This window comes from Coenobita brevimanus, chromosome 68 (genome assembly GCF_032717465.1).
Source record: "Coenobita brevimanus isolate Jiangsu-jjx chromosome 68, ASM3271746v2, whole genome shotgun sequence".
Taxonomy (NCBI): Eukaryota; Metazoa; Arthropoda; class Malacostraca; order Decapoda; family Coenobitidae; genus Coenobita; species Coenobita brevimanus.
The window spans coordinates 24,071,662-24,524,161 of NC_137021.1; the positions used below are offsets into that span (position 1 = coordinate 24,071,662).

At 42.3% G+C, this 452,500-nt stretch overlaps 1 protein-coding gene and 1 non-coding gene across 2 annotated transcripts; both read right to left on the reverse strand.

Moving 5' to 3' along the window:
- Nucleotides 1-102,834: 102,834 nt before the first annotated feature.
- Nucleotides 102,835-363,333, reverse strand: LOC145405865 (sodium-dependent multivitamin transporter-like). The gene is made up of 13 exons (XM_080277122.1): nt 363,105-363,333; nt 355,792-355,922; nt 354,691-354,879; nt 255,043-255,203; nt 251,970-252,110; nt 156,694-156,752; nt 156,092-156,162; nt 155,631-155,719; nt 154,216-154,334; nt 130,744-130,898; nt 107,198-107,355; nt 106,570-106,682; nt 102,835-102,950 (listed from the first exon to the last, which is right to left on the reverse strand). Exons 1-13 carry the CDS (start codon nt 363,331-363,333, stop codon nt 102,835-102,837), a joined length of 1,731 nt encoding a protein of 576 aa, XP_080133248.1.
- LOC145405926 (5S ribosomal RNA) lies at nt 355,256-355,374 on the reverse strand. The gene has a single exon (XR_013898463.1). It is a non-coding gene; the product is annotated as a 5S ribosomal RNA (ribosomal RNA).
- Nucleotides 363,334-452,500: the final 89,167 nt, after the last annotated feature.

Consider the following 452,500-nt stretch of genomic DNA (forward strand, 5'->3'; position numbering starts at 1 on the left):
GCAACCTCCAGCCAGGATAGCTCTGTGACATAATATTGGCAACACTGGCCACATAAACAATGCTAACTCTTACCTACTTAACCCGAGGCATCCCGTCAATGTATCACTACATTGCAACATTATGTATTTGCCAGTCCTGTCGACGTACTGGTACGTCGTGCAATTGCAAGGTTCATAATTTTCACAATTTTCAAATCTCGCACTTGATTTTTTGTATGTAGGGTCGTGCGACCTTCCCCTACCTGACACCAGGCAGGGACACTCGGCGACCCCGCGTGAACCACACTTACCCTCGGCTTAGTCACTCACCTGTTAGCAGCGACCCAGGTCAGACATGGCGCACAAAGGTCTCTCAGAGGAGCAAATCCAAGTTGCCCTGGACACCTTCACAGGCGACAGTGATTCACCACTCGATGACGAGATGGTGAGCAAAGATTATGTCCAACCAGAGGAGGAGGAAGCAAGCAGCAGTGATAAGGAGGTCCCGTCCCCCAGGAAGCGGCGCTAGGTAAGATATCGTGCTGCTAGAGAGGGCCAGCCTGCACCAAGGCAGCCCCTATGTGATGTGGAGCCCAATATCGAGGACGAGGATGAGGACGGAGCTGTGGGACATGCTGCCACGTGGTACGGCCGCGAAATTATCACTCATCGCGGCCCCGAGCGCACAGCACATTGTCCTAGCAGTTATGGGCCTAGTCTTCTGTTTGGGGAGGGCGGAAGTGGTGTGGAGGGAGTGGGGAGTGAAATCGAAAGTTCGGGGGCGGCAATTGAAAGTGAGAGTGGTGGGAGTGAATCATCACTCTCCCCACCCCGATGAAGGCGACGATGAGGACGATGGGGGCGAGGGTTATGTGAATTGGAATTGGGAGGATGGCTGTGATTTTTCCCCGATCATTCACCCCTTCACTGAGCAGGGGCGCGCTGGCTGCACGGCTCCAGGAATTCATCGTTGTTCCACTAGGCTGGTTTTTTTTTACCTGTTTTTCGGTGAGGGTTTTCGGAGCAAATAGTGGAACAAACCAACCGTTTCGCTAGCAGCCAGCGGCACTTGCACAAGGAGCAGGCATTCCATCATTTATGATTACCCTGTGTCCCTTGCAGAATTGTTTTTGTTTTTTGCCCTGGTACTTTTGATGGGTATTGTACGAAAAACAGAATTCCGGCGTACTGGACAATGGATCCTATCATGCAGACACCAATATTTGGCAAAATTATGAGCCGTAATCGGTTTCAGCAAATTTTAAGTTGCCTCCACTTTTACAATGCTGATGATCCTGCAAATGCAAATGACACAGATAAGATGAGGCGAATTAGGTTGGTTTTTGATCACCTAAGGCAGTGATTCCCAAAGTGTGTGCCGCAGCACACTAGTGTGCCGCCATCATCTCCTTAGTGTGCAGCGAAAAATGTAATGTAATAATATCAGACTATTATAAATTGTAAAATTACTTATACAGGACAAAATTAATATAATTAGTCAGATAGGCTAATGAACTAATCATAATGTAAGCACCTCTATATATGACTGCTTATGCCAGGATAATATTTTTGACATATAATACTTGACATCTTGCATCGAAATACTATAATTTAAGTAAGTTCGAGAATGCATCCTTGGATCGGCGAGAGTGATCCTTGCACTGCACATGATAGACACGTCCGGTACAGGTCTGTCGATGTAGTTCGTTCCCGCCTGCCTCCAGCTATAGTTGCTAGATTCTGCAAATTATGGCATTTCTTGCCAAATATTAGCAACAAATTTTGAAATCTGCCAGAAATATTAGTCAATTTAGTTTCATTTCATTATATCTATGATGAAAAATTGAAAATGCCAAAAAGGTAATGTGTGAATGCCAAAAGTATTTTCTGTGGACTTGCCAACTCTGTGACCAGCTGATCCCCACAGACGTAATCAGTGTGGCCTTGGCCTGGACTGGTGAAAGATACTGTTTTAATGCCAGTTTCCAAAAGCAGCTTAAAAAATGGATAAGTTCGTCATCAAGAGGCGTAAATGTGTTGAGGAGGCTAGTGGAAGTGAGGTGATGGTTGATGATGAGCCGAATTCTGCTAGTCTGAGTGTATGCTCGAAAACGACACTGGCAGGGGCTGGCAAAAATAAGTCTCGTCGCTCATACCAGGACAGTTACCTGGCACTAGGGTTCACATGGTGTGACGATGAGCTTGGTCCTAAGCCAAAATGTGTTGTTTGCGGTACTGAACTATCGAATGAAGCCATGGTCCCTAGTAAAATGAAGAGACATTTAACAACAAAACAGTTACCTTTCTGATAAACCTCTGGACTACTTAAAAATACTTTTAAATGAAAACAAACAGCAAAGGTTAAGTTTTGAGAAAAATGTTAAAGTAGCAGAGAAGGCTCAAGAAGCAAGCTATTTACTGGCAGAGTTAATTGCAAAAAATATGAAAGGCCATACAATTGCTGAATCTCTCATTCTTCCATCATGCTGTGCTATAATAAGAACAATGTTTGGAGCTGAAGCTGAAAAGGAAGTGAAGAAAGTTCCTCTCTCTGATAATACCATTAGTAGGCGAATCCAGGAGATGTCATGTGATATTGAAAAAAGTGTCTGTGATGTTGTAAAAGAAAAGGGAATGTATGCTTTACAAGTAGATGAGTCGACAGACGTTGGGGGAAAAGCACAGATACTAGTGTTCATCAGGTATATTGCTGGCAACCAAATAATTGAACAATTTTTATGCTACATTGAATTAGTTCAAACAACAGGACTGGATGTATTTTCTGCAGTGAGTGACTACTTGCAGAGTGTTGATTTGACATGGAAGTCATGTATAGGAATATGTACTGATAGTGCTCCTTCAATGGTAGGATCAGTAAAAGGTTTTGTATCATTAGTGAAAAAAGAAAACCCAGACCTGATTACTACCCACTGCTTTTTGCACCGTGAAGCACTTGTTGCTAAAACACTGGGAAATGAATTGAAATCAGTTCTTGATGACGTTGTAAAGATGGTGAACATTATCAAAAGCAAACCAGTAAAGTCACGCTTGTTTTCCCTGCTTTGTGAAGAAATGGAGTCTCCTCATGTATCCCTTATCTTGCATACTGAGGTCAGATGGTTATCAAGAGGCAAGGTGCTGTCTCGGGTGCATGAGCTAAAGGAAGAAATGCTTACCTTCTTTACTCTTGAGGGAAAACTTGAATTTTGTGAATTATTAGCTGACGAAACCAGGTGTGGAAAGTTATGCTACTTAGCAGTTATTTTTGAAATTCTGAACAATGTCAATACATCTATGCAAGGAAGACGTGAATATCTGTTATCTTCTTCAGACAAAATGAAAGCTCTGGCAGAAAAAATGAGGCTCTGGCATGTTAAAGTGAAAGAAGGCAACTTGGATATGTTTAAAAAAACTGCTGATACAAAAAACAAAGGGATTATTCCACTGATATGTGAGCATCTTGAAAACCTAGAAAGGAACATTAAAAAGTATTTCCCAAATATATGTGTGGAAAATTACGACTGGCTGAGAAATCCATTCATACTTGATGCATCACACGAACAGAAACTTAGTCTTAGGGAGGAAGAAGAGCTAACAGACATCCGTAATGACCGAACTCTTAAACTCAAGCACATGGAAATGTCACTTGAAATTTTCTGGATTCATATTGAGGACGAATTCTCACATTTAGCCAAAAAAGCTCAGAAAGTTCTTCTGCAGTTTTCAGCCTCTTATTTGTGTGAACTGGGGTTCTCTATCCTCACTAACATAAAAAGTAAGAAAAGGTCAAGACTGCTAAGTGCTGATGAAGATATGAGGGTGTGCCTCTCCAATGTTCCTCCCAATATACCACGGATATGTAAATCGAAGCAAGCTCATGTGTCTCACTAATAAGGTACGTGTTCATATCAGTAATGAAAAAAGTAAACAGTCTAATTTCGTACGGAGGCTGCGTGAAAAAAAGGCAGGTGTGCCGGAATTTTTTTTTTTTTTCTTAGTGTGCCGTCATACTAAATAGTTTGAAAACCACTGACCTAAGGCAAATATTTCGTTCCTCATTTTATCTCTGTGGAGACCTTGTCATAGACGAGAGTCTCGTGTTGTGGAGAGGCAATATTTCCTTTTGGCAGTACATACCCAGCAACAGGCACCGTTTTGGGTTCAAGATCTTTGTTATGTGTGACTGTAGGACTGGTTATGTGCAAGACATAGTCTTGTACACCGGTGCACAGACAGACATAATAGAGGATTGGAGTATTGGACTGTCTGGAGCAGTGGTAAAGACAATGGTTCAAGACTACCTTCATCGTGGTCACGTCCTTTACTTGGATAACTGGTACACTAGCCCTCTTCTCGCTCGTTATTTACACAGGCATGACACGGGAATCTGTGGTATCGTCAAGGTGAACCGGCGTCACATGGTCAAGGTGGGGCGAAAACTAGAGAAAAATGAGGTGGTATTCTTCCAGGCTAACAATATCCTAGCAACAGTGTGGAACCACAACAGAGAAGTCAACCTATTGTCCACTGTTCACCGCCCCTTGATGCACAGTACAGAGTCCGTGGATTACCGCAGCGAGAGGAGGCGCCACATCTGGAATCCTGAGTGTGTACTTGATTACAACATCAACATGCGCCTGGTGGACCAGTCAGACTCCATGATATCCACTGTCGAGTGTGCCAGGACCACGATGAAGTGGTACAAGAAGCTATTCTTTCATCTGCTAGATATAACTGCCCTAAATTGCCAACACCTGCATGCCATGACTACAGGAGTGCAGGAAACCTTTGAAGGGTTTGTGAGGGAGCTTACACGTGAGATTTTTGCAAGGTATGCGGTCGAGAGGCCCCAGCAACGCACACGCACTGCCCCTGCCACCGAAACTCCCCTGAGAATATCTGCCAGCCATTTCCCCACTCCTATACCTCCCCAGCCATATAGACCTAGGCCCCAACGCAGGTGTCGTGTGTAGTAATTCCCGGGTGAGACCTGCCACTCAGAGAAAAGACACCCGCTATGAGTGCTAGAGTGTGACGTGGGTCTCTGCATTTACCCTTGTTTTAGTAAGTATCACACCTTGATGCAGTTCTGATCAGGTGTGCATGCGAAATGACTCTCATACTCAGGATAAATGAGACATACAGATGCACAGTGTAATTATAAGGCATGCAGATATGTAAATAATAGTATGGAAGTGGAAACGGGTGTAATATAAGTGGAAAATTATCATCTAATTGAATAAATAATTTCTAAGTGAAAACATTCCAACCAAGTGTATATAGATGCGAGATTCTGACGCTCAGTGGAATAAATAAGGCCCGTAAATATGTAGATAGTGTTATGAAGTGGAAACGGGTGTAATGTAAGTGGAAAGTTATTATGTAAGTGTATAAATATTACATAAGTCGAAACATTCCTAGCGAGGGTATTTGACACTCAGTGGAAAAAATAAGCCCTGAAATTATGTAAATAGTAGTATAAGGTGGAAACGGGTGTAATGTAAGTGATATTACTCATGGTAAAAACCTATTTATTATGCATATCTATCTGGTGTACTCATCAAAGTAAAAACAAACAGTTGGAAAAGGATGAACAGGATAGTGTATTTTGAACAAAGCCAGGTAGGAGATGGAAAACATCGGGAAAAAAAAAAAAAAAAGTTTTGTATGACGATTTCGAGTCATCAGAATCCCAACAGATGGATTTATGATGATGCGAAATCGCGTATTTGGAATCTCAGAGTGTTAATACAGCTTAATGGCTAGATAGCTGGAAGAGGTAGAGTAAGGCTATTTTATAAGCTCAAGGACCATGTGAGAGACACTTTTTTGTCAGTTATTATTGGTCACACATTTTGACGCATTTTGTCACTTCTGTCACTTGCTGTCACTTTTCACTTTCGTCACATTTTGTTACGCATTTCTTTTCATTTTTTTTTTTTTTTTTTTCAGATTTTTAGATACGTTACTTTGATTACAAAACACATTGTTTGTACACCATTTCCTATTTTTGGTTCACCTCTCCATTTACACTAGTGTGTGGTTTATATCTGGATTATATCATCGACGAGTTCTCCTAGATCATCGAGCTCAGTCAGTTTGTAGCCTCCACTGATTGTAATCTGTTTAGGTAAGAAATATCTCGTTTTATATTTGTATGTTGAGGCCTATGTGAATTCCCCTTTGCAAAACCAATCCTGGTTTTTTCTTTGTTGTGTGTATGTTATAGTGTATGGTAAAGGTTAATTAGTTTTCTAGTGAGCTTCACCTTATCCCTTTTGGTGATTAATTTAGGGTTAAGAGTGAGCCGTAATATATACCCCCATAATAATATATATATATATATATATATATATATATATATATATATATATATATATATATATATATATATATATTGTTACGGAACAGAGAAAGATAATGTACACTTTAAGCGAGAATACTAAAAATCACTACTGTCCCGTAAAGTTCCAGGTTCAAAACAAAAGAGTTAGGTAAAATTACAAGTTAAAGTTTAATGCTCAAACTAACAACAAAACATTCAGGACTCATAAGGATAATGTAATGGCAAAAAATAGGTTAAATATATGGTTAACTGCAATAGCCTCTATTAACACGAAATTAGCAAGAGTAAATTTATCTAAGTCAGCCCTGATAAAATGAGAAAGCCGGATAATACTCAGTGAATGAAAGATATATTATTACAGATACAAAATATTATCAAAAATGACTGACATAAAAACACATTAATCACAAAAACGTTACTAGGCCTAAGAATTAACACCTTATGCTACACAGTACAAGAAAAAATGCATTAACAGTTATACTCAAATTACACAGCTGCTAGATGGTTGGAGACTTCCTGAGCACTCACAGTAATAACAACTGTACAGGGGAGGACAGAGATGTGAGCAAAATGAGGAGTAGATCTAAGTGGCAATAATGTAGAGACTGAGCTCATTATATAGGGGCCGGCAGAGCTTGATACAACTTGTAAGAAGGACGTGCAAATGAAGCCATGGGGACAAAGAGTTGACAATCCTGCTCTGAACAACAGAAAGAACGACTTTACTATTAGGGTAGAAGGGGGGAGTGAGGTAGAACACGCTCGTGATTAAACATGCAGCATACTGTACGTTAGAATTACACAAAGGATGATGAAATTATAGGCTATGTAACAATATATATATATATATATATATATATATATATATATATATATATATATATATATATATATATATATATAGATAGATAGATAGATAGATATAGATATGGATGAGAGAGGAGGGTGGAAGGGTTGTTGACAGAGAATTGATGGACTATGTGGTTCTGTCCAGGAATGTAATGAGAAAATTGTTGGATGTGAGAGTTTTGAGAGGGGAGGGTGGAGGTATTTCCGACCACTATCTGGTGGAGGGAAAGTTTAGAGTGGGTAAGAGATGGGTGAGACCTAAGGGAGTTCGGTGTGGCAGGGAGGTTTTGGAAGTGAGTGAGTTGGATAAAAGAAAACAATAGAGTATCAGAAGTTGAAAGATCAGGAGAATGGCAGTGAGGAGGAGGAATGGCAGTTGTTTAAGATTGCTGTGGTGGGGCATGTAGAAGAGGTATGTGGTGTGAGACGACTGGGTGGTGGTGTACGAAAGGGAAGTGAATGGTGGTGCGAGGAAGTATGTCTATGGCTTAGAAGAGACGTGCATATGAAGTGTTGCTGCAGAGGATGAGTGAGGCGACATATGAGAGGTATAAGGAAAAGAGAAATAGGGCGAGATGGGCTCTGTGTGATTCTAAAGCAGCAGCAGATGAGAGGTGGGGTAGGCAGTTGACTAAGAATATTCAAGAGAATAAGAAAATGTTTTGGAAGGAGGTGAAAAGGGTACGAAAGGGTGAGTTTGGGAATGAAAAGCAAGTAAAAGAAGAGATTTAAGGATGCTAATTGAGATGAATGCAGTAAGGAAGAGATGGGTGGAGTATTTTCAAAGCTTGTTAACTGTAGAGGCGGAAAGGGAATCTGAGCGTGTGGCAGATGGAAGATTCCAAGAAATAAATGTGTTGGGATAGTTATAATATTATTTGATCAAATGGAGGAAGTGCAGGAGGCAGTAAAGAGATGAAATCAGGGAAATCTAGGTGGGGCGACTATTGTTGAATGAATGTGTTTTTTGTTAGAAGTATGGTGCCAATAGACTGAGCAAGTGCTCATGTGGTTCCGTTGTATAAAGGTAAGGATGATATGTATGAATGTACTACCTTTAAGGGTATAAGTCTGTTGAGTGTTGGAGGAAAGGTGTATGGTAGAGTTAATTAACAGAGTTAGGGAAGGTGCAGAGGGAGTGATTGGTGATGAGCAGTGTGACTTTAGGAGAAGGAAGGGATGCGTGGTTCAAGTGTTTGCTGTGAGACAGGTGTGTGGAAAGTACTTAGTGAAAGGCAAGGATGTGTTATAGGCGTTCATGGATTTAGAGAAATTGTATTATAGAATGGTAGGGAGGCTCTGTGCACTGTTTCAAGATCGTAAGGACTAGATAGTGGATTGCTAAAAGGGGTGAAAAGTTTTTTTGTAAATAGTAGAGCGTGTGTAAGAGTGGGAAGTACTGTGAGTGATTGGTTTCCCGTGAGAGTGGGGCTGCTGCAGGCTTGTGTGATGTCGCCTTGATTGTTTAACCCTGTGAGATTCTGATGACTTGATTTTGCATCATCATAAATCCAACCGCTGAGATTCTGATGACTTGAATTCGAGTCATACGAAATATTACATATATATATATATATATATATATATATATATATATATATATATATATATATATATATATATATATATATATATATATATATATATACAGTATATATATATATATATATACAGTATATATATATATATATATATATATATATATATATATATATATATATATATATATATATATATATATATATACAGTATATATATATATATATATATATATATATATATATATATATATATATATATATATATATATATATGTGCATGTTTTCCATTACCTATCTGGCCTTGCTCCACATACACTGTCATGTTTATCCTTTTCTGACTATTGATTTTTACAGTGACGAGTACATCAGATATATATGCATAATTAATAGGTTTTTATCGCGAATATTATAGGTATTACCAGCATGAATATTTGCCACCGTGACAGGGAGAGCTTTAGCTTTTCTCTGTGAAAACTAACATAAAATGCCATAACCTGTGTGTATATATATATATATATATATATATATATATATATATATATATATATATATAAAGGGAAATTACTGTAAATTTACATGGTCCCATGAAATTTCATGTAACTCTAATATTGTTTTTTTACAAATATTTTTCTATGGAAGAGTGTGCGATTTATCCTTTTAGGCTAGCTTCTACTCCTATTGCCCTGTTAGCTATAGCATTTTCATTTTTTCAGCCATTCTACGATAAAGAGCAACTACTCAGCTTTAAAATGGTACCACATTCATTAATCTACCATAAAAGTGTACAGTGGCCGATTAAGTACAAATACCACTGCGTGATGGCGTGCTCTATATGCGCCCGGCTGAATCTGACACATACACAATCGGCGGAGGGCCGAAAATCTCAAAGGGTTAATATTTATATGGATGGTGTTCTAAGGGATGTGGATGCAAGAGTTTTAGGTGGAGGTTTGAGTCCGGTGAATGCTGATGGTAGAGGGTGGAGTTTGAATCAGCTGCTGTTTGCAGATGAAACTGCACTGGTGGCTGATTCGGAGGAGGGATTGAGACAGTTGGTAAAGGCATTTGGAAGGGTGTGTGAAAGGAGGAAATTGAGAGGTAATAAGAGTAAAGTGATGAGGTGTACGAGGTTGGTAGATGGAAGGAGAATGAATATAGTTTTGAATGGTGAGTTGCTTGAGGAGGTAGAGTGTTTTAAGTATTAAGGGTGACATGTTGGTGTGGATGGAAGAATAGGTGGAGAAGTGAAGTTTAGAATAAACGAAGTAGGAAAGGTGCTGGGAGGAATGAAAAAAGTGTTTAGATCTCGTTCGCTTAGAATGCAGTCGGTGTTGTGGTACCGACTGCATTATATGAGGCCGAAACGTGGAATACTGGTGTAACAGAGAGGAAAAGTTTGTATGTAATGGAAATGAGGTGTCTGAGGAGTATGTGTAGAGTGACGCATATGGATTGGGTGAGAAATGATGAAGTGCGAAGGAGAACTTGCTTTGTGAGGGAGATGGATCGAGTTTAGCAGATGGTGTTGCGATGGTTTGGGCGTTTGGAGAGAATGGATAATGAGTGATTGGTGAAAATGATAACTGGATCGGATGTGTGAGGTGTAAGACTGAAAAGAAGACCATGAATATGATGAATGGACAGTGAGAAGAGAGCGTTGGATGCGAGAGGGATGTCTGTTGAGCATGGAAGAGTGGCTGCACATAATGTGAATGACTGGAGAGAAATTGTGAAAGAATATATGATTACACAGCCCTGATGGGACATTCTTCAGCATTCAGTCTGATCAGCTGATTAGGTCAAGTGCGGGTAATGGGATGGGTTCATTATGATGTGGCAGGGGTAAACCATCTCTGCTGTTGGGCCCTGCTGCAGATCTCGCTGATTGCACTGCGCAGTAGACCCTCGTGTGGTGTGGTGCAGTGAGGATCTGTCCCTCGTATCTCTTTTATCACCCCATCCTTATACAGACTGAACAACCATGGAGACATGACATATCCTTGTTTCAATCCAACCTTCAAATAGAAAAATTCACTCAGTTCATCAATCACACGCACTGCAGCCTTAGCACCCTCATACATACTCTTCACGGCATTCAACTACTTCCCATCTACTCCATATATTCTTAATACTTTCCACAATCCTTATCTATCCACCCTGTCATATGAGTTCTTCAAATCTATGAAGCCTGCATACAATGTCTTTCCTCTTTCTATAAACTTTTCCACTAAGGATCTAAGAATGAAAATCTGATACACAGTACACTACCTCTTCCCTTCCTAAATCCTCCTTGTTCTTCAACTAAAACCTCTTATTTCCCTAACTCTGTCAATAAGTATCCTACCATATATTTTTCCTATTATACTAAGAAGGCAAATGCCTCTGTGATTACCACACACTTCTTTTTTGCCGTTTCCTTTGTACAGGGTAATAATTTTACCTGACTTTCAATCCTCCGGGACTCATCTTTCATCCCAGACCAATCTTCACATCTTCCACATCCATTCTATTACTATCTTTCCCCCAAGCTTCAGCCTTTCACCACACACTTCATCAATTCCTGGGGCTTTCCCCATTTTAACTATCTTCATTGCTTCCACAGCTTCCATCCTAATGATTTATTCCTCTCTTCTCACATCCCTCCTTCTCCCAACCCATTCCCCAGCCACTTATACTTGCATTACTTTCATTCTCTATGTTCAACAATTCATTAAAGTGTTCTGTTCATCTGCTCACTTTTTCTCCCTTCTCCATTAGTAATCTACCATTTTTATCTTTCACTCCCCCACTAACTTATTTTGGCACCCTAACTCTCTTTACCTCTTTCAAGAACATGTCATATATTCCCTCCACTTTACACTCAAATTCCTTCCAAATTCCTCATCCACTCCCTTCTTACTCTCTCTTACTAATCTTTTTACCTCACTCTTCCTCTCTACATATAACTCTCTTCCGTCTCTCAACTTCTTCAACATCCCTGTTTCTCATCCACTCACTATATGTTTCCTTCTTTTGTGCCACAGTCCCTCTCACCTTTTCAGCCCACCATGCTATTCCCTGCATCCCCTTTCGTCTTCTACTCACCCCACACACCACCTCACATGCTGTACAGATATCTTGCTGTGAATATCATGCAAACACTTTCCACGTCCCCTATCTGCTCCAATCCATATTTACCCAGCCGCTCCTCCACTTCCCTCTCTTATTCTGCCTTTTTCCCATCATCTTGTAACTTTTCTACCCTCCTTGTAAAAACTACTTCTTCCAGTCCTTCCCTTCTTCTATTTCTCCATTCTGTTTGGACTTTGATTCTGACCACCACCAATATATGTACTGTACTCTTGCATCCATTTCACTCTTTGTCATCCTCTCATCGACACACAGATAATCATTCAATGCCTTCCATTCGTTCGGTTACTTTATTTACTGCTGGACACAATTTTTGAGCAAAGTGAGTCCTCCATAGTTAGTTCTGAGCGATGTGATACTGCACAAGGTGTTGACCCCGAAGTTTTGGCATAGGAGATACCTGGCCCCAGTGATTTTTCTGCTCATGATACTGGTGACAACGTGCAACTTGAGCTAACCAGAATTAAGCTGAGGGAACTAGAAGTGCAAGCCAAAATGAGAGGGTTAGAATTACAAGCTGAAATAAGACAAATGGAAATGATCATAAAATCAGATCGAAGCACTCTGATAATTCACTTCTAGCTGGTAGTTCATCTGCCAGGGAATCTTTTGATGTTGCTAGGATCATTAAGCTAGTACATCCCTTTAATGAGCTAGATGTCACTAAGTACTTTCATATGTTTGAAAAAGTTGCGGGTCGTCTTTCTTGGCAAAAGACTCTTAGACAGTACTGCTGCAGAGTATTTTGAAAGGAAAAGCTTAAGAGGCTTATATTTCTTTATCAGTTGATCAAAGTGCTTACTATGGTTATTTAAAAAATGCCATTCTCAAAGCATATGAACTCAGGCCAAAAGCATATAGGCTTAAATTTAGATCTACCGTTAAACAGAAAGAACAGACTTATGTGGAATATGTTAGAGTATTCACAGATTTATTTGATTAATGGTTACATTCAAAGAAAGTTGATGGTTTCTCTAAACTGAGAGAATTAATGATCTTAGAGAACTTCACTGGTAACATAGATAGGGATGTTGAAACACACCCAGTAGAGATAGACTTAGATACCTTAGCTGAGGCTGCTGTTGTTGCTGGTAATTATAGTATAATTCTTAAGCATGAACGTAAGACTCAGTCATTTGTTAAGGGTAGGAGAGTGAACTAACCAGTTTTTGCGAACCCATCTTCTGGTAAAGGCAAGTTAATGTCAGGTGGCAATACTGATAACACTGCAACCCCAGAGCATGTTAGTTCCATAAAAGGAAGTGAAGACAGTGTTGCCAAAGGGTAAAAAAAAAGTCTCAGGTTTTGCCACTTTTGCCAGAAAAGGAGGATTGGTGCTGCAAAAAACGAGGGATAAGTTCCAGTTTGAAACCTATTATTTTGGCAAACTCTTGGGGATCTTCTGACACCAACTGAGATCAGCAGCAGGTGCATACTGTTGATAAGGCTCAAGTGGAGCTGTCATTGGTTGAGAAACAGACTCCTGTAGAGACAGTGTTAGACACTAGTAAGATTGGAGCAGTGCAGCCGTCAGGATCAAGTGAGAGTGGTAATAAGACTCCATCCGAGTGCCCTCCCCCAAGCAGTACACAAAGTGACTCCTCCCTAGATCATTTATTAGCTAACTTCATATCTAAGGGATTAGTTTCACTTCATGGAAAAGGTGGTATGGAAGTCACTATACTTAGAGACACAGGAGCTTCACAGTCACTAATGTTGAAGGGGATTGTTGATGTAGCTGACCCTAATGAATGTGTCTTGCAGGGTATAGCTGAGTTTGTTTCTGTTCCCCTAGTTAAGGTGAAGCTCCCCTAAGAGTTAGTTACCGGTTCAGTGCGTGTGGGAGTTGTTGACCAGCTGCCTGTAGAAGGGGTCACTTCCCGTTTTGGTAATGACTTGGCCGGAGGACAGGTAAGTACTCCTCCCTGCGTGTCAAAAGCTCTCCTGAGCGAGGATAGGACTAAAGAGCTAGAAGTTGTGTCCTAAATTGTTTCCCGCATGTGCTGTAACTAGAGGTATGACGCAAAGGCCAGCCATGAAAAAGTTGACAACAATGGCACTGGCAATGTCAACGATATATGGAGTTTGGTGATACCTTTTTCGCCCAATTAACTGACTCAGAGATTGATGATTCTCCCCAACTTGATGTAAGTGCAAGGTTAGCTGATATGCAATGATCTGACCCAGAGATTACCACCTTAACTGACTCAGCAGCTAGGGAAGATGAGAGCGTGTCTGAATTGACAGAATGTTATTATTTAAGGTCAAACAACGTGTTAGTGCGAAGATGGAGACGTCCTTGTGTTGCTCATGGTAACTACTGGGAGACTGTACATCAGGTGGTGGTTCCAAGACCCTGTAGGCAAAAAATTATGTCCATTGCTCATGACTCTTCTTTAACAGGTCACTTAGGGGTGAGGAAGACTCTCTCCCGCATCTGGCAGCATTTTTACTGGCCTGGAATCCGTTGAGATGTCTCCCGGTTCTGTAGGTCATGTCACACCTGTCAGCTAGTCGGTAAGAACAATAGCTCCATTCCTGTGGCTCCTTTGATTCCTCTACCTGTGTTTGCTGCCACAGTCACTAGGGTCCTTGTGGTCATTGTTGGCCCTTTGCCTAAAGCCTCCTCAGGACACCAGTACATCCTCACAATGTTAGACATGACCACTAGATATCCCGAAGCCATTCGCTTGGGAAATATTTCAGCTAATTGGTTGTAAATGAGATGGTGACATTCTTTACACGTTTTGGTCTCATTAAGGAAGTTCGGTCAGATCAAAGCAGTAACTTTAATTCCAGACTGTTCAGACAAACCCTTAAGGAGTTGGGAATCTCCCAGATCACTTCCTCAGCATATCATCCTCAGAGTTAGTGTGCATTAGAGAGGTATCACCAAACTTTGAAGAGTGTGCTAAGAAGTTGCGTGTTGATGAAAAGGAAAGGGACAGGTGAAGTCAGTTATGTCATCTTAACCCCCAGACCAGAGGAAGGAACGAAGATTGTGCCATGTAAATATGTTAAAGAAGTACCACAGGTGAGACATGGATGCACTAGTGCTGCATACCCGGTGTCGGTTGTTGAGTTGGCAGAGGACGAGGGCTACCCTTTGACTTTGGACTTGATGACTAGTTGGAGAGAAAACCAGGATGGTTGGAGTACATTAACTGATAAACTCTACTATTTGACTGCAGATCTGTGTGCCGAACTTGTTGCCCTTCTCACGAAGTACTCTGATGTCTTCTGGGACACCCCAGGACGGACGGAAGTGGCATAGCATGACGTGGATGTTGGAGACGCCAGTCCCATAAAGAAGTCACCCTTCCGTGCTAGTCCTCAAAAGGAGACCATCATTCAAGAGGAACTGAACTAAATGTTGCAGCAGGGGTTACGTGAATCATTTCAAAGCGGGTGGTGCTCCCCTGTCATAGTAGTTCCAAAACCCGATGGGTCACATCGCTTTTGTATTGATTATCGTAAAGTCAACTTCCTGACCAAGACTGACACCTACCCACTTCCTAGAGTACATGATTGTGTGGATGCGATAGGCAGTGCAAAGTTTATTAAAAAATTAGATTTGATGAAAGGATATTCGCAAGTCCCACACACTGATAAGGGCCCAAGACATTTTCTGTTTTGTGGTAGGAGGCAATGCTTATAAATGTAAGGTCATGCTCTATGGTATGAAGAATGCACTCGCCACCTTCCAAAGGCTGATGAGTGATCTCATCAAGGATTTACATGGTTGTGTGACTTACGTTGTCTGTCTATCTATCTATCTATTGCTAAACGCCTCAATCCCGTTTGGGGTGGCCACAAACAAATCGCCTCCAAGTCGCCCTGTCCCCTGCCATTTCACTGCCCTGCTCCCAACTCACACCCCCCTCTCTCATATACCTCTCCACCCCATCCATCCATCTCATTCTCGGCCTCCCCCTCCCTCTTCCCCCCCTCCACCTCACTCACATACGAGCACTGTCTTCGTCAGTCTTTCACCCTCCATCCTCTCCACATGGCCAAACTACCTCAGTGTGTTCCTCATAACGCTTCCTATCACATCCACATCAACACCACAACGCTCCTTTATATCCATATTCGTCAGCCTGTCTCTCCATGTGACTCCACAGGCTCCTCTTTAATAACTCATTTCCACTGCTCTCACTCTTGACTTGTGTCCTTCCAACAACGTCCAAGCTTCACTTCTGTACGTTAGAGTTGGTATCACAATACTGTCATGTAGTAACTTTTTCACTTCCATGCTCACTTCCCTGTTTCTTATCACTGCTTTCCAAGAATCAGCAACCTTTCTTCCCTGCTGTACCCTTTCAAGCACTTCACCCTCCAAACCTCCATCCTTACTCATCACACTACCCAAGTACTTAAACGTACTCACATTTTCCAATTCCTCACCATCCAACCTCGCTGTACATTCACTGACTTCACCTCTCTCAAAGACCATCACTTTACTCTTCCCTACATTCACCTTTAGATTCCGTTTCTTACACACTTTCTCAAACTCATCCACCAAGCCTTTCAGCTCCCCTTCGTCGTCACTCAACAACACAGCATCATCTGCACACAACAGTACAGGGAGTTTCCAAACACTATCCTCTCTCACCAGGGCCACTCCAGCATCCACTACCCTACCTTGTACCTCTTTTATTACCCCATCCATGTACAGATTGAACAACCATGGAGACATGACACATCCCTGTTTCAAACCAAATTTCAAAGAGAAAAAGTCACTTAGTTCACCATCCACATGCACTGCAGCCTTCGCACCATCGTACATACTCTTCACAGCATTCAACAACTTCCCATGTACTCCATATATTCTTAACACTTTCCACAATCCTTGTCTATCCACCCTGTCATATGCTTTCTCCAAATCCATGAAAGCCGCATACACTTTTTTCCCTTCTCTAGAAACTTTTCCACTAAAGATCTAAGAATGAATATCTGATCTACACATCCTTTTCCCTTCCTAAAGCCTCCCTGTTCTTCTCCAACTAATTTCTCTGTTCTTTCTCTAACTCTGTCAATAAGTGTCCTACCATACACTTTTCCAATTATACTATGAAGACAAATGCCCCTATGATTACCACACACTTCTTTTTCCCCTTTTCCTTTGTACAAGGCAGTAATTATACCTGACTTCCAATTCTGCGGGACTCTACCTTCCTCCCAGGCCAATCTGCACATCTCCCACATCCATTCTACTACTATCTCTCCCCCATGCTTTAGCATTTCACCACACTCTCCATCAATTCCTGCGGCTTTCCCCGATTTAACTTTCATTATTCCTTCCACAACTTCTGTCCTACTGAGTTCTTCCTGTCTTCTCACCTCCCTCCTTCTCCCAGCCATTCCCCAGCCACTTATACTCGCATTACTTCCATCCTGTATGTTCAACAATTCCTTAAAGTGTTCTCTCCATCTGCTCACTTTTTCTCCCTTCTCCACTAGTAATCTACCATTTTTATCTTTCACTCCCCTGCTAACTTCACTTCCACCCTGTCTTACTCTTTTCACCTCTCTCCAGAACATTTTCTTACAGTCCCTCCACTTTACACTCAAATTCCTTCCAAATTCCTCATCCACTCTCTTCTTACTCTCTCTTACTAATCTTTACACCTCTCTCTTTCTTTCTACATATAACTCTCTCTTCCACCTCTCAAATTCTTCCACGCCCCTATTTCTCATCCATTCATTGTATGCTTTCTTCTTTTGTGCCACAGCCTGTTTGACCTCTTCCGTCCACCACGCTGTTCCTTGCACCCCCCTCCGTCTTCTCTTCCTTCCACACACCACATCACATGCTGCACATATTTCTTCTGTAAATATCCTACACACACCTTCCACGTCTCCCATCTGCTCCAATTCATATTTGCCTAATCGTTCCTCCACTTCTCTCTTATACTCTGCCTTTTTCTCATCCTCTTGTAACCTTTCCACTCTCCTTTCAACTACTCCTTCCTCTCGTCTTTCCCTTCTTCTATTCCTCCATCTTACTTGAATTCTAATTCTGGCCACCACCAAGTAGTGGTAAGAAAGTCCACTCCCCCAACCTTTATAAACTCTTGCATCCTTTACACATCTTCGCATCCTTTCATCCACACACACATAATCAATCATTGCCTTCCTTTCATTCAGTTCACCACCCACCCTTCTCATTACTCGCCATGTATACCTGTGGATCATTTTATGCCTGAAGAGGGTATTGGCTATCACCAACCCCCTCCCAGCACAAATGTCCACTAATGCACTCCCATTCTCATCTATCTCAGCAGGCATACCCCACTCACCAACTATTCCATCCACCTTCACATTCCCAACTTTACCATTCATATCACCAATCAAAAACACTCTCTCATTCCTTCCAAACTTTTCCATGCACACTTCTACATTTGTCCAGAACTCTTCTCTCACTCTTCTAGCACGATCTTGCGTTGGTGCATACACACACACAATCGCCCACATTTGTATTCCAACTTTCAACTTTACCCACACAATCCTTGACCCAACTGATCCATACTGTCTTATGCTCCTCTTCCATCTTTTACTCACAACTATACATACTCCTTCCTTTGCCCTCTCATTCTCACCTACTCCTGCACATATACCCCATCCATACTCCCATTCTTTCACATTTTCTCCTTTCCATTTTGTTTCAGTTATTCCACATACATCCACTTTCGCACCCTCAAGCACCTGGACAATCTCTCTCTCTTTCACCTCATCATTCGCTCCCCTTACATTCCAAGTTCCAATTACCATGTCCTTTGTCCGGTCCTTGGTCGTCATCGTTTGGTCAGTCCTTGTCCGAGGCTTATTGTTTGTTTTTTTTAGTTAGTTGTTTTCCGGGGAGGGGCACTAACCCTCCGCCAACCCTTTTAGTCGCCTTTTCCAACAAGCAGGGATACTGGGGGAAATTCTTGAAAAACCTCCCTACCCCCAGGGTACATTGTTGATGTAGTTATTTTTTGTGACACATGGGAACAACACTTGAGCCAACTAGACACCTTGCTGCAGAGACTGTCCTCTGCTAATTTAGTGCTTAATTTAACTAAATGTGAATTTGTGAGGGCTCGAGTGCAGTACCTAGGTTATGTGGTCGGTTTAGGCCAAGTGAGTCCACCTGATGTTAAAGTTCAGGCCATAGGCAATTCCCCCAAACCCCAAAATATTAGAGAGTTGCAGCGATTTTTGGGTATGATTGGATACTACAGACGTTTTGTCTTGAACATCTCTGATCTTCTAGCTCCCCTCACTGATTTGTTAAGAAAAAGAGTCAAGTATGAGTGGAAGTCGGAATGTGAGGATGCCTATACTAAAGTCAGAGCCATCCTGTCAAGTCACCGAGTGCTTCAAGCTCCAAGTTTTGATAAACCCTTTGGATTAGCTGTTGATGCCAGTGGCCTAGGGGCTGGTGCAGTTTTGTTTCAGGATAATGATCAAAGTTTTGAGATGCTTGCCTGCTATTAGAGCAAAAAATTCAATAAGGCCCAGAGAAATTTTTCAACTATTGAGAAAGAACTCCTTGCACTCATTCTTGCCGATCAACAATTCTCTGTATATGTTGCTCCAGGGTCCCGATTTAAGGACAAAAATCGTACATTGGCCCACTGGGTCCTATTTCTACAGGAATACACCTTAGAAATCAGACCTGTACAAGGTGTTAGTAATATTTTAGCAGATTACCTGTCCAGAACTTAAATTTGTACAGTATCCAGAAATTTCCTCCTTAGTACATTTCTTCCCTCACGAAGGGAGGTGTTACTGGCATAGTTACCCCAGTAGTGAATGGATGAAATAGAAGATAAGATAATGTCAGGAGACAGGCGAGCTGTCAAGAACGTTAAATTTTTGTGTTATCAGTTTCGCTGCCTGTAAACCAGTGGTGGACAACTCAAAGTGTATTGAGGGCCAAACTCCTTCCTGGTGATGAGTCCTAGGGCAAAAAAAAAAAAAAATAGTCATATTTAAACACTTTTATTGGGAGCATGAATATCAAACACAAACAGATACCATAATTCTGGAAAAGGGATGGAGAACAGGGCGTTAGGATTGCCATATCGCCATCTTCCAAAAATAAATATATAAAAATATATTTATATCCGACTTACATACATATAACTGTAACTGTCTAATTTTTACACAAATCTGAAAAAATGAGAAAAACACGGTTGCAGTATGCCAGTATGAAACAACCAAAAGTCTATTATATCATGTTCATAGTGCTATAGGACCCACCGGTGCCCATACTGTTTTTTGTTGCAAACAGACTCAGCAGAGCTCTAAAACATCACATACCTCCTCCTGCTACGATGGCTTGAGCCAGACTGAGACTGGCGCCGCATACCAAAAGTTTCTGTTGCTGCACTAAGAGGGAGTCTGCCATGCTGCCAGCTGCACCAAACATTTTAACATAAGAACAACAGAAATGCTGCAAAGTTTATCATAAATATAGAAAATTAGATGCTTGTTTTAATTTCTCGTCAGGTGTCGAGGGCCACATATAATGTCTCCGTGGGCCACATGTGGCCCGCAGGCCTGCTGTTCTACACCAGTGCTGTAAAGGGTATAACCCTAGACCTCACTGTTTACTTAGCTGTCAACTTTTCTGTTTCTGAGGAGCAAACTGTAGCACCAGTCGAGCAGGGCAGTACTCCCAAGGTGGATGGAAAGCTGTTGACAGGGAGAGCTGGAGCTCCAGTATCATCAGCCCTTGGGACTAGTTCCTGACCACACCACTTTGCTGAACTTTTTCAGTGTGTCAGTAACACAGAGTAGGCCAGCATGCTCTCCAATACAAGTTTCTCTATCAACACCAAACTACAAGCACAGTACACACCACACTTCCTTTTCCAAAATGCAAAAGAAATCATGGCTTTGAATTACATAGCCTCAGAGTCTCCATGGGGGGGACCATAAATGGCCCCTCCATCTGCCCCTCTCCTGGTGATGACTCAAGCTGCCTGGAACCACTGTCTGACTCACATCTTCTTCATTTCTGCTGCATTCATAGCCTGTCCTCTAACTTTCACTCCTTTGAGCACCACCTCTCCTCCTCTGTACCTCACCTTTTACTAACTGAGACTCAGCTGTCTGAGACAACTAACAGCAAACCCTTTTCTGTATCCTCCTACTTTCTCTAAACTCATTTCAATGCCAAAGGTGGCTGTTGTGTGTATATTTGCAACGACTTATCTTGCTCTCGTGTTCCTGAACACGATTCTTCTGAATTCTCTACACTCTGGCTTCAGCTGTGCTGTCATTCTCTGACTAAATATATCTGTGCTGTTTACTTATCCCCTAATTCTATTGACTATCAAAAATTCTTTGACTATCTAACTTCTACAATGGAACACATTCTATCCATTTCTCCTTTCTCTGAAATCTCCATTTTAGGAGATTTCAATGTTCACCACCACCTTTGGCTCTCCTCTCCTTACACTGATCCACCTGGTGAACAAACCTACATCTCTTCTACCACTAATGACCTAGAGCAGCTTGTACAACACCCTACCCATATCCCTGACCGCCTAGGAGAGAACTCCAACATATTTGACCTCTTCCTTACAACTAATCCTTCTGCTTTCACTGTTAATCTTTCCTCTCCATTGGGCTCCTCTGATCACAACCTTATCACCATAACATGTTTTATCACTCCGGTAGGGCCTGTGGACCCTCCAAAGAAATGTCATCTGTGGAACTTTGGAGCTGCAGATTGGGAGGGCCTCAGGCAGTACTTCTTTGAATTTCCCTGGAATGATTATTGCTTCCATGGCCGGGAGCCATCTCAGTGTGCCTTGCGCATTACGGAGGTTATTCTCTCAGGCATGGAATCATGCATTCCTTTCTCATATCCTTTGACTAATGCAAGAAAGCCTTGGTTTAATCACACTTGTTCTAATGCTGTCCGCAACAAGGAGAGAGCCAGTAAAAGGTATTGAAGCCAACCCACCCCTGAATCACATCTTTTTTATGTTTCTGTCTGGAATCATGCTAAGTCTATTCTTCGCTCCGCCAAAAATAATTTCATCCGTACTGAATGCTCTCAAATCTCCGACTCGAATTCTTCCCGCTTCATCTGGCACCTTGCCAAAAACCTTTCTAACAACTTGACCTCATCATCTTTCTCTCTTCTCTTCTTCTCTAATGATTCTGTAGTTATTTCTTCTACTGATAAAGCAGATCTCTTCGGCCAGACTTTCTCCTCCATTTCCACCTTAGACGATTCCGGTGCTGTTCCTCCATCATTTCCCTCCTCTGACTTCCTCATGACTGACATTAAAATTTCTTCAACTGATGTATTTTCTGCCATCATAGGCCTCAGTACTAATAAGGCATATGGGCCTGATGGAGTCCCTCCTGTTGTTCTCAGGAACTGAGCTTCTGTGCTTGCACTCTGCCTAGGCAAACTCTTTCGTGTCTGTCTGTCAACTTGTACCTTTCCTTCTTGCTGGAAATTTGCTCTCATTAAGCCAGCCCTAAAGAGGGATGACCATTCCCAACCCTCTAACTATCGTCCAATTGCTTTAACATTCTGTATTTCACAAGTTTTCAAGTCAATTCTTAATAGAAATATTTCAAACCATCTTTCCTACCACAACCTTCTTTCTGATCGTCAGTATGGGTTCCATCAGGGATGCTCCACTAGTGATCACACCTACCTTTCAGACACCTGGTCATCCTCCTTTCGTGACTTTGGCGAAAGTCTTGCCATTACACTTGACTTCTCAAAGGCTTTTGATCGAGTCTGGCATAAATTTTTAATTTCCAAACTGCCCTCTTACGGTTTCTATCCTTCTATCTGTGCCTTCATCTATAGCTTCCTTTCTGGTCGTTCTATAGCCGCGTTGTAGACGGCCATCGTTCTTCTCCTAGATCTATCAATACTGGTGTTCCTCAGGGCTCTGTCCTATCACCAACTCCCTTCCTTTTATTCATCAATGCCCTTCTACGCTGTACATCTAACCCTATCCACTTATACGGTGATGACTCCACCCTTCACCTTTCCATTCGGTTCCGACAATGCCTATCTCAGCAGTTACTTCAACAAACAAGGGATGAGGTTATGGCACACATAATGTCTGACTTTGTTCATATTTCTGGCTGGAGTAGAAATATTCTTGTTGTTTTTAATGCATGAAAGACAGTTCTTACACCTATCAACCTGACAAAATCTTCCACAGGTGTATCCACTAATGTTTAATAATATTCAGCTTAATCCTGCATCATCCTTGAACATGCTTGGGGTTTCATTCACTCGGGACTTATCTTGGAAGGATCATATTACAGCTTTTGTAAAATTTGCTTCCAAGAGATTAGGTGTGCTAAGCCGACTCCATTCCTTCTTTACCTCTGCACAATTGTTCACTCTATACACCTGTTTTATCTGCCCCTGTGTGGAGTACAACTCTCATGTGTGGGGAGGTTCCACACATACAGCTCTTCTCAATAGGCTGGAGTCAAAGGCTTTTGGTGTCACTAACTCTCCTCCTCTCACCGGTTTCCTTCAACTTTTGTCTCTTTGCTGAATTATTGTATTTTTTTCTCTTTTCTATCGCTACTTCAATGATCACTGCTCCTCTGAACTGTCTGCTTGCATTCCTGCACCCCTACAACGGGCGTGTAGCACCCGTCTAGCAACGAATTCTCATCCCTTTTCTGTCCAGCACTCTAATTCAAGAGTTAACTGTTACTCCCAGTCCTTCATTTATGAAACAGGTGAACTCTGGAACTGTCTCCCTCTATCTGTATTTCTTGCTTCCCATGATCTCCAGTCTTTCAAGCGCAGTGTGTCCAAGCATATCGAAATGATCGGTTCTTGAATTTGGCTCTCTCCTGCATTTTGTTTTTCTCTTGAAGGGAACTGTTATTGCAGGCTTGTGGCCTTTGATTCCTTCTTCGTAGTATAAAAAAAAAGATAACATTGATTGTTTTTTCCACAAATTATGCAGAGACCCTTTTGTCTTTGACCATAAGTGGGTGTGACTTATAGTGTGGGAGGAGCAAAATGAGAGTACTTGGGAATGAAGTCTAAAAATGTTTCCTTGGTGGCTTGCTAATGGTTATGTGTGTGTAAAGCACACCACTGGTAACAGGTGCCTCTGTTGTTTGTGTATGGCTGGACATTACACTTAACCCTTTGACATTTTCGTTCCTCCGCCAATAGTGTCTGTGCCAGATTCAGCAGGGCGGACATACCTTAGCACAGAGATATCTATACTTAATCAGCCATTGTATGCTAACTTTTTATGGTAGACTAATGACTTTAGTACCATTTTAAAGCTAAACAGTTGCTCTTATCGTAGTATGGTTGAAAAAAGTAAATGCGATAGCTAAAAGGCCAATAGGATGAGTAGAAGTTTGCTGAGAAGGAAAAAATGCACACCCTTCTGTAGAAAAATATTTGTAAAAAACAGTATTAGAGTTACGTGAATTTTGATTGCACCATGTCAATCTACAGTAAATCCCCTTTCCATTGATATATAGGTTATGGTAATTTATGTTAGTTTTCACTGAGAAAAATAAAAGCTCTTGCTGTCATGCTGGGAAATGTCTATGCAGGCAATACTGATATTACCCATGGTAAAAAACTATTTTTTATGCATATCTATCTGGTGTACTCATCAAAGTAAAAACAAACAGTTGGAAAAGGATGAACAGGATAGTGTATTTTGACAAAGCCAGGTAAAAGATGGAAAACATGCAAAAAAAAAAAAAAAAAAAAATGTTTTATATGACTCGAATTTGAGTCATCAGAATCTCAACGGTTGGATTTATGATGATGCGAAATCGCGTATTTGGAATCTCAGAGTGTTAATACAGCTTAATGGCTAGATAGCTGGAAAAGGTAGAGTAAGGCTATTTTATAAGCTCAAGGACCATGTAAGAGACTCTTTTTTGTCAGTTATTATTGGTCACACATTTTGAAGCATTTTGTCACTTCTGTCACTTGCTGTCACTTTTCACTTTTGTCACATTTTCTTACACATTTTTTTTCATTTTTACAGATTTTTAGATACGTTACTTTGATTACAAAATACATTGTTTGTACACCATTTCCCATTTTTGGTTCACCTCTCCATTTACACTAGTGTGTGGTTTATATCTGGATTATATCATCGACAAGCTCTCCTAGTTCATCGAGCTCAGTCAGTTTGTAGCCTCCACTGATTGTAATCTGTTTAGGTAAGAAATATCTCGTTTTATATTTGTATTTTGAGGCCTATGTGAATTCCCCTTTGCAAAACTAATCCTGGTTTCTTCTTTGGTGTGTGTGTGTTATAGTGTATGGTAAAGGTTAATTAGTTTTCTGGTAAGCTTCACCTTATCCCTTTTGGTGATTAATTTAGGGTTAAGAGTGAACCGTAATATATACCCCCATAACAATATATATATATATATATATATATATATATATATATATATATATATATATATATATATATATATATATATATTAAAAGGTTAATTAGTTTTCTAGTGAGCTTCACCTTATCCCTTTTGGTGATTAAGTTAGGGTTAAGAGCGAACCGTAATATATATACTCCCATAACAATATATATATATATATATATATATATATATATATATATATATATATATATATATATATATATATATATATATATATATATATATATATATATATATATATATATATATATTGTTACGGAACAGAGAAAGATAACGTACACTTTAAGTGAGAATGCTAAAAATCACTACTGTCCCGTAAAGTTCCAGGTTCAAAACAAAAGAGTTAGGTAAAATTACAAGTTAAAGTTTAATGCTCAAACTAACAACAAAACATTCAGGACTCATAAGGATAATGTAATGGCAAATAAACAGGTTAAATATATGGTTAACTGCAATAGCCTCTATTAACACGAAATTAGCAAGAATAAATTTATCTAAGTCAGCCCTGATAAAATGAGATACCAGATAATACTCAGTGAATGCCAGATAAATAATTACAGATACAAACTATTATCAAAAATGACTGACATAAAGAACCCCCACACGAATTACAAAAACTTCACTAGGCCTACAAATTAAACTTATGCTATACAGTACAAGAAAAAATGCAACAACAGTTATACTCAAATTACACACAGCTGCTAGATGGTTGGAGATTTCTTGAGCACTCACAATAATAATATCTGTACAGGGGATGACAGAGGTGTGAACAAAATGAGGAGCAGATCTAAGTGGCAATGATGCAGAGACTGAGTTCATTATATAGGGGCCAGCAGAGCATGATACAACTTGTAAGAAGGACGCGCAAATGAAGCCATGGGGACAAAGAGCTGAAAATCCCACAAAGTATAACAGAGAGAACGACTTACTCTACTATAACGGTAGAAGGGGGGGACTGAGGCAGAACACGCTCGTGATCAAACATGCAGCAATTGTGCGTTAAAATTACACAAAGGATGATGAAATCATTGGCTATGTAACACCTCCCCACAAAGAAAAAAGAAATTTACAAAGGAAATTTCTTATTACTCTAAAACAATCTGTATATGGCATTACAGACCATGCAAAGGTCTTTCCTAATGTTACAAAAAATGAGATCTCCCTAGCACGTTCAGTCATAGGTACTTGCCAGTATCCCTTTAACAAATCAAACTTACTTATGTACCTAGCCTTTCCGATCTTGTCTATGCAATCTTCCACACGAGGGAGAGGGTAAGTGTCTGTTTTGGTTATCTGATTAACACGTCTGTAGTCGATGCAAAGCCGCTGTGACCCACCTGGCTCAGGGACTAGAGTGACAGGAGAACTCCACTCGCTCTGACAGGGCTCAATCATCTTGTGGTCCAACAGGTAGCCAAGCTCCTTCTGGATGAGAGGAACTTTCACTGGGTTCACACGGTAAGGAGGCAATTTAATTGGCTTTGCGTCTCCAACATCGACATCATGCATCAACACAGTGGTTCTTCCTGGAGTGGCATGGAACACTTGCGGGTACTCCTGCAGTAATGCCGAAAACTCCTGCCTTTCCTTGGGAGGTAGATGAGAAAGCTTGCTTTAGCATGTTGATGTGACATAGTTGCTTGCTCTTTCTACGATCTGGTGTGGCGATGACATAGTTGACATCACTGAGTTTCTTCTCCACGAAATAAGGACCACTAAACTTGGCTTGAAGAGGTTGCCCATGAACTGGTAGCAGAATCAAAACCTGATCTCCTGGCTGAAAGTGGCGTAACCTGGACTTCTTATCATACCAAGTCTTCATCTTCTCCTGAGCAGCTCCTAAATTCTCTCTCGCCAGCTGTAAAGCAGTGAACAGCCGTTCTTTGAAATTCATCACATACTCCAGCAGGTTGACGTCATCTTCCTCCGACAGCCAGCATTCCTTGAGTAACTTAAGGGGTCCTCTTACTTCATGGCCAAACAGTAGTTCAAAAGGTGAGAAGCCCAGTGATTCATTTGAAGATTCTCTTGCAGCAAACACAACGAATGGAAGACCTTTATCCCAGTCTTTCTGATGTTCCAAACAGTATTTCTTGAGCATCGATTTGAGTGTTTGATGATATCTCTCCAACGCTCCTTGGGTCTGGGGATGGTAAGCTGAAGACGTGATCTGGGTGATGCCCAACTCTTTCAGAGACTGCTTGAAAACGTTTGACATGAAATTACTTCCCCGGTCTGACTGTACCTCCTTGGGCAGACCAAACTTTGTGAAGAACCCTAGCATTTCCTTAACCACGTTCTTTGCTGAGATATTTCTAAGTGGAATGGCTTCAGGATAACGAGTAGCCATATCAATCATGGTCAACACATAAGAAAATCCTGAAGAAGTCTTAGGAAGAGGGCCCACAATATCCACCAACACACGGGTGAAAGGCGCCTCAAAAGGAGGAATGGGAACTAGAGGTGCAACCTTTTCGGTCTGATTACACTTCCCCACAACTTGACAGGTGTGACAAGACTTACAATACCAGGAAACATCCCTGAAGATACCTGGCCAGTAGAAGTGTTTCAAAATGCGTGCCACAGTCTTCCTCACTCCAAGGTGTCCTGCCAAACTGGAATCATGAGCCACTCTAATGATATCCTGCCTACAAACACGAGGGATGACAACTTGATGTACAACCTCCCATTCACAGTCGGCTGATGCTGTTGGGGGTCTCCACTTCCTCATAAGTACTCCTGACTTTACATAATAACAAGTAGAAGCACCGGCTGACTCTTCTTCACTGTAAGCAGAGTTAGCTAGACCTTTCAACTCAGGGTCAGCAACCTGCAACTCAACCAACTCTTGACGAGACAAATTATCAACACTACGGGGTACTGCCTCATCTGGTGAGTGGTCCAAATTAGCAAGAAAAGTGTCAGCTAGGATAACATCATCATCATCATTATCCTCTAAATCACCAGTAACTTTAGACTTAGCCCTAGTGACAGCACATGCAGGGAACACATCAGGGACATCACAATCCTGGGACGCAGCCACTGGCTCACTAGACAACTGAGGAGCTGGACACACTTGACTTCCACCAATATCATTTCCAAGTAAGAAAGTTACACCTGACATTGGGAGTGTCTCAACCAACCCAACCATAACAGAACCATTAACAAAACCAGACTCTAAATTCACTCTGCACAGAGGGACAGAGAAGTAATTATTCCCTACACCTTGTAAGATCACAGTTTCATCAGAGGAATTAACATTAGAGCCTAGAACACTGGTCAGCATAAGGGATTGGCAAGCACCTGTATCACGATATATTTGAACTGATTTCCTGTCATTACTGTCCAGAGGACTGACAAAACCATCAGACAGGAAATTAGCACATGAACTCTTGAGAGTGTCACCCACGTTACTGCTCAAAAGAGGAGCTCCATCATGAGAATTTAAGTTACCCCTCAAAGCAGGTTCAGTTAACTCAGTTACAGAATTCTGGGAACTCTCAAGAGTGGACACTAGACCAATTGACTGAATATTTAAAGACTCCTTTTTGTTCACATCACGCTGTCTCCTGAAACATCTCTCCGTAGTATGACCAAGCTTACTACAATAAGTACATTTACTTTTCTGAAATCTAGAGGTGAAGCTGGTATTTACTTCCTGAGAAACATCATCCTTATTCTCTTTCCTGTTACCTGTACTCTGAGTAGAGGCAACGTACTTACTCTCAGCTTTCCCTTTTCCTCTAGAATATCTCTTGTGAGTGAGAACATACTCATCAGCTAAAACTGCAGCATCAGACAAATTATCTATTCTTTTCTCATCAAGATATAGGCTTACATCTTTACTAATACACCTTTTGAAATCCTCCAGCAAAATCATCTGCTTAAATTTACCAAAATCAGAATCCACATTCTTAGAATTTAACCACTGCTCTAACAAATCTTCTTTGATTTTTGCATACTCAACATGGGATTGCTTATCTTGCTTGTAAGTTGTCCTAAATTTTACTCTATAGGCTTCAGGAACAAGCTCATAGGCCTTAAGAATCAAGCTCTTAACTACATCATAATGATCAGACTGATCCTGAGGCAAAGATGCATAAGTTACTTGAGCTTTACCGGTGAGAACAGTTTGAAGGAGTACTGGCCAATACTCCTTAGGCCAATTAAAACCTGTAGCTACCCTCTCAAACAACTGAAAATACTTTGTTAAATCAGATTCATTAAAAGGAGGGACAAGTTTAACATTTTTAGCCACATCAAAATCATCAGAGCTAGATGATCCAGTTCCACCTTGTTTCATGCGATACTCATGGTCTGCCTGAATCCTAGCAATTTCAACTTGTGCCTGAGCCTGTACCTCTGCCTCTTGAATACGAGCATTTGCCTCATTAACACGAGCCTCCTGCAGGGCTAGCTGTAACTTAGCTAATTCAATCTGCGTTTGCTCATTTGGAGGAGTTACATTAAACAAGCTTTCATTAATCATGTCAACAATTTGATCTTTAGAATGATGAGAGCGAACAGCAATTCCCAATTGTTGAGCAACAAGCCCAAGTTCATTCTTTGTTCTGTTTTCTATATCACACACTGTTTGCACATTTGACAAAAAATCTTTGGCTTCATCAAGTGTAGTAATAGTAGCCATCATGAATATATCACAGTCACAAAATATCAAACAATATCCTTATGATAATATCCTGAATATCCTGATGAGAGGTCGCCAAATTTATGTTACGGAACAGAGAAAGATAACGTACACTTTAAGTGAGAATGCTAAAAATCACTACTGTCCCGTAAAGTTCCAGGTTCAAAACAAAAGAGTTAGGTAAAATTACAAGTTAAAGTTTAATGCTCAAACTAACAACAAAACATTCAGGACTCATAAGGATAATGTAATGGCAAAAAACAGGTTAAATATATGGTTAACTGCAATAGCCTCTATTAACACGAAATTAGCAAGAATAAATTTATCTAAGTCAGCCCTGATAAAATGAGATACCAGATAATACTCAGTGAATGCCAGATAAATAATTACAGATACAAACTATTATCAAAAATGACTGACATAAAGAACCCCACACGAATTACAAAAACTTCACTAGGCCTACAAATTAAACTTATGCTATACAGTACAAGAAAAAATGCAACAACAGTTATACTCAAATTACACACAGCTGCTAGATGGTTGGAGATTTCTTGAGCACTCACAATAATAATATCTGTACAGGGGATGACAGAGGTGTGAACAAAATGAGGAGCAGATCTACGTGGCAATGATGCAGAGACTGAGCTCATTATATAGGGGCCAGCAGAGCATGATACAACTTGTAAGAAGGACGCGCAAATGAAGCCATGGGGACAAAGAGCTGAAAATCCCGCAAAGTATAACAGAGAGAACGACTTACTCTACTATAACGGTAGAAGGGGGGGACTGAGGCAGAACACGCTCGTGATCAAACATGCAGCAACTGTGCGTTAAAATTACACAAAGGATGATGAAATCATTGGCTATGTAACACCTCCCCACAAAGAAAAAGAAATTTACAAAGGAAATTTCTTATTACTCTAAAACAATCTGTATATGGCATTACAGACCATGCAAAGGTCTTTCCTAATGTTACAAAAAATGAGATCTCCCTAGCACGTTCAGTCATAGGTACTTGCCAGTATCCCTTTAACAAATCAAACTTACTTATGTACCTAGCCTTTCCGATCTTGTCTATGCAATCTTCCACACGAGGGAGAGGGTAAGTGTCTGTTTTGGTTATCTGATTAACACGTCTGTAGTCGATGCAAAGCCGCTGTGACCCACCTGGCTCAGGGACTAGAGTGACAGGAGAACTCCACTCGCTCTGGACAGGGCTCAATCATCTTGTGGTCCAACAGGTAGCCAAGCTCCTTCTGGATGAGAGGAACTTTCACTGGGTTCACACGGTAAGGAGGCAATTTAATTGGCTTTGCGTCTCCAACATCGACATCATGCATCAACACAGTGGTTCTTCCTGGAGTGGCACGGAACACTTGCGGGTACTCCTGCAGTAATGCCGAAAACTCCTGCCTTTCCTTGGGAGGTAGATGAGAAAGCTTGCTTTAGCATGTTGATGTGACATAGTTGCTTGCTCTTTCTACGATCTGGTGTGGCGATGACATAGTTGACATCACTGAGTTTCTTCTCCACGAAATAAGGACCACTAAACTTGGCTTGAAGAGGTTGCCCATGAACTGGTAGCAGAATCAAAACCTGATCTCCTGGCTGAAAGTGGCGTAACCTGGACTTCTTATCATACCAAGTCTTCATCTTCTCCTGAGCAGCTCCTAAATTCTCTCTCGCCAGCTGTAAAGCAGTGGACAGCCGTTCTTTGAAATTCATCACATACTCCAGCAGGTTGACGTCATCTTCCTCCGACAGCCAGCATTCCTTGAGTAACTTAAGGGGTCCTCTTACTTCATGGCCAAACAGTAGTTCAAAAGGTGAGAAGCCCAGTGATTCATTTGAAGATTCTCTTGCAGCAAACACAACGAATGGAAGACCTTTATCCCAGTCTTTCTGATGTTCCAAACAGTATTTCTTGAGCATCGATTTGAGTGTTTGATGATATCTCTCCAACGCTCCTTGGGTCTGGGGATGGTAAGCTGAAGACGTGATCTGGGTGATGCCCAACTCTTTCAGAGACTGCTTGAAAACGTTTGACATGAAATTACTTCCCGGTCTGACTGTACCTCCTTGGGCAGACCAAACTTTGTGAAGAACCCTAGCATTTCCTTAACCACGTTCTTTGCTGAGATATTTCTAAGTGGAATGGCTTCAGGATAACGAGTAGCCATATCAATCATGGTCAACACATAAGAAAATCCTGAAGAAGTCTTAGGAAGAGGGCCCACAATATCCACCAACACACGGGTGAAAGGCGCCTCAAAAGGAGGAATGGGAACTAGAGGTGCAACCTTTTCGGTCTGATTACACTTCCCCACAACTTGACAGGTGTGACAAGACTTACAATACCAGGAAACATCCCTGAAGATACCTGGCCAGTAGAAGTGTTTCAAAATGCGTGCCACAGTCTTCCTCACTCCAAGGTGTCCTGCCAAACTGGAATCATGAGCCACTCTAATGATATCCTGCCTACAAACACGAGGGATGACAACTTGATGTACAACCTCCCATTCACAGTCGGCTGATGCTGTTGGGGGTCTCCACTTCCTCATAAGTACTCCTGACTTTACATAATAACAAGTAGAAGCACCGGCTGACTCTTCTTCACTGTAAGCAGAGTTAGCTAGACCTTTCAACTCAGGGTCAGCAACCTGCAACTCAACCAACTCTTGACGAGACAAATTATCAACACTACGGGGTACTGCCTCATCTGGTGAGTGGTCCAAATTAGCAAGAAAAGTGTCAGCTAGGATAACATCATCATCATCATTATCCTCTAAATCACCAGTAACTTTAGACTTAGCCCTAGTGACAGCACATGCAGGGAACACATCAGGGACATCACAATCCTGGGACGCAGCCACTGGCTCACTAGACAACTGAGGAGCTGGACACACTTGACTTCCACCAATATCATTTCCAAGTAAGAAAGTTACACCTGACATTGGGAGTGTCTCAACCAACCCAACCATAACAGAACCATTAACAAAACCAGACTCTAAATTCACTCTGCACAGAGGGACAGAGAAGTAATTATTCCCTACACCTTGTAAGATCACAGTTTCATCAGAGGAATTAACATTAGAGCCTAGAACACTGGTCAGCATAAGGGATTGGCAAGCACCTGTATCACGATATATTTGAACTGATTTCCTGTCATTACTGTCCAGAGGACTGACAAAACCATCAGACAGGAAATTAGCACATGAACTCTTGAGAGTGTCACCCACGTTACTGCTCAAAAGAGGAGCTCCATCATGAGAATTTAAGTTACCCCTCAAAGCAGGTTCAGTTAACTCAGTTACAGAATTCTGGGAACTCTCAAGAGTGGACACTAGACCAATTGACTGAATATTTAAAGACTCCTTTTTGTTCACATCACGCTGTCTCCTGAAACATCTCTCCGTAGTATGACCAAGCTTACTACAATAAGTACATTTACTTTTCTGAAATCTAGAGGTGAAGCTGGTATTTACTTCCTGAGAAACATCATCCTTATTCTCATTCCTGTTACCTGTACTCTGAGTAGAGGCAACGTACTTACTCTCAGCTTTCCCTTTTCCTCTAGAATATCTCTTGTGAGTGAGAACATACTCATCAGCTAAAACTGCAGCATCAGACAAATTATCTATTCTTTTCTCATCAAGATATAGGCTTACATCTTTACTAATACACCTTTTGAAATCCTCCAGCAAAATCATCTGCTTAAATTTACCAAAATCAGAATCCACATTCTTAGAATTTAACCACTGCTCTAACAAATCTTCTTTGATTTTTGCATACTCAACATGGGATTGCTTATCTTGCTTGTAAGTTGTCCTAAATTTTACTCTATAGGCTTCAGGAACAAGCTCATAGGCCTTAAGAATCAAGCTCTTAACTACATCATAATGATCAGACTGATCCTGAGGCAAAGATGCATAAGTTACTTGAGCTTTACCGGTGAGAACAGTTTGAAGGAGTACTGGCCAATACTCCTTAGGCCAATTAAAACCTGTAGCTACCCTCTCAAACAACTGAAAATACTTTGTTAAATCAGATTCATTAAAAGGAGGGACAAGTTTAACATTTTTAGCCACATCAAAATCATCAGAGCTAGATGATCCAGTTCCACCTTGTTTCATGCGATACTCATGGTCTGCCTGAATCCTAGCAATTTCAACTTGTGCCTCCGCCTCCTTAGCCTTAGCCTCCTGCAGGGCTAGCTGTAACTTAGCTAATTCAATCTGCGTTTGCTCATTTGGAGGAGTTACATTAAACAAGCTTTCATTAATCATGTCAACAATTTGATCTTTAGAATGATGAGAGCGAACAGCAATTCCCAATTGTTGAGCAACAAGCCCAAGTTCATTCTTTGTTCTGTTTTCTATATCACACACTGTTTGCACATTTGACAAAAAATCTTTGGCTTCATCAAGTGTAGTAATAGTAGCCATCATGAATATATCACAGTCACAAAATATCAAACAATATCCTTATGATAATATCCTGAATATCCTGATGAGAGGTCGCCAAATTTATGTTACGGAACAGAGAAAGATAACGTACACTTTAAGTGAGAATGCTAAAAATCACTACTGTCCCGTAAAGTTCCAGGTTCAAAACAAAAGAGTTAGGTAAAATTACAAGTTAAAGTTTAATGCTCAAACTAACAACAAAACATTCAGGACTCATAAGGATAATGTAATGGCAAAAACAGGTTAAATATATGGTTAACTGCAATAGCCTCTATTAACACGAAATTAGCAAGAATAAATTTATCTAAGTCAGCCCTGATAAAATGAGATACCAGATAATACTCAGTGAATGCCAGATAAATAATTACAGATACAAACTATTATCAAAAATGACTGACATAAAGAACCCCACACGAATTACAAAAACTTCACTAGGCCTACAAATTAAACTTATGCTATACAGTACAAGAAAAAATGCAACAACAGTTATACTCAAATTACACACAGCTGCTAGATGGTTGGAGATTTCTTGAGCACTCACAATAATAATATCTGTACAGGGGATGACAGAGGTGTGAACAAAATGAGGAGCAGATCTACGTGGCAATGATGCAGAGACTGAGCTCATTATATAGGGGCCAGCAGAGCATGATACAACTTGTAAGAAGGACGCGCAAATGAAGCCATGGGGACAAAGAGCTGAAAATCCCGCAAAGTATAACAGAGAGAACGACTTACTCTACTATAACGGTAGAAGGGGGGGACTGAGGCAGAACACGCTCGTGATCAAACATGCAGCAACTGTGCGTTAAAATTACACAAAGGATGATGAAATCATTGGCTATGTAACACCTCCCCACAAAGAAAAAAGAAATTTACAAAGGAAATTTCTTATTACTCTAAAACAATCTGTATATGGCATTACAGACCATGCAAAGGTCTTTCCTAATGTTACAAAAAATGAGATCTCCCTAGCACGTTCAGTCATAGGTACTTGCCAGTATCCCTTTAACAAATCAAACTTACTTATGTACCTAGCCTTTCCGATCTTGTCTATGCAATCTTCCACACGAGGGAGAGGGTAAGTGTCTGTTTTGGTTATCTGATTAACACGTCTGTAGTCGATGCAAAGCCGCTGTGACCCACCTGGCTCAGGGACTAGAGTGACAGGAGAACTCCACTCGCTCTGACAGGGCTCAATCATCTTGTGGTCCAACAGGTAGCCAAGCTCCTTCTGGATGAGAGGAACTTTCACTGGGTTCACACGGTAAGGAGGCAATTTAATTGGCTTTGCGTCTCCAACATCGACATCATGCATCAACACAGTGGTTCTTCCTGGAGTGGCACGGAACACTTGCGGGTACTCCTGCAGTAATGCCGAAAACTCCTGCCTTTCCTTGGGAGGTAGATGAGAAAGCTTGCTTTAGCATGTTGATGTGACATAGTTGCTTGCTCTTTCTACGATCTGGTGTGGCGATGACATAGTTGACATCACTGAGTTTCTTCTCCACGAAATAAGGACCACTAAACTTGGCTTGAAGAGGTTGCCCATGAACTGGTAGCAGAATCAAAACCTGATCTCCTGGCTGAAAGTGGCGTAACCTGGACTTCTTATCATACCAAGTCTTCATCTTCTCCTGAGCAGCTCCTAAATTCTCTCTCGCCAGCTGTAAAGCAGTGGACAGCCGTTCTTTGAAATTCATCACATACTCCAGCAGGTTGACGTCATCTTCCTCCGACAGCCAGCATTCCTTGAGTAACTTAAGGGGTCCTCTTACTTCATGGCCAAACAGTAGTTCAAAAGGTGAGAAGCCCAGTGATTCATTTGAAGATTCTCTTGCAGCAAACACAACGAATGGAAGACCTTTATCCCAGTCTTTCTGATGTTCCAAACAGTATTTCTTGAGCATCGATTTGAGTGTTTGATGATATCTCTCCAACGCTCCTTGGGTCTGGGGATGGTAAGCTGAAGACGTGATCTGGGTGATGCCCAACTCTTTCAGAGACTGCTTGAAAACGTTTGACATGAAATTACTTCCCCGGTCTGACTGTACCTCCTTGGGCAGACCAAACTTTGTGAAGAACCCTAGCATTTCCTTAACCACGTTCTTTGCTGAGATATTTCTAAGTGGAATGGCTTCAGGATAACGAGTAGCCATATCAATCATGGTCAACACATAAGAAAATCCTGAAGAAGTCTTAGGAAGAGGGCCCACAATATCCACCAACACACGGGTGAAAGGCGCCTCAAAAGGAGGAATGGGAACTAGAGGTGCAACCTTTTCGGTCTGATTACACTTCCCCACAACTTGACAGGTGTGACAAGACTTACAATACCAGGAAACATCCCTGAAGATACCTGGCCAGTAGAAGTGTTTCAAAATGCGTGCCACAGTCTTCCTCACTCCAAGGTGTCCTGCCAAACTGGAATCATGAGCCACTCTAATGATATCCTGCCTACAAACACGAGGGATGACAACTTGATGTACAACCTCCCATTCACAGTCGGCTGATGCTGTTAGGAGTCTCCACTTCCTCATAAGTACTGACTTTACATAATAACAAGTAGAAGCACCGGCTGACTCTTCTTCACTGTAAGCAGAGTTAGCTAGACCTTTCAACTCAGGGTCAGCAACCTGCAACTCAACCAACTCTTGACGAGACAAATTATCAACACTACGGGGTACTGCCTCATCTGGTGAGTGGTCCAAATTAGCAAGAAAAGTGTCAGCTAGGATAACATCATCATCATCATTATCCTCTAAATCACCAGTAACTTTAGACTTAGCCCTAGTGACAGCACATGCAGGGAACACATCAGGGACATCACAATCCTGGGACGCAGCCACTGGCTCACTAGACAACTGAGGAGCTGGACACACTTGACTTCCACCAATATCATTTCCAAGTAAGAAAGTTACACCTGACATTGGGAGTGTCTCAACCAACCCAACCATAACAGAACCATTAACAAAACCAGACTCTAAATTCACTCTGCACAGAGGGACAGAGAAGTAATTATTCCCTACACCTTGTAAGATCACAGTTTCATCAGAGGAATTAACATTAGAGCCTAGAACACTGGTCAGCATAAGGGATTGGCAAGCACCTGTATCACGATATATTTGAACTGATTTCCTGTCATTACTGTCCAGAGGACTGACAAAACCATCAGACAGGAAATTAGCATATGAACTCTTGAGAGTGTCACCCACGTTACTGCTCAAAAGAGGAGCTCCATCATGAGAATTTAAGTTACCCCTCAAAGCAGGTTCAGTTAACTCAGTTACAGAATTCTGGGAACTCTCAAGAGTGGACACTAGACCAATTGACTGAATATTTAAAGACTCCTTTTTGTTCACATCACGCTGTCTCCTGAAACATCTCTCCGTAGTATGACCAAGCTTACTACAATAAGTACATTTACTTTTCTGAAATCTAGAGGTGAAGCTGGTATTTACTTCCTGAGAAACATCATCCTTATTCTCTTTCCTGTTACCTGTACTCTGAGTAGAGGCAACGTACTTACTCTCAGCTTTCCCTTTTCCTCTAGAATATCTCTTGTGAGTGAGAACATACTCATCAGCTAAAACTGCAGCATCAGACAAATTATCTATTCTTTTCTCATCAAGATATAGGCTTACATCTTTACTAATACACCTTTTGAAATCCTCCAGCAAAATCATCTGCTTAAATTTACCAAAATCAGAATCCACATTCTTAGAATTTAACCACTGCTCTAACAAATCTTCTTTGATTTTTGCATACTCAACATGGGATTGCTTATCTTGCTTGTAAGTTGTCCTAAATTTTACTCTATAGGCTTCAGGAACAAGCTCATAGGCCTTAAGAATCAAGCTCTTAACTACATCATAATGATCAGACTGATCCTGAGGCAAAGATGCATAAGTTACTTGAGCTTTACCGGTGAGAACAGTTTGAAGGAGTACTGGCCAATACTCCTTAGGCCAATTAAAACCTGTAGCTACCCTCTCAAACAACTGAAAATACTTTGTTAAATCAGATTCATTAAAAGGAGGGACAAGTTTAACATTTTTAGCCACATCAAAATCATCAGAGCTAGATGATCCAGTTCCACCTTGTTTCATGCGATACTCATGGTCTGCCTGAATCCTAGCAATTTCAACTTGTGCCTCCGCCTCCTTAGCCTTAGCCTCCTGCAGGGCTAGCTGTAACTTAGTTAATTCAATCTGCGTTTGCTCATTTGGAGGAGTTACATTAAACAAGCTTTCATTAATCATGTCAACAATTTGATCTTTAGAATGATGAGAGCGAACAGCAATTCCCAATTGTTGAGCAACAAGCCCAAGTTCATTCTTTGTTCTGTTTTCTATATCACACACTGTTTGCACATTTGACAAAAAATCTTTGGCTTCATCAAGTGTAGTAATAGTAGCCATCATGAATATATCACAGTCACAAAATATCAAACAATATCCTTATGATAATATCCTGAATATCCTGATGAGAGGTCGCCAAATTTATGTTACGGAACAGAGAAAGATAACGTACACTTTAAGTGAGAATGCTAAAAATCACTACTGTCCCGTAAAGTTCCAGGTTCAAAACAAAAGAGTTAGGTAAAATTACAAGTTAAAGTTTAATGCTCAAACTAAGAACAAAACATTCAGGACTCATAAGGATAATGTAATGGCAAAAACAGGTTAAATATATGGTTAACTGCAATAGCCTCTATTAACACGAAATTAGCAAGAATAAATTTATCTAAGTCAGCCCTGATAAAATGAGATACCAGATAATACTCAGTGAATGCCAGATAAATAATTACAGATACAAACTATTATAAAGGTGCTTAAAAATATAGCGCCTTGGGAGCCACCCGGCTTTACAGTCGATGTCACATGGCTCCCAGCACCAAAGGCCAAGGCGCCGGAGGCGGAGGTCCACCACTTGTTTCGTAAGATCATTGTTCGTCACTTGGGGTCCCATCAATTGTACACCGACGGCTCCAAGTCGAGTGAATGTGTGGGTGCAAGTGTGTGGTCGACTGAATGTGCCCTCAGGTATCGGTTGCCGACTCATACATCTGTGTTTACTTCAGAACTTTTTGCTATTGACAAAGCCATAGACTATGCTCTCAGTTCTAGACATGACTCATTTGTCATATTTTCAGATTCAAAATCAGCCCTTCAGGCAATTGCATCTTGTACTACGGACTCTTACGAGATCCAGGGCCGCATCGTCAATAAGTTGCATTCATGCAACAAGTCATTCACGCTGATCTGGGTGCCTGGTCATTGTCGTATCTACGGCAATGAGCAGGCTGACTTACTTGCAAAGTCGGCTGTAGAGCTCGAGGAGACTTGGGACGTTCCTCGTGATCTGCGGTCGAGTCTCTCTCTCGGAAAGAAATCAATTAATCTTCTGTGGCAAGGTCAGTGGACCAGACTAAATATTCCAACTTGTAAGCCGTACCTAGGCGACTGGGACACTGCCAACCGTCCCTGTCGCCTAGAAGAAAAAGTGTTGGCACGGTTACGGCTCAATGCCACCGTTTTAACCCACATAAAACCATATATGGAAAGACGCTTCCCACCGCACTGTGACATCTGTGATGCGGTGTTATCTATCAGTCATATCATCCTGCGCTGTCGGCGATTTATTCGTGAACGTGCTTCACTTATTAATTACTGCGGCGCAGCAGACGTCCCCTTCACCCTTTCCACCATCCTGGGTGATGGGGACATTGTTATGACTGATAAATTGATGGCTTTCTTGAGAGAGACCGGACTGATCAGAGTGATGTGAATTTTTTACTGTGTGGTTATGGTTTTTATCAACGGTAAATATGTATATATTGTAATATTAATTAGGGTTGACAGTTGACATATTTTAAATAGTTCCTCCTCCCACTGATCTATTTCTAATATAGATGTCCCCTACATTAAGCCAAGTTCCTCGCCTGACAGTCACCAGCTGATGAGTGCAAGTGTGCAATACAGGAAGGTATTGGGCACTTGCAGTCGATGGTGGTCTGCTGGGCGAGGTTCTTCACTTTTTGTACAAATTATGTAAATACATTATATTATCTTGCTTAAGTTATTCTAATTAGGGCCGACAGCTGACGTATATGGAAATGTTCCTGACTCGTCTGGTTCCCTTTCATATATTGATGTCCCCTATATTAGGTTGTGCCTTGACTGACAGTTACCAGGTGATGAGTGCAGGTATGTCATGTAGAAAGGCATTACATATCTGCAGTCGATGGTGATCTCTTGGTCGATTTTTTTTTTTTTTTTTTTTTTTTACCATTAGTGTAGGTCTAGTTATTTGTCTCTTAGGATTTAGTATAGGTTAGTGATTTGTCTGTTAGGTGGTTAGTTTTAGGGTATTTAGATTAGGTATTTTTGATTATAAGTCATATAAGGTTAAAAATATTAAAAAATAAATAAAAATAATAAAAATAAAACTACAAAAAAATAATAAAATAAAAATTATTATATATATATGTACGTGTGCATGAAAGTGTGTATGTTCATATGCATGGATGTGTGTATGTATGTAAGTATGTATATATATATGTTCGTATATATATGTGTATATATGTCAATATATATACATATATATATATTGTCTTAATGACCAGGGGCTCCGGCCCCAATGGTCGATAGGCAAAAAAAAAAAAAAAAAAAAAAAAAAAAAAAAAAAAAAATTATAAAAAATGACTGACATAAAGAACCCCACACGAATTACAAAAACTTCACTAGGCCTACAAATTAAACTTATGCTATACAGTACAAGAAAAAATGCAACAACAGTTATACTCAAATTACACACAGCTGCTAGATGGTTGGAGATTTCTTGAGCACTCACAATAATAATATCTGTACAGGGGATGACAGAGGTGTGAACAAAATGAGGAGCAGATCTAAGTGGCAATGATGCAGAGACTGAGCTCATTATATAGGGGCCAGCAGAGCATGATACAACTTGTAAGAAGGACGCGCAAATGAAGCCATGGGGACAAAGAGCTGAAAATCCCGCAAAGTATAACAGAGAGAACGACTTACTCTACTATAACGGTAGAAGGGGGGGACTGAGGCAGAACACGCTCGTGATCAAACATGCAGCAACTGTGCGTTAAAATTACACAAAGGATGATGAAATCATTGGCGCTGTAACAATATATATATATATATATATATATATATATATATATATATATATATATATATATATATATATATATATATATATATATATATATTAAAAGGTTAATTAGTTTTCTAGTGAGCTTCACCTTATCCCTTTTGGTGATTAATTTAGGGTTAAGAGTGAACCGGAATATATACTCCCATAATAATATATATATATATATATATATATATATATATATATATATATATATATATATATATATATATATATATATATATATATATATATCGGATCTTGAATTTGGCTCTCTATTGTATTTTGTTTTTCCTTTGGAGGTAACTGCTACTGCGGGCTCATGTCCTTCGGTTCCCTCTTCCTTACAAAAAATATATATATATATGAATATCGGATCTTGAATTTGGCTCTCTATTGTATTTTGCTTTTCTCTTGGATGTAACTGCTACTGCGGGCTCATGGCCTTCGGTTCCTTCTTTCTTACATAATATATATATATATATATATATATATATAGATATATAAATATAGAACCACTCTCTCTCTCACTCGCTCTCTCTCTCTCTACGTGATATTATATATATATATATATATATATATATATATATATATATATATATATGTAACGCGACACCCTAATCCCGCAAAGGGTGGCCACAGACAGAACGCCTCCAAGTAGGTCTGTCACCCAGCATGTGACTACCCTCCCCCCAACTCACTCCCCCCTCCCTCATATACCTCTCAACTCCATCTTTCCACCTCATCCTCGGTTTACCCCTCCATCTCCCTCCCTCCACCTCACCTACATGCACCCTCTTAGTCAGTCTTTCATTCTCCATTCTCTCCACATGTCCAAACCACCTCAGTGTATTTCTCTTTATCTTCTCAACCACATCAACATCCACCCCTCAACGTTCCTTCACTTCTTGATTCGTCAACCTGTCCCTCCACTGCTCTCACTCTTGACTTGTTCCCCTCTTGCAAGGTCCACGCCTCGCTTCTATACGCCAGTGTAGGGATCACAAAACTATCCTGCAGTGACTTCTTAACTTCCATACTCACCTCCCTATTTCTCATCACTGCTTTCAGTGAACCAACATCCTTCCTTCCCTGCTGTACCCATTCACGCACGTCATCCCCCAACGTTCCATTCTTACTCATCACACTACCCAAGTACTTTTAATGCACTCACATTCTCCATATCCTCACCATCCAACCTCACTGTACATTCTGTGACTTCATTCTTCTCAAACACCATAACTTTACTCTTGTTTGAATTAAGTTTCAGGTTCCTCGTCCTACACACTGTCCCAAATTCATTCACCAAACCTTCACCTCCCATTCATCTTCACCCAACAATACTGTATCATCAGCAAACAGCAACACAGGAATCTTCCAAATCTCACCCTCATTCATTAGAGCCACCCCCACATCCACTGCCCTTCCTTGCACCTCCTTTACAACCCCATCCATGTATATATTAAACAGCCATGGAGACATCACACAACCCTGTTTCAGTCCCCCACTGAGAACAAAGAACTCAGTTCACCATCCATTCGCACCGTAGCCCTAGCTCCTTCGTACATTCTCTTCACAGCACTCAACAATTTCCCCTCCACTCCTTATATTCGTAATACCTTCCACATACCTTGCCTATCTATTCTGTCATAAGCTTTCTCCAAGTCCAAGAAGGCAGCATACACTTTCTTTCCCTTCTCTAGATACTTCTCCACTAAACATCTTAGAATAAATATCTGATCTACACACTCTTTTCCATTCCTAAATCCCCCTTGTTCTTCTCCTACTAGCTCCTCTGTCATATGATTTACCCTATCAATGAGTATTCTACCATATATTTTTCCAGTCACACTAAGAAGGCAAATACCCCTATGGTTACCATATACTTCTCTTTCCCCTTTTCCTTTGTATAAAGGAACAATTATACCTGATTTCCAGTCCTCTGGAACCCTTCCCTCTTCCCAAGCCAATATACACAACTTCCATATCCACTCGACAACAATCTCACCCCCATACCTAAGCATTTCACCACACACTCAATAAATTCCTGGGGCCTTTCCCATCTTGATCTTTATTGCTTCCACTACTTCTGCCCTACTGATCTCTTCCTCCCTCCACTCATCTCTTCTTCTCTCAGCCATTCCCCAGCGACTTATACTCGCACTGCTCTCACTCTCTACATTCAACAAATCCTCAAAGTGCTCCTTCCATCTCCTCAGTTTCTCTCTCTTCTCCACCAGCAATCTTTGATTCCTATCTTTCACTCCCCTACTATTTCCCCTCTCACTCTGCCTTACTTTCTTTATCTCCTTCCAAAACCGTTTCTTACTCTCCCTTCATATATATATATATATATATATATATATATATATATATATATATATATATATATATATATATATATATAAGGACACTAAACTATCATAACACTACACAATTGCTAGTGATGTATATACTGTTAATATGTAATAGAGAAGTTTAAAGAAAATCGTGTCTAAGCTCAAGAGATTCAGAGGAAACAACAATGCACATTCTAGCTAGGGAATTTCGCACACAGCACAGTATGACACCAGATCGGAAACTCCACAGGGATGGAAATTTCCTTCTTGCGTGCCCTTGTGCATGACCCTACCAGTCGTATACAAGAGAAATTGGAGAGACAGAGCAGAAGGGGTGAGAAGAGAGAAGAGGCATGGCAGGATATGCAGGAACTGTGGGCATGGAGTTAGCTAACATAAGCCGCTCTCGCCTCAGTACAGCTTTTATGAAGAAAACTTCTGGAGAGTAAAACAGCAGTCAAACACCAGACTCATCGTCATCCATCTCCTGCCATTCACTACCAGAAGAACGTGAATATTTTTTTCTCTTAAAATCCCTATATCCAACACATTTTTGGATACGCTCAGTGACGGCTACGTTATTACTTGGTGGCAGTAATCGTACGAACCATGTCTACAGTTCTACAGTTGAGTCTACATTAACAAGACAGAAAACAAGTTCACGCCATATGACGTCTAATGTTATTAAATACACCAGACAACAACCCTGAACCCCTACAACGATAAACAACATTGATAAATTAAAGCCATTTAATGTCTCTGTCAACAATCAATGAACAACTTAAGAATCAACAGTACAATCAAGATACTATGATTCTAGAAGTGAACTACAAGCAGGTGAGATGGTAACCAAGATCAGCTACAAGTTCGCACCATACAGCAAGAAACTACAATCAAAACGTTGCACAAGTAATCACAAGCCTACAATTTAATAACAACAACAAGAGGGAAGGAAGTAGGCATAAACAAGCAGAGAGTGAGAAGGCACTGATTGAGTGGCACTGGGAGAGACAACGCAGCAACAACCAGAACATGCACTCACCAGCCCTGAGTCACCACTCACCTTACTCACCACACTCACCATTTCTAACCACTGCTCCATCACCACTTGACTGAGTCTTCGAGGGTGATGGGGCATGGTGACACCAGCATTCACATCATCCTACACCTGTTAGTGGGTGAATATACTTTTACTCTATTTCTCCCAGAGAGCTTAAACATACAATCCCCTTTTTTGGTAAAAAACATCACAAATGAATATTACCTCTATCCTAATGTATTGCCATTACAAAAGTGATAAACAATTTGCACAAAGATATAAAATGTGCATGATAATTACAACTACAGTTATATTTAAAAAAATAAAATAAAATAAAAATAATAATTTGGTTTTATGCCAGGTATCCCAGAAGGGCTAAGGCGTTGCCCCTGGGTAGGGACTTTTGGACTGGAGCGTGTAGCATTTTATGACCGGACACCCTTCCTGATGTCTACCAATGACCCTTGGGTGGATTCGATCCTCCGACCCTTCGGTCAGAGCAGAGCGCTCTAACCCACTGAGCCAAGGCTGCTACACAGTTATCATACTTACAACAATCAAACTAAGTAACAGTAAATTAGGGTTTAGAAATCAACCTAAACACAATTTTAGTCTAAAATATAATCAAAATCGGTAAAAAAAAAAACTAAAAACCCATCATTAATTCAGGGTGTGGCCATCGTTAGGCGGGGTTTGGTGGTACTTCTACCCCCATCATTAAGCCGGGGTATCGCATCTACGTGTATCGTATACTGAGGTATACCTGTATATATATATGTACATCATCATCATCATTCATTATCATCATCATCCGGACCTCCTTTCCCACCCAAGGGCAGGGTGAGGAGTAGCAACGTCCAGGCAGCCCAAATTTGCCCAATCCAATGGACCATGCTTTCATTCACTCATCATTCAAGCCCACGGATACCTTGCTGTATTGCATATGCCAAAAATAATTACCACCTTCTGTAGCTTCACATAAACATATCCAATTGAGTCAGTCCGGACGCTGCCACGTTAAAAAGGGGTGCCAAAATCCCTGATCATGCACTTCTTCTCACAACATTCATGCAGCCAGCTCGATCTCTTGTCAGTTCCCTAGCCTCACCGACTTCCAAACCACTCTTCCTCACACGCTCGTCCACCATCTCTCCATCTTCTTGGCCTACCTCGCCTCCCCCCTCCTTCAAATTCGCTCAGATATACCTTTCTCACAACACTTTTGTTATCCATCCTCTCCACATGACCATACCATCTCAGTACACTCTCTTCGATTCTGGAGTCCACTGATTTCCTCACTCCATACCTTTCACGAATCACGTTATTTCGTGTCCTATCCACCATCTGTACTCCACATACATCCCTCAGCAGTCCGATCTCCACTGCTCTTACTCTTGACTTTTCATTTTCATTCCACACAATAGTCTCACATCCATATGTTAAAGCTGGCACTAACACTCCCTCATGTAAGCCTCATGCAGCTGCAACATGCAAGCCTCTGTTACTCATCAAGGCCTTCATTGCCTTTTCTCTAACTTTCTCCCTATCGAACACCACCTCTCCTCCACTAAACCTCACCTTCATTTCTTGACAGAGACTCAACTGTCTGAGGCAACTGACATCAAACCCTTTTCTGTTTCCTCCTACTTTCTCTACACTCATTTCAAAGCCAAAGTGGATGTTGTGTTTATGTACACAACGATTTGTTTTGCTCTCGTGTTCCTGAACATGATTCTTCTGAATTCTCAACTCTTTCGCTTCGGCTTTCTTGTCATTCTCTGACTAATATATCTGCACTGTATACTTATCCCCTAATTCTACTGACTATCAATAATTCTTCGACTGTCTTACTTCTATGATGGAACACATTCTGTCCATTTCTCCTTTCTCTGAAATCTCCATTTTAGGAGATTTCAATGTTCACCACCACCTTTCGCTCTCCTCTCCTTTCACTGATCCACCTGGTGAACAAGTCTACATCTTTTCTGTCCTTAATGACCTAGAGCAGCTTGCACAGCACCCTACCCGTATTCCTGACCGCCTTGGAGAGGGCTCAAACATACTTGACCTCTTCCTTTCAACTAATCCTTCCTCTTACACTGTTAATCTTTCCTCTCCGTTGGGCTCCTCCGATCACAACCTTATCACCTTAACCTGTTCTATCGCTTCGGTACAGCCTGTGGACCCTTCAAAGAAACGTCGTTTGTGGCACTTTGGAGCTGCAGATTGGGAGGCCCTCAAACAGTACTTTTTTTATTTTCCTTGGAATGATTTTTGCTTCCATGGCCAGGAGCCACCTTAGTGTGCCTTGCGCATTACAGAGGTTATTCTCTCAAGCATGGAAGCATACATTCCTTTCTCATATCCTTTGACTAATGCAAGAAAGCCTTCATTTAATCACGCTTGTTCTAATGCTGTCCACAACGAGAGGGCCTATAAAAGGTACCAAACGCAACCCATCCCTGAATCACATCTTGTTTATGTTTCTGCCCGGAATCATGTTAAGTCTGTTCTTTGCACTGCTAAAAATAATTTCATCCGTACTAAGTGCTCTCAACTCTCCACCTCGAATTCTTCCCACTCCTTCTGGCACCTTGCCAAAAACCTTTCTAACAACTTTATCTCATCATCCTTCTCTCCTGTTTTCCATCCTGATGGCTCTGTAGCTATTTCTTCTACTGATAAAGCAGATCTCTTTGATCATACTTTCTCCTCCAATTCCACCTTAGACGATTCCAGTGCTGTTCCTCTATCACGTCCCCTCTCAGACTTCCCCATGGCTGACATTAAAATTTCTTCAGCTGATGTATTTTCTGCCATCACTGGCCTCAATACTAATAAGGCATATGGGCCTGATGGAGTCCCTCCTAGGGTCTTCAAGAACTGTGCATCAGTGCTTACACCCTGCATAGGTAAACTCTTTTGCCTTTGTCTGTCAACTTGTACCTTTCCTTCTTGCTGGAAATTTTCTCTCATTCAGCCAGTCCCAAAGAAGGGTGAACCAACCCAACCCTCTAGCTATCGTCCAATTGCTTTATCATTCTGTGTTTCAAAAGTTTTCGAGTCAGTAATAGACAAATTTTAAAGCATATTTCCTATCACAACCTTCTTCCTGATCATCAGTGTGGGTTCCATCAGGGACGCTCCACTTGCGATCTTCTCACCTACCTTTCAGACTCCTGGTCTTCCTCCTTTCGGGACTTTGACGAAAGCTTTGCCATTGCACTTGACATCTCAAAAGCTTTCGATCAAGTCTGACATATATCTTTAATTTTCAAACTGCCCTCTTACGTTTTCTATCCTTCTATCTGTCCCTTCATCAATGGCTTCCTTTCTGGTCGTTCTATAGCTGCTGTTGTAGATGGTATCGTTCTTTTCCTAGATCTATCAACAGTGGTGTTCCTCAGGGCTCTGTCCTGTCACCAACTCTCTTCCTTTTATTCATCCATGACCTTCTAAGCTGTACATCTAACCCTATTCACTGATGATTCCACTCTTCACCTTTCCATTTGGTTTCTGCAGCGTCCATCTCAGCAGTTACTTCAACAAACAAGGGATGAGGCTATGGCACACCTAATGTCTGACTTGGCTTGTATATCTGACTGGAGTAAAAATAATCTTGTTATTTTCAATGCATCAAAGACTCCGTTTTTTCACCTCTCAACCCAACTCAATCTTCCACAAGGGTACCCTCTAAGGTTTAATAATATCCAGCTCAATCCTGCATCATCCTTGAACATGCTTAGGCTTTCATTCACTCGGGACTTATCTTGGAAATATACTGCATCTTTTGTAAAATCTGCTTCCAAGAGATTAGGTGTGCTAAGCAGACTCCATACCTTCTTTACCCCTGCACAGTTGTTGACTTTATACACAGGATTTATTCGCCCCTGTTTAGAGTACAACTCTCATGTGTGGGGAGGCTCCCCACATACAGCTATCCTCAATAGGGTGGAGTCAAAGGCTTCTCGTCTCATCAACTCTCCTCTTACTGGCTCCCTTCAACTTCTGTCCCTTCACCGCATTGTTGCATGTTTATCTCTTTTCTATCGCTACTTCAATGGTCACTGTTCCTCTGAACTGTCTGCTTGCATCCCTCCACCTCTTCGACGAGTGTGTAGCACCCGTATAGCAACAAATTCTCATCCCTTTTCTGTCCAGCTTTCTAATGCAAGAGTTAACCGGTGCTCCCAGTCCTTCGTTTATGCAACAGGTGAACTCTGGAATTGTCTCCCTCTGTTTGTATTTCCTACTTTCTATGATCTCCAGTCTTTCAAACGCAGTGTGTCCAGGCATCTCGAAGTGAACGGGTCTTGAATTTGGCACTCGTTTGTATTGTTTTTGTTTTTTCTTGGAAGGAACGGTTTGTGGGCTTGTGGCCTTTGGTTCCTTCTTTCTTGGATTAAAAAAAAAACAGTAACTTTCCTTCCATGTGTCGCTCTGCTTTCAACCTCTTTTGCACATTTTTCTCTCATTTCTATCACTGTACCCAGGTATTAAAACACTCTCACCAATTCCAGTCCCTCTACATTCACTGTAACATCGCACTGAGAGTCACCTTCTCTCTCAATAACCATCACTTTACTCTTTTCTACATTTACTCCTAAGGCACGATGCTCACAGACATCAGCAAAACTCTGCACTTGTCTACAAAGTTCTTGTCTGGTACTTGTAAGCAGTACTGCATCATCAGCATAGAACAAATTTGAGATATTCCATCCATCATCATTCATTACCAAAGCCATCCCTCTCTCCATTACCCATGTTTTTACTTCTCTCATCACCTCATCCATATGTATATTGAACAACCATGGAGACATCACACAACCTTGTCGCACGCCAACACTGATCGTGAACCATTCACTTAGATGCCTATTAAGCCTTACACATGCTTCGCTGCTATCATATTGACAGCACCTAGCAGCTTTCCATCTCCATCATACTTGTGCAAAACTTTCCACAATCCCTCTCTGTCCACTTTGTCATGTGCATTTTCCAGGTCCATGAATGCCATAAACACCTTATGATCCATCTCACAAGCCTTCTCTGCTATTTGTCTCACTGCAAATATTTGATCCACACATCGTCTGCCACTCGTAAAGCCACCCTGTTCATCACTCACTAGGATTTCTGATATCTCTCTTACTTTCTTTATAATTCACCCATATACCTACCCTACCACACTCAATAAACTTATCCCACGATAATTCTTGCACTCACTTCGCTAACATTTACTTTGTACAGGGGTACAATCACAGCCTTTTTCCACTCTGCAGGCACAGTTTCACTCATCCATGCCTTCTTACGTATCTCCAACAAGCACTTCATTCCACTCTCTCTACTGCACTTATGCATCTCTGCATAAACCTCATCAACCCCAGCTGCTTTCCTATTTTTCAACCGCTTCACAGCACTCTTCACCTGTGCTAGTGTCTAATCTGGGACTGCATTCCTTCTCTGCACACCCCTAAAACCAATCATTTTACAGTCGCTCTGCTCTGTTTATTCTCATTCATTAGGCTTCCAAAATATTCTTTCCATCTAGTCCTTACTTCATCTCCATGGGTTAATAATCTACCACCTGCATCCTTCACATCATCACATTTCTGTCAGCTTTCACTTCTACATTTTTGCACCTCTCCCCAGAATAACTTCCTATTTTCAGAGTAGGTCGCATTCTTTTTTCTTCCTAGATCATCATTTACCGCCTGCTTTTTCCACTTCACTAGTCTCTTTATGTGTTTCTTGCTCTCAGTCTACTCAGTTCTTATTTCAACTGAACCCCTGTCTTGTAACCACTTTTCCCACTTCTTCCTCTTTTCCTCCACCGTTCTCTTAACCTTCTCATCACACCATGCTTAACCTTTCTTCGTTGTTGTTCCTCTTCCCACACCACACACCACTTTAGCATTCCTAACTAAGCAGTCCCTATATGCATTCCACAGGCTGTCCAGATCCGTTTCATTCCAGTTCACTGATTGTAACTCCTCCTCTACTTTGGTCCTGTAATCATCTGCCTTTTCATTGATCCTCAGCTTCTCAACTTTCAGTCTTTCTCCCTGACTGCTCCTCTCACATCTGATCCACCTCACTCCTCTCAGCTTGATCTTGCATACTACAATCATAAGATCTGACAAACCTCCACATCTTCCTCTCACGGCCTTCGTATTAGCAACCATTCCCATCATCGACCTCTCTACGAGCACGTAAATAGTCAGGCTTCTTTCAACACGATCCCCATTTCCTCTATACCATGTATATTTACCTCGTATGTGCATCTTTGTGTTTGAAATACGAGTTACAAATGCACAACCTCCTCTCCTGACACATATCCTTTAGTCACTTCCTATTATCATTTTCTCCTGGTACTCCAAAACAACTCATGTCATCCTCAGGACCAGTGCCTACTCTTCCGTTCATATCCCCCATTATCTATCTATCTATCTATATACCTAGGCTGCTTCCCCCATTATGATCACCTTTTACTCCTGGGTATTTCTCCCACTGCTTCATCCAGCTGATCCCAAAATCTATCTTTCTCTCTCTCACTCCTGTCCTCACACGGTGCATATGCAACAATCACTGCCACTTTCAACTTCTCATACATGAACTTGACATACATACACCTTAAGGCTTAAGCTGACACATGTGTAGTCTCTCATTGCACTCTGCCACTTCTCATTCATCAACAAAGCAATTCCTTCCTTGCATCCTCTTCGCCCATTCATTTCCGATCTTACACACTTCACACCCTCCCAATACTTCGCACCCTTTCAACTTTGATTCACACAATGCCATCTTTATCTATCTATCTATCTATCTATCTATCTATCTATCTATATATATATATATATATATATATATATATATATGTATGTATGTATGTATGTATGTATGTGTGTGTGTGTGTGTGCATATATATATATATATATATATATATATATATATATATATATATATATATATACGTATACCTCGATATACTATACCCCTAGATGCGATACCATGCCTTAATAATGGGGGTAGAAGTACCACCATACCCCGCCTAAGAATGGCGATATCTTGGTGTAATGATGGGTTTTTGTTTTCTTTTTTACCGATTTTGATTATATTTTGGACTAAAATTGTGTTTAGGGTGATTTCTAAACCCTAATTAACTTACTTACTTTGAGTGTTGTAAATATGATGATTGTAGTTGTAATTATCTCGCACGTTTTATCTTTGTGGAAATTGTTTAACACATTTGTATTAGCAATACATTACTATATGATAGTGGCAATATTCATTTGTGATGTTATTAACAAAAAACGGAGATTGTATGATTAAGCTCTCTGGGGGAAATGGAGTAAAAGTAGATTCACCCACTAACAAGTGTAGGATGATGTGAATGCTGGTGTCACCATGCCCCGTCACCCTCAAAGACTCAGTCAAGTGGTGATGGAGCAGTGGTGAGAAATGGTGAGTGTGGTAAGGTGAGTGGTGACTCAGGGCTGGTGAGTGCAGGTTCTGGTTGTTGCTGCGTTGTCTCCCAATGCCACTCAATCAGTGCCTCCTCACTCTCTGCTTGTTTATGCCTACTTCCTTTCCTCGTGTTGTTGTGATTAAATTGTAGGCTTGTGATTACTTGTCCAACGTTTTGATTGTAGTTTCTTGCTGTATGGTGCGAACTTGTAACTGATCTTAGTTTCCGTCTCGCCTGCTTGTAGTTCACTTCTAGAATCATAATATCTTGATTGTAGTGTTGATTCTTAAGTTGTTCATTGATGGTTGACAGAGACATTACATGGCTTTCATATACCATTGCTGTTTATCATTGTAGGGGTTCAGGGTTGTTGGCAGTTGTATTTAAAATCATTTGACGTCGTATGGCATGAACTTGTGGTAGACATGATTTCTGTCTTGTTAATGTAGACTCAACTGTAGAGTTGTAGACATGGTTCGTATGACTATTGTCACCAAATAATATCGAAGCCGTCACTGAGCGTTTCCAAAAATGTGTTAGAGTGTAGGGATTTTAAGAGGAGAAAATGTTCAAGTTGTTCTTGTCGTGGATAGCAGGAGCAAGATAAAGATGAGTCTGGTGTTTGACTGCTGTTTTACTCTCCAGAAGTTTTCTTCATAAGAGTAGTACTGAGGCGAGAGCGGCTTATGTTAGCTAACTCCATGCCCACAGTTCCTGCATTTCCCACCATGCCTCTTCTCTCTCCTCACACCTGCCCTGTCTCTCAAATTTCTCTTGTATATGACTAATAGGGTCATGCATAGGGCACGTGTGAAGGAACTTTCCACGACTGTGGAGTTTCCCGCCCGGTGTCATACTGTGCTGTGTGCGAAATTCCCTAGCTAGAATGTGCAATGCTGTTTCCTCTAGATCTCTTGAGCTTAGACACGACTTTCTTCAAACTTCTATATTACATATTAACAGTATATACGTCACTAGCAATTATGTATGTGCTATGATATTTTAGTGTCCTTATATATATATATATATATATATATATATATATATATATATATATATATATATATAATCTCACAGAGAGAGAGAGAGGTTTTATATATATATATATATATATATATATATATATATATATATAATCTCACAGAGAGAGAGAGAGAGAGAGAGGTTTTATATATATATATATATATCTATATATATATATATATATATATATATATATATATATATATATACACACACACACGCACACATAGTATTTATCAATTAAAGATAACAGACATTTTAATAAAATGGATTTTTATACATTACCTTTCTTTTTAGGGATATTATCTTCAGCTGAGAAATATTTGTTTTTTATATAATACACATGTTTCCATTTCATAAGAGCATATTCTTGTTTTTTGTATTACACACTGCAGTTTCCATGCTTGTTTAAATATCTATTTATCTATCTATCTATCTGTCTATCTATTCATCTCTATCTATCCATCTATATATTTATCCATATCTATCTATCTATATATATATATCTGTATTTATATCTATATCTATCTATGTATACGTATCTATCTCTCCATCTATCTATCTATCTATATATATATACATACATATCTATCTATCTATATATATATATATATATATATATATATATATATATATATATATATATATATATGTATGTGTATATATATATATATATATATATATATATATATATATATATATATATGTGACTGTTCTTGTAATAGGTGAGTCTTGAGTTTTTATTATTATTTTGATAATTGAATAGCAGTAGGAGTTAAAGATGAATACAGGGAGTTGATCTTGATTTATTATCTTCAGAGAAATTCTTAAGTTGGGCAGTGTATGTATTACAGAGACTTAATATACTAAATAAGTCTAGTTGGACCCCTCTTCTTGTTCACTCTCTCCACTACCCGTCGGTTCTAATGCTAGCCTCCTTCTGAGCTCTGCTTCCTAAATTCTGGTGTAGCAGGGGTCGTGTCACGTGTGTTACACCGTTGTTGAAATGTTCTAGAAGCCTGTGTGTGAGTATGTGTGTATGTGTGTGTATGGTCACTAGGTATTGTTGGTATGCTTATCTCGCTGACACACTACCTATCTCATCCCCTGACTTGCTGCTTCCGGTGTATTGTCAACATTTCCTCACTTACACTTGCAAGCTCATCTCCCGTTCCCAGGCTTGCCTGGTGCTCTGTCTATCTATCTATCTATCTATCTATCATGTTTTCTATAATTAATTGTATTTATAATATGGAGTCCTTACATTGTTCGGTCACGCGCTGGAGGTCCTCCGACAGTAATTATCACTGACATGCTAATCTATTAGTACATAATATTGATTATAATATTGTATACATATAATATTCATAGTAAATTGCAATGATCTAGTAATATTACATTTTAAACAAGTTGTATACATATTTGAATAAATGCACTAAAGTTAAACTATTCAACTGTAATACAGTGTGTACATTGGTTATTGTAGTAAAATGCATACATGCAAGAAAAAAAAAATAGTTTAAAATTAAGATTATGGTAAGAGCTATTAATATTTCATTTAAAGAAAATGCTACTGGTACTGCATGCTTCTATATCATGGGTCATTCTTCTTTGATATATATATATATATATATATATATATATATATATATATATATATATATATATAGTGTGATGAAGGGAGATTTGCCAGTTGGGTGGTCTCGTGCCTTCGAGACGTTTCTGGTGCCGAGTTTCGGTACGAGTCGTCAGAGTTGCCAGTTTGTCTGCTGTTTGTGAGCTTAGTTATTTCGTAAGTTATGCATAAGTTTTTGTGCTCTTTTTCTTTATAATGTTTTATTTATGTAATTGGTTGTTAAATTATGTAATTTAAGTTCGTATGGTTAATGATTTAGAGTGTTACGTAATGTGAAAACTCTAGCATGTTTTGATGTCTCGTAGTTGGTAACTGTTGTTGCAAAGGGCTGATGCAAGACAGTATGTCCTAGAATGTTGGAGAAGTGGACGTTTCTGGAACAATGCAAGCTTATAATAAGGATGGGGTAGAGATTAATACAAGTTTAGTGAGGTGTCAAGTCAGTTTGGAGTTTAGTCGGGAGTCAAGTCAGTTTGTGTGAAGTGGTCAGTTTTGGTTTTGGTGCAGTGTCAGTGTCAGTGAAGATTGTATATTTCTGGTACTTGTGAAAACAGTGGCAAACAGTGACGGGTTATTGAAGTTTGTATATCAGTGGAACTTGAGAAGACAGTGAAGTGTATTAAGTGTAATTACTGTCAGTGAAGATTATTTTCAGTACTTGTGTAATAAGTGAAGTGTTGGCAAGCATTAAGTGTACTAACAGTGAAGTGTTATTAAGCATTAAGTGTAACAGCAGTTAGTAAAGTGTGGATAGCTCCAGTGCTTGGGAAAGCAGTGAAGTTGGAAAGCATTAAGTGGAATTATTTGGAAAATAAAAACAGTGAACTTTAAGGAGCCAGTGTTTATTTTCGCCTCAGCTGATCTTGTGTACTGCACACCTAAAGGCTGACCATAAGAAGAACAACTCACTGGTCACCGTCCTTCCTGTACTGTACTACTGCTGTTGGAGCCTGTGGCGGTGTGGGGACTAAGACGTAACAATATATATATATATATATATATATATATATATATATATATATATATATATATATATATATATATATATATATATATATATATGATTAATACTATATACAAAATATGTACACTTCATTCAGGGGGGTTAACTTGGATGTTAACTCTACCCCCACTTAATACTGATCCAAATTTGCAATTCTTGCATGCATTCTGTGCATTGCGAACAGCACTACTGCAAATACAATGCAGAAGATTATAAAGACAGTAGGTGCTGGGCTATACACATAATATGGGTTGAACATACTCAAACTCAAATCTTCCCAAGGCTTCATTGTTTCATTGATCAGTTGCATAGTTTCAAACTTAGGTGAAGTCAACTTAATACTTGTGCTCATGTTTAAGTCCATATCAGGCAGTGGGTTGAAATGTTTCTGTGTATGATTAAGGATGGCGTAGTGATTGATGGTGGGTAAAGTGGACATGGATGGTGTAAATACCGCACAGTAGTCTGGTGCTATGTATAATCCTGAGGCTGAAGTATGAGATGGTGGTATATCTGGACAGACTATGTAAACTGATGTGTTATGAGTGAAATAAAAAAACTATGAGTGTCCGATGATTTGATGGTGTACAAGCTTATCTGGAGCAAAAGTGAAGTTACAATGATGATGCATATTGTTATTTCTGATGATAGCCATTTCACAAGGGACTGTATCAGTAGGCTGAAACGTGAAAATGTACGCAGGACAAAGATGAACAGCATGTAAGGATGTGCGGCACTTTCGTTCAATCGTTGATTCACTTGCGAAAGTGACAGTGTTCTGTCTCTTGGAGACCATGATGAGTTCGGTGTCTGTGTTGATGTTGATGATGACCAAAGTGTTATTATTTTTAGAAGGGAAGGGGTGTATTTGGTATACTGTGAACAGGTCTTCAGTTATGAATGGTACATGAACTACTATTGATGTTGGTGTTAGTGTTGCTTCTAAATATGGATAATATTGCATGAATTCCCTACTTCGGAACAAAGGCTTCAATTTATGTTTATGTGTACCTTGACTAATTATGTGACGTAGCTCGTGAACTGGAAGTAAGTCAATTGTGATCTTGCCATCACCAGCATTCGAAATTCCTTGCATAAGTGCCCTGTAACGAACTCTAGTGTTGTCTAATTGTAGTAGAATTGTTGTGTTAATATGTTCTGTGATGATGGAGAAGTGTTGGAAAAGTGTTATGTTACCTTCCATTTCATTTATTTTATCTACACTTTCGAGAGCTATGTTTTCTGCCTTTTTCAGATTTTTCACAATTGTTTTCATTGCTGAGTTATGTCCTGTGATGAATTTATCTTGGTATGTTAGTACCTGAGCTATTTTATTAAATTTGTTGTTTATTTCTTTAAGGTCTTCCCCTGTACCCAATCCAAAGATGTTCCCAAGAACTGTGCCACCCAGGTCGAACAAACAGCGCTTTTGGCGAGTACGTGTGATGTTGTTCTTGTCGCTCAATACCTCCGTTCCATAAGATGGGAGATCTTGGATCATGATGAGCATAGTTGACTTAGCCTGTTCTATTTTCCATTTCGCTAACTTCACTATCTCATTCACTTCCTTTGTGTTATGTGCTTGTGAAACATAGCCTCCTATCATGAAGTCCAGGGTTCGCATTGGTTTCGCAATATTTTCTAGATAAGAAGGTAATTCATACAAGTAATCCAGACTTATTTCAGTACTCATGACGTCTTTTACGATTGAAGTCGTGGCCGTTGGAGCTATGAGGCATCCTTGCCGTACTATGTGTTGGGGGTCTAAGTGCGCATATCCTCTTGCTATGTAGAGGAGAATCCATAGCATAAGTCCCTTCATCGCTACCTACCGAAAAAATTTTTTATTAATTTCCTACTATGGTCATGCTGTGGTCGATGATAGTGATGATGTGCGTTACGGTTGATTGTTATTTCATTTATAGAAGGAGTTTAAATCGATATTTAATTCTCGTAAATGATGTACTGTAGATTTTATTGGAACAGTTGTGCCTATGTTTGATTGTTTGGTATATGACCTTAATTTATATTTGTAATTATTGTTGTTTTCTTGATTGGTTTCATGAGTTACGTTCGTTTGTTCGGTTGTATCGGAGGCTATTGAATAATTATTGGATAGTTCCCTTGAAACTCGTTTTAAATGGTCAATATGAACTTGTTTCTCTTCGCCACTAGACAGTAACTTAATTAAAACTTTGTTTGCTTTTATGTTAATTACTCTGTATGGGCCCTCAAATGTTGGGGATAATTTATTGTCTCTCGTATGAATGATACCATAAACAATGTCTCCTAAGCTGATGGGTGAATCTCTTGCCTTCTTGTTAAATGCCTTCGTCATTTCTTCCTTGGACATCGTTAATTGTTTTTTGACTCTTTTGTGTATGTCCTGGAATTTACGTAAACGGAGTTTAGAGTAATAATCGTAATTGTATATGGGCAGATTGTCACCTTCTAGTAGCTCATATAGTAGTTTTTTATCTGTCCCATATATAATGAAATGTGGTGTGTCACCTATGGATTTATTTATAGATCCATTAATTGAGGCTTCTACTCTGAGAATCCAATCATCCCAGCTTGGATAATTTTCATTGAAAATGTGTCGTAGCACATCTAATACTTTTTTGTTTTGTCTCTCTACTAACCCATTAGATGCTGGGTGATAGGCAAAAACATTAACCTTTTTGATGCTGTATTGTTTACATATTTCTTGTAAGATATCAGAATTAAATTCTCCTCCATTATCACTTATTAGTACCTTTGGAGTAGTAAAGCAACTTATTACATTATCTGTTATTGCCTTTGCTACTGTCTCTGCTGTTTTATCTTTAATTGGAGCTAAAATGACATAACGGTCAAAATGATCCGTTGCTACAAATAGGTATTGGTAATTATTGTATGATAATGGCATCTTGAGTAAATCAACAGCGACAACGTCCCATGGTTGATGTGGTACATGGTAATTACCCATCGGTGCAGGTGTGATTGGGTATCCTTTGTGTTTTGCACATGATTCGCATCTGTCTATATGACTGTTTATATCTTTTCGTAATGAAGGCCAGTAATATAACAGCTGGGCTTGTTTGAATGTCTTATCCTTTCCAGGATGTCCTGCATGTGGGCTATCGTGTATCGTACGTAATACTTGGGGTATCATGTCATTAGGTACTACGAACTGGTTAGTATTTCTTTGGCGTTTTGGTTGTTTTGGGTTGATCTTAAATAAAGTATTATTGACTATTGTGAATTGTTCGAGTGGTACATGCAATTTGGGTAATTGTATGTCATCTCCACTTTCTAACTTGTATATAACTTTAGACCATATTGGGTCAAGTCTTTGTGCTTTTGCGATATCATCGTGGTTTGGGATATTTCCTTTGAGATCTAATGCCGCGACCTGAATTGTGTTCGGGTTTCTAGATAATGCGTCAGCTACTATGTTCATTCTACCTTGTATATAATGAATTTGTACATTGTAGTTTTCAACTGTACATTTCCATCTTGCTCTCCTTCCACTAGTGGTTTATGGTCGGTGAATAAGTGTATTTCGTAACCATATACCAAATCTCGAAACTTTTGTAATGCAAAAACCACTGCAAGTGCCTCAAAGTCTGTAGTGCAATAATTATTCTCTGCACCTTTTGTTTGTCTGCTGGCAAATGCAATTGGTTGATTTTTTCCTCTTTTATCTTCCTGCATCAGTACAGCCCCTAATCCTTTAACTGATGCGTCTGTACAGATAAGAAATGATTTTGTGAAATCCGGATATGCCAAACAAGGTGCATTTGTTAGTTTAATTTTTAGATTGTTAAATGCCTTTTTTTGTTCTTCTTCCCATTGGAGTATAGCATCTTTTTTGAGTAGCTGGAATAGAGGAAAGGCTATATGAGAGAATTGTGGTACGAATGACCTATAGTACCCAGCTAGACCTAAAAACTGTCTAACTTCGTCAGTAGTAGTGAGTTCAGGAAAATCTCTCACTGCCTGTATTTTGTCATCAGTGGTGTGAATACCATTATAACTTAATTTGTGGCCTAAGAAATTTATTTCCTTAAAGCATAATTTACATTTAGAAAGCTTAATTTTTAAACCAGCATCACACAGCTTTTGTAAGAGTAAGTCTAATTTCTTGAGATGTTGTGTAATATTTTTCGTTGCGATTATAATATCGTCAAGATAAACAAATATTCCTTGTCCTAAAATTCTGGAAAATACGTAATTCATAAGACGCTGGAATGTGCCTGGGGCTGTCCTCAGTCCCATCGGCATCCTTGTATATTGGTAGTGGTCTCAATTTGTGGAAAAGGCAGTGTATTTACGTGACTCCTCTTCAACCGGTATTTGGTAATAGCCATTTAATAGATCGTTTGTGGAAAATATATTATTTTCCGGTCCAATATTCTGTAGAACGTCGCTTAGCAATGGCATGGGAAATCGGTCTGGGATTGTGTGATTGTTTAGTTTATGGTAATCTACTACCGCACGCATTTCTCCATTTCGTTTGGGCACGAAGAATAATGGGGCATTCCACGGGGAGACTGAAGGTTTAATAATTCCAAGTTTTAACATTTCATCGACATATTGATTTGCAAGTGTATGTTGGGAATGTGGGATGCGGTAGGCTGGTACGAAAATTGGTGGTGTTTCTGGGTGCACATTAATCTTGTGATTAATTAGGTTAGTACACCCTAATTGTTCTCCGGGTAATGCTACAGTGTCCCTGTGTGTTTCCAGCAGGGTTAACAAATCATTTTCTTCATCAAATTCACCTGAGTGAATTAAATTCTCTTTTATGCTTTCTCTATCCGTAGATTTTATCTCACTTGTCACTCCAGCTATAACTATTTCCTTCACAGGGGAAGGACATTTTTCAATATTAACTATGCAAGTCCCCTTTTTCAATTGAACTTCCCCAATCATGTGATTAATTATGAATATCTGAGTTTGCCCTTCGTCGTTCATGACATAATGCGTTTTCTACTGACAATCCCTTTACATAATTTTTCTAAGACAAGAACAGTACTATTCCGTAATTTTCTCTTTATGGTAACTTTCATATAAGAATTAGGTGATATAACTAAATCATTAGTGAGATGGGAGGGAAAAACTGGGTCTCTAATTCTGGAAGCTGGGGCTAGTGGTGTGAGTGGATCAATACACTGATCTGTTTGTGTATGTTTGTTTAAGCTTTTAATATTACCAATTCTTTTTGGTTCTCTTTTACTAATCGGTGAGGGCTCTGATGGTATTTCCTCTATGAATTCATTGTCAAAGTCTATTCCATTCATTTGTGGGAGTAAAGTTATGTTCTCTGCTCTCATGCATCTTAAGCCCAGTAACATATGAGCTTTAATTGCTAAGTTTTCAACGATATAGAAAAATGCAGAGAATGGTCTTGTAGTCTCTGTGAAACTGATATTTAACCTTATCATACCTTTTACTGTAATTTTTTTTCCATCTACCGTATATAAATCTAAATCAGCTTCTTCCAGAAAAGTTACTTTCTTCTTATTTTTAAAAATTCTATTTATTTCTTCTTGTTTTATTAAGTTCACTGGAGAGCCTGTGTCTAAAAATAAGGAAACGTTTTGATCCTCACATACAGCTGGTATCAAGATACACTCATTTCCCAACATGCCTCCTATGTGAATTTTAGACTTGCTTTTCTTTACGTTTGTTCGTTTTTTGTCATGACTTGGTCTTCCACCGATTTGAACAAAGACACAATTTTTTCTTCTGTTTTGCAGTTACTGGTCCAGTGCCCTTGGTATCTATGATGCCTACAATAAGGACCAAATCCTTGTCTTTTGTCTATCCTCTTTTGTTTTGATAAAGCATTCATTCCTTGTGTGTCCTGGTTTTGCACAATAATGACATAGAATGGACCTATCTCTTGACTGTGACCTACGAGGTGACTTCCCATATGTAGTGTTGTTTGTGGCGCGAGATCTGCTCGGGCTGCACGAAAACTTATGAAACTGCCTGTAGCCTGGTGTTTGTGATCGAACCCTCGACACGTTTAGTTGTTTGCTCTGCCTGCTTTCGGGTCGCGATCGATTTTGTTCTCTGTTTGAGGTCGGTGTAGATGTTTTCACAGCTGATACTGTCTCAGGTACTCTCATTCTACTAGAATGTGCGTGTGTGTCGATCATCCCTGCTTTACTGCACTGCATCTCTACCTCGTTCATTAAGTCTAGTAAGCACATGCCTGGGGTGTACGCGATCGTCTTGGCGATCTTAAGGGTCCTATCAGGTAATTTACACAAGGCAGCTACATAACCAATGACGTCCACGACGAGGTCTGGGGACATCTTTCCATCATCTGTTATCCAGTTTGAGTTTTCCAAAGTAACTAATAATGTTCTTTTGATTGTGGAGACATCAACAGTTATTTCACTGAGCACATGGTTTGTAGTGTGCTCCCTTACAAGATCTACAATCTTATGTAATTCTAGAATTATACCTGGCAAGAAGTTCATACCTCCAAAAAATTTCTTCAAAAATTCAGTTTTAAATTCATCATATGTCTTAGCCTTGAGAAGCTTATATGATCTTAGTAAATTGCTTGCTGGACATCTTTCCTGGCTTATGCAAGATGAAAAAATGACAATTTTCTCTTGTTCACCTAGTATGTGTCTTGACCTATGCATCAGCGATGGAGGTAGGCAGGAGAGAGTGTTGGGGTTTTGTGTGCTTGTTGCTTTGGTCTTTCTTTTTCTTTACTTGCTTTGTTTTTTATTCTTCTTGCTGCTGCTTGAAGTTACGTGAAGATTATAGAGTTGTTTTATAGACTTGAAGGTTCATAGGCTAGTAGGCTCGTAGGCTGTAGGAATTTACTGTAGAACTGAAGCTAACCTTGTAGAGTCTCGCCTACTTTTGTAGAAATTCACTGTAGATTCGTAGACGCGGTTCGTACGTTTGCTGCCTCCAATGTGACTCTCTGTTCTTGTAATAGGTGAGTCTTGAGTTTTTATTATTTTGATAATTGAATAGCAGTAGGAGTTAAAGATGAATACAGGGAGTTGATCTTGATCTATTATCTTCAGAGAAAGTCTTCAGTTGAGCAGTGTATGTATTACAGAGACTTAATATACTAAGTAAGTCTAGTTGGACCCCTCTTCTTGTTCACTCTCTCCACTACCTGTCGGTTCTATACCTCCCCTCCTTCTGAGCTCTGCTTCCTAAATTCTGGTGTAGCAGGGGTCATGTCACGTGTGTTACACTGTTGTTGAAATGTTCTAGAAGCCTGTGTGTGAGTATGTGTGTATGTGTGTGTATGGTCACTAGGCATTGTCCGTATGCTTATCTCGCTGACACACTACCTATCTCATACCCTGACTTGCTGCTTCCGGTGTATTGTCAACATTTCCTCACTTACACTTGCAAGCTCATCTCTCGTTCCCAGGCTTGCCTGATGCTCTGTCTATCTATCTATCTATCTATCATGTTTTCTATTATTAATTGTATTTATAATATGGAGTCCTTACACACACACACACACACACACACACACACACACACACACACACACATATATATATATATATATATATATAGATATATATATATATATATAGATATAGATATATCAAGGGGCAGGATCCCACTGCTAAATGGCTCATCCCCAGGTGACAGATAGAGAAATGCCTCATAGATGTAGTAGGTACCGTCTTAGACGGCATGAGCCATGGGACCCCATCATATGTATTTGGCTTCACCGAAATAAGGTGGCACAAAAAAAAGCGCTTCACTATAAACTATGTGACAGAGAAGTGAGATTATATATCACGATCTCCCCTAACACAAATTAATTCTACTGGGAATGATTTTACCGGCGTTCCTGTTGGATAATCGCGTACTTAGATCCAACCACACTGCCTTCTGTGCTTACAAATTTGGTTTTATGTCTGACAGATTTGCATATATTCTAATTATACTGTGCAAAAGATTCACCCTGAAAGTAGGAGAATTATATGCACCCATTTCTGAAAACAAACATAAGGAAACAGAAACATTCTATGAATACATCTCTCAGGTTTTGGAAACAGAATTACAGATATAATAAGTTCATGGAAGACTTTGATGCAAAGTTAACACACAGAATAATGGAGGGGAATGTACTGAAAACTTCTGAGTAAGAAAGAGGAATAACAAAGGTAAGATGCTGGTAAGTTTTGCTGAAATGTGTATCATATGAATAAGGAACAAATTCTTCCACAAAAGAACAGAGATTACATGGCCATGAAGAAGCCTAGCTGGGGAAGGGAAGAATGAAATTGACTTATTTATTGCAGAAAAGAACAACACCATCACCAAAGTCACAGCTATAAACAAAGTAAATATGGAAATATACCATAGAATAGTGGGTTGCACAGCCAGATTAAATTTCAGAAATAAAAGAATGGGACTGAAAAAAATAACAATATATGTCCATTAAAGGTACACAAAAACCAAGTAGTAAAATCAAATATGTACAATTTACTAATAGACAGATACAAGTGCTCGTAGGCCCTTCGGGCCCTGTTGCGCTTGCTCCTACAGAGGGCTCTCGCACTGCACGCTCACTTCCTCTTGCTTCGCACTCATTTCCTCATGCTTCGTGCGCTCGTTGCAAACATTTCAGGTAATCCGAGTCAAGTTTATGTGCTGTTCTAGTCTAACTTTGTCACTATCGGCCGTCAAGGCGACATCAAAGGGCCCATGATGGTCCGTTTATGTTCTGTTCTAGTCTAACTTAGTCACTTGGATTCTTCCAGCTAACCAATCGATCGCGTTATTTGCAGCTTCGGGAATGGAACCCAAGTTGTCCGAACGCAAGTCCTAAATACATACACAGACACACGGCTACTGTTATAGTATATTAGATGTAGCTATGGAAAAGTAATCTACGGAGATCCTATGCCGGGCACCTGGAGTGGCGTTGTTTGGTCAAAATGTGATCGCTAATTAAATATAGTAAAAGTTTTTCAATTGTAATGGGACCAAATTTTTTCACAACAGCGAATTTTTTGTTATTTTTGTGCCAATTTTGGTGCGATTTAAATGTGTAGTTTCAGCTGCCCAAAATACACACACACACACACACACACACACACACACACACACACACACACACATACACGGTTAGTGCTATAATATATTAGATTGCCAAATTCGTATATTATCGTCAATGCTACTAATATTCCCATCGCCAAAAGTATTAAAATTCCTAGTTTTTCATTTCACAGTGTCCTCTGCTGCACCTAACGTCAGATCACTTGCTAAATCCGCCTCAAAGAAACTTGGATTACTGTACAGAGTCCGTAATTTTGTCACTGACGAGCAGTTAGCTATAATTTATAAGAGTCATGTGCGTTCTCAGCTAGAATATTGCTCACCCTTGTGGAATGGATCTGGAGAGGTTACACTACAACAGCCAGACAAAATTCAGAACAAAGCTGTTGGAATTATTAATAACCCTGTTATTGCTAATAAACATCCTCATCTACAAGTAAGAATGAATGTTGCCTCCCTTGCATTATTTTATTGCGAATGCTCTGACAAAGTTGCGTAATTTGTGCAACCTCTCCATGCCTTTCCTCGTGCTACAAGGGCACCTGGTTGCGCTCATGACTGGAGGGTCAAATAGCCATAATGCAGAACTTCTTCCTATCGGAACTCCTTTATAACCCGAACTGCATCTGTGTGGAACTCACTTCCCCCAAGTTGTTTCCCTCCCAACTTCAACCTACAGCTGTTCAAGTCCAATTCCCACCGTCACTAACTCAAGAGTTGCCAGTGATCGCCAGATAGGTCAATATGGATGTCGGGCTACTCATGCAGAGACCACAGAAGTCCCATATCTTTAAAAATCTCTCCCGTGATGGTTATTCAAATACCGTACGTAAGCTTTTCATGATATTATTCTTCAGTATTTATACTAATTTCCTAGATATGCTTTAGTGCTATAAATGCAGGAAAATGTTACTATAGAAGCCGTGAAAGCACTCTGGGAGTGACAGCATTCATCTCATATGTACAAGTCTCTAGCTGTACCTTTAGTTTGAAAACCATATAATTAAGTTTTCTAAAAGAACAATGCTTCATCTCCAAAATGCTCAAGAAAATCTGCAAAGTTACTCACATGAAAAAAGACCAACCTGTAAAGCCGAAATCGTGCAGAGACGAGACCGCCGGCCGAAATCCGACGATGCCGAGGTCTCCAAAACACCGTACAAAAAGTCTAACCAGCTGGGGTTTTGTGTACGTTGAACAGGGTATTCCTCTAGATTTCAGGAAAAACTTCAAATCTAGGCAATGTCCATCATTCTATGCAACGGTTTTCCATGATCTTTATACAGCAGGTCCAGCAAGGCAGTAGACACAGGTGAGTCTGTTATTGTTTTTGATCGTTACGTACGATCTTTAGCTGTGTCGTGCTATATTTCTTAATGAAGAATCGTTACATGTTTCTCGTAACACTATTTATTTTCATTTTGAGGGACAAATACATGAAATGGATGTAACACAATGCTTATCGATATTTAAGGAAGGAAAGAATAATAACCGTCCCAAAATGGAGATGGTAGACTCAACCCACCAAATTTTTATACTATTTGATTATATCAAGGCCTATCTTCCTTGTAGTGGTGAGTCAAAGGCTTTTCGTCTCATTAACTCTCCTCCTCTTACTGACTTCCTTCAACCTCTGTCTCTTCGCCGCACTGTTGCATCTTTATCTCTTTTCTATCGCTACTTTAATGGTCACAGCTCCTCTGAACTGTCTGCTTGCATTCCTCCACCTCTACGACGGGCGCGTAGCACCCGTCTGGCAGCAAACTCTCATCCCTTTTCTGTCCAACTCTCTAATGCAAGAGTTAACCGTTACTCCCAGTCTTTCATTTATGCAACAGGTCAACTCTGGAACTGTCTCCCTCTGTCTGTATTTCCTGCTGCCTATGATCTCCAGTCTTTCAAACGCAGTGTGTCCAGGCATCTCAAAATGATCGGATCTTGAATTTGGCTCTCTATTGTATTTTGTTTTTCTCTTGGAGGGAACTGTTACTGCGGGCTCATGGCCTTTGGTTCCTTCTTCCTCGCATAAAAAAAAAATAATGTTATAATTTCTCCCTCTCTTTTAGTGACAAAGCGGGCATATAAAATGAACGATTTTGATGTCGAAAATTAAATTATCTGGTGAACAGTGGCAGTTTTTCCTTGGTTAGTGACATGGGTATTGTTAGATTTTTTTTTTTTTTTTTTTAATGGAGGACGGCAGTAATCTGGTGTATGGATTATTTTTTTATTCATTTGTTTTTCCTTCCTCTGGTCTATTATATATATATATATATATATATATATATATATATATATATATATATATATATATATATATATATATATATATATATATATATATATATGTAAAATAGACCAGAGGAAGGAAAAACAAATGAATAAAAAAAATAATCAGTACACCAGATTACTGCCGTGTATATATATATATATATATATATATATATATATATATATATATATATAATAGTGGTAGGTGGTGGCGACCATCATCCACTCACTTGATGTAGTGCTGCCTACTTCTTCCTTATCCTTTATCATTCTTTTTCTGTGACTGCCCTCCTCTCTTCCTATTTCTCCCATCTTTCCTGTCACTACTTAATGCTTTTCTTTCCGTTACAGGTGGCTTTACATTGAGTGACAAGCCAGATGGTTTCCTGTAAGCCAAGAAACCATTTACAACGCTGGGTGGTAACCATATAACCAAACCATACGTGCTCCCTACATGTCAAGTGGGTTGGTGGTGGGTTAGTGCCCCTCCCTGTAAAACAAATAACTCAGAGTCAAATGGCCACCCCGTACGGGATTATGGCGTCTGGCAATATATATATATATATATATATATATATATATATATATATATATATATATATATATATATATATATAATATATGTTCGTTTCATTTTCGTTTCATTTTTAAAGGCTCCAATATGCTTGCATGTGTCGGATGGCATCTCTCCATGCTGCACGATCCATTGTAGCCTCCCTGTTCAGTCCCTTAACCCTAAGGTCACACTTAATGACCTCGTCCCATGTCTTTCTCGGTTTACCCCTCACAACCCCACCCCCAATATTAACACTTCTCACCTTCCTCACCCAATTATCATCCCCCATCCTCTCTACATGTCCAAAACATCTGAATCTACCTCTCATCACAACACCAATACACTCTAGTCCCATCCTACCTCTCAACTCTTCCATCGTAAACCCAGCCCCCCACCCCCTCCAGACCTTGCACGCAGGGACGCACTACACATCCACCTAATCATTGTCATTTCTGTACGTCTGAGCCGGCGAATATCCTCCTCCTTTACTGCCCAGGTCTCAATACCATACAGCATTACACTCGTGACACATACTCCATACAAAGACCCCTTAGCACGTAGGGAGAGCCCTCTTTATGTCAGAAGAGGCAAGAGCTCCCTGAACTTCTTCCAACCACTTCTCACCCTAGCCACAGAGCTAGCTCCAGCCCCACCTCCAGCACACAACATGTCTCCCAAATAACAAAACTCTTCCACACAAGAGATTCACCAGCAAGTTCAATCCTTTCATGTCTGACAATCTCCACCTGCTCTCCCTGACACGCCGTACACATAAAATCAGCATTATCTCGCAGTCTACCTCTGATACCACTACATCTCCTGTGCACCCATTTATCACAAACATTGCACAAGATGGAATTACTTCCCATGCCCTTGTGGCAAATTGCACATGGCCACTCTCCTAGCTCGTCATTGACAGTACCGCCACCAACCCTAGATATCATTATTTTTGTTTTATCTGCATTTGCCCTTAAGCCCTTGTGCCCCATACCATCTCTCCACTTCTTAAACCTTTCCTCCGCCTCGCTTTCATTCTCTGCAATCAATACCAAATCATCAGCATACAACATCTCCCACGGGAGTCCGTTTCTAAAGTCCCGTGAGAGGCCTTCAAGTACCATGATAAAGAACATGGGGCTCCAAACTGACCCCTGATGCACACCAACATTCACGGAAAACTCATCACCCAAATCTCCATTCACTCTTACCTTGGTGCGAGCACCCACATACATAGCCATAACCACCCTAACCAGCCAATCCTCCAAGCCAAGCTTTCTCATTGCCCACTTCACCACCTCTCTAGGGACTCTGTCAAAGGCCTTTTCCAAATCAACAAAAACAAAATACAGATCCCTTTTCTTACCTATATGTTTTTCCCGAAGCTGTCGAACAATGAATATGGCATCAGCGGTCCCCTTACCTGGCATAAACCCAAACTGCATCTCATCAATATTCACTCTTTTTCAAATCATACCTTCTAAAACTCTCTCCATTACCTTCATTATCTGATCTAGAAGCTTTATACCTCTATAATTTCCTCTTTCCAGGGCATCACCCTTCCCTTTATACACATTTACAATTACACTCTTCAGCCAATCATCTGGAACAACACACTCATAAATAATCATATTTATCAGGTCAGCGACTAACCTCACCCCTATATTTCCGGAGGCCTTCAACATTTCGGCAGTCAACCCAGACACCCCTGCTGCAATCCCCACCTTCATCATGTCTATAGCATCAATCAAAGGCCAAGGGCCAAACACTGGATCTGCTGGCTCCAAACCTTCCCTGTCAAACTCCTCATTGAACAACCGGCTATAATGCTCTCTCCATGCATCTTTAATATCCTCACTGTTCACCACTACCCTTCCTTCATAATTCTTCACACACTGCTCACCTATAAGATCCCGATTATCCCTCTGTATCTGATTTGCCACCTTAAATATCATATTTTTCTTTTCCCCGTGATTTAGCTTATCAAGTAAAAGTCTCTCTGACTCAGACTTCGCCCTGTATACCTCTCTTCTAGCCCTACGCTTGGCAGCCAAGTATTCCTCCTTGCTGCCACCCTTCTTCCATTCCCGGAAAAGCCTTCTTTTCTCCTTAAGTGCAGCTTCTGCTCATCCCACCACCAAGTTACATTTTGTCTTGGTGGTCCTCTTGTCCAACCGCATGTTACATCAGTAACTCTCAAGAAATTGTTCTTGAGGGCTCTGTACTGTTCATTAACGCCTCTGTTTACAGCTCCCTGTTCAGCCACTCTCCTCATCTCGCTATAGAAGGCATCCCTTACTACTTGGTTTTTCAGCTTCCTTATTTTCCTCCTAGGTACATAAGCCCCCTTTTTCATCACTCGTTCTTTAAGCACCGTATCACAAATCAATAGTTTGTGCTGCTGCACACACTCCTCACTTCCTAGAACTTTAACATGCATCACTAACCTCCTATCAGCCCTCCTAACCAAAGAAATAATCAATCTGGCTGCTATTTCCCCCAGACTCATACGTTATTAACCTACTCTCTCTTTTCCTAAAATATGTGTTGCACGCAATCATGTCCGTTCCCTCCCCAAACTCGAGTATCCTTTCCCCTTCCGCATTCCTTATACCATACGCACATCCCCCATGTACTCCTTCATAACCTTGTGCTGCTTCACCTACATGACCAATTAAGTCCCCTCCCAAAACTACTATCTCATCATCCCATATACCACGTCCAACAAGTATTAAATCATCTCAAAATCTATCTTTCTCTGTTTCATCCAATCCTGCCTGTGGAGCATATGCCGATATAACTGCAGTATCTGTCTACCGAATAGAATTTTCACTACCAATATCCTATCGCTTACTCTTATAACATTCATAACATATTCCACGCATTTCTCCGCAACCATCACACCAACACCCCCATATATATACCCAGGCTGCTTCCCTCAAAGAAAGGGAGGTAGCCTAGACAGCAAGACCCACTCCCAGTTTACACACACACACACACACACACACACACACACACACACACACACACACACACACACACACACACACACACACACACACACACACACACACACACACACACACACACACACACACACACACACACACACACACATTCTCTCGCATTTTAGCCCTAAAGGGAGAAGGAACAGATCCTCACTGCACCACACCACATGAGGGTCAACTGCACAATGCAATCAGCGACATCCGCAGCAGGGTGCAATAGCAAAGATGGTTTACCTCTGCCATATCATAATGAACCCATCCTCTTACCCGCATCTGACCTGATCAGCAGATCAGACTTAATGCGGAAGAATATCCCTTCAGGGCTGTGTCATCATTTATTCATTCACAGTTTCTCTCCAGTCATTGCTATCACATGCAGCCACTCTTTCTTGCTCAACAGACATCCCTCAAGCATCCAATGCTCTCTTCACACTGTCCATTCATGGTCTTCTTCTCAGCCTTACACCTCGCACATCCGATCCAGTTATCTTTTTCACCAGTCACTTGCCATCCATTCTCTCCATATGCCCAAACCATCGCAACATCTTTTGCTCAACTCGATCCATCTCCCTCACAAATGCAGTTCTCCTTCACACTTCATAATTTCTCACTCGATCCATATGCGACACTCCACACATACTCCTCAGACGCCTCATCTTCATGACATCTCACAGAGTTAAACAACCAAGGTGACATAACACATCCCTGCTGCAGCCCCACTGTCACAGGAAACCAATCACTCATAGTATTTCCCACTCTTACACACGCCGTACTATTTACATAAAAACTTTTCACTCCTTTTAACAACCTACCATGTAGTCCATACAATCTTAAAACAGTGCACAAAGTCTACCTACCAATTCTATAATATGCGTTCTCTAAATCAATGAATGCCTAAATCACATCCTTGCCTTTCGTAAAGTACTTTTCACCTACCTGTCTCACTGCAAACACCTAACCCACGCATCCCTTCCCTTTCCTAATGCCACACTGCTCATCACCAATCACTCCCTCTGTACCCTCTCTAACTCTCTTAATTAACACTCTACCATACACCTTACCTACAACACTCAACAGACTTATACCCTTAAAGGTAGTACATTCATACACATCACCGTTACCTTTATACAACGGAACCACACAAGCACTTGCTCAGTCAATTGGCACCATACTTCTAACAAAAAGCACATTCAACAATCTTACTAACCATTCAACAATAGTCACCCCACCACATTTCAGGTATTCCACAGCACACTCATCGACACCTGCAGCTTTCCCTTTCATCTCTTTACTGCCTCCTGCACTTCCTCCATTGTGATCAAATAATCATTCAACTCCCCCAACACATTTATTTCTTGCACCCTTCCATCTGCCACAATCTCAGCCTCCCTTTCCTCCTCTACATTTAACAATCATTCCAAATACTCCACCAATCTCTTCCTTACTGTATTCATATCAATTAGCATCCCTAAACCTCTGCTTTTACTTGCTCTTCCTTCCCAGACTTCCTTTCGTACTCTTTTCACATCCTTCCAGAACATTTTATTATTCTGTTGAAATTTCTTAGTCAACCACCTACCCCACCTTTCATCTGCTGCTACTTTACCTTCACACACAGCCCTTCTCGCTCTATTTCTCTTTCCTTATACCTTTCTTATGTCGCCTTATCCTTCCTCTGCAGCCACACTTCATATGCACGTCTCTTCTAAGCCACAGCTATACTTCCCTCCTCACACCACCATTCACTTCCCTTTCTTACACCACCACCCACTCGTCTCACACCTCACATCTCTTCCACAATGCCCCACCACGGCACTCTTAAACAACTGCCATTCTTCTCCCACACTGCCATTCTCCTTATCTTTCACTGCGTTCCACTCATCTTTCAACTTCTGATACTATATCATAACCTCCCTGCCACACCTAACTCTCTTAGCTCTCACCCATCTCTTACCCGGTCTAAATTTTCCCTCCACCAGGTAGTGGTCAGACATACCTCCACCCTACCCTCTCAAAACTCTCACATCCAGCAATCTTCCTATTATATTCCTGGACACTACCACATAGTCCATCAATGCTCTGTAACTACCCTTCTGCCCTCCTGTCTCACCCATCTATGCCTCTCTCTCTCTCTCTCTCTTTATATATATATATATATATATATATATATATATATATATATATATATATATATATATATATATAAATATATATTGTTATGGAGTTATATATTACGGCGCACTCTCAATCCTTATGTAATCACCAAAAGGGATAAGGCAAAGCTCGCAAGAAAGCTAATTTACCTTTACCATACACTATAACATACACACACCAAAGAAGAAACAGTGATTCGTTTTGCAATGGGGAATTCACATAGGTCTCAAAATACAAATATAAAACGAGATATTTCTTACCTAACCAGATTACAATCAGTGGAGGCTGTGTACTGACAGAGCTCGATGAACTAGGAGAACTCGTCGATGATATAATCTAGATATAAACCACACACTAGTGTAAATGGAGAAGTAAACCAAAAATGGGAAATGGTGCACAAACAGTGTATTTTGTAACCAAAGTAACGAATTTAGAAATCTGTAAATATAGGAAGAAAATTTAAACAAAATGTGACAAAAGTGAAAAGTGACAAGTGACAGAAGTGACAAAACGTGTCAAAATGTGTGACCAAAAAAAGTGACAAAAAAGTGTTTCTCACATAGTCCTCGAGCTTGTAAAGTAGCCTTACTCTGCCATTCACTGATAACTACCCATTATGCTGTCTTAAGAGTAATCTCCATCCATACACAAACAATGGAGGCACGTGCTACCAATGGTCTGCCTTACACATCTCACACATAACCATTAGCACCACCAAGGAAACGTTTTTAGACTTCATTGGCAAGTATTCTCATTTTGCTCCTTCCACACTATAAGTCATACCCACTTATGGTCAAGGACAAAAGGGTCTCTGCATAATTTCTAGGAAAAACTACCAGTGTTATCTGCCCAGAAACAGAAAAGTTGACCACTAAATAAACAGTGAGGTCTATGGTTATACCCATTACATGCAGCGAAACTGATAACAGAAGAGATTTAACGTTCTTGACAGCTCGCCTATCTCCTTGTATTATCTTATCTTCTATTTCATCCATTCGCTACTGGGGTAACTACGCCAGTAACACCTCCCTTCCTGAGGGAAGAAATTTACCAAAGGGGAAATTTCTGGATGCTATGAAAGTTTAAGTTCTGGACAGGTAATCTCCACAAATATTACTAATACCTTTTACATGTATGATTTCTAAGGCATATTCCTGTAGAAATAGGGCCGAGTGGGTCAATCTAAGATTTTTGTCCTTAAATCATGACAAAAATTTCAGAGGGTGGTGATCAGTGTACTGTACATTACCACATCATCTGACCCTGGAGCAACATACACAGAGTAGTGCTGATGGGCAAGTTTGAGTGCAAGGAGTTCTTTCACAATGGTTGAATAATTTCTCTGGACCTTACTGAATTTTTGCTCCAATAGCATACGGGCATCTCAAAACGTCGATCATTATCCTGAAACAAAAATGCACCAGCCTCTAGGTCACTGGGATCAACAGCTAATTTAAAGGGTTTATCACAATTTGGAGCTTGAAGCACTGAATGACTTGATAGGATGGCTTTCACTTTAGACTCCCACTCATACTTAACTCCTTTTCTTAACAAATCAGTGAGGGGAGCTACAAGATCAGAGAAGTTCAGGACAAAACGTCTGTAGTAGCCTATCATACCCAAGAATCGCTGCAACTCTCTCTTATTTTGGGGTTTGGAGGAATTGACTATGGCCTGAACTTTAACATCAGGTGGACTCACTTGGCCTAAACTGACCATATAACCTAGGTACTGCACTCGAGCCCTCACAAATTCACATTTAGTTAAATTAAGCACTAAATTAGCAGAGGACAGTCTCTGCAGCAAGGCATCTAGTTGGCTCAAGTGTTGTTCCCAGGTGTCACTAAAAATAACTACATCAACAATGTAAGTCACACAACCATCTAAATCCTTGGTGAGATCACTCATCAGTCTTTGGAAGGTGGCAGGTGCATTCTTCATACTATAGAGCATGACCTTACGTTTATAAGTATTGCCACCTACCACAAAACAGGAAATTTCTTGAGCCCTTATCAGTGAATAGGACTTGCCAATATCTTTTCATTAAATCTAATTTTGTAATAAACTTTGCACTGCCTATCGCGTCCACACGCCAACTCGGCAGCCGACACCACATATACAGCACTAGGGGGGTCCACGTCTCGCCTGTGGCACTCCTTTAACATATTTACATGGCACAGTCTTCGTTCCTTCCTCCGGTTTGGGGTTAAGATGACATAACTGACTTCACCTACCCTCTTCTCTACTACATAAGGGCCTGCAAAACATGTCTGCAGAGGTTGACGATGAATGGGAAGCAAGACAAGAACTTGATCACCTGAGTGAAAGATTCTGTTCCTCTAACTTTCTTTGAGTGGACATAACACATCTTCATCTTCTGAGATGACTGCAAGTGTGCCCTGGCTATTTCCATACTATAGGCCAGTCATTCTTTAAATTTTGACACATACTCTAGCAAGTTAATTTGGTCATCAGTCTTGACCCACTGTTCTTTGAGGAGTTTAAGAGGACCTCTTACTTCATAGCCAAAGATTAACTAAGGTGGGGAGTAGCCCAAGGACTCGCTCAGTGCTTATCTGGTTGCAAAAAGTTGGAAAGGCAAACACTTGTCCCTTTCCTTTTCATCAACACACAGCTTTTTAGCATACTCTTCAAAGTTTGGTGATACCTCTCTAATGCACCTTGACTCTCAGAATGATATGCTGAGGAAGTGATCTGGGAGATTCTCAACTCTTTAAGGCTTTGTCTGAACAGTCTGTAATTAAAATTACTGCCTCGATCTTACTGAACTTCCTTAGGGAGACCAAAACGTTTACAACCAATTTAGCTGAAATATTTCTCAAGGGAATGGCTTCGGGATATCTAGTGGCCATGTCTAACATTGTGAGGATGTACTGGTGGCCTGAGGAAGTTTTAGGCAAAGGGCCAAAAATGTCCACAAGAACCTTAGTGAATGGGGCTGCAAACAAAGGTAGAGGAATCAAAGGAGCTGCAGGGATGGGCTTATTGCTCCTACCGACTAGCTGAGAGGTGTGACATGACCTACAGAACCGGGAGATATTTTGACGGATTCAAGGCCAATCAAAATGCTGCCAGACGCGGGAGAGAGTCTTCATTACACCCAAGTGACCTGATGAAGAATAGTCATGACCAATGGACATAATTTTTTGCCTATACGGTTTGGAACCAACACCTGATGTACAATCTCCCATTCATTATCATGAGAAACTCAAGGAGGTCTCCATCTTCGCATTAACACGTTTTTTGGCCCTTAAATAATAACATTCTGTCAATTCAGACTCACATTCATCTTTCCTAACTGCTGAGTCAATTTAGGTGTCAATCTCTGGGTCAGAGCTTTGCATATCAGCCAACCTTGCACTTACATCAATCTGGGGAGAATCATCAACCTCTGAGTCGGTTAACCTGCCCCGTCCTGACCAATATTCCACCACTGACTCCCCCCAATCCCGACCAATTTTGGAAAAAAAATTTTTGGATCAAACCTTCGCTTGGTGGGAAACATCAAAAATTCTTAGAGAAATCACTCACCTGAGGTTTAAAATACTCAATACAGGTAGCAGTACCCATTACCTTACTGGGTTTTCTATCAGGCTGGCTCCAAAGAAAACGAGTTGTGTGGGAGGGTAACTATGCCACACCACTCATAAACAGTATTTATTTATTTTTTTGGCACGTATTTTTATATAGTATGAGGGTATATTGGTTTTCATACAGTAATATAGGCAATATAAGCATTGTTTCACTCACCAAACACATCAACATACCTGACCTTTTTTTGGCACCAATACCTGATCATCATTTCTGATTGTTTCTTCCTCTAATGCTACATAAACTTTGTCCTCCACATTGTCATCAATTGGGGAATCACTCTGGCCATGAATTTCGTACCGTGGCACAATATGTATTTACTGGCCAGGTCACTGGTAACAGGTGAATTGCCGAGACAATGGCTTGCGGGGGGGGGAGGTCATACAGGGTAAGGGATTGTCCCTGCCTGGCATCTTGTAGAGGAAGGTGTCCCGTGTATACGTACCAAAAATCATGCGCGAAAATTGAAAATTTTGCATATTAGTGACCTTGCAAATGATGTGCGTTTATATATGTCAACGGGACTGACAGTGACAAAATGTGTGGATGCACATACACATCAACGGGATGCGGCGGGTTAACTGGGCGAGAAGGGTATCACCAAGCCCAAAATCATCGTTGGCATTGCTATTGTAATTACTGTCAACATTCTCATGGCTGGCCTGTTTCTTCATAGCTCTAGTTACAGCACTCATGGGAAACAATATGAGACATACAAATTCTAGCTCTCTAGTCCTATCCTCACTCAGAGGAGTTTTTGACACGCAGGAAACAGCACTCACCTGTCCTCCGGCCAAGTCATTACCAAAAAGGGAAGTGACACCCCTTCTACAGGCAGCTGGTCAACGACATCCACATGCACTGAACCAGTAACTAACTCTGACTGGAGCTTCACCTCAACTAGGGGAACAGAAACAAACTCAGCTATACCCTGCAACATGACACATTCATTAGGGTCAGCTACATCAACAACCCCCTTCAACATTAGTGACTGTGAAGCTCCTGTGTCTCTAAGTATAGTGACTTCCTTACCACCTTTTCCATGAAGTGAAACGAACCCCTTAGATATGAGGTTAGCAAATAAATGATCTGGGGAGTAGTCACTTTGTGTACTGCTTGGGGGAGGGCACTCTGATGGAGTCTTATTACCACTCTCACTAAATCATGACGGCTGCACTGCTCCAGTCTTACTACTGTCTAACACTGGCTCTACAGGAGTCCATTTATCAACCGCTGACAGCACCAGTTTGGCTTTATCAATAATTTGTTGGAGTTGTGTCTGACTACCACTAACAATTTCTGTGGGTGGCTGATCTCTGTTGGTGTCAAAAAATCCCCAAGAGTTGACCAAAGTATTAGGTTTCACATTGGAACTTTTCCCTCGTTTTTTCCAGCACCAATCCTCCTTTTCTGGCAATACTGGCAAAACCTGACACTTTTTTGACCCTCTGGCAAAACTGTCTTCACTTACTTTCGTGGTACTAACATGCTGTGGGGTTGCAGTGTTCTCAGTATTGTCACTTGACATTAACTTGCCTTTACCAGAAGAAGGGTTCACAAAAACTGGTTGGTTCACTCTCCTACCGTTAACAAATGAATGAGGCTTACGTTCATGCTTATGAAGTATACCTATGGATCATTACGTGCTTGAAGAAGGTATTGGCTATCAGCAACCCCCTCCTGGCACAAATGTCCACTAAAGCACTGCTATTCTCATCCATCTCTGCAGGCACACCGCACTCACCAACTCTCTCTCTCTCTCTCTCTCTCTCTCTATTGATGTGCCTGTAGGATTAGGGTAGTGGTTTATTTTTAGAGATGTAAGGATCATTCTAGAAATGAAATGTGCCATATGATTAATTTAGTGTTATATATCTGGAAATTTGAGGAAGTTTCTGGAAATTGTTATGCTGCAGGATTACGTTAATGGTTTTTATATGGAGATTTCAGGAACATTCTAGATAATTTCACATGCTTGCTTTTCTTTTTTCTATCTTGCATTAAGAATTAGTTCTTGTCATTATTGTTACTGTAATTTGTTAAGTTACATGCATTCTTGCTCTGGAAAATATGAGTTCTCTCCTGTGTTCTAGAATATGGGTTACTGTGCTAGAAAATGGGAGTTCTCTCCTATTCTGTAGAAAATCCTGTACTGTTATGTTGGTAGAAAGTGTGTGAGTATCTAAAGGGACCTCCATGTCTGCTGGAAGTAAGCCAGAGAGTAATGGAAAGAATGAGTTTGTGCACGGCAGCCAGACAGTGAACCAATGTGAGCACGTGAGCATAAGCCAGTCGGATAGTGACAGTTAGAGAGCCTGTAACAGACAGTCAGTAAACAGTCAGTGAGTCAGTTTGTCAGTGATGGACGGACAGTGACAAAGTTGGTGACGATAGTCAGACAGTGAGGGGTAGTGAGGGGCAAATTAGGTAATCAGACAATCAGTGAGTGACAGTAAGTCAGTGAACGGACTGTGGGCGAGTAGTAGTAAGGACGAAGGTACTGAGAGAGAGAGAGAGAGAGAGAGAGAGAGAGAGAGAGAGAGAGAGAGAGAGAGAGAGAGAGAGAGAAACCACAGTGTTTTGCAAGTGAACCTCAGCTGTGCTTGGAAGGAAAAAAAAAACGAAGTGTTCAGCGCCCTTTCATTATCATCCTAGACTGTCTACGTTTCGTTCTCGATGTATCAACAAATCTTACAATGTCAAAAAATGATGTTAGGAGTAGATACATCTTAAGTGATGGCGACACATGGACAGGCTGTGAAATTAGTGGACATATATTTCGCAGATCTACTCGCAGTGTTGAAAGCACAGCATGAAGAACCAAAGAAATGGCATTAAGAAAAAGAATACTCACAGTGTAAAAAGCATAGGAAAAAAAAATCAATACTGAAAAAAACAAACAAAATGAATATCACGATGAATAAAGAGGCCCAAGCACAACACTATATGGAGCAGCTGAGTGGGCAGAGACAGAAGCATCACCAGTTACGAGAGGAGCTGCAGGATGAGACCAGGAAACCAAAGCAACAACAAGAGATGGAATACAGCAAGATAGAGACAGTGTACGACCAGGTAAAGGAAGTGACAGAAGAAGTTTCCTGTATAGTGGAGAATAAAGAGAGAAGTGAAATACGGTACGTGAGTAACAGGGTCGAAGTCCTTGAACTGTCTTTGGGTAAAGTTCAGCTACCAGCACACCATGTAGGTGCAATTGACAGGTGCACAGAAGGGGGGATGGTGAAACTGAAGGAGTAGCATGCCTATTCATCACTGACACAGGATCAGAGGGAACTTTGGTGAAGCTGGATGTGGTGGGTACTTTGCAGTTCCCAGGTACACTGGGTGTGTGGAATCGCAGAGTGCTGCAGTGGCCTTGAGGGACAGGATATTGAGATGCGCAGGAAGGAAAGGAAAGGCTCTGGCCATGTGTGTTGCTGACACTGGGGACCCTTGGATCCTGGTGTCCCACTGCTTCCTGTTTGACTTCCATTCAATGTGAATGTAGCTTGGAGGAAGGAAGGTTCTGCTGAGGGCCGTGGAGCATGGATGTCTACTAGCGATGGGCAGACAGACTATGGTTATACACACTGAGTCAGAGATGCTGCTGCCCTGGAGATCAGTGACACGTTGCATACTGCCCTGGGACTGGTGGAACACAGAATCTGTGGCATGATAGAATGGGGTGTGATGGTGGGAAGGACCTTTGCTGATTCTGTGGCAGAAGAAGTACCCCTTGTTATATCCAACTTTTTACTTCATCCTTTTAAGATAAATTGGGGTACAGTTGTTGAGATATGCCAAGAAGACGATCAAGAGACACCGTGTAGTGCATGCAGGAGTATAGTTAAGCCCAGAAAGAGCTACCTCACCACTTTGCCAGGAGTGCCCAGAGTCTGGAGAAGCCACAGATGGAGCAGCTGAAGAGGCTCTTGGTGGGGTGTGCTGATGTAACTTCTATAGGAGACCTCGGCCTTGGCAGTGCAGTTAGAGTGAAGCCAAGGACCTTCTGGATACCAGAGACGAAAGGCTGACCCAGGTGAATGATGGAGTCTGCTGGATACCAGAGACAAAAGGCGGGCCCAGGAGAATGATGGAGTCATTGACAGTGCTGGCAATCCAGGTCTTAAAGCCTTGGGACCTAGACAGCAGAGGTGACAGTGACGACCTGCTACTTTGGAAATTTATCCAGTATATGCTTGTATACAGTGTAGTCTAGTCGCCAGAAAGCATATCGTGCACTCCCCAACATAACCTTCTAATCGGCATTTCTAGATAGGAAGATATGGCTAGAAAACGATGACGTATGTTAACACGTTGACAAAATGGTCCCACGTACCCTTTGGAGGCTCACGAACTACCCTGGGAGGGGCCATCAGGGGCTCCAACGGAGGATGCACCCAAACCACTGACATAGGCAAATGACTCATCACCTCAGGGTTATTTGTAAGGACGCTGAGTCCGAAACTAGTCTTAATTTTACGATTGAATGTCTTGATCACGTGATAAGGGTCAGTTCAAGTTCATTTTGGTTATTTTTATCTTACAAATGATAGCTTGAGACGAAATTGTTTATTTTGTTAGTGATTGTTGTTACTTATCGGATTGTGATAGCACTGTCTTCCAAAAATGGTGCTTTCATTGCGATCAGATTTCAATGTCACATGCTAGGTGTCAATGAGCAGAAGATGTCTTCAAACATTCTTAATGAGAAGGCCAGGATGGTCATACTCAGAACTAATCACTATCATCAAAAGCATCAGAGTCAGCCTCATCCTCTTTTCTTTTCCTCCTCATCTTCCTTTTCATGATCACCAGGATCCAGGAGATCAATCAGTGACACTGGTAGGATGAGACTGTAGGACCTCGCAGGTTTCAACACACCGCTGTCAGTCCTCACCCATCTTTGCCCATCATCGTAGGGTTTTGGCCACTCTAGAATTCAATCGACAGCACGCTTGTACAAGGCGATGAGGTGGTTCACATGCTGAATGTGCGGCTTCAGAGCAGAAGAGCAGGGAGGAAGACGAGCTAGGTCGATCGTAGATTTGCAAGTGAATATTTCATCCTCCCCCACTGTCTTGTGGAGAAGCTTTGCACGAACCAGATCAGTGGAAGACTCACGATTCTGTATGTACATCAGGCAGGTGAACTGTTCCAACTGCTACAGTACCTGAGGCTTGACATTCCAGTTGTCACCGAGTTACCTGAGGACGATGTGAAACCTGGGGTTTTTCTCTAGCTTCTTCACGGGCCCCACCTTCCCCTTCCCTATGAAGGCACTGGTACAGTCCTCTCCAGTGAATGCATAGAACCCGAGAAGAGTGGCACAATAGTCTTCACCTAGAGACTGCGAGCTCAGAGATGTTGAAAAGTTTTTGATGCTTTCCTGATCCCGTATCCAGGTATACAGTTAGCTTTATGGTGTGAGAGTGGTAGAAAAGAATCATAAAAATGCCAGTGTCAGGGTTTTTGACAATAACGTTCTTGTATCCCAGCGCTGCAGCGTGATGGAGGTATAGCACCTCCCTAGTGTCAGTCTCTACCTGATTGCTGTAGATTGTGGGGAGCTGACAAACCTTGACCTAAAACATAAATGGGAATTTGGACTTTGAAATTTGAATTAGAAAATAGAAAGAGTAACATCTGTAGCTACCAAAAAGTAAACATCTGTGAGCCCTGCTTGAAAAATATGGACTTTCAGTTCACCTGGTATTTCGAATGAAAGGTTCTCACCTCGCTGTTCGAGGAGATGAGTTGATGTGCTCTCCCCTCGGCAATTAGCGCTGCCATCTCGGTCTTGTCCAGCCTTGCAGCTCTCTGTTGATCACTCCATACTCGTAGCAGGAGCTGGAAGAATTTTCTTTTTGTCATCATTGGCAAGGAATATCTTGAAATTGCATGGCTTCTTGATCACTGGTCCATCCAGAATAATTTTCTCCGAGCTGTCTCGCCTCAACCTCTCTTGGGTTTTGATAGATCATAGATGATAACTGTTCGTCAAAAACAGGAAGTGTTTCTTGGCAACCATATGATCGACCACTTGTAGGCATATCTCACCAAATGTTGGGGGAAGGTCAAAAAGGGTATGGAGCAGTGCTATGCTGTCCTGGATGAGCAGGGTGTACTTGGGTATGGCAGGTCTTCTGAGGTGACATCTTCCAGAAGGTAGTGTAGCATAGTTGCTATATTAGTACCGGAGAAAAAGCCATCTGGTATCTCAAGGCTAGGGGGCACAGGCATCAAGCAGTAGGACATGGGTCTGTCCAAGTCCAAAGGTTCATATAGACACTGAGCAGAAGCTGTGGGAAAGGTGGTTAAAGTTGACATTATAAGCCACCTGCAAAGTGAAGAACCGCCAAGTTTCAATGGCCCTGTAAGGAGGCAGACACTCAAGGCCATGGGGGCTTGCAGCAAGAAGGTCACCCTTACATTATCGCAAGGAAGGGTAACATTATGCTCTCTCTCTCTCCCTGTCTCTCTCTCTCTCTCTCTCTCTCTCTCTCTCTCTCTCTCTCTCTCTCAAGTAATTAGTGTTGAGAAACATTGGATGGAGTAGTCAGGATCAAGACGAGAACCTTTCATTCGAAGCACCATTTAACGACTTGAATCAAAGTTGTTGTACATTAATGTTTCCATTTATTATTACAGGCCATCCAGTATCTGGTGCAAAGCTGTCTCGCGTTCCTACTCCTTGTCTAGTCTCAGTGTCTTGATGAACCTTTGGGCTTGGAGATATTCATGTCGTGCTGCCTGATGCCCGTGCCCCAAAGTCTTGGAACACAAGATGGCTTTTCTCCAAGGCTAACAAAGCAACCATGCTACATTACCTTCTGGAAGATGTCACCTCAGAAGACCTTCCATACCCCAAGGACACCCTGTTCATCCAGGACGGCACAGCGCTCTTGAATACAGTTTCTGACCGTCTCCCAACCTTTGGTAAGATAGGCCTATAGGTACTCGACCATAAGGTGGTCAAGAAACCACTTCCTGTTTTCGACAGACAGTTATCATCCACAATCTATCAAAGCCCAGGAAAGGTTGAGGCGAGGCAACTCAGAGAACACCATTCTGGATGGACCAATGACCTGGAAGCCATGCAATCTCAAGATATTCCTCACTTGATATTGGTTCGTTCCTTGGGAACCGGATCTTCAGCAGAAGAGTAAACACAGTGTCGTGACGAACATAATGGACTTTATTACCAGACGTTTCGACATTTCTCCAATGTCATCTTCAGTGGGCTAAAATTATAAAATTATTAAAATTACTTACATGGAAATATCGAAGTGCTTTAAAAATACATCAGTGGTAACTAAGAGAATTAAGCTATGTTTAGGGGGTAGGATGATGCAGTATTGTAAAGTTGGGGCTTGTGCAATTTAATATACGAGAACTTTAAGATTCTTACACTGTCACTGGAACAGCTATCAAGTATTTTAAAATATTCACCTTTAAGACGAGTATCACACTGAACACTATGCTTCCTCACGGCTGAATAAGGTGGTGAGTGAAGCCTACGACCCTTTCTGCCAGACTGACCCATACCTTTGGCGGTGCGTGTTTTGAAAGCACGTAATGTACACCCAATATACCCTGTTTGTCAACTAGGGCAGGTAAATGAGTAAACTACCGACGAACGTAAGTCAACTGGCAGAGAGTCCTTAAACTGAAACAAAGACCCAACTTTGAAAGAACTGAGGTGAACGAACCGATAATCTATACTAGGGTAAAATTTTGATAAACTCTTGAATAAAGTTTGTTCTATTTTCGCAGATATCTCTCCTAGATAAGGTAAAATTAAGTAGACTACCCCCTTATTCACTGTAGGGGAACACTGTATGGGTTGGTACCTTTGTTCAGGAAAATGTTCACCAATTTATCAAACAATTGTACACTGTAAGAATTATTCTCAAAATATTTCCTCAGAAAAGTTACTTCACTATGAAAATGGGCGTATGTAGATGACAAACAAAATGCTCTGTGAATAAGAGTCTTTACAACACTGATCCTGTATCTGATATGACTGAAACTAAAAAAGCTTGTGCCCAAACCTGAAAAGATTGCCTTACGAATAATGGAAAAAAGAAGCTTACTATTGCTTTCCGGAATCATTAAATCTTAAACAGGGAGTTGATTATTCTTGTCCGTCTCTTGTGTGAAGAAAATGTTTTTATGCTGTCTATTGAGGTATTCCAAGAATTTCAACGCGTGTTCTTTGACTTTAAAGATTATTTGAGTGTCATCCACATACCTACTATATAAAATGGGTCTAAAATTTGATGGGCATGGTTCTAACCACGTTTTCACATGGTAGCAAAGAAAAATGTTTCTCACGCTACCATGAAAGAACGTGGTTAGAACAATGCCCATCAAATTTTAGACCCATTTTATATAGGAGGTATGTTGATGACACTCTAGTAATATTTAAAGTCAAAGAACACGCGTTGAAATTCTTGGAATACCTCAACAGACAGCATAAAAATATTTTCTTCACACAAGAGACGGAGAAGAATAATCAACTCCCTGTTTAAGATTTAATGATTCCGGAAAGCAATGGTAAGCTTCTTTTTTCCATTATTCGTAAGGCAACCTTTTCAGGTTTGGGCACAAGCTTTTTTAGTTTCAGTCATATCAGATACAGGATCAGTGCTGTAAAGACTCTTATTCACAGAGCATTTTGTTTGTCATCTACATACGCCCTTTTTCATAGTGAAGTAACTTTTCTGAGGAAATATTTTGTGAATAATGCTTATAGTGTATAATTGTTTGATAAATTGGTGAACATTTTCCTGAACAAAGGTACCAACCCATACAGTGTTCCCCTACAGTGAATAAGGAGGTAGTCTACTTAATTTTATCTTATCTAGGAGAGATAGCTGTGAAAATAGAACAAACTTTATTCAAGAGTTTATCAAAATTTTACCCTAGTATAGATTATCGGTTCGTTCACCTCAGTTCTTTCAAAGTTGGGTCTTTGTTTCAGTTTAAGGACTCTCTGCCAGTTGACTTACGTTCGTCGGTATTTTACTCATTTACCTGCCCTAGTTGACAAACAGGGTATATTGGGAGTACATTACGTGCTTTCAAAACATGCACCGCCAAAGGTATGGGTCAGTCTGGCAGAAAGGGTCGTAGGCTTCACTCACCACCTTATTCAGCCGTGAGGAAGCATACAGTAGTGTTCAGTGTGATACACGTCTTAAAGGTGAATATTTTAAAATACTTGATAGCTGCTCCAGTGACAGTGTAAGAATCTTAGAGTCCTCGTATATTAAATTGGACAAGCCCCAGCTTAACAATACTGTATCATCCTACCCCCTAAACATAGCTTAATACTCTTAGTTACCACTGATGTATTTTTAAAGCACTTCGATATTTCCATGTCAATAATTTTAATAATTTTATAATTTTAGCCCACTGAAGATAACATGAGAGAAATGTCGAAACGTCTTGTAATAAAGTCCATTATGTTCTTCATGACACTGTGTTTACTCTTCCTGCTCAAGATATTCCTTGTCAATGATGACAACAAGAAACAGTTCTGCCAGCTTCTGCCACAAGTATGGAGTGATCAATAGGCAGCTTCAAGGTTGGACAAGACCGAGATGGCAGTACTGATTGTCGATGGAAAAGCGCAACTATTCTCGAACAGCCAGGTGAGAACCTTTCATTGAAAGTACCAGATGAGTTAAAGTTCATATATATTTCAAGCAGGGCTCACAATTGTTTACTTTTTGGTAGCTACAGATGTTCCTCTTTCCATTTTCTACTTCAAATTTCGAGGTCCTAAGTCCCCTTTATGTTTCAGGTTGAGGTTCGTGAGCTCCCCACAATTTACAGCAACCGAATGGAGACCGACACTAGGGAGATGCTATGCCTCCATCATACCGTAGGCCTGAGATACGAGAACGATATTGTCAGAAGCCCTGACACTTACATCTTTATGATTCATCTCTACCACTCTCACACCATCAAGCTAACTGTATACCCGGATACAGGATCAGGAAAGCATTAAAAACTTTTCAACCTCTCTGAGCTTGCAGTCTCTGGGTGAAGACTATTGTGCCACTCTTCTTGTGTTCTATGTTGTCACTGGAGAGGACTGCACCAGTGCCTTCAAAGGGAAGGGGAAGGTGAGGCCCCTGAAGCAGCTGGAGAAGAACCCAAGGTTTCACATCGTCCTCAGGTAACTCGGTGACGACTGGAATGTCAAGCCTCAGGTGCTGAAACAGTTGGAATATTTCACCTGCCTGATGTACAAACAGAATCGTGAGTCTTCCACTGATGAGGTTCGTGCATAGCTGCTCCACAAGATGGTGGGAGAGGATGAAAAACTCACTTCCAAAACTAAGATCAACCTGGCTCGCCTTCCTCCCTGCTATACTGCTCTGAAGCCACACATTCAGCGTGTGAAACAGCACGTTGCCTAGTATAAACATGCTGTTGAATGCATTCTAAACCTAAAATGATGGGCAGGGATGATTGAGGACTGACAACAGTTTGCTGGAATCAATGTGGTTCTACAGTGTCATCCTACTAGTGTCGCTGATTGATCTCCTATATGCTGGTGATCGTGAAGAGGAAGAGGAGGAGGAAAAGCAAGTAGAAAAATGAGGTTGACTTAGACACTTTTGACGAAAGGGACGATGAGTTCTGAGTCTGACCATCCTGGCCTTCTCGTTAGGAATGTTTGAAAACATCTTCTTTACGTTGACACCTAGCATGTGACATTGACATCTGATCGCAATGTAAACACCATTTTTGGAAGACAGTGCCATCATAATCCCATAAGCAACAACAATCACTAACAAAATAAACAATTTCGTCTAAAGCCATCATTTTTAAGATAAAAATAGCCAGACGCGACCTTGAACTGACCCTTATCACGTGATCAAGACATTCAGTCGTAAAAGTAAGACCATTTTCGGATTCAGCATCCTTAAAAAACCCCGAGGTGATAAGTCATTTGCCTATGTCAGTGGCTTGGGTGCATCCTCTGTTGGAGTCCCAAAGGGCCACACCCAGGGTAGTTCATGAGCCTCCATTGGGTACGTGGGACACTATATCGACATTTTAACATACGTTCTTGTTTTCTAGGCATATTTTCCTATCTGGAAATGCCAATTCGAGTTTATTTCCGGGGGGTGCATGATATGCATTCTGGCGACTAGACTAGCAAGCATGTTGGTCAGTTAATTGTTTGTTGCATGCCGGAATGGAAAGATTCGGCAAGCATGTCGGTCAGTTCCGTATGTTTGTCCGTCTGTCTTTCTGTTGGCAAGGGGGCAAGAGGGAGGGAAGAGTAGGGAGAAACAGGGGAGGGGGGAAAAGGGGTGAGGAGGGGAAGAGTGGAAAGGGAAAAAGGAAAGGTAGGAAGAGGGGAGGGGGAAGAAGGGAGGGAGGGAGGAAAAGGGGAGGGGTTAGCCCTTCATGGGCAAGGGGTTACCAAGTTTCATGGAAGGCTGATAAGGACCCGGCGGACCCCAAACCTTAATGGTGTACAGTATTTCTCCCATAATCATAAAGTAGTATGTACTAAACTTTGTACATATGTTGCCCAGGACACGGCATGTGGAACCAACCCACCAAGTGTCCCTTTTTTTTTTTTCTTTCTTTTTTTTCTCATTATTTCATTTTTTTTTTCATTTCATCACAATTTTTTTAAATTTTTATACACTTATTTGAATGTCTGATTGTCAGTATTCTTGGAACAGGTTCTCAAAATAATAAGTTCTTGTGTAAAGTAAATTAGCATGATCATAAAATAAAACTATTCCTATAATGTTCAAATTTGGTACAACAAAATCTTGTGTTATTCTCTCGATGAGCATCTTCTGTATTACTACCACCACTTGCATTTTCAAAATTATCATCAACACTCACAGGAGACTCTATACTACTCACACTAATTTCACTGTCCGATCGTTCAAGCACTTCATAATGATCACCGTTGGATACAGATAAATCACCATCTGATATAATTTTCTTCTTCTTGGTCACCTTCTGCCACCGCCATTGAGGCATAAAACTTTGCTGCTGGTATTGACATTGTATTAATGTTGATAAGCTGAAATATCTGAATAGAATATATTAAAAAACATTAGTCATACGAAAGGCCAGGTGGGGTCCTGGAGGACCACACTACATTTATTTCAATATCACTCCTTAATCGTGTGAGATTTTATGCTCAAATTTTATGAGGATATAAAATAACCATCTACAATAAAATTCATGAGAGGCCAGGCTGTGAAAGTAAAAATGGCTTAATGGCAACATTTTAAAAACATGCTGATGTCCACATGGACCCCATTTGCCCACGAAGGGTTAAGAGAGGAGGGGGAAGGGGGAAGAGGGGAGGGGGAAAGGGGAGGGGAGAAGTGGGGAGGGTGTAAGAGGGGAGGGTGGGAAAGAGGGGAGAAAAGGAGAGGGGGTGATGAGGGAGAAGGGAAGAGTAGGGGTCACTTCAGCAAGTGCTCTGCCAATGGCAGCTTCAGCTGTCTGTTTGTCTTTCTGCCCTCTACAGGTCACAGATTTTGCGCCAATCGTTCTTTAAAAAAATAAATAAGAAGCTAGATACCAATATGCCCTGGCGGCCTATTGTTTTTCATCAAAATCGGTCAAAGGCCCTAAGGTGGGTGGGTGGATGAAACCCCTCAATGGCCGTGGATCCAGAAATCGTCGGGACCAAGTGGTTGGCCCAGGAACCATTTTTTGAATTTTCGGAAATCGATTTTCTTCTACCCAATTGAAGAGAAATGTCTGGCTCACCTAGCAATGCAAGTTTTAGCTTCCTAAACCCATCCTATGCATCGCAATGAAGCGCGAAAATTTTTGCCAAATGACCGTCTACACGCCGGTAAAAACTAAGCAAACACAATCGGATCAACCCGGCGAGCGCTCTACTGCCCACATGCTGGTGAAAACTAAGCAGACCCAATCGGAGCCATCTGCCAAGTGCTCTCCCTATGGCAGTTTCATCTGTCTGCGTCTGTCTATTTGTTTTTTGTCTGTTCTCTACAGGTCACAATTTTGCACCAGTCATTCTGAAAAATATTCAGAAGGTAGATATCCGCATACTCTGGAAGCCTACTGTATTGTTTTTCATCAAAATCGGTCAGAGACTCTGGGCTGGGTGGGAGGTTGAAACCCGTCAAATGCCGTGGGCCCAAAATTCGGCAAGCTCTCTACCTATGGGAGTTTCATGTATAAGTATGTCTGTCAGACTGTATCTATTAATCCTTCTCTTCTATTAGTGTTTGTCTCTCAGTGTGTAACTTATTTGTTTCTTCTCTCTCTCTCTCTCTGCTAATCTGTCAATTTTCCTGTATATACATCTGTTTATCCATACTTTTCTACAGCTTTCCATCTATCTATATTTATCTCTCGGAGTATCAGGGACTAGACCAACAAGGTGTACACTCCGTAGATCACCGCACTTTCTACTGAACTCCTCCAGGAAGACATGCAAGGAAAATACAACTCAGAGAAAAAAACAATTTTTTTGTGTATCGACTGCATGAGGAACATTGAGGCAGACGATGATGGCGAATTCCAAATATTTTCAAATATTTTCAAGTATTTCAAATATTTTCTAATAACACATGTAATGTTTGGTGAACAGAAACAATGATGAAACCAACTAAGTGCACGAGAGTGACATCTGAGAAGACTCACTCATAGCAAACGTTAACAGGGAAACAGGGTGTTACTGACTCACAGATGCTGTAATAATTAGAAAGGTATCAGAACAACCAGTTCGTGCAGGTTTAAAAAGGTTACCGAATGTAACGACTTGTAAACTAGTATGTAAACAGTAATCTATAAGTGTGTTCTAAGTAGTATGTAAGTATGTTGAAGGGCTATGTGACCTTTTTCCCTTACCTAAGGTCTAGACACAGTTCGAATTCTGTTTACAAATTGTCTATCACTAGCGACAGAGAGAGAGAGAGAGAGAGAGAGAGAGAGAGAGAGGAGCGCGCTGGCCTCGGCTGGCAGTCTTGGCAGGTACAGAAGTGGCGTGGTGGGGTAAGACCTGTGCAGTTCTTGTGTAAATATTTATCCACAATATAGAACCGGGCATTGGATTTACCTACCTTCCACGAGAGGAGGCTTTACATGAACCTATATGACATGTAATACCTTATTTTTACAACACTAATAATCCCTAAGCATAACTTTTAGAAAATATTCCTGTGATGTTCTAAATCAAATGGTATGGTCTCTGGAACTCAAAGCTTTCACTTCTGTGTGACTTTTTTATTTACAACAAAACACATGGTACTTACATTGACCATTTGATGAACTCGCTCTTTCTAATTTACAAGTAGCATTCAAAAGAGCAAATTATGACATGCAAAGGTTTACTTGAATTTTCTTTGCACTTCCTACAGCAGCAAGTGTAGGTTTCTAATGAGAGTACTGAAGGTGACAGGCAGGAAGGAAGCGGCGAACACTGGGGTGTACGAGGTTCTGTTCTAAGCGTCTGTCCTTGGACATCCCTGTATGAACATAGCAATATTTAGCATGATGTGTGACAAACCTGTATAATGGAAGAAGACTAACACGTAAGTCTCTCCCCAGTTACTCTCTCTGTGGGTCATCTTCCCACCTAGTTATTTATTTACATGTTCTAAGTAATGACCAATTTACTCATGAACCTAATTTTCCTCACGACTTTGTTTTCTCTTATATGGCAATTGTCACTAGAGAGTTATTTTCTCTCATGACCATATTCTCCATGGATCTGTTTTTTCCTATGAACCTATCGTCCCCACGGTTCTCCCACAAACTTATTTTCATAATGGACCAATTTCCTTCCATGGACTAATTTCCCCTCATGAACTTATTGTCGATAATGGAACTATTTTCCCTCTGTGGATATATTATCCTCTTTGTACCTATTTTTCTCATGGACCTATTTTTCCTCATGTACCTAGTTTCTCCCAATGGACATGCTTTTGATCACTGGACCTATGTTTCCACTTGGGCCCGTTTCTCTCAAAGACATGTCCCCATGGAGGGACCTGGCCAAGGACCTATTACCCTCCCCCCCTCTACACACACACACACACACACACACACACACACACACACACACACACACACACACACACACACACACACAGGCATCAAGAGTTTAACAGCATAGAAGAAGGCTTAATCTAAAGCCTAAGAGCCACATGAGGATCTCCATTCGTTACCTGTACTAAGTCAGAGTCATGCCCTAGAAGACTATACACAGCAGAAAATATCATATCCAGGCCCCCCAGTTGTACTGATGGGTGAAGAGGGACAATAGTGAAACATCTGGCATAATGGTGTTTGAATATCTTATTGCTTTCATGATGAGCATTCAGAAAATACAGAAATTTATTGAACAGAAGTTTTGTTATTTATACAGTACTGATGTTTACTCATCAAGGATTTTGAGCACCTCAATCAGAGTGAGGGCCAAACCAGGATCATACTGTAGGTTCGATCCTCAAAGGGCAACTGGACGTTTTTCTTTCATGTATTGCCACGAGTGCGTTACTGAAAAATAACATTAAGGGTGAGTCCTACACAGTAGGGCCAACAGGCCATATAGCTCTGCAAGGGATGGAGAGATCCTTGGTGAGACCGCTACATATCTCACCGGAAATACACTACCCTGGTGTGGGTTTGAAATACCAATCATAATTGCTTACATTAAGAAATATTATGACAACATAACAAGAGATCATTGCCACCATACAACAAGAGTAAAGGAAGAACAAGGATAAAATACATTCATACATGCATACGTACATACATATATGGGCATAGATTTCTTCTGATTCCCGGAGGCATGACTTTGTAAACTAAAGTTGTAGAAAGCAGAGACGGCCACTGCCGAAAGAAGTGGGCTAATACAACTGCTTGTATATGAACGTTACTGAAATAGGCAAAAAGTTGTCTATGAAACAACTACATCTGTTGCCCGTTTTGAAAGGGGAGCTTAATACATCGGATGGGCCCTCCAAGGTCACGTCCACAGGCAATAGGCCGAAATTTTAAATCACGCTCATTCCCGCGGCCAGCTGAGCCCACCCACTTTCCAGGATGTGCAGAAATCCTTGTGCAGTCCCCAAAGCCATCGCTCACCCCACACTCACCCATATCGTTCTTCTCGCACCAGCCATCTCTGAGTGTGGAACTCTCTTATCCTCGCCCACCCTGCATCGTGTTGCATTACCAACAATACACTAACCGCTGTTGTTGTGCATCATAACTGAGAATGAGCAGTGCTGTGAGTAGAGCAGTGATAGTGGTCGTGAGTGGAATGCAATTTTATGTGATTTTTGGCCTAAATAATTATGATCATGTCTAGTAAAGGTGCTGCACATGGTGGTGCTAGTGGAGACCCTAGTCGGGGAGGCAAGTGGTCTACTAGTGTTAGTGCTGGTGATGTTCCCGCAAATTGTGTTCATAAAACTGTGTCTCTGGAGGTAGAACTAGATATTCTTAAGCGCCACGACAAAGGCGAGGGTGTGTGTGCCATCGCCTTAGCCTTCCATCTGGCCCAGTCGACTGTCTCCATCATTATCAAGAAGGGGGAGGCCATTAGGGGTGCTGCTGGGGAAGCTGCAACCTTATCTGCCTCCCATATCACCTGTTAGAGAGAGCCTGCAATGAAGGAGCTGGAGCGGATGCTCCACAGGTGGGTGGGGGACCAGAAAAGGAGGAAGGCACCCATGATTAAGGCATTTATTTGCACCAAGGCTCTCTCACTATGGGATGAAATTAAGTTGAGGTGGAATCTGGATGATAGCGAGACATTTAAAGCTAGCCATGTGTGGTTTGACCGTTTCATTAGGTGCACTAATCTGCACCACGTGAAAATGTATGGTGAGGTGGCGAGTGCTGATATGACGGTGGCGTTAGTGTTTCCTGACGAGCTGAAATGTATCATCGTGGAGGGTGGCTACAGTGCAAAGTAGGTGTTGAATTTTGACAAGACTGGGCTCTTTTGGAAGAGAATGTCCTCAAAGAGATTCCTTGCAAGAGGAAAAGTACTCCAGGCAATACTAAGGGCAACCTCAAGTTAGAGTCGCTCCTTGTCTACCATTCTGAGAACCCCATGGCTGTGGTGGCGTATGTGAAGGAAAATTTAGGGGTTATTTGGAATTCTAACAAGAAGGCCTGGCTGAATTCCAACATCTGTTTGTCCTATTTTCACTCCTACCTCTCTCATGTTCTCAAGATATCTCCAGGGAGGAATTTGGTGAACAGATTTCTCGTGGTGATAGATTAACGTTCCTAGCCACCCTCTCGCAATGGAGTTGGCAAGCAACATTGATGTGGTGTTCTTGCTCTCCAACACCACGTTGTTGTTACAACCCATGTACCAACTTGTGATTGCTACTTTTAAGGCGTAGTACCTCCGCCACACTATGCAGCAGTTGGTGAGGGCCTAAGACAGCAACGACAAGATGACAATGCAAAAGATCTGGAAAGGCTACAATATACTCCATGCCACAGAGAACACCACTGCAGTGTGGCGAGAAGGTAGCCAGCCCACCATCAAAGGTGTGTGGCAAAAGCTGTGGCCAGAGTGCGTCCACTCCTTCACAGGCTTCCCCGAGGGCGTGCAAGGTCCACCGGTGCAGCATGTGTGGCAGGAACCTTCGAACTGTTGCACGAGGCGGGCTTCAGGGAGGTTGATGAGGAGAACGTGGAGGAGGTCCTGGAAAGCCACAGGGAGGAGCTCAGCAATGAGGAGCTCCTCAATATGGAGATTCAGCAGGTTCACCAGGAGGCATAGGAACAGAAGGTCATCCCTGAAGTATGAGTCCTCGATATGACAATTCTGAAGGAGCTGGTGACCAAGCTGGACAAGATCATTGCACTTATGTACACACATGACCCTCTCCCAGGGTGAAGCAGGGACACAGCTGATCAGCTGGAGGAAGGGATGTAGGTTTATAGGACCATGCCAGAGGAAAAAAAGAGGGCGGCCAGGCAGACTACAATCACTGCCTTTTTAAAACAGGCCCCCAACATTCCAGTGACCCACAGAGGATCTCCCCAACCCTTGACCAGTAGAACACCTCCTCAGCCATCGACAGGCAGAGAAACACCCAGGGCCTCCTCCTCCCGAGGACGTGCTCAGCCCCTTGTGCTGGACCTAACCCCCGGCCGATCTCCGTCTTCTGTGTCACCTGTGTCTTCACTACGGCACTCAGCCACTCCATTGCTTGCTTCCTTTCCCCAGCCTCCATCTCCCACTCCACTTCGGCCACTGCCTCTGTCTCCCTCACCACGATGTGAGCCACGGCATCTGCCTCCATCACAACCTCATCAGTCTTTGCAGCGGTCTCCCTCACCACCTCACTGGTCATTGCAGCAGTCTCCCTCACCACCTCACCGGTCATCACTTCGCACTCAGCACCTCCATCGCCATCCCCAGAGCCATCGCATCGCACACCGTCTCCACTGCCTGAGCCATCGCATTGCACCCAATCACCACCTCACCGGTCATTACATCACACTCCATTGCCACCCACAGAGCCAGTGCAACAGTTTCCCACTACAATCACTCCACCTCGCCAGGCTTCCACCCCTGCCCCACTCTGACCCTACCCAGAGATACAGTTTGAGGACTTTGAGGAGGACGAGTGGGTGATAGGGAGCACCAAATGTCCCCTAACAACGGGGGGGATAGCAAGGATGATGACCAGGACCGGACATGGACTTAAAAGATGTAAGTGATAAGAGTTGTTTGATGTCTTCTAATCAATTTGGGATGATTTTCATATTGTATTTGTTGGTTTAGTGAGATATTTACAGGTGTTAGGCTTAGGTTAGCCTCCTTTACGGCTGTTAGGCCATTTATATATGGCTTCAAACTTGTTGTCAGGCTCATATAGGTGGGTTTTGGACTTGGTTGGGGGGGAACCCGAGACTGAAAAACACATCCCAATACTTTACATGTTAAAACTACTCCAGTATACGATACCAGGCCTAACGATGGGTTTTTACCTAACCAATTACATCGTTAAACTAGAGTACAGCTGAATATATATATATATATATATATATATATATATATATATATATATATATATATATATATATATATATACGGATGGATATATGTCTGTCTATCTATCTATCTATCTATATATATATATGCATATATCTATCCATCTCTCTCTCTCTCTCTCTCTCTCTCTCTCTCTCTCTCTCTCTCTCTCTCTCTCTCTATGTATATATATATATATATATATATATATATATATATATATATATATACATATATATATATATATATATACACAGTGACAGCAAGTGGGTTGGTGAAGGGTTAGTGCCCCACCCAGGAAAACAACTAACTAAATCTATGAACAAGAAGCCTCGCACCAGGACTGACCAAAAGATGGCAACTAAGGACCGAACAAAGGACATGATACCAATGGCGATGTGGAATGTAAGGGGTGCAAATGATGATGTGAAAAAGAGATTGTCCAGGTGCTTGAGGGTGTGAGGGTGGATGTATGTGGATTAACTAAAACTAAATGGGTAGGAGAGAGTGTGAGAATTTGAGAGTATGGATGGGGTATATGTGCAGGAGTAGGTGAGAATGAGAGGGCAAAAGAAGGAGTGTGTATTGTTGTGAGTAACAGATGGAAGGAGAATATAAGAGAGTATGGTTCAGTTAGCTCAAAGATTGTGTGGGTGAGGCTGAAAGTTGGACTACAAATTTGGACAGCTGTGTGCATGTATGCGCCAATGCAAGATCGTGCAAGCAGAGTGAGACAAGTGTTCTAGACAAATGTGGAAGTGTGCATGGAAAAGTTTGGAAGGAATGAGAGAGTGTTTTTAATTGGTGATATGAATGGTAAAGTAGGGAATGTGAAGGTGGATGGGGTAGTTGGTGAGTGGAGTGTGCCTGCTGAGATAGATGAGAATGGCAGTGCTTTAGTGGACATTTGTGCTGGGAGGGGGTTGGTGATTGCCAATTCCCTCTTTAGGCACAAAATGATCCACAGGTATACATGGTAAGTGATGAGAAGGGTGGATGGTGAACTGAATGAAAGGAAGGCAATGATTGATTAGGTGTGTGTGGATGAAAGGATGCGAAGATTTGTAATGGATGCAAGATCATATAGAGGTTGAGGGAGTGGACTTTCTGACCACCACCAAGTGGTGGTCAGAATCAAGGTCCAAGTAAAATGGAGAAATAGAAGAAAGGAAGGACGGGAGGAAGTAGATGCATGGAGAGTGGAAAGGTTACATGAGGATGAGAAAAAGGCAGAATATAAGAGAGAAGTGGAGGAACAATTGGGTAAATACGAATTGGAGCAGATGGAGTACGTGGAAGGTGTGTGTAAGATATTCACTGAAGAAATATGTGCAGTATGTGAGGTAGTGTATGGGGTGAAGAGAAGATGAAAGGGGGTGCAAGGAACAGCATGGGGGAATGAAGAGGTGAGACAGGCTGTGGCACAAAAGAAAAAAAGCATATAATACATGGATGAGAAATAGAGGCGCGAAAGAAGTTGAGAGACAGAAGACAGAGTTATATGTAGAAACGAAGTGAGAGGTGAAAAGATTAGTAAGAGAAAGAAGAGAGTGGATGAGGAATTTGGAAGGAATTTGGGTGACATGTGGGGGAAATGTAAGAAAATGTTCTGGAAAGAGGTAAAGAGGGTCAGACAGGGTGGCAATGAAGTTAGTAGGGGAGTGAAAGATAAAGATGGTAGATTTCTAGTTGAGAAGGGAGAAAAAGTGATCAGATGGAGAGAACACTTAACGGAATTGTTGAACATAGAGAATGAAAGTAATGCAAGTATAAGTGGCTGGGAAATGGGTGGGAGGAGGAGGGAAGTGAGAAGACGGGAAGAAAGCAGTAGGATAGGAGTTGTGGAAGCAATGAAGAAAGTCAAAATGGGGAAAGCCCCAGGAATTGATGGAGTGTGTAGCGAAATGCTGAAGCACTGGGGAGAGATAGTAGTAGAATGGATGTGGAAGATGTGCAGATTGGCCTGGGAGAAAGGTAAAGTCCCGGAGGATTGGAAATCAGGTATAATTATTCCCTTGCACAAAGGGAAAGGGGAAAAAGAAGTGTGTGGTAATCATACGGGCATTTGACGTCATAGTGTAATAGGAAAAATATACGGTAGAGTACTTATTGATTAAGTTAGGGAAATTACAGAAGATTTAGTTAGAGAAGAACAGAGAGGCTTTATGAGGGGAAGAGGCTGTGTAGATCAGATATATTCTTTGATCTTTAATGGAAAAGTTTCTAGAGAAGGGAAAGAGGTGGTATGCAGCCTTCATGGATTTGGAGCAAGCATATGACAAGGTGGATAGACAGGGATTGTGGAAAGCATTAAGAATATATGGAGTAGATGGGAAGTTGTTGAATGCTGTGAAGGGTATGTACGAGGGTGCTAAGGCTGCAGTGCGTGTGGATAGTGATCTGAGTGAATTTTTCTCTTTGAAGGTTGGGTTGAAACAGGGATGTGTCATGTCTCCATGGTTGTTCAATCTGTATATGGATGGGATTATAAAAGAGATACAAGGTAGGGCACTGGATCTTGGAGTGGCCCTAATGAGAGAGGACAATGTTTGGAAGCTCCCTGTACTGTTGTTTGCAGATGATGTTGTATTGTTACGTGAAGACGAAGGGGAGCTGCAAGGCTTGGTGGATGAGTTTGGTTGAGTGTGTAAGAAACGAACTCTAAAGGTGAATGAAGGGAAGAGTAAAGTTATGGTCTTCGAGAGAGGTTAAGTCAGTGAATATACAGTGAGGTTGGATGATGAGGAAATGGAAATAGTGAGTACGTTTAAGTACTTGGGTAGTGTGATGAGTAAAGATGAAAGTCTGGAGGGTGAAGTGCTTGAAAGGGTACAACAAGGAAGAAAGATTGCTGGTTCCTTGAAGGCTGTGATAAGAAACAAGAAAGTAAGCATGGAAGTGAAAACGTTATAACATGACAGTATTGTGATACCAACTCAAACGTATGGAAATGAAGCTTGAACGTTGCTGGAGGGACTCAGGTCAAGAGTGAGAGCAGTGGAAATGAGTTTTCTGAGAAGGAGCCTGTGGAGTCACTTGGAGAGACAGACTGACAAATGAGGATGAGAAGGAGCGTTGTGATGTGGATGTGGATGCAATAAGAAGCGTTAGGAGAAACACACTGAGGTGGTTTGACCATGTGGAGAGGATGGAGAGTGAGAGACTGATGAGGAGAGTGTAAGTGAGGTATATATTGTCCTAGGTGGGGGCGTTCACCATCCGCTCACTCGCTGTAGTGCTGTTCTCGGGTGTCTGCCCTTTCCTCTCCTTCATCCTTCTTTCCTTCCATCCTCTTCTTTATTTCTCTCCTTCATTCTTTCCTCATCCTTCTGCCTACAGGTGACTTTACACTCCCTCTTCTGTCTTTCTTTCCTAGTTCTTTCCTCTTCCTTCTGCCTGTAGGTGACTCTACACTGAGTGACAAGCCAAATGGTTTCCTGTACAACAGGAAACCATTTACTACGCTGGGTGGTAACCATATAACTAAATTTTGGCGCCTGGTGGTTTAGTGGGTAATTACGGAGCTCCAGTCGGATTGAGCCGGTGAAGGTTTATATCCAAGAGGTGGTTGGGGTTTATGCTCACATACTGCCACTCAGTGATGAGTGAGGCTGGTCACTCTCATGTTAAATGTCAGGACCAACTTGCCAAGCCCCGGGCTCCTACCCTCCTCATGGGGCAGTGTAGGATTGGATGATGGATGGATGGATGGATATATACACTGTGTAGTACCAGATGCTACAATCCAATAAGGGATGGCCATTTGACTTGGAGTTATTTGCTTTACGGGAAGGGGGACTAACCCTCCACCAACCCACTTGTTGACACGTAGGGAGCATGTATGGTTTGGTTATATGGTTACCACCCAGTGCTGTAAATTATTTCATGGCTTACAGGAAACCATCTGGCTTGTCACTCAATGTAAAGCCACCTGTAAAGGAAAGAACGGCAATAAGAAGTGACAGGAAAGATGGGAGAAAGAGAAAAAGAGGAGGACAGGCACAGAAAAAATAATGATAAAGGCTAAGGAAGAAGTAGGCAGCACTACATCAAGTGATATATATATATATATATATATATATATATATATATATATATATTGCCAGACGCCTCAATCCCGTTTGGGGTGGCCACAAACAAATCGCCCCCAAGTCGCCCTGTCCCCCGCCATTTCACTGCCCTGCTCCCAACTCACACCCCCCTCTCTCATGTACCTCTCCACCCCATCCCTCCATCTCATCCTCGGCCTCCCCCTCCCTCTTCCCCCCTCCACCTCACTCACATACACACTCTTCGTCAGTCTTTCACCCTCCATCCTCTCCACATGGCCAAACCACCTCAGTGTGTTCCCCATAACGCTTCCTATCACATCCACATCAACACCACAACGCTCCTTTATATCCTCATTCGTCAGCCTGTCTCTCCATGTGACTCCACAGGCTCCTCTTAAATAACTCATTTCCACTGCTCTCACTCTTGGCTTGTGTCCTTCCAACAACGTCCAAGCTTCACTTCTGTACGTTAGAGTTGGTATCACAATACTGTCATGTAGTAACTTTTTCACTTCCATGCTCACTTCCATGTTTCTTATCACTGCTTTCAAAGAACCAGCCACCTTTCTTCCCTGCTGTACCCTTTCAAGCACTTCACCCTCCAAACCTCCATCCTTACTCATCACACTACCCAAGTACTTAAACGTACTATATCTATATATATATATATATATATATATATATATATATATATATATATATATATCATAATCTTCCCCTTATCCGACGTAATAGAGCCAAAAGCATGTCCGGAAAGTGGGTTCATTCAGATAGTGGGCCCCTGCCTTCTGGACTGCTTCTAATGGACCTTAACCCAGCGTAACTCAGAAAAACATCAACATAACTCCCTACCTGCCGTGCATAGCACCTACTTAAGGCCCTATTCACACAAATGAGGGACCTAAAAGAGTGAAATAAATGCAAAAGAACCAGCGAATGATGTTTTAGAGGTGAGTATGGAAAATACAGTTCACTATTTAGCATTATTCTGGGTACTTACAAGTCTGTTGGGATCACAAAGAATAACCCACATCCCCTCAGACTCTGACAGTAATAGGTGCACCTGAAGCACCTACAGTAATCCAACATTGCAATGCACATTATCATTTGCACTATGAATTCTAATTTCTTAATACTGTGCAGTCTTTTCTGACTATTACTTTACTGTACTTGATTCTCACCACAGCTTTACTCTGCACTAATCATTTGCACTCTCATTTCTAATTTCTTAACACTGTGCATTATTTTCTCACTTGTGCTCTATTGTAACTTAACTTTAACCAGTGTTGCACTCTGCTCTTAGGTGTTTGCACTCTGAATTCAAATTTCTTAACACTGCACATTGTTCTTTACACTGCACAACACTGTAAATTCCTGTGTGGTCTGGTGGTGAGTTTTTGCTGTTTATTCCCTATCAGAGTCCTAGAGTAGGTGTTGCAGGTGGCTGAGGAGCTCGTCGCTGGGACGCAGTGATGGACTACCTGCTGCAGACGACTCTGAAGTCAGGCGCAAACTCACGTCCAATGGCAACTCCACCGTGGCTGATGAGCTGGGCTATGGCTCGGAGGTGGAAGGCCTGTCTTGGGGAGGCAGTGGTGTGGAGCCAGTGCTGGGCACGGCGGGCGTCACGGGCTTATAAAAACTGTCAATGGTTGATTGACGTAAGGGATGACGATTCTGGCAATTGATGATACGCTGCCTGAAAGCACGCACTTCCTCCACAAGTCCCAAGGGCCCAATCTCCCTGTCGCATGCCGAGTGTTCTAGGTAGTCGAGAACAAACTTGACATGCTCCCGGAGTGCGCTCAGCCTGGGGATCGCTGGAGTAATGGCATGCTGAGAGGAGTTCACATCATCATGACCGTCCTCGTCAAAATCATCAAGCTGGGTACTTCTACCGGTAACTGAAGATGCGATCTCGATATCAGACATGATCTGCTATCAAGGACCGCCCTCGTTGTCATCCAACCACTCATGCACTTCATCCACAACAACATCGTCGCCAGCCACATGAAGACGTGCATGGAAGTTAACCACGTCAAAACCTAGAAAATCGTGCACCACATCAGCTCTGAAAAGCAGATGAGACAAACCATTTTCCAGAGTCTTGACTGCGACTTCCCTCCATTCACTGGCCCAGTTGTTGATGGCAGACTTGATGTTGTAGCGGCGAAGGTTTTCCAAAGTCTGTTGGCCATGCAAGTCCCGTCCCTCCCTGTGCTCGTCCTCGTCCTCGAGAACAACCATCTCCTCGTCCAGGAACTTCCGACAGTACAGCCTCTTTGTTGCCACGATCAATCCTAGGTCCATTGGTTGGATGAGAGCAGTCGAATTAGGTGGCAAAAATATGCACCTAATGCGGCCATTCTCAGCCAACAACTCCTTGTTGCACGGATGCACAGGTGCATTGTCCAGAGGAAGGAGGGCCTTTAAATGGTTGCGCGGGATGCCCAGTGTCTTCGTCTGGTAGTGGATGACCTCCGTGACGAAGTGCCGGTGAAACCGGTCTTTGAAGATCTTGGCTGTGAACCAAGCCTTCAGAGAATGGTACCCAATGACAGGAAGGACATCCATCACCCCACGAAGACACTGAGGCTGCTTTGCACAGCCAACAATAACGGGCCTGAGCTGGTGCATGCTGTTAGCATTGGCACAACACAAAACAGATAACTGTTGCTTGCAATGCTAGGGGCCAGGTACACGCTTCTCCGTCTTTTCGGCTAGAGTGTTCATTGGCATTGAGCGATAGAATAGACCAGTTTCATCAGAGTTGTAGACTTGACCAAAAGTGAGGCCCTCCTTGTTAATCAAGCCCTTCACCTTCTGCTGAAACTCCTCTACTCCCTGCTCATTAACGTTGAGAACTTCGCCATGGGCCTGACGGTTGGAAAGGCCATGCCATAACTTGAAAGCAAAGAGCCAACCCTTAGATGCTTTGAAGTCTGGGGTGTTGTGTAACCTCGTGAACTTCTCAGCAGCAGCCTTCAACTCCGTACCATGCACCAGCACACCAGCAGCAGGTTGTTGACATTATCAAATCAGCGTGGAGCAGTTGATTTCTGCAAACTGGGGAGTGAACATAACCTTCCTCTCCACGTTGTGTTTGGTCTTCGATGTGAAGTCAGCCATGTATAAACTTGTCTCAGGATCTCTTGACATCAAACAATGTACAGTAGGCCAGGTTGAATTCACAGAAGATGTGTGACGTCGACCATCTCGTGTCCACCTTATTCAATATCTCCCTCTTCTTCTCCAGAGTTAGAACCACTCATTTCTTCTTCTTGGGCGGCGGAACCATCATCACACACACTAGGAAGAGGCAGGAGAGGAACAGCAGAGCCTGCAGCAGGTAGGGCACCATCACAAAAGTGAGCACATGGGCGCCATGGTGATGAGCATGTACTCACGATGATGGGCTGGCGGGAAATAGGGAGGAGGCAGCGTTGCCCTGCCAGACATCTGCGGAACTACACAGCAATACACAGCTGGTCCGTACCGTGCGCCAAGTTCAAATTATGGGGGGGGGGAAATATGCATTTTTTTTATTTTTTGCATTTTCTGAGCAATTTTGGGATTACGAAGTCTTCTTCTTCTCCTTTCGGCTCTCCCCTTAGGGGTCGCCACAGCGGATCACCCGTCTCCATCTTACTGTCTTCTGCATCCTCTTCTCTTACACCTACAACCCGCATGTCCTCCTTCACTACATCCATAAACATTCTCTTTGGCCTTCCTCTCTTTCTCCTGCCTGGTAACTCCATTTCCAGCATCCTCCTCCCGACATACTCCCCATCTCTCCTCCTCACATTTCCAAACCATCTCAGTTTCACCTCTCTAGCTTTGTCTCCAAACTGACTTACGTGCATTGTCCCTCTAATATGTTCATTTCTAATTTTGTCCAACCTCGTCACTCCTAGTGAAAAATGCAACATCTTCAATTCTGCTACCTCCAACTGTGCCTCCTGTTTTTTTTGTCAGTGGTACTGTTTCCATTCTGTATAACATAGCTGGCCTCACTACAGTCTTATAAACTTTCCCTTTCATTTCTGCAGATCCTTCTGTCACAGATCACTCCTGTCACCTTTCTCCACTCACTCCATCCCATCTGCACTCTCTTTTTTACCTCTCTACCACACTCTCCGTTACTTTGTACAGTTAACCCCAAGTACTTGTTTTGCCACCTCTACACCTTGCAGCCTCATGGTTCCCCTGTCATCTCTCTCATTAACACACATGTACTGAGTTTTGCTTCTGCTTACTTTCATTCCTCTTCTCTCCAGTGCATATATCCATCTCTCAAGCTCTGCCTTAGCTTCCTCCCGGCTCTCGCTACATATCACAATGTTGTCCACAAACACCATTGTCCATGGAGGCTCCTGTCTAATCTCATCTGTCAATCTGTCCATCACCACTGCAATCAAGAAGGGGCTCAAACTCGATCCTTGATGCAATCCCACCTCCATCTTGAAACCCTGTCATTCCTACTGCACATCTCACTGCTGTTACACTATCGTTGTACATGTCCTTCGCTACTCCTGACTTTTTCATACAATACCACAGCTCCTCTCTCGGTACCCTATCATAAGCCTTCTCCAAGTCTTTAAACACACAATGCAACTCCTTCTGGCATTCTCTGCACTTCTCCATCACCATTCTCAAAGCAAATATGGCGTCTATAGTACTTCTCCCTGGCATGAAACCAAATTGCTCCTTGCAGATCCTCACTTCTCTTCTCAGCCTAGCTTCCACCACTCTTTCCCATATCTTCATTGCATGGCCGATCAGCTTTATACCTCTGTATTTGCTGCAGCATTGCACATCACCCTTGTTCTTGAAAATCGGAACTAGAATACTTTTTCTCCACTCCTCCTGCATCCTCTCACCCTCTAGGATTTTGTTAAACAATCTGGTAAACCAAGTCACAGACATCTCTCCTAAGCTCCTCCATGCTTCCATTGGTATACCATCCTCCATCCTCTTCATGGCGTTCCTCACTTCCTCTCTGCTGATCTCTTGCACTTCCTGACTCACTACCTCCAATTTTTCCAACCTTCCCACTTTCATAGTTTCTATATTCATCAGCTCTTCGAAATACTCCTTCCACCTTCTTAGTACACTCTCTTCACTTGTCAGTACATTGCCATCTGCATTCTTTATCATTCTAACATGCTGCACATCCCGCCCAGCTCCGTCTCTCTGCCTGGATAATTGGTACAGGTATTTTTCCCCATCTCTACTATTCAACTTCTCGTACAGCTTCTGGTATCCCTTTTCTTTTGCCTTAGCAACCTCTTTCTTGGCTACGTTCCTCGTCTCCTTATACTCCCGAATGCTTTCTTCGTCCCTGTGTCTATCCATATTCTTCTTTGCCTGCTTCTTCCTATTTGTGCTATCCTGTACTTCCTCATTCCACCACCAAGTCTCCTTGTCATCCCTCTTATGTCCCGGTGTCACCCCAAGTACCTTCTTGGCTTTCTTCCTCACCACTTCTGAGATAACCACCCATCCGTCCTCGTCTTCCCTGCCTCCAAAAGCCTGGTCACCTCATCCCTAAATTTACTACTGAAGTCTTGCTCCTTCAGTTTCCACCACCTAATCCTTGGTTCAGCTCTCACTTTCCTCCTTGTCTTCACTTTCAAACTCATCTTTCCAGCCTACACCCTATGCTGTCTTACTACACTCACCCCTGGTACTACCTTACAATAACTGAATTCTTTCAAATTGCATCTCCTACATAGGATATAATCTATCTGCGTCCTCCTTCCCACACTCTTATACGTAATCCTGTGCTCCTTCTTCTTCTTGAAATAAGTGTTTACTACAGCCATCTCCATTCGTTTTGAAAAATCAAAAACCATCTGACACTCAGCGTTCCTCTCCCCGACACCGTACCTACCTATCACCTCCTCGTCACCACTATTTCCTTCACCAACATGCCCATTCAAATCCGCTCCCATAACCATTCTTTCCTCTCTGGGTGTGCTCTGAATCACTTCCTATATTTCACTCCAAAACTCTTCCTTTTCCTCCATGTCACACCCCACTGGCGGGGCGTACGCACTGATGATATTGATGAGGATCCCCTCAGTTTCCATCCTCAAACTCATTACTCTATCCAACACTCTCTTCACCTCCAAAACACTATCTATATACTTTTCCTTCACTACCACCCCTACACCATTTCTCCTCCCATCCACGCCATGGTAAGACAACTTGAACCCTCCTCCAATCATCCTCGCTTTACTTACCTGCCATTTTGTTTCCTGCACACGCAGTATATCCAACTTTCCCCTCTCCATCATGTCGGCCAGCTCTCTCCCTTTACCTATCATCGTGCCCACATTCAATTATCCCACTCTTATCTCCACTCTTCTACTCTCCCTTCTCTCCTGCTTCCTCTGGAACTGTCTTCCTCCTCTTCTCCTCCTCTCCTTCCTTTGTCCAACAGTCGCATACTTTCCACCGGCCCCATGTTGGACAACAGCTAGTGGCGGTCATTGTTGATCCGGGCAACGACCGATCCGGTATGGGGTTACGAAGTCCCGGGCCCAAAATGTCTGGGTAGTGGGGAGTCCGGATAGTGGGCATCTCCGGATAATAGCGAGATCATATATAACATGTATTGTCACGAATAGAAATAGGCTGGTCATCTATCTTTATATCTTTTAGAATAGTTTCCCCTAACCTCGACCGCTACATCTTCAAGGATGTAAAATGAATTTGGTTGTCATCATTTTAGTAAAGAGACCACTAAATGGAGAGGCAACTGACCTGTGGCGAGGCTGAAGATGACGCCCACCACGAGTGTCACAATCATCCCCAGCACCACCAGTTGTGTGTAGGACAGAGCCAGCAGCTTCATTGGATACCCCAGCTCCTCCACTCTGCAATACCGAACCAGCGGAATGCTTATGCTCTCATCCATACTGATCATATGGTAAGGCTGTTTCATTCAGGTTTGGTTTGATGGTAGTAGCAGGGACAAATTTACGCCATGTTAATGTGTCTTGTGGAAAGGAAGTTGGTTGCTTTACCAAAATTACTATCCATAAACTTTCTGTGCTTTATACTTAGCTTGATATCCAATCGTTTTGAACTGCAGTTGACTTATCTACACACTTCTTTACCAAATCCTTACTACTTTGTTCTCATTTCAATCATCATCAACATCATCATCATCATCCTTAGTCTAACCTCAGTTTCCCTTCCCAAGAACTGAATGAGATAATATCCTGAAAGCATGGGAAAAAAGTACAAAAGTGAGAGAAATATCAGCAGGATGCTGAGTGAAATGAGCCAGACACTCATTCATACATCATTCTAGTCTTCTTCATCCTGGATTCATGGGCTTATATAATGTCTGAATATTCAATAAAAATTAAGCAAGTCTTCCCCATACCTGACTGGGCGATTCTCCGTGGGTTGAGGGATGGAAAGGTTGACGGGACATGCTGATGTGGAGGTAGGTAAGAGTTCCGGCTTGATGCCAAGAACCAAGGCACCTAAACCAAAAGTTAGACTTACACCAGCCCCCATCACCAGGCCTATACAGACTCCCTGTCCAACAGACACACAATGGTTATGTATTTCTAAATCTACATCTTTGTGGTACAGCGGATGGCACATTGTGCAGGATGTGACAAGAGTTGTATGTGATAAGTAAGAGTACATCTAAGTAAATTGCCAGAAAAAAATTCACAGTAGTAATCAGACTATAGTGATACTTTACCATTCCCTGTGCTTCAAAGACTGAATATTCAAGCCTACATTATAGTAATTTTTGACCTAAGCTGCATATAAGGATAAATAAATTAAATTATACATGGTGATTCATAAAAGCCCTTCATAAAGTTGAGAATAACTTCCTGGGACAATTCAAATGTTCTACTTAATATAGTCGTACTTGCAATAGTTTTCCACACACAGCTTATTGAATTACTGACATAAAGTGGAGTGTGAAATCCGTATAGTTTATTACTTTACATCCACTTTGTCCAGAATAATGACAAGTGTTAAATTTGTCTTTCACCAGCTTGGATACCTGCCTCACACCGTCTAATCAGTGAGTGTCTGACACATTCCAACACATCTGGTGCATGCTTGACCACCTCTCACACGTTACAGACTTGGTGCCACAGTTCATACTGTGTCTGAACTTAGGTTTTATACACCACACTTGTAAGATGGCCCCACATTAAGGAGTCAGAGAGCTCAGATTTGTTGATCCACCAGGCCGTGGGATGAGGTCACCACGCCCTATCCACCTATTGGAATACGCCTCATTAAGGTACTCTGTAGTCTGATGCTTGATGTGCTGGAGTTCTATCGAGCAAGAACCACATTTCACTTGAGTTCTAAATGGGATATCATCTGGCAGCTGTGGGATGCCTTCGTCCAAGCAAGTCCTGTAAGCATCACCATCTAACCGTGCTGGTAACCGAAATGGGTTGATAACATAAAGAATGCCTGCCTATAAATCAAAGAAAATCTTTTCTGGTGTGCTACACCTACCAGTGTACTGGGATTTTTCTTTGATTGTGTGTACATTGTGGGAATTAATTACCCCGCGTTATGTGAAAGTTGCTTCATCCGTGAACAACACTTACTGTACTTGTAAACACGGGGTCGTCTACATACCTCAATAATCCACTGCAAAATTCCACACTTTCGAGATAATCAGCCTGTGCCAACGACTATACCTTTTGGTAGTGAAATGGGCACAATGCATTTCTATAAAGACGGCTCCACACAGTGGTCTGCGTTTTCCACTATCTTAGGAACACAGAACACACAAGAACAACATGAGCCATATCCAGTACTTGCTTATCTGTGGTAAACAAGTTATGATCACTGTGTTGTCCTCAGGTTGCTACATGCGGTCGAAATGAACCTTTTTCACGCAGCGTGTGATTGGTTGCGAGGAATGTTGGACACGAAGGGAGCCTTTTATTGGAGAAACACTCTGCATACAACCGTACTGCTTCTGCCACATTACCTTCTGTTTCACAAAGAGCAAGGAGCATGTCAGCATATAATGACTGTAAGCATCCATCAGTTGTTTAACAACAAACCTGCAAATGCAAAACCCATGGAATGACAACAGAATGCAGCATCATACACTGAATAATATTACCCAGTGGTATTTCGGTAATAAGGCAGAAATGCAGCAAACACCTTAATATATATATATATATATATATATATATATATATATATATATATATATATATATATATATATATATATATATATATATATATATATATATATATATATATATATATATACAGGTATATATATATATGTATTTATATATATACATATACGTATATTATATACATATATATATATATATATATATATATAGATATATATATACATGTATATATATATATATATATATATATATATATATATATATATATATATATATATATATACATGTATATATATATATATATATATATATATATATATATATATATATATATATATATATATATATATATATCCATATATATTATGCGAATAAGAAGGAACCAAAGGCCAGGAGACCCCAAACAACTCCTTCCAAGAAAAAAAAAAATACAAAAGTGAGCCAAATTCAACATCTGTTCATTTCGAGATGTCTAGAAACACTGCGTTTGAAAGACTGGAGATCATAGGAAGTAGGAAATTCAGACAGAGGGAGACAATTCCAGAGATGACCCGTTGCATAAATGAAGGACTGGGAGTAACAGTTAACTCTTGCATTAATTGATTGATTGATTGCAAATAATTAAAACTGGCGGTGCAACTGCCAGGGTCATATGCCGCCGGACGACAAAGTAAAAGACACATCAAAATAGAAATGCATATTCATGTTAGAGTTAATATCTGTTAGTAGGAATAAAACACTGAAAATAATAAAAGAATAGTTTATAAAATATCAGTTACTTATAAAAGTGGAAGGAGGCCCGCCTCCTGAAGAAAACTAAAAACATCATGAAAATCGCTAGAGGCTTCACCAAGCATCGAGGACAAACAGTAGGCACCATCTGTCCCCTTATGCCTATGGAGGAATCTCTGACGTAGGGCCCACTGACTCGGACACTCGATCAGCAAGTGACGGACAGTAAGTGGAACAAGGCAGTCATCACAGTACGGCTGAGATTCACCACTCATCAGGAACCAATGTGTAAGCCGTGAATGCCCAATGCGAAGCCTAGTGAGAGCCACCTCCAATCGCCGAGACGTAGAGGGAAGAACCCTTGGCACAACCACTCTCTGAAAGATTTCTTTTAGTTTATTGTGAGAGACAACATCCCAGTGTCTCTGCCAATACATACGAATTGCGTACCGTAAGTAAGGTGTTACATCAGAAGCCGGAAGTGGGTAGTCGGTTGGGGGCTGTTGAGAAGACGCAGCTTTAGCTAAAGTATCTGCCCTGTCATTGCCCACCACACCAACATGTGCAGGTACCCAGCAGAAGTCTACTCGGCGGCCACGATGGCCAAGAAGAAAAAGCCACTCTAAAATTGATAAAACCAATGGATGGGATGCATTAAAAGACCCCAGTGCAGACAGAGCACTAAGTGAGTCACTAAAAATCACAAAAAAGGATTGGGGGAGAGTAAAAATAATTTTAACAGCATATAAAATTGCAGTCAGTTCCGCCGTATACACTGAAGTAATGCCAGGAAGGCTACCGCCCCTACTAAAGGAAGGGAAGACAACATCAAATCCAACTCCAGTATGAGTCTTAGACCCGTCAGTATAGACGGGGACAGAACCCTCATGAATGGAGGCATATTCTAAAAAGAGAGACAGGGACACATGAAAGGGAAGTGAGCCCTTTTTTTCAACAAAGGACCTACAGAAAGTAATGCGAGGAAGCAGCCAAGAACCCACCCTTGGGATCCGATGTGGACAAATTGCCAGTCTCGGAACAGAGAGGGCTAACATAACAGACCGGACCCTGTAACCAAATGGCTTTGGGAGATTAGGACGGGTGTCAAAAACAGAAGATCGGGAATCCTGGGAGACGATGGCACAAGAAATTGAGTCTGGAATGCGGTGAAGACGATACCAACACCTCATCATTAGCAACTGGCGTTGCAAATCCAAGGGGAGTACACCAGCATCCACCAATAAACTCGAAATCGGAGATGATCTGAATGCCCCGGTTGCCAGACGCACACCAGCATGATGCACAGAATTTAACAACTGGAGATGTGCATCTGTTGCAGAGTAGACCTCACACTCATATTCAAGTTTAGGAAGAATAAGAGACCTATGCAAGAGGAAGAGGGTCTGATGGTCAGCACCCCAAGAGGTATGAGCTAAAACCCTCAAAAGAATCAAAGCTTTAAGACAAGCCGCCTTAACAGAACGAATATGAGGAACCCAGGTTAGTCGTCAATCAAACAGAAGACCCAGAAACCGCGTCTCTTCCACACAGGATACTCTCCTACCATAGAGATACAAGTCAGGGTCTGGGTGAACCCCTTGAAGACAACAAAAATGCATAGCCACTGTCTTTGTTGATGAAAAATGGAAACCGCGAGTTTCCGCCCAGTCAGAAATTCGATTGAGAGCCAGCTGCAATTTCCTCTCTATCAGAGACATTCTAGATGCGGTGAAGGAAATCGAGAGGTCATCGACATAAAGTGATCCTTGTACACCATCAGGAAGTACACTAATGACACTGTTAATGGCTACAGCAAACAGAGTAACACTAAGGATACTCCCCTGTGGTACTCTGTCTTCTAGTGCTCTGGCAGTAGAAAGCACTCTTCCCACTGGCACCCTTAAAATTCAGTTAGATAAAAATTGTTAAATAAAAATAGGCAAGCGTCCACGAAGACCAAACTCATGAAGAGAGAGTAAAATACCATGATGCCAGGCAGTGTCATATGCCTTCTCCAAATCAAAGAAGACCGTGACCTGGTGTTGGTTAGTGGAGAAAGCCTCAGTGACAGAAGATTCCAAGGACAGTAGTGCATCAGTGGTAGATTGCATTTTTCGAAAACCATACTGGGCAGGGGATAAGAAGTCACCTCTCTCTAAAAACCATACAAGCCTAACATTGACCATCTTTTCCAAAACTTTACATATACAAGATGTTAAAGAAATAGGCCGATAATTCGTCGCCTGTAGGTGGTCTTTACCTGGTTTGGGGATGGGGATAACTACAGCAACACCCCAACAAGCCGGAAACTCCCCAGAACACCAGATCTTATTAAACAGTGAAAGCAAAAACAACAGGGACTCATCGGACAGATGGCATAAAAAGGCATAAGGAATATCATCATAACCAGGAGAGGAATCATGGCACTGTGACAGAGCCGCCTGGAGTTCAGAAATTGAAAATGGAACATTGTAAGGCTCTCCTCCAGCAGAGGCAAAACTGAGACCACGAGACTCTAGGTGCCGACGGTGGCAAGCCGAAGGCGTATCTGCATCCTTCTTTGACACACTGGCAAAATGATCAGCAAGCAACTCTGCAACAGCAAATGGATCAGCCACAGTTCCACCTGTTGCAGATAAAACTGGAGGGGAGGGAACAGTAAATTTTCCTGAAATTTTCCTTACCCAGTTCCACACCTGGGTGATGGAAGTCCTCGAATTAATGGAGGAAACATAATCCTTCCAGGATGAATGCCTGGCCTCTTTTAAAACCTGCCTCATATGAGCTCGTGCCCTCTGATACGCCACCAAATACTGAGGATCCCCACGGTGATAACGAAGTCGAGAGAAGGCGACTCGTTTGGCTCTCACTGCGGAACTGCACTCTGAGTTCCACCAAGGGACCGGACGTTTAGGAAACTGACCCTTTGTTTTTGGAATAGATAACAGGGCTGCTGAGTGCAACACGGTATTGAAATATGACACAGCCTCACTAAGACAGCCAAACTCATTGATAGAAAGGGAAATGGAACTTAATTCCCTGAAACGTGGCCAGTCAGCCTTATCCAGAAGCCAGTGAGGAAGATGTGCCTGAGGTCCACCAGCACTAGCAGTTAAAAGTAACAGAAAATGGTCGCTGCCATACAGGTCTGACAACACATCCCAGGTAAAACCTAAAACAGCATCAGCTGAGCATAAAGACAAATCAATGGCAGTAAAAGTTCCAGTCTGACTATGGAAATAAGTCATTTTATTGGTTTTAAAAAGGCCTAACTCCTCATCTTCCACTAAAGAGACCAGTATTACATCCCGAGGGTTGGCCTCACTGCTTCCCCATAGCGGATGGTGACCATTCATATCTCCTAGTAACAGAAAGGGAGAAGGAAGTTCATGAATAAGGCGTTCCAGATCCGCCCTTTCAATAGTAGCACTAAGAGGAAGATAAAGACTGCAAACTGTATACTGCTGACGTAAAAACATCCGGACAGCGACAGCCTGCAGGGGAGTGGAGATATCCAGATGACAGTATGGAATATCCTTGCGAAGGAAGATAGCAGCACCTCCATGATAACCTTGGCCCGGCACAGGATCAGAATAATAGGCATGGTAGCCAGAAGGGCCGGAAGGAACAATATCACCTACCATGGTCTCCTGGATGCACATGCACAGAGGAGTAAATCGAGAAACAAGATGACACAGTTCCTCATAGTTGGCATGTAAACCCCAACAGTTCCACTGGATGATGGAACCTATAATGGAGGAAATGATGATTAAGTGCGGGACTGTACACCTGACAAGCGAGCGGGTTTGGACTGATGCTTATGAAGACCCTTCATAGGAGCCTGCCCAGCACCAGAAACCCACATCCTCTGTCTAACATCTAAAGACAAACGTGAGGATGGGGAAATAAGTTTTACTACACTCCTTCTTGGAGTGGACATACCAGTTTGTTTGGAAGGTGGCTTGGGGGCTGTCTTTGGAGGTGTAGGACGGCCATTGCCCCCATCAGAAGCCCCAGAAGTGGAAGTAGAGTCCACAGGACTCGGATCATTTGAGGAGGACATCTTATGCTTTAGATCTGAAGCACCAGCAAGTTGTCCAACAACGTGCCCAGGTGGGGACCGGACCTGAGGTGAACCATCAGCTTCAGCTGTTCCCTGGCTAGATTCCTCAGCCTGCGGGGTAGGAAACAGGAGAGGGGTCGACACAAGGGTCGACAACAGAGACCTTAGGTGGCCGGTCTTCATGCTCAGAGGACTCTGATGAACAACGGTGACGTTTGCCTGGTACAGATGGAGGCTCAGTCATACTGGGTAAGACAGGAGAAGGAGTCCGGTCAACGTGGACGTCTGCCACCACAACAGATGTGTGCAAGCCATCAGCCACCGCAGTGGGGAAGGAAACAGTTGGAGTAGCGGTTGGGCAAACATCATTCTCACAATCAGTACTAATCATGGGGACAGCATCCTGTAAATCACGAGTTGATGGAGTTGGTACTGGAATGGTTCGAGGCTGCCTCTGAGATACAGGGCGACGCACTGACGTTCCAGAAAGGACAGAAGCATAAGTAGACCCAGGCTGAAAGAAGAGAGTCTGGGCTCTCCTTTTAGCTTCAGGAAATGAAACCCTCTCACGTGTACGAATGGACAAAATCTCTTTTTCCAGGCAGTATCTCGGATAATTTTTTGAGGAGACAGCATGAGAACCTCCACAGTGATAGCATTGAAGGGGTCCTTTACAATCACTGGTATGGCTTGGTCCTCCACACGAGACACAGACCCCAGGAAGGCCAGCCTGTGCACGACGACAAAATTTGTTGACATGTCCATACCCTTGACAGTGGAAACACCGTCTTGGGGTGGGCACATATGGCTTCACCAGAAGTGACAGCCAAGCCAGCTTCACAGAGGTAGTAGGGTCAACCTGTTGAAAGTCAAGAAGAGGGTCGGAGTTGGGGTCAGGACACCATCAATTTTTTTCTGTAGTCGCTCGACACATATCACATCATAAGATCTCAGCTCCTCCAACAGCCGCGCCTCTGAGTATCGTAGGAGGTCATGGGAAAAAATCACTCCTCTGCACCTGTTAAAAGTAGCATGGGGAGCACAGTCAACTTCAGCACCAGAAACAGAAGTCAGCGCCTGTAATCTAGAGCTCTCCTCTCGGGAGGACACCTCAATAAGGATGTTGCCATCCCCTTGGGAACAGATCTTAGGTTCCCTGCTGCAAGCTGAGACAATGGCACAGTGCAGATCAAATGTCAAAATCCAGCATTGTCCCTTTCATATTTTGCATATTTTTCTGGCACCTTATCGTCTGAGCCGAACCCCAGAGCCGAATCAACCCGACGAGATCTCCTCCTACTCCCAGTTGAACGCTGGGGCAGAGAAGGAGAGTCCCTAGGGGCCTGAAAAGGCTCCAGAGTGGCAATGAGGTAGCTACATTCTGAAGAATGTCCAGGGACAGATGCAGTGTCATCACCAGATGTATTTTTAATGGCAGAACTCTTGCATTAGAGAGTTGTACAGAAAAGGGATGAGAGTTTGTTGCTAGACAGGTGCTATGCGCCCGTTGTAGAGGTGGAGGAATGCAAGCAGACAGTTCAGAGGAGCAGTGACCATGGAAGTAGCGATAGGAAAGAGAGAAAAATGCAACAGTGCAGTGAAGGGACAAAGGTTGAAGGGAGCCAGTTAGAAGAGGAGAGTTAATGAGATGAAAAGCCTTTGACTCCACCCTATTGAGAAGAGCTGTATGTGGGGAGCCTCCCCATACATAAGAGTTTTACTCTACACAGGGGCGAATAAAATCCATGTATAAAATCAACAATTGTGCAGGGGTAAAGAAGGTACGGAGTCGGCTTAGCACACCTAATCTCTTGGAAGCTGATTATACAAGAGATGTAATATGATCTTTCCAAGATAAATCCCGAGTGAATGAAACCCCAAGCATGTTCAAGGATGATGCAGGATTGAGCTGGATAATATTAAACATTAGTGGGTACTCCTGTGGAACATTCTGTCGGGTTGATAGGTGTAAAAACTGAGTCTTTGAAGCAGTAAAAGCAAAAAGATTATTTTTACGCCAGTCAGAGATACGAACCAAGTCAGACATTAGGTGTGCCATACCCTCACCCCTTGTTTGCTGAAGTAACTGCTGGGATGGACGTTGCAGGAACGGAATGGAAAGGTGAAGGGTGGAATCATCAGTGTACGAGTAGATAGGGTTAGATGTACAGCTTAGATCATTGATGAATAAAAGGAAGAGAGTTGATGATAGGACAGACCCCTGAGGAACACCACTGTTGATAGATCTAAAAGAAGAACGATGGCCGTCTACAACAGCGGCTATACAACGACCAGAAAGGAAGCTGTAGATGAAGGCACAGATAGAAGGATAGAAACCGTAAGAGGGCAGTTCGGAAATTAAAGATTAATGCCAGACTCGATCGAAAGTCTTTCAGATGTCAAGTACGATGGCAAAACTTTCGCCAAAGTCCCGAAAGGAGGATGACCACGAGTCAGAAAGGTAGGTTAGAAGATCGCCAGTGGAGCGTCCCTGACGGAACCAATAGTGACAATCAGAAAGAAGGTTGCGATAGGAAAGATGCTTTAAAAATTCTCTATTTAGAATAGACTCAAAAACTTTTGAGACACAGGATGTTAAAGCAATTGGACGATAGTTAGAGGGTTGGGAATGGTCACCCTTCTTTGGGACTGGCTGAATGAGAGCAAACTTCCAGCAAGAAGGAAAGGTACAAGTTGACAGACAAAGGCTAATGAGTTTGCCTAGGCAGGGTGTAAGCACAGAAGCACAGTTCTTGAGGAATGCAGGAGGGACTCCATCAGACCCATATGCCTTGATAGTATTGAGGTCTGTGATGGCAGGAAATACATCAGCTGAAGAAATTTTAATGTCAGCCATTGGGAAGTCAGAGGGAGGAAATGATGGATTAACAGCACCAGAATCGTCTAAGGTGGAACTGGAGGAAAAAGTCAGAGCAAAGAGATTTGCTTTATCAGTAAAAGAAATAGCTACAGAGCCATCAGAGTAGAAAAGAGGAGGGAAGGATGATGAGGTAAAGTTGTTATAAAGGTTTTTAGCAATGTGGCAGAAGGAGAGGGAAGAATTTGAGTTGGAGAGTTGAGAGCATTTAGTACGGATGAAATTATTTTTAGCACAGCAAAGACCAGACTTAGCACGATTCCAGGCAGAGACATAAAAAAGATGCGATTCAGGGGTGGGTTGGCTCTGGTACCTTTTATAGACCTTTTCCTTGTTGCGGACAGCATTAGAACATGCATGATTAAACCAAGGCTTTCTTGCATTAGTCAAAGGATATGAGAAAGGAATGCATGCTTCCATCCCCAAGAGAATAACCTTCGTAATGTGCAAGGCACACTCAGATGGCTCCCGGCCAAGGAAGCAATAATCATGGAAAGTCAAAGAAGTACTGCCTGAGGGCCTCCCAATCTGCAGCTCCAAAGTGCCACAGTCGATGTTTCTTTGGAGAATCTGCAGGCCGTACCAGAGCAATAGGACAGGTTAAGGTAATAAGGATGTGATCAGAGGAGCCCAAAGGAGAGGAAAGATTATCAGCTTAAGGAGAAGGATTAGTTGTAAGGAAGAGGACAAGTATGTTGGAGCTCTCTCCAAGGAGGTCAGGGATACGGGTAGGGTGCTGTACAAGCTGCTCTAGGTCATTAAGGATGGAGAATATGAAGGCTTGTTCACCAGGTGGATCAGTGAAAGGAGAGGAGAGCCAAAGGTGGTGGTGAACATTGAAGTCTCCTAGAATGGAGATTTCAGAGAAAGGAGAAATGGATAGAATGTGTTCCATCGCAGAAGTAAGATAGTCAATGAATTTTTGATAGTCAGTATAATTAGGGGATAAGGGAACAGCACAGATATATTTAGTCAGAGAATGACAGGAGAGCCGTAGCCAGAGAGTACAGAATTCAGAAGAATTAAGTTCAGGAACACGAGAGCAAGATAAGTCGTTGCTACATATAAACAACAGCCACATTTGGCTTTGAAATGAGTATAGAGAAAGTAGGAGGATACAGAAAAGGGTTTGCTGTCAGTTGCCTCAGACAGCTGAGTCTCAGTAAGGAAGAGAAGGTGAGGTTTAGAGAAGGAGAGGTGATTTTCAACAGAGAGAAAGTTTGAGGAAAGGACGCGAATGTTGCAGAAGTGAAGAAGTAAGTCAGACAGTGGTTCCAAGTAGCTCTTAGAGTAGTTTCTGGGAGAGGGGTGGATGGTGGGGGCATTTATGTCCCCCCCCCCCCCGGGAACTCTGAGGGATCAGTACCATGCGCCATTTTTAATTTTGCAATTTTGAAAAGGAAGTGTAGTGTGTACTGTGCATGTAGTTTGGTGTTGACAGTTAGAGAAACATGTATTGGAGAGCATGCTGGCCTACTCTCTGTTTTACTGATACAGTGAAAAGGTTCAGCAAAGGGGGATGGTCAGGAACTAGTCCCAAGAGCTGATGAAATGGGAGCTTCAGCACTCCCTGTCATCAGCTTTCCACCCACCTTGGGAGTACTGCCCTGCTCGACTGGTGCTACAGTCTACTTCTTAAGACGATGCATAACATAAACTACCCTTTACCAGTGTCAGACGTGTCGATCCACATTGGAAGAAGAAGGTAGGCATTATTGGAGGTGCTGTAGGGTCTATATGAGCCAGACCACGATAACTTCCACTCCCCAACACACACATTGAATCATCATGAACGTCTCGTCTTGGGTCATCATAAACAACCATATTTGAACTTCTGTGACTCAAGCACTAAACAAACAGCAGTTGAGAGGGCGAAGTGGTATGGTGGTATTACAAGTTTACATCGGGTATTAACCAGCCCCGTACTGACCAATTTACTACCAAACCCACCCCTAAAACTGGACAAATTTTTGACTTGTTTTCTTTTGGCTCAAACCTCCTCTTTTTGTGAGAAACAATGGAAAACCACTAAGAAAGTGATCACCTGAGGTTAAAAGTGGTCTAGGCAGGTGACCCTCTGAACACCTGATAGTCAGATAGTGTGTGATCTATAGCCGTGCTGCTACTGTCGCATTTTCTATGGAAGGGGTAACTATTGGAAACCACTCACAATATGTAGATATTTATTAATTTGGTACAAATTTACATGTAGTACAAGAATATATTGATTTTCACACAAATATAGGCGATATAAGCATTGTTTCATTAATGAACACATGGAAATTGCCGAATTCTTGCACGGTTGACTCACTATGACTATTGTTTCAACTTACATTCCATTCTTCAACTTACATTATACTTTTCCAATACGTTATACCAGTTTCCACCTCATATAACTTATCACATATTTACAGGCCTTACTATTAGAGTGTGCTTTATATTATCGCATATTTACAGGCCTTACTATAATAGTGAGCCTAGTATTATCTCAAGCACACACAGTATTAGTAATGAACTAAAATGTATTAAGATGTGGTAAAGGAATGTGTCCCATGTATACATACCAAAAATCACTCGCGAAATTTGAAAAATCTGCAAACGACGGTCCTTACAATAGCAAAAGGTGCATCGTATGTCGTCGGGACAGAGTGAAAAAAAAGTTGTGACATGCATCGTAAGTCATGGGTACGGGGCGGGTTAAGTAATGTGTCAGAGCCAATGGCTAGATATTCTGATCATGCAGGCAAACATGAAGACGATACACTGCATACTTACTGAAATTTCAGAGTCTGAGCTAATCAAGTCAATACTGGTATACAGTCCATGGGCATCGCACCTAGCTTTCAAGGTCAATATTTCAGCAACATGTATGGGGAAAACTATTACAATGCGACTATATTCAAGGCAGAAGTTATATCATAGAATTGTTTCAGGAATCCTCTTGGAACATCATGAAAGACCTTTACGAATCACCCTGTATAAGAGGAACACAGATTTAAAGAACCAGTAGTGAGAACATAATTGTACGAACATTTACTACAGAACATACAAGTTTCCAGTGGACGTATGAAATTACACGCACGATGGTGATAATCAATATTTAGCTGTATGTTCAAAGTCTCACACATGAAAAACAAACTTTAATTAATATTTGCAATGCTACAGACTAAACTGGAGTGGGCTTACATACCCCATTATAGTGTAAAACCGAATGTTACTGTCATCAACATTAGAAGATATACCAGTGCAGAAACACAAAGAGTAAGTATGAGTACCAAAACGCAACTACCATCACTTATTTAAATTCTCCGAAGAGATTTTCAAATGGTGCACAAACAGACCTGTGAAAGACAGACTACTGAATGGCAAAGTGAGGATAATAATTACAAGTAGAAGAGTATTCCTGTAACAAAGGCAAGAGATGCAGGACCATTAATGCCAAAGAAGTCAATGAAAATGAATGAAAAGCATTCGGGAGCCGAATGCTAATCGCCCACCAGATTATGTTGTTGGCCAAGTCCAAGATTTAGGCCATATCTTGATAGCCTGAAGGTTTCATGTTGATAACTCAAGCCATTCATGAGATATAATGGTGTTAAAGACGGGAGATAAAAACTAGTTGACCTTTGGCAGCAATTTTGATGACCTTGGCCTTGACTGCGGGTGCCCATTTTCGAACTCATCCAAGATTTTGACCATATTTTGATACCCTGAAGGTTTCATGTTGATAGCTCATGCCGTTCATGAGATGTAATGGTCCTAATGGTGGGCGATAAAAAACTGATTGACCTTTGGCAACCGTCTGCCTTGTGCACTATTCTTGTTGCGTGCGTGCCTCACCCAGTTATTTTAATTACCTTCACTCCATCTCAGTTACTCCACTGTTTTATTATCTCAATTCTTCCAAGCTTATGCTCTTGAAATTCCACTTTTTTTTTTTTTTTCTTGATTCCAACCATCTGAAGCCCTCTTAATGATTGCTATATCATGTGAAAATTTCATGGATCGGTTAGGCATTATCTTCGAAAATATTGCAGTTGTCATTTTTTTTAAATATGACACTTTCTAACTTACCATTACAAAAATGATCACCTACATTCACTGTCACTTCCTTTCCTGGGAAGAGATTTAGATGGAAGGTCTGTACCTTCTGTGTTTTAATTAATGACGACCTTGAACACCGAACTGTATCCTCTTTTTAGTTATGGCCTGCCTTTAGAAGGCGGAGCAATAATGTTTTTGCCTGCCTATGTGTGTGTGTGTGTGTGTGTGTGTGTGTGTGTGTGTGTGTGTGTGTGTGTGTGTGTGTGTGTGTGTGTGTGTTCTCAATATATGTCACGAACGGCTTGAGCTATCAACATGAAACCTTCAGGGTATCAAGTATGGCCAAAATCTTGGCCGAGTTCAAAAACGGGCACTCAGGGTCAAGGTCAAGGTCACAAAAATGGCTGCCAAAGATCAACTAATTTTTATCGTCCGCCATTAGCACCATTATATCCCATCAACGGCTTGAGCTGTAAACATGAAACTTTCAAGGTATCAAGGTATGGCCAAAATCTTGGACAAGTTAAAAAATGGGCACTCATTGTCAAGGTCACCAAAATGGCCCCAAGGTGAAATTTAACTGGTGGTTAAATCGTGGATCAATAAGCATAGGACAAAGTCAAAACAAATAGAAAAATCACGGAGTCGAATCTGATATAAAAGTATAATAAATTAAGACCCATAATTTTCTGGGTATAGTATGCATGGTCCCAACTCGTCCTGGGTAAGTTATTTTCATACTATGCCCTAATTTCTCTCCTTTTAATTGCCATAATTTGCATCAGTACTACTGCTGGCTCCATGCCAGTTTATTAATTTAACTACTCCAGTAAAAAGACTACTGTAATGCTGATACAAGTAAACACTAAAATCTTTGCAATCATCCAGAAGTAGGTGGAATGGCCTTTGAATCCGCCCACGAGAAATGAGTTGGGGGAATTTCCCAACGTAACTGTGGTTGATAAAGATGGTTCTGTTTTTCTTTTTTTTTTTATTTATCTTTATGTTCTTCAAACCAAGATTTTTAGTCATGTGAAGGTTTCAGTTGTGCACTGAGTTCGTGAAAGACTCAATGTGGTCACTAAATTATCAAAGAAGAGTCCAATGGAAAACCGGGAATAAACTGTATATTCTGTCAAGATGCTACAACTCTTACAGCTTGGCAACTCAGGCACCCTGACATAGACTGCCATAACCCTACAGCTTTGTATTTTTAAGCCATATATCACTGTTTCCAGAGTCACCCAGGTTATCACAATATGATTATCATAATATGGGCCACAACCCATGGAAGGGTCCTGAGAAGAATTTCAATAGGTGACAGAAACATAGAATATGTCTAAAGCTTTCAGTATATTATATTTACTGGTACTTCACATAAATATCAAACCTTACTTCACTATTATCATGTTCATAATAGCTACGATATGCTGTATTCTGATTATTTTCCATTTTTCCATACAAATCTTATGCAGCTGTCAAATTTAAGTCAGGCAGCATAATTTAAGAATTTCAAGAGAAACATCCCTTTGGCATTTCTCCTTCTTCCTACCCACAGATCCTCACTATCTCGGTGAGATCAAAGTCCCACACATACGGTACTTTTTCTTCCTAAGCCCCATTGGTGCGCATGACCAGGCTGATTGTCAGTAGTGAATATCTAGTTCACAGAAAATTCAAATATTTCTCAAAATTAACCTGATTTTGCACGATGCTTAAGATCATTTGATGGTTTAATTATTACTATCTATGTTTTGTATATACTGTATGTCTGATAGTAGAATAAGTGATATTCTTGTGTTGACGTGACAAAACCTGGTTCCTGCCAGAAGCATCACAACAGAAAAAGGAACATGAATCAACAGTTACATTTAAAAAGTTGCTGGGTCTTTTGTGTGTGTGATTTGAGGATGGGTGGGAGTCACGATTTTTTATACACACTATTTGGTGGGTTGGCAGCTAAAAAGTTTGAGAACCATTGCTATAAGCTATAGAGTATGTGCGATCGCCCAAACACGTGATGATTCACTTTCTTTAAGATTCCGACAAAACTCCCCGGATCTGGCAACTTTCACTTGAATGGGAGTTAGGAGATGGACATAGTCTTTGATTTCCCTGCAAACATTATATATGCTGTAAAAGAAAGCTAATCTTGCGAAAATATTAGTTAAGTTTAGCGTTTATTTATTTATTTACTTTGTCATTAACAATAATATAAAGCGACATCCGGCACGTTATCACTCATCATCACCACTCATGCCAGCAGTTTTACTATAGTTGCAGTGCGCAACTCTAAAGTTGTTGTTATCGTGCCCAGGCAACCTGCCATTCAAAAGTGCATCTGATTTCGTGAATAATATGAGATGCATGTGATTCGTGTATAATATGTTCGTGTATAATATATATTCCTGTATATTAATATGATTTGTGTATAATTTGATACGAAATAAGGAACATATTTTGAATGATAGGTTGCCAGGGTACAATAATGACAACCTCAGACTTGTGCGCCACGAGTACAGTAAATGTAACAATATTCTGGCTAAATTTAGAGGTTTTAAAAGTAGTCTAGCTGGTAATAATTGTAATATTTTCTGTGTATCTGGCATTCTTTTAAAGTCCTGTCTAGCATTTTTTTTCCCCAAACAAAAGTGGCAATGACTGGCTACAGATAGGTGGCATGAATATAATAACAGAGATGCCACTATACTGAAGGTATTGACCACACCAGCAAAAACACAACCCAAACACTCCAACCTACCTAACAGTTGGACTGGACCCATCATCAAACAAGGATGCGTGGAGCCCCATTAGTGTGGTTCGAGCTGAGCGGTCTGTCTGCGTCGCCACGTTAATTTCCCTCAGTATGGCAGACTTTTACCACTTCTGAGACCAGTCTAGCAGATTTCTGTGATTTTCCTTTGGCATCACTGCACGCCAGGCTTTACATTAGTCTTTATCATGCCGTGGATGTGTTTCGGCCTTTGTCACGATCCTCCTCCCCGCTTTCTTATATAATCCTTTTCGTTTTTAGTTCTCTTCATTGTCGCATTCTTGCTTTTGACTGTCATCCTCTCCCTCTTTAGCTCTTTCGTGAAACTGCCCTATGTCATTTATTACATGTTGGATATTCATTATGTGAATAAAAATGACCAATTTTCCCCCAATAATGGGGTGCTTCTGAAAAGCCTAGTATTCCGTCAGATGGCTCCACTGTAGCAGTAAACACATTCCCGCGCTGTATAAAAAGCATAATTTTATTTGTTAAATATTTACACTGTTGTGTGAAATTGTGAATCATGGTAATGTCATATGCCGTAATATAAATAATACAAATAGAAAACGTATATATAACGTATCATGAATTGTTTATATTTATCATAAACTGAAATTAAAATATCACTGATGGCATGTGATGGCAATCCGCCATTTCAGTGGTCCTATATTATTTAATTTCTGCTACATTTAGTGCAAGTTAGATTCTTAATACATAGTTTGTTCAGAGTGTAAAGTACGCCTAGTGGGTATCTTGACTCATCCAGTCTCTATGTGGGCAGAAATTTAATGTTGAGTAAATACTGGCATTCACCATCAAAAATCATCCGGTCTGAGGAACCGTCCCAAAACCAAGATTGTTTACGCGTCATTCTTTGCCCGGTCTCACCGAGGACAGACGACTGTGGAAGGAACGCAAGGCAAGACATCGCCTCCAAGTGATTCACAAGATTCACACGGAGTCAAGTTCAGTATTCACGATTATATATATATATATATATATATATATATATATATATATATATATATATATATGCAAACGTGAGAACACATGAGTAAATACTACTGCATCCTCTTAAATGTCTATCTCCCAGTGAGATTGCATCCAGGTCAAGAGGACTGGTATGTGCACAAGCTACTGACTCAGTCAGTGGAAGATCTTACAAACATATGTGTGTGGACAGGTGGCCTGGAGACAGTTCTCACATGACCATACCATTAGGGAATTGCCAAGAGGGGGCAATGTGTGTGAGATATTGATGATAAGATGACCTTAAGGTATTTATTTGGTAGGCACTTGGTGAAATGTAAAAATTAAAATAACCACTAGTTCTCAACAGAAAAAGACAAAACTTCACTGTAACACTTTATTTACAAAAAGCTACAATGATACATATGAATATGACTCACTCATGGTGCAAGGAAGCTGCAGGGGAAGGTGTCTCTCTTTCAGCTCAACAGTCAGGAACTCACATTACTGAACTATATGTGTTTGTGGGTTTGTCCATTTACGACAGTAATGTAACCAACGTCGGGTACAGGGACATGAGAAATGAGCGTAGCTTAGTTAAGAGCTAGAGAGGCAAGATGTGGGAATGACAATCACACAAAGATATCGCTCAGTGAAACACACTGCCTGTACATAGTCACTTATGAACCAATGACGAATGTTATGAATTTAGCTTGTTTCTACTCTGAGTGAATCCGTGACATTACACGCCATCAAAATAAAATTTTTCATGGAAACTTGACATGATGACATCCCTCGTGGAAAAACTTAAACACGGGACTGTCTTGTGGTGCGCATGCGTGAAGGAAGCGAGCAAAATGTTGAATGCCAGTATTTACTCAACATTAAATTTCTGCCCACACAGAAACTGGATGAGTCTAGATACCCACTAGGCGTACTTTACAGTCTGAACAGACAATGTATTAAGAACCAAATTTGCACTAAATGTAGCAGAAATTAAATAATATAGGGTCACTGGAAGGACGGGTTGCCATCACATGCCATCAGTGATATTTTAATTTCCGTTTATGATAAATATAAACACTTCATGATACGTTATATATACGTGTTCTATTTGTATTATTTATATTTCGGCATATGACATTACCATGATCCACATTTTCACACAACAGTATAGATATTTAACAAAGAAAAATATGCTTTTTAAACAGTGCGGGGAATGTGTTTACTGCAACAGTGGAGCCATCTAGCGGAATACTAGCTTTGAAAGCACCCCATTGCACTGGTTTTACTAACTCAACTGAATACCGGCAGATTAATTTGCTTCTTGATAGCAACACAGGTAGTTAAGGGTGGTTCTTGGGCACATGCAATAATTTGCTCTAGTATTGTGCTGCGAGAGGCTCCATTTGGCAAATTTTCTATGTTCTACCTCTCTCTATATCGCTTAACTGTCCGTTAACTGTCCTCTCCTTGATGATTAAGCTGCTGGGATATATGTCTTGCTGGGAGATTTGCTAAATAAAGAGCAATAATCTATTTGCACTGACAGGTTGTAGTATTGTGTTGATGATCCACAGATGCTACAACTCTTGCTCACAGCGCTCACGAGTTATCCAAGTAAATATCATCCCGCATGAAGAATTAAATGTGGATACTAATAATTCTTTATTTAAATTTTCTTATCTGATGGCACCCATGGTTTCGATATTACTGTTAGCTGTGGGTTTTATTTTATGGGGCATTCTTCCTTCAGTACTGTTGATTTAGGATGTAAAATAAGCATTACGAGTTTCTCCGCACTTTATTCCTGAAACCGTTGAGCGATAGGCTGTGCATTTCACATTGTTTCGTATGGTTAAGCCTCAACTTTAGTATATTGTGGTTCCTCTCACGTAATGCGAAATATAAACAGTAAAAATACTTATATATTGTTTTTTGGAGCTGTTTACTTAATTACTACTCTTTCCAGTGTGCAATATAGGAAATATAACTAGGCCATGGCAGTTGCCACATACTACTTTCAGAGGGAAAGGTACTGGGAATCGGGTCATTAACCCCTTAACTGTGGAGATGTCGGGAGTGTGCCATGCGCGTCCTGCGAGGATAATCACGCTCCGACTGACTTTTTAAAAATACATGCCAAATATCAGTTATTAGTCTTAGAATATTACAATGACATAAGCATATGGCACATACCTTCAACTTTCTCCTGTGATGTTTGTTGAGCCTTCGTCGACTACCGTAGGACTTATGGAGACTTCTGAAGTTGGGTAACGAAGTCTCCACTTTACACTTCCCGATACCCCGTAATATGGTTACCACTGCCTGATATTACAACAACAAACACTATTCTATGAATTCAAGTAATTTGTAATCCATATTACCCCCCAAAAAAAACGCTGTGAAAGCAACGAAACTTTCGAGCGCATATGAGCTTTCCACCCACACTCGTTCCCCAATGGTATTCTGAGGCAGAGCTGTTATTTATTATTCATAAACACACTCAAACTTTATATTCCTAGTACTTTATTTCACTAATTTTATATACAATATTTATCCATATATTGCTTTCAGTACTAGTAGTTTATTATCACTCCAGGCATTCACTTTCTCGTTCAGTAAACTAGCGTAAAGAGTGAAGTTTTCACTTTCACTTTCATTACTCCAAGTATTTATACACGCTAGAGCAAAACTTTCACACTCACTTTCACTACTCCAAGTACTTATACTTGTATTCTTATATTACTAATTATTTACATTTCTATTTACATTCTGTTTTATTTACATTATTTGCATTTCTATTTTATTTACACTGTGTTATGCACTGTCACTTGCAGTAACTTATAGAACTATTTTCCACTGTTCAGTTATTTTTACATTCATTGCTTTCACTTGCTATTTACACATTATTTACACATTATTTACATTTCCACTTGCACTGTTTTGGAGTCACCAGAAAGACTGTAGTCACTGCCCATCATTATCATTGATAAATTAGCCAGTTCACTTTCCACAGCAGAGTCACTTGGCCCTTTACCCCTTCCCACACGAGGTAGTAGGGGTAGAGGTCACAGGACCCTTTACAGGTGCGAATCGGACGTGATTTCACCTTTAAAGACGACAGTAAACTGAATGATGTGGCCTAGGGGCAGGGTAGGGTTGACAATGGCAGTGTGATGACAGCTGCTAATTTATATGCTATGAAATGATTGGCAAGAAATCTAGACAATACATAATAATTTAGGTAGTTCCAGGTGAATGTAAATATCACTTAGGCTTCTCCCTTCCTTTCATATACAGTATATATTTTTGTTATGAGAATAGGTCATACGGCATATTTCAAGGGTAAATAACTGGGAAAATTAGAAAACGAGTGCACGTGGGGGTGTTGCCAGGTGATAATTATCCCATTCCAGACATATGGCAGTATCAATTACCTTTTCTCTTTCTTTTATATATTATTATGTATAACAAGAGGGCATAGGTCACATTTCAATGGATAAAATGAGTGGAAGAATCCATCCAGGATTTGTGTAGTGCAGCGCAGCTCGGCAAGCGGGTGGAGAGGGTAATGGAGGGGGGATAAGGAGAGGAGTCAAGGACAGGGGGGAAAAATGGCTAAATTGTCAATAGTGGATGGGAATGCAGATGATATTGGCAGAACTGAGTATAGCTGGACACTGGTAGTATTGATAGATGATACAACCCACCACTTCAAAGCCCGGGCGAATGCAAAATAACACAGAATCACAAAAGTGACGCCCTGTGGTATGATCCCTTGCTACCGAGCGTCATAAAAGTGACGCTCCACGGTTAAGGGGTTAAGGGTGTTTGTACACAGGAATGCTCTAAAAATATATTTTGCAATTATTTGTGATGGTGAGCCTTAAAGACTTTAAGACTCTTTTAATGGCTGGAATTTGGGACAAAGTTATTTCATCATCATCATTGTAATCATCATGATCATCATATTCAATAATAATAAAAATAATAATAATAATGATAATAATAATAATAATAATAATAATAAGAACAACACCAACAATAACAATATCTGTATCAGATAATAATAATAATAATAATAATAATAATAATAATAACAACAACAATATTTTTATCAGATAATAATAATAATAATAATAATAATAATAATAATTTTAATAATAAAAAGAGTTATTGAATTATTATTGTTAGTGAAACACTGAGAACTCGAGGCCGCAGACTGTCGATGCAAAATGTTGTTTGGTGTGGCACCGCAAAGACTTGTGGATGAACTAGCCATAAAACCTTCACCTCTGCTTATACCTCCCCTATCTTTCTTCCAGCTTTTTCCCATCCCCCACCACCCTTGCACATCGCTGGCTCATATTCTCATTGGTTAAAGGCAATGCCTACCACCTCTCTGTTGCCACAGTATTCATAGATACTGACACATAAGCTTTATATAGATATAATATGCCAAATAAATAATTAGAGATGCTAATACGTTCCTAAATCAACGAGAATACTACACACACACACACACACACAGGATAAAGAAAGAACAAAGGTAAGGTCATTGATTCATAGGCTGCCACTCCTGTGATGCTGCACTGGCCCACAGTCGTAGAGAGGAAGGAGGTGAAGGGAAGGTGGGAGGTGAGAAGATTGGACGGTTGACATGAGACTAAAGATTTACAAAGTCTACCCCACATGACCCTGAACTGAATGTTTGGTCAAAATCCCTTGAGGGGTTCAGGAGATATCGCCCTCACACCCATATGACCTTAACCCATATGACCTTTGACCCCTTGACCCTGCTGACCCAATCGGTTCATTGTACCTTCATACTGCATTGCCGACTACAGTTTGGCCGAAATCCTTCAACGGGTTCAGGAGGTATCGCACCCACAAAGATAAATTAAGTCAAATAGCATTGACTTTTGACCTTTTGACATTGTTAACCTTATCAGTTCATCGTCCCTTCATACTGAATCATTGATAAAAGTTTGTTCGAAGTCCATCGAAGAGCTTAGGAGATATCATGTCCACAAGAGTGTTACGAATGCATGGATTCACCAACGCGCACATCTACGCTCGCACGGACGGAAAGACCAATCATTTAATGCCTCTTCCACTATAGGTGGGAGGAGGTATTATAATTATATTAATAATAATAAATATAATAATAATAATTAATAATAATAACAGTAATTTGCATCTTGAACAGGAGAGGATGGAGAAAACATCTCTACCAGCAGTGGGTTAAAGAGTATGTAGAAGCTCTGTGAGATCTCCAGAGTGAACAGCGTTATGGTCCTAAGCTTACTGGGAATAACATAATGAAAGCAGTCCTGTGTAAAGCTGGATATTTCATGCAACAAAATATAACATATCAGACTCCAGTTATAGACTTCACAAACTGTTCCGTGCAACAGCTGTATGTCAAAACAGTAAAATTTTATTATTATTATTAATATTATTATTATTATTATTATTATTATTATCATCATCATTATTATTATTATTATTATTATTATTATTATTATGAGTTCTTGTTTTTGTTGTTGTTGTAATGTTTTTGTTGATGTAGTTCCATCATCTTCATAATAATGAACGTCAACCCAGCACACTTCCAGTTGAAGTTGCTCCCCCCACCTGTAGCCCACAGTACCCTCAGGGGGTTGGGAGCGTGGTGAGGGGCGTTTGTATAATTGTACTCCATTTCACCAAGTTTGGCACCATCAGTGATGTCCTCAACGCCTGTAGTGTTGATGTAAATCTTCTGCACGAGGTGAAACTATTATTTTATTACCTTGTGAACCAATATAAAAGGGAATACAAAAGGTATAACCAATACTGAGAACTTTTATCAGTGCTATAGGTGTTGAGGACATCAGTGATGGTGCCAGACTTGGTGAAATAGAATATAGGCCGCGGATCCGTCCGGTCATATCGGTACTACCATGTGAAGGCTCCATTCTCCAGTATCTATTGTGATGTAAAACAGACAATCACAGCCGTATCATCAGGACTAAGTGTTTAAGCAAACACTTTATAGGTGATGGTCATTAAAAAAACAAAACAAAAAAACTGTTAGATGCCAAAAGCGTGTATCATTCATTGCAGAGTATAGTAGGAGGCAATGAGTAAATGCTAGGCATATTTCTTTATCATCATAGTTATGATTCAGATTTTATTGTAAAAGAAAACTGGATTCTTTTTCAGTCCTTCACGCCCTCATTTTCAGTAAAAAACCATGACCAGTACAATAAGGAGCAGCAGCTCATCAGCAAATGAACATTTCATCGCATAACAATGTAGGCTATATTACTGCACCGTACCTTGGAGTTGGAGAAGGGCATAAATAACGCCATAATGAAGACAGCCAGCAAAGGTCCATTGACACAGGAACTGAATGAGATGGCAGCCTGCAGCACGCCCCCTACGTTACCAGCAAAGAAGGCCAGGCACACGGTTAGAACGCCATACCCTAGAGCTGACAATCACAAAACACTGTAATTAATATCCTTCAATCCGACAGTGTCAGTTACAATGCTTTTATTTTTTCACTCGACGTGAATAAACATTATAATGAATACTTTTGGAGCGGGACAGGCTAGATGCAACCTTTATTAATCTCTCCACTACCTGAGAACCTCCCACAACCGAACTGAATCGTTTGGTAGTTTGGATAAACCAAATTGTATGAAATCGTAATAAAGAGGGTAACGACCTCTAGCAGGGCAGATACGTGAAAATTTCAGAAGAATTGTGCTTTTTATCATAAAGGCATGAGACTAGGCACACTACTAGGGTATGATCTTGGAAATATATTTGGCTATTGGGGCACCTCAGATTTGACCTGTGGATGGTTTGGCGGTCATTTTAGAAAATGCCCATCACAGTCCAGATGGACGTGTTGGCATTCTGACCGTTTTGGTTCCTTGAAACATGATCTTTCTTTGTAGCTCGTCAAGCATGTTAAAACTTGTGTGTTACATGTATGGCACTAAAGTAATCTGGATTTGCAAGTCATTGCCTGCCATTTTTAATTTCAAAATAGGGATAAAAGAAAATGTTGACATGTCGGCAACACATAACTATTAACATATCTGATAACATTTCTGTATCTAATCTTGCTACGGTCTAAAATGCATTTAACAACGATGGCAAAATTCTACAAGGTGATGGACACCCAGATGGCTAGTTTTTCTGGCTCACACAACAAAGACCCAGACTGGGAAAAATGCATCTTGTGTCAGAAAGACAGTTCTGAAGCACTCCAATGCCCAGCAGAATCCAAAAGGGGAAATGAGGGAGCTAGGTATTAGACATTCACAATGAATCTATTAGCGTTTCAAAATATTGGATGTTTCCCACCCGGCATACAACTTTCCCGTCTTGATGATGGCGAGGGCATTGAGGAAACTTTGCACAAGCACATAGTCAAGTGGCATGACAGTTGCAGGCTACAGTACAACAAGACGGAACTGCAAAAAGCAGAAAAGAGAAAGAAGCCACATGCAGCATGTGCAGAATCTCCCAGAGTGTATACTCAGATGGGGTAGGAAGCATTCCAGCTCTACTTCAAAGGCGCTGTGTTTCTTCTTTGAGAAACCAGCAGGTTGTCTTTCTCTTCATGCTGCTTCAACGTTTGACCTGGACGAACGTGTGCAGAAGTGCGCACCTGAACTGGGGGACAAACCATTGTTGGCAAAACTTATTGCAGGAGCCATGGTTGTCACAGAGGCCAAATACCATTCCAAGTGTTTGGCTGTGTTTTACAATAGGCATGCAGCAGCAAGTAATGTGATGGCTAATCCAACTGAAGAAACAAATAGTGACACAGAAATACACAGCATTGCAATTGCTGAGTTAGATTCTTACATTGACGAAACCTGCACCAACAGTAATGTTACCCCAGTTTTCAAACTCTCAAGCCTGGCCAACTTGTACAGCAAGAGAACGGAGCAGCTTGGTACCAAAGTCACCGAGTGGGCGAATTCCACCAAACTCAAGAATCGCATACGGAAATACTTCCCGGACTTGAAGGCTCACAATCAAGGCCGTTAAATATTTCTTAGCTTCAAGCAAGATATCGAGCATGCTTTAAAGAAGGCGTTTGAACATGATGCTGATGATGATGCTGTTCATCTTGCTAGAGAAGCATGCATTCTGCAAAGAGACGTGTTCAAAATGGAAGTTGTCTTCAGTGGTCCATATGACAGTGTCAGGGGTAATCGGTGCCATTGTCACTCCTAGCAATGGTTGGTATGGTACTGAATGGTCCCAGCATAAAAGAACCGTTAGATTCGTCATCAGTGTCTCCTGCAGCAAGTATCATATCCCAGCTCCTCATGTACAACAGTGAAATACACAGAGAGGAGTGTGCCTCCGGAACCCCCAGACACAGTCAACAAAGAGAAACACCTCTGCCAGTCTATCTTGGCTTGATGGTTCACACAAAAACACACAATCGTGACTTGGTAGACCACTTGTTCAAATTGGGTTTATGTAACTCCTATGACAGAGCACTAAGCATCTCGACTGATATGGGAAACAAACTCTGCCATCACTTTGAAAGGGAGAACGCTGTCTGCCCTCTAAACCTACAGGGTGGCCTCTATTGCAGCAGACAATATTTACCACAATCAAAAATTCCATAAGTGGACAAGACTTCTTCCATGGAACTGGGATATCATTATTTCAGCACCCAAGCAGCGAATCAACAGGTGTTCAATGGGAAGTCCACACAGCAAACCAAGATATGGTTACTGCCAGCATGAAAAAGTCTCTCTCCAAACTACCAGAGTCGTACATCGCTGTCACCTCTTGCTCTTAGAAAACGAGATCTACCAATTCCAAGGCTGGAGGGTCCCAACAGAGCAGACTGTCAACTTGTACAGCATGCCTTACAGAGGGAATATAGTTGAGTGTATCAGATGGTAAGCAATGGCATTTTGATTGTGATTTTTGACTGTTTATTGAAATATGTGTATGTAAATACTTACAAACTTTTACAAGTTCTCAAAAGGAGATTGAACACTGGCATGGTGAACAGTGGGTGATATTTGAATGTAATTTTCACTTATATTAATGAAAGTGATATTCACTTTGATAAGCTACAATTATGTATTACAATGTTTCCCTCTTTTTCTTTTTCAGGTGGCTTGATCATGCTAGGCAGATTATAGTTATGGATGAACTGCCCGAGAACGAAACCATTTCTTGAGCTGCATTCCATACAAACAGTCAGCCAGCAAGAGTGTGGCGATTTCTTCTTTGCTACCACTCTTCTATGACTCAGTCTATTCAGAAGGTATGACTCGACATTCAATGGATGTAGTTAAGATGGCAGTTTATATCCTTAATCCTAAACAATTGCCCATCATCACGCTGGATCAAGCTCTGTACGCAATAGCAAAGCGAATTCAGTGGGCATGGCCAGCAACCTATGGTGAGGAGCACTTTATTGTCCTATCTGGGGGCCCTCACATAGAGATGGCAGCCCTTAAAGTCTTAGGCAATCTTCTGTATGGCAGTGGATGGACAGGCGCTCTTGTGCTGGCTGGAGTTTCCTTACCTGGAACAACTGATTCCTTCTTGAAAATCACCCATGTGACCCGCACTCTACAGTTATCGGTCTAAGTTACCTCCTTCACAAGTCATACATCCATTGCAGGAGCAGTATGGAGGATAATAGCTAGATGTCTGTTGGAGATTGGTCCAGACAGAGAGCTGAAGCAAATCCTCGGTTCCAGTTTTGGGCCTTGGTACCACAACTAGAAATTACGGTGATGATCTTTATCCAGCAATCCGTGAAGCAGACATCCTATTATATATTGATGCCCTTACCATGATTGTTCCTTGGTTCTTTGCCTTGGATCACACCAACTATGCAAGGTGGATTCCAGTTCACTTGTGAGACATGTTGACACTTAAAGACCGCCATCCGAATGCTTATACTGAATTTCTGGCAGGAAACTTCACAGTCAAAAGACAGCACGCCCATTTTCTGCAACTGTCGTAGACCAGGCATTTCAACAAAATAATGCTGCTGTGAAAGGTGAGGACGGAGCTGTAGGGCTGAGTGAGAATCCATCTGGATGGTATGTAGCCCAGAGATGGCTCAGATAATAGGAAAGTCTGAGTCATCTATGGACACTAACCAGTAGGCAAATTTGGGGCAACATGAACAGAACGTACACACCCAGCAAGCATTTTATAGAGATGTCAAGTCACTAATAGATGCCGTTGAAGACATGGGCAATCCCTTTTGTGACAGCACTACTGATTTACTCACACTAGACAGTCGAGACATCGCCAACCAGGTTGTCAATGACACATTGAGGAAGGTCAAGCTGGGAAAGGACCAATATTCCACCTTTGTCGAGGAACGGCTTATGTCACTAACAAAACCCATTTTGGACAACCTCCAGCTCCAGAAAAATTCATAACACAACAGCATGTGTCTTCCCTAACGAATGACTGCTCCCTTTTCTCCAGGCTGTATGTTGCTTGTCAGAAACGGGATGGTGATTTAGATTACTTTTTCCAGAATGATAATCAAGCGAATCCACCTTCATTTTCACAGACGGTAAGCTGAGACTTGGAACAAAATTTAATCTGGTGTACTGCCAGATTATCAGCACACATAAAAATGTCCTCTGCAAACTGCCATGAGATGTAACAAACTTCGCTCCATGTACCCATGAGGAGGCTAACACTCGAATTATGCTTCATCTGTTTGATACTGTGAAAGAGGGATACTCCAAGATTGATTCGCACAGTGGATACCGACGTCTTGGTTCTGGCCATCATGGCAGCTCAGAGGCTTAAATTTCCTGAGCTATGGGTTGCCTTTGGTACAGGAAAGAATTTTCGGTACTTGTCTGCCCATGAGATGTCAACTGCTCTTGGTTGTGACCAGTCCCTTGCCTTACCCCTGTTTCATGCCTTCACTGGGTGCGATACAGTGTCTTGATTCAGCGGGAGGGGAAAGTAAACCTGCTGGGACATCTGGAAGGTAGTCGAGAATGCCACAGCAGCATTCCGTTCCCAAACAACAACCCCAGACTCCATAGACTAGTGGTTTGAGGCACTGAAAGACTTTGTGGTCTTGCTGTACGACCGCACCAGCAGTCTCACTCATGTGAATGAGGCCAAAGAGGCGTTGTTTACTCTGGGAAAGAGATCTTGAACATATCCCTCGTACCCAAGCAATCCTTTTGCAGCATATTAAGAGGGCGGTGTACGAGGCAAATTGCTGGACCCAGATGTTTGCCCCGCACCAACACTACCATCACCAAACGAATGGGGGTGGGAGCAAAGTTCCACGGGCAACTGGAAACGAACCTGGACGACAGTGTATGAGGCTACTGATGCCTGTCGAGAACTCCTCCGATGTGGATGCAAAAGAGGCTGTGGAGGACACTGCAACTGCCGCAAAGCTGCCCTCAAGTGCACTTCTCTCTGCCGCTGCGATGGACAGTGTGGCCAGGAGTAACTTACTGAGAGAGAGAGAGAGAGAGAGAGAGAGAGAGACTACGACTAACTTACTGGGAAAGAGAAAAAGGAATTGCATTTTTTTTTTGGTTCTCTTATGTAAATAGTAACTAATAAAATGTATATAATGCAAAAAACAGGTTTCCCTATGACAACAGTGGACATGAGCTACCATTAATAAGGATTATATCAGTTGATGGTGGCCATCTTAAAAAAAGAAAAAATGGCGGCCAATTTTGACACGGAAAATCTGAGATGCCCCTTTAGTCAGATATCTTCTTAAGGGCATGCCCTAGTTGTGTGTCAGATTTCATGCTTTTATGATTTAAGGGACAATTCTTACACACATCTGCTCCACTACTTGTGAGGAGAATAGAATGTTGATGACACGGGGACGAAGCGAACTACCTGACTAATTATTTTCCTAGTATGATATTTTTCTAATTAGCACTGAGAGTAATGCCGTATGCTCTCATTAACTCTTTCTCGTATCTTGGTACACTTGTTCTACATATAGTGTACACAATGAATAATAAAAAAAATGTTTGTAAGCCTTGCTGCAGTAAAATCAGATGTACTGTACTTAGCTTTTGCTATGAACCACCCCACTTGACGATGTCCTCAGCTTGTAGATATCTTTATTCGAACTGTGGTGTTTTTGAACTGTACCACATTTAATTCTGGTATGACTCCATGTGTGCTGCAAAAGTCTGGTTATATATCGACATATGTGCATTACAGTTTCTATTAAATGGCAACCTCACTCACGCAACTTACAACATCCCCAAACCCCTTATTTATGTAAAGGTTTTCAAGTTTACCAAGTGCCAAACTTCTGCTACTCACTGATATTCTCACTGATTGAAATGTGGCACACTGTACACATGCTCACACTTCCAAATGGGACAATTCACGTTGTCGCTTCTTTCCCTTCGTGAGGTGTAAATAAAAATATGCGAACTCATGACTCCTAAAGGTTAGAAGAGGGAGACCAGGGGCCACAGTGTAAAAGGAGGTGATGGAGTATATGGGATGAGGAGAAGTGTGGACAGAACTGAGAGAATGGGAGGGGGAATGGCAATAAGAGTGCACATTCATTACAGTCTCATATGAAGCATATATTTAACTATTTAATTTATCTATCAGTTGCCAGACGCCTTAATTCCGTAAGGAGTAGTACCAAACGAATCGCCTTTGTCACCCTGTCCTCTGTCATGAGGTTGTCCTACTTCCAACTCAAATAGCCCTCTCTCAAATATCTCTCCACCGAATCCCTCCACGTCATTCCCAGTCTCACCTCTTGAACCCCATATACACGTTCCTAGCCTCTCTCTCTCTCTAGCCTTTAAAAAAAAAACACAGTCGAACAGGGCAGTACTCCCAATTTGGATAAAAAGCTGATAACAGGGAGAGCTAGAGCTCCCGTTTCATCAGCCCTCGGGACCAGCTTCTGACAATCCCTATTTGCTGAACTTTTTGAGTGTTTCAGTAACACAGAAAGTAGGGTAGCATGCTCTCCAGTAAAAGCTTCTCTTTTTCTTTATGCAAGAAAGAAGGAATCAAAGGCCGGAGCCCGCAAACCGTTCCTTCCAAGAAAAAACAAAAACAATACAAAGAGAGCTAAATTCAAGGTCCGTTCATTTCGAGATGCTTGGACACACTGCGTTTGAAAGACTGGACGTCCTAGGAAGTAGGTAATACAGACAGAGGGAGACAGTTCCAGTGTTGACCTGTTGCATTAATGAAGGACTGAGAGTAACGGTTAACTCTTGCATTAGAGAGTTGGACAGAAAAAGGATGAGACTTTGTTGCTAGACGGGTGCTATGCACCCGTCGTAGAGATGGAGGGATACAAGCAGAGTGTTCAGAGGAGCAGTGACCATTGACGTAGTGATGGAAAAGAGAAAGATGCAACAGTGCTGTGAAGAGACAGAGGTTGAAGGGAGCCAGTAAGAGGAAAAGAGTTGATGAGACGAAAAGCCTTTGACTCCACCCTATTGAGAAGAGCTGTATGTGGGAAGCCTCCCCACTCATGAGAGTTGTACTTTAAACATGGGCGAATAAAATCCGTGTATAAAGCCAACAACTGTGCAAGAGTAAAGAAAGTACGGAGTCGACGTAGCACGGCTAATCTCTTGGAGACAGATTTTACAAGAGATGCAATATGATCTTTCCAAGATAAGTCCTGAGTCAATGAAACCCCAAGCATGTTCAAGGATGATGCAGGATTGAGCTGCATTTTATTAAACGTAGGTGGGTACTCCCAAAGAAGATTGTGTTGAGTTGGTAGGTGTAAAAACTGAGTTTTTGATGCATTAAAAACAAGATTACCTTTACCCCAGTCAGAGATACGAGCCAAGTCAGACATTAGGTGTGCCATAGCCTCATTCCTTGTTTGTTAAAGTAACTGCTGAGATGGACATTGCTGGAACCGAATGGAAAGCTGAAGGGTGGAATCATCAGCATATGAATGGATAGGGTTAGATGTACAGCTTAGAAGGTCATTGATGAATAAAAGGAGAGAGTTTGTGATAGGACAGAACCCTGAGGAACACCACTGTTGATAGATCTAGGAGAAGAACGATGGCCGTCTACAAAAGGGGCTATAGAATGACCAGAAAGGAAGCTATAGATGAAGGCACAGCTATAAGGATAGAAACCGTAAGAGGGCAGTTTGGAAATTAAATATTTATACCAGACTCGATCGAAACCCTTTGAGATGTCAAGTGCAACGGCAAAGTTTTCGCCAAAGTCCCGAAAGTAGGATGACCAGGAGTCTGAAAGGTAGGTGAGAAGATCGCATTCACATTACACATTACTGACTATTAAAAATTTAAGAAAAATGGCATCTCAGCACTAAGCCTCGGAGACCCCGCGGGGGAGGGGGGCATAAAAAGCCCCTCCATCCGCCCTCCGTCCCTCTCCCTGTGTCAACCAAGCGAGATACCTGAAACCAGTGTCTGACTCACTGTTTATTCTTTTCTGCAACATTCGTGGCCTCTCTAACTTTGTCTCTGTTGTACGCCATCTCTCCTCCTCTAAACTTCACCTTCATTTCCTCACAGAGACTCAACTGTCTGAGTCTTCCTTTTTCTTCATACTCACTTCAAAGACAAAGAGGCTGTTGCCTTTATGTATGCAGCAACATAACTTGCTCTCGTGTTCCTGAACTTAAGTCTTCTGAATTCTCTACCCTCTGACTTCAGCTATCCTGCCTCTGACTAACTATATTTGTTCTGTTTACCTATTGTCTAATTCAGCTGACTGTGAAAAATTCTTTGACTGTGTTACTTCTCAGATGGAACACATCCTTTCAATTTTTCCTTTCTCTGAAACCTCCATTCTAGGTTACTTCAATGTTCACCACCAAATTTGGCTTTCGTCTCCCTTCCCTAATCCACCTGGTGAACAAGTCTATCGTTTCCATCTTTATTGACTTAGACTAGATTGTAAAGCACTCTACCCGTATCCCTGACTGCCTTGGAAAGAGTTCCAACATGCTTGACCTCTTCCCTACAATTAATCTTTCTGTTTATGCTGTTAATCTTTTCTCTCCTTTGGGCTTTTCTGCTCACAACCTTTTCACCTTAACCTGCCCTGTTGCTCCAGCAAGGCATGTGGAGCCTCCCAAGAAGCAGCGGCAGTATCACTTTGGAGCTGCTGATGGGGAGGCCCTCAGGCAGTACCTCACTGATTTTTCCGTGGAATGACTATTGGCTCTTTGGCCGAGAGCCATCTGAGTGTGCCTTTCACATCACTGAGGTTGTTCTCTCGGGCATGGAAGCATACATTCCCTTCTCTTATCCTGTGACTAATGGAAAGAGAAAAAATGGATTAATCACGCCTATTCTAATGTTGTCCACAACAGTGGGAGGGTCTACAAAAGGTAATGGAGCCAGCTCACCTTTGAATCTTAAATCTTTTATATTTCTTCCTGGAATCATGCTAAATCTGTTCTTCATTCTGTTGAAAACAGTTTCTTTCTCACTAAATGATCTGAACTATCCAACTCAAATTTTTTCTGCTCCTCCTGGCATCTTGCCAAATAAAACTTCTAACAACTTTATCTCATCATCCTTCCCTCCTCTTTTCCACTGTAGCTGTTTCTTCGCCTGATGAAGCGGAACTCTTCACTCCGACTTTCTCCTCCAATTCCACCTTAGATGGTTCCAGCGCTGTTCCTCCATCACTTCCCCCCTTTGAGTTCCTTATGGCTGGCATTAAAATTTTTTCGACTGATGGATTTTGGCAAGGTGCCAGAAGGAGCGGAAAGAATTTGAGTTGGAGAGTTCAGAGCATTTAATATAACTGAAACCCATTACAAACAAGGCAAATGGGCCTGATGGGATCCCCCCTGTTGTCCGCAAGTAGTATGCTCCTGTATTTACACCCCACCTAGATAAACTCTTTTGCCTTTGTCCACTTATACCTTTCCTTTTTGCTGGAAGTTTGCTCTTATACAACCTATACTACAGAATAGTGATCATTCCCAGCCTTCTAACTATATCCCAACTGCTTTAACATCCTCTGTTTCAAAAGCCTTTAATCTATACTTAAGAAAAATTTAAATTACCTATCCTATTACGACCTTCTTTGTTATTGTCAGTATGGGTTCCACCAGGGATGCTCCACTGGCTATCTTTTTACCTACCTTTCAGACTCCTGGGTATCAGCCTTTCAGGTTTTCTGCGAAAGCTTTGCCATTGCACATGACGTCTCAAAGGCTTTTGATTGAGTCTGACATATATTTTTAATTTCCAAAATGCACTCTTAAGGTTTCAATCATTCTATCTGTGTATTCATCTCTAGCTCCCTTTCTGGTTGTTCTGTAGCTGCTGTTGTACACGGCCTCTGTTCTAGATTACCAATAATTGTGTTCCTCAGGGCTCTGTCCTATCACCTACTCTCTTCCTTCCATTGCTAAATGGCTTCTGAGCTGTACATCTAACCCTATCCACCCCTATGCTGATGAGTCAACCTTTCAACTTTCCATTCGCTTCTTGCAGTGTCGATCTCAGCAATTACTTCAACAAACAGGGGATAAGGCTATAGCACACCTAATGCCTGACTTGGCACATATCTGTGATTGGGGTAATCTTGTTGTTTTTAAGGCATCAGAAACTCAGTTCTTACTTCTATCAACCCATCAAAATCTTCTGCGGAGGTATCCTCAGTTTTTTTTTTACAATATACAAATCAATCCTGCATTATCCTTGAACATACTAGGGGTTTCATTTTCCCGGGATTTATCTTCGAAAGATCATATTACCTCACTTGTAGAATCTGCTTCCAAGAGATTATGTGTGCTGTGATGACTTTGTGCATTCTTTACCCCTGAACAATTGTTGACGTTATGCTTGGGTATTATTCGCCCCTTTGTAGAGTGCAGCTCTCATGTGTGGGGAGAATCCCCACTTACAGCTCTTCTAAACAAGGTGGAGTCAAAGGCTATTTGTCTCATTAAGTCTCCTCCTCTTACTGGCTCCCTTCAACCTCGGGCTCTTTGCCATACTGTTGCGTCTTTACCTCATTTCTATGACCACTTCAACGGTCACTGCTCCTGTGAATTTTTTGACTGCATTCCACCACTACTACGCCGGGCATATCTCTCTTGTCTAACAAAAAATATCATTCCTTTTCTCTCTAACTCTCTAATACAAAAGTTAACCGTTACTCCCTCCTTCATGTATGCAACAGGTCAACTCTGGAGCTGCATTCCTCTGTCTGTATTTTCTACTGTCTATCACCTCCAGGCTTTCAAACGAAGTCTGCCTAGGCAACTCGAAATGAACGGATCTTGTATGTGGCTCCTGTTGTCTTGTATTAGCCTTTTTTTTTTTTCTTGGGAGGAACAATGCTGTAAACTTCCGGTCTTTGGTTCCTTCTTCTTTGCATAAAACAAACATGACAATCCATTTCAAAGTGTTTATTCTAATGCTTTATAACACATTCATATCGATACCATAATGCGCCTTCATTTTCCCATTTGTTTGCCTGTGTCTCCACACAACAGCATATGCAGCATTTAGATGACTTAGTCCATTTCTCGTAGGTTTGACTTGTACGAGTATCCTTTCAACAGGGTCCAATTTCACTTCCATACGTCAGAGCAGGAATCTCAATACTCTGTTGCAGCATTTTTTTTTTTTTAATTTCCTTGGTCACTTCCCTGCTCCTTATCATTGCTTTCAACGAACCAGTAACGTTTCTTTTTTGCTGAAATCCTTCATCGAGTTCATCTTCTAAACTACCATCTTCACTCATTACACTACCACCTTTCACCGTGATTTCATTTCTGTCATAGATACTAATTTTATTCTTTGTTACGATCATTTCAGATGTCGTTTCTTAACACACTTACGAACTCATTTAATAAGCATTCCAGTTTCCACTCATCTACATTCATCATAAAGTATCGTCAGCGAACAGCAATACAGGCAGTTTCCAAACTCCGCCCTGTCTCATTATGGCCACTCCAACATTCACTGCTCTACCTTGTATTTCTTTTAAAACACTAAAGTTTTAAATGACCTAAGCATTAGGTGGTGAGGATTAATGTTGTTTAAGGAGACAGGATGTGTGGATCAGACGTTTTCTTCAAAAATGTCTTGTGGAAAAGTACTTTGAGATAGGACAGAAGTACCATGCCAATTTCATGGATATGGAGAAAGCAATGGGATCTGGAGATAGCTGAAAATGTGTAGAGAGTAAATGGAAATTTAAGGATACTGCCACGCGTATGTACTGTACAGATGAGGGCGCAAGGGGCCAACTGTGTGTGAAAAGTGCTGTTACATCCCCGTCCTACACTGCCACAGACTCCAACATCAGTAGTACATTATAAGAAGGACGTTGCTTAGTAACGTGTTCTTCCTATAGTCAGCCTTTCGGTGTACAGTGCACAAGACCACCCTAGGCGTCGAGAATAAACACTGGCTTCTTAAGTTCACGGACTTTATTTTAAAGATAATTACACTTAATGCTTGCCAACTACACTTAACTATTTTCACAAGTACCAAAGATATACAAACTTCACTAACTGCAATTACAATGCACTGAACTACACTCAAACTGAACTGAAAACTGACTGAAGCTGCTCCAGTCTCATCCCCATCCTTATATAACCTTCCTATATTCTAGAGTGTTCTACACTTCTCGACAGTTCTCGTGCATTTTCGAGGGTGCAACGGTTACAACCGTTACCGACTAGGAAACATCCAAACATGCCAGAGTTTACTTACACTGCATAATACCCTAAATGCTTTATCATACAAACTGAGATAAAATTACATAAAAACTAATGCATAACTTACAAAATAACTCTGCTCACAAACAGCAGGCTTACTGCCAATTCTGACACGTAATGGTACGTCTAGAATCGTCAGGAATTCTCCAGCAAAATATAACTGGCAGAACTCGCTTCTCAACATTACCTTCTCCCCAGTCCTTTTCTCGTCCTGACAAAAACTATACAATGTATACAAACCTAATACTTAATCGAAACTTAACATTAATTATACGCAAAATAATCCTTCAACGTATCAGGTCTTCTCCTATGCTGCTTCTGACGACGTCCTTGCTTCCTACAGGCCACTCCTCCAGAAATTAGTTGGATCTCTTCCTGAACCACTTCTTCCCTCAGGAAACAGTCACCATCCTCTTGTACTTCAGCTCCTTGGTCCTCCTCATCGTCCTTGGCTGCAGGATAACATGATTCTTTGGAAACGTCCCAGCTGTACTGTCCTGGTCCATGGTACTGCCATGGACGGTGCACGTGTACCACCTGAGGGCGAGATTTCCTGCCTCCCCGAATCCGGTACGTTACGTCTGATAGGCGGTCCAATACAGTGTAAGGCCCGTCCCACAGGCTCTGCAGCTTCGGTGACTGTCCCTTCTCCTGCTGAGGATTGTACAACCAAAGTTTGTAACCATCCTTGAAGCTCACCTTACTTGCCTAGGCATCATACTTGCACTTCATCACCACTCCTGAAAACTTAAGGACTCCTTGCACTTGATAATGTGCCTCAGCCAGCCTTTCCTGAAGATGCTTCTTATAGCTAGGGGAGTCTGTAGGCAGTTCTTCACCAGGTAGTCTTCCCATTAACAAGCCAACAGGTAAACATAACTCATGGCCCAAGATCAGTTTTGCAGGGGTGTAGCCAGTAGACCAATGGGATGCAAACCGATATGCCATCAGCAACGCACATAATTTCCGGTCCTATTCCGTTTGTCCAAATACGCAGTACTTGGCCAGTTCTTGTCCTAGGGTCCAGTTGAACTTTTCCACCATCCCATCTGGCTGTAGCCTTAGTGTGATCGTCCTGGTCTTCCTGATCCCCAGTAACTTGCAGCACTCACGGAACGCAACAGACTCGAAGTTTCTATCCTGGTCTGAATGTAGTTCTGTGGCATCTTAAACAGCAAAAGAACTGGTCAACCAAAAACTGGGCAACAGCTGCAGCCTCTTGATCAGGGATGGCATAGGCTTCTGTCCATTTCTGAAGTAGTTCATGGCAACACATATATACCGGTTTCCTCTTTCAGTGAGTGACATAGGTCCAGCAATGTCCACCGTGACTCTTTCCAATGGTGCACCCACTTGGTACTGCTGGAGAGGGGCGAAACCACGTTTCTTGGGTCCCTTCTTTGAGCAACATACATCACAGGCCCGACACCACCCTTCATCATCCTGATGCATGTCAGTCCAGTGGAACCTCTGTCACAGTCGAATTAGAGTTTTCTTCACTCCCAGGTGCCCACTAGTGATCTAGTTATGAGAGTCATCCAAGATCACAGACCTCATTTTCTTCGGAACCAACAGTTCCCAGTACTTGATGAGGCCATCGGTTGTCTCCCATTGATGCTCCAGTAGTCTGTTGTTCAAACGAAGAAGGCCCTACTGGCTCCAGTAGCACTTAGTCCCAGCTCTGAATCTAGAAATCTCTTCCAAAGATGGTTGCACTGTTCTCTAATGCAGACCCTATAGCACTGCATATAAAACTGCATCCTCCACCTGCATCCTCTTCAGGTCTTCTGCATTGACGCTGGCCCTGTCACTGCAGTATGACAGCATTTCTTGCTATTATCTTCTTTTTTTTCTACACTGCTGGCACTCTGGGTCAAAAGGCTGACGACTCAGATTGTCAACATTGCCATGAACCTGCCCAGGATGGTGCTGCACCTCATAATTGTCCTGGTCCAACTTCCAGAGCTAACGTGCCAGTTGTCCTTTCAGAATCTTTAACGTCTTCAGCCACTTGAATGCACAATGGTCTGTCCTGATGATGAGGTAGAACCCATACAAGTTGGGATGGAAGATATCAAGGCTCTTCATCACTGCCAAGAGCTCCTTACAGGTCACAAAGTAGTTCCACTCTGGTGGGTTCAGCTTCTTGCTGTAATACGCCACTACACACTCCTTGTCATCCTTTTTGTGCAACAGGGCTCCACCAATACCATTGTCATTAGCGTCACAGTCCAAGATAAATGGCTCACTTTGTTCAGGGTACGGCAATACTGGAGACCTTCCCAATGGATGCCTGAGTTCATCGAAGACTTTCTGTGTCACTGATCTCCTAGCAAACTTCTGCCTCTTCCCCAACAGCTTGTACAGAGGTGCAGCTATCATTCCAAAGTCCTTGACAAAATGCTGGTAGTAGGTACACAAGCCCAGGAAACTCCGTAGCTCCTTCACACAAGTTCCAACTGGCTAGTTTTCCACAGCTGCCACCTTCTCTGGATCAATACGGATGCTGTCCTCACCTACAACGTGTCCCAGGTACTTCACTTCCTCCTGAAACAAGCAGCACTTCTTGGGGTGTAGCTTGAGGTGCGCCGCTCGGATCCTGTTGAACACCTCTGAGAGCCTTTCCAATTCCTGGTCGAAAGCCCGTCCAAACGCAATTACACCATCTAGATGGAAAAGAGCCGTCTGCTCTTCCAGTATGTGATCCATGAGCTGCTCAAAAGTAGTGGGGGCATTGCATAGGCCAAATGGCATCACTTTAAACTGCCATAAACCCCGCCCATATGAAAAGGTTGTTTTCTCCTTGTCCTTCAATGTAGCCTTGGCCTGATGATACCTGCTTTCATGTCTAGGGTGGAGAACCATTTGCTGCCCGACAGAGCATCCAGGGTGTTATCAAGTCTTGGCATGAGGTATGCATCCTTCACTGTCACTTCATTCAGGGCCCGATAATCTACACAGCTTACTGAACCATCCTTTATACTTACCAGAACCACTGCTGATGCCCAAGGACTGTTGGACTTTTCTATCACTCCTTGACTTTGGAGATTCTCCATCACATTCTCCATTTCCTGTCGCAGGGCTGGCGCCATCCTCTGTGCTGGCTGTTTAATCACGTGGTGATCCCCAGTGTCTCTATAATGCTTCACCAGATCAGTGCACCCCAGGTATAGCTTTCTGGTGCAAAAGACATCAGCAAACTTCGACAGCAGCTGCCTCAACTTCAGCACTTGTGAGCCATCCAGGCATTGCCAACTCCTTGATAATAAGTCTTGCTAGTGGTCGGCAGATACCTATCTCCTACACTCTTTTTACAAGTCTTCCTCTAATGCCACTCAGGGTCTACTGCCTGGCAGTCCCACAATTTCTCCCTCGTTGATCTTCTGTGGCTCATGGGAGAAATTGGCCACCACAACCGGCACTTCAGCTGCACCAGTTTCCACCAAAGTTCTCTCCACCATTACTCTGGCCTTCATCCTGCACCTTACATCAGGCTTCACTACCCCTAGACAGCTGTCGAAAGAGCCACTCACCTTGCACTGGAGCAGTAGTTCTGATCTTGAGGATATCACTGTAGTGTAGAGTGCCCTCACCTTGCCACCAGAAATGGCACGTCTTATTGCCATGACAATAACCGACTTTCCTTGAACCTTCAACTTCATGGTGCAAAAGTCCAGCTCACATTTCATGGACATCAGATAGTCCAGACCAAGAAAGCAAGGATCCTCCCTCTCGGCTACAAAGACTGGAAGCGTGGCCTCTTGTCCTGCCACTTCAGTCTGAACATCCAAGTGTCCCCTTTGTTCTGTGCGGTGCCCAGTTACACCACACAATTGTTCTGATGACTCAGGCAGATACCGGAGATGTAACACATCAGGCCTCACAAAAGTCTGCTCTGAGGCCAAATAAATCACCAGGGAACACTTTTTTCTGTCTATTCTTCCATCTATTTGCACACTGTCGATTGCAGTACTCGTGCATTTTTTTTTTTTTTAGGTGGTGTGGCTACTTTGGAAAAGCCAGCTGGTGGTACCCCGTTAATACCAGCCTCCACAAGTTTTCCGTTTCTTTCTGGTCTTCTGCAGCCTTCTTCTTATCCTCCTCTTTCTTCTTTGGACACTCAGCATTGATGTGTCCCACCTCATTACTTGTCCAACACGCTTTTGTTACAATTGAAGATTTCCTTGCACTGCTCTCTTCTTGCTCCTTCTTCAGTTAGTAATAATCCTCCTTCTTGTGTCCCATTTTCCTGCAGAACCAGCAACCTCCTCAGGGCTTCTTCCCTCTTCCACTTGTAGCAGTCCTATTTTCTATGTCCTGGCTTTTTCACAGTACCAGCAACTTCCTTAATTATTTTCTGTTTCATGCACCTTTTTCTAATTTTTCTTCTTATGTGTCCGACTCTGCACAAAGGCTTCAGGCCCTATTTCTTGGGGGCAGTGGCCTATCCCAAGGCTCAGTAGTCCTCCTACATCTCTACATGTCACCTCTTCGGCGTTAACACCCACCATCCATACTGCTAGGGCTGTCTCATACAGGACTGGTGTATTGGTAATGGTATTAGCGGGGGTAGATTTACAACATGTCGGCGGGTATGCTGGTAGATCAGTAAAGTCTGCATTTATGAATTTAAAATCCTTAAACTGGCCCCTGCCCCAGCCGGGATTCGAACCTGGGTCCATCAGAACTGCAGGCCGCCTCTCTACCGATTCAGCCACCACCCTTTTCTTGTCTTGAATCCTGCACTATGACCTGCTTGAAAAGTGGACACACTGGACCTGGCATGGGACTCAAATTCTAGAGCCCTGGTTAGTGCTTCTTGCATGCTTCATGGTTGTGCCTGTTTCACTTGCACTTTCAACTCTGCACTATCAAGAGCATTGATGTACTGGTCCCTCAGGCTGGGTTCTGCCCCAGGGAACGCCTTGAATACCATACTTTCCAGGTCATGAGCCAGCTGCTGTAGGGATTCGCCTCGAGCCCGTACACGGGTCCAGAATCTTGCCCTGTAAACCTCAGTCTGGTACATGGTCCAGTATCTGCGATCTAGTGCTACTACTAAGGACTGATAATTGTTCCTCTCCTCTACTGACACCTGGCCCAGAATCTCCTTTGTGGCACCCTTGAGGCTAGTAGCCAGCTGTACTGCCTGCCCTCAGTCTATCATCCGCACCATTCTGATCAGCAAAGCAGCTAAAACTGTGCAAGGAAAATTTCCCAAAATACTTTGCCAACAGACTCTTAAGGTTGCTTTTTAATTGAGCCCCCATTATAGCCATGCACATCACTGGTTAGAGGCCTAAAAACTGGTGCACAATAATTAAGTCCAGGACTTAAAACTTCTACATTCTGATTATTCACTCCTACCTTTAGATGCTTGAGATTCATCAGGATCCACCATAAACTATTTTTTTTCAAATGCTCCCTGTACACTAAACTGAGGCTCAGCAGTGCAATGTTTCTCTACATCCTCAATTCTCTCACTAATTATCTTCAAATGGCCGTCTACATGCTTCAACTGGTCATCTACATACTTCAGCTGGAAATCTACATGCTGTCTGCACTCCGTCACATTATTGTTTACCTCACACCTCTGCTGCTGTAGCTCAGCATATACTTCCTCTTTCAGCTGTTGTTGTTCTTCCTTCATTTCCCACATGAAAGCATCTAGCTGTCCTTGCATCCTCAGTTGTAATTCCCTCTGTTGCTCCTGTATTGTAATTCCCTCTGTTTCGCCTATAATTCGTCTTGAAGCTGTTCATATTGTTCTTTCTGTTCTTCGTTCTGTGCCTGCAATTGTTCTTTTTCTTTCTGTCCTTCGTTCTGTGCCTGTAGTCCCTCATTCTGTGCCTATATTTGTACACTTTGTGCCTGCAGTTGTTCTTTGCGTTCTTTCTCTTCTTCATTCTGTGTTTATAATAGTTTCATAATTGCCACCAGCAATGCCTCTTCTTGTCTAGCTTGTCCTTTTGTTTGTACACCTTCTGCCTCCATGTTGAAGGTTTGACTCACTGCAGCATTTTCTAATGATCCACACTCTTAACACCACTGTTAGGTCCTGTTCCGCACTACCACAGGCTCCAGCAGCAGTAGTACAGTATAAAAAGGCCTTTGCCCAGTGAGGTGTTCTTCCTATGGTCAGCCTTTCGGTGTACAGTACACAAGACCACCCCAGGCGTCGAGAATAATCACTGGCTTCCTAAGTTCACTGGCTTTATCTTCCAAATAATTACACTTAATGCTTGTCAACCACATCTCACTGTTTTCACAACCACCGAAGATATACAATTTCTACAAAATTCAGTTAAACTTAATGCTTGCCAGCAACACATAACTATTTTCACAAGTACCGAAGATTATATACAAACTTCACTAACTGCAGTTACACTGCACTGAACTAGTGAAACTGAACTGAAAACTGACTAAAGCTACTCTAGTCTCTTAACCCAAGCTTATATAAGCTTCCTGTATTCTAGAGGGTTCTACACTTATTCACAGTTCTAGTGCATTCTCGAGGGCACAATGGTTACAACCGTTACAAGCTCGGAGACATCTAAAACATGCCAGAGTTTACTTTCACTGCATATCTCTCTAAATTCTTTAGCATACAAGCTGAGATAAAATTACACAATTTAACAGACATTTACATAAATAAAACATCATTCAGAAAAAGAGCATAAAAACTAATGTATGACTTTCAAAATAACTGCGCATACAAACAGCAGGCTAACTGGCAACTCTGACACATAACGGTACTACCAGAATCATCAGGAATTCTCCAGCACAATCTAACTGGCAAATCCCGCTTCTGAATAGTACACTGACTTCCTCAATCTGAACAGCTGGTTTGAAAGAGGACTATTATGGTTCCATGGTTGCTGAACACACACACACACACACACACACATATATATATATATATATATATATATATATATATATATATATATATCATCAGCCATTAAGGTCCACTGCAGGACCGGCCTATCGCTACCGAAGCAGGGATGATACAGCCAATGCATCTCTACCCAGTGGCTTAGGCTGTCTGGTAGAGATCGTATGTGGGGTGAGAAGTGCTTGTGAGTGTGATTGTAGTGTTGTAGTGGCTTTGGATGTGTGTGTAGTCTGTGAACCAAATGTAATCGGCCGGCCTTAAGCCGATTGAGTGCATGCATACTAGTATGCGACACTGGTTCAACCACAGTACCCTTTGTGTCCGCCAAAGTAGCAAGTGGCTTGGTGAACGCTTCCCAAAGTTTTTACAACTCTGGCGGGAGGTGAACCCGCGCTCACCAGCGTGCGAAACGCACACTCTATCACTGTACCACAGAGGCTCCAATATATATATATATATATATATATATATATATATATATATATATATATATATATATATATATATATATATATATATATATATATATATATATATATATATATATATATATATATATATATATAAAAATGTTCAGCAACCATGGAACCATAATATTCCTCGTTCAAACCAGCTGTCCAGATTGAAGAAATCAGTGTACTGTTGAGAAGTGGGATTTAATCACTGTCAATTCCAATTCTCTTGTAAGTTCTCAGTGGTGGGGCTACTTGGGAAAAAAAAACCGGCTGGTTGTTGCCCCTTAACACCAGCTCTTACTAGTTTCTACTTCTTTCTTTTCTTCTGCAGCCTTCTTCTTATCCCCCCTTTTCTTCTTCGGACAGTCAGAACTGAAATGCCCTAACTCACCGCATGTCCGACAACCTTTTGTTGCATTAGTGGAATTCTTTGCACTATTCTGTTCTTACTCTTTCTTCTATTTGTAGCAAACCTCATTCTTGTGTCCTTGTTTCCCGCAGAACCAGCAAGCTCTTCCGATCTTCTCCAGTTCCCTCTTCTACTTATGGTGGTCCTCTTTCCTATGTCGTGGCTTTTCACAGTACGAGTACCAGGAAATTCCTTCAAATTTTTCCACTTCACATACCTTCCCCTTCCTTGCCCTGAATCCCGCACTTCGACCTACCTGAAAAGAGGACGTACTGGACCTGAGATGGACTCAAATTCTAGAGCCCTGTCTAGTGCTTCTTGCATGCTTCTTGGTTGTGCCTGCTTCACTTGCACTTTTAACTCTGCACTATCAAGAGCATCGATGAACTGGTCCCTCTGAAGAATAGCCAGCATGTTAGGTGCTGCTCCAGGGTATGCCTTGTGTGCCATACTCTCCAGGTCATGAGCAAGCTGCTGAGGGGAATCACCTCGAGCCCGTAGATGGGTCTGGAATCCTGACCTGTAAACCACAATCTGGTACATGGTCCCATATCTGCGGTCCAGCCCTTCTGCCAGAGACTGATAACTGTTCCTCTCCTCCGCGAAAATCTGCCCAAGAATCTCCATTGTGGCACCCTTGAGGCTAGTAGCAAGCTGCACTGCCCCCTGCCTATAAACCCAACCATTCTGATCAGCAAGTAACTTAAACTCTGCACGGCAAGCTTCCGACGATATTCTACCTTTAAATTCCTGCGGTTTCTTTTTCATTGGACCCTCATTATAGTCATGCAGATCACTGGTTTGGGCCTAAAAATTGGGGCATGATAATTAAGTGCAGGACTTAAAACTCCTACATTCTGAGTATTCAACCCCGTAATGCTACCTTTAGATGCTTGGGATTCGTCAGGATTCACCATACACTGTTCATTTTTTTTTTTTTTTTATAATTATGCTCTCTGTACACTAATCTCAGGCTCAACAGCACAATATTTCTCTATAGCCTGAATTCTCTCGCTAATTGTCTTCACACGGTCGACCACATGCATCAACTGGTCATCTACATTTTCCATTTTGTGCCTCTAATTGATCTTTTGATTTCATTCTTGAGCGCTTTCTGTTCTTCACTTTGTGCCTGTAATTGTTAGTTGATTTCCTTCATGAACTCTTTCTGTTCTTCACTTTGTGCCTTTAGCTGTTCACTTTGTGTTTGTAATTGTTCTTTGAGTTTTTTCTGTCCATTCTGTGCTTGTAGTTGTACACTTTGTGCCTGTAATTGATCTTTGAGTTCTTACTGTCCTTCATTCTGTGTATTTATTAGCTTCATGATTGCTGCCCAGTGAGTTGTTCTTCCTATGATCAGCCTTTCGGTGTGCAACAACATGATCAGCTCAGGCTTCATAAATGACCACTGGCTTAAGTTCGTTTTTTTTTTTTCTTTTCAAATATTTACACCTAATGCATGCCAACTTCACTTCACTGTTTTCACAAGTACCGGAGCTATACAGTCTGCACTAATTACACTGACACTGAATTGACACTGAAATATCCAGCAAATCGCGCTTCTCAACAGTATGTGTGTCTGTATGGATGGGCATCCTGCTGGAACTTACTTCTACGCCGTGAGTAGCTCTATTGTTAACTTTCAGACTGTTAGGAGTTCTTTAACCCATCACGTCCCGAGGTTTTCCGCACCTCCGACATCCCCCAATGCCGAGGTATTTTCGAAAAAAAAATTTTTGGCTAAACCCTCCGCTTTTGGTGAGAAACATCGATAATTCATTGAGAAATCGCTCACCTGAGGTTTAAAATACTCGATCCAGGTAGGAGTTCCTCCTTACCTGACTGGGTTTTCTAACATGCTGGCACCAAAGAAAATGAGTTCTATGGGAGGGTAACTATTTCACAACTCATAAACGGTATTTATTTATTTACTTGGTACGAATTTATATGTAGTATGAAAGTATATTGGTTTTCAAGCAGTAATATAGGCATTATAAGCATTGTTTCACTCACTAATCACATACCTGACCTTTTTTTGCCACATTACCTGATCATTATTTCTGTTTCTTCTTCTAATGCTATGTAAACTTTGTCCTCCACATTGTCATCGATTGGGGAATCACTCTGGCCCTGAATATCTTTACTGGCCAGGTCACTGGTAACAGTTAAATTGCCGAGACAATGGCGTGAGGGGGGGAGGGGGGAGGTTATGCGGTGTAAGGCATTGTCCCTGCTTGGCATCTTGTAGAGGAATAGAGGAAGGTGTCCCGTGTATATGTATGAAAAATCATGCGCAAAAACTGAAAATTGTGCAAATTAGGGACCTTGCAATTGCACGACGTACCAGTACGGGTACTGGCAAATGCAAAATGTTGCAACGTACCCATACGTCGATGGGACGGGGCGGGTTAAGCCAAATGATTGTTAAGAACACGGAGTTTAATACCCTGCCTATATATATCAGTACCTATCTAGCAGCCCCAGGCTCGATTCCCGGCTAGAAGGGGAAGAAAAAAAAAAATCCACATATGTACGCACGTGTAATACTTGTTTCTCCAGCATATAAGAAGGCGCTTGTACTGGCTTGGATAGATTATAAGTGTTAGGTCCTTGCCAAGTTGCTTGGGTTAAGCAAAACTCCAGATGACTCTGAAATATGTGCCGTTATACGGATTCAGGTTTAAATATATCCTCATAAAATACCGGCTCATTGCATGACGAGAATATTAAAAACTTGCCTCATATATATGCAGGTGTAATGTATGTTTCTCCAGGGTATCACTTTCTAAGTGAGAGAAAAATGCATATTACTAGAGATGGCATCATACAAATCCAAATTTTTAGATGGAGTTCCCCAACCCTGGGTAGGCGGCATCCTTATCTAAATTTACCTAAGATCCCCCAGAGACCCCCTACAGGCAACACTCATGGGTACAGGTTTGGGCATGCACTAGAAAGTCTGTTCCCTTAGACTAAAAAAACTCACCTTATACTAGTAAAACAGTATTACAAAATATATATAATATGAAGAAAACTGCAGTATTCGCAGATATAAATCAATCACCGTCTTTGGCTTGCACGTACAGAAATTATGCTTTTGGAACTACCGACTGTAGTTCATATTTCCCTCATACATATCAAACCCCCAAATACTGTTACTCTTTATTTGTACTGCATACAACTGGAAGGCCTGAGACGATAAAACAACGTTTTGATACCAATCTTGTCTTTGTGAATATAACAAGAGAACACGTCTTTGTGTCACCTTGGTGCCTGTAAGAAAGCTCTCTCTCTCTCTCTCACCTAGGAATTTGGTGACTGTGGCCTTGCTAGTGTGCGGGAGACGTGCAAAGCGAGGGCAGCGAGAGAACACGTCCTCCCACGTCACTGCCGCCTGCGAGTTGACTCCTGACGAGATGGTGCTGCCAAATGTTGACGATATTTATATTTGTATCTGTCATTTTATCTGTCTTTTGGCTGACACAATAATCTCTGAAAGGGTGGACATAAATGAATCGCCTCCATGTTATTTTCCCATCTATCATTAGGCTATCCTTGCTCTCCACCCCGTCTCTCCAGCACATATACGTCATTCAATACCTACTTATTTTCCACTGTCTACCCTTTCCTCCCCTCCCCGACACCTTATTTACACATAACCTCGTGTCTCTGTCTCCATTCTCTCCACACAGGTAAAGAGTTTCAAGGTACAGCCATGAGGAAATGTTCCCTAACATTCTCTGATTCTCTGTCAGCATTATGTTCTGCATTCCATATTTCGCATTCTGCTCCAAACGGCATAGAATATCCTACCTACTTACACTCTGTTGTCATGTACTTCACATTTCTGTCACAATAAATGCATCATGTGACACCTTCCATTGTCATGGCTAGCAAAGTAGTCCGTGTGTTCCAGCACAGGCACACGAACAGCACAATGCCCCTTCACTTCCTAATTTGTCTGTCTATCTCTCCGGGTAGCCCCACACGCTCCATTCATATAACTCATTGCCACTCCTTTCACTCGAAATTTGTGCTTCTCAACGGGTTCAGTCTTCAGTTGTGTACGTTAAATTATGGACGTACAGATTGCAGATATCATATTGTCAAATCCACATCATCAGTACGTTAAAAAGTCTCTTGCATAGGTATTTTCTTTCAATGTCATCCTGTAATATGTGGATGTTATTTTTAGTAATAGTTGGGCCTATATGTTTGGCATGTATAACTCTCAGATCAACCAAGAGTTTATGAAGAATGCATGTTTCTAAAATATATCTCCTGATCTAAAGGACCATGTGACCAAAAATGATAAAATGAAAATCATGATCGGACCCAATCATATATATATATATATATATATATATATATATATATATAGCAAATAGTACTGTGACTAGTATTTCAAGTAAAAAGGAGTGGGAACCCAATGGTCATTTTGCGTCATACGTACAGTACATGACAAAGAGTTTTCCTTAAAGAGTATAATTTTCTGAGAGTAGAAAGGATTAATGATTAGGACAAAGATTAGCAAACTAGTCATAGCCAGAGTGTAGAAAACGCACAATATTTAAGAAGAGACGTATAAGAACAAGTGTGGTCATTATTCAAAAACTTCACATTCATTAAGGACAGGGGTTTTCGGATACCGAATGGGGTCTAAAAAGCATTCTGTGCAGAATGCTAATACGGTCCAGTGTAATATATATGAAACATACCTAAGGGATCCTGAGAGTATACAGGCGACAAAGAGTCCTGGAAGTCCCGGAATTTGGTTGAGACGATCCATCACATAAAAGGGCAGGATCTGACAAAGTGTTCATAAAGAATTTTAGCCAATTTTCAGAACAAATAAGTCTTCATAAGATATTTACCATATTGGAAGGTTTGCATTTTCGTATTTCACTTTAATATTCACTGTAATTTTGTAGTGAAGTATTGGTAGCATGGTCAAAGCCAGCCAAAAGACAGGGCGTGTGTGTTGGGCAGTGCCCAGGCCCTGTCTTCCCCCTTACTCTTTTTAACTCAGGCCACATCTACTGACCGGGCCAATGTATGGCCCGGCCTACACTATTGGTGCATAAATCTTTAAACGAACGAACGAATGTTGGCATGGTGAGAGTATATTAAGTCAGTCTTCTAACTAGCATTAGCTGAATGGTTTTCGTAAATACTGCACCTGGTCTTTGGAAGTGATGAGTCCGGCTGCTAATGGATCACAACCCTCGTAGGTCGCGAAGATAATCAGCCCTGTGGAAGTATCAATATAGAATCATAACCTCAATCCGATGATTATGTTTACCCCCGTTACCAAACAACTTATTCGCCATGGGATGGATTTTTTTGGTCTGGAGGGCTTAGGGAATATCTTTTATTAACTCCTGTGTAAGAGGTCTTCCCAAAGCATTAAAAGCTGTCTGCCAGCACTAAGAAAAAAAAAAAAACAGTATGCGTCATCACGGTCATCGTGTTAACCTGTCTGCAAAATTACCAAGTTTACCGAACAGATAACCATTATCCAAGATCATTTTCTCTCATTGTCAGGGTAATAGATCTCATCTGATTCTTCATTGTCTGCTAGGTGTATGAGTGAACGCAATCGTATACAGCGTGATGCGTTAAGGTCTTTTACAAATGTCTAGGTGTATGCTTGAAATTTTTCTTAGACAATATTACTCTATATTGTCAGTGGAAAGATACCTCTTGAAGAGTGGAATGAAACAGTCACAGGGCTCATACCACATCATTATGAACTTTCAGATTATGAAAAATGCAACTCACCTGTCAGCAGAGCCAAGGAAACGAGCAGAATGTATAAAGGAATCATCATAACAACAGAACTGCAATACAAAGAATTTACATCTTAATCTCACTGGACATGTAACAAACATATGCGTATTGCACACACACACACACACACACACACACACACACACTGGCATTGATTTCTTTTGAATGCAGAGGGGAGGGGGAGATGTTTTTCCTGACTATTGAGTACCGTACTTACATATACAGAAAAGAGAGGGGCACCACCGAGAGAAGGTATTGCAAGGTAGCCCAACACTTACAAGTGATCGGTAGCATTACGACAAGGAAAAAAAAAATCGTTACCGTAGCCAAATCTGAAATTACTGCATCATCACACTGACATTCGTTTTTTAAGCTTAGCTGACAATAAGGTATCAAAACATATATCTTCAGGATTATTTTTAATATGTCCATTTTCCAGTAAGTGAAAAAAACGGCCGTTTCGTTGTAAAGACTAAGTATTGCGAAGGAAATTGTTGGTTTAACTTAGCATCTTTCTTAAGGAATACTTGAGCTGCAGGGGGGGGGGGTGATTACCTAGGATATCCCCCATTCCAATTTTAGGGGGGAATCATCCCCTCCATCCCTCCCAGGATCTACACACACACACACACACACACACACACACACACACACAAAGTGAATTAATAAGTCTACGAATGTCACCATCGATATTAGATCATAGACCTAACCCTGTTTGCTGTTTGCAGTGCAAGCAACCTACATACGAGATGAGATTCAGAAAACAGCAGATAGATTCCTGTTTAATTTAATCAGGAGAAAAAGTTCACCACCATAAACACTATATATTCCCACTCATGTTAATTAGATTGGAAGGATGGAATAGCAGGAAATGGGGAAAAGAAAGAGGAAAACTATTCTCATAATTTAGGCTTTTGATACGTCTTCACAAACTCCACTGGAGATAAACAACTCAAGTGCAGTACCAGAAATAACAGAATTTTATATGAGATTAAACTGCTTTGACCAGAAATTGAGGGGATCAATAATGGGAAATGATGAACTCAGTAATCTCATGCATTGCATTACAAGAAGTAAAAAGTCTTTGAAAGTAATGAAAATGGCAAAGTCTATCAAGACAGAGCTATCATTAACTATGCTTAGTGTATATTATACCAGTGACTCATCCTGAGAACTCGCCATTAGCTAGAGGAATTCAGATAGCAGGAAATTATTAGGCTATTATTATTATTATTATTATTATTATTATTAATTATTACCTCTGCCAAGGAGGCTATGTTTTCACCCCTGTCCGTTTATTTGTTTGTTGGTTGGTTGGTTTGTGAGCAAGATTACACAAAAACCACCTGAAGGATTTCCACGAAACTTGGTAGAAGAATGGGCCTTGGCCTAGAATACACTCCAATAAATCTTGGTACGGATCCGGTCAAAGGTCAGGATCCAGGATTTTTTTTTTTTTTTTTTAACTTTCTTTAACATTGCGAGATAGGGCGTTGGCGGAGGTATGCGCTCTATTGAGTGCCATTCTAATTATTATTATTATTATTATTATTATTATTATTATTATCAGTCTGCAACCATATTGGAAATAATGTTCGATTTGGGGTATGTATCCAAGAAAACGGAAATTAAAAATTGAATTATAATTACCTCCTCCAAGGAGGTTATGTTCTCACCCTTGTTCGTTTGCTTGTTTGTTTGTTGGTTGGTTGGTTGGTTTGTGGGCAAGATTACACAAAAACTACTGGACGGATTTCCACGAAACTTGGTAGAAGAATGGGCCTTGGCCCCGAATACATTCCATTAAATTTTGGTGCGAATCCGGATAATGGTGCGGATCCAGGAATTTTTCTTCGCGTTCTTTATCGTTGCGAGATACGGCGTTGGCGGAGGTATGCACTCTCCTGAGTGCCATTCTAGTTAAGATCTGTGACATTTAATTCCTTCCGGCATCAGCCCTCATCCTAATCACTGTAACACCTTGCAGGCCATTCAGAAGAACGTCCAGTGCATTATCACTACTTACACCTTGAAACTGAAGTCCTCTCTTTTAGAGAATATCTCGATATGTGACACACGGTTCTATGTGGCAGCCTATGCTAACACACAACACCCGCGTCATTACTTGAGAGAGCCTCACATCACAACTAGATATATAAAACATCACCACAAAAACATTACCAAATCCTCTTCGGCAATATCCTACCTCCATACATTCTCACACTAACAATAAAGAAACACTTACATACACATTTCAAGTGCAAAACAATACAACACCTTAATTAGAACACTTAATTACAAGTCCTCCATCCCGACACCACCAGTCAGAGGAATCGTTTAACAGAGTACGCCTAGCTAGGCTTAGATCACCCAGCCCTCCTGTCAATAGCATGGATTTGGGTTGGGTGGAATCGGAGAGGACACCTGTCCAGCTTATAGAGTATATCCACATAACATACTTAATCGAGGACCTAACAGCTTATGTCACAGTAAGACGCAGACACATCATTGACGGTGAAAGGAATCTACAGGACGACCCCATATGAACATTTAATTACATGCGGTCGCCGGGTGTACTCGGCCAGGGGGGACCGTGGTAAGCAACAACAATAAGAACAGAATTATTGTAAGTTAGCATTACTTCTGAAAATATTATTAATAATTATCACAGCGCTGATCATCCCATCATCCAAATATTCCATCGTAATGTACTTTCCGCAGGATGTTTTTTGTTCCACAGATCACTATACATTCCGGGCCCTTTTTTAATTCTTTACCTGTAAAATACGTAAATAACATTTCATGCCACACATACCATCACTGCAACGAAATTAACAGCAAGAACGAAAATTCTACCAAACCCTCCTGCAGCACGTCTTACTGTGTTGTACTTTCAAATTCTTTACAGATTTGTTAGACCTGGATAGTGTCGGATGATTAGGCTGGGATAGGATAGGATAGGTTAGGTTAGGTTAGATTAGTTTACGATAGGAGAGGATAATATTAGGTTTAGAAAGCTAGAACTGAGACTGGGATATGGCCTGATAGGTATTCTAGCTTTCAAAGTTAGATTAGGGGACAACCCTAACGGAAAAAATCATAGAGAATCCTGGTGGCAAAGCCCTCCAGTTAGGATAAGCTAGGTAAGGACAGGTTATGTTAGGTTCTATCGGTAGCTTTCCTATACCTTTAAATATTTGATTCACTGACGCGTCCCATCAGCGAGATCATCGGTAAACAATGCGTCCAGTTGGGGAGATCGTCGGTAGGCGATCTGCAACCTTTAATACCGCAAAACAAGTATATTTTGTTTCATCTATCCACTTTTTTCTAGTCTTAAATAAACTGGCAACTGTCTGCCTTCAAACGTTACTAAAATTACTTTCCTGAAGATAGTGAGATGATTAGATGGTATGGCCATGTGGAAGGAATGGGTGTTATATTGCGGTTAAAAGTCTGAAGGTGGGAAGAGGTGTGGCAGGCCAAGAAAGTGAATAGATATAGTAAATAACAGTGCAGGAAAAAGACGTATGGAAGTTGAAAAAGCTAGGAAACTGACAATGGATCGAGCTGCTTGGAGGAATTTTGTACAGAGAACTGTATGAAATAGGTTTGGCAGCCCTGCTTTTACTCAGTGGCGTGATGGTTGTCGAACTGTCTCTAGCTGATAAGTAATGTGGAACATGTAGGTGTGCATGCTTAAGCAGTGAGGGAAAATCAGGGTGCCGAAGGATTAACTGTTAAGTGATAAAGAGTGTGGCCCATTTATGTGAGCAGGCTCTTCATATACCTTCATCTATCTTTTTTTTGTTTTTTTACTCCTCCTCACCCTGAATATGAGTGGGAGAAAATATAGTAATAATAATAATAATAAATTCAAACAGTGTATGTGTGTGTGCCTGTGCATTTGCACTTTTCTTTCGTGAGAACGGTAACAGACATCGACATAATTCTTTTCGGATTAGGTCGTGGTAAGTCCTTGATGTGTCAAAAATTAAAAAGAATGGCGATCGTGCGCGACGCAAAGGAGCGAAACTGAGTATAGAGTATCACTAAATCTCGAGATAGGATAATGTGATTAATCTGTTATCATCTAAATACTGATAACAGGCTAGGACATGTAAAAAGGAGCAAAATGTTGCATCCTTATGAATGCAGGTTTAGCCAATCAACTTGGGGAGGAATCACCGTCGCCTGTGGTGTCATTGTGTCGAGCAAAGTGTGCACCGATACCTCTTAGAGCAGTAGCTTTATTCTTGTACTCATCCATGATGACTGTGATGGGTGTTATTATGTTGTCGTTCTGGGTCGCTGAGAGGGGTGGTGGAGTGCCCGCAAAGTGGAGGGAATGGTAATAACTATGTACGTTTATGGTGTCAAACCTTGCGGTGTGTGTTTATGCAGTGTGGGTCACCTAAGATAAGAATGCTGAATATTATCAACACCTCCTGGTAGGTTGTATATGTTTGTTCAAGAATGATTTTGAATGTTCTTTTCTGCTGTCTGTGTACGTGTGAAAGAGGAAAATCAGGCTGGGTAAGCCAAAGTAATCCTGAGTAGAATGATGATGTTTACAGTTTTCATCTCGGTCAGTTGAACACCTAGCAATAGCAGACATCGGAGTAAGTAAAGACAGCACGATGCAAATTAGGTAAAACTGATAACGTGGCTCTTCTAATGTATTATGTATAATAATACTGAGGAGCCTGATGTCATAATCATGAAGGGCGCCAGTGCCTCACATTATGTCAGGAGGATTTATGTTATATGTCTCCAGTTTGCAGTGCATGGATGCTGTCTTAGCATGACTGATGGTGGCATCAATGAAGGCATCAGACTCATATAAACTGTATATGATGTTCTTGAGTGCACCATGGTCAAGGAAGATGTTGTCAGTAGCGACACTCCATGGTAGGTGTCCATTAAGAATGTTGTTATTGAGCATTGAAAAGCTAAGTGGAACCTTCTTGGCCAAGTATGTTGTACCAGCAAAGGGAAGGGAGATGAAGGGGGCTGTCCGGAACCAACCATATAATCAAGCGCCCCCGGAGCCCAAGATTATCAGCCTTCACAAATATTTTGTTGTGACTGACCAAGTCAAATGCTCTTGCAAAGAACACGGAGGTTTAGCGATGGTCCAAACTTCGATAAATGAAGTGTAAGAAACTGACAGGGCATCATATGGTGCCAATGGGTTCATATTTACAACTGCTGAGGATCGACTGAGTCTGCAATGTCAACATAGGCATAGTCGAACACAAATCTTTAACAAAGCAGAGTGGGGATGGATGTAATGGCAACAGGACGTAATTCCAGAGGGTTCTGCATAATTACATTAAGACAGTACAGTGCCATGCACAGTTTTCCAGGATCTGGGCCAGAGTCTGATTGAAAAATTAATTATGACTGTGAGGGATGTTATTTTAGCTACAAAGTCATTGTATAGGTTAACATATAATTCAACATTTGTGGTCCAGTGCTTTTTTTTTTTTTTCAGATTTAAGACGCCTGGTAATACAACACTCCTTTATCCTGACGGAGAACGAGCAGGATGGGGAAGTAATATGAGGGGAAATCTAGTGTCTGGCTTTATCGGTAGCTGGGTGATATTGGCAAAATGATTGTTAATACGGACTGCAACTCCTTCATTAATGAACTGATCAACAGATGGATAGGAGGAAATCTGTTTTGTACACAATGAACTACATAATTTTGTCATACCGATGACTGGTAGTGGCTTACTTGACGTGTTGCCTTTAGGAGAGAAAACAGGTATTGCTTGCAATACCTTCTGCATGTACCAGCCAGTTGTGCAGTTCCTGTATCGGTACTGGCAGTTTTAGTTAAACACATGGCTTCTGTGTTCCGCAAGTTTCTTAATACCGTGACTAATCCAGGAACAATTAGGGAGAAGCAGTTAACTTATTTCTTTACTTTTTATTTCTCCTCCTCCTCCTTCTCCTCCTTTTTCTTCTCCTCCTCCATATCAAAAGAAAAGACATCAGATGAAGCAAGAGAGCACTGGAGATTAACACTGCTAATACTTGCATATCAAATCCTAAAGAATTTAACAGTATACATCAATAGGCCTTCTAGAAACAATGGCAAACACACAGAAAATTATGGTGAAATGGCAAACATGCTAAACTATTACTCTGCATCTGTTTTTACAGCAGAAAACACCACCAGAAGCTTACTGTCGCCCATAAACAAAACAAATGGCACCGTCCTCAGTAACTATACTATCCACAATAGCGATATCATTTCAGCCATAATTAGTATAAACATAAACAAAACCCCAGGCCCTGATAAAATATCACCGAGAAATATCTATGAAGCAAAAAATTAGTTATTGCTGCTACTCTCTATATCAACAAATCGCTAAATATGGGAAAGTCTTATGTGAATGGAACCTAGCAAATGTAACACCAACTTTCAGAAATGGAAATGTCACTCCCAGGAAATTACAGACCAATCAGCTTAACAGTGTGCAGTGTGCAGATTAATGAAAACAATCATAAGAGATGAAATAGTTAATTATCTAGAATATAATATAATCAAGGACTCACAGTATGGATTCAGATATTGACGTTCATGCATAACTAACTTACTGGACTTCATCATGATGTTTACAAATCATGTGACTATTCAAGAGCAGTATATATAATTTACCTCGAGTTTCAGGAAGCATTTGACGCTGTCCCTCACATGCATCTCATATGCAAAATAGAAGTCCAAGAAATAAAAGGAAATACCCAGAATTGGTTACAAGACTGGCTTTCAGACCGAAAACAGCGAGTTGTGATATATAGAAAGGAATCCAAATGGCGGATTGTGATGAGCGGCATTCCCCAGGATTCAGTGCTTGGACCGATACTTTTTATAATCTACATAAACGACATAGGTGAGGGTCTGCATTGTAAAATATCTAAATTTGAAGACAACCCTAAAATAACCAATAATGCAACTGAAAGTTACAGTGGCAGCAGTCACAAAATGACCTTAATACTTTGACAAGCTGGACAGAAAAACGACAAATGAAATTTAACATAGAAAAATGCAAAGTACTTCATATTGGAATTAACAATGTCCATGCAAATTACAAAATAAATAATATCCAGTTATCAAGTAGAGACAATGAAATGGATCTTGGTGTGATAATATGAAATGACCTATAACTAAGTAATCAGTGTGCCAAGGCGGTTAAAATTGCAGAGAAGCTGGTTGGTTTTATTACAAGAACATTCGAGTTTAAAGCTGGAAAAGTCATACTTGCCCTGTTCAGCTTGCTATGCGCCCTCATCTCAAGTACTGTGTGCATTTCTGGTCTCCGTACTATAGAAAGAACATAGAAAAATTAAGAAGATATACTGCGAAAAATCACAAAAATGATACGATGACTGAGAAACAAAAAATATGAGGAACGCCTTGAAAAACTGAAATTATTAACCCTACGAAACGCACATTGAGAGGTGACCTTACTGAACTTCTCAAAATCACGAAGGGATACGGCAACTTAGACATGAATAAATACCTTGAAATAGACAGGTCGAATCAAGCCAGGAGTAATGGCTGCAAAATCATGGGAATGCGTTTCCAGTCCCATGAAGCAAAATACTTCTTCAACAGAGTTGTAAATATTTGAAACAGATTTCCCTCAGATACCGTGAACAGTACCCCAGTTAAAACATTCAAAATTAGAACAGACACGTACTTGCACGAGAATCTTCAGCTGACTCTGTTTCTGTCCAAGTAACCTACATTACCAGCTGTGCGTAAGTTCATTCCCCTCCTGTCTACAGGACACCCCTTAAACTTAATATACCCGAACAGTTCCGAGCAGATGAAGGGGAAACGCCATCTCAGGCCTGGTACACACATAGTGGGTCGCTTCTAGCTGACAAGTTACCAACCATGAGATGGGGAGAGAGCGCAGGTGGGGGTAGGGGGGTTAATAATGGGAGTAGTGGCTGTTGAAAAAGGGTGGGCAGAGGCTGCAAATTCAGAGATGGTGGGGGGAGGAGGGGGAGGGCAGTAACAGCAGTTGCTATATCAGAATTATTTATATCACATGAAAGATATTGGCCTAATGTCGAGTTGTTGATTGTGTAAGCTCTTGGAATCAGCTGAGTTTAAATCCGTGAGCCATATCTGTAATCACAATTTGCAAATGTTAACGACTCACACTTGTTGAATACGGTAGTGGTCCTGAGCAGGTGTGGAAAAGAGTGGGGTCAGGAGGTGAGGTGATTGTAAGGTTGCCAACATTGGTAAAGTAGTGACAATGCGTCAGCCCCATGGAAAATCGGAGGGGATCAAACAGAAACACCATCATAGCCTGGGCACATTAGATACGAATTGCTTCTAGATGGCCTGCTGCAGTTGAGAAGGAGAAAGTGTAGGGTCCGGGGAGGGTGTGTCAGGATAGAAGTCGGGGGTGTTCAGTGGCGTACCGAGGGGGTGTGGGCCATGCGGCCATGGCCCCCCCCTTTGCAACATTTATATATATATATATATATATATATATATATATATATATGATAGGTAGGGGTGCCCATCATCCACTCACTCAATGTAGAGGTGCCATATGATCTCTACACTGAGTGACAAGCCAAATGGTTTCCTGTTCCCAGGAAACCATTTACTACACTGGGTGGTAACCATATAACCGGGGATTCTGGCAGGGTTAAGTGTCCCCCAGATTCCCCTATCCAAAATCACTTAACCCACTCCGTCCTGGAGACGTGAATTCACGTCCTCACATGATGTGCACTCATATCCCGGAGACGTATATTAACGCAGCAACATTGCAAGGTCCCTAATTTGCACAATTTTCAATTTAATTTGCACAATTTTCAATTTTCACGAGTGATTTTTGGCACGTATACACGGGACACCTTCCTCTACAAGATGCCAGGCAGGGACAATGCCTTACCCAGCATGACCTCCTCTCCCCCCTGCATGCCCTTTTCTCAGCAATTCACCTGTTATCAGTGACCTGGCCAGTAAAGCCATGTCATGCCACGGTATGAAATTCAGGGCCAGAGTGATTCCCCAATCAATGACAATGTGGAGGACAAACATTAGAGGAAGAAACAGTCAGAAATGATGATCAGGTAATGTGGCAAAAAAAGGTCAGGAATGGTGATGAGTTAGTGAGTGAAACAATGCTTATAATGCCTATATTACCGTTTGAAAACCAATATACTCTCGTACTACATATAAATTCGTACCAAATAAATAAATAAATACCGTTTATGAGTGGTGTGGAATAGTTATCCTCCCATAGAACTCGTTTTCTTTGCAGCCAGCCTGATAGAAAACCCTGTAAGGTAAGGAGGTCCTGGATCGAGTATTATAAACCTCAGGTGAGCGATTTCTTTATGAATTTTCGATGTTTCTCACCAAAAGCGGATGTTTGAGCCAAAATAAAAAATGTCCAAGAATGTCGGGACTGGGGCATACCACTGCCCAGAAAACGTCGGGATGGGGAGGGGGGTAATCATGGCAGTCGTTTCAGAGAGCCTTGGAGGGCCCAATAACTGCCCATGGCCCCAACCAAATGGGCAGACTCGCATGGCCATGTGGAATGTGAGAGGTGTGAATGAGGAGAGGAAGAGGGTGGAAGTGATGAATGTGTTTAAGAGTGCGAGATATGCCGTGATGGCTGTGTGAAACGAAGATGAAAGGGTGCGAAGTGGAGGAGTGGGAGGGTGTGAAATGTGTAAGATCAGGAATGAATGGGTGAGGAAGATGCAAGGAAGGAGTTGCTTTGTTGATGAATGAGGTGTGGCAGAGTGGAATGAGAGACTACAAATGTGTCAGCTCGAGGTGTATGTATGTCAAGTTCAAGTTTAAGAAGGTGAAAGTGGCAGTGTTTGTAGCATATGATACAGGACAGGAGTGTGAGAGAGAGAGAAAGACAGGTTTTGGGATGAGCTGGGTGAAGTAGTGGGAGAAATACCCAGGAGCTATAAAGTGATTGTGATGGGGGATATGAACGGAAGAGTAGGCAATGGTCCTGAGGATGACATAATGGGTTGCTATGGAGTACCAGGAGAAAATGATAATGGGAAGAGACTGAAGGATATGTGTCAGGAGAGGAGGTTGTGCATTTGTAACTCATATTTCAAACACAGAGATGCACATAAGTATACATGGTATAGAGGGAACGGGGATTGTGCTGAAAGAAGCCTGATTGATTACATGCTCATAGAGAGGTCGATGATGGGAATGGTTGCTGATACGAGGGCTGTGAAAGGACGATGTGGAGGTCTGTCAAATCATATGATTGTGGTATGCAAGATCAAGCTAAGAGGAGTGAGGTGGATCAGGAGAGAGAGAAGCAGTCAGGGAGTAAGACTGAAAGTTGAGAAGCTGAAGATCAAAGAAGTGGCAGATGAATACAGGACCAAAGTAGAGGACGAGTTAGAATTACTGAATTGGAATGAAATGGATCTGGACAGACTGTGGAATGCATATAGGGATTGCTTAGTTAGGAATGCTAAAGCAGTTTGTGATGTGGCAAGAGTAACAACAAAGAAGAAAGGTACGGCATGGTGGGATGAGGAGGTAAAGAGAGGGGTGGCGGAAAAGAGGAAGAAGTGGCTAAAGTGGTTAAGGATAGGGGTTCAATTGAATAAGAACTGAATATGTTGAGAGCAAGAAGCACGTAAAGAGCCTAGAGAAGAGGACAAAGAAGGAGGACAAAGGGGGATGCGGTGGCTGAATCGGTAGAAGGGCGGCCTGCAGTCCTAATGGACCAAGGATCGAATCCCGGCTGGGACAGGGAACAGTTTAAGGATATGAATTTCCTAAAAGCAGGCTTTTCTGATCTACCAGATGACCCGCCGACATGTCGTAAAAATACCCCCGCTAATACCAATACACCAGTCCTGTATGAGACAGCCCTATTATGTATAGAATATGGACGGTGGGTGTTAGCGCCGAAGTGATGACATGTGGAAGGTGTAGGAGGACTACTGGGCTTTGGGATAGGTCACTGCCCCCGAGAAATAGGCTCTGAAGCCTTTGCCCAGAGTCGGACACGTAAAAAAAAAATGAGGATCTAAGAAGAAAAATGAATGGAAACTACTCTGAAAATAGCACGTTATTCTGGAAAGAGGTGCGGAAATATAGAAGTTAAAGCAGAAAGAAATGGGATGGTGTGAAGGATGCAGGTGGTAGATTATTAACCCATGGTGATGAAGTAAGGACCAGACGGAAAGAATATTTTGAAAGCCTGATGAATGGAGATAAAGAAAGCAGAGCAGCTGTAAATATGATTGGTTTTGGGGGTGTGCAGAGAAGGAATGCAGTGACAGGAGACGTGACACTCGCACAGGTGAAGAGTGCTGTGAAGTGGCTGAAAAATGGGAAAGCGGTTGGGGTTGATGAGGTGTATGCAGAGATGCTTAAACACAGTGGAGCGAATGGAATTAAATGCTTGTTGAAGAAATGTAAGAAAGCATGGATGGGTGAAACTGTGCCTGCAGAGTGGAAAAAGGCTGTGATTGTACCCAGTACAAAAATAAAGGTGAACGAAGTGAGTGCAAGAATTATCGTGGCATAAGCTTACTGAGTGTGGTAGGGAAGGTATATGGAAGAATTATTATAAAGTAAGAAAGATATCAGAAGTCCTAGTGAGTGATGAACAGGGCGGCTTTAGGAGTGGCAGAGGATGTGTGGACCAAAAATTTAAAGTGAGACAGATAGTACAGAAGGCTTGTGAGAAGGACCATGAGGTGTTTATGGCATTCATGGGTCTGGAAAAAGCATATGACAAAGTGGACAGAGAAGGATTGTGGAAAGTTTTGCACATGTATGGTGTAGAGGGTAAGCTGCTAGGTGCCGTCAAGAGTTTTTATGATGGTAGTGAAGCATGTGTCAGGGTTAATGGGCACCTAAGTGAGTGGTTCATGATCAGTGTGGGCGTGCGACAAGGTTGTGTGATGTCCCCATGGTTTTCAATGTATATATGGATGGGGTGATGAAAGAAGTGAAAACACGAGTAATGGAGGAGGGATGGCATTGGTGATGGATGGAATATCTCAAATTTGTTGTATGCTGATGATGCAGTACTGCTTGCAAGTACTGGACAAGAGCTTGGTAGGCTAGTGCAGAGTTTTGCTGATGTCTGTAAGTGTCGTTCCTTGAGAGTAAATGTAGAAAAGAGTAAAGTGATAGTTATTGAGAGAGAAGGTGACTCCCAGTGCAATGTAACAACGAATGGAGAGAGACTGGAATTGGTGAGAGAGTTCAAATACCTGGGTACAGTGATGGGAAAGAGAGGAAAATGTGAAAAAGAAGTTGAAAGTAGAGTGACACAAGGAAGAAAAGTAGCTGTTGCAATGAAGGACTTGATAAGAAACAGAGGCTTGAGTGTTGCAGTTGCATGAGGCTTACATGAAGGAGTGTTAGTGTCAACTTTAACATATGGATGTGAGACTATGGTGTGGCATGAAAATTAAAAGTCAAGAGTAAGAGCAGTGGAGATGGGACTGCTGATGAATGTACGTGGAGTACAGAGGGTGGATAGGATACGAAATAATGTGATTCGTGAAAGATGCGGATTGAGGAAATCGGTGGACACCAGAATTGAAGAGAGTGAACTGAGACGGTATGGTCATGTGGAGAGAATGGATAACAATAGAGTGGTGAAGAAGGTATACCTGAGCGAATTCGAAGGAGGGAGGAGGCGAGGTAGGCCAAGGAGAAGGTGGAGAGATATGGTGGATGAATATGTGAGGAAGAGAGGTTTGGAAGAGGGTTAGGCTAGGGAACTGACAGGAGATCGAGATGGCTGGATGAATTTTGTGCGACGTGCATGATCAGGGATTTTTGGCACCCCTTTTTAACGTGGCAGCATCTGGATAGACTCTGTCGGATACGATTATGTGAAGGTATAGAACGTGGTGAATGTTTTTGGCATATCCGATAGAGCCAGGATTCCGGGGGCTTGAATGATGAGTGCATGGAAACGTGGCCCATTGGATTGGGCAATTTTGGGCTGTCTGGAAATTGCTACTCCTCACCCTGCCCTTGGGTGGGAAAGGAGGTCCGGATGATGATGATGACTTTATATGTACAGTGTATATATATATATATATATATATATATATATATATATATATATATATATATATATATATACATACAGTAGGCTCTCACAGTGCGCGAGAGATTGAGCAGTCCACGACCTCACGCACTGTGAATACATAATCTTATGGGAAAAATTACATATGGGTGGTACCCCCTCATACCTGGACATTTTTTAGCCCTTAGAGACATAATAAAGGTCAAACTTTTCAGATATTGTACTACAGATATAGCTACAATAACCAAAATATGGGTAGTCTCCTTAATAACAGTAGACAACAGGCCTGATGGATTTAAATAACAGGGGTTCCGAGGCATCCCCCGCCGCACCTCCCGCTGCACCAACGCTTCCCTCCACAGACTCCTCTTGAGCACCTTCCCCAGCAGCTTCAAAGTCACTCGCTTCAGCCATAAACCCCTCGAAGCCCAATGCTGACACTTCTGACATTGCATCCTCTTCATCCTCAACAGGAACAGGAGCAGACGATGTAGCTGGTTCCTTAAGTCCACTAACTTGAGCCCACTGTGTGTAACTTGTTATAAGCGTCTGTCTTCTTCTGTTTATTTCTTGCCTGTGCCTGTCTGTGTAGAAATGGAAGAGTTTGTTGATACCAACCAGAACTTCCTCCATTCTTAGGCTGCTCACTTCCTGTTCCTTCACCTCTTCCTTGAGCTTATCCAAGGAAGCAAGGATCTTGCTTATTCTTGATATACAAAGCTCTGTATTCCCCTCTATCACACTAGGCAGCCCAACTTGACTCTGCCTGGCGTGAGTCTCTGCGTCAACCTCGTCTATCTGTTGCAACATTTTCTCGGGAGGCTGTTCCTCTTTAGCATCGTGCACTTCTCTTATGTCCGCCAATGTAACGTCCTCGAAACCTGGTACAGCTTGTGCTGTTGTCAGTGTTGCTGCCTCAGCCTCTGCCAGTGGTTGAATGGCCGTCTCCTGGGTCGTACATAAGTGAGGCACGAGCATTCGTAACGCATGGTTCACTGTTGCAGGTGTAATCTGGTGCCAGGCTTGTGGGAGAAATTCAACTGCGTCCTTCACTGTAAAATGATGCCAAAATGCCTCAACAGTTATGGCACCTGTGGTGGGTCAGGATACAGCTGATGGCGGAGATGGAACGGGAGCAGGTGCCTCATCGAGGTCTTCTTCGTGATCTTCTTGTAGGGCATGAAGCTCCTCTTGTGTGTCGGTCTTCCTGTGTAGGTAGTTGTACACTTAATTATGGTAGAAGTGATTCACAGTGGCGATCAGTTCTTGATCCAGTCCTGCACTAGTGACGTCATCCATGGTGGCAGAAACACAACACGACAATCGTTGTGCAGATCTTCTAGGTATGGAGGATGACTTGGTGCATTGTCGAGAACAAGGAGCATCTTAAATGGAATGCCCAGTTCCCAACACTTGGCCCTGGCATCGGGGATGCACCTCCTCATTAACAAGTCTGCCATAATGTTCCCGGTCATCCAATCATTTGCAGACTTGTACCAGTACATGCCACTTGCGTCCATGTACGTGGGGTTTTTGTAGCACCTTAGGTGTGAAGCTGTGTGTACTACAACTGGCCTCATCTTGTGGCTCCCAGACAGGTTTACAGCAAACATTACCGTCATCTTACACTTCTGGAGCTTGCGACCAGGGGCTTGTTTCAGTCTTTTAGCTCATGTAAGTTGATTTGGGCATGGCCTTGTAGTATAACGACGTTTCATCGATGTTGTAGATCTGGTCCTTGGTGTACTATCCTTCTTCAAGAAGTGCTCTAAATATCACAGGATAGTCTCTCGCAGCCAGCTCGTCGGCAGAGGCACACTCACCAGACACTTTGACATGACGGAGTTCTTTGCGCTTGAGAAAACGGTCCAGCCATCCAACCGATGCCTTGAAAGGTGTGTCCACATTTAACTTGCGAGATGCTGCCTTGTAAAAGAGCTGGGCTTGGTTCCAAATAAATCTGCCATTCAGTGGAACACCTTCCTTCTCCTTCCTCATTATGAAGGTGGCAAGATACCGTTCCATTAGTATCATCGCACAATTTCCCACCCGCAAATGGCTGTCTAGGTCAGAAGCACCATATGTCTTCACTAGAGCCCTTATGGCATCACGGTTCTTCCTCACTGTTCTCGAAATTGATTCAGCCAGCCCCAGGGCTTTCCCACCATAAGTGGATATGTACAAGTATATGAGGAGGCTGTAAGCTGGGAGCATGGCAGTGAAATGGTGGGGGACAGGGTAACAGGGAGACGATTTGTTTGTGGCCACCCCTTACAGGATTAAGCCGTTTGGCAGGAGATAGTAAATAGATAGATAGATTTGTACTTTTTCATCATAACAAATACATTTACACATGAAAACTTTCAATAAAAAATAAGGCATGGACTTCACCATGAAACAAAGTTTCTACTTCCATTATTCACATAAATATACACAGAGCAGTAAAACAATTTTTTCTAGTTACACAAAAGCCGTCATACTGGTATGTACTAAACTAACACTAACTTATGCATACAACCCTGACTTGTACCACTCTATCTTTGAGTGAAAGTCAAAGAAAATGTAGTGCTAAGTTCCACCTCACAATCAGCACACCACCACCTCGTCACATGGCGTTGCTGTGGTCAGCGCGATGAATTTGCTGACAAAGCTTCTCTGCCTGCAGGCTTCTTTGCCCACAAGTGTTAGAGGCAGCGCTTCCATGTAATTCCTAGTGTGGTAGTCCCTGTACTGCAGCCGGTCAGGCGGTTGCTGTACTGTACACTGTGCCTCAGTTTCACAGTGGGTTTTACTTGGCCATATCTCTCCAGGGGACAGTAAATTACATCCTTCTCAAACTGTCTGAGGGATGTGGTGGTCTTTGTTACATTCTTGTACAGAATGAAGGCATTCAGTTCACAGATGTCAAGTACATGTAAGAATGCCTTCTTGTACCACTTCCAGCATCACCTCAGACAGTCAATGGTGCTATTTTGCATATCAGATTTATCAATGAGTCGCGTTATTGACGTTATAGTCGATAACAGGTTCAGGCATGAAGACTGGCTGTCTCATTCTCTTATCGACCTTTCCTGTGTCTACCAACTTACCTTCATGGACCGTGGAGAAGACTCTTATCATGCCAGTGAATAGCAAGGAGTTTACCTGATTTCAAGGTCCTGCACTTCCCATTCACGGTGCCCTTGGGAAAGGGTGGCCACTATTTCCTCTTTCTATGGACAGTGCTACACGGTCCAATTTTATGTTCTTGCAGGTACTTTGCAAGACTTGGTGCCATGTAGTAATTATCGATGAATAGGATATGGTTGCCACCGAAGTACCTGTCCATGAGCTTCTTCACGATTGAGCCAGAGAAGCCATGGGGTTCGTCCTTCGATAACTCCACATCACTTGCTGTATACAGAATAAAATTTATCATGTAGCCAGTCTTGTAATCACATCAAACAAAAAACTTAATTTCATTGCGATGTCTCTTTGAGGCAATGTACTGCATGAAGGCAAGACATCATCTGAACAGAACAAGCGACTTGTTGATAACAACCTTCTGGAATGGCCTGAAACACGATCTAAATTTCTTCTTCGTCATTTCCAGAATCGAGCGAATTTTCCATAGCCTATCATTCGGCTGTGGGCCCATATTGGTGGAGAAATGCAGGTACCTGAGGATGTCGAGGTACCTGTCCCGTGGCATATACTTGCCAAACATCAGTGTCACAGTGATGTCATCCACTAGCCAGCAGTCATGAATATTACGTTTTTTGATGTGAGGCATCAACATGGCCAGTGCTAGCCAAATATACATCTCACTAACATTCATCACTGTCCATTCTTTCATTTTTGCACTCTCTCCTATGTGTGATAGTTCACCCCAATTGCAGCAGAATTCCCTGAATGCTTTTATATCCTTGACAATGAATTCCATTACTACTGTTATAAAAAAAAAAAAAAGCAATGAAAAAATGAAAAAATCAACAGGGGAGGGTGATGCACTGCATGAGAATTCTGGCTGCATACCTGCATTTATCATCAAATATGGGTACATTGGGCCAAAACCCCGTCCCTTCCTCCCAGGCAAACGTTTCTACCACACCCACCCTTGGTCCCCGCCTTGCCTGACTTGCACATGGCCTGCACTGTGCCCTGCCACGGCCCCTAGCATGGTGCCGTGGTAGCAAGTCCGCCGAATACTCACTGGATGAGGCAGGTGATGGTGGTGGTGATGCTGATGATGTTGGTGACGGTGATCATGGTGGTGATGGTGATGGTGAAAGTCAGGGACGGGATGTGCCTGCCGGCCATAAAATGATCATCGCCATGCACCTGCACCTTGCATATCCCGCGTAATTGGCTGTGGTGATAAGGCAGGGTCATGTCGCAAGGCAGGTGGTGAGGCAGGCTGGCGTGATGAGGCATGTGGTGAGGCAAGCCAGTGTGGTGAGGCACATGGTGAAGCAGGTAAAGATGCAGGATGAGTGGGAGAGGCTAGTGTTGTGGTAGGATGTGTGGAAATTTCCGCAGTAGGTCTGGAGTCATGCGCTGGTGCAAGGCTCAGCCTGCAGCATTTCCTTCTCTCACCATCCTCCACCTCTTCCCTTTCATCACTCCCTACCTCCTCTTCCATCTTCTCCACTGTGTGATTATCCCCTTCCGCAGGATCCTGAATATTATCTTACCCATTTCCATCATCAGAAAAGGCTGATGATCGTGCCGAGGGAAAAGATTGCTGCACAGTGAAGAACTCACGATCCCCCTCCTCATCTGACACGTACATTTCCACACACAGCATGGCGAGGTCACTTTCGTCAGAGGAGGAGTCTCTTTCCCCACTCACTATTGGCGATTATGGCAGGTCCAGTTTTCTCCCTATTGCTCTGTCATTAAGGCCTTTCCTTTTCTGACCTTTAGACTTCATTGATGTTGAAGTCAGCAGCTGCAGGTGCTTAGCCAAGGGTCCGAACATGGGGAAAAAATTTTTCGTAGGTCTATCCATGGCGGAGGTATGCAGGCAATTGGGGGCATGACTGGGATGCATGCTGGAGGGTTGCCAGTGGCTACGTGTCATGAAAATAATCAGCTGAATGTTCAAACAATGGCGCAAATTACTAAATCATGTGTGCTCATGGCCTTTGGTCTCTTCTTCCTCGCATAAATTATATATATATATATATATATATATATATATATATATATATATATATATATATATATATATATATATATCAGCCTAGGTATATAAATATATATATATATATATATATATATATATATATATATATATATATATATATATATATATATATATATATATATATATATATAATCAGCCTAGGTATATAAATATATATATATATATATATATATATATATATATATATATATATATATATATATATCACCTGGGCAGCCCTGGGACAACATGTGTACATGACACCCAGATGCAATGGGTTAAAGCATAGGAAAAGGTAGAAATATTAGAGCTATACAGGAAATCAAGCCTAGCAGGGAACCCTCCTCTCAACGGCCACCAACCCTACCCTTCCCTGCTTTCTCTTCCCCTCTCATGAATAGTAACCTGTCACTCAGAAGCAACCCACTGCATGTGTACCAGGGCTGAGATAGCGTTTCACCTTCTTCTGCTCAGAACTGTACATAGCATCGCATCACATCATTATATACAGTATTTATCAATATATTAAATGCAAATAAATTAGTATTAGCACAGACTAGGATCTGCATTGACAGCCATGAAGTAAAGGTCCTACTCCTACTTTCGACCTGTAATGGACTGTGGAGCACTGAGGGTTCCTGTTAGTTAAGTGACCACCATCATTTTTTTTTTTTTTTAATGTACCAGGGGTCACTGCTTCAGGAGGTAACTTGTGTATTCGTCCCACATGGGAAACTTCGTTGTCTCACTGGAGTGAATTAAGCTGTGGCCTGATTGATTGCTGCCTATCTTAAAAACGCCAGGCAGGGTGGCTACACCACCCCGGAACATCCATATGTTGCATTGTGTCTACTGACACCCCATTAACTCAATGTACCCGTACATAATGTCATTACTTTATTTATTTGCTTATTTATTTTACTTTACTACTTTGTCTTTCAGGTTATTTAAACTTGCTAACAGATTAGTATAATATAATGTAGCTTTTCCCTTCCAATCTTTCCTATGAAATTTCCAAGACAGTTTTTCCATGCTACATGGTAGTCCTTCTCACTTTTTCCTGCCAGTTTTAACTGAAGGATTTGGAAGCAGGGGGAGCCTTCTTGCTTTACCATCCTTATTCTTCAGCATGTAGAAATAGATCTCGTAGTCGTAGCCTTCTCTGTCAAAAGAAGCATCTAAAGGACTAAACATCTGTTGCTGTTTGCATTCCTTTGTATATTCCATTGTATATTCCTCCTCCTCCTCTTCCTCTTCCTTCTTTTTTATTTTTTTTTGCTTCTCCTCTTGTTCTTACCTTCTTCTTCTTCTTCTTTTGGCTATTGTTGTTATTGTTATTATTATTATTATTATTATTATTATTATTATTATTATTATTATTACGGAGGGAAAATATATAAGAATAATGAACAGTTAGCTTAAGGATTGTGTGGGTAAGATTGAAGCTTGGACTACAAATGTGGGCAATTGTGTGTCTGTATACGTCAATGCAAGATCGTGCAAGCAGAGTGAGCGATGAGTTCTGGACAAATGTGGAAATGTGCAAGGAAAAGTTTGAAAGGAATGAGACTGTTTTTGAATGGAGACATGAATGGGAAAGATGGGAATGTGAAGGTGGATGGAGTAGTTGGAGAGTGGGGTGTGCCTGCAGAAGTGGATGAGAATAGCAGTGCTCTAGTGGACATGTGTGCAGGGAGGGAGGTTGGTGATAGCCAATACCCATTTTCATTACAAAATGATTCACAGGTATATGGGGCGAGTAATGAGAAGAGTGGGTGCTGATCTGAATGAGTGGAAGGCAGTGATTGATAATGTGAGTGTGGATGATAGAAGGAGAAGGTGTGTAATGGATGCAAGAGCATATGGAGGTTGGGGGAGTGGACTTTCTGTACCATCACTTGGTGGTGGTGAAAATCAAGGTTCAAATGAATTGGAGGAATAGAAAAAGGGAAGGACAGGAGTAAGTAGTTCTTACAAGGAAAGTAGAAAGGTTGCATGAGGATGGAAAAAAGGCAGAATATAAGAGAGAAGTGGAGGAGCAACTGGGTAAATATGATTTCGAGCAGATGAGGAACGTGGAGGGTGTGTGCAAGATAATCACAAAGGAAATCTATGCTGCATGTGAATTGGTGTGCGGGGTGAAGAGAAGCTAAATGGGGTGCAAGGAACAGCATCGCAGAATGAAAAAGTGAGACAAGCTGTGGCACAAAAGAAAAAAGCATATAGTGAATGGATGAGAAACAGGGGCGTGGAGGAAGTTAAGAGACATAAGACATTGTCATATGTAGAGAGGAAGAGAGGGGTGAAATGATTAATAAGAGAGAGTAAGAAGACAGTGGATGAGGATTTTTTAATGAATGTGGGTGTAAAGTGTAGGGAATGTAAGACAATGTTCTGGAAAGAGGTAAAGAGAGTTAGACAGGGCAATAAAGAAGTTAGTCGGGGAGTCAAAGATAAAGATGGTTGATTGCTAGTGGAGCAGGGAGAAAAAGTGAGCAGGTGGAGAGAATCCTTCAACCCATCGCGTCTGGGTGACATGTATACGTGATGACTCGGGAACGTCTGGGTGGCATGTATACAGGATCTAGTGTTTTGTGGCATTGAATATTCCACGGGTTATTTGCACCACACACAGCCACTGGCAACCCTCCTGCATGCATTAGAGTCACACTGTAGTTACCTGCATACCTCCACAAGGGATAGACCTATGCAAAAAGTTATCCCCGTGTTCGAATCCTTGGCTGAGTACTTACAGCTACCAACTTCAACATCAATGAAGTTCATGTCTGTAGGCCAGAAAAGAAAATACCTTAGTGGTAGTGTGATAGGCAGAGAAATCGAGGTGACTTTATCGCCAATTGTGAGTAAAGAAAGTGATTCTTCCTCTGAGAAAAGTGACCACCATGATGAGTGTTGATATTTATGTGTCGCATGAGGAGGGTGGGTCACGTGAGTCCTCCACTATGCACCCATCATTTCCCCCTGTACGTTCAACTGCTATTTCCGATAATGAGAATGGTTCAGAGGTTATCGATGATCCTGGTGAGGGGGATATTGGCACAGATGAGGAGATGGAAGAGGAGGTAAGGAGTGGAGAAAGGGAAGAGGTGGAGGAAGGAGGGAGAAGGAAACGCAGTGGGACAAGCCTTGCACCAGCGCTATGTCTATTTATGTGAATGATGGAAGCAGAAAGTTTGTTTTTTGTTGAAATCAGTGCCTTATTTTTTACTAAAAGTTTTCATGTTTGTATATTTGTTATGATGTAAAATTACAAATCACGGAAAACTATTCCCTTATAGTGGAAAATATAGTGGAGAAGAGAAAATGAGAGAGGAGGTGGAGGAGGGAAGAAGGAGGAAGTGCAGTAGGACAAGCTTCACATCATTGCTGCATAAATTTATGTGAATAGTGGAAGCAGTGTGTTTCATGATGAAATCAGACTTATTTTTTTATTTTTTTTGTGTGTGTATATTTGTTATGATGAAAAAGTACAAATTACAGGGGAAAAAATCTGTTATAGTGGAAAAAATAGTGGAGTGGAGAAAGGGAGGAGGTGGAGGATGGAGGGAGGGAGGAGGAAGCGTGGAAGGGCAACTCTCGCATCTGTGCTGTAATTTTTATGTGAATAATGGAAGCAGAACGTTTGTTTCACGATGAAATCAGTGCCATATTTTGTACTGAAATCAGTGCCTTTCTTGGTACTGAAAGTTTTCATGTGTGTATATTTGTTATGATGAAAAAGTACAAATAACAAGACAAAAAAATCTGTTATAGTGGAAAATATAATGGTCTATGGATAGTACATGGATAATTTTTTTTTTTTAACAACATTATTATTTAGGTTTTATGTAGTGGTAGTAGTAGTAGTAGCCGTAATAGTAGTAGTAGTAGTAGTACTGCAGTCGTAATGGTAGTATTATTATTAGTAGCAGTAGTGGTAGTGGTAGTGGTAGTAGCAGCAGTAGTAGTTGTTGTATTTGCAGTAGTTGTAGTAATACCCAGACTTCTAGAGGCACAACAGAGCTAAAATTGAGCAACAATGCAAGGTGCATGGGGTCTAGGTGGTGGGCAGAGCCAGCCTGCCTCAAGATCATTGCTATAGTTACCAGACTCACAGTAGCACTCCTGCCACACTTTTGAAAAACCTACAATGAAATGGTGTTTGTGGTGAATTGTAGTGTTCTGCAAGTATTATTATTGTGGAGGGCTGGTAGAGGCCTTAGTACTGTTGCTGTACCTCTGCCAGGCAAATGGACACGAGCAAAAAGCAACAAAAGTTTCCCCCCTTTCCCCACTCAATCTCTCTGACTACATACAATTCATAGACAATCTGAGGCAATCAGCTTGAAGTCGAAGGATTGGTGAGTATTATGACAGTTAGTTTTATATTTTTGGCTGAGTATTAGCTGAGACATGAAAGTTTGAAATAAGGTGATTTTGTCAGAAATGCCATCTTAGGAGAAGGATTGGCGAAAATATATCCCGGACGCAATGGGTTTAAGATACTTACACAGAGAACGAAAGTAATGCGAGTGTGCGTGGCTGAGGAATGGCTAGAAGTAGAAGGGATGTGAGACGAGAGGAAGACTCAGTAGGACAGAAGTTGTGGACGCAATGAAGAAACTCATAATGGGTAAAGCCCAAGGAACTGATGGAGTGTGTGGTGAAGTGATGAAACATGGGGGAAAGGTAGTAGTAGAATGGATGTGGAAGATGTGCAGTGTTCTGAGAGGAAGGTAGAGTCCCGGAGGATTGGAAGTCAAGTATAACTCTTCCGCTTTACGAAGGAAAAGGGGAAAAAGAAGTGTGTGGTAATCATAGCGGACTTTTGTCTTCTTAGTGTAGCCTACTAGGAAAAGTATATGGTCGGATACTTATTGACAGAGTTAGGGAAATCACAGGAATTCGTTGGAAGCAAAAGAGAAATTTCAGGAAGAGAAGAGGTTGTGTAGATCAAAAATTCATTCTCAGGTCTTTGGAGGATAAGTTTCTTGAGAAGCAAAAGAAGTTGTATGCAGCATTCATGGATTTGAGAAAGCATATGACAGGATGGATAGACAAGGAATGTGGAAAGTATTAAGAATATATGGAGTTAATGGGCAGTTGCTGAATGCCGTGAAGAGTATGTATGAGGGCGCTAAGGCTGCAATGTCTGTGGACAGTGAACTGAATAATTTTTACCATTTGAAGGCTGAATGGGAACAGGGATGTGTTATGTCTCTATGGTTGTTGCATCTGTATATAGATGGGGTTATAGAAGAGGGACAAGTTAGAGCAGTGGATGTCGGAGTGGCCCTTATTAAAGGGGGCAATGTTTGGAAACTCCCTATATTGTTGTTTGCAGATGATACTGTGTCGCTACGTGAAGACGAAGGGGAGCTACAAGGATTGGTGAATGAGTTTGGATGAGTCTGTAAAAAACGGAATCTAAAGGTAAATGTAGGGAAGAGCAAAGTTATGGTCTTCGAGAGAAATTAAGTCACTGAATGTAGTGAGGGTGGATGAGGAGGAAATGTAAAATGTGAGTGCTTTTAAATACTTGGGTAGTGTGATGAGTAAGGACGGAAGTTTAGAGGGTGAAGTCCTTGAAAGGGTACAACAAGAAAAAAAAGTTGCTGGTTCTTTGAAAGAAGTGATAAGAAACAGGGAAGTGAGCCTGAAGTAAAAAAAAAGTCACTGCATGGCAATATATTGATACCAACTCTAACATATGGAAGTGAAGCTTGGACCTTGCCGGAGGGACACAAGTCAAGAGAGAGAGCAGTGGAAATCAATTAATTGAGAGGGGCATATGGAGTCGCATGGAGAGACAGACAGACAAATGAGGAAGTGAAGGAGCGTTGTGGTGTGGATGTGGATGTGACAGAAAACGTCAGGAGAAATACATTGAGGTGGTTAGGTATGGAGAGGTTGGAGAGTGAGAGATTGACGAGGAGGGTGTATATGAGTAAGTTGGAGGGGAGGAGAGGGAGAGGGAGGGCAAGGATGAGGTGGAGAGATTAAGTGGAGAGGTATATGAAAAGGGGGTTTGTGAGCCGGGAGCAGGGCAGTGAAATGGCGAGGGAGAGGGCGACATGGAGACGATTTGTCTGTGGCCACCCCTTACGGGATTAAGGCGTCTTGCAATAGATAAACAGATTATTATAATTGTTATTATTATTATTATTTTTATTATTATTATTTGTATTAGTGGTAGTAGTAATAGAATTTCATTATTATCACTCTCATAAAGGCTGCCTTCGGCGGCCTCTGTTCGATGTCAAGAGGCAAGAAATGAGTCATAACTTAGAAACCGGTTGCCCGATTGGACTGATAATTGTTTTATTCTTCACTTTAGATCATTTTAATGGTACCTACTTCTTCTTTTTTTTTTTTTTAATACAAAAATTGCAATACGTTGCTTCATTTTATCTGTGGTACGGTTACAAACTAACCAACAAACATACAGACATCGGATCACTATAATATAGACTCATATTATTATTACTAACTACGGGTTGAGATTGGGGGTCAGGTGGGTGTTTGAAGTAAAAACCTATGTTGATAATTAAGCGACAATAAACACCATTTTAACTCAACAATATTAAATTCGATCGCTTGACTCCTAAACAGGTTGAGTAATCCATTGACCAATCTCTTTTGAAGTCAGTTAGTGGGCGATGAATCTTGGCTTCGACTCCCCTGTGTGAAGGGCGATATGACAGGAGAACCAGAACACTGACATCCATAATATGTGGTAGGGGTTTAGGTGCGGGTGGTATGCACGTAATGATATCCGAGGTCAGTCAGTATGATATCTGGGGCTTTTGTGCCATGCCTGGGGGGAAAAAATAAAGCGGAAACAATGGAGATATTCTTTAAGATTCTTATACATGCCTTATTGAAGTCTCTTGTCATGATTTTTGCACACATTTATCCAATGAACTAACTTGTACCCCTTGGATGTGTTTTTTGTTTGAGTCACTTTCTGCAGGAAGACATTCACCATAGCCACTTTTTCCCTTACAAATCTGTTCCTAACATAGATCTCCTCCCCTCCTTATTGGCGTATTTCACAGTCACTCTGCCACCCTCCCTGGCTGTCCTCGCATCTTGTGCGTCCAACCTCACAACCACTCAAACTTATCCTACTTCACACACCCACAACCACACCCACGCGCCCATAGGCCCACCTATCCAATCACAGACCCACCTAATACCCTCTCATCCACCTGTCCACCCTCTCATTCCACCTTCCCACCCTTTCATCCCACCTACCCACCCTCCTTTCACATTCACCCTTCTCACCTACTGCCTCGTTCACCCTAACCATTCTCACAGCCACTCTGCCCACCCGCCAATCCATTAACCCACAGTCTCAATCTGTCTACCCACCCGCTTACATAGACACTCATCCCGCCCATTTATCTATCCAGTTACCGACCACATCCATCCACTGACTCACTCAATGCACCCATCCACATTATCCACGCACCGCATCCACTTACCAACTCCACCCATCCCACTCACCAACTCCACCCATCCCACTCACCCTGACCAATAACTCACTGCAGGCATATCGTCCGCCCATCCTCTCACGCATCCTACCCGACCGCTATAGCCCACCCACCCACCTACTTATCTATTTCGTTCATTTCCCTACCTCATCGTTGCCCCTAATAACTTACCCACCCAGCCACTAACCTTCAGATAACATGAGTTGCAAACTTACACACACACACACACACACACACACACACACACACAACTACCGACCAGTATCACTGACCAGTGTTGTAAGCAATGTATTAGAAAAACTTATAAGAAAAGCTTGGGTAAATCATCTAGAAGAACACAGTATGATAACAGAAAGACAGTTTGGTTTCAGAAAAGGAAAATCATGTGTTACTAATCTGTTAAGCTACTATGACAGAGTAACAAACACAATACAGGAAAGGGAGGGATGGGTGGACAGTATCTATTTAGATTTCAAGAAAGCTTTTGACACAGTACCACACCAAAGGCTTTTATGGAAGCTGTACCATCAAGGAGGAATTCGAGGCAAACTGTTTTGTTGGATGCAAGACTTTCTCATAAAAAGAGAAATGAGGACAGTACTAAGAAGAAACTACTCATCATGGAAAGAAGTGACTAGTGGAGTACCACAGGGTTCGGTGCTGGCACCAATCATGTTTTTAGTGTACATAAATGATATAAACAGTAACACTGGAAATGACAGCTATCTGAATATGTTTGCAGATGATGCAAAAATACAAAGGAGAATTACTAGCACAGACTCTTGTAGGGAGCTACAAGAAGAATTAAATAAACTTCATGAATGGAATAGTACATGGCAAATGGAATTCAATGTGGACAAGTGTCATGTAATCAAGTTTGGTAAAAGTGGAAAAAGACCTGATTGGGATTATGAGTTAGGAAATAAAACCCTATACACATCAGAAAGAGAGAAAGACCTAGGTGTGATTATCAATAACAGACTATCTTCGGCTGACCACATCAGCGAGAAGGTAAGGAACATGTATACACTGCTTGCAAATATGAGAATAGCATTCACATACATAAATGAAGACATGCTAAGAAGGATAATAACATCATTCATTAGACCAACCCTGGAATATGCATCAATAGTCTGGAGTCCTCATCTCAAAAAGCATATAGACAAGATTGAAAAAGTTCAAAGGGCCGCTACAAGATGGATACCAAGCTTAAGGGACCTAAGCTACGAAGAAAGACTAAATAAACTGAATCTACCAACACTACAGGAGAGAAGGAAAAGAGGTGACATGATAATGCTATATAAGTGCATATCAGGAAAGGAGAAAATAGACATAAATGATTACTTAACATATGGAGAAGCATCAGCAAGAGGACACTGCAAAAAACTGCATAAGAAGAGAGGTGATAAAGACGTAAGGAAATTCAGTTTCCCAAACAGAGCAATTGCTCAATGAAGTGCACTACCAAATGAAATAGTGTGTGCCAAAACAATTCACAAATTTAAGGATATGTACGATAAATATGGTCTAAGACACAGGACAGTACGAGCTTGACTCATTCCTGTAAAGATACAATTAGGTAAGAACAATTAGGTAAGGTAAGAACTAACGCAGAGAGAGAGAGAGGTGGGAGTGGATACATGGGCGTGGATGACTTGATGTGCACTTCTAGCAGAAGGTGCATAAGAGATAGAATGGACGAGAAGTGTTTGTCAGAATGAAGGAAAGGGGAATTTTTCGTCATTTCATTTTTCATATTAACTTTATGTGACCATGAATTTAGCAGTCAATTAGTAATAAATATTTTCTTGTGCAACTTTCCATTAGTCGAACTTCAAAATGAGAGAGGGATTCGTTAAAACTCTTCGAACTCCATATGCTCCGATGACTGATATTTACTGTATATAAAACTTTGATTTTGAATGCATGTTATCTTGTGTCTAATATATTTTTACATGGGTTTCTTAAGTGCACACCTTGTCTTAACCTACTAGCCTATTAATAAGACATCTGATATGAGCTGCATTACACCACAGAGCCAGTCAGGAGACAGGACGTGTGTGCTGGGCATTCCCCAGGTCCTGTCCTCCCCACTTACTGTTTTTTTATCAGCCCATACACCACTGACCGGGCTAATGTATGGCCCGGTCTGCACTACAGTATATGTGCAGGGAATCTTTCAACGAACGAACGAGCTGCGTTAGTGCACTCGTTTTACCTAGCCTGAACAAAGTTCAACACACTTCCCCAAATTAATACTATACATTATTCGTCTAAATTATATTTCTTACAAGTACTCCAGCTATATCCAAATGTATGTATTATGCATGCATATAATTTATATACCAATCACTTAAGCCTATATGGACAGGGAATCTCAAACACTGTGATATGATCGTAGTAACAGGGTTCGCTATCTCAGTCATACCACAGAAGCTACGATGTAAATAAGCACACTTCTACCACATCTATAAAAACGAGCCAGCCACTGTAACAATTATCAGTGTTGATAATTAATTGTATTACCCATGCAGAGCGAGGGGATAATGTGCTTGGTCCACTTCGTCAGTTTATTAGCAAAAAAGAAAAAAAATGGAATTGAACCACACTTAATATAATGATTAAACTCGACGTTTGCCGGCCACTTCTGGCCGTGTGTCACCCCCGTCTCGGCCAATTTTTGATTTTTTTTTTTTTTTTAGGCTAAAATGATAGATTTTGATGCGAAAAAAAAAAAAAACAATATGACCATTAACCCGCCCCGTCCCGACCACTTTTTGACCACTGGTACCCCCCAATCCCGGCCATTTTTCGACCCTTTTTTTTTTTGCTAAAACTTTCGCTTTTGGTGAGAAACATCGAAAATTCATAGAGAAATCGCTCACCTGAGGTTTAAAATACTCATTACAGGTAGGAGAGCCTCCTTACCTTACTGGGTTTTCTATCAGGCTGGCACCAAAGAAAACGAGTTCTACGGGAGGATAACTATTTCACACCACTCATAAACGGTATTTATTTATTTACTGTTATGAATTTATATGTAGTACAAGAGTATATTGGTTTTCAAGCAGTAATATAGGCATTATAAGCATTGTTTCACTTACTAATACCTGACCTTTTTTTGCCACATTACCTGATCATCATTTCTAACTGTTTCTTCCTCTAATGCTATGTAAAGTTTGTCCTCCACATTGTCATTGATTGGGGAATCACTCTGGCCCTGAATTTCGTACCGTGGCATGACATAGCTATACTGGCCAGGTCACTGATAACAGGTGAATTGCTGAGAAAAGGGCATGCAGGGGGGGGGAGGAGGTCATGCTGGGTAAGGCATTGTCTCTGCCTGGCATCTTGTTGAGGAAGGTGTCCCGTGTATACGTACCAAAAATGACTCGCGAAAATTGAAAATTGTGGAAATTATGAACCTTGCAATTGCAGAACGTTGAAGTACGTTCTCGGGATTAGCTGTGACAAAACGTGAGGACGTGGAAGTACGTCCTCGGGACGGCGCGGGTTAAAAAACTCACCGGAGGCTGGAAGTGCGTTTATCGTAGTCCCTCTGGCCACCCGCTGTGTGGGCGAGAGGGGAATCCCTAGCGGCGGTGAGAGAAAACCCGTTTTCTATGCAAGGTAAACTAAGGTATTCTCGCCAACTTGACTCAGGAAAGGTATAAGAATCGTGTTAACACTTTTCTGACCACTTCACACCCACAAACAAACAAAAAATCTTATTATTTCATAAAGAAATCGTGTTCTTTGGGGAAAAAAATCACTTACTCATGCAACACTATACGTATCACTGTGAATGCATTGTCTTATAATTACGAGAAAATATGAATAACTTGACCTCACAATGTACAGCCCTTTCACTTACAGTAAATTATTTACAACATGCCTTCAGTATACACAGACATTACCAGAGTATTTTTGATCATCTCACTGTGAATACATCGTCTAACACTTACGAGAACATAGGTAAAACTTTACTCCACAACGTTCAGTCCTTACATTTACGAGGAAATATTTACGTGTCATCACTGTATGCAGTACTTAAAACACTTTCTGAGCATCTTTTTTCGTATTTACAACACTTTTTTAGCATCTTTTTGTCGCTCGTCATTACCACACTATTGTTTCTCAATAGTTAGAGAGAGTGTGGTACTCCTCGAAGCATGGTATACGCACAGTCCTACATCACACTCTGCACACATATACCTTGAGTCCTTCCGCTGTGTACGTGGCCTTACAGTGCTGTTTGCACACACATGACACCTCTGCTGGGGATTCTGACGTGTTGCACTTGGAGGGACGATTTTGGGGAAGTGTCTAGCGGTGAGGCAGAGAGGTGTGGCGGCGGCGAGCAGCACTTCTAACTTCCTCATATTCCCCCACTATCTCCCGCACCAGTTCGCGAATATAGCCTTCGAAGGTCTCCTGGATGCCAGTATGTGCGTGGAGATAGTGAGTGTTGAGGATGATGTCGAGGAGATGGAAGAATAATTTTTTATACCACTTCATCGTGGGCCTGGCACAGTCAACGCTGGAAATCATGGCATCCAATTGATCCACCTGTCGCATATTCACATTGTATGCCAAGATATGTTCTGGTTTCCAGAAGTGACGCCGCCCTTCTGCCCTGTAATCTACACTGTCTGTGCGGTGTACAAGGGGCTGATGAACAGACGAGAGGAGAAATACTTCGCGGTTGTGGTGCCATACTGTTGCGAGGATATTATGTGATTTGTAAAAAAACGATGAGTACTTGAGAGAAGCATGTGGAGAGACATGGAGGGACAGGTTGACGAATGAAGAAGTGAAAGAACGTTGTGGGGTGGATGTGAATGTGGTTGAGAAGATTAGGAGAAATGCAATGAGGTTGTTTGGGCATGTGAAGAGAATGGAGAATGTAAGACTGACTAAGAGGGTGTATGTAGGTGAGGTGAAGGGAGGGAGAGGGAGGGGAAGACCGAGGATGAGGGGATGGAGTTGAGAGGTATATGAGGGAGGGGGGAATGAGTTGGAGGGAGGGTAGTCAAATGGTGGGTGACAGAGCGACTTGGAGGCGTTTTGTCTGCAGCCACCCTTTGTGGGATTAGGGCGTCGGGCTATAGATAGATAGATAGACTGATAAAAAACAACCTGGTTTTTCTGAAGCTTCCTCCCCACCTTCACCATGTGCTGACGGTTCTTCTTTACAGTGCCGCACAGACCAGTTTCCTGCAGGTGAAGGTACCTGATGAGAAGAGGGCTTGTGTACCAATTATCAAGGTATAAGACGTGCCCATGATGAAGGTATTCCTCGATCATCGTTTTTACCACAGCCCCTAAGAGTCCCAAACATCTATCCTCTGTGATGTCTGTCTGAACACCTGTGTACAGGACTATGTCCTGCACATATCCAGTCTTACAGTCGCACATCACGAAGATTTTGATGCCAAGCCTGTCTTTTGCTGAGGATATACTGACAAAAAGCGATATTACCTCTCCATAGCACTAGACTCTCGTCTATGACGAGGTCTTGGTATGGAGAGAAGGAGGTACAGAATTTATCTCGAAGGTGATAAAAAATCAGATGAATCCTCCTCATCCTGTCCATGTTGTTTGCGTTTAGCAGGGTCAAGGGTGTCAAAAAAATGAAGGCGGCTCAGGATGTACTGAAAACGATTCCTTCCCATCACCTTGCCAAAAAATGGTATCACCATTACTGGATCTACAGTTCATTACTGGATCTACAGTTCAATACGACAGAAGCTGATTTCTTCAATATCCCCATCAAAAGCACAAGTGCTGAGAACACATACATTTCACCTAGGGTCACGTCAGGTTCAAACTATCAGCTGTGTCGTGTCTGTGTTGTTCCCCCACGTTGAAATGCAGCAAAGGTGTTGGTCAGGGTCACAATCTTCAAAACGAACTCCACAGGAAAGTAGTTCCTGAAAAAGTCAAGCCTACTGAAGGCATGGTGAAGTTCAGGGACATTACACCCGGCCTCATTTTCGTGAGTGAACGGGTGAATGTCGGGGACAAAGTCACTACCGTCCTCCCACTTCCACGTTGTTTCCTCATCATCATCATCGCCTCCATGTTCCTTGGGCTGTAGGGAAGCACGGAGAAGAGTGGGGAATGGGGGAAGAGTTTCACGAAAGGTCCTGGGTGTGCGGAAGGCGGGAAGACTGTCCTGAGGTGCTGGGCTTAGCTGGGTCAGGTGGGGGAAACGGAGAGCGTGGGTGAGATGAGTCACTCTCCCCCAACAATGGACCTTTCCCAAATCTTCCACGCTTCCTCCTCACACTTTCCTCCCCACATGGTGAAATCCTTGGCCTCCCCAACCATCCCTCAACTGCAGGACTACCTTCCTCCTCTCTTTCCTCCTCATCGTCGTGACGTGCAAGACGACGACGTGCAGGTGGCCTCCTACCACGTGTTGCCCTAGTGTAGTCCACATACCTGGATTTTCTAGGTAAGGGAATTTCGTCATCACTACTACTTTCCTCCTCAGGCTGGATGTAGTCCTTATCATGCCCATTGTCATCCTCCAAATCATTTTCCCCAGTGTAGGAGGTCCTGAATCTCCTCGTCAGAGAGACCGTGGCGAAACATCACTGCACTGTATAACAGACACAAGTAGAATAAGGCAGAGTGAGCGTGAGGCGGGAGTGCATGGGTGTATGGGCCAGGCCGCCTGAGGGCAGATAGAGGAAGGGTTGCCCTATGAGCACACCATTTTTTGCGTGCCTAGCTTGAAAATTGCGGTCACAATGAATTTTTGAAATCGAGACCGTTTTAAAATGGCACACTGAGCGTGGAATTACGTCCGACCATTTTAAAACGGCACTGGCACAGGGCAGGTTAAGGTTATCAGAGTGACAGTTGATTAATTGTTGCCCCTAAAAGGTCGCATTTAATAGGGAAACAGGAAAGGTCAACTCAGACAGTTTTGATCGGCTTTTAGCCAAACGTGGTGAATGGATTGAGGGATGGGAAATGGTGAAGTGCTCAAGTTTTGACAACAAATGCTCAAAGATAGATTACAGCCCAAGGTCGAAACTTGGGCCTCTTAACTCAAATATGTCTCATTCGATTTGCACCAAACATGATGGAAGGGTTTAAGGTTAAGCAAGGTTGAAAGTATTTATTATTTTCAAAACAAGGTCAAAGGGTAAGGTCAACTTAAACACTTTTAATCTGATCTGAACCACACACGGTGGATGAGTTAAGAGTCAGGTAATGAGGAAAAGTTTAGACTTTGAGAACAAACACTTAAAACTCAAGGACACAGGGCAGGGTTAGATGTATGACCTTATGATCCTTCCACACAGTCATCTGGTCTCGGTGGATGATGGCGCAATAGTGCCCAACATGCCAAAGAAGTGGCTCTCCAAATAATAACCTTCTCCTTTCCACCCCTCCTAAATCTTACACTCCTCAAAGTCTTCACCGTCTTCCGTTTAGTTAGCTTTCCTACTTATTGGCTTCTTTTGTTTATTTTTTCTAACCCTTTAACCGCGGGCTTGATTTGCTTTTTCTTGCGGCACCCGCGGGCATATTCGCTTTCCGACAGACTCTCTAAAAATATCTGCCAAAAATCAGTTATTAGTCCTAGAATATTAAAATCACATATGCTTATGGAACATACCTTCAGCTTTCTCCTGGGGTGTTTGTTGAGCCTTTGTCGAGTACCATAGGACTTGTAGAGACCTCTGAATTTGAGTAACGAAGTCTCCACTTTACATTTCCCGACAACCCGTAATATGATTACCACAGCCTGATATTATCACTAGAAACACCCTTCTCTGATTCTCAAATAGTTTCGAATCCATATTCCAAAAAAAAAAACACACACACTGTGAAAGCAATGATAATTACGAGGGCGTATGACCTTCCCACTTGCGCTAGTTCGCCGCTGGTGTTGTCATTTATTATTCATAAAAACACTCACAGTTTATATTTCTATTACTATTTAACACTTATATATATCTACAGTCTTTATCCATAAGTTTCCTTCAGTAATAGTAGTTTATTGTCACTGTAGGCATTCAATTTCTTTCAGTAAAATACGTAGCATTCACTTTCTCGTCCTGTATACTAGCATTGAGAGTGAATGTCACTTTCACCTTCACCCTCATAACTCATAGTATTCATACATGCTAGAGTGAAACTTTCACTTTCATTACTCCAAGTATATATACTCGTATTCTTATAATACTACTCATTTACATTTCTATTTATGTTCTCTATTTTATTTACATTATTTATTTTTCTATTTTATTTACACTGTGTTATGCACTGTCACTTGAAGTGACTTATATAACTATTTTCCACTGTTCACATATATTTATATTCATTGCTTTCACTTGCTGTTTACACATTATTTACACATTATTAACAATTCCACTTGCACTGTTTTACTCAACAGAAAGATCGTAGTCACTCTCTTTCAATTGTCAGCCCTTTACCTCTTTCCACACGAGGTTTAGTAGGGGGTAAAGGTCATGGGGCTAAAAAGCGGGGGGGGGGGGAGTTAGCAGGAGTAAACAGATGTACCTTCACCTTCGAAGATGACAGTGAACTGATAGGGGTGGGCCGGGGTGGCCTACCTAGGGAAATGCATTACTGCCAACATCAGCCTCTTGACAGCTGCTAATATATAGCAGTGAAATGACTGGCAGGAAATCTAGACAGTACTTTATAAATTAGATAGTTCCAGGTGAATGTTAATATCACTTAGGCTTCTCCCTTCCCTCCTTATATGTATTTTTAGTACGAGAATAGATTATACGGCATACTTCAAGGGGAAATAAACAGCGAAAATTAGCAAACGAGTGCACGTGAGGTGTTGTCAGGTGATAATTAGCCAATTCCAGGTGTATGGCACTCTCACTTACCTTATTTCTTTTTGGTATATATTATTTGGTATAAGAATAGGGCATAGAGCTTATTTCAATGGATGAAATCTGTGGAAAATTCCAGGGAAGATTTACTTAGTGTAGCACAGCCGGGCAGGCGAGAGGAGAGGGTAATGGAGGGAAGGTAGGGAGGCGAGTCAAGAACGGGGAGAAATGGCTAAATTGTCAACAATGGATGGGAGTACAGATGAGAGTAGGAGTGCTGACTAGTGTTGGACATTGGCAGTACTGATAGATGATACAAGCTACCACTTGAAAGCCCGGGGGAACTCAAAAGAACAGAATCGCAAAAGTGATGCCCCGTGGTATGATCCCTTGCTCCAAGCGTCACGAAAGTGACGCCCCGCGGTTAAGGGGTTAATGTTCTCTCTCTCTCTCTCTCTCTCTCGCTCATATATATCTATCTTTCTATCTACAGTATCTATTGCCAGACCCCTTTATCCCATAAAGGGTGGCCACAAACAAATCAAAACCATGTCCCCCTGTCCCCTGTCATTTCACTGCTCTGCTTCCAGCTCACACCCCCCTCTCTCATATATATACATCTCCACTCCATCCTTCAATTTCATCATTGGCCTCCTCCTCCCTCTCCCCCCTCCAACTCACATACACTCTCCTCTTCAGTCTCTCACTCTCCATCCTCTCCCCATGGCCAAACCACCTCAAGGCACCACAATGTAAGAAATTTCTAGTATTTACTAACAAACAACTCGTAGGTTGTTACTCGTCCCTAAAGTTGTCATTAAGTAAATTCAAACAAGTCTCAATGGGTTAGGTGAACCGTAACTTAACCTTAACACACCTAACCATTGCTCTTCTATCTCCTAGCTAATCCCCTCTTGAACTGGCCAATTCTTAAAGGTTACTTAGCTAGGGAGTTCGGACAGCAGATGATGATGAGCCACTTTTCTGTAGTTGCTTGGGCTTCAAGCATCCTTGAGTGTGTATGTACAAGCTGCAAACTCAGTGAGGTCTAGGAGCAGAGCGCTAACTCGACAAGGTCTAGGAGCAGAGTGAAGTAGCAAGGCAAGCCTCTACTCCCTCACAGAATGGTAGAGGTGCCAACTATTAACCCAAAGCTTCCCATTGACGTATGAGTATGTTACAACGTTTTGTCACAGCTAGACCCATCGATGTACCAGTGCATCACGCAATTGCAAAGGTCCCTAATTTGCACAATTTTCAATTTCCACGCATGATTTTTGGTACGTATACATGGGAGACCTTCCTCTACAACATGCCAGGCAGGGGCAATGCCTTACCACACATGACCTCCCCCCCCCGCACGCCATTGTCTCGGCAATACACCTGTTGCCAGTTACCTGGCCAATATAGACATTTAGGGCCAGAGTGATTCCCCAATCGATGACAATGTGGAGGACAAAGTTTACTTAGCATTAGAGGAAGAAACATTCAGAAATGATGATCAGGTAATGTCGCCAAAAAAGGTCAGGTATGTTGATGTGTTAATCAGTGAAACAATGCTTATATTGCCTATATTACTGTTTGAAAACCAATACACTCTCGTACTACATATAAATTCGTATCAAATAAATACATAAATACCGTTTATGAGTGGTGTGGAATAGTTACCCTCCCGCAAAACTCGTTTTCTTTGGAGCCAGCCTGATAGAAAACCCAGTAAGGTAGGGAGTACTGCTACCTGTATCGAGTATTTTAAATCTCAGGTGAGCAATTTCTCTATGAATTTTCGATGTTTCACCAAAAGTGGAGGTTTGAGCCAAAAAAATTTTTTTCCAAAATTGGTTGGGATTGGCCGAGGATGAGATGGAGGGATGGGGTGGAGAGGTATATGAGAGAGGGGGTGTGAGTTGGGAGCAGGGCAGTGAAATGGCAGGGGACAGGGCGACTTGGAGGCGATTTGTTTGTGGCCACCCCAAACGGGGTTGAGGCGTCTGGCAATAGATAGATAGATAGATAGGTTGGGATTGGCGGGAGTCAGTGGTGGAAAATCGGTCGGGACGGTGCAGTTGAATTAATAACTATGCTAAATACGGTTAGATTACATCATATATACAGGGTGAATCTAACAAATTAATCTTAGTTTTAATTAAACTAAAGTTAAACCAAATATTCCCTTTATGTGAATATCTTAAATCCACATCTACTTTACATGAGGACCTTTTCATCCTCGCCACATCATCTAACACACAGACGCAGTTTAGCTCAGTGGAAATTTTCATATAATTACATGTATTTATCATATATTTGTCCGCGAGAGTTAAACGCATTAGCATTTAATTTTTCAATAATAAGAATTATTAAAGAGAACGTAATTTCTGGGTTTTATAAACCGCTTGAACAGGTGACAATGATCTCTGGTTTTCCTCTGCTTCTAACCAGGGATGACTATTATAAAAAGTAGAGAGCACAACTGCTCTGGGGGAAAATATTTCCCATAGTTCTGGGGCCAGCCATAAAATGATACACTGCATCATGTAATGTGACCCTTAGCCAGGAGTTCCCTCCATAGATATCGAGAGCCCTGTGCTGTGGCCCTTCTAGGTCACGCATCCTGACCCGTTTGATCTTCACCATCCGGAGTAGCCACTAACTCAAGGGGTACCAGTTTATCAACAGTTATTAGACTGGTATGTCTCCTACATTTTATTTTTACGAGTCTCAGCACCCCTTCTGAATCTGGGTGTGTGGAGATCACTTTAGCTAATGATCACTGGGATCTTGGTTGTTCGGTCTTCACTAAGACCACATCCTCTATGTTTATAATGGATTTGTTGCTGGCAGCCTGAGCCCCATAAAATCTTTTTCATAGGTTCAAAAGATATTCCTCGCTCCAATGTCTATTCCAAGTATCCAACACCTTTTCAGACGTTGATATCCCTACCGCGTATGTTGTCCTAAATCATTATTTTCAATGGTAGGATCATCTACTTCTTCCTGGATATCCACACAAGGCATCGGATCGACCTTCCTGCCATATAACATACGAGCCGGAGTCAAGGTCCCTAGCGAGACGCTGGTGTCATCTAGATAAGTCAGGGGTCTATCATTAGTCCTGGTTTCATTTTCAGTTATTACTGTTCTTAATTCTTCTCTCATGATCTTAGTTCTGTGTAATGTTTTCCTCAGGCAGTTCTTGACAATACCAATCATTCATTCGGTAAATCCATTTGCTATGGAGCTCTTAGAGTGGTGAACTACCAGGTACAATTTTGGATTCCTAGCGCCGACTCAACCTCTGCATCATTCATTATGTTCAACTGTAACAGTGCTGCTCCAACGAAAATAGTTCCGTGATCGCTTATTAACTTGCCAGGACAAGACCTTCTAGCGGCATATCTTCGAAAGACATTGAGGAATGTATCTGAGCTCAGATCTTCCGCTATTTCTAGATGGACTGCCCTTCTGTAGGCACAAGTAAATAGACAAATGTAAACTTTATGGGGAGTTCCCTCACCTGTAACAGTTATAGCCCATGTAGTCCACTCCTGTTACTTGGAAGGGCTGACTTACATTTACCCTAACCCTTGGTAGGGCTGATGGTCCTGGATAGTCATATGGTCGTTGTTCATACCTCCTACAAATGATGCAGTCTTTGAGATATTTTTTTTATGACCTGTCTACCCATAGGAATCCAATACCTTTCCTGAATTTGGGCCAAACTCTGTGGCACATCTCCATGGAGAGTGGAATCATGGGTTTCCTTTATAATTAATTGTAGAAAGTATCTGCTCTTGAGTAATAAAATGGGGTGTTTGGTTTGAAGAGGCAAATCAGCCTTTATTAATTGGCCCCGACATATAATCAGACTTTTTCCGTCTAAGAACAAGCCTAAATTCTTTTATCAACTTTTGCTATTCCCAGTGCCTTGGCCTAAAAGGTTATATATCTCTCTGTAATAGTTCTTTTGTATTCTTTTCAGCCAATATTCCAGGTGATCTAACTTCTGAAAACCCACACTCTTATTGAAAAATGCAGCAATCAATTTCGTAGTGTTTAGAAGTTGTCTTATTGATGAGAATCGGCTGATGTCAATTACTTCTTGCTCAGGTACTACAGGATCCAAGTTCACTACACTAACCTCAGCAATAATGAACTGTTTCTGCTCAGGCCAATCCTTAGCGAGTAACCATTTAGGACCTTTAAACTACAAGTTATCTTTGATCAGTCTCCTGATCAGCTGGAAAGCAGATCAGCTGGATTTTGTTTGGAGGATACATATATGAAATTAAATTTGGAAGACAGCTCTTTAACCCGCCACATCCCGTTGACATGAATAAACGTCCACACATTTTGTCACTCCCTATCCCGTTGACGTACATAAATGCTAATCAATTGCAAGGTCCCTAATTTGCACAATTTTTATAAGTGATTTTTGGTATGTATACACAGGATACCTTCCTCTACAAGATGCCAGGCAGGGACAATGCCTTATCCAGCATGACCTCCCACCCCCGCACGCCATTGTCTCGGCAATTCACCTGTTACCAGTGACCTGGCCAGTAAAGACATATCGTGCCACGGTACGAAATTCGGGGCCAGAGTGATTCCCCAATCAATGACAATGTGGAGGACAAACTTTACATAGCATTAGAGGAAGAAACTGTCAGAAATGATGATCAGGTAATGTCGCCAAAAAAGATCAGGTATGTTGATGTGTTTCGTGAGTGAAACAATGCTTATATTGCTTATATTACTGTGTGAAAACCAATATACTCTCATACTACATATAAATTCATACCAAATAAAAAAATAAATTCCGTTTATGAGTGGTGTGGAATGGTTACCCTCCCATAGAACTCATTTTCTTTGGGGCCAGCTTGATAAAAAACACAGTTAGGTGAGGAGGTACCGCTACCTGTATCGAGTATTTTAAACCTCAGGTGAGCGATTTCTCTATGAATTTTCGATGTTTCTCACCAAAAGCGGAGGTTTGAGCCAAAAAAATTTTTCCCAAAAATGGTCGGGACTGGGAGGAGTCAGTGGTGGAAAAGTGGTCTTCTCATTACTGTTTATTTTCCTGGGAATACATATGCTTAATTTGGTCTCAAACTCCTTTCTAATCTGTTTCCATTGTTCCACATATGTCTCACCCAGTTCAGTGTCCCAATCTAACTTTTCTCACCAAGCCTCCTGTACTAAACATTTGCCCTAATAACTAAACTACTGACCAACCCTAATGGGTCAAATAACATGGAGACCTGACTTAACAATGACGTCTTGGTGAGAATGACATCAGAGAACTTAACCCACCCCGTCTTGACTGATTTTCCACCACTGACTCCTCCCAATCCCGACCGATTTTGGTAAAATTTTTTTGGGGGGCTCAAACCTCCTCTTTTGGTGAGAAACATCGAAAATTCATAAAGAAATCACTCAACTGAGGTTTAAAATATTCGATACAGGTAGCAGTACCTCTTACCATACTGGGTTCTCTATCAGGCTGGCTCCAAAGAAAACGAGTTCTATGGGAGGGTAACTATGCCACACCACTCATAAACAGAATTTATTTATTTATTTGGTACGAATTTATATGTAGTATGAGAGTATATTGGTTTTCACAGAGTAATATAGGGAATATAAGCATTGTTTCTCTCATGAAACACATCAACATACCTGACCTTTTCGGCGACATTACCTGATCATTTCTAACTGTTCCTTCCTCTAATGCTTTTTTATTTTTTTTATGCCAGGAAGAAGGAACCAAAGTCCATGAGCCCACAGTAACACTTCCCTCCAAGAGAAAAACAAAATACAATAGAGAGCCAAATTCAAGATCCGATCATTTTGAGATGTCTGGACACACAGCGTTTGAAAGACCGGAGATCATAGGCAGCAGGAAATACAGACAGAGGGAGACAGTTCCAGAGCTGACCTGTTGCATAAATGAAAGATTGGGAGTAACGGTTAACTCTTGCATTAGAGAGTTGGACAGAAAAGGGATGAGAGTTTGCTGCCAGACGGGTGCTATGCGTCAGTCATAGAGGTGGAGGAATGCAAGCAGACAGTTCAGAGGAGCAGTGACCATTAAAGTAGCGATAGAAAAGAGATAAAGATGCAACAGTGCGGCGAAGAGACAGGTTGAAGGGAGTCAGTAAGAGGAGGAGAGTTAATGAGATGAAAAGCCTTTGACTCCACCCTATTGAGAAGAGCTGTATGTGGGGAGTCTCCCCACACATGAGAGTTGTACTCCACACAGGGGCGGATAAAACCCCTGTATAGAGTCAACAATTGTGCAGGGGTAAAGAAAGAGCGGAGTCAGCTTAGCACACCCAATCTCTTGGAAGCAGATTTTACAAGAGATGTAATATGATCTTTCCAAGATAAGTCCCGAGTAAATGAAACACCAAGCATGTTCAAGGATGATGCAGGATTAAGCTGAATATTATTAAACATTAGTGGGTATACCTGTGGAAGATTTTGTCGGGTTGATAGGTGTAAGAACTGAGTCTTAGAAGCATTAAAAACAACCATATTATTTTTTCCCTAGTCAGAGATACGAGCCAAGTCAGACATTAGGTGTGCCATAGCCTCATCCCTTGTTTGCTGAAGTAACTGTTGAGATGGGCGTTGCGGGAACCAAATGGAAAGGTGAAGGGTGGAGTCATCAGCGTATGAGTGGATAGGGTTAGATGTACAGCTTAGAAGATCATTGATGAATAAAAGGAAGAGAGTTGGTGATAGGACAGAGCCCTGAGGAACACCACTGTTGATAGATCTAGGAGAAGAACGATGGCCATCTACAACAGCGGCTATAGAACGACCAGAAAGGAAGCTAGAGATGAAGGCACAGATAGAAGGATAGAAACCGTAGGAGGGCAGTTTGGAAATTAAAGATTTATGCCAGACTCGATCGAAAGCCTTTGAGATGTCAAGTGCAATGGCAAAGCTTTCGCCAAAGTCCCGAAAGGAGGATGACCAGGAGTCTCAAAGGTAGGTGAGAAGATCGCCAGTGGAGCGTCCCTGACGGAACCCGTACTGACGATCGGAAAGAAGGTTGTGATAGGAAAGATGCCTTAAAATTTTTCTCTTGAGAATTGACTTGAAAACTTTTGAAATACAGGACGTTAAAGCAATTGGACGATAGTTGGAGGGTTGGGAGTAGTCACCCTTCTTTGGGACTGGCTGAATGAGAGCAAACTTCCAGCAAGAAGGAAAGGTACAAGTTGACAGACAAAGGCGAAAGAGTTTGCCTAGGCAGGGTGTAAGCACAGAAGCACAGTTCTTGAGAACAACAGGAGGGACCCCATCAGGCCCATATGCCTTGTTAGTACTGAGGCCAGTGATGGCAGAAAATACATCAACTGAAGAAATTTTAATGTCAGCCATGAGGAAGTCAGAGGGGGGAAGTGATGGAGGAATAGCACCGGAATCGTCTAAGGTGGAATTGGAGGAGAATGTCTGTGCGAAGAGATCTGCTTTATCAGTAGAAGAAATAGCTACAGAACCATCAGAGTAGAAAAGAGGAGGGAAGGATGATGAGGTAAAGTTGTTAGAAACATTTTTGGCAAGGTGCCAAAAGGAGCGGGAAGAATTCGAGTTGGAGAGTTGAAAGCATTTAGTATGGATGAAATTATTTTTAGCAGAGCGAAGAACAGACTTAGCACGATTCTGGGCAGAAACGTAAAGATGATGTGATTTAGGGGTGGGTTGGCTCCGGTACCTTTTGTAGGCCCTCTCCTTGTTGCGGACAGCATTAGAACAAGCGTGATTAAACCAAGGCTTTCTTGCGTTAGTCAAAGGATATGAGAAAGGAATGTATGCTTCCATGCCCGAGAGAATAACCTCCGTAATGCGCAAGGCACACTCAGATGGCTCCCGGCCATGGAAGCAAGAATCATTCCAGGGAAAATCAAAGAAGTACTGCCTGAGGGCCTCCCAGTCCGCGGCTCCAAAATGCCACAGACGACGTTTTCCTGGGGGGTCCACAGGCTGTACCGGAGTGATAGGACAGGTTAAGGTAATAAGGTTGTGATCGGAGGAGCCCAACGGAGAGAAAAGATTAACAGAGTAAGCAGAAGGATTAGTTGTGAGGAAGAGGTCAAGTATGTTGGAGCTCTCTCCAAGGCGGTCAGGGACACGGGTAGGGTGCTGTACAAGCTGCTCTAGGTCATTAAGGATAGAAAAGATGTAGGCTTGTTCACCAGGTGGATCCGTGAAAGGAGAGGAGAGCCAAAGGTGGTGGTGAACATTGAAATCTCCTAGAATGGAGATTTTAGAGAAAGGAGAAATGGATAGAATGTGTTCCATCGTAGAAGTAAGATAGTCGAAGAATTTTTGATAGTAGAATTAAGGGATAAGTAAACAGCACAGATATATTTAGTCAGAGAATGACAGGAAAGCTGAAGCCAGAGTGTAGAGAATTCAGAAGAATCAAGTTCAGGAACACGAGAGCAAGATAAGTCGTTGCGTATATATACACAACAGCCACCTTTGGCTTTGAAATGAGTATAGAGAAAGTAGGAGGATACAGAAAAGGGTTCTCCACATTGCCATCAAATAGAAAAACACTCTGGCCCTGACTTTCGTACTGTGGCACGACATGTCTTTACTGGCCAGGTCACTGGTAACAGGTGAATTGCCAAGACAATGGCGTGCAGGGGGGGGGGAGGTTATGTGAGGTAAGTCATTCTCCCTGCCTGGCATCTTGTAGAAGGGGTCCCGTGATTATGTACCAAAAATCACGTGCGAAAATTGAAAATTATGCAAATTAGGGACTAACAATTGATGCACATTGATATATGTCAATGGGACTGAGAGTGGCAGAACGTGTGGACGTATATATACGTCAACGGGATGCGGCGGTTAATTGGTTTCAAACATATTACATCTGCTGTTGTATCCCAGTTTAAACCTAACACATTTTGAATTTTGGGAATGTCAGAATCTGGATACTCCTCGTGTATTATATTCCTCAAAAGTGGTGAATTTGTATTCCAGCTCTGTAAAGGCAAATTTGCCTTCCAGTATTCGGAATAGGCTAGTTTATAAGCCTTCAGTGCTTCCGACTCTGTATCAGCAACACCTTGTAAATTATCCATGTAAAAAGCCTGCCCTATTTCTGGGCATTTGGCATTTTCAAAATGATGTTTTAAAATATTGCAAAGTAGGAAATGACTAGCACAAGAGCCAAAGGGCACCGATCGGAAACAGTAAGTTTTCAATGGAGTATCCTCATTTTGAAGATTATGAGGCCAGCGGAATTTTGTAAATTTCCTATCCTCCTCTCTCAGTCCTATTCTAAGAAAAGCCTTACTACGTAATGTCAGCTGTGTAAGCATAAGGTTTGTCTCTAAATCTTAGTAACACATTCCCTAACTTCTCTGTTAGTGTAGGTCCAGAGTATAGGCAATCGTTCAAGCTAGCTGATCTCCTGGATGCTTTACTACTACAGTTGAGTACCATCCTTATAGGAGTAGTTACTGAATCCTTGCTTACAACATTGTTGTGGCAAGTAATGTCCTTCTTTATGGTTAAAGGTGAATTCTACCTCTTCTATAAATTTATTCTTCAATTGATCCTTTATAATATTATCATATATGATCAGATGTTCCAGTCTATCTCTCAACTTCCTTAGAAGAGAATTTAACTGAGCCTTAGCTGCTTGGTAATTAGTTGCTAACTCCGAATGGTTTAGTTTCCATGGCAATCCTACCCAATACTGCCCATCCTTAAATTACACAGACTGATTATACAAATCCAAGGTTATTTTATCTTCAGGGGCTGTGTCATCTGAGTGCATCCCTACACTGTCCAGGTCCCACAATTTGTCTACGGGTTCAATATTTTCATCCAGCAAGTCATTTATCTAAGTAGGTTCTAATTCTGCACCTATTCTAGCTACCATCAATGACTGTGTGGAGGTAACAAAAACTGAGTCTACTAGTTTGGCCTCTCCTTTAACTTGTTTTGGAAAGGGCAACTGACCCATAATAAGGTTAGGCCTACCTCCTGGACTCTTGAACAACTGTACCTTATTCCTTTTGAATGTCCTATGTAGGAATCTTCCACAATAATCAGAACCAATTATCATTTTTATGGGTCTCACAGTATCTGATTCCACATTCCGTTTACCCAACTTTATCCCTGAGCTTTGTAGATGATCAGAGGTTTCCTTTAGTCCTTATATATATATATATATATATATATATATATATATATATATATATATATATATATATATACTTGTCTCCATATTATCCAGCACAGATGCTATCTGCCTAATTGTATTACAGGTCTAACTAAATAAAAAGACTGAGCTTTCTTCGTTGTTAAGAATCCTGTAATGGCTAGATTTACCTTGCCAATAATAGGTAACTTTAATTTCTTCACGATGTCTGCAGAAATGAAGGTTTTCTGAGCACCCGTATCAAACAGGGTACATGCTAATAGGTTTCTATTCTCAAACAATACCTTCACATCGGCTATGGGAACTGCAGGTGGCATTACTAATGGAGAATTCCCCTTTGCAATTGTCATATTGATGCTTGCAGGTTTAGGAACCTCAATTTTCATCCTACGGCATAAAGCACTATGATGATGATCTTTTTTGCATTTAAAACGAAGATTTAATTTAGTCTTACAGTCCGCAGAAGTATGTTCGGAGTTCACACAGATTATACATCCCAGTTCCTGAAGCTTTCCTACTCTAGAAGCATAATCAGGATACTGTTGACAAGATTCACTAGAATGTTGCTCACCACAAAATACACAAACTTTCCTGTCTTTTACCATGGAAGTTTTTACTTCCATAATTTCATCAGCTTGTCTATTCCTTGTCTTTAATACTTTATCCTCAGCCTTTAAGGAGCTAAGGAAAGTACCTATCTCTTCTTTAGGCACATACTTAGTCTTCTCTGACTTACGTTTCCCAACAAAGTTGCTTAGTGGGGTTTTTTGTTTATTTTAGTTTTCTGTTTAATCTCAGTAGGCTTTACTGTTCCTTGCAAATGTTTACAGAGTTGCCCTTCCTCAATCTCTTCACAGGAGAAATTTTCCTTTTGATACCTACCATACAAAGCATCCATGGTTTTTGGTAGAAGCTTTGACACAGTTCTTGAAAGCACCCAGTGTGATGCCTTAATATCTTTGTAAGTACCTAAGGCCTTTAAATTACAACTTAATTCAATCCTAAGGTTTTGCAAGGAATCAAAATCGTTTCTAAGCGTGGGTAATTCAGTTAGAGCCTTAGTAATTGAGTAATAACTTGCTGCCTGTCTTCGTAGTTTTGTCTAAGGATGGTCAAGGCCACCTCATAATTTTCTTTTACTGGTAATTCCTTTATCAGCTGATATGGTGTTCCTTTGACCTGTCCTAACAGATAAGTAAATTTGCTGACTTTAGGGAGATCTGTTGTATCGTGTACTAAATATTTGAACTGGTCCCAGAAGGATTTCCAGTTTTCCTCCCCATCAAATTCCGGAATCGTTATTTGTGGTAACATACTGTAGCTCTACTCTGCTGTTCCACAACTTGTGTTTCCGCAGCAGTCTCAGCTAATTTTGACTCTAGTGTCTTTACTACAGTTAAGTATTCTTCTAATTTACCTTCAGACTTCGTAGTTTCTGATCTAAGAGCTCCATCTCATCAGCCTTTACTATAGCCGCTTCTAAAGTTATATAACTTTCTTCATACATGTTCCATCGGTCTCTCAGGATATTTAGGTGACTATTTAATTTCTCCTTGGGCACAGGTATTTCGTCCAACGACTGTTTGCAATCATTTACGGGTCTAGTTACCCATCCTGCCTTACTACTAGAAGATCTTTGCAATAAAGAAACAGACATGTTGACTAGTTTCTAATTTAATAATTTAATTATGAGTTTCAACCACAACTTTACCCCAGCTTAGTAATTCTCTGATTAATTTAAATTTCGAAGAGGGTAAGGATTAGGTCCTCTTTGTGCAAACTATCCCTCTGGGTTATTAAACCTCTAGGGTTGTATTTATCCACCCTCTCAATTTCCAAATATTTATTACAACTCAGCTAACTAGTCATTTAATTTTGAAGAGTGTAGGGATTAGGTCCTTAACTTCAACCTATCTCCCTGGGTTATTAAACCCCTAGGGTTGTATTTATCCCCACACTCAATTGCCAAAACACCCACATTCCCCAAGCTTAAAATTAATTATCTCCTAATACACCATAGGCCAACCCATAGCTTGCATAGCATAGAACTGTCCTTTCTTATGTTCTATATAATTTATAAATTTCTGCAGAACCGCTTCCCTGCCAAGACGGTTCCAATGTATACCATCAGCTTTCAATGGTGCTTGGAAGGGCTTGGCGTTAAAATGTATGAAATCCCTCCCCTTCCTAATCCGTTGCAACTTCCTGTTCACAGCTCTGCTATTTAATTTATATGTTCCATAACAAACTGAAGAGCCATATGGCAGGTTCCTTGGCTCAAGGAGGGTTATGGCCATCGAGGATTTACAAGAACCCTCTATGGCTCCTACCACGGCTAGAATATTCTCCACTACTTCATTAACTTCCACTTCCTCATGGATATCATTTCCTCCCAGGAACAGGATAGTACGGTCATGCTCCCAATCTAATACGGCATTCAGCCTTTCATCATCAGAGAATGAGCTTGCCCTTCCTCCTTGAGCTCGGTATATACATATTTCCACGTCCTCCACTTCAACTGAACGTGGTAGTAGACTATGCCCAACAATAGCAACTTTAAACACATTCAGCGCTTCGGCACACATCGGCTCTCCTCACTCGATCAAGGCACCAAAATTGTGAAAAATATTTGGAGGTTCTGGTAAACAAATCGGGGCTCCTTGCTCAAGGCACCACAATGTAAGAAATGTCTAGTATTTTCTAATAAAAAACTCGTAGGTCGTTACTCGTCCCTAAAGTTGTCCTTAAGTAATTTCAAACGTCTCATAGGATTAGGTGAACCGAAACTTAACTCACCTAACTATTCCTCTTCTTTCTCCTAGCTAATCCTCCCTTGAATTGGCCAATTCTTAAAGGTTACTTAGCTAGGGAGTTCGGACAGCAGATGACGATGAGCCGCTTTTCTGTAGTTGCTTGGGCTTCAAGCGTCCTTGAGTGTGTATGTACAAGCTGCTAACTCAACGAGGTCTAGGAACAGAGTGGTAACTCGACAAGGTCTAGGAGCAGAGTGAAGTGGCAAGGCAAGTCTCTGTCTCCCTCATAGAATGGTAGAGGTGCCAACTATTAATTAATTACTATGCTAAATAGAGTTAGATTACATCATTATATATACAGGGCGAATCTAACAAGGTAATCTTAGTTTTAACCCGTCACGTCCCGAGGTTTTCCGCACCTCCGACATCCCCCAGTCCCGAGCTATTCTGGAAAAAAAAAAAATTTGGCTAAAACTTCTGCTTTGGTTGAGAAACGAAGGAAAATCACCAAGAAAGGGCTTACCGTGGTCCAAAAGTGGTCGGAAGAGGTGAGGTCCCCTGCGCCAGGTATCATATTCTATCATTGACGTGTGAGGTGCTCACGTTTTCTATGGTAGGAAATATTGGGAGAAACAACACACAACACATCTATATTTATTGAATTTGAACTAATAAACAATAACAGTAGCAATATAATGGATTTCAGACACATATATATGAAAAATAAGCATTGTACAATCACGGGAGCATAGCGAGTTTGGTCCGAGTCATAACATGCTATATGCTAAGTTTTTTGTATCAGTCAACATATCATTTTTTCTACTTGTATACTTCTGTTTCAGTGACATTTTACCAATTTTTACTGTTTGTAAATGTTTTCAGATGTTTTCATTCATTATGATGACATGCATCATAAGTTTAGCGGACATCGGCTTACTAAGTGCACTCGCTATGACTCGTATTTCAACATACCCAATTGTTTTATCACTTCCCTATTATTTTTTCCTTTACATAGAACCTTTCCTCCACCACTGTAAATGTTTTCAATTATTTACATTCATTATGAGGGCATTTAGCGAAATGCTAGCGCACTCGACGCACTCATAGCGGGTGTCCTTTCTCTGTGTGCTGAGTCTCACCCGGGAATTGCTACACACGTGACACCTGTGTTGGGGCCTAGGTCTGTTTGGCTGGGGAGGGATAGGAGTGGGGAAATGGCGGCCGGATATTCTCAGGGGAGTTTGGGCAATAGGGGCAGTGCGGGTGCGATGTTGGGGCCTTTCAACAGCATAACGTGCACACATCTCTCTTGTGAGCTCCCTCACAAACCCTTCGAAAGTTTCCTGAACTCCTGTTGTCATGGAGTGAAGGTGGTGGCAATTCAGAACAGTGATGTCTAGCAAGTGAAAGAACAGTTTCTTATACCACTTCATCGTGGTCCTGGCACACTCTACCGTCGATATCATGGAGTCTGACTGATCCATCAGGCGCATGTTTATGTTATAGTCCATGACACACTCAGGTTTCCAAATGTGATGCCTGTTCTCGCTCCGGTAATCAACGGAATCAGTACAGTGCATCAAGGGGCGGTGAACCATTGACAAGAGGCTTACTTCTCTATTATGGTTCCACACAGTTGCAAGGATGTTGTTGGCTTTGAAGAAGACAACCTCATTCCTGTCAAGTTTCTGCCCTACCTTGGCCATGTGACGCCGGTTCACCTTCACGATTCCACAAATTCCCATTTCATGCATGTGAAGGTAAGGAGCGAGAAGAGGGCTAGTGTACCAGTTGTCCAGGTAGAGGACGTGACCAAGATGAAGGTAGTCTTCTATCATTGTCTTTACCACTGCTCCCGACAGTCCAATACTCTGATCTTCTATTATGTCTGTCTGTGCACCAGTGTACAAGACTATGTCTTGCACGTATCCAGTCCTACAGTCGCACATAACAAAGATCTTGAACCCAAAACGGTGCCTTTTGCTGGGTATATACTGCCTAAATGAAATATTACCTCTCCACAACACGAGACTCTCGTCTATGACGAGGTCTCTATAAGGATAAAATGAAGAACGAAAGGTTTACCTCAGGTGATCAAAGACCAACCTAATTCGTCTCATCTTATCTGTGTCGTTCGCATTTGCAGGATCATGAGCATCATAGAAATGGAGGCGACTTAGAATTTGTTGAAATCGATTACGGCTCATCACTTGCCCAAATTTTGGTGTAAACATAACAGGGTCCCTTGTCCAGTAAGCTGGAATTCTGTTTTTTCGTATAATACCCATCAAAAGGACCAGGGCAAAAAATAGGAACATTTCTGAAAGGGAGACAGGGTAATCATATATAATAGAATGCCTACTCCTTGTTCCCAATCTTTCACTCTCAAGGCGCTGGGTGCTTGCAAAAAGGTTGGTTTGGTAAACAATCTGCTCCACGAATGCCTCACTAAAAAACAGGTGAAAAAAATCCAACCTGGTGGAATTACGGTGAATTCCAGGAGCAATGCAGCCAGAGCGCCCCTGCTCAGTGAAGGGGTGAATGAGGGGAGAAAAATCACTCCCATCCTCCCAATTCCATCCCACAAATCCCTTGTCCCCATCATCCCCATCACCGCCTTCGTCTGGGTGGGGAGGAGATCCTGGTGGGGGAGGTTGGGGAGAAGGAATGCAGAGGGCTTCCCCACTATCACTCCTCTTCCCTCTGCCTTTGCCCTTTCCCTTTCCCTTACCCTTACGGCCTTGAGGAACATAAGGGGGCTGTGGGGATGAAGTTGGGGAATATTGGGGAGCATAAGACGTGCTGGGGAGTGGTTCCTCCCCACCTTCCCCTTCCATGACAACACCACGTGATTTTTCACGCACTCTAGCTCACCCACGTGTTAGGGGATATTGGGGAGCAGAAGACGTGCTTGGGAATGGTTCCTCCCCACCTTCCCCCTCCATCACAACCCCACGTGATACAGAACACACCCACACTAGCCCACGTGATACACCCCGCCGCCTCACACTTCCTAGGGATAGCAATGACTCACTCACGCCACTCTCACATTCCATACTCCTCCCTGCACTTTCCCATTCACTCCCCACTCCCTCCACGGCACTTCCTAACTCCCCAAACAAAATATTAGGCCCATACCTGCTCATCTGACGTGGTGTGCATTCGGGGCCACGATGAGTTATTACCTCATGTCCATACCACGTGGCAGCACGTCCCACAACGCCGTCCTCGTCCTCGTCCTCATCATCGAATTCGGGTTCCACATCACGTTGGGGCTGGACAAAGGATGTTGCACGTGGTTTCTTGGCCGCCTGCCCCTCTCTAGCAGCACGGTAAGTCACGTACTGCCGCTTCCTGGGGGACGGGACTTCTTCATCACTGCTGGTGGTTCCCTCCTCCTCTGGCTGCACATAATCTTTATCAACAACCTTGTCATCCAGTGGGGAATCACTGTCTCCTGTAAAGGCATCCAGGGTGGCTTAAATTTTGACCTCAGAGAGACCTCTCGTAGCCATGACTGAGCAGGACCGTTGCTAACGGGTGAGTGGACACAGGTCGCGCGGGGTCGCCGAGTGTCCCCACCTGGTGGCAGGTAGGGGAAGGTCAAGCGAGGATACGTACCGAAAATCAAGTGCGAAATTTGAAAATTGTCGAAATTATGCACTTTGCAATTGCACGACGTACCAGTACGTCGCCGGGACTGGCAAATGCAAATCATTGCAACGTTCCCATACGTCAACGGGATGGGGCGGGTTAATTGAACTAAAGTTAAACCAAATATTCCCTTTAACTATGTGAATATCTTAAATCCACATCTGCTTTACATGAGGATCTTTTCATCCTCACCACGTCATCTAAAGTGCAGACACAGTTTATGTCAGTGGAAATTTCCATATAATTACATGTACAGTATTTACAATATAGTTATCCACGAGGGTTAAATGCAGTAGCATTTAATTTATCAAAAATAAGAATTATTAAAGAGAATCTACTTTCTGGGTTATAACAACTGCTTGAACAGGGGACAACGATCTCTGGTTTTCCTCTGTTTCTAACCAGGGATGACTATTATGAAAAGTAGAAAGCGCAACTGCTCTGGGGGGAAAATATTCCCCTCCCCCATATATATATATATATATATACAGTAATCACTCCAATATCCGACGTAATAGAGCCATAGGTTGGTCCGGTTATTGGTTTTGTCTGGATACTGGGCCCCAGCTTATGGACTTGTACTTATGGACCCTAACTCAGAGAAACACCTATACAACTCCCTCTGGACATGCATAGCACCTATTTTAAGACCCAATTCACACCAATAAGGCACATATATGACTGAAATAAATGCAAAAGAAACATAAAATGAGGGTTTAGAAGTATGTTCACACATTAATAAACATTCTGGTACTTATGGAAACTAACCTAGCCTAACTCAGAAAAACACATTCCTTCTGCACATGCATAGCTACTAACACCCTATTCACACCAATAAAGGACATTAAAGAGTGAAATGAGGTAAGTATAGTAGGGAAAAAAGTAGAGTATGAAACATTCTAGCTACTTACAGCAAGTCCCTGGCCACCTCGATGAATAACCGCCTCCTCTCGGACTCTGACAGTAAGAACAATTTCCTGAAGCACTTGCAGTACACTCTTCCTGAAGTCTTGCACTGAACTTAGTCAATAACACACAGAAGTCCGTTCTCTTCACAGTGTTCACTTTTGCCCAAATAATGCTCCATTGTAACTTAGTGTTGCACTTTAACTTTTCCCAATTTTTCTTAATTTTCCAAAGCCAAAGCAAACAAGTCTATTTACGTTAAATCTCTTTTCTATTGAGTCTTTTCTCTCACAACTTTAAATCCTTGACACAACATACCGTTTTTTTCACTGCACAACACTCAAAATTTCCGTGTGGTCTAGTGGAGAAGTTCTTGCTGTTTATTCACTGTCAGAGTCCGAGAGTATCACTGGCAGGCGACCTAGGGGGTGCATCGCTGGGTCGTGGTGATGGCGTACCCACTGCAGAGGACTCTGAAGAAAGCCGCAAACTCACGTCGAGTGGTGACTCCACCGTGGCTGATGTGCTGGGCTGTGGTTCGAAGCATGAGGGCCTGTCTTGGGGAGGCAACGGAGTGGAGCCAGGGCTGGGCACAGCGGGGGTCACAGGCCTGAAAAAACTGTCAATGGTTGATTGACGCAATGACCGACGATTCTGACGATTGATGATGCGCTGCCTGAAATCACGCACTTCCTCCACGAGTCCCAAGGGCCCCATCTCCCTGTCGCAGTCCGGGTGTTCCAGGTAGTCTAGGACGAACTCTAGATGTTCCCGGAATGCGCTCAGCTTGGGGATGGCTGGAGTAGTGTCCTGCTGAGAGGAGTCCGCATCATCGTCGCCTTCCTCGTCGGAATCTTCAAGTTCGGTACTGACACCAGCAACCGAAGATGCGATCTCGATATCAGACAACGTCTGATACCCAGGATCGCCCTCGTTGTCATCCAACCACTCATGAACATCGTCCACATCTACATCGTCGCCATGCGTACGTAGCCGTGCATTGAAGTCATCCACGTCAAAGCCCAGAAAATCGTACTCCACATCCGTTCAGAGAAGCAGACGAGACCAACCATTTTCAAGAGTTTTCACAGGGACTTCCTTCCATGCACTAGCCCAGTTGTACAGCGCAGACTTGATGTTGTAGCGGCGAAGGTTTTCCAAAGTCCGCTTGCCTTGTGTGTCCCGTCCCTCCCTGCACTCGTCCTCGTCCTCGAGAACAACCATCACCTCGTCCAGGAACTTCCGAAGGTATAGGCACTTTGTTGCCACGATCACTCCTTGGTCCATTGGTTGAATGAGAGCAGTCGTATTAGGTGGCAGAAACATGCACCTAATACAGCCATTTTCAGCAACCAAGTCCTTGTCGCATGGGTGGGCAGGTGCATTGTCGAGTAGAAGGAGAGCCTTTACCTGGTCGCGCGGGATTCCCAGTGTCTTCGTCTGGCAATGGATGACCTCCTTGACGAAGTGATGGTGAAACCAGTCTTTGAAGATCACAGCTGTGAACCATGCCTTCAAAGAATGGTGCCAGACGACAGGAAGGACATCCATCACCCCACGAAGGCACCGAGGCTGCTTTGCACGGCCAACAACAACGGGCTTAAGCCGGTGCATGCCGTTAGCACTGGCACAACACAAATCAGATATCCGTTCCTTGGAAAGGTTGCGGCTAGGTACACGCTTCTCTGTCTCCTCGGCTAGAGTGTTCGTTGGCAGCGAGCGATAGAATAGGCCAGTTTCGTCAGCACTGTAGACTTGACCGAGAGTTAGGCCCTCCCTGTTGATCAAGCCTTTCACCTTGTGCCGAAACTCGTCAACTCCATCCTCGTTAGCGTCCAATGCTTCGCCATGTGCTTTACGGTTGGTAAGGCCATGTCGCAACTTGAACGCGAAGAGCCAACCCTCAGATGCTTTGAAGTCTAGGGCGTCGTGAAGCCTGGCGAACTTCTCAGCAGCAGCCTTCAGCTCTGGTCCACGTACCATCACACCAGCAGCACGTTGCTGTCAATACCAAATCAACGTGGATCGGTCGATTTCTGCAAACTTGGGGGTAAACATAACCTTCCTTTCCACGTTGCATTTGCTTCTCGACAAGAAGTCAGCCGTGTACTGCATGAGTTTGTCTCGGGAACGTTTGATATCGAACAAAGTCGACCGGGCCAGGTTGTACTCGCGGAGAATGCGGGAAGAAGACCAACCACGCATCAACTTTCTCCAATATCTCCCTCTTCTTTTCCAGAGTCAACACCACTCTCTTCCTTTTCTCAGGTGGCGGGGCCATCATCACACACACTAAGAGGAGGCCCGAGAGCAGCAGGAGGCCCTGCAGCAGGTAGAGCACCACCACAAAAGCGATCACGTGGGCAGCCATTACGAGGAGCGTACACTCGCAGTGAGAGACAGGCAGGAAGTGGGGAGGATGCAGCGGCCCTCTATCGGACGTCGGAGGAATGACGCGCCAAAACAATGCTCTCCCGCGGCGCGCGCGGCAAGTTCAAATTACGGACGGGAAAAAAACTTTTTTTTTGGGGGGGGGGTTTCGGACCATTTTGGGAATGTTGGATCCCAGGACGATTAGGTTCGGGTAGTGGGGATGTTCGGTTATTGGGCATCCGGATATTAGAGTGATTTTACAATATATATATATATATATATATATATATATATATATATATATATATATATATATATATATATATATGGGAGACTTCACTGCAGAAGTTGGAAAGTCTAAAATAGGGAACTATGTATGGGAAAATTTGGACAGGGACAAAGGAATGAAAGAGAAGTTTGGTAAATTTTGTTGAAATATATAACATGAGAGTAATGAACATTTTATTTCAGAAAAGAACATCAAGAAAATGACCTGAAGAAGTCCAACTGGAGATACAAAGAATGAAATCAACGATCATGTTACGGTTACCAATAAAGTAAATATTGGAAATGAGCACAGAATGGTGGGTTGCACAGCTGCATTCAGTTTCAGAAGTCAAAGAAAAAAGATGATTAATAAGATATGCCTGATAAAGGCAAGCGAAAACAATGCAGATTTTCAGTTAGAAATAACGAACAGATTTCATGACACTCTTGAGTTAAGTGACAGACTAACAAAATTGCTAAGAGAATCAGCGGAGGAAAGGAAAGGAAAAAGAGAAATGGAATAGAATTAGCTGAATTAAATAAGCTTATCAAAAAGAGATAGAGAAGAAAAAAGAGAAGCACTAATCAAATCAAAGAATTCACCCCCCTGAAACAAGTCTGAAGTAAAATGGCACTAGGAGAGCAACAAATTATATCACTGAAATACAAAAACGGTGAAGTCATTAAATCTAGATATAAGATGGTGCAGAAAGTTGAAGAATATTACAAAGAACTTTAGGCATCAAAGTCAATAGTACCAACAGCTAACTTATCAGCTGACAAAGTGAAATACCTGAGGTAGCATCAGACGAAGTAAACATTTCTTTTAAATCATATGAACAGAGGGAAGGCTCTGGGAGAAGGTAGAATAGTAGCAGATTTACTGTCTGATGCATGAGCAGAAGTACATCCACTAAAGTAATTATTGGCACCCCATGCTTCGATACCTTTTACAGTTCTCACTGGTGCTTATGCAGCAAAGCCCCGGTCACACATTCCATAATCGAACCACAATAGCACAACTAATTCAATTACTGGCACTGTCGTGAAATTTGACGCCTATAACAAACAATGTCATGATGGCTGTATGTATGTGTTATGACGGTTGTAAGATGGTTAAGATGGAGTCATGATAGCTCTAAGACTGAGTCACAATTGGCATATTTTCAAATTTTTAACAGTTATTTTGTCATCATGATGAGGCCACGATCACCACGATTCTGCCATGGCAGAGTCACGATGGTGCCGTGAACGTACCACGATAGCGTCAAGAGTTATGCCCACACGTCCCCCCCTCCCCCCGTGCTGCCATGTGTTCCTGCACAGTTGCCAAATCGCCGAGGCTGAAAAAAGTGCGTAGGTCCATTGTGACTCTATCAAGACCCATAATTAGCTCTATCGTGACTCAGTTGCCATATTCTAAAGATTATCGTGACTCTATCTTAGGACCATCGTGACACGTACGTGTTAACCGTCAAATGAGTGTCAAAATTATTAGCTCTGTCATGACTCATGCTTGCATCTGTCGCGGTGCATTCGGCATAGTGTTAAGCTATCATGACCTCACTCGTAACGTTTTTTTTGTCACGACAGAGTCACCAGATGACCTACGACGGCCATGACAGAGTCACGTAGCTGCAACGAAGATCACAGTAGAGTCATGTAAGACTTACAAGAGCGCTATGTTGGGTACAAAAATCGGGGAGCTTCACGATAAATTAACGCTTATGTTAAATTATCATGGCCTCGGCTGAGTGCGTCACGAGTGTCACAATCGATCACGATAAACCCCGAATCAGGACCTTGATGCCACTACTAACTGAACTAGTGGCGCTGTTGTGGTTCGATTATGGAAAGTGTGACGGAGGCTTTACAGCTGGTACACATAATTCTCCCCCTCCCTCTATATCTCCGCCCCCCTCCCCCCGATCTCTCTCTCTCTCTCCAGATATAGTATAACTCCTGTAGCTTCATTTGCGTATAATGAATAATCCAGATCAAAGGACATAATCCTTAAAGGAGAGAAAGCATTATCCAGTAGGTAATATAGAAATCAAAGTGCTATTATTCTGCTTGACACTCATCACATCCGAAGTTATCGCCTTAGGATTTTCTACCACGCTATGATACAGTGACGGCCACCATTTGCAATTAAAGAATAGGCTGTTGGCAAACTAAACTAAACACATTCGCTTCCAAATAGCTATACTATAGTATCATATCTCTGAACTGCCTCATGTTCTTTCTTATATTTACATCCTTCCCCTCTAGGAAAATCAGGTTTTATTTTTCACTGCTTACTACCATTCTTTAATATCTGTTCTCTCTTACCAGCCATTTTCTTGTAATCTTTTGTCTTTTTATACTAAACCTATTTTTATTGGAAACCTTCTGTAACTGGAGCCAGGCCTTTTATAGAGCCTGTCTTTTACCCACATTAACAACGATTAGCCAGCATTGCAGCTTATTGTAGTACCAAGCTTTCCTTATTCGGTTATACTCCACCATTACTATAACCAGGGACAGATCGTCAATTTCTCAACCTATGACAAGAAATCACCACTACAGCATGGTACTAAGCACAAAGAAATGTACTGGAAAATATGGTGAACCGTAGTATTGCCTATTAATAATGTCATTTAGATAAAAGAGATAACTTAAAAATTTATAAAAAATTCTGCTAGATGAAATGAATGAACTTCACCCGTAGACACGACCTCATTGCATTTTCCCTTAGGAAAAGTTTCGTAGTTTGTTATGACCGTCCTTAACTTGAAATAGTTATATTCCAAAACACCCTTAGTCCCACTAAATCTAATTCTGTGGCAAGAAACGGATGTGTTGTATAGCAGCCTTTTATAAGCATTCAGTCCACTGAAAGACACACAGAAGTTTAAATAATAGCTCAAGATAAGGTGCTAATGCCAGTTTCATATCTGTCTATCTTTTTATCTATCTATCTATATCTATCTATCTATATATATATATATATATATATTTATATAAGCTAATTGATGTTTCAGCGTGCTAGAAATTGCGATTTCATGCCAAAATGGCAATGCTACCAGTTACACACTACGGAGAACATGCTCCGATGACTCATATTCTAAATGGCTCTGGATTCGAGCGCAGCATTAGTTAGATAGCGATTTATTCCGCACATTACACATCAACACCATCGTTTATAACTTTTATGAAAGCTATATTGATATTTAAATTCTTTATGTACTGCAAAAACAGTCATAATTAATAAGCACAACAAACTGCCCAGTAACTAGTGCTGTGAAGCCTCTGATGCCACTATGAATACGGACCTAAGGCACAGCAGATCAGGGATACCAACCTGGCACTTAAATTCAGGAGTTTGTTTTGAGATCTCTCGTCCGTTGTGTCATATTTAATCACGCTAAAAGAATGCTGATAATTATTTTTTGTGGGCATAAAAAAACAGGCTCGCCCATTTTTTTTTTTTTTTAATAACAAGAGGAAGGAAGAACAAATGAATAAAAAAATAATAATCCATACTCCAGATTACTGGTGTCCTCCATTCATAAAATATCTGTAACAGTTAGACCTGAACAGCTGTGAGTTGAAATTTGGAGGGAAACATCTCTGGGGAAGTGAGTTCCAGAGAGATACAGGTTGAGGAATGAAAGAATTCTGATAGGGAGAAGTTCTGCAATGTGGCTGAGTGACGTTCCAGTCATGAGCACTACCAGAAGCCCGTGTAGCATGAGGGAAGGCATGGAAAGCTGGCACAATGGACGCAACTTCGTCTGAGTATTTGCCAAAAAAATTCTGTAAAATAATGCAAGAGAGGCAAAATTCCTTCTTACTTGTAGGGGAGGTAGGCTGTTTAAAATAGCAGGGTTATTAATAATCCCAACAGGTTTGTTCTGAATTTTGTCTTCTTGTGTTAATCCCTTAACTGCGGGGCATCACTTTCGTGACGCTCGGGCACAATGGATCATACCGCAGGGCGTCACTTTTGTGATTCTGTGTTATTTTGAATTATCCCGGGCTTTCAAGTGGTGGCTTGTATCATCTATCAGTACTGCCAATGTCCAATACTAGTCAGCACTCCAAATCTCATCTGTACTCCCATCCATTGTTGATATTTTAGCCATTTTCCCCCGTTCCTGACTCCCCTCCCTACCTCCCCTCCATTACCCTGTCCTCTCACCTCCCCGGCCGCGTTGCGCTAAGCAAATCTCCCCCGGATATTTCCAGAGATTTCATCCATTGAAATAAGCCCTATGCCCTATACTTATACAAAATAATATATACCAAAAAAAAATAAGGTAAGTGATGGTGATATACACCAGGAATTGGCTAATTATCACCTGACGACACCTCACATGCATTCATTCGCTACATTACCACGTTAATTTCCCCTTTGAATTATGCCTTGTAATCTATTTCTATAATAAAGATATATATCAGAAAGGAAGGGAGAAGCCTAAGTGACATTTACATTCACCTGGAACTACCTGTTACTTTATGTATTGCCGAGATTTTCTACCAATAATTTATTAGCATGTAAGTTAGCAGCTGTCAGCCCCATTGTCACTGTCAACCCTTGCCTTCTTAGATAAGCTGCGCCATTTAGTTCCTTGTCCTCCTCTGTGGTCAAAGCATGTTGCACTTGCGCCCCGCCATTTCTGCCGCTTCTGCGCCCATTGCAAAGGGCCCCGTGACCTCTACACCCATAAAAACTCGTGGGGGAAGCAGGAAAGGAAAAAGTGACTCTGCAGTGGAACGTGAACTAGCCGAATTATCAATGGTGATGATGGATAGTGATTTTGACCATTCGGGGGATTCGTGTGGGATGATCTGGGTGAGGAAATCGTGCCAGAAACTACTAGTATAAGTGCTTCAGTGTCCGAAGTTATCTCTAGCTCCAAGGGAAAGGAGCCATTAGTGCAGCAAGGGAAGGAATTTGGGAAGGGAGTGAAAAGGCGGTGGGTTAGCCCTGGAACAATGGCCCCGCATGACGCAGCCCGCCACGAGTCCCGAGTTGATTCACCTCCCTGCTCCCCCAGCCCCACTTCACTAATTTCTTCCTCTTCTGCTGAATTTTCTCCGGAGTCTTCGTCTTCGGAGTCACCACCAGCATCAAACAGTGAAGGCAGGGAGTAGAGGAAGAGGTAAATCCCTGACCCATAAACGTAGAGTTGCTAGTAGAGTAAGGGCTGCTAGTGCTGTACGGCAACCCAGGGTCAGTGCGAGTGACCTTGAACCTTATAAATCTGCCTCACAGCCACCCTCCACCCTCACCCACCCTACACCGCCACAACAGGGAATCCTGGACGCCTTCGCGTGGACGGAAGGGTCCGATTTTGTCCCTGAACATCTCCATTTTGACGAGAGTTCCCCAGAAGTACAGCCTGCCTTCACTCTTGACGATGCTGAGTGTGTGGACTTCCTTTTGGCCTTCCTCTATGACGAAGTCATGCAGCACATATGTGATGAGCCCAACAGGTATGAATCACAACTTGCTGCAAGTGGTACAGGTGCAGCCAAGATGCAACAGTGGTCCATGCTGGGAGTGCAGGAGCTGTATGTGTTCTTTGCCCTCATGCTTCTCATGCCACACTCAAAGAAGCATGAGTTAGAAGAATACTGGTCCATGGACCCCTTACTACCCTCACCCACTTTCAATAAGTACATGGCCAGAGATCGCTTCAGGAACATCATGGGAAACCTGCACTTTGCCGACAACGATGTACCTTCCCAAACCGACCCACTCTGGAAGATCCGGGAGATTCTGAGCAGAATGAAGGATAAGTTTATGACATTCTTCCACTCCTTTCAGAAGGCTGTCATTGACGAATCCTTGGTTTTGTTCAGAGGACGTCTTAGGTTTGTGCAGTACATTCCAAGCAAACGCCATCGCTTTGGAATCAAGTTCTTTGTACTGTGCGACTGTAAGACGGGATACATCCTTGACTTCATCATTTATTCAACCAGCACTGTCGAAACTGATAAAACACACCCCCTTGGCTTCTTAGGCTGTGTAGTGAAAGTGCTCCTTGAAAGGTACTTTAGTGGGAATCATGTGCTGTATACAGACAACTATTATACAGCACCGAAACTTGCCAAATACCTTTCAGAGCATGGCATTGGCTCGTGCGGCACTGTGAAGCGTAATCGTGCCCACTTCCCTAAATTCCCAGAGGCAGGAACCTCGCAGCGAGGAGACGTGCACCTACGCTAGTCTGAGAAGATGATGGCAATACTGTGGCATGACAAGAGGGTCGTGCACATGCTCACCACCGTACATAAGGGGGAAATGACAGACAGTGGGAAGGTCGACCGTAGGACAGGCGAACCTGTGAGGAAACCTGATGCTGTCTTAGCCTTCAATATCAACATGCGGCTGGTGGACAAGTCCGACATGATGATTGGAGAGATCGACTGCCTCAGGAAGAATACTAGGTGGTACAGGAAAGTTTTTCTACATCTCATAGACATGACGATGCTGAACGCCTTCATCCTGTACAAGATGAAGGTCAAGCCACCCAAGTCTTTCTCCCTGAGGTTGTTCGCCAGGACTTGTGTTCAGCAGCTGCTTGAAAGATATGGTAGGGTGACAGCAGCAACACCAAGGCGCCATCCAGTAACACTTCCCGACAGACTTGAGCAGAGGGCGTACATGGATCGGTACAGACTGGTGCAAATGCCTGCCACAGGCAAGAGGAAGGCTGCGATCTGCAGGTGCCAGGTGTGTGCACATACCACCCGACGCACGCCTGAGCACAAACGCACCTCTTGGCAGTGCGCTGAGTGCCAGGTTCCCCTCTGTGTTACCTGCTTCTTTGATCACCACAGCCAGAAGCATTTGTAAAAGTGCAAGTGGGAAAGGAAAATAATGTGAAAATAATGTGTAAATAATGTGTAAATAATGTGTAAATAGCAAGTGAAAGCAATGGATGTACAGTACATATGATTGAACAGTGTAATATAGTTTTATTTTACTGAAAGTGACAGTGAATAACATAGTGTAAGTAAAACAGAAGTGTAAATATTGAAAATACAATAGAAAATGTAAATAGAAATGTAAGTAATTAGTAATATAAGAATATGAGTACAAATACTTGATGTTATAACAGTGAAAGTGAATCCGTGGTTCTCTACATATTTTACTGAATGGAAAATTGAATGACTTCAGTGACAATAAACTAATACTACTAAAGGAAACTTATGGATAAAGACTCCAGTTATATATAAATGTTATACAGTAATAGAAATATACAGTGTGAGGAGTTTTATGAATAATAAATGACAGAATACCAACAGCGAACTAGCGCAAGTGGGAAGGTCATACACGCTCGTAGTTTTCATTGCTTTCACAGTGGTTTGTTTTTGGAGTATGGATCCCAAAGTACTTCATAATCATAGAGTAGTGTTTATAGTGTTAATATCTGGCTGTGGTAATCATATTACGGGTTGTCGGGAAGTGTTAAGTAGAGACTTCGTTACCCAAATTCAGAGGTCTCCACAAGTCCTACGGTAATCGACGAAGGCTCCATAAACATTCCAGGAAAAAGCTGAAGGTATGTGCCATAAGCATATATAATTTTAATATTCTAGTTCTAATAACCGATTTTTGGCAAATATTTTTTGAGAGTCTGTCGGAACCAGAATAACCCCGTGGGACACGCAAAACATTGGGAAACATGCCCGTGGTGTAAGGGTTAACGCAACGTCTCCACATCCATTCCGCAAGAGTGGGCAACATTCAGGCTGAGATGCACATGATTCTTATGAATAATAGCTAACTCGTCGGTGAAGAAGTTACGGAATCTGTACAATAATCCAAGTTTCTCTGAAGCGGTTTTAGCAAGTGATCTGACATGAGAGGTCCAGTTGAGGGCATTGTTAAGTAGGATGCCGAGAATTTCAATATTTTTGGAGATAGGGATATTAGTAGCACTGAAGGTAATATACGAATCTGGTAATATATGTCTATTAGTAACTTGTATATATTTGCTTTTACTAGCATTAAATAAGACAAGGTTGTTTCATCCCCATTCACTGATCGTAGATAAGTCTTGATTTATGGAGATGGCTGTACTGAGTTGAGAGTTTGAGATATTAGACTTTGTAAATGAGTGTCTGAGTGTGAATGAACTATGAAGTGTTGAGTCATCTGCATATGAATGGATGGGATTGTGGGTGATAAATAAGAGATCATTAATATGAACCAGGAACAGGGTTGGCACCAGAACTGATCCCTGTGTCACGCCGGCGTTCATTGAGTGGAAATTGGAATATACACCATCTACTTTCACTCTTATTTTTCTGTTGCTGAGATATGAGGAAAGCAGAACAAAAGACATTAGTCCATACCAAGGGACTTTGGACACCAGAGAACGGTGCCATACTCTGTTGAAAGCTTTAGAAATATCAAGGGCTACTGTATGAGTTTCTCCATGTAGGTCGATTGATTGATGGATGGTGTGAGTCAGGAGATTGGGTATGTCAATGGTGGATCTTTCATGGTGAAAACCATATTGTCTATCACTAATTAAGTTGTTGGATTCAAGATGTTTAACTATGTGCTTATTAATTAAAATTTCAAATACTTTACCAAGAGAAGATGTGACAGTTATCGGTCTGTAATCAGAGGGGTCAGATGAACTTCCTTTCTTTGGAACTGGGTGGATATTAACTATTTCCATGAATTAGGGAATGAAGAAGTACGTATACATAGTCTGAATAATTTAGCTAGAACAGAGGCAAGTTCTGGGGAACACTTCTTCAAAACAATTGGAGGAATTTCATTTGGACTTGAAGCGTTGTTGGTAGGTAAATTGTCAAGGATGGATTTTACGTGTCTTGTCTGTATTTTAGTGGACCGGTCTCGGGAGAGTCAAGTTCTAGTACTGGGACTTTCTGGCTGACTTCCCCTCTGGTAGAATTTCTGGCAAATGTACTGGCAAAGATATCTGTTTTTTCATCTGGGTCATTTGTAATATTGCCATCTGAAGATATTAGTGGGGGAATAGATGATGACTTGTTAAAGTTATTTGTGAAAGAACTGAGAGTTGACCAGGATATTCTATTGTCATTAGGGTTGTTAAGTACTTTTGATGCTTGATTTTGAAGCAAGTTTGATTTAGCAAGATTCATTACAGCTTTTGCATGGTTTCTAGCAATTTTAAATTTAGAGAGTGATTCAGATCTTTTTTTTTTTTTTTTTTTATCTTAAGTATGAGTTATATGCTAATGGCTTTTGGGCTGTTGCTCTGGCACAGTTGCCATCAAACCATTTTGGAGAGTTCGGTCTTTTAGTGAAATGTTGATTTTGTATGAATAAATCCATACTAGCTAGTATTAAGTCGCAAATGTGAGACTGGGTAGAAATGGCATCACTAGAGAAGAAAGACTGCCATGGAATGTCAGCATTTAATTTCTAAATCCATCCCAGTTTGCCCTATCAAAGTGCCATCAGGTTACCCTGACAGGTTCAGAACGGGGAGGTTTGGTTGGTAATGAGGCTTTGGATGAGATTGTGGTCAGAGGATCCAAGTGGTGACAGTACTTCTATCCTGTATTGATCTAGATTATTTGTCAGGAATAGATCCAAGAATTGGGCATTATGGTCAGGATAATCTGGTATTTTGGTTGGTTGCTTTACCAACTGCATGAGATTAAATGATTCTGCAAACAGCTCGCACTCTAGACCAGCATTGACAGTCCTGGCAGAATGCAATAACCATTCAACATTATGTATGTTAAAATCACCCAAAATGGTAATTCCGGTGCTAAGGGCAAGGTTAAGGTTACTCAATTGTGTGGATATGGAATCAAACACACTGGGTTCTGAAGAAGCACTGGGGGAGCAATGACTACACAGATATATTTGGTAATATATAGACAATTTAGTTTATACAATGAGTAATCACAGCTGGATGAAGTGAAATTTAAAGTAGTGTCAATTGCATATTGAGATTAGGTATAACAACGGGTGCCGCCATTGTTGCGGAAGTTTGTGAGGAGATGGTAACCAGGAAAACAAAATGGGGGTATTTCAATAGAGGGGGAAATTTGTGGTTCCACGAGGAATAGGGCCAGAGGGGATATGGACTGTAGGAAAAAATGAGTTGAATTTAGATTGGTGCTAAGACCACGGGTATTGGTGCAGAATAAGGCTCCACCTTCACTTCTCTGCTGACGATCATGACTGGAAATTGCAACAGCTGCTGCCGGCACAGCCACTTGATGGCGACCGGGAGGACCCTGTGCCGCCAGCCCTACTCTGCCGGTGATGGCAATCTGAGGTACCACCTCATCTGATGGTAATAATTCAACGGCCATTGCTAAAGGGAGTGGGAATAGAAGGTGTGATATCTTATGAGCATGTAGTGTGGTGCAGACAGTTGAAGACAGAGGTATTAAAAGAGTATGCTGGCCTACTCTCTGTGTAAATGAAAGTACTGAAAATGTTCAGAAAGGAAGATGGTCAGGATCGAATCCTGAGGGCTGGTGAAACGGGAGCTCCAGCTCTCCCTGTCACCAGCTTGCCATCCACATTTGGAGTACTGCCCTGTTCGACTGGTGTTACAGTATACTCCTCAAACTATGGTGTAATGCAATAGTTATTTTACTTTACAAAAAAGGTGACCCAAAAGACCTTAGTAACCAGTGACCCATTAGCTTATTTTCAGTTACAAACTCTTCAGGAAAGTCCTTACTAACAGTATTACAACAAATTTGGAAGAAAACCAACTTCATAAATAGGCAGGATTTCGGAGCGGGTATCCGGCTACTGATCATAACACAATGAATCAGCTAATATAGAAAACTACAGAATATGATAAACCACTGTGCTTAGGTTTTGTTGATTACGAAAAGCTTTCGACTCAGTGGAGCAGATAACAGTTTTAAGCTCACTGCGAAAACAGACAGTTAATGATAATTGTAATATTGTTCGAAAACATATAAAAAGGGGGGAACTGCTACAGTTTAACTATGTAAAGGCTCAGAATTAATTTGACTGAGAAGAGAGAGTGTCAGGAAGACACAATTTCACAATAATTATTTGCAGCATACCTACAAAGTATTTTCAGAAAGCTAGACAGGGAAAAAAAGGGGGAGGGGGACTGAATATAGATAGATAAAAGTTAAACCATTTAAGATTTGCAGATGACATTGTCCTAATCTCAGAAACAACAGAGACATTGCATGAAATGTTAAATGACCTGAAAACAGAGTCTCAGAGAAGGGCTAAAGATGACCAGTAATACGAATATAAGTAATCTATCTATCTATCTATTGCCAGACGCCTCAATCCCGTTTGGGGTGGCCACAAACAAATCGCCTCCAAGTCGCCCTGTCCCCCGCCATTTCACTCCCCTGCTCCCAACTCACACCCCCCTCTCTCATATACCTCTCCACCCCATCTCTCCATCTCATCCTCGGCCTCCCCCTCCCTCTTTCCCCCTCCACCTCACTCACATACACTCTCTTCGTCAGTCTTTGACCCTCCATCCTCTCCACATGGCCAAACCACCTCAGTGTGTTCCTCATAACGCTTCCTATCACATCCACATCAACACCACAACGCTCCTTTATATCCTCATTCGTCAGCCTGTCTCTCCATGTGACTCCACAGGCTCCTCTTAAATAACTCATTTCCACGGCTCTCACTCTTGACTTGTGTCCTTCCAACAACGTCCAAGCTTCACTTCCGTACGTTAGAGTTGGTATCACAATACTGTCATGTAGTAACTTTTTCACTTCCATGCTCACTTCCCTGTTTCTTATCACTGCTTTCAAAGAACCAGCAACCTTTCTTCCCTGCTGTACCCTTTCAAGCACTTCACCCTGCAAACCTCCATCCTTACTCATCACACTACCCAAGTACTTAAACGTACTCACATTTTCCAATTCCTCACCATCCAATATAAGTAATATTTAATCTAAATACACCAAAGAGCGTCATCAGAATAAGCGAAGAAGTTCTTGAAGAAGCTGAGGAATACAATTACGTGGGCTAAATACTCGTGCTTAAACTTATGAAAGATCATGATAGCGAAATAAAAAGACGCATTACAATTAAATGGGAAGCTTTCGAGAAACATAAAGACACCACTAAAAGTAGCTCGCGAATATGTATGAAACGAAATGTATAAAACGAATCTATAATTCCAGCTATGACGTATGGCTGTGAGACCAGGAAACTGACAAAATCAATGGAAACTCGACTAATTCATTCTCAAAGAGCAATAGAAAAGTCAGTGCTGGGAATCTCTTTAAGAGACAGGAAAAGATCAACGAGGGTAAAAAAGCAGACTAAAGTTCAGGACATTATAAAAAGTTATAAATGAACAGAAATGGAGGTGGTCAGGTCATATGGCAGGAATAAGGGATAGCCGATGGGGAAAAGGGCTGACTGGTTGGATTCCAAAAAATTGTAAACGTAGCAGAAAAAGGCCAGACAGGAAGTGGAGAGATGAAATAGAGATGTATGCAGACATAACGTGGCAGAGATAGGTTCAGTCAAGGAATTCTTGAAGAAGGTTGGGGGAGGACCTTTGTTCAGCAGTGGACTTGCAATCCCTGATGATGGTGATTATCTATCTATCTATCTATCTATGATCTATTTCTCTCTCTCTCTCTCTCTCTCTCTCTCTCTCTCTGTATATATATATATGAGCTATGGGTCTGATAGGGTACCTCCTGTTGTCCTCAAGAACAGTGCTTCTGTGCTTACATCCTGCCTATGTAAACTCTTTCGCCTTTGTCTATAAATTTGCACCTTTTCTTCTTGATGGAAGTTTGCTCTCATTCAGCCAGTCCCAAAGAACAGTGACCATTCCCATCCCTCTAACTAACACCCAATTAGTTTAACATCCTGTGTTTAAAAGGTTTTCTAGTCTATTCTTAACAGAAAAAAATTATGGCATCTTTCCTATCACAACCTTCCTTCTGATTGCTGGTATGGGTTCCGGCAGGGATGTTCCACTGGGGATCTTCACTGCTACCTTTCAGACTCCCGGTCGTCCTCCCTTCGGGACATTGATGAGAGCTTCCATATTGCACTAGACATCTCAAAGGCTTTGGATCGAGTCTGGCATATATCTTTAATATCCAAACTGCTCTCTTACTGCTTCTATCACTCTATCTGTATCTTCATCTCTAGATTCCTTTCCGGTCGTTCTGTAGCTGCTATTGCAGACGGTCACCGTTCGTCTCCATGAGCTACCAGTAGTGATGTTCCTCAAGTCACTGTACTATTACCAACTCTCTTTTTATTTATCAATGACTTTCTAAGCTGTACATCTAACCCTATCCACCCATACACTGATGACTCACCCTTCACCTTTCCATTCGCTTCCTGCAGCATCCATCTCAGCAGTTGATTCAACAAACATGGGATGAGGTTATAGCACACATAATGTTTGACTTGGTTCATATCTCTGATTAGGGTAAAAATAATTTTGTTTTTAATGTATCCAAAACTCAATTCTAACACCTATCAATCCGACAAAATCTCCCACAGGAGTACCCTCTAATTTTTAACTTATCGAGCTCAATCCTGCATCTTCTTTAAACATTCCTGGGGTTTCATTCTCTTGGGACTTATCTTGGAAGGAAAATATTATCTCACTTGTAAAATCTGCTTCCAAGAGACTGGGTGTGCCAAGCCGACTCCGTGTCTTCTTTACCCCTGCACAGTTGTTGACTTTATACACGGGTTTTATTCGCCCCTGTGTAGAGTAAAACTCTCATGTGTGGGGAGACTCCCCACACAGCTCTTCTCAACAAGGTGGAGTTAAAGGCTTTAAATCTCATTAACTTCCCCCCCCCCCTCTCTTACTTGTCCCCATCACCCTCTGCTTCTTCACTGAACTGTTTCATCTTTTTCTCTTTTCTATCGCTGCTTCAATGGCCACTGCTCCTCTGAACCGCCTGTTTGCATCTCTTCTCCACTACACTGGGTGCATTGCACCTGTGTAGCAACAAACCCTCATCCTTTTTATGTCCAACTCTCTAATGCAAGAGTTAACCATCACTCCCAGTCCTTCATGTATGCAACAGGTCAACTTTGGAACTGTCTCCCTCTGTCTGCATTTCCTACCGCCTATGATCTCCAGTCTTTCAAACGTGGTGTGTCTCGGCTTCTCGAGGTGAACAGGTCGTGAATTTGGCTCTCTTTGTGATTTTTTTTTTTTTCTTGAGGGGAACAATTTGTGGTTTCCTAGCTGTTGGTTCTTTGTTCCTTGCATTATATATATCTATATTTATATCTATATCTATTTATCGATTGATCTATCTATCCATCTATCTATCTATCTATCTATCTATATATATGTATGATCCATACTCAAATATACTCTTTTTCAAGAAAGTATGCTAGTAGATTTACTTTTAATTTATAAATGGATATAGGCACCTTCACATGTTTATAAACACCACTGCGTTTTCACACATTATAATTTGGAAACATTAACATTTTCCATAAAGATCCCATGCTTATTCACGGCTGACACTTCTGGAGTCAAAATTTTCGAGGCTTTTCCTACAGAACTCCAATATTTTAATAACTGTATCTTCCTATGCTAATGTTTTAGCAAATTTTCCTAAAGCTTCACAAAATTCACTTCACTGAGGCAGGTCAGCTTCACATGGTGGTGGGGTTTGAAGCGTGGCTGACAGTTCCACTTATTCTAGAGGTGTTTTGCATCTATCGGCCTGATGACCAAGCACCCTTCCCTGCTGGTGATGCTGCTCGTCCCTGCCCTTCTTTCATCTCGAGCGGATTTTTTGCCTCCTCACGTGTATGCCGTGTGTAGCGTCCCATAATGCTGGGAAACAGGAACCCTGGGGGTTGAGCGATGCTGCATGCTGCTCCCTGCAACCAGCAACACACTTCTTTGGTTCCCTGTTCTGACTAGACGGGTGGCCTGGTTGGGCCCAACCACGTCAATTGGCTTGTCACTTGTTGGCTCGGGTCAAGTGGGCAGTGGGGGGCCCGGAGACTCCTACCGTGCTTGAGTCACCCGTCTCTTGGTCCTCCAAAGGTTACCTCTGGGGTCGCCAGTGGTGTCATCTCTCATACATGACCTCCCCTTGTGCTCTGAGTTGGGTTTAGAGGTGAGGGAATGACATTTTTTTTCTAAAGTTCATGGCTGGAATAAACAATAACTCTGTTGACGGCTCTGGACCTGTCCCTGGCCTTACAGAATCACGATCCAGTATTGCCACTCTGGAGCCTTACCAGGCCCCTGGGGACTATCTTCCTTTCCCCCAGCATCCAGCTGGGACAGGGAGGTGTTAACATAGGATTGGTGTGGCTCAGGCATTGGACCCAGACAAGATGGTGCCTGCGTCATATACAAAATATTTAGTAATGAAATCTGCTGTGGGTAGGTTAGTACTAGGTACTGACGTATTTAATTTGCACCATGCCAAAGGATCGGATTGTAGTAGAGAACCTGAAATCTCTTCACAGGGGGATGGAAGAATCCTTGTCGAAGTGTCCTCCCCAGAAGAGTGCTCCTGATTACTACCTCTGATCTTTGTTTCTGGTGCAAACAATTCATGCATTCCTCATGCCAGCTTTAACTGATGTAAGGGTGTTTATTCCTATGACTTCCTCCTATACTCTGAGGCATGGCTGTTGGGGGAACTGCAGTCATCTGGTATAGCAAATGTTAAATACCTGCAGAAGAAAATCGAGGGTGTTCCGACCTCAACTCTGACCTTGTTCCTGACAGCTGACATGTTAACCTTGCCAGTTTCCGTGATACTCGCTTGTCTTGCACTTCCAGAGAAGTCGTATGTGCCAACTCCATAGTGGTATATCCAATGTCAGGGGTATTGACACATTAGCTGCTTCAGCCAGTGTGCACAGGCTGGTCTTCCTGGTGACTGTATCTCCTATGGTGAGCCAAGACATACTGATTACTGTCCAGGACCCCTTATATGATATTGCTGAGGAGGCCCCCATGCCGCATCTTCTCGAATCTGTCCTCGCTGCTGTCCAGAGAAGGAGATTATGACCATTTTACACATGAGAAGTTTTTTTTTTTTCCTGAAGGAAAAAGGAAATCCCAGACTTGCTTCTTCCAGCTGTAGGTTACTTATGCTGCTGTCCCTTTTAGAGATCCGATGGATGTCTCAGAACTTACCTGGAGCCATTCCAGTGTCCGCATCTCCATCTGGTGATTTGCTGAATGCTGTCCTCGAGACCAGTACTGGGTGTGAAATTGGTGTCCGTTAGCTCTCTTCACAAACTGCTTCTGACCCCACATCGGTGGCTGGGGGTTTACTAACTCCCATGGTGTTGGTGGATGTCCATGTTGACGTTTTTCTTTGTCCTGCCTTGTACATGCACCTGGTAAGCACCACTGTGATTCTTGAGACTCCTCTAAGCCTGAGGACCGTCCATCTAATGTTTTAGTTGTTAAACCCCGTGAGGACCTCTCTTTTATTCCCCTTGTCATGGAGTCTCTGGAGTTAGCCAGGTGCAGGATGAAGTTGTTGTTTTGTCAGTAGTCCTGCTCCCACTTGGGGATGGAGTTGCACGGATTGTTGTGCTTCAGCTCTGCCATATAGGATATCAACCTCACAAGATTCTGATCCTGTAAACTCTGCATCTACCTCTGAGACCTCTGGTCGTGGCACTGGCTGACATACTTCACTTTTGCCAGCCTGTGAGCTGCCTTCCAAGCAACCAATTCTTCCCGTTCATTAAAAGAGTGTTGTAAAATTTTCTTCATCTTGGTCCCCATGTTTGCTTTCAGATGGTAGGTACAACGTGCGGGTTCCAGGCGCTGGGCAGTCCCTTTCTACTGGTATTCCAAAGCATCAGTCCAAACTTGCTTGCTTGTCAGGGGTTGTCAGTCCCACACCTCTAAGGGGTTAAAGTATTCAACTATGTAAGGTTCTGAAAATGTTGCTTTGTAATGGAACTTCAGAGGTGTTAGGCCCTCCTGTGTCTGCCTTCAGGAATGAATTGTTGGAGACAGGCCTCTTCCTGCCCCTAGAAGATATACAGCTTTCTACTCACCACTTCTTGTAGACTGTGGTTTTCTAGTGGCTGTGCAATTCTGTGCCACACAGATATTCCATTCACATCTTTTTCTTTACAGTCCCTCCTACAGGTCGTGGCCGTTCAGTTATACCTGGAGAGGAATTGCATATTCTGTAGCCCTTACTTACCACTCTCTATACCTGTCTCACATGCTGATCTTGATCATCTTATTCAAGTTCCCAGGTCATTTGTTCTCCTAGGTGATCTAAATAGGTGTAATGCTTTGTGGGGTGATACCCTGTGTAATTCCCGTGGTGATCTCCTAGCACCTTTGATTCAGGGAATAGACCTGGTTCTCCTAACTACTGGCAAACCGAGGCATTATAATGTCCAAAATGGTACTTTATCAGCTATCGATCTTACATTGGTCTCCCCTGATTGATCGGTGGACTCTTCTTGCCAGACTTTCCCTGACTTGCAGAGAAGTGATCATTATCCTATTCTCATTAAGTCATGCAACTCTGGTGTTTGGGTAAGGCTGACTGGGGAAAGTGTGCAGAACATTGTAATTCTGACTAGTGTTTCCGACTTTCAGAGTGTTGATGATGCAGAACAGTATTTTACATCTACTATATATCAGGCTGGTTTTTCTTCTATTCCTCAGACATCTGGAAAGCCTAGGCTAGGTAAGGATTATTCAAAAGTCACAAATTATCGTCCAGTTGACTTGGCGTTTTGTGTGCGCAAACTTTTTGAGAAGACGGCTGGTGTGAGGCTTGTTTGTTAACTAGAGTAGAATGGTTTCTTCTCTCTGTCACAAAGTGAGTCTCTATCACAAAGTGGGTTTTGCAGAATGCGATGTACATCAGACAACCTCATCAGACTTGAGTCAGCAATATGCGAGGCTTTTGCATCTTGACAACATCTTGTCGCTGTGTTCTTTGATCTGGAAAATGCATACAATACATCATGGTGCCATGGTATTCTAGGTCAGCTTAATCATTCTGGGATTGTAAGGAGATAGTGTTGATATTCGTAACTTAGAAATGTAAGTGAGAAGAAGAAACTCTAATGCTTCGAATAACGGACTTGGGGGTTGGATGGCTTGTCGATACCTCAGTGATTCGTTCGTCTTAAGCTAGCTAACTTCTGCTCTGTAGAACATGAGCAAGTTAGTCTTCTCACAAGCACCAACCAGGTTAGAGCTTCGTCCGTGGTAAAGCTTTTGTGAATATTTTGTGTAAGTAGTTTGTGGGTTAATACTATGGGAAAAGTGTCTGGAGTACTATATTGGGGGAGTGGACTTTCTGACCGCTACTTGGTGGTGGCCAGAATCCAGGTCCAATTAGGATGGAGAAATAGAAGAAGGGAAGGACGGGAAGGAGTATTTGTAAAAAGAGTGGAAAGGTTACAAGAGGATGAGAAAAAGGAAGAGTATAAGAGAGAAGTGGAGGAACGATTGGGCAAATATGAATTGGAGCAGATGGGGGACGTGGAAGGTGTGTGCAGGATATTAACAGAAGAAATATGTGCAGCATGTGATGTGGTGTGTGGGATGAAGAGAAGATGGAGGGGAGTGCAAGGAACAGCGTGGTGGAATGAAGAGGTGAGACAGGCTGTGGCACAAAAGAAGAAAGCATACAATGAATGGATGATAATTAGGGGCGTGGAAGAAGTTGAGAGGTGGAAGAGAGAGTTATATGGAGAAAGAAAGAGAGAGGTGAAAAGATTAGTAACAGAGAGTAACAAGAGAGTGGATGAGGAATTTGGAAGGAATTTGAGTATAAAGTTGAAGGACTGTAAGAAAATGTTCTGGAAAGAGGTCAAGAGAGTAAGACAGGGTGGAAGTGAAGTTAGTAGGGGAGTGAGATAAAAATGGTAGATTACTAGTGGAGAAGGGAGAAAAAATGAGCATATGGAGAGAACACTTTAAGGAATTGTTGAACATAGAGGACGGAAGTAATGCGAGTATAAGTGGCTGGGGAATGGCTGGGAGGAGGAGGGAGGTGAGAAGACAGGAAGAAATCAGTAGGATAGAAGTTGTGGAAGCAATGAAGAAAGTTAAATTGGGGAAAGCCCCAGGAATTGATGGAGTGTGTGGTGAATTGCTGAAGTATGGGGGAGAGATAGTAGTAGAATGGATGTGGAAAATGTGCAGATTGGCCTGGGATGAAGGTAGTCCCGGAGGATTGGAAGTCAGGTATAATTATTCCCTTGTACAAAGGAAAAGGGGAAAAAGAAGTGTGTGGTAATCATAGGGGCATTTGTCTTCCTAGTATAATAGAAAAAGTGTATGGTAGGATACTTATTGACAGGGTTAGAGAAAGAACAGAGGAATTAGTTGGAGAAGAACAGGGAGGCTTTAGGAAGGGACGAGGTTGTGTAGATCAGATATTCATTCTTAGATCTTTAGTGGAATAGTTTCTAGAGAAGGGAAAGAAGTTGTATGCGGCTTTCATGGATTTGGAGAAAGCATATGACACGGTGGATAGACAAGGATTGTGGAAAGTATTAAAAATATATGGAGTAGATGGGAAGTTGTTGAATGCTGTGAAGAGTATGTATGATGGTGCTAAGGCTGGAGTGCGTGTAGATGGTGAACCGAGTGAATTTTTCTCTTTGAAGGTTGGGTTGAAACAAGGATGTCATGTCTCCATGGTTGTTCAATCTTTACATGGATGGGGTACTAAGGTAGGGTGGGGTACAAGGTAGGGTGGTGGATGTTGGAGTGGCCCTGGTGAGAGAGGATAGTGTTTGGAAACTCCCTGCACTGTTGTTTGCAGATGATACTGTGTTGTTGAGTGAAGACGAAGGAGAGCTGCAAGGCTTAGTGAATGAGTTTGGGAGAGTGTGTAAGAAACGGCATCTAAAGATGAATGTAGGGAAGAGTAAAGTGATGATCTTTGAGAGAGGTGAAGTCAGTGAATATAAAGCGAGGCTGGATGGTGAGGAATTGGAAAATGTGAGTACGTTTAAGTACTTGGGTAGTGTGATGAGTAAGGATGGAGGTTTGGAGGGTGAAGTGGGTACAGCAGGGAAGAAGGGTTACTGGTTACTTGAAAGCTGTGATAAGAAGCAGGGAAGTGAGCATGGAAGTGAAAAAGTTACTACATGACAGTATTGTGATACCAACTTGAACATATGGAAGTGAAGCTTGGACGTTGCTGGAAGGACACAAGTCAAGAGTGAGAGCAGTGGAAATGAGTTATTTAAGAGGAGCCTGTGGAGTCACATGGAGAGACAGGCTGACAAATGAGGATATAAAGAAGCTTTGTGGTGTGGATGTGGATGTGATAGGAAGTGTTAGGAGGAATACACTGAGGTGGTTTGGCCATGTGGAGAGGATGGAGGATGAAAGACTGACGAATAGAGAGTATGTGAGTGAGGTGGAGGGGGGGAAGAGGGAGGGGGAGGCCGAGGATGACATGGAGGGATGGGGTGGAGAGGTATATGAGAGAGGGGGGTGTGAGTTGGGAGCGGGGCAGTGAAATGGTGGGGGACAGGGCTACGTGGAGGCGATTTGTTTGTGGCCACCCCGAACGGGATTGAGGCGTCTGGCAATAGATAGATAGATAGATTTTCGTTGCTGTTTATTGTTTGTTTTTTAGGACCTTACTCCAGTCAAGGGCCGGACAGAGAGGCATCCTCAGGTCTTAGTGGGAGGCTCACACCAGCGGATGTTTCCCACAGCCACCTATCAAGTCATTTTGGAACCACTGTCCCCTTGTCGACCTGGCGGTGGTTCCCTGCCCCCCCTTCCCCCCGTGCCATCGTCCAGGAGAGCAGGACCCTTGTTAGACATCCCGTGTGTGTACCCAAAGCGATGGTGTAGAGTGAGCTGGGACTGGCCGCAACAGAGACTACTGTATTCTCGGAGACTGCTGTATTCTCTAATAGTCTTCTCTCTGCTTATGCCAGGGTTTTAATATTTATCCTCTTCCCATGTTTATTTATTTATTTTGTATTTCTTTTATATGTGTACATTATTCAGGACTGGGAGTTTGGTTGGTGAAGGGAAGGGTGCAGGGGTTCGTGATATATATATATATATATATATATATATATATATATATATATATATATATATATATATATATATATATATAATGGCTGGTGTTCTACGTTCGGTTCAATATATGTGGTATGTCCAAAACGCTTTCCTGTGTCTCATTTGAGATCCTTTGTTTCTGAAGACATCCTGACTATAAAAAGAACTTGGTATTCACAGGGATGTGCAGCCACCTGCCATTATTCCTTAGCAACTTCTTGTCAGATTGCAAATTTCAAGTCCATGCAGGCTCCTCAGTCTCTATCCCTCGAGTTCAGGAGGAAGATGTTCCACAGGGGAATGTGCTTACTGTTCCTTTATTTGCTGTTCCCTAAATGGCACAGGTGGCCAAGGCGCCGGAGGCGGAGGTCCACCACTTGTTTCGTAACATCATCATTCGTCACTTGGGGTCCAACCACTTGTACACTGACGGCTCCAAGTCGAGTGCATGTGTGGGTTCAAGTGTGTGGTCAACTGAATGTGCCCTCATGTATCGGTTGCTGACTCATACATCTGTGTTTACCTCAGAACTTTTTGCTATTGACAAAGCCATAGACTATGCTCTCAGTTCTAGGCATGACTCATTTGTCATCTTTCGGATTCAAAATCAGCCCTTCAGGCAATTGCATCTTGTACTACGGACTCTCACGTGATCCAGGGCCGCATCATTAATAAATTGCATTCATGCAACAAGTCATTCACACTGATTTGGGTGCCTTGTCATTGTCATATCTACGGCAATGAGTAGGCTGACTTACTTGCAAAGTCGGCTGTAGAGCTCGAGGAGACTTGGGACGTTCCTCGTGATTTACGGTCGAGTCTCTCTCTCAGAAAGAAATCAATAAATCTTCTGTGACAAGGTCAGTGGACCAGACTTAATATTCCAACCTGTAAGCCGTACCTGGGCGGCTGGGACACTGCCAACCGTCCCAGTCGCCTGGAAGAAAAAGTGTTGGCTCGCTTACGGCTTAATGCCACCATATTAACACGTATGAAACCTTATATAGAAAAACGATTTCCACTGCACTGTGACATCTGTGATGCGGTGTTATCTGTCAGTCATCTCATCCTGCTCTGTTGGCGATTTATTCGTGAACGTGCTTCACTTATAACTTACTGCGGCGCAGCAGACGTCCCCTTCACCCTTTCCACCATCCTGGGTGATGAAGACATTGTTATGACTGATAAATTGATGGCTTTCTTGAGAGAGACTGGACTGATCAGAGTGATGTGACTTTTTTACTGTGTGGTTATGGTTTTTATCAAGGGTAAATATGTATATATTGTAATATTAATTAGGGTTGACAGTTGACATATTTGAAATAGTTCCTCCTCCCACTGATCTATTTCTAATATAGATGTCCCCTACATTAAGCCAAGTTCCTCGCCTGACAGTCACCAGCTGATGAGTGCAAGTGTGCAATATAGGAAGGTATTGGGCACTTGCAGTCGATGGTGGCCTGCTGGGCGAGGTCCTTCACTTTTTGTACAAATTATGTAAGTACATTATACCATCTTGCTTAAATTATTCTCTTTAGGGACGACAGCTGACGTATATGGAAATGTTCCTGACTCGTCTGGTTCCCTTTCATATATTGATGTCCCCTATATTAGGTTGTGCCTCGACTGACAGTCACCAGGTGATGAGTGCAGGTATGTAATGTAGAAAGGCATTACATATCTGCAGTCGATGGTGTTCTCTTGGTCGAGGCTTTTTTACCTTTAGTGTAGGTCTAGTTATTTGTCTCTTAGGACTTAGTATAGGTTAGCGATTTGTCTGCTAGGTGATTAGTTTTAGGCACAGGCCTAATAGGTTCCCTGCCTTAGGGTCTTCCCCTTATTTGGATGACCTGACTATACCGCTTGCTGATCCCGAATGTGTGCAGTTGAGAGGAGAGTACAGCTAGGACTGGACAGGGTCAACAACTGGGCAGATCGGAGAGGTTTTCGTTTTCTTCAAGCAAGACTGGCTATGCACATCTGTAGAATTAGGGGGGTTCACCCACTCTCTATTTTATTTCTAAGTGGGCACCGACTACAGTGTGTGGAGGAGAAAAAATTTCTTGGCTTAACATTTGACTACCGGTTTAATTGGGTTTCGCACTTGAAACTTCTAAGAGTGTCTTGCATGCAACCAGTGAATTTGTTGAGGGTACTATCTCACACCTCGTGGGGTGCTGATTGGAAGGCACTCCCATTCCTGTATCAAGACTTAGTGGGATCTAAACTTACATATGGTTGCGAGGTGTACAGTTGTGAGGTGTACTACTCTGCCACGGCCTCGTATTCTTGATCATGTGCATCAAGCTAGTTTGCATCTTGCTTCTGGTGCTTTCAGACCATCCCGCAAATATACCATGTTGGTCGAGGCTGGCATGCCTCCCCTAAATCTACAGAGCAAGTAACTAATCACTGAGCTGGAACCATGTGAGGCGAATGCCAGACTCAGCACTATTTGTGCACTGCAACAGTCATTTTTCAGTCCTATGATCTGCATCCCCGCCATCCGCATCATCTTGGATACAGCATCACACAGATTAAGGGGGATTTTGGACTGTCTGTGGAGCCTGTCTCCCCTGTTCCAACTCTTGAGGATTGCCCCATTGTTCCATTCAGAAGTGCAAATGTGCAGAGCTATTGAAGGTACCAAGTCTTTTATCTCTTCTGTAGCTCTCTATCAGCTATTTTTTAATTGTTCATCCATTCATAGAGGTACCGTTACTGTATGTACAAATGGCTCAAAATCAGACACTGGTGAAGGGTTTGGGTTGGTTTTTCCAAATTATGTGGGGAAAGGAGGTCGTCCTCTAGATTCCTCAGTTTTTAATGCAGAACTGACTGCTGTCGTTCTAACTCTTCAGCTGATTTTAACACAAGAGGAGGCTTCTTTTACCATTTTTAGTGATTCTCAAAGCGACCTTTTGGTTCTTGAGTCCATTAATTCAGTTCATTCACTGATCCTTGCATTTCTTGAGTGGCTTTCCCTAATACAGAGACATGGTAAGCTTGTCCAGTTTCATTGGGTTCCCGTGCATGATGGTGTTGACGGCAATGAGAGGGCAGATATATTAGCAAAATCTGCATCTACTCGACGGCTCGCTACCAACTACCCACTTCCCACTTCCAATATGACACCTTCCTTGAAGCCTGCGATTCGTACTTGTTGACAGAGACAGTGGGATGCTGTTGCTCACAATAAATTAAAAGAAAATTTTCAGAGAGTGGTTGTGCTAAGGACTCTCCCCTCCATGCCATGGCAATTAGAGACGGCTGTTGCCTGGCACTGCATTGGGCACTCACGGCTTACACGTGGGTTCCTGATGTGTGGTGGGACTCAACCATATTGTGATGACTGTCTTGTTCCCCTTACTGTCCGTCACTTGCTGGTCGAGTGTCCAGGTCTGGGGACCTATGTCACAGTTTCCTTAATAGGCATAAGGGGGCGGATGGTGCTTACTGTTTGTCCTCGATACTTGGAGGAGCCTACGACTATTTCACAGATGTTTTTAATATTCTCCAGGAGGTGGGCTTCCTAACTCTTTTATAATTATCTGATATTTAATAAACTATTCTGTTTTCATTTTAAGTATTTTATTTCTACAAAGGAGTATTAACTTTATCTTGAGTATGCATTTTTGTTTTTGCATCTTTTACCGTGTTTTCCGGAGACATATGACCCTGGCAGTTGTGCCGCCAGTTTATTTAATTATCAGTCAATCACAAACCTCAACCATCAGCATGTCACTTCCAAAAATATCTTACCTCGTTACTACACTGACTTAGAAAAAAAATATAATAACTGCCACACCAGACAATAATTCTTCTCTTCACTTTAGACAGACATTAATCTCACACACTTCCTGAAATCTTCTTTAATTAATCACTTCCATTGGAAAGAGACAGCAAAACTCATGGACATACGTTGGATGCATGCAGGACCTTTTCCCATCACCCAGGCAATAAAATTACAAAGGATGTCGTAACACTCTAGGGCACTACCTTCAGACACTTAAAAAAAAAAAAAAAATCTCTTAAAGCTGTCAACAATCACTTCATAAAAGCGACAGTGAGTCAAGTTAACCCAACCTGGACTTCTATTTTCCATATCAAATACATTTAATAGCTTAAGAAATACTCTAAAAATAATAACCTGATGCATAAAAACCACGAGTACAGTTGGGTCCACTCCTGCCAGACCCACCGAGCACAGCACGTGTTGTTTTAACAATCTATAGGCAGTACCCTAAGCCTTCTTCTCCACTGTATTTCTCTCCTGTTCAGCAATGTGTTACAATTTAAGTTCACTTGCCGTGGCTATGGGTTTGCACCTGAAAGAAAGGCAGCATTGGCAGTATTGGGTGAGCAACAGAGGAGTAAAGACAACAGGACATAGGATTTGAATCAAGAAGCAATAATTCCTCCGGTCAGTGATTACACAAATATTAGAGGTGCACAGTTGATGCTTAAGATAAACATCTATCCACGTAAGTAACTTATTATTGCATCTCCCTCCACCATCACAGAACATGCCTACAAAAGCTGCAAGGATGCCGTTAAAAACATCCATCCCCCTCCACCCAACACTACTCAACACAATCACATACATAAACACATAGCCACCATACCTTTCCAAAACATCCAGCCAAACAGCATCCTCCATGATCGTTTGCCAGATATCCATCCCTCAGAATTTATCCTAACGAGAGAGACAAGAGCATACTTGACCTGACAGTATTTTGGCCTCCTCCCTTCCCTACACAAAATTCAACTTACAAACAAATGCCTGTGCCGACATTGGAGTGTAGTCCCCATACCACAGCACACTTACTCACCTCATGCACAACACTACCACAACACAGCACATTATCAACAAAAATTCTCTGCGAACGCCAGTTTCTTGCAGTCCACTTGATTGCAACAACTATATTCCACTTCGTTACAACCTGTAAACCTATCTGTTTAAATAAAGGGGATATAAAGGATTTAAAGTTTCAACAAGTGGTACCAGGCACAACAAACCTGGCTCGACAGCATTTTTTTTTTTTTACCGTTTTCAAGTTATAGCCTTCTGAAAATCTGTGATCCTGCGTATGGCTTTTCAAGGTCACTCAAGGTCAGAGGTCATGGTGCCAAATGAAAGACCACATGAAACTTCCTATATCATGATAATTGTAAATATCTTCATCTTTAACCAGTTTCGAGTTATAGCCCCTTGAATATCTGTAACCTGGAGTTTGACCTTTCAAGGCCATTTAAGGTCAAGGATCATGGTACCAATTAAAAGCCCATCTGGGACTTCTTATATGCTGATAATAGTAAATACCTATCTGCAACCACTTTTGAGTTATAGCCCCTTGAATATCCTTGACCTTGATTTTACCGTACAACGTCACTAAGGTCAAAGGTCTTGGTGCCCAATGAAAACCCATACGGTAGTTCCTATGCAGATAATGGTAAATATCTCTATCTTCCACCAGTTTCACATTATAGCCCTCTGAAAATCCGTGATCATCATTTTGACCTTTCAGGGTCACTCGATTGCCTCCAAAATATAATCTTGAAAGTTTCATGCAATTTCATTCAGCCATTTTTCCATAATATTGCTAACAAACAAAGAAACAAAGAAGTAAAGAAACTTGACCAAAAAACAGTAATTCACCGGACTCCATCCGGGCAAGCTAGAAATAGAAAATTGGTCTTATGTCGACAAGCTTTTTTTTTTTTTTTTTTTTCGAAAAGACGGAGATCAACCTCCAATATGGCCCTACAATCATACAAAAATATGAGAAAATTACAACCAATGGTTGCTGAGATACAGCGTGGAACGGACGAACAGAATAACGGACTTATGGACAGACGGGCGTGGTTTAACCTAACATTCCACTTCGTTTCTCACGAAGTGGAATAAAAATAGTAAGATTAACAGAAACGTGAAAAAAAAAAATCGTTATGAGAAACGAACCAACTAGCACCCTTTTCAAAATACAAAATTATGATTCCTGTACAGATTTTATAATGAAACTTCTCTCAGCTGCATGAAAAAGAAAGTGACTGCAAGTGACAAAGTAGTCATATGCCGACGAAGCTGGAGACTGGCACTTGAAGCTGTGACAATTTGAATTTTGAAGTTTCAGAATAACAATGGCGATCTTCTCACCTACCTTTCAGACTCCTGGCCATCCTCCTTTCGGGATTTTGGTGAAATCTTTGCCATTGCACTTGACATCTCGAAGGCTTTCGATCGAGTCTGGCATAAATCTTTAATTTCCAAACTGCCCTCTTATGGTTTCTATCCTTCTATCTGTGCCTTCATCTATAGCTTCCTTTCTGGTCGTTCTATAGATGCTGTTGTAGACGAACATCATTCTTCTCCTTGATCTATCAACAGTGGTATTCCTCAGGGCTTTGTCCTATCACCAACTCTTTCCTTTTATTCGTTAATGACCTTCTAAACTGTACATCTAATCCTATCCACTCATACACTGATGATTCCACCCTTCACCTTTCCATTCGGTTTCCACAACATCCATCTCAGCAGTTACTTCGACAAACAAGGGATGAAGCTATGGCACACCTAATGTCAGACTTGTCTCGAATCTCTGACTGGGGTAAAATTAATCTTGTTGTTTTTAATGCATCAAAGACTCAGTTTTTACACCCATCAACCCGTCAAAATCTTCCACAGGAGTACCCACTAATGATTAATAATATCCAGCTTAATCCTGCATCATCCTTGAACATACTTGGGGTTTCATTCACATAGGACTTATCTTGGGAAGACCATGTTGCATCTCTTGTAAAATCTGCTTCCAAGAGATTAGGTGTGCTAAGCCGACTCCATGCCTTCTTTACCCCTTTACGGTTGTTGACTTTATAGACGGGTTTTATTTGCCCCTGTTTAGAGTACAACTCTCATGTGTGGGGAGGCTCCCGCCATACAGCTCTTCTCAATAGGGTGGAGTCAAAGGCTATTCGTCTCATCAAATCTCCTCCTCTTACTGGATCCCTTCAACATCTGTCTTTTCACCGCACTGTTGCCTCTTTATCTCTTTTCTATCACTACTTCAATGGTCACTGCTTCTCTGAACTGACTGCTTGCATCCCTCCACCTCTGCGACGAGCGCGTAGCACACTTCTAGCAAAAAGCTCTCATTCCTTTTCTGTCCAACTCTCTAATGCAAGAGTTAACCGTTACTCCCAGTCCTTCATTTATGCAACAGGTTAACTCTGGAACTGTCTCCCTCTGTCTGTAATTCCTACTTCCTATGATCTCCAGTCTTTCAATCGCAGTGTGTCCAGGCATCTCGAAATAAATGGATCTTGAATTTGGCTCTCTTTTGTATTTTTTTTTTTTTCCTGGAAGGAATGTTCTGCGGGCTCAGCCTTTCGTTCCTTCTTCCTTGCATAAAAAGAGGTTCAGACTTGTATGGGTACTGACAGGAAACCATATCCTAGGCCTGATCAGGAACTTTTTAATGTTCATTTTGTGAAAAAAATAATAATAATAGATGGGACATCTTTCAGTACAAGATGTCTTTTTATCATTAGCTTCCTCTGAAAGCACACAGGACGAGAGAGAGAGAGAGAGAGAGAGAGAGGTGACAAAATAGAAGGGAACAATTTTCTCATTACACAGATACAAACATTAACCCTTAGCCACAGGGGGGTTCCCGGCCGCAGCACACGCCTCCCTACTGGCGATTTCCGAGTTTTTGGACAAAATACCCCTACTTCAAACCCTCATATCTGACAAACTATAATAGCTAGAGATTCAAATGAAAGTTCATAAGTCTCATCAGCTCTTCCTCTTTCCAATGATGGTATCTCGAGGTCTCTAGGTGGTCCCGTCGATAAGTAAAGATGAGTTGAAGACAAGGGGTTTTTCATGTTTTGGCGCGCTGCTCGTAGAGCGCGCCACTGGCTGCGGCCTTGGCCCAGCACTGCCAGGAGTGGTGATTGTAACACTGCCCATGCGTCCTTCGAAGGCATGCTGAAGATTCCAGTCGTTTTTTCCAGGACCCATATACATACAGGGTCTAACCATACCGACCCCAAAACGCGTCGCGTTTGCGCATGACATCATGGCGAAGACACCAGGTGAGGTCTTCCGAGAAGGGTTGCCATATAGTGAAAAGTAGACTCAGTTGCTCAGAGGTCACGGCGCCAAACAGGTCACCTCTGTCACCTGCACTTTATTCCATTGTATGTGCCCAGTGAAATAAATGCCTACCAATTGTGCATTGCTTTGGCTGTAACTCTTTACTGAAGAAAGGTGGGGATATAACTTTCCATATTTTCCCCAAAGATGAAGAGATTAGACGTAAGTGGATTCATCTGTGCAAGAGGAAAGACACAATTAATCCGAATACTGCTTGCATCTGCAGCCTTCACTTTGATCAAAGTGCTTATAAAAGAAATCTAAAATATGATCTTCTCAAACTGCCTATTCCAAAAAATCAAATACGCCTTGAAGAGCACGCCCTGCCGACGCTGAATCTGCCATCAGCTTAATGTTAAGTCCCTTCCCCGTTCTCTCTCTCTCTCTCTCTCTCTGCGTAGGTACATATCCCTGTATATGGTGGGCTTTGCTCTTTATTAGCTGTACAGTATATCTCCCATCACGGGGTTAGTGCTTGTAGAAATGTGGAAGGTAAAATAAATTGAGGCAACTGGCCACCGCACTAGTATGAGTTGCTAGTATTCATATTTACCCACCATTATTTTGTTCTACCCACGTACTGTAGGTAACCATTACTGAGTACCCTAGCAAGAAAGCAGTAGTGTTGAAAATTAAGTACGGTATATCGCAGAATGTATTCGTTTAAAGCAGGTTCGTAACGTAGTAATTCCATCTGGAAGAGTTTGGCAAGAAGTATGTTATCATTTCCCCCCCCCCTTCCTTCCCTCCCTCCCTACCTTCCAGGTCGCAAAAACAACGGTGCCAGGTCGTTGGAAATGATTTATACAGCCACTTTTCGTCCTCAAAGAGTGAATAATTCGTAAAAACTATATAGCTTTTTATGTACATGAAGCCACAAAGAGTATATGAAATACATTCACATATATTTAGTAGCTCGGATTCAGAGATTTGTTATTTATAATTAACGATTTGGTATCTAAGCAGTCTCTCTCTCTCTCTCTCTCTCTCTCTCTCTCTCTCTCTCTCTCTCTCTCTCTCTCTCTCTCTCTCTCTCAATGATATATGAGGAATATATACATTTGACATAATGTGACTTAAAACCAGCATAAAACCTAAGCCTTACCAACGGTAATTTAAGACAACTGGCAAGGCATTGTCAGTACTAATATATAAGCATATGTCTCTTCCTACTGAAGTAATTAGCCTTTTTGTTCGATACCGAGTATTTTCCAGCATGCGGGTATTAAACAGAAATTTGGCTAACTCGACACGAAAGCTGCGGAGTAAGATGTCGAAGTTAAGGAAATGAAGCCTGCATAGTAACATATAGTCAATACCGGTAGCCGTACCAATAAACATCCGGTATCATTTATAACAAGATGATATCCATGTATCCTAAAAAATGTCACTATTAGAGTATATTGTGTTTCTTTGTAAATCATGTACCTTTAAATATGAGAAGGGAGAGGTTAAACAATCATTTGAATTGAGGAAATGTGTGTGGGGAACAGAGTTGTGTAAAGGAAGCAAGGTGGGAGGGGTGGGTATGGAGGATGACAGACAGCTGCACCTCACCACGACTTGAGGCCTCCCTCTGAGGTCCCAAGGGAGATGGTGGGTGGGGAGAAATGGGGGGAGTGCCCTGTCTCAAGCGCGACGTCAGTAAATCTGCGTAGTGGAAAGGTGTGAGAAGACCCTATATGTATATAGGTCCTGTTTTTTTCCACTGCTCCTTACTCATCGCCGTAAGAATGAGTCATCACCTGGTTCATGTGGCTCACCCAAGGATTTACCGCCCAATCCATAATGCCTCTATGCCCCGTAGGTGTGTGGGAAAGGAAATATCTCATCGTTTTTCTGTACTCACTTCTTCCGTAAGGAATATTTCTCCTTTATCTCGTTTTTCTGTTCTCATTTCTTCCTTAAATAATCATATTTCTCCTTTACTATGACACTTAGAACTGACTGTAAATCACCATTACGTGTAATTACACTTTGACAAGTAAATGTTGTTGCTCTTTCACGCATTATCGTAGAGTATGAGTTAATTATTTGTACTGTAAATCATACTTCTTTGTACTATTCAGGGTTATAATGATATTCATAGAAATGCTTGACACAACTAACATTATTTGTATGTCAAATCACAGATACAATGATGCTCATATTTGGCACAATCTCCCTGAGTATTGAGTGAAATAATTTAGGTATAGCCAAGCAGGTATTTTTCTTTGTGGCCCGCTCACAAGTGGTTTTCTTTCAGGTAACACGTAGGCAAAAGCAAAGTATTTCCAATAATTTTCTAACCAATATCCAATACACAGTATCAATTTCTGTATTGCACATACTATAAATCACTTATTTGCATTTGGTGAACTTATTATAAATGACTTACATCTTAGCACTTACTATACTTCACTCATACTATCACACTTTTCACTCATTTATGAAAATACACAAACTTGTGCATTACTGTACATTATTTACACTTCCCCACACACCTGCTCAGTACTCACGCTCGGAGTGATACTGTGAGAAGCATTTGGGGCATAGGGGGACCTTGCATTCTGCACATTGGTAGGAGGTCTCTTTTAGTGCTGGGGGATGGCGTTTGGTTGTGCCGCAGACGTGGCACCGCCTGTATGCTAGACGACCTGCTGCTGTTCTCCCGATCTTCACAATCTTCTGCCAACGAAATTACTCAGCACAACTGAGCCTGTCAGCTGGAGCCGCTGTTCCCCGCCTAGCACCTGTCACCTGAGCAGTTGAATATTGGTCAAGGAGTTCGCATGCAAGCTCTCTCTCAAACTCTCATAAAGAGAGGTTTCCTTACAAGCTCCTTGAACAGTATGAAACTGTTGAGGACGGCGATATCAAGAAGGTGTAAGAACGCCTTCTTGTACCACCTGCAGGACTTACGTAGGCAATCAACCTCACCAATTTGCATGTCCGATTTATCAAGCAGCCGCATGTTGATATTGTAATCACTGACTGCATCTGGCTTTACCACGGGTTCCCTGGTCCTGTAGTCTGTTTTACCAGTTTCCTCCAGCACACCCTTATGAACTGTAGACAACATGTTAACCCGTCTCTTGTCATGCCAGAGAAGGGCTAACATGTTCCCACATGTCTTTGTCAGAAGGGCTCCTTTCTCAGTATTTGCCAGAAATACTGGGAAATTCTTTCTGTTGGCCCTAACAGTTCCACAAGACTCAGAACCATGGTCAAGCAAATACTTTGTCAATGCCAGGGCTGTGTAATACTTATTGGTGTACAGAATGAGGTGCCTGTTGAAATACCTTTCCATCAGCACTTTCACTACTGATGCAAAGAATCCATGAGGATCATCGCTAGGTATATCAACATCTGTCGCCGAGTAAACTATTACATCCAGCACATATCCAGTTTTACAGTCACAAAGCACAAAGAATTTCAGGCCAGATCTGTGACGCTTTGATGGCACATACTGAATAAATACAAGCCTGCCCCTGAATAACACCAGTGACTTGTCAATAACCACTTTCTGGAACGGATGGAAAACTCTGGAGAATGACTCTTTCAGCATTGTTAGGATTGGTCTTATTTTCCATAACCTGTCGTTCGGTGCAGGCCTGTAATTTCGATTGAAATGTAGGAACCTCAGGATTGCCAGGTACCTGTCACGGGCCATGTATTTTCTGAAGACAGGTGTGCCAACTAGTTCATCCACAGACCAATAGTCGTGAAGCACATGTTTTTTTTACGTGCGCCATCAGCATGGTCAGGGGGAGCCACACAAACATCTCCCCCACCCCTACAGGTATCCATTCACGTATGTGCGTGCTCTCACTAGCAGGTACGTCCAGCCAATGCACGCACATGGCCTGGTGGAAATTAATTTCATCAACCAGGTACTTCATAATTGCAGTCGTGAAAATTGCCTTGAATAGACTACTAATAGTCCAAGGCCTGGGGGGAAGTGAATCCTCCTGCACACCTGCACCCTCCTCATCAAATGCCAGCACAGACAGCTCAAAGCTGGCACCATCCTCCCACACAAATGTATCTACTCTACCCACACGTGGTAGAGCAGGCCGTCTGGCAGATGCACTGCGTTTTCCAAAACGACCACCTGCACGGCCATGGGCAGGGGAGAGGGAGATGGAGAGGGGGAGGGAGAGGTGAGGGAGGTGGGGGAGTAAGTGGGTGATGACTCACCTGACGCGGAACTTTCCTTTGAAGACGCTCGGCGCTGTGCATCACCACATGGCTCCCATCTAGGCAATACAACTCCCGAAGGGCCTGGTTGAGGTGATTCTGCCCCTGAAGTGGTAGGCTGAGGTGTGGGGGAGTGGTGGAGAAAGATACGTCAGCGAGCAGGCAGGGAGAGTGTGGGGGAATGGCTCTGCAGCATTTTTTCTGCAGAAGTCCGCCAGGTCCACAGCCACTTTTCCAATATCCTGGGCCATCTACCGCCTCCTCATCAGCAAAATCATCGCTGTTGTAGGCTGTCCCTTCCTCCTGTAGAAGTCAGAGAGCCCTCTCTGGTGTCGGAGAGCGAGTAGGGGATGGAGGGCGAGAGAGCTCACTCTCCATGTGGTAGCTTTGTTTGCCCTCTGACGATGTACTCTCACTCAGTGTTCGTGATGACACAGTTTCATCTAGGGCACGTCCTATGGCACTATCACTAAGCCCTTTCCCTGGCACAAAGGGCATGACTTTAGCAGGGGTCGATGAGGCAATCGGCCCTTCACGCGGTGGAATGGAATTGGACGACGTTGAGGAAGATGACATAGCTCCTCTCGCTACCACTGCCAGGTACAGACTGAACAGCGCAACCACGGGGTACCTGTGGGTCCTACCTACCCCTTAGGTATCACAGAAAACGGTCCCGCTCTCAAACAGTGGCAGGAAGGTGAGTGCGGTATAGCGAGGCAACCGGTGGCCCTGCGCACCCTGAATCCTGTCATGCATACACGTCAACCGGCGGATAAGGGTTAAAACATTTCAATGGGTGGACACAGACAATAATAAGAATGAATATAAACCAACTGTTTAACACGATATGCAGTATACATACCTGTTTGGCCAAGGAAATAATTTTTACCATTCTGAGAGGTCTGAAGGGCCATGCCACTCCAATGAGCAATAAAGGGAGGGCACCTTCAGCCTACAATCCACAGGGTTCATGTCCAGATGAACCTGAGGCAACAACAAGAACAAGAACAACAACAAATTGAAAACCTTGGGATGTTGTCTGAACAAGATGAGCATTACAGGACTAGCCAGGGGTTTATCATCATAAAAGTGACATGAGGCTCTCGGCCCGAGAGGTCCGCTCAGAACTTGTCCAAATTACAGCTGTCCCTAAACATCGCTTTGGAGCTAGTGCTTCGCGGCCCAAAGGGGCTGGAAAGCACTTGCCCAAAGGAGAGGCGTTTCTGAATGCCTAATCCCATCGATACCACAGCTACCATCACAACCAACATTATTACAGCTACTACCACTACAACCACCATCAGAGCTATCACCACAACCACAACCATCATAGCTATGAACCAATACTGTCATCACCACCTCCACCCCCACCATCACAGCTACCACCACCACCATAACAGTTACTATGACTATCACCATCATCACAGCTAACTCCACCATCCCCACCACCACCACAACTACCACCATTTCCTGCTGAAAAAATTATCGCCTGTAAATAGCATCACTGAAATGATAGGAAGAGGATTGTAGATGTACTCGTACAACCTCTCTCTCTCTCTCTCTCTATTTCAGAGATGCATGAAACTCCGCGGCTGTCTCTTCCAAGCTCACGCACTGTAGGACCAGTGGGGACAATTATTATGTTCTAAAACAGTATCAATTGGGACCCAATCCCAACCATCCTGCCAAGTATTATCAAAATCCTTTTTTCCAGTTTTGGTGGCAACACACACACACACACACACACACACACACACACACACACACACACACACACACACACACACACACACACACATAATAGATAGAAAGGCAAACAGATAGATACACACATATATTCAGCTAATAAAACACCATTTAATATTTTTTTTACCTCTGCCACAGCTTAAAGAAGCTGGTAGGCAACGATGGCCAGCTGTAAGCGGATCAAGCTTTGTCAGCAACCGGAGGTGAGTTTGGACATTAAAAGTCATTTCTGTAGGGAGGTACTCTAGTGCAACATACCACCCAAGAATCATGGCCTTAGCTAAATAATCTTCAGAGCCTTAGAATTTTCCGTTATCAAGGTCGTAATTCTAGTGCTAACATTATCTGCACTTGATGACTTTTGACCTTGACCTGGCGGATAGAGGTCATGCATGTACGATGCTCACTTGTGGTACTTACTAACGTCTGTAAGCATGCAAAGTTTCATTCGATTCCATCCACCCACTGTAGAGATAGGGAACTTAGAAGTCGTGGAATGGCCCACCGGAGGTACAACTTCTAGGTGTTGCTGGCAGTGACTGGAAACGAATTTCAACACTAAATGTCATTATTGTGTGAAGGTACTCCAGTGCAACATTCCTTCCAAGAATCATGGCCGCAGCTAAATAATCTTCGGAGCCTTAGCATTTTCCATGAGCATAGTCGTGATTTTAGCTATTTTCACTGTTTTTGCATTTGATGACCTTTGGCCTCTGACCTGGCCAATGTGACACATGAGTGTACATCAGAAAGTTGTCGTACTAGTCAGTGTCTATGTGCATGCAAACTTTCACTCAATTCCATCAAGCCGCTGGGGAACTAGGGGGGAATTTTTGAAAATCGGTACTGGTTGCTAAGGTCACTGAGGCCAATCTTCACAGGGTTGCCACTCGAATACTAGAGGAGAGAGGGAAAAAATGGATGGCACACTTCCGATAGGGAATGACCTCAAGTTTACACCTAAAGAAGTCAGAGGTTTATACCCCCATTAGTAATACTTCTACAGCTTAAAAAAGTGAAAAATACGGGTTTTCGGCTTTTGCTAAGCAACGAGTAGTTGCCTAACAACCAAAGACTTGCAAACACAACTAGGTCATAGGTCAATGTGTCCAGGTTTGGTTGGCATCGGTTAATTTTGAAGGGCAGAATTGCCTGCTGGAATTAAACAAGAAAAAAAAGAATATAAGAAAGATAATATCTCTAATAATAAGGGCAGCATGGAGCAGGCCAAAAGAATACAAGAATACAAGAATGAAAGGAAACGCGACTAACAATAAGGGCAGCATGGAGATTGCCATAGTTTCACTGCCTTATCCGAAATGCCAACTCTTCACTAACATTAACGTACCCGTGTGTCTTCATATTTTGTAATATAAATACCGTATGCAATATCATTAAAGCTAATGTGCATAATGTTTCCATCCTACATTCAAAATACACTGCTTATATGTATACGAATGAATGTGTCAATCATATACATAATGACACTGTATTACTGTTGTGACAGGAGGTCGGAATATTTTCGTTAAAACAGAATGTTTCTGGTTCGTCAAAGCCGATCCCTGATTCGTTTGGTTAAGTCAATAATGACAGGAACATAAACCTTGCAGGTTTGTAAAGTTAGGCTTAAATTGCCACGTTAATATTAATTAAAGGACGTTCAAAATCACATATAATCTGTGTTCATGATAAACAACGGTATGTCCTTGTAACGGTCCTACTTGCACTGTATATGTCACAAAACAGCTTACAATTGGATGAAACAGTTGGCTGGTATACAGAGGTATTGTATATTACTGAATTATGGTACTTAATACAGAGGTGTATGATAATATATGATCAATATCTGATGGGTCATTTGATCATTATCTTAGTTTATTTTGGTTAACGAAGAATGGAAGTAGGGGACGAGAGAGTAAGAGATGCGTGTGGTGGAGACAGGAACTCAGAGTGAAGGGTGGTGGAGGCGGGAGCGAGAATGGCGGTGAAAAGACATCATATCTTTCAATAAATATTGTTTACTATACTATACTTATTTGAAACATTATAATATAGGACGTAAGTATTACTTAACGCATGATACATTGTAGCTCTTCTTTCACTTTTATGTCTTTCTCATATCCATGCAATTATGTTGTGGATAACAGCGCAGTATTGTACATTGAATGCCTAGATATACTTATCTCTACAGGTTCTGAATGTATATAAAAACAATCTCGACACGTTGTAAGATCACCAGCTTTGACCGTTCCAACAACGTTTACATTGGGGTTGGGGTACGGGTCGTGGATGTGGGGTGTTCGATCGCCCGGTCGTCAATGGCCTCGACTCCGGCTTTTATAGGGTGGGGAGTAGTAAGTGCTTTCGGGTGTACACCTGAAAGGTTTAGACGAGCGTTTAAACCAACTGTCTTTCGTGGTTATTACATTCTCAGAGTGCTTCTCCTGCTTGTCATAGCACTGCATTATAAAATACTGTATTATGTGTTCTATGAAACAAGGTCGCTTAAAGATGGCTACATATTGGCATGTTATAATTATACTCACGGGACGCGTGTATTATGTCTTGACGTGTGTGTGTGTGTGTGTGTGTGTGTGTGTAAAGAAAGTAACTCAAAGTTTTCATCTGAAGTTAACTGAACTTGGTCGAAAAGTTTAGGGATGGACAAGAGTCTGACTTATTGGTTATTAGAATAATACATCAAAGGTGAAGGTCGCAGGATAGCTCAAAGTTTAATCAGTAAAATCAAAATAAACTTAGGAAGTTTCTCTCCGATTTAGAACATACTTGCTTTAATGCTTCGGGCAAAGGCAAGAACGAAGTGAGTCAGTTTATGGAGGAATAATAAGTCTAAGGTGATGATTACATGTCATCGCAAATTTCGACACGCGTATCTGAGAGTGAACAAAACATCTGAAGGGCTTTTGATCTGATCTGGCCTATATTTGATGGAAGTCTGGAGGGCCAGTCAACATGCTGATCCGTAGTTTCTGAAAAGAAAATATCAAAGATCAAGGTCACATGTCAAGGTCAACCTATTCAACTTTTATTAGGAAGACTTCAAGGTAAGATGAGAATAAATGTAATTTTTTGAAACCGGTAAACCAGATGTCACAGTCACAGGGAGAGGTTAAACATCATGGTAACGTGGCAAGTTTAACAGAGTTTTTAAAGTCTGATTTATGAGTGGGTTTGGGGTAAATGAAGGATAAAGGGATTTGATTTTGAAATACATTGGCGAAGGTCAAGCTCACAGAGCCAAATCAAATGGTCGGTCGTAAGATCAGTCGGTGGGTGCGCGGGTATTGCACTCTCTGAATGTTCCTTTCTGTTTATGCTGTCAGTAACTAGCACATTGCTTTGAAAAGTATCGGATCACTAGGGTTGGATACGAATGGGAATAAGTGAATAAATGAGACGTAAGTTGATCTATATGATATTAGTAGCCATGATTACCACAAATCCTATCTCGCTGAATGGTCTGCTGTAGTAATTATTGATTCATTTTCGACCGCAGTTGTCCTGTCATTGTTTACGGTCATCTGCAAATTAGTAACGTCATTATAAATTAATGGGAATATGTGCGAGCCATTCTGCAGGAACTGAGCCTCGTGAAATGTTAACACAAAGACTTCGACTCAAGAGGTAAGCAGTTATGGACTCGACTCATACTGAACGTGATCGAAATGAAGTGCCATAGCCATGGTGCCAAGAAATTTGTTAATAAAATAAACATCCCTTTGCCGATTGAATTTAGCTGTCCTTTAGCAATATGTAATGGTTTTTATACTCTCTTTAATACAATTCCATTAAGTATTAAAAAATAAATGTAACTATTAATCAGAAGTTGACTTTACGGTCAGGCGAAACTGAAATAGTTATTGTAGACTTATGGTAAAAAAAAAAAAAAAAAAAAAAAAAAAAAAATCAAAGCGAATATTCCTCAGCTGTTAATAGTACAAGTCTGAAGAAAACTGAAATGGTCATGAGAGATCATTTATGTGTGGTAATCAATTTACTATTTACTTGTTTTACTTATAAAACCGCTCAGTTTTCGACCGTTTGACCCACTTAGACCCTGACAGAGTGCAGGGTTCGTCATTATTTTGTTGTCGCAACAGTTTCGTTTAGTGCTGAATGAATGCTATGATTGTTTCATAGAGAAACTTCAAGTGCTGTAAATTATCTGAATCAAAATCAACTTTCCCATATGTCAATACTCCACGAATATTTTAATTTTCCTTGTCATGAATAACAGCATATGAAAGGATGGTAATGCATTTACGCCGCAAATTCTCACTATAAGATATATACAAAAATATGTATGGAAGTATTCGTTAACAAGACAGGCATACAATCAACACTGACCCAGAGGTGTAAGACGCTTCGTCCAGTGTTCCAGGGTCCAGTGTGCTAAGATGTTAAGAGACTTTTGCGGAAATGTACATAAACTTAGTGAAACCTCTTCAACTATTATTTTCAAACAACTTGGGGAAACCGTACAGTCAAAATTATTATTAATACTTAAGTGTTTTCAGTACCATTTAGCTGATTGTCTAGTTGCTCCCAGGATATCCGTTACATCGTCTCGAAACCATGTCAGTGCATTACGAGATTTTTATTTTTTTAGTAATTAGATGGTCAGTCATCACTTAGGTTAAAATTAATTCAGTTCGTTCGGAACCCCAGAAGTGCAAGGAAAGCACTCACCTCAGGTGTAACCTATTATACGTTCTTGTCTCCTTTTCTGGATTAATAATGCTTGGTTCCCAAAGAATTTTCGACTGAATGATCAGTCAAGATACAAGGTTTCTGTTTTGTGGTCCTAAACACACCGTATCGAATTTTTCTCCATTGTATGTGTATAATGAACAGTATACGGTCTGTGTTTATGAACTGTCCTGTCGGTGTGGACCTGACTGACATGGATGGGCAGCTGTACTAACCTCGCTGACACCATTTATAATGCCATTCACAGGATGGTATGATACCCTCCAGGTAATATTTGGTGAAAGAAATGAATTATCTGAAGACTGATGTATGAAAATAACTGTGTGGAGTAGCATATTATAGGATACAAGTATTGGGAAATTAAATGAACTGTCTGAAGACAGACATGATTTTAACCGCCTAAAGTATCACTTTGTTCATAAAACTAATGATATTCAGACAGCATACATTCATTTAGTGTCCAAAATGGCTAAAGGTGAAGTCGTATTACTTCTATTATTTCATCGCATGAACTTTAGAACATCCGTCACTTCCCGTTTTAATGCAACATATCAGAGAGAATCATCTATGGGCAAAGAAACATACCAAGTCTCTCTCAGATTAGGAATTTCGGCCGGGAGGAGAAAGTGAGAATCAGAAGAGGTTAAATATTAGGTGAACTCGTGTCCTTGACATAGGAGGCTACTAACATGTAAGCGTGGCGGAGAGACTTCATGCTGTTGTACCGTTGGACGGCTGTCTGTGTTACGGAGTAGTATGCCATCTTCGTAAGAACACTACCACTGATGATGTTGGATACGGTGTGCCGTTGGAGGGGCAAATACTCGTACCTTGAAGGAGAAAATAGTTCTATATAAGAAACTGTCTGAACCTGCTTACAATGACGACGCTTTCAATCCAATAACATATCGTCACCCTCGTAAAGAAACTGCCTAAGTCATTTTTTCTACTTTTCGGGAAATCGAAAGAAAACTGTCTCATTTTCTTAATTATCAATGACTTGGGCAGATACTTGAAGTGCATTTTTGACCACTCACCCTAGACCTGGCAAAGGGAGCTATACCAATAAGTGTGCCACGTGATGAAGGTTTGATTTAGGCAAAAATCCAGAAATCGCCGAAAAATGGCTTAGGCAGCCTCTTTATGAGGGTGATGATATTCTTTACTTTGGGTAAAATACCGCCCAATGCTTTTATTCGATTTAGGGAGGATCATCAGCAATGGAAGAGGCAACTGAGGCTATATATAATCCCTTATGTTTGAATCGCTCCCCTAAACTTAATGTAATCTAGTGGAGATAACAAAAATAAAGATATGTCTTTGGACTAAAGTCGTTGAGGAAGGTCACACTAAAAATGCATTAAGTGATTTACACTAATGACTCTGTTGATTGCATTATCCATAAACTACAGCCGATGAACTAGGAATATAAAAATATAATAAATTCTTATCTGCTTTTAGCAGACATCTTAGTTCAGTTATTTGTCTGACGTATTCTCTCTTCTCCCTGCAGTCAGCCTGTTCTTTCTATAATCGTGTACCCGTAACTGATCGTACTGTCTAAATCTGTATTCTGTCAGAAACCTTTCATGCTACAGATAACAACTAGGTGGTCCTGGCTCCTGCATTGTCTTCTCTCACCAGTTTCCTCCAACAGGACTATTCTTACACTACACAGGTTCCCTCCTTTGCCTCCAAGCTAATGTACAGTTGCAGAAATAAATACAAAATCATTACATAACAACAAATGTCAAAACAGCGAGCAATCACTTTCCAAACAAGTGAGGCGATCGTCATAGCTCATCAGAGTTTTCAGAATAATATATTGGAGTTTCACTACCGTTCGACTAAACTGTAGAGAGCTATTCTTGCCTTCCACTGCACAAAATTTTCATTTCCATTCTCTTGCGTACAGTAGACGTCCTTCCCTACACAGCACTTGTCTACTCCATTACATGAATGCAAGACACTCAAAGAATCTGGATGGTAAAAGAAATGGAAAGGCTAACAGCGTACATAACTATAATTAGTTTATAATAGCTAGGGCAAATATGGAAATTAATCAGCCAGATTCTCAATAATAATAATGAAGTGAAGGTTATCATCTAGACAACTAACTTTATGATAAAATATTTCATAACTGAAATTTTGAGCGTTCCGTACACTGAGCAGCAGAAAAAGGATATCTCTGGTCTGAAACTGTATGTACACTCATGATTACTAATCTCTGACCAGAGGGTTAGCAAAAGTGGTGGCAAGGCGTAGGCTACAAAATCAGACATGCTTAACCATCATTCCAGAAAGGTTTAGTGCTTCAGTGTATAATTTTCTAAGCATCACTGAAACAGTTTCGCTTCGCATATTATAGTACTTTTTCAAGTAATATATATCCATTTTAAGAAACAGACATGAAAGTTGGTCATAGCTGTTATTTTTAGTGTGTAATGAGTATGTGATGCTATTTGACATGCATACTGAGTTTTATTAATCTGTTTATTACTTCACTGACCTATTTAATGAGGCGAGCCCTTAACGGAGCCGTTGATAGGTGATAACGGAGAAATGTCCACGACTACCACAGCAGCCGGCATCCACACGACATATTCTAAGTATGCTTTATAATACTAATTGACAAAAACTTACCATTACTTGTTACTGTGAACTATTTTTTTTATCTTGTCATATCAGGCCCCGTTACCATCCAGTGGGAATGGTTGTGCTATTACTACGCGAGGTCTAGCTGCATGCCCCCTCTGGTCAAAATGTGTGCCAGTTAATGTTTCAAATTCATAAAAGATTAATATATGTTATGCCGATACCCACATCCAATGGCACGTGCCTATTTACTTCATGGAAATTGCCCAATTGCAGATTGATTGATGAAATGTCAGCCACAGACAATAAACACAGATTACTATATTGTAGAAGAGAAACCATAAAAACATGGTAATATGAGAGATATAAGCAGTAGAATGCTACAAATCACCTGGTTGCAGTTCATTGCCCCACCAAGTAGTGTACAGTAGAGGCTGTGTCCGAATGCGTGGCTCGTGTGTGGTCATAACACTGCCCGCCACGTGTCTCAGGTCAGAGATTAGTGATCATGAGTGTACAACTCCATCCTCCCCCCCCCCCACACACACACACAAAATCATTCACGGCCACTGGGAGCGATGAGCTTTGAAGTGAATCGTAAAAATTAAACCGTGTTTATTTAGTAGTGTAGGTAATTTAAAATCGTTTGTTCGTGTCATAATGTATCAGACCACAAGGGTGACGGATAATTTTTTTTAGTTTGTGTGCAGTCGGGGACGAACGTTGGCCTAGCAACGCATGTTTGTTACCTTCCTTTGTGACGCAACATGTCACAGAGAATCTTAAATGCGAAGATTATTAGGTGAACTTTTAATACAGACTGACCTAGCTCTTGTAAAGGCGTATGAACAAAAGAAACATACCAAGCCTGTCTCGACTTACAACTTTTGGCCAGCAGAGGATGGTGAAAAGCACACGCGCTGAAAATCTGGCAACAGAGGAAAGTGAAAAACAGAAGAGTTGATATATAAGCTACCATTTGATCGGGAAAAGCAGAAACGGAGAAACATTAGCTAGCAGAGTATAGTGAAAAGTAAAAGATATGATACATTAGGCAGCAAAAGAGAGTGAGAGGCAAAAAAAGGAGAGGGAATAGGCATCAGAGGATATTGAGAAGTAGAAGAGGTGGAATACTAGGCGAAATTTTGCCTTGGAGTGCCCTCTTACGTAAAGATTTGCGGTCCTGCTCTGTTGTGGTCCACAGCCACCCTCCACACCTCCTGAAAGCTGCCCACATCCAATAAGCCCTTGATAACGACGGCAGTCAGACCAGCCACCATGATCAGCAGCTGCAGCACGTCAGTCCATACCACAGCCTTCAGTCCACCCTGCAGTGCCACTTACACATTAGTAGCATGGCTACAACTCTGCCACTCGTACACTCCTATTATTATTATTTTTTTTAAATAACGGAACGGAGGAAGGAAAAACAAATGGGGAGAAAAAAAATAATCCATTCACCAGATTACTGGTGTCCTCTGTTCATAAAATATCTGTAACAGTTAGACTTGAACAGTTGTAGGTTAAAATTTGGAGGAAAACAACTCTGGGGAAGTGAGTTCCAGAGAGATGCAGTTCGGGGAATGAAAGAATTCTGATAGGCAGAAGTTCTGCAATATGGCTGAGTGACATTCCAGTCATGAGCGCTACCAGATGCCCGTGTAGCACGAGGGAAGGCATGGAGAGGTGACACCATGGACGCAACGTCGTCTGAGCATTTGCCAAAAAAATATCTGTAAAATAATGCAAGGGAGGCAACATTCCTTCTTACTTGCAGGGGAGGTAGTTTATATGTAATGGCAGGGTTGTTAATGATTCTAACAGCTTTATTCTGAATTTTGTCTAGTTGTCTTAATGCAACCTCTCCACAACCATTCCACAAGGGTGAGCAATATTCAAGCTGATAGCGCACATGACTCTTATATATTATAGCTAACTGCTCATCGGCGAAGAAGTTACGGACTCTGTACAATAATCCAAGTTTCTTTGAGGAGGTTTTAGCAAGTGATCTGACATGAGAGGTCCAGCTGAGGGCACTGTTAAGTGAGACACCAAGAATTTCAATACATTTGGAGATGGGAATATTAGTAGCACTGAAGGTAATGTACAAATCTGGTAATATCTGTCTATTAGTAAACTGTATATATTTAGTTTTACTAGCATTAAAAGAGACAAGGTTGTTTTGTCCCCATTCACTGATTGTAGATAGATCTTGATTTATAGAGATGGCTGTACTGAGTTGAGAGGTAGAGATATTAGACTTTGTAAATGGATGTCTGAGTGTGAATGAACTATGTAGTGTTGAGTCATCTGCGTATGAGTGAATGGGATTGTGAGTGACAGATAAGAGATCATTAATATGAACCAGAAATAGGGTTGGCGCCAGAACTGATCCCTGCGGCACGCCGGCGTTAATTGAGTGGAAATTGGAATATACATCATCTACTTTTACTCTTATTTTCCTGTCACCAAGATAAGAAGAAATCAAAGGAACAAAAGACGTTAGTCCATAGCAAGGGAGTTTGGACAGCAGGGAACGGTGCCATACTCTGTCGAAAACTTTAGAGATATCAAGAGTTACTGCATGAGTTTCTCCAAAAAGATCAATTGATTGATGGATGGTATGAGTTAAGAGATTGAGTATGTCAATGGTGGATCTTTCGTGGCGAAAACCGTATTGTTTATCACTAATTAAGTTGTTGGATTCAAGATGTTTAACAATATTCTTATTAATTAAAGTTTCAAATACCTTACCAAGAGAAGATGTGACAGCTATTGGTCTGTAATTGGAGGGGTCAGACGAACTTCCTTTCTACGGAACTGGGTGGATATTGGCTTCTTTCCATGAATTTGGGAATAAAGAAGTACGTATGCATAGTCTGAATAATTTAGCTAGGACAGAGGCAAGTTCAGGGGAACACTTTTTCAAAACAATTGGCGGAATTCCATCTGGGCCAGGAGCTTTGTTGGTAGGTAAATTGTCTAGGATGGATTTTACGAATCTTGTCCGTATTTTAAGTGGGGCAATTTCGGGAGAATCAAGTTCCAGTACTGAGACATTCTGGCTGGTATCATCTATGGTAGAGTTTCTTGCAAAGGTACTAGCAAAGATATCTGCTTTCCCACGTGGGTCATTTGTAATATTGCCATCTGAAGATTTTAGTGGGGGAATGGAAGATGACTTGTTAAAGTTATTATTGAAAGAATTAAGAGTTGACCAGAATATTCTATTGTCATTAGGGTTGTTAAGTAGTTTTGATGCTTGCTTTTGAAGAAAGTTTGATTTAGATAGATTTAATACAGCTTTTGCATGATTTCTAGCAATTTTAAATTAGGAGAATGATTCAGATATTTTTGATTTTAAGTAAGAGTTATATGCTAATGACTTTTGGGCTGTTGCTCTGGCACAATTGCCATCAAACCATTTTGGAGAGTTTGATCTTTTAGTGAATTGTTGACTTGGTATGAATAAATCCATACCAGCTAGTATTAAGTCGCAAATGTGGGACCGGGTAGAATTGGGATCACTAGAGAAGAAAGACTGCCATAGAACATCAGCAAGATAATTTCTAAATCCATCCCAGTCTGCCCTGTCAAAGTGCCATCGGGTCACCCTGACAGGTTCGGAATGGGGAGGTGTAGGAGGGTTAACTAATGAGGCTTTGATGAGATTGTGGTCAGATTGTGGTCAGAGGATTCAAGTGGTGACAGTACCTCTATCCTGTATTGATTTGGATTATTTGTCAAGAATAAATCCAAGAGATGGGAATTATGGTCAGGATTATCAGGTACTTTGGTTGGTTGCTTTACCAACTGGGTGAGATTAAGCGATTCCACAAACAGCTCGCATTCTAGACCAGCGTCGTCAGTCCGGGCAGAATGCAATAACCATTCAACATTGTGTATGTTAAAATCACCCAAAATGGTAATTTCATTGCCAAGGGCAAGGTCAAGGTTACTCAACTGAGTGGATATGGAATCAAATACACTGGGTTCCGAAGAAGCATTGGGAGAACGATAAACTACACAGATATATTACTTCCAGTGATAAATCGCTTTGGTTATCTGAATTGAAATACTAGAGTTGCCCCATCTATAGAGCATTAAGGATACCTGTATTATCATTCAGGCTCAATTGTTTCATTTTCAACTGCATAACATCGTCTGGGGTTAGCTGGATCACACTGTTGCGACCATGAAAGGGTTCATATGTGGAGTTTGGAATTCAAAAACGGCAAAACCATGAGCATGATTACTTTCTCTTCTACTATGGTATGGTATGTAGTATTTTAGATGAAGATTTTGCAGATCTTTTAGGTGCCCAACCAGCTAAGTGTTTGAAAATCTGACCTCTACTTTTCTGCTTCTTTGTGTAATCAGCCAGTTTTTCTAGTTGTCTTTACCTTTAAAAATATAAATTTGGGAGGCAAAATTTTGTTCCCCAAGACGAAGTCAAGGGCCTTGCGTGTTTGAGTCGTGGTGAGGGTTTTCCATTCGTTAGTCCGCGCTCTGGACCCCGCATTTATAGAGCTATTTTAAAGACAAATGTTGCTAGAATGGTCTACACACTCAAAACAACCCCGAGGTCAAAATGACTAAACACGTGTTTACTTATAAGATTATAGGCATAACACTTGTTTCTTTGGTAAGGCGTTCAAAATGCTGGTATTTATTCCCATATCACAATTTTGATCTAGCCCAGTAGAAACTGGAAAAAAACAAAACAAAAAGGCCTATGTCATTACCTTATTTGATAGTGGAGGCAAGCAGAGAGCAGGTAGAGAGGTAGGTAGTTAGATAGGCAGGGATGTAGGTAGGTAGGCAAAAAGTATGTAGATAGGAAGGTAGGCGGGTTGGTAGCAAGGCAGGGAGGGAGATAGGAAAGGAGAAAGGCGGAGAGGTCGGCAAGGAGGTAGTACAATATATAGGCAAGCAGAAAGGCAAGTAAGGAGTCGGATGGATACGTAGATAAGTAATATGACAGGCAGAAAACAAGGTAAGCATGGAGACAAGCAAAGATGTAGGTACGGAAGTAGGCAGGGAAGTCGCCAAGGAAAGAGGAAGATATGTAGGTAGGCAGGGAAGTCGCCAAGGACTGATTGATTGATTGTAGTAGAAACTGGTGGTGCAACTGCTAAGTTCATATGCCGCCGGACAACAAGCTAAAACACGCAGCAAATAAATAGTGCATAATCGAAATAAAGTTAATAACTTTTACTAGAAATAAAACACTGAAAATAATAAAAGAATAGTTAAAAGAAAAAAGTACTTATAAAAGTGGAAGGAGGCCCGCCTCCTGAAGAAAACCAAAAACATCAGTAAAAGCGCTATGGTCTCCACCAAGCATCGAGGAGAGACAGTAGGCACCATCTACCCCTCTATGCCTATGGAGGAATCTCTGACGCAGGTCCTCCAAACTTGGACACTCGACCAGTAAGTGACGGACAGTAAGGGGAACAAAGCAATCATCACAGTACGGTTGAGTCTCACCACTCATCAGGAACCCATGTGTAAGCCGAGAGTGCCCAATGCGAAGCCTAGCAAGACCTACCTCCAATCGCCATGGCATGGAAGGGAGAACCCTTGGCACAACCACTCTCTGAAAGACCTCTTTCAGCTTATTATGAGCAACACCATCCCAGCATCTCTGCCAACACACATGAATTCTGTCCTGCAAGTAAGGTGTTAGATCAGATGCAGGAAGCGGATATTCTGTTGGGGGCTGTTGAGTAGCCGCAGCCTTGGCAATTGCATCCGCCGTCTCATTGCCCACCACACCAACATGTGCAGGAACCCAGCAAAAATCCACTCTCTTCCCCCGATGGCGAATGAGGAACAGCCACTCCAATGTAGCTAAAACTAAGGGATGGGAAGAGTTAAAAGAGTCCAGGGCCAAAAGCGCCCCTTGAGAGTCGCTAAAAATAGTAAAATAATTGTCAGGATGAACAAACACCAACTTCAAGGCTAAAATGATGGCTGACAGCTCTGCAGTAAAAACTGAGGCAACCAAAGGAAGATTACCTCCACGGCTAAAATTGGGAAATACCACAACAAAACCAACACCTGATGCGGATTTAGAGCCATCAGTATACTCAGGCACAGAACCACCATGACTAGAAGCATGTTCTAAAAATAACCTTAAAAGACACTGAGGAGCGACAAAATCCTTTGAGCCAGCAAAAGGCCTGCAGAAAGTTACCCTGAGTAATATCCAAGGAGCAACCCTCGGGATCCGAACAGGACTGACAAGTACTGCCGACAAACCAAACCCCTCCATTATATCCTGAACCCTATACCCAAACGGACGAGGCATGCAAGGGTGTCTACTATAACACAAAAGACAAGACTGTTTCGTCACACACTCACAGACAAACGAGTCTGGAAGGCGATGAATCTGGAGCCAGCACCTTACTGCAACAGACTGATGCAGTAGATCTAAGGAAGGCACACCAGCTTCCACCAATAAGCTGGAAATTGGAGAGGACCGAAAAGCCCCAGTTGCAAGGCGAACACCAGCATGATAGACACCATCTAGAGTTTTTAGTCTTGATTCTGTGGCAGAGGAGTATACCTCACAGCCATATGACAGCTTAGAGGTTACAAATACCTGAAACAAATGCAAGAGCGTCCTCTGATCAGCACCCGAAGAGGTGTGGGACAGAACCCTCAATAGATTGAGACCCTCCATACATGATGTTTTAAGATTTGCCAAGTGTGAGACCCATGTCAAACGACAATCAAATGTCAGGCCCAAGAATTTCGTCTCTGTCACACAACGGAATCTCCTGCCACAATGCTGGAGATCAGGGTCCGGGTGTACCGCTCTCATCCTACAGAAGTGCATAGCCACAGTCTTTGAAGGGGAAAACCGAAAACCCTTGGAAGTGGCCCAGGCAGAAATCTTGTCCAAGGCAAGTTGCATACGCCACTCAATAGCAGACATCTGGGAGCCAGAAAACCATATAGCTAAGTCATCCACATAAAGGGATGAGGATACCCCAGCATGCACAGTGTCAATGATACCATTGATGGCCACCGCAAACAGGGAAACACTTAAGACACTCCCCTGTCGGACACCTTCCTCCTGGCACAGTGGCGCAGAGAGGGTAGAACCCACACGGACCCAAAATACACTATCAGTCAAGAAGTCTCCAAGCAACACAGGCAGGCGACCACGTAAACCAAAGACATGAAGTTGTTGGAGGATGCCATGGCACCAGGCAGTGTCATAAGCTTTCTCAAGGTCAAAAAACAAAGCCACAAGATGTTGCTTGGAGGGAAAAGCTTCACAGATTGATGCCTCAAACCTGATAAGGTTGTCTGAAGTGCATCGTAATTTACGGAAACCACTCTGCAACAGAGAGAAAAAGCAACCCTTCTCCAGAAACCACATAAGACTGACATTGACCATCTTTTCGAACAGCTTGCACACTCATGATGTTAAAGTGATAGGGCAATATTTGGAGACTTGGGAATGGTCTCTACCAGGCTTGGGAAAGGGGAAGACAATACCCAACTTCCAACTCCTCGGAATAGAACCCTCACTCCAAACCCTGTTAAAAAGCCCCAATAAAAACTGAAATGAATCAGTTGGTAGATGACGCAGCATAGCGTAAGGAATATCGTCAGGCCCAGGAGCAGTGTCACCACACTCTGAAAGGGCAGCACGCAGCTCACGGAGACTGAAATCTGAATTATACAGCTCTCCGCCACGAGAGCGAAAGTCAAGACCCAGCCTCTCCTAATTCCTACGAAAGGTAGCAAATGGCTGAGAAGGATCCTTTGTAGAGACAGCGTAAAACTGATATGCAAAAGCAGAGGCTACTGCATCTGGTGCAGACACAAGTTCTCTGTGAAGGCACAACACCGGAGGGGAGGGGGGTGAGAACCTACCAGAAATCTTGCGCACCTTTTTCCACACCATAGACGTTGAAGTTGAGAATGTAACTGTAGAAACATACGACCTCCACGAGTTACGGCGAGCATTCTTCATCACCCATCTGTAGTGAGCACGTGCTTTGTGAAACTGTATTTTTAGAAAAACAAAATTACGATTGGCAAAATACCGATGGGCAGCTGCTTTGTAAGTTCCCTTTGCAATGGAGCAGTCATCATTCCACCATGGCACAGGTCTCCAGGAAAAAACACCAGAAGTCCGTGGGATGGAATGAACCCCTGCTGAGAAAATGGTCTTAGTAAAATAACATTCGGCATCATCAATAGTTGAAAAATCACAAACCCTGTTGCCAAATACACATAGTTCCTCAAAGAGAGACCAATCAGCCCTGTCCAGATACCAGCGTGGCAGACGGGCTGCAGGAACAGAGCGAGTAGCCTGGACCACTACAGGATAATGGTCACTACCATGTAGATCATCCAAAACCTCCCAAGAAAAATCAAGGGCACAGTCAGAGGAGGAGATGGTAAGGTCAGTGACAGAATACGTGCCAGTCTGAACATGAAAATGGGTCGGCCTCCCATTATTTAGGACAAACAAATCTAAATCCCCAACCAAAGAGGCAAGAAGATCACCCCGGGAATTTGAAAGTGAGTCACCCCACAAAGGATGGTGGCCATTAAGGTCACCAAGGAGTAGGAAAGGGGATGGAAGTTGGCTGATAAGGGTTTCTAGATCAGCACGTATAACAGGAATGGAAGGTGGAAGGTACAGACAACAGATGGTATAGCACCTCCCAACGTGCATCTGTACTGCTAGAACTTGAAAGGGAGACTGAACCTCAAAGGAAATAAAGGGGACATCAGAATGGCACAAAATTGCACATCCCCCGCTGTGACCACCAGGAGGAGATGCGTGAAAGGCCTCATACCCCCTAATAGAAGGGAACTGTTTGTCCCCCACCACTGTCTCCTGAAGACAGACACATAGTGGGTTCAGAGCAGAGAGTAATAACTGCAATTCCTCCCAATTTGCCATGGCACCTCTACAGTTCCACTGAAGACAGATTGGTACCGATTGAGCCACAGTGATTAGTATTAAATATTATGAACTTAGAAACACCAAAGCTATGTAGCAACCTCGTTGGGAAGGGAGTGAAAGCCCTTCTTCCTAGGCATGGAGCTCTGTCTCACCAACCAAGAAGACAATGAAGATTTAGAGTTTCCATGGGTGGAAGTACCCTTACCCCGAGACATGTCCCGCCCATCGCCAGAATGAGTCCAATGCACAGAGACCTTCTTGGAAGACCCACGTGCCCTATCCGCACACCCATGTGAGGGTTCAGCTGGCACCTTGGGGTCAACTGAACCCCCCTCAACCGAATCAATCAAAGGTTGGCCGCTGGGTGATGGATCAGAGGGAGCAAGTGACTGAGCTCTTTGAGTATCTAAAGACCCAGGCCCCACCACACCTGAGCAAGAGGCAGGGACGGGAATCCTAGAAGGGCCATCATGAACACCCACAGACTTAGACGCCACCACTGGCTGGGTTGTTGAGCGAACAGCCCCCCTCAGAATCCTCATGCAGTACAGAATTTTGAACATTAGAAGTAGGGGAGTCACCCAAAAACTCCTCACTCCTCACTCGTTTGAGGTTGGCAGATACAACCTCCATCTCTGCACCAGAACTTAAAGCATTAGAAACTCTAGTGCCACACTGTAAAGAAGAGTGAACAACAGTAGCAGAGAGGGCAGATAGTACAGGAGCAGCAGTCGGTACGGGAGTAGCAGCCGATACAGGAGTATGAGAGATGCTGTTTTTTTTGGATATGTCAGGACAAGGATGCAGAGGAAGGACATCGGGAGTTTTGTATGTGTCAAAGCAAGGTGTAGCATCGACATGGGTGTCTGTCACATGAGGAACCGGAGGAACCGTGATGGAGGAGGCACTCGCAGACGCTGGAAGAACCACCGCACAGGGGACACCCCCAGAGACAGGAGGCACCTCCCTGGAGGAGGCACAGCTGCTTCCAGGCTGCACTCCCTCAGTGGAACCCCCCGGGCAAGAAGGCCGGGAAGTAGAACAACGAGAATTTGATGGGGCATTGTGTGACGGCAGGGTAGCTTTATGGCAAGACAACACAACAGCAAAGGTAACCCCAGGGCTAATGAACCGTTCCCTTACCCTGGCCTTTGCCTCAGAAAAGGAAATTTTCTCCTTCGCTCGGACAGAAATAATCTCATATTCATTTTTGTATATTTTGCAATCCCTTGAGGAGGCTGCATGTGCTCCTCCACAGTTCAGACATTTAGAAGGTTGAGAACAATCATCCATGCCATGAGAAATTCCACCAAAATTTCCACAAACCTCAGGAAGGCCAGACGCTTCCCGCCTGCAAGAACGGTGAACATGACCAAACCTTTGACAATAATAGCACCTTCTAGGTCGGGGAACATAAGGTTTAACCTTTAGCTTCCACCATGCAGCGGTGATGACCTCTGGCAAAGTAAGGCGATCAAATGTCAAGATAAGAGTGGGCGTGGGGCTCCCTGAGGAGTCAGCCCTTCTAAGTGGGAAGAATTAGAATATGAGACCAAGTTACAAGAATATACAGCCCCTCAGGACAGATTTAGGACCAGGTGACGAGAGGCAGATACAGGATAACCAGCGACCATAGTTAGGGACTGGATGCATGAACTCTCCTCTTCATTCCTGGCTTCTAACAATAGAGAACCATCACCCTGCAAAGAGACCTTGGGGGTAAATCCACATGCTGTAACTAGACCACTGTGAATCTGAAAATAGTTCAGGTTCTGGAAGGAAGTACCATCATCCGTTTTGAGAACTATATATTTTGTGTAAGAGTGTTTCACAAAGACACCAGGTAAAAACTCGATACAGGGAACATCTGAATTCGCAGTTTTGGCAGATGACCTGGAGGGTATAGGGTCGTCGGCCAGAGAGTGACCAGTTGATGCCGACTAGTGTGGCTGGTCACCGACCACACGAGTGGTTAAGGAATTGTTTAATGTATCCATATATACATTGATGAATAGAAATTGGCACCAGGAGCCAAGGGAAACCGCCTACCAGGGAGTGAGGGGACTGAGCGAGGTCTGATGGGAGCAGGGTACCTCGTCCCCAAAGGATGTCCCAAAAACGACACCCCGTGATATGAAAGTTTGCTCCCACCAGTGCAAAAACCCCCTTCCCCAACACCCCCCAGCCCAGACACCCAACCAACCAACTCACGACAGTACTGAGGCAATCCCTCTGGAGGGCGGCACCGATGACCCATACGGGTAACTTACGTTTCGAGCAGTGCTTATTCAGACCCCTCATCCACAACCCTACCCGCATGGGAGACCCTGCCAGATGTCGTTACATCCACGAGCAGGTTTGTGGGATCACAGGGGCACGCAAGGCCCCCCACCACCACCACGACAAGGTGGCTGCCCACTGGGGGGAAGTCGCCAAGGAAGTAGAGACGTATGTAAGTAGGCAGGGAAGTAGGTATGTAGGTAGTTGGAGAAACTGGTGAGTAACAAGAAAAGGTAGGTTGCGAGGTAAGGTAGGTTGTAAGGTAAGTACGTAGGTAAGTCAGAAAAAGGCAAGGAGTGCAAGTTATTCGCTTTCATATGCTGAAGAAACAGTAAGTTGCTTAATAAGTCCCGATGAAGGATCACATACTCTTACAGAGTGGCTGTATAAATCGAGATCTGCGCATAACAAAGAAACCATTGTACACGGCAGTGATCACATTAAACTTAGTCGTCAGGACTTTAGCGTGGGAACAAGCAGCTCGTATTGCTATTGTTGTGGCTTCAGCCTCATCTATACCTGAATTCAGTGGACTCAAGAGACTGGTTATATCGTTCAGCTGTCCTCAGAAATTTTTTTTTAGGTTATGAGAAAGGATCGTGATGTTGGGAGTTGTACTGACGTCTTATTAGTCGTCTAATGCCTTAGTAGTTAAGGAGGGAAGGATGAGAGCCACATTTCGCCTGGCTAGGTCCATGCAAGTCTTCCTCTGAGTCGTACTTTCTGCTGATAAATGTTTGATGAAGGTTCTGTGAAGGATGTTTGGTTGAAAGTTTTGGATGGCTGATGATTGCTACGTGGTTCTGTGTATCTTTGTGAAAAGTGGTGTTGGGAGGAAAAGAAGGGATTTTCTTGAGGCAGTCTGTGTATCATGAAAAAGATTCTTGTTTTATATAGGTGTTGCAGTAGTCACATTGATGTGATGGAATGTTTGCAGAATAATGAACTGTGTACAATTTTAGTTCATGTGATCCTTAACCTGGGAGTACTTTTGCTTCTTGAGACAAGTGACGTATATCAGTGATCTCTGCCTAATACCCACGTCTATGGTTGTTTCGATGGGGCTTAGCAGGGGTTCACGCAGTTCACTGTTTCATTGATTCCGTGAGATGTCCAAAGATAATGTCAGAGTGTTTTTAAGAATCAAATTTACACTATGCCTTTGTATTCATGATTTATTTGAGTGGACAGAAAATCATGTAAGTATCCAGTGTACGGTATGTTTAAGAGTTTGGGGATCTCTCTCCAAACCAAATGATCTGGTTAAAGGGCGAGACTTGATTGGTAGCTTGAGATTCATTATCTATCTGAAAATAACAGAGTAACAGTTGATCAAGTTGGTGAAGCGGTAATTTTAATTTTGCTCAAGCTAGTGTTTGTTCAAGTAACTAAGATGATCTACCACTTGTTGAGCGTTGGAGTGTTGTGAAACAACTGCTACGTAATCAGCACACAACCTTATAGTTACCGATGAGGGAAGAACTGTTAAATCCTGAAAGGGTAAATTAAAAACCCTTGTGGGATACTGCTGGGTAGTAGTCTGCATCTGGACCATAGGCTGTGGTTTACCACTTGACGTGTTTGTTCAAGAGGAAGTTGGTTACCTACTTTTTTTTTTTTTTTCAGTGTTTTCCTTGTTTATGCTTGAGATCAAGTTAATCATTTTATGCCTTGGTAGTGGATCGAAAGCTTTGTTTATGTCTTAATGAGGTTTCCTTCTTGTTGAAACCAGTTAAGAAGAATCGTGTCAGCTTAGAAAGGAGTGTGATGTTTGAACACCTGAGCTGAAATCCACGATGGGAGTCGGACATAGGAATGTGAGAAGTGATGTTCTTATTCTTTCCACCATATTGGATCGTGTGCATTACACAGATATTGGCCAAAAACAATGAAATATTGGGTCGTTTGCCTGGTCTGAGTAGACGGATGTTAATTGTGGGAGGTGATGTTCTTATTCTTTCCACCATTTTGGATCGTGTGCATTACACAGACAGTGGCCAAAAACAATGAAATATTGGGTCATTTGCCTGGTCTAAGCGGACAGATGTTAACTGCATTCATTTGGATGTCGGGGATTTGGTTGCGAGTACAGGAAAAGATGGAAATTTCAATGACCATGTTAATGGTAAATTGGTAATGGTGTCGAGATGTTTCAGGTGGATTCTTGTCATCTGGTATGATCTTACCGATCTGGATTTTTAAAAATCCTTTGCTGGGCTTGTGTCCAGGTGAATGAGGATTCAGATTGTGTGTTACTTTTTATTTTTCCTGTGTTTCATGAGTACTCACGTTAACGTTTGGAATCTTTGTGGTTTATAGATGTATATTAGTTAATTGCTTATGTATTTCCTCATGCTGGGGTGAATGCATCATTACTGAGTAAGATATCATGTTTATTTTTTGGGGGGAGGGGGGGAGAGGCTGATGAGTGTGCTTGTCACTGCCATCCAGAATGTGCTGTTGTTTGATCTGTGATCTGGGTATCCACCAGAATTCTCCACATTTCTTGCTCTCATGCTAATGTAAGTTTACCGTCGATGTTGTTTCAGGGCGTATGTGGAATATCTTTCTCGCCTGGTCGGGTACCTTTTTATGTAAGTTTTTGTTCCGTTTGTTTTAACAAAAAAACAAAAAAATTATTAAGGTTTAAATTTTTGGAGTCATCACTAACTCATGAAGAACATGAAAAATCAAAAGTTACACAGTCACTCTCCTGATTCACCTGGACACAAGCCTAACACACACACACACACACACACACACACACACACACACACACACATACACACACACACACACACACACACACGACACTAAGATTATATTTCCGTAGAGTGGATGTGGAGAGGTTGCACTAAAACAATTTACTAATAAATAGGTATTACCTGTAGGGTGTAAACTGTAACACCAGTCGAACAGGGCAGTACTCCCTAGGTGGCTGGCAAGCTGGTGGCAGAGAGAGCTGGAGCTCCGCTTCACCAGTCCTCAGAGCCTGCTTCCTATCTCTCCATTTGCTGGACATATTCAGTGTTTTCACTAACACTGAAAGTAGGTCGGTATACTCTCATAAACATGCATCTCCAATTGTCTTCACCAGCTACGTACACATTAGACATCACACCATTTGTTTCATCCCACCACTTAACAATGCCCGCTACAATATTAAGAGCAAATGCGGTGGTAGCTTGGATTGCCACCACAGACAAGGTAAGGCTGGACCACAGGGCTCTCCTGGTGGTCATCAAGCGACTGTGCAAGACATGCCACATTTTTTTTATATGGCGCCATGGCGAGTTTTAGCGTTTTTTTTTTTTTACCTAATTTAGCTCCAGATTCAGAGCTTTTAGCAACAGTACGATTTATAATGGGTTAGCCAGGGATATATAAAAGCATCGTAAATTATGAAAATAGGCCTACTGATAGAAATTCAAAAGATTTCTTTGCTAAGTGAGGAATCCTTCCGTTCTGTACTGGCCGCCGGCACCGTGGCGCCGTCTGGTCCGGTGACTGGACGTGTCTATTACGGCCAGACCGTCCACTATGTCTGGTAGAGCCTTAAACCTCGTCTGTGGTGCGTCACCTCCAGAATTGTTTCTCCTTGGACGTTATTTTTGGTTGCTTTTTATGATGAGCAAAAAATACACTCAGCACTTCAGAGCTCAGTGACTGACTCCAGATTTAAAAACTGGCTAATGAAAGATGGAGACGACACAAAATGTTTCTGCAGATACTGTAACTGTTCGGTGGCGGCTAAGTTGAGTGTCTTAGAAAGGTATAGAAGTACAGTCAAACACAAGAAAGCTGAGGAACCATTCTCTTCACAAAGACAGCCCAAACTTCACTCTGTAAAACTGACAGTGTACGTGAAACCAAAGGATGCATGTCTTTGTTATTGCTGAACATTGCTCGTTAAGGGTAGTTGATCATTTACGTGCAGTCTGCAATGAACATTTCTCTGACAGTAAAGGATTCTAAAGACCTTAAACTCAAAAGATCAAAGTGTAGTGCTGTTGTTTGTAATGTACTTGCTCCATATTTTGTAAATGACTTTAAAGCTGACATTGGAAACAGTAAATTCAGTTTACTGATAGACGAAAGTAATGACATATCTGTAACCAAGTTGCTGGGTATAGCCATTAGATATTACTCCAAGGGAAAGAAACAGATTGTGGTCACATTCTTAGACCTAGCTGAACTGAGAGAGTGCAGTGCTGATGCTATATGTGATGCATTGAAGGAATCCTTGAAACGTAATGAACTAGAGTTACAAAGATTTATTGCACTTGGCACTGATAATGCGTCAGTTACGACTGGTGTCAACAATGGAGTGTATACAAAATTAAAATCTGAAATTACTCATCTGATATTAGTTAAATGTGTGTCACTCGCTTCAACTAGCTGTTTCTCATGCTGCTTCCGAATGTCTGCCTAGAATTTGGACTTTATGATCCGAGAAACATATAACTGGTTTTCCCGTTCTGCACTACGCCAAGCAAAGTACAAGGAACTTTTTGCACTAATTAATGAAGGGCAGTCGCCCTTGAAACTAGTACAGATGAGCCAGACCCGATGGATGTTCATTGAAGCTGCAGTTGTGAGAATATTGCACCAGTGGATTGAGCTCAAAACCATTTTGATTTAGCAAGAATGGATGAGCGATGTTATACCGCTAATCTTCTTTACTCAATGTTTTGTGACATGAAAAATTATGTATTTCATATTTTTGAAGCAAATTCTTCTTGAAGTCTAAAGTGTGAATAAAAAATTCAAAAACTGATATTCGGGACCCAACAAAGCTGCACAGTGATCTTGTTCATCTCACTGACTCCCTTAGTGGCATGATTGTTATCCCAGGGAAAAAGTTAAAGGAAGGTGATGCACTTCATGACAATTTGGACCCCAAGCCGTACCTAGGCCATGAGTTTGAAAAGAATATGTCCGAGTGCAAATTTTATGATGAGAGTGATATTCGACGAAGGTGCATAAAATTTGTAGTAGACAACTTCGTCAACGTTTGCCTGATAACATTAAAGAATTGCAGTCAATGTCATGTTTGAGTAGGAGTGAATGTCTGAAGCCTATAAAAGCAGATATATTGGATCTTGCAAAACTCTTTGTTACTGATGCTGTAGCTCTCACCAGCATCGATTTACAGTGGAGAAAGCTTCATCACAACCAGTGGATGCAGACCTCTGACACTTTTGCTCTGTGGGCAGAAACAGCTTCACACAGAGATGCGACTGAAGAAAATCCTTTACAAGAACTGTCTGATCTGGCCCTAACAATACTTTCTTTACCCCATTCCAATGCTGATGAGGAACGAGTTTTCAGCCAAATGGGCATTGTTAAGTCAAAACCACGCAACCGGCTAAGTATCAAGAGTTTAAACGTTGTTTTGACTGTCAAGTATGGACTGAGAAGGCACGGGAAATGTTGTTATGATCAATGCTGGGAACGCTACTAATAAAAAGTAGCGGCGCTATCGCTCCCGTTACTTTGGATAAGAAAAAGGTACACAAAAGAAATATTAACAAAAATCTGTGATATAGCAATACGCTATATACTGTTTTCGATAATATTAGTCAGTCTGAGTGGTTATGTTGTGTACCAGTAATGTCAGTATATACTTATACTGAAAAAAAAAATCATATACATGTCGGTGTCACTTTAATGAAGCTTAGAGCCGAAGATACAGGAAAAAGCTATTTACCGTATAATGTAACAAATGTTCTTTTACATCGTTACCTAGTATACCTACTGAAAGTAACATACGTAAATAAAAGGCAAAAGAATGTGGCCTACCATTGATACCTATTATATAGATTTAATATATTTTCAATGATACCTATTGAAGATATGTACGAAAACGAAAGTAAAAATGAACTGGGGCTCTCTTTTAAAGGCTATTTATACAATAGCAATGTTTTTTCCATTACTTTAAACTGAAAGTAACATACTGTTACGAAATAATAACGTAGTAAGAATTAGTCTGAAAGAGAGTGAAGGAGAGAGAGGGAGTTAGAGACTGGGATAGTTAGAGGTGTGTGTGTGTGTGTGTGTGTGTGTGTGTGTGTGTGTGTGTGTGTGTGTGTGTGTGTTGCCCACATCTAGCTAACATCCTTATTTATCTTTACTTAATTTAAATGATCGATAATTAACTAGCAAATTCCTGTCTAATTATTGCACATTACTAATGACTAATAATTAATCAATGACTGATGTAATATTGAACAAACATCATTAATTAACAGAACTGACGAAAGTATCATTTTTCGCCATTAACAAATACTACCAAAACGTCGGCATATCTGTATGTACTCATCAACTCCGGGCCTGTATTCATCGCCTGAGTAGCGAGGAGAGCGGTAACGCGTGAGTACGGCCAAAAAGTAGCCGCGCTCTCAGTTCCATTACAGGCTAAAAAAAAAAGTAATGGCGTTACCAGCATCGCTATTAAAATAGTAGCGGCGCTATTCCCAGCTTTGGTTGTGATTACAAACTACCTGAGAGTGTTTTGAGAAAAATTGGATCTTTGGATGCATATCAGACTTCATCTGAACCATCGGCCTCGCAACAATTGGAGAAGGGAACGGCGATGCCCATCGAGGGAGACCCAAGAGAGTTGACAGAGTGGGAATTAGCAGATCTACTGTAATCAGTACTATACTGGTGAGAAAATGCATTTAATTGTGTGTGTGTAGACCAGAATGAATTTAACATTAAAAAAAAAAATGGTGCTTTTTTGGCGCTTTTCCATGGAAATTTAACGCTGTTTAACGCATTTTAGGTAATAGTCTAGCGCTATTTTGTGACTCAGTTGGCGACTCTGGTGCCAGCAGCTGCTGTTCCAACAAAAAAAATTATGCTCATCAGCAGAGAAGTGTATGTTCGGCGTTACGATGTACCAGCATCCGAGGTCTTAATGCCAGTCTAAATTCCGTTCACTTCTTACTTGAATCTATAGCCCCCCTAGTCGTATTTCTCACAAAAACTCAGATCTCTCGGCTAACCTATCCCCATACATTTTTCCTGGTTATTATATCCTCACCAACTTAAGTAACAAGGGTAGCATTTGCTGCAAAATTAAATCAGAATACGATTCGCACTATTGTGAACTTGGCCTTTACTAATTTTGATTACTCATGATGCAAAGTAAATTACCTTAATATAACCAAATATATCTGTACAGTATATAATTCCCCGGTGCCTCATCGGAACTCAGCGTATTTGCCTCCATATCCACAAAAATTACCAGTGACCAACCTTAACCTCATCTATGCTAGTGGAAATACTATGAGTGATTTTAGCTTCCATAATTTAGAATGGTTATTACATTTTGACAGGACTGATGAAACGTCCAGAATGTGAACTGTTTGCAGAATCGTGCAGTCTCACGCAACCAACCAGAATAAAAGATAATCCTTTCCACAGTGCCTATCTCTTGGACCTATTCCTGACAAGTAATCCAGAACAATACGGGATAGAGGTACAGTTACCTCCACTTCTAACGGGTACACCAGTTGGTGTGTTCGGTGAAATGTGTTTGTTTACATCGTAGTAATAGTAAGTGAATGGGCGGACCCGGCAGAGCTTCCCCTCAGATGCAGTATCTAGTAACCACAGAAACAATGTTCTGGCAAGTCATATTTTGTCGGTAAATCCAAGTGTTTGGCACGTATGTGTAGTGGAAGGTAGAGAGAAAAACAAGTAGTAATGAAATTGGATCTCATTGCTTCTCTGACAGGAGATGACTGTGAGGCGAGGTGGAACGGAGGGGAGGGGGGACAGATGGTGGGGGCGCATATATCGAAACTTTGTCGTGTTTCGTTTTGATGGATGAAGGGTGTGATTATACAGATGTTCTGAGGTGATCTGTAACTCCGTATGCAATAACATGTATTGGATGAATGTAGGCGTCTTAATGTTCGTCATACAATGGGGTGAACAACTGTAGTTGAGCAAAAATATTAGAAGATGTGATGTCCGGTGTCTCGAAACGTGGTTCACCTGAGTCTAGTGAGTGTGCGACTCAACTGCCGTAAAATTTTTGTGGCTGAACCAGGGTGGTCATCAATGATTTAAGATTAAGCATGTGACACAACGGTCATACCATGTTGTGCATCATCCAGTCTGCTTTACTGTGAGGAAAAACAATCATTATATTCTCAAACAATAGCATAAGTAAATGTGTTGGACAGCTATTGGCTTATTGTGCGAAAATGTTGTGCAGTCACCATACTCATAGATCACGCAGAGGTAAAGAGATACTGTATTTGCATAAATGAACACATATCTCGTATTATAATAATTGAAATAACGGTGTTACGTATGTTCAGTCCACAAATGATGTCGCTTTTTTCGAGATCATATCTCAGTAGTCTGGATAGTTGTGACACAACATCCACAAACATTGATCATCGTATATTATATTCTCTTTAAAACATTCATACATTAATTTTCATACAAGTATTACACATTCAGGCCTTTCTTAGCTCCAGACGCATTATACTATTTAATCGTGTGTCTACACTCACACGCTGCTCATCCAGAGAGAGCAAAATTTCTTTACCATGCATGTCTGTCCATTGTCTGCCATTATAACACAAGGCTTTAGTATGTGGCCACGGCTACACGAAATAAATCGGTGGCGTGGTGCTGTTGTGAGAGTATAAAACTGCATATAGTCTACGTGTGTTTGTGCAGGGAGTCTGGTAATACCCTTCACCGATTTTTTCACATTCCTCTCTCTCTCTCTCTCTCTCTCTCTCTCTCTCTCTCTCTCTCTCTCTCTCTCTCTCTCTCTCTTTCACAAAATTCCTGCCCTTCCTCGTATAATCCGTAACGAGACCTGATATTGACTTCCTTATCATATCGCATCACTACGACGAGATTGCAGCCTTATCAATGACCTTGTGTAAATCTATTGGATGACGTGGGGCAGCTGCAGAACTCGGGGGCATTTTTCCCAAGCGCGGTGGTTGAGTTTTACCATCCAGGTGCAGGTTCACCAATGTTGCTTACGTTGTTTAGACCTCTAGCAGCACCCAACCTCTATCCTTTCGTAGGTCCAGCTTATCCTTGGCTGTGTCATACTGTATAAGTCTGTATGATGACACGGTGCATAAAACACTCCTTATTTTACATTTAAATTTACACATTCACTGCACTACTAAATGAAGAGAGAACCTGTATTTTTTTTCACAGGAAAAATCATCAGAGAAATTACCAATATGCCGGGAATCGAACCCGGGACTCTCAGGTGAGAGCCAGGCAGCATACCACTACACCACGACCAGGTAAAAGTTAACTCACGTTGTCACAATCTTGTAACCAACGTCCCTCCGCCCCCACTGTGGGCATCAAGAGGATGAGTTAACCCCCTGGCACTCGGGCAAGTAGATGCTTTTAATCTATCCCAAACACTTACGGCAAGTCAGAGTTAACTTTTACCTGGTCGTGGTGTAGTGGTATGCTGCCTGGCTCTCACCTGAGAGTCCCGGATTCGATTCCCGGCATATTGGTAATTTCTCTGAGCACTACTAAATGTTTCTATTGCTTGAAAACGGGACCTCATCCAGACTGCTGGTAGGTGAGTGTTCAGTGATCAGTCAGTATAGTCACCCAAACCGCGACTTTGGCTGCTATCTTGGCAGGAATGTGAATAAATCGGTGAAGGGTATTACCAGACTCCCTGCACAAACACACGTAGACTATACGCAATTTTACACTCTCCCAGCAGCACCACGCCACCGATTTATTTTGTGTAGCCGTGGCCACATACTACAGCCTTGTGTTATAATGGCAGACAATGGACAGACATGCATAATGTTCTCCAGTGTTGCAGTTCGTTATATATCCGTTTATTACACGCAATCGTTGCAGATGTCATCTACTGTGCTAACATGAATCTGGAATGGCCAGTTGCATTATTGAACCCTTGCACAAACAAGGCTAGACTACGCAATTTTCCAACCAAAACCACACCAACAAAATGTTTCTGTTACAGTGAATACTGGCCCGATACTATCCTTGCAATTTCATGACACACAATGGACACACATAGTATATCAATCGTAGGACAAAGGGAAGCAGGACCTAAAATCTTGAAGTGTAATGCACCGGGCACTGCGGTGGTGGTGATTGTAGCTGGGAAGTGAAACGTCGTTACGATATAGTTGCTTAGAGCCATCATACGAGATTCATAATAACAAGTTCGACAATAGGTTTTGATATTACGGATATCTGTGATCCCGTGTCCCATGTCGCAGAACACTGAAAACGATATTCCCAAGGCAGTTAGAAATAGATTAGAATATTTGGTGGGTAAGGATGTATACCTGAGGAGAGGTTGGTCAGTGGGACGGGGTATTAGGAGAGAAAGGAAATGTTGCAGCAATAGAGAGGGTGGTAGGGCTTGACCACCCTACTTGGTGGTAAGGTGTGTGTGAAAGTGGACTGTTGTGGAGTAGGTGAGAGTGAGGAGGTGGGCAGGTGGGAGTCGTGTCATCACCAACATGTGCTGTTTGGTGTTGGTATGGGAAATATTGCTCCCTCTGGATGAACAGTGTAAGAGTGTAGACACACGATTAAATAGTATAATGCGTCTGGAGCTAAGGAGGTGCCTGAATGTGTAATACTTGTATGAAAACTAATGTATGAATGTTTTAAAGACAATATAAGAAATGATGATCAATGTTTGTGGATGTTGTGTCACTACTATCCAGACTAATGAAATACCACCTCAAAGAAAGCGACATCATTTGTGGACTGAACATCCGTAACACCGTTATTTCAATTATTATTATACAAGATATGCTTTCATTATGCAAACACAGTATCTCTTTACCTCCGCGTGATCCATCAGTATGGTGACTGCACATTTTCGCACAAGTCAATAGCTGTCCAACACTCAAAGTGGCTATAATCCTATGCAACAGAACATCTATTGTACTTATACAATTGTTTGAGAATATAATGATTGTTTTTCCTCACAATAAAGCAGACTGGATGATGCGCAACATGGTATGACCTTTGTGTCACATGCTTAATCATAAATCATTTATGACCACCCTGGTTCAGCCACAAAAATTTTACGGCAGTTGAGTCACACACTCACTACACTCAGGTGAACCACGTTTTGAGACACCGGACATCACACCTAATATTTATGCTCAACTACAGTTGTTCACTACATCGTATGGCGAACATTAAGACTCCTACATTCATCCAATACATGTTATTGCATACGGAGTTACAGATCACCTCAGAACATCTGTATAATCACATCCTTCATCCTTCAAAACGAAACACGACAAAGGTTCTATACATGCACCCCCACCATCTGTCCCCCCTCCCCTCCGTTCCACCTCGCCTCACAGTCATCTGTCAGAGAAACAATGGGATCCAATGTCATTACAATTTGTTTTTCTCTCTACCTTCCACTATACATACGTGGCAAACACTTGGATTTACAGACAAAGTATGACTTGCCAGAACATTGTTTCTGTGGGTACTAGATACTGTAGCAGAGGGGAAGCTCTGCCGGGTCCGCCCATTCACTTACTATTACTACGATGTAAACAAACACAGTGGTGCCACATTTCACCGAACACACCACCACCTGTAATCGTTAGAAGTGGAGGTAACTGTACGGTCACCACTTGGTTCCTTTGCCCACAATCTCATAAAATCCTCATTCATCAGTTGCTCCAAACCTCCCCGTTCTGAATCCGTCAGGATGACCAGTTGTTATTTTGATAGAGCAAACTGAAATGGATTTAGAAATTATTTTGCTGATATTTCATGACAGTCTTAATTCTCCACTGACATCTGTTCTACCCAGTCCCACATCAATGGCTAATACAAGTTCGTATGTAACTGTTCATACCCTGTCAATAATTTATTAAAAGCTCGGACTCCCCAGTATGGTTCAACAGCAACTGTGCTTGAGCAACGACCCAAATGCCTTTAGCATACATCTCATTCTTAAAGTCGAAAACTACCGAATACCGCAATCACTTTAAAATTGCTAGAAACAAAGCAAATGCAGTATTATATCTTGCTGCGTCAAACTTTCTTCACAAGCAAACATCCAAACTATAAAATAATCCTAATGACAAGAAAAAAAAACTGGTAAACTCTCAGTTCTTTCACTAGCAACTTTAACAAGTCATCATTCATTCCCCCACTAAATTATTCAGGTGGAAACACTGTAAAATAATGACCCACGTAGAAAAAATAACATTCTTGCTAATATATATGCCAAAAATTCTACCTTTACAGGAATTTGGCCAGAATATTCCTGTACTAGTACTTGACTCTCGCGTAAATGTTTCACTGAAGATACGGACTAGATATACAGCATATAAAATCTGTCCAAGACAGTTTTCCAACTAATAAACCTCTAGCTTCACGTGGAATTCCTCCAATTGTATTGAAAAAGTGTTCCCCAGCACTTGCTCCTGTTCTAGCTAAATTATTCCAGACTATGCATACGTACTTTTTCGTTTCCTAATTTTTGGAAAGAAGACAATGTCCATCCAGTTCCAAAGAAAGGAAGTTTAATTGATCCCTCTGAGTACAGATCAATAGCTATCCCACCTTCTCTTGGCATAGTATTGGAGATTGTAATTAACATGCACATTGTTAAATATCCTGAATCCAACATTTTAATTAGCGACAGACAGTATGGTTTTCTCCATAAAAGATCCACTGTTGATATACTCAGTCTCTTTTCTCATACCATCCATTAGTTAACTGACCAACATGGAGAAATCCATACAGTAGCCCTTGATATTTCTAAGGCTTTTGACAAAGTACAGCACCATTCCCTGTTATCCAAGCTCCCTTGCTATGACCTGTCATCTTTTGTCAGACTGATTTCCTCATATCTCAGCAAGAGAAAGATAAGAGTAAAGGTAAATGATGTATATTCCAATTTCCATTCACTCATTTCCAACATGCCACAGAGATCTGTTCTGGCTCCATCCATGTTCTTCACCCACATTAATGAACCCTTGTTTGCCACCCATAATCCCATTGAGTCACATGCAGATGACTTAGCGCTTTACAGTTCTTTCACACTTAAACACCCAGTCACAAAGTTTCATAATTCTAACTCCCAACACAGCACTACCGCCTCCTTAGCCCCTGCACGCTGGGAGCTTTCTGATGTCACCCACTCCTGCCTACAGAGGATTTCCGTGTTTTTGGAAGAAATACCCTTCTTTCAAACCATAATATCTGCCAAACTATAATACCTAGAGAAAAAAGTAAAGGTACATAAGACTCACCAACCCTTCCCCGTTCAAATGAAAGTATTTGCAGGTCTCCAGGTGGTCCCGTCGATGAGTAGGATAAGTTGAATATGACTGGTTTTCTATGTTTTGGTGGGCTGTTTCCAAGTGGACATCACAGGCAGTGACCGTGGTCTCACTGGCTAGCATTTCCAGCACTGACCGGAGTGGTGATTGTCACACTGCCCGAGCTGCCTTCGAGGGAAACTGGAATTTTCCACTCAACTTTCGACTTTTCCATACTCACCATTGTAAGGATGAGTTATCACCCTGTTCATGTGCCATCCCATAGGGTTTTCTGCCTATTTCATAGTGCCACTGTGCCCCATAGGTGTGTGGAAAAAGAATAGCTCTTTGCTTTTCTGTACTCACTTCTTGCATCAATTGTAATAATTTTTCTCTACAGTACTACGGCACTTATACTTGCACTTGACTTCACAGTTACAGGTAATTGCTCTTTGAGAAGTAGGTGCTGTAGCTGTGTTACGTAGTATGGTTGAGTATGAGGTAATTATTTGTATTAAAATTGTGACTAATTTGTACTAATCAGGGGCATCTTGAACAAATTACTAATGTTATACTTAGATTACATTTTTGTACTTCACATCACAAGTGTGCTTATTCTCATGTATTCACCATTACTTTCTGAGTAACGAGGGAAAAAAATTTAGTTATAGCCAACCAGGTCATTCTCTTTCTCACCTGCTCACTCATAGATTTCTTTCATGTAGCATGTAGGGTTACTCAAGGTATTTCTGATCATTGTATCACCAGTAACCATAAACTGCACTTGTAAAACTTATTATAAAACAATTATATCATAACACTTACTAGATATAACTTATAATATTATAAATATGCATAAAAATAATGCACTTGTACATAGCTGTTTACTATTTATAATTTCCCACACACCTGCTCAGTACTCACGCTCGGAGTGGTACTCATTAAAACATTTAGGGAATAGGGGGACCCTGCACTCCACACATTGGTATTTTGTCTCTTTTCGTGCTGGGGGATGGTGTTTCGTGGTGTTGCAGATGTGGCACTGCCTGTACACCTGATGACCTGCAGTGGTACAGCCAATCTCTACCAGCCTGTGCTGCCGGAAATATTCAGCACAGCTTAGCCTGTCAGCTGTAGGTGTTGTCTGCGTCCCCTGCCTGGCACCTGGCACATATGCAGTTGAATACTCTTCAAGGAGCTTGTGTGCAAGCTCTCTCTCAAACTCCCATAGAGAGAGGGGTTTCTTGACGACCTCCTTGAACGGTATGAAACTGTTCAGGATGGCGTATTAAGAAGGTGTAAAAACGCCTTCTTGTACCACTGGCAGGACGTACAAAGGCAATCAACCTCACCAGTCTGCATGTCTGACTTATCACCAAACCGCACGTTGATATTATAATCGTTGACAGCATCGAGCTTGAACACAGATTCCTAGGTGCTGTAGTCTGTGTTTCCTGTTTTCCAGACACACTCTTATGTACTGCTGACAACATTTTATCCTATCTCTTGTCATGCCAGAAAAGGGGTAACTTGTTTGTCACATTTCTTGGTAAGAAGGGCACCTTTCTCAGTGTTTGCTGGGAATTCAGGGAAATTTTTTTCTCTTTGCCCTGACAGTTCTACAGATCCCAGTTCCGTGTTCAAGCAAAAACTTCGTCAGTGCTGGGGCTGTGTAATAATTATTAAGTGTACAGAATGTGGTGCTCGTTGAAGTACCTTTCCATCAGCACTTTCAAGACTGATGCCATGAAACCGTGAGATTCGTCATTAGGTATATCAACATTAGTAGCCGAATAAACTTTCTCATCAAGCACATATCCAGTTTTGCAGTCGCAAAGCACAAAGAATTTTAGTCTAAAGTGGCGATGCTTGAACAACACTTACTGAATAACTGCCATCCTGCCATGGAATAACACCAGTGACTCATCAATAACCACTTTCTGAAACAGATTGAAAATGATCCCTTAAGTATGGTCAGGATGGGGATAAAATAATGTCCCATTAAGGCCAGGAAAAACAAATATATCCAATTTATGAACTGGCAGATATTGCCTGATTCCCATATTACCTTCGCTGCAACCAGTAAACTATTGAAATTCTCAGAGTTTCTCTTAACAACACCCACAGTTGGGTCTCTCATGTCAGATCACTCATTAAAACTGCCTCAAAGATACTTGAATAATTGTACAGAATCCAATGCTTCTTCACTGATGAGTAATTAGCTATAATTTACAATAGTCATGTGCTCTCTCAGCTCGAATGTTACCCTTGTGAAGTAGATGTCGGGATATGGAACTAAAATAACATGACAAAACTCAGCAAGAAAGCTACATGAATAATTAACCAGAGGACCCCCAAAGGGGAAATCACACCAGCCGCGAGCCAATACATATCTAGCTCGACGCAGAATATGACCTTGACTTTGACCTACTTTCACCAGTTTCAAACTTGTAAGAGATTTTTCATCCCTATTACATACATCTAAATTTTCTTTTATACCTTGAGTGGTTGCAATGTTATTGTGGTAACAGACACTCAGATCTTGATGTACTTTCACCAATTTCGAACTTGTGATCAACTTTTTTTTCCTACTACAATATGTAAAACTTTGTATATCTTGAGCATCAACGAAATATTCATGCTAACAGACACAAAGACAGACAGACAGGCAAATTGAAAACAATACCAGCTTTGCTATTGCGGCTGGTAATAACCCAGTAATCACAAAAGCATTACCTCTCCTACAGGTAAAAACGAATGTTGCCTCTCTTGCATTATTTGCAGGTACTTTTATGGCAAATTCTCAGACGAAATCGCATCCATCGCGCCACCTCTCTACGCCTTCAACCATGCTACATGCACATCTGGTAGAGCTCATGACTTGACTGTCACACTGCGATTCTGCAGAACTTTAGCCTATCAGAATTCAGTTATTCACAGAACTGTTTCTGTTTGGAAGTTGTTTCCTCAGAGTAGTTCCCCCAAACTTCAATGAACAGCATTTCAAATCCAATGTTACGGTTTTTTTTTAATGAATGGAAGGACACCTGCAATCTTGTTCAGGTAAATGAAAATTTTTCCTTACTATATTTCACCTTATGTTAAAAAATAAAGATGGCGTGAGATTTGGCTGCAAAAGTAATTCTACTGAAGGTGGTAACTGCTTTCTCAATATTTGGGAAAAATATCAGGCTGTGCGGTTTTAGCCCTTGTCTGTGTTTTACACACATCATATCCATTCTGCCTTCTTATAATCTGCGATGTTCTTCTTGTGCTTGAATGGGTTTACTTTCACTGTGTGGAATAAAACAGTGAGGATGTGGTTCGATGAAAGGTCGTGGACTACTTTCAAGGTGGGATGAATGTCTAGTGTAGGGGTACACAAGTCGTTAATGGAAAATACTGCTTCTTTGTGACTGGGTGGAGAATGTATTTTGTTTGTTCTTTGTTCTAACATGAGCGCCCTTCAGCTGTCCTGCATTTAAGCATTTAGTCATTAGAGGCCAGTATCATTAAAGTTGTCAGTTCCTGTCGCGTTAGAAATTTTCTGGGAAGGGGTTATGGATGGGGTGTATTCTCTGGACCATTATGTGGATGGTGGTACTATATTAACCTCTCTCAGGTGGCAGTTTTATACATAACTGTTCTCCACACCCAGTGATGTAATTAGCAAAAAAACAAATTTTCTCAAAACTTCCTTCTGCCTTTATCTATCTATTTATTGCCAGACGCCTTAATCCAGTAAGGGGTGGCCACAAACAAATCGCGTCCACGTCGCCCTGTCCCCCGCCATTCACTGCCCTGCGTCCAGCTCACACCCCCCTCTCTCATATACCTATCTACTCGAGCCCTCCATCTCATATTTGGCCTCCCCCTCCCTCTCCCCTCCTCCGCCTAACTCACATACACTCTCATCGTCAGTAACTCTCCATCCTCTCCACATGACCAAACCACCTGAATGTGTTTCCTCCTAACGCTTCCTATCACATCCACATCCACACCACAATGCTCCTTCACTTCCTCATTTGTCAGTCTGTCTCTCCATATGACTCCATATGCTCCTCTCAACTCATTTCCACTGCTTTCACTCTTGACTTCTGTCCCTCCAACAAGATCCAAACTTCACTTCCATACGTTAGAGTTGGTATGACAATACCGTCATGTAGTAACTTTTTCACTTCCATGCTCACTTCCCTGTTTCTTATCACCACATTCAAGGAATCAGCAACCTTTCTTTCTTATTGTAACCTTTCAAGCATTTTACCCTCTAAACTTCAGTCCTTACTCATCACATTTTCCATTTCCTCCTCATCCAACCTCACTGTACGTTCACTGACTTCATTTCTCTCGAAGACTACAACTTTACTCTTCCCTACATTCACCTGTCCGCTGTGGCGGGGTCGGGGGGTTCGGAACACAATCTGGCCGCACTATGGGGTGGTACTACTACTCTGCGGCCAGGTTGTGTCAGGAAGAATACTGCCACCGTATTCCCTGCGTGTCATAAAAGGTGACTAAAAGGGGTGGGCTGAGTGGCCTAGGGACCCCCTCCTCTGTTTTGTAGTTCCTAAAAAGAGACAGGCCAGAGAAAAGGATGGGGGATTGAGTTATCCCCGTACCCTGAAGATTGGGTCTATGAATGTGCGTGGATGTAGTACGATTGAGGCAAAAAGGGAGGAGACTGGGAGAATGTTGATGAGAAGAAAGTTGGATGTGTTAGCTCTGAGTGAAACGAAGATGAAAGGGAAAGGTGAGTCTAAGTTTGGAAGGGTGAAAGGAAAATTGTCAGGTGTTGACAGAGGTAGGGCAAGAAAAGATGTGGCCTTTTTAGTAAGTCCGAAAGTACAACAGTGCGTGATTGATTGGAAGGTGTCGAGACTGATGTAGGTGAAAGTGAAATTTGAACGTGAGTTGTGGGTGTTTGTGAGTGCATATGGGCCTGGTAGTGAAAGGGATGAAGAAGAGAGGAAGTCTTTCTGGAATCATGTTGATGAGTGTCTGTAGAATTTGGAGCGAATGTGCATGTGGTAATGGTGGGAGATCTGAACGCTAGAGTGGGAAATGTAGCAGTTCAAGGTGTATTTGGTATGCATGGAGTGCCTGGAAGAAATGAAAATGGGGAACGAATGATAGGGATGTGCAGTGAGTGAAAGATAAAGAAAGAGATTTATGAGTATGCATGGGTGAGACAGGAGGGTGGAAGGGTTGTTCACAGAGCACTGATGGACTATGTGGTTGTGTCCAGGAATGTAATAGGAAGATTGTTGGATGTGACAGTTCTGAGAGGGGAGGGTGGAGGTTTGTCTGACCACTACCTGTTGGATGGAAAGTTAAGAGTAGGTATGAGATGGGTGACAGCTAGGAGACTTAGGTGTGGCAGGGAGGTTTTGAAAGTGAATTGGTTAAAAGAGTGAAAATGATAGAGTATCAGGAGAAATTGAAAGATGAGTGGAACGCTGTGAAAGATCAGGAAAATGGCAGTTGTTTAAGAGTGCTGTGGTGCAGCAAGTGGAAGAAGTGTGTGGTGTGAGACGAGTGGGTGGTGGTGCAAGAAAAGGAAGTGAATGGTGGTGCGAGGAAGTAAGCATGGCTGTGGCTGAGAAGAGACGTGCATATGAAGTGTGGCTGCAGAGGAAGGATGAGGTGTCATATGAGAGGTATAAAGAAAAGCGGAATAGGACGAGAAGGGCTGTGCGTGATGCTAAAGTGGCAGCAGATGTGAGGTGGGGTAGGCGGTTGACAGAAAATTTTTAACAGAATAAGAAAATGTTTTGGAAGGTGAAAAGGGTGAAAAGGGTGCAAAAGGGAGATTCTGGGAGGGAAGAGCGAGTAAAAGCAGAGGATGGAAGGATGTTACTTGAGATGGATGCAGTAAGGAAGAGATGGGCGGAGTACTTTGAAAGATTGTTAAATGTAGAGGAGGAAAGGGAGGCTGAGATTGTGGTGGATCGAAAGGTGCAAGGAATAAATGTGTTGGGAGAGTTGAATCATTCTTTGATCACAAAGGAGGAAGTGCAGGAAACAATAAAAGAGATGGAAAAAGGGAAAGCTGCAGGTATGGATGGGTGTGCTGTGGAATGCCTGAAAGATGGTGGAGCGACCATTGTTGACTGGTTTGTAAGATTGTTGAATGTGTGCTTTGTGAAATGTATGGTGCCAGTTGACTGGGCAAGTGCTTGTGTGGTCCCATTGCATAAAGGTAAAGGAGATAAGTATGAATGTACTAGCTTTAGGGGTATAAGTCTGTTGAGTGTTGTAGATAAGGTGTATGGCAAAGTGTTAATTAAGAGAGATAGAGAGGGTACAGAGGGAGTGATTGGTGATGAGCAGTATGGCTTTATGAGAGAAGGGGATGCATGGATCAGGTGTTTGCTGTGAGACAGTTGTGTGAAAAGTATTTAGCGAAAGGTAAGTATGTGTTTTGGGCGTTCATGGATTTAGAGAAAGCGAATGATAGCATTGATAGGGAGTCTTTGTGGACTGTTTTAAGATAGTATGGACTTGATGGTAGGTTACGAAAAGGAGTGAAGAGTTTTTATCTAAATTGTAGAGCGTGTGTATGAGTGGGAAATACTGTAAGCAATTGGTTTCCCGTGAGTGTGGGGCTGCGGCAGGGATGTGTGATGTCACCTTGGTTGTTTAATATTTATATGGATGGTGTTGTATGGGAGGTGAATGCAAGAATGTTAGGTGGAGGTTTGAGTCTGGTGAATGTTGATGGTAGCGAGTGGAATCTGAAGCAGCTGCTGTCTGCAGATGATTCTGCACTGGTGGCTGATTCAGAGAAGAGATTGAGACAGTTGGTAGAGGAGTGGGGAAAGGTGTGTGAAAGGAGGAAATTGAAAGTAAATGAGAATAAGAGTAAAGTAATGAAGTGTACGAGATTGGTAGATGGTAGGAGGTTGAATATAATTTTGAATTGTGAGTTACTTGAGGAGGTAGAGTGTTTCAAGTATTTAGGGGCACATGTTGCTGTGGATGGAAGAATAGATGCAGAGGTAAAGTTTAGAATGAAGGAAGTAGGAAAGGTGCTGGGAAGAATGAAAAAAAGTGTTTAGATGTCGTTTGCTTAGAAAGGATGTAAAGAGAAGGCTGTATGAGGGCGTAGTGGTACCGACTGCATTATATGGGGCTGAAACGTGGAATAAGGGTGTAGCAGAGAGGAAAAGGTTGAATGTAAAGGAGAAGAGGTCTCTGAGGAGTATGTGTGGAGTGATGCGTATGGATCGAGTGAGAAATGATGAAGTGCGAAGGAGAACTGAAATCTTTCGGGAGATGGCTGATCGCTTTGGGCAGAGGGTGTTGCAATGGTTTGGGCATATTGAGAGAAAGGATAATGTGCGATTCGTGGAAAAGATAATTAGGTGATGTGAGAGGTGTAAGGCTGAGAGGAAGACCACGAATAGGATGAATGGACAATGTGAAGAGGTATTGGAAGCGAGAGGGATGTCTGTTGAGCAAGGAATAGTGGCTGTGCATGATAACAATGAATGGACAAAAATTGTGAGTGAATAAATGATGACACAACCCTGAGGGGATATTCTCCCGCATTTGTCTGATCAGCTGATCAGGTCAGGTGCGGGTAAGGGGATGGATCTATTATGATGTGGTAAACCAGCTCTGTTGTCGGGGCCTGCTAAGGATGTCACTGATTGCACTGTGCAGTTGACCCTCGTGTGGTGTTGTGCAGTGATGATCTGTCCTCTCTCCCCTTTGGGGCTAAGATGCGAATGATAGTGTTTGAGTGAATGAGTAAATTGGGAGTGTGTCGTCCTGTCTCGGCTAGCTCCCTCTCCTTGGCGGAAGTAGCCTAGGTATATAGATAGATGGATAGACATTCACCTTTAGATTCCGTTTCTTACACACTTTCCCAAACTCATCCATCAAGCCTCGCAGCTCCTCTTCATGTTCACTAAACAACACAGTATCATCTGCGAACAACAGTACAAGGAGTTTCCAAACACTGCCCTCTCTCACTAGGGTCACTCCAACATCCACTGCCCTACCTTGTATCTCTTTTATAACCCCATCCATATACAGATTGAACAACCGTGGAGCCATGACACATCCCTGTTTCAATCCAACCCTCAGATAGCAGAATTCACTGAGTTCACTATCCACATGGACTACAGCCTTAGCATCCTCATACATACTCTTCACGGCATTCAACAACTTCCCCTCTACTCCATATACTCTTAATATTTTCCACAATCCTTGTCTATCCACCCTGTCATATGCTTTCTCCAAATCTATGAAAGCTGCAAACAGCTTCTTTCCCTTCTCGAGAAACTTTTCCACTAAAGATCTAAGAATGGATATTTGATCAACACAACCTCTTCCCTTCCTAAAACTTCCCTGTTCTTCTCCAACAAATTCCTTTGTTATTTCCCTAACTCTGTCAATAAGTATCCTACCATATACTTTTCCTGTTACACTAAGAAGACAAATGCACCTATGATTAGCACATCTTTTTCCCACTTTCCTTTGTACAGGGAATTAATTATACCTGACTTTCAATCCTAAGGGATGCTACCTTCCCCCCAGGCCAATCTGCACATCTTCCACGTCCATTCTACTACTATCTCTCCCCCATGCTGCAGCATTTCCCCACACACTCCATCAATTCCTGGGGCTTTCCCCATTTTAACTTTCTTCATTGCTTCCACAACTTCCATCCTACTGATTTCTTCCTCTCCTCTCACACCCGTCCATCTCCCAGCCATTCCCCAACCACTTATACTCACATTACTTAATAGGACTTTACATTTCCTTTCTTTATACAAGTGATTGCATCGCACTGCGGGCACATTTAACATTTACACTTAGATTACGGAAATGTGCCTGAGTAGTCACACACAACTGTTGAGATTATGTAACAATATTTCAGTAATTAAAGTCCACCATTTTTATTATTATTATTATTTTTTTTTACAGATTGTACTAATTCGAATGCAACATGAATATTATTGCTTTATGCCAAGCTTCCACCGTGATAAATTTATTGTTCATAGTTTTATTAATCTTGAAAATCACAGAATCCTCATATGTTTTGAGTGATTTCCCTAAATATTACTTGTTCACTCATATACCAAGCAGTTGGCTTTTACGTTATCACTTTCAGTAGTTAAGTCAACAGTTTGGACGGGGAAGAAAATGTAGCACAACCTCCCAGTAGGAAGAAGATGCAACACTGGGGCATGCCAGTGTTGCCAACCTCTAAAATTTCTTCGCCCTACACAGACACTGAAAATGCCCTACACTTCCTTTCATCGCCCTATGGCTTAGGACGAAAATATTACTCTAGAAGTTGTTAGTTTATATATAATGGCATACAGCTATTATGGTTTCTGTTGTTTAGTGCAGGACTAGACCTACACCTTATCTTCCTGTAAAAATAATCTTAATATGTAATGAGTGTATGCACTGTGTGAGCCCCTTGTCGTGGCTACCCTTGTCTTGGGAAAATCAGCTAGGTATATGTACAGTATATGTATGTAATGTAGATTACATAGCTTTCTGCAAAAATAATAATTTGAACATAAAATGTTGATATGGCCCTCTACGGCCTCAGCCCTCTTTAAATCAGAATCAACCTCCTTTTCAAAAACAAATAAGCATTCTTAGGTAGTAAAAGTAATATGTCCTTTTCAGCCCAAAAACAAATATAGGAGCTACTCAGTTTTATTTTACAGATAATTCCAATGATTTCTATACATATTTGAATGCATACATAGATAGATTATATAGAGTGTAGTGGTCAGGTGTAATTTTCTGATTTCTAGTCTTCTTCTTTTGATACCATACTAGACTTGGTTACAAAAATAGCATTCAGTAGTTCTGGCCCCATATTGTTTCTTTTCTTGGTTTTAGTGTAAGTCAGCTAGACTTGTCCTATTTCTGTTCACTTTACAGTCACACCAGTGGCCCAACAGCTGCTGTCAGTAGCCAGCCTCACTCATTAGTTATCATTTAACCAGTTTTCCTAGAGGGTAATAGAGAATATTAAAAACTACTACCTTTTTTTGAACATATGCTCTTTTGCGTATTTAATAATCTTTTGCTGCAAAGTAAATGTAACTCATACCAAAAATTCAAAATCGCCCTTCGTTTTGCTCAGTTTCTGTAAAATCGCCCTACGGCCCAACAATCCATGATATGATGCTTAATTGCCCTACGGTTGGCAAACTGGGGCATGCTAGTCATTGGATGCTCCTTGGCAGCTTGGGGAAACATGCCAGGTTCCACTAGCTGCCTCAATGGCACATTCAGCATTCACACAGGTCACTGAGCCTGGCGTTTGCAGGTAAACAACCAGCTCATTATTGTGTACCACGTCCTTCATTTATGGGTTAATTGTTCATGTAACTCTGTGTACTTTTACTCATACTTATGCTCCTACAGTGGTTATATCATTGGGTACATGTTCTGTTTGCTGGGTGGTGCTGATGAATGGAATGAATGGACCTGCTTTTACCTTAAGTGTTGCAGTAGTGATCTATTCATATTGACTGTATGGGAGACAGACCGTCTATCTGAGTAATTAATAAGAAGTTTTAGCATCTGGAATGATTGTTTCTACTATTTGTATGTGTCATTTCATTTTATTTTAATGTTACTGTAACCACATATTTATTGTGAGGTGCACTATGTGCATGTAAACAGACTGGTATATGGAAAGTGCAACCATTTTTCCCCATGCTAATTCTAACTGTGGGTTGCCATAGCACTGTTTTGTCTCCAGTGGCATGATGAGGATGAATAGCAGGTTTCAATGTAAAGTTTTGTTACTTAATACTATTTTACTTTTTATAGTGGTGTTAGTACAGAAATCTTTTTAGGGCTAACTGTAGCATTATTTGTGTTTGCTTTGAGCCTCGTGCTTTCCTAGATAGTCCTTTTGTGGTTTGGGGCAGCAGTTTCGATGTTTTAGTTTCGCACGGTGGGATTTGACTGACCAGTGGTTGCATGTTACCTATGTTAGTAATGTGTGTGTGTGTGTGTGTGTGTGTGTGTGTGTGTGTGTGTGTGTGTGTGTGTGTGTGTGTGTTCTTACCTAATTGTATCTTTACAGGAATGAGTCAAGCTCGTACTGTCCCGTGTCTTAAACCATATTTATCGTACATATCCTTAAAATTGTGAATTATTTTGGCACACACTATTTCATTCGGTAGTGCATTCCACTGATCAGTTGCTCTGTTTGGGAAACTAAATTTCCTTACGTCTTTATCACCTCTCTTCTTATGCAGTTTTTTGCAGTGTCCTCTTGCTGATGCTTCCCCATAGGTTAAGTAATCGTTTATGTCTATTTTCTCCTTCCGTGATATGCATTTATATAGCATAATCATGTCACCTCTTTTCCTTCTCTCCTGTAGTGTTGGTAGATTCAGTTTATTTAGTCTTTCTTCGCAGCTTAGATCCCCTAAGCTTGGTACCCATCTTGTAGGGGCCCTTTGAACTTTTTCAATCTTGTCAATGTGTTTTTTGAGATGAGGACTCCAGACTACTGATACATACTCCAGGGTTGATCTGATGAATGATGTTATTATCTTTCTTAGCATGTCTTCTTTTATGTATGTGAATGCTATTCTCATATTTGCAAGCAGTGTATATATGTTCCGTACCTTCTCACTGATGTGGTCCGCCAGAGATAGTCTGTTACTGGTAATCACACCTAGGTCCTTCTCTCTTTCTGATGTGTGTAGGGTTTTATTTCCTAACGTATAATCCCAATCAGGTCTTTTTCCACTTTTACCAAACTTGATTACATGACGCTTGTCCACATTGAATTCCATTTGCCGTGTATTACTCCATTCATGATGTTTTTTTCATTATTCTTGTAGCTCTTTACAAGAGTTTGTGCTAATAATTCTCCTTTGTATTTTTGCATCATCTGCAAACATATTTAGATAGCTTTCATTTCCAGTGTTACTGTCTATATCATTTATATACACTAAAACATGATTGGTGCCAACACTGAGCCCTGTGGTACTCCACCAGTCACTTCTTTCCATGATGAGTAAATTCCCCTTAGTGCTGTTCTCATTTCTCTTATTAGAAAATCTTGCATCCAACAATACAGTTTGCCTCGAATTCCTCCTTGATGGTACAGTTTCCATAAAAGTCTTTGGTGTGGTACTGTGTCAAATGCTTTCTTGAAATCTAAATAGATACTGTCCACCCATCCTTCTCTTTCCTGTAATGTGTCTGTTACTCTGTCATAGTAGCTCAACAGGTTAGTAACATATGATTTTCCTTTTCTGAAACCAAACTGTCTTTCTGTTATCATATTGTGTTCTTCTAGATGATTTACTCAAGCTTTTCTTATAAGTTTTTCTAATACCTTGCTTACAACACTGGTTAGTGATACTGGTCTGTAGTTGAGTGGATTTTATCTATTCCCTTTCTTGAAAAAGGGAACAATGTTTGCTTTCTTCCAAATATCAGGTAGTTTACCTTGACTCAATGATTTCTTAACAAATAAAAATAATGGTTTACTTAACTCCTTTGCACATTCACGTAGTACCCAACATGAAATTTCATCAGGACTATTTGCTTTTCCTTTGTCTAATTTACTTAGCTCCTCCTGTATTACTTTTTCTGATATTTGTATATCTGGTAGTATGTGTGAGGATGCATGTTCCACATAATCCCTCTCAAAATGTTTTTCCTTTGTAAAAACTGATTGGAATTTCTTGTTTAGTGCTTCACAAATCTTCTCTTGTGTATAGGTGATTCCCTCGTCCGTAATGGATTGTATTTTATCTTTTACTTTGGTTTTGCTCCTGATGTAGCGGTAAATAGCTTCGGTTGATCACTACTTATATTTATGATATCCTCCTCAAACTGTTTTTGGGCTTCCCTCCTTATTCTTGTATAATCGTTTCTTGCCTGTTTGTAATTATTATATGCCCTTTCGCTATTGTGTCTTCTTTATCTATTCCACAACAAATCACTTTTTTTTTTTTTTTTTTTTACATTCTAACCATTTCTTTATTTTCTTTTCTGCTTCTTTGTGCTGTGGGATGTACATCTGGACTCCTCTTTCATAGAGTTCACAGAATTTTTTTATATAGAGCATTTAAATCTTGTCCTCTAAGCTCCTTTCCCCAATCAGTTTTTAAGAAGTACTTCTTTAGGTCATGATATTTTCCCTTTTTATAGTTTAGGCTCTTTTTGTAACTTTCATTGCTGTTAACTATGTCATATGCTATCCTGGAGTTGCAATTTAGTACTGAATGGTCGCTTTTGCCGAATGGAGGGTGGTATATTAAATTGTCAGTATCGTTTTCTTGCCTAGCAAATATGAGATCTAGCATTGAGGCTACGTCGAGTCCTCTTTTTCTGGTGCTTTCCCTTACATGTTGCGTTAGGAAAAACTCTTGCACGAGATCCAGGAGCTTTTGGTCCAACAGCTTTCTTAGCTTATTATATCTAGAGTATTCCAATTTTTATATTTGTATTAAAATCTCCAGTTAGTATAATTTTCCGATTTCTCTTCCATTTTATGTAGTAATGCCCTTAAACTCTGAATTGTATTCTCTGCCAGGTCCTCATATTCGTCTCTTTCCCATGTGTTTGATCTGGGTGGCATGTACAAAATAGCTACAGTTACTTTCCCTTCAGATGTATTGATCTCTACTGCAATCAGTTCTACTTGTTGAGGGTATATCTAGTTCTATTTCTTTGACTTTTTGACTTTTCTTAGTTAATATTATAATTCCTCCTCCTTTTTTTAAGTTCCTATCTCTTCTCCATATATTATATTCCTCTAAGTTTAGGATGTCATTTGATATCCTTGATGTTAATTTTGTTTCAGTTAGGCATATTATATGTGGTTCATTTTCTCTGATATAATCATTTATCTCCAATAATTTAGATACCATTCCATCCACATTTGAGTACATCAACTTAATCATCCTGTTTATATACTTGTCATGACTTGGTTCCTCCTCTTTATTCCCTCCTGTTTATGTACCACTTTCGTACCTGCAGTCCTATTACTTTGTAAAAAGATGTATTCTTCTCCTCCTCTGATCTTCCCACATTTTTTGTTTTTGCTTCCTCCCTCTTCTCTTTCAGTAATTCCAGTTCCTCTTGTGTTAGGCATCTTTTTATCCATACATTTTTGAACTCTTTTTCCATAACTTTCTTTTGCATTTTTTAGTATCTCCTCCACGGTGTTTACACTCTGGAAGGTTACCTTTAGGGGTCTTGACTTGCTTCTCTCGTATTTCCCTAACCTTTTGTGTTCCTCTATGTCTTTACTACAGATTTCCTCTGATACTTCTTTCAGTATGCTCATTACATTTGGCATCTCCTCCTCCTGGGGGTAGGGGGGTTTTCAAGAATACTCCCCCAGTATCCCTGCTTGTCGTAAAAGGCGACTAAAAGGGTTGGCGGAGGGTTAGTGCCCCTCCCCGGAAAACAACTAACTAAAAAAAAAAACAAGAAGCCTCGGACAAGGACTGACCAAACGATGACGACCCAGGACCGGACAAAGGACTTGGTAATGAGTACATGGAATGTAAGAGGAGCGAATGATGAGGTGAAAGAGAGAGAGATTGTCCAGGTGCTTGAGGGTGCGAAAGTGGATGTATGTGGAATAACTGAAACAAAATGGAGAGGAGAAAGTGTGAGAGAATGGGAGTATGGATGGGGTATATGTGCAGGAGTAGATGAGAATGAGAGGGCAAAGGAAGGAGTGTGTATAGTTGTGAGTAAAAGATGGAAGAAGAGCATAAGACAGTATGGATCAGTTGGGTCAAGGATTGTGTGGGTAAAGTTGAAAGTTGGAATACAAATGTGGGCGATTGTGTGTGTGTATGCGCCAACGCAAGATCGTGCTAGAAGAGTGAGAGAAGAGTTCTGGACAAATGTGGAAATGTGCATGGAAAAGTTTGGAAGGAATGAGAGAGTGTTTTTGATTGGTGATATGAATGGTAAAGTTGGGAATGTGAAGGTGGATGGAATAGTTGGTGAGTGGGGTGTGCCTGCCGAGATAGATGAGAATGGGAGTGCGTTAGTGGACATTTGTGCTGGGAGGGGGTTGGTGATAGCCAATACCCTCTTCAGGCATAAAATGATCCACAGGTATACATGGCGAGTGATGAGAAGGGTGGGTGGTGAACTGAATGAAAGGAAGGCAATGATTGATTATGTGTGTGTGGATGAAAGGATGCGAAGATGTGTAAAGGATGCAAGAGTGTATAGAGGTTGGGGAGTGGACTTTCTGACCACTACTTGGTGGTGGCCAGAATTAGGATGCAAGTGAGATGGAGGAATAGAAGAAGGGAAAGACGAGAGGAAGGAGTAGTTGCAAGGAGAGTGGAAAGGTTACAGGAGGATGAGAAAAAGGCAGAGTATAAGAGAGAAGTGGAGGAATGATTGGGCAAATATGAATTGGAGCAGATGGGAGACGTGGAAGGTGTGTGTAAGATATTTACAGAAGAAATATGTGCAGCATGTGATGTGGTGTGTGGAAGGAAGAGAAGGCGGAGGGGGGTACAAGGAACAGCGTGGTGGACTGAAGAGGTGAAACAGGCTGTGGCACAAAAGAAGAAAGCATACAATGAATGGGTGAGAAATAGGGGCGTGGAAGAAGTTGAGAGGCGGAAGAGAGAGTTATATGTGGAAAGGAAGAGAGAAGTGAAAAGATTAGTAAGAGAGAGTAAGAAGAGAGTGGATGAGGAATTTGGAAGGAATTTGAGTGTAAAGTGGAGGGACTGTAAGAAAATGTTCTGGAGAGAAGTGAAAAGAGTAAGACAGGGTGGAAGTGAAGTTAGCAGGGGAGTGAAAGATAAAAATGGTAGATTACTAGTGGAGAAGGGAGAAAAAGTGAGCAGATGGAGAGAACACTTTAAGGAATTGTTGAACGTAGAGGATGGAAGTAATGCAAGTATAAGTGGCTGGGGAATGGCTGGGAGAAGGAGGGAGGTGAGAAGACAGGAAGAAATCAGTAGGATAGAAGTTGTGGAAGCAATGAAGAAAGTTAAATCGGGGAAAGCCCCAGGAATTGATGGAGTGTGTGGTGAAATGCTGAAGCATGGGGGAGAGATAGTAGTAGAATGGATGTGGAAGATGTGCAGATTGGCCTGGGAGGAAGGTAGAGTCCCGGAGGATTGGAAGTCAGGTATAATTATTCCCTTGTACAAAGGAAAAGGGGAAAAAGAAGTGTGTGGTAATCATAGGGGCATTTGTCTTCTTAGTATAATAGGAAAAGTGTATGGTAGGATACTTATAGACAGAGTTAGAGAAAGAACAGAGAAATTAGTTGGAGAAGAACAGGGAGGCTTTAGGAAGGGAAGAGGTTGTGTAGATCAGATATTCATTCTTAGATCTTTAGTGGAAAAGTTTCTAGAGAAGGGAAAGAAGTTGTATGCGGCTTTCATGGATTTGGAGAAAGCATATGACAGGGTGGATAGACAAGGATTGTGGAAAGTGTTAAGAATATATGGAGTAGATGGGAAGTTGTTGAATGCTGTGAAGAGTATGTACGATGGTGCGAAGGCTGCAGTGCGTGTGGATGGTGAACTAAGTGAATTTTTCTCTTTGAAAGTTGGTTTGAAACAAGGATGTGTCATGTCTCCATGGTTGTTCAATCTGTACATGGATGGGGTAATAAAAGAGGTACAAGGTAGGGTAGTGGATGTTGGAGTGGCCCTGGTGAGAGAGGATAGTGTTTGGAAACTCCTGTACTGTTGTTTGCAGATGATACTGTGTTGTTGAGTGAAGACGAAGGGGAGCTGCAAGGCTTGGTGGATGAGTTTGAGAGAGTGTGTAAGAAACGGAACCTAAAGGTGAATGTAGGGAAGAGTAAAGTGATGGTCTTTGAGAGAGGTGAAGTTAGTGAATGTACAGCAAGGTTAGATGGTGAGGAATTGGAAAATGTGAGTACGTTTAAGTATTTGGGTAGTGTGATGAGTAAGGATGGAGGTTTGGAGTGTGAAGTGCTTGAAAGGGTACAGCAGGGAAGAAAGGTTGCTGGTTCCTTGAAAGCAGTGATAAGAAACAGGGAAGTGAGCATGGAAGTGAAAAAGTTACTACATGACAGTATTGTGATACCAACTCTAACGTACGGAAGTGAAGCTTGGACATTGTTGGAAGGACACAAGTCAAGAGTGAGAGCAGTGGAAATGAGTTATTTAAGAGGAGCCTGTGGAGTCACGTGGAGAGACAGGCTGACGAATGAGGATATAAAGGAGCGTTGTGGTGTGGATGTGGATGTGATAGGAAGCGTTATGAGGAACACACTGAGGTGGTTTGGCCATGTGGAGAGGATGGAGGGCGAAAGACTGACGAAGAGAGTGTATGTGAGTGAGGTGGAGGGGGGAAGAGGGAGGGGGAGGCCGAGGATGAGATGGAGGGATGGGGTGGAGAGGTATATGAGAGAGGGGGGTGTGAGTTGGGAGCAGGGCAGTGAAATGGCGGGGGACAGGGCGACTTGGAGGCGATTTGTTTGTGGCCACCCCAAACGGGATTGAGGCGTCTGGCAATAGATAGATAGATAGATAGATCTCCTTTTTGTCTCTTGAGATCTTGTTTTTTTACTTCTTCCTCTTCTATACCAATGATTACTATAGATTTGTTGATATCTACTGAATATCTGACCTACTTAGGATTGTTTTTAATTATTCTTTTTACTTTCTTTTTAATGCTTTTTTCTTCCACCCTTGTTTCTAAGTCTTTCTTTACTTTCATCATTTCAGCATAAGTGGTTTCCACATCATTTTTGTAGTTTTGCACAGCTTCATTCACCTGTGTTATCTTCTCCTCAGTATCACTGCTCTGGTCTATCAGACTGCTTACTTGCCTAATTGTCTCTGTATCATTTTTTAACTCTTCAATGATACTCCTGCGGTTGACTGCTGTACTTGCCATTTCACTAATTTTTCTCCTAAGTGAACCCAATTCTACTCTCAGCTCATCTATGGTTGAGTCTTTCTTGTTGACTTCCTTTCCTAATTTTTCTATTTCTTCCTTTTACAAGTGCATTTGTTTCTTAATTTCATCAATCTCATTTTGAAAAGCCATCTCTTGTCTATGTACACATTCCACCATTTTATTGTGAGTCTCCGTTTCAACCAGTTCTTGGTAGAAATCATCGTCCTGCTTTCTACCTTTATCCCTTTTCTTTTCCAAATTTGATTTACTGAAGTATGTGGTCATTTTGCAGTACTAAAAACACATATAGTACTTACATTCCCTGGGGCAGTTGTAGACTAAACAAACGATCAGCTGATTGTGCGCATTCTTGCGCTACTTTGTTTTCTTTTCTGTTTGAACAAGTCTTGCTTAAAACTTCTTCTATTTTTTTATATTAGGACACCATTTAGTCTAACCTGGTACAGAGCTTGACTCATATAATGATACTAATATAGGTAATGCCACTGGCTAAGTTGGCCGTGTATGGAGCAGTGGCGGCGTGCGTCTGGTCTCCTCGGTGCCTGTGTGTGTGTGTGTGTGTGTTGTGTGTGTGCAGATATAGGTTCAGTATTTATGGCTAGGGTGGGTAAAAGGGAGTGGTAGGTATTATTGTCTGCAGGCCCTTTGCAAAGAAAAAGTGAAAGGGGTGTGACACTGGGAATGCAGCTTAGTGCCAATGCTACAAACTACCATCCTCCATTTCGGGAATGGGAAGGGAATTGAGGCGTTTGTAAAGGCTATATTTTAGCAGCCATCCACGTATATCGATAACACCACGTGAAAGCATCCCTTTCAAGCACCGTAACATTTTGTATAACACATTGTCTTTCAAACAATAAACGTCACTCTGATTCGGTGTCAGCTGACGTTAGGCTGTTCAACTTACGAGACCCCACTAAAAACGATTGAGTGAATGACTAATCTACCTCTCCAGTTCAGTGTACCGAAACCTTTAAACATTTTGGAGATCGCAACAATTAGTTAAAAAGTTTATTTATTTATTTTTTATTTTTTGTAAAACAGACGTCATTTAGTGAAGACGCTAATTGCTTGACTGATCAACATGAAGATACCCTACCCTTTGTTATTATGCACTTTCTAGATACTGGTACACATTCTTGGCTTCAGATGTAAGAAAATTGTGTTTATTAAGTAATACCCTCTTGGTAAGCAACGACATGGGAGGCAGACAAAATATGTGAAAATGGCTTGGAAAGATACTATAGGTCTTTATCCTTCGTCCACACTTTTTATCATGATTAGCATCAAAATGTAGTGCTCACTACATCTCAGCATTCAGGGAGGGGAAACGGTACTTTCAGGTCAAGTTACAGTGGGTAGGGGATAAACAGAGGTTTTATGTTTCCATCATAATGCATATATATCATTCTCTCTCTCTCTCTCTCTCTCTCTCTCTCTCTCTCTCTCTCTCTCTCTCTCTCTCTCTCAAATGCTGAACAGTGCCCTCCCCCATCCCTTTTCACGAATTCATTGGCTGAGCCAATCGCTTAAAATTTTTTTTTGCCTGCAGTCTTCTCTGTTTCATCTCTCCACCACCAGCCCGGCCATTTTCTGCTGCGCTTAAAATCTCTTGAGTCCAGTCAGTCAGCCTCTTGCTCCATTGGTTATCCCTTATTCATGCTACATGACCTGTCCTCCTCCATTTCTGTTGTTATAACTTCTGTAACGTCTTTGATTTTAGTCTGCTCTCTCACACAAATTGATCTTTTCCTGTTTCTTCAAGATATTCTGAACACCTACCTTTGTATTCCTCTTTGGGAACGAATTAATTGATTTTCCATCGATTCTGTCAGTTTCCTTTCCACGTCTCACGTACAGTCAGGGAAAGTTCCGCATTACCCACTGTTCGAAACGAAGAGTCACGAAACAGCAGCCAGACCTCATGTGTCTGATAATGGTGAGTGGGAGGGAAGGTGGCCAGGGGTGGGAGGGTTTAGGGAGTTGCTCACGTCACAGTATCAATACATGTTTGTTGTCAAAGGTATGCTTCTTTGCCATCGTTTTGTAATGATCGATAGGAATGATAATTACAGAGACTGATCTAATAATTAGGACTTCCCATGTCTATCTATCTATTGCCAGACGTCCCACTCCCGTTCGGGGTGGCCACAGACAAATCGCCTCCACGTCGCCCTGTCCCCCGCCATTTCACTGCCCCGCTCCCAACTCACACCCCCCTCTCTCTCAACCCCATCAATTCATCTCATCCTCGGCCTCCCTCTCCCTCTTCCCCCCTCCACCTCACTCACATACACTCTCTTCGTCAGTCTTTCACCCTCCATCCTCTCCACATGGCCAAACCACCTCACTGTATTCCTCCTAGCGCTTCCTATCACATCCGCATCCACACCACAAAGCTCCTTTATATCCTCATTTGTCAGCTTGTCTCTCCATGTGACTCCACAGGCTTCTCTTAAATAACTCATTTCCACTGCTCTCACTCTTGATTTGTGTCCTTCCAGCAACGTCCAAGCTTCACTTCCATACGTTAGAGTTGGTATCACAATACTGTCATGTAGTAACTTTTTCACTTCCATGCTCACTTCCCTGCTTCTTATCACTACTTTCAAGGAACCAACAACCTTTCTTCCTTGCTGTACCCTTTCAAGCACTTCACCCTCCAAATCTCCATCCTTACTCATCACACTACCCAAGTACTTAAATGTCCTAACATTTTCCAATTCCTCACCATCCAATCTCGCTGTACATTCACTGACTTCACCTCCCTCAAAGACCATCACTTTACTCTTCCATACATTCACCTTTAGATTCTATTTCTTACACACTCTCCCAAACTCATCCACCAAGCCTTGCAGCTCCCCTTCGTCTTCACTCAACAACACAGTATCATCTGCAAACAAGAGTACAGGGAGTTTCCAAACACTATCCTCTCTCACCAGGGCCACTCCAACAACCACTACCCTACCTTGTACCTCTTTTATTACCCCATCCATGTACAGATTGAACAACCATGGAGACATGACACATCCCTGTTTCAACCCAACATTCAAAGAGAAAAATTCACTCAGTTCACCATACACACGCACTGCAGCCTTAGCACCATCATACATACTCTTCACAGCATTCAACAACTTCCCATCTACTCCATATATTCTTAACACTTTCCACAATCCTTGTCTATCCACCCTGTCATATGCTTTCTCCAAATTCATGAAAGCTGCATACAACTTCTTTCCCTTCACTAGAAACTTTTCCACTAAAGATCTAAGAATGAATATCTGGATCTACACAACCTCTTCCCTTCCTAAGGCCTCCCTGTTCTTCTCCAACTAATTCCTCTGTTCTTTCTCTAACTCTGTCAATAAGTATCCTACCATAAACTTTTCCTGTTATACTAAGAAGACAGATGCCCCTATGAGTACCACACACTTTTTTTTCCCCTTTTCCTTTGTACAAGGGAATAATTATACCTGACTTCCAATCCTCCGGGACTCTACCTTCCTCCCAGGCCAATCTGCACATTTTCCACATCCATTCTACTACTATCTCTCCCCCATACTGCAGCATTTCACCACACACTCCATCAATTCCTGGAGCTTTCCCCAATTTAACTTTCTTCATTGCTTCCACATCTTCTATCCTACTAATTTCTTTCTGTCTTCTCACCTTCCTCCTTCTCCCAGCCATTCCCCAGCCACTTATACTCGCATTACTTCGATCCTCTATGTTCAACAATTCATTAAAGTGTTCTCTCAATCTGCTCACTTTTTCTCCCTTCTCCACTAGTAATCTACCACCTTTATCTTTCACTCCCCTGCTAACTTCACATCCACCCTGTTTTACTCTTTTCACCTCTTTCCAGAACATTTTCTTACAGTCCCTCCACTTTACACTCAAGTTCCTTCCAAATTCCTCATCTGCTCTCTTCTTACTGTCTCTTATTAATCTTTTCACCTCTCTCTTTCTTTGTACATATAACTCTCTCTTCCGCCTCTCAACTTCTTCCACGCCCCTATTTCTCATCCATTCATTGTATGCTTTCTTCTTTTGTGCCACAGCCTGTCTCACCTCTTCATTCCACCACGCTGTTCCTTGCAGACCCCTCCGTCTTCTCTTCATCCCACACACCACATCACATCCTGCACATATTTCTTCTGTAAATATCCTGCACACACCTTCCACGTCCCCCATCTGCTCCAATTCATATTTGCCCAATCGTTCTTCCACTTCTCTCTTATTCTCTGCCTTTTTCTCATCCTGTTGTAACCTTTCCACTCTCCTTACAAATACTCCTTCTTCCCGTCCTTCCCTTCTATTTCTCCATCCTAATTGGACCTTGATTCTGACCACCACCAAGTAGTAGTCAGAAAGTCCACTCCCCCAACCTCTATAAGCTTTTGCATCCATTACACATTTCGCATCCTTTCATCCACACACTCATAATCAATCATTGCCTTCCTTTCATTCAGTTCACCACCCACTCTTCTCGTCACTCGCCATGTATACCTGTGGATCATTTTGTACCTGAAGAGGGTATTGGCTATCACCAACCCCCTCCCAGCACAAATGTCCACTAACGCACTGCCATTCTCATCTATCTCAGCAGGCACACCCCACTCACCAACTATTCCATCCACCTTCATATTCCCCACTTTACCATTCATATCACTGATCAAAAACACTCTCTCATTCCTTCCAAACTTTTCCACGCACACTTCCACATTCGTCCAGAACTCTTCTCTCACTCTGCTTGCACGATCTTGCGTTGGCATGTCATTCTGTCTAAAGGAAAACAAACAACCTGTTAATCGTTCATATAGATTTTTTTTTTTTTAAATATTACACACTGCCCTAGACTCTAAGTTCGAGATGAATAATTATCAGAATATCACCGGAAATGTTTGGTGGCTGATGTTTACAGTGGGATGACAGAGGATAAATATATAACTAAATTTATAAGAATTTCTAGATAATATAATATAGATAGATAGACAGATAGATAGATAATATAGTGGTTTTCTTTTTGAGCCAATTCAAAATATAAATATATCGATACAGATATCTCCTGGGGATACTTCTCATGTTAAAGTCAAGAGGGAATGAAAGCATTCAAACCTCTGTCCGAACCCAGCAAACTTCCATAACTTTCCTGACAACACTAACTCCACAGACATTTACGAAATTTTTTGCATAAAATGCTATCATCATATTGTCATATATCCTTGCTAATGTAACTCAAACACACCATCCATGTCATACATTGCAGACCTACATGTGATTCCCAACCCATCACCAAACCCTCCTCTGACCCCAATCCTCCGCCTTCTCCTTCTTCACACTCACAGTTGCCATACACATGAGGTCTGGCTGCTGCTTCACATTCACCCGTCTCACACCAGTGCTTTGGGAGGTGGGTAATGCGGAACTTTCCCTGACTGTACCTCATAGCTGAGATTATACTTCTGTTATGTACATTTCATTTCATACATATTAGCAAGCCATTTTTCATGACGTCTCTATGTTTACCGACAGTTGTCCATCCAACTGTAATGCATCTTTTATTGCATTAACATTGTCTTTCGTTATTTTTAGTAATCGGCCCAGTTAATGGTTCTCCTCAACTTCTTCAAGAATTTCTTTGCCTATTCTGATGACGCTCTTTGGTGTATTTGGTTTAACCCGCCACATCCCATTGACGTATATATACATCCACACATTTTGTCACTGCCAGTCCTATTAACGTATATAAACACGCCTCAATTGCAAGGTCCCTAATTTGCACAATTTTCAAATTTTGCGCGTGATTTTTGGTACGCACACTCAGGCAAGCCTCCCCTAACTGCCACCAGGCGGGCCCACTCCCAGACCCCGCATTACCTGCTCGCTCCCTTGTCTCGGTCACTCACCTTTTTGCAGTGACCCAGGTCAGACATGGCATGTAGAGGTCTCTCTGAGGACAAAATTCAATCTGCCCTGGACGCCTTCACAGGTGATAGTGATTCTCCACTGGATGACGATGTGGGGGATAGGGATTATGTGCAGCCTGAGGAGGAAACAACCAGCAGTGATGAGGAGGTCCCTTCGCTGAGGAAAGTGCGGTATGTTATGTACCGTAAGGCGAGGGAAGGCCAGCCTGCACCCCATACACATGCACGGACCTCTCACAAGCCCTTAGGCAGAGAGTCAGATGAGGACAAGGACGAGGAGGAGGATGGTGGCGTAGGACGTGATGTTACCTCGTGTTTGGGGAGGGAGAAAATTTCACCGCAAGGATCTGAAGGTGCGGTGAGAAGAAAAATCAGGTATGGTCCTTCTGTGTTGTCTGGGGAAGGCACGAGTGATGTGGCGGGAGTGAGGGGTGAAAGGGAAAGTGGTGTGGCGGGAGTGAGCAGTGAAGGAAAGTGGTGTGAGGGAGGCAGCACGAGCATGTGTTGTACGTGGCCAGTGGGGAGGTGACGTGGAGCCACCCCCATTCACATCTTTCACCCCACAATATTCCCGCACTTCCTTCCCACAGCCCCATGATGTGGGGAAAGGAAGGAAAGGGAAGAGAAAGGGGAAAGGAAAAGGGAGAGGGAAGAGGAGTGGGAGTGGGGAAGGGTGCCGCTCTCCACCTCTCCAACCTCCCCCACCTCCCTCCCCTCCCCAACCTGATGAAGGCGACGATGGGGACAAGGCTGGAGATTATAGTGTGTTGTGGGACTGGGAAGATGGGAATAATTTCACTCCCATCATTCACCCCTTCACCGAGGAGTGGCAGTCTGGCTGCATGGCTCCAGGTATCCACGTGGGCTCCACCAGGGTGGATTTCTTCCACCTGTTCTTTGGGGAGGAGTTTGTGGGCCGCATGGTGGAGCAAAGTTATTTGCAAGTAGCCAGCTTCATGAAAGTGAGCATGAAGGTACAACGAGCAGGCACTCCCAGCAATATGACTATCCCGTAACCCTTGGTGAGATGTTCGTATTTTTGGCCCTGGTTCTCTTGATGGGTGTCGTATGAAAAAATCAAATTCCTGCATACTGGACTATGGATCCAATGACCAGCGCACCTTTCTTTGGTAAGGTAATGGGTCATAATTGATTCCAGCAAATACTCAGCCGCCTCCACTTTTATGATGCAGACGACCCTGCTAATGCTAATAACACAGAGAAAATGAGGAGAATTAGGCTTGTCTTTGATCACCTACGGGAATTGTTCCGCTCGTCATTTTATCCTTACAGAGACTCTGACCGAAGGGTCGGAGGATCGAATCCACCCAAGAGTCATTGGTAGACATCAGGAAGGGCATCCGGTCATAAAATGCTACACGCTCCAAACCAAAGTCCTCTACCCAGGGGCAACGCCTTAGCCCTTATCCAATAAAAGGGGACCTGGCGTAAAACTCACAAATATATATATATATATATATATATATATATATATATATATATATATATATGATAGAAGTTCACACAGTTATTTATTAAGTATTAATAAGACCTCGTCATAGACAAGAGTCTTGTGTTGTAGAGAGGCAATATTTCCTTTCGCCAGTACATACCCAGCAAGAGACACCATTTCGGGTTCAAGATCTTTGTTATGTGTGACTGTAAGACTGGTTATGTGCAAGACATAGTCTTGTACACCAGCACACAGACAGACATAATAGAAGATCGTAGTATTGAACTCTCAGGGGCCGTGGTGAAGACAATGATAAAGAAGTACCTTCATCATGGTTAAAAGCCTGGCTTGAAAAACAGTGCCCCCGAAGAATACCATAGTATCCCCAACGACAGGGCAAGCCAAGAACAGCATAGTGTGCCCACAGATATGCCGACACCCCCACACGGACCCCACGGGGTAGCCGCCACCAGCCACCACCACTCCGGGCAACAGCGACACATCTCAGCCCGGGCCGTGCGCCCCTGTGACATGCAGCCACCACGTCGTCGCCACCGTAGGAGAAGGACACTACCTTCGCGTAGTGGAATTGCTGAGCTAGCTAGGGGTGGAGTTAGAAATCAAACTCCAGACGGCACCCCTCTGGTAGAGACGATCTATAGTCGCTCCCAAAGTGTTTCGGTAGAGACGATCTATGGTCGCTCCCAAGGTGTTCAGGTAGAGACGATCAATGGTCGCTCCCAAGGTGTTCAGGTAGAGACAATCAATGGTCGCTCCCAAGGTGTTCCAGTAGAGACGATCTATGGTCGCTCCCATGGTGCTCCGGTAGAGATGATCAATGGTCGCTCCCAAAGTGTTCAGGTAGAGACGATCTATGGTCGCTCCCAAGGTGTTCTGGTAGAGATGATCAATGGTCGCTCCCAAGGTGTTCAGGTAGAGACGATCAATGGTCACTCCCAAGGTGTTCAGGTAGAGACGATCAATGGTCGCTCCCAAGGTGTTCAGGTAGAGACGATCAATGGTCGCTCCCAAGGTGTTCAGGTAGAGACGATCTTTGGTCACTCCCAAGGTGTTCCGGTAGAGACGATCTATGGTCGCTCCCAAGGTGTTCCGGTAGAGACGGTCTGTGGTCGCTCCCAAGGTGTTCAGGTAGAGACGATCTTTGGTCACTCCCAAGGTGTTCCGGTAGAGACGATCTATGGTCGCTCCCAAGGTGTTCCGGTAGAGACGGTCTGTGGTCGCTCCCAAGGTGTTCCGGTAGAGACGATCTATGGTCGCTCCCAAGGTGCTCCGGTAGAGACGATCAATGGTCGCTCCCAAAGTGTTCAGGTAGAGACGATCTATGGTCGCTCCCAAGGTGTTCTGGTAGAGACGATCTATGGTCGCTCCCAAGGTGCTCTGGTAGAGACGATCTATGGTCGCTCCCGTCCTTGTGAGACGATCTATGGTCGCTTCGAGAGTGTCGTGGTAGAGACGACCTATTGTCGCTCCCTCCCTCGTGAGACGATCTATGGTCGCTCCGAAGGCATGCAGAGTAGAGAGACATCCCCACGGCAGGAGACTGAAGCCCAGGCTTCCTGTCCCAGAGTGACCCAGACAGGCCTCCCAGCCTCCCCTGGTCTCTGTTCTCTACGCCTGGCTCTAGAGCAGACGCACCTGACGGACCCCAGTGGAAGTCGCTGCCGCAGTCCTCCCCTGTCGGCGCCCCTAGACGCTGGAGACCGCAGCCCACAGTCTCTCTCAGTTCTCTCCAGGACACCCGGGCGTGATCTCTCCACGCCCCCATGACGCCGGGACCTGTCACAGAGGTTCCTGGAGCTATTCGGCCCCAGTCCTGAGGGCCACACGCCGGAGCCAAGTCCGGAAGCCACGGGGAGTCCAGGACACGAGAGGACGCCCTTGCAAGCCGTCCCGTGCCCTCTCGGCATGCCCCGCGTTGACGGTGCCCCTAGCCCAGCAGGATCACCAATGACATGTTCCTGCCTATCCCCCTGATAAATACGTGTGATATTGTAACATGAGTGATTTAGGTTAAGTATGATTCTCCCCTAGTGTAAGTATTGTGCAGTGATTTCATATAGTGAATATCGGGGTAACTCAGATCACAGTGAGAAGTTAAAAGACGAGAATGTGGACCAAGATTTGATTGACTATACGTGCGAGTGTCATCCCTGTTATATAATTAATAAGCCTATGCCTATAAAGACATACCCCCATTACTGTGAAGGAATATTGTGAAAGGAAGTATTAATAGTATTCTTTCCTTCCCCCACGCTACCCATAAAATCTTGTTTACCACTCGCTCTCACTCCCAAATCTCAAGTAAGTGTAAATCAAGGATAAGATTCATTTACCAAAGTATTTTGGCTAGTGGAAACCATATAAATTTCACGGCTAATATCTGCCGCCTTCCAGTATTACCATAACTTTCTCCTAGCCGTCCCAAGTCACTCCCCGCACCTCCCCTATCTCCTCCTAGTGAGTCTCAACTGCCCCCCCCCGCGCCCCCGCGCGTGTGCCTATATTTACTGCACTCCTGATACACTAGGGTTGTTGTGTTGTCATTAGTATCAGAGAAGCAAGTATCCTGCGAGATACACATATCCTAGATAAGGTTTTATATTGCTATATATTGTGCTGTAATATCTGCTGATTTGTCCTGTGTCTGACTGTGGTAATATACGTGTAAAGGTTGTTGCCTAGAGTTTTTGTGTCCTGCCTCTCTTTATTGCACTAGCTCCGGTCTCGAAAGAGGACCCCGCTCCATATTAGGTGAAATAGGAGCGAGAAGTCGAGCCTAATTTCACCTAGCATTATACTGGTGGCCAGCGGTGGTTCTAGACCCGGGCGTAGAAGAGAGGTAATCAGGAAATATTTGGCAATATGGCAACTAAACCGCACGTTCAGTCACCCAAGTTTGACCCCGACAAGTATGATATACACACATATCTGGCAATAGTTAAACCCTTACTGGATATTGGCTTTGAAAATGACCAACAAAAAATTGCAGTCACAATACCACTATTGGGTAAAGCGGCGGCGAACATAGCGCCGAAAATCGTCCCAGAACTCACCTGGCAGAACTTTACAAAGTTCACTGTATAAGCCATCACCCCATCATTAGGGAAAGTAGTGGCTCTATCCAAATTGGATGGCTTTTCATTCGACGGGGATTTCGATAACACCCTGATACAGGCAAGACGCCTGGTTACTGCTGCCTACCCGGAGGCAGATGATGAAACCTGGGATCAGCATACATTTAATACTCTGCTCAGAGTACTCCCAAGTGTTGTGAGACAACACTTCACTATCCATGATCCAACAGGAGACATGGATAGAGATATCAGTTTAATGAGGCGCCTTTTAGCAGTCCATGCCACCCCTCAACGCATCGGCAAAATGAATCAATTCTCCATTGACCTCATCACCATCAACCCATGGGAATTTTCTCCGTCCTACCACGGATGCCCGATCCATGACATCCGTGAGCAGCTAGAAGCTGCCCAGTGCAGCCAAATGACACGAGGGCACTTACAAACCTCCCCACCATACGCAAATTCCCCTAAGCCTCAGGGGAAGGAAATACAAAAAGGGAAACACAAAAAGCGCCTCCCCACTGCCCCCGCATCCCACTGTAATGGCGGGGGCCACCTCACCTCTCCCCCAGTCTATGACAGGGGAGAACGTTATCTTTCCTTTTCCTCCCCTCTCACTATGTCCTCTGTTCTACCTTCCCCTATTCCTGCCCCTAGTTCTAACCTTCCCACCCCACACACCACTATACCCCCTCAAAACAAAACCGGCCTCCCTCTTCACAGGCCTCCTAGGACCCTCTCCTCATCTTCCCCTAACCTACTTCCTAAAACCACCTCCCCCCATCTACTGCCTTCCACCTCCCATCCCACGCCACCCACCACCATCACTTCACCACCGTTCGCTTTCCCCGCCCACACAGTTAACTCATTCACCTTCCCTATCACACCCTCCTCCTCATCCCCGAGCATTCAAACAACCCCGCGAGGCCGCATCTCCCCACCACCACCGGCTCTCTCTCCCCCTACACCTCACCCACCTTTCCTCGGCTCCGACGACACACACCACCTGCCACATCCCACTCCACAGCCCTTGCCAGGCCACCTCGGTTCCAGCACCACACACCGTCCGCCATCGCCCCCGCACCCACACCATCCCCTAGCTTCGTACCCACCGCCTACCCCACACCACTAGCACAGAGCCCTGCTACCGCCCAGACCACTTCACTACCAAACACCGGGATGGCACCACAAGATCGCATTCCTTCCTCGCCACCTACCCTCCAAGCCAACTCTCCTGCCACCTCACCATCGCTACCGACCTCATACCCCCAACCCCCCCCCTGCTCCCACACCGCCTGTCACTTCCACATACGAGCGCTATGTTTCCTCCTCACCATCCCCCTCCACCTCCCCTACCACCTCAGCCTCCACCGCCTCCACCACCCCCCGCACCTCACCTGACATCTCACCCGCCACGCCTCGCTCACCCTCACCCTTTCCCTCTGCCGCCTCACCTTTTCCACCCAAGCCCACGTGCCCCGCCCACCCCGCCACCCCCGCAGGACAGCCCACTACCACCGCCCTCTCCCCTCCACACCTACGCACGCCCATTCCGACGATCTCACCTTCTCCCGCGCCCCCAACGCGCGCGACAGCCCATGCTAACTGACCCCGCACGCCTACTTCCCCACCCACACCCACCTTCAGAACCACCACCACCCTCCGGCCAACTCTCATGCCCACCCACCCGATACACACACACCCCTACACCGCCCACCTCTCCACGACTTCACACCATCAAGCTACATCAGGCCCAAATCTCCTCTACCTGTACTCCCCAGAGACTCAACACCGCATTACCACGGCACAAAACCCGGCCCTTACCCGCAGTATCGAGCATTCAGCTCCCAACCACACCGACAGCCACACCAAGCAAGATGAGAGTGAAGCGGGCCGTATGGGCACCTACCCTCGGCAGGAACCGCCGACTCCGAGGGCCACACCACCTGCTAAACCTCCTCCAGTCTACCACCGCCACCTCCACACTCTTCCTCACCTACGACCCAGCACAAGAAGAGAACTCCTACACTGTCGCCTGGCAAACTACGCTGCAACACCTCCAGCCTGTCTACACCACCTCCAACACACAAGCGTTCCACCTCCAGCCACGGGGACGTGACTTTTTACAGGGGGAGAGTGGTAAAATGCGTGGCTTGAAAAAGTGCCCCCGAAGAATACAATAGTATCCCCGACGACAGGGCAAGCCAAGAACAGCGTAGTGTGCCCACAGATATGCCAACACCCCCACACGGACCCCACACGGTAGCCGCCACCAGCCACCACCACTCCAGGCAACAGCGACACATCTCAGCCCTGGCCGTGCGCCCCTGTGACATGCAGCCACCACGCCGCAGCCACCACGCCGCAGCCACCGTAGGAGAAGGACACTACCTTCGCGTAGTGGAATTGCTGAGCTAGCTAGGGGTGGAGTTTGAAATCAAACTCCAGACGGCGCCCCTCTGGTAGAGACGATCTATGGTCACTCCCAAGGTGTTCAAGTAGAGACGATCAATGGTCGCTCCCAAGGTGTTCAGGTAGAGACGATCAATGGTCGCTCCCAAGGTGTTCCAGTAGAGACGATCTATGGTTGCTCCCAAGGTGCTCCGGTAGAGATGATCAATGGTCTCTCCCCAAGTGTTCAGGTAGAGACGATCTATGGTCGCTCCCAAGGTGTTCCGGTAGAGACGATTTATGCTCGCTCTTGTCCTCGTGAGATGATCTATGGTCACTCCGAGAGTGTCATGGTAGAGACGACCTATTGTCGCTCCCTCCCTCGTGAGACGATCTATGGTCGCTCCGAGGGCGTGCAGAATAGAGGGACGTCCCCACGGCAGGAGACTGAAGCCCAGGCTTCCTGTCCCAGAGTGACCCAGACAGGCCTCCCAGCCTCCCCTGGTCTCTGTTCTCTATGCCTGGCTCTAGAGCAGACGCACCTGACGGACCCCAGTGGAAGTCGTTGCCGCAGTCCTCCGCTGTCGGCGCCCCTAGATGCTGGAGACTGCAGCCCACAGTCTCTCTCGGTTCTCCCCAGGACACCCGGGTGTGATCTCTCCACGCCCCCACGACGCCGGGACCTGTCACAGAGGTTCCTGGAGCTATTCGGCCCCAGTCCCGAGGGCCACACGCCGGAGCCAAGTCCGGAAGCCACGGGAGTCCAGGACACGAGAGGACACCCTTGCAAGCCGTCCCGTGCCCTCTCGGCACGCCCTGCATTGACGGTGCCCCTAGCCCAGCAGGATCACCAATGACATGTTTCTGCCTATCCCCCTAATGAATACGTGTGATATTGTAACATGAGTGATTTAGGTTAAGTGATTCTCCCCTAGTGTAAGTATTGTGCAGTGATTTCATATAGTGAATATCAGGGTAAATCAGATCACAGTGAGAAGTTAAAGGACGAGAATGTGGACCAAGATCTGATTGACTATACATGTGAGTGACATCCCTGTTATATAATTAATAAGCCTATGCCTATAAAGACACCCCCATTACTGTGAAGGAATATTGTGAAAGGAAGTATTAATAGTATTCTCTCCTTCCCCCACGCTACCCATAAAATCTTGTTTACCACTCGCTCTCACTCCCAAATCTCAAGTAAGTGTAAATCAAGGATAAGATTCATTTACCAAAGTATTTTGGCTAGTGAAAACCATATAAATTTCACGGCTAATATCTGCCACCTTCCAGTATTACCATAACTTTCTCCTAGCTGTCCCAAGTCACTCCCCGCACCTCCCCTATCTCCTCCTAGTGAGTCTCAACTCCCCCTCCCCCTGCGCCCCTGCCCGTGCCTATATTTACTGCACTCCTGATACACTAGGGTTGTTGTGTTGTCATTAGTATCAGAGAAGCAAGTATCCTGCGAGATACACATATCCTAGATAAGGTGTTATATTGCTATATATTGTGCTGTAATATCTGCTGATTTGTCCTGTGTCTGACTGTGGTAATATACGTGTAAAGGTTGTTGCCTAGAGTTCTTGTGTCCTGCCTCTCTTTATTGCACTAGCTCCGGTCTCGAAAGAGGACCCCGCTCCACATTAGGTGAAATAGGAACGAGAAGTCGAGCCTAATTTCACCTAGCATTACAGTGGTCATGTGCTGTACCTAGACAACTGGTACACCAGCCCTCTTCTCGCTCAGTTCCTCCACCAACACAACACCAGAGTCTGTGGTGTAGTAAAGAGAAACCGTCGTCATATGGTCAAGGTTGGGAGGAAACTTGACAAGAACGAGGTTGTTTTCTTCCAGGCAGATAACATCCTTGCCACCCTGTGGAACCACAACAGGGAAGTTTGCCCCCTGATGCACCACACAGACTCCGTGGATCATCGCAGTGAGAGGAGGCGCCACATCTGGAAACCAGAGTCGGTACTGGATTACAATATCAACATGAGGCAAGTGACTCTGTCTGACCCCATGATTTCCAGTGTGGAGTGTGCCAGGACCACGATGATGTGGTACAAAGAGCTCTTCTTCCACTTGCTCGACTACACGGTCCTCAACGAGCACTACTTCTACGCCATGACAACAGGAATCTCTGAGACCTTTAAGGGGTTTGTGAGGGAGCTGTTTCGTGAAACTATCGCCAGGAACGCACAGGACAGGGCCCCACACTGCACCCGCACCCCCAGTGCCGCCTAGACTCCCCTATGCCTCGCAGGGCGCCATTACCCAAGCAGCATCCCTCCTCAACCAAACCGTCCTAGACCCCAGCGCCGCTGCCATGTATGCAAACACTCAACAGTAAGACCAGCCACTCAGAGAAAAGACACAAGATACGAGCGTGTAGACTGCAACGTACCATTGTGCCTTAAGCCATGTTTCAAGGAATATCACAATTTCCTACATTACTGATACTGTGCGTGATAGTGATAATATGATGCTCACTGTAGAAGTAAGGCCTGTACATATGCAATAATATGACGCTCAGTATAATGGTAAGGCCTGTAAGTATGTGATAAGAATTGTATAAAGTTGAAATGGGTGTAATGTTAGTGGGAAAGTATTATATAAGTTGAAAAATAGTGTAAGTTGAAACAAGTGATATCGCGAGTTACTCATTGTGTAAATACGGGATAATATGATGCTCAGTAGTATAATAAGGTCTGTAAATATGTGATAGCAATTATATAAAGTTGAAACGGGTGTAATGTTAGTGGAAAAGTATTATGTAAGTTGAAAAATAGAGTGTAAGTTGAAACAACATTCATAGCGACTTCACTCTCTACATAATTTTGCTCAAATATTACGCTAAATATTATCTGAACGCCTGTAAATATGTGAAAACTGTTCTCTAAAGTGGAAAAGGTTATAATGTTATTGGAAAAGAATTATGTAAGGTGAAAAAAGAGAATGTGAGTCGAAACAACAGTCACAGCGAGTTCACTCACTACGTAAATTCATTCATTCATTGCCAGATGCCATGTATCCCAAACGGGGTGGCCAACGGCTTAGAGTTAATTGTTTTACAGGGAGGGGTACTAATCCTCCACCAACCCCACTATGCACTAAAATTACTCTAAATATTACCGTAAGGCCTGTAAATATGTGAAAACAGTTCTCTAAAGTGGAAAGGGGTATAATGTTATTGGAAAAGTATTATGTAAGTTGAAAAATGAAATGTATGATGAAACAACAATGTTGGCGAATCATCAGTGAACAGTTTGGGCAAGTTCGCTAGATTCGCCCGATGGAACAATGCTTATTTCATCTCTTTTTCTTTATAAAAACCCGTATATTCATTTACAACATGTTTTTTTATTTGTAATACATAAATCTCTACCTATTGTGAATGGTTTGCCATACTAAGCCCTACCATAGAAAACATGACAGCTGCAGAGCACCTCTTTAGAAGGCGGTACCAGGTGTAACGAAGGTATACCTGTCTAGGCTACTTATGGATCCCGGTGACCACTTTCTTTGTGATTGTCCATTGTTTCTCACCAAAAGCGGAGGTTTGAGCCAACAAAATTTTTATCCAAAATTGGTCAGGATTGGGGGGAGTCAGTGGTAGAAAAGTGGTTGGGATGGGGCGGGTTAAATATTAGATATACTCCAGCTCATCTTTAGCCCTACTTTGAGAGTTTGTCTATTAGGTCATTTAATATTTCTTTCCTTGTCTCTGCTGTTTCTGTGATTAGGACAATGTCATTGGTGGAGCGCAATGTCATTCGCAAATCATAAATGGTTTAGGTTTTCTCAATCCATGTTTATTCCTTTGTTCTCCCAGTCTGGCTTTCTGAAAATACTTTGTAAGTATACTGTAAATAATTTTGGTGAAATTTTATCTCCCAGTGCACACCTTTCTCAGCCTTAACCCCTCCATGGCCCCAGAATTTTTCGTGTGCGCCTGGCCGACACCAGGGCCATTTTCTGAAGTTTCGAAAATTGATTTTTTTTTCTTGCCATATTGAAGAGGATGTTCAGATGCACCTACAAGTGCAAATCCCAGCTTCCTATACCCATTCTGTGGCTTGCAATGGAAAGTTGCAGAAATATCAGCTATGTCCGCCGCAAGTGGTGTATTGCCATGTTGTAACATCGCATGCGGTTATAATTTTTTTTTTCACCCCCCCCAAAACAATGTGAATGGTACTGAAATGTTGCTCATATTTTAGATATGAAGATACCGAATGATTTCAGTACATAATATGTTAGGATCGGCTGGAAAAGTTATAAATATTTTTTTCACAATTTTTTAGACAATATATTTATGGTACTTTCGAGTTATTTTGCATGTTAGCATTAGGAGTATTGTTGGAAGAGGGAGTGAAAGGGTTGCATATTGAGTCCTAAATGAGAAAATTGCCAGTCCCCCGTGGGCAGGCTTTCCCGCCAGGGATGAAAGTGGAGGGTCGGGTAGATTAGCACCTTGTCAGCTCTGATTAGAGGTAAGGGAGTGGAGATGATTTTAGCTGCTCCCACACCACCTGCATGGCTAAAATAGAATTGTAATGCAAGTTCAAAACTATGAACAAGTCAAATTATTAGGAACACATTCTATCCATTTCTCCTTTCTCCGAAATCTCCATTCTAGGAGATTTCAATGTTCACCACCACCTTTGGCTCTCCTCTCCTTTCACTGATCCACCTGGTGAACTAGCCTACACCTTTTCTATCCTTAATGACCTAGAGAAGTTTGTACAGCACCCCACCCATATCCCTGACTGCCTTAGAGAAAACTCCAACATACTTGACCTCTTCCTTACTACTAATCCTTCTGCTTACACTGTTAATCTTTTCTCTCCATTGGGCTCCTCCGATCACAACCTTATCACCTTAACCTGTACTATCGCTCCGGTACGGCCTGTGGACCCTCCAAAGAAACGTTGTCTGTGGCACTTTGGAGCTACAGATTGGGAGGCCCTCAGGCAGTACTTCTTTGATTTTCCCTGGAATGATTATTGCTTCCATGGCCAGGAGCCATCTGAGTGTGCCTTGAGCATTACGGAGGTTATTCTCTCGGGTATGGAAGCATACATTCCTTTCTCATATCCTCTGACTTATTCACAAAAGCCTTGGTTTAATCACGCTTGTTCTAATGCTGACCGCAACAAGGAGAGGGCCTGTAAAAGGTACCGGAGCCAGCCCACCACTGAATCACATCTTTTATACGTTTCTGCCCAGAATCGTGCTAAGTCTGTTCTTCGCTATGCTAAAAATAATTTCATCCATACTAAATGCTCTCAACTCTCCAACTCGAATTCTTCCCGCTCCCTCTGGCACCTTGCCAAAAACCTTTCTAACAACTTTACCTCATCATCCTTCCCTCCTCTTTTCCATTCTGATGGCTCTGTAGCTATTTCTTATACTGATAAAGCAGATCTCTTCGCTCAGACTTTCTCCTCTAGTTCCACCTTAGAGGATTCCGGTGCTGTTCCTCCATCACTTCCCCTCTCTGACTTCCTCATGGCTAACATTAAAATTTCTTCAGCTGCTGTATTTTCTGCCATTGCTAGCCTCAATACTAATAAGGCATATGGGCCTGATGGAGTCCCTCCTGTTGTTCTGAAGGACTGTGCTTCTGTGCTTACACCCTGTCTAGGCAAGTTCTTTTGCCTTTGTCTATCAACTTGTTTCTTTCCTTCTTGCTGGAAGTTTGCTCTCATTCAGCCAGTTCCAAAGAAGGGTGGCCATTTCCAACCCTCTAACTATCTTCCAATTGCTTTAACATCCTGTATCTCAAAAGTTTTCGAGTCATTTCTTAATTGAAAAATTTTAAAGCATCTCTCCAGTCACAACCTTCTTTCTGATTCCCAGTATGGGTTCCGTCAGGGACGCTCCACTGGCGATCTTCTCACCTACCTTTCAGACTCCTGGTCATCCTCCTTTCGGGACTTTGGCGAAAACATTACCATTGCACTTGACATCTCAAAGGCTTTCGATTGAGTCTGGCATAAATCTTTAATTTCCAATCTGCCCTCTTACGATTTCTATCCTTCTCTCTGTGTCTTCATCTCTAGCTTCCTTTCTGGTCTTTCTATAGCCGCAGTTGTAGACGGCCATCGTTCTTCTCCTAGATCTATTAACAGTGGTGTTCCTCAGGGCTCTGTCCTATCACCAACTCTCTTCCTTTTATTCATCGATGACCTTCTAAGCTGTACATCTAACCCTATCCACTCTTATGCTGATGACTCCACCCTTCACCTTTCCATTCGGTTCCCGCAGCATCCATCTCAGCAGTTACTTCAACGAACAAGGGATGAAACTATGGCACACCTAATGTCTGACTTGGCTCGTGTCTCTGACTGGGGTAAAAATAATATGATTGTTTTAAATGCATCAAAGACTCAGGTTTTACACCTATCAACCCGACAAAAACTTCCACAGGTATACCTACTAATGTTTAATAATATTCAGCTTAATTCAGCATCATCCTTGAACATGCTTGGGGTTTCATTTACTCAGGACTTATCTTGGAAAGATCATGTTACATCTCTTGTAAAATCTGCTTCCAAAAGATTAGGTGTGCTAAGGCGACTCCGTGCCTTCTTTACCCCTGCACAATTGTTAACTCTATACAGAGGTTTTATCCGCTCCTGTGTGAAGTACAACTCTCATGTGTGGGGAGGCTCCCCACATACAGCTTTTCTCAATAGGGTGGTGTGAAAGGCTTTTTGTCTCATTAACTCTCCTCCTCTTACTGACTCCCTTCAACCTCTGTCTCTTCGTCGCACTGTTGCATCTTTATCTCTTTTCTATCGCTACTTCAATGGTCCCTGCTCCTCTGAACAGTCTGCATGCATTCCTTCACCTCTACAACGGGCACGTAGCACCCGTCTGGCAGCAAATTCTCATCTCTTTTCTGTCCAACTCTGTAATGCAAGAGCTGTTACTCACAGTTCTTCATATATGCTACAGGTCAACTCTGGAACTGTCTCCCTCTGTCTTTATTTCCTGCTTCCTATAATCTCCAGTCTTTCAAACGCAGTGTTTCCAGGCATCTCGAAATGATCGGATCTTGAATTTGGCTCTCTCTGGTATTTTGTTTTTCTCTTGGAAGGAACAACAATTGCGGGCTTGCGGCCTTTGGTTCCTTCTTCCTCAAAAAAAAAAAAAAAATCAGACGGGAAAGAAAACGTATTTCTCCCGTAATAACACGTTTACGTTTCTCTATCATTTTACTTTGTTATTTTTGTAGTTTATGTTGCTGTTTGTGTCTCGTGAGTGTGGGAAAGTATGATATTTTCTGCCTAGATAAGAAAAAGGATAAACCTTTATGTTTGCCTACACCTCACACGGTCAGAATACGATAAACTCGGAGTATCGCTTGGTAATTGTGTGCGATATCATATATATGTCCTACGCACAATTATATTGCTTTCAAGGTGATTCTGCAATGATTGCGGGTTCATAAACAGGAAAAAGAAATACGTGGATAACAATACAGGAACATACATTGATGTTGACAATGCTAGCAGGGTAGGGTGGAAGAGGCAAACTCTTTACTGGGGCAACCTTCACACGGTCAAAATACGATAAAATCGGCATATCACACGGTTGCCTAGTAAGATAACATTTTCCATACCCTGTGCTTGTTCACTTACATTACAAACAGAACTTGCTGCAGTGATTACCACTCTATATAGGGCAAAAAGACTGTACTAAGCATATAAGGAAATACATGGGGGATGGCATGTGAGAAATACAGAGCAATTACTCACCTCAAGTGCATGTTGCAATGACAGGAGTCAGTACAGGTAAACTTTTACCCATCTCTGCCCTCCCCTAGCAGGTCAAAAGTCAATAGAGGTAACTCATTGTTTGGGAAACACAGTCTTTGTGCAAAAGTCACTCATAAAACATAATCTGCCACTATCTTATACGTCTACATCTTTCTTCGTAACACTAAGTAATATACGCTATATACACTGCACTCGTCCATATAGTCAGAACTTATTAATGAAATAATACTCGAGGAAGCAGGGAGGGGGGGGGGCAGAGAGGCACCTTGCATGAGTGGCATTGCCACGTGGTCAACTTGCACCGCTGTGGCCGCCTTTCCATGGTGGCGCAGACATGGCAGTGCACCTGTTCACTCCTTCCGCCTCTAGTCAGACTTTGGCCTTCACGTGGTGGAGGTAACTTTTACACGTAGTGCTGTGCAGCCCAGTCTTTCGCCTGCCAGGTGCATCCTTCACAGCACTTATATGTCCCCGTGGCACTGACGACTTCGGACCATATTCCTGTAGGAGTTCATACACCAAGTCGTGTATGAACTTACGCATCAAGATCGTCTTTCGGGATTTTTGGCAGTAGTAGTGATGCACATGCAGCACGCACACAACCACCAAGTGGAAAAAGAGTTTCTTATACCACTTGACAGAATGACGAATGTACTTCACACTACCAATGTGCATGTCACTTTTATCAACTAAGTGCATGTTTCGACGGTTGTCCATGATTGCATTTGGCTTCTGAATATGCTCGCCTGTGGCACAGTCTCGTTTCCCGGTGTCGACAAGAGCACATGTGTATACAGTTGATAGCATGCGCACACCATGCTTTTCTTGCCAACGCAGGGAAAGGAGATCCTTGCTACACTGGAACACAACTGTGCCCCTTTCCTGCACGTCACCAAACTTTGGCATGCCGCCTCTGTTGTTCTGTATGGTGCCACATGAACCAATCCCATGTGAAAGCATGTGCACTGCCAATTCAGGAGAGGTGTAACATAAGAACATAAGAAGAGAGGATAACTGCAATAGGCTGCTTGGCCCATGCTAGTTAACTGAACTACTAGAATGAGATAAGGACAGCAAAGAAGAAGGCTCTCCCCCGCCCTCCAAGCCCTCCAGCCGAAGCCAGCAGGAAAAAGTCAGAAAGAACACTTCGCAGAAGAGAGAAACTGGCGTGGACATTTTATAGGAAAGTGTGAAAGGAGAATAGAGACTACCATAATGTAACCTGAAATGGAAAAAGTGTGAATTAGTATTGGATATAATTTTTTTTTCTATACCCACCCCTTATTTGTCATATGCTTATCTAGCTTATGCTTGAAACTCTCAGTGGAAGAGGCAGCAACTACTTTACTAGGAAGCTTATTCCATTCATCTACTACTATATTACCAAACCAGTTTCTACCGATTTCCTCACTGAAACGTAATTTTTCTAGTTTGAAACCATTACTTCTATCCTGTATGTTCACTTTCAGTACCCTGCTAATATCTCCCTTATTTATACTCGTCATCTGCTTAAACACCTCAATTAAGTCTCCCCTTACTCTACACCTCTCTAGTGAGTGCAGACTTAGTCATTTCAGTCTGAAAAAGAATCCAGATGAAAAAGAGGAAGTGAATTTTCACCAACATGCGTGCATCTAGTCAGCAGAAACTCTCCATCAGCTTATCAACAGCTTTCTCATATTCTGGACTATGGTGGTTGCCCAGGAAGTCCGCAATGATTGACTTCGGAGTCAGCCAAGCAGAGAGTTCAGAGGAATTTAATGATTCATTGCGGCGAGTGTCCTTGATGAGTTTTCTTATCTGAGGGCCATTGAATATCAGCACTTTCAGTTTCTGCTTACGGATGGAAACTTCTGTCATAGAAAAGTGAATCTTCCAGCTTCTTTGTCCAGTGCCTTCACGAAGTTCTTCATGAGACCCATTTTTATGTTCAGTGGTGGGAGTAGAATCTTGTGCGGTTCGACTAGAGGGTGGGACAGAACACTGTGTGAGCCGGGTTTGTAGTCCATATCTAGACGGCCACTCTCATGGGAAATAATGCTGGTCATCTGCCTGGCTGTCCCACAGGCACGTGAAGCAAGGATACTTTGTGTAGCCACCTTGAAGTTCTAGGACGTGACCAACTACCTTCAGAGCTCCACATATCAACCAACTATGGTCCTTGTAGTTGACAGCAGACAGCAGACGTTCCATGTTGTTGTGGGCTTTCCCCATTTCAACTGAATATGCAACAGGGATCGAAGCAAACTTGTCGCCGTTGTTCAGAAGAACCGCCTTGAGATTCCTGCTCGACGAGGTGATGAAAACCCCTCATTCCGTAGCGTCATACTTCAAACCCATCACTTCAGTCAGGTAGGCGATGTTGTTGCTGTAAACGAGAGATAATGCCTCATCAAACGAGAAGTATTTCTGGAACTCTTTCTCGGTTTCAATACCAAAAGAACATTGTGCTCCAGTGCCAGCAGAAGTTTCTTACAAAGACGCAAACCCAGCAGCTGATCAGACTCCTCAGACAGGTTTAGGTCTGCATCGGTTGCATCTCCAGACTCAGAGTCGGACGTCGATCCCATGTTGACGTCAAGTTCAACAACAGGAACATCTGGGCCATGGGGGACTGGCTTGATGGCTGATGGAATGTCAGGATACTGAACATGATGTTTATTTTTGTGAATGATGCCCTGTGGATTCGTCATACAAAAATAAGTCTGTGGTGTGATCGTTACCTTCCCTCCACACCACTGGGACACCAAACGGCATACTCTTCTTCGTTTTGTTCCTCCAATCCTGTAGGTTTTGAACACATGTTTTGCAACAGATATGAGGGGTGAACGGCTTATCTTGGTCACCTAGTTTGACTCTGAAGTAAGAGTGATATGACTTCTTCACAAAATCTGTAATTCTCGCTTGACGGTCTGATAGGGTCACATTTCCACAGATATAGCAAAACCTGACAGGGTGGTTCTTGTACTTTCGATTCATTTAAGTGACAATCCAGATCCGAAATGAAGAAAGGAAGGTCTTTTAAAGACACCCGTGACAATTTAGGACAAAAAACATAATTCATGCACACCAGTAACATATTTAAACCATACATGCAGTTTTTTCAAATCTAGTATATCCAAACAACCTGACCTGGTTGAAGAAAATGGATTGCATTTCTGAATTCGGCGTGTGAAACTGATCTTAAATCAGCTGAAAAACCTCTGACCTTTGAAAAAAAGTTTTGAAACTCAGGCCAGTGTTACCATTATACACTATATCCCGATATGTAACACTGTTGTCTGATGACATAATGAAAAGCACAATGGCTTAAGTTTTCTCCATCTGTCTGAAAATTATTTATACACTTCATTGTCTGACAAGTGTTAGTCTAACATGACCTTAAGTAAATTCACACGAGTCTCTTATAAGGATTAGGTGTAACTGATATTCCGACTCACCTAGTTATTATTCTCCTATCTCCTAGCTAATTCTCCATTGAACTGGCCAATTCGTAAAGGTTTCTTAGCAAGAAAGAGTCAGACAACAGATGACGACGAGCCTGATGTTTAGGTCGGTTGTCTGGGCTGCCAAGCGTCCTTGAGGTGTGCATTTACAACTTGCTACTTGAACCAGGCCTAGGAGCAGAAGTGACTAACATGGCAAGCTTCTTCTCCCTCACAGCATTTGAAGAGGTGCCAAATATTTATTAATTACAATGCTAAATACAGTTAGATTACATCATGATATATACAAGGCGAATCTAACTAATTAATCTTAGTTTAAATTAAACTAAAGGCAAGCCAAATATTCCCTTTTATAAATGTAGATATGTTAAATCCTCATTCGTTTTTCACGTGAGGCTTTCCATACATACCGTGCAGGCTCCTTGAGGTCAATGGAACTTCCAAAATAATTATATGTATTTCCAATATAGTTGTCCACAAGGGTTAAATGCAGTAGCATTTAATTTATCAATAATAAGAATTATTAAGAAGAACGGAATCTCTGGGTTATAAAAACCGCTTGAATAGTTATTAACGCTCTGCAGGTTATCCTCTGCTTCTAACCAGGGATGACTATTTTAAAAAGTAAAGAGCACAACCACTATGGGGGAAAATATTTCCCACAGTATTGGGGCCGGGTGAAATATGATATGCTGTATCATGTAATGTGACCCTTAGCCAGGAGTTCTTTCCATAGGTCTCGAGAACCCTGTGTTGCAGCCCTTCTAGGTCGTGCACCTTGACCCATTTGGTCTTCACCATTCGCTGTCTTTGGGGTAGCCGTTAACTCAAGGGGTACCAGTTTATCAATAGTTTTTATGTTGGTATGTCCCCTACATTTTATTTTTATGAGTCTCAGCACCCCCTCTGAATCTGGATGCATGATCACTTTAGCTAATGGCCACTGGGATCTTGATTGTTCTGTTTTTACTATGATCACATCTCCTATGCTTATATCAGACTTGTTACTGGCAGCCTAGCCCCATAACATCTTTCTTGTATGCTCAAAAGATATTCTTCGCTCCAATGTCTATTCCACATGTCCAATACCTTCTTCAGACGTTGATATCCCTCCTGCAGATGTTGTCCTAATTCATTAAATCTATAGTAGGGTCATCTACTTCCTCATGGATATCCACACAAGGCACCAGATGGAACTTTCTGCCTTATAACGTAAGAGCCGGTGTCAATGCCTCAATCGAAACGCTAGTGTCATCTAGACAGGTTAAAGGTCTATCATTAATCCTAGCTTCAATTTCAGTTATCACTGTTCTTAACTCTTCTCTTGTGATCTTAGTTCTGTGTAAGGTTTTCCTTAGGCAGTTCTTCACAATACCAATCATTTGTTCGGTAAATCCACTTTGCCATGGTGCTCTTGGAGCTATGAACTGCCAGGTACAATTTCGAATTCCCAGCACCGACTTAATCTTTGGGACATTCATTATATTTGAAAGTAGAGGTGCTGCTCCAATGAAATTGGTTCCGTTGTTGCTTATTAATTTGTTAAGACAAGACCTTCTAGCAGCAAATCTTCTAAATACGTTCAGGAATGTCTCTAAACTCAAATCTCCGCCCACTTCTAGATGAACTGCCCTTGTGCAGGTGCAAGTAAAAAGACATATATACACCTTATGGGGAGTTCCCTCACCCGTAACAATTGTAGCCCCTGTGTAATCAACTCCATTTACATTGAAGTGCCGACTTACATTTACCCTATCCCTTGGTAAGGCAGGTGATCCTGGATAGTCATATGATCGTTGATCATACCTACTACATGTTATGCAACCTTTGAGATATTTCTTTATGACTACCTTAGGGATCCAATAACTTTCCTGGATTCGGGCCAAAGTCTGCAGCACACCTCCGTGAAGAGTCAAATAATGGGCTTCCTTTAATATTAACTGTACAAAATATCCGCTCTTAGGTAATAATATGGGATGTCTAGTTTGGAGAGACAACTCAGCCTTTATTATTTGGCCCTGGCATCTAATTAGACCCTTTCCGTCTAAGAACAAGCCTAAATCTCTTATCAGCTTATTCTTGTTCCCCGTTCCTTTGCTTAAAAGGTCATATACTGTTTTCCTGCCCTATCCAGTAAAGACAAATCTTGCTATATTGTATAGATATCCTTAAACTGAGTATCAAGGATAGTGGTTAAATAACTGGCCAATTTAGTTCCTACTTCTATGGAAGCCAATCCCATTTCAGGTAGGGTACTTCCTTTTATTGGTGCAACTTCGGCTTTGGACATAATAATCTTACTACCCTCTCCTGTTGCACATTAAGCTACTGCTCCATATGCCCTTTGAGAAGCATCACAAAATAAGTGTACAAGGTATGTGCGACTTCTCATTACTGTTTATTTTTCTGGGAATTCATATGCTTGATGTGGTTTCAAACTCCTTTCTGATCTGTTCCCATTGTTCCACATGTGTCTCACCTAATTCAGAGTCCTAGTCCAACTTTTCTCACCAAGCCTGCTGCACTAAACATTTGCCCCTAATAAATAAAGGACTGACCAATCCTAATGGGTCAAATAACATGGAGACCTGACTTAACAAGGACCTCTTGGTGAGAGTGACATCAGAGAATTTAATTGGGTTCAAATTTAATTCATCAACTTTTGTATCCCAATTAAGACCCAACACATTTTCAGTTTTGGGAATGTCATTGTTTGGATAGTCCTCTGGTATTTTATTTCTCAAAAGCAGTGAATCTGTATTCCAGTTCTGTAACGGCAAATTTGCCTTCCCACATTCGGAACTGGCTACTTCATAAGCCTTCAATGCTTCCGACTCTGTATCAGGAACACCTTGCAAATTATCCATGGAAAAAGCCTGCCCTATTTCTGGGTATTTGGCATTTTCAAAATGATGCAAAGTAGAAAAGGACTAGCACAAGAGCCAAAGAGCACCGATCGGAAACTGTAAGTTTTCAATGGACTATCCTCATTTTGAAGGTCTTGAGGCCAGAGGAATTTTGTAAATTTCCTGTCCTCCTCTCTCAGTCCTATTCTGAGAAAAGCCTTACTAATGTCTGCTGTATAAGCATAAGGTTTCTCTCTAAATCTTAGTATCCCATTCCCTTACGTCTCTGTTAGTGTAGGTCCAGAGTATTAGCAATCATTCAAGCTAGCTGATCCTTTGGACGCTTTACTACTACAGTTGAAAACTATCCTTATGAAAGTAGTTACTGAATCCTTGCTTACAGCATGATGTGACAAATAATGTCCCTCCCTATGGTTAACAGGGAATGCTACCTTTTCTATAAATTTATTCTTCAATTGATCTTTTATAATATTATTATATAGGGTCAGATATTCTGCCCTATCTCTCAACTTCCTTAGAGGAGAAATTAACTGAGCCTTAGCTGTTTGATAATTAGTGGGTAACTCCGAATGGTTTAGTTTCCATGGTAATCCTGCCCAATACTGTCCATCCTTAAATTCCACTGACTGGTTATACAAATCCAAAGTTATTTTATCTTCAGGGGTTGGTTCCTCAGAGTGTATTCCTACAATATCTAGGTCCCATAATTTGTGTACAGGTTCAATATTTTCTTCCAGCAAATCATTTGTCTGAGTAGCTTCTAGTTCTGCACCTATTCTAGCTACCATCAATGACTGTGTGGGGGTAACAAAGACTGAGTCTACTAGTTTGGCCTCTCATTTAACTTGTTTTGGAAAAGGCAACTGACCCATAATAAGGTTACCTCCTGGACTCTTGAACAACTGTACCTTAATCTTCTTGAAAGTCCTATGTAGGAATCTTCCACAGTAATCAGAACCAATTATCATTTTCATGGGACCCACGGTAACTGATTCCACATCCGTTTAGCCAACTTTATCCCTGAGCTTTGTAGATGATCAGAGGTTTCCTTCAGTCCTTTTATATATATATATATATATATATATATATATATATATATATATATATATATATATATATATATATATATATATCCAGCACAGCTGCTGTTATACGGTATTTATATCTGCCTAATTGTATTACAGGTCTAACTAAATCAAAACACTGAGCTTCCTTAGTAGTAAAGAATCCTGTAATGACGATTTACCTTGCCAATAATAGGTAACTTAAATTTCTTCACAATGTCTAGAGAAGTGAAGGTTTTCTGAGCATCCGTATCAAAAAAGGCACATACTAATAGATTTCTATTCCCAATCATTACCTTCACATTTGCTATTGGAACTGCAGCTGGCATTACTACTGGAGTATTCCCCTTAGCAATTGTCATATTGACACTAGCAAGTTTAGGAACCTCATTTTTCATCCTTGGGCATAAAGCACTATGATGATGATCCTTTTTACATTTGAAACAAAGATTTAACTTTGTCTTGCAGTCCGCGGAAGTGTGCTCGGAGTTCATACAGATTATACAACATCCCAGTTCCTGAAGGTTTCCTACTCCAGAAGCATAATCAGGATAATGTTGACAAGATGCACTGGAATGTTGCTCTCCACAAAATGCAAACATTCCTGTCCTTTACCATGGAAGATTATACTTCCATATTTCCATCAGCTTGTCTATTCCTTGTCTTTAATATTTTATCCTCAGCATTTAAGGAGCTAAGGAAAGTACCTGTCTCTTCTTTAGGCACATATTTAGCCTTCTTTGACTTAGGCTTCCCAACCAGTTGGTTACTAGGTTTTCTTCTTTATTTCAGTCTTCTGTTTAATCTCAGCAGGCTTTACTATTCCTTGCAAATGTTTACAGAGTTGCATTAAGCCTTCTTGCATCTCCTCACAGGAGAAATTATCCTTTTGGTACCTACCATATTTGGCATCCTTGGTTTTTGGTGGAAGCTTTAAGGACACAATTTTAGAAAGCACCCAATCTGCTGCCATAATAACTTCGTAAGTACCTAAAACCTTTAAATTACAACTCATTGCATTTCTAATATTTTGCAAGGAATCAAAATCATGTTTAGGTATAGGTAATTCAATTAGAGCTTTCAGTAATTGGGTGATAACCAGCCCCCTGTCTTCGTGGTTTTGTCTAAGGATAGTCAAGGCCACCCCATAATTGTTTTCTTCCACTGGTATTTCTTTCATTAACTTGTAAGGCGTTCCCTTGACCTGTCCTAACAGATATGTGAGTTTGCTTACATTAGGGAGCTCTGTTCTATCATGAACTAAGTATATGAATTGGTCCCAAAAGGATTTCCAATTTTGCTCCCCATCAAACTCCGGAAGCGTAATTTGTGGTAGAACAGCTTTACTCCGCTGTTCCACAACTTTCATTTCCGCGGCAGTCTCAGCCAATTTTGAGTCTAATAACTTCACCGCGGTTAAATATTCTTCTAATTTACCTTCAAATTTTGCAGTCCCCGACTCTGAGAGATCTCTATCATCAGCTTTTTATTATAGACTCTTCTAAATTTACATAACCTTCTTTATACTTAGTCCATCGGTCTTTCAGTATATTCAGGAGACTAATTTCTCCCTGGATAGAGGTATTTCATCTATTGATTGTTTGCAATCATTTATGGCTCTCGTTAACCATCCTGCCTTACTGCTAGAAGATCTCTGTAACAAGGAAATACACATGTTGACTGATTTCTAATTTAATAATTTAACCATTTATTTCAACCACAAATTTACCCCAGCTCAGTAATCATCTAATTATTTTAAATTTTGAAGAGTGTAGGGATCGGTTTTATGGTATTAACCCTATCTCCCTGGGTTGTTAAACCTCTAGGGTTATATCTTATCCCCACACTCAGTTTCCATATCTTCATGAATATCATTTCCTCAAAGAAAAAGGATAGTGCAGTCAAATACCAATCTAATACGGCATTTAGCCTTTCATCATTGGAAAAGGAACTTGACCTTCCACCCGGAGCTCGGTATATACGTATTTCCACGTCATCCACTTGTACCGAATGTGGTAGTAGGATGTGCCCAACGAATGCAGCCTTAAAAAACATTCAGTGCTTCAGTACACATCGGTTTTCCTCATTCTTAGAGGCACAAAAAATGTGTCAGAAAATTATTTATACACTCCTTTGTCTGACAAGTGTTAGTCTAACACGACCTTAAGTAAATTCACATAAGTCTCTTGGGAGGATTAGGTGTAACTGATACTCCAACTCACCCAGTTATTATTCTCCTATCTCCTACCTATTTCCCCATTGAATTGGCCAGTTCGTAAAGGTTACTTAGCTAGACAGAGTCGGACAACAGATCACGATGAGCCTGATATTTAGGTCGGTTGCCTGGGCTGCCAAGCGTCCTTCAGGTGCATAGTTACAACGTGCTACTTCAACCAGGTCTAGGAGAAGAGGTGACTATTCTCCCTCATAGCATTTGAAGAGATGCCAACTATTTATTAATTACAGTGCTAAATACAGGTAGATTATATCATGATATACACAAGGCGAATCTAATTAATTAATCTTAGTTTTGATAAAACTAAATCCAAGCCAAATATTCCCTTTATCTATGTAAATATGTTAAATCCTCATTCGTTTTTCACGTGAGGCTTTCCATGCTCACCGTGCAAGCGCCGTGAGGTCAATGGAACTTCCAAAATAATTACATGTATTTCCAATATAGCTGTCGACAAGGGTTAAACGCAGTAGCAATTAATTTATTAATGATAATTATTAAAGAGAACGCAATCTCTGGGTTATAAAAACCGCTTGAATAGTTATTAACGCTCTCTAGGTTTTCTTCTGCTTCAAACCAGGGACAACTATTTTAAAAAGTAAAGAGCGCAACCGTTCTGGGGGAAAATATTTTCGACACTATCTATGATTAATATTTCTTTTTCTCCCAATCTGTCTTTCTGGAAATACTTTCAAGGCATGTTATAAATAACACTGGTCTACAAAAAAAAAAAAGACTTTTTTTTCTCGGATGGACATTGATAATGTATTATCAAAGTCCATGCCAGAAAAACAAAATGTAGATCAGTGTTATTTACAGCATGCCTTGAATGCATTTCCAGAAAGATAGATTGGGAGAAAAAAAAATATTAAACATAGATGAAGAAAACCTAAGCTACTGTGATTTTCATTATCTGTCATCAGACATTGTTACATATCAGGATATAGTGTATAGATAATCGAATGTTTTGTTATGAGTGGCGTAATGAATTCCACAGGCTGGAGTTAGAACACAGAGCCCTGGAGACCAAAGTCCATGTCTTCCGGGGAGGAAGGCACAACGGAAAGCAGTCACCTTTCAGGTCGCCCTAGTGCTACCACACCAGTTCAGAACAAGGAAGCAAAGTGATGGAAGGTAAGAAGCGCGGGTAAATTTTTGGAAAACTACATTTCTTCATATCGAAACCAAAAATATTTTTTCTTGTCAGTTTTAGTGCTTCGAGGGAATTTGACCTTCATTATTGTCGGAAATCACTCATTTTGGCGATAGGCCTACCCAAGCCTATCTCCAAAACGAGTGGTTTCCAACGAAAACGAAGGTCAAATTCATTCAAATCACACTAAAGTTGACCAGAAAAATCATTTTTGGTTTCAAAATTGAGGACATGGGTTGAGCCATATACTCTAACTGGGGGGGCTTTGCCCCTCCAGACCACCCCATATTATTAACCTAACCAAACCTAACCTAACTATTAACCAAACCAAACCTAACCTTACCTTAACCTGTCTATGGCCGCCGGAGTCGAATGACGTTTAGCCGATAACTGGTCGTAGGCGTTGTTTGAGCGCGGCCAATAAAAAACTGCAAAAATTTTTGGGAAGTGAACGAACGTTCTGAACGTCTTCAGACTGACCTACACTACACACCCATACACCCTATCAAGCGGTTCAGAGCCTGCTGCTGTGGTGAGTGGATTTTCGATTTTCTTGCTCCTGCTCATGCCTAAACAAGCACAACTACACCCATTATCTTGACCCTGGCAGAATATATCATCTTTGTCCTCTCTTGCAAAACACACACAACCACCTGTTTACGATTATGAAGTAATACAGGCACAAACAAAAGAGACATGATAATAAGTGAAAAATACATATTTTTCTTTGTATCTTTGCCTATATGCTCAGGTTTGTTGTAATGATTTCGATCATTAGATGCAGTGCAACTTGTAGAAAACTGTGAAAACTTTCGGGAAGTGAACGAAAATCTGGGACATGAGACTGACCTTCACCCTCTCACATATCATCTGTCATTTCACCACCAGCTGCCGGGACGAGTGGGTGTTCGATATTTTTGCTCGTGGCCATGCATAAAAACACATAGTTGCACCCATTATCTCGATCCAGAAAGAAAATACATTCTTTTTCTCCCTTGCAAAACACACACAACCACCCTTGTTACGAGACGGCAGCATATATTGCGAGAATAAGGTAAAATGACAGAGAAAGGTGAATGTGTTATTATGGAAAAAATACGTTTTCCTCCGCCTGTAAACGTATTTATTTCCACTCTGTCTCTGTATTCGTAATAATTAGACTTATTCTTAGTTCTGAAACTGCATTACGATTCTATTTTTAGCCATGCTTGTGGTGTGGGAGCTCGAAGTTGCGACTCAACTTCCGTATTTCTAGTTGGATTTGACCCTCCAGTTTCATCTCCCATGCCAGAGCCTAGCTTCGGAGGACATGCAATTTTCTCATTTAGGACTGAAAATTCAACCCTTTCACTCCTTTTTCCAAGCATGGGCACGACGATAACGTAAAAAATTACTCGAAAATACCATAAACATATTTTATATCAAAAAGGTGAAAAAGTATTCATAATTTTTTTTCCAGCCATTCCTAACATATTATGTACTGAAATCATACGATATCATCATATCTCATATATGCGCAATATTTCAGCACCAACAATATTTATTGTTTTGGGAGGTAAAAAAAAAAATAATAACACCTGCTTAGTTGCACTGCGACAGCGCCTCTCGGCGGCGATTATTGGTTGTCGATATTTCTTAAACGTTCGGGCTCCATTGTAAGACACAGAATGCGTCTAGGAAGCTGGGATTTGCACTGTTAGATGCGTCTGAACTTTCTTTTCAATATGGCGAAAAAAAAAAAATGAATTTTCGAAACCAGAAAATGGCCCCGGCACTGGCCTGGTGTGCGTGGAAAATTCCGCAGACCTCGGGCATGGAGGGGTTAAATGTCGGAGGAGGAAAATGCTGTGGAATTTGCCTCAATCCTCTAAACCCACATGCCCTCCACTTCTTTGAATTTGCGTAATTCTTAAAATTCTTACAGTACCACCAATGAAGGTCCTGTCTATAATGTAGGTCACTTCCACACTTCTTACACTTCGGGGAGGAAGGCAGAACATCTTGACTGCGAAAGAAATTCACACTTTCCTGATTATTCTTAAAAAACGAGTAATGGCCTCGTTATTCAGTCACAGCACACCCAGTACAAGTGGAAGCCATCGTCGAACTGACTAAAGTAAGAGATTTTGTAATTTGAAAATCTAAAGCTATCAATGATTTGATTGGTCTGCCTTTTGGCTGATTTTAATTTCACTGGTCGTGACATAAGAGCATTCACTGTATTAGCATGACGTCACGCCTGGCAGCTGCCAGGACAGGGACAAACACCGACGTGAAAGTTTGAAAATGAGGGGAGATCCAAGGTAATATTATATAGGATTTTTAGGTTAAATAAACATTTCCGAAAACAAATATATAGTGGAATAGATTCAGAATCACGTGGTCTACAATGGTTGTGTCAAATTTCCTGGATCGAGAAATGTAGTTTTCCAAAATTAAATGCAATGCATATTCTGTATGGGACGAATTGTACCTAGAATGAAGTACACGGACAGATGTGCATAGACTTAAGTGTCCAGGGTTCTGTGTTCTAACTCCAGCCTGTGGGATTCATTACACCACTCTTAACAAAGCATTCGATTATCATTATAGACTATATCCTGATATGTAACAATGTTCTTTGATGACAGATAATGAAAATCACAGTGGCTTAAGCTTTCTCCATCTGTTTAATATTTTTTTTTTCTCCCAATCAATCTTTCTGGAAATACTTTCAATGTATGTTATAAATAACACTGGTGGACAAAGATTTTTTTTTTTCTGGCATGGATTTTGATAATGGATTTTGACTAATTTTCGGGTGCTGAAGCCGAAAATGACCTCAGATTTCCTCTAACACATCTAGTTTTCATGCTACGGGTATGCAATTTTTTTCTTTTTTCAAAGAACCGATTTAGGTCCTAAGGGTTGCACATTGGATGTGCAAACTTGGTTTATTTGCCTAAACTTAAGCCTAATTTTGCCTTTACATATTTACATCTATTCCCTACTCTTTGTTTATGTATCTTTAAGGGCTGAATAAAGGTGGAGGGGAGGGCTAAGGGGCCTCGCAAGTGGCCTCTCACTAGGGTTGATAAGGACTTTTTCTTTGATCGATAGCATCCTCAAGTGGTATGTTATGACTCCAAAAAATATGAAGTGAAAGTCAACAACATAAACATTTTATTTATGGATTTATGGTTGTGAAGTTATATTTGAAATTTTTAAGTATAAACCTGCATTCTTTCACTTAGCTTCAATTCTTTCAAAGTATATTGGTTGGTTAGGGCATATATATGCTAGTACATAAAGATCTTATTTAATTTTAAATTGTAAAATGTAGTGTTTAATCTTACTGTTTTTTCTTTACAGATTAAATTGTGGTTGGAGTGCAATTTCCTGATCAGATCATGTCTACTCCATCTTCAAAGCAGAGAAAATGCTGCAATGATCCAAATATTTTTTGCTACATCTGTGGCTGTTTCACTTTAGCCTCTCAATGGTTCAACATCGCTACTTTTGTAAAACAAGTGTACCTTGCTTATTTTAAGGTACCCTTGGGGGACTAGGGCAAAAGCTGGGCTCCTCATAAAGTTTGCAAAACTTGTGTGGAAACTTTGAGATCTTGGTATCAAGGCAAGAATGTCAAGTTCAAATATGGCATTCCCATGATTTGGAGGGTGCCAAAAATTCATACTCATGATTGCTATTTCTGTCTTGTTAACGTCAAAGGATTCAACAGAAAAAACAAACAGTATTTGAAATATCCCAATCTCGAATCAGCTTTAAGGCCCATCCCTCATTATGATGACATACCAGTACCTATTTTTTCTGGCCTGCCAGATATTGATGATGGAACTTCAGTATCGTCCTCGCATCTTTCCTTAAGTGGAGATGAACAAATCGATGTGGATTTTCATCCATCAGAAACTTTGTTAGGCCAGCTTTCATTGTCCAATCAGTTTGAGTTGAATGCTTTCATTCGAGGCGTGGGTCTGCCAAAACAATGATCCAAGTTGTTGACTTCAAAGTAAAAAGAAAACAATCTTCGTCATCATGGCACTACTGTCCTATTTTATCGTCACAAAGAAGAGAAGCTGCAGAAGTACTTCACTTCAGATGACAAACTTGTTTATTGCAACGATGTTGAAGGACTTCTTTTGGAAATGGGATTATCAAGATATATATCCGATGAATGGAGACTTTTTTTTATGCTAGGAAGAAAGAACCAAAGGCCATGAGCCTGCAATTACTGTTCCTTCCAAGAGAAAAAAAAAAAATACAAGAGAGAGCCAAATTCAAGATCTGATCATTTCGAGAAGTCTGGACACACTGCGTTTGAAAGACTGGAGATCATAGGCAGCAGGAAATACAGACAGAGGGAGACAGTTCCAGAGGTGACCTGTTGCATAAATGATGGACTGGGAGTAACGACTAACTCTTCCATTAGAGAGCTGGACAGAGAAGGGATGAGAGTTTGCTGCTAGACGGGTGCTATGCACCTGTCGTACAGGTGGAGGAATGCAGGCAGACAGTTCGGAGGAGCAGTGACCATTGAAGCAGCGATAGAAAAGAGATAAAGATGTAACAATGCGAAGAAGAGACAGAGCTTGAAGGGAGCCAGTAAGAGGAGGGGAGTTAATGAGACGAAAAGCCTTTGACTCCACCCTATTGAGAAAAGCAGTATGTGGGGAGCCTCCCCACACATGGGAGTTGTACTTTACACAGGGGCGGATAAAACCCTTGTATAAAGTCAACAACTATGCAGGGGTAAAGAAGGAACGGAGTCAGCCTAGCACACCCAATCTCCTGGAAGCCGATTTTACAAGAGATGTAATATGATCTTCCCAAGACATGTCCCGAGTGAATGAAACCCCAAGCATGTTCAGGGATGATGCAGGATTAAGGTGAATATTATTAAACCTTAGTGGGTACTCCTGTGGAAGATTTTGTCGGGTTGATAGGTGTAAGAACTGAGTCTTTGATGCATTAAAAACAACAAGATTATTTTATCCCCAGTCAGAGATACGAGCCAAGTCACACATTGGGAGGATCATAGCTTCATCCATTGTTTGTCGAAGTAACTGCTGAGATGGACATTCCGGGAACCGAATGGATAGATGAAGGGTGGAATCATCACCGTACAAGTCGATAGGGTTAGATGTACATCTTAGAAGATCATAATAAGAGGAAGAGAGATGGTGATAGGACAGAGCCCTGGGGAACTCCACTGTTGATAGATTTAGGAGAAGAACGATGGCCTTCTACAACGGCGGCTATGGAACGACCAGAAAGGAAGCTAGAGATGAAGGAACAGATAGAAGAAGAGAGACCGTAAGAGGGCAGTTTGGAAATTAAAGATTCATGCCAGACTCGATCGAAAGTCTTTGAGATCTCAAGTGCAATGGCAAAGCTTTCACCAAAGTCCCGAAAGGAGGATGACCAGGAGTCGGAAAGATAGGTGAGAAGATCGCCAGTGGAGCATCCCTGACGGAACCCATACTGATGATCAGAAAGAAGGTTGTGATAGGAAAGATGCTTAAAAATTTTTCTGTTAAGAATTGACTCAAAAACTTTTGAGATATTAAAGCAATTGGACGATAGTTAGAGGGTTGGGAATGGTCACCCTTCTTTGGGACTGGCTGAATGAGAGCAAACTTCCAGCAAGAAGGAAAGGTACAAGTTGATAGACAAAGGCGAAATAGTTTACCTAGGCAGGGTGTAAGCACAGTTCTTGAGGACAACAGGAGGGACTGTATCAGGCCCATATGCAGAAAATACATCAGCTGAAGAAATTTTAATATCAGCCATGAGGAAGTCTGAGGGGTGGGGGAAGTGATGGAGAAACAGCACCAGATGTGTCTAAGGTGGAATTGGAGGAGAAAGTCTGAGCAAAGTGATCTGCTTTATCAGTAGAAGAAATAGCTACAGAACCATCAGAATAGATAAGAGGAGGGAAGGATGATGAGGTAAAGTTGTTAGAAAGGTTTTTGGCAAGGTGCTAGAAGGAGCAGGAATATTTCGAGTTTGATAGTTGAGAACATTTAGTATGGATAAAATTATTTTTATCAGAATGAAGAACAGACTTAGCACGATTCCGAGCAGAAACATAAAAAAGATATGATTAAGGGTGGGTTGGCTCTGGTAACTTTTATAGGCCCTCTTCTTGTTGCAGACAACATTAGAACATGTGAGTTTAAACCAAGGCTTTCTTGCATTAGTCAAACGGTATGAGATGGGAATGTATGCTTCCATGCCTGAGAGAATAACCTCCATAATGCGCAAGGCACACAGATTGCTTCTGGCCATGGAAGCAATAATCATTCCAGGGAAAATCAAAGAATTACTGCCTGAGGCCCTCCAAATCTCAGCTCCAAAGTGCCACAGTCGACATTTCTTTGGAGGATCCACAGGCTGTACCGAAGCGATAGGACAGGTTAAGGTAAGAAGGTTGTGATCAGAGGAGCCCAACGAAGAGGAAAAATTAACAGTGTAAGCAGAAGGATTAGTTGTAGGGAAGAAGTCAAGTATGTTGAACCTCTCTCCAAGGCGGTCACGGTTATGGGTAGGGTGCTGTACAAGCTGCTCTGGGTCATTAACCCGCCGTGTGCAGGCTATTTTTAGCCATATGGGTCATCCCAGTGCCGGCCATTTTTCGACCTTTTTTGAGGGGCTAAAATGATAGATTTTGATGTGGAAACAACGAATTTCACCATTAAAATGTTTACCGAGGGTCTGAAATCGGTTTTATTGAGTCCTGCATACTCCTGTACGGGTATAGCCGCTCTCTTTCACTCACTATGTACGTGAAAAATAGCCGTTTTCAGTGTAAGGTATACTCAGATATTTATGTTGGGAAGGTATAGCAATGATCAGCACACTTTTCTGATTACTTATTACTTCAGCATCTATCACAACTGAGGCGCCCCCTGCTGAAGTGATGCAAGTGACACCTCGGTCGAAATTAAGTTTTCACTTGCACTGAGTAGTACGATAATAGCTCTATTTCAGGTAGGTTTCCCAAAATGATTCAGGGAATGGTGTGGTCATGAGGTCCATAATCCTACACAACACCATGAATTTTTTAAGGAATGCCGCTTGAGTTTACTTTCCGATCTGTAGTAAGGCAAGAGCCCGGGAGAGGTGCCCAACCAATCAGCACACTAACATCATGGTGCCCGCCAGCCAATGGGAGTGCAGCAGGGCCGTCAGTCATAGCTCCCGCCTTGTATCAACTGGTTTACCTTTTTTTTTTCTTCCTTTCTTTTTTGTGTGTGGTTTTCTGACCTGTACGGTTCGTTGTGTTAAGCTAGTGTTAAGAAAAATATTATGAAAGGAAAGTCATTATTTTTTTTTTTACTAACAATCAAATTGTGTGTACTTGCCTACATAAAAGAAAAATATTATTTTGAGAAGTCCTTACGAGTGTTATATAACCTACTGTTTTTTTTTCTCTCTCTCTCTCTCAATCCTACAGTAGATAAGTGAAGTTGGGTATCAGAAACCCAAGTCCCCGAAATTTGATTTTTTAAAATATGAGCATAAGGTCTACAGAACTGTCCGTCTCATTACCTTCCTGCCTAGTGATGCACTTCATGGGGATGATGGGGTCATAGCTGTATCTGGCTCTGATTCTGCTCTATAGAGCCACTGGGGGTATGTTAGACCCCCAGATTACCTATAATGTAACCTAGTTGAGCCCTCATGTGATTTTTTTTATTTCAATTTGCTGTCTTTCTTCTTTTGTATACAGATGGTCCCAACATATGTCTACTGCAGGCCACCCAAGGAATCATGATATTACTTTTCAATTTTGCACGATTTAATTTTAAAATTTGCTTACCTAAAATTTAATCATTTTTGTATAAACTATAAAAAAATATACATTTTTTCAATTAAACTTCATTTTTTCTGGCCCTATTTAAAGATAAGGGGTGGAATTATTTGTGTATTGAAGCATTTTGAATTATCTCAAACGGAAGTGTTTTTTTTTTTTTTTCAGACCCCACCTTACATAATATGTAGCATTTTGAAGATTTCCAATCTAGGGTTAACCCGCGGCGTCCCGGGGACGTACTTCCACGTCCTCACGTTTTGTCACAGCTAATCCCGGGGACGTACTTCAACGTCCTGCAATTGCAAGGTTCATAATTTCCACAATTTTCAAAATTCGCGCGAGATTTTCGTTTCGCCCAGGTACCCAAGCCTTCCCTACCTGCCGCCAGGCGGGCAGCGTCCTAGACCCCGCGTGACCCGCGCTCGCCCTTGTCTCGGTCACTCACCTGCTAGCAGTGACCCAGGTCAGACATGGCGCGGAAAGGTCTCTCAGACGAGGAAATCGCATCCGTCCTGGAAGCCTTCACTGGAGACAGTGATTCTCCACTCGATGATGATGTGGTGGATCGCGATTACGTCCAGCCAGAGGAAGAAATAAGTAGCAGTGATGAGGAGGTCCCTTCGCCCCGAAAAACGCGGTATGTGACATACCGTAAGGCAAGGGAAGGCCAGCCTGCTCCCCAACCACATGCAAAGCTATCTCTCAATCCTGAATCTGATAAGGACGAAGATGAGGACGATGAGGATGATGGAGGCCTAGGACGTGATATCGCCGCGTGGTTGGGAAAAGAGAAAATATCACCACGAGGATCAGAAGGTGGGGCGAGACGACACATAAGGTATGGTGAAAGTATTTGTCTGGGGAAGTGGCAAGTGGTGTGGTGGGATTGCTGGGAGAAAGGGAAAGTGTTGTGGCGGCAGCGCGGGGTGAAAGTGAGAGTGGTGTGGGGGTAGTGCGGAGTGAAGGGGCAAGTGGTGTGAGGGAGGCAGCACGAGCACGTGGTGCTCGTAGGCCTAGGGGAGAGGAGGTTGAGTCACTCCCCAGCACTTCTTTCGCCCCTGAATATTCCCAAACTTCCTCCCCACAGCCCCAGGATGTGGGGAAAGGAAAGAAAGGGAAGGGAAAGGGTAAAGGAAAAGGGAGAGGGAAGAGAAGTGCGAGTGATGAGAGGCGCCGCTCTCCACCTCCCCAACCTCCCCCACCACCCTCACCTCCCCACCCTGACGAAGGGGACGATGGTGACGTGGTTAGTGTAAGTGGAAAGAATTGTTATCAAAACTACACCCACTGTGTAAATCTGGTCAGTAAATATGTGATAGCAAGGAAATAAAGTGGAAACGGGTGTAATGTTAGCATGAATAAAACGTATAAGTTGAACATTACTGTAAGTTGTCATAATTGATGTCACGAGTACACCCACATTCTGGTCAGTAAGTATGTGATAGGAATTATATACAGTACAGTGGAAGATGTTGTAATGTTAGTAGTAAGGTATTTTATAAGTTGATTACTAGTGTAAGATGAAACAAATGATATCGCGATAACACTCCCTGTGTAAGTACGCGCAAATATGACGCTCAGTTCCATCGTAAGTTCAGAAATGATGTGATATCAATTATATCAAGTGTTTACATGTGCAATGTTAGTGGAGAATTATTATATAAGTACAAAAATAGGTTGTAAGTTGAAATAGTTGTCATAGCGACTTCACCGTGTGTGTTATTATGCGCTATTATTACGCTATATATTTACGTAAGGCCTGAAATAATCTCAAAACAGTTCTATAAAGTTGAAAAGTGTATAATAATATTAGAAAAGTATTATGTAAGTAGAAAAGGCACAATACGAGTTGAAACAACAGTCACAGCGAGTTCACTCACTACGTAAATAAGCGCTAACATTACGCTAAATGTTATCAAAAGGCCTGTGAATACGTAAAAACAGTTCAATAAAATGTAAAATGGTATAATGTTATTGTAGAAGTATTATGTAAGTAAAAAAAATTATATGTATCATGATTTTAGAATGTTAGCGATTCATCGTGACCAAGTTGGCCGATTTTGCTCGTTTCGCACGATGGTACAATGCTTATTTCTGCTCTATTTTTGTATAAAATCCAATATACTCTTTTATCACATGTTTTTATGTTGGTAATAAATTCATTTCTACTTACTTTCATTGGTTTCCCAGACTTATAATACCATAGAAAACGTTAGAGGCTCAGACCGCCTAGGGAGAACACGGGGCCAGGTGGGACCAAGGCATACCTGGTTAAGCTAATTAGGGACCCCGGGGACCAATTTCTTTGCCACCAACCATTGTTTCTGACCAGAAGCGAAAGTTTAAGCAAAAAAAAAAAAAAGGTCAAAAAATGGTCGGGACTGGGGGGTACCAGTGGTCGAAAAGTGGTCGGGACGGGGCGGGTTAAGAAAATGATTTTCAGCATTGACCCCTTGTGCCAAAGGGGGTTCTACGGCTATGATTAAGTGAAGTACCCAAGAGAAAGCCTTAGTGTTAAGTTAGTGTTAAGAAAAAATATTATTAATATTATGAAAGAAAAGTTTTTTTTTTTTTTTTTTTAATAGTAAAAAGCAAGTTATGTGTACATTGCCACATTAAAGAAAAATATTATTTTGAAAAGTCCTTGTGAGTTTTACATTACCTATTTCTTTTTAATTTACAATAAAATAATAGTGTATTATGAAGAGGAAATTATTAATTATTGACATCAAGAACATATTATTAAGTGACAAAGTAGTACGGTACTAAGACAAAGCACAATTACATTCAATAATATTATTATCAGGGTCATTGTCTCGCAATGGCTTGGGTAGGCCTTCAGTCTTCATCAGCCGCTTTTTCAGACAGTTTACAATAACAGGATTATTAATAGGTAAAGGATGCCATTTATTTAATCCATGCAGCTCCGACAAATCTTCGTATGTTGAGATCTTATGGAGGTACCTAAAATATAAGGTACAAAAGTGCCATGTGCTTCAAGGGGTCATGTATTATCAGTAGATTAATAATAACCCGAGAAAATAGCGTATGAGAGATGGAAATGAGGTTAGCGCCACCGACTTGCTCCTTGCTTCACTTCCACTCTAGAGATGAAGTGAGGCAAGCGAAAGCAGAAATGAGCCAGCTCGCCAACTTTCAAACGCTGTTTTCTCGACTTCTTGTTTGTGTCACTTGCATCACTTCAGCTGGGGATGCCTCAATTTGCATGTCTTTCTCACTGTGAATGGATCATCTTACACTTACTTGAAGATAGGTACAACCTGACTTCATTACGTACAGTCTTGGCACTTACAAGAAGGTATGTACAACTTGATTTCAGTATATAGTCCTGACACTTACATGAAAATATTTACAACTTACACTTACATGAAAATATTTACAAAATGTAATTTACACTATGTACAGCATTGGGTGAGGCACACAGGCAGAGTGAGCGTGAGAGGGGGAGTGAGTAAGTGTATGGCTTTGACAGCATGGGGGATGATAGAGGAACAGTTACCTTACATGCCTGCGATCACAGTGAAGTTTTTTATTTTAAACTGTTTTAAAATGGCACTGGCCGCAAAATTATGTCAGACCGTTTTAAAACGGCACTGGCATGTGGTGGGTTAAAGATAGAAAAGATGTAGGCTTGTTCACCAGGTGGATCAGTGAAAGGAGAGGAGAGCCAACGGTGTTAGTGAACATTGAAATCTCCTAGAATGGGGGTTTCTGAGACAGGAGAAGTGGATAGAACGTCTTCCATCGTATATGTAAAATTGTCAAAGAATTTTTGATAGTCAGTAGAAATAGGGGATAAGCAAACAGAGCAGATATATTTAGTTACAGAAGGACGGGAAAACCGGAGCCAGACTGTAGAGAATTCAGAAGAATCAAGTTCAGGAACACAAGAGCAAGATAAGACGTTGCATATATATTCACAACAGCATATAATCAACAGCTTTGAAATGAGTATAGAGAAAGTAGGAGGATACAGAAAAGGGTTTGCCGTCGGTTACCTCAGACAGCTGAGTCTGAGTTAGGAAAAGAAGGTGAGGTTTAGAGGAGGAGAGGTGGTGCTCAACAGAGCAAATGTTAGAGGAAAGGCCGAGAATGTTGCAGAAATGAAGACGTGAGTCAGTGGTTCCAGGCAGCTCGAGTCGTCACCAGGAGAGGGGCGGGTGTTGGAGGCATTTATGGTCCCCCCCTGGGGACTCCGAGGCTATGTTTAAAGATGCCATAATTTGTTACAGTTTTTGAAATGGAAGTGTAGTGTGTACTGTGCATGTAGTTTGGTGTTAATAGTTTGAGAAACTTGTATTGGAGCGCATTCTGGCCTACTCTCTCTGTTACTGAGACACTGAAAAAGTTCAGCAAAGGAGGATGGTCAGGAACTAGTCCCGAGGACTGATGAAACGGTAGCTCAACACTTCATCGACAGTTCAAAAAGAAGCCTAAAATGTGTCTTGCTTCACAACGATAACCCTATCGGATCGATTCCTACAGGGCACTCAGTGACCCTTAAAGAGAAATATGCCAACATAAAAGTTGTTCTGGAAAAGTTGAAATACAAAGATCATGCTTGGTTGATTTGTGTTGATATAAAAATGGTGAACTTCCTTTTGCTGTAGGGCAACAAAGCGGCTACACGAAATACCTATGTTAGCTCTGCTACTGGGATAGCAGGGCAAAGGAAGAGCATTGGGTTAAGGATGAGTGGCCATTAAGAGACAGGTTGAGACCTGGACATAAGAACATCATAAATGAGCCATTCGTTGATCCGGATAATATCATTCTGTCACCACTTCATATCAAGCTTGGCATAATGAAACTGTTTCAACCATATATGATTAGCTTCCCCTGTGCTAAGTGAAGAGAAGAAAAAAGACGGAATATTCGATGACCCTCAAATCAGAAAAATTTACTGAACGATCCACAGTTTGTTGTCTCAATGTCTCCCATTGAGGTAGGAGCCTGGAAAGCAATTGCCAATGTTATGAAAAACTTTAGGAAACCGGAAATCACACAACTACAAAGAAATCGTGAAAGAGCTCTTGTCCAGTTTGCAAGCGATGGGATGGAAGATGAGCATCAAATTACATTACTTGCATGGCCATTTGGACAAGAGTCCAGAAAATCTTGGCCATATGAGCGAAGAGCAAGGTGAGCATTTTCACCAAGATATCAAAGTAATGGAAAAACGCTACCAAGGCCGATGGGACTGTAATATGATGGTTAATTACTGCTGTAGCCTTAGGAGAGATTTTCCTGATGCTGCTCACAAAAGAATGTCTGAGAAAAACATTTTTCAATTGACATAACCCATTGGTGTTACTGACTGTTTTTACTTTTTAGAGATAAAAATTAAACTGTTGTTTTAACATTGTGTAACTTATCATATCTATGGACCTATGGTTTACTAATTTTACTTTTTTAAACTTATTAGATGATAAAACGGCAATGTGCAATAAAAACAAAAAGAGAACTGTAGTTTGAGTATCATATTTCCAATAAACTGAATCATTTTACTCTGCCAATTCTTTAAACTTTAGCGCAAAAATGCAAATTTTCAACAAAGGTACGGCATACCATATCTCAAAAACCTGATGTGATACACAAAAACTGATACCAAATTCGGATAGAATACCCACAAATTATCTAAAATCTGTTGCAAACAGTCACACCAGGAAAACTGTGTTGACCAGTGTATTTTTGGTGAAACTGTATGTCTCTGACACACTACTTTCTCAATAATATTTTTTTCGGAGCCTCTTTACCTCTTTTATATATGTTTTCGAGCGGTTTCGCAATGTTTTGGTTTGCTCCTTGTACTGCAGTGAATTTAAAATTATTATGCACTCCACTGAGTCGGAAGCCTTTTCATAATCAACAACACGTAAGCACAGTGGTTTATTATTTTCTATAATTTTCTCAATTAGCTGAATCATTGTGTGTAGATAATCAGTAGTCGAATACCAGCTTCGGAATACTGCCTGCTCACGAGGATGGTTTTTTCCAACTATTTTTTCTCTTCATAAAGACTTTAGTGAAGACTTCGTAAATAACTAATAATATGCTAACGGGTCGATAGTTACTAACATATTTTGAGTCGCCTTTTTTGTACAGCAAATCACTATTTCGTTATACCGTGTTTTGATAACGTCCTTATATATATATATATATATATATATTTTTACACACACACACACACACACACACACACACACGAGGTGCTACCCAAAAGTTCCAATAATTTGAATATTTTAGGAAAATAAGTTACCATACCTCCTAGTTCTTACCGTCGCTTTCGAAGTAGTCCCCTTGGGCATGTATACAGTGGTACCAGCGTTATTTATTTCCACGAGTCTATGCATCCCTGGAAGGCTTCAGGCGTGATAGTCTTGAGCACTTCCTGCGATTCAGTCTGGATCTCCTCTGTCGAGTCAGATCGACGCCCTTTCAGTCGTAATTTCAATTTGGGAAATACGAAAACGTCGCAGGTGGCAAGGTCAGGCAAATAGGGTGGGTGGGGAATAACTACCATGTTAATGGGAGCCAAGAATTGCTGGACAACAATTGGCGTGTGGGAGGAGGCATTGTCATGATGCAGGACCCAGTCCTTATTCTTGCACTGTTCTTGATATTTGTGGCGGATGTTCTCCCTCAGACGCTGCAAAACTTCACAGTAAAAGTTTCCGCTGACAGATTGACATGGTGGGACGAATTACTTGTGAACAATCCCTTTAATTTCAAAGAAAAAGATCAACATCAACTTGACATTGCTGTGCCATTGGTCCGCCATTGCAAAACCGCCAAACCTCCTGCACACCGCGTTACAATAGTAAGCGTATCTCAATAACACGTCCACCCACAGACACGTCCGGGACCACACTGATGCACAAGGGGTGCTGCTGACTCCTCCTAGCAGCAAAAGGCAAAACTGCATATGGTTGGCTCCCTCTGTTCATTTTACTGGAACTTTTGAATAACACCTCGTGTGTGTGTGTATATATATATATATATATATATATATATATATATATATATATATATATATATATATATATATATATATATATATATATACACACACACACACACATACACACACACACACACACATACACACACACACACACACTGCGTAAATAAGTGGGCTAGTCTGTTTCAAACTTCTACTCCAGTATCCAACAGTAAGTCTGCTACTGTTCCATCTCCTCTTGGGACTTTCATTTCATACTATTAAGACAAATGTTTACTTCATCCCATGTTACTTCAGTTATTTCACTTGTGTCAAATGAAAAGTTAGCTGTCGGTTTTATATATATATATATATATATATATATATATATATATATATATATATATATTTATATATATATATATATATATAAAATGCATACAGTTTTTTGTAAAATTCATCCTTTCTCTTTACCATCTGCTCTTTGCGCTAAATGACTTCACTATTTTTGTCTTTTAATGATATTACTTCTCATTTTCCTCATGCCATTTTACTGCTGACCTTTTTCAGACTTTTTTATGGTTTCTTTGATATGAGCCATGATTCTCTTTCTTTTTTCTTCTCTGTCTCTTGTTGATAAGCTTATTTAATTTCGCTTTTTCTATTTCATCTTTGTTTGTACATTTATCTCCTGTTTTGTCGTCATGAGCTCAAGGGTCATATTTTAATATCTGCTGATTATGGTTGTATTAGCCTTTCCTACTACCTCCACTGATTCTCACAACACTTTTGTTGCTCTGTCATTGAACTCATCAGTGTCACACTCAGTAAAACGTAGAGCCTGAAATCTTTTCGTCATTCCTAACGGAAACGCAACCTGGTTTTCGTTTACCTGTATTGGACATACCTTTTAATTTTTAATTAGCTCTTTTCATATCTGAAACTGAGTTTGACTGTGCAACCCACCATCCTGTGGTGACTTCCCATATTTATTTTATTGAATTGTGGCGATAATGATTGTGTTAGTCTTGTCTGCTATGATGAAGTCGATTTCTTTCTGTTTCTTCCTTTGAACTTCTCCTGGTCCTTTTTCTCCCTGTTCTTTTGTGAAAGAATGTGTTCATGATTCTCATGTTACACTGTACATTTCAGCAAAATTTACCACCACTTTGCACTTAACTTTAAGAACACTGTATCCTTATGGATTAAATGATACAATGGGAAATCACTTACTACGCTGGGTGGTAACCATATAACCAAATTATGGCGCCTGGTGGTTTAGTGGGTAATTACGGAGCTCCAATCGGATAGAGCCGTTGGGGTTTATTGCTCACGTAATGACACTCAGGGATGAGTGAGGCTGGTCACTCTCATCATAAATGTCAGGAGCAACTTGCCTAGCCCCGGGCTCCTACGCTCCTCATGGGGCAACGCAGGATTGGAAGATGAGTGAATGAATGATAATTTATTTATTTACTTACTATAAATAATTTTTTAATTTTGTTACTATAAATTAATTAACACCACCTACAAGGCATTCAATCATTTCATTAGCGATTGCAGAGATATGCTGAAGCGGCAGTATGAATATATTTTACATATGAGTAACACTACATGTATTTTTGTATTGGGGTGTTGTATCACCCGACCGAACTAACCACCTTTGAATACCCCACAGGACTAACGAAGGATTAAACTTCAAAAAGACTATTGAAGAATTAGATGTTAAAGAATGGCTAGCGCAAAATCATGAGTGTGTTACGATTCGGAGTTCATTAATATTCATCATCAGCATGTAATAACAAGTAACCTAGACATAATACAAAATATTAGACTACGAAAACTAATGAATAAAGGATTGAATTATCGGGAGGCTAGAGGAATCAATTGGAAACAAGTGAGAGAAAATGTTAACATCGCAGTCAAAAAATGTGCCGCAGAATGGTGTAAACTAGAAGAATTTAATGAGTCTTTTATGACGGAATGGAAAGTAAAAGTCATGCAAAAAGTTGATGAAAAAATCTGCAAACTCAGGAAGTACTATTCTAGATGGAGAATGCCAAAACCAGTACTTAAAGAAAAGGAAGCATTGAAGGATCTTGAAGACTTGCACAAGTCGTATGTTTTGGTCCCAGTAGACAAAGCACATAATAATATAGTAATCATCTGCAAATTTTATTAAACCAAAAACACTTGCAAGAATTGGGCATGATAGATCAAGTCTCCGAAACATATACAATAGTTAGCAGTAAAAAGAATACGATAGTTGAAAAGCAGTCATCATACTCTTCTACTCACGGGATCAAGGTAGATGATGATAACAAAAAACTACCATACATACATAGTATATTAAAAATGCATAAAGACACTGTAAAATTCAGATTCATAATTTCCTCCAGCGTATGTGCAACAAAACCACTAGCAAAGAAACTATCACACATTTATAAACTGATTTACAAGCAGCACAAAAGATATTGTTATGAACTAAATTTATATGCAGGAATCAACCATATGTGGATATGTGATAACTCAGAAATGTGTACAAAGGATGTTGCTTCCATCATCCACAAAAGAAATGCAAGAAACGTAGAAACATATGATTTTTGAACGTTGTACACGAAGATCGAACACGAGGATATAAAAAAGAAGTTGGAATGGACCGTGAAAGCTACTTTTAAAGGACTGAATAAGAATATGATCGCAGTATGTAAACACGAAGGATACTGGGTCCTATCACTCCGGTGCGGCCTGTGGACCCTCCAGGGAAACGTCGTCTGTGGCATTTTGGAGCCGCGGACTGGGAGGCCCTCAGGCAGTATTTCTTTGATTTTCCCTGTAATGATTATTGCTTCCATGGCCGGGAGCCATCTGAGTGTGCCTTGCGCATTACGGAGGTTATTCTCTCAGGCATGGAAGCATACATTCCTTTTTCATATCCTTTGACTAACGCAAGAAAGCCTTGGTTTAATCACGCTTGTTCTAATGCTGTCCGCAACATGGAGAGGGCCTACTAAAGGTACTGGAGCCAACCCACCCCTGAATCACATCATCTTTACGTTTCTGCCTGGAATCGTGCTAAGTCTGTTCTTCGCTCTGCTAAAAATAATTTCACCCATACTAAATGCTCTCAACTCTCCAACTCGAATTCTTCCCCCTCCTTCTGGCACCTTGCCAAAAATCTTTCTAACAACTTTACTTCATCATCCTTCCCTACTCTTTTCTACTCTGATGGTTCTGTAGCTATTTCTTCTACTGATAAAGCAGATCTCTTTCTCCTCCAATTCCACCTTAGACGATTCCGGTGCTGTTCCTCCATCACTTCCCCCCTCTGACTTCCTCATGGCTGACATTAAAATTTCTTCAGTTGATGTATTTTCTGCCATCACTGGCCTCAGTACTAACAAGGCATATGGGCCTGATGGGGTCCCTCCTGTTGTTCTCAAGAACTGTGCTTCTGTGCTTACACCCTGCCTAGGCAAACTCTTTCGACTTTGTCTGTCAACTTGTACCTTTCCTTCTTGCTGGAAGTTTGCTCTCATTCAGCCAGTCCCAAAGAAGGGTGACCACTCCCAACCCTCCAACTATCGTCCAATTGCTTTGAAGTCCTGTATTTCAAAAGTTATCGAGTCAATTCTCAATAGAAAAATTTTAAGGCATCTTTCCTATCACAACCTTCTTTCCGATCGTCAGTACGGGTTCCGTCAGGGACGCTCCACTGGCGATCTTCTCACCTACCTTTCAGACTCCTGGTCATCCTCCTTTCGGGACTTTGGCGAAAGCTTTGCCATTGCACTTGACATCTCAAAGGCTTTCGATCGAGTCTGGCATAAATCTTTAATTTCCAAACTGCCCTCTTACGGTTTCTATCCTTCTATCTGTGCCTTCATCGCTAGCTTCCTTTCTGGTCTTTCTATAGCCGCTGTTGTAGACGGCCATCGTTCTTCTCCTAGATCTATCAACAGTGGAGTTCCTCAGGGCTCTGTCCTATCACCAACTCTCTTCCTTTTATTCATCAATGATCTTCTAAGCTGTACATCTAACCCTATCCACTCTTATGCTGATGACTCCACCCTTCACCTTTCCATTCGGTTCCCGCAATGCCCATCTCAACAGTTACTTCAACAAACAAGGGATGAAGCTATGGCACACCTAATGTCTGACTTGGCTCGTATCTCTGACTGGGGTAAAAATAATATGGTTGTTTTTAATGCATCTAAGACTCAGTTCTTACACCTATCAACCCGACAAAATCTTCCACAGGTATACCCACTAATGTTTAATAATATTCAGCTTAATCCTGCATCATCCTTGAACATGCTTGGGGTTTCATTTACTCGGGACTTATCTTGGAATGATCATATTACATCTCTTGTAAAATCTGCTTCCAAGGGATTGGGTGTGCTAAGCCGACTCCGCTCTTTCTTTACCCCTGCACAATTGTTGACTCTATACAGGGGTTTTATCCACCCCTGTGTGGAGTACAACTCTCATGTGTGGGGAGGCTCCCCACATACAGCTCTTCTCAATAGGGTGGAGTCAAAGGCTTTTCGTCTCATTAACTCTCCTCCTCTTACTGACTCCCTTCAACCTCTGTCTCTTCGCTGCACTGTTGCATCTTTATCTCTTTTCTATCGCTACTTTAATGGTCACTGCTCCTCTGAACTGTCTGCTTGCATTCTTCCACCTCTACGACGGGCGCGTAGCACCCGTCTGGCAACAAACTCTCATCTCTTTTCTGTCCAACTCTCTAATGCAAGAGTTAACCGTTACTCCCAGTCTTTCATTTATGCAACAGGTCAGCTCTGGAACTGTCTCCCTCTGTCTGTATTTCCTGCTGCCTATGATCTCCTGTCTTTCAAACGCAGTGTGTCCAGGCATCTCAAAATGATCGGATCTTGAATTTGGCTCTCTATTGTATTTTGTTTTTCTCTTGGAGGGAACTGTTACTGCGGGCTCATGGCCTTTGGTTTCTTCTTCCTCGCATAAAAAAATAAAAATAAATAAAAATAAAATAAAAAATAAAATAAAAGAGATGGCAAAAACTTGACTCTCAGAGGATCAGATAATAGATATGACAAATTACATGGCAGAAAACTGCTTTTTTTACTTGTGGAAATATGGTTTTCAAATAGTGCATAGGAATACCCATGGGAACAGACCCAGCCCCATTCATGGCAGATCTATGCTTATCCGGCAAATAGTTATGAATTCAAGTGGATGGAACGAATGTCAAAAGTTCAGTATTCGGTAGCAAAGAAATTTAACAAAACTAGACAATTCATTGATTATCTAATATCCTTAAACAATGATGGAGAAATGAATGAAAGGGTTAAACATATATATCCGGAAGCACTAGTATTAAATAAAGAAAACACTGACCACTGCCAAGCAAAATTTTTGGAACTTAATATCAAAATAGAAACCAAAGTTATATCAACAAAACTTTATGATAAAGGAGGTGATTATAATTCTGAAATTGTATCATATCCAAATTTGTCGGAAAACATACCTAGAGTTCCCACGTACTTTACATACATGTCTCAGTTGCTACGGGTCACAAATGCAAGTACAAATTTGGAAAACTTTACTATAAGAATCCAACAGATCACAAGAAAGTTCCTCAGTCAAAGATTTTTCAAAACAGAATTAAGTAAGACATTAAAGAAAACGTATCATCGTCACTATAACGCCTTCAAACACCTGAAAGGAGAAATAAATAGTCTTACAAGAGAAATATTTGATTCTGCTATGGATACAATAGTATCCCAGGGGATCCCCCCTGGCTCTATTGCAGATTAAGACCGACTACAACAAAAACCAATTATACCTTCCAATTTGGACTCGACTAGATGCTACTCAATCGACCATAACAGCAACAAACTATATCTCAAGTACAACGGCCAGTTATACCTACCACTTGAGACTCAGTTGGGTAAGACTTAATGGACGATGACAACGACAAACCATTCCTACCAAACTGAACTCCGCTGGAAATGGCATATTTGTCCTATCTTTTCATATGTGTGTGTGTGTGTGTGTGTGTGTGTGTGTGTGTGTTTCAACAACATAATGTCTCATTTAATATTAACCAAGTTGGAGGTGAGAATGACAGTCGTTGAAGAGACTGACCTATTTTCTTCGGAACAATATGTCAAAGGCCAATTTCACAGGGGTAGATAATAGCTTGAGCAGACAATGTCTGCTTAATCACTTTATATCCATTTTAGACCAAACTTGGGAGATAGTTTGAGAGTAAGATACAGCATGATTGAAGGGCTTTAATCCGAGGTCAAAAGTCAAGATTACAGTGCACAGTCAAAACTCGACCCGTGTGCCCCTTTTGCGAATAAAATTATCATTTTTTTTTTTTTTGTACCAATTTTTGAGGAAGGGTTGATGATCCCCTATGGAACTGACCTGTTGTTTTTACGAACAACAGGCCAAAAGGCACTGTTACATGGCAAGGACAAAATCAACAGTTTTTATCCGATTTAGATAAAGGTTCGTGCAAGGCTCCCGGAAGGCAAGGGTAAAGGAATTTGCTTTAGAGAACAATCAGTAAAAGATCAAGGTCACAATAAAAGGTCTATGATCATTGTCACATGGCAATGTCACTCAAACTGTTCTGATCTGACTTGGGCCAAGCCTGGCAGAAGGGCTTAGTGTCATGCAAGGATAGAAGTATCTGGTTTGGAGATCAATCAGTCGACAGGTAAGGTTACAGGGCAGATTCATCCTTAGACCAGGTGGTTGGAGAGGGTGTTGCATTTTCTCAGTGCACCTTCTTGTTTAATGTCTTATGCTTTTGTCCAGTTTTGGCCCGTTTCCGAAGGCTTAGCAGTATTCTCAAATGTTATACACATCTTCATATGCTTCCACTTAAGCATTTATATTCACTGTCTGTATTGAATACATCCTGGGGACTTTTCATTCAGAACTGAGATCATGCAATAAGCAAAAACGTGTCCCATGAAATACAGCACACTGAAAATATTTTTCTCATATTCATTACAGGATGTGGTAAAGTATGTGTAAATCAGTTTTCAATTCATGTGCCACAGTTTAGCCGTTACAGTGTTTTGAATTTCAGTTAGTTTAGCCCGCCGAGAATAACTCATCAGTAAAATTTTCTCCAAAACACGGTTTTATTGGTATGATATCGAAGAAAGCATGGTGTAGAATGGATGTGCACATTTTCATCTCAATATCTTTTGTAGTTTTGCCATAAAGGGCTTAAATAGTTTGTTATGTTGAAGGTGGGACGTCAGAACAATGCATCTACTAGTCATATTACTCATAAGTAAATTTTATTAGTATCACACGCATAAATATATTGGAGCAAGAACTCAGCCCAGTGTAACTGACGTAAATTTTTGAAGTCAGGTGAGCCGGACAGTGACCTACCATAGTACCAAAAAGGGACTAACGAGACGCGTGTGCAGTAGGCTGTGAGCAGCTGAAAATGCTCCAGATGCCTCCAAATGTCAAAGTTCATGTCGTGCGTCAACTATGTCCCAAAACATCGCGCGGAAAAATAATATTTTCAACCCGACGTTGGAACTGTATGTCACAGTGTGGAACGGCTGTGGCTGCACATCGCAATTCACAGATTTGACATGTCGGTGAGATCTGTTGAATATTAACAAAAGTGGGAAACCAATTGAAATAAGCAGCCTACTGCCTACCCCATAATGAGATTGAACTTGCGTCAATTTAGACAACAAAGCACTTTTCTAGCCACTTGACCACGTTGTATGACAAAAGCCTGTTTGATTTATGGATGTCATTGTGTTTGTAGAAGATTACCAATACTAAGAAGCGTTATAATAGTACCAAGAATAAATTCTCTTGATAATCTGGGACTTAGCAACGTTGTATTCATTCAGTTCTTGCTATATCCAGACGATTCTATTTTACACCACGGGATGTCCATCGTGGAAATGTGGGGTTAGATACAGCCTTCATTAACTTCATTACTAGAAGTTTCACTTACGTTAAATATAATCTTCTGGCAATGGCCAGAGATTAGAGGAATAATTAAAAATACCTAACCGAACTGAAGGAACTGAAATAATTTCGACATCACAGCCTTATAAGAAAAGAGAGGGCAAAGGAGTACGATAAGCCAGCCTGAAATTATAGAATCATTAATGGAATATATGAATTGTTGATGTCATCAGCCTGCAACATACAATACTGGGTTTAGTTAGCAACGATAGTAAGTGGTTTGAAGCGTTCTACCATCATCATAAGCCTAAGGTATTACCGTTAAACACCGGAGCATTGTCCACACCTTAGTTCTTTCATTTTTTCCATCCCTTACTATACCACTTTTACTTTAACAAGAGATCAACACAAGAATATGATGCAAGTCACGAAGACGTGCGGAAAAAGATGTAGAGTAATAGCATTGTCTTGTTCTGCCACTGGGTTATGCGAAATAAGCTGCAAAGGGACAAGAATCTGGGCAAAGTTAAATGGATTATTGTCACTGTTCCATAATTTCTTCAGTTCCATATCGTTTTTATCCTGCTTCACCTGCACAACCCAAATATATTCCACAACCGTCACTTATCAACTGCAATAACTAATGAGTATAGAAGAATTTAAGTGCACGTGTTAGATTGTAGTCTGAAAATGAAAGAATAGCATTCGAAAGCCGAATGCTAATCGCCCGCCAGAATAAACTGTTGGCTAAGTTACAAGTTACTAGTGAAGAAAATTTGCCAAACTCGATGGGATTCAATTACTATGTTTCACAAAAAGCCAATCCATATTAAAACTAGTTGTCTTTTGGCAGCCATTTTGGTGGCCTTGACCTTGACCTTGTGCCCATTTTCGAAGTCGTCCAAGACTTTGGCCATATCTTGATTTCCTGAAGGTTTCATGTAAGCCGTTAATGAGATATATTGGAAACAGATAATCATTATTAAAACTGGTTGACATTTGGCAGCCACTTTGATGACCTTGACCTTGACCCCGAGTGCCCATTTTCGAAAACGTCCAAGATTGTGGTCATATCTTGATACCTTCAGGGTTTCAAGTTGACAGCTCAAGCCATTCATGAGGTATAATGGTAACAGATAATCCATATTAAAACTTGCTGACCTTTGGCAGCCATTTAGGTGATCCTAACCTTCACCCTGAGTGCCCATTTTCGAACTCATCGAAGTTTTTGGCCATATCCTGACACCCTGAAGGTTTCATGTTGATAACTCAAGCCGTTCATGAGATATAGTGGTGACAGATAATCCATATTAAAAGTAGTTGACCTTTAGCAGCCATTTTGGTGACCTTGACCTTGACCCCGAGTGTCCATTTTCGAAGTTGTCCAAAATTTTGGCCATATCTTGATACCCTGAAGGTTTCATGTTGATAGATCAAGCCGTTCATGAGATATAATGGTAGCAGACACACACTCAGTTCTTTCAGTAATAACTTTAACAAGTCATCACCCATCCCCTCACTAAAATCTTCAGACGGTAACATTACAAATGACCAGCATGATAAAACGAATATCCTTACCAGTACATATGCCAGAAATTCTATGTTAGAGGAAGTCAGCCAGAACGTTCCAATACTAGAACCTGACTCTTCCAAAATTGCCTCACTTAAAATACAGACCAGATACGTAAAATCCATCCTAGACAATTTGCCAGCCAACAAAGCTCCAGGCCCAGATGGAATTCCCTCAGTTGTTTTGAAAAAGTGCTCCCCACAACTTTCTTCTTTTCTAGCTAAAATATTTAGACTATGCATACGGACTTTTCCATTCCGTAATTTTTGGAAAGAAGCCAATATCCACACAAATCCGATGAAAGGAAGTTCCTCTGACCCCCCTGACAACAGACCAATAGCTATCACACCTTATTTTGGTAAAGTATATGAAATTGTAATAAATAAACACACAGTTAACCATATTGAATCAACTACTTAATTAGTGATGGACAGTACGGATTTCGCCACTCATACCACCCATTAATCAATTGACTAGCATGGAGAAACTCATGCAGTAGCCCTCGGCATTTCTAAAGCTTTTGACAGAGTGTGACACCGTTCCCTGCTGACCAACTCTCTTGCTATGGACTAATGTCTTTTGTTTCTCTGATTATCTCATATATAAGCGACAGAAAGATACAAAAGATTGAGGCGTCTAGCAATAGATAGATAGATAAGCGACAGAAAGATAAAAGTAGATGATGTAAAGTCCTATTTCCACTCAATTAACGCCGGCATGCCACAAGGATCAGTTCTGGGTCCAGCCCTATTCCTACTTCGTATTAATGATACATTTTTCTACCACCTATATTCCCATCCATTCATATGCAGATGACTCAGTACTGTACAGTTCATTCACACTTAAACACACATTCACAAGTTTAATATCTCCAACTCACAATTCAGTACAGCCATCTCCCAAAATCACGACTTATCTAGGATCACTGATTCGGGACAAAACAACCTTGTCTCAATGCTAGTAAAACCACATATATTCATTTTACTAATAGACAGATATTGCCAGATTTCTGTATTACCTTCATTGGTAATACTATTCCTATCTCCAAAAGTATTGAAATTCTCGGTGTTTCACTTAACCATGCCCTCAGCTGGACCTCTCATGTTTGTTCACTTGCTAAAACTGCCTCGGAGAAACTTGGATTATTGCACAGAGTTCGTCGCTACATCACTGGCGAACAGTTAGCTGTAGTTTATACGTCATGTGCTCTCTCAGTTGGAATATTGCTCACCCTTGTGGAATGGATGTGGAGAGGTTGCACTAAAACAACTGGACAAAATTCAGAACAAAGCTGTTAGAATTATTAATAACCCTGCTATTACAAACAAACTACCTCCCCTACAAGTAAGAAAGAATGTTGCTTTCCTTGCATTATTATACAGGTACTTTTATGGCAAATCCTCAGACGAAGCTTCGTCCATTGCGCAACCTCTCCATGCCTTTCACTGTGCTACATGGGCATCTGGTAGCACTCATGACTGGAATGTCACACTGCCATATTGCAGAACTTCCGCCTATCAGAAATCTTTTATTCCTCGAACTGCATCTCTTTGGAACTTGTTTCCCCGGAGTTGTTCCACCCAAACATCAAACTACAGCTGTTGAAGTCCAACTGTTACAGGTTTTTTTTTATGAATAGAGGACACCAGCAATCAGGTGAATGGATAATTTTTTTATTCTTTTGTTTTTCCTTCCTTTGTTGTCATTTAACACACACACACACACACACACACACACACACACACACACACACACACACACAGACGCGGGCAAAAACATTATCGCCACACCTTGGTAAAGGCGGGCGATAAGAAAGTAACACTCAGGGTCTTGAGACATACTTGACCCCAGAAAAATAATTTGGTGCTGGCTGGAAACAAATGCTAGAGTTTTTCTGATCACTGGAGAGAGTTAATGGTGACAAATACTCTGGCCGCTAGGACTCACTTTCCTCTAAGTACAGTATAATCAACCGGCTTTAGTTGGTATAGAGTCCTAGAGTAGTTGCTTTCATGTGAAAGTTAATGGTCAGAGTATTGACACTCATTGTTTCTTCTACACAAGCTAGTTGAATAAAAGTATATGGCTATACTTGCAATTGAATATTTGAGTCGTCCTGATCATGGGGATGATTAATAATAACGGTATAAACCCTCGGGATCCTATACCTCAATGAAGACTGAATAAAATCATTGGGTATAAGGCAAGGATGGTACTACAATGGGACGGGTATCATGGATAGGCTTCTCTAACTCACTGTTGACTGAATATTATCGCCTAGCATTAACTTCAATAATGCATTGGAGTTGTCGAGACTATATTGTTGTTGTTGTTGCAACCCAAAGATCATCTGGTTGTAAGCGAAGTTGACTGCAGGAAAGCGGCTACTTCAGTCAGTCGTTCCCAGAAGTCTTTTGTTGAGGCTTGTTGGAGGACTGTCTGTGTTGTGGTAGTCCGTGCATGAATTGAATAAATGTGTTTTGGTGTGGGAGGCTGCGCTGCAATGTGAGCTTGGCGAAAACCATGAGGTAGTTAATTATATATTTATCTTTACATCAGTGCCATGAACTATTCAAATGGGGAATTATTGCGACTTAATGAAATGTTCCAGTGAAGAAATTTCCGCATATGGGAATAATTCTTCTGCTTAACTGTATACGTCTTACTCACGATAGCGGTGTATATGGAGGCAATGAGTCCAACACCGATGATTGAGATCCAGATGGGGAAGTGGGTGACGGAGGCAAGGGCGAGAGCGGGGGCGTAGATGACGACAGCATTATGCAGCAATGTCGCCAGCAAGAACAGTCCACCAGCCACCAGGCCCACACTTCGCGAGGCAAACCGCTGCTCCAGGTACTGTCAACACACACACACACACACACACACACACACACACAAGGGGTCGTATTGTAATTGTTTTTTCATAATTTCGTACCATCTCATCTCCAGCGATTTACTGTGCTCAGTGCACCTTAATATCGTTTTCTGTGCAAACTGTGTCACTAATAAACTGATCTAATTACCTGCAAGAGAATGGTAGTGTTTAACATGCAGATTAATCGCTAGGGAAGAGATAATACGAGGCCTTGAGTGTCATACAGAATACATTCATTCGTTCATTGCCAGACGCCATGTATCCCAAACGGGGTGGCCAAGGGCTCAGAGTTAATTGTTTTACAGGGAAGGGCACTAATCCTCCACCAACCCCACTTGACACGTAGGGAGAACGTTATGCCAACAGCATCTGGTGTTCCCAGGCGGTCACCCATCCAAGTACTAACCAGACCCAACGTTGCTTATCTTCGCTGATCGGACAGGAAGCGGTGTACTCAACGTGGTATGGCCGTTGGCACTCCTTAATAATAATCTGACCACGATGTTTGTTCTTAAGGGTCAGTTTAAATACATGTCTCTAGTTCAAAGTATGGTAGATTGATTTTTGAACACACTTTAGTTTAAGTCTTAGGATGTGACGACATTCATAACTGAATAAAATCTTTTGGAGTTAGCTAAATTAGAGTACTAAAGTTGTCCTGACCATAAACGGTTAACAGTGACATTATTAACACTCCAAGGCTCTCTTATGCACCGTCATCTGAATATTACCATTTTTTTTTTTTATTGAATTAAATATCAGAATTATTGTGTTCATTGAAAGGATGAAAAGCGACAGTATTAACCCCAGGGTTCTGTGACGCTCTCAGCTATAAGAAATAATCCTAGAGCATTCCTACCCATGAGAGGGTTAGAATGCATTATGCACTGTACCTTGTAGACGGATGTAAGGCGCAGTTCGTAGTAGAAGGTTACGAACACGACAGCGACAATAGGAAGAGCAATCTGACTGCAGCAAATATACCACCACTGCACACCGTGGTAGTAAGCCTCCGCCGGTACTCCTGTTCAGTATGAAATTGCAATCCTGTTATTCGTGTAAGTTAACAATCCCAGTCTCCTGGGAAGCGCTGTCTGCCGATTGTTGACGTTAGCACCAATCCATTACTAGAGGTCTCCCAACATGCCAGCGTTAATGCCACTTCTGACAACATTCTGAGCTTTGTATGACTGGTTCAACTCAGTAAAATAGTCTAACAGCAGCTTTAAAAAATGAAACAAGGCACCATCAAAGATTGAGAAAAAATACATCATTTCTCTAGCACTGCTTCTTGACCACTACCAATCCCCTGTGTTAATATCTCGTTACAGCTCAGCTTTCAAGACAGAGAGATGATTTTATGCTAAATAGGTCAAGGTATAGAAGAATGATGAAAATACTGCTTCAGTCTTCTCTTGTCGTTCCGGATAATAGTAATTACTTTGTAACTGTGTCAAGATTGTTGTAACTGGACAACGTGGGCCTATACCTTTAAACAAAAAACAAACTGGAAGAAATAAATACAGCATGAAGGCTTTGGCTTTATGTCCACAAGATCAGTAAGACAGTTATTTTGGGCTAATCTCTGATTACTTTTTTGGTTATCTTAAAACTGGTGACTGCAATTAGTTATCTGTCGACCGCCTTACACACCTTTTATACTTTTTGTCAACCAAGAATGTTGCTTATTCTATCTGCATTCCCCTTCACACCGGACTGAGTAATATATCGTTTAAATTTCTCTCAGAAATATTCTGTCACTACTTACCATCCTTTGCCTCATTATTTGGTCATCAAAGCATTTCATTTTCTTCAACCGTTGATGATGAAATTAAGTTAAGATGGCAAAGGGGAGCCAGTGAGGTAGTTGATGACTCTCGGGAGGCGAATTCATACGACGAAATACCGTGGAGTGTTATATATGAGTATACGAAGGAGGACACTGCTAACTAAAGATAATAAAGCAGCTGAGCACGACTGGAAATGAGGCAAACAAGAATAAGAAAAGGCCATTTAGTTTATCTTTTCCATTATGCCATTCTCGCGTTTTCCGCTTCCCCTTGTTGGTTCCTTCATCATTTTGCAAGACTGTCATATCTCAAAATGTTAAGAAACAACAACCACTCACGAATTCTTACAAAACACCTTCTGGGGAGAAAGCACCATCGTGGTGCTGTAACTGATAGCGGTAATAGTGATGAAATCCACTAACGATAACCTTCACCCTGACGTGTCAGCGCAAACATTAACGAGAATACTTCATGGGCACATTATGCAAGAGCTTATCCCTGCCAAGGAAGTGAAGCCGTCTGAGTGGCATCGCTTTACCAAGCCTCTGGACAAGCCTTGATAAATTCTAGCTTATTTTCAGTGCTCCTAATTCTAGCAATTAAGCTTCTCCATATATAAGGCGAAGCTTATTGTTTTCATATGTATTTTTCTTTGCACTTCTTTTTGTCTTAGATATTGATGATGTAAATGAAGGTAACCTAGGGTAACCCAAGTATTTAAGTATTTCATCCATCCATCCATCATCCAATCCTACATTGCCCCAAGAGGAGCGTAGGAGCCCGGGGCTAGGCAGTTGGTCTCGACATTTAAGATGAGAGTGACCATCCTCACTCATCCCTGAGTGGCATTACGTGAGCAATCAACCCCAACCACCCCTTGGATATAAACCTGCACCAGCTCAATCCGACTGGAGCGCAATAATTACCCACTAAACCACCAGGTGGCAAAATTTGGTTATATGGTTACCACCCAGCGTGGTAAATGGCTTCATGGTTTACAGGAAACCATTTGGCTTGTCACTCAGTGTAGAGTCATCCACAGGCAGAAGGACAAGGAAAGAATGAAGGATATGCCACATATAAATGTCCTTGACCTATTTTTGAAGATTATATATTCATTTTTGGTGCAAAAAATTGCTTGTTTGAAATTGAAATAGCTCACAAACTAATTGAGATACAGCTACTTGGTTGAAAATCTCATGATGAAAAAGTTTGCTGAGACTTTTGGCTGAATATTTGGCCATTTAGCCTAGTGGAAAGTACCGAATTCAAACTGCTCAGTGTTTTCTTTGCAACATATTTTAAAGAAAACCACGAAAGTTATAAATCAGTACCTTTACAGAAATATAGCTGTGGTCCCTCTCATCATCTGAAAGGAATATTGTTACAGTTAAGCATACAGTTAGCCAGTTATTGAGACAAAAGTAAAACGTACTCATGTTTACAAAAGACAATCTATCTATCTATCTATTGCGAGAGGTCTTAATCCCGTAGGGATACCTCTCCACTCCATCCCTCGATCTCATCCTTGGCTTCTCCCTCCCTCTCCCCCCCCCTCCACCTCACTCACATACAGTATCCTCGTCAGTCTCTCACTCTCCACCACTCTCCACATGGCCAAACCACCTCAGCGTGATTCTCCTAACGCTTCCTATCACACCCACATCCACACCACAATACTCCTTCACTTCCTCATTTGTCAGTCTGTCTCTCCATATGACTCCACATGCTCCTCTCAAATAACTCATTTTCACTGCTCTCACTCTAGACTTCTGTCCATCCAACAGCGTCCAAGTTACACATCCATAAGTTAGAGCTGGTATGACAATATTGTCATGCAGAAACTTTTTCACTTCCATGCTCACTTCTCTGTTTCTTATCACAGCTTTCAAGGAACCAGCAATCTTTCTTCCTTGATGTACCCTTTCAAGCACAGCACCCTCTAATCTTCCATCCTTATTCATCACACTACCCAAGTACATAAATGCACCCACATTTTCGATTTCCTCCTCATCCAACCTCACTGTACATTCACTGACTTCATTTCTCTTGAAGACCATAACTTTACTCTTCCCTACATTCACCTTTAGATTCCGTTTCTTACATACTCTCCCAAACTCATCCACCAAGCCTTGCAGCTCCCCTTCTTATTCACTTAACAACACAGTAACATCTGCAGACAACAGTACAGGGAGTTTAAAAACGCTGCCCTCTCTCATTTGGGCCACGCCAACATCCACTGCCCTACCTTGTATCTTTTTTATAACCCCATCCATATACAGACTGAACAACCATGGAGACATAACACATCCCTGTTTCAATCCGACTTTCAAATAATAAATTCATTCAGTTCACTATCCACGCCCACTGCAGCACTGGCGTAGCGTGGGTTGCCAGCGCCCGGGGCAAGGAAAGTATTGCGCCCCCTAACCTGTGGACTGTTAGCACTCCCTAAGTCCCCTCCACCAGTCCAGTACTGAACCCCTTACCCCCTAAGCACATGTATTGTATTTTAAGAATATATTTCATTGTATAACCATTTTTTTTCCACTTTCATAAATGTTTAAACCATTAAAAAATCGAATATATATATATATATATATATCCATCATCCAATCCTACGTTGCCCCATGAGGAGAGTAGGAGCCCGGGGCTAGGCATGTTGGTCCTGGCATTTAACATGAGAGTGACCAGCCTCACTCATCCCTGAGGGGTATTACGTGAGCAATAAACCCTAACCATCCCTTGGATGTAAACTTTCACCGGCTCAATCCGATTGGAGCACCGTAATTACCCACTAAACCACCAGGCGCCAAAATCTGGTTATATGGTTACTACCCAGCGTGGTAAATGGTTTCTTGGTGTACAGGAAACCATTTGGCTTGTCACTCATGTAGAGTCACCCACAGCAGAGGGGAAGAGGAATGAATGAAGGAAAGAAAGACAGAAGAGGGAGTGTAAAGTCACCCGTAGGCAGAAGGCCGAGGAAAGAATGAAGGAAAGAAAGACAGAAGAGGATGGAAGGAAACAAGAATAGAGAGGAAAAGGCAGATACCTGAGAGCAGCACTACATCGAGTGAGTGGACGGTAAGCACCCCCACTTACCACACACACACACACACACACACACACATATATATATATATATATATATATATATATATATATATATATATATATATAATACAGCGTTAGGAGAAACACACTGAGGTGGTTTGGACATGTGGAGAGGATGGAGAGTGAGAGTAACGATGACTGTCTATGTGAGAGAGGTGGAGGAGGGGGGAGAGGAAGGGGGAGGCCAAGGATGAGATGGAGCGATGGATTGGAGAGGTATATGAGAGAGGGGTGTGTGAGCTGGGAGCAGGGCAATGAAATGGCGGGCGATATGGCGACATGGAGACGATTTGTTTGTAGCCACCCCTCACGGGATTGAGGCATCTGGCAATAGACAGATAGATAGATAGATTGCGTAGTTGAAACAGAAGAACGAAGAATAAGAAATGACTATCGCGTCAGCAAAACAACTAGCACAGAAAAAAAAAAAAAAAAAACTAACCTGTCGACACGCCACAATAACAAAGTTCACCAAACGATCGAACTCTTATTGGCACACGCACGCACTGGCTACAGCATCATGTTTTACTCTGTGTTGGTGTTGCAACACTAAATTGGCAGGAACATTTATGTGGTAGGTGGGAACGCTCACCATCCACTCACTCAACGTAGTGCTGCTCTGGGATGCCTGCCCTTTCCTCTCCTCCCCTCCATCCTTTCCTTCCATCCTCTTCTGCATTTCCTTCATTCTTTCCTTGTCCTTCTGTCTAGGGGCGACTTTACACTCCCTCTTCTTTCTTTCCTTCATTCTTTTCTCTTCCTTCTGCCTGTGGGTGACTCTACACTGAGTGACAAGCCAAATGGTTTCCTGTACACCAGGAAACCATTTACTACGCTGGGTGGTAACCATATAACCAAATTTTGGCGCCTGGTGGTTTAGTGGGTAATTACGGTGCTCCAATCGGATTGAGCCGGTGAAGGTTTATATCAAAGGGCTGGTTGGGGTTTATTGCTCACGTAATACCACTCAGGGATAAGTGAGGCTGGTCACTCATCTTAAACGTCAGGACCAACTTGCCTAGCCCATGGCTCCTACGCTCCTCATGGGGCAACGTAGGATTGGATGATGAATGAATGAATGAATGATGAATTACATGGTGACGGTATTTCAAGATTTCGACAGACCTTAATTTAGCGATCGGATTGTCGCCACATGCACAAATAATAGAGGCCACATTATGCATCATGAACACAACGTGTAACACGAGTTTCTGCAAATATTAGTAGAGGTGAAAGAATATGTCATTCTGAGTAGAAAATCTATACATATGTACATTTTAAGGATTACTTTAGGCGTGAGGTGGATTTTAAATATTACGCGATGTATCAGTGGCACACATCACGGAAACGAGGCGGGTAGGGGAGGAGGAGCGAGGATATCTAGGCGCCCTTGCAACTCTGTGAAATTATGCCTTTTTTAAATACGATTTTTTATGCAAGTTACAGAACATTACAGTACCGGTATCTTCAAACGGAAAATCATGCTGTTAATAGGCATTATGTAATTCACCGTTAAGGATTACTTGAAGGACAGTATGGCTGTAATTAGCGACCAAAAAAAAATGTAAATGATACGTGGCAACGTTTATTTTGCCCCGTCATGATGAAAAACTGTGTAGGATGTTCGAACATTGGGAGATTTTCTGTATGAGGGGCAGGGCGCACTATGTTTTATTTATTATCATTACTTTATTTTTTTGTGTGTGTGAAATTTTGCGCCCCTAAGAATTTTGCGCCCGGGCAACAGCCCCTGTGCCCCCCCCCCCCCACGCTACGCCACTGTACTGCAGCCTTAGCCTTCTCATACATACTCTTCACGGAATTCAACAGCTTCCCATCTACTAAGTTATTCTCAATACTTTCCATAATCCCTGTCCATCCACCATGACATATTGCTTTCTCCAAATCCATGAAGACCGCATACAACTTTTTTACCTTCTCTAGAAACTTTTCCACTAAAGATCTAAGAATGAATATCTGTTCTACACAACTTCTTCCCTTCCTACAACCTCCCTGTTCTTCCCCAACTAATGCCTCTGTTATTTCACTAAATCTGTCATTAAGTATCCTAACATATATTTTTCCTATTACACTTAGAAGACAAATACCCCTATAATTACCACACACTTCTTTTTCCCCCTTTCCTTTGTACATGGGAATAAATATACTTGACTACCAATCCTCCAGGACTCTACCTTCCTCCCAGGCCAATCTGCACATCTTCCACATCCATCTTTCTACTATCTCTCCCCCATGCTTCAGCATTTCACCACACATTCCATCAATTCCTGGGGCTTTCCCATTATGTCTTTCTTCATTGCTTCCACAACTTCCATGTTGCTGATTTCTTCCTCCCTTCTCACATCCCTCCTCCTCCTAGCTATTCCCCAAACACTTATACTTGCATTACCTTCATTCTCTATGTTCAGCAATTCCTTAAAGTGTTCTCTCCATCTGCTCACTTTTTCTCCCTTGTCCACTAGTAATCTAACATTTTTATCTTTCACTCCCCAACTAACGTCTCTGAGACCCTGTCTAACTCTCTTTACCTCCTTCTAGAACATTTTCTTTCATTCTCTCCACTTTACACTTAAATTCCTACCAAATTCCTCATCCACTCTCTTCTTACTCTCTCCTACTAATCTTGTCATCTCTCTCTTCCTTTCTACATACGACTCTCTCTTCCATCTCTCAACTTCTTCCATGCCCCTGTTTCTCATGCACTCTTATATGCTTTCTTCTTTTGTGCAACAGCCTCTCTCACCTCTTCATTCCACCATGCTATTCCTTGCATCCCCTTTCGTCTTCTTTTCACTCTACACACCACCTCACATGCTGTACATATTTCTTCTATGAATATCTTGCACACATCTTCCAGGTCCCCCATCTGGTCCAATCCATATTTACCCAATCGCTCCTCCACTTCTGTCTCAGTCAATGCCGTAAATAGTTATGGCGAGGCTTCCTTACTGTGGCAACCCAATATGTAAAGAGTTAAGAAGTTTTAATTATTTTTCCTTCATATGATGCTTTCACCATACTGGATTTGGTATTCTATTATATTTCAATAGTATACTTTTGCATCTAAGTCGAAAATTGCTGTTTCACTACGTTGAGTGCTGAGTTGTAATAAGAGATTAAACCCTAGAATATGATACTAGTTTTAAAACAGTGTTATTGATAGGACATAGATCCTTGCCATTGAGTGTTACATGCAAAATTAATCGCCAAGTAAGAGTTGCTACGGTACGAGACTTCGTATGCCACTTGGAAACAGCTTTAAACCTCCCAATACTAACCGAGGACCAGGATGGCAGAAACGACTGAAGCAAGAAGTGACATGGATACTGGGAAGCAGGAGAGGCTGAGGTTCCCCCCTAGGAATTCCTCAGTGCCCTTGTTGCGGCTCCTGACAGCATAGAAACAGCCAATAGCAAGGGAGGCTGCCAGGACTCCTCCAAACACCACGTAATCAGCGGTCACGAAACCTACGTCTAGTAGCGAAGTAAAGTCGTGGCGGGACTCCATCCTTTTCTTGTTAGTTAGTTATATGATTTTAGACAGATTTCAGCCTAGCGAATAAACATTGATTTTTATATATAAAACCACAATAGGTTATGAGTTGAGGATATTTCTACTTCAGAGGCTTTGCTGGATTTTTCCTCCCCCGAGTCCTTGGTCGTGAGGGGACCCTTGCAAACCCAACAGTGTTATATCAGATGCTGATGTCTGAGATGGAAAGAACTCCTGTTGCTCATTTGATGAAGTCTGATGTTACTGGTTAGATCTGGAAAAGAAGAACATATTTGTAGGTTGTCTACATTTTCTTATAAATGTGTGTGTGTGTGTGTGTGTGTGTGTGTGTGTGTGTGTGTGTGTGTGTGTGTGTGTGTGTGTGTGTGTGTACAAAATTGCAAGTGCTGTACATACTACAATATTATGTCTCTAGCGTACAATGGTAAAAAGCCGGTTATTGTGACCAGTTTTGTTTTATTCAGGTTTCATACAAGGGCATGTTAAGTAGATTCCTTGCCAAGAATAATTCGTTCATAGCTCACTCATTTACTTTGCTTTACCGCCCACCTCCGTAAAGTTGATTCTAGTGCTATTATAACAGACTGAAAAGTGAGGTGTATAAGTTCCTTTTTTTTTTTATATATAGTTACGGACAAACACAGGTTACACAGTTTTATGCACATTTATTGGGTTCCTCTTGTCAACAGCAATAATATTTTGTGTACCATTTCCTTCAGTATCATTAGTATAGATGCACGGGGGTTAAATCCAAAAATGTACAGTGACGTCATGTCGGACCTGAGAATTTTCACCTCTCACTTGCTCGACAAACCCAAACCACCACGGTCTCACCAGGGCTTCTCAAAGTTAGGTTTAATGGCAGTGTGGATGGTTGATATCATGTAGGTGAGAGGTTGGGGGCTATATCTCCTCAACTTAGAAATCAATCTTTTTTTTCTGGCAGTTTTTAATGTGATTCCACTAGTTCTGAGAATGACACATTTCCGCAACAAATGAGGGTCAGATTCAAATTAATCACATAAAAAGGGAAAACCTTGTTTTATCACTAGACTCATGTCTACCCAAATGTAAAAATAAATGAAAATTCCACTGCAAGCTGGAATTTCCTCGAGGCTGAGAACCTCTACTGTATGAACGGGGCTTCACTGAATGCATTTATTTACTACTGCTGAAACCCACAAACATCTTTTAATATTTGTTATCTGCACATATACATCCTGTTTATTCTACGCACATTATTTCTGTCAACTTTATATGGTATGAAATTCAGCTAACATCATAGTTTTTAGTAAAGCATTTATACATTCAAATTAAAAAGAAACAGCACGTATTCATTACATAAGCACTCCTAAGCTCAACAGTGGCAGTGACCATGGATTCCTAAATAAAACTGCATCCAGTGTCAACACACATTGGTTCTTATTGTTACAGTCTGAGGTGAGCATCGTCCAAGGTTGAAAATAATTGTTTGTCTTAGGGATAGTTATGTAGAGTACCATAAATGAAATACCAGGTATTGTTCGATTTTCTACATAGTTGACAGAGCACGAAAAGCAGTTTATGTGCAGATTTGCTTCAAGACAAATCCAGTTATGCTGAATTAGTTAATATCTACCCTTATTATAATACTTCTCTCTGAGCATTAACTCAGTTTAAAATCTTTTGAATATAAACAACACCCTTAATCCACCTCAGCATCTGACTGAATGACGATGTTTAAACAGGAGTTAGCCATCGCTCTATCAAACTCATGGGATTCAAGGCAGGATAGTGAACACAGTAAGGGTGTATTGGAACAGTCAATATTGATACCCTCACTGCGAACACTTCTCTTTTGTCTGTGTTCCTGCAGTCTCAAGACAAAATAATGAACTACATGGTTAGATTAAGCCTTCATGAACCTCCAAAATGTAAGAGATCTGGGTGATGAATTTTCCAACGGAAGGTTCTAACAACTTTCTCAACTGAGATGAGTTTTTTCTATATCTTACTCAGACTATGACTACATAATTTTATATAGATCAGGAGAGATATTTTGAATAGGGAAATACAGAGGGGTAAATAATAAACCCTTCATTAACCTCTCCTATACAAAATTTCTTTAAGTAGTAGTTACAGTAATTGTCAGGAGTTCGAATGGTTGGAGAAGTTGTCTGCAATTGACTAATGAAAAGCGAGACAGAAACCAAGTAGGCCCCCAAAGAAAGACATAATTATTTAACTTGTATTTAATTCTGGCACCTTCATAAAATACTGTCAATTCAAAGCGTTCATGGGTAGGAATGCTGGTCGCCAGAGTGAGGTGACCACCATCTTGTCTTGAAAAATATATGTGTTGAAGTTGTTATGATGGTGCCCACTTTGCTGCAGTGACCAGCATTCCATCCCGTGGACTCCTTCACCTGTTTTGAAATATTAAAAAATAATATTCATTTTTGTAAAGAGGAGCTGAAAAAGCTACAATTCTGAGAGTAATGTTTAACTGCTCTTGTGAATATATCCTTAGGCATCATTTCATGAATGGAAAGTAATCTTAAATTTGTAAATTTTCTACTTTTCAAAATATCCCTGTTTTGCCAAACGAAGAGGAGTAATCTCCAGTGAATATTGAAGAAAATTGGTTCATAATTTTCTTTAACTTTTGCCAATGATTTTATTAGAATTTTTTTCCAACTTATATCCCGAAATCAGGTTCTGCGCCTGCTACCGGTCAAAATTTTAATTAAAAGTTTTCTGAAAGACCCCCTTTGTGTCAACCTAGGAGGAATGTCAGATCAAAATTTGAACCAAATTTATCCATAAATAAGGATTATTTTTCCCGACTCCTACTGGTGATCTAATAGAAATTTTTTCCAACGTATGTTGAGCCATCTAATGGTCTGAACTTTTATCTAAAAGCATTTTCGAATATGTGCCAAGCTCAGAGGAATCTGCAGTTAAAATATGAGCAAAATTGGTCCATAAATAAGGGCTTTATCTCATTCTTATAGGTGATTATTTTAGAATTTTTGCAAACTTTCAAAATATAGCTTACAGTGCCAACGTGGCATTATTTTCTTAATTTTGACTATGTTAACAGTTTGCCAAACTAAGAGGAATATCTAGTTAAAATTTGAGCCAAATTGTTCCATAAATATGGATTTTATTCTGCTTTTACCAGTGATTTTCAATAAATTTACAACTTCTACAATGTAATGAATTTACAGTATACACGCACATTTAGCAAGATGGAATTTTTACTTGATCATAGGATAGCCTACTGGACGTGAATGAGCAATGAACCAATAAAATCGACACTTTTTATGCATAGTAGAAAACTGATTAGAAAAGTAGGTACATGGCCACCTTCGTTCCGTTAATTCGCTCTGGAGAACAATGATCTTTCATTTGTTTCGTTTCATTGTGTGCTAAACTTTCTGAAAGCCAAATGCTTCTAATAATCTCTTCCCGCTTATCACCACTCAAAAGGCTCGGTAGCTTCTTCTTTTTTTTTTTAATTGATTGAGGTTAATCCCTTGCTCATACATAATTTTTCAATACAACTTTTAAATAATCTGGTGCTATCTACAATAAATTCTTTCATGCACACCGAAAAACTTATGACTAAACACTCCACGATACAATCCTTATCTGGCCTTCGAAGGCCTTATTTGCAGGGTGCAACATGAGCGCTGTTTAATTTTTCTTTCAAAGTTGATTTTGACCACCGACCTGATATATGTATATATATATATATATATATATATATATATATATATATATATATATATATATATATATACACACACACACAGAGAGAGAGAGAGAAAGTGAGAGAGAGAAAGTCCTCATATTTGGACGCATTTTACTTCGACGCCTCGTTTTTCGCGCAAGAAAAAAAGTTTCCAAGTTGTCTCACAATTTACGATTTTCCCCACAATTCAGTGCTCCCAGCCGGCAGCCGACACTCAGCAGACGATGCGTACCGATGCTCAGTCTAGACACTGCCCATTTTTCTATGCAACAGTGCTCCACAATCTTTATACAGCAGGTCCAGCGAGACAGTAGACACACGTGAGTTTGTTATTGTTTATGATCTTAACGTACGATCTTCAGCATACTCGTGCTACTGTTTCTTAACAAAGAATCGTTACATGTTTCTCCTAACACTATTTATTTTTGTTTTGATGGGCAAATACCTGAAATGGATGGAAAATAAAGTTTATCGATATCTAAGGAAGGAAAGAATAATAACCATCCCAATACAGAGATGGTAGACTCAGCCCAGCAATTTTTTATTCTATTTGATTATATTATAGCCTTTCTTCCTTGTAGCAATGAGTAAAATAATGTTGTTATGACTTCTCCTTTCCTTTTAGTGATAAAGAGGGCACATAAATTGACCGAGGTTTAGTTAGCTGACTTTGATGTCGCAAATTAAATAATCTGGTGAAAAGTTGCAGTTTTTTCTTGGTTAGTGACACCTGGAACTAGTCCATCCACTCTCAACACAACTTCACTTGCCACTCAAGCCAGTCTTCACTTTATTTCTGGTAAGGATTTTTGGTGTTGCAGCTCTTTACAACAGTTTTAATGTCTTTTCTTGTACATGTTTATTGTGTTATGCTGTTTTAGCACTAGTAAACACTCAGCATTTATTTCTGGGTAGGGCCTATTTAGTGTTAGAGTACTTTCTGATAGGGTAGGTACACGTCCCACTGGAATGCTCCTCCATTTTTCACATTGATTCTTAAATTCACACTTCGACGTTTCGCATTTCGCGCGGTTTTGGCGCAACATCCAACCTGCGGAAAAGAGGATTTACTGTATATATATATATATATATATATATATATATATATATATATATATATATATATATATATACACCTAGGCTGCTTCCCCAAAGGAACGGGAGGTAACCAAGACATGACGACACACTCCCCATTTACTTATCCATTCAAACACATTCATTCGCATCTTAGCCCCAAAGGGGAGAAGGAACAGATCCTCACCACACCACACCGCACAAGGGTCAATTGCGCAGTGCAATCAGTGACATCCGCAGCATGGCCCGGCAGCAGAGCTGGTGTACCCCTGCCACATCATAATAGACCTATCCCCTTACCCGCACCTGACCTGACTAGCTGATCAGACCAAATGCGGGATAATATCCCCTCAGGGCTGCGTCATCATTTATTCATTCACAATTTCTCTCCATTTATTTCTGTCATGCACAGCCACTCTTCCTTGGTCGACAGACATCCCTCTCACATCCAGCGCTCTCTTCACACTGTTCATCCATCCTATTCGTGGTCTCCCTCTCAGCCTTACACCTCTCACATCAGACCTAGTTATCTTTTTCACCAGTCGCTCATTATCCTTTCTCTACATATGCCCAAACCATCGCAACACCCTCTGCTCAACCCTACCAGCCATCTCCCGAACAACTCCAGTTCTCCTTAGCACTTCATCATTATGCACTTGATCCATATGCGTCACTCCACACATACTCCTCAGACACCTCATCTCCATTACATTCAAACTTTTCCTCTCTGTTAAACCCATATTCCATGTTTCAGCCCCATATAATGCAGACGGTACCACAACACCCTCATACAGCCTTCTCTTTACATCCATTCTAAGTGAACGACATCAAAACACTTTTTTCATTCCTCCCAGCACCTTACCTACTTCATCTATTCTAAACTTCACTTCTGCATCTATTCTTCCATCCACAGCAACATGTAACCCTAAATATTTAAAACACTCTAACTCCTCGAGCAACTCACCATACAAAACTATATTCATCCTCCTACCATCTACCAACCTTGTACACTTCATCACTTTACCCTTATTCTCATTTACTTTCAATTTTCTTCTTTCACACACCCTTCCCAACTCCTCTACCAACTGTCTCAATCTCTCCTCTGAATCTGCCACCAGTGCAGTATCATCTGCAAACAGTAGCTGCATCAGATTCCACTCTCCACCATCAACATTCACCAGACATAGACCTTCACCTAAAACTCTTGCATTCACCTCCCGTACACCATCCATATAAATATTAAACAACCAAGGCGACATCACACATCCCTGTCACAGCCCCACTTTCACGGGAAACCAATCACTCACAGCATTTCCCACTCTTACACACGCTCTACTATTTACATAAAAACTTTTCACCCCTTTTAGTAACGTACCATCAAGTCCATACAATCTTAAAACAGTCCACAAAGGCTCCCTATCAATTCTATCATATGCTCTCTCTAAATCCATGAATGCCCAAAACACATCCTTGCCTTTCGCTAAATAATTTTCACACACTAGTCTCATAGCGAACACCTGATCCACGCATCCCCTCCCACTCCTAAAGCCACACTGCTCATCACCAATCACTTCCTCTGTACCCTCTCTAACTCTCATAATTAACACTCTACCATACACGTTACCTACAACACTCAACAGACTTATACCCCTGAAGCTAGTACATTCATATTTATCACCCTTGCCTTTATACAACGGGACCACACAAGCACTTGCCCAGTCAATTGGCACCATACCTTTCACAAAGCACACATTCAGCAATCTTACTAACCAGTCAACAATAGTCACTCCACCACCCTTGAGGCATTCCACAGCACACCCATCCATACCTGCAGCTTTCCCTGTTTTCATCTCCTCTACTGCCTTCTTCATTTCCTTTTTCATGATCAAAGAATCATTCAATTCGCCCAACACATTTTTTCATTGCACCCTTCCATCCGCCACAATCTCAGCCACCCTTTCCTCCTCTACATTTAACAATGTTTCAAAATACTCTGCCCATCTCTTCCTTACTGCATCCATCTCAATTAACATCCTTCCATCCTCTGCTTTTACTCGCTCTTCCTTCCCAGACTCTCCCTTTCGCACCCTTTTAATCTCCTTCCAGAACATTTTTTTTCTGTTGAAAATTCTGAGTCAGCCGCCTACCCCACCTCTCATCTGCTGCCACTTTAGCATCACGCACAGCCCTTCTCGCCCTATTTCTCTTTTCCTTATACCTTTCATATGACACCTCATCCTTCCTCTGCAACCACACTTCATATGCACGTCTCTTCTCAGCCACAGCCATACTTACTTGCTCGCACCACCATTCACTTCCTTTTCTTACACCACCACCCACACGTCTCACACCACACACCTCTTCTGCATGCCCCACCACAGCACCCTTAAACAACTGCCATTCCTATTCCACACTGCCATTTTCCTGATCTTGCATTGCGTTCCACTCATCTTTCAATTTCTCCTGATACTCTATCATTTTCTCTCTTTTATCTAACTCACTTTCAAAACATCCCTGTCACACCTAACCCTCCTTGCTCTCACCCATCTCTTACCTACTCTTACCTTTCCCTCCACCAGGTAGTGGTCAGACATACCTCCACCCTCCCCTCTCAGAACTCTCACATCCAACAATCATCCTATTACTTTCCTAGACACAACCACATAGTCCATCAATGCTTTATCCACAACCATTCCACCTTCCTGTCTCACCCATGTATACTTCTAAATATCTTTCTTCTCGAACAGCGTATTTCCAATCACCATCTCTCGCTCAACACACATCCCTATCATTCGTTCCCCATTTTCATATCTTTCAGGCACACCATGCATACCAACTATACCTTCAACTGCTACATTTTCCACTCTAGCATTCAGATCTCCCATCATTACCACGTTCACATTCGCTCCAAAACTCTGCAGACACTCATCAACATCATTCCAGAAAGACTCCCTGTCTTCTTCATCCCTTTCACTACCAGGCCCATATGCACTCACAAACACCCACAACTCACGTTCAACTTTCGCTTTCATCCACATCAGTCTCGATGACACCTCCTTCCATTCAATCACACACTGCTGTACTTCCGGACTCACTAACAAGGCCACACCTTCACTTGCCCTTCCTCTATCAACACCTGACAATCTTCCATTCACACTTCCAAAAGACTCACCCTTCCCTTTCATCTTCGTTTCACTCAAAGCTAACACATCCAACTTTCTTCTCACCAACATTCTCCCAATCTCTTCCCTTTTAGCCTCAATCGTACTACATCCACGCACATTCATAGACCCAATCTTCAGGGTACTGGGATAACTCAATCCCCCATCCCTTTCTCTGGCCTGTCTCTTTTTAGAAACTAAAAAAGAGAGGAGGGGGTCCCTAGTCCCCTCACCCCGCCCCTTTTAGTCGCCTTTTACGACACGCAGGGAATACGGTGGCAGTATTCTTCCTAACACAATCTGGCCGCAGAGTAGTAGTACCACCCCATAGTGCGGCCAGACTGTGTCCCCCCCGCGACAGGGGGGACACTATATATATATATATATATATATAATCCAATTCTACATTGCCCCATGAGGAGCGTAGGAGCCCGGGGCTAAGCAGTTGGTCCCTACATTTAAGATGAGAGTGACCAGCCTCACTCATCCCTGGGTGGCATTTCGTGAGCAATCAACCCAAGCACCCCTTGGATATATATATATATATATATATATATATATATATATATATATATATATATATATATATATATATATGTGTGTGTGTGTGTGTGTGTGTGCATGTGTGTGTGTGTGTGTGTGTGTGTGTGTGTGTGTGTGTGTGTGTGTGTGTGTGTGAGTGTGAGTGTGTGTGTGCACAGACATCGTTCCGGAATTTTTTACAACATGGGCCCAAAACATTAAAAAAAAAAAAAGTGTAAACCTCATAATTAAGACTTTATTCGCCTTGCAAATGTACATGAAGTAAGGAATTCAAATTCACCATACCATAGCTCAATAATTCTCTCGCCAGCATTTTGATCTCGACGTGTCACCAGAAACAGGGATCTTACGCTGTTTCCATTCATGTAATCGGGTTTCCATTACAGCCCTAGAGAAAATTGCGGAAAAATGAATCAACAAGAGCTGACGCATTCTTTTTTTTTTTTTTTTTTTATAAATATTTCGCAAACAATAGACATGAGGGAAAAAAAATACATTATAGTGCAAAAGAATCGAATTCAATGAGACTGACTTTCAATATGTTGATTATTTTTTCTGAAATTGGGGAAAAATCACAGTGCGGAGGAAACACGTTTGGAAGCTTGGTTAATAATCTCCATTATAACCTCCATTATATCTCCAGTGACATTTTCCTGGTTATATAATATATATATATATATATATATATATATATATATATATATATATATATATATATATATATATATGTATGTATGTGTGTGTGTGTGTGTGTGTGTGTGTGTGTGTGTTTATACATAGACAGACAGACAGACAGACAGACAGATACAGGTAAATAGCTAGCTCGATAGACACATATGGACTGACTGCAGTGTATGATATACTGATTTTCCTGAAGTTTCAGTGATGGTTTCTGATTTTCAGTGAGGCCAAAACTTTTGCTAAAAATTAAAAAATATTGGGATTTTTTTAAGGCCAAAATTTTAGCTAAAAGTAAAAAAAATTGAGATTTTTTAAATGCAAATAGAAAGAAAAAACAAGTGCTATAGGCCTAAAAGATTGTTCCCTCCAAGAAAAACATGAAAACAATACTAGGGGTCTCCTCCATTGGGGGAATCACACCAGCCACGAGCCAATAAATATCTAACACGACTCAGAATATAACCACTATCTTGACCTACTATAGCCAATTTTGAACTCGTCCTAGATTTTATCATACTACACACCTGTAAATGGTGATATCTTGAGTGGCTGCAAATTTTTCATGGTAACAGACACACAGATAGACAGGCACCCAGACAGACAAACAAACTGAAAAAAAAAAAAACAGCATCACTATCACACGTGGTAGTAATAAGAAGAAAAATTCAGGATCCGTTCACTTAGAGATGCTGACACACTGAGTTTAAAAGACTGGAGATCACAGGTAATAGGAAATAGACAGAGGAAGACAGTTTCAAAGTAAATCTGTTGTATTCGTGAAAGACTGAGAGTAACGCTCAGCTCTTGCATTAGGAAGCTGGCAAGAAAACAGATGAGAGTTTGCTACTTGATGGGTGCTATGCGTCTGCCATAGTGGTGAAGGGATGCAAGCAGACAGATCAGAGAAGTGACCATTGGAAAAGTGATAGAAAAGAGGCAAATACACAGCAGTGCGGCAAAGAGATAGAGGCTGGATGGAGAGGAGGAGAGGTAATGAAAAGAAAACCCTTTAACTCCACCTCGTTCAGAAGAGCAGTATGCTGGGAGCCTCCCCACACATGAGAGTTATACCCTACACAACTGTGGAAAAAAAATATATATATTTATATATGTAATGTGAACAACTGTGCAGGGGTAGAGAAGGCACAGAGTCGGCTCAGCACACCTAATCTCATGGAAACAGATTTTACAAGAGAGGTAATATGATCTTTCCAAGATAAATCCCCAGAGAATGAAACCCCTAGTATATTTAGAGATGATGCAGGATTGAGTTTTTGGATACTCCTGTGCAAGATTTTGATGGGTTGAAAGACGTAATAGAGTTTTTTAACCCGCCCCGTTCCGACCACTTTTTCACCACTGGTACCCCCCAATCCCGACCATTTTTCGACCCTTTTTTTTTTTTTTTTTGGCTAAAACTTTCGCTTTTGGTCAGAAACATTGGTCAGTGGCAAAGAAATTGTTCCCCGGGGTCCATAATTACCTTAAACAGGTATGCCTTGGTCCCACCTGGCCCCGTGTTCTCCCTAGGTGATCTGAGCCTCTAACGTTTTCTATGGTATTATAAGTCTGGGAAACCAATGAAAGTAAGTAGATATGTATTTATTACAAACATAAAAACATGTGATAAAAGAGTATATTGGATTTTATACAAAAATAGAGCAGAAATAAGCATTGTACCATCGTGCGAAACGAGCAAAATCGGGCAACTTGGTCACGATGAATCGCTAACATTCGAAAATCATGATACATATCATTTTTTTTACTTACATAATACTTCTACAATAACATTATACCATTTTACATTTTATTGAACTGTTTTTACGTATTCACAGGCCTTTTGATAACATTTAGCGTAATGTTAGCGCTTATTTACGTAGTGAGTGAACTCGCTGTGACTGTTGTTTCAACTCGTATTGTGTTTTTTCTACTTACATAATACTTTTCTAATAACATTATACACCTTTCAACTTTATAGAACTGTTTTGAGATAATTTCAGGCCTTATGTAAATATATAGCGTAATAATAGCGCATAATAACACACACGGTGAAGTCGCTATGACTACTATTTCAACTTACAACCTATTTTTGTACTTATATAATAGTTCTTCACTAACATTGCACATGTTTACACTTGATATAATTGATATCACATAATTTCAGAACTTACGATGCAACTGAGCGTCATATTAGCGCGTACTTACACATGGAGTGTTATCGCGATATCATTTGTTTCATCTTACACTAGTATTCAACTTATAAAATACCTCACTACTAACATTACAACAAATTCCACTTTATATAATTCCTATCACATACTTACTGACCAGAATGTGGGTGTACTCGTGACATCAATTATTACAACTTACACTATTTTTCAACTTATACGTTTTATTCATGCTAACATTACACCCGTTTCCACTTTATATTCTTGCTATCACATATTTACTGACCAGAGTGTTATACTGAGCGTCATATTTTCGCAGATTTACACAGTGGGTGTGCTCATTACATCAATTATTACAACTTACACTATTTTTCAACTTATACGTTTTATTCATGCTAACATTACACCCGTTTCCACTTTATATTCTTGCTATCACATATTTACTGACCAGAGTGTTATACTGAGCGTCATATTTTCGCAGATTTATACAGTGGGTGTAGTTTTCATATCACTTCGTTCAACTTACACTATTTCTCAACTTATACATTACTTTCCTGAAAACATTACACCCGTTTCAAGTTTATATAAGACTTGGCACATACTGACTGGCCTTACCATTATACTGAGCGTCATATCGCCATCCCACACAGTTTCAGTAGTGTAGGAAGTTATGGTACTCTCTGAAACATGGCTGAAGGCACAACGCAACATTGGTGGTGGTGGGGGAGGTGGAGAGTGGCGCCTTTCATCACTTGCACTTCTCTTCCCTCTCCCTTTTCCTTTACCCTTTCCCTTCCCTTTCCTTCCTTTCCCCACATCCTGGGACTGTGTGGAGGAAGTTTGGGAATATTGTATGGCGAAAGACGTGCTGGGGAGTGGCTCCACCTCCTCTCCCCTAGGCCTACGTGCACCACGTGCTCGTGCTGCCTCCCTCCCACCACTTCCCTTTCGCCCCGCACTCCCACCACACCACTTTCGCCTTCCCCAGACAAAACACTAGGCCATACTTTATTTGCCTTCTCGCCCGACCTTCTGATCCTCGGGGTGAGATTTTTTCCTTCCCCAACCACGAGGCAACATCACGTCCTAAGCTGCCATCATCGTCATCGTCCTCATCCTCGTTCTCATCAGAATCTCTCTCTAGGGGATGGAGAGAGGTCCATGCAGGTGTTTTGGGTGCAGGCTGGCCTTCCCTTGCCTTACGATACGTGACATACCGCTTTTTCCGGGGTGAAGGGACCTCCTCATCACTGCTTGTTATTTCCTCCTCAGGCTGCACATAATCTCGATCCACCACATCATCATCAAGTGGAGAATCACTATCTCCAGTGAAGGCATCCAGGGCGGATTGTATTTCGTCGTCTGAGAGACCTTTACGCGCCATGTCTGACCTGGGTCACTGCTAACAGGTGAGTGACCGAGACAAGGGCAAGCACAGGTCACGCGGGGTCTGGGATGCTGCCCACCTGGGGGCAGGTAGGGGAGGCTTGGGTACGTGGGCGAATCGAAAATCTCGCGCGAATTTTGAAAATTGTGGAAATTATGAACCTTGCAATTGCAGGACGTTGAAGTACGTCAACGGGATTGGCAGTGACATAACGTGAGGACGTGGAAGTACGTCGACGGGACGCCGCGGGTTAATACATTAACCCATTAACTGCTCTATACAGCCTGGGACGTTCCGAGTGCGACTGCTCAATACAGCCCTGGCCATGCGGGTGCATTTCGAATATAGCACCGAGGTGACCAAGGCTGACGCATCCAAGCATGCTGGAGCCTTCAAAACCGAAACCAAAACCGAAAACCAAAACCAAAACGAAAACCATACATTCCAATAGGGTATCAAACACTTCGCTGTTCTTCCACGGCTTTACCAAGGTAATTATTGAGCTAATATTTCGTTACTATACACTTTGGCATGTATTCTCTCAATTCCTAAGACAAAATTTGGCCTTTGGGAAATTTCAGTTTTACCCCTATGTCTGAGCACCACAGACACCTCCAAAAAACCGCCATGAGCAGTTAACGGGTTAAAAACAAAATTAGTTTTACCGCTATTAGATATATATATATATATACCACCGCTTCCCGTCCGATCAGCGAAGTTAAGCAACGTTGGGTCTGGTTAGTACTGGGATGGGCGACTGCCTGGGAACACCAGATGCTGTTGGCATCCCTACGTGTCAAGTGAGGTTGGTGGAGGATTAGTGCCCCTCCCCGTAAAACAATTAACTCTAAGCCCTTGGCCACCCCGTCTGGGATACATGGCGTCTGGCAATGAATGAATATATATATATATATATATATATATATATATATATATATATATATATATATTTATTAATTAATTTATTAAGTCTGATACCCGCAACAACGAAGAAGGGACCACGAACTATTCCCAACTCCTTCGTGTATTCACATCTTCCAGGGAGGGCAAAGTGAAGAAAGAGGTGCTGCTGCTTGTTGTTGTTGTTGTTGATTTGCAGCAGACACGGCTGCACGGGCCTTTTGCAGTTTACTAGCGGGTCAGTGTTTGCACACAAGTCCTGGAAACTTACAAGGGATTGCCCTGCTTGGGAAATTGTCGGGTTTTGTGTGGAGATCTGCTGTTTTGTCAGCGTCATTTTTATGTCTTTGTGGTTGTGCCTTTATCTTTGTCTTGTTGTTCGGTGTTTTGTTAGTTTGTTGCTCTCCTGCGCACACACACACACACACACACACACACACACACACACACACACACACACACACACACACACACACAGTGGCACTTTGGAGCTGCAGATTGGGAGGCCCTCAGGCAGTACTTCTTTGATTATCCCTGGAATGATTAATGCTTCCACGGCCAGGAGCCATCTGGGTGTGCCTAGCGCATTACAGAGGTTATTCTCTTGGACATGGAAGCATACATTCCTTTCTCATATCCTCTGACTAATGCACGAAAGACTTGGTTTAATCACGCTTGTTCAAATGCTGTCCGCAACAAGGAGAGGGCCTATAAAAGGTACTGGAGCCAACCCACACCTGAATCACATCTTTTATACGCTTCTGCCCGGAATCGTGCTAAGTCTGTTCTTTGCTCTGCAAAAAATAATTTCATCCGTACAAAATGCTCTCAACTCTCTAACTCGAGTTCTTCCCACTCCTTCTGGCACCTTGCCAAAAACCTTTCTAACAACTTTACCTCATCATCCTACCCTCCTCTTTTCTACTCTGATGGCTCTGTAGCTATTTCTTCTACAGATAATGCAGATCTCTTCGCTCAGACTTTCTCCTCCAATTCCACCTTAGACGATTCTGGTGCTGTTCCTCCATCACTTCCGCCCTCTGACTTCCTCGTGGCTGACATTAAAATTTCTTCAGCTGATGTATTTTCTGCAATCACAGGCCTCAATACTAATAAAGCATATGGGCCTGATGGAGTCCCTCCTGTTCTCAAGAACTGTGCATCTGTGTTTATACCCTGCCTAGGCAAACTATTTCTCATGTGTCTATGAACTTGTACCTTTCCTTCTTGCTGGAAGTTTGCTCTCATTCAGCCAGTCCCAAAGAAGGGTGACCATTCCCAACCCTCTACCTATCGTCCAATTGCTTTAACATCCTGTATCTCAAATGTTTTTGAGTCTATTTTTAATACAATAATTTTAAAGCATCCTTCCTATCACAACTTTCTTTCTGATCGTCAGTATGGGTCCCGTCAGGGAAGCTCCACAGGCGATTTTCTCACCTACCTTTGAGACTCCTGGTCATCCTCGTTTCGGGACTTTGACGAAAGCTTTGCCATTGCACTTGATATCTCAATGGCTTTCGATCGAGTCTGGAATAAATCTTTAATTTCCAAACTGTCCTCATACGGTTTCTATCCTTCTATCTGTGCCTTCATCTGTAGCTTCCTTTCTAGTCATTCTATAGCCGCTGTTGTAGACGGCCATTGTTCTTCTAGATCTATAAACAGTTGTGTTCCTCAGGGTTCTGTCCTATCACCAACTCTCTTCATTTTATTCATCAAAAACCTTCTAAGCTGTACATCTAACCCTATCCACTCATATGCTGATGACTCCTCCCTTCACCTTTCCATTCGATTCCCACAATGTCCATCTCAGCAGTTACTTCAACAAACAAGAGATGAGGCTAAGGTACACATAATGTCTGACTTGGCTCGGATCTCTGACTGAAGTAAAAATAATCTGGTTGTTTTTAATGCATCAAAGACTCAGTTTTTGCACCTATCAACCTGACAAAATCTTCCACAGGTATATCCACTATTGTTTAATAATATTCAGCTTAATCCAGCATCATCCTTGAACATGCTTGGGGTTTCATTTACTCGGGACTTATCTTGGAAAGATCATATTATATCTCTTGTAAAATCTGTTTCCAAGAGATTGGGTGTGCTAAGCTGACTCCGTTCCTTTTTTATCCCTGCACAATTGTTGACTCTATACAGGGGTTTTATCCTCCCCTGTGTAGAGTACAACTCTCATGTATGTGGAGGCTCCCCACATACAGCTCTTCTCAATAGGGTGGAGTCAAAGACTTTTCATCTCATTAACTCTCCCCCCTCTTACTGACTCCCTTCAACCTCTGTCTCTTCGCCGCACTGTTGCATCTTTATTTCTTTTCTATCGCTACTTCAATGGTCACTGTTCCTCTGAACTGTCTGCATGCATTCCTCCACCTCTACGACGGGCACTTAGCACCCGTCTAGCAGCAAACTCCCACCCCTTTTCTGTCCAGCTTTCTAATGCAAGAGTTAACCGTTACTCCCAGTCCTTCATTTATGCAACAGGTCAACTCTGGAACTGTCTCCCTCTGTCTGTATTTCCTGCTTCCCATGATCTCCAGTCTTTCAAACGCAGTGTATCCAGGCATCTCGAAATGAATGGATCTTGAATTTGGCTCTCTTTTGTATTTTGTTTTTCTCTTGGAAGGAACAGTTTGGCGGGCTTGTTGCCTTTGGTTCCTTCTGCCTCACATAACAAGAAAACAGATATTTATAAACATGTATTTGTGGTTCCTTCGCACACACCCACACACACAAACTCATATGCATATGAATATGCGCACACACACACACACACACACACACACACACACAGGGATTCAATCTAGGCGGACGTGTGACACCGGCGCTCCGTACCAAATCGTCACGGCCAGTGGCATTACCTAAATAGTATCTTTGTATGAGTCAAGCTCAGTACCAGGTTAGACTAAATGATTGTTCATTATTAAAACGAAAAAAATAATAAGTTTAAACAAGACTTGTACAAACAGGAAATAGAACCAAGACGAAAGAATACGCTGAGTCATCTCTGGGGTTTGTTTAGACTACAACAACACGGAGATTGTAAGTACATGCTTTGCACTTTAAGTATTGCAAAATGGATACATACTTCAGTAAAACAAATTTGGAAAAGAAAAGGGATAAAGGTAAAAAGCAAAATGATGATTTCTACCAAGAACTGGTTGAAGTAGAGACCCACAATAGACTGGTTGAACGTGTAAACAAACTAGAAATGGCTTTCAAAAATGAAATTGATGAAATAAGAAGCAGATGCATTTGCAAAAGGAAGAAATAGAAAAACTAGGAAGGGAGGCCAATAAGAAAGACACAACCATCAGTGAACTAACAGTGGAATTGAGTACACTTAGGAAGAAAATGAGTGAAATGGCAAGTACTGTAGTCAATCACGAGAGTGTTATGGAAGAGATCAAAAATGACACAGTGACAATTAGGCAAGTTAGCAGTCTTATTGACCAGAGCAGTGATATTGAGGAGAAGATAACACAAGTGAATGAAGCTGTGCAAAGCTACAAAAATGATGTAGAAACCACGTATGCTGAAATGGTGAAAGTAAAGAAAGACTTAGAAACAAGGGTGGAGGAAAAAAGCATTATAAAGGAGGTGAAAAGGAATAATCCAAAACAATCCAAAGTTAGTCAGAGATTCAGCAGAGATAAGCAAATCAATAGTAATCACTGGTATAGAAGAGGAAGAGGTTAAAAACAATATCACAAGAGACAAAAAGGAGATGGCAAATATAATGAGCTTACTGAAAGAAGTATCAGAGGAAATCTGTAGTAAAGACATAGAGGAACACAAAAGGTTAGGGAAATACGAGAAAAGCAAGACAAGACCTCTAAAGGTGACTTTCCAGAGTGTAAACACTGTGGAAGAGATACTAAAATATGCAAGGAATCTTAAGGAAAAAGAGGAGTTCAAAAATATATGGATAAAAAGATGCCTAACACAAGAGGAACTGGAATTACTGAAAGAGAAAAGGGAGGAAGCAAAATAAAAAAATGAGGGAAGATCAGAAGAGGAGAAGAAGAAATTTTTTTACAAAGTAATAGGATTGCAGGTACGAAAGTGGTACACAAACAGGATGGAAGAAAAAGGAGGAAGGTAGTAGAACCATGTCATGACAAGTATATAAACAAGATGATAAAGTTGATGTACTCCAATGTGGATGGAATGGTATGTAAATTACTAGAGATGAATGATTATGTCAGAGAAAATGAACCACAAATAATATGCCTTACTGAAATAAAATTAATACCAAGGATATCAAATGACATACTAAACTTAGAGGAATACAATATATGGAGAAGAGACAGATATTTAAAAAAAGGAGGAGGAATTATAATATTAACTAAAAAAAATCTAAAAGTCAAGGAAATAAAACTAGATATACCATCACAAGTAGAACTGATTGCAGTAGAGATCGACACATCTGAAGGTAAAGTAATTGTAGCCAATTTGTGCATGCCACCCAGATCAAACACATGGGAAAGAGGACCTGGCAGAGGTACAATTCAGAGTGTAAGCTCGTTACTACATAAAATGGAAGAGAAATCGGAAAGAATTATACTAACTGGGGACTTCAATACAAATATAAATTGGAATACTCTAAATAGCCAAGAAAGCTGTTGGGACCAAAAGCTCCTGGATCTCGTACAAGAGTTTTTCTTAACGCAACATGTAAGGGAAAGCACCAGAAAAAGAGGACTTGATGTACCTTCAGTGCTAGATCAAATATTTACAAGGCAAGCAAATGATATTGACAGTTTAATATATCACCCTCCACTCGGCAAAAGCGATCATGCAGTACTAAATTATAACTTCAGGATAGCATATGACATAGTAAACAGCAATGATAGTTACAAAAAGAGCCTAAACTATAAAAAGGGAAATTATCAAGACCTAAAGAAGTATTTCTTAGAAGTTGATTGGGAAAATGAGCTTAGAGGACAAGATTTAAATGCTGTATATAAAAAAATTTGTGAATTTTATGAAATAGGAGTCCAGAAGTACATCCCACAGCACAAAGAAGCAGATAAGAAAATACAGAAATGGTTCAATACAGAATGTAAAAAATCAAAAGAAAGAAGAGATTTGTTGTGGAATAGATACAGAAGACACAATAGTGAAAGGGCATATAATAATTACAAACAGGCAAGAAATGACTATACAAGAATAAGGAGGGAAGCCCAAAAACAGTTTGAGGAGGATATAATAAATAAAAGTAGTGATCAACCAAAGCTGTTTTACAGCTATATCAGAACCAAAACTAAAGTAAAAGATATAATACACTCCATTACGGACGAGGGAATCACTTATACACAAGAGAAAGATATTTGTGAAGCACTAAATAAGAATTTCCAATTAGTTTTTACAGAAGAAAAAAATTTTGAGAGGGACTATGTGGAACACGCATGTCCACACATACTACCAGATATACAAATAGCAGAAAAAGTAATACAGGAGGAGTTAAGTAGATTAGACAGAGGAAAAGCAAGTGGTCCTGATGAAATTTCATGTTGGGTATTACGAGTATGTGCAAAGGGGTTAAGTAAACCATTATTTTTAATTTTCAAGAAATCCTTGAGTCAAGGTAAACTACCTGATATTTGGAAAAAAGCAAATATTGTCCCCTTATTCAAGATAGGAAATAGACAAAATCCACTCAACTACCGACAAGTATCACTGACCAGTGTTGTAAGCAAGGTATTAGAAAAACTTATAAGAAAAGCTTGGGTAAATCATCTAGAAGAACACAGTATGATAACAGAAAGAGAGTTTGGTTTCAGAAAAGGAAAATCATGTGTTACTAATCTGTTGAGCTACTATGACAGAGTAACAAACACAATACAGGAAAGGGAAGGATGGGTGGACAGTATCTATTTAGACTTCAAGAAAGCTTTTGACACAGTACCACACCAAAGACTTCTATGGAAACTGTACCATCAAGGAGGAATTCGAGGCAAACTGTTTTGTTGGATGCAAGACTTTCTCATAAAAAGAGAAATGAGGACAGTACTAAGAGGAAACTACTCATCATGGAAAGAAGTGACCAGTGGAGTACCACAGGGTTCAGTGCTTGCACCAATCATGTTTTTAGTGTATATAAATGATATAAACAGTAACACTGGAAATGAGAGCTATCTGAATATGTTTGCAGATGATGCAAAAATACAAAGGAGAATTACTAGCACAGACTCTTGTAGGGAGCTACAAGAAGAATTAAATAAACTTCATGAATGGAGTAGTACATGGCAAATGGAATTCAATGTGGACAAGTGTCATGTAATCAAGTTTGGTAAAAGTGGAAAAAGACCTGATTGGGATTATAAGTTAGGAAATAAAACCCTATACACATCAGAAAGAGAGAAAGACCTAGGTGTGATTATCAATAACAGACTATCTCCGGCTGACCACATCAGCGAGAAGGTATGGAACATGTATACACTGCTTGCAAATATGAGAATAGCATTCACATACATGAATGAGGACATGCTAAGAAGGATAATAACATCATTCATTAGACCAACCCTGGAATATGCATCAGTAGTCTGGAGTCCTCATCTCAAAAATCACGTAGACAAGATTGAAAAAGTTCAAAGGGCCGCTACAAGATGGATACCAAGCTTAAGGGACCTAAGCTACGAAGAAAGACTAAATAAACTGAATCTACCAACACTACAGGAGAGAAGGAAAAGAGGTGACATGATAATGCTATATAAATGCATATCAGGGAAAGGAGAAAATAGACATAAATGATTACTTAACATATGGAGAAGCATCAGCAAGAGGACACTGCAAAAAATTGCATAAGAAGAGAGGTGATAAAGACGTAAGGAGATTCAGTTTCCCAAACAGAGCAATTGATCAATGGAATGCACTACCGAATGAAATAGTGTGCCAAAACAATTCACAAATTTAAGGATATGTACGATAAATATGGTTTAAGACACGGGACAGTACGAGCTTGACTCATTCCTGTTAAGATACAATTAGGTAAGAACACACACACACACACACACACACACGCACGCACGCACACAAGCGCGCGTGCACCTTTAAATTTTATTTATTTATTTATTTATTTATTTATCTTTATTTTTTATTCTATTTTTTTATTTTTTTTATTTTGTTAATTATTTTTTATTATTATTTTTTGCTTGCGTCCATGTGCGTGCGTGAGCACGGTTCTGGTGGGTTTCCGTGGTGGGTAAAATTTCTTCAGGTTTTTGGTTAATTTCAGTGGATCTTCATGGAGGCGGCCGCTTCCTCATCTAATGGGTGGTCGTGATTGATGTTATAATTGGCCCATATGGTACCGTTTCGAAGAATTTTGGTGGTGGGACAGTGTAGCAGGTAGTGTGCCAGGGGTCTGGTAGCTTCTATCCCACAATGTGTCACTCCTCTGACTTTTGCTGCTCTATGGCCATATTCTTGGTTTCATAGCGCAATCTCAATCTGTGAAGTTGTACCTGTTCACCTCTGCCAGCGCCAGGGCGAATTGGAACTGGTTCATTTCTGGTGGCTGGTTTGTACCAGGCCGCCTGGCTGGACTGCCCCTCAAGGATGTTCCGCCTGTTTGCAGCGTGAGTGTCAGCTTTGTTCTTGGCTGTTCTTTTCATCTGTGCAAGGCTGGGTGCAACGTTGTTATCCACTGTCAACCTCCTAGTAGCCTCCTTTGCTGCTTCATCTGCATCTCATTTCCATGTATCCCTACATGACTTGGTATCCACATTAGCCTGATTCTTTTATGTTGGGCTTGAAGTCTTTGCATTAGGCTCAATATGGATGTTACCATTCTAATAGTGTCAGTGGGGCTGGCATTTTTCAGTGTTTGTAGGGCTGATGTGGAGTCAGATATTATGTAGATTTTGTTTTCCTCTCTGGTGTTGGCGTGACATAGGGCTTATTTAATGGCAACCAGCTCTGTTTGCAGGGTTGAGCAGTGATCTGACGTGCACCAGCTGTGCTGTTCGTTATTGAAGATGAAGGCTGCTGCCGTTTTGTTGTTATCAGGGTCAACTGAGCCATCGGTGTAGTATATGGCGCACCCCTCCCTAGGCTCCAGGGGTAGGATCTCCTTTCCATAAAGGATCAGTGTCATGGCAGAGCATCTGTCCTTTGGATTAGATGGGGTCCTGATATTTATAACGGTGGTCTTTTCCTCCCAGGGGGAAGGTCTGGTGTAGTCAGCATCCAGAGTATCTGGTCCATGACTGATTAAGGCATCTGTGTTCAACAGTTGATGTGCTGTGTCTGAAGCCCTCCAGATCCAGGGATTGCTCCTGAAGAGGGTACGATCTTTCTGCAGGGCCTTGATGCTCTCGCTGTGAAAGTAATTCTCAGTTGGCCTTTTTATAGTTCTGGCCACCGTGCAGGCCACCATGGTTTAAATGCTGTGGTTCAGTGGGATGAGGCCTGTTTCTCTTTCTATTAGGGTGGCCTTGGTCCACCTGGGAGCCCCTGTTATGGTTCTCATGGCTTAGTTTTGAATGGTGTTTAGTTTTGCCTTTTGTTTTTCAGATGTTTCCAGAACACACTGAGGTGTTTTGGCCATATGGAGAGGATGGAGAACGAGAGACTGACAAGGAGAGTGTATGTGAGTGAGGTGGAGGGGGAGAGAGGGAGAGGAAGGCCAAGGATGAGATGGAGTGGAGAGGTATATGAGAGAGGGGTGTGTGAATTGGGAACGGGGCAGTGAAATAGCGGGGGACAGGGTGACATGGAGGCGATTTGTTTGTGGCCACTCCGTATAAGGGATTAAGGCGTCTGGCAATAGGTAGATAGATAGATAGATAGATAGTTTCCATAACTGGTGAACCATAGACCACAGTTAAGCAAATCGTCTGTAGGTAGAACAGACACAGCACTTCACTTGTTGCTCCAACAGCTGTCGATGTCATGGCCCCCATGACGTTAAGTCTGCTCTTGGTTTTTTCCCTGATGTAGTTGACATGCCGGTTGAAGTGTAGATGTTTGTCCACCCATACTCCTAGGTAGAGGTAGCTGTCGATCCAGTCTAGGGAGGTGTGTTGTATTGTCAATTGGCTGTCGGGGGTTTTGGCCTTGACTTTCATTGCCTTGGATTTTTCTTGTGAGATCTTGATTCCCAGAGATTTGCATTTCTCTGAGATTAGGTCGAGGCTTCTCTGCACTTTTCCCATGTGCCTCCGATGGTTGACACCAGTTATAACCAAGGTGAGGTCATCGGCGTAACTCAGAAGTTTGGCGCCGTGCTCAAATGGGAGTGTTACCAGCTATTCCATGAGCATGTTGAAGAGTGTCGGGCTGAGCACACACCCCTGTGGTGTATCATTCTCAAAGAGCTTGTATGCTAAATATTGTCCTTGATATCTAACTATTGCGTGCCTTCCCTGCAGGTAGTTGGCTGTCCAGGCAAGTAGTCGTCCCCTGACGGCCTTAGAGATAAGCGTTTCGATAATGGCACCTTGACTTGCTAGCTCAAAAGCTTTCTCTAGATCCAAGAAGACGATGATGGCGGAGTGGTCATTTATGAGGCTTAGCAACAGGTTGGTACAGTGGGTGGTGCCACTTCCCTTCACAAAGCCAGTGATGTTTCCGTGCATGGGTCCAAGCTTCTATTCCAACCTGCCCAGAACCATCCTTTCAGTGGTTTTGCTGAAGCAGCTTAATAGCGTGATCAGCCTGAATTTATCTGGTTCTCTGGGCTTGGGGATGGGTTGGATTTTAGCATATTTCCAGGATGTGGGAAGTCTCCCTGCTGCCCATGAGGCGTTAATGACTTCAAGTAGTTTACTGTGGGAAGCTGTTCGTGCACTGGCAATCATGGAGTATGTGATGCAGTCTCCCCCAGGTGCTGTGTTTTTGTTTTTCTTCTTGGCGTCTTCAAGCTCCTGCAGGATGAAGGGTGCGTCGGTGACATCGCCAGTGATGCAGGCCTGCTCAAGTTCAGTTTCCCTTCCAGGTCCCATTGTTGTTTTGTATTTGTGTGATGACAGGGGGTAGCTGGTCATTGGCAGCTCTGTTGGCGAATTCAGTGATTAATTTCCCAGCTTCTTGTAGGGGTGCTGGGTGAGCAGGTTGTCATGGGGTCATTTTCCCTGAGGGCACCCTGAGTTTTTTTCACAGTTCCACCAGGCCGGTTTGTGGCCTGAAGGTGGAGCACAATTCAAGCCATTTTTCTATTTTGGATTTTTGCCATTTCTCTAGCGTGTTTGATTACTTCCCGTTGGAGTTCCAGGCTGTCCTGTGCCCTTGTTTTCCTGTGGTGTTTCCTGTGCACGTTGGTTCTGTGGTTGCATTCCTTGATCTCCTCATTGTAGAACCAGCAGTCCTGGTGATGCCATTTCCACTGTTTCCTTGGAGGAATTTTCGTGTTAGCAGCATCCTGGAAAGCTGCTGTGATGCTCCTTTCCATTTCGTCCAAGGTCTGGGGCTCGTCAGTTCTGTTCCTGCACCAGTGGTCAAGAGTGGCCTGGAAAAGAGCCCAGTCTGCTTTTTTGATTGCCCAGCCTTTTGGTGTGGTGGCTGTGTCTGGTCTAAGTTGTATGTTGAGGGTTGTTTCGATGGCGTAGTGGTCACTGATGAGGGTGGGGTGGATCTTTCACAGAGCTAACGGGGCAATGTTGGTTGAGGTGAAGGTCAGGTCTAACCTGCTTCCCTGTAGATGTGTTGGTTGCCAGTCATTTAGCAGGGTAATTTCCAGTACTTCTTCCATTACTTCTGCAGCATTTGTGGAGTTTGAGTGGATACATTCATGATGGGCATTAAAGTCTCCAGCCAAGACCAGGTTCCCTTCTCCTGCAAGGGCGAAAAGTTCATAAAAGTTTAGGCCATGTCGTGGAGCCCTGTAGATGTTGTAGATGTCTAAGTGAGTTTCTTGGAAGTACAGTCTGACACCCTGTTGCTTCACATCTTCTCTGCACTGGGGATTTTGTATGATGGAGTGTGGTATGTTGCTTCATACAGTTATCATGCAGCCTCGGTTGCCTTCTCGATTGAACGGTGAAGCATACATAGAGTATCCTGGTAGCCTGAAACTGAAAGTCAGTGGGGCTAGTGTCTCCTGCAAGAGGATCATGTCGAGATGCTCTTCGTATGCTGCTTTCTGAAGGAGGTGAATTTTGCTACGAAGTCCGAGGCTATTACATTGCAGGAATTTTAGTTGGTCTCGCTGCCGGTCAGTGATACTGTGGTAGTGTCCTGCTTCTCCGTCTGGGGGGCTGTGCCTATCGAGATGTCCTCCGAGGTGTCGTGGGATTCCTGGGCGTTGGAGGAGTACACCTGTCATTTTTATACAGAAAGAGGAAAGGGAAAATCCCAAGGGAGGTGATGAAGTCGTTGACATCAACCAGTGTTTCTAAGCTTACATTCTTATATCCAGTGAGATAAATAATGAAATAAATGTTACAATCCTAAAGCAGAATAATTCTTTAAATATATATTTATGGATAACAAAGAATTATAATCCGTACGATATTCACAATTGAGGAATGTCGTAGGATTAACCGTCACGTCCCGAGGTTTTGCTCACCTCCGACATCCCCCAGTCCCGAGCCTTTTTGGAAAAAATTTTTTTTGGCTAAAACTTCCGCTTAGGTTGAGAAACGAAGGAAAATCACAAAGAAAGGGGTTCCCGCGGTCTATAAGTGGTCCATACAGGTGAGGTCCCCCGAGCCAGGTGTCGTGTTCTATAATGGACGTGATACGCGCTCACGTTTTCTATGGCAAGGAATACTGGGAGAAACAACACACAACACCTCTATATTTATTGAATTTGAACTAATAAACAATAACAGTAACAATATAAAGGATTTCAGACACATATATATGAAAAATAAGCATTGTACCATCGCGCAAGCATAGCGAGTTTGGTCCGAGTCGTAACATGCTATATGCTAAGTTTCTTGTATCAGTCAACCTATCATTTTTTCTACTTGTATACTTCTGTTTCAATGACATTTTACCAATTATAACTGTTTGTAAGTGTTTTCAGATGTTTTCATTCATTATGATGACATGCAGCATAAGTCTAGCGCACATCAGCTTAGTAAGCGCACTCGCTATGACTCGTATTTCAACATACCAAATTGTTTTATCACTTTCCTATTATTTTTCCCTTTACATAGAACCTTTCCTCCACCACTGTAAATGTTTTCAATTATTTTCATTCATTACGAGGGCATTTAGCGATATGCTAGCGCATATTCACGTAGCAACCACCATCTCAAACACTCTTGTTTCATCATCTACTTTATTTATTCACTCCAGTTATAATTTCCCACTTACATTACACACGTTTACACCCCTATACTGCACTGTACATACTTACTGGCATTATTTATTCAAGTGAGCGTGAGAATATCGCATGAAAATACCCTCGCAATGAATGTTTCGACCAACATAATACTCACACACTTATATACTAATTCTTCACATATATTACACACTTTACCACTTGCTGACTTTTATTTTCACTATTACGTGCCTTATTCATTCAACTGAGCGTCAGGAAATCGCATCTCTATACACACGCTATGAATATTTGACTTAGAATATTTTTCAGCACTTACAATAATTTGAACTTATATTATACTCGTAAGCATTTTCAATAATAATAATTATATAATTACGGGCCGTATTTATTGCACTGAGCGACATAATATCGCATCATAAAACCCTCGCTATGTATGTTTCCACTTACGGCATATTTATACACTTACATACAATTTTTGCACTTATGTTATACCCGTATGCACTTTATACTAATATTTGGAGATCAACATGACTGATAATTTCACTGAGCGTCTGTCTGTCGCATTTACCTCATAATTTCAGCGCCTTTTCGCATTCACACCGTATTAGAATTGCATCAACGTGTGATATTCGCTGAAACATGGGTGAATACAGAGACCCACGTCACACTGCACGCACTCATAGCGGGTGTCCTTCCTCTGTGTCGTGAGTCTCACCTGGGAATTACTGCACACGTGACACCTGCGTTGGGGCCTAGGTCTGTTTGGCTGGGGAGGGATAGGAGTGGGGAAATGGCGGCCAGATATTCTCAGGGGAGTTTGTGCAATAGGGGCAGTGCGGGTGCGATGTTGGGGCCTTTCAACAGCATACCGTGCAAAGATTTCTCTTGTGAGCTCCCTCACAAACCCTTCAAATGTTTCCTGAACTCCTGTTGTCATGGCGTGAAGGTGGTGGCAATTCAGAGCAGTGATATCTAGCAAGTGAAAGAACAGTTTCTTATACCACTTCATTGTGGTCCTGGCACACTCTACCGTCGATATCATGGAGTCTGACTGGTCCACGAGGCGCATGTTTTTATTATAATCCATGACACACTCAGGTTTCCAAATACGACGCCTGTTCTCGCTACGGTAATCAACTGAATCAGTACGGTGCATCAAGGGGTGGTGAACCGTTAACAATAGGCTTACCTCTCTATTGTGATTCCACACAGTTGCAAGGATGTTGTTGGCTTTGAAGAAGACAACCTCATTCCTTGCAAGTTTCCGCCCTACCTTGGCCATGTGACGCCGGTTCACCTTCACTGTTCCACGGACTCCAGTTTCATGTGTGTGAAGATAACGAGCGAGAAGAGGACTAGTGTACCAATTGTCCAGGTAGAGAACGTGACCACGATGAAGGTAGTCTTCTATCATCGTCTTTACCACTGCTCCCGACAGTCCAATACTTCGATCTTCTATTATGTCTGTCTGTGCACCGGTGTACAAGACTATGTCTTGCACGTATCCAGTCCTACAGTCGCACATAACAAAGATCTTGAACCCAAAACGGTGCCTTTTGCTGGGTATATACTGCCTAAATGAAATATTGCCTCTCCACAACACGAGACTCTCGTCTATAACGAGGTCTCTATAGCGATAGAATGAGGAACGAAAGGTTTGCCTGAGGTGATCAAAGATCAACCTAATTCGCCTCATTTTATCAGTGTTGTTTGCATTTGCAGGATCATGAGCATCATAGAAATGGAGGCGACTTAGAATTTGTCGAAACCGATTACGGCTCATCACTTGACCAAATATTGGGGTAAACATAACAGGGTCCCTTGTCCAGTAAGCAGGAATTCTGTTCTTTCGTATAATACCCATCAAAAGGACCAGGGCAAAAAATAAGAACATTTCTGGAAGGGAGACAGGGTAATCATATATGATAGAATGCCTACTCCTTGTTCCCAATCTTTCACTCTCAAGGCACTGGGTGCTTGCAAACAGGTTGGTTTGGTATACAATCTGCTCCACAAATGCCTCACTAAAAAACAGGTGGAAAAAATCCAACCTGGTGGAATTACGGTGAATTCCTGGAGCAATGCAGCCAGAGCGCCCCTGCTCAGTGAAGGGGTGAATGAGGGGAGAAAAATCACTCCCATCCTCCCATTTCCACGCCACAAATCCCTCGTCCCCATCATCTCTCTCTCTCTCAAGTACAAAGCCTTACAAAACGAGCATATACACTGAAGGCGGATAAGAGAAGAATAACTTAAGATGGATTAAGAGGGTGTGAGGAGGGGATTTGCCAAGCATGGACCTGCTGACCTACCTAGGTCTCTCTCTCTCTCTCTCTCTCTCTCTCTCTCTCTCTCTCTCTCTCTCTCTCTCTCTCTCTCTCTCTCTCTCTCTCTCTCTCTCTCTCTCTCTCTCTCTCATATAATTAGCTATGCTAGTTATCAAATTGAATGAATGGAAGGTAATGATTGATTTTATATTTGGAGATGACAGAATGAGAAGACATGTAATAAATGCAAGAGCATACAGAGGCTGGGGGAGAGGAATTTCTGACGACATTTGGTGGTGGTGAAAATCAAGGCTCAAATGCAATAGGGGAATAAAAGGAGCGAAGGATGGGAGAAAGTAGTCTATACAAGGAGGGTAGAAAGGTTGCAAGAGGAAGGAGAAAAGGCAAAATGTAAGAGAAAAGTGGAGGAGTGATTCGGTAAATATGATTTAAAGCAGATGGGGGAGGAGGAAAGTGTGTGCAAGAAATTCATAGAAGTCTGTGCAGCATGTGAGGTGGTGTGTGGGATGAAGAGAAGACGAAAGGGGGTGCAAGTGACAGCATGGTGGAATGAAGAGGTGAAACAGGTTGTGGCGCAAAAGAAGAAAGCATGGGGTGAGTGCATGGGAAGCAGAGGCATGGAGGAAGTATAAAGACGGAAGAGACAGTTATATGTAGAGAGGAAGCGAGAGGTGAAAAGCTTAGTATAAGAGAGTAGGAAGAGAGTGGATTAGGAGTTTTGAAGGAATTTGAGTGTAAAGTGGAGGGGATCCAAGAAAGTATCCTGGAAAGAGGTAAAGAGAGTTAGACAGGGTGATGAAGTTATTAGGGGTGTGAAAGATGAAAATGATAGACTGATAGTGGAGAAGGGAAAGAAAGTGAGAAGACAGAGAGAAAATTTTAAGGAACTGTTAAACATAGAGAATGAAAGTAAAGCATATATAGGTGGCTGGGGAATGCCTGGGAGAAAAAGGGTGGTGAGACGGGAGGAAGAGATCAGTAGGATGGAAGTAGTAGAAGCAATAAAGAAAGTCAAATTGGGGAAAGCCCCAGGAATTTATGGAGTGTCTGTGGTGAAATGCTGAAACATAGGAAAGAGATAATAGTAGGATGGATATGCAAGATGTGCAGATTGGCCTGGGAGGAAGGTAGAGTTCCGGAGGATTGGAAGTCAGGTATCATTATTCCCCTGTACATAGGAAAAGGGGGAAAAGAAGTGTGTGGTAATCATAGGTGCATTTGTCTGCTTAGTGTAATAGGAAAACTATATGGCAGGATACTTATTGAAAGAGTTCAGGAAATAACAGAGGAATTAGTTGGAGAAGAAGAGGGAGGTTTTAGGATTGAAGAGGTTGTGTAGATCGTATATATTCATCCTCAGTTCTTTACTGGAAAAGTTTTTAGAGGAGGGAAAGAAGTTGTATACAGCCTTCATGGATTTGGAGAAAGCATATGACAGAGCGGACACACAAGGAATGTGGAAAATATTTAGGTCATGTGAAGTAAATGGGAAGTTGTTGAATGCCATGATGAGTATGTATGAGGGTGCTACGGCTGCAGTGAGTGTGGATAGTGAAGTGAGTGACTTTTTTTATTTGAATGTTGGATTGAAACAGGTGTGTGTCACGTCTCCGTGATTGTTCAGTCTGTTTATGGATGGGATTTTAAAAGATATAGAAAGTAGGGCATTGGATGCTGGAGCGGCCCTAATGAGAGAGGGCAGCATTTGGAAACTTCCTGTACTCTCGTTTGCAGAAGATACTGTATTGTTAAATGAAGACGAAAGGGAACTGCTAGGCTTGGTGAATGAGTCTGGGAGAGTGTGTAAGAAATGGAATCTAAAAGTGAATGTGGGTAAGAGTAAAGTTATGGTCTTAGAGATAAATGAAGTGACTGAATGTACAGTGAGGTTGGATGATGACGAAATGGAAAATGTAAGTGCATTTAAGAACTTGGGTGGTGTGATGAATAAGGATGGAAGTTTAGAGGGTGAAGTGCTTGAAAGGGTACAACAAGGAAGAAAAGTTGCTGATTCTTTAGAAGCAGTGATAAGAATTAGGGAAGTGAGCGTGGAAGTAAAAAAGTCGTTGCATGATAGTATTGTGATAGCAACCCTAATGTATGGAAGTGAAGCTTGGACCTTGTTGGATGGACACAAGTCAAGAGTGAGAGAAATGGGAATGAGTTATTTGAGTTTGTGGAGTTGCATGGAGAGACAGACTGACATATGAGGAGCTGAAGGAGCATTGTGGCGTGGATGTGAATGTGATTGAAAGTGTTAGAAGAATTTCACTGAAGTAATTTGGCCATGTGGAGAGAATTGAGGGCGAGAGAATAACGTGGAGAGTGTATGTTAGTAAGACTGAGGAGGGGGGAGGGAGGGGAGCCAAGGATGTGATAGAGGGATGTAGATGGTAGGTATATGAGTGAGGTGTGAGCTGGGGGAAGGGCATTGAAATGGCGGGGGGCAGGGCAACATGGATGTGATTTGTTTGTGGCCACCCCTTACGAGATTAAGGCGATTGGCTATAGATAGACAGACAGATAGTTATCAAAGAGTTATTTATACTTAACAGACCAGTACACATACCGGTGCACAGAATATAGAATTACACAGAATAATACATGGCATGCAACTAAACAACTGCACGTGTATTAATTTATAGCTACATGTTGACTGATTTATGTAAGCAAATACGGAACTAAGTACATAAATATATTCCCCCTCAGTCGGTAGAGAGGTGGCCTGCAGTCCTACTAGACCCAGGATCAAATCCTCGCTGGGGCAGGGAAGAATTTAAGAATTTGTGTTTCATCAAATCAGACACTACTGATCTACCAGAAGACCCGCTGATATGTAAAAGTACCCCCGCTAATACGAATATACCAGTCCTGTGTGAGGCAACCATAACATGTATTCAATATGGACGGTGGGTGTTTGCGCCAAAGTGGTTACACGTAGAGATTTATAGTATGTTGGAAAACTACTGGGCCTTGGGAGCAGATTGTGAAGGGTATGCCCAGAGTCGGACACATATAAAAAAAAAAAAAAATGCATAATCACATTTACAATACTTAAAGGCAACCATATATAAATAAACGTAAAATACATAAATAAACACTTTGTACATGTAGAAGTATTTGTTCTGACATACCCAAATGCCCTGATGTTCAAGTGTAGACTTAAATGACGAGAGAGAGAGAGAGAGAGAGAGAGAGAGAGAGAGAGAGAGAGAAATACAAGTGCAATAAAACAGTTAAGTGATCTTAACTACATTAAATATTTTCTCTGTGACAAAGCTGTCTTACTTATAAATCCCGCTGTTCATGTTCATTTTAACAGGCTAAGTTCTTTATTACACTGGATTCAGTGATGTTCCTATTAATAGCAGATTTGCAAGAAAAGATCATGATGTCCTTATTCCAGACTGCACAATGATTCTCATCTCTTATATATACAAATAAGGTACTGGGTGTTTGTCCTATCCTAACACTGTACTTTTGCTGCGTGATTCTAACATTCTTTTCCTGTCTAGCCTGTGTGTGTGTGTGTGTGTGTGTGTGTGTGTGTGTGTGTGTGTGTGTGTGTGTGTGTGTGTGTGTGTGTGTGTGTGTGTGTGAGGAGGTGAATGTTGTGGCAGATATTTTTTCATGCAATGAAGAAGGAGCCAAAGGCCAGGAACCTGCAAACAGTTCCTTCCATGGAAAAAACAAAAACAATACAAAAGAGGGCCAAATATAAGATTCGTTCACTTCGAGAAGCCTGGACACACTACGTTTGAAAGACTGGAGATCATAGAAAGTAGGATATACAGACAGAGAGAGACAGTTCCAGAGTTGACTTGTTGCATGAATGAAGGACTGTTCAAAAGATTGGAGATCATAGAAAGTAGGATATACAGACAAAGGGAGACAGTTCCAGAGTCAATTTGTTGCATAAATGAAGGCCTGGAAGTAAAGGTTAACTCTTGCATTAAAGAGTTGGTCAGAAAAGGGATGAGAGAGTGTTGCTAGACGGGTGCTACGCGCCCGTCGTAGAGGTGGAGGGATGTAAGCAGACAGTTCAGACCAGCGATAGAAAAGAGATAAAGATGAAACAGTCTGGCGAAGAGACAGAGGTTGAAGGGAGTCAGTAAGAGCAGCGGAATTAATGAGACGAAAAGCCTTTGACTCAACCCTATTGAGAAGAGCTGTATGTGGGGAGCATCCCCACACATGACAGCTGTACTCTATATAGAGGTGAATAAATCCCGTGTATAAAGTCAATAACTGTGCAGCGGTAAAGAAGGTACGGAGTCGGCTTAGCACACCTGATCTGTTGGAAGCAGATTACACACGAGACGTAATATGATCTTTCCAAGATAAATCCCGAGAGAATGAAACCCCAAGTATCTTTAAGGATGATGCATGATTGAGCTGGATATTATTAACCATTAATGGAAGATTTTGTCGGGTTGACTGGTGTAAGCACTGAGTCTTTGATGCATTAAAAACAAGATTACTTTTACACCAGTCAGAGATACGAGCCAAGCCAGACATTAGATGTGCTATAGCCTCATCCCTTGTTTGTTGAAGTAACTGCCGAGATGGATGTTGAAGGAACCGAATGGAAAAGTGAAGGGAGGGAATCATCAGTGTATGAATGGATAGGATTAGAAGTACAGCTTAGAAGGTTATTGATGAATAAAAGGAAGAGAGTTGGTGATAGGACAGAGCCCTGAGGAACACCACTGTTGATAGATCTAGGAGAAGAACGGTGGCTGTCTACAAGGGCAGCTATAGAACGACCAGAAAGGGAGCCAGAGATGGAAGCACAGATAGAAGGATGGAAACCGTAAGTGGACAGATTGGATATTAAAGATTTATGCCATACTCGATCGAAAGCCTTTGATATGTCAAGTGCAATGGCAAAGTCTGAAAGGTAGGTGAGAAGATCGCCAGTGGAACATCCCTGACAAAACCCATACTGATGATCAGAAAGAAGGCTTTGATAGAAAACATGGTTTAAAATTTTTCAGTTAAGAATAGACTCGAAAACTTTTGAGACACAGGATGTTAAAGCAGAGCAATAGAGTGATAATTAGAGGGTTGGGAATGGTCACCCTTCTTTGGGAAAGGCTGAATGAGAGCAAACTTCCAGCAAGAAGGAAAGGTACAAGTTGATAGCCAAAGGCAAATGAGTTTATGTAGGCAGGGTGTAAGCATAGAAGCACAGTTCTTGAGGACAATAAAAGTGACCCCATCAGACCCATACTCCTTGTTAGTACTGAGGCCAATGATGGCACAAAATACATCAGCTGAAGAAAATCAACCATGGGGGAGTCAGAGAGGGGAAGTGATGGAGCAACAGCACTGGAATGTCTAAGGTGGAACTGGAGGAGAATGTCTGAACGAAGAGGTCTGCTTTATCAGTAGACGAAATAGCTACAGAGCCATCAGAGTAGAAAAGAGAAAGGATGGATGATGAGGTGAAGTTGTTAGACAGGTTTTTGGCATGGTGCTTGAAGGAGCGGGAAGAGTTCGAGTTGGAGAGTTGAGAGCATTTAGTACGGATGAAATTATTTTTAAAGAGCGAAGAACAGATTGAACACGATCCGGGTAGAAACATAAAAAAAGATGTGATCCAGGGGTGGGTTGGCTTCGGTACCTTTTATAGCCCTTCTCCTTGTTGTGGACAGCATTAGAACAAGCTCGATTGAACCAAGGCTTTCTTTCATTAGTCAGAGGATATGAGAAGGGAAAGTCTGCTTCTATGCCCGAGAGAATAACCTCTGTAATACGCATGGCACCCTCAGATGGCTCCCGGCCATGGAAGCAATAATCATTCCATGGAAAATCAAATAAGTACAGCCTGAAAGCCTCCCAATCAGCAGCCCCAAAGCGCCACAACCGACGTTTCTTTGGAGGGTACACAGGACGTACTGGAGTCATAGGACAGGTTACGGTAATAAGGCTGTGATCGGAGGAGCCCAATGGAGAGGAGTGATTAGCAGTGTAAGCAGAAGGATTAGTTGTAAGAAAGAGGTCAGGTATGTTGGAACTCTCTCCAAGGCGGTCAGGGATACGGGCATGGTGCTGTACAAGCTGCACTAGGTTATTAAGATTCGGTGAAAGGATCAGGTGGATCAGTGAAAGGAGAGGACAGCCAAAGGTGGTGGTGAACATTAAAATCTAGAATGGAGATTTCAGAGAAAGGAGAAATGGATAGGATGCATTCCATCGTAGAAGCAAGATAGTCAAAGAATTTTTCATAGTCAGTAGAATTAGGGGTTAAGTAAACAGCATAGATATAATTAGTCAGTGACTGAATCGGTAGAGAGGCGGTCTGCAGTCCTAATGGTCCCAGGATCGAATCCCGGCTGGGGCAGGGAACAGTTTAAGGATTTGAATTTCCTAAAAAGCAGCCTTTCCTGATCTACCAGATGACCCGCCGACATGTAAAAATATCCCCGCTAATACCAATACACCAGTCCTGTATGAGACAGCCCTAGCATGTATTCAGTATGGATGGTGGGTGTTATCGCCGAAGTGGTGACATGTGGAGGTGCTGGAGGACTACTGGGCCTTGGGATAGGTCACTGCCCCCAAGAAATATGCCCTGAAGCCTTTGCCCAGATTCGGACACGTAAAAAAAAAAATAATAATGACAAGAAAGCAAAAGCCAGAGAGTCGAGAATTCAGAAGAATCAAGTTCAGGAACATGAGAGGAAGATAAGTCGTTGCATTCATGTACACAACAGTCACCTTTGGCTTTGAAATGAGTATAGGGAATGTAGGAGGATACAGAAAAGGGTTTACCATCAGTTGCCTCAGACAGCTGAGCCTCAGTTAAGAAGAGAAGGTGAGGCTTAGAGGAGGAGAAGTGGTGCTCAACAGAGAAAAGTTAGAGGAAAGACAGCGAATGATTCAGAAATGAAGAAGTGAGTCAGACAGTGGTTCCAGCCAGCTCGTTGTGTCGTCACCGGGAGAGGGGCAGATGGTGGGGGCATTTATGCCCCTCCCCCCCTGGGATTCCAAGGCTTGGTTATTAGTGGAGTAGACTGTAGCACCAGTCGAGCAGGGCAGTACTCCCGAGGTGGATGGAAAGCTGATGACAGGGAGTGCTGGAGCTCCCGTTTCATCAGCCCTCAGGACTAGTTCCTGACCATCCCCCTTTGCTGAACTTTTTAAGTGTCTCAGTTACACAGAGAGTAGGCCAGCATGCTCTCCAGTACAAATTTCTCTATCTTCACCAAACTACATGCACAGTACACACTACACTTCCTATTCAAAATTCATCAAAATGGCGTCGATTAATCAAGCCTCGGAGTCCCCAGGGGGGGGGACCATAAATGCCCCCGCCATCTGCCCCTCTCCCGGTGACGACTCGAGGTGCCTGGAACCACTGTCTGACTCTCTTCTTCTTCATTTCTGCAACATTCGCGGCCTTTCATCTAACTTTCGCTCTGTTGAGCACCACCTCTTCTCCTCTAAACCTCACCTTCTTTTTCTAATGGAGACTCAGCTGTCTGAGGCAACTGACAGCAAACCCTTTTCTGTATCCTCCTACTTTCTCTATACTCATTTCAAAGCCAAAGGTGGCTGTTGTGTATACATACGCAACGACTTATCTTGCTCTCGTGTTCCTGAACTTGATTCTTCTGAATTCTCCACATGACTTCGGCTTTCCTGTCATTCTCTGACTAAATATATCTGTGCTGTTTACTTATCCCCTAATTCTACTGACTATCAAAAATTCTTCGACTATCTTACTTCTACTATGGAACACATTCTGTCCATTTCTCCTTTCTCTGAAATCTCCATTCTTGGAGATTTCAATGTTCACCACCACCTTTGGCTCTCCTCTCCTTTCACGGATCCACCTGGTGAACAAGCCTACATCTTTTCTATCCTTAATGACCTAGAGCAGCTTGTACAGCACCCTACCCGTATCCCTGACCGCCTTGGAGAGAGCTCCAACATACTTGACCTCTTCCTCACAACTGATCCTTCTGCTTACTCTGTTAATCTTTTCTCTCCGTTGGGCTCCTCCAATCACAACCTTATTACCTTAACCTGTCCTATCACTCCGGTACGGCCTGTGGACCCTCCAGGGAAACATCGTCTGTGGCATTTTGGAGCCGCGGACTGGGAGGCCCTCAGGCAGTACTTCTTTGATTTTCCCTGGAATGATTATTGCTTCCATGGCCGTGAGCCATCTGAGTGTGCCTTGCGCATTACGGAGGTTATTCTCTTGGGCATGGAAGCATACATTCCTTTCTCATATCCTTTGACTAACGCAAGAAAGCCTTGGTTTAATCACGCTTGTTCTAATGCTGTCTGCAACAAGGAGAAGGCCTACAAAAGGTACCGGAGCCATCCCACCCCTAAATCACATCATCTTTACGTTTCTACTCGGAATCGTGCTAAGTCTGTTCTTTGCTCTACTAAAAATAATTTCATCCATACTAAATGCTCTCAACTCTCCAACTCGAATTCTTCCTGCTCCTTCTGGCACCTTGCCAAAAATCTTCCTAACAACTTTACCTCATCATCCTTCCCTCCTCTTTTCTACTCTGATGGTTCTGTAGCTATTTCTTCTATTGATAAAGCAGATCTCTTCGCACAGATTTTCTCCTCCAATTCCACCTTAGATGATTCCGGTGCTGTTCCTCCATCACTTCTCCCCTCTGACTTCCTCATGGCTGACATTAAAATTTCTTCAGTTGATGTATTTTCAGCTATCACTGGCCTCAGTACTAAAAAGGCATATGGGCCTGATGGGGTCCCTCCTGTTGTTCTCAAGAACTGTGCTTCTGTGCTTACACCCTGCCTAGGCAAACTCTTTCGACTTTGTCTGTCAACTTGTACCTTTCCTTCTTGCTGGAAGTTTGCTCTCATTCAGCCAGTCCCAAAGAAGGGTGACCACTCCCAACCCTCCAACGATCGTCCAATTGCTTTAACGTCCTGTATTTCAAAAGTTTTTTAGTCAATTCTTAATAGAAAAATTTTAAGGCATCTTTCCTATCACAATCTTCTTTCCGATCGTCAGTATGGGTTCCGTCAGGGACGCTCCACTGGCGATCTTCTCACCTACCTTTCAGACTCCTGGTCATCCTCCTTTCGGGACTTTGGCGAAAGCTTTGCCATTGCACTTGACATCTCAAAGGCTTTCGATCGAGTCTGGCATAAATCTTTAATTTCCAAACTGCCCTCCTACGGTTTCTATCCTTTTATCTGTGCCTTCATCACTAGCTTCCTTTCTGGTCGTTCTATAGCCGCTGTTGTAGACGGCCATCGTTCTTCTCCTAGATCTATCAACAGTGGTGTTCCTCAGGGTTCTGTCCTATCACCAACTCTCTTCCTTTTATTCATCAATGATCTTCTAAGCTGTACATCTAACCCTATCCACTCATACGCTGATGACTCCACCCTTCACCTTTCCATTCGGTTCCCGCAATGCCCATCTCAACAGTTACTTCAAGAAACAAGGGATGAGGCTATGGCACACCTAATGTCTGACTTGGCTCGTATCTCTGACTGGGGTAAAAATAATCTGGTTGTCTTTAATGCATCTAAGCTCAGTTCTTACACCTATCAACCCGACAAAATCTTCCACAGGTATACCCATTAATGTTTAATAATATTCAGCTTAATCCAGCATCATCCTTGAACATGCTTGGGGTTTCATTTACTCGGGACTTATCTTGGAAAGATCATATTACATCTCTTGTAAAATCTGCTTCCAAGAGATTGGGTGTGCTAAGCCGACTCCGCTCTTTCTTTACCCCTGCACAATTGTTGACTCTATACAGGGGTTTTATCCGCCCCTGTGTGGAGTACAACTCTCATGTGTGGGGAGGCTCCCCACATACAGCTCTTCTCAATAGGGTGGAGTCAAAGGCTTTTCGTCTCATTAACTCTCCTCCTCTTACTGACTCCCTTCAACCTCTGTCTCTTCGCCGCACTGTTGCATCTTTATCTCTTTTCTATCGCTACTTTAATGGTCACTGCTCCTCTGAACTGTCTGCTTGCATTCCTCCACCTCTACGACGGGCGCGTAGCACCCGTCTGGCAGCAAACTCTCATCCCTTTTCTGTCCAACTCTCTAATGCAAGAGTTAACCGTTACTCCCAGTCTTTCATTTATGCAACAGGTCAGCTCTGGAACTGTCTCCCTCTATCTGTATTTCCTGCTGCCTACGAGTATGATCTCTAGTCTTTCAAACGCAGTGTGTCCAGGCATCTCAAAATGATCGGATCTTGAATTTGGCTCTCTATTGTATTTTGTTTTTCTCTTGGAGGGAACTGTTACTGCGGGCTCATTGCCTATGGTTCCTTCTTCCTCGCATTAAAAAAAAAAAAAAAAAAAAAGATGCCGTTTTCTTCTTTTTAATTTTGAAAAGGAAGTGTAGTGTATAATGTGCATGTAGTTTGGTGCTGACAGTTAGAGAAACTTGTACTGGAGAGCATGCTGGCCTACTGTCTGTGTTACTGAAACACTGAAAAGTTCAGCAAAGGGGGGATGGTCAGGAACTAGTCCCGAGGGCTGATGAAACGGATCCTTCAGCTCACCCTGCCTTCAGCTGCCCTGCTCGACAGATGAAAATGGATGAGAGTGAGTGTGCTTTTTTGTCGACCATGAGGGATATACGTATGAATTCTCTTGGTGAAGAAGAAAACTGAGAGGGAAAAATAATATTTATAGGAGCTGAATTTCGTGCTAATGGTGGCGATGTTGGTGATGAGACGTGGAGCTTAAGTTGGCATACCATGCTGGTGTGAGGGGGGGTAAGTGGGGGGCTGAACGAATGGGCAAAGAAAATGTCGCACTTTCCTCTCCATCGGTGTATAAACTACTTTCACTATGGTCACTATCTGACATGCGTATGACCTCGTACTCCCTTTCACTCTCACTTTCCATTTCCTCCTCAAACACCACTTACACCATCTCCTCTTCTTTCAGTCCCCGGCCATTTTCTGCGAGTGGTGATGGTGGTGGGTGTGGGTGTGGAGGAGTCAGAGGAGGCTGAGAGGCAAAAGTATTTTTCATAATATAAAAGGTTATCCAGTCATGCTGGTAACATCGGATCGAGTGCCTCGAAAAAAAAAAAAAAAAGACTTGGCATCGTCGCACCTACGTTATCCCTCAAACAAAATTAGGTGCTACGGTAGGTTAAAATTAGGTTAGGCCTTAGATGGATAAGTATGGGTTGGTTTAATGTCAAAACACGGCTTTACTTATTATTTTTGGGGATTGATGAGTCTAATTGTATCAACTGTTCCCAAGCTAAGGCGTGATGCTGCCGAATCATTTCTCGCTGAACTAATTCCCACTTTGCCAGTATGACTGGATGATCAAAAGTACCAGAAGAAAAAAGGCGCGCCTCACAGGGGCGGGTACACAACTCTTTAACTTTCCTCTTTCTCCATCATCAATTAGGTAACAAACTAACATATCCATAACCTTGAAGTAGTTGTCGCTCTCACTGAGCACATCCGAAATATCCTTATTTTTCATTCCTTTGACTTTCTGTGCCATATTCACTTCAGATGGACTGATGATCAGTAAGGGTCAGCGCAATGCAATGTGTTATTATTCACACCATTGCTAACATCACACAAGACACATTACAATATACCAGTTCCTTGAGTATTTCGTAGATAAAAGCAGAGGTAGAAATGGCAGTACCCAGAATGTAAGCATTTGCTATTATGGCATTTTGATCAAAAACTTTGTAACAGCCGAAGATGGGTAATAGATGAGTAACCGAAACGTCCTGTCATACCAAGTGTGATAAATATAGGAAAACATTTATTTTGGAAGTCTGCTTCACCATCCCCACTCCAATATTAAGAGTATCGTGGGAAATATTTAAAGAACTACTAAAATCTGATTAATAATAACTACTCTCAGGCCTTGAACAAGTTTATATGAAAAATAATATACTTCCAAAATATACTACCATTAGAATTAATGACCTGGCATCCAGGAGAGCATAATGGTGAACTACAGGAAGGAACTTGTAAATCGCCAACAGAAATTTAAAGAAAATGAGGAAAAACGTCTACATCAATAATCAGACAACCACATCATGACCTCTCGCGAATGTGAAACTGGTTCAGATACTTGACAGTACATCAGTACAACCCTAGAAGAAATCTGCTTGCAAGCTGATGAAGTCGGAAAGACCAAACAATAAAAAAGCTCTGTTGACTATATGTGGGTCAGGTTACACTGCCAGAGAAATCTGAACCCCCCCTTAATCTGTCAATATATAAATTGACTGACCACGAACAGGAACTAAACTTGGGCCTCAACTGCCATCTTCAACCCAAATCCTACAAAGACAAGAAAATCGTGGATTTGGAAATGCTGTATAAATCTCTCTTTTGCCTATTAGATTAAAGTACTATCACTATCTATAGGATCATCTTCGAGCAGAACGTACAGTACCAAATGACGTTGCACGAACAACAGATCCATCCCAACACCAGAACTCAGACAGGTGAAAAAGGATTTATACAGTAAAGACGACATGATCTTTAGAAAAGCAGGCAAATCCAAAAACTAAGTAATCCTCAACAAAGAAGACTGTTGGAAAAAACTCAACACGCTTCTCACAGATACTACAAAATTTTGCCAGAATTTCAGAGACCCCACTGAATCACTCAAAAAGAAAATTAACTCTTTGATTACAACTTGGAATACCATACCAGCAAAACTTCACATCCATGAAAGGACACTACTCTCCAAGATACAAGTATGGTATCGTTAAAACTCACAAGCCTAACCTACCACTCCGCTCTATAGAATTTTTCAGGTTTTCACTGCCATATATGTGATGTCTCGACATATCAACAAACTCATTTCAATTTTCTCCATTCTTCCCAGCCAAGTACTCCCTGTGATCTACAGATGAACCAATTGATATTCTACGTACTGCACGACCAGATGGTATTCTAGTTTAACTGGGCGTGGAAAGTCTGTTTACCAAAGTACCAACTGACCAAACCATTGGAATAATCTTGAACTATATATACACCAGACAATCGTGCCCTCTACAAATATCCCCTGCTTTACACCAGAGAGATAGCTGAAAGCCTGCACTGTAAAAGCATCATTTAGAAGCAGTGATGGGAAACTGTGCTATTAAGTCAATGATGTCAGCATGGTTACCCGATTGGGACCAACTTTCACAAACTTTTACATGTGCCACCCAGAAAACACAATACTACAAGACGACTGCTTGCATCCTATAGTCACAGCGTGCGACTCTGAGTTTCTTATTATCATGCCCTGGCAACCTTCCATTCAAAAGTGAGTCTCATTTCGTGTATAATATGAGACGCCTGTGATTCTTGTATAATATGATCGTGTATAATAATATTACTCGTGCATAATAATATGCTTGGTGTAAATCGGGGAAAGCCCCAGGAATTGATGGAGTGTCTGGTGAAATGCTGAAGCATGGGGGAGAGATAGTAGTAGAATGGATGTGGAAGATGTGCAGATTGGCCTGGGAGGAAGGTAGAGTCCCGGAGGATTGGAAGTCAGGTATAATTATTCCCATGTACAAAGGAAAAAGGGAAAAAGTAGTGTGTGGTAATCATAGGGGCATTTGTCTTCTTAGTATAATAGGAAAAGTGTATAGTAGGATACTTATAGACAGAGTTAGAGAAAGAACAGAGAAATTAGTTGGAGAAGAACAGGGAGGCTTTAGGAAGGGAAGAGGTTGTGTAGATCAGATATTCATTCGTAGATCTTTAGTGGAAAAGTTTCTAGGGAAGGGAAAGAAGTTGTATGCGGCTTTCATGGATTTGGAGAAAGCATATGACAGGGTGGATAGACAAGGATTGTGGAAAGTGTTAAGAATATATGAAGTAGATGGGAAGTTGTTGAATGCTGTGAAGAGTATGTACGATGGTGCGAAGGCTGCGGTGCGTGTGGATGGTGAACTAAGTGAATTTTTCTCTTTGAAAGTTGGTTTGAAACAGGGATGTGTCATGTCTCCATGGTTGTTCAATCTGTACATGGATGGGGTAATAAAAGAGGTACAAGGTAGGGTAGTGGATGTTGGAGTGGGCCTGGTGAGAGAGGATAGTGTTTGGAAACTCCCTGTACTGTTGTTTGCAGATGATACTGTGTTGTTGAGTGAAGACGAAGGGGAGCTGCAAGGCTTGGTGGATGAGTTTGAGAGAGTGTGTAAGAAACGGAATCTAAAGGTGAATGTAGGGAAGAGTAAAGTGATGGTCTTTGAGAGAGGTGAAGTTAGTGAATGTACTGTACAGCGAGGTTGGATGGTGAGGAATTGGAAAATGTGAGTACGTTTAAGTACTTGGGTAGTGTGATGAGTAAGGATGGAGGTTTGGAGGGTGAAGTGCATGAAAGGGTACAGCAGGGAAGAAAGGTTGCTGGTTCTTTGAAAGCAGTGATAAGAAACAGGGAAGTGAGCATGGAAGTGAAAAAGTTACTACATGACAGTATTGTGATACCAACTCTAACGTACGGAAGTGAAGCTTGGACATTGTTGGAAGGACACAAGTCAAGAGTGAGAGCAGTGGAAATGAGTTATTTAAGAGGAGCCTGTGGAGTCACGTGGAGAGACAGGCTGACGAATGAGGATATAAAGGAGCGTTGTGGTTTGGATGTGGATGTGATAGGAAGCGTTATGAGGAACACATTGAGGTGGTTTGGCCATGTGGAGAGGATGGAGGGTGAAAGACTGACGAAGAGAGTGTATGTGAGTGAGGTGGAGGGGGGAAGAGGGAGGGGGAGACCGAGGATGAGATGGAGGGATTGGGTGGAGAGGTATATGAGAGAGGGGGGTGTGAGTTGGGAGCAGGGCAGTGAAATGGCGGGGGACAGGGCGACTTGGAGGCGATTTGTTTGTGGCCACCCCAAACGGGATTGAGGCGTCTGGCAATAGATAGATAGATAGATAATATGATACGAAATCGGATGCACTTTTGAATGGTAAGTTGCCAGGGTACAATAATGATAACCTCAGTCGTGCGCTGCGACTGTAGTATGTACTGCCGCTATGTTGACGGCTCTACATAGTGGCAATGGATCGAACAACTCCTACATGATCTTTCATTCAAGTTGGAAAGTGAGTCTGTACTGAGTGTTACTTATGAGCTAACTATTGACAAGAAAATTCCCATTCCTGATGTTCTAATTGAAGCTAACAATGGTCAGTATAATTCTACAATTTATAAAAATGTTACTGACGAAGGTAAATGCTGCAATGGTATGAGTGTCATACAAGATATAAACTCTCGCCCGTAAGATCCTATTTGTGTCATGTTTATGTTTGCTTTTCCTAGGACTTTTTTCATACAGAACTGTCATGTATTAAACAAATTTTTGTTAACAAAGGATAATCGAGCTTCATTACTGATAAGGAAATTCATACATTTACCTCCATCAGACTCACTAGAACGAAACAATCCACCACACATTCCAATATCTTTTACTGTAACTGTAATGCTAGGTGAAAAAGTCCCAACTCCTCGGTCCTAGAACACCTAACGTGTAGTGGGGTCCTCTTTCGAGACAGGGGCTTAGTGCAATAAAGAGAGGTAGGACACAAAAACTCCAGGCAATAACCTTTACACGTATATTACCACAATTAGACACAGGACAAAAACAGCAGATATTACAACACAGTATGTGGCAGAAAAATAAAACCTTAACTAAGATATTAGTATCTCGCAGGATACTGGTTTAAAAGATACTGATGCCAACACAGTAATTCTAGTGCACAGGTGTACAGGGAATACAGGATTTTGTTGCACGTGGGAGCGCGGGGAGTGAGTCTTACTCGGGGGGAGGCGAGGGGGTGACGCGCGGCGGGTCAGAACAGAGTTATAGTAATATTGGGAGGGAGTATTATTAATTCGAACTTAGTATTTTCTGATAGCAAAGGGGTTTGGGGTTTTGACAATTGATTCTATTCCTCGTCCAGGTTCTTACGTACACACTAACTGCTGGGAGGAGATTCTTAAAGGGGGGGTGGAGGACACTGGAAATTCACTGTGTTTATGGTAATACAAGCGGAAGAATATAATTAACACTTTCTCTACTGTTTCCTGGTATCAAAGGACATTTGTGTATTTTACTATAGAGAATTTCTCGGGGTAGTAGTCTTACTGATTTTCTGCAAGGGCGTCACTCGTGAGTCTGTTTCACCAGAACTTAGTTTCTGCACTCGTCCTTATTCATCCACCCGTGATTTCACTCGCCCCGATATTCAACATACATTAAGTCACTGTATCACTGTTACACTAATTCTGGGGCAACGTCACACTTAACATAAGTCACTTAACTAATTCTGGGGAAACACCACACTTAACATAATTCACTCATATAGTGGGATCGGTGGGGAGACACGCCGACGACAACTCTGCTGGAATAGGGGCACTGCCAAGGGAGGGCGTGCCGAGAGGGCACGGGACAACTCGCAGGGGCGTCCTCTCTCATCCAGGGCTGCAGGTGGCGAAGGGGCCCGTAGTCTCTGGACTAGGTTCAGGAGTGTAGCCCTCAGGACTGGGGCCAAACAGGTCCAGGAATCTCTGGCTCAGGTCTCGGCCAGAGGTGGAGGTCTTACGCCATCTTGGGGGCGTGGAGAGATCACGCCCGGGCATCCTGGGGAGGGCCTGGAGTGACTGAGGGCTGCGGCCCCCAAAGTCAAGAGGCGCCGCCAAGGAGGGGCTGCGACACTGACCTGAACTAGGGTCCATCAGGTGGATCTTCTCCAGGGCCAGGCGTAGGGAGCAGAGGCCAGGGGAAGCTGTGGGGCCTTGCCGGGGTCCTTCTATGTTGGAGGTCCGGGCTCTCGTCTCACGCTGGGGCAATGACACTCCTGACACCTCTCTCTGGCCGTGGGGCCTGGCTATTGGCCGTGGCTGCCCAAGGGCGCAACTATGAGGCGCCAAGGCCCGGCTACTGGCCATGGCCTGAGTGGGGGAATCAGCGCGCCTCTGGACACCTTCAGAGCGGCTACCAGCCATCTGACAAAGATGGGAGCGGCCACAGGCCGTCTCCTGCAGGATGGAGTGGGAGTGGCTGCAGGCCGACTCGGGGGCAGCACCTTCAGAGTGGCTATCAGCCGTCTGGCGAAGGTGGGAGCGACTACAGGCCGTCTCCTTCTTCCAGAGGGAGGAGCGGCTACAGGCCAACTCGGGGGCAACACCTTCGGAGCGGCTACCAACCGTCTGACGAAGGTGGGAGCGGCCACAGGCTGTCTCCTTCTGCCAGAGGGAGGAGCAGCTACAGGCCGACTCTGGGGCAACACCTTCAGAGCAGCTACCGGCCAGCTGACGAAGGCAGGAGCAGCCACAGGCCGTCTCCTTCTGCCAGGGGAGGAGCGGCTACAGGCCGACTCCTACAGGAGGGGGTGTAGGGCGGCTACAGGCCGTCCCTGGAAGAACACCTTCTGACGAAGGTGGGAGCGGCTACTGGCCGTCTCCTGATTACCCTCTGGTCAGGGGTGGACGGCTACCAGCCATCCCAAAGAGGAAGACACCTTCGGAGAGGCTACAAGCACACTCCTGTTGAAGGCAGGAGTGGCTGCAGGCCAACTCCTGAGGGGCACTGTTTGGAGCTGGATAGGCAGCTCCACCCCGATCTGATCTGGCAGTCCCACTCCCCGAAGGTAGTTTCATCTTCCTGCTAGGGCGATGGTGCGGCGGCTGGGTGCCATGGGGGCGCATGGGCCGGGCTGACTTATGCCGTTGTCGCATGGCATCCCGTGGTTCGGCTGTGGCTACTCCGTGGGGTCTGGGTGGGGGTGTCGGTGAGTTTCTGGGGGCACTATGCTGTAAATTACACATTTCACCACTCTCCTCCTGGAAAAAGTCACGTCCCCGTGGCTGGAGGTGGTATACAGTACATGAGTGTCATGGGTGGCATACACAGGTTGGAGGTGCTGTAGTAGGGTCTGCCAGACAGCAGTGGAGTGGTTTCCTTCCTGCTCTGCATCGCAGGTGAGGAAGAGCGTGGAGGTGGTGGGGGCGGAGCTGAGGAGGCTCAACAGGTGGTGTGGTCCATGGAGCAGGTGGATCCTGCCGAGGGTAGGTGTCCATACTGCCCGTCGCACTTTCATTTGGCTCGGTGTTGCTGCTGGTGTGGTGTGGTGCTGTATGCTGGACACCGAGGGTAGGGGTCGGGTTTTGTGCCGTGGTAATGCTGCATAGAGTCTCTGGGAAGTGTAGGTGGAGGGGATTTGTGCTTGGTATATCATGACAGTGTGAAGTCATTGGGAGACAGGTGGTGTAGGAGAATGGGTGTATCAGGCGGGTGGGCGTGAGAGGCGGCCTGAGCGGGTGGTGGTGGTTCTGAGGGTGGGAGTGGGTGGGGAAGTGGGCATGCGGGGTTGGCGGGGTTGGGTAGTACGGGCCGCTGTGCGAGTGGGGGGCGCAGTGGGGGGTGAGGCCATCTGAGTGGGCGTACACAAGGGCAGTGGGCAGAGGGCAGTGGTAGTGAGTTGTGGTGAGGGTGTGGCGGCGTGGGCAGGACACGTGGGGCTGGGTGGTGAGGGTGGGGTGGCGGAGGGAAGGGGTGAGGGAGAGCGAGGGGAGGTTGGTATGGCGGGTGAGATGTAAGGTGAGGTGCGGGGGGTGGTGGCAGCCGGGGAGGCTGAGGCAGTGGGGGGGGTGGAGGGGGGAGGGCGAGGAGGAAATGTAGCACTCGTATGTGGAAGTGGAGGGTAGCGCGGGAACAGGGGGAGGTTGGGGGTCTGGGGTCAGGGTGGCAGAGGCGGGCATGTGGAAAGGGCACACGTGGCGGTTTCAGAGGGTGCGTGGGGTGCCGTGATAATCCACGACAACCTGGTAAGGGTTGGGGACGCTGGTGATTGTGTGAGGCCCCATGAAGTGGGTGGCGAGTTTGTGGGGGGTGGGAAGTTGGGCGATGATGACGGTGTCGCGCGGGCTGAAGGGGTTGGAGGCTGTGTCAGGGCCGAGGTCTAAACTTTTTTGTAGGTGGTGCAGTCGGCCTTTCAGAAGGTGCAACGGATCTGTAGTGGGAGCGGAGGCGGGTGGTTGCAGGTGCTGGCTTAGTGGTAATAGAAGGGGGACTTCGCCGAATATTCTTTCATGTGGGGAAACCCCGTCTTCTCAGGGGCAGGAGTTCATGCCCCACTGAACCATCTTCACATGAGCCGGCCAGTCCTGCAGCCAGTAGGGAGAGGAGTGGGAGATTTTAAACCCAAATGTTCTGGCGAGTTCCTCCCAGATTTTCCAGGAGAATTCAGGGGCATTATCAGATTGGATGGCTTGAGGGATGCCAAAATAAGGGAACATGTGTCGGAGAAGGGCATCGGCAATGGCGACGGCATGCTGCTCTTTCGCTGGGCAGGCTACTACAAATTTCGAATATGTGTCCACAAAGGTGATCACATATTTATATCCAGATTTGGGATATAAATATGTGACGACTTGAGCTGCCTGGAACCACTGTCTTACTCTCTTCTTCTTCATTTCTGCAACATTAGCGGCCTTTCCTCTAACTTTCACTCAGTTGAGCACCACCTCTCCTTCTCTAAACCTCACCTTTTTCTAACTGAGACTCAGCTGTCTAAGGCAACTGACAGGAAACCCTTTTCTGTATCCTCCTACTTTCTCTATACTCATTTCAAAGCCAAAGGTGGATGTTGTGTATATGTACGCAATGACCTATCTTGTTCTCGTGTTCCTGAACTCAGTTCTTCTGAAATCTTTTCACTCTGGCTTCAGCTTTCCTGTCATTCTCTGAAAAAATATATCTGCGCTGTTTACTTGTCTCCTAATTCTACTGACCATCAAAAATTCTTTGACTATCTTACTTCTACAATGGAACACATTCTATCCATTTCGCCTTTCTCTGAAATCTCCATTCTAGGAGATTTCAATGTTCACGACCACCTTTGGCTCTCCTCTCCTTTCACTGATCCACCTGGTGAACTAGCTTACACCTTTTCTATCCTTAATGACCTAGAGCAGCTTGTACAGCACCCAACCCGTATCCATGACCGCCTTGGAGAGAGCTCCAACATACTTGACCTCTTCCTTACTACTAATCCTTCTGCTTACAGTGTTAATCTTTTCTCTCCGTTGGGCTCCTCCGATCACAACATTATCACTTTAACTTGTCCTATCGCTCCGGTACGGCCTGTGGACCCTGCAAAGAAACGATGTCTGTGGCACTTTGGAGCTGCAGATTGGGAGACCTTCAGGCAGTACTTCTTTGATTTTCCATGCAATGATTATTGCTTCCATGGCCGGGAGCCATCTGGGTGTGCCTTGCCCATTACGGAGGTTATTTTCTCGGGCATGGAATCATACATTCCTTTCTCATATCCTCTGACTAATGCAAGAAAGCCTTGGTTTAATCACGCTTGTTCTAATGCTGTCCACAACAAGGAGAGGGCCCATAAAAGGTACCAGAGCCAACCCACCCCTGAATCACATCTTTTATACGTTTCTGCCGGGAATCGTGCTAAGTTTGTTCTTCGCTCTGCTAGAAATAATTTCATGCGTACTACATGCTCTCACCTCTCCAAATCGAATTCTTCCTGCTCCTTCTGGCACCTTGCCAAAAACCTTTCTAACAACTTTACCTCATCATCCTTCCCTCCTCTTTTCTACTCTGATGGCTCTGTAGCTATTTCTTCTACTGATAAAGCAGATCTCTTTGCGAAGACTTTCTCCTCCAATTCCACCTTAGACGATTCCGGTGCTGTTCCTTCGTCACTTCCCCCCTCTGACTTCCTCATGGCTGACATTAATATGTCTTCAGCTGATGTATTTTCTGCCATCACTGGCCTCAGTACTAACAAGGCATATGGGCCTGATGGAGTCCCTCCTGTTATTCTCAAGAACTGTACTTCTGTGCTTACACCCTGCCAATGCAAACTCTTTCGCCTTTGTCTATCAACTCATACTTTTCATTCTTGCTGGAAGTTTGCTCTCATTCAGCCAGTCCCAAAGAAGGGTGACCATTCCCAGCCCTCTAACTATTGTCCAATTGCTTTAACATCTTGTACCTCAAAAGTTTTCAAGTCAATTCTTAATAGAAAAATTTTAAAGCACCTTTCCTAGCACAACCTTCTTTCTGTTCGTCAGTATGGGTTCCGTCAGGGACGCTCCACTGGCGATCTTCTCACCTACCTTTCAGAGTCCTGGTCATCCTCCTTTCGGGACTTTGGCGAAAGCTTTGCCATTGCACTTGACATCTCAAAGGCTTTCGATCAAGTCTGGCATAAATCTTTAATATCCAAACTGCCCTCTTACGGTTTCTATCCTTCTATCTGTGTCTTCATCTCTAGCTTCCTTTCTGGTCATTCTATAGCCGCTGTTGTAGACGTCCATCGTTCTTCTCCTAGATCTATCAACAGTGGTGTTCCTCAGGGCTCTGTCCTATCACCAACTCTCTTCCTTTTATTCATCAATGACCTTGTAAGCTGTACATCTAACCCTATCCACTTATATGCTGATGACTCCATGCTTCACCTATCCATTCAGTTCCTGCAACGTCCCTCTCAGCAGTTACTTCAACAAACAAGGGACGAGGCTATGGCACACCTGATGTCTGACTTGGCTCGTATCTCTGACTGGGGTAAAAATAATCTGGTTGTTTTTAATGCTTCAAAGACTCAGTTTTTACACCTATCAACCCGACAAAATATTCTGCAGGTATACCCACTAATGTTTAATAATATTCAGCTTAATCCATCATCATCCTTGAACATGCTTGGGGTTTCATTTACTCGGGACTTATCCTGGAAAGATCATATTACATCTCTTGTAAAATCTGCTTCCAAGAGATTAGGTGTGCTAAGCTGACTCTGTTCCTTCTTTACCCCTGCACAATTGTTGACTCTATACAGGGGTTTTATCCGCCCCTGTGTGGAGTACAACTCTCATGTGTGGGGAGGCTTCCCACATACAGCTCTTCTCAATAGGGTGGTGTGAAAGGGTTTTCGTCTCATTAATTCTTCTCCTCTTACTGACTCCCTTCAACCTCTGTTTCTTCATCGCACTGTTGCATCTTTATCTCTTTTCTATTGCTACTTCAATGGTCACTGCTCCTCTGAACTGTCTGCATGCATTCCTCCTCCTCTACGACAGGCGCATAGCACCCGTCTAGCAGCTAACTCTCATCCCTTTTCTGTCCAACTCTCTAATGCAAGAGTTAACCGTTACTCCCAGTCTTTTATTTATGCAACAGGTCATTTCTGGAACTGTCTCCCTTTGTCTGTATTTCCTGCTTCCTATGATCTCCAGTCTTTCAAACACAGTGTGTCCAGGCATCTCGAAATGATCGGATCTTGAATTTGGCTCTCTCTTGTATTTTGTTTTTCTCTTAGAAGGAACAATAATTGCGGGCTCGTGGCCTTTGGTTCCTTCTTCCTCGCATAAAAAAAAAAACTACATCTATCGTCAGGAGTTGCCAGGGCTTGTGGGCGGTGATATGGCCCGAGGGTCTGGCAGTCCAGGTGGTATCTTTTCCCGGTCACAGGCACGGCAATTTTGAATGATTTCCTTGGCGAGGGTGGAAGGGTTTGGCGCCCAGTAGGTGTCGTTGAACACTTGTAATAATTTCTTGGTGCCCAGGTGGATGCTGTTATGGGCATGAAGGTGGTGCAGGGGGTCACGCGCCGCATCGGGGGTCAGGAGGATATGCCCGGATGGGGTTAGGAGGTGGTCACCCTGTCGGCATAGTTTGGTGAACAGGTTGGCGGGGATCCAGGGGGGCCACTCCTTGTGGTGCCATAGTTGTAGGAGGTCCGGATCTGGCTGTACCACATGGATGGGGAGGCAGGAGAGGCCATCTGCATTGGTGTGGAGTTTTCCGGGCCTGTAAGGGATTTCATACTTAAATTCCTCCAGGGTTTCACGCCACCTGACGAGTTGGGCGTTATGTGAGTCAGACTGGTGTAGCCACTGGAGTGACTGGTGGTCTGTGATAATCATGACCTGGGTCCCAGAAAGGTAAGACCTGAAATGTTGGAGGGCCCATATTATGCCGAGTCATTCTTGCTTGGTCGTGGCATAATTTATTTCGGCTGGATTCAAGGTGCAACTGGCGCAGGCGATGTTGTGTTCCCGACCGGCTTGTACCGGGGCTAGTACGGCGCCTATGGCAGTGAGTGAAACATCGGTGTAGAGGTGAAAGGGGAGGGCATAATCAGGAAAGGCCACGATGGGGGCAGAGACGAGCTTGTCTTTTAGCTGTTGGAAGGCAGCTCGCCTTTCTTCAGTCCAGATGAACGGCTCCCCTTTCCCGGTCAGATCGTGAAGAGGCTTTGCAATTTGTGCAAACCCCTTCCCGAAGCAACGATAATAGGACGTGAGTCCTAGGAAGGCATGGACGCCGTGGACATCCTGTGGTGGTGGTATGTCCGCTATGGTGCGAGCTTGTCAGGGTCCAGAGAGATTCCTGCCTGGGAGATAACATGTCCCAGGAACGAGACAATCCTGGTGGCCAGGACACACTTAGAGGGATGAAGCTTGAGGTGTGCCTGGCGAATCCTAGTGAAGACTCAGCAGAGGCACTGCAAGTGGTCGGCCCAGGTCTGGCTAAAGACGATGACGTCGTCCAAATAGGCCAGATATATCTCCCAAGTGAGGCCACTCAGGACAGATTCCATTAGCCTGGAGAAAGTGTTAGGGGCATTGCAGAGGTCAGACGGCAGGACATTGAAGTTGTAATGTCTGCCATTGCTCGTGGAAAAGGCCGTCTTGACTCGGTGTTCTGGATGTACGGGGACCTGCCAGTACCCAGACTGGAGGTCGAGGGTGGAAAATCAAGACGCCCCATAAAGGGAATCTAAGGAATCGTCAATTCGTGGGAGGAGAGTGGCATCTTTGATGGTGATGTCGTTCAGGCAGCGGTAATCGATGCAAAATCGCATCGTGCCATCTTTCTTTTTTACTAGAACGATGGGGGAGGACCAAGGGCTGGTGGAGGGGGAAATGACGCTGGCCTCTATCATTTCGCGTACCTGGCAGTCCTCTTCCTCCCTTTGTCAGGGGTTCTTCCGTCGGAAAGGCTGTTTAATAGGTGGGCCTGTCATGAATTTCATGTGACAGGTATGTGGTGTGCCCTATGTCTGCTGGTCCTGTCGCAAACAGGTGCTGGAAACCCAGGAGGAGGCGACATAGGGTATCTGACTGCTGGGCAAAGAGATGGTCGGGAATGGAGGGTAGGGGGGCAGGGAAGGGGGAGTAAGATGGGGCACAGGGCTCGGCTTCCTCCATCTCTCCGACGACAAAACCCTTTCGGGAGGGTAAGGGGGGAAGGGGAGAGGGTGGCTATGCGGATGGCGGTGTGGTGTGGAGGGAGAAAAGTGGGAGATGAAAGGCAGGCAGAAAGGGCTCCCAGCGGGAGGAGGGGGGAGAACAAGACAGAGGGACTGGAGGGCCGGTTAAGGGGCACCCAGGCCTCATGGTGGGAGGGAATGGTAACAGCAGCGGAGACGGTGGCAGGGAAGGAAGGAGGATGGGTGGTGAGGGGGGGCACGAGAGGAGGGTGGAGGGAGGGGAGGAGGAGGGTAGCATGGGAGGGGGGAAGGGGGCGAATCTTCCGGCTGGGGCCATGGCGTACGGGTGCAAATGGCCTGAGTGGGGTGGGGTGGGGGACGGAACTGGAGCTGCTGGTAGCGGCAGTCAATTGTAGCTCCAAGTTTTTGGAGTAAGTCCAATCCTAAATATCCGTCATAGCTCCGGCAGGAGTTGAAAATAATGAATTGATGTCGGGTGGACACCGGCTGGTGGGTGTCGACCCATAGGGCCCGAGTCTCCCCACGGATGGGCAGGGGGCCATCCCCCGCATCCACAAGGTGAATGGCAGTGGGGCAGAGTGGGCCAAAGGTCAATTTGTGGCGGAAGAAATAGTGGCTGTAAAGGCAGGACCTGGCTACTCCCGTATTGACTAGCAGTCTGGCCTTCACGTCATTTAATTTAATCTTGTGGTACACTGGGGGGCGATACTTAGGGGTAATGGCCCCCGCCACCGTGGGTTGGTGCGGGATGGGCCTAAAAATCCAGCTGTCTGGGGCTTTCATTCTCCTGTTCCTGCTCCTGTTCTACCGGATGGGGCTCGTCCATGATTGCCAGTTCAGCTTCTGGGGCCTCACCTTCTAAAGAGGACACCTTATGTAAACCCGGGGCCATGGTTTTGCAGTGGGCAGCTTTAAGCTGGTCCCGTTTGTCATGTAGGGGACAGCGGGAGCTGCAGGCTGTGAATTTCCATGAATTCACTAGGATCAAATTCGGATTTTCCTGAGGGGTGGGACGCCGGTGGGAGGGGTGTGCCCTAGCCGGGCTGGGCGCCGGGTAAGGGAAGGTGTGAGGCAAGGGCGGATGCTGCATGGTCGGGGTAGCCGGAGGTTGAGTGGGAAATTTCTTTACCACATTAATTTGCTGGGGAGTAGGGCAGGCGCTCAGGAGGCGCTGTATGACCTGGACATCTCTCCACGTCTCCAGTTGGGTCATGGATAGTAAAGTGTTGTTTGACAACACTCGGAAGCACTCTGAGTAGAGTGTTAAACGTATGCTGATCCTGGGTTTCCTCATCTGCCTCCGGGTAGGCAGCAGTAACTAGGCGTCTTGCCTGTATCAGGGTATTATCTAAATCCCTGTCAAATGAAAAACTATCCAATTGGGATAGAGCCACCACTCTCCCTAATGATGGGATGATGGCTTGAACAACGAACTTTGTAAAATTCTGCCAGGTGAGCTCCGGAACGATTTCCGGTGATATGTTCGCCGCCGCTTTGCCCAATAGTGGAAGTGTGACTGCAATTTTCTGCTGGTCATTATCAAAGCCAATATCCAGTAAGGGTTTTATTATTGCCAGATACGTGTGATATCGTACTGGTCGGGATCAAACTTGGGTAACTGTAATTGTGGTATAGTTGCCATTTTGCCAAATATTTCCTCACTACCTCTCTTTTACGCCCGGGTCAAGAACCACCGCTGGCCACAAGTGTAATGCTAGGTGAAAAAGGCCCAACTCCTCTGTCGTAGAACACCTAACGTGTAGCGGGGTCCTCTTTCGAGACCGGGGCTTAGTGCAATAAAGAGAGGTAGGACACAAAAACTCGAGCCAATAACCTTTACACGTATATTACCGCAGTCAGACACAGGACAAAAACAGCAGATATTACAACACAGTATGTGGCAGAAAAATAAAACCATAACTAAGATATTAGTATCTCGCAGGATACTGGTTTAAAAGATACTGATGCCAACACAGTAATTCTAGTGCACAGGTGTACAGGGAATACAGGACTGCGGTGTGCGTGGGAGCGCGGGGAGTGAGTCTCACACGGGGGGGAAGCGAGGGGGTGACGCGCGGCGGGTCAGAACAGAGTTATAGTGATATTGGGAGGGAGTACTGTAAGTATTATTAATTTGAACTTAGTATTTTCTGATAGCAAAAGGGGTTTGGGGTTTTGACAATTGATTCTATTACTCGTCCAGGTTCTTACGTACACACTAACTGCTCGGAGATTCTTAAAGGGAGGGTGGAGGACACTGTAAATTCTCTGTGTTTATGGTAATACAAGCGGGAGAATATTATTAACACTTTTTCTCTGTTTCCTGGTATCACAGGACATTTGTGTATTTTACTATAGAGAATTTCTCGGGGTAGTAGTCTTACTGATTTTCTGCAAGGGCGTCACTCGTGAGTCTGATTCACCAGAACTTAGTTTCTGCACTCGTCCTTATTCATCCGCCTGTGATTTCACTCGCCCCGATATTCAACATACATTAAGTCACTGTATCACTGTTACACTAATTCTGGGGCAACGTCACACTTAAGTCACTTAACTAATTCTGGGGCAACACCATACTTAATATAAGTCACTCATATAGTGGGGGCGGCGGGGAGACATGCCAATGACAACTCTGCCGGAATAGAGGCACTGCCAAGGAAGGTCGTGCCGAGAGGGCACAGGACGACTCACAGGGCGTCCTCTCTCATCCAGGGCTCCAGGTGGTGAAAGGGTCCATAGTCTCCGGGCTAGGTTTAGGAGTGTGGCCCTCAGGACTGGAGCCAAACAGGTCCAGGAATCTCTGGCTCAGGTCTCGGCTGGAGGTGGAGGTCTTACGCCGTCTTGGGGGTATGGAGAGATCATGCCCGGATGTCCTGGGGAGGGCCTGGAGTGACTGAGGGCTGCAGCCCCCAGTCAAGGGGCGCTGTCAGGGAGGGGCTGCGGCACCGACCTGAACTAGGGTCCGTCAGATGGGTCTTCTCCAGGGCCAGGCGCAGGAAGCAGAGGCCAGGGGAAGCTGTGGGGCCTCGCTGGGGTCCTTCGATGTTGGAGGTCCGGGCTCTCGTCTCACGCTGGGGCGATAACACTTCTGACACCTCTCTCTGGCCGTGGGGCCCGGCTATCAGCCGTGGCTGCCCAAGGGCGCAAGTATGAGGCACCAAGGCCTGGCTACCGGCCATGGCCTGAGTGGGGGAATCAGTGCGCCCCTGGACACCTTCAGAGCGGCTACTGGCCGTCTGACGAAGGTGGGAGCAGCCAGCCACAGGCCATCTCCTGCAGAAGGGAGGGGGAGCGGCTGCAGACCGACTCGGGAGCAGCACCTTCGGAGCAGCTACCGGCTGTGTGACGAAGGTGGGAGTGGCCACAGGCCGTCTCTTTCTGCAGGAGGGAGGAGCAGCTACAGGCCGATTTGGGGTCAACACCCTCGGAGTGGCTACCGGCCATCTGACGAAGGCGAGACAGCCACAGGCCATCTCCTTCTGCCGGAGGGAGGAGCGGCTACAGGCTGACTCGGGGGCAACACCTTCAGAGTGGCTACCGGCTGTGTGACGAAGGTGGGAGTGGCCACAGGCCGTCTCTTTCTGCAGGAGGGAGGAGCAGCTACAGGCCAATTCGGGGTCAACACCCTTGGAGTGGCTACCGGCCATCTGACGAAGGCGGGAGCAGCCACAGGCCATCTCCTTCTGCCGGAGGGAGGAGCGGCTACAGGCCGACTCGGGGACAACACCTTCGGAATGGCTACTGGCCATCTGACGAAGGTGGGAGCGACTACAGGTCGTCTTCTTCTGCCAGGGGGAGGAGCGGCTACAGGCCGACTCCTGCAGGAGGGGGTGTAGGGTGGCTACAGGCCGACTCCTGCAGGAGGGGGTGTAGGGCAGCTACAGGCCGTCCCTGGAAGATTACCTTCTGATGAAGGCGGGAGCGGCTACCGGTCGTCTCCTGATTACCCTCAGGTCGGTGAGACACCGATTCCCTTATGAGGGGCAGGTGGCTACCAGCCATCCCAAAGAGGAAGACACCTTCGGAGAGGCTACATGCACACTGCTGTTGAAGGCGGGAGTGGCTACAGGGCAACTCCTGAGGGGCGCTGTTTGGAGCTGGATAAGCAGCTCCACCCCGATCTGATCTGGAGGTCCCACTCCCCGAAGGTAGTGTCATGTTCCTGCTAGGGCGACGGTGCGGCGGCTGGGTGCTATAGGGGCGCACGGCCCAGGCTGACTTATGCTGTTGTCGCACGGCAACCCATGGTTTGGCTGTGGATACTCCGTGGGGTCCGGGTGGGGGTGTTGGTGAGTTTCTGGGGACACTGTGCTGTAAATCACGCATTTCAGTAACCAAATTACTCCAGCTTGTGTTTTTTTTAATAATTTTTTTTTTATGTGTCTGACTCTGGTCAAAAGACTATTGGGCCTACCCCAAGGCCCAGTAGTCCCACTATATACCTCCACATGCCACCACTTCAGTGCTAACACATACTGTCCATATTGAATACATGTTAGGCCATTCTCATTCAATAGATTAGTGCACTGGTATTAGTGAGGATATTTTCGCATGTCAGTGGGTCTTCTGGTAGATCAGTAAAGTCTGCTTTTATGAAATTCAAATGACAGATGAAGGTGTATTGAGAGGTCAATAATTGTACCGTTACATGCACAGATGCTAAAAATAATTTAACCCAAGGCATCCCGTTGATGTATGGATATGTCACCATGTTTTGTCATGGTGACACCCGTTGACGTATCCATACGTTTTGCAATTGCGAGGTCCATCATTTGCACATTTTTAAAAATTTGGATGTGATTTTTGGTACGTATACACGGAACACCATGCCTTACCCAGCATGACTTCCCCACCCCCCCAGCATGCCATTGTCTCAGCAACTCACCTGTTACCAGTGACCTGGCCAGTAAACACATGTCAAGCCATGGTACGAAATTCAAGGTGAGAGTGATTTCGCAAATGATGACAATGTGGAGACAAAGTTTACATGGCGCCAGAGGAAGAAACGATCAGAAGTGATGAGGAGGTAACGTCACCAAGGAAGGTGTGGTATGTTGCTGTGTTTGGTGAGAGAAACATCACTTATATCACCTATATTATTGTGTGAAAACCAATTTATTCTTGTACTACATATAAATTTGTACCAAATAAATAAATATCTACCTATTCATAGTGGTTTGGAATAGTTACCCCTCCCATAGAAAACGTCTTCTCTGGAGCTGTGCTTGAGAGAAGACGTTACCAGGTGAAGGGAAGGTCACGTCTACAGGGCATTTATAAGCTCAGGTGAGCACTCTCTGAAATTTCGATGTTTCTCATAAAAAGCAAAGGTTTTAGTCAAAAAAAAAAAAAAAAAAAATCTAAAATATGCCGGGATTAAGGGGGGTCATTGGTGAAAAATCTGCTGGGACGCGTCGGGTTAAATTTAGTAATTTATTAATGAAACACAAAATTATATTTTCATGATGAAAAATAATAAAACCGGTAGACATAGGCCATTTCCTTTTGTTAATTATTGCAAGCCTCGTCACACAAGCTGCATTGGCATGACAGCTATTACACATTGCAGGTGCCTGCCTATGCACTTACAATTTGGAGCCAGTAGATTTAAGACCAATGCATAAGCATTGCATTGACAATAACAAGAGAAAACCTTGTTGAAAATACACTTTTATTGAAACATTGCCAGGACACTTGACATCTCAAAGGCTTTCGATCGAGTCTGGCATAAATCTTTAATTTCCAAACTGCCCTCCTACGGTTTCTATCCTTCTATCTGTGCCTTCATCGCTAGCTTCCTTTCTGGTCGTTCTATAGCCGCTGTTGTAGACGGCCATCGTTCTTCTCCTAGATCTATCAACAGTGGTGTTCCTCAGGGCTCTGTCCTATCACCAACTCTCTTCCTTTTATTCATCAATGATCTTCTAAGCTGTACATCTAACCCTATCCACTCATACGCTGATGACTCCACCCTTCACCTTTCCATTCGGTTCCCGCAACGCCCATCTCAACAGTTGCTTCAAGAAACAAGGGATGAGGCTATGGCACACCTAATGTCTGACTTGGCTCGTATCGCTGACTGGGGTAAAAATAATATGGTTGTCTTTAATGCATCTAAGACTCAGTTCTTACACCTATCAACCCGACAAAATCTTCCACAGGTATACCCATTAATGTTTAATAATATTCAGCTTAATCCTGCATCATCCTTGAACATGCTTGGGGTTTCATTTACTCGGGACTTATCTTGGAAAGATCATATTACATCTCTTGTAAAATCTGCTTCTAAGAGATTGGGTGTGCTAAGCCGACTCCGCTCTTTCTTTACCCCTGCACAATTGTTGACTCTATACAGAGGTTTTATCCGCCCCTGTGTGGAGTACAACTCTCATGTGTGGGGAGGCTCCCCACATACAGCTCTTCTCAATAGGGTGGAGTCAAAGGCTTTTCGTCTCATTAACTCTCCTCCTCTTACTGACTCCCTTCAGCCTCTGTCTCTTCGCCGCACTGTTGCATCTTTATCTCTTTTCTATCGCTACTTTAATGGTCACTGCTCCTCTGAACTGTCTGCTTGCATTCCTCCACCTCTACGACGGGCGCGTAGCACCCGTCTGGCAGCAAACTCTCATCCCTTTTCTGTCCAACTCTCTAATGCAAGAGTTAACCGTTACTCCCAGTCTTTCATTTATGCAACAGGTCAACTCTGGAACTGTCTCCCTCTGTCTGTATTTCCTGCTGCCTATGATCTCCAGTCTTTCAAACGCAGTGTGTCCAGGCATCTCAAAATGATCGGATCTTGAATTTGGCTCTCTATTGTATTTTGTTTTTCTCTTGGAGGGAACTGTTACTGCGGGCCATGGCCTTTGGTTCCTTCTTCCTCGCATAAAAAAAAAAAAAAAAAAAAAAAAAAAACCACCCGCCTCACGATTATAGGGTCTATATTAATCATAAACAAAAACTTATACTAAATAATCAAACATGCCAAGACCGAATACTAAAAAAAATTTTCACACACTGCTCCTATACAAAGTGTTTCCAGCCAGTGCAGGTACGAGCAACTGCAAGATAGATTGCTTCTTATCTGGGTCATCAACTCTATGCAAACAAGCAACCTACAATCAAACAGTTTACTTGCCAACGTCACCCACGCCCAGAGTTTGGACAACAACTCTATAAGAGGTGTCGTCACACCACAATGCAACCTGAGAAACCAGACCCACTCGAGACCTACAAGCCATTAGACGTGGACTACTGTCTCTTAATTTTTAACCATGTGTTCCTTTTAACTGTTCACCTGTTTTACCGCCGTTAAGGCATTTTAAGAAAAAAATGTATAACAGATGGAGTTGGGTGATAACTGAGTACCCGAAACGTCCTGTCATACTAAATGAAATAAATATAGGAAAACATGAATTTTGGAAGTCTGCTTAACCAACTCGACTCTAATATTAAGTATATACTATATATATATATATATATATATATATATATATATATATATATATATATATATATATATATATATATATATATATATATATTATAGATAAATAGATAGATAAATCGATAGATTGATAGATATGCAAGGAGGAAGGAAGCAACAGCTAGAATCCCAGAAGATTCCTCCCTCAAGGAAAAAGAAACAAAAATTTAGAGAGCCGATTTCAAGATCCGTTCATTTCTAAACACTTGGACTCGTACATGAATGACTGGGAATAACGGTAAACTCTTGCATTGAAAAGATGGACAGAAAAGGGATGATAGTTTGCTGCCAGACGGTTGCCACGTGCCTGCGGCAGTGGTGGAGGGATACAGACAGACAGTTCATAGGAACAGGGACCGTTGAGGAAGTGATAGAAAAGAGACAAAGATGCAGCAATGTGTCGAAGAAATAGGTTGAAGGAAGCCATTAAGAGGAGAAGAGTTAATGAGGCGAAAAGCCTTTGACTACATGCTGTTGACAAAAGCTGTCTGTGGGAAGCCTCACCACACATGGGAGTTATATTCGACACAGGGGCAAATAAAACCCATGTACCCGTATCTTGGACACTGATTTTACAAAAGAGGTAATATGATTTTTTCAAGACAAACTGCAAGAGTATGGAACTCCGAGTATATTCAAAGATAATGCAGATTGATTTAGATGTTCAAAATTAAAGGATACTGCTGTAGTCGATTTTGACTAGTCGAAAGATGTAAGAATTGAGTTTTTCATGCAATTAAATCGTTACTTTTACCACAATTATAGATATGTGCCATGTCAGACATTAGGTGTGCCATAGCCTAATACCTTCTTTGTTGAAGTAACTGTTGAGATGGATGCTGCGATAAGTGAATGGAAAGGTGAAGAGTGGAGCCATCAGTGTATGAGTAGATAACATTAGATGTGCAGTTTAGGACATTGATGAATTGAAGGAAAGGAGTTGGTGATTGGACAGAACCTTCAGTAACATGACTATTGATAGTTCTAGGAGAAAAATGGTGGCCGTCTACAACAGCATCTATAAAAAGGCCAGGAAAGAAATGAAATGAAGACACAGTCAGATGGATAGAAATGGTATGAGGGCAGTTTGGGATTAAAAATACTAGGCTTGATTGAAAGCCATTGAGATATCAAGTGCAATAAAAAGGCTTTCGCCAAAGTCCCTAAAGAAGGATAACCAGTAGTATGAAAGGAAGGTGAGAAGATCGTCAGTGGAGCATCCCTGGAGGAACCCAAAGTGGCAATTGGAAAGAACATTGTGATTGGGAAGGTGCTTTAAATATTTTGGTTAAGGCTGTAATAAAAAAACTTTAGAAATACAGGATGTTAAAACAACTGGGCAATAGTTAGAGGATTAGGAATGATCATCCTTGTTTGGTATAGGCTGAATGATTGCAAACTTTCATCAAGAAAGAAATGTATAAGTCAATAAACAAAGGCTAAAGATTTTACCTACGCAGAGTGTTAGCACAGAAGCACAGTTCTTGTGGACTACAGGAGGGACCCCATTAGGCCCACATGCCTTTTAATACTAAGGCCAGTGAGGGCAGAGTGTACATCATCTGAAGAAATTTTAATGTTGGTCATCAGGAAGTCAGAGGGCTCAAGTGATGGACGAGCAGCACTGGAATCGGCTAAGATGGAATTGGAGGAGAAAGTTTGAGCGAAGAATTCTTCATTTTTTAGTAGAAAAGAATGTTACAAAGACATCAGAGAGGAAAAGAGAAGGGAAGGAGGATGAAGCAAATTTGTTATAGAGGTTTCTGGCAAGGTGCCAAAAGGAGCAGGGAGAATCTGAGTAGGAGAGATCAGAACATTTGGCACAAATGAAATCATTCTTAGCAGAGCAGACAACAGACTTAGCATGATTCTGGGCAGAGACATAATAGAGATGAAATTCTGGGCTGGGTTTGTTCCAGCACCAAGTTTCATTTTCTTTCCATTAGTCACAGGGTAAGAGCAAGGAATGTATGCTTCCATGCTTGAGAGAAAAACCTCCGTAATGCACAAGGGACACACAGATGTTTTATAGCCATGGAAGCAATCATCATTCCATGGAAACACAAATAAAGACTGCATGAGGGTCTTCCAATCACCTGCTCTAAAGTGCCACAGTCAGTACTTTTTGAAAGGGCCCACAGGTCTTACTGGAGCAATAGGACACTTTAAGGTGTTAAGGTTGTGACTGGGTAAGCCCAACAGAGATAGATGATCAACAGAGTGAGCGGAAGAATTAAATGTAAGAAAGTGGTCAAGTACATTGGAACTCTTTCCAAGGTGGTCAGGAGTACAGTCAGAGTGCTGTACAAGCTGCTGTAGGTCATCAAGGAGAGAAAATTTGTAGGCTTATTCACCAGGTAAATGTGAACTCTGAAATCAACAAGAATGGAGAGTTCAGAAAAAAAAGAAAAATTGGTAGAATGTGTTCCTTCTTAGAAGTAAGGTAGTCGCAGGGGCGTACCTAGAGATTTGGGGGCCGGGGGGGCTTGTTTCTTTGCGAGGCCCCCCTCCCCACAAAGAACCTAGCCCCCCTCATTCTCAAAACTTATCTGATATCTCAACCGGGATTGTTTTTAAATATAAAAAAATTACTTAAAATTTTTAAGGCTTTGGGGGGCCCCCCCCTCAATCGGGGGCCCAGGTGGGACAGTTTCAAACAGCCCCCCCCACCCCTCTCAGGTACGCCACTGGGTAGTCGAAGAATTTTTCATAGTCGTTAGAATGAAGGGATGCCTATGCACCAAAGATATATTTAATCGGAGAATTATAGGATAGCCAAAGCCAGAGAATGGAGAATTCAGACGACTCAAGTTCAGGAGCACAAAAGCAACATACGTTGCATACATACTCATAACAACGACATTTGGCCTTGAAGTGAATATAGGGAAAGAAAGAGGATACAGAAAAGGGTTTGCTATCAGGTGCACCAGATAGCAGAGTCTCAGAGAGGAAGAGAATGTGAGGTTTGGACGAACAGAGGTGGTGTTAAACAGAGTATAAATATATATATATATATATATATATATATATATATATATATATATATATATATATATATATATATATATATATATATATATATATATATATATATATATATATATATATATATCGTCTGGAGCACCTACAATGTGTTTTTAGCTTCCTAAACCCATGCTATGATTCGCTATGATTCACGGAAGAATATTGATAAAGTTACGGTGCATTTACCAAATCGGCGAAAACATCTGAGATTAAACGACCGCCTGACTGCTTAGAATTTTAGTGTAGAGTCGTGTAAACATACCAGTGACCTTCGTTGCCTTCTCATAATTGTTCACAGTTTTTTTTTATAGCTCACAATAACTCGACGTCACTGACACCGGTACTGTTGTTCAGTGCCAGATATTATTAAGGGGTTAATGGAATACATTACTGTTTGCATCAATACTCTCTCTTTCACATATAAACACAAAAACGAACAAAAGAATGAGCGCTAAATGTACGTTTAACTTTCATCAAAAACACCTTACCAATTCATATTCCTCCAGTTTATTTTAATGTATTTTTCTAACTTTAGGTTAGATTAGGTTAGGTTAAATTGTTAGGTTCAGTTAAACTCAGTTAGGTTAGGTTTAGTTAAACACTTAAAACAGTCCCTTGCACCATTATGCTGAGGAATCAAACTACAAGAGCTGTCACAGCTGACAGCTAAAAACAATGGGGAAACAGATTTAACAAGCAACGTTATTAATGAGTACTGCATTACAATATCAGTGGTTCATGGGCTACGCAATTACCGGTAAATGTCATTTTCAGGACGGTATCAAGAATTAGTGAATTTCATAAATTAGCAAGGGGGCCTGGAACGTAATCCTTGCTAATTTGGAGGGGTGGTTACTGTACTGTATGATACTTTGCAATACTGGAATCAATACAGTACTGTACCAGAAGCTGAAAAATATATAAACTAGTGAACATATACAAGTGTATTGAAACAGTAGGCCTGCAAGTCACAGATAACACTTCCTAGACTGCCGAGATGATTCTGGACATCTGCCGAACAATCAAAGACTTTCGTAAATGGGACTATTTCTCAAAAAACTGCCGAAATATCGGATCTACCGAATTATCAGCTGCACAATAATAGGACTTTTACTGTATTGACCAACTTGTGGAAGCAAAGGGCCTACAATGCAGCCTCAGATTCTAATAAACTGGTGCATTTTATATCATTTTAATTGATTCTAAAATTATACTTAATCATAAAATCGTAGAGAGTGACACCTCTCCCATGGTAAAATTACATTTAAATTTACTTTTACTCATATAAAATACAGGTAATGAAGAGGGAACACAATAAAAAAGTGATGATAAACATATATGTGCAAACTACCTTCATTTGTTTCCTAAATAAATATATTGGGACCCTCTTAATGTAGGCAAAGATAGGCCTATCCTACTAGGAACTATTACTTTTCCTTTATCTCAGAAAAAAAAAAATGGATTGTAGGGGAAGCTGAAAATGAGTTATAAATTAAAGCTTGAGGTGTTAACCATGTTTCTTTCACTTCACTATTTATTCCTTTTACATACCTACACTGATTTCGATAAGGTTAGGTAGACTTGGCCCTCAGACAGTCAACTGAACTGAAGAGTAGCCATTGGAATGGATTGAGTTTGACACCATGCATATATATATATATATATATATATATATATATATATATATATATATATATATATATATATATATATATATAATGTTGAGAAGTGTGATTTGCCAGTTAGGTAGTTCTAGAGTATTCCGGATTTTTCTCGTATTGTAGTTCCGTTACGAGTCAGAGTTGCCAGTTAGCCTGATGTTTGTAAGCATAGTTATTTTGCAAGTTGTGCATTAAGTTTTATGCTCTTTTTCTCTTTATCGTTTCATTTATGCAACTGTTTGTTAAATTATATAGTCTTATCTTTGTTTGTGTGCTTAATAAATTAGAGTGTTATGCAGTGTAAGAAAACTCTAGCATGTTTTTGGATGTCTCCGAGTTGGTAACTGTGGTAACCGTTGCTCTCTCGGGAATACATGAGAACTGTGGAGAAGTGTAGAACACTCTAGAATATCGGAAGCTTATAATAAGGGTGAGGAAGAGACTAAATAAGTTTCAGTTCAATGTGAGCGTAGATCAGTGTCAGTGCAGTAAGTGAAGATTATCTCCGGCACTTGTGAAAATAGTGAAGTGGTGTTGGCAAGAATAAGGTGTAAATATTTGGAAAGTAAAGAGAGTGGACTTTAACATCCAGTGTTTATTTACAACGTCTCAGCTGGTCTAGTTGCACACCGAGAGGCTGCCTCTAGGAAGAACAACTCACTGGGCAACGTCCTTCCTATACTGACCTACTGCTGTTGGAGTCTGTGGTAGTGTAGGATGGGGACATAACAGTGATGTCTGGATCCTTAGAAAGTGCTGCAGTGAGTCTAATCTTCGATATGGAACAAGTAGGTGTACAGACAAGAGGCTAAGCTGGACAGGAGGAGACATTGCTGGGTGCAATTATGAAGCTATTACAAGCATAATTACAGGCACAGAATGAAGGAGAGAAAGAACTTAACCCGCACCGTCCCGACCACTTTTCCGCCACTGACTCCCCCCCTATCCCGACCATTTTTGGATGAATTTTTTTTTGGCTCAAACCTCTGCATTTGGTGAGAAACAATGGCCAATCACAGAGAATGTGGTCACCAGGGTCCATAAGTGGCCTAAACAGGTATACCTTCGTTACACCTGGTACCGTGTTCTATGGAGGTGCTCTGCGGCTCTCACGTTTTCTATGGCATTATTAGTCTGGGAAACCATTCACAATAGGTAGATATTTATTAACTACAAACAAAAAAACATGTAGTACAAGAGTAAATTGGTTTTTATACAAAAATAAAGGTGAAATAAGCATTGTTCCATCGGGCGAACCCAGCGAAATTGCCCAAACTGTTCACCGATGATTTACTAACATTGTTGTTTCATCATACATTTCATTTTTTCAACTTACATAATACTTCTCCAATAATATTACATATTTTCCACTTTAGAGAACTGTTTTCACATATTTACAGGCCTTACGATAATATTTAGCGTAATGTTTGCGCATATTTACGTAGTAAGTGAACCTGCTATGACGGTTGTCTCAACTTGCATTCTCTTTTTTCAACTTACATAATACTTTTCCAATAATAATATACTCTTTTCCACTTTAGAGAACTGGGGGTAGGGGGGTTTCACCCCTTGGGGGTAGGGGGGTTTCAAGAATACTCCCCCAGTATCCCTGCTTGTCGTACGAGGCAACTAAAAGGGTTGGTGGTGGGTTAGTGCCCCACCCCGTAAAAAGAACTAACTAAAAAAGCAAATAAAGCTCCTCGGACCCGGACGGACCATACGTTGACGACTAAGGAACGGACAAAGGACATTCTTAGGGTAGGAACATGGAATGTGAGAGGAGTGAATGATGAAGTGAAAGAGAGAGAGATTGTCCAGGTGCTTGAGGATGCAAAAGTGGATATATGTGGATTGACTGAAACTAAATGGGAAGGTGAAAGGATGAGAGAATGGGAATACGGTGTAGGTATATGTGCAGGAGTCAGTGAGAATGAGAAGGCAAGAGAGGGAGTATGTCTGATGATAAGCAAGAAGTGGAAGGAGAATATAAGAGAGTATGGAACAGTGGGTGCAAAGATTGTATGGGTGAGGATGAAAGTAGGTATACAAGCATGGGCGATTGTATGTGTGTATCCTCCAACAGAGGATCGAGTGGCAAGAGTGAAAGATGAGTTTTGGGCGAGAGTAGAAGCATGTATGGACAAGTTTGAGAGGAGCGAGAGAGTGCTGTTGATTGGAGACATGAATGGCAAAGTTGGGAATGTACGAGTGGATGGAGTGGTTGGTCAGTGGGGTGTGCCAGCTGAAGTAGATGAGAATGGTAGTGCTTTGGTGGACATCTGTGCTGGTAAGGGGTTGGCAATAACCAACACCTACTTTCGTCATAAGATGATCCACCGGTATACATGGAGAGTAATGAGGAGGATGGATGGAGAACTTGTTGAGCGAAAGGCAATGATAGACTACGTGTGTGTGGATGAGCGAATGAGAAGACAAGTGTTGGATGCAAGGGTGTGGAGCAGGTGGGGGAATGGAGTCTCGGACCATCACTTAGTGATGGCCAAGGTAGAGCTGCAAAGAAAGTGGTTGAGGAGACGAAGGGGAAGACAGGAGGAAGCAGCTCCTGTGAGAAGAGTGGAGAAATTGCAAGATAGTGAGAAAATGACAGAGTATAAGAGCATAGTGGAAGAAAGATTGGGAAGGTATGAGCTAGAGCAGATGGAAGGGGTGGAAGATGTATGTAAGATATTCACGGAATAGATAAGCGCAGCGTGTGAGGCGGTTTGTGGAGTGAGGAGGAGATGCAAGGGTGTGCAAGGGACAGCATGGTGGAATGATGAGGTGAAACGAGCTGTGGAACAAAAGAAGAAGGCATATGGTGAATGGTTGGCGAGTAGAGGTAGGGGAGAAGATGAGAGAGAGAAGAGAGAGGTATATGTGAGCAGGAGAAGGGAGGTTAAGAGACTGGTGAAGGAGAGTAAGAAGAAAGTGGATGAAGAGTTTGGGAGGAACTGAGTGTGAAATGGAGGGAGAGTAAGAAATTGTTTTGGAAGGAGGTAAAGAAAGTAAGGCAGTGTGAAAGGGGAAATAGTAGGGGAGTGAAAGATAGGAATAATAGATTGTTGGTGGAGAAGAGAGAGAAATTGAGGAGATGGAAGGAGCACTTTGAGGATTTGTTGAATGTAGAGAGTGAAAGCAGTGTGAGTATAAGTGGTTGGGGAATGGCTGGGAGAAGAAGAAATGAGAGGAGGGAGGAAGAGATCAGTAGGGCGGAAGTAGTGGAAGCGATGAAGAAGATTAAGCTGGGAAAGGCCCCAGGAATTGATGGAGTGTGTGGTGAAATGCTTAGGTATGGGGGTGAGATTGTTGTGGAGTGGATATGGAAGTTGTGTAGATTGGCTTGGGAAGAGGGAAGGGTTCCAGAGGACTGGAAATCAGGTATAATTGTTCCTCTGTACAAAGGAAAAGGGGAGAGAGAAGTATGTGGTAACCATAGGGGTATTTGCCTTCTTAGTGTGACTGGTAAAATATATGGTAGAATACTCATTGATAGGGTTAGGCATATGACAGAGGAGCTAGTTGGAGAAGAACAAGGGGGATTTAGGAAGGGAAAAGGGTGTGTAGATCAGATATTTGTTCTAAGATGTTTTGTGGAGAAGTATCTAGAGAAGGGAAGGAAAGTGTATGCTGCCTTCATGGACTTGGAGAAAGCTTATGACAGAATAGATAGGCAAGGTATGTGGAAGGTATTTAAGAATATATGGAGTGGAGGGGAAATTGTTGAGTGCTGTGAAGAGTATGTACGAGGGAGCTAAGGCTACGGTGCGAGTGGATGGTGAGCTGAGTGAGTTCTTTGATCTCAATGTGGGACTGAAACAGGGGTGTGTGATGTCTCCATGGCTGTTTAATATATTATGGATGGGGTTGTAAAGGAGGTGCAAGGTAGGGCAGTGGATGTGGGGGTGGCCCTAATGAATGAGGGTGAGATTTGGAAGCTTCGGGTGTTGCTGTTTGCTGATGATACAGTATTGTTGAGTGAAGATGAATGGGAGTTGCAAGGTTTGGTGAATGAATTTGGGACAGTGTGTAGGAGGAGGAAGCTGAAAGTTAATGTAAACAAAAGTAAAGTTATGGTGTTTGAGAGGAATGAAGTCACGGAGTGTGCAGTGAGGCTGGATGGTGAGGATATGGAGACTGTGAGTGCATTCAAGTATTTGGGTAGTGTGATGAGTAAGGATGGAACTTTGGGGGATGAAGTTCTTGAAAGGGTACAGCAGGGAAGGAAGGTTGTTGGTACACTGAAAGCAGTGATGAGAAATAGGGAGGTGAGTATGGAAGTTAAGAAGTCACTGCATGATGGTATTGTGATCCCTACCCTGACGTATGGAAGCGAGGCGTGGACCTTGCAAGAGGGGAACAAGTGAAGAGTGAGAGCAGTGGAAATGGGTTACTTGAGAGGAGCATGTGGAGTGACGTGGAGGGACAGGTTGACGAATGAAGAAGTGAAGGAACGTTGTGGGGTAGATGTGGATGTGGTTGAAAAGATTAGGAGAAATACACTGAGATGGTTTGGACATGTGGAGAGAATGAAGAATGAAAGACTGACTAAGAGGGTGTATGTAGGTGAGGTGGAGGGAGGGAGAGGGAGGGGTAGACCGAGGATGAGGTGGAGGGATGGAGTTGAGAGGTATATGAGGGAGGGGGGAGTGAGTTGAGGGGAGGGGAGTCAAATGGTGGGTGACAGAGTGACTTGGAGGCGTTTTGTCTGCGGCCACCCTTTGCGGGATTAGGGCGTCGGGCTATAGATAGATAGATAGATAGATAGATAATATTAGCACATAATTACATAGAGGATGAAGTCGCTATGACTATTGTTTCAACTTACACTCTATTTTTCACCTTATATAATACTTCTTTACTAACATTACACATGTTTCCACTTCATTTACTTGCTATCACATATTTACAGACCTAACTATGCTACTGAGCATCATATTATCGCATATTTACTCAGTGACTGAACTCGCAATATCATTTGTTTCAACTTACACTATTTTTCAACTTATAAAATACTTTCCTACTAACATTACACCCGATTCCACTTTATGTAACTGCTATCACATATTTACAGACCTTACTATTCTACTGAGCATCATACTATCGCATATTTACACAGTGAGTGAACTCGCGATATCACTTGTTTGAACTTACACTATTTTTCATCTTATATAATACTTTCCCATTAACATTACACCCATTTCAACTTTATATGATTCTTCTTACATACTTACAGGCCTTACCATTATAATGAGTACCATATTATTGCATACAGTATGTACAGGCCTTACTTCTACAGTGAGTGTCATATTATCGTTATCACACACAGTATCAGTAGTGTAGATAGTTGTGATATTCCTTGAAACATGGCTCAAGGCACAATGCTACTTTGTAGTCTACACAGTTGTATCTTGTGTCTTTTCTATGAGTGGATGGTCTTACTGTTGAGTGCTTGCATACATGGCAGTGGCGCTGGGGTCTAGGACGGTTTGGTTGAGGAGGGATGCTGCTCGGGTGTGGCATCCTGCGAGGCGTTGGGGAGTCAAGGCTGCAGTGAGGGTGCAGGTGAGGTGTGGGGCCCTGTCCTGTGCGTACCTGGCGATAATTTCACGAGACAGCTCCCTCACAAACCCCTCAAAGGTCTCAGAGATTCCCGTTCTCATGGCGTGGAGGTAGTATGCGTTGAGGACCATGATGTCGAGCAAGTGGAAGAAGAGTTTTTTGTACCACTTCATCGTGGTCCTGGCACACTCCGCACTGGAAATCATGGAGTCAGACTGATCCACTTGCCTCATGTTTAGATTGTAGTCCAGTAGCGACTCTGGTTTCCAGACAAGGCACCTCCACTCGCTGCGGTGATCCACGGAGTCTGTGCGGTGCATCAGGGGGCTGTGTACAGTCGACAGGAGGCAAACTTCCCTGTTGTGGTTCCACAGGGTGGCAAGGATGTTATTTGGCTGGAAGAAAACCACCTCGTTCTTGTCAAGTTTCCTCCCTACCTTGGCCATATGGCGACGGTTTTTCTTTACTGTACCACAGACTCCGGTGTCGTGTACCAGTTGTCCAGGTACAGCACATGACCACGATGAAGGTACTCCTCTATCATTGTCTTCACCACGGCCCCTGAGAGTCCATTACTATGATCTTCTGTTATGTCTGTCTGTGTGCCAGTGTACAAGACTATGTCTTGCACAAAACGAGTCTTACAGTCACACATAACAAAGATCTTGAACCTGAAATGGTGTCTTTGGTGGGTATGTACTGGCAAAAGGGAATATTGCCTCCCTATAACACAAGACTCTCGTCTATGACGAGGTCCCTGTAAGGATAAAATGATGAGCAGAACATTTCCCATAGGTGATCAAAGACAAGCCTAATTCTCCTCATTTTACCTGTGTTATTAGCATTAGCAGGGTCGTCTGCATCATAAAAGTGGAGGTGGCTGAGAATTTGCTGGAATCGATTACGACCCATTACATTACCAAAGAAAGGTGTGATGGTCATTGGGTCCGTGGCCTAGTATGCAGGAACTTGATTTTTTCGTACAACACCCATCAAGAGAACCAGGGCCAAAAATATGAACATCTCACCTAGGATTACGGGATAGTCATATTGCTGGGGGTGCCTGCTCATTGTACCTTGACACTCACTTTCTCGGCGCTGGCTGCTTGCAAATAAGTTTATTTGCTCCACTATGCAGCCCACAAACTCCTCCCCAAAGAATAGGTGAAAGAAATCCACACTGGTGGAGCCCACAAGGATACCTGGAGCCGTGCAACCAGACCGCCACTCCTCAGTGAAAGGGTGAAGGATGGGAGTGAAATCACTCCGATCTTCCCAGTTCCACAACATACTACCATCTCCAGCCTCGTCCCCATCATCACTTTCGTCAGTGTTGGGGAGGGGAGGGTGGTGGAGGAGGTTGGGGAGGTGGAGAGCGGCGCCCTTCCTCACTTGCACTTCTCTCCCCTCTCCCTTTTCCTTTCCCCTTTCCGATCCCTTTCCTTCCTTTCCCCACATCATGGGGCTGTGGGGAGGAAGTGAGGGAATATTGTGGGATGAAAGACGTGCTAGGGAGCAGCTCCACCTTGTCTCCCCGCTGCCCACGTACACCACGTGCTCGTGCTGCCTCCATCACACCACTTTCCCTTTCACAGCTCACTCCTGCCACACCACTTTCCCTTTCACCGCTCACTCCTGCCACACCATTTTTCCTTTCACCCCTCACTCTGGCCACAACACTTGCGCCTTCCCCAGGTAATACAGAAGGACCGTACCTGATTTGCCTTCTCGCCTCACCTTCGGATCCTTGTGGTGAAATTTTCTCCCTCCCCAACCACGAGGTTACATCACGTCCTACGTCACCGTCACCGTCCTCGTCCGCGTCCTCATCTGACTTTCTGTCTAGGGGCTGGAGAGAGGTCTGTGCATGTGTATGGGGTCCAGGCTGGCCTTCCCTCGCCTTAGGGTACATAACATACCGCATTTTCCTCAGCGAAGGGACCTCCTCATCACTGCTGCTTGTTTCCTCTTCAGGCTGCACATAATCCCTATCCTCCACGTTGTCATCCAGTGGAGAATCAATATCTCCTGTGAAGGCATTCAGGGCAGATTGAATTTTGTCCTCAGAGAGACCTCTACATGCCATGTCTGACCTGGGTCACTGCTAACAGGTGAGTGGCCGAGACAAGGGCCCACATGGGTCATGCAGGGTCTGAGAGCGGGCCCGTCTGGTGGCAATTAGGGGAGGCTTCCCTTATTGTGTGTACCAAAAATCACACAAGATATTGGAAAATTGTTCAAATTAGGGACCTTGCAATTGAGGCACGTTTATATACGTCAATGGGAGTGGCAGTGACAAAACATGTGGACGTATATATACGTTAAAGGACAATTACGGGCACAAAATAAAGAATTCAAAGAACAATTACAGGCACTGAGTGAAGAACAGGGAGAACAATAGGAACAGCTGCATGCGGCACTACAGGAGCAACAGAGGGAGTTACAACTGAGGAAGCAAGGACAGCTAGATGTTTTCATCAGGGAAATGAAGGAAGAACAGGAACAACTGAAGGAGGAAAATGTGTATGCTGAGCTACCTCAGAAGAAGTATGAGGTAAGAAATAATGTGACGAAGTGCAAACAGCATGAAGATAACCAGTTGAAGACATGTACTGAGGGAGTTGTGATGGAATGCAGACAGCATGCAGATAACCAGTAGAAGCCTGTAGTCAACCATGTGAAGATAATTAGTGGAAAAAATTGAGGCTGTAGAGAATTATTGCACTGCTGAGCCTCAGGATAGTGTACAGGGAGCATATGAAAAGAATGGACAGTGTATGGTGAATACTGATGGATCCCAAGCATCTAAAGGTAGCACTACTGAACTGAACAATCAGAATGCAGAAGTTTTAAGTCCTTGACTTAATTATGATACACCAGTTTTTAGGCCCAAAACCAGAGAAGTGCATAACTATAATGGGGGTCAAATTAAAAAGAAACCCCAGGAATTTGATGGTAAAGTATCTTGGAAAACTTACCGTGTGCAGCTTGATTTGCTTGCAGATCAGAATGGTTGGGATGATAGGTAGAAGGCAGTGCAGCTTGCTACAAGCCTCAAGGGTGCTGCAATGGAAATTTTGGCCCAGATGTCAGTAGAAGAGAGGAACAGTTATCAGTCCTTAGCAGAAGTATTGGAGCATAGATATGGAACCATGTACCAGACTGAGGTTTACAGAGCAAGATTCCAGAACCATGTACTGGCTCGTGGAGAATCCCCATGGCAGCTTGCCCATGACCTGGAGAGAACGGCATACAAGGCATACCCTGGAGCAGCACCTAACCTGTTGGCTATTCTTCTGAAGGACCAGTTCACCGATGTTCTTGATAGTGCAGAGTTTATAGCACAAGTGAAGCAGGCACAACACAAAACTAGGCAAGAATCACTTGCCAGGGTCTCTAGAGCTTGAATCCTACTGTATGTTAGATCCAGTACATCCACTTTTCAGACAAGTCATTGTGCAGGATTCAATGCGTGAAAGGTGCTGGTATGAGAAGCGGAAAAATTTGAAGGAAGTTGCTGGTACTGTGAAAAGCCAGGACATAGGAAAGAGGACTGCTACAAATGGAAGAGAGTATATGAGATCAGAGGAGGTTGCTGGTTCTGCGAGTAACCAGGACACAAGAAAGTGGGTTGTTACAAATGGAAGAAGGAGCAAGAGTGGAACAGTGCAATGAAACACACGATTGCAACAAATGGGTGTTGGACACGTGGTGAGGTGGGACACTTCAGCTATGAGTGTCCAAATGAGAAGGATGAGGGTAAATTAGTAAAAGCTGGTGACAAGAGGCAACAACCAGCCAGCTTTTCTCCAAAAGCCCCACCACTGAGAAAATGCAAGAGAACCTTGATTGATGGTGTGTGAGAAGACAGAAGAACAGACAGCAAGCAGTGTAGTAGGAATGGGAATCGTAGTAAGAAATGCCCCTGTACTGTTGTGATAGGGCCAGCATCAGATGAGGAAGATCTGAAGAGGATGCCGATGGAGGATACAAATTTACAACCAGTGCTAGAGTGGCTGCAGTAGAGTACAGTGCAACCATCATAGGAAGAGGCTTCCAGGTTCAGCTCTGCGACTAAGAGCTGCTGGAATCAGTGGGACCTTCTTCATTTGAACAATAGGCTACTGGAGCATCAATGGGAGACACCCAATGGCCTCAGCAAGTATTGGCAACTGGTGCTTTCGAAGAAAATGAAGTCTGAGATCTTGACGAGTCCCATACCCAGATCACTAGGGGGTACCTGGTTGTGAAGAAAACTCTAAGTCAGCTGCGACAGAGATTCTACTGGACTGGCATGTGTCAGGATGCTGGAAAAAAGTTGTCGGGCTTGTGATGTATGTTGTTTCGAAAAGGGACCCAAGAAACGTGGTTGCACCCCTCTTCAGCTGTACCAAGTGGGTGCACTGATGGAAAGAGTCACGGTGGACGTTGCTGGACCTCTGCCACTCACTGAAAGAGGAAACCAGTATATATGTGTCACCATGGACTATTTCACAAAGTGGCCAGAAGTGTATGCCATCCCCAATCAAGAGACTGCGACTGTTGCTCAGATGTTGGTTGAATAGCTTTTCTGTTGTTTTGGGATGCCACAGGAGCTACATTCGGACCAGAGTTGAAACTTCGAGTCTGCTGTGTTCCGGGAGTGCTGCAAGTTATTGGGGATCTAGAAGACCAGGACGACCTCACTAAGATCAGTCAGATAGGATGGTGGAGAAATTCAACTGGACCCTGGAACAAGAACTGGCCAAGTACTGTGTAGATGGACAAATGGAACGGGACCAGAAAATACCTGTAGTGCTGATGGCATATTGGTCATCTCATGAGTCTACCGGCTACACTTCTGCAAACTGATGTTGGGGCACGAATTACGATTACCTGCTGACTTGTTACTGGGAAGAACGCTTGGTGAAGAGCTACCTGCAGACATCTCCCATGTGTAGCGTCTTCAGGAAAGGCTAGCTGAGGTATACCCGGGGAAAGTTACGCCTTATACATCTGCCTGCCAGTTCGGACCTTTATGCATGAGACAGCCACTAGCGAAGCAGTAGCCAGACACTCAAATGTCTGGTACCACTGTATGGGAGGGGAGAGGTTATGGGAGGAGGAAGGCTGGGGGAGCTGATAGTTCCTGCCCCTCCCTCTTCCGTCCCCATCCATTTCACACAGTTACCGGATATATGAATGTTGGCTACTGCTTCACTCACATTTACTATTTCAAAGTGGTGAGCGAGTGTATAACACAGAACTTTCCCCGGCTGTACATCATCAGGTGAGAGAATCTCTAAAGTCTTTGGATGAAGTGATGAAGTGCAAGTATGATGCCAAGGCAAGTGAGGTGAGCTTCAAGTATGGTGACCAAGTCTGGTTATACAATCCACAGCAAAAGAAGGGATGGTTACTGAAGCTGCAGAGTCCATGGGAAGGGCCTTACACTGTGTTGGACCGGCTATCAGACATAACATACTGGATTCGGGGAGGTTGGAAATCCGCCCAAAGGTGGTACATGTGAATGGTCTGTGGCAGTACCATGGGCCAGGACAGTCCAGCTAGGACGTCCCTGAGGAACTGTGGCGTCCCACAGCCGAGGATGTTGAGGAGGACTAACAAACTGAAGTACATGAGGATAGTGACAGTTTCCCATCAAAAGAAATGCATCAGGAAGAGGATCAAGATATTCCAGGAGTGGACAGTGTGGAGGAGCAGGGATATCGTCAGAAGAGGCATAGGAGAAGACCTGATAAGTTGAAGGTTTACTGTGTGTGTAGTTAAATGTTCAGTTTGGATTAAGGATTATGTTTGTATACTGTACATTGTGTAGTTTTGTTGGGATGACAAAAGGATTAGGGAAGTGGTAGTGTTGTGAAGCGGGATTTGCCAGTTAGGAAGTGCTAGATTTTCCCAATGTTTCTTGTACTTTACTTCCAATATGAGTCACAGTTACCAGTTAGCCTACTGTTTGTGAGTATAGTTATTTTGTAAGTTGTACAACCCTGGGGAGGAAAAGTGGGATAAAAAACATCCCAGGCAACAACACAAAACGTTATTTTTCACATTCAAACAGTCAATAGAAGCCCCCACAAAGTCCTGAAAATTGTCAGTGTTTGCTGGGTCACTAAATTGCTTGAGGTCACTACCCACTCAGAGCTGGTATACCTTCCTTTAACCCCTTAACCGCGGGGCATAACTTTCTTGATGCTTGTGAGCAAGGGATCATACTGCAGGGCGTCACTTTTGTGATTCTGTGTTATTTTGAATTTGCACAGGCTTTCAAGTGGTGGCTTGTATCATCCATCAGTACTGCCAATGTCCAACACTAGTCAGCACTCCTAATCTCATCTGTACTCCTATCCATTGTTGACAATTTAGCCACTTCTCCCCATTCTTGACTCCCCTCCCTACCTCCCCTCCATTACCCTCTCCTCTCACCCGCCTGGCCACGCTGCGCTAAGTAAATTTTTCCCAGGATTTTCCACCGATTTCACCCATTGAAATAAGCCCTATGCCCTATTCTTATACCAAATAATATATACAAAAAAGAAATAAGGTAAGTGATAGTGCCATACACCTGGAATTGTCTAATTATCACCTGACAACACCTCACGTGCACTCGTTCGCTAATTTTCCCTGTTTATTTCCCCTTGAAATATACCATATAATCTATTCTTGTAATAAAAAATGTATATAAGAAAGGAAGGGAGAAGCCTAAGTGATATTTACATTCACCTGGAACTACGTAATTTATTATGTATTGTCTAGATTTCTTGCCAATCATTTCATAGCGTATAGATTAGTAGTTGTCACCACGCTGACACTGGCAGTGTTGCACTCCCCCTAGGCTACCACAGCATTCAGTTTACTGTCGTCTTTCAAGGTGAAAGCACGTAGGATTCGCGCCTGTCCAATTCCGCCACTTTTTACCCCCATGCATAAGGTCCTGTGACCTCTACCCCTAGTAAACCTCGTGTGGAAAGGGGTAAAGGGCTAAGTGACTGCTGTGGAATGTGAACTGGCTAATTTATCAATGAATATGATGGACGGTGACGACGATCTTTCTGGTGAGTAAAACAGTGCAAGTGGAAATGTAAATAATGTGTAAGCAGCAAGTGAAAGCAATTAATGTAAATATAAGTGAACAGTGGAAAATAGTTTTATAAGTTACTGCAAGCGACAGTGTATAACACAGTGTAAATAAAATAGAAATGTAAATAATGTAAATAAAATAGAGAATGTAAATAGAAATGTAAATGAGTAGTAATATAAGAATACGAGTATATATACTAGGAGTAATGAAAGTGAAAGTTTCACTCTAGCAGTATGAATACTGTGAGTTATGAAAGTGGAAGTGAAAGTGACAGATTCACTCTCAACGCTAGTATACAGGACGAGAAAGTGAATGCTACGTATTTTACTGAAAGAGAAATTGAATGCCTACAGTGACAATAAACTACTATTACTGAAGGAAACTTATGGATAAAAACTGCAGATATATATAAGTGTTATATAGTAATAGAAATATAAAGTGTGAGTGTTTTTATGAATGACAGAATACCAGCTGCGAACGAGCACAAGTGGGAAGGTAATACGCGCTCGTAATTTTCATTTCTTTCACAGTGGGTTTTTTTTTTGGAGTATGGATTCCCAACTATTTGAAAATCATAGAATTGTGTTTCTAGTGATAATATCAGGCTGTGGTAATCATATTACGGGGTGTCGGGAAGTGTAAAGTGGAGACTTCGTTACCCAACTTCAGAAGTCTCCACAAGTACTACGGTACTCGATGAAGAATCAACAAACATCTCAGGAGAAAGCTAAAGGTATGTGCCATATGCATATATAATTATAATATTCTAGGACTAATAACTGATTTCTGGCAAATATTTTTAGAGAGTCTGTCGGAGCGCGAATATGCCCACGGGACACGCAAGTCGAGACAAAACAACCCCGCAGTTTAGGGGTTAAAAAACTTTCTATCGGGATTGTTATTCATGCATAAAGCGTTATACCTACTATATTCATCATAGATATTTTAATGATGCTCTAAATGAGATTTACGCTGAAAAGCTCTCCATGGAGTTTACTAAAAAGCATGAAAGCTTACTGTGTTTTTGCATTCAGCACATTTTTACTAAGTGTTATGAATCTCGGTTGTTAGATAAATTTATCATACAGTTTCCAAAGATCGTAATATTTCATCTGGCAAATCCTGACATGATTCTATCCATTATTTTTTATTATTATTTTTTTTTTTTATGTGTCCGACTCTGGGCATAGGCTTCACAGCCTGCTATCAAGGCCCAGTAGTCCTCCTACATACCATACACCTCTACATGTCACCACTTCGGTGCTAACACCCACCGTCCATATTGAATACATGCTAGGGCTGTCTCATACAGGACTGGTGTATTGGTATTAGCGGGGGTATTTTTACGACATGTCGGCGGGTCTTCTGGTAGATCAGTAAAGCCTGATTTAATGAAATTCAAATCCTTAAACTGTTCCCTGCCCCAGCCGGGATTCGAACCTGGGTCCGTTAGGACTGCAGGCCACCTCTCTACCGATTGAGCCACCGCCTCCCCCAACTAACAGTAAGAATTGTACGGCAGAAATCTTGTGGGGCCGAGATATGCCAACCCAAATTTTTAAAGGCATGGTATTCCTCTTGCTTTGAGAAAACGTCTCATTTCTGTTACAGTCTATTTTTCCACATATATTTCACCTGTGCAGTAGACCACAACACTATATTTTCCAGAATCATCGGGTAATTTCAAAAGGCGTCCGAGTCAGGTGTGGTTTATACACACCATCAGCGCCGCCCTGGGCACCTGGCAGTGGGCGCACAAACTACGCCACGCTACCCATAAGAAAGCGCCTCCATATGAGCTCAGTGGGTTCATAAGATCTTCGATTGTTTAAGTACCACATTTCCTTCATTTCTTATGTAAGATACAATTTCTTTATACTCATTTACAATTTCTCCTTACAGATGTACAGTACATTTACCACTTAAGAAAATGACTGTGATCAACACTCAGGCAACAATAATCACACGTAGAATGTCCCTAAACTGAGATGGACGCAACCTTCCATTTCTATTATATTTTGATAAATAAGTCATTTTTTCTCTAGTATTACATGTAGATAAATAAAAAAAATTCCTATTTTCAGTAAAGTAACACCAAAATTGTATAACAGAGGGTAATTCAAGTTGACCTCACATTTGCATATTACATTAAGTCATTTGGCGAGTGGTGACATCTTTTACCAGTTTGTGGGGGCTCCTATTGGGCCGATACCTGGCAGGTCAGCCTGCAGCAATTAAGGATTGACCTTGAGTCAATGGCAAGTGGAAATGCTGCTCCAATCCACCCCATATCCTTGGCAACAGCGAGTCTGCTGGGCATGAAACCGACCCCACCTTACCTGGTAAGTACTTTTTATTTTCTTCACTGCCTTGCCAAATTCTGCCTTATAGCGCAGGGTAATAGAGTTTGGTTTATGGTGCTCATAGGCAACTCAGCCAGATGTTTGTGCCGCGTGATACAACTTGACATATTGATTTTTTGTGATATCTATTGCATTCTGATTCCCTTTTTTCTATGGTTGCAATGTTCTTAGATGATACAGGCACATGCATATAGATTTTAATGCCGATCCCCGTATATTTAGGTACCTTTACGAATTTTTAAATAGTGGGGGATGATTTGGGGGGGGGGAAACACCCTATTTTGTTTTCTTTCCTGTTCGACTCCTAAAGGGCACTACAGGGCCCAGACTCCAACCACAAGGACGTCCTCCCTTCCCTTCCGCATCATCCAAGAGGCAACCCACTCAGGAAACTTTAGTTTTTTTTTTTTTTTTTTTTTTTACAATTTTTTATCCTAGTCACTTTTTTACGTCACTTCTGTAAAAAAATTGAATAAAGTACTAAATATCATGTGATTTTCATAAGCTTTTCACCTATTAGTAAAGAATAGTTGCTTGAATTTTGGACATGTGTAAACAAAGTCTCCGGCCGCAGCTTTACGAACACTTTATTTCTAAAGTTGCCAGACCACGTTTGGTACCAGGTTACCTTTAAAAACATGATTTTGAAGGCTACCTGTCCAGGGTAAAATTTTATGCTCTTTTTCTTTATAATGTTTTATTCACGTGATTGTTAAGTTATGTAATCTTATTTTAGTTTGTATGCTAAATAATTTAGAGTGTTATGCAGTGTAAGAAAACTCTAGCATGTTTTGGATGTCTCCGAGTTGGCAGCTGTAGTAACTAATGCTCTCTCGGGAATTCACGAGAATGTGGAGAAGTGTAGAACACTCTAGAATATAGGAAGCTTATATAAGGATGGAGAAGAGAGTGTAGATCAGTGTCAGTGCAGTTAGTGAAGATTATCTCCGGTACTTGTGAAAATAGTGAAGTGTTGTTGGCATGCGTTAAGTGTAAATATGTGGATAATAAAGATAGTGAATTTTAAAAGCCAAGATTTATTTATAACACCTCAGCTGGTCTAGTTGCACAGCGAAAGGCTGCCTCTAGGAAGAACAAATCACTGGGCAACGTCCTTCCTATACTGATCTACTGCTGTTGGAGCCTGTGGCAATGTGGGACGGGGACGTAACAATATATATATATATATATATATATATATATATATATATATATATATATATATATATATATATATAATGTTGATATTGATATAATTACGCCTTGATGGTAACAGGCAGTTTTACTGCCCATTTCATACACTGGAAAAAATGGCTCTTGCCCATTTTATGAACTTGATGATTACGAGGAAAACATCAGTAAAACAAAACTATTCAAATTGATATTTGTTGCACATATATTGAAAAAAAAATCAGTATAGCCCTTTAAATTATATCAAAGAAATTGCATAACCCAGTCGACAACTAATCCCTCCCCTATCTGAATCGTGGAATGTTAGCACACCGTTTAGACAGTACACTGTCAGTTCCTCTTGTATGCTGAGGTTCATCATGAAATCCATGTTGTCCATTGCAGCATTGTTAGTTGCCCTTTACCTGCTATTATACCTTCGACAACATTAGCAAATTTTCATATTCAGACACTCTAGAGTGAGGTGGTGTATCCAAGATTAATTAGTCACATTTCGCCAAGATAAAAGGAAATGGGTATTCCTCTGTGGCAACTTTGCTGCACTGCAGAATTATCAGTTACAATAATGAGTAAACATGTGAAACGATTAAGCTGCCATCTAGCAAGGACTTCCACCAAGGGTCACCGATTTTGTCGTCCAGTGTAAGTGCGATCAAAAAACTATCTTTATAACTTTCTGTCTCCGCCTTTTGAAGCAGTGGACGAAAAGTATGAAACTATTCTCCAATAAATACTCATTATTATATATGGTTTGCACTTTTATCAATGCAATGTGAAAGAAGAACTTTACGCATCATTTGAAATAGCTAAGCAATTCATTTAGAAATATTCGTCTAAAGAAATAACGCTCTTAGTAACAGCACTCAGTGTGAAACCATCGATCACCTGGGTAAAGATAGTTTTTGGACCGAGTGAACAGTACTTGATATTCCAGTCACACACTACATCCATTATACTGTCTGTTACCCACAAACCACACCACTGTTCACACGCCACACCTCACCCAACGAACAGCACATCAGTTTTAGTCTGTTATTTCTGACTGAGTAGAGGAAACGTTGTTTTTAATGTATCAGAAACTCAGTTTCGCTTCCAAACCTTTTCAAGACGATTTTCCTTATTATCCAAGAATACTCAGTGCAGTCTGTCATCATCTTCCAATACCCTTGGTGTATATTTCTTTGGGGACTTGCCATTTAACAGTCACATTATTTCTCTTGCATAATCTACTTCGGAGAGATAGGGTGCACTAACCAGAATCCGCACTTTCTCTTCCTGTGCTCAGTTACTTTATTTCTACAGCGGCTTTATTTGTCTTTGTCTGCAGTACAGTTCACATGCGGGAAGGGGAGGGGGATTCATTACCTACTGTTCTAAATAGGGATAAGGCAAAGGCGACTCGTTTCATCAACTCCCCTCCTCTTACTGACTCCCTCTAACTTCTTTTTCTCGTGACAATTCAGCATCTCATTTCCATTACCTTCTTTCTTTCAGTGGTCACTGCTATTCCGATCATTCTGTTCGTATCCCTTCGCGTTTATTGCAGGCAAACGTCACTCGGATAACAACGCACTTTCCCTATTTTGAATGTGTGTTTTGTGCAAGGTATGGTGCCAATTGACTGGGCAAGTGCTTGTGTGGTCCCGTAGTATAAAGGTAAGGGTGACAAGTATGAATGTACGAGCTTTAAGGTATAAGTCTGTTGAGTGTTGTACAGTAGGTAAGGTGTATGGTAGAGTGTTAATTAAGAGAGTTAGAGAGAGTACAGAGGAAGTGATTGATGATGAGCAGTGTGCCTTTAGGAGAGGGAGGGGATGCGTGGATCTGGTGTTTTCTGTGAGGCAGGTGCGTGAAAAGTATTAGGCGAAAGGTAAGGATGTGTTTTGGGCGTTCATAGATTTAGAGAAAGCGTGTGATAGAACTGATAGAGAGGCTTTGTGGACTGTTTTAAGATTGTATGGACTTGATGGTAGGTTACTTAAAGGGGTGAAAAGTTTTTATGTAAATAGTAGAGCGCGTGTAAGAGTGGGAAATACTGTGAGTGACTGGTTTCCCGTGAGATTGGAGCTGCGGCAGGGATGTATGATGTCGGCTTGGATGTTTAATATTTATATGGATTGTGTTGTAAGGGAGGTGAATGCAAGAGTGTTAGGTGGAGGTCTGAGTCTGGTGAATGTTCATTGTTGAGAGTGGAATCTGAAGCAGCTGCTGTTTGCAGATGATACTGCACTGGTGGCTGATTCAGAGGAGAGATTGAGACAGTTGGTAGAGGAGTTTGGAAGGGTGTGTGAAAGGAGGAAATTGGGAGTAAGTGAGAATATGAGTAAAGTGATGAAGTGGTAGGAGGATGAATATAGTTTTAAATGGTGAATTGCTAGAGGAGTTAGAGTGTTTTAAGTCTTTAGGGTCACATGTTGCTGTGGATGGAAGAATGGATGCAGAAGTGAAGTTTATAATGAATGAAGTGGGTAAGGAGCTGGGAGAAATGAAAAAAAAATGTTTAGATGTCGTTTGCTTAGAATGTATGTAAAGAGAAGGCTGTATGAGGGTGTTGTGGTACCGACTGCATTATATGGGATTGAAATATGAAATATGGGTGTAGCAGAGAGGAAGAGTTTGAATGTACTGGAGATAAGATGTCTCAGGAGTATGTGTGGAGTGACACGTACGGATCGAGTGAGAAATGATGAAGTGCAAAGAACTGGAGTTGTTCGAGAGATGGCTGATTGAGTTGAGTAGAGGGTGTTGTGATGGTTTGGGCATATGAAGAGAATAGATAATGAGCAATTGGTCAAAAAGAGAACTAGATCTGATGTGAGAGGTGTAGGGCTGACAGGAAGGCCACGAATAGCAGGGATAGACAGTGTGAAGAGAGCATTTGATGCGATAGGGATGTCTGTTGAGCAAGGAAGAGTGGCTGTGGGTGACAGAAATGAATGGAGAGAAATTGTGAATGAATAAATGATGACGCAGCACGGAGGGGATATCCTCCTGCATTTTGTCTGATCATCTGATCGGGTCAGGTGCGGGTAAGGGGATGGATCCACTATGATGTGGCAGGGGTAAACCAGCTCTGCTGTTGGGCTCTGCAGTGGATGTTACTGATTGCACTGCGCAGTTGACCCTTGTGCTGTGTGGTGCGATGAGGATCTGTCTCTTCTTCCCTTTGGGGTTAAGATGCGAATGAATGTGTTTTGAGTGGATGAGTAAATTGGGAGTGTGTTGTCCAGTCTCGGCTACCTCCTTTTCCACGAGGGAAGCAGCCTAGGTATGTTTTTTATATATATATATTTTTTTTATGCTAGGAAAAAGGAACCAATGGCAACGAACCTCAATAACTGTTCCTTCCAGGAGAAAAACAAAATACAAAAGATAGCCAAATTCAAGATCCACTCATTTCAAGATGCCTGGACACACTGCATTTGAAGGACTGGAGATCATAGCTAGCAGGAAATACAGACAGAGGGAGACTGTTCCAGGGTTGACCTGTTGCATAAATGAAGGACTGGGAGTAACGGTTATCTCTTGCATTAGAGAGTTGGACAGAGAAGGGATGAGAGTTTGCTGCTAGACGCGTGCTACGCCCCCATCATTGAGGTTGAGGAATGCAAGCAGACAGTTCAGAGGAGCAGTGACCATTGAAGTAGTGATATAAAAGAGACAAAGATCCAACAATACGGTGAAGAGACAAAGGTTGAAGGGAGCCAGTAAGAGGAGGAGAATTAATGAGACGAAAAGCCTTTGACTTCACCCTATTGAGAAGAGCTGTACGTGGGGAGACTCCCCACACATGTGAGTTGTACCCTACACAGGGACAGATAAAACCCGTGTATAGAGTCAACAATTGTGCAGGGGTAAAGAAGGAACGGAGTTGGCTTAGCACACCTAATCTCTTGGAAGCAGATTTCACAATAGATGTAATATGATCTTTCCAAGATAAGTCCCGAGTGAATGAAACACTAAGCATGTTCAAGGATGATGCAGATTTAAGCTGAATATTATTAAACATTAGGGGTTACACCTGTGGAATATTTTGTCGGGTTGATAGGTGTAAGAACTGAGTCTTTGATGCATTAACAAGATTATTTTTACCCCAGTCAGAGATACGAGCCAAGTCAGACATTAGGTGTGCCATAACCTCATCCCTTGTTTGTTGAAGTAACTGCTGAGAAGGACGTTGTGGGAACTGAGTGGAAAGGTGAAGAGTGGAATCATCATTGTACAAGTGGATAGGGTTACATGTACAACTTAGATCATTGATAAATAAAAGGAAGAGAGTTGGTGATAGGCCAGAGCCCTGAGGAACACAACTGTTTATAGATCTAGGAGAAGAACGATGGCCGTCTACAACAGTCTCTATATAACAACCAGAAAGGAAGCTATAGATGAAGGCACAGACAGAAGGATAGAAACCGTAAGAGGGCAGTTTTGAAATTAAAGCTTTATGCCAGACTCGATCGAAAGCCTTTGAGATGTCAAGTGCAATGTCAAAGCTTTCTCCAAAGTCCCGAAAGGAGGATGACCAGGACTCTGAAAGGTAGGTGAAAAGATCGCCAGTGAAACGTCCCTAACGGAAGCCATACTGACAATCAGAAATAAGATTGTGATAGGAAAGATACTTTAAAATTTTTCTGTTAAGAATTGACTCGAAAATTTTTGAGACACAGGATGTTAAAGCAATTGGGCGATATTTATCGGGTTGGGAATGGTCACCCTTATTTGGGACTGGCTGAGTGAAAGCAAACTTCCAGCACAAAGGAAAGGTACAACCTGGTAGACAAAGGCGAAAGAGTTTACCTAGGCAGGGTGTAAGCACAGAAGCACAGTTCTTGAGAACAACAGGAGGAACTCCATCAGGCCCATATGCCTTGTTAGTAATGAGGCCAGTGATGGCAGAAAATACATCAGCTGAAGAAATTTTAATGTCAACCATGAGGAAGTCAGAGGGGGGAGGTGGTGAAGGAACACCACCAGAATCGTCTAAGGTGGAATTGGAGGAGAAAGTCTGAGTGAATAGATCTGCTTTATCAGAAGAAGAAATAGCTACAAAACCATCAAGGTAGAAAAGAGGAGGGAAGGATGATGAGGTAAAGTTGTTAGAAAGGTTTTTGGCAAGGTGCCAGAAGGAGCGGGAAGAATTCGAGTTAGAGAGTTGAGAGCATTCAGTACGGATGAAATTATTTTCAGCAGAGCGAAGAACAGACTTACCACGATTCCGGGCAGAAACATAAAAAAAATCTGATTCAGGGGTGGGTTGACTCTATGCCTTCTTGTTTTGATAGCATTAGAACAAGCGCGATTGAACCAAGGCTTTCTTGCATTAGTCAAAAGGATATGATAAGGGAAAGTATGCTTGCATGCCCGAGAGAGTAACGTCCGTAATGCGCAAGGCACACTCAGATGGCTCCCGGCCATGGAAGCAATAATCATTTCAGGGAAAATCAAAGAAGTACTGCCTGAGGGCCTCCCAAGCTCCAGCACCAAAGTGCCACAGTCGGCGTTTCTTTGGAGTGTCCACAGGCCGTATTGGAGCGATAGGACAGGTTAAGGTAATAAGGTTGTGACTGGAGAACAACGGAGAGAAAAGATTAACAGTGTAAGTAGAAGGATTAGTTGTAAGGAAGAGGTCAGCTATGTTGGAGCTCTCTACAAGGCGGTCAGGGATACAGGTAGGGTGCTGTAGAAGCTGCTCTAGGTTATTAAGGATACAAAAGATGTAGGCTTGTTTACCAGGTTGATCAGTGAAAGAAGAGGGTAGATTTTAACACTCAGCCATCTTAACGTAATTGGTATTCTCAGTCCTTCATGTATGCGAACAGTTTACTCCAGAATTATATTTCTAAGCCAGTATTTCCCTCGATCTACAAACTCATTTTGCCCAGGCATATCTAAACAAACGAGTCAAGATTTCGGCTCATTGTGCACAATTTTCCTGGGAAGAGCAATATATTCTGGAGTGCCCACCTTTTAGTTCTATCTTTCTAGCCTAAAAAGTAATATAAAAGTAACAGATGTGGGAGTATCCAAAATATGCGAAAAACTACACAGTAATATCCCTCCTTTATAACCTGTTATTCAAAAATCGTTTGTGAGTGACTGTTGGACAGCCTGGTTCCTAGAGATGATCCCACACCTAAAACAACCAGCCATACACTACATTATTTATATACCATACCAGCCAAATACCACATCAGAACACAGTCATACATCACACAACACAACAAAACAGCCACACACAGCACCTCACCAGTCATACATCACACCACACAACAAAACAGCCACACACAGCACCACACCAGTCATACATCACACCACACAACAAAACAGCCACACACAGCACCACACCAGTCATACACCACATCACATCACAAACATACTATATACCACAGCACAGCAGTCATACACTACACCACAACAAAATGTGCACCTCAGCAACCTTCGCCAAAGTAACTGTTTTAATACAAAGAGGAGGGAACTAAAGCTACCAACCCTCAAATATGATCATTCCATGAAAAACAGGCAAAATAAAGCCAAGTTCAAGATTGGTTAATTTCCAGATAATTATATGTACACGTTCCGTTTAAAAGACAGGAGGTCATAGGCAGCGGGAAATATAGATATAAGAGGTGTAGTTTTAGAGCTGAACTGTTGCATTCCTAAATGATTGATGATGTTAATTAACTCTTACATTGAAGGACTAAACAGCCAATAGGTGAGAGTGTGCTGTCGAATGGGTACTGTGTGTCAGCCGTATTGGAAGAGAAATGCAATAGGAGAATTCAAAAGAGCAGTGGTCATGGAAACAGGGATAGTAATAAGATAAAGATGAGAGAGAGAGAGAGAGAGAGAGAGAGAGAGAGAGAGATAATGGGAGTCAGTGAAAGGAAGAAACATGAGAAGACAAAAGCCGTCGACTCCATTTAGTTTAGAGATGTATGTGGAGAGCTCCTCTACACATGCGAGATACATGCAACACAGGGGCGAATAAAATCCTTGTATGAAGTCAGTAGTTGTGCAGGGGTAAGGAAGGCACGGAGTCGGCTTAGCTCACCTAATCTCCTGGAAGCTGATTTTGCAAGGCAGGTATTATGATATTTTCATGATCAGCCCCGAGATAAATAAACCCCAAGGATACTAAAGGAGGATCATGAACTGAGATTGTATTGCTAAATGTTTAAGTGATATTCCCGTAGCGGATTTTGGGGGAGTGAAAGAATAGGGACTTTATTTATATATGAAAAACAAGATTTTTTAAAATCTTCTCTATAAATGATATCCAATCCCAGGAATGCTCAAGCAGCTACTGTGATGGACTCTTGAGAGAAGCGGGTGGAAATGTGCAGGATGGTCATCAGCGTATGAGTCGACAGAGCTACATGTGAAGGTTTAAAGGTAATTGAAGCAAGAAACTGGGTAACAGGACAGAACCCTGAGGAACACAACTATGGATCCGTTTAGAAAAGGAACAGTGGCTGTCTCAAGTAGCAGGTTTATAACGTCCAGAAAAAAATCTTGACATGAAGTCACAGATAGGACAGAATCCTTATAGGGCAGTCGGAAATTAAGGATTAGTGCCAGATTAGGTCAAATGTCTTTGAAATGGCAAGGGTAATGGCAAAGGATACCCTTAATTCTCCAAAAGAGAATGACCATGAATAAGAGAGGAAGATCAGATCATCAGTAGAGCGTCCTTGATGGTACCCTTACTGGGAGTCGGAAAGAATATTATGAAAGATGTTTTAAAGTGTTCCAGCTTAGGAATGATCTAAAAATTTACAAATACCGGGTACTGAACCAAGTGAATGAAGGTTACAGGGTTAGTAGTGGTCACACTTCTTCCGGACAGGCTGAATGAGAGCAAAGTTCCAGCAAAATGAATAAGTACTGTACATGCTGGAATGGCAAAAAAATTTATATTATCAGAGCGTAAGCACAGATGTACATTTTTTCTTTTACAGGAAGTGCCTCATCATAGACAACATCACCTCACCGAATTATGCATCACATCAGCTAATACACCATACCACACCACACCACAGTGCCATACACCACACCAGACGAGTCATACTCCGCACCACACCACACTCATATACCACATCACACAGGCTGTGCACCTCGCCTGCTAAAGCCATACACCACGTAAGTCATACACCGCACCACACCACACCTAGGTCATAACCAGACCATGCAGCACAATCATACATCACATTTCACAAGTCATACACTGCGACAACAGTCATACACTACAGTACACCACACACTTCCACACCACACCACAGTACATTACACAGTCACACACGATGCCACACGAAACAGACAAACAACACACCATACAGTCATATACATCAGTCACACAAAACATCACACCGCAATAACGTACCA

Bases quoted from the DNA above. Each gene is read 5' to 3' on its own strand.
- LOC145405865 (XM_080277122.1), bottom strand. From the start codon at position 363,333: ATGGAGTCCCGCCACGACTTTACTTCGCTACTAGACGTAGGTTTCGTG. The intron at 252,111-255,042 runs GTAAGAGGGCAC...TTCTCCTTCAAG, and splicing joins GCAGGACCGCAAATCTTTAC to GTACGAGTATTTGCCCCTCC. The intron at 155,720-156,091 runs GTGCAGTATTTA...ACACTTTGTCAG, and splicing joins TCATCACTTCCAAAGACCAG to ATCCTGCCCTTTTATGTGAT.